The 569,196-nt window shown below is 32.2% G+C and overlaps 7 protein-coding genes and 1 non-coding gene across 15 annotated transcripts; 5 read left to right on the top strand and 3 right to left on the bottom strand.

Moving 5' to 3' along the window:
• Positions 1–230,161: 230,161 nt before the first annotated feature.
• LOC143199940 (troponin C) lies at positions 230,162–249,860 on the bottom strand. The gene is made up of 6 exons (XM_076410106.1): positions 249,729–249,860; positions 241,473–241,500; positions 240,544–240,687; positions 232,119–232,238; positions 230,401–230,532; positions 230,162–230,241 (listed from the first exon to the last, which is right to left on the bottom strand). Exons 1-6 carry the CDS (start codon positions 249,732–249,734, stop codon positions 230,207–230,209), a joined length of 465 nt encoding a protein of 154 aa, XP_076266221.1. The 5' UTR covers positions 249,735–249,860; the 3' UTR covers positions 230,162–230,206.
• A 2,966-nt stretch (positions 249,861–252,826) lies between these two features.
• Positions 252,827–257,818, bottom strand: LOC143199939 (troponin C, isoallergen Bla g 6.0201). The gene is made up of 5 exons (XM_076410105.1): positions 257,687–257,818; positions 257,569–257,596; positions 257,200–257,463; positions 253,017–253,148; positions 252,827–252,954 (listed from the first exon to the last, which is right to left on the bottom strand). The coding sequence occupies exons 1-5, from the start codon at positions 257,690–257,692 to the stop codon at positions 252,920–252,922; spliced, it is 465 nt and encodes a 154-aa protein (XP_076266220.1). The 5' UTR covers positions 257,693–257,818; the 3' UTR covers positions 252,827–252,919.
• Positions 255,571–280,128, top strand: LOC143199936 (uncharacterized). Of its 5 annotated transcripts, none has more exons than XM_076410098.1 (3): positions 255,571–255,703; positions 274,053–274,405; positions 278,317–280,128. In XM_076410098.1, the coding sequence occupies exons 2-3, from the start codon at positions 274,064–274,066 to the stop codon at positions 279,994–279,996; spliced, it is 2,022 nt and encodes a 673-aa protein (XP_076266213.1). In that variant the 5' UTR covers positions 255,571–255,703; positions 274,053–274,063; the 3' UTR covers positions 279,997–280,128. The 5 variants fall into 5 exon arrangements, with proteins under 5 accessions (XP_076266213.1, XP_076266215.1, XP_076266210.1 ...); XM_076410095.1 differs by lacking the exon at positions 255,571–255,703 and adding an exon at positions 263,813–263,946; XM_076410096.1 differs by lacking the exon at positions 255,571–255,703 and adding an exon at positions 264,369–264,500.
• Positions 280,129–283,718: 3,590 nt separating this feature from the next.
• On the top strand, positions 283,719–292,129 carry LOC143199937 (troponin C, isoallergen Bla g 6.0101). The gene is made up of 6 exons (XM_076410101.1): positions 283,719–283,872; positions 283,929–283,956; positions 284,006–284,121; positions 284,192–284,345; positions 291,829–291,960; positions 292,017–292,129. Exons 1-6 carry the CDS (start codon positions 283,792–283,794, stop codon positions 292,040–292,042), a joined length of 537 nt encoding a protein of 178 aa, XP_076266216.1. The 5' UTR covers positions 283,719–283,791; the 3' UTR covers positions 292,043–292,129.
• A 129-nt stretch (positions 292,130–292,258) lies between these two features.
• Positions 292,259–295,712, top strand: LOC143199938 (troponin C, isoallergen Bla g 6.0101). 3 transcript variants are annotated; one of them, XM_076410102.1, is made up of 8 exons: positions 292,259–292,382; positions 292,432–292,449; positions 293,235–293,246; positions 293,301–293,358; positions 293,412–293,527; positions 293,584–293,737; positions 295,371–295,502; positions 295,559–295,712. In XM_076410102.1, the coding sequence occupies exons 1-8, from the start codon at positions 292,371–292,373 to the stop codon at positions 295,582–295,584; spliced, it is 528 nt and encodes a 175-aa protein (XP_076266217.1). In that variant the 5' UTR covers positions 292,259–292,370; the 3' UTR covers positions 295,585–295,712. The 3 variants fall into 3 exon arrangements, with proteins under 3 accessions (XP_076266217.1, XP_076266218.1, XP_076266219.1); XM_076410103.1 differs by lacking the exons at positions 292,259–292,382; positions 292,432–292,449 and adding an exon at positions 292,594–292,686; XM_076410104.1 differs by lacking the exons at positions 292,259–292,382; positions 292,432–292,449; positions 293,235–293,246 and adding an exon at positions 292,594–292,696.
• A 4,119-nt stretch (positions 295,713–299,831) lies between these two features.
• LOC143199935 (uncharacterized) lies at positions 299,832–540,252 on the bottom strand. Of its 2 annotated transcripts, none has more exons than XM_076410093.1 (9): positions 540,114–540,252; positions 444,579–444,743; positions 376,890–377,169; positions 358,969–359,191; positions 337,959–338,095; positions 319,287–319,439; positions 309,127–309,307; positions 308,711–308,850; positions 299,832–300,269 (listed from the first exon to the last, which is right to left on the bottom strand). In XM_076410093.1, exons 2-9 carry the CDS (start codon positions 444,660–444,662, stop codon positions 299,980–299,982), a joined length of 1,488 nt encoding a protein of 495 aa, XP_076266208.1. In that variant the 5' UTR covers positions 444,663–444,743; positions 540,114–540,252; the 3' UTR covers positions 299,832–299,979. The 2 variants fall into 2 exon arrangements, with proteins under 2 accessions (XP_076266208.1, XP_076266209.1); XM_076410094.1 differs by lacking the exon at positions 540,114–540,252 and adding an exon at positions 452,113–452,251.
• On the top strand, positions 325,185–325,291 carry LOC143200385 (U6 spliceosomal RNA). Its single transcript, XR_013006714.1, has one exon. It is a non-coding gene; the product is annotated as a U6 spliceosomal RNA (small nuclear RNA).
• Positions 389,234–393,234, top strand: LOC143199565 (uncharacterized). The gene is made up of 2 exons (XM_076409453.1): positions 389,234–389,740; positions 389,843–393,234. Exons 1-2 carry the CDS (start codon positions 389,326–389,328, stop codon positions 393,172–393,174), a joined length of 3,747 nt encoding a protein of 1,248 aa, XP_076265568.1. The 5' UTR covers positions 389,234–389,325; the 3' UTR covers positions 393,175–393,234.
• Positions 540,253–569,196: the final 28,944 nt, after the last annotated feature.

Genomic DNA, 569,196 nt, shown 5'->3' with positions numbered 1-569,196 from the left:
ATAATTGGAAAATAACTTAATAATAATTAAAATAACAGTGGCAGTAATACCAACCTTGTTTTGAAATTGCCACTGCTTAAATTCCCTCGGATTTCATCTAATATAGCATTGATTGCAATTTTAGCAACTAGTATGGCTGTAATCAAATACACTATTATAAATTCCTGATCGATTACACACAAGTATAGAAGTGGTAATATTTTTACCAAAATAAGAACCCCCGATCTTAAAAATCTTCAAGCGAACCAAACTTCAATGATTCGTGTTCAATTTTAATGTTGTGGAATGATTCTGTATGATCGACAAGCTGTGATTTTGATGATGTATGCTCACATAAAGAACATTTGCAATGTCAACTATTACCTAAAATATAATGAATTTGGTATAGGATTGAGTCCAATTTGTAAAATTAAAATAAAGATCAAATATGTTCTCTTGAACTTTTGTTTTATCTATTGTATAATCTATTTTTTCTTTCATAGGGAGTGTACCATGTAACCATTTTTCCTCGTTATGTAATCATGTTCCTCATCATTTACATCTCTCGCCATTTCCACCCCCTAATTTCTTGCCCTATATATTTCTCAATTGTTATTTAAGTCCTTCGTACATTTTTATTGTTCTTTAGTTATTTTTATTTTTTATTTTTATTGTCAGTATTAAAAGGAGCGTTCTTTCATTTTTTTCATGGCGTTTTCCGCTTTTTTACTATATGCATGTGAGCAAATGTATGCGCTTTTTGCCAGACTAGTTCAAAAATACTTTCATATTCTATACCAATGTACTTAACAAGATCTGTGCATCGGCATATAATGGAAATATTATTCGGTAAATTAAAGCTACTTTTTATTAATTTTACAGCTGTTGTTACAGATTGCAGCAAGATTCAATACTTTTCACGTACTGTACGAGGTACTTTCGGTACTGACTTTTATTTATAAATAAGTCCCTGGCCTGCCACATAGATGGCGCTACTATAATTAAATTTGTAGGAATGTTCGTCGACTAAGTCGGTCGGAATGAATAGCTGTCGATGCGATTGTTTATCCGAACACACGAGAATTGACAGGATGTTAGGTTAGTTAAAGGAAGAACGGTAGTGCTGTGGAAGTGGTACTGTTACAAGGGATTGGAGAAAAGAAAAGAGCTAGACGTCGTAGTGATGGTCTTTTATAGTCTGGAACTGTATGGTACCAATCTACCGGCGTTGCCAACCTCTGAACTTGTTGTAGGTAAATGCGTGGTGGCCTAAAGGGTCGTGGCGGTCACCACATGGCTCCCCTCCTAGTGGAACTGCCATGGAATGTACCTCTATGTGGTGCAGGTTCCGGAGTGCACCCGCAATCACGCAAACAAATGCATAGGGACTGCTGATGAGATGAGTATCCTAACCTGAGCGTGGAGTTTTACGGGATCAGCTGCCATCGAAGTTGTAGCAGGACGTCGTTCGTCTTGGGGCGTTTCGATTTGTTTGAGGGTACTTATGAGTGTGGTGCCTTACGTGTCCCCTTTCGTGATGCAAGGGTGTTTATGTGCTGATGTTATACATGATGGACTTCTATGGTTTTCGTCCATTAGACTAGTCTCGTAGGAAGTCGTCGACCATGTGATGTTGATATGTTCCATTCCTCGTGCAATCCTTCCATGCACGTGTCAAGTACCTGTCCAGTGGCTTATATTGAGCTGGTTTACCTGTTAGGCACTTTGATCACGTCGGGGTCACCAATTGTAGGAATGCTCGTCGAGTCAGTCGGTCGGAATGAATGCCTATCGATGCGATTGTTTGTCCGAACACTCATTACTATTTTTGAAAGGAATTTGCAGGAGAGCGAAAAACACTGGTTGAATAAATACTGGTATATTTCGTTGAGTATAAAACGTTGAGCTAGAATTTCTTACTATGCTAATTTGACAATAATACGAGTATTTACACAGTAAGCATATTTTAAATGTTTTCCAAGTATTTCTCTTCAACAATATATACGCTAGTTATTCTAAAATCACATTTTCGTCATTATAACCATCGAATAATTAGACGGTTTAAAGGAGTTCTTAGGAATAAAAACTAATTAGAAATAAGCCGCATAGAAATAAACATCTTAATTAGCGATGAACGTTTAAGTTCTCCTTGCGTTTTGGTATTATTATCATATAAATGTTCGATAATTAACATAAAATAACTACATCCGATACCGTTCATTCAATTAAATCTTCAACGGAACATTATTGTGGAACCGTTTTAGTTTAGAGATTTCAGTAAAATTAGAACAAAATTAGTGAAAGTATGTTGTAGTAGAATAATAATTGATATATAAATGTAGTTTTAGGTTTGTTAGAGATGAATGAATTATATGGGATATCCGTTTTATGCGAATTTAATGTCATTCTTTAACTCATTCTCTCCTTTTTGGCATATTCCCTAAATAATGTTTTACGTTATTCAAACATTTCGAACTTGGTACTTCTTTTTTCAATTATTATTGCGGATATCCATCCTGTTTTTATATTTGCAATTTCTCTGTTAATGTTTCTCAAACATTTTTCAGCTACTTTATTATCTGTTTATTATCTCTTTCTGTTTTTCTATTTCACAATTTATTAGTACTCTATAGTCGTTTTGTTATTTTTATTGGCTACGGTAATATGTTTCATCCTACTATTCTTAATTTGCCTCAAATTGCATCATTATATATCATTATCGCTTGTGTTAATGTATTGTGGATTCTTGTTCTAGTCCATTTTGAGATATGTATAAATTTTAGTTATTTTTATTCGTATAAAAGTTTATTGTTGCTATAATAGCGACTTCATCTGCGTTCTTCCTACTTACCTAATCAAATGCTCAAATTTTTGTTCAAGGATTCCATTTTTTTGCGTGTTCTTCGTTCTGACTTTCTTTACGTTCTTTACCCTGGATTTTCTGCACTAATGTATTTCCATTATTTTCTTTGAAGGAGTGTCTTGTTTACCTCCTTTATTTATTGTAAACTTATCATTTCCTCTATGGTTTAAACCAAGGTTTTTTTACGGGCCATTTCATTTTGGATGGTTTGGTTTGAGGTATGTCGAATTTTATATCGTTGAATACCGGTCTACAAAAGGCCCAAAAATATAATCCCAGATGTTGAACACGGGCGGGGTGCTAGCAGCGCCAACTAGAACCCGATAACGAATAGCTGGCAACCCCGAGACGTTTATCTGGGATGTTATTGAAGGGTCTTTCGATTCATTCAGTGCTCAACCATCGTTTGGTTTAGACCTGCCACCATCGATTGCCCAAGCCTCGTCTCCAGGTAACACCGCTGCCATCCGTTTTATCTAATTTTATTTTTCACATTTTTTTATGTAGCCAATAAATAACGGTCACATAATGGAAACACCACTGTTTCATTTCGTTTTACCTCCATTCCCCGAGCCACATCATTTACCCTAAGGTGGTGACTTTTCATTTAGTTATTTCCAATTCATTTTTTTAAATTTTTTTTGTCAAAATTTTCTTTCACAATGTTTTGAATTCATAGATATTTTTACACCACTGCTTAATCATCAGCGTCTCGGCTAAACATTTCTTTTGGCGCTATGTTTAAATCATAATGTCTTCCTTCGCTCGCCGTCTCCGTCATAATGGCAGACATTTTGATTTGAAAGGCTTTGGGCAGCTTCGGTAGGATACCGTCGTTATTTGTTTTTTCTGAATTACCGTAACGTATGTGACTACGGATTAGTTACAGAGCAGCTCCAGAAGTTAGGTGCCGATTGCAGTCACCGCAGACTCGTCATGTCTTCGCCGGGGTACCAGAATTGTTAACGTCTCGCCGTCGAAGAAAATAAGCTACCACGTCGTCGAACAATCGATCCTCCCACAGCGTCGATTACTCAACGTCGTCGATGGACCACATTCAAGTGCCAAAGCGACGATGAAGCAATGGTATCGGTAGGACCAGAAGATATCAACAGCCTTACCAGATCGCAACCGTACCAACCACAACCGTTTCGATTTTCGAAAGCCCTTTTCATGCAGTCATTTTGTTTGGTATATATTTTTTTTTGTATTTGATATTTTTTCATACATTTTTGTTGTTTGGAGTAATTGTATGTAAAATTCTCCATCGACTCCCCAAGCCTCGTCTCCAGGTAACTCCGCTGCCATCCGTTTTATCTAATTGTATTTTTCACATTTTTTTATATAGCCAATAAATAACGGTCACATAATATAAACACCACTGTTTCATTTCGTTTTACCTCTGTTCACCGAGCCATATAAGTTACCCTAAAATATCATGCCAAAGAGCGAACTAGTTAAAAGAAAAAAAAGTTGTTCGATATATATAAATTAAATGTTTAATTGTGTTTTATGTGGTTTGTGTTTTTAGAAATAAACCTGAAGAAAGGCACAGTGTAGTTCAAATAATATTAAATGAAATTGGGATCTGGGCTTATGCTGTCAATTATTAAAGTAGGGTGATAAAGCGGAAAGTACTGCAGTTGCATAATATTTAATTTAATTATACTTTTATCACTACATAGTATAAAACAAAGTCGCCTTTTCTGTCCCTATATCCCTATGTGCGCTTAAATCTTTAAAACTACGCAACGGATTTTGATGCGGTTTTTTTCAATAGATAGAGTGATTCAAGAGGAAGGTTTATATGTATAATACATGCATAATATACTAAGGCAACATTGCTAATTTTAGAGGTTTCTAACGTGATGTCGTAAATTAACCTATTTTTTAGACTTATTTAGCAATTAGCAAAAACGCTGCCTAACCCTACGAGTTAGATCAAATTAAAGTACTACAGTATTGTACACCATAAAAAGGTCTACAAAAAAGTCCGCGATGGTATATATTTATCTTTTAGGGATAACCCACATTAACCATTTTTATTGTTTACTTTTTACGTGAGAAAATGGCTTATTTACGAAGCTATTTTAAGCAATGTGTTAAAATTTAAGCGCTATGTTTTTATATACAACGTTCATATTTTTTCTGTAGTGTATTTAATTTAGTACCAGCATTGCAACCGTGCGAAGCCGGGGCGGGTCGCTAGTAATTAATGTACAATAGTACCTCACAGATCGCCAATTTACAGTAAAACAAGGAGATGAACATACCGCATTACATGTAATGTAATGTACACAGCTGTGAGACATTGCTCAGCGATTGTTTTTCTTTTTTTTACTTTTCTTAGGGTACTTAGGTTACTTTTAATTTACTTAGGGTTTCTTCCTTTCTTTACACTGATTACTCGATTAATAGGACTACTGTAAATGATGAGGCGAAGTTTAAGATAAAATTCGCAATAACAAAACCACGTGTCAGATACCGAATCAGTGTTCGATGGTCATGATTCACCAGAAGGTCGGATTGTTCACCGTTCCCCCGCTGTTTCTGTCGAGTGCTAAAACCTATTTCTGCACAATGGTTTCAAAACATTGGACCACGCCGCCGTGAGACATTGCTCAGCGATTTTTTTTCGTGAAAAAATCGAATTGCACAAGATAATGAGTATTTTGCAACAAGGTCACAGTTTGATACGAATAACAACAGTTCCGCCCGATATAATTGGTTATGGTCAAACTACTCACGACAAAAATCGTAATGGTAGGTGTCTGACCGCCATTTTTAAATATCCAATAGGATATCATATACAGGAGTCCCTAATTACTTTCGTTATTCGGCTATCGACGCAGATCTAGCAGGCCGATATCGGACAAAAACCAGAAATAGATCTGCGTTAAAAGCACTACCAGGCAAGCTTGATTCATACCTATTAATCTAAATAAATATCTTTATATAATCATATCTTATTCGGTTTTTTTTTAAAGGTTGTCTTGTACAATGTCGGTCAGTGAAGTTATAATGATATACGGAGTTAATAATTACTCACACATTTACAATATATTTCATAATATTAAATTTAATTATATCTATATAAATAATTTATTTTTGTTTATTGGAAAAATTTATGGCATATGTATTACTAGTTATTCAGTATCTAGTAATTTTTCTTTTATATTGTTCTTACAGTCCAGATCTAAGATTTCAAACCCAAACTTAATTAGCATTTGATGGATGTCCCAGTATTCTTACTGGTGAACTTTACACATGGTTTAACTAAATATTTTTAATATTGTATCTTGAATATGTCTCTTAACCCTCCTGATGATCCATTGTTCGACTATTACATTGTTCTGTTATACCATATTATAACTCATTTGTTTTAGGAAAATTACTTTTTCTTTTATTCAAAATAATTTCCTTCAAGGGTGATACACGGATTATAGCGACCCTCCAACTTTTCGATATCATTTTTGTAGTACGATTTGCCCTTTGCTTCAAAATAGGCCTCAGTTTCGGCGATCACCTTTTCACTCGATGAAAATTTCGTCCCAGCATTCTTTTGAGATCTGAGAACAGAAAATAGTCGCTGGGAGCCAGATCTGGAGAATACGGTGGATGAGGAAGCAATTCGAAGCTCAATTCATGGATTTTTGCCATCGTTTTCACTGACTTGTGACACGGTGCATTGTCTTGGTGAAACAGCACTTTGTTTTTCTTCAAATGCGGCGGTTTTTCGGCGATTTCGTCCTCCAAACGGTAAAATAACGTTATGTAATAGCCGCTGTTAATGTTCTTTCCTTTTCCAAGGTAGTCAATGAAAATTATTCCATGCGTATCCCAAAATACAGACGCCATAATCTTACCAGCCGATTGTTGCGTTTTCTCACGCTTTGGAGCGGGTTCATCGTTTACAGTCCACTCGGCTGACTGTCGATTGGGTTTCGGAGTGACATGATGGAGCCATGTTTCATCAATTGTTACCTATCGACGCAAAAACTCTGGTTTATTGCGCTTGATCTTCTTCAAACACTGCTCTGAATCATCAACTTGTTGTTTTTGGTCAAAAGTGAGCTCGCGCGGCCCCCATTTTGCACAGCTATCAAATATTCGTGAATGATATGATGTACATGTTCAGTTGATAATTTTAGAGTGTCGGCTATTTTGATTCAATTTCAATTTACGGTCATTCAAAATCATTTTGTCGATTTTTAAAATATTTTCGTCGGTAACAATCTTTTTAGGACACCCAGTGGGTTCACCGTCTTCGGTGCTCATTTCACCACGTCTAGCCTACCAATCCTTGATGGTTGATTTTCCTGGGGCAGTGCCCGGAAACTCGGCATCAAGCCAAGTTTTTGCTTCAACTGTATTTTATTCCTTCAAAAAGCAACATTTGATCAACAAGCGAAATTCCTTTTTATCCATTTTTTCGGCAATAACAAAAGTTGCTTCACTAAAAATGCTATAATTTACAAACTAATGACCCGACAGCCGTCAAATTTATACACGTGTCTTTTAAGGGTTACTTCTAACTAAAAAAACATATCGATTTAATTCTAGTAGCGCCATCTATGTGTCAGGCCGGGGGCTTTTCAATTGACCTGTTATAAGTAGATACTCAAAACTATATGAGCCTACAAAATACAGCTATCGGGATGTTCTGCTAGAGGTAATGGAGAGGAAATTCTGAATAAATTTCAGAGAAGTATTATGAATGCATTCATATACTGTTGGAGTAATTATCTTCACTGAAAAACACTCCACTTCCATGTAAACACCAAAATGTTGCATCTCCTGAACTACACTGAACTAGAACGCACACTGAAAAGAACCAGATCTTGTGTAGTGCACTAAATGGTGAAACCATTGAAAAGTGCTGTTATTAAGAATATATTTAATTTACTTTATTTTATTAGAAACTAAGTATGGGTCAATGGGCCTTCCTAGAAATGTGTGTAGATTTAAGCTATTATAGAGATAAATTCTAAGTTAGTTCGCCACGACTATTATTAATAAATACGCCTCTCTATTCTGTTCTTTAATTTCACCAAAATCACTTCTTTTGAAACCTGGAAACTAATGCACCGATGATGTCATGTCTCCAAATAAGAACATATGCATCTGGAAAGCCATTCTCTAAACATCAATAAATGCTTCATTAATCTGAATACGTTCCCTGAAAATCCTTTCTCTGAAATCTGATTATATTATATTCACCCATAAATTAGACAAAACTTGTCTGCATTAGAATCTTCAAGGGAATTAAGAAAATGTAAATTTTAAACCTTTTAATTGTGAGCTACATAAAAATCTTGGATATAGAATATTAAAGACAATAAGTTGTGCCATATACTTTTGGAAAAAACAAGTAAACAGAAATTTTAACAGGGAAAGACTCAAAGTTTGTTTTTAGTATAAGAAAACAAAATTTTATCAAATTGATGGTATTAAACAAATATGAAAAAGGGAAAAGACAGTAGAAATAATCTTGATTTGTTCTTTATTTATGATTTTTTAGATATACTTTCATTTTTATATTATATTTTATGCATAATTTATATTTATATTATATATTAAATGTCTTCGCAACAATATGTTTTTCTTACAGGTACCTATAAAGTAATTTTAAACTGACCAATCAAATTACTCAAATGGCCGATGTAACCCCATCTGAATTTTGGGCAAAGCAAAACTTTTCTCCAGGGACCCCTTTTGAGTTTTCAGAGAACTCACAAAGTATAGCAACTTCAGATTATCATTTGTTCAAATCAATGGACGATGCCTTGGCTGGCACTCGATTTCGAAATGCTGAAAGAACACGGAAATTATTTGCTGCTCTTTGGACAGGGTATCGGTATGCTGCTAGAAAGATATGAAAAGTTTGTAAAATATGCTGAGACTATCCTAATTAGGTTTTACTTCTAAAACCTATCAAATCTTCTTGACGTTGTGGCCAGTATCCATCTAGTGGCCCGTCAAGGTTATATTTCACATATTGTTGAAATATTCCGAACTTTCTTCTCAAAATAGATACGGCGTGAAGGATATACATAAAAAGATCTCACCTACTATAAGAAAAGACCAAAAAGGTTCCTTAGAAGAAACTTGGAGGTTAAGTACCCTATAATAAGTACACGGAGAAAATAATAACACCGATGTGTGAAATATGGGTATAGTTCAAAGTATAAATTAATATTTTTCAACGCAACTTAATAAGTGTCCAGCTCTTTTAAGATTAAAATAAATGTTAATATTAGATTTACCATACCTGTCCTGTAATCTATTTTAAATCCTCATTATTGGTTCACTGCCTTAATTCGTCAAATAAAATGTGCCAAAGTATCAAATTATATATGGAAATTGAAAGTAAGATAATTTATATTCGGCATATTTTTATTTAGTTACATAAAATTTCGTCGGAATTAAACATGACCAACTGTTGTTTCGAAATAAGCTGTTGTCAATATGAACTGATGACACTTCATCCGTTTACCTTCCAAACGATCAGTCAAATTCCTGAAAACCTATCAGCGTGGCCTTATATAATACATAATTAAATTTTAACGAAATAAGCTGTCCTGTTATTATATTGTCTACGGTTTTGTTACTTTCTTGCGCTAACCTTGTTACCTTTAGTGGTCTGATATTAAATGATTGTCCTGCCAGCGAGAACCGTTAAAAATATACTTGAAATTTATTTATATCTGGTCCAAATTTGTAGGTTGTTTTTATATACTTTAAATATTAGAACAATTTGCTAAAATAATAACTTATTCAATGGGTTTTGGGTTCGATAAGAAGTAAGTACTTCATTTTCTTATTGAACGTAATATTGTAAATTTACTCAGAAACCTTCATCTTCTTCTATATATTAATCGGCTTACCGAAAATTTTGTCTCGTTTTTTGAGAAAAACGGGAGAACCTGGAGGCGTGAAATTTGGCACGGTTAAAGCTTATATAGAGAAAGAATTTCTAGGCCTGAAATTTTTGTGTAATATGCGCTATAAATAAAGACATTCCAATAAAACAAATATGTCAAAATACAAATGAAATGCCCAGCTCTCGCAGAAAACACCAAACCTAAAGACGTCGACAGTGTCATGAACGAACCTAACTCCATTAAAGACCAGTCACCGTAACATTTCTTCTCAACCATCTCGTGTTTCCAAAGTCTAGACTATGATCAGAAAACTTTAAACCAAAAAATCTCCAGGTTTCGACGGAATATCGATTACCCAATTACAAAAGCTCCCGCATAAGCAGCCCGCGTAACTTACAAATATCATTAACTCGAACATGAGGTTGCAACATTTACCGACATCTTGGAAACACGCACATATAGCGGTTATTCCCAAGAAAGTAGCAAACTCATCTCCATCTGACCACAGGCCCACCTCAGTGTCATTTCGAAGCTTGCCGAGAGGGAATACTCTACGCTCTCAACTCTTTTACCAAGGAAAACAACATTCTGATATATATTTCTGACGAACAATTCAGCTTTCGCGCTTACCATTCATCCATCCATCGAGCCAACCGTTTGGCCACTCACATCCATCACGTTCTTGACTAACGTAAAAAGCTTGGAGTAGTTCTCTTGGATCTAACCAAAGCTTTCTACAGAGACTGTCACGATGGTTTGATCGCAAAATGCGTACTATCAGGCCCACCAGAATAGCTAACCGCTCTTATGAAGCCCTACCTATCGGACAGATCTTTTCAAGTTAAGATCAGGAAAACAATTCCCTGTCAAAAACAAATAGATGTTTGTGTACCCCAGGGTTCCTCGCTTTATTTCAGAACTGCCGAGAAAAGAGCATATTGACTTCACGGCTTCAAGGTTCGAGATTACAATTCAAGAACTTCAGAAGTAGATCGATCATGCGGTCAAGTGGTTAAAATTCTGGAGGTTACAAATCAACCCCCTGAAAACCCCGGTCATCATTTTCCATAAGAAGCGTTACGCACTGCGCGTCTCGCCACTTAAGATCGATACCGCAATAATTCCATTGCAGCGTAACGTCACGTACCTAGGTCTCCACTTCGACCAACAGTTCGGTTATAGCAAACCTGCTATCTTCTCTGATCTGCCCTTCTCGCAGACTTCCCATCTCCATCAAATGTTTATTTTACAAGATGTTAATTCGGTTCGAAATCCTCTACGAATCTAATGTCTACTCATGCTTTTGTTACACCTAATCAGGTGAAACGGCTTCAAGTTTTCCAAAATAAGCTCTTCGGGAGAATCTTAAACGTTCCATCGTTTGTCAGAAATAATCAAATTCATAGGGAAACTGACGCTACAGAAATCAAGCACTTTATATCTCAATCCTTCCACAAACAACAACTCAGCTCAAGTTCTTCTGAAATGGCGCTTGTTCGTGAGCTGTTCGACATGTTGGGAGCTTAGCACCGAGTCATCGCTAACCTCCACCTTTCCGGGGTGAAACGACCTCACCCGTCGCTGCAGTCATAATTTTTGCCCTCATACGACAGTAACCAGTTGTGCGTTAATTCAAGTTTGCGAATTAGTTTTACTATCTGTTATTTCGCCGGGTTCTCGTGCCCAATAACGGCTGCCCGCTTAGTGGATGCCATATTCCCAAATTTAATGCAGTAGCAGTAGCAGTAGGCGGTTTCGGTTTAGTGTATTGGTAAGCCCAGAGGCAGTCCCACATAACCCGGTTCAACTTGTTACTCCAGGGCAAGTCTCCGCAATCAGGTATGCGTCAAGCATACCACCGCCTGGTTTTAGACCAGAACAAAAAAAAATGCCCAAATCAAGCAACCAGGAATAGTCCGCAGATCAGTAACACAAAATATATAAATAAATGTTTTAAGCTCTATTCACAACTATTATCTGTTAGTTCAGTCGTCGTTTCTGTAGTACGTATATCAACCGCGGATGCGTAATTTTTAAAATGAAAATGTGGCAGCGCTCTACCGTAAAATGCCAAGTGAGCAATTTTAAACGAAAGAAAATACCCTAAGTTGTATATATGAAAAAATAAGGAAACACTTATTACGGTACTACTTATTCTGTGATTTGAAACCATTTTAAAAACGAAAAGTGAGCATATTAGAATATGATTGAACGAGGTCATTTTATTATAAAGAGTTTTGTTTAAGATTTTGTGATACTTTCGTTTAATCCCGTATTGTTGGAAATATTAAAGAGTTATGGCAGGTTTGTATAAAAGATTATTAGGAATGGTATGATATATATGATATATTTTTTGTTCAGATAACAAATTAATGTGTCCTACATATATATATATATATATATATATATATATATATATATATATATATATATATATATAATTATCCACCCGTCCTGGATCATCTTATCCCTAACTACTCCACTCGTACCTCTCATATAATTGATGATCTTCTTTACAGGGCTGGAGTTGGCTTTTTGCATCACCACCTTTTACACTACTCCAATTTTCCCGGTTCCACCATCATTACCTCTTTCATAAACACGTCCTTATGTCAATTTTATATAAGAGAACAAGTTCTGTGAAGTTCTCCACTCTTACCCTCGACGCAAGCACATATATACCGAGGGCTCTAAATCTGACAGCTGGCTTGGCAGTTAATTTGTGAACAACCAGGCGTTCCATTTCAAGCTTTCTGAAAAGGGCTCAATATTGACCGCTCAATTCTTCGCGATATTCAAAGCATTACAACAGAATCCTTCAATGAATAGCTAATATTTACCGATAACCAAAATGCCCTCGAATGTTTCCTGGAACAGAAGTTCAACCATCCGATGGTCATCGAATTACTGTCAATCATGCATACCCTCTGTCTGAATAGCTTCAGGACAAGTTTACTGTGGATCCATTTTCACGTTGATATAACGAGAATCCTTCCCATCACAAATATTTCTATCTATACTGACCTTATCCCATTTGTTTCTTGTTTCACCAAGAACGAGTTCCGCCGTTGTTGGGCCCAGGAGGCCAACCACAACAGGATCTTTGAGGTTAAAGCTGATTTTTTCTCCTCCCTTCGTCACCATGCCGTAATTTTCGATTGGTTGAGATTGGCTCACTGTCGTTTCTCCCACTTGATGACTTCGAGCCCGTCTGCTCACTGTGAGTCTTGTTACCATGCCTTTTTTTCAGTCTACCACATACTGAACGACTGTCCATGGTTCATCCAGATTAAAGCTATGTATGGGCGGCAACATTTTAGAAATGCCTTAACAGGAGAAAATACAGACAGACTCCTAGATTTTCTCCATAGAATCTAGCCTATGCTAACTTAAGTGTCACTGACCAAATAACCATTACCACTTCGGTCTGGGTGCTAATGTGTGCTCTCTGGATAGAGCCTCTACTTCGTTATGGTTATGTTTATAGACTTGTATTTGTGCCTATTTTCAAATTGTACATACACTATTTATACTTTTAACCCCCCTGTTTCTGTTATTAATTTTATTTATTCATTAATTTATTATTTTATATATACACTTTATGGCGAAACGACGGTGTCCGTCCAAGTGACAAAAAATAAACTAAAAGCTTGTTAAAAACTTATTGAAAGAGAATCATTAGCAATATAAATAAGATATTTATAAAAATCTCCGAAACAGTAGCCAACCTCTGACTAAACCAAGCTCCCGGAAGTGGTTTCGGTACTGGAAATTCATTCATCCATTTTACTTGACATAACGGTGTGACAGATCTAATTAGCCGACGCATTTTTCCTATTAATAATCGAGCGAGAGAAAAACCGATTTTGTTTATACATTTCGCAATCTTGACCTTTTCGCGCTTATATCGGATTTTCAGGGTTTTTACGCTTTATTTGTAATTATTCCATTTGATAATATATGTGTTCTGAATTTCACGCTAATTGTGTGTGACTAATTAGTTTGTATTATTCATTATACATATATTATAATGTTGGTGGTGAGGTGGAAAACTCGAATTATAACCGACGGTATTCTGGTTTCTTGTTCTATGATATTACTATATTATTTCTTTTATTTTTAATTAGATTCTACCGTATAGCTTCAGTGAGCATAGGAAACATTTCAATGAGGACTAAATTAGTAAAATATTTAGTGCTAGAATACATGCAGTCTCATCATTTATTCACTTTAAAAGGGTATTTACTGGGAAGAATCTGATAATCTATAATTAATTGAAATATTTTGCATTATCTATACAATTCGGAACTTTTTCAGCATATTAAAATTACTGCCAAGTCATTCTTCATTGAGCTGCTCAAGTCTTAACCATAAGGTGCTATGTGTGGTGATTATTCAGGGTTCGACAGAATTTACCATCCGAGCTGCAACAATGTTCACAGCTCTTGAAATGTTTGGAAAAATCTTATTAGGGTTTCAGATAAAGAGAATCACTTTATGTTTAATACTCGCTATTGCTGGTATTTCTTGTAACAATGTGACGTTCAATTAGTTCAATATAACCAAATATCTTCCCTGTCCGTCACAATAGCCAGACCTCAGCATAATTTAATCTTTATGAGGAGATTTATAATAGTTCAGGTTTAAATTTTAAACTTCTTCTTGATGGAAAAAATACCGTTCAAGTGAAGCAATGGATTAAAAAGTGTCATGTTGCGATTCAGCTCTATCAGAAACAACAATAAAAGGTTGGTTTGGCAGACTCCAGAAAACATTAAAGAAATCCACAAAATCATTTTGAATGATGGAAAAGTGAGTTGAAACTTTGCGTGAGTTAGGTAACACTGTAAACATATCAAAAGAAGGTGTTTATTTTATATTGCATGAGTATTTGACTATGAGAAAACTCTGTTCAAAGTGGGTGATGTGTTTGCTCACTGTTGACCAAAAACAAGAAAGTGTTGATGATTCTGAGCAGCGTTTGGCCATGTTTAAACGTAACAAAACGGAATATTTGGGTCGATATGTGATAATGGACGAAACATGGATCAATCACTTCACTTCGGAATCTAAACGATCGTCATCTGAATGGATAGCAATTGGTGACAGGCCTACTTTAAGGTAAAAAATAAATCGTTCTACAGAAGTGGTATTGAAATGTTAGAGCGGCGCTGGAATGACAATTTTGAACAAAAAATATGCGTTTTCTTTGTTATGTCCGGTATTTTTCAGACAGTGTGTTTTGTATATAAATTAATTGCTGAATGAGTTGCTCTCGCTGAAACTCGAAAACGGCAGAACAGATTTGACTAATTTTGTCATTGAAAAATTTGTGGAAGTTCAGGGAAGGTTTCCATGTTGAGAAAACAATGTGAAAATTAAATGAAAAATAATGGCATATATATCAAATATAATATAACTATATATAGTCTATTCAAAACAGTAGTGACACGGGATACTTGTCAAAACGTCACAATGTTGCCGCAGCAACTTTGAGTTTTGAGGGTGACTGTAATACTCTACTATTCTGTAATATTTATGTCATTGATTGATGTCATGGCAAAATTAATGCAAAATTAACGTGGACAGATTTGGAGCTATTAGGTTCAATTTTCCAATCTTTCGTCCATGTGTAGATTTTGTTAACTACCACTTGTACTTTTTCTACTACCTTAGGCAGAGATATGTCGTTTGCCATAATAACTGTGTCGTTAGCAAAGGTTCCAAGTAGTATTTCTTTGTTATTTGGATGTCAGCAGTGTAGAGCAGATTCAGGAGAGGTCCTAAGACGCTACCTTGTGGAACTCCAGCCGAAATAGTTTTAAATGTCGAGAACGCCATTTTGTGCGAGACTCTAAATTTTCTTCCGAAAAGATATGACTCCAGCAATTGACAATATTTACGCTGTAGCAATTTATTTATCAATTATAGAAAAATGTGTTTCCGATATGAAAGCTATATCTATGTTATTTTTTTCAAGAATAATGCTATTTACCGGACTCTTTGATTTATTCCGTTTGCGTTCCGCGTTATAATTCTTAAAAACGAATTACTCATTTTTGTTTTTTTAGCTTGTTTTGGGTAGTTTGCTCCAATCCGGATTTCTCCAATTTTTCCATCCTGTCTGCTAACTGGCTGAATTTCTGTCTCATTTCAGTCTGGAATTCTTTGAGCAATTTCATCATGTCGGCGATAGTTAGCTCGTTAGCCGCAGGTTCCTGACGTGTCGTATGTATTTGTTTATCATTTAGTATTTTGGTTGCGTTTATATTTTTTACCGATGGTCTTGCGGATTCTTGGGCTTTTTATTTTCAGCGGTAGATGTTGTTTCAGAGTTTTGTCTTAAGCGATGTTCTGCTGTAATTTTCTTTGACTGGAATCCTTTTTTTTTAATATATTGCAAATCTTTATAATTGGCAGGGTGACTTTTTTCGTTGCATAACACGCATGTTGCTACGCTATTACGTTGTTTTCTGTACTGAGTTGTGTGATGTTTACCGGAACATTTCATACATCTTGGTTTCCTACTGCAAACTTTTTTGGTATGTCCAAGCTCTTGAGAGTTTGTGCATTGTGGTACTTTATTATTTTTCGTCGGAGGTTCCACTATAGTCCTACAATCTACTAAATAATTTATAGCATATATATTTTTAATATTTTCATTTTGTAAATGGTGAAAAACAAATTAAAGTTTTTCCGTTTTTCTATGTACACATGATATTAATCAAGTGTAGAGTTTTAAGTGATGGAAACATAAAGTTAAAAGGTTTACCGTGTTAATGTACTCTAGTTTGCAATTGTCAAAATTATACGGTATTGGAATAATATGATATTGTTTAAACACCAGTTACCAAATGGGTTTTGTTTATTTAGTATTTTTTAAATAGCGTTATATTTTATCATTTTAAATTGGCACCTAAACCTATAATTAATTATAAGATAATGGGTCTTATTTTCGTTAGAATTTCGAATATATGTTGATAAATTTAAAAGGTTAAATTAAAACCATAGGTGTTATATATCGATCGGTTTGTCACCAGATATTACCCATTCTCACATTAGCGTTATATTTAAAGCGCAATATATGAAATATATTGCGATTTTATATTTTTTATATTCAATTAAATAAGACCAAAATACAGGGTATACAAATAAGTTTTGACTGCTATTTCTTAAAAATATTTTAGGGTCTTCTTCTTACCAACTAGGGTTTTATCTGGGCTGAGTTTCCTGTTAAGCATAGGTTGCGAATCCCGGTCTTCGGTAATAATCCTATCGACTGGCGAGTTACCAACTTTAGAGATCATCCTAGTCTTATTCAGCCAGGTTACTGGATCAACTTTAGTTATTCCCTTGTCAAATTTTACACTTTTGCCTTATGGGTACACAAAATTCGAATCTTCAACTATCGCAACAGTAGGAGGACCCTTATGTAGTCTAATCAAGTCGACGAGATAATTAATTTTGTAACATTATCCTGAGAGAGTAGTATAATCTATTTTATTGAAAATATTATCAATTGTTAGTTACGATTGTTTTTCATCATTCAGATATCATATGCTTGAATAAGTATTGTAACAAGGAAAAATATTTCGTAAATATAGGTATGGTAGGCAAAGTGTTATGATATGCTTCCTTTCCTTCTTACCTTGAATTGTTTTCTTGACAACTGCTAATATTTCGCTGATCATTACCCTGCTGAAAGTTTACACTGATGAAATGGACGAGCTTGAGTTTCAATATTTGCTAGCTTTAATGATCATGATGAATCATTGTTCCTTGAGACCCTCAGATGCATTAGTTTCTCGCCGTGAATATTTAATTTGGTCGTTGAAATAATAAACAACTATATACAACAAAGTAATGGGTAATGGTTCCACAGTATTGTTTAAGATAGTTTAGTAGAGTTCGAGCAACAGTTTAATTGGTAGGCTGTAAGTTCACCAAAAGTAAAATTAATTCAATCCAATGCTTCGATTCAAAGAAATTTATGTTTTCAAAACACCTCCATTCCGTGGATTCTTGGCACAAGCATGGCGGGGTATATACACACCAAAAGCCGTGAAGTGGCTCCGTGTTCCGCCACCAAATGTCGATTACAGTTACTCAGTAGCTCAGACGTTGATTACTTGAATTTGGTGGCATCAAAACTTAAGAAATCATTTTATACATGCCAGACAATGATAGAGCACTGGTTGTTTAAAAAAAAACGGCCTATTTAGTGTGGCCGTGAGATGTAGTGAGTGCAGTGTTTAAAATTAAAGTATAGCCCGAATCGCCAATAAGTAGCTACTTTTCTCGGTTAAAACAAAATAGTTTTCAACATAAATCCCATACATTACATAACATACATCTATGGAAAGCATTAAATTATCTTGGTTATTACTTCTTTTTCCCCTTTTTGGCGAATGATCTTAACATGGGTATAATGAATATGGCGGCGATGTGTATCGAATTTGTGGGTACCACAATTTTTTCCTGAATTGATAATGCTACATCAGAAGCAACATATCGGGGGTATAATTTTCCAAAAAAAGCTGGAGATAATAATATTACATAACGAATATTGAGTAAATACTACAAAATTTTCTAAAGTTTCCTAGACAAACGTCAATAATAAAAATCTAATGGCTTCCCATTTCAAATGGACCAGCCCATGAAAAACTGTTACATTACTATCAGACTTTATTGTCTAAGAAGTCAAACTTTATCAGTCAATTATAATGTCGATTTGGACCTATGAGGTGCAAATATGGGGTTGCACTGATACATCAAACCAACTAGTAATTCAACGCTGCCAAAACAAAGTTCTACGATTGATCACCAAAGCGTATCGGTACGTAACCAACGAAGAACTGCACGATGACCTCGGAATCAAATTTATTTCCGAGGTTATCCAAGATTTCGCCTTAAAACATGACAAAACTGAACACTTGTATAGTGAATAAGTGTTACTTTTAATTTTAGCTTAATTAGTTTAATTTTATTTTAATTTGGTAAATACATATTGACGTGTTTGTCTCATATTTGTCTTGTTTGTATAACGATCAAGTAAAGTTGTAAAGGAGAGTAGTACTAAATTAATTTGTAAATTAGAATTATACTAAGCATATCTAATGTAAGATGTAATTAACAAAAAAGTTACATAAATAATAATTAAAGATATTATCTGTAAAAAATATCGTGGATATGATATATGATATGATATGACATCTAGAAAATGTTACAAAATTAATAAACTTTGTTTATGAAATATTATGAATAATTTACCTTCTTAACGTTTGAAAAGTGTCTGAAATTATTATGATTCTCGAACCCGGATAAAACCCAAAAGGGAAACTACATCAAGGATTAATACAATAATTGAAAATAGAAATAGAACGCGAAACTATAGCATCAAACCAAATAAATAATGATCTAAATGCTAAAAGATATTGCTTGACCGCATATTCCTGGATATATCTCAGACACTCAAGGCTGCAGGTTGAAACTAAAATGTTATCTTTACAGATAAATAGTTTATTATAAAACAAGACGACGAATATATCATAACATCAAGAAACCTTCAAACACACTTTAGTATTATATAACCGTGGTTGACGACTTGGCATTTAAACGCCAATGAAAGAAAATCTACCCATATTGTACACCTCAAATGGTCCTGTCACGGTCAATTGTCTCAATAAACGGTCAATGGTACATTCATATTCGGCGAAAGGCGGCGGCAGTGACTCCAGAATAAGATACGGAGACGAATATTCAGATTTGAGACCATAACGGGTTTACCACAAGAAATGTGACGATATCCCTAATTGTGAAGGAGTAACAATGGACACATTTGGTGCTGATACTACACTAGTTGCCACAAATAAGAAAATTGGGAACTGTAAATAAAGTACAAACAGCTGTCAATAACATTACCGAGTGGACTAACAAATGGCGAATAAAACTGAATGATATGAAGTCTACATAAATGGATTTCACGTACAAAAACCTAGGTTACCCCTCAATGATAATTGTTTGTAGATAAATTCCTTATGGGGACATAGCAAAATACTTGGGTATGATACTGGATACCCAAGTTTTGCATACCTAAGTTTTACCAATAACACCTTCGGTTTGGATTAACTCTAGGATACCAACCTCAAGAACTTTATATGAGGCTCAAAAAGTTGTGGTGCTCGCTTGGACGACAATGCGCATTATTACTCCATAACAAAGTTTTATTATATAAACCAATTTTGAGACCAGTGTGGACTTATGGTTGTGCAACTGTAATTGTAAAAAGGTTTACAAAGAAAAAGGATGAGCGCATGAACTGTTCGACAGTGGACTTATCCGTAGATTGAAGAGACAAAACCTCTTTAAACTAATATGGTTATTTGTGAAAACTATGCCGTGTTTTTTTTAAATTATGTTGAGTGTATCAGTGGGAAAGCATCCATATAAGGCTAATTAATTTTGGATCTGAAACATTAGACCTGGGCTATAAGAATAACGCAAATGACATACAACTAGATAATTTTAGTTAATAATAAAAGTCTATTCAAAACAACAGTGAACTCACGTCATCAAGATCTTGAATGTATTGCCCATCGCAATTTGTAAATTAGTTTTGAAATCGGATAATATATTCCTTCCCATTTTATTTTAATTAAAAAGAGATATAATGTTGTCTGATACGTTCGAACATCCGAACATTTGGTTGTAAAAAGTCTTTAAAATTCTTCAAAACATTAGTTGTTTCGGCGTTTTGTTTGTTTAGATAAATTTCAAATCGCTACTATTATTCTGATTGAAAACGCCCAAGCCATTAGATAGGTAGAAAGAGATCGCTCCTCTAGTCAGTTACTTAGAATATGAACGAGATAATAGAGGCTCCCATCTTGGCAGTAAAATGCGTTAAAAAGGTAAGTATCGATACTATTAAACACTAACTTGTTGCGACTTTTATTGGAAATAATATTAGCGAATTGCAGCTGCACTGAATATTAGTATGGACATTGTAACTCAAAATTTATCAAACAATTTAAAACTATATAATCTTGGTTTATTGAAAAAACCGTCCTCATACGAAGCGGGTGACAAATCAAGATCACCTTGATGTTATCTGCATTAGAGATCTAATTTATGAAATGTATTAAAACAGTGAGTAGTCTTTTTCAATATAAACATAATTTAATACAATTATTTCAGAGAAAATTGTTAGTCTCGAAAGTATTCGTAGAATACTACATTCTTCAAAGATATGTAGGTTTTTGAGTGATGTAGAACATCCCTTCATACACTGTTGGGAAACGTAGTATTTAAATGGCGCAAAAATAGCACACGAAGAGGTTTAATGAACTTTCAGATTAAATATGGATATTATAAAAACATGTTTTATTTTGTAAGACGATAATAAAAGTGACATAAATACAACAAAAGTTTATGGAAAGAGCTAAACGTTAGAATAACATTTGATTAGGTTTTGTTCATAATATTTAGTAATAATTTATTGCAGATATATAGTTCCTCATGCAGAGAACAAGAATGGTCTTATGCCTGGAATAGATTTAATATTTTCCTCTAAGTCCAAGGGTCACTGCCATGGAGAAATAAAGCGTAACATGTATTTGCTCTAGCCATCAGTTATTGGTATGGACAATGCATTACATCATAGCCACTGGTGGAAAGTATCCCAACAAGGATATTGACAAAGGCTGTAGTTAAGGTTTTTTTTTAGTAAATGCATTTTATATAATTAACTTTTTTAGAAATAAGTATGCAAAGTGATATATGGTAGATCAGATGGCTGGTCAATACGGCCACAGAGTATTAAGTCTTTCTCCTTATCATTGCGTATGCAATCCAATTGAATTGGTGTGGTGAGCGGCAAAGAATGATTACAGTAGACATGCAGGTCTCGAAGTATATACAAGCAAGAACGGTCTGTATATGTGGAAAGAATCCTTGTCTACGATAACACCTTAGGTTTGGATTAACTCCATCAGACACAGTGAAAAATAAATTGACAAATGGTGGAATCGTGAACAACTGTTAGATATATTGGAAATTAACAGCTTGGTTATTGACTTGAATAACGATTCAGAAAGTGACAGTGGGAGAATGAAACTTCCCGGATATGAGATAATAAGCTAATGCTGATAGTTACCGATACAGGGTGATGAGAGTGGCAAGAACTAAAGGTAAGTATATAATTAATATAAATAACTGTAGGATAACACATAGATATATGCGTAATTCTTCAGAATGTATATGAAAATTTCATTAAAAATTATTAGTAGAGAAGGAACACTAATTGCATTGCAATTATAACAAATGAATTAAGGAGAATACAGTGTTTGAAACTAGATTTATCAAGAAAGATGTAAACAAGTAGAAAATGAAGAAACTAAGGAGAAATAAAGTGACATCAAAATGACTTGATGAAATACCGCAACGAAGGAAAGAAAGTTAACCTAGAAGCTAAGTATGCTTTCTACTAAAAGTAAAATACATTACAATACATTACTTGGATACACAATTGTTAATTAGGTAGATTAGGTGTCCACTACAGGGATACCAGGAGATAGCACTACATAAAAACGTTCCTAGAACTTTACCATACGCAGCTGGAGTGGAAAAAAGTGCACTATAAACTATTGTGACTGTCTAATTAAGTGTAGTATAAATCGTTCGACAATATATGCAGTAGATGTAGTATAATGTTAACATAAATTATATTTGATTGATATTAGTATGGACATTGTAACTCAAAATATATCAAAACATTTATAACTATATAATCTTGGATTTATAGAAAAAAACCATCCTCCTACGGAGCGGGTGACGAATCAAGATCACCTTGATGTTATCTGCATTAGAGATCAAATTTATGAAATGTATAAAAACAGCGAGTAGTCTTTTTCAATATAAACATAATTTAGTACAATTATTTCAGAGAAAATTGTTAGTCTCGAAAGTATTCATAGAATACTACAGTCTTCAAAGATATGTAGGTTTTTGACCGATGTAGAACTTTTGTTATAACTTTGTCAAAACTCATAGTAGATGCGGCAACATTGCGACGTTTTGACGACATAAATTTAGACGACGTGAATTTATTGTTTTATTGAACATTTTTTTTTAAAGAAAAATTCGGAGGCAGTACTAAATGTTCCAATAAATAATGCTCTAATGGACAGATATAGACTTTAGAGTAACATATAGAATAAGATAGAATTTAGAATAGATTTTACACAGGAGATCACTTATCACTTAAAGCGATTTTCTATTTGTCATGTAATAGGTGGGATAAAAGCCATCTTGGTTTTGTAACATTTAGCTCAGTTTCAACAATTCGGAGACGTGGTTCCCAGTTATACATTTCTACACGTAGTTTAAGGCGAATTTTGAAAACTGATTTGAAAATGTTCCCGTACAAAATTCAATTAGTCCAAAAATTGCTACCGAGAGATCCTGTTCAACGAGTTGAGTACAGTAGTGCAATTCTAAGGCTGTCTGGCGAAATTGAAGATTTTTCGACTAAATAAATAATAAGTAATGAAGCCCATTTTCTTTTCAGTGACCACGCCAATAAACAGAACAGTCGGTTTTGAGGAACACAGAGTTTTCAATTAATTCATGAAACATCATTGCATCCACTAAAAAAACTGTATGGTGTGGTATTCATGCTGAAAATATCATTGGTCCTTATTTTTTTGAAAATGCTTAAGTTGTTGTAGTTACTGTTACTGCTGAACGGTACCAAGACATGATTCGAAATTTTGTTCTGCCTGACATGGAAGCGGAAGGACTATAGGACATGTAGTTTCAGTAAGATGGGACCATAGTACATACAGCTCGTTCAACAATTCAATTATTGAATAACATTTTTCCACGAAGACTAATTTTGCGAAGTGGCGATTTAGCACGACCAGTTAGATCTCCGGATTTAACAGTACCAGATGCTTTCTTATGGGGTTTAAATTCAAAAATTATGTGAATAAGTCCCAAACGATTCAACATCTTAAAGACAACGTTCGTCACGAAAGTGAAGAAACTTAGTCTCAGATTTTGCAGGTTGTCATGATAAATGCCTTAAAAAGAGCCGAAAGCTACATAGCGAATCGCGGTCATCATTTAGCCGATATATATTTCAATATTGTATCGGGACTTTTAAGGGTGTAACATATTTCAAAGCGGTGCCATATTTGATTAATGGACTACAGGTATATAACAAGTTTGACCCAAAAAAAGGCACTCTAACTAAAATAACCCATATTACGATATATCTGACATGAAAGGAAAACAAAAAAGAAAGATACTTCCAAAGTAAAACGAATATTGAATACATTCAGAAGACAAATAAGCGAGTTTTTAACAATTTTCGCTTACAGATCAATCATATAATAAGTTATAGCGGAAGGCAACAAAGTGACCTCAACAAGACAACAGAGAAAGAGATACGATAATAACCGGACAGATTATTTCGTTAATATTTAATTATTCATTACATAATGCCACGCCGCATTTTTTTTGGACAGTTATCAGCGGGGTGAATGTGAAAAGTGAAATGGCCAATGCCTGTGGAATTTCACTTTTATTTGTCACTTCTTGTCGTGCCTGTAGTTTGGTCCATGTCGACTACATGTTTCAAAACAACAGTTGGCCATGCCTAATTCTGATGTCAGTTTATATAACACAGTAAAAATATGCTAAATTTATATTATATTATTTTAAATTAAAAGTAAATATTGTGTACAGAGTGGTTCAATCAAAAATATATATTGGGTTGTTTTATTTGAAAAAATTACTTAAACATTTCATAGATTTCTACACACATCTACTACTTCTGTATGCCGTATGTACTTCTCTCTACTACTTCTGTTAGGTAGCTGAATGAATATGTTTCAATATAATCAAAATATTTGATTATGATAATTTAAAATAATATTATGGATTGTATTGATTATGCTCAACACAAAAAAACTAATATTTAGCTATTAAGCGTCTATTAATCTAGAACTCAATAAGATTATAGAGATTATTTCTGTTTCTCGATTCTGGTTGGACTCGATTAGTTGAAGCGATATTTTTGTTAGCCGTTATAAATAAGTGGGATCTTAAGAAAGCTAATGAATATTTACAACAAGCATTTTAGTATTAACCAGTTTAGAAAACTATCAAACCTATTTCTAATAGTGGTACTCTTAACTCTGAAATAGGTAGAATGTCTGTATGTTTCGCTTTTTAAAATCAATTAATTTTTTTAATTACTTTTTTATTTATTGCCATTGATTGATCGTGATTAATTTAAGCTAAGAAATTGTATCAAAAATAACGATTTCGATCCAAGGTTATTCAAAATATGGAATATTAGCACACTTTATTATACAAACTAATATGTTTACCCAATAATTATCATGCTAAATAATATAATAAATATAAACTAAATAATATATATATATATATATATAACATAGTGGATTGTTTACTTGGATTACATTACGTGGATACAAACAATACACAGCCTGTAATTTTGCGGTTTAAAAGTTACTTGAACTATTTCGTGTGTGGTCTTATTGCTACTATCTCTAAGTTGTACGTCCATGCACACAAAAATAGAAATTAATTCGTCACGAAGTAATCAGTAACTTCCAAGGTCAAGCTTTTTCTGATTCTAAACAGTTATAATGTTAAATGCTACTTAATTTAAAAGTGTAATTGATAATAAACATTAAGCCAACTATTTTCCAACATGGTCTACAACTTTTTCCCATCTTTCGAATCATCAAATCATCTTTCCAAACCATGTGCCAGCCAGTAAAGCAGTACCGACCTGAACAAGTGTTTTTAGTTTTCATGCAAGAGATTGATGTATGTAGATATCTGCAGCAACAGTTTCGTTCGGCTTTAGCAGCTGGTAATACAACATACTTTATTGATCGTACCAAATACACAATAAGACTCTGTGACCCTGAATAATTTGGTGTTGATGTTGATAGCTCTGCTGAACTAACTCTCTACCTAATGAAACCTTAATGTTTCGCTTGAAATGGCATTTTCGGTAACTTCGTGTGGTATCCATTTTTCCTTCTTTCGATTCTACTTATCGCATGTAAATGTCTAGAAATATTCATCAACCGCTAAGCTGCATGAAAGTTGTTTGCGTGTTTCTAATAAACCTTGGTAGCAGATTCTGTCAAACCAAATAAGAAAAGTAACAAATGTCAAAAATGCAATTTGGAGCGTTCCATGATTAGCATATATATAATATACATTGAATAACTTAATATTATATAATGGAAATCTGTTATTTGCTGCGAAGTGTTAAAGCTATCGAATTAAATATTAAGTTTTATTTATTCGTTTACTTTAGTTCAAGAAATAACATCGTGTTTTTCTCATCAAAAAGTAAAATTTGATATGAATTTATTGAAAGTATGGAAGATAATGGGAGTATGGTATTCATATTGATGAAGCCGCACCTATAAATTTGGAGCTTATAGTAATCACTGAGTCAGTATGCAACTATCCAAATATGAGGTAAATTATCAAAATATCTAATTTACACAGTGTCCAAGATAATCCCGGGCAGTACATTTTCCATCAAAAAACTAGGTATAGTCGAGATCGACCGCTCGAAGTAACCGGACGTGTTGGCAGCTCCGATCCAAGAATATACCTGGCTACTTGCGAATGATTATTCAATTAAGGACCAGTAATCAAGTCACTCAAGGTTAAAAGCTCTTTAAGTAGCTTTTCAAAGAAACCAAAAAGAGCTCGAAACGCAATCCAATGCGGAAGTCGGAAACAAAGCAGAAGATACCCAATGCAGAACGGCACAATCAACTCCACACAACACCTTAACATGGGAACAATTATTAAAGCCAGAGGTCGCCCTCTTCGAAATAGAAAATTAAACGACCAATCAATGAATTACAAAAATTGCAATTCAAACAACTCAATGATGATGTTATACGGAAGGACGGAAAGATAAATGCCCTCCAAGACATGAACAAGGTTACAGCAAATACAGGCCCGCAACGATGAGCTCACGCGAGAAAACGAATTATTAAAAAAGCAAATCCGGAAAATTGAAAAGAAAAAACAAATACAGGACAAAATGGACCAAGAAATAGAAAAATTTCTACAGCACCACAGAAGATAAAAAATGAGGAAAAGTCTACTGTTTTCTCATGTTGTGAAAAGGATATGAAAAAAAAGAAACTCGTCCGTATATTTAAAAACAGTACAATCGAATTCGGCAACACGAGGGCAAGACCGGAAAGACTGGTATTCTAAAAATGCTGACGACTGTAGCCTGGCAACTTAGGTCCTGAAGAAGAGGACGTATCCTTTCCACTCCTTCGCATCTTTACAGGAGATGCCACTCAAAAACGTTATCAGAGGCCTACTGGAATCGATAACAGACGACCAAGTTAGAGAAGCACTCCAGGAAAAGGAATTGCATCCATCTCTCGTAAGAGATGGCGGATAAAAGCGGGAGTCGCCATTTTCCTGATCCAGATCATAGTGCCTAAACACGAACACCACATATTCAAAATTGAAAACCTGCTGGACCAGGGAGGAAGAGTTTAATCCCAAGGCCGGGACAATTCTTCAGCTTCCAGCTCTATGAACACTCCTCCAGGAATTGCCGAGCCCCACGAATGTGCATGAAATACGCCAGTAACTATGAGTCCAGGTCCTGTAAAAATAATAGCTAAGTGTTCCAAAGAGTCACGGACTGAAACTTCAACAAATCCCTGCGCCAGCTTCCCAAACATCCGCCTGGACAAATCAAGGAGGAAAATCACTAGCCCATTAGTAGTTACATAGACGTCGCGATCGAGGAAATCCGAGAGAGATTTTGCTGCTCTCGCCAATACAATATCCTGCCTCAGCGGTTTGTTTCCCGAGAAAAATAATTAAACTCGACCAAATTTGTCATACTTCAAAATCCGACCCCTCGTGTAACAATTTCCCACAGGGAAACACACTATCGCAGGCTATATCCCAGGTAGACTGTCCCATCGGAAACTCCCAGGAATACTAGCCCAATATTATAGATATTCTTATTTAGAACTAGAAAAGATTTATGTCATCCCTCAAATCGATTTTTAGGATCACCTTCCAATTCGAGATAATTATGGTATACAAGTTTATCTCACGCTGCCTCTAATTCCTCCATTTCAAACATTTCATGGCTTTCATACCTGGAAATCCACGATGACTAACATTCTTCCAAAAATGCCAAACTTTCCAGTGCTTTGTACACGTTAGTAAAAACCCGCGTAGGACTCTCGCGTCCCAAAACGGTTTCTCGGTCTTCGCATATCATAAACTAATCTACTTTTATATTGTATAAGTATATTCTTAACTTTAGCTTAAGTAGTGTAGTTTTATTTTAATTTGGAAAATACATACTGATATATTAATCCCGTACTCACCTTTTTGTATATTCATGCAAGTACAACAGTACAGTAATAACAAATTAATTTGTAAATTAAGATTGTACTAAGCATATTTAATGTAAGATGTATTTAATAAAATAATATAAAATTAAGTTTACGCAAGACCTGAAAATAAATTATTATAGACAGCATTGCAACACATTTGCTATCAAGGTTCACAAATTAATCATTTCTTTCAATTTTGATACAAATATACCAGTTTTTGTTGCATTTTGCATTTAATCTTCATTCAGGGGAGCTTTCAATTCTGCATTTTCAAACTTTTAAACCCCTTCCAGAAGGAACTGATCGCTGCCATTGAAATAAATACATCTATAAAGTTTCATAAATTATACATTTCATGAGACAAGACGTTGACATCAAAAATTGATGGATTAATGCAGACGATTATCGACTAGAATTCATTAACAGGGGATGATTTTTCCATTATCATGCATTATTACGGGAAAAAGTGGAGATAGGAGTGTTGACGTGTACCATTGTATAGACCGGATCATGCCTCGTTCGACCACTAGTTTTTGTGGCCTCTGAAAAACTCTCTTAATGACCCATATCTGGTTTTGAAAGAAGCTTGTAAAAATGCCTTATTTCCGTATTTTGTCCAGAATTCCCAGTGATGGTTTTACCAGAAAAGCGACAAAAGGTCACTGTCCATATAGTGATTAGTGCCGAATTTGTGTGAATAAATGAGTTTTAGAAATTATGACAAAAAAAGGAAATTACTTTGTAGCGACCTTGAGGCATGTCGAATTTTACATCGTGGAATAACGGTCTACAAAATACCCAGAAATATATTCCCATATGTTGAACACGGGCGGGGTGCCAGCAGCGCCAACTAGAACCCGATAACGAATAGCTGGCGGCAACCCCGAGACGTTTATCTGGGATGTTATTGAAGGGTATTTCGATTGATTCAGTGCTCAACCATCTTTTGGTTCAGACGTGTCACCATCGACTGCCCAAGCCTCGTCTCCAGGTAACACCGCTGCCATCCGTTTTATCATTTGTATTTTTCACATTTTTTATATAGCCAATAAATAACGGTCACATAATGTAAACACCACTGTTTCATTTCGTTTTACCTCCATTCACCGAGCCACATCATTTACCCTAAAACTTTTTTCCTTAACGAATTTTTTGACATTGTGAACTATGAATGCTACGAAATTACTCTGCAAAATTAAAAATAAACAGGAATTTGACTCACTTATTAATTATAGGACAACGACAGATAATATCTTTGACTGATAATAGATTTTACGTTACCTTTAAAATCCTAATATAAAATTGGTAAAGGTTTAGAACACAAATACTATTACCTTACTTAAAAATATATTCTATTTTATAGAAACAATAGGCGACTTGCTGACGACACCCATTTTTACATCCTGAACTGTGATGATGCCGGACATTCATGGATTAGGGTTGTCTTTTAAAGCTTGAACGTTTTCTAATTGAAATGGTATAGTTTACGGCTAGGGGTCTTTGAGCACCTTCAATTCACCTTTTGCGACATTACAACTTGAGATGTAACACTTTTGACCGGACTCCACTTAAATACACTTAGAAATACTTCAAGTAACTGCGAAAGGACTGTCAATCTAATGTCAATCTGTCTTCTTTCCTTGTTAGTTAATTTTATTCCGATTAAATCAATGAATTCAAAATACAATAACTTTACAATCTCGCCGTAGTCCTACCGACTGCGCCATTTATAAAATGCGAATGAGATTAGAAAACAAATTCTGTTATAATATCTAAAAAAGTACTTTATTCTATAGAAAGAAGAGGCGACTTGTTGAACGGCAATACAAAACGACACTGGGGATTTAAATTTGTTCGAATATAAACCAAATTGCTTATGCTTAGATGTCTCACTCAATACTACAACTTGACGCACGATTTCTCGATAATTTAGACTCCGATCACAACCCGGTTACTCTGACGGTGGGAGAGTCCCGGATGAACGAAACCCCGTACGGAAAACAAACCCGAAAAACCGATTGGAAACTATTTCAAGAGATCCTACTGAAAACTGGTCCAATCACCTAAATAAACAACTGCGAACAAATCGAGGAAGCAATTACCGAGCTTACAAATGATATTCAAAATACTCACAAACAGGCAACGGTCACAATCCCCCTTCCGCAAGGAAATTACAGCACAGCATTGCCGCTAAATATCAGCGAATTTATTCGCGACAAGAACGGACTACACAGAAGAGCTCGTGCAATATTAGACCCCGGAGATAAAAGGGAGGCCAACGAGGCATTCAACCAAGTCCGTGAGACAGTCAAAGTCTGGAGAGAGGAGAAGTGGGGCTCACTTCTCTTCAATCAAAGACTTGACGCGCCCGCAGACATCTAGAAAATCTCAAAAATTCTAGCGAAAACTGAGCTCCTGGCCGAATCGTTCGAAAAACAAATGGAATGCCTATGTTTTAAATAGGGTAGTCAAAAGAGACAGTCATTGAGAGACCAACAATCTAGGGAAAATAGCACCTGCAAACTATCTCCAAAACCATCTAGTTTCACCAAAGGTACTACAAAAATTATCAGCAATCTTAAACCCAAAAAGGCATCTGTATACGATGAAATTTCAGTATTCCAACTCAAAAAGCTCCCACAGAAGCAGCTCTCGAAATTAACCGACATCATAAATTCCATCATGCGGCTGCAACACTTCCCAATTTGGAAACATGCACACATAATGGTGATTCCAAAAAAAGGAGCAGATTCTTCGCTTTCAGACTACAGGCCCATCAGCCAGCTTAGTTCAATGTCCAAGATTGCCGAAAGAGCGATCCTATTTGCATTCAACCTGTCCGGTTCACTGAGCATAACCATATCATACCAGACGAACAACACGGATTCAGAGCAAGCATGTCCACATTAGACCACTAGATTGGCCGCAGAAATTCACTTCGCCATGAAGACAAAGCACAAGCTCTGCGCGGTCTTTTTAGACCTAACAAAAGCGTTTAACAAAGTTTGGCACGACGGCCTAATACACAAAGCCATCGAAGCAGGTTTACCCGAAGACCTGATAATTTTACTGCGTTTCTTTTTGTCGGATAGATCCTTTCAAGTAAAGATCGGTAACACACTCTCCAGTCCTAAATTAGTCAAAGAAGGAGTCAATTTCTTCATTTCAGATATTCCAATGAAGACATATGTTGAAAACGGCCAATACGCGGATGACACAGTTTTTTTTACCAGTCCTCGTTCTATAGATGCCGCTCAGAGAATACCTCAAATTCAATTAAATGCTAGAGTCCAATGGGTTAATTTCTGCAGGTTACAAGTCAACCCCTAAAAAATCAATCAGACAGACATCCGCGCCTACCAGCTGAGAGTGGAAAAAGTCTCAATCCCGTGGCGATAAAAGGCCACATATATCGGCCTCATCTTTGATCCTAGATTCCTATGGTCATCACAGATACATAAAACAATCTCAAAAGGCTACGGTGTCGCCACAGTGCTTAACCCTCTCATCTGCAGAAAAAGTAAATTGTCCCCTATGATTAAAGTTTTGCTTTACAAGCTGCTTATCAGACCCGTCATGTTATATGGATCTAACATTTGGTATCGCTTTATCAGGCCGAAACTAGTGGAAAAGCTTCAGGTAATGCAAAATACACTTCTCAGGCAAACTCTGACCGCGCTATGGTTTGTCAGAAGTACACAAATTCATCGGGAAACTGACACACCAGAAATAAGACGGTTCGTTTTCTCCTTATACAAGAAATTCCATGCAACCTCAGCTCTCTCCAACAACTTCCACATCAGATCTCTATCAGAGGCGTTCCCAATTAGGTAACCCCGAAGACTATCCCACCAAAAAGCGGTTCTTCAAGCCGCCAAAGGTTCTCATACTCCTAATAAAGCGCCTTCACGGGCAATTCTCTCTTATAAATTGAGTTAACATCAGCAAGGAAACCTTTTCAGCTGGTAAATCATGCCCAAAAAAAATCATTACTAGCATTCAGTATTAACAAAGCACTCGTCTCGTCTTAGAATACACAGTTTTCGTAGTCAAACCCTTTATCAGTCAGATTATATTACATACGTATCCCAATATGTTTAGTTATCCAGCGATTATAACTGATTAGTTCTAACCTACATCTAAAAGATAGAGAAAAATTAAAAAAAGCGAGAATAATACAAGCGTCACTCTGTATAAATAAATAATTACGAACCGATATTTTTTTATTGAAAATGAAACAACTTTCTACCTGATATTATATATTTCCTAATAAGACGAAAATAAAACAACCATGAAAACTTAACCATTATTTAACCAATTTATAATGTTGTTAATACTTTTTCGTAATTAGTATTCAGAAACGGTCGTTATTTGAATTGAAACAAGAAAAAAAACTTCTTTCGCTTTAATTGTAAGCGATCATTCGTGGAATATTCCAAAAAGACAATCTCAAAAAGAAAATATATTTGGAAGTATCATTGTTATTACTAGTAATTGTAGTAATTAATAAGTAGCTGGCAATTTTCAGCGATTTTTATTAATGAGTGAAGGGTAACAATTAAATTAAATAAATGACGGTGGGTTTTTTTAACATTGAATGGAATGTTTTGTACTTTGATTGATTTAGATCCACTCTAATATTTGCATTGACTTTTACTGACTTCTCGGTGAATATTTTCAATTAAATGATATTTGTTCGAAATATTTAATGTCCAGACTTTATAATCGACATGAACTGCAAAGGATTATCTGCACTTATCCAAGGCCCAAGCCTCTGGTTAATACTTTGTTCTTACTTCGTTTATTATAATGCCAAATTATATGGTGAATAATTCACAAAGTGTCAACATCTGTATTAAATGTATTTTTTAAAAAACTGCTACTATAACTGGGTACCCACCACCTTGTATTAAAATGCAAAGACGGTACTTTGTCGCAAGTAAAAGAGATTAGCTATAATGTTTAGCATACTCAGCTGCCCAAAACTTCAGTGGCTGCAGTTGAACGCAGAATTAAAATAAAAACATCTAAAATATAATTTTTCCTTGCTGTTTTCCACTAAAATTACAGCAGAATGATTAAGAAAATTCGACAAAAATCAAAATTCTGCATAGCAATCTTCCATTGAAAATAAAACACCTGAAGAAATAGCAATGCCATCGATATGATATAATAGCTCAGTGAATTTTAGACTGAAATGCGACACAATCTCAGTCAGATAACAAGAAGGTAGATAATTTGGAACAGTCTCAAAACAAGATAAAGAAATACAAAAATAAGTGGCACAAAAATAGACTCGAAAGTATAGACGATCTTGAGCAACAAACCCAGGATATAATTGAAGAAATTCGGCCAACTGTAAAAAAACTTACCCCAACATCAAGAGAGAAATCCAAATATGAGATAAATTACCCCCTTGGAATTAGGAATTGAAAAACGAAAAACTAGAAGGGTATGGCACAGAATCAGATATGCTGTAAACAAAACAATATTTAATTGAATTAATAATCAGAAAAATTAAAACAGTAAAGAATATAAACAGAGTTGATTCGCTATGGAAAGCAACTCGGAAATTTAAAGGACCAATTATTAGAGTACCGCCTATTAAAAATGATCGAAATGAATGGGTTCGACGCATAGATGAAAATGCTGAATTAATCGCACAACATTTAGCTGATATATTTTAACCGAATAATATAGAATATACAATAGATATAAATCCTGTTTATCATCCCAGTGTAGCTGTGAATCTGATTTCTCCAATAGAAGTTGCCATAGAAATTGACAACAACCTTATTCCTAAAAAGACTGCTGGAATTGATGACATCATGCTAACATACATAGTCAATGCCTTTTTGAGACTGACTCCTTTTACGGAATATCTTAACAGCTCGAATAATTATGCTTAAAAAACCTGACGACCCGCCAGAACAAGTTGGATCTTACAAGATTATGTTATTTCACTGCTACTTGCTACCGCGGAATTACTGTCCGTTGCTGGAATCATATCTTGTTGAAAGCAAATTTACCAGTCTCGTACGAAGTGGTATTCTCAGCACTAATTTATTTCGACTGTAGTTCCACCGGATAGTGCCTTGGAACTACTCCTGTATCTGCTCCACACTCCTGATATCTCAACAATAAAAGAAATAGCATTTGGAACTTTTGCCGACGACAGTGTAATCCTGACAAAATATATATTTCTACCTAGGGCTGTAGAAAATGTACAAGTAGTAGGCAACAACATCTATAAATCGACTAGATACTGAAAAATACAGCCTAATAGGCCCTAACCTAACCATGTTGATTTTCCGTTATTGAGAAATGATAAAAACCTAATTATGTCACTTGATGGATGCCCGATTCTTCAAGTAGAATCAGCTAAATACCTCGGCATTCATCTTGATGATAAATTAAATTAGAAATATCATGTTAGACAAAAAGTAGAGGGGATTAGACTTAATGTCAAGCAACTGTACTAGTTAGTCTGAAAATACTCTCAACTTGACCTATGATCAAAGAGATTGGTTTATCAGTTAATTCTAAATTCTATTTGGATCTATGGGTGTAAATATGCTATGGCACTAAAACACCAAACCAACTAGGAGACTAACGTAGCCAAAACGATAAATTACTATTGATTCTCGCTACTTAATCAAGAAAGAGATGCACAATGACCCCGAAATGAAATGGATATACGAAGATTTCGCCTTAATATAAAATTACCAACAGTAAGGAGTATCATTTAGGGACATGGGATAAGCTGGTAGGATGGTGTTTAGTGGGTACCCCAGAGGCAGCCACATAACCAGTCCAACTCGCTTATTACTGCGGGTTTCCCCTTCCCGGTTTCCTTCCCCAAAAAAGGCATTCGGAAATATCTGAGCACGTGCAATGCCCAAAAGAGTACAGGATACGTCGATTAATATTTCCTTGCGAATTTTAATGTTTTAATGTTGTAATCGATGCAGTATTGCTTAGGTGGCACACTGTTTTGAAATGCCGAAAGAAGTACGAAAATAGATTGGGTATACATGGAAAAAAATTATTAGATCAAATCAAATATTTTGTTAACCTCCTTAGAACATATTTAGCGAGAAGGAAATACTTATTATTTCATTTCTAGTTTTTTCTTATAATCTTTATATGCAGCTGCTATACTGAACGGTTCTGAAATAATTGTATACATCATACATTGTTACTAAAATGTGCCAAACCTACCGTTAAAAAGTTGGTTATCAGCATTGGGAACTAAGAACTGAAAACAGTCGAAGTAGTCGATAGTCGCAAAACGGTCGAAACAGTCGATAGTCAAAAAACTAGCGACTGAAAATGGTAATCACTATTTTCACTCAAAGATGCGGTTCGACTGTTTTTTCAATTCCTAATGTCAGACGAAGATGTACGAACCCTTTCCTGTACAAATTGTTAGAGAGGAAAGGGCGGAGATAATTGCTTGGTGCAGTTAATTTTATTTGTGCTTATGTTTTCCAACGAAGAATAAGCGAGACAGAGATGTACATATTCCTTCACATACTAACTTTAAAAAAAAAGGAAAAAAATGAATTACTGAATACTGTTGAGATGCAATTAATACATTCATTTTAAAGGAAATAGAATTACTTGGAAGGGAATGGAATTTTTCTATGGAATGGAACATTACCCCACAAATTTTTTATCGTATTTTAATATGTTAATTGCTATTTTTAAATAATATACTATAATAAATATCACTACATAGTATAAAACAAAGTCGCCTTTTCTGTCCCTATATCCCTATGTGCGCTTAAATCTTTAAAACTACGCAACGGATTTTGATGCGGTTTTTTTCAATAGATAGAGTGATTCAAGAGGAAGGTTTATATGTATAATACATGCATAATATACTAAGGCAACATTGCTAATTTTAGAGGTTTCTAACGTGATGTCGTAAATTAACCTATTTTTTTAGGCTTATTTAGCAATTAGCAAAAACGCTGCCTAACCCTACGAGTTAGATCAAATTAATGTACTACAGTATTGTACACCATAAAAAGGTCTACAAAAAAGTCCGCGATGGTATATGTTTATCTTTTAGGGATAACCCACATTAACCATTTTTATTGTTTACTTTTTACGTGAGAAAATGGCTTATTTACGAAGCTATTTTAAGCAATACGGCATTAATCCTTATCGAATTAAGTACCTTAAATACAGTGTGCAATTAATATAGATCAATATGGTTCCTTACAGCATGTAAATTAAACAAATATTTTCGGAGATATTACAAATTTAAAATTTGCGTTTAAAAATGTGTAATGTAATAAAAATTGTATGAATTTAGATATTCCAAAGATAGCAGGAAATCTTCATAGTAAGTATAGGGGAAGAGGAATTGTTTTACTCCAAATTTAATGCGTGCAGGCCAAGGGCAGTAATGAATGAACCAAAAATACTGGATCGATTTTAATCATGTTTTCATTGAGTGACATAGGCATATATATTTTATGCCCGTGCAAAGTCGGAGCGGGCCGCTATGTTTTTATATACAACGTTCATATTTTTTCTGTAGCGTATTTAATTTAGTATCAGCATTGCACCCGTGCGAAGCCGGGGCGGGTCGCTAGTAGACAATACAATAGAACAAAAACTAAAGATGTACAATAAGCATAAATACTAAATAAAAATTAAACATATCATAGAAAAAAAAACTAATCCATGACATAATTAAAAATTGATCCCACAATAACTACTTGAGCTTTTTAAATAAACTAATTGCTTTATTTATTATTGAACGGAAATATTTTTTAAGAAAAATCGAGAGAATCGGAATATTACCTATTATTGCCATAAAAACAGCCAAAAGTATTTTACTATTTTTCATTCACAATTTCAATCTTTTTAACCTATTACCTTAACAATCTTGAAAAATATTGTTCCAAAATACTGCTTTATTAATATACAATATATTGTTATCAACAAACAAACTACCAGAAAATCATAAATCTACATATATTACATATAAATCTATGTTACCACAAATTGGGTACATTTGTCTCAAAGACGACAGAGCCAGAACGTTAGAAATCGGTCGAATGAAACTAGTAGAATCAAAAATAGTAACTAAAAGTACATGACTGAAACTGTCGATAGTAAATAGTAACAAAATTAGTAGGACCGAAAATAGCGACTGCGACTGAAGCAGTCATCGGAAAAAATAATAAAATCAGTCGAACCAAAATTAGCGACTGAAAAACTGTCGATAGTAAAAAGTAGCCAATTACTAAACAGTCGATAGTGTTCCCAACACTAGTTATAATTTCCATTGTATAGCGCCTTTGTAATAGAACTTTTAGGGCTTACTATTTTTTTTAGAAAGTAATTATATATTAAAAATATTTCCTTTCCAATTTGCATTACATAATATGCTGTAATTGCAAAATTAAGTAATCCGGTCTTTTTAGTGACAGAACAAACAAAGAACTGATAGAAGTATCTCTATTGTTTTCCCAAGATTGACCGACTATGTACACTTAACGCCTCATAAGTGTAATTAGTAACGATAAATTAACCGAAGAAAGTGTGTTGTATCTATCCTATCATCACTCGGTCGCCAGTTAACAATAAACATCATTAATTATAACGTTTGAGTTGTCAGTACGGTGGGTGTGTCCCCGTTTTTAGAGTAACAGTAGCAAAAAGTAAATTCTAACTTTGCACTATACTAATTAGTAACAATCTTGAATCAGTTACAGTGTGCTTTCTATTTATAATCAAACATTGCTAGTTCCTCGTGGTCGTATATTACAGTTACATTTTATCTGTCCTTACGTATTCACCATGTATTTGATTAATTAGCAGAGATAGTAACCAGATAAATGACATTTTCAACATAACTTCTTTCATGATAATTTTTTCTACGATAATATGATTATAATTACAAGCAATAAGCAATATTATGCAGTATTTCTAAAATAGCCATGTTAAAATCTAAATTGATGTATTATTCATTATGTAACCAGATAAATGGCATTTTCAACATAACTTCTTTCATGATGACTTTTTCTACGATAATATGATGATAATTAAAAGCAACAAGCAATATTATGCAGTTTTTCTAAAATAGCCATGTAAATTGGAAATATCAGGTTAGATAAAAATCTGAACTAGATTATATTTTAAATTATATAACTATAATAGTGAGACATAAGATATTTCTAACTTGACACAAGATCATGCACTCATGCATGGAGATGCACTAAGTCATCAAATAGACTAGTAATTTAACATCGCAAAAAAGTTCTTCCGTTAATTACCAATGTTAACACTAATAGGTCAATTGAAATGTCCCCGGCCTACTATAGCAAAACACATTTTTTGTCAAAATTAGTTTCTATTATTCAACATAACTCCCTTTAAGGGTTATACACTGATTATAGCGACCCTCCAACTTTTCGATACTATTTTTGTATTAAGATTTATCCCTTGCTGCAAAATAAGCCTCAGTTTCGGCAATCGCCTCTTCATTCGACGAAAATTTCATCCCAGCGAGCATTCTTTTGAGATCAGAGAACGGGAAATAGTCGCTGGGGGTCAAGTCTGGAATACGGTGGATGAGAAAGTAATTCGAAGCGCAATTCACGGATTTTTGCCATCGTTTTTACTGACTTGTGACACGGTGCATTGTCTTGATGGAGCAGCACTTTCTTTTTTTTCAAATGCGGCCGTTTTTCGGCGATTTCATCCTTCAAACGGTCCAATAACGCTATATAATAGTCGCTGTTGATGATGATGGTCTTTCTTTTTCCAAGGTAGTCAATAAAAATTATTCCATGCGCATCCCAAAATACAGACGCCATAACCTGGCAAGCCCACTGTTGCGTTTTCCTACGCTTTGGAGAGGGTTCATCGTGTGAAGTCCACTCGGATGACTGTCGATTGGACTTCAGGGTGAAATGGTGGAGCCATGTTTCATCCATTACCACATCCATGCTTTCTCATAGCCAAATTTTCGTAAATGATATGATGTACATGTTCAATTGATATCTTTGGAGTGTTTGCTATCTCATTCAATTTCAATTTACTGTTATTCAAAATTATTTTGTGTTTTTTATTGTTTTCGTCGGTAACAACCTCCTTTGGGCCTTCACGGTCTTCGGTGCTTATTTCAACACGTATAAACTTAGCATACCAATCCATGATGGTTGATTTTCCTGGGGCAGTATCCGGAAACTCGGTATCAAGCCAAGTTGTTGCTTCAACTGTATTTTTTTCCTTCAAAAAGCAATATTTTATCAACACGCGAAATTCCTTTTTATTCATTTATTTCACAATAACAAAAGTTGTTATACTCAAAATACTATAATACACAAACTAACAATCCGACAGCTGTCAAATTTATATACGCATCTTTAGAGGGTTAGTTCGGTTCCAACCTTCGTACGGAGAAGAGGTATTTTCAATACGCTCCAAGCTCTAGAAAGATACTATATAAGCTCTATAAGATAATTTTGAATTGGATTTAACTGACTTATTAAGTCGTCTGTCTGGTTTAGAATAATACTGATCCCGTTATCGGACCCTACTGATGATAAACATATACGCACGTATAAGAATTCTACTGTACCTGATACTTGACTTTCATTCTTGATACCTTTTCTTTCTTCTTAATTCTGATTAAAGCTTGACTCTCTTGACTGTTTATTAATTCAGTTTTTTCTTTTCGTTTTTCTTTTGTTTTTCTCATTTTGATTTGTTCTTTGACTTATTCGGTAATTATCAAACTGTTTCTGGTTTTCGTTCTGTAACTTCGTTTTAATTCTGTTGGAAATTCTGATGTTCTATTCTTATTTTATTAATTCTTTCTAATTATTTTGCCAATTCTGCTGTTTTTCTTTTTCTGTTGAGATGTCAAATTTTGATGTTATTCAATTCCGATTCTCGTTTTTTTCCCAATCCTGGTTTCCAGCTGGTTTACAAACCCTTGCTGACATCAAATGACATTCCTGAATGTCCGTAAGGGTAAAGTAAACTCGAGGGCTGCTTTTGGCCGCTTGGACTGAACAGGAGGCTGGGGGTTATCGAGGTGCAAGACCCTCTGAGAGGTATTTTTAAGAGGGAATTATCCTAGGCGGCTCAAGTTTGGAGGAATTTGTTGAATATGTGGTTCACAAAATCGATTACAGTTGGGGTGTCAATTTCTCTGTGCATTTGGGAGCGTCTGACAAACCATGGAGCGCACAAAGTTGGCGCAATGTATCTGGACCAAGTGTTTGATCCGAAGAGGATCACTGATTTAATTAAGTTCTTGTAGAGCAAAACTTTGATAATTGGTGGTAATTTACTCCTGCGACATAGTAGCGGTTATAACGTGGAGGAGATTCCGAAGCCTTTCGAAATTACCTTTCTGATGTGGTGGCACCAGGTGAATCGTTTATCGAAAATTAAACCAAAGTATGTGGCCTTGTCGCGCCAGGGATTGGAGAATTATCTACATGCAGCTTGTATATTCTTATGTCTCTTTTGCGATGGAATGCTATGGCTTGAGTTTTTCGGGGGTTAATTTCTAATCTCCATAATCTTAGTTATTGAACGGATCTGGATAGTTGTGATAGTTGTTTCTGGAGTCTATTCTGCGTGCAATCCGAGAAATGAGAAACGGCGAAGAAGGCAGCGTCATCCGCGTATTATGCGGCTTATATGTTCTTCCTGATTGGCATGTCGGTCATATACAGGTTAAAGTTCTCGTTGACGATGCATCGCGTTTTATCGTTGAAGCTCCTCCCTTGGGTTCTCGGTGGTGGTTGAAAAGGCTGGTCCAAGAAATTGTTTTTTTTATTTGTCCAGAATTTGGGGAAGGGAAAGGCTCTTCCAACTATGATCTTCACACGCCGATAAAACACATGCGTTACGGACTCTTAAGGAATGCTCGAAAATTACACGATCGCGGGTCTTCTTGATGTTTATGGTTATAGGCACCATAAGGGGTCCTTTATCGGGTCTAACTTTTGACACGCTTCATCTAGCCGCTGTACCTGAAGCCCATTATCCGGAACACTTGACAACGAGTCGATGGGACATCCTTTTTGCTAAAGACTTGTTTTCTGTTTGCTCGATGTTCCTTTCTTATATCCACTTAGCTCCACCAGACATTCCATAAAATGCGATATTTGTTATTGTGTTAAATCTATATTTCTTACACAATGCGTCATTTTATATTTTACTCATCACACTTACTGGTTTACATCGTAAAATATGGTATGGTAATGATAAATAATTGCGAGAAAAGATATCAGTACTTCCGACCAAACGATTGCCGCATATCCAGTGCAACGACATGCAAATGTAAGCGGAAGAATCCCGGTTCGAACTGATTCAGAAAATTAGGAATGTGTATTGCACGGCGGCAAAACACGCAACAAACAACAAATTTATTAATGTGTTCGCTTGACGTGTGACAAATTTATTGTGACCTTCGCGTGTAAGTAACAGTGACACGTACAAGAACGTACGTAACGAACGAAAACGAGCGCACAGTCCTTTAATTAATTCAACTTTGTTAGCCACATTTAAATACTGAAAACAATAGTTATAATTCACGAGAAATACTGGCGACCAGTCGATTTAGATCACTCAGCACCTAATTGATTTAATAACTTAGGTATTCAAGATAAATGTAAAAAGGTGCTGCTAAAATATGCAATCTATTGTTTTATTAATTGGATTTTTATCTCCTTTGAATATTGGTTTTTTATGGTAGGTTGTTTAGCAAATTGTCAGTTTTTTTATATATCGACGTCTTTATTTGTTGTTAAGTGGATAGTTCTTTGTAGTATGTAGGATATCGTATTTTTTATATTTTGTAGGTCTGAATTTATATCTAGAGCGTAAGACAAAAATTTTTTGTAATAAACCAATAAAAACAATTTAGCATCTTAAACAAATAAAATCACAGATCCAATAATTTTTATTCAATACCCAAGACCCAAGACCATTTCTATATCCTTGTGGAAGCTTTGAAGTGTTGAGAATGCCCCTTTATACGAGAATTTAAATTTTCTTTCGAAAAGATATGATTCGAACAGTAGACAGTAATTCCGCGGCAGCAATTTGCTTATTTTGTAGATTAATCCCAAATTCCATACCCAGTCAAAAGCTTGTGAGACATGGCAGGAATATTGTATTTCTTTTCTTGGAATGCCTTTTCCCTGTTACCCTGTTCACTTGGTCGATTGTCGGATGGTGGTCCCGAAATCCAAAATGGAAATCTGGTATTTCTATAAATAGTTTAATGCGTGTATAGGCAGTTTATAGGAATATGCGAATGAATAATAAAATAGCTGAAATAAAATTTTAAGATAATTTAAAAAGAAAGATAATTTAAAAATGGACAAATAAATAAAGAAATAGATAGATAATAATAAATGGAATAAATAGACCTTAATTAAATTAAAAAGAGAAAATAACGTCATATACCATTAGAACCTTTAAGAATATGCCAAATTACTTTTAGATTTTCCAACATATCATTGCTAAACAAGGATACGGATACGGTGAAACGAGTCATCAAAATTATACTTTATATTACAAATTAAATTCAAAATGTGTTGATTCGTTACTAATTAATAAAATATTAATTTCACCACCAAAATGAAAAATCTTAAGTAATCTATGATTCAGGGTCCGTCAGCCTTTGTTTCTTGCAAATTAAATTCAGCCCGTTCCATGCCTCCCGGGTTCTTTTGCATCACGAGTTCATCGATTTCACTGATGATATCATCCCACCTAACCGAAAACATCGGTCTACACTAATCCACTTCCTCTCATTCTTACGCTTTACGATACATGTTTTACTGGTTAATAAATTATCGAAAATTATCCGTTATTCATTGTCATAAATAATTTACCATAGTTCCGTCAATCATAATTCACAATAATAATATTTACTTGTTGTTCTTTTATTTATTTTGATTCAGCATAATTAATTTAAAGAACGTTTAAATGAGAAACATTTGAACCGTGACTATAAGACAGTCCCAATCGTAACTAAAAGTCTCTACAACCCGTAAAACAACCATTCCCCGGAACTGAAGCGATAAAATTTTATATTGTATGCAATAACCTTAAAATAGAACTTATATATGTTATTTAAAAATAATTAATCACTATAAAAATAATTATAACTTTAAAGATTGATTGAAATTGAACTATTTAAATTGTTACCGTATAATCATCTCCATAAACCACATGTGATTTCTACAAATTCTTTAACTTGCCTGTCAAGTGATATATCACAAGATTTCACTTTACATATCACTTACAAATATGTGTTAATTGATCCTAGTTCAATTTATTTAAATGGCTAATTAAATGTTTAATTGGTTCACATTACGCTTTCCTTATTTTTATTTAATTATATAAAAACAATTGAGATAAATATATGTTGATAATAAAAAACGATATGAAGACTAGATAAATTCAGCCAAGCTCAGCTTCACCCTAAGTCAATATCATATTAACTATTAGGATATTAAATTGTCCAAAATAAAACAAATGAATTGAATCTTCTGTATTAAATTATTGTTTGTTTGAGTTTTGATTATTTTTCTGCTTATTTTTGAAAATGTTGAAGTGTGGTTTAAACTATAAAAATAATAAATACGACAAATGTGATTTTGAAAGTTCCATTATTAACATCTGTATACACTAAGTAACTCAACAATAACTAACTTAAACAACACTTCAACATTTTCAAAAATAAGCAGAAAAATAATCAAAACACAAAACAAAATATTTAATTAATATTTTTAGAAATAGGCCTCAAAAAAAGCTACACTGCAGATTAGATAGCTGAGCAATATGGTTACAGAGTTTCACGCATTTCTAACAATTTAGTGATTGACTTAAACACTGACTCATATAGTGAAAGTGGCTTATGACTCAATGCTCAGAATTACCAAGACAGGGTGGTGAGAGTAGAAACAACTAAAGGTGAGTACATAAATAATACAGTATAACTGTCGAAAATCTTGTTAATCTTGTAAGATTTGTGTGCATATGTGTGTAATTATATTATTTATAACATACAGGAGAATTTGGTTATAATGTATGAATGTATGTAATTAATGAAAGATTTCGAAAAAACTACTCACTGTTTTTCTACATCTCCTAGATTTTATATCAAATAAATTTGCATTGTGCCGCTAATACAAGGGTCACTATTTATATTTCGGGAATTGGCAACATTATTGTCATGTCCATCTGACGGTTCCATCGTACAGTTTGACATTTTAGACAATATACGTATTCAGAACATTTTGTCGCGTGGACTATTTGTTTATTTTATATTTAGTTGAAAGTTTCGTCTTGGGAAAAAATGGAACTAAATCGTGAATATTTACGTGCGATGATTTTTTTACGATTTTCGACGTGGATTATCACAACATGAGTGCATCAATCAACTTAATTTAATTTTTGGCGATGAAGCTCCATCAAAATTCACCGTGTATCGCTGGTTTAGTGAATTCAATCGTGGTCGTAATTTTCTGTCCGACGAGTTTCGTAATGGTCGTCCAAAATCGGCTGTTGTGCCAGAAAACATCGATGCTGTGTGCGAAATGAATAAGCAAGATCGTCATCTCACCTATTGTGGGATTGATGCATCCCTAAGCATTAGTTCCACCAGCATGTATGTGATTTTACATGAATGCTTAGCTGCGCGAAAGTTATCTTCTCGCTGGATCCCACACAATTTGATAATCGCTCAAAAAAGGCTAGCTAGAGGATCGTAGAACAGTAAATTCTGATTGGTACACAACTGTTTGTTGCAAGAAGTCTTCGGTGAAATAAGAAAAACAAACAAGGGACGCCGGATTGTTCTTCATCATGACAATGCGAGCTCCCACACATAGGCTCAAACAAGAGACTATTTGAGGACTCAAAACATCGAATTGATGCCATTCGCCGTACAACCCTGATTTGGCACCCAATTACTTCTTCTTGTTCCAATCTGTGAAGAATAAACTGCGTGGTCAATGATTTTCATCGCCCGAAGTATTCAAAAATAATGTTTTGCAGATACCTCATTCGAAATGGAATAAATGCCTTGAAAATTGGTTTAAGCGTATGCAAAAGTGTATCCATCTTCGTGGCGAGTACTTTGAAAAACTATAAAAATATATTCGCAGATTAACTTTTTTTCTCCTATTCCCGAATTGTAAATAGTGACCCTCGTATTAAGTGCACCTGCAATACGCTGAGAGATACTTACCTATTTAACAAATTGTATTCTGTCTCTTTTTAACTGGAGTAATGATAATTAAGAAAAAAAATTATTAATCACATCTTACATTAGATATGCTTATTACAATCTTAATTTATAAATTAATTTATTACTACTGTTCTGTTGTACTTGCATTAATAGACAAGGAAGGCGAGTACGGGATTATAAATCAGTATATATTTCCCAGATTAGATAAAACTAATCTATTTAAACTAAAGTTAGGAATACAATTATATACTAAACAAGTTCGTGTGGTTTGTTTCGCTTCAATCTTCTGATTTTCTGCGTGTTATCTAATACCTGTATTACTTCCACGTTGCGGTGATTCAGCAACCTTATTTGATGTTTTGAGGCGAAATATTGGATCACTTCGTGTATCCATTTGATTTCGAGGTCATCTTGCAGCTCTTCATTGGTCACGCAGCGATAAGAATTGGTAATTAATCGTATAAATTTGTTTTGAATACGTTGGATTACTAGTTGGTTTGATATTTTGGCAGTACATCTATGACGTGCATTGGCTATTTTATTGGAGGGACTATATACTACTTATACAGATGAAATGACTAAATCTAAATCTACTAAATGATTATAATTATATATACCGGTAGTAATAGACGAAAATAAGGAAAAGTTCACTCATATCAAAATAACTAGATGCACAAACTTAAGATGGCAACACGGTAATGAAGGAAATAAGAACTACACGTGAAGAGGTATATCTCTAATGGAAGTAGTTTAAACCTCTAAGGGATAACACTACATAAAAAATGCGCCTAGAACTCTACCTCATAGGACGTGTGGAAAAGAGTTAAATGTAAATATAATAAAATAACCTACCCCAGCTCCATAAAAATTCTAAGGCCTTCTGCAATTTTTGCAAAAAAAAAACCTATTTTTTATAAATTAAGTTATTATTAAATGGCCGAAAGTCATGTAAAATTCCGATACAGATAACCAATATTTCATACGGGCCTTACGGCGCTGGACTAGATGCAGTGAAATTTCCACTCAAATATCGGCTTTGTTTTAGACCGTATTGACGAAAACGGGATTAACGGAGTGCCGCGTGGGTGTTTGAAGGAGCTCGCAGAGCACGATCATGTGGCCCAGATAAATAATAGCGATAGCGTGAGTCGGTAAACTGCCAACGATAGTGGGATTTGCTCTTTGGTAAGCAATAGGGCAATTTTAGTATTTTAGTGAGATTTCATAATTAATTTTCGAGATCTTCTGTAGTTTTTTTTTGGCAGCTCTGAAGCACTGCAGCTCTTATGCATTACCAGCCACTGCCTTACAGTATAAGGTCATGTGGTTGTATAAGTAAAGTTTCCCTTCGATGATATGTGCATTAGATTTACTATGGATCCAAGATCAGCCACAAGAAACCTCCAACTTCATCTTAACAAAGTCGAATTGTGATTGAAAACGTGACGTATCAACAGCTAGGGCTTAAACTAAACCAAGTATATTGTTTGATAGGGCGTAAATCTAAATTATCATTAGATAACAAGGTTTTACTGTATAAGTCAATACTTAGGCCTATTTGGACTTATGGTATTGAACAGTGGGGTACAACTAGCAAATCTAACATAGCTATCCTCCAGAGGTTCCAAAATAAAGTGTTGCGAGTCATCGTCGATCCAGTATTAAGTCTCCAACAAACTGATTCAGCGCGTTATCCTCTTAGAACCCATAACGAGTGTGATTCGAAGTGTTAGTGCAAAGTACTATAAAATACTATTAGTGCATCTCAACGCACTCGCCAAGCAGTTACATGAGCCCGCTGACAGTGTAGTGCATAGGCTCAAACGCAAACTACCATACGAACTGATTAATAGACACATAGAGTGAGATTTAATAATCTGTCGAATAAATTAAAATAGTATTTAGAATAAGTTAGGATAGACTTTAAAGTAAGTTACAGCACTATCTAGAATAAGATTTAGATTAGAAGTTCTACAGGAGATCACATACTGAAGCGATATTCTACATGTCAGGATAGTTATATTATATAACTGAAATCATATAATAATACTTTTTACCCACGGGCAGTTTGTTGAAGTTCCAAGAGGTTAATAAAAAGAAGATGTACTGTAATGTTAAAATAAATTATATTTTTGAAAACATTATTCTTGTTATATGTCAGAGTCAAAATAAATCGAAAGTCAAATTTGAAGCGGCAACATATCGACGTGTTGATGTTATAAATTCGTTTCCAGAATTTTCCGATTCGGTCCGACGGATTTATGGAACAACCCAATGTATGGTAAGATAAATATATCGTTACAATTCTATTTAAAGGGATCACTGTGTGCGGAATAAGCCGATTATATAATCGTTGGTGGTATTACCTATGCTACCGTATTCGAACGGTTTTTCGCTATGCCGTAAATATCTTTAACATTCTCCAAGTTACAAAAGCCTAAACGCAACTAGCATTGGTTATCTGGTACGGTTCTGTGGGCTTTCGGTTTCTCTCTCATACCGAAAACGATTGAACGCTTGAATAAGTAAACATACACTGGTCGTAGGAAATGAGCGTATTTGTATTGTTCTTGTGAACGGTATCAGTAAATAAAATTTAAAATGGGCTACTACAATACGCGACGGTGGTTCTGTTGGTTCCGAGCTCGATTTCTAACGTTAATGGTATCGCGTGGGTCTATGGGGATTTAACAGAATTTGAATCAATGACAATATATATTTCCTGAATATTTGCCTTTAATTCTCGTATTGCTTCAGCTCGAATATTAATATTTGCTAGTGATCACCTTGCGGTAGAAATTCAACCACAATTAATTAACTTAATCATGTGTCTTTCATAACAGAGTTAAGGGAATCATTTAGAAATGGTAGGTTGATAAAACATGGTTTCATCGTATTTTCAATATAAGATCAAATATAGTCAATTCAAAATAGCAGTGACGCAATGTTGCCGCAGCTAGTCTGACTTTTAGTACATTTAGGCTGACATAACAAAATTTTAATATAATTAAAATAATTGAACAAATATTCTATTAAATATAATTTACTTTAACATTTTAGTGCATCAAATGCATTTATTATCGAAGAGCTTAAAACTACAATTAGTTTTACAGCCACAATAATTTATAGGTTAGAGTTATTTTATTATATATACATTGAGTTTATTTCCACGCTAGTATCGGTAGAGTTTTAGACGCGTTTTTGTATGTAGTAGTATCCCCCGAAGGCCTAATCCACTTAATTAACAATTGAATATCTGAGTAAAGTATTTTACTTTCATTAGAGAGCATATTTATGTTTTAGCTTAGTTCTTGTTTCTTTCCATCCAATCCTTGTTAAGTCATTATGATATTACTATATTCCTCTTTAGTTTGTCCTGTTACTATCTGTATTACACCTTTCTTGATAACACTACATTTAATCACTGAATTCTCCTTAGTGCATTTGCCATATCTGCCAAACTGTTAGTGTTACTTCTTTACTCATATATGTTAACCAAACGTTCATGTATACTCTGGACAATAACACACAAGCTGATAAAACTTTCACACTCTATAATACAATTCCTTACAAATAAAGTATATTAATTGTTTACTGACCTTTAGTGGTTTCCTCTTTCATTACGCTGTCTTGGTAATCGTCAGCATTTAATCATAAACCAACATTTGTAATGTTTTATTCAATCACAGTCATTTTCACAAATACTAGTCAAGTTAATAACCAAGCTGTACCAAGCCTAACATAAGGATTATAATATGGGTTACGCGTTTTTTATGTACGTAAAACTTCATGTTTATTACTTGACATCAGCTAACAGCATAACTTTCTTCCTTAATTTGAATACATCTATAAATATATGCTAAGACTAACCAATGTGCAATGCTCTCGAAACTTAGGAACGGTGAATTCCTTGTCATTTCATTATATATTTTTTTAATTTTCCATTAAAATTTATACTATTACTGTTTTCTTAGCCCTTCGTTATTGTTTCTTGTAACTTTTAGTTCCTTTTTGCTCTATTTTTATATTATTTTGTTACTTCCTTCTCTTCCTCCCTTTGCTTCCCTCACCAGTTCTTGTATCTTTTGTTATTGTCTTTGCATTACTTGCAGTTTTATTTATATTTGATATCGCCTTTCCATAACATATCTTATTGTACGAAAATATTCGTCTGTTATATTCCTTTCTTCTTGTATATCCTGGTTTATTATATATGCACATTACGTGTTCTCGTCACCGCTTCTTTCCTTTTAGGAACCGTCCTAGAGTAGTATATTTGCATTTTAGAAACCAAAAAGTTAGAGTCGTGTTTCTGGCTGGTATAATCTGTGGTTTATTCTTGTCGTAAATTAAGACAAGTAAGATTTTAAAAACGATTTTTTGTATATTAAGCACACATTAACGAACTATTAAGACATAATAAATACTTTTACAATAATTGAAGGTCGTTTTGGGCTTCGACAAGGATGTTGATGTCGTAGGTTAAAACTACGGCAATAACACAAACAATTTACTTATTGTTGCCTAGCACTCATATGTGTACCTATCTGTGATTCTGTTAAAATGTTCGTGGTGAACCACACAAGAACATGACTAGTCAAATATTTTGACATTCTCCTCATTGACAGGTCAAAGTATTTCCGCTTCACAGTCCTCCGGTACAAAAAAGAGCGATATTAGTTTAATACAGTACTGCGTTATAAAAAAAATAAATCAAAGTCATACCCAGGCGATAAAATAGTGAAGGGCGTGGCCGCCTGAACAATACTCGGCGATTTACGATATACAAAAAGTGCGTAAGTTTCGATATTAATTATATCTCTCAAGGATATTCGATGTTTTGGAACACTCGGTTAACTTTAAATAAATCGACGGTCGTGATAGAATCGGTACTGATATTAGATCGGTACTGTTTTTTTCGTTAAAAAAGATTACTAAACTTACTGAAATAAACTTAAAAATTTAATTTATTTCTTCACTATATTATTGTATTGTTTGTATTGTTTTATTTGGATCATTTATCTTATATATTGGTGGTTATAAAATCGATTTTGTGGTACCAGTAGTACAGTACTAAAACCAAACAGGAATTGATTAAGGTAAATAACACAAACATTCCAAGAATCTATTCGTTGGTAGTGTAAACTTGTAAATTTGTGTTGCTTATATAGTGTACCCAATGAAACAGTGAAGTCACTTCATCTAAATCTAACATTTTTGATGTCACACGATCTCCATGTTTCCCCCAGGGAGGGAGGGGCTTGGGTTTGGTTGATAGATATGGAGAATACGGTGAATGAGAAATGCAATTCGAAGCTCAATTCATGGATTTTTGCCATCGTTTTCACTGACTTGTAACACGGTGCATTGTCTTGGTGAAGCAGCACTTTCTTTCTATTCAAATGCGGCCGTTTTTCGGCGATTTCGTCCTTCAAACGGCCCTCTAACGCTATGTAATAGTCGCTGTTGATTGTTCGTCCTTTCTCAAGGTAGTCAATGAAAATTATTCCATGCGCATCCCAAAATATATACGTCATAACCTTGCTAGCCGACTGTTTCGTTTTCCCACGCTTCGAAGCCGCAGTCCACTCGGATGATTGTCGATTGGACTTTGGAGTGAATTGATTTAGCCATGTTTCATCCATTCTCACATATCGACGCAAAAACTCGGATTTATTACGCTTGATCATCTTCAAACACTGCTCCAAATCGCCAACTTGTCGTGGTTTTTGATCAAAAGTGAGCTCGCGCGGCACCCACTTCGCACAGAGCTTTCTCATGCCCAAATATTCGTGAATGATATAATATACACGTCCAGTTGATATCTTTAGAGTATTTGCTATTTTATTAAATTTCAATTTGCGGTCATTCAAAATCATTTTATCGATTTTTTTAAAATGTTTTCGTCGGTAATAACCTCTTTTGGGCGTTCACTGCGTTCACCGTCTTCGGTGCTCATTTCACCACATCTAAACTTAGCATACCAATCCTTGATGGTTGATTTTCCTGGATAGTGTCCGGAAACTCGGTATCAAGCCAAGTTTTTGCTTAAACTGTATTATTGCCCTTCAAAAAGCAATATTTTATCAGCACGCGAAATTCCTTTTAATCCATTTTTTTTTCACAATAACAAAAGTTGCTTCTCTCAAAATGCTATGTCAATTATATTATTATGAAGCCATCTATGTGTCAGGCCGGGGACTTTTCAGTTGATCTATTATTTCTCCTTAGTTTTTTTCTGTGACTACTTGTGATTATTTTTCTAGATACAATTAGAATTAATCGCTGAATCCTCACTAGTGTATTGGCTAGTATTCAATCTATCCGCATATATTTTAGGCAAATATTTATGTATATTCTGAATAATTAAACATATATCTATGTACATAAATCTTACTCATTCTACAATACGATTTTCTACATTTATTCTATATTATGTATGTATTCACTTTTAGTTCTTTTTACTCTCATCACTCTGTTTTAATGATTATCAGCATTGAATCATAATCCCACATCCAGAAAGCTTCGTTCAGTTACTGTCAGTTCTTAAGTCACAATTCAAGTCAATAAATAAGCTGTTAATTTTCAATTTCTTCTTCCTTGTGTCTGATGGAGTTTATGCAAACCGAAGCGTTTTATTTTAGACAATCCTCCTTTCTACATCCTACTTGTCCTTGTGTGTCTTTGTCGACCTGCATATCTATTGTTGTAATTCTTTGCAACATTCAATAACCATTTGATATAATTGTGTATTCAGTAATAGGGAGGAATACGTTACACTTTGTGGCCCTATTGTCCAGTGATCTGATCTAATGTGTATGTGTATCTGTTTTAGGCCCCTTTCTAAAAAAGTAAACTATATACAACGTAATTTATAAACATGTAATTTATATTTATCAAGAAATAATTTGAAATACTTCACTCATTAATATATTTTCAAAACTTAATGTATGTTATGCAAGCCGGTCCTTAATTACAGCCTTTGTCAATCCACTTCTTGGGGGATATTCCACCAGTGTACCATGGTATGGTATATTGTCCTTAACAATAACTGATGACTCTTCTTAGTTCTTTAACCATTTAGTTTCAAACCAGAGCAAAAACATATTATGGTTCATTTCTCCATGATAGTCGTCCTTGGACTTGGAGGCAAAACACTAAATGTATTTCAGGAATAAAACTATTCCTGCTTCCAGCAGGAAGGACAATATCTACAATGAATTATTAAAATTATATTATGACTAACAAAACATAATTAAATTTTATTATTTTATCTTTCTCCATCAACTTTAGTTCTCTTTACAGGTTTCTTCAAGATACACATATTGAAATAACAAATCCTTGATTTGGTTGTATGCTTTTAGAAATTGATTTGTTTTAAAAGCAATGTTAGGAGTTTCTATTAGGCCTTTTCGAGGGTTATCTTTACACCATTTAAATCCTATGTCCCCTGACGTGGATGAAAGGATGACTATCATCCCTCAATGAGCCGCATATCCATAAGTTTTTTATGGATACTTCCCAGGCCAACAGTTTTCTCTGAAATAATTGTATTAAATTATATTTATATGGAAAAATCTACTCACTGCTTTTATACATTTCATAAATTTAACTTCGAATGCCATCTGCATTGTTTCGTGCCGCTCTTTGTGTTCACCCGCATTCATCATCTTAATATTTAATGTGTAAATACTTGCCTCTCTAATGCATTTACTGGCAAGCAGGGACTCCCATTATCTCCTTCGAATTCGAAGTAACTGATTAGAGTCGCAACCGGTTCCTTACACTGACTCCTGAAATGGCTTTGGCATTTTTAATCATAAATATCACAAATTTTAAACAACAGTTATCAGTTTTACACTACAATAATTTTAAACAATTATTCAATATATTAGTGATTTATTATCATTTATATTTTGAATAATTTGGAGACATGACAACGGTGTCGACCAGTATTAACACAAATCAAGTTTTGTAGACAGATTCCGCTATATGTTCGGACACATCAAACTTCATTCAGTCTCTTTTTATCTAGAGCAATGCTATTTAGTAAAATGATAAGGAAAAATCCGCTCCAAGTTTTACGATTTCACAAACTGAACACGAACTGAACACGGAACCTTCGACAGCATTAATGATGTGTAATGGCTGTTTTATTTTAAGAACTCTACGTAATTTTATAGAGCGTTTTTCCTCTGTTTTGCAGTTCTTCTTGATAACTTCATCCCATGTTCGCCCTACCAACCAAGTTTTCTATTTTCTATAGATCTAATGGTTCTTCGCTCTGTTACTCTTTTTTCTGTTTTAGGATATTTAGTTCCCACTAGTGAATTTTGTTTTGGTTTTTTTAGTCTCTATATCCAACAGTTGAACGATAAAACTGGCCTATGTATAATTTTTCATTTTAGTATAAATTCATGGTTTGTACAATTTTGGTGTTCATTTCCGTGTACTAGCTTCCGTTATTTTCAATTTATAATACCAGATGTTTAAATGCATTTTCTTGTTCTGTCGGTGCATTTTCAACTTGGATATATTTATTCTGGCTCTCGTATTACCATGTTTCATTTTTGTTTCCTTCAGTATCACACCACTACTCTTGGTACCGTATTGCATCTTTCATCATTTTTAGAGTTTTCTGCATTTAGTCTGGAGGATCAGTGTTATCATCAGCAAAACGTCTTTCTGATAATTTTTTTTTTACCATATTCTTATAGCCTATTTGCAGTGACTTCTCGATTTTACATTTCGGTATCATTTAATTCATAAAAATTCCGTGGCCTTTATCCTACTTGAATTATAGAATGTATGGTCTATCATTACAGCATTGATTTTTTTGTCATATATTTATTGAACTACACTCATCAATTTATGCTTTGACGTCTGTTAACGTATCTATTGTTGAAAAAGTTTAACATTTGTTGTAGTAGTACTACTATATATTCTGTAGATTTATAGTAGTTATAGTACATAGATTAAATTAATTTACACTAATTTTGTATGTTGTTTTCTTAAGGTTACTTCATTGTTCTTTTTTGTTTTTGTGTGAGTAAAATGATTTGTTACGCCGAAGAGGTTATTGATTCTTGTCCTTCAATTACGTGCTTTCAAATGAACATCAAATTGTCTACTTCTGGGATACTAGCCTCTTTTAAAATATTCTCGAGAAGCCAAGAAACGTGATGTATTCTCTGTGGAATGTAGAGACCTTAGTTAATACTGGAAAATGGAAGCCATCGCACAGTTCTATAATTTTAGAGACTAATTACTCTATATATTCGAAATTTATTTTTCCAATATATTTCATATTCTATAAGCATATTTTTGAGTCAGATGTCTTAAATAATAGTTTAGATTTAGTGGATTAAGAAAAGTAAGTCTTATAGTGAATATGTGCTTATTAATAATAAAAGTAACCAATTTGAGAATTTATTTCTTAAAAATAATATCGTTCATGTATACATTTTAATTATAAACTTCATCTTCAGAGAAGGTATTGGACTATAATCCTTTGAGCTTTAACAAAGAACTTGATTTACATTCGTTGTAGTTTACCATCGTTAGTCCTATTTACTACGTTGAAAAGTGCTTAATTATTTGATATACTACGCTTTGACTGGTATTGTCAGGCGGAAAATGGAAACCATCGCACAGTTCTATAATTTTAGAGACTAATTAATTATTCTATATATTCGAAATATATTTTTCTAATATATTTCATATTCCATCAGCATATTTTTGAGTCAGATGTCTTAAACAAAAGTTTAGATTTAGTGGATTAAAAAAAGCAAGTCCTATAGTGAAAATGTGCTTATTAATATTAAAAGTAACTAATTTCAGAATTTATTTCTTCAAAATAACATCGTTCAGGTATACATTTTAATTATGAACTTCATCTTCAGAGAAGTTATTGGACTATAATTCTTGGAGCTTTAAAAAATAATTTGATTTACATTCGTTGTAGTTACCATCGTTAGTCCTATTTACTACGTTGAAAAGTGCTTAATTATTTGATATACTACGCTTTAACTGTTATTGTCAGGCGGAAAATGGAAACCATCGCACAGATCTATAATTTTAGAGACTAATTAATTATTCTATATATTCGAAATATATTTTTCTGTTATATTTCATATTCTATAAGCATATTTTTGAGTCAGATGTCTTAAATAAATGTTTAGATTTAGTAGATTAAAAAAACCAAGCCTTATAGTGAAAATGTGTTTATTAATAATAAAAGTAACCAATTTGAGAATTTATTTCTTAAAAATAATGTCGTTCATGTATACATTTTAATTATCAACTTCATCTTCAGAGAAGGTATAGGACTATAATCCTTTGAGCTTTAACAAATAACTATTTATTTACTACGTTGAAAAGTGCTAAATGATTTGATATACTACGCTTTGACGTAATATTCTTGTACGAAATGAATTTTGTGAAGATGCAGAATGTGTAACCATGAAATGTCCAAATAAACCTTTTGGCAATAAGCCAAAAAAATAACTAAAAATATATCAAGAAGTAATCATATCTTGGTCTTTTCTTCATAGCCGATATAACCATTTATTTTGTATACTTATTTAAAAGATCTATAAAATGTAATGTTCAAATCATAATCATATTAATCGTAACAAATCAAGGATATCTTTTTATTTCTATAGATAAGATTAATTTTATTCGAAGGAAAAGCAATAGCGCATAAGTAAATGGAAATTCGTGATGAGAACAAAATAAAACTTCTGAAAAGCAGTATGATAAATAGAGTTGATTAACAAAAAACAGGGTAGTATTGAAAATAATTTATACAATAATAATAATTTCTAATTGGCTAAGATGAAAGTATTTTTCGTGTTTTTTGATATACATTTCGAGCACTATATATGTAGGTGTTATTTTGATTGATGACCTTTTTCCACTTTTATGATGAGTCATTAGACCAAGTAACTTCCACAAAGCTCTTTTTGAAGTCATCAGATTTACATAATTTAAGATAGTTTTACAGAAACTGGAACAAATGTAAATTCAATTCTAACGGGGTAAGACTATACGGATACATTCGTCTTAGGATCAGTAGTACAGGAGAGTAATACATCAAGATTTATTTTTTTGATTTACTACGCTTTGACTGGTATTGTCAATTCTTGCACGAAATCAATTTTGTGGAGATGCAGAATGTGTAACCATGAATTGAAAACCCTTGTTTCAAAAATATTTTTACATTAGCATTATTATAATTAAAAACAATATTTCCAGTATGTTCATGTAATACTAATGCTCATTAATAATTACATTACAATTTCGATATATAACCAAAAACATCAATATATGTATATAATCAAAAACTTTTTTTTTCACTAAAATGTTCTACATGTCCGTGTACAAGTTCTGATCACTCTTCTTAGTTCTACTGAATATTCTTGCTTCGGTCGAGTTCCAGTCGAACTTTCCAGATTCGTAGGTCGTCCTCTGGCTTTTCAATCCTAGTTTCCCATACTTTCTTAACTTGTCCTGATTCTTCCATATGCTGTAAGTAATTAATTTGTCTCCTTTCTAAATACCCTTCTAATAGTCTTTTAATATTGAGGTCTCTTCTTATTTCTGTTTTCTTTTTCACCATGCATGTCTTTGTTATTATTACTCCGTTTATATTAGTTATATATAGTTTCGTATAATTCTATATTCGCTTTGTTTTAGGTATCTCTTTATTAATGAAGAAGTATATATGTTGTTTAAGTTAATAGTGAATTGTGTGATGAGGGAGTGGTCTATAGTAAAGTTTGAATTATATTAGAATTGATTTAAACCTTCAGTATTGTTTGTACTACCGTTCAACAAGTCGATATTTCTTTCTGCAGAATAAAATAGTTTTAAAATAATATAAAAAGTTGTTGTTTGGTTTTGAAACCCTTGTCACGTATTTATATTTTTTCCCAATTTTAGCCTTGATTTTCTTTTCTTGGCTTCTGTTACTTCCAATTTATATTGTCAGATATTTAAAGAAATTTACTTGTTCTATCTTTACTTTTTTAATTGGACCAAATATTTATGCTCGCTGTTCCCTCACCATAACATTCGTGTTGCTTTTGTTCAATGACATTCTATATTTTCTTAGAATGTCGAATTATGTCCTAGGTTTTCTTAGCTTAGAGTTTTCGGCGGGTAGTCCGAACTATTAGTTGTTATCAGTACATCATCAGCAAGAACACTTTCCGAGATTTTTTATCGTTTTCTTAGTTCTTTTCATTCATAAGTGTTATGAATAAACTTGGAATTCGACCTATCCCTTCTCTGAGTTCTGAAGATTTTAATTTTTCCTATTGTTTGTGATTACCGTATTAGTTTTTGTCTCGCAAATTCCTTGAATTACTCTCATTTTATCATTTACTTCTCGTTGTTCTGACCAAATCTACGATTGGTCTAGGTATATCTATTTTTTGGTGTTGTAGTTTCCCCACTATTCGCTTTCGGTCGTCCTTTTCTTTTTCGAAATCCGCTCAGCGCTGTTAGCGTTATATCTATTGGTGCATCACGTTGGACAAAAAGCAAAACACTTTAGAACCAAAATAAAACAACTATACTGATTAGTCGGAAGACACTCTCAACTTGATCTAAAATCAAAGAGGTTGATCTATAATACAATTAGAAAGCCAATTTGGACCTATGGGGTGCAAATATGGGGTTGCACTAAAAATTCAAATCAGTTAGTCATACAGCGATGTCAAAACAAGGTTCTTCGATTGATTACCAATGTCTATCGCTATGTAACCAATGAAGAACTGCACGATGACCTGGAAATCAAATGGATTTGCGAAGTTGTGCAGCATTTCGACTTGAAACACGAAAGAAGATTACTAAATCATACTAACGTGGAAGCAATACAACTGATGGACAGCGCGCAGGACGTCAGGAGATTGAAACAAACAAAACCATACGAACTTGTGTGAACATTTAGTGTGTATTATTAGTGTAAACTATAGCTATAAGTTAATAATTAATAAATAATTATAATTTTATAATTGAGGAATACATACTGATGTATTTTCTCGCACTCGTCTTGCTTGTTAATTAATCCACATAGGAAAAAGTAGTAATAAATTAATTGTAATAATAATAATAATTTAGATTGTACTAAGCGTATCTAATAAAGATGTTATAAAAAAAATCTATTGGGACTTGTTATTTAGAGTAATTTCTCTCTAATTACTGCAGCTCCTTTTGTCTCCCATTGTATGCATTGGAACTTGTGATCTTCGGAAGTTTTTCGGGATTCGGTCTTCTTGTCTTTTGTAAATTTCCAATAATATCCCAGTTCCCTTCTGCATCATATTTTGAAACATATGTAATTATATTTTATCTTTGTCATGGTATTTGCCATTCGTCAGGGTTATCAGTACACTGTGTAATTCCATATCTCTTGTGTACCATCACTTTCCATTCTTATTGATCGGTATATATTTTCTCCTACATGCAAACAATTAATGGAAGTATTCCGTTTATCTCGTTATTTTCTCATTGTCGGTGTTGTTACGCATCTTTTTCTCTACGTTATATCTATACAATTGTATGATTTTTCTCTTCTGTTATATTTTGAAACATGGTGACCCTCGTATAACATATGTTAATAATAAATATGGTATTTCTCGGAAAGATTCTCATTAATATGAAAGTAGCGATACTTTTAATGAAAATAAAGACACCAAAATAGAAACGCCATTATAGTATTTAAAATCAACAAATGCTACGAGAAATTTTTGAATGACGGTTATAGTAATTTAATTGATATCAACGGCTGATAGATATATCACACTAACGAGCCTGTTTAAATCGTATGGCGACTAAAAGTCATAATATCTATAAATTAAGTCCGCTTAAACGATATTCGAGTGTACATTTCTTTATTGCTTCAAACTGGCCACATGTCCGTGACGTGCCAATTATCGCTTGACGTTTCGGTGCGATGGAGAAGAAAGCGCACGCATCAGCTGTCACATGCCACTGAATCTGGAAAGTGCGGCGCTCCGCGGCTCTCTCACCCTGTATGGAATAAATTTTATTTTTTTCCGCCGCGTTTCATTTAGGCAATATAAGAAATTTAAATTGAATTATTGAACTACTTTACATGAAACTATCTAGCTAGGATTGTCTATTTACTTTCTAACAAAGGAAAAGTGATATAATCGCGACACATGTCGTATATATGCTGTGTGTAAAATGTGCCTCGGGACATGTGTGAACTAGATCTCTGAATGAAATGCGTTATGTCGTGGAAACGATAGCTGGTGAATGACTTAATTTTTATTTTATATTGATGATAGCATTTTTGTTACCAACCTACGAAAATATATCTAATATTTCTCTTAATTCTCTTTAGTATATTATTTTAAGAATATACGTCGCGTGAAAAAAATAACGCGAGCTGAAAATTTGACTTCGTCCCGAGTGTTGGAAATATTTGAATATTCTCAGTATTGCTTGGGACGTTGTCGGTTCCTCTGTATCTTATTTATAACCAAACTTCTGATATCGGTCTAGTATGTCTTCAAAGGCTTAAAATAGACTCTGTATTTTTTTTAAATAAATGGTAATGTAAATAAATCACAAGTTTTATAATAACCTATATATACCATACATATGTATATATAGTAAAAATGAGCTTAAAAAAACAGTAAGAGGATGACATTACTTTACGAAACTCTTTAAAGGAGGTAAAAAGGAAAACACAGCATATTATTAAATGCTTAATTATAAATTAAAGGATATAAAATAATTAACTTTAACTATGCTATAAAACAATTAGTAAATTTCCACATATTAGAATATAAAATATTACAAATGTATTATATATAAATGAATTTTTATAACAACTTTTTTGTAGATACATTCCTTTATACTTCTCACACTAATTATAATTTTTTAAAATAAAGGCAAGGTTGATATATTTCATGGAAGAAGGGCTTACCCCCTAAAAAAAACACCATCATATTTAATGAAATCAAGGCCTCAAGTGCCTAAAAACTCAATGATGTTAATATTTTGTGTTTCATTTTAGTATATATATACGTTTCAAGTATTTTCATTTATTTCTTCTTAGGTCTGCTGTTTTATTCTTTAATATTTTGGTAGATTATTCTTCCTTATCAACAAATCATACAGATGTAGCAAGTACAATACATTCAAATAGCTACCTTTTCAGGATTAATGATGTGCAATATTTTCCTGCACTTCTGCAATTCCTATAAACTGGACGATTAATTGAAATTATTTAAATATATAATTCCCTACTACCTTATAAAAATTTAATTGCAGGATATTATTCTGGGATTACTATTAACTTGTACTTGCTTCAATAGTGAGTCTTAAAGTATTATTAACAAAAGAAAATATATTTATAAAGACCATTCAAATTATTTTTTTCCCGTAGCTCCTCTTGCCCTATCTTACCCTACCTAAAATTCATTCGTAAAAGATAATAATCCCATCAATAGTTTTATGGAAAATACTACTTTGACGCTTAGTCTTTATACAGCTACAAATAAGCTTCTTAACTCCTTAGTTTCTGAACAATTCTTTCAGCAATATGTTTTTTCTTTATGTGTGCCTTCCACATTTCAAAGCCTAACAAAGGCTTAATATAGATTATATTATTTAACATCTATATTATGAATCCAATAAAGATGCCGCCGAAATTCATTATGTATGGATACTAAAATCAATAAGTTGAGAACACAGAGAAGAGAGAAGATCCTTTTTGCTATCGGCTTTAGTTGTGCAGCAAGCTCATGGTGAATTTCATATGTGTGTTTCTTTCTCTTACTACTAAGTATGTCTTATTACAAACTTGATATATTAATTTACTTTCACTGCCAAATTTAAATCATTTAATTAATTTATTTTATTTATAACAAGGGAAACTTACCTTTGACTCTCCATTCTGTTGAAATGCTGAAATGTTAAATTAAAAGCCCTTCTTTACAGGTAAAAAGGAACGTCAAAACATGACTTTGTAAAAAGCTATATGAAATGCTTTAATAGTTACAAACAAATAAATGCCCAAAATTTAGTCAGAGCAATACGGTTTATTGTCATTTATTTTGAGGAATGCTTAGCTTGCAGTACCCAGCAGTGTTGTCAAATCTAAAGGCAAGAACTATATATTGAACCAAATTATATATAATAAACAGATATATTGTTTTTAGTCGTGTCAACCTCTTGAACAACGGTCCTCAGCATTAAGCCTACCGACTGGTGAGTGACCAACTTTATAAATCATCCTAGAAGATATCCTATCTTACCAAGCACAAATATTAAACAATAACAAACATAAATTTACGACCATACCCCAGCAGGATTCGACCCCGCGACTATCGCAACATTAGGAGGACCGTCCTGTCGCCCTTACCACTGCGCTACCAAGCCACAGGTTAATATATAGATTTAACAGATGGTACCAATATGAGTTTTAAATCCCGGTCATAAAAACATATAGTTAACTCAAAACAGTAGTGACAAGTGTGTCAATATGTGTCTGTCTAAAGTTGTAATTTCGTCATTTTATTCTATTTAAATAGACATAGAATGCTGTCTGATAAGTTCGAACGTGTAACCGATAAAGCCAAAAGTTTTCCGTGTGTCAAACGTCTGCAAAATTCCTCAAAATATTATAATTACCGGTTATAAACCGGCGAACCTTGTTTTAACGCTTTGTTTGAATAAATTGCAAATCGCCATTGCAGCTGCACTGAATATTAGTACGGGCGCGGTCACTAAAATATCTCAAAAAATTAAAAACAATATAACCTTAAATACTCAAATAGAGACCGTGTTTGTGCGAAACAGGTGACGAATCAGCTTGATGTTAGCTGTACCAGGGATCAAATATACGAAATGTAAAAAACAGTAAGTAGTTTATTCAATCGAAACTCTCTGGAAATTATCGATAAAATTATCGATAAAATGCCATAACATATACAGCTATTTGAGAGATGTAGAATATCCCTTCATACACTAACCCACGAAGGGGTTTAACGGATCTTCCAGAGAGTGCTTTTAAAAGAATACAATTTTTAAAAACATGCAACAAATTCAAGAAAGTATTATTATGTCAATTTATATATTTAAATGAGACATAAATATTTCAGAATGGTACATTGGGTCGCTTATGACAAGATAATAATAAATTTAGTGTAAGACAACAGAAGTTGATGGAAAAAGGTAAATGTTGGAATAACTATCGATTAGGTTTTGTTAGTCAAAATATTTATTAATAGTTCATTGCAGACATATAGTTCTTCATGTTAGAAACAGGAATGCTTTTATTCCTATTTCCAACAGAATTAATGTGCAGAATTAGTGTTTTCCTCTAAGTCCAAAGCTGACTACCATGGAGAAATAAGCCATAACTTATTTTAGCAGTAGTTTGAAAATCAGCTTTTAAAGAACTTGGGGGAACCATCAGTTATTGTTATGCATAATGCACTATATTTACCTTATAATCAGTACACTGGTGGGGAAAATTGTAATAAGTGCAAAAACAAAGGCTGCAATTAAAGAATGGCTTAAAATACATAAAATAAGTTTCAAGGAAATCATATTAAAAAATTAACTATTTCAAACTGTTTTTATTTACTCGGTAAATATATATGAAATATTTAATTGCATGTTATGTATTTTACTTTTTTAGAAATATGCCTGGAAAAAGATACGTATTAGATCAGATTACTGAACGTTATGGCCACATAGTATTATGTGATCCTCTCCATTACTGCATCTTTAAACCAATTTAGTTGATATGGCGAATTGCAAAGAATTATTACAATAGACATTCAGGTCGACAAAGGTATTCAAACCAGAACTGTCTGGATTTATGGAAAGAGGCATTGTCGAAAATAACACTTTCGGTTTTTGTGAGCTCGATCAGACACATTGAAGAAGAAATTGACAAGTAGTCAATCTGACAATCTTGAGCAAGTTTTTGATAGATTGGAAACAAACAGCTTAGTTATTCACTTGATTAGTGCTTCTGAAGGTGACTGTGATTGAATAAAACTTAATGAATGTTGGTTTATTATTCAATACTGACAATTACCAACACAGGGTGATGCACGAGGAAACAACTGAAGGTCAGTATACAATTAATATACTTTAATGGTAGGAAACTCTATTATATAGTTTGAAAGCTTTATGAGCATGTGGTTATTGTTCAGAATATACATGAACATTTGGCTAACATGTATGAGGGGAGAAATAATACTAACTCTTTTACAGATATGGCAAATGCATTAAGGAATGAAGTGATTAAATGTTGTTTATTAAGAAATATGTATACAGGTACAGGTAACAGGACAAACTAAAGAGAAATATAGTAATATCATAATGACTTTACAAGAATCCAAAACTATTTATAAGGATAATGAAAGAGTTCATTGTATATATAATAAAACAGCAGTAACCTATAAATTATTCTGACTGTATAATTAATTGTAGTTCTTCAATTATATATGCATTAGATATACTATAGTGTCAAAATAAATTATATTACATAAAAATTTAGTTTCATTATTTTATTTGTATCAAAATTTTGTTATATGTCGGAGCCAAAATGTACTATAACTCAGAGTCGCTGCGGCAACATTGCGGCGTTTTTACAGGTCTCCCGTGTCACTGCTATTTTCAATAGACTATACATCATGGATACTGAAGATGATTTCTTTGCGAAAAACTGTTATATTAAAAAGCACAAAGTACATTAGTACTAGGCACAAAACTAAACTTTCATATAGCGGAATTGGCGTAGAGCTGTCGTAAAGTATTAGGCGGGCTCCGAATGAGTTGTGATACGTAACAGCGCGTGGAGAGTGTGTCATAAACGATCGGTATAAATTCCTGGGCCGCGTAACCCTTGGTAGTACGGCTCGCGAGTATTTATCAGCCTACCAAGGCTTAAACAATCGTCTACGTGACTGCGTCGAAACTGCAAAAACTAGATCAAAGTAAAAGGTATCGGTATGGTGGATTGAGTTCGTTCGAATACCGTAATTGTGATTAGCGACGTTTTCTTTTAGCCATTTTCGATTCCTAAGATGCCGAAAGGAAAAACGCGTCAAACCGACAGTCGGACCGCATACTTTCTTCCTTCTATTTTCTTTTCCACGTTTCAGGTGTAAATTAATTCGAGATATTATTTACTCGTCTGCGGCAAGATTGTCTTACCTATCGTTTAAGATAATCGTTTATATTACTAGTTTTGGATTTTATAACGCGTTACTTAATATAAATAGGAAATATATCAAAGCAAATTTACTAAATCTTGATTGGCCTGAAATTATTGACAGTTAGGATGGCATTTAAATTTTATTTCATTGGGAAAAATGTTCAGTTGGGACAGTCATGTAAAATTTAAGTTATGTTAATTGTAAAATTCTTTGGGTTTTATACTTAGAGGGTCCAATTTATTAGAGCTTCTAACTGAAGTTCTTAATATTTATGACATGGGAAAATAATTATGACCTTATAAAAAACATAACGTTACATTATATTGAACGTCTGGTGAAATTAGACAGCCAAGAAGTTACTAAGTAAAGAGAACATATGTGTTCAAAAAAGATGATTCCCATCCACTCGTTGTCGAGTATTTCGGATAACGAGTGATGAAGTATATTAACCATTGTGGCACCCATTCACATAAATATCAAGAAGACCCGTAATGGTGGAATTTTTGGGGATTCCTTAAGAGTCCGAAACGCACATGTATTATCAGCGTGAGAAATTCCTAGTTGGAAGAGTGTTTCCCACCCCCATATTCTCAGCGTATGGGGGTAGAGAAAAGGGTTACTTGGACCAGCCTTTTCCACCACCACCAAGAACCCGAGGGAGAAGCTTCAGAGATAAAACACTGTGCATCAACAACGAGACGACAGAACGTGCATCAACAACGCACATCGACAATGAAGAATTTACATCGACAATGCTTGCAAAACTTGCATCGACAACGAGATGTATTGTATTGAAGAACTTGCATCGTCAACGAGAGCTATTAAAGCTATTAAACTGATTGAAGAAACAGTTAAATTTAGACGAAGAACATTTGCACTGAATGAAGAAAATATTGAATTAATTGAAGAAGTATTGTGTTAAAAGCATTGAAGAAAATATTGAAATAAGAATTGTTAAAGTGTAACGAGTAGAATTCCTGTCTATATTAGGCAAATTAGAGTTTCGTTATGAATAAGTACATTCGATCTGAATCATAATCCTTTTCCCATGACGTATTAATTAATATCTTTAAATGTATATATATATATATATATATATATATATATATATATATATATATATATATTTATTATTAATTGAATAACTCGTCTTTGGATATTAATTTACTCAAAGAAGAGAGACAATAAATTGTAATTAATTTACGACCTTGTTTTCTCTCCCACATCTCAACAAGAGAGACAACTCAATATGTGACTCTGGAGAAAAGTTTTGCTTTGCTTGACATCCAGACGGCATCGACCATTCAAGTAATTACTTGAATGACTAGTTAATTAGTTAATTTAAATCTTCATTATAGGCACGTCTATGAAAAGCATTTTGCTATGAAGACATTTGATTGGCTTTTTAATTTGATTAATTAACCAATAAAATTTAAATAAAAACAATTTAATTTCTGAAATAAATTTATTAAATTGAATTAAATGCGAATATATATGTAGCGACCGCTACAACCCTTTAGGCCACCACGCATTCACCTACATCAAAGTTAAAGGTACCATGCGGTTCCCGGCTATAAAAGACCACGACGACGACATCTCGCTCTCTTTTCTTTTCTCTACCCCCTTGTAACCGTACCACTTCCACAACGCTACTGTACTTCCTTTACTTTAACCTAATATCCTGTCAATTCTCCCGTCAACCACATGTATCAATTTAAATTGAAATAAACATGTATTTCTTCAACCAGTGTTTTCAGTTCTCGTGCTAATTCCTTCCACAAAATTGTAGTGAGTGTTCGGGCAAGCAGTAGCATCTAAAGCCCCACATTTCGACCGACCGACAACACGAATATTACTACGGATGTAATAAAAATAAAAATATGATTTATAAGGACTTTGATGAACTTTGGAACAAATCAAAACTATCTATTCTGTCTTTTGCCTTTTTCATATTTGTTTAGTGCCATCAATTTAATAGGATCTATTAGCGTCCTATTCATTTGTTTTCTTATACTGAAAGATTACTTTGAGTCTTTCCCTGTTATAATTATGTTTACCGGTTTTATATATAAATATATACGGTATCTTATTATTTTTAATATTTTATCTCGAAGATGTAGTGTAAAATTAAAATGTTTTAAATTTACGTTTTTTTTAATATATTTGACAAAAAATATGTTGTATTATCGACATGGCAATATCGCGGGATAAATTAAAACAGATAGATCAAGGACCTACTTTACAGACAGTATAATAAGACAATTTTCTGGGGCATGAGATATTACCTTACCATGTTTGTTCGTATAGAAACATCTGGAATTGAAGGTATGAAGTTAAGTTACAATTTCTCAACTCCTGGTAGTGCATCCCTCGTTAGTATGGAATTTAAATTATCTAAAGGGCCCTAATGTTCATCATTCTCACAGTTTTTGATATATATATATATATATATATATATATATATATATATATATATATATATATATATATATATATATATATATATATATATATATATATATATATATATATATATTATATTATATTGATGAAGTCCAGAGAAAACAATGGAGTTATTTGAGAAGTAACTAAGGAAAAATAACTAAATTAAGGAGAAATAACTAAATTAAAAATTGCGGCGGCTCAGAAGGATCAATATTTCTGAGCTTTGAAATTCTTGACCAAGACGAATTCTGCCAAAGAAGCAATTAAAATGAAATATCATAACCTTCTTTGACATAGTCTAATATTGTTTTTGACCACAAAAAAATTGTTTTGCAGCAGTAAGTTGTGACATTTCCTATTCGTAACACAAAACAATCGATACTATTGAGAGTTCACACCTTCAGAACATGGATATCGACATTCGTCAAACACGAAATAGGTACTACCATCGACATCAACTTGAAAAGGTCGGAAATTTACACGAATACATAATAATTATTTTTGATTGACCCTGAAAATTGCGGACTTATTTATCAATAGAGAGAAAAACTCAGGTAGGCTGATATAAAAAAATTAAGCGTTGAATATTTGATTAAGAACTTACAATTCAATAAATCTATAGTAATACTGTTATGAGATCAGAGATATGTGTTCTTTTGCTGTCGAGACGATTTCTTAGACATAATGATATGACCTTTACTAGTCTAGAGGTAGACGAGTAAAGGTCATATCCTTTATGCAGATATATTATAGAAGAGCATAAAACATAAACAACAAAAGAAGAATTATTTTGTTGTTATTGTCGTGTATTTTATTATTACATTGTTTATTTTGACAAGCATTTGTTAAATATTATCATTATTGTTACATTTTTAATAGCAGTTATTCATTTCATTAGTCTATTTTATGGAATATTGGTTCAACAGGTATTTGGATTTATATCAGACTTTTATAACTTGCACCTTAAGATGTTAACTTAAGACTCTTAATAATTTTATAAAAGTTTTTTTTTCAAATTATATATCCAGTTCAAGTAGTATACTAATAAGAGTGATTAGTAATCTTTTGAAGTACTCTTTCAAATGCAAACTAGTTATATCTTTTTTGCAATTTTATTTCGTATTAAACTATTTCGCCATATATTCGATATAATTCATTTAAGGAAATGTTTTTTCGAAGTTATATATTTTTTATGAAATAACATATTAGTGACCTGTCCATTTTCAAGTCTCTAGGGTGATTGTTATTTCTGAAGTACCACTAGGTGTTAACAGTACTCTACAATACTTTATTGTGAAATCGCTGAATTATCTCCACATTGCTCTTTTTGTCATAACCCCATATTTGAATGCAATATGCTATCGGCCCATAATTCACGTAATAATAAGCTTTTGCTTTTCACTTTCAAATTCAATTAGTTTTTTTTCTCAAGTTTCCATAAATCCAAAATTATACACAGAAATTCTTCCAATCCTTTATCTACAACATAAAAAATTTTCAGAAAAGAATCTAGAATTCCAGTTCAATAAAAAGCTATATTTCCCCGTTCCTGTCATCCATCTACCTGGAACATTTTGATAAATATGCTGTAGAAATTAGTTTAGGCGTCTAGTGTGTTTGTGTTTGGTGTTTATTTATTTGCAGTTTATGTATGAAGATGGATAGTAATTAACCACAGACCTCACAAATTGAGTTAGAGTTAGTTTACCTTATCATCCTTGAACTTTGCAACTCTGCAAATATAAAAAATGTGTTCATACAATATAGCATAAATAGAGGTAGCTCATTAGCCATTATCATTAGAGTAGCCTCATTATGACCTGTAGTAGGTTTCATTCCTCTGCCCCTCCCAATGGGCTATTTGCCTGATAGTGCATTGAAACATTAAGTGAAATTCTTCTTTTACTGATTAATAGGCTAACTGATCTGAATACATTCTATTCTATTTACATAACTCAGCATTTGACTGTATTTTTCAATTTGTAATTTAAATAAAAATAGTTAAAATACTGTGTTTGGTATTATTATATTTCAAGTACAAGAATTAGTTATATCGAAATACCAGACGACTTTGCAAATAATATAAATACTGGATTTGCCTGAATGACCAAAGAAAACATAATTTGCGTTTGGCAAAAATGTATAAAGGAAATATAGATAAAAAAACTCTTATTATTATTATTACCTCTCACTTACGAAGATTTTCCCTCCTTTTTTGAGGAAATCGGGAGTACTAAGATACTTGAAATTAGGCGTGGTTATTAGGCACTTTTACGAAGGAAGAACATTTAGGCCTAATATTTTTGTGTTATATGCTACAAATAAATACATTCCAATAAAACGTAAAACGCCCAGATCAAGCAACCGGAAATAGCCGTTAGATCGGTGACACGAAATATATAATTAAACCCAACGGGTAGTCGTGGGGGCTTTAGAGTTTAGCTCGCCTATAATAACGTCCTAGGATTCAATCTCGCTGGGTCTAAATGTTTTTTTAAGTAAAATAAAATAAAGCATAGTGTTAACATGACTACAAATAAATTAATTTAAAAACATTTATTTAAACAAGTATATTTCAAAATACACCTTAGGCTCTGGTTAACGCGCTTCCAGCTCTAACTCTTATTCAGTAGATTATTCGTCGTTTCTGGTGCAAAAATATGTCAGCGTTGTACGCCAAAATTCCGCCAGAGAATAATAAATTGGAAGACAATTTCTTAAAGTTTAGATTTGAAAGGATGTTTAAACGAAAAGTTCGTGGGTAAAACATTATTAAGATTTTGTGTTACTTTAGGTTATTCCCCTACTGTTATAACTTTGCTATGCTACTATATTAAGAATAGCATGGTCACATAAACTTATGTTTTACATTTCTTGCAGAGAAAACAAATTAATTTATCTGCTTTAACCGAAGTTATATACAGCTGTGAGAGAACAACTCGACATATGCAAATCTTTAATCCCAACATATATTAATAAAATTCGAAAATAATAAGAATCGTCAGTTTTCTTTGCTTACAAGATATTTAGATTTTCGAAAGTAGCTTTTCGTTTAGTTTGCTGAAGAAAAAGAAAAACCGAAAGGTTGTTCTTGCTAAAGGACTGTTATTTCAAGTACACTAACTGAAAATTACAGGTAATAAATACCTTAACTTGTTCATCAAGAGCTAAAATTAATATTGGATAGAATATTAACAGTTATAAAATAGTTTCATATTATTTTAATTTCTTATTTGCTTTTGTGTTGTTTTATTTTCCACGTGGGACATAAGACAAACTAGAAAGCGATAGATAAATGAAACCTTAGAAGAAAAATTAAAGATAAGCTTTCTGTAAGGGAGAGATTGAGGAATTAAATAAAAAACAAACAACAATGCAATTTTATTTAAAAATTAAGGTGAACAGATCATTTTTTTAATCAGCTTGGTGTATTTATTCTTTCTATAATATATATTTTAGATGAAAAATATGGATAAAAGATAAGGACTATATGAATACATAAATAAAAATATGCAGGAGTTAAAATAAAACTCACTGCATTAATGGAACACATGAGATAAATAGAAGAAATTATGGATTATTAACAGTATATTTCTAAACATTTTAGAGCACTGATACATATTGAGAAGTTAGTTATTAATGTTATAAAATATGTGAGTATATGCCGTTTTATTCTTTGAACCTTGTATCAGTTATTCTGATTATTTACTTCATAGACCTAAGTTTTGGAGAGAAATTGTAAAAAATAAATTACCTAATTGTTTTCGCTATTCGTTTAATATACATGCTAGAGCCAAATATCAATTTCAAAATTGGTTGATTCATTCTCTGTTTTAATACACAAACATATATTACTTCGTTTACCATTCTATAATTATTTTTATAGCATAAAAGTAAAGAAAGGTCATGTATAGTATTTGATACTCCGAAGTTGTTATGGTTCTGAAAATGATCCTATTTATAATACTTTGTTATAGTGTTTAGTAGCGTAGTAATTTACAGTTAACATTACTTTGTTGATTGTTAAGAGTTAATGGAAAGTAGATTTAATCAAATGCAATTTAAAAAAGATTCTAAAAATAGTGTTAGTTCTTGAGATAGATTGTATAAATTTTAATAGCTTTTAATATACAAACATTTAATATTTTAATTAATGTTATGTATCAAAGATATTTCAGATGTTATATTGAAAATACCATGAAAACAAATTTTCCTAACATATCATTTTTAAATTAGTCCATTTTACTCTATCGTAAGAAACATGATTATTTTACATTGTGGTCGAATTTCGGCCACAGGGCTATTACTAGTAAAATATAATTACGTTTATTAAAAGAATAAATACTCTACCCGAGAAAATTAACATTACTAATGCATCTTGGCGAAATAGCTATCGCGAGCAAATAATTGCAGGCGAATCAAGTAGTGACTGACTTCCAATTTCGCGTTCGTTGCGTGAGTTTTAATTGGTAAAAGTCGAAGACGTCCGAATAACAAATGCAAACAAATTCATAGAGTCCGGCCAATCGTGAGAGCGGATGTGGATCGTTCGAAAGCGCGCTTATCGAATATTAATGATCCGGTTGACCGGTCGGTCGACGCATGATACGTACCTCGGCGACGATTTCGGCTACTCGCACATCGACCACGCCCCCGCGCCTTTTCTAATGCACAATTTCGACACGAGTCCTGCAACTGACTCAGTATTTATCAGAGCATAAAACGCGCCTGCAGAATCGACAGATTATCACAACCAGACAACGGTTAGTTGATGACGAAACGCATTAAAATTGGTTTACTAATGTTACGAAGGGTACAAAACTGAGTATTCCGGGCGAATTTACATAGAACATTGAAAATGCGCATCAGCAGAATCGGCTGAATTCGGCGAACATTCGCGCCGAACAGGTTTCCAAATTGGTTCAAAGTCGTAGTGTGCATGCACTTAGCTTAGTTCTAGCGTTTATCGCATGACTTTCAGCGCTAGGCGGAGAACAGAATTATATATGAGCGAAAAGAACAAAGCTTCCAGAAAAAAATGACCCTGTAATTTAATTACTACTACAAAGATGTTTTTAAATGATAATTATGTGTTTAATATCTACTAATGATTACTTATAATACATATAAATATATAAAAACTTTATAAAAAATATGAAATATTAGAATATGTATATTTCCCCAGCAAGAATCTTGTTATGAAGTCTGAAATAATATTTAAGTTGAATCTATTTTGCAAATGGCATTAACCAAAAACGTGTTATAACAGTTCCATAACCTTGCCAGTCAACCGTTGGGTTTTTCCACGCTTTAGAGTTGGTTCATCGTGCGTAGTGCATTCGGATGATTATCGTTTGGACTTCGGAGTGAAATAATAGAGCCATGTTTCATCCATTGTCAGATATCGATGGAAAAACTCGGGTTTATTACGCTTGATCATCTTCAAACACTGCTCCGAATCATCAACTCGTCGTTGTTTTTGGTCAAAAGTGAGTTCGCCGGGTGCCGCCATTTTGCACAGAGCTTTCTCATACCCAAATATTCGTGAATGATATGATGTACACGTTCAGTTCATATCTTTAGACTCTCTGCTATTTCATTCAATATCAATTTGCGGCTATTCAAAATCATTTTGTGGATTTTTTTAATTTTTTCGGCGGTAACAGCCTCTTTTGGGTCTCCACTATGTTCACCGTGGTCGGTGCTCATTTCACCACATCTAAACTTAGCATACCAATCCTTGATGCTTGATTTTCCTATGGTAGTGTCCAGAAACTCGGCATCAAGCCAAGTTTTGTTTCAATTGTATTTTTCCCTTCAAAAAGCAATATTTTATCAACACGCAAAATTCCTTTTTATCAATTTATTTACAATAACAAAAGTTGCTTCACTCAAAATGCTATAATTCACAAGCTAATGATCCGACAGCGGTCAAATTTATACGCGAATTTTTTGAGGGTTAGGGCTTTCTAAGAAACATATGGATTTAATTCTAATAGCGCCATCTATGTGTCAGACCGAGGACTTTTCAATTGACCTTTTAAAAGTATAATAATATCTTAAAATTATGAGGTAAGTTTTTATATTTCGTTGAATTGAAAGGAATTACATTTATTAGCACAAACTTGTCAAATAAAATAAAATAAACTAGTTCATAATTGGTGAGGGAAAAGATGTTCATAATAATCTCACATAAAATAATTATTAACAACATAAAAGAATAAGTTTGCCAAGGGTTGTTGGTACATTATTTTTCAATATATTAGTGTTGAGAACATATATGAAATACGTTAATGTCATATTACTACTAATTTTATTTAATTCATAGAACAATGTAAACATTTTAAAATGTATCGATAAAAATATATACATACATATATATATATATATATATATATATATATATATATATATGTATGTATATATTTATATATATATATATATATATATATATATATATATAAATATATACATACATATATATATATATATATATATATATATATATATATATGTATATATATATATACTTAAAACTATTTATTAGTGCATTAATATTAATATATATATAATTAATATATATAATAATATTAATATTAATATATATAATGAAAAGGATTAACCAGCCCTGATTATTTTATTTTATTTCTTAATTGTTATTAAGTCATTTCATTTGCGAATTAATTAAGACTTATCTAGCTTAACGAAAACCACAAATATACCTTTTTCTCTTTCGTCCATGCTGATTTTTTCTCAATCTCTAGTGTGCGATTGTGTGCATCAGCTGAGAGAATGTTTGTACTTTAGCAAATAAATTAATTCAGTAAAATTTCATACAAATACTTTACTTTTTTGTTGTTTGTTTACTATTTGTGTATATCTTACAAATGTATATTATAGAGAGTGGAAGTAGTGTAGTTTTGCCTGTCCACTAATGCTGGCTCTGAGACCACTCTTTGATTTGTTTGGCATATAATATAATATAATATAATATTTAATTATTAGTATATAATATTATAGTATTTAATAATTAGCCAATCGATTACTTATAAAGGCATTTGATTGGCTAATTTCCATAACTCGAGTGTTTGTTTCCATGGTTTGTTTATGACGCCATTTTTGTGTGTATTGAGTACGATCAGTATTTGTGTCTTAATTATAATCACTGTTATTTGATTATAATGTACGTTCATTTTCAAAAGTGTTATGTAACCAGTGTATGATAAATATGTAAGATTAAGATTTTCAATAAACATAAACAGCAATTATACTTTTTTCCTCTTTTTTTTCAAAGCTTATAACTCTTTAATGAAGATAAAATACGCATTTTTGTGAAAATATGAATTACACATTGTGTCTTCTTTAATAAAATTAGATCATATCTGCTAACAGATGCTAATCCATTCGATGAGTCGATTCTTGGCAAATTTGAAATTTGTGTTGACAAATCCTTATAATATTTTTTCGTTTCTTTTTTGTTGTTACCGCAAAAGTAATGTTGTAGTTTTAAAATATAAAAGACAAATAACGCTATTAAAATATAAGTGCGTCAACAAGTTTGAACGTCTACAAATTGCCCGAAGTTATGGTTAGAAGACACCTACATCACTAGCTGCTGAATTGTGTTCAACTCGTGTTTTTTTACAGATTTTTTTTTCTAAAGGATTAGTAATTATAATTTATGAACAAACTATTTTTTAAAGATCTAATTATAAATATTAGTATTTTAAGTTGATTTTTTGTATTATTCTTTAGACACAATGGTGAACATATTGGTTTTTTTGTTTCATTTTAAATGAATTGTTAGAATTTTGTTATATTAAAGAAGTATATTTTAAAACAGTAAATATTTACTAATAATTTCTAAGGTTACATCAATTATCCTATCTGTTTTTTATTTCTTCTTCAACTATAATTAGTTACACAATATATATATATATATATATATATATATATATATATATATAATTTTTAAAATATAAAATTTAAATGGAATTCATTACTCTGTCAAGACCTCTGTTTCCGAAGTGAATCAGATACAATTACCTAGTCGTAAGTGTTTTTTTTTTGTCTTGTTTTAGCAGAGTTTCTGACTACTGAAACCGGATTTTTGTCGCTAGCAAAAACTACCGTAAATTATATTGAATAATTTCAATGTAATGCGACCTTGTACCTGTAGAAACTGATACAGTCATTGTAGCAGGACAAACGATAAAAATAAACTCGATATGGATAAGTTTTTATTCAGCATTTTACATAATATTTAGAACAATAACATATAACATCAATATCTTATATTGATTTTTCATATTGTATTATTACCAGAAAAAAATACATTACGCTTCTTCGAAAAGCCCTCGGACTTATTAATGTTATTTAATTTCTTTCAATTTATAATTAGGGTTTGTAATATGTTAAAAGGAATGTATATTCAATGTATGTATAAATGCGTTTGCATCGCTCAAGGAAAGAAGATGCTGGCTTATACTTTAAAATTCAAATTAGGTGGTTGCGCATATTTTGATCATTGATATCCATTGTGGAAATGGTAATGTATTAATAAATGTATACAACTATTAATCGAAATTAGCTGTTACAATCGACAGTTTGATATTTATTATAATATAATATTTTGTTGTTTGATCTTGAGACATCTGCTGGTTAAAACCATCAAAATTATGCTGATGCTGCTCCTTCATATCTCAGAGGTCAGTTTTGCCTCCAGTGTTCTGATGTCAATTATAAAGAACGAACTAAAAAAGTTTGAAGAGTTGTAACATTTATCGGACGAAAATCCAGTACAAAATCTTAAATAACTTTCAGACAGCTTAGCAGTTAATACCTTTTCAAATCTGTTCAATAAGGTGGTTTTACTAGTTGTCATGTAAAAAAGGAGATAATTCTGTGGCGTATTGTAACTGGCGATGAGGTGATTTACTGCAACAATTTTAAGCCCAAAAGTTATGTGTTTGTTCAGGAAGGCCATTTACATTGACACCAAAGCCGAAAAGCATGATCTTGGTGTGAATATAGTCGAATCAGGGAGGTGTAGTATTGTAAAAAATTCTCTTGCATGAGAACGAACGCTCGGCCACATATTGTAAAAGCTTAAATGGGAAAATTTGGGCTTTGCATCTATCTAGTTTGATAGGACTAAGGCGTATCGATTCCATAGAATAAGTTGTACATATAGACTATTCAAAACAGTAGTGACACACGTGATCAGTATGTGTCTGTCCAGTTGTAAATTCGATTTACATTCAGACATTGTTTTCCTTCTCATTTTGTTCTATTTAAAAAGAGATAGAATGTTGTTAGAGAAGTTCGAACATGTAACAGAAAAAGCCTGCAAAAGTTGTCCGTTTATCAAACGTCTGCAACATTCGAAATATTAAATAACGGGTTATAAACCGGCAAACGTTGTTTTAAAGCTTTGTCTTAATAAATTTCAAATTGCCGCGGTATTATATATTATTTTGCGCGTTGCAGCTGCGCTTAAATTCACCAAAAAGAAACTGTGTTTATGTGAAAAAGGTGACGAATCAAGATCAGCTTTTATAAAAATCGTATATATGAAATGTATAAAAACACTAAGTAGAGAGATACATTTTCTTCAATCAAAACATGATTTAATGCAATTATTTCGGAGAATATTGTTAGTCTAGAAAGTATCCATAAAAAGCCAAAACATATACAGCTATTTGAGGGATGTAGAATATCCCTTCACACACTGTTGGGTAGTATAGGATTTAAGTGGTGTAAAGATAACCCATCATTTGTTTACTGAGGTATTTTGGGCGTAATTTTTATGTGCTTAAATCTGATAACAGAATTAAACGCTTAATTAATATTACTACCAACTACTACTAACAAAGTTACTTAGTGTCATTGTTGAAAGTTTGCGACATTTAGTGAAACTCGAAATCGATTCGCCAGTTGAAACTACTATACTGACAAGAACTAAGCAGACACTTAAACAAAAGAAGTTAAGACCTTGAATAGAGTCAATTATAGATACTACAGCTCTTAATACTATTCTCATTCTACTGGTACAGTCATCTGCAATCCCCAGAAATAATTATCAAACATATTCGCAATTTTTCATTCATTCGTAATATTTAAATGGAACTACTGAGGCCACGTAGTAAGAGATAATTAAAATAATTTGAATAGCGCTCACTATAAATCTTGCTAATTAATAGAAGAAAAAAGTGTAGAACATCAAAGCAGTGAAAGGTTATTGATTATTCATATTTACGCGTAGTGTCCAGAAAGTAAATTTGTTTTTATGCAGAGTATCTGAAACTGTAAAAATATCTAGAAATATTTGGATTTGACTAATTTGAATTTTTAACAAAACTATTTGTTATGATTTATTTTAAGCTATAGATGTCACTACTTGGTTCCCGGCATGGCTGATGTTCACAAAATATAAAAAGATGAAAGAGAATGGGAAGTTAGAAAGAAATAGGCGACAGATTTTTTTTCGATGATAAATTTCGTAGAACTTCTTAGGTTATATTTGTTTTTGTCTATTTTTGTGAATTATTTAGCTAGTGCAAAACCTCACAGAAGTATCATAAAGCGAAAAGACTTATAACCGACACATCACTTTGGATTTATTAACAAACATTCGACAATTGACCAGATGCATAGAGTAATACATATATATATATATATATATATATATATATATAGCACAAGCTCTCAATAAGCTATGCCATGAAGGCCTCGTTCATAAGCTGCAGAAAATGTTACTGAAACAACGTACTGAACTATTAAAATCTTACATTACAGCCAGAAGTTTAGATTCAAACAAGAGGAAGCCCACTCCACACTAAAGAAGCTAAAACAGCTGTACCTCAAGGAAGTGTATTGGGGCCAATTCTTTACCTACTCTACACATGTTATATACCATATATATAATTGGACCCTTACCTGGAAAATAAAAGTTAACGAAAGCATATCTGTGCAAGTGCAAAGCCAATCTGCACAGTGCCAATACCAATAAATAATACTCTCGTTCCATATAGGGAGAAATTAATTTTGATAAAACTTTGCTGGAAATAGCATGGAGAACTGAAGTTAAAATATAGGAAAATGCATTGATTCATTGGAAGAAAATCACAATTATAAGTATATAATAAATTGCTCTTATACAAAGAAATATTGAAACCTAAATGGACATACGGAATTCAATTATGGGGATGTTAAAGTAATATAAATGCAATACAAGTCTTCAAGAATAAAGTCTTGGAAATATTATAGGTACACTCAGGTATTACAGGACTAATTACTTACATTGAGACCTTGAAATACCGACTGTCACTCAGAAAATCAAGATAATTGTAAAGAGACATGATGACAGACTCCATTCTCATGTCAATGTCGAAGTAATACTACTCTTGTAAAACATCAGAACAGAACACATGCTCAAAAGAATCAAACCATTTGATCTTATGTAGTGTAGTGTATGTGCAATTAATTGCAAACAGCAATGTTAATACATAAACATTATTATACCAGAGACTAACATGAAACCGATGAGTTCTCTTAGATACCTAGATTTAAGTTATTGTAAAGATAATTGAATCGACAAAAACTAGTAACAATGTATTAAATAAAGAAAAGTACAGATGTGTTGTGTTCTAGGATTTAAAGGTTCAAAAAGAAATAATTTGTTTCCAAAGGATTCTGTTCTAATGCTTGATTTTGAAAGTAAACAATGATAAATTTAGGAGAATCTCTTATGAGCTACTACATTAGGCTTTCGGATAGGAAGAATTGTTCTTTACATTTCAGGCCAGATGATCACGGACGCAAATGTGGAAGAACATTGCTTAACAAAGGCTCATTTCCTATTTGTAATTTAGATAGTAATTCTTACACTAAACTCTATATCGATAATTGAATTGAAATACATAATATGTGTATATTCACAGATCTTTGTGTGTTTCTCCGCTTCAACTTTATGTAGATTGTGACCAACCAATAACAAACATATCTTATTTAAGCAATTGCTAGAATATTTAAATTTAATTAATTTTTTGGAGCATCTTCAACAGGAAATTGCAATAAGAAAAATTAAGAAAGAAATAAGTGTTGTATGATTTGGTGGAAAAGTTAATATAATACATATTATTGGCAAATAATTTCAAATTCAATGTAAAAATGGAAAATTATTAAAAAGTTATATTTAATATCTTAATTAATAGATACAGTTCTGATTAGATAATGTTTTTTTTTTGTATTTTGAAAACATGTAAATATTCCTGGTTGGCTTGCTGTCTGGTGACTCAGATAGGTAAAAATTACTTACAATTTTATACATGGGACATTGCAGTCTATATATCTTTATTTTATACTTATCTCGAAAAAATGCATTTTGTAGGAAATATGGATGTAAAGGACTCAGCTTGTAATATAGAAATTGGCGACAACTTGCAGATAATCAGTGTATTAGATAATATAGAAATAATAATGGGATTTGGGAAATGGGAAAGGGGTATTTGAACTTAGTCAAATCTAATGATATAAAGTAGATAACTATTATATTATTAAACTATATTCATAGAGAAATAGAGATTTAACTTTATAGGAAATTTTGGGAAAATGCTTCGCCACGTCCAACATATAGAGTTCGCTTTTAACATATTACTTGTTTTATTCGCTATGCTAAGAGCTGCGACGGGACATGATTGGTTCATTTCGCTCTATGGTTTGTTTATTTTGTACGCCATTTTCAATGTGCTTTATATATAGAGAACAATGTGGTTAACTTTTTATAACGTTTATACATTAAATTATTATTTCATGTTTTTAGTCTATACAAATCGGTAGTTAAAATGCATTCTCGTTCTAGGAAGTGTTGTGTGACACTTCGGATACACGGACGGACGCACAGGTAGCGAGGAGATGCATCATCGTTTTCCGTTAAAAAAGTATCCGACGATCTTTAAGAAATGAGTAGAAAACATTAAAAATCCTAAATCAGTTGGGTTAAACATGAAACAGATTTATTATCGTTACCGTGTCATAGATATTTTTGAAATACCTTTAAACATCCTTCCTTTACGTACTGAACAATTTAGTGATGGTGACAATAAAACTGCGAGCCCAGAATATGTACAAATGAAAGTGAATCAAAATCAAAATTATATAGGTAAATTGAACATTTGAGTCAGTAACGCTTCTGTATATAATTATTACTATTAATTTCTAAACTGTCTTAGTATATTTGTACTACCTATTTCTATCGTTCTAGGCCCACAACCAGGGTGTTCGAAGCAAGTGTCGTCGACATTTGAATAAACTCCAGAAGGTAATGGTAAAGTTTGTATTAATTCAGCCAGTATCCCCCTTTCGGCTCATTCTTACCGTTAATTACTTGACTCTATAACTTCAGTTCCAGCTGTTCCTATAAGAACAAACAAAGTTTTACGTTGTACCGTAGTGTATATCTCAGATTATTTAGTAAAACTTTTGAAAAAATAAATGAAGTGTGATTCTTTACATATAATTATGAATAAATCACTACCTACAAATTGAGATTGATTTTATAGAGGCAAGACAATATCTCGTGCCCCAGGCTCCAACAACATTGTTTTATTATACTGTTAGTAGGTCTTTGAGCTATGTCTTTTAATTTTTCAGCGATTTTACTACGTCGATAATATAACAAAATTTTTGTCAATTGTTTAAAAAAACTAAATTTAAAATCCTTCAATTATACATTCCATTATGATCTATCGGATAAAATATTAAAAGTTCTAACAAGTGGTGCTATATACTTTCGAGTAAAACAGGTGAACAGAATATTAAGAAAGAAAGACTCAAAGTTTGCTTTCAGTATAAGAAAACAAAAAGACAGAACTCTGATAGATCCTATTAAATTGATGGTACTAAAAAAATATGAAAAAGGAAAAAGACGGAAAAGATTATTTTGATTTAAAATGCACCAGAGTTTTTTTGCTTATGGTTTTATATATATGTATATAATATTTATATTTTATAGATATATTTATTTTTATATTATATTTATATTTAATTGAATTTTATTTAATAAATTTATTTCAGAAAAAAAATGTTTTTATTTAAATTTCATTGGTCAATTAAACGTGACGTCAAAACTGTCACGTGCCATACATCACTAAGGAGCCAATCAAATGTTTTCACAGTAAAATATTTTTCTTACAGGTGCCTATAATGGAGATGGTTTCATCTTTATTACTCTATATTCAACTATATTCAACTATCGTACAATGAAAAAAAGATGGCCAGAGATGTCTTCATATAAGGTTCAGTTATATTTCAATGACTTCCTATAGGCTGGATATGGAGGTGTACATAATTTTTTTTAAACTTAATTCTTTAAACATAAAGTTATTCAGATATTCCGTTGAAATATTTCGTTTCTATTTGACACAAGAAAAACAATAAATACTAAAATTTCCATATAATGTACTATATATCTATTATTTTAATATAAATTACTTCAATACAAAAATATCTTCCAAGAAACCATTCCGTCAATAAGCTAGGATATCATGATTCAACAACTAAACTCCTAATTTAGTAGTTCTAGATCTACTACATGATTATATAGTTTTTTGTCTTGTATAATTTTAGATTAATTTATTATGGTGCACATGTTGTAACGTCTGGTGATCTATAAAGACTCACTAATGAGTCAGAGTGTAAGAAAGTATGTCACCAGAAAAGTGAAAGGAGTAAAATGGATGTGTATCACTGTAGAATAAATACATATGAATATATTGCGTGTAATTATTTATCAAATTTTTAATTCCTTAATTTAAAACATTTCATACTGTATACTTCCTATATATTTCTTGACATTATTTTAGCCCTCATTTATTTTGTGGGAGAAATATTTCTGCATCAAATAAATTAATTCAACAGGTGCGTGAAAGTGAAAAGGTGTCACCAGCTGTCAGAAATATGTATACACATAATCAATGAAATTTCAATTATATGTTTATAACTGTAACAAATATATCGATTTAATTTCCATTTATTTGTAATTATTAGGTGTACGACAATGAGGAATTTCTATATTTTTTTTTTATCAGAAACCTTCTTGCTTAATTTCGAAATATATTTCGTTTCTTTATTACGTACTTTTATTTGGAACATCTGTCTAAAGTTGTAAATTCGTTTTGCAGTCAGACAATATCATCCTTGTCATTTTATTCTATTTAAAAAATGATAGAATGCTGGTAGAGAAGTTCGAACATGTAAAGGAATGAGCCTGCAAAAGTTGTCCGTTTGCCAAACGTCTAAAAACTATTCAAAATATTATAATTACGGGTATTAAACCGGAAAATGTTGTTTTAATTTTTTGTTTTAAAGTTGCCACGATTTTTATTGAAAATATTTTTTGCGCCTTGCAGCTGCACTTTATATTAGTAAACTAGCGACTCGCCCCAGCTTCGCACGGGTGCAATGCTGATACTAAATTAAATACACTACAGAAAAAATATGAACGTTGTATATAAAAACATAGCGGCCCGCTCCGACTTTGCACGGGCATAAAATATATATGCCTATGTCACTCAATGAAAACATGATTAAAATCGATCCAGTATTTTTGGTTCATTCATTACTGCCCTTGGCCTGCACGCATTAAATTTGGAGTAAAACAATTCCTCTTCCCCTATACTTACTATGAAGATTTCCTGCTATCTTTGGAATATCTAAATTCATACAATTTTTATTACATTACACATTTTTAAACGCAAATTTTAAATTTGTAATATCTCCGAAAATATTTGTTTAATTTACATGCTGTAAGGAACCATATTGATCTATATTAATTGCACACTGTATTTAAGGTACTTAATTCGATAAAGATTAATGCCGTATTGCTTAAAATAGCTTCGTAAATAAGCCATTTTCTCACGTAAAAAGTAAACAATAAAAATGGTTAATGTGGGTTATCCCTAAAAGATAAACATATACCATCCCGGACTTTTTTGTAGACCTTTTTATGGTGTACAATACTGTAGTACATTAATTTAATCTAACTCGTAGGGTTAGGCAGCGTTTTTGCTAATTGCTAAATAAGCCTAAAAAAATAGGTTAATTTACGACATCACGTTAGAAACCTCTAAAATTAGCAATGTTGCCTTAGTATATTGTGCATGCATTATACATATAAACCTTTCTCTTGAATCACTCTATCTATTGAAAAAAACCGTATCAAAATCCGTTGCGTAGTTTTAAAGATTTAAGCGCACATAGGGATATAGGGACAGAAAAGGCGACTTTGTTTTATACTATGTAGTGATGCATTAAGGAAAATGTAGTGATTAAATGTAGTTTAATCATGAAAGATGTATATAGATAGTAACAGGACAAACTAAAGATAAATATAGTAATATCACTTTACAAGAATACATTACATCAAAAGAAACAAGAACTAAGCATAAAAGATAAATATGCTCTCTAATGAAAGTAAAATACATTACTCAGATATACAATCGTTGATTATGTGGATTAAGCCTTCGGGGGATACCACTACATAAAAAAACGCGCCTAGAACCCTACCTATACTAGTATGGAAAAAAGTTTAATGTATATATAATAAAACAACTCTAACCTGTTAATTATTTTGGCTTTATTGTAATTAATTGCAGTTTTAAGTTCTTCAATAATTTATGTAATATATCTATTATAATGTAATATTTGTAATAGAATATCTGTTCAATTACTTTAGTTAAAGCCCTCGTTAAGAAACACATTTACTAATGAAACCTGAAATTAAAACCACTAAAAATTACAGGAACATCTTAACAACCTTTAGAAGCACCTCTAGTACTATAATATTCTATATCCCCAGAACCACATTAATTAATAACAGTTCTTTAAGCAAGACCATTCTTTTCTTTTTATTCATCAAAATAAATCAAAAGCTGATTTCGAAAATCTAAATATCTTGTAACAAAGAAAACAGATTATTCTTTTTATTACCGGATTCAGTTAATCTATGTTGAGATGAAATGTTCACATATATCGAGTATTTCATTTTCCCAGCTTTATATACCTGCTGATAAAGCGGACAAATTAATTTGTTTTCTCTGCAAAAAAATTAAAAGGAAACTTTACGTGACCATACTATTCTTAATAGTCTTTATCCAAACTTGTCATAACTCTTTAAAAATTTCAACAATACGGGAATAAACAAACATAACACAAAATCTTAAATAACACTTCTTACAATTAAATATGTTACAATGGGTTAAATTACAATATAAGCTTTGAAGAAACAATGCTAAAGAATGAACTAATTCAAATTGCTACTCGGCAAATATAAATGAAATGTTTTATTGCGTTTTTTGTAATTTACTTCTTTAGAAATAATCCCGAAAAAAGATATACCTTAGATCATACTTATACACTTCCTCACTATCATTATATATTTACTCGAGTTGATATTGGGGGTAGCAAAAATTATTATAATAAACACTCTGATCGAGAAGAATATTCCGTCAAGAACTGTTTGGATAGGTGGAAGGAAACATTGACAACTATAACACCTTCGGTTTAGATAAAGTCCATAAGACATACAGAGGAAGAAGTTCATAAATGGTGGAATCATGAACATGTTTTAGACAGATCAGAAATTAATTGTTTAGTGAACGACTTGGACAGTGACTCGGAAAATGACAGTAACTAAATCCAACTCTCAGAATATGTGATAATGCTGGAAATTCATGAGACAGAATGATGAGAGTGGAAACAACAAAAGGTATGCACATAATTTATAGAGTATAACTGTAAAAATCATATTGTAGGGTAAGAAATATTTGTGTGCACAGATATGATTGTAATTGTTCAGAATTAAACATGAGCATTAGATTAGAATCTATGAGGATAGGATGATTACTAACTGTTTTGTAGATATGGTAAATGCGTTAGACAGAATTCAGTTTATCAAGAATGGTGTACACAAGTTGTAGCAAAAGAAATAAAAAGTACAGTGATATCAAGATGATTTGAAAAGTAAACACATCATCGAAGGAAACAAGAACTAAACGTATAAAGGAAAATATGCTCTCTAATGAAAGTAAAATAAATTAGTTTGATTTACAATTGCTAATTAAGTAATTAGGTAGATTAGGCCTCCAGGGGGATACTGCTACATAAAAAAATAACTCTAAGTCATGGGTGAATGAGAAAAGAGAAAACAACTCTAACCTACAAACTGTCATACTGTGACTTAATTGTCTAGTTCTTAAGTTCTTAATTGTAGTTTTAAGTCCCTCTATAATATATGCATTAGATGTACTATAATGTTAAAATAAAGTATATATGTTTGATAACAATTTTGTTTAATTATTTTATTTAAACTAGAATTTTGTTGTATGTCAAAGCCAAACTGAAATAAAACAAAATAATTCTGAATAGACTGTACTTCTCTGTCTGCAGTTTAGTAGGAAATGTAGGTAAATATTGATTAACTAAATAATAAAACATATAAATAACATATTTTACATTAATAATACTTTTTATAATTTTACTTTTTATATTAAATTTTTCACTTAGTTCTTATACTTCATATAATGTAACATATTATACAGATTAAAATATTCATTAGGCGATCGTGTCAATCTTAAATTATCATAAAAACGCAATATATAATGATATAGTAGTTTCCACGATTTGCAAGAAATTATTCTATTATGATAATATCATATGATAATATAAATATGTATACATCAATGGAACTATATAAATTAGAAAAATAGTTATGTTAATTTGATCATTTTTTTCTACTGTAATTTTAATAACGAATGTGTCTGGACTATTAATAATATTAATTTTGTGATCTATATTGTTCTGCATTTTTCTTCACACATGCATTTATACCAATGTGTTTGTTTTATGAATTTTATTTTAGCCCTATATATATATATATATATATATATATATATATATATATATATATATATATATATATATATATATATATATATTCAATTCAAAATAGCAATGACACGGGAGATTTGTCAAAACGTCGCAATGTTGCCGCATTAATCTGAGTTTTAGTACATTTAAGCCCTGATATATAACAAAATTTTAATATAAATAAAATAATTGAACAAATATTCTATTAAATATAATTTATTTTAACATTATAATACATCAAATGCATTTATTATCGAAGAACTTAAAACCACAATTAATTTTACAGTCGCAATATACATTGAGCTTTTTTCCACACTAGTATCGGTAGGGTTAGGGTTCTAGACGTTTTTTCGTATGTAGTGGTATCCCCCGAAAGCCTAATCCACTTAATTAACAATTGTATATCTGAGTAATGTAATTTACTTTCATTAGGAAGCCTATTTATGTTTTACGCTTCGTTATTGTTTCTTTTGATGCAATTTATCCTTGTAAAGTCATTATGATATTACTATATTTCTCTTTAGTTTGGCATGTTACTATCTGTATACATCTTTCTTGATAAAACTGCATTGTCCTTAATGTGTTTGCCACATCTGCCAAACAGTTAGTGTTATTTATTTACTCAAACATGTTAACCAAACGTTCATGTATATTCTGAACAATAACACACATGCTCATAAAGCTTTCACACTCTATAATTTACACTTTTCGCACTCTAATATTCCTTACAATTAAAGTATATTAATTGTATACTGACTTTAGAGGTTTCCTCCTTTGTCGCCCTGACTTGGTAATCGTTAGCATTGAATTATAAACTTTCATAAAGTTTTATTCAATCATAATCACTTTTAGAAATACTAGTCAAGTTAGTAACCAAGCTGTTTAATTCCAATATATTAAAAACATGCTCAAGATTCTACCATTTGTCAATTTCTTCTTCAATGTGTCTGATCGATCTCATACAAACCGAAGGTGTTATTTTCGACAATATATCTTTCCATAAATCCAGACAGTTCTGGTTTGTATATCCTCCTCGACCTGAATATCTATTGTAATAGCTGTTTGCAATAGCTCATATCACCAAAAATGCAGTGATAGGAAGGAAGACGTAAAACTTTGTGGCCATAACATTCAGTAATCTGATCTACTATGTATCTTTTCTCAGGCTTATTTCTAAAAAAGTAAATTATATAAAATTCTATTAAATATTTCATTTTTATTTACCGAGTAATAATTTGAAATTGTTTATTATTTAACATGATTTCATCGAAACTTATTTTATGTAGACCTAAGTTTCGGAAAATAAATAGTTCAGTTAATGATTGCAAAGACATTCCTTTAATTTATATTTTCAAACTGTTTTAATATAAAAATATGAATTACTTAAATTATTATTCCATACTTATGCTTATAACATAAAAGTAAAGAATGATCATGTATACTTATATTTGACGCTCTTAAGTTGTTATAGTTCTAAAAACTATCTTACTTATTGTACTTTGTTATAACGTTCAGTGGTGTAAGCAATCTTAAGATATTTTGCATATATTTTAATGTGTTGTAATATACAGACATTTATTATTTTAATTAAAATTACAGATCAAATAAATTTCTGATATTATTTTGAAAACGAGTTTTAGTAACGGATCATTTTTAAATTGATCCTTTTATTATATTCTGAGAGAAATAGGATTAATTTGATACATTGTGGCCGCATTTCGTCCCTAGAATACATAAGATTTAGACAAATTTAAATATACAAATTATTTTGTTGGACTACGTAATTAATAAACATTTTTTCGACTAATATAAACTAAGTCTTTTGAGACGCCTGATATTTGAGAAGGATCAGGATCGAAAAAAGTCAGTTCGACTATTTTATTCGGGTTTAGATGGCAGAGTTGACTGACGATGTCCTTGCCCAAGTGAATGCCAGTAAGCATAAGGTATTTGGAGAGTGGCTATGGTGGTGGCACTGACCAGTTCTCGGATAGGCCTTTCACCGTCATTGGCTGGCGGAATTTTCGTGTGGTTGATCTCGGACTGTCACATATACGTGTACACGCGCCGTCGGTATATCGACGCGGACTGTACACGCACACAACACGTTCAGTAAGTATCTGCGTACCTGTTCGAAGGAAATGCTCTAAATTATAGTTATAAGTACGAGGAAAATGACCATTTAATTGAACCGAGACGTTAATATAACGATGGAGAAAGCGTGAAAATTCCACTGTTATTGTACAGAATCGATTAATTTTTTTTTCATTCACTTTTACTACAGATTTCTTATTTTAGTCATATAGAGATCTTGATATTTTCAATAGCATTTTTCTTTTTACATATCAGTCAAGAAATCCGGAAATACAAGAATAATTTACTGGTCATGTGCCAAATTATCTATAATTCATTATAAATATTAAGACACATGGGCTGAAAATTCCCGGGCGTAACAAAAACGCGTTTTTTTATTCAAAATTTAATATTGGCTTCATCAACGTAATCTCCATCAAGAGCCCCACAATCATTCCAGCGCCGCTCTAATATTTCAATATCACTTTTGTAGAGCGATTTATTTCTTACATCAAAATTGTCCTGTCACCAGTTGCTGTCCATTTAGATGATGATTTTTCTGATTCCGAAGTGAAGTGACGGATCAATGTTTCATCCATTGTCACACATCGACGCAAAATTTCTTATCTTTTTGTTTAAACATGGCCAAACACTGTTGAGAATCATCAACACGTTCTTATTTTTGGTCAACAGTGAGCACACGCTGCAAAAACACACGCGCCGCTGCTCATTATATATTAAACTAATACGTTCTTTTGATATCTTCTTATCTAAAACGATTTTGTGGATTTATTAAATGATTTCTGGTGTTACCACCTTATTTGGACGTCAACTACGATCTGCATCATCGGTGTCTCTACGATGTTAGAAGTCAGTAAACCAACCTTTTATTATTGTTTACTAGCGACCCGCCCCGGCTTCGCACGGGTGCAATGCTGATACTAAATTAAATACACTACAGAAAAAATATGAACGTTGTATATAAAAACATAGCGGCCCTCTCCGACTTTGCACGGGCATAAAATATATATGCCTATGTCACTCAATGAAAACATGATTAAAATCGATACAGTATTTTTGGTTCATTCATTACTGCCCTTGGCCTGCACGCATTAAATTTGGAGTAAAACTATTCCTCTTCCCCTATACTTACTATGAAGATTTCCTGCTATCTTTGGAATATCTAAATTCATACAATTTTTATTACATTACACATTTTTAAACACAAATTTTAAATTTGTAATATCTCAGAAAATATTTGTTTAATTTACATGCTGTAAGGAACCATATTGATCTATATTAATTGCACACTGTATTTAAGGTACTTAATTCGATAAGGATTAATGCCGTATTGCTTAAAATAGCTTCGTAAATAAGCCATTTTCTCACGTAAAAAGTAAACAATAAAAATGGTTAATGTGGGTTATCCCTAAAAGATAAACATATACCATCGCGGACTTTTTTGTAGACCTTTTTATGGTGTACAATACTGTAGTACATTAATTTAATCTAACTCGTAGGGTTAGGCAGCGTTTTTGCTAATTGCTAAATAAGCCTAAAAAAATAGGTTAATTTACGACATCACGTTAGAAACCTCTAAAATTAGCAATGTTGCCTTAGTATATTATGCATGTATTATACATATAAACCTTCCTCTTGAATCACTCTATCTATTGAAAAAAACCGCATCAAAATCCGTTGCGTAGTTTTAAAGATTTAAGCGCACATAGGGATATAGGGACAGAAAAGGCGACTTTGTTTTATACTATGTAGTGATGATGGAGCGGAGTACTTATAACGCTTTTGAAGCTATTGCTTCGCTTGAACGGTATTTCTATATATATTTTATATATAGATATATTATTATATAGTAAATTTCGCATCAAGGAGTAGTGTAAAATTAAAACATGAAATTGTTTTTGATCCATTGCTTTTAAAATAACAAAAGTAGTGTCACTCTTACCACAATAACTCACAAACTTATGAGCAGAATATTATGAAATTTTAACAGCTTTTTTTGAAGATTTGTACTAACTGAAATAGCGGTGAATGTAATAAAACTAACACCATCTAAGTATTAGGCCCGTGACTTTTCAGATCATGGCTTATTCATTAACTTCATCCTTTCTTCGAAAACTATCAGATTTTTTACTTGTTCGTATTGACTGCCACTTGTTCCAGTCAATGACACTTCGTGCAAAGGAGGCAGCTCTTCACTACATTCTGCCATTGCCTCAAAATATTATGCATTCTCAAGGAAAAATCGTAGATAATGACGGATAATATTTTTAATAAAATAATTAGTAGCAATTTTTTGTATTTGACTCAATCAATATTACAAAAAAAACCTAGATTTACCGCTACTAGTTCCTTGTTTTTTACTTTTTTTCTGATACCAGAATTAAGCGATAAATTCGTGTGTAATCTATCGAGAGAAGTAATAGTCGGAAGGTTTTACATGTAGAGAAGATGAATTATATATAATAATACATATATTAATATATAATAATATATATATTAATAGGAATTTATATGCAGATTTTCACGGAATTAAATGTAATTTTTTTATGCTTCCATAAATATAAGTTTCTTCTCAATACTCGATTCATACGCGTTAGTTGTGATGAAGAAATCCACATTTTCGGCATAAAAATTTCCATTATTGAGGCGTTCTATTATTCTCTACGTATTTTTATATATGAATATAGCTGAATATACCTATGCACCTGGTCAATTCTTGCAATAAGCTGGTGTGTAGTTATTAGTTTTTGTATCTCTATAAGCAGTTTTATTCCCTTTTCAGATTTTCAAATGTCTTAGATATAACACCAGTAATATCACAGCGACTAAGCTGTGAGATAAATCTATAGGCTTTTATTTAGTTTGATGATTTTCCAGGTTTATGGATCATGATAACTTTAGCCAGCTTCGAAACGTCTCCGAAAAGTCCAAATGCTGCATTGATCAGGTTGGTGAGTTTTAAAATTCCCTTTCTTGGTAGCTTTTGCAGCAATGGTCCTATTATTAACTCATAGACTAGCGATTTATTTGGATTATTGTTAAGTTTGATAACTATAGATACTTCTTTCGGCGTGAGTAATCGAGTCGTCGAATTTTCACATTCTTTATTCAGCAAATTATGCTCTATGTTTCTTTTGTTTGATCTGAAAGGTTTTTCCTAAATTTTCAGCAAATGCGTCCGCTTTTTGTTGATTGTTCCACGCCCAATTTTTACCTAGGTCTCTTAAAGGTGGAGTGTGTAGACATGAATGTTTTAGGTATTTGGTAACTTTGAAGAGCGAATTATTTGTTTCCTTGTTATCTGTTAGATCTCGGAGATGGTTATGTATGGATTTGTTTTTATTTTACAGTATAAGGGACATGCCTTTGGGTTATATAGTTTAAAATATTTATATTTTCAAGCGTCATTTTGTTGCCATTTTTCCGTAGCTTTCATTTTCAGCTACCATTTCCTTGATTTCTTTCGGTTAAGTAATTTCTTTAATTGTACTCTTAATGTTTGGAGTATTATTCCAATCAGTTGGATGGATATATACAATGAATCCTTCTTTAGTATATTGTTCTCAGTCTATAATCAGCTGACTGATAATGAAAAATCAATGAGTTCAAATAACTCCTAATATATATTGTGTTATAACTTTGTCGAATTGAATGAACACTAATTACATTTTTTTTCAATTATTGGCTTACGAATTGGAATCCTGTCTAAATTGACTAAAACTAGAAAATATAAATATAATTACAGTTGCGTTAAAGCTACGTATAAGCATATGTAAGGTACTGCCAAATTACAAAGCTATAAGAGATTTTTAAAAGTGAGTATAAGAACCTTCCGTATGGAAAGTCAACACTGCTGGAATGTGTACATAGAAGAAACTGAGAAGATTAAGATTACATTGGTCAAACAACATCACTGATGTGTAAGATACTGTAATAATCCCAATAAAAAAGCTGTAAAACCTACTCTAACTAACACACCACCCCACAGAGGGACCCATCCTTTGATCGGCGGTCCAAATCGCAATATTAGTCAAAATTACTCACAATACATAGTTGTATTGAAATGTATAGAAATAATCTGTAATAATAAATTAATTCGTAAACATAAACCTGCCCGATTCAAACATATTTTACAGACTTTCTGTTCTTGCGATTGATAATGTGCGATATGGGAGATATTACTCCGAGTAACTACTTAATTTTGGCACATAAATATAAGCGAGTTGAGTATTTAAATATGTAGAAAGCATCCATTATAGTTAACGTTTTGGAAACACTTCGAAGAGAGTAAAATTTAAATTTGAACTTGAGGTAAAGTAACGTCTTCTGACTTTAATTGTTTTACGAAAATGTAGCAAAGGGTAAGTTCAAGGTGTGTATGACTAGGAGAAACTGAAAAGCTTAAGATTACGTTAGTCAAACAACGTCTCTAATGTGTGAGGTACTGGTCGAGGTTTTAGTCCCTCACAAGGCTATTTTAACAGAAAATAATCCCAATACAAGAGCTGTAAAACCTACTCCAACAAACGCACCACCCCACAGAGGGACCCATCCTTCGATCGGCGATCAAAATGGCAATATAGTCATGATAATTCCTTCAGAATTAGTCATAATACATAGTTGTATTGAAATGTATAGAAATAGTCTGGAATAATGAAATAATTGAAAATTTCAAACGAGTTTCTCGCACTTTCATGTATGTTCTTAATTCGTAAATATAATCCTGTCCGATTCGAACAGATTTTACAGACTTTCTGTTCTTGCGATTGCTAATATGCGATATGGGGGATACTACTCCGAGTGACTACTTAATTTTGGCACATAAATATAAGCGATTTGAGTATTTAAATGTGTAGAAAGCACCCATTATAGTTAACGTGTTGGAAACACTTCGAAGAATTTAAATTTGAACTTGAGGTAAAGTAACGTCTGTTGACATTAAGTTTTTTACGAAAATGTAGCAAAGGGTAAGTTAAAGGTGTGTATGACTAGGAGAAACTGAGAAGATTAAGATTACATTAGTCAAACTATATCACTAATGTGTGAGGTACTTTAGTCCCTCACAGGGAAAATAATCCCAAAACAAGGGCTGTAAAACCTACCCCAACAAACACACCACCCCACCTAGGGACCCATCCTTCGATCGGCGGTCAAAATGGCAATATAGTTATGATAATTCCTTCATAATTAGTCACAATACATAGTTGTATTGAAATGTATAGAAATAATCTGTAATAATAAATTAATTCGTAAACATAAGCATGTCCGATTCAAACAGATTTTACAGACTTTCTGTTCTTGTAATTGATAATGTGCGATATGGGCGATACTACTCCGAGTAACTACTTAATTTTGGCACATAAATATAAGCGAGTTGAGTATTTAAATGTGTAGAAAGCACCCATTATAGTTAACGTGTTGGAAACACTTCGAAGAGAGTAAAATTTAAATTTGAACTTGAGGTAAAGTAACGTCTTCTGACTTTAATTGTTTTACGAAAATGTAGCAAAGGGTAAGTTCAAGGTGTGTATGACTAGGAGAAACTGAAAAGCTTAAGATTACGTTAGTCAAACAACGTCTCTAATGTGTGAGGTACTGGTCGAGGTTTTAGTCCCTCACAGGGCTATTTTAACAGAAAATAATCCCAATACAAGGGCTGTAAAACCTACCCCAACAAACACACCACCCCACAGAGGGACCCATCCTTCGATCGGCGATCAAAATGGCAATATAGTCATGATAATTCCTTCAGAATTAGTCATAATACATAGTTGTATTGAAATGTATAGAAATAGTCTGGAATAATGAAATAATTGAAAATTTCAAACGAGTTTCTCGCACTTTCATGTATGTTCTTAATTCGTAAATATAATCCTGTCCGATTCGAACAGATTTTACAGACATTCTGTTCTTGTGATTGATAATGTGCGATATGGGGGATACTACTCCGAGTAACTACTTAATTTTGGCACATACATATAAGCAAGTTGAGTATTTAAATGTATAGAAAGCACCCATTATAGTTAACGTGTTGGAAATACTTCGAAGAAAGTAAAATTTAAATTTGAACTTGAGGTGAAGAAACGGCTTCTAACATTAATTGTTTTAAGGAAATGTAGCAAGGGGTTCAATATATTTATACGTCTTCGCCTCTTTTTGTTATTGAACTTTTGTAATAAAGCAGCGTCTGTATATTTATTTACGCCTATCTATAAAATTAAATCTTATTTTTAATCACTATAACCTACTTTTTGCTAAATATATATACTTTTTAATTATAGCTAAGTTATATTTTACCACATTTACAATGTTGGTAAACATAGTTGAAGGTTTTTCTTTGTATCGAGGCTATATTATCATTTGATTCTGAACAGAATTTAAAGAATTTTGGCCCGAAATTTGAAAATTGGGCGTACAGCAAATTAAATTGAAACAAACAGTAAGACTGCTCAGTCTTTAATAAAAGATGCTTCTCAAGAAAAGACTGAAGACGTTGGTGAATAATTGCACTATTTGTAACACATTTTTAATGTTCACCAATTTTAGCCTTCTATGCTTGATATAAACTTCTGTGGTGCTATTGTTGTTGACATGAAGATGAAACTGGAGTTATATAAATATGTACGCTATATCATAACCATTTGCCTTAATATGTTGCAAAATGGGGATTAGAGAAGAGACCGTTCTCAAGTAAGTTGAGGAAGACGCGCACTGAAATTATATTCTATAAGTAAGTATAAAGCGACAGTAATTTATATGTGTGGTTAATATTACGTTAACAAAAAGTTAAATATTTATGTGTATTTTAAAACTTTCATCTTTCGTAAATGTTAAAGTGAAAATAAATGCCACTATATAATTTTAATACTATACTTTTATTACCTTATTTTATTTCAAATCAAAAGAAAATCTAAAAGCGTAGAGTCTTCAATTTAAGAATTGTATAAGTAACATAGTAAAATCATATTTTACACATTCTAGATTTCATATTATTTATTACTGCCCAGTGGTGGAAATATATTCGTAATTGAAGCTAATTGTTTTTCTTTCAGGGACGAGTGACACTTTCTTACTCTTACATACAGTTAAAATACTAGAAGTATTCTAGTATGTTAAAGCTTCACCTGATGTCCAAATAGTTTTAAATTTCCGAAATATTTTCGATACAATTTTTCCAAAGTTATTTAATTTGTAACATTTTTGATATCATAAATAAATTATGAATGTGCTAATTAATATGAACGACTAAACATGAAAAGGCGCTTAACTAAAAATTAAACATTTGAAAAATTAAATGCAATTTTTTTAACTGTCATCATCATCACCTTCCTGGATATGGTTTGGTTTGATAATAATGACTTGAAGTCTTAAAGGGACGATATCAGGAAAAACGTATCATAAATCTACAGCCGGAATTCGGGTAGAGCGTCTATTTATCAACTAAGATGGAGCTGTTGATGCCACTCGACGAATATCTTCAAACAATCTCGCCACAGTTAGTGGCAACGGTCGGTCGCAACTCTTTTTATTTGGGATAATAATACTCTGCTATATTTGAGATCTCTATATGATCTTCATATATCTCTTTTTCGGAGTTGTTTGCTTCGTCCCAAAGGTTGGTTTCATCATAGAAATCTGTGAGTATTGATTGAACCCGTTCAGATTTATAATGTCTCACAATAATTTCACGGCAATAATTTTCTCATCCTGTGGATTAGCCCCAAATGTCAATCCCTATCAGACATCTATGAAAGCGAAGGAGTATTGCAGGGCAGTGTTTGTCTTTAAACGCTTTTTTAGTAACCACTGTTACTTTATGTACTTGGTCAATAGTTGAGTGGTGATTTCAAAATTCGAACTGAAACTTTAGTTTATTACAGTTTGGATATGACATGTATAAGCGAGGTGGGCCGGCAAATTCGCATCAATCTGTCAGTTTACGAGGTTTTTTAATCACAAATACTTCTCTTATTTTAAAATATCTCGTAACAAGCTCCAGTCTCAAGCATTTATTAAATATGTATATTAACGTGATTACTTTTCGTGGTAGTTCTATCAGTATTACATAGTCGTTTTAATTATAATGACAGCTTCTATAGGATAAATCAAGTTTATAGATATTTCGGGTCTACAAACAGGAATCTACTGTAGATTATATCAGCAGTAGTTAACACGAATAATTAAGATTTTCTCGTTCTGTCTATTTCATTCATTTAGGTCATTTATAGTAGGTGGTACTCGAATAATTGGTCGTTTAAATCTGCAAATTGTTTACCATGTTCTTTATCTTCTCATGTTTAATTTATTATTTTTTCGAAGCAATTCTGTTTATATGCGTTAATATTTTGATTCTTCTGACAATAATCAGAATTAATTAAATCGAGTCTAAACGTAAATCGAGGAGGTAAAGTCATAACCATGATCTGGTTTCTCTTTTGTCGCTAGGGCAGCTGACCGAATTTCTTCAATTATATTTTAAGTTGGCTGCTTAAGGTTGTGTATAATTTTACCTCAAGAAAGTCTATATATAGTCTATTCAAAGTATTTTTAATAATGCGTCATGGATATTTTTGATGACGAAACATTGCCAACGCTGCCGCATCAACTCTGAGTTTTAGTTCAGTTTGGCTTGACATACAATAAAATTCTAATCTAAATAAAATAATTGAGCAAAAATGTTATGAAATATAATTTATTTTAACATTATAGTACATCTAATACATATATTATCGAAGGATTTAAAACTACAATTAAGAACACTATAATAATTTGTAGGCTAGATTTGTTTTGTTTATATTGAACTCTTTTCCACTCATTATCTAGTACTATCCCCCTGGAGGCCTAATCCACCTAATTAATAATTGTGTATCTGAGAAACACATTTTATTTTCATTCGAGAGCATAATCACCTTTTTACGTTTTACGTTTAGTTCTTGTTTCCTTCGATGGTGTGTTTACTTGTCAACTCATCTTGGTGTCACTGTATATTTTATTTCTTCCGCTACTATCTGTGCATACAATACTTCATAATTCATTCTGTCCTCATACATTATAACCTCATACTCATGTTTAATTTTGAACAATTACAATAATATCTGTTCACACAAATCTTTCACGCACTACAATACCATTTTGTACAGTTATATTCAATTAATTATATAGATACCTTTAGTTTTTTCCACTCTCATCACGCTGTCTCAGGAATGTCACTTATCCTGAAAGTTTCCTTCAGTCACTTTCACTTTCCGACTCACTGTCCAATTCAGTTACTAAACTGTCAATTTATGATCTGTTTAAGACATATTCACGATTCCACCATTTATCAGATACTTCCTCTGTATATCTTATCAAGTTCATCCAAACTGAAGGTGTTATGGTCGACAATGCTTCCTTCCACATATCCAAACAGTTTTTGATGGAATATACTTCTCGATCAGCAATATAACTGCAATTAATTATTAACAAAAATAATGACCAACAAAACCTGATCGAGTACATTTGTAACTTTTGCCTTTTCCCATCAATTTTTGTTGTCTTTACACGTTTTTTGTTACTGTCTTACCAAGAGTGCTAGAATGAACAATTTTGAAATATTCAAGTTTCATCAAGATACACAAATTAAATATATAGAAATAGTTTATCTTCCTTGGTCTTATTTTATACATTTAAGAATTAAATTATTTCTAAGGCAATGTCTGGAAGTTCCATTAAACGTCTCAGAGAGTTATCTTTACACCGTTTAAACTCTATGCCCTGTAAGAGAGTATGAAAGGATCCCTCAAAAAGCTGCATTCAAGGCAATTTTCTCTAAAATAATTTTATTAAATTATGTTTATATCGATAAAATAGTTTGTGTACTTACTGTTCTTATATATTTCGTATATTTCATCTCGAATAGAGCCAATATCAAGATGGTTAAGATTCGTCACTCACTTTGTATGTAGACGGGTTCTCTTGGATTAATCTAACGTCATATTCTTCATTTTGTAAGCGATGTTTTTTTTTAATAAAATTTATTTTGATTTTAAATAAAATAAAATTGTAGAGACATATATTATTTAATATCATCAATAATTACCTATCTAACGGAATTTACCGGCAAAAGGGACTTTCCATTATTAACCTACTAGCGACCCGCCCCAGCTTCGCACGGGTGCAGTGCTGATACTAAATTAAATACACTACAGAAAAAATATGAACGTTGTATATAAAAACATAGCGGCCCGCTCCGACTTTGCACGGGCATAAAATATATATGCCTATGTCACTCAATGAAAACATGATTAAAATCGATCCAGTATTTTTGGTTCATTCATTATTGCCCTTGGCCTGCACGCATTAAATTTGGAGTAAAACAATTCCTCTTCCCCTATACTTACTATGAAGATTTCCTGCTATCTTTGGAATATCTAAATTCATACAATTTTTATTACATTACACATTTTTAAACGCAAATTTTAAATTTGTAATATCTCCGAAAATATTTGTTTAATTTACATGCTGTAAGGAACCATATTGATCTATATTAATTGCACACTGTATTTAAGGTACTTAATTCGATAAGGATTAATGCCGTATTGCTTAAAATAGCTTCGTAAATAAGCCATTTTCTCACGTAAAAAGTAAACAATAAAAATGGTTAATGTGGGTTATCCCTAAAAGATAAACATATACCATCGCGGACTTTTTTGTAGACCTTTTTATGGTGTACAATACTGTAGTACATTAATTTAATCTAACTCGTAGGGTTAGGCAGCGTTTTTGCTAATTGCTAAATAAGCCTAAAAAAATAGGTTAATTTACGACATCACGTTAGAAACCTCTAAAATTAGCAATGTTGCCTTAGTATATTAGGCATGTATTATACATATAAACCTTCCTCTTGAATCACTCTATCTATTGAAAAAAACCGCATCAAAATCCGTTGCGCAGTTTTAAAGATTTAAGCGCACATAGGGATATACGGACAGAAAAGGCGACTTTGTTTTATACTATGTAGTGATTAAAGCCGTAATCAATTTGTGACCCTGACTATCTATTGTTTTCGGCATTTTCAAAAGATATGTTATTTTACGAAGCGATTTGAATTTTATCAAAATAATCAGAGGGCTAAAATTATTTTTGCCGGTTTATAACCTCTGATAATTATAACTAGTATTTTGAATAATTTAGCGTACAATGACAACCGGACGGCGACCAGCCGTCAGACGTATACAAAATTCTTGAAAGCAATATTGATAAGAGGTAACTCTTAGCTATATATTATGGTGGCTGTATAATTAACTGTAGTTTTTCGATATATTATAATGTTTATTTAAATTATCTGATAACATTTTTGCTCAATTAGATTAAAATTTTGTTTATGTCAAGGCCAAACTGAACTAAAACTCTAGAATTGGTGCGTCAACACTGCAATGTTTGAACGTCTCAAATATCTATGACGCATTATTAAAAAAAACTTTGAATAGGCTATATATGTTTAATGTTTTACGTTTAAGCTGATTTCTTTCCATAATTTATTTGAATTTTTCCCCCATATATATTTGTTAGTAAGATTTAGTTTATTGTTTTCCAGTCCAGCACTGATATTACTAGAGGGAATTTGGGGAGAATGGGAGGTATTTTTTTAAATGTTCCATGATTGTTTTTAATAAATGTAATTGTTCAGTTGAAAAATTTGCCCAGTAAACTAAAATATTATTAACCAATTCCGTTAATATTAAATTTTGATAAAATAATACCTTATTTGTTATCTTTTCGACTATGAATCATTATACATAGCAGACTTGTCTAAAAATGGCAAAATATCGCAAATATCCTTTTATTCGAACACCCACCACGTACAGATACGGTTTCGTTTTACGTATTTGATTAATAATCAGGAACAAGACACAACAACGAGAAACATAACCGGCCAATATCGGGTCACATTCTTGAACCATTCAAGGACGATCGTGTGTAAATCGTTATACTACTAACATCAATTAAGTTATTAGGGTACACCTAAGTATTTAGGAGAAACTATGTGCCTGTTTTGATTAATTGACTGGGAGAGACCGTTGGAAACACCCAAATTTCAATCTTGGACCTTAATATCTCTGGCTGTGTTATAATTATATATAATATAATTCATATTATTTTAAAATATATGTTACTAGATTAGTCGATAAGCTCGCGAAAAGTAAACGAAAATAGGAAAACGAATACGTGTTAAAATGTTAATAATAAAAAAATTACTGTACAATATTTAGCAGTATACTTAATTTTTTCAATTTAAAAGCACATAGCAGATATATTACATATATTCAAATTCTAGTTATTATGGTTATCGAATACAAATATCCAGTAATTTTGACATCATATTGTTCTTAAAATCCAGAAATCTGTCTTCCACTGTGGTCAAGCGGTTGTAGTACCTTGGCCATTTCTTTGTTTACTCAATCTCCCTTGATGTTTTTTTTAAGCGTTTATTTTCTTTGCTGACTGTTGATACCTTTAGGTGTTTGTAAATGTCCAAGTATCACGTATTTTTTATTTTTGTACGTAGTTCGTATTATTAAATTTTATTTACCATTTCTTAGTCTACTCAGTAATTGTAGTATTTTTTTATATATATTTTAAAGTCTCCTTTTATCAACTATAGGTTTAACTGGACTAGGCCTAAAGTTTAACGTGGGCTCCGAACCACGGTCCTCTGCATTAAGCCTACCGATTGGTGAGTGACCAACTTTATAAATCATCCCAGAAGACATCCAGTCTTATCCAGCCTGGTTACTGGCGTGACTGGGATCATTTCCTTTGTCCGATTTTATACTGTTGCCTAGATCATTCACAAATTTTAAACAATCACAAACATACATTTACGACCATGCCCCAGCAGGATTATCACCCGCGGCTATCGCAACAGTAGGAGGACCGTCCCATCGCCTTTACCACTGCACCACTATCCGGCAATTATAGTATTGACACCTGTTTGAATTCTGTTTATGTTGTTACTTGTACGGACTGTAGTATCATCAGATATGTAGTCGTTACCACTGTTTCACATTTAGTGATATCACTAGTACAGAATAAATAGAATATTGGTCCAAGGACACTATCTTGTGGTGCATCCGCATATATAGATTTCAAATCTGAACATTCGTCACCGTATATTATTCTGAAATGAAAGTGGAAATATAGGATTTGAGGATCTGGCTCATCGGTCTAGGTAATTCGTAAAGTATGAATAAATTTCCTTTTTATTTCTAAAGAGTTTTCTCAATTACTCCTCTATATATACAATATGTACATCGTATGTACCCGATCAACTGCCGAATGTTTGTTTCCATGTCCAAACTGGTGAGCCAGAATGAGTTATTTTTCTTCAATAATTGACCATTTTAACTGACCTATACTTCAGACTCAACCAAGAAGACGTGCCACAGGAGGTGTATTGGGAACAGTAGTATATCTGCTGTACATTCGGGACTTGCCTACATTCAATGAAAGAGTTGTTGTTACGATTGCAGATGATACTGCAATCCTAGCCTTTATAAATAGCTATAGCCGAAATACAATACTGGACAGAAAAAGGCGAATCAAACATAATTAAAACAAATTAGTGCATATAAATCAACAAGTAGTCCCGTACAGAAATACAGCCAAACATCTTGGCATAACCTTTGTTGTTAAACTTCAGCACATCAATGTTGTGGTTTTCTAGCTCCTAGATAATGATGTCAGAAGTCAGAAGATTGAAAATAGTAAAAACCATTTGATTGACGTTTTAAGTAAAATTCAATGCATATTAAAAAGAGTGACATAGATGTTAAGCCCAAAGTATCTATCGTAAAATAAGTAATTCGTAATTCTAAAACCGTAAAACATTAGGATAAAAAGAAATAGCTTATTAGTGCTGCTTTATCAGATTGCCATAATAAATAATTTTAAAAAACTTTAAAGTAGAAGATAATCCATCATAACTATTTTTATAAACCAGAAACAAAAATTAATATCAGTAACTGATGTTATAACTATGGATTATTAATAATTTGAAGCATACGTAAAATGCACTAACGACACTTATGGTGATGAAATATTTGCTTTCGCCTTTTTCCTTGGTTGCATGTTTGTCGTCCCTTGATGCCGTTGCACGTCCACTATAATTGGTGGTACTGACAGAAGTGAGTAAGTGCTCTATCTTCCCTTCATAGCGTGTATACATGCCATGCTTCACCCTAGCATGTTTATCATTACTATTAATTAGAGCTGTTATCATTCATTGTTATTATCTATCTTTCTATCTATCAATACTATAATTTATCAATATTGTTACCTGTTAGTAAAATTACTTATCACTACTGTTGTTAATTAGCACTATTACCTGTCGGTATAATTATTTTTGAGTAGCACTGTCTCTCATTACTATTGTTTATCAGTAATGTTATCTGTCAGTAGTATTATATTTCATTATTATTATGATCTGTCATTGCAACTATCTGTTATTACCTATCCTTGCTTTGACTTGGTTTCAGAACTGTCGTCCGACCATCTCGATACCTAGATCTCACTTGATTAAAATTATTTATTTATTTTAATTATTTATTTGTTTTCCTTATTTGTTGTATTTCTAAGTAGCCGTCATATTATTAACTTTGAAATATGTTTTTCTTTGCTTAAGATATCAAATCGTTTTATGTTGTGCAAAGACATGTGCCATTCAAGGAAATCATACATCGTTCCGAATATCCATGGTATTTAGAATTGCATCTCCTAGTCCGATATTTTAAACTATGGGTAGTTTATGTTTTAAGATTTTAACGTTAATGTAAAGGAGCTAGGCGGGATTGCCGCTTCTTTTTAATTGTAATATTTGTCGCATTTACTTAGCAACAGAAATAATTACCATGATTGGCCACATTGTTGATATTCCTTTGGGGGTACTATTTTCCAGATGTGATCACGTCCAAGGGATGTTAGAACATAATAAAAGTTCATTTGTGAGGACGCTCTGAATCACTACCTTTTTCTGATTCAGTTTATTTTACTGTGCGGCGATACAAGTTGAGTTTCATCAAATCAGAGTTTGTTTACATAATATTCCAGTTTTCTCTTTTAAATTCCCATTTACTATTTATTATATCTTCATCTATTTTCTATACGTATTCATTGTTCGATACATTTTTATTTATTTATCTATTTATCGTTACCTGTTTTATTCTACTTTATTTTATTATTTCTTTGAATGGTGGTATACTTCCCATAATTCTTAAATTATGGTAAATCAAAGATAATAGTTTTATGGTTGTAATTGTAAATATATATTATAACTATGTTATAAGCTAGAAACTAACGCCAAAGTGGCCAAAGTTACTGATGTGTTGTTATGGTCTATGGATAACTGAAGCATACATAAACGCTACCGAAGGTGGTTTCTGCTGGTTGTTGGTGGCAGCGTATCTAGCGTGTGTCCTGTGGCTTTTTCCCTTATAGGTATAGCACGTTCATCATAGCTGTAGCTGGAGAAGTGAGTGCACAATAACGAAAAAGTAATACTTATTTATTTATTTGAGTTTTTAAGATAATCCTAGCGAAGCCTACTAAGATCAGTGGCAGGATCTCGCGCATTGCCTCCCTTGATCTCATTGCACGTCTATTATTGTTGCTCTTAGGACATAAGCTGATACGTCGTACCTTACCTTCCATTCGTACCGTGTGCACATGTCATACTTCATCCAAGCATACTTTATCATTGCTATCAATTATAGCTATTATCCTGGTCATATATATAGTTTGTCGGCTATATGTCGTAAATATGGTTTCTTGACAATCTGAGGCATATACAGAAACGCCACCAAATGTGGTTCCTGTCGGCTCTTGATGACAGCGTATCTAGCGTGTTTGTCTTTGGCTTTTTCCTTTCTACACATTGCACATTCATCATAGTCTGAATTAGGAGATGTGAGTGCACAATTCAAACAGAATTTCTTATTTATTTATTTACGGCTATATATTTACTTATTCATACATTAGTGAGTACTATTATCCTTATGGCAGGATCTCGTGCTTCTTTGCTACGATCCCTGCTTCCCTTGATTTCATTACACGTCCATTATTGTTAGTGTTAGAGTATAAGCTGGTGCGTCGTGCGTTAGTTTCCCTTCGTACCGTGTGCAAATCTCATACTAGTTATCCTAGCATAGTTTATCATTGTTATCAGTTAGTTGTTGTCTGTTTTATGATGATTATCCGTCAATATTATTGACTACTATGGACTAAGATTGTTGTTAACACCCTGGTTAGTCCATCATTGTTATTGCCTACCATTGTCATCGTCTTTTATTAATATTATCAATACCATTCATTATCAGTACATATTTTTAATCAATACTAGGATCGGCTAACATAATTAATTGCGCGTACATTTAGATGCCAGTATATTAACTGTCAGTAGCGTTATATTTCAATTACCTGCCATTAGAAGTATCTATCTTAATAATCAGCGGTCATAACCCTGTTATAGTTCAGGTATATTTTTAATTTCACACCTGCCATTGATAATTGTTTGCTCAGGTGCGTTTTTATTATATTTTCAGATCTGTCACCGGACCACCTCGACATCAAGATCTCGCCACCTATTTGGTTTATTTATTTTGCCATTTATTGAGTAAGTAGTCGTTATATAATTTATTTTGATCTCTGTTTCTATTTATTTAAGATATTAAATTGATATTTTTGTTTAATTAAATATAAACTTTATTTTACGTCCTGGGTTCAAAAATAACCCTATATAATAATTTCAGAAAACATCTGGGGTATATAATTTTATGAAAATGTTAATCGTTTAAATTAGAACTGTTTCACTAGACTCACTAGAGATAATTACTCTATATAATATCTTTTGTAGCTTTTATGTGCTAACATTATATCTATTTTACTAATATCATTTTATTACTAGTGAAAATTTCGATTAAATTAAAGTCAATCTCGGTGGACCGTGGCCGCTATCATATTTCGTGAATTTAGTTCAGAGAACCATTTTGTTGTAACAGCACTATTTGCAAATATTATTGTGAAACGTACGGACTGAAATATTTTAACCTTGGCCAATTATGTCGGTCTATAGCGATTCGTGAAAATCACATTATTGAAAACTATCTGTCCATTGTTGTACCGGGGCCTAGGTTTTGGATCATTTGAAATAGTAGTGTTTCATGCGTTTTTTTTATTGTTCGGATCTCTACATCACGTTACGTGGAGCTGAATCCAATATTATTTAATTTTTGTTATTGGCAATGATACCATTATGAAACGCGTAGGAATGTTATAAATGACCTTGCTAGAAACACAATAAAACACGGGATTATTAGATCTAGTTGAGATATTAATATGAATTATTTCTTTATAGTTAAACGAAAATGGAATTAATTTCTAGATTTTTTTAATAAGTTTTGAATTTTATTTGGTACATTATTTATTTTTCAAAGAACTGATCGTTACTGCAAACTTCTTTATATATTTCAATTATGTTTGTGTGTATATATTTTATTTTATTAATACCTGATATTTTAAAATTATAAGTCTTTTATTTACACTAGTTTCTCTTATCAGAGAGTAAAAGGATCAAAACCAGAAATGTATTTGATTAAATTAATTAAAATATTAAATGTCTGTGTATTAAAACATATTAAAATGCATGCAAGCTATCTCAAGAATTAACAGTCACTAACATTTTTGTATTTAATTACATCTAATTTCCATTAACTTTCAATAATCAACAAATTATTAATAAGTCTAAATAATTACGCCACTGAACACTATAATAAAATATTATAAGAAAGATTATTTTCACAACTGTAATAACTTTAGAACAGCAAATATATACATGGTCTTCCTTTACTTTTATGTTATAAATATATACATGAAATACATATGATAAATGAGGTTATACGTCATGTTTGTATATTGAAACAGAGAATATATGAATAAAGCAATTTTGAAATTGATATTTGAACTTAGTATGTATATTAAAACAATAACGAACACAATTAGGTAATTTATTTTTTACAATTTAGAAATGTATATTAAAGGCATGTGTTTACATTTATTAAATTAAGTATATATTTTCCAAAACTTAGAAGGTTCAAATAATAAAATGTCATATAGTCACATATCTTATTGCAGAGCATTAACAGCACTGATCAATACTTTCAGTTCAGGAATCGCTGAGTTATGTTTGTCCCTTTTAGCACAACTGATCTCGATATGTACGCTAAGTATATATTTACACTTTACCTTATTGTATGTTGACAGAACAGATATTTTCCAAATGGTCAATATAATTCTTCTAAATTTAATACACAGTTCTTTATTACGTCAGCTTTCTAAGATAATTTCGTGTCCAATAGCATTACTAAATATGATGTTGTATTAACATATGATAGAGCTATTATTTCTTCTGTCTTGGTTGATTAGTTGACTTATTTATAAAATTAACATGGCTAGTAGATCCGAATTAGATACCCTGCGACGTAAGGATACGAATCAACTCGGAGTACGCGTGTTTATCGCGAAAGATAATCGCGAAACTTGGCGTTTTTGGAGCTAGCTGGTGTTGGTACGGGGATTTCATTATTTTGAATTGAACTAACAGGTTAATTGAAAAGTCCCCAGCCTACCGTAGTATTTACACATTACAAGTAACACATTTTTTTTGGCAAAATTAGTTTTTATTTATTCAACATAATTGCCTTCAAGGGTGATACACTGATTATAGCGACCCTCCAACTTTTTGATACCATATTTGTATTACGATTTGCCCTTTCCTTCAAAATAAGCCTCAGTTTCGGTGATCACCTCTTCATTCGACGAAAATTTCTTCCCAGCGGCTATTCTTTTGAGATCTGAGAACAGGTAATAGTCGCTAGCGGCCAGATCGGGAGAATACGGTGGATGAGAAAGCAATTCGAAGTCCAATTCATGGATTTTTGGCACGGTGCATTTTCTTGGTGAAGCAACACTTCCGTTTTCTTCAAATGCGGCCGTTTTTTTGGCGATTTCGTCCTTCAAACGGTCCAATAGGGCTATGTAATAGTCGCTGTTGATGGTCCTTTCTTTTTCAAGGTAGTCAATGAAAACTATTCCATGCTCATCCCAAAATACAGACTCCATAACCTTGCCAGCCGACTGTTGCGTGTTTCCATGGTTTGGATTGGGTTCATCGTGTGCAGTCCACTCGGATGACTGTCGATTGGACTTCGGAGTTAAATGATGGAGCCATGTTTCAAAACTCGGGTAAATTACGCTTGATCCTCTTCAAACACTGATCCGAATCATCAGCTCGTCTTTGTTTTTGGTCAAAAGTGAGTTCGTGCGGCATCCACTTTGCGCAGAGCTTTCTAAAACCCAAATATTCGTGAATGATATGATGTACAGGTTAAGTTGATATATTTAGAGTGTCTGCTATTTCAGTCAGTTTCAAATTACACTTATTCAAAATCATTTGGTGGACTTTTTAAACATTTTTCGTAGGTAACAGTTAACCACGTCTAATATTAACATACCAATTCTTAATGGTTGATTTTCCTGGGGAAGTGTCGGCAAACTCGGCATCAAGCCAAGTTTTTGCTTCAACTGTATTTTTTCCCTTCAAAAGCAATTTTTTATCAACACACGAAATTGTTTTTTATCATTTTTTTTTCACAAAAACAAAAGTTGCTTCATTCAAAATGCCACAATTCACAAACTAGTGATCCGAGAGCTGACAAATTCATACACGCATCTTTGGAGGGTTAGGGCTTACTAAACAAGGATATACTTAATTCTAGTAGCGCCATCTATGTGTCAGGCCGGGGACTTTTCAAATGATCTGTTAGTATAGTCGTTCGTATTTGTGCGGTTAACAAATCACTAAAAGCAGACTCAACAGACTCACTTTGGTCAACATTTGACCTCTTGGCTTGTTGCTTGTTGGTATTCAGCATCGGGAGTTATTCGTCAGTCTTTGATTTTATTCTTCTGTGTCTTTTTCTTCTTTTCTAATATTTTTTTCGGAGGACATGTCGGAACTCGCTTTCGCTCTCGGAGCTTACTTCTCTTTCAGATTTTTCGAAAATATTAAATTCATTGTCTGTTACGCCGACCCTCTTGTGTTTCTTTTCAGTGCCTCTCTTTTCTATGAATGCGCCTTCATCGGATAAGTATTACTATATATGGGGCCTTAAAGTTATCTATTCAGAAAAAGAATGAAATGACTATTTCTCCAACCGGATAAATTAATATTTACCAATTGAATAACTGGAGAAACCGTACATATCTTATTCTCATTATTAATTTCAAACTCTTGAATAATTCATGGTTGATTATTTTTCTTAAAAATATTAACGATGTTACTTCGTTTCAAAGGTAGTTAAACAATTGCAATAAATATTCATAATATCACCTTTAGGTAAAGGCAAATAACCAAAGAAACAACAATGTTTTCATTTAATATTTCTGCTATCTTTAGGGCTTCCGGTGTCATTCTCGATGAATGGTGAAACTTTTACCCGTTTACAGGATGCTTGGTATTTACATTTAATTCGTCTCCGAATAAGAAAACACTGCAAACAACAAAATTGATAAAATCTGACTAGTATCGATGTTCGGACGTGATAAAATCGGCAAAATATACAACATTTAGTCGATCTTGGTAACGTGATGCCTGAAAAAACTCGTTTTTAATAAATTTAGACGTCGAAAGTTCGAGTATATATAAAGATACTCCAATAACAGACCAACGTATAGCTTGATAAATGATATGCCGTCGTTCGACTTTCTTTTTTTTTCATTTTAATTTCAGAACAGGATATTTGCATATTTATAGTAATTGGCCTGATGGTTATTAATCAGTGTACATTTAACGCATACGCGGGTCAATTTTGCAGATTTTAGTGACTTATGCCACCGAACTGAGACTTTTACCAATACAGATAGTGAATAATTGAATAATAAATTACTTTTATCGGCGTGTGTTTCTCGTAATGATGAATTAAAAGCTGAATCTTTTTAGAAAGCTGTTTAATTAGTTACATTGTTGTGGAATCAAATAATTTTTTTTGGGATTAATTATTTTCTTAATATCTGCGTTCGATTTGGAATACCTTTCACGTCAGTTTGAAGGCATAATTTTTTTTCGTTAATTTCTTTCGATTTATTGTTTTCACCACGCTACGGATATTCCAATAACAGCAGGTGTTGATATTTTACTAGGGTATTTAAGAAACCTGTTTATAGTTCCAAAAATGAATTCAGAAATGGGAGGAAGATAAACAGGATAGATTAATATTTTTGAAGAACTACTTTATGACAATTTTACGTATAGTTTATTCAAAGTTTGTAATGTTGTCGCATCAACTCCGAGTTTTAGTTCAGTTTGGCTTTGACATACAAGAAAATTGTAATGTAAATAAAATAATTGAATAAAAATGTTATCAAATATAATTTATTTTAACATTATAGTACATCTAAAAACTACAGTTACAGTAAGATTCAAAACCTCTTAATACTATTGCATTAAAGAATTTTAAGAAAACGGGCGGTGGCCGGTTGTCAGACGTACGCAAAATTATTCAAAATATTAGTTATTATTACTACAGATTAAAAACCGAGAAACGTTATTTTAGGGATTTGATTGTTTTGATAAATTTTAAATCGCTACGTAATATACGATTTCATTTCGTTTGAAAATACCGAAAACAATAGACAATCAGGGTCACAAATTGATTGCGGTTTTAATAAAATATTTCGAAAAGGAACGAGATAATGGAGACCTATAATTTCCGTTATAGTGGTAATTATTGATGATTTTAAATAATATAAGTCACTACAATTTTATTGAAAATGTTTTTTACTGGGTTGCTGCCGCGCTAAGTATTAAGAGTGGGTACTGTGAATTACATCGCTTACAAAATGAAGAATAATACGTTAGATTGGCCCAAGAAAACCCGTCTACATACAAAGTGGGTGACGAATCTTGACCATTTTGATATTGGCTCTATTCGCGACCAAATATACGAAATGTATAAATATATTAAGTACACAAACTATATTATCGATATAAACATAATTTAATAAAATTATTTTAGAGAAAATTATCTGGAAAGTATACATAAAAGAGTTAGGGACATGCAGCTTTTTGTGAGATATAAGACATCTTTTCGTACACTCTTACAGGGCATAGGGTTTAAATGGTGTAAAGATATTTCGTATATTTCGTTAAGAAGAATTCAATTTTTGAAAGCATAAAATAAGACTAAGAAATATAAAATATTTCAAAATCGTTCATTGTGGCACTCTTGGTAGGACTTACAAAAAGTGTAAAGACAACAAAAATTGATGGAAAATGGTTAAAGTTACAATAACACTCGATGAGGTTTTGTTGGCCATTATATTTATTAATAATTAATTGCAGACTTATTTCTGGTCGAGAAGGATATTCCATCAAAAACTGTTTGGATATGTGGAAGGAAGCATTGTCAACCATAACACCTTTGGCTTGGATAAACTGGACATACAAGACATACTAGGGAAGTAATTGATAAATGGTGGAATCGTGAACTTGTTTTAGACAGATTAGAAATTAACAGTTTAGTGATTGAATTGGACAGTGTGTCCGAAAGTGAAAGTGAATGTGATAATGCTGTGCAATGCTGGAAATTCCTGAGACAGAGTAATGAGAGTTTAAACAACTAAAGGTATGCACATAATTAATAGAATATAACTGTATAAAAAGGTATTGTAGGGCGTGAAAGATTTGTGTGCACAGGTATGTTTGTAATTGTTCAAAATTAAACATGAGCTTTAGGTTACAACGTATGAAGAGAGAATGAATAGTAACTGTTTTGTAGATATGGTAAATGCATTAGACATAATTCAGTGACTAATTTTATGAAGAATGGTGTACACAGATAGTAGCAGAAGAAATAAAATATACAGTGTTACCAAGATGATTTGAGTAGTAAACACACCATCGAAGGAAACAAGAACTAAACATAAAAAGGTAAATACGCTCTCGAATGAAAGTAAAATAACAGATCAATTGAAATGTCCCCGGCCTACCATAGTAAAACACATTTTTTTTTGCAAATTTTTTTTTATTCAACATAATTCCAATCTTCAAGGGTGATACACTGATTATAGCGACCCTCCAACTTTTTGATGCCATTTTTGTAGTACGATTTGTCCTTTGCTTCACTATAGGCCTCAGTTTCGGCGATCATCTCTTCATTCGATGAAAATATCTTCCAGGCGAGCATTATTTTGAGATCTGAGAACAGGAAATAGTCGCTGGAGGCCAGGTCTGGAGAATGCGGTGGATAAGTAAACAATTCCAAACCCAATTCATGGATTTTTGCCATCGTTTTCACTGACTAGTGACATGGTGCATTGTCTTTGTGAAGCAATACTTTCTTTTTCTTGAAATGCGGCTGTTTTCGGCAATTTCGTCCTTCTAACGGTCCAATAACGCTAAGTAATAGTCGCTGATGATGGTTGTCTCTTTCAAGGTAATCAATGAATACAAATACCAATGAATACAATTTCATCCTTCAAACGGTCGACTGACGCTATGTAATAGTCACTGTTGATGGTTCTTCCCTTTTTGATGGTTGATTTTCCTAGGGCAGTGTTCGGAAACTCGGCATCAAGCCAAGTTTTTGCTTCAACTGGATCTTTTCTATTCAAAAAGTAATATTTTATCAACACGCGAAATTCCTTTTTATTATTTTTTTAACAATAACAAAAGTTGCACCACCCAACCCCTTCTTTTGAGGGTTAGGCCTAACTAAAAAACATATGGATTTAATTCTAGTAGCGCCATCTCTGTGACAGGCCGGGGACTTTTCAATTCAGCTCTTAAGTCTTAGATTGCATGTAATATTACGCGAAAATTTAAAAACATTTTTCTCGAATTTTTTTTCCAGACTGATGTCATGATATCTCAAGTTCTACTGAACCGATATACTGAAATGTGGTATGACTTTTTCATTTATGCTATTTTTAAGAAACCGGAAATGTTAACAAAATTGGTACAAAAATTGAAGATTTTATTTAAACAGCCATAATTTGGCGAAAAAAAATTAACATTTTTTTATTTGCACAATAGTAACACTTTATCGTATTTTCTTTGTGGTATATAGTATATATTATATTATATTTTAGAATGTGCTTTTTACGAATTCTGGACTGGACCTATTGCTTAACATAGGGTCGGAACCACGGTCCTCGGTATTAAGCCTACCGACTGGCGATTATAACTGGCGACCTATTCTAATTACTGGCTTGACTAGGATCATTTTCCTTGTTATATTTAGTACTATTACCTTTTGGACAATCATAAATATGTTCGATTTTAACAAAATTTATGACCATGCCCCAGCAGGATTCGAACCCGCGACTATCGCAACGGTAAGATAATTCTCCTGTCGGCTTGACTATACACTTGGCTGAGACAAATACTCTAACACGTTTATTTACTATTGAAAAAATGTACAGTTTTTCTAGGTATTTGCCATCACTAGTTACGCATTTTGTCCATCTTTCCGGAAATTTTTGATGCCGGTAACGAAGAATTCCTTGGCCAAATCGGACAGCCATGTGCGCGCGAACGTCTCTACCTCGTCGTCGGTGTTGAATCTTTGACCTCCGAGGGTTTCTTTCAGTAGTCCAAAGATATGGTAGTCGCAGGGTGATAAATCGGAACTGTAGGGCGGGGGGGTTATTCCACCCTAATTTCGATATTGTATCGAACGTCAGACGCGCGGTGTTAGAGCACGCGTCATCCTGGAGAAGAATCGCACTTCCTGCTCGAATGCTCCACCGTTTAAGCCACAAGCAGGTTTGACGTGAGTTTTCAGAAGGTTAGAGTATTATTTAGCATTGATGGTACGTTGGATGCGCAGGAAATCGACGTACAGCACGTCCCGATGGTCCCGGAACACCGTACACAAAACCTGACCCGCGGACCTGATTGTCTTCGCTTTGACCGGCGCCCCTTCCTCCTTCTTCCTCCACTTGTCTTGCTTCAGGAGTATAATAGTGAACCCATGTCTCGTTTGTAGTGAAGATTCGCGTTAAAAAACCGTCTTCCTCCGCCTCCTATCGCGCCAGCAAACGGCGATAAACTTTCAACCGCGTAAATTTTAAAAGTTTAGTTTAACAACAGTTTAGATACCCATCGAGCCGTTATTTTGCGATATTTAAGGTGTTCATAGATGATAGACTCTACACTAGCAATACTGATGCCGAATTCGGCCGAAATGTCTCGCACATTCATCCTACGGTCCTCCAAAATGAGTTGTTCTACGCGGCAAATGAAACCCCTCTGGGGTGATGCTGGTTCGCGGTCGACGATCATGCGGCTCATTCTCGACGGTTTCGCAGCCATCCTTGAATGCTTTGACCCATTTAACCACTGCAGCCCTACTGAGGCACTCACTAGCGAACTGATTTCATAAACGCAGAAATATTTCCGTCTAACACCTTCCCACAAAAAAAATCGAATTACAATATGTTGCGCTACGGCGGTCGGCACTTGACGTTCACTCGTGGTCGTAGCACGCCCGTGAAACATACGCTCCTTACGAAAACTATGCCACACTGTTCGTAAGGGACCCAGCTATCACATACTCAAGCCACGACCTCAAAATATACATGCGCGCCATCTACAACGTTTGTCTCCATCATATTTGAACCACCCTCATAATTTCTATCGTGTCAACGAGGGGATGCCATTTTTTTAAATTCCCTTCATCAGCTTGTAACTTTTGGGATTTTTGATTTTTCAATCTAAATGGTTTTCAAATTCTTTAATTATTAATAAATTTTCAGAAAAAAATAAGTAGTAAAAATGTTGTTTGTTTTTTTATTTGAATTGAAAAAATAACTAAAATACATGCATCTAAACTCGAATATCCCCTTAAATCAGAAAATTTTGTATTACTTAAGTGACGGTTAACTGGTCTTGTTAAAGGTATCATATTTATCTGTACACATAATAGTTATGAATTTAAAGCATTTCTAAGCCATGGCAGTTATTTTAATCAACTGATTATGCATGAAACGCCAAAGATTATTATTTAATTCCGTTGTTAAATTGCACGGCAATTTATTAACCGAAGCATTATAACAAACCAGCTAAATCAAACGCAGGGACCATTAATTTTCATCGACTGGATATAACTGAGATGGAGAAATTTCCAATCTGCTTAATTGATTCTGATAAAGTCAAATACGTGGAACGTATAACGACATACCGAAGGAAATGTGTTTCGCCGCGAGTAATTAAAACGGACATTTGAAATAATGACGGCGAAAAATAAAGGAAATTTGCCATTTTCGATTCGTTCTAATCGGTATGCGAATGGAAATAAGATCAAAAGTTCCTCGAAATTGGTTCGTAATTGACTGTAGTTTCGACCGATCATAGCGTGAAATTTCAATTTCACACTCCACAATAGAATTTCAATTTTTTCCGTAAACAAAATTTTGTTATTTTTATTGGATAAAATAATAGTTTCGACAATATATTATAACAAAGCGAATTAGCTGTTGAGGGATGTATTTAATATATAAAATGTATGCATAAGCCACCGTATATTATATATATATATATATATATATATATATATATATATATATATATATATATATATATATATATATATATTCATTTCCGATTCGTAATGCAAAATGACCACTTGTTATTTAGTGATCAAATTCAAGTTTAAATCATGTTATGTATTTAAAATCAATTATATACAGTTGCTATAATGAAGAGCTTACTATTTAGATTGCAAGTGGTAACTGCGTTTTTGTTAAACAGTCGTTTTTCACATTTGTTTTTATACCCAGGCTATTTATAAACTATGTCTATATACTAAATGTAAACTATAAACCTATTTGATCTTATATATATTACAGAATAGTCTTAGGATATATTACAGAATCTGTCTTAAATTAGTTACGTCAAATTTGTCATTCTGCTGATTTTATACTTCTAGCCGCCTAGCTGACAAACAAAATAGTATATTTCTTTCACATACTCCCATTTAAGCTCTCATTTTATGTTCTATATATTCTTCGTAACGTTGCTTTTTTTACTTATTTCTGCTCAGCTTGATGCACCAACTGTACTTGATGTAAAATATTTTATACATACAAAAATAATCACAATTGGGTCCTTAGCTGACATACACAGAACCTCCAAAGCAGCATCCCAAAATTTCATCACGGTATGATCAATGGTTTAGCATCAAAGCATAAAGGACAAATACAAATATTTATTATTATTTATATGAACTACTTGAGTTGATCTGCATCTTTCTGAATGTAACGATTATTTAGCTATGTCTAACTTGGCTTCCTGTCTTACTTGCCTTCAATGTTTTTGGGACAAGGTCATAACTATAATAATAACTAGTTTTCTTAATGTATATTAAAATATGCGAGAAAAACAATTAATTAACTAATATACTGCACTCAAAGAGAGATAACTAAAAATATTGTTTGATAAAAAATAATGTTTTAAAATAATTCAGAACAATTTTGTGTGATTTTGCTGGTATTAATAGTATTGCGTCATTAGTTTACTATATTCAGATGCTTTAATATAAATGTGGGCATTATATAATAGGATTTATTACCATACACCTATAGAAATGCTTATTCAAAGATCTCATATGAAAAATAACAGCCCATAAAATATTTTAGATATAACAAAGTGTAACATTTTTTACTTAGTCAAAACATAACTACGCTCTGAAAATGAAGACTTTGGTGATCTTTGTCATAATTTTCTTTATTACTTTTAGGAAAAAATGCAACACAGGCCCACGAAAAAAATGTTCATTTTCATTTCGGAAATTTACATGTTAAAGGTAAACTTGGCCTTTTGGCGAACAATCATTGAATAAAAATATTGAGGCTTATAATTGGGCATAGTTCATCTCGTGACATCGTTACCGATTTGAAGATCGACCATAAGACAGTTTTGAACCATTGGCATGAGACAGTATACCAGATGAAGCTCGGTACTTGAGTTCCACATCGTAATATTTGCAAAATTCGAAAAATTCATCATGTTTGATAATAATATGGTGAAAGATCATGGTCAAAGTCCAGAGAAGCTTTACAAACACTTACAAATGACGCGTTGACGCCAGAGAGGGTGTAATGGAATTCAAAAGGAATTAATCATCATGAGATGATCCAACTTGTGTAACTATGAATTCGACTATCTACTATCAGTAACTAATGCGATTGAATCATGAATTTTGGAAAGGTTTTTTCACGATAAGGCTAAACAACACACGCCTATAAAGATTAGAAAATTCGATATAATCATTTATTGGTCTTTGAACCAGAGGCCTTCGGTTCACAAAATATTAAGATTTCCTTTAAATTGTTTATGGACTTTATAAACTACTTTTGATTCTATATATTATGGCAGATGACTTATTTTCTGTAATTTATTTCTTTTAAAAATTCCTTCATTCCCTCTTAACTTACCCTATTCCTATAACATGTCAATCCTTACAACTATTAAGGATAGCTAAACAACCTTGAAACTATGGAGGATCCAAATAATGTCCATCGGCATGTTTATTTCCAAAGACACAACATAACAGGTCAATTGAAACGTCTCCGTCCTGACATATAGATGACGCTACTAGAATTAAGTCCATTTGTTTTCAGTTAGCCCTAACACCCAAAACATGCGTGTATAAATTTAACTGCTGTCGGATCACTAGTTTGTGAATTATAGCATTTTGAGTGAAGCAACTTTTGTTACTGTGAAGAAAATGGATAAAAAGGAATTTCGCGTGTTGATAAAATATTGCTTTTTGAAGGGAAAAAATACAATCAAGCCAAAAACTTGGCTTGATACTGAGTTTCCGAATATTTTCACAGAAAAATCAACTGTTAAGCTATATATATATTCATTGCTATGTTAACTTTAGACGTGGCGAAATGACCACCGAAGACGGTGAACGTAGTGGACGCCCAAAAGTGGTTGTTACCGACGAAAACATTGGAAATTGAAATTGAGTGAAATAGTAGATACTCTAAAGATATCAACTAAACGTGTACATCATATCATTCACGAATATTTGGGTATGAGAAAGCTCGGTGCAATGTGGGTGCCGCATTGATGATTCGGAGCAGTGTTTGAAGATGATCAAGCGTAATAAACCCGAGTTTTTGCGTCGATATGTGACAATGGATGAAACATGGCTTCACCATTTTACTCCGAAGTCTAATCGACAGTCATCCGAGTGGACTGCACAAGATGAACCCGCTCCAAAGCGTGCGAAAACGCAAGAGTCGGCTGACAAGGTTATGGCGTCTGTATTTTGGGATACGCATGGAATAATTTTTATTGACTACTTTGAAATAGGAAGGACCATCAATAGCGACTATTATATAGCGTTATTGGACTATTTGAAGAAATTCACCAAGAAATGGGCTTCGAATTGCTTCCTCATCCTCCGTATTTTCCAGATCTGCTCCCTGCGACTATTTCTAGATTTTAGATCTCGAAGGAAGGAATGAATACTCGCTGGAAAGAAATTTTCATCGAATGAAGAGATTATCGCCGAAACTGAGGCCTATTTTGAAGTAACGTACAAATCGTACTACAATTGACCTGTTACCTTAGAAAGATGTCTTTCAAAATAAAATATTGTCCAAGTTAATATTTATGAATTACGAATAACTTCATTGTTTTTTTGGGTTTATTTTCACTATATGCATTTTAGTGTCCTTATTACATCCTATTCCAAATACTCTCTCCACACTCCATTGTAAGAAATGTATATTATATACTTTATTACAACTATGCCTTCCACTGTGACATTACTCCTTTCTGTGTACCGCTTGATTATAGTTCACTCAAATACCATTTTCAATTGTTGGTACGTTAAAAGTTGAGAAGATTAAAAATGATAGAATCGCCTGTAAATTCTGAGGCATTCACCGTATAGCCCGAACCTTATCCCGCATGATAACAATTTATTCTGATCTGACCAAAACTCTCTTAATGCTGTAAGGCTAGTTCCAAAAAACGTTTTGCCTAGATATCTTAGACGTCATATAATGATAATGAAACTGTCATCGAACAAATAGGCACATATATTAATGAATATATTATATGAACAAAGTTGTTTTAGAAAACCTGAACAAAACCGAAATATTAAGTAAAATAAATATAAATTAATAAATTAGCATAAAGTATTAAAATTTTGCATCAGCAGCACATATTTTTTATATTTTATTTATTTTTTGCTATGAGCTTTTATCCTAGTTTTATTTCTTTATATTAAATCCAAATTACATTTCATTAAATCTACAGATAAAATATATGGATTTTTTTATTTTTATAATGTTAATTTATGTCTAAGGATTTGTCATCAATATCAAAAAATATGATGGAAGGCCGAAAGTGTATGGGGACGACGAATAGAAAAAACAAACTAAATCGGCAAGGCTCGCTATGAATTTAGATTGCGTGTTATTCAACATGGTAGTGTAGAGAAAATCAACCAAAATAAAAAGTTTAAATGAAAAGCTTACCTGTTTTCCAATATGGAATTCATATTCTGACTGAAACTTGGGAAAAAGTCGTAGGTGGCGACGGATAATGCATTTACTTCCATATATTGTTTTTAGTGTCTGGGAAAAAGCTTCAAATTTGCAAAATACCTAAAAACTTAATTGTCCAACCTATATTTCAACTAATATTATGTTAAATATTATATGGTACAAGTTGTAAATATATAAGTTTCTGATTATTTGTTAAACATTTAATACTACTTCCTTTACGTAAATTATAGATATCTGACAGCAATTACATCACAATGACGGCCATTAATTCATGTATTTTAGCATTAAAGTTCTTATAGATAGAGGTTTAACTTAAATAGGCGAAACCGAGGAAATATTTTGCGTGGTCCCACCAATGCAGGCACTGAAACCACTTTTTTATTGGTTCGTTTGAATTGCCCCACAAATGCTGGGGTTGGTTTCTCGGGTTTGTTTCAGTTTGTTTATGATGACATTTTTTTGTGCCTGGCATAGAGTATAATAACTGCAGGTTATAAACCGGCAAACTTTGTTTTAGCGCTTTGCATTTTTGATAAACTTCAAATCGCTGCTTATATTTACTCCCGTTGTTAATGCTGATAGCCAGACTAAAAAATATATACTGACTTTAATCAGTTACTTCGACTAGGATAATGGAGGTCCGCCTTTCCAGTAAAATGAGTTAGAAAGGTAAGCATTGATACTCTTAATATCAAATTGGTACGGTTTTTATTGAAACTATTTATTAACATGTTGCAGCTGCACTGAATATTAGTATGGACACAGTCACTGAAATTCACTAAAAAATAGGTCACGAATATTTCTTGAAATCACCGAAACTGAACCATCCTCATACGAAATGTATAAAAACAGTGAATAGTTTTTTCAATATAAACATAATTTAATACAACTATTTCAGACTGTTAGATTGAGAAGTATCCATAGACAACTGAGAGATAAGCAGCTCTTTTAGGTATGTAGTTTTAAATTAAGTTTTAAACTAATTATAAATAAATTAACTAAAGTGTAAAATTTTAATTTTATATTTAAATGAGGAGGTCTAATGGGACTTCAAGACGTTAATTTTAAAATAATAAAAGGATATATATATATATATATATATATATATATATAAGCATATAATAAAATGGAGGAAGACTTCAAGAAGATTTCAATTTGCATATTTAAATAAGACATGGATATTTCAGAATTGGACATTCGGACAGTCATGGCAAGATGATAATAAAAATATATGATATAAAATATTTATTAATAATTTATTGCAGATATATTGTTCTTTATGATGGATGAAGGAATGGTTTTATTCTTAGCGTGGAGTGTTTTCCTCTAAGTTTAAAGATGATTACCATGAGGAGATGAAACATAACAGGTTCTTGCAGTGATTTAAAAATTAACTCTTTATGTCTTTATTTACGCATTATGTCTTCCTCCCTTTCACTGCATATTCAATCAAGTATTAGATAGATCGGAAATTAACAGGTTATTAACTGATTTGAATAGCAATTCCAAAGTTACAGTGATTGAATGAAACTTTCCGAGTGTGGGAAATGATATACGATTTTATTTTACGATTCATTTTTTATTCAATGCTGACAATTACCAAGAGGGGGTGATGAGAGTGGAAACAATTAAATGTCAGTATATAATCAATATAGGATAAATGTATAAAATCGTATTGTGGAGTACAAAAGATTTATGTGCATATATATATGTGTAATTCTTCAGAATATACATGAGCATTTGTTAAAATGTACGAGGAGAATAAAATACTAACTGTTTCGCAGATATGGCAAATGAATTAAAGTGAATGCAGTTATTCAATCTAAATTTATGAAGAAAGATGTATACAGACGATAACAGAACAAACTACAGTCAGATATGCAGTGATATTAAAATAACTTTACAAGGAGACACCGCGCCCCAGAAAACAAGAACTACACGTAAAAAATAAATATGCTCTCTCACGAAAGTAAAATGGATTACTTGGATCTACAGTTGTTAATTAAGTAAATTAGTCCAGGGGATTTCAATACCTAAAAAAACGAGTCTAGAACTTTATATCATAGTTGGTGTGTTCAATCTAAATATAATTAAACTAAACCCTAACCTACAAACTATTATGACTGCATAATTTAATATGGTCTAAGTTCTTTGATAATATATTAATTAGATATACTCTAATATAAAATAAATTATATTCTATAACATCATCTTTGTTTCGTTAGATTGTAATGTTGTTATATGTGAAAGCCAAAATGGACGTACTGACGTTATCAATTTAGATGACGTGTGTTCTCGGTTTTATTGGTGTGGCCCACCTTTATAACGTTTTCTAACTGCACTTGAAAAGTTGTATGAAGAGGCTTTCTCTGCAGCATCGGCGCTTAATTTCAAATCTTCTACAATTAAAAAAGGAAGAAAGAAACGAAGATTCGTCGTCTACGGTTTCAATGCCTGCTGCTGTGGTATTAATCGCATTGCTAGAAAGCTACGATATAATCGTTTGATTACATTTTTGATTTCTTTCCGTTCTATGTTTTTGTTAAGTAAATGGAATGCGTAAGCAAACGACGTCAATCTCTTTCAATCTACGAACTTATTGTATACACTTAAATATAATCCAATTATATCTTGTTATAATCATTGGACATATTTGATATATCTAAATATGTCCAATAATATCAAAGGCCGTATAATAGACAGTATAATAGACAGTATCTAACGGGGTTCAATATTTTAAATAAAATGCATTGTATCAAAAAACAAAATTCGAAATTTACCTGTTCACCCAATGAATTTATATTTCTTTTATTTATCATTATCTGTATCGAACGTTTTCTGCCTTTATTCGACTATCGAAATGGAAACTTAAACAATCAAAAACAATTTGTCATGATATTTACGCTCCCTTGACAGTTTGGTAACTGCCAACAAAAATTCGAAATTGCATAGCGCGGCTCATAATAGGTTTTGTTGAATAGGTTTTTGGTTCAATGATTTCGGCCTTTTTCATTGACTTAAAAATGCAACTCCGGTTGCGCAACACATCCTTATACTGAGAAATATTATTTTTCGCTTTTAATCGCTAGAAAAGGTTTCTCGGAAACCGTTAAATACCGCAGAGATTGACAACAAAATCATTGTAACTAATCGAACGAAATGAATTGGGTTATTTACGAAACGCCAACGACAAGTATCTGGTCCAACCGAAAATCGAGCCGTGTCACTCAAACGAGGTCTATGCACTTCGAAGGTCCTCAATGTGCATTTCCATGTCACAAATTACCACAGTCAGAATTAGCGTTCTCTTTACTTGTTACCTACGCACAAAACAAAATAAAATAAGAGATCAATTGGAAAGTCCCCGGCCTACTATAGTAAAACACTTATTTTTGGAAAAATTACTTTTTTTTGTATTCATCATAATTCATGATACACTGATTATAGCGACCCCCCAACATTTCGATACCATTTTTAGAGTACGATTTGTTCTTTGCTTCAAAATAGGTCTCAGTTTCGGCGATCACTTTTTAATTCGACGAAAATTTCTTCCCAGCGAGCATTCTTTTGAGATATGATACCATCTTTTTCACTGACTTGTTACACGGTGCATGGTCTTGGTGAAGCAGCACTTTCTTTTTTTTCAAATGCGGCCGTTTTCGGGATTTCGTTCTTCAAACTGTCCAATAACGCTATGTAATAGTCGCTATTGATAGCCCTTCCTTTTAAAGGTAGTCAAGGAAAATTATTCCATGTGTATCTCAAAATATAGACGCCATAACCTTTGCCGACCAAACCAAACACTGTCCAGAATCATCAACACGTTCTTGTTTTCTATCAATAGTTAGCAAACGCTGCCTTTGAACACGTGCAACTTTGCACTTTGAACGTGCACTTTGAACAGAGATATCTCAGAGTCAAATGCTCATAAAATATAAAACCAGCACCAGGCAATGTTTAAAAGTAGCAAAGCGCAATTTTTGCGTCGGTATGTGACAATGGGTGAAACGTGGATCCATCCCTTGACTCCGGAATCAAACCGATCGTCATCTCAGTGGACAGCAACTGGTTACAGTCCATTTTGAAGGCAAAAGATAAATCGTTCTACAAAAGTGATATTGAAATGATAGACCGGCATTGAAATGATTGTGTGGCTCTTGATGGAGATAACGTTAGTGAATAAAGCCAATTTTAAACAACAAAAACCACGTTCTTTTGATATATTTACGATGTTAGCTAACTTATGCAACTTCTCTTTTCGATTATTCAAAAGGATTTTGTGGATTTTTATGTGTCTTCTGGTGTTACCACCTCATTTGGGCATCCACTGGGTTCTGCATCATACGACCACGTTTGAAGTCTGCAAACCAACACCAACGTGTTATTGTTGTTTCTGAAGGAGCGAGGTCCTTGTAACACTTTTCAAGCCAGTGCTTCACTTGAACGGTGTTTTTTCCCATCAAAAAGCAGTGTAAGATTAATACGCGAAATTATTTTTGATACATTATTTTGAAAATAACAAAAGTAGTGCCACATTTACCACAATAACTCATAAACTTATGAGTACAATATCATGAAATTTTAATACTAACCTTAGTACTAACCCGAAAAAAGCGGTGAATGCAATAAGACTAGCGCCATGTATGTGTTAGGCCCGGGACTTTTCATCCCATGTACATTAAAATTGGCTTAACTTTTTTTGGTTATATTTCAGAGTCTGCGTTTTACTAACTTGGGTTTCGTCGCGTAATTCGCCATAATTGTTACCTCCAGATATAATCACGCGATGGCAGTGGATATATTTATATATAACCCACAAAACAAAACGAAACGTCATAGTTCTACAAGGTGTTGCAATTGCGACGAGCTGATGTTAACAACCTGCGACAGTCATTTTATTTTGATGATGAACCTGTAGTTCAGCTTAATCGCAGCAATATACTGATAACCTTGAAATTACTATAAATCGACAAATTTAGTCCGACGTACCAAAGTCGTTGAAAATTGGATCGCCACCATGAGAAAGGCCTAATAAACAGAAGAAATAATCAGAGATGGAGAGGTAGAGAAAGATAGAGAGAGAGTGAGAGAGAGAGAGAGAAAAATAGTTCAGTCTGTGCTCAGTGTCTAAACTCAGTGTTCAATTAAATATCAAGTAAATTGTGTTCGTCTGTGTGTAAAATGTGGTCGTCTCCATCAATTTCACAACCAGAGCAATAGGTAGGATTCCTGTGGAATTTATTCAACGCTTGTAATCAAATCAATTTACTGAAATCGAACAAATTCTCAAGAAAACCGAAAAATAAAAAGTAGCAGACGCAGGTATATTTTAAAGTTGTTCAGTTTGGGATAACAGTCAGTCGTTTCTTCAAGGAGCGACTGATACGTCTGGTATTTGGTCTAAGTAAAACATAATCATTTCAGAACAGATTAACGGAATAAGCAAAAATTGACATTATTTTATTGTATGGATACCCAGGAGGGATCTACAGAAAATTTGTTTCTGTAAACATAGCAACAATAAAATAATGTTAATATACAGCTCAACATCTAACGTCTAAGTCGGTGTACCGAATACGATTTAGTAATTATTGTATCGTCTAACTTCAACCACTGTGGATTTTCAAATTACTGACCAAGCATAGTTTAAAATGTGAAAATCCAATTCAAAAACCTAAGAGTAAAACTAGATAACCTAACATAAATGCTAAATTCGACGGTTTTGATATTTCTCTACCTAAAACAATTTATCCATTTAGTATTATCATTTATAATTATGGAATGTTTAAAATTACATGTCGACATTTCTTATTTTTGTTTTTGAAGTGAAGAATGTCGACGTTGCCAGTTCTTGTAAATTATACCTATATTTCAGAAATATGATATAAATAGAATAAATTATCTGGAATTCACAAATTAACCCAAAATATCCCTTGAAAGGCAAGCTAACAATTTTTCGTAAATTTTCATCTCGAATAATATGTAACATGAAGAACCTTTAATAAACATATTTAATTTTGAAATTTAAATTAGGTAAAGAGAATAAAAACAATATGTAATTATTTGTCCATATATAAGCATCATAATAACAAACCAACGTTATAGTTCTTGTGAATTATTCATTTATCTGAAGAGCGATATAGAATATATATTCCCGAATTTACAAATTAACCTTAAATTTCCCTTAAAATTGATGTTCTTAATATATTAAGAACTGAAAGCGTTGTCGGATCTCTCATCATCTTCGGTTACATTGTTCAGCAAACAAAATTCAAACCTGTAACTTGTAAAAATTCTCATTTCTGTTTCGTTTTTGACCTCATTTGCCCATGCCTCAACATTTATACAGTCACTTTTAAGTCTTGTACCTATGGAATTTAAACACTTTGCTTGCTGAATATGTTTACGAATCAATATTATCGAAATTGCTGCTTCCTAAGTTATCTCGGATTTCAACTAATATAGCGTTCATTGGAATTTTAGTTTCTAATTTGACTGCACTTATATTTCTATAAGATTTTAATAGAATTCCATACCCTACATATATTTTAATGTATTGTATTTTATATGGTCTTCCCTTTTGTATCAGTTCTATATCATCTAGATGGTAAGATTTTATTCTAATACCTCCTTGGAGTTTTAAATGCGTTCCTAAACAGATTACACTCGAATTTAAACAATAACGAATTTTAATTATAACAAAGGGAATATGTAAACTGGAGTTTTTTCAGCCTATACATTATCTAGAAGAAAGTTCTGGTTACCTTCGAACATGAAACAAAAAACTCGTATCAGAAGTGCTCTAGTTTCGATATCACATTTTTGTGGTGTCTGAAATTACCAAATTTCAGTGAAAAATAATTGAAAGTGAAAGCAGCAGCGAGTAAATAGGATTAAAAATATTATATTAGTTCTTTCTTCTCTTGCGGTCTAGTCGCGAAATACCATTAAAACGAGTGAAAAACCGTGGAATGAATTGATTTTATTATTTGTTTGAATATTTACGATGGCTTTTTCGACAAACATTAAAGCGAATCTAAAGGTTGTTATGTCATCGTCCACCCGTTCATTTTATTTTCTTAGCGGTAATTAATTGAATTAACTCTAATTAATTAATTTTAAAATCCACACTTTGTGGATAATTGATAATTGAGATTAATTTCTGTTTGTTTGTTTATTATGTAGTTATTACATTGTCACTAGTCGTTTCCGTCTAACCTACAATTTGTCTTTTTGATAACTTAAATCTAGGTATATGACTAGGAGGACCCATCGGCCCTATCTCAGTCTCTGGTGAAATAACGTTTATACATGTTGCTGCTGTATTTTTTATTATATGCACCTCACCACACAACACTACACAAGATAAGACGGTTTGATACTTTTGAGTCTGTGTCCTGTTCTGGTGGTGTCCAAAAGCTGCAATACTTCAATATTTTCATGAGAATGGAGTCTTTCCTTATGCCCCTTTGCAATTTTCTTGATTTCTTGACTAACTGTGGGTATCTGAAGGTCTCCTCCAAAGGTGACAAAAAATCTCAGGACTTTGTTCTGAAAAATTTGTATTTTATTTATGTTACTCTTTGCAGAACATCCCCATAAATGAACTCCCTATGTCCATATAGGTTTCAGTATTTGCTTATTTAATAGCAATTTGTTACGTACTGATAATTGTGATTTTCTTCCAATTAGACAGTCCATTTTCCTATATTTCAATTCCAGTTCTTTTCTTTTCTTCTTTGTATGTTCCTTCCAACAAAGTTTTGTATCAAGATTCATTCCGAGATATTTAGCGTTGTTGATATATGGAATGATTATTTAATGTCATTGGTGCTTGTACGATAGATATACTTTCATTAATTCTTATTTTCCAAGGTTTGATCCAATTATTTATATTTTCATTTCCCTGTTGTAATTTTCGTGAGGGTTCTGCATTATTGTCGCCGACAGCTACAATCGCAGTGTCATCAGCAAATATAGCCATCGTAATATTCTATATTTGTGGTATATCACAAGTGTAGAGTAGATAAAGCATTGGTCCCTGTACACTTTCTTGTTGTACACCTGCTTTAGCTTCTTTTATTGTAGAGTAAGCTTCTTGTTGTTTGATTCTAAACATTCTGGTCGTAGTGTACGATTGTAATTGTTCGGTGTGTTGTTTTGGTAGCGTTTTATGTAGTTTATGAACAAGGTCCTCATGCCAAACCTTATCGAAGGCTTGTGCTACATGTAAAAATATAACTGAACATACTTTTTTACTTTCGTAGGCTTTTTCAATAACATCTGTTATTCTGTGGACCTGGTCAATTGTTGAATGTTTGTTAATAAACTGAAACTGGTGTGTTGGTATTAGGTTTTGTTCTCTCTATGATGAGATTAAATAATGACGGATCTTCCTTGGCGGCTTAAATTATTTCTCAGAGTTATTTATTGGTTTATGAGGTTCTAATACATTTTAAGATTTGGGGCTAGCTATATTACGTGTCCTCTAACGGTCGGTCGGTATTGGATGAAGTTGATGCCCTCGTCAATGCTTTATTAAGTTTGAGAATGTGTTCTTTTTTACGAGAGCTGGGTGTCCAATGTGAGTTTGCTTCATTTTCGGCAAAGAAGAAAACCAAACTCTGGGAAGTAGTGACATAATAATTATCTTCAATTAACAGACTTCAATTAATCATCCTTTATTAAAATTTGTTCAGAACTAAATTCTACTCGTAGCGAAAGCATGGAGCCCTTTTAGGTATTTTAAAACACTTTGCTTCTTGGCCGCTCATAACTAACCACTCCAAGTTCGCACGATACGAATGAGGTTATGAATATGCTTAGACAAGGAGAGACTTATTTTACCGCATCATGCCACTATTGGAAAACAAGGATGGTGGTTAGAAGAAAATTATTAATTAAGAAAAAGGCTCCATATTGAAGCATGGTATGTGCGAAATGGGAACCTTGTTGGAAAGAATGAGATTCAAGAGGGGGATTGCATTAGGACACGAAAATGTAAGATTGCAGTCGCTGATCTCTCCGAGCTACGCATTGTTGAATCTGAAATAATGACCATTAACTTACCAGTGAAGTTCTTGATTTACCTTTTTCTTTTCCGGTTATAACCGACTATTAGCTGGTGTTGATTTCGTGGTCGACAAAACAACGCCTTTCACTGTCATTGTCCTTTAGCCAAAATAATATCCTATATCCATATAAGTACTTAATGAAACAAGCTCAGATATTGCTGAAGAAAACTTCTACAACCAATTTCAAAAACCCTTTATATTTCAGAAATCGATTTATCTATTTTGGCTCTGGCTATGCATGTCAATGATTTACGCTTATTGGTATTTGCCTCATTAAATAACTTTCAGGTGATTAATACCGTATTTTAATGACTCGGCTATATTCAGAAGGTATTGATTCAGCGGTGTAGACTTATGTTATATTTTACTATATCTTGATGTTACGGCGATATGGGGACTTGACTGTGGACCTAATCACTATCGTATCTAACTTTATACAACAATACTTAAAACGTTGACAGATAATTCTTTTTCTTTCTTTGTAAAATGGCACGATGAGCATCTCAGATGGTGGAGAGCTTCATGCAGCTCTACAATCATGATCCACTATAGGGTTTTACAACTCCGTTAGCAATTGGAATCTCAGAAACCTTGAAAACAAACAACAAACGGATTGCGAACAGCGATAGAATTGTTAATATATGTCAAGACTGCTGGAATCAATTAATTAACAGCAGAAATAATCAAGGGCCATTATTTCCCCTTGACACAATCACTTTCTGCTTATGTAAATGAATGATCTTGGAGAGTAGCACCATCATGGAAAAACACAATAATCTTTTTACTGCCAAAAAAGTCCTATAAATTATCGAAATAGCATTTATGAATATTATATAAAAAGGAAAGCCTAATTTGGAAAGAATGAAAATTTCATTTGTCACTTTGATAGATGTAAGACAGAAATAAAAAATTATGTTAGCTCATAAAAAGCTCCTAGTTTTGATCTTATTACCGGGAAAATGTTAAACAAGCTTCCAAGAAAAGCACTAATTGATATCATCAACCAAATAAATGTTTCATTCAGACTACAATATGTACGACAACTGTGGAAGGTAGCTGAAGTACTTATGAGTGCTAAACCGGGAAAGCCGCACTTAAATAACTCTAAAATAATCTACTGAAGAAGATGAAACCAATCGTTGACGCTTAATTAAAGAAGAATTACAAAGCTTTTTCAGATCAATATTCAACTATTTTCACATATAATTTTCCAATACTTCAGAGTCAAAGAAGACGCCTATTATGACTTGGAATCAAGCACAAGCCAGTATATATAAATCAAAAACTGGTACCGTATGGTAAGTTGATGTTAAACTCAGGTGGAAGTTACATGTTAAAAATATAAAGAACTCAAGCTAAAATATGAACAATATACTGATTATTGGGTGGCCTGACAGTATATAATACGATTTAACTTTACTAACAATCAGTGTGGACATGTCCTACAGCCATAACCATAGGGTGTTCGACTCTGGTGTATGGTACAACACCAAATCAATAGAAATATCATTCAAGATTACAAAATAATATACTGCTAAAGTATTTTTGATGCTCCATGGTACATTTATGATGACAATCTCCGTAAGCACCTAAAGGTAGCAACTGTTTATTAGCTATTAAAATAGTTTAATAATAAATTTGCTAGAAACATTATTGGAGATCATTCTGCAAATATTGATAAAATCGTATACCAGCTATATATCCGCAAAATCTAGCATCTTCTGATCAGAGGCAGCACGACCAGTCATATGAATGTTGACAGTTGCACAAAATGGACAAAAGTTATAACATAAAAGCATTATAAAATATACAAACCACTTATTTTCCTATCTATTAAACTTAAACATATACTCTGATACTTACACTTTCATTATATCACCTAATATGAAAATTTATAGACCATGAATCAATGAAAAGAAAGTTGAGATCATTTTTAATTCAGTTCAGGCAAAAACACATTACCATTAGATTGAAGCCGGATTATTAGATATATATCTAGTATAGCGTAACATAATATGCGTTTTCATAAAATACCACTACTATTTCTCTAAACAAACCTACCGCGGTTCTTTTTGTTTATGTCATACACTAGCATTTATTTTAGTGCGATTGGGATATTTATGTGTATATATGTTAATACAATGTTATTCCAAAATACGTTAACGTAACATGCCAACTTTTATTTCTTTTATTATTTTATACAAAGTGGCGCAATTAAGTCTAAAATGAAGATTAATTAGTTGAAGGTTTCCTTCGCAATTCTAGCAACATTTGGTTAAGCGTGTCAAAGTGCTAAACTGGCCCCAAGTAACTGATGTAAGGGTTCGCTTATTTATTTGAAATATTGGCTTCACCCTAGTGGCAGAAACTCGTACGTTTGCTTCCCTTGACTCATTACACGTGTGTTAGTGATAGTATAAAGACGACAGTAAAAAACCTACACATCCATGCCTGTACAAGTTCCGATTGTCTAGAACTGCAGAGTGCAGATTAAGACGATAAAGAAAAAGTGTCATTGGAGATGAAAAAAAGAAAGGAGAGGGAAAATGTGGAATCTAGTATCATGTAAATTGCACAGACGGTGTACAAGAAAGATCTTACAAGAATGTCTATTTTTCGTTTTGATCACAGAGGGAAAGGCATTTTTTGTTCCTTTTTAAATTTTTTTCGAGTTTTTCTTATTAAATATCCTATGTTCATGTTCGGAGTTTATTGATATAAATAATGTTATATGTAGTAATAATGTTATTTAATAACATCATTTTTGTTTACTTATTTTATTTAGATTATAGTCTAGTTATATTGATATATAAAGTGAACTGAAACTCAAAGTTGATGTTTGTTGACTCAGAGTTGAACATTGCGTTTTGACGTCATAAATTTAAATGACGTGAGTTCACTGTTTTACTGAACGGACTATAGGTATTGTTTCCTCTCCTTAACCCAGTCTGTAAAGCTAATACTAGATATTGTTTAAAAGCAGAACTTTCGTCAATTGAAAAGACCCCGGCATATAATAGTACAAATTAGTTTTTTTTATTCAACATAATTCCTTTCAAGGGTTATGCACTGATTTTAGCTACCCTCCAACTTCTAGATAAAATTTTTATAGTCCGATTTGTCCTTTGCTTTAAAATAGGCCTCATTCGACGAAAACTTCTTCACAGCGAGCATTCTTTTCAGATCTGAGAACAGAAAATAGTCGCTGGAGGCCAGATCTGGATAATACGGAGGATGAATTTTTGCCATAATTTTCACTTACTTGTGACACGGTGCATTGTCTTGGTGAAGCAGCACTTTCTTTTTCTTCAAATGCGACCGTTTTTCGGCGATTTTGTCCTTCAAACGGTTCAATGACGCTATATAATAGTCGTTGATTGTCCTTCTTTTTTTAAGGTAGTCAATGAAAACTATTCTATGCGTATCCCAAAATACAGACGCCATATCCTTGCCAGCCGACTGTTGCGTTTTCCCGTGCTTTGGTGCGGGTTCATCGTATGCAGTCCACTGGGATGACTGTTGATTGGACTTCGGAGTGAACTGATGGAGCCATATTTCATCCATTGTCACATATCGATGCAGAAACTCGGGTTCATTATGCTTGATCATCTTCAAACATTGCTCCAAACCATCAACTCGTCGTTGTTTTGGTTAAAAGTGAGCTCGCACGGCCCCTACTTTGCACAGAGTTTTCTCATACCCAAATAGTCGGGAATGATATGATGTACACATTCAGTTTATATCTCTAGAGTATCTGCTATTACATTCAATTTCAATTTACGGTCATTCAAAATCATTTTGTGGATTTTTTAAATTTTTCTTCGGTACCAACCTCTTTTGGGCGTCCACTGCGTTCACCGCCTTTGGTGCACATTTCATCACGTCTAAACTTAGCATACCAATCCTTGATGGTTGATTTTCCTGGGGCAGTATCCGGAAATTCGAAGTTTTTGGTTAAAGTGTATTTTTTCCCTTCAAAGAGAAATATTTTACCAACTCGCCTAATTCCTTTTTAGCAGTTTTTTCACATAACAAAAGTTACTTCACTCGAAATGCTATAATTCACAAACTAATGAGCCGACAGCTGTCAAATTTATACACGCATCTTTTGACGGTTATGGCTAACTAAAAAAACATATGGATTTAGTTCTAGTAGCGCTATCTATGTGTCAGGCCGGGGACTTTTCAATTGACCTGTTAAGTGTAAATAGATATGAATAGATCTGTTTACTTTTATTTAATACGGCTAACATATTATTTTGGGAATAAATAAAAGCTTTTTACGTATATATAATTGAACTGTATAAGAGAAATGAGATAAATTTAATCTGGTTACAAAATCCAATTAGCAGGAAAGTAGTACGTTATCTGTTATATGCATAAATTTACAATTATATACTGAGGATTTTTGTATATCTTTAAATAAATTAATTCGATTTGTGTTCGCAAAAGCATCGATACAGGTAACGATGAAGTTATTTATGTTATTAAAGGCAAAATTTGGATCTGCTTTGTATCTTGTGTGACAGAATATAATAGAATTGTCATTATTATACGTCATGAGAAGGAAAATAATTATGTGTTAACTCTTTTGTTTTCCGATAAAAACTATCTATTATTCGGAAAACATCCCAACTCTGTCGTGAAGTGACTTAAGCATCGCAGTTCAGTTTGTAACGTTACCAAAAGCGGGCATAACTTGCTGTAAACTAACATAACACAACAGCGACAAGCAACACGATTACTATTGCATTACGTATTATCTATACCAGTTTCTGCAGCCACAGCTGAGAGATAGTTCTCTAAATTAAAATGCATTAAAGATTAGTTACGATCTAGAATAAGGAGCTAGGAGCGATTAGAAAATCTTGCTAACATTTCTATACAGTTTGATTTCTTAAAGCAGCTAGATATTGAGAATCTCATTAAAGAGTTTGTCAAAAGTAAGGCTAGAAAAGTTTAATTTCTATAAGATCTTTGTGACTATTTCCATTTCCATCCAATATATCAAATGAAAAAGTGGGTAGCCTAAATATATTTTATTTCACCTTTTTATTTATTTTAAATTATATTTTTAATAATTTGGAATATATATTTTTATTGATTGATTATTAAAACTGATCTTCCAACAATAGAAACAATAAGCATTATAATCCACACATTATAGTCTATCCAGCGGCAATCTATAGTTCTTTTCTCACACTTTATACCCCTTCACACCCGCACTATTTTTCACGGAGGTGTATCCTGGCTTCGTGTGTCCCAGCGAATCTTTTGATTTCTTCGTTGACTGTAGGAATTTCTATATCTCGATGTAAATATTCGTTGCATACGTACCAAGGTATGCTCACTGCGTTACGCAATACCGTATTCTGGAATACTTGAATTTTGTTCACATTGCTTCGCATCCAGGGCACAGCCCCACAGCTCTATACCAAAGAGCTATATTGTTTTCAACACCTGATTGTAAATCACTATCTTGTTGAGAATTGGCATATTGGATATCCTTTTAAGGGGCCAATATTGCTGTTTATATTTTAATTTGAGTTCGGCTAATTTCTTTTTGACATGCTTCTTTCATTTTTGTTTGTTATCTAGTGTCATGCCTAGGTATTTAGCACAATTTCTATATGGTGCTATAGCACCATTCAATTTCAAGATTGGTAGGTTGTTTAGCTTCTTGTTGGTAAAATTAATAGGAACAGACTAAATTTTACTTTCAATTGTCTGATCCAGTGTATTCGTTTATCGCCAGCTCCCTGTAGTCTCTTTATGGATGCTTCTTGATTTTTGCACACTGCCAACAGTGTTGTATCATCCGCAAATGCAGCTACACAGGTATTTCACTGGTATAGAGCAGATGGAGAATAGGTCCCAGGACTCTGCCATGTAATGCTCCTGCTCGAATTTCTTTTAGTTCAGAATATTCTTCTTCTTGAGTTCAGAATAATCTCTTCTTCTCTTGAGAAATATTTTCTCGAAAAGTTTTGACGCAATTGTAAGTAGGCAAACAGGTCTATACGATTACGTCTATGTATATTTGTTTACGAATAGACAAATTATTTTACCACTAACTCCAAGAGAACTAACCAAAGAGATAAGAATATATAATGTAATAAATACAATGTCTACCTGTTAGTAGTCGGTTCGCAATTGGGACTATGAACTTCAGCAGATGTTCAGATGGTCAGCAAAGAGTTTTGCTTTTGTTTGGTACAGTTGTTACATGCCTCTTAGTGTTCTTAATTGCTCTCCAAAGTGAGTAATCGGCATGTTTATATGCTGATAGTTGAATATAGGTGTTTAATGAATCTTCCTTTGGTATTTAGATTTCTCGCTTGAGCTTTTGAGTTTTATTATTAAGTTTAATCTTATCTGCAGTATCCCTAGTTTCATGTCACCTTTTTCTGGCTATTTTTTCCTTTAACTAATTCTCAAATTTCCGCTGGGTCGGTAGACCTTGAGCTATGTCACAATCACTTTCGTATTTTGGTATATTCTTTGAATAACCCTCGTAAATATTTCAACTTCAACCTCTAGTTGCTCTATTATTTTAAGACAGGTTTTAATGTTGATATTGAAGCACTGGAGGTCCATTACAATTAGTGGTTTTGTTAGTAAGTAATTGTTGAGATGCGTGAGAGAAAACAAGGTTTTAAATTAAATACAATTTATTTTCTCTCTTCCTTGAGCAAATTAGTACCCAAAGACGAGTTATTTAATTAATAATAAAAATATATATACATTTTAAATGTAAAAGATAATAGTTAATACGCCATGGTAAAAGGATTATGATTCAGATCGCCTGTACTTACTAATAACGAAAATTCTAGTTGGCTAATATAGACAGGAATTCTATGCATAAAATGACACTTCAATGATACGTCAATTAATACAGTACTTTCTTCAATCAATTCAGTATCTTCTGCAAACAATTCAATATTTTCTTCTCCATTCTCTCCCTCGGTGTTCATATATAATACTGTCTCCTCGTTGTGGATTTACAGTGCTTTATCACTGAAGCTCCTGCCTCCGGTTCTTGGTGGTGGTGGATAAGGCTGGTCCAAGAAACCCTTTTCTGTACCCCGATTCGCCGGGAATATCGGGGTAGGAAACACTCTTCCAGCTAGAAACTTCTCACGCTGATAAAACATGTGCGTTTCGGATTCTTAAGGAATTCCCAAAAATTCCACGATTTCGGGTCTTCTCGATATTTATGGTTATAGGCGCCATAAGGAGTCTTCTACCAGGACTAACATCCGACACGTTTCGTCTGGCCTCGGTATCCGAAACACTCGATAACGGGCCGATGGGAATCATCTTTGTTGAACACGTCTGGTCTGTTTACTTGGTATCTTTTTGCCTGGCTATTTTTACCAGGCATTCAATATAATGCGAACGTTATGTTTTGTATCAGCTCATAATTCTTTTCCCATGTCATAAATATTAGAAACTTTTACCCTTCTACCCTCTAACAATAGAACCGAAAGAATTCTGCAATTGACGTAAATTTTACGTGACTGTCCCAACTATTAATAACAAATTTGCGTCGCAACATACTGCCCGCCATGAACCACTAGGTTCAAAATAATAATAATGCTATTCCTAATCTTAAAACTACACAATTTTCTTAAACTTATATAAATAATTACGTCGCAACATACTGCCCTCGCTTTGAAGCAGTAGGTTCAAGGAAAGAAGAAACTAATAAGAGTTCCAGGTTGAAAAATAATGTTACTAATAATAATTCCTAAACTTAAAAGTATACAATTTTCTAAAACTTATATAAAGAATAATTACGCTGCAGCATACTCTCCGCTAGGAACCATTAGGTTCGAAAAGAACATAATATCACTTGTAATTTTGCTAAACTTTAAAAAAAAGTACACAATTTTCTAATATTTATATAAACAATGATTATGTTGCAACATACTGTCCGCCATGGACCATTAGGTTCCAAAAGATAATAATATTAAGAAGTATTGATAACAAATTTGCGTGGCAACATACTGCCCGCCTTGAACCATTATGTTCAAAATAATAATAATATTATTCCTAATCTTAGAACTACACAATTTTCTTAAACTTATATAAGTAATTACGTTGCAACATACTGCCCTCGCTTTGAACCAGTAGGTTCAACGAAAAAAGAAACTAATAAGAGTTCCAGGTTGAAAAATAATGTTACTAATAATAATTCCTAAACTTAAAAGTATACAATTTTCTAAAACTTATATAAAGAATAATTACGCTGCAGCATATTCTCCGCTAGGAACTATTAGGTTCGAAAAGAACATAATATCACTTGTAATTTTGCTAAACTTTAAAAAAAAGTACACAATTTTCTGATATTTATATAAACAATGATTACGTTGCAACATACTGTCCGCCATGGACCATTAGGTTCCAAAAGATAATAATATTAAGAAGTATTGATAACAAATTTGCGTCGCAACATACTGCCCGCCTTGAACCATTAGGTTCAAAATAATAATAATATTATTCCTAATCTTAAAACTACACAATTTTCTTAAACTTATATAAATAATTACGTGGCAACATACTGCCCTCGCTTTGAACCAGTAGGTTCAACGAAAAAAGAAACTAATAAGAGTTCCAGGTTGAAAAATAATGTTACTAATAATAATTCCTAAACTTAAAAGTATACAATTTTCTAAAACTTATATAAAGAATAATTACGCTGCAGCATACTCTCCGCTAGGAACCATTAGGTTCGAAAAGAACATAATATCACTTGTAATTTTGCTAAACTTTAAAAAAAAGTACACAATTTTCTAATATTTATATAAACAATAATTACGTTGCAACATACTGTCCGCCATGAACCATTAGGTTCCAAAAGATAATAATATTAAGAAGACATCCTAATCTTAAAAATACACGATTTTCTTAAACAAAAAAAACTTCACAGTGTTCAAGTTTGTTCAAGTTCAAGTTGCTTCAGTGTTGAATTTTATGAAAAAAAGTCGTAAACTTTCCTGTTCTCAGAACCAATATAAATGTAGCATTGACTAAATATTGCCAAGAACCTAGAGATATGAAAATATTAAATATAATATAATATTATAAAAGGATACAATCAAGATATTAAATAATATATATAAAAAAACTGTACACTGATTGATTATTTGTATTTCGCCCAGGGGGGTGGCATTATATTTCGTACTTGCTAAAAATTAATCTATCAATATTAAACGATTATGGTGACTGGTTTAGGTTACGACATAACGGTAGATAGAGGGCGTGAGCGCGCTACTACACGCATTACACACGAGCCGCCTGACCCTGTACTTCGTTCTACTTTTCTCGCAATTTCGATAGTCAAGGGAGAAATAATAGTAAATATGAGCCGGAGGCGCTTTCGCTAAAACCTTAACTATCAACCGGACAGTCAAATTTCATTTCCTAATACGAATGCGAAATCGATTTTTTCTTGTAGTTTAATTAAATTCTGTTATTCTAGATTTTATGATAAAAATCATTCATGTTCCTTATGGAGTAATGTTTGATGTTAATGTTAACGTACAAACAGAATTATTGAAGTACCTTAATACAAATATTTCTTATATTTTATTTACTGTTGTTGCGGGTTTAGTTTAATCATAATAGAGGTTTTAACGAAATTCTCGTTGACACGTAACACTATTGTTGAATTGTTAAGGAGCCGAAACATATTTGTAAATGAAATACAATTTATTTTCTCTCTTGCTGACCTACCGAATTCAAGGAACACTAATATGCTGACGATACAGCGGTTTTATCATCACACGAGTATCCAATATCAACCAAAAGAAACCTCCATCTTTATCTAAGCCAAGTCGAATTGTGGTTGAAAACATGACGTATCAAAGCAAAGGAGACAAAATCTACCCACACGACATTCACCCTTTGCAGAAGAACATGCCCTCAGTAAAATTGAATAATCATGAACTTCCGCAAGCAGACAGCGTAAAATATCTGGGAATACAAAAAAACATTAGTTCGGTTTGGCTTAAGGAATTCATAATGAACAACACTAATATTTTTACGTATTAAATTGTTTTAATCACAGTAACATGTATCTCGATTCCAATCAATCCGTAACCGTACGAAACGTCCAAGGTAATAACTGATACCAGTCAATTTCAATATAATACAACCTTACACGCATAAAAATGATAGTAATACTTTTACTTACGCGCGCGCATTTTTCTCATAATTTATTGACAGGCCAACGCCCATTGGCACGGCTATCAAAATCTACGTAGGAAGTTTCGCATGCCTTTGACCAAAGAAAGGCCGCTGCTTTCTGCCGATACCCAATTATATAGCTTAATAAACTTTTTCACTTTCTTTTATATTAATATGAAGCCATTGCGAAACTCAATGTATATATTATACAACTTTATTAATAAGGAGTGCATATATATATATATATATATATATATATATATATATATATAGTCTATTTAAAGTTATTTTGTACAAACGTCATCTAAATTTGTGACGTTAAAACGTCGCAATGTTATCATATCAACTCTGAGTTTTAGCTCAGTTTTGCTTTGACATACAACATTTTAATTTATATAAAATAATTAAATCAAAATATTGTCATCAAATATAATTTATTTTAACATTATTATCTAATGCTTATTTTATCGAAGGACTTGAAACTATAATTAAGTACATAGTTAATATCTTGAAAGTTAGGGATGTGTTTGTTTATATTTACATTGAAGTCTTTTCCATACCATCTATGGGTTAGAATTCTAGGCACGTTTTTTATGTATTTGTATCCCCTGGAGGCCTAATCGACCTAATTAACAATCGTATATCCATGTAATGATTTTACTTTCTTCAAAGACATTTTGATAGCACTGTATTTCTCCTTCATTCGTTCTGTTAATACCTATATATCTTTCTTGATAAAACTAGATTTAATCACTGCATTCTCCTTAATAAATTTGTCATATTTACAAAACAGTTGTTATTATTTTTCTCCTGATAGATTTTTACCAAATGCTCATGTATATTCTGAACAATTACACACATATCTGTGCACATAAATCTATGACATATGACAATGACATTTCCTACATTTATCTTACGTTAATTATATACTCACCTTTAGTTGTTTCCACACTCAACACTGTGTCTTGCTATTGTCAGCATTGAATCATAATCCTATACTCAGAAAGTTTCCTTCAGGCAAATAACTAGGATGATCATTTCCATGTCCATACTTATATTCAGTGCAGCTGCAACACACTAACATATAAATATGTTCAATAAAAATCGCAGCAAATTAATGTATAATTGTGAAAATGGTTAACTCTTTAACGAATTTTACTGGCAAGAGGGGGACCCCATTATCGAACGAAATCTGCTCTGTCTGGCTTCAGAATATTCAGAGTAATAATAAGCAGAGATTTTAAATTTATCAAAACAAGCTAAACATTAAAATAACTTTTGCCGGTTTATAATCTATTATCACTGTTGTTTTTAAGAATTTTGCATACATTTGACAACCGGACGACTTTGGCAGGCTAGTTTGGTTACACGTTCGAACTTATCAGATAGCATTGTGGCTCTTTTCAATTAGAATAAAATGAGAAAGAAAACATTGTCTGATTCTAAAGCGAATTTACAAATTGTGTCAGGCGATATATTAAACATATTGATGACGTAGGTACAAAAAAACTTTAGATAGACTATAAGTTTTGAAACTTTAGAGATCTAAAACAATGAATTTTAATTGATTTTAAAACTATTTTATTTAAACGGTATTTACGTTCCTTGTTCTTTGTTGTACCTGGCACGGTCCTTCGTAAGCAGGTTTGAGTTGTTTTTTTTATACTGCCGATTTTTAAAAAACGAAATGTTTTCAGATTTTTTGATGTAGAGATAGGTTTCTTTCCATGAAGTTCGAGCTTTGGACATCTGAATTTTTCCATTTGTTTTATCAGTTCGGATACCAGTGTACCAGAGTCCTCTTTTCTCTTTGATTCTTGAAATAATTCTCCTGGTAGTTTCATTGTTTGACTCATTGTGGTTTTGATTCATTGCTCTGTACTTCAGACATAGTATGTCTACTTATTTAATTTTTTTGGCAGTTGATGCAAGATTGACTCAAGTTTGCAAGATGCAAGTTTTAGATTATTAATTGATATATGGCACCAAAGTTCTTTTCTTGGCTGCAATGTATATTTTTTGAATTTTCTGTTGGTTTTATTCATTATCAAATCGTGTAATTCATTATCCTCTTCTTGAGCAAGTGCTACCTTATCATAATAAAAGATTTTATTTCTGAATTCTTCAGCCTGCTTATCTAAATCTCCATCACAGATAAATGAGACGTTTTTTTACGCCTTCTCGTAGGTTTTCAATCCACACACATAAAGCGTTTTAATTTATTTCTCTCGCCATATATTTTTAATAATCTCACCTTTGTTATTGGTGTCCTTATATTTGCTTTTTACAATGTCGTACATATATTCGAGGTAATGACGTTCCAATGAAGCCACTAAATGGTGCTATTTAGTTTCTTTCTCAGTGATTTTACACAGGAAAAAATGTAATTACATCAATATAAACCACAATTCTGGATTATTAGTCCAGAAAGGGGGTAATTTATCACTCACACGCTGGACTTCGAACTTCCCAACTCCGGCCAGGTGTTTTGAGGGCACATGTATTTTACCTTTTTCTAATACATTTTATAACTTCAGGGTCACCTAATTCTGTGGGGTCTAGTTTATAATATTTAAGCTCAAAATCCAACACAAATAAGTTTATTTAAGAGCTCTAATATATAACACAATGTGGACAAGGTAAAGGACTTGAACTTTCTTTTATAGCTTCTCCAATTCGACTCTTTTTCTCGACTATTGTTCTTTTTAAAAGATGCTACGTTCTAGCGCAACGCTAGCCTCTTGAAGTTAGTCAATATGACCGTTTAAACGTTATTATTAAATACATTTCTGAACGCAATTCTTAAACAACGCTACCCGCTAACGAACGCTACACATATTTAGGGAATATACTGAATAGGTTTCGTGATGGATATAATGTTGCAGGGCTAGACCTAAGACAACAGTTATTTATATTTTGTCAAAATTAAATTATATATATTCAGCATGATGTTTAAGAAACTAAACGTTATTACAGTTTGCAAAAAGAGAGAATAACATAGAAAAAAGATGAATTATTTAAATGCTTACCTAGCGAGGTAATCACGATTGTTCTTGGTTGAAACGATTTGCGCTATTACCCAATCCTGCGACGATTTTTAAATTCCTTCGGCGCAACAATAAATTAATAAATAAACGGTTCTATTAGGTAATTTCACGCAAGAAACGGATCGAAAACAATGCCCACGCAAGGACCAAAATAAAATCGTTATATAAAAATGGGAATTTTGAAATGGGTGCTCGTTTGCCGACTGTGACGGAAAAACCGTCGAAGACATATATGCATTTTTATCGAGGATGCAGGACGGGTTTCACTTTTTAATTGTTCAGTATCTTGAACTCTTGTCTTATTTTTAAATTTATTTATCAAAACTAATATACGACTAACAATTAACTTTAGTCTGACTCAGTGGCGGCTCCTGATAAAAATTTAAAGTTGTTCTTACCTATTTGAATTTATAAATTCAGTATATTCTACCTTCTTTTCTGTTCGCAAATATGGTAATCAAGACAAAGTGATTACCATGTTTGCGAACAGAAAAGAAGGTAGAATATACTGAATTTATAAATTCATTCATAAAGACAGCATGGAAAGAGCTGTTAAACAATCTTCGGGCTTTGAATTTCTGAGAAAACTTTTAATGCGCTTTAGTGTTGAGAAATAACTTTTGGCTTCTGATGTTGTCATGGGTGTTGTTACCACGATTTATAATAATTGTCCAGTTTCCTTCAAAGTGTCTCCTAGATTGTTTACTATAAAAAATTTTAAAAGTAGTAAATCATGTAATGTTCTGCAATCATTTCTTGAGTAAATAAATCAGTTCGTAATAATTATTTACCAAGTGTGGTATAAAAGGATACTGGGACATACAGAAGTGAGATTTTAAATCCTAGTTCGTTCCTAGATCCTCAGGAAATTTACAGCAATACTCTCCAAAGTATTTAGAAAAGAAATGTGATGCAATTAATAGATGCCTTTTAAAATGAAATCGATCTATTGTATAGTTTATTATGATATCACACACCTCTAAGGCAGAAATTCGGTGATCAAATTTACTATTGCCTGGATGGTTGCGTTTATATTCTAATGGCTCACGACTTCGTCGAACAGTCGCTGAGGATCAGATCTGCAGATTACGGTGGACGAGGAAGCAAGTCGAAGCCCAATTCATGGATTTTTGTCATCGCTTTCACTGACTTGTGGCACGGTGTATTATCTTGGTGAAGCAGCACTTTGTTTTTCTTCAGATGCCGCCGTTTTTCAACGATTTCGTCCTTCAAACGGTCCAATAACGCTATCTAATAGTCGCTATTTATGGTCCTTCCTTTTTCGAGGTAGTCAATGAAAATTATTCCATGCGCATCCCAAAATACAGACGCCATAACTTTGTCAGCCGACTGTTGCGTTTTTCCACCCTTTGGAGCGGGTTCATCGTGTGCAGTCCACTTGGATGACTATTGATTGGACTTCGAAGTGAAATGGTGGAGCCATGTTTCATCCATTGTCACATATCGACGCAAAAATTCGGGTTTATTACGCTTGGTCATTTTCAAACACTGCTCTGAATAATTAATTTGTCGTTGTTTTTGGTCAAAAGTGAGCTCGCGCGGCACCCACTCTGCACAGAACTTTCTCAAATCCAAATATTCGTGAATGATATGATGTACACGTTCAGTTGATATCTTTAGACTGTCTGCTATTTCATTCAGTTTCAATTTACGGTCATTAAAAATCATTTTGTGGATTTTTAAATATTTTGTCTATAAAAATTTCTTTTGGGCCTCCACAGAGTCCACCATCTTCGGCGCTCAGTTCACCACGTCTAAACTCAGTATACCAATCCTTGATGGTTGATTTTCCTGGGGCAGTGTACGGACACTCGGCATCAAGGCAAGTTTTTGCTTCTACGGTATTTTTTTCATTCAAAAGGCAATGTTTTATCAACACGCGAAATTCCTTTTTATCCATTTTTCCACAATAACAAAAGTTGCTTCACTCAAAATGCTATAATTCACAAACTAATGATCCGACAGCTGCCAAATTTATACACGCATCTTTTGAAAGACAAGTGAAATGACGGTCATTTTATGCTTTTGTTTGTTATATTTTATATATTTATTATAGGGTTTGTATTTTTTATAGGTTTTCTCTAGATTGGGGTACCTACCGTGGACTTAGGTATCGATTTGCGAACACATAAAGCCGGAGGGTGATACCGGTATCACCCTTACTAGTAGGGTTACTAGTGTGACATCCTTTGTCAAATATTACACCCTTTCCTATGAACAATCAAAAAAACAAACAGTCGCAATCATACTAAATTTACTACTATGCCTCGGTGGTATTCGAACCCTATGCTATCACAGCTGTAGGAGAACCATTCTGTCGCCTTGATTGGAAAAAGTGTGCGAGGAATCTGATTAAAAGGGACCTCACGCACACATTGACTATCAGAATGTCTGATAATGATGTTTTTCGATGAATTTCTGAATAGTTAACGCAACAGAGTGTATTCAAAGAACACCTCTTAAAGAAAATATATGATAACGTGCACAATTATCTGCTTCTACAGATTATTAAGCAAAGCAGCCTTTGCTGGTGGTGCATTATCATTAAAATTACATATTGTATGGTGCCGAGAATTGTTATTACTAAAAGATAATACGCAACAAAAATAATTTTCTCGATGTACCTTCCTGACACCTAGATTTTGGTTTAACATAATTTAAATCACGCCCTTTCTTATCAATGGTTCTTATCAGTTATCACTGAAATAGCCAATATCACTTAGCGCAACTAGAACTTAACCAACATTTTAGGCCTCGGCATTAAACGGCTTAATTTCACCACGTAACATGAAAACTTTTGTTGCAATATTTATTATTATTTTGTAACTTATCGTTATCTGTTAAAACATAATTATTTTATAATGAACGAAAGATTTCAAAAATGTCATGTTCTCCGTTAATTTTGAGACAAATAAAATGAAAATTTTCATTAACAATGCAATTTTTATTTCTAATGTTATAATTTATTTCCTCGAAAACAAAATAATTCAACGAAATATTGCAAAACTATTTTGTCCAAACTTTATAATTGGACGATTCGATTTATATAAATTAATATTTTTAATAAAATAGTGACAAAAACAACTAAATTAATCAAATTGACAAAATTATTTTGTTTTGTGTGCTTTTAACGATATTAGTTTCAACAAAAGCGAGTGTAAATACAGAACAGTATTTAGAAAAACTGCAGTAATATAAACTTATGATATAATTCGCTTATGAACAAATAAAATCACTCTAACCAGTGTTGCAGAACAACAGGTCTGTACTTTATACTTTGACTAATCTATATTATATAACTTTTGGTTATTCCCGTTTTGTTGGTATTATTAAAGAGTTCGAATAAAAAAACGATTAAAAATAGTATGTTTTATTGAAAGTTTATTGAAGATGTTCACTTAGAGTGGCATTTAATTCAGCCGAAAAATTTATAAAAAAATATTTCCGGATTCTGAGGAGTATCGCTCTATGTCCCCGAAGAGCCAATTCAAACACTCCACATAACTTAATGCAATTTATAATTTTATAATTCTTTAACACATTTTCAATATGTCTGTATATTTATTTATCCAATGCGCAGATTCTAATTGAGCCATAATATTAGTTGACCTTATTAATGCAAATTTCGTACAAATATGGAGTTTTCATATCTTTTTATTTTCAAACTTCAAAAGTGCTCTGGATCGGTGACCCATATTTCCATCCAACCTTTATCTCCACCAAAAAGTTGCGGAAAAAACAATTCCAAACCCATCGATCTTGTTTTAGACAATTTGGTCGGACACCAGGGCAGCAGAGTGTAGAGCGGGTGTTTGAACGAGCTCACAGAGCACAATCGTGTCGCCCAGATAAATAATAGCGATAGCGTGTATCGGTAGCCTACTCTAGGTTATTCCACTGGTCCACGTTACTTCCGTGGCTCGCTCTTTCAGCATTGCAGTTTTGATCATCTATTAGTAACTAATAGAAAATATTTTAGTATTTTAGATATTTCCAGGGAGCTTCCTTGGTTTTTTTTTGGAGTTTCTTTTGGGAACACTGCAGCATTGTAGTGCTTATGTGCAAGCCGCCACTGAAATCAAATATGTTAAAAACTGTATTTAACTACAAAAAAACTCGTTTAAATTCATTATCACGCTATATTTTACCCAATATTTATGTATTAGTCCAGATTATTTATTGGACAGACCGTATATCATTATTATTTAGACACAAACATTATTACTCCAGTTATAACGCATATATACATATTAAATTAAGCGCATTCCGTAAGAACCGACCGATATGAAGGTGATGAAACGGCGGCAGGTCGACCGAGAATTTCACCACTTTCATCAATTTCGATCTAGTAAAATTAAATATTAATAATATTTCAGTCGTCCGAGTCGCTGTTTGTTATAGCCAATTTCAAACGAAGAATTTTTTCAAAAGAAAGTACATGCGCGTGTTGCTTTACAGGGTGCGTTCGATTTTAGATTTTAAACCGATTTGTTCTAAATATAGTAAAAGAAATTAAATGATGTAATAAGATATATATAATACTATACCAGATCCATCGCCTTTGAATTATAAATATTCTTCAATCAAATTTTTTGGCTTGATAATATTTTATATTTGGTTGGGAAGAAAGTAATTTCGGGTTTTATTTAAATATTTAATGAAGCTATATGTGTTAATATACCATAGACTTGTTTAGCTAAACTATAGAGTTTTAGGGTAAATGATGTGGCTCGGTGAATGGAGGTAAAACGAAATGAAACAGTGGTGTTTACATTATATGACCGTTACTTATTGGCTATATAAAAAAATTTGAAAAATACAAATGATAAAACGGATGGCAGCGGCGTTACCTGGAGACGAGGCTTGGGCAGTCGATGGTGGCACGTCTAAACCAAACGATAGTTGAGCACTCAAATGAATCGAAATACCCTTCAATAACATCCCAGATAAACGTCTCGGGGTTGCCGCCAGCTATTCGTTATCGGGTTCTAGTTGGTGCTGCTGGCACCCCGCCCGTGTTCAACATCTGGGATTATATTTCTGGGTATTTTGTAGACTGTTATTCCACGATGTAAAATTCGACATGCCTCAAGGTCGCTACAGAGTCTTTTAAAGGTAATAACTCATAGGACTTAGGAATATAAAGTTAACTCAGTTAAAAGTTATTGCGCTTTGAAAATAGCGATCTCTGAAAGTAATTTTGTAGTACTTTGCTTTTTATTTCCGAAATGGAAAAAATGCAGTACAGTGAACAACATATTAGAAGTATGATAAGCGTATACTTAAGGCCCAAGAGACAAAGCAGCAAACTTGATGCACCTCATTCATAATTATAGAAATATAACAGTAACTAGTGTTCGCACAGTGGTTGAAATTTGACAATATTCAATATATTTGTTGTATATTGTTGAATATATTTGTTTGTATATTGCAATATATAAATAAAAGAGTTTTAATATTGATATTTGAAATTAGCATGTATATTAAAACAATATAATAATAATAAAATAGAGCAATAGAGAAGGCTTTATCGTATAGTGGTAAATGCGACAGGACAGTCCACATGCTGTTGCGATGCTCGCGGGTTCGTATCCTGCTGAGGTATGGTCGTAATCCGACAATCAAAATGATCCCAGTTACGCCAGTAACCAGGCTGGGTAAGACGAGATGTCTTCTGGAATGATTTACAGTTTATCACTAGCCAGTCGGTAGGCCTAATGCTGAAGACCGTCGTTCGGAGCCCACGTTAAACGGTAGGTCCAGTCCAGATAAAACCATAGTTAAAAAAAGGAGACTTTAAAATATATTTTTTTAAAAATCGAGCAAAACTAAGTCACTTGTTTTCTAAAATTTAGAAAAATATATTACAGGAATAATAGGAATTACATTCATTATATAAACTGGATATTAACACTTAGGTCTATAAAGTAATTAATCAAAATAAAGTCATACATCGTTCGAACACAAAATGCCATATAATCACATATTTTTTTTACGTTAATCAAAAATTTACAGAAATCCCTAGTACAGTGATATGCCAAGTCTTGAATTTTGTTTTTTGACAAAAAACAAAAAACAAAATGTATTCACCAGACATCGAATTAAATCAAAAGCTGATTTCGGAATTCTAAGTATCTTGTAAACCAAGAGGACAGGCGATTCTAGTCATTCTCGGATTTTGTTCACCTATGTTGAGATGAAATTTTCGCATATTTATGGTTTTTCTTTCGCAGCATATACCTTTCGATAAAGTGGATACATTAATTAGTTTTCTCAAAAAATGTGAAATGTAATTTTATCTGATCATACTATTCTTAATCTTATTTTATCCAAGCTTGCTATAACCCTTTAATAGTTCCAACAATACCGGAATAATCGAAAATAAAACAAAAAATTTTAAAATTTAGGAATTTGTCTCGATTCAAAATTGCCTACTGGCATTTTGATTTAAAAGGTTGACAGATTTTTATTTTAAAAATTATGTAACCATGGTTAATTTACGTATAACAGAAACGACGAATAGTCTACCGTATAAAGGTTGAAGTTGGCAGCGCGTCGACCAAAGCCTAGTGGATGAGAAAGCAATTGTGACTTGTGACACGGTGCAATGTTTTAGTGAAGCAGATTTCGTCCTTCAAACGGTCCAATAACGCTATGTAATTATCGATGTTGATGGTCGTTTCCTTTTCAAGGTAGTCAGTGAAAATTATTCCTTGCGCATCCCAAAATACGGACGCCATAACTTTGCCAGCCGACTGTTGCATTTTCCCACGCTTTGGAGTGGGTTCATCATGTGCAGAACACTCGGATGACTATCGATTGGACTTCAGAGTGAAATGATGGAGACATGTTTCATCCATTGTCACATATTGACGCAAAAACTCCGGTTTATTAGGCTTGATCATCTTCAAACACTGCTCCGAATCATCAACTCGTCGTTGTTTTTGGTCAAACGTGAGCTCGTGCGGCACCCACTTTGAATAGAGGTTTTTCGTACCCAAATATTCGTGAATGGTATGATTTACACGTTCAGTTGATATCTTTAGAGTATCAGCTATTTCATTTAGTTTCAATTTACGGCCATTCAAAATAATTTTGTGGATTTTTTAATGTTTTCGTCGGTAACAACCTCTTTTGTGCACCCACTGTGTCCGCCGTCTTCGGTGCTCATTTCACCACGTCTAAACTTAGCATACCAATCCTTGATGGTTGATTTTCCTGGGGCAGTATCCGGAAACTCGGTATCAAGTCAACTTTTTGCTTCAACTGTATTATGTCCCTTTAAAGAGTAATATTTTATCAACATGCGAAATTCCGATTTATCCATTTTGTTCACAATAACTAAAATTGCTTCACTCAAAATGCTATAATTCACAAACTAATGATCCGACGCCTCTTTAGGCTAACCAAAAAATATATGGATTTAATTCTTTTAGCGCCATCTATGTGTCAAGCCGGGGACTTTTCAATTGACCTGTTCTTTTGTGTTACCTATATGATGGCTATTCCTGATTTCTTGATTTGGGCGTATTTCATTTTATTGGAATATATTTACTTGTAGCTCATATTACACAAAATGTTTAGACCTAAATATTCTTCCTTGATATAAGCTTTAACCGTGCCAAATTTCATGCCTTCAGGTATACCCGTTTTCCTCAAAAAGAGAGGCAAGGAAGGGGCAAAATTTTCGCTAAGGGCATTCATATATAAATAGTGATCGTGATATTTACAAGTACTTAAGGAAAGATCCGATGATTTTAAGATGGGGACAGTTCAGTGGAAAGAGTGTTATTTTGAGGTCAGAATTATAGTTCCTAATAAGACAACGCTGCTTTTCTTAATGCGAAACTCGTTAGAGACTATTCTTCGTTGCCCAAATATTAAATTTCAATCTAATTTTAAATAGGTAAAATAACATTAGTAAATGGTTGATAAACAAAGTTTATCGGCTAATCTAAAATTGTACTGTAATTGACTAGTAAAATTTAAACACTAGCAACAGTCTTAATTAAAAAAATCACGTTTACTTATTTTTTAATTATAAAGTATATAAAAGCATAACGTAGCCTATAATTTTGTTGACTGTGCCTACCAACATTTCATACCAACAGTTCCCTATTAACCTTAATTTTCTGCAACTTTTGTTTATGGTTTTTCATCTGTTTACCATCAATTACCCAATGTCAGCGCCCGAACAATCGAAACGCCCAGATAGGTTCTCATGATATTCTCGCTCTGACCTGTTGTTTTTTCTTTATTCTTCCCTCGAAAAGAACACCGGCCAAAATATTGCGTAGACGCTCCATTGTTTTTTTTCCGCGGTTTTAAATTATATGATAGTGTGGCTGTGTCTTAACTTGAACCATTTGTCATAACAATTAATAATTACCACTCGATCTTGTGTAAGATTTGGGCGTATTTATCTGTTACAAAACAAAGACGAGGTGGATATGAATGAAATCAAGATATGTTTTAACATTTTCGTATGCTCGGTTATGTACAATAATTGTAATTATAATTATAACTGTAACAACTTCAGTGCATCAAATATAAGTGTACGTGATCTTTCTTTACTTTTATGTTATAGATATGAATATGGATTAATAATGAAGTAACACAATTGATATTTGATTAATATATAAAAAAGAAGATATGTTACTTTTAGTTTTAGATTTTGGAAATGACGATTTCAATAGAGTTGACGAGGAATTCTCACGGAATTTCTCAAATTTTTCACGGAATTACTATCCACTAGTGTACCAGTAATTTTGAGAAACCCTGGAGGTTAAACAACCAATTTTGAGATGATGTTTAAGTTAGTTACATGCTAATCGATACATTTCACTGTTTACTAAAGACTCTTGGGACTGGTAATAAACTCGTACAATGGAGAGTCAGTGGCGGAGTTCATGATCGAGTCACCTAAAGCTCTAAGAAGCTGGCGTGACTAAAACTAAAATATATAACGCCATAGAGTGTAAGCAATAAACTTTAAAAAATCAAAAATCTTCAAATGAATTCATGAAACCACAACGCAAAAGTCCCGCTACCATTTTGATTGCCTACAACTGTGCTCAAAAAAAAGAAGTAAGTTTGGTTTTCATAAAAAAATTATCTTATTTATTATAAAAGGTTTTTTTCCGTTATGATTGAAAAATTATATCGGCTAAATGATGACCGCGATTCGTTATGTAACTTTCGCCTTTTTCAAGGCAGTTTTCATGACATCCTGCAAAATCTGAGGCTGAATTTCGTGACGAATTTTGTCTTTAAGATGTTGAATCTTTTCGGGCTTATTTACATATACTTTTTATTTTAAAAAATCCCATAAGAAAAAGTCTGGTGCTGTTAAATTCGAAGTTCTGGCTGGCTAAAACGCCACTTCGCGAAACTAGCCATCGTGGAAAAACGTCATTCAATAATTGAATTCTTGAACGAGCTGTGTGTCATGTGGCCCCATATTTCTGAAACGACATGTCCTCTAGTTCTTGCTCCTCCATTTTTGGAGGTTTGTTGCTCATATTTTTGACCCAATTTCCACTGAGATGCAATAATGGAACGATTATTTTCAAAAAAATATTGTCACTATTTCTGCTCGTGCTTGTACCGTATATTTATTCACAATGAAATTTGGACGTCTACACAATACAGTGATTGAAGCGAAACTGAGCTAGATGTCACATGAATAAGATCGCGCGCAATCAAAATGGTAGCGGGACTTTTGACCCATCTGTTATTTAAATCAGTGTCATTGCTATATAATAATTAAACGTTTTATAGTGTTAATTTTTTTACTGAGTCATGTATTACATAGAATAGATTTATATATGGTATAGCACATCAACCAAGCTGTTACATAGGTTTACTGGTAAATTACGTATGTTGAATTGATCATGAATGTTTTGTAAAAATGCAGTTAAATATCTTGGAGACATCGTTAAATATCCTGCTTTATTATGTATGTGATTATAGGCTTGTTTGGCATAGACCTTTGAAGTAATGTTAGATTATTGGATGATTTAGGAGGCAATGACTAGGAAACGTTTCATGCAGTAATTGAATTGTTTCATGGGCTGCATAATATATAATACCATTTTCCTGCACGTGCTCACAATATATTTAAATGAATGAAGTAAATACTAGTCTATCTAGTATGCATTGTAATCTAGAAACAAAAAACAAAACAAACAAAAATATGAACAACTATTTTTTATAATTTTAGGTGATTTTTTATCGAGGTGACAAAATCAACCAGTAGAAAACACTGAAACAATCACTTTGTTTGTCAACAAAATGAGAATAATTACTATCCGGTACATAAGCATGCAAAAAAGTTCGGCATAGTTAACAAGGTTAAGCAACCTTTTTTTGTTACTTATTTCCAGCTAGATACAATATGACATCCGTCAAAATAATCGTGCATTAGCCAATTGTACTAATAATGTCATTTGAATCAATTAATTAAAACATAGTAAATGCAGTTATTATTTAGATATAATTAAATATTACACCAACTTCGATGTTTTTACATATATAACTTTTAATTAAAGGGATACATCACTATTAATTTAATTTACATATCTCTAGTTTAATAAAATATATTTGTTGGATTTATTTCTCTTTTCTCTGACGTTAACAGGAAAAATAATGTACTCACCGAAATGTACTGTGGTAAAAATATGATCATAAAAGCGGGAGATTTTGTAATAATTGCAATTTTCTTTTAAATTATGGAGTCAATGAAAAACTTATCTCTTTATGGTTTTTTTTAATAATGTCAGATTTATTTTTAATATTAATAATCTCACCATTGCCTATGTAATTTTAATATGATGTTTTCAGTTATTGAGGCTTGGGACCCTTTAAGATAAATAACAAGAGAAACACAACCATGAACCCCACAAGTTAGCACGAAAACTGAATGGATCATTTACGCCATCCCTAACATGAAGTAATGTAGTAGATGATGATAAAAAATACGATATTTAGTGTATAACCATTTGTTCTAACTTAATGTTATAGGCTTTCAAGAAATTATATCTTGGAAGTTCTTTCTTTCTTTATTTTTTTGGGTATATTTTAAAGGCATCTTTTTTACCAACGGGTAAAGAAGGATCATGTATTCTTATATTTAATGTTCCGAAGTTGTTACAGTTCTGAAAATAATTTTACTTGCTGTAATATTCAGTGGTATAATTTAAATTTATTAAATCTTTTATGATTATTGAAAGTTAATTACTTAATTTGTTACTTGTTAAGTTTTACTAACATTTAATATTTAAATGATTCCCTTTACTGTACTATAAGAGAAACATGATTAACTTAATTTTTTTTTTGTTATGTTTTAGAATCTTCTTTTTACAAACGAGAGCTTATCTGGACTGGAACAGTAGATCCAGTGAAATTATAGAGACAATGAAAAATGTATCTCTTTATGGGTTTGTTTAATAATGTCAGGTTTATTTTTAATGTTGATAATCTCACTATGTCCTACCATTTGTATTGAGAATTAATGAAGAAGTAACTGAAGCATTGGCAACTAAAGAAAAATAATAGGAGAAACACAACCATGAACGCCCCAAGTTAGCACGCAAATTCAATAAGCACTGATAAAATTGAATGGATCATTTACGCCATCCATTACATAGAGTAATGTAGTAGATGATGATACGTTAATTAGTGTATAATTATTTTTTCACAAAATATTAACAAATTTACGGAAAGTGCTAACATAATGTTATAGGCTTTCAAGAAATAATATCTTAGAAGTTTCCTCTTTCTTTTTTTTTGGGTATATTTTAAAGTCATATTTTTTACCAACGAGGCAAAGAACGATCATATATACTTATATTTGATGTTCCGAAGTTGTTACAGTTCTGAAAATTATCTTACTTGTTATAATGCTCAGTGGTGTTTTTTAAATATATCAATACTACAATTATAATTTATTATTTGATGGTGAGTAGTTCTCACGTGGGACTTAGGATAAAGTAGAAAGCAATATATAAATGAAAGCCATGGAAGACAAACTAAAGATGAGCTATCTGCAAGTAATTTGAAAAGCAACTGTTTTGAAATTGATTTTTGGCATGTATATTAAAGTAATAACGAACAGAATTAGGTAAATTACTTATTATGATTTCTAAATGAACATTAAAGAAATGTCTTTACAATAACTAAATTAAGTATTGATTTTTCAAAATTTATGATAATAAAAATAATTACTTTAATATAAATGCAAAAAATCAATTTCAAAATAGTTTTATCCATATCTTATCTGTTTTAATATAGAACCATGTATTATATAAATATAAATGCCAAAAATCAAATTCATTTATTGTTCCATACTATGATTGTTTCATGTTATTGTTTTTAAAATAAAAGGGTGGAGTATACTTCTATTTGATACTCTGAAGTTGTGACAGTTATGAAAATAATCGTATTTATGATACTTTTTAAAATGTTCAGTGGTGTAGTAATTTATACTTATTTATACATTTTCATTATTGAGAGTTAATGGAAATTAGATTTAATTAAAGGCAATTTAAGTAATGTAGTGTGTGCTTATTCTTTAGATAGTTTGCATATATTTTAATATGTTTTAATATTCGAATAAATATTATTTTAATTAATGTTATGTAATTAATATATATCAAATACCCTTATGACTTTACATAGAAAATAACATGAAAACTAATTTTAGAACACTACTATGAGAGACATGATTAACGGGGCAAATGAAAAGTCCAGACCAGGCACATAGATGGCGCTACTAGAATGTCATGTACAGAATGCACATCCATATGTTTTTCATTAGTTTGTGAATTATAGCATTTTGAGTATAGCAACTTTTGTTATTGTGAAAAACTGGCTAAAAAGGAATTTCGCGTGTTCATAATATATTGCTTTTTGAAGGGAAAAAATACAGTTGAAGCAAAAACTTGACTGGATGCCGAGTTTCCGGACACTGCCTCAGGAAAATCAACCATCGAGGATTGGTATGCTAAGTTTAGACGTGGTGAAATAAGAACCGAAGGCCATGGACGCAGTGGACGCCCTAAGAGGTTGTTACCGACGAAAACATAAAAAAATCGACAAAATTATTTTGAATCACCGTAAATTGAAATTGAATGAAATATCATATACTCCTAAGATATCAACTGAGTGTATACATCATATCATTCACGAATATTTGGGTATAAAGAAGCTCTGTGCAAAGTGGGTGCTGCCCAAGCTCACTTTTGACCAAAAACAACGACGAGTTAATGATTCGGAGCAGTGTTTGAAAATGATCAAGCGTAATAAACCCGAGTTTTTGCGTCGATATGTGACAATAGATGAAACATGACTCCATCATTTCACTCATTTCAATCGACAGTCATCTGAGTGGGCTGCACACGATGAACCCGCTCTAAAGCGTGAGAAAACGCAACAGTAGGCTGGAAGTGTTATGGCGTGTGTATTTTGGGATGCGCATGGAATAATTTTTATTGACTACCTTGACAAAGGAAGGACTATCAACAGCGACTAATGCACAGCGTTATTGGAACGTTTGAAGAATGAAATCGCCGAAAAACGACCTCATATTAAGAAAAAGAAAGTGCTGCTTCACCAAGACAATACGCCGTGTCATAAGTCAGTGAAAACTCCATGGGTTGGGTTTCAAGTTGCTCCTTTATCCACCGTATTCTCCAGGTCTGACCCCCAGCGACTGTTTCCTCTTCTCAGATTTCAAGAATGCTCGCTGGGAAGAAATTTTAGTCGAATGAAAAATTGATCGCCGGGCCTGAGGCCTATTTTCAAGTAAAGGACAAATCGTACTACAAGAATGGTATGGAAAACTTGGAGTGTCGTTATAATTAGTATGTCACCCTTGAAGGGAATTATGTTGAATAAAAAATAATTTTGCCAAAAATATGTGTTTTACTATGGTAGGTCGGGGACTTAATTGACTAGTTAATTTAATATATTGTTGTCGAATTTCAGTCAGAGTTTCATTAAATGAAGAAATAATCGCAGTCACAAAATGACATTTTGCAGGCTTTTTGAAAAATTAAGATAGCAATGTTATATGTAAATTGGTGGGTCAGTTCAACGAAACTATATCAAAGAACAAGGTAATTTCTTCTACTACACGCCCACTTTTTACATCCGTTTTACGTTATTACATGTACAGCATAGAATCCCATTATTATAGCCAATTTAGAAATGTGAGTACAATGGTAAATATTTCAAAATGCCAAAACACTTAAAAGCTAGTCAACCATATTCGATCTAGATCCATGGCTCTGACAACTTTCGAATTTGTGGAACAAAAACCCAGTTTTTAAAAGTTTTTTACCCCGATAGTTTACTTGGTATTGTGTTATTAGTTAAACAATTGTGGTGGTGAGGCGTGACCAAAATTAAAACTTTCTACGTTTTTGTTGATTAACTTAGCAAATTTAATGTCGATAATAAGGTCTGTATCACATGGATCTTTCACCATCGGCATTTACGTGACCATTGTCAGGCAAAATTCGACAAGGTCATTTAAAAAGTGTCGAAAATATCTTTTTTCTGCTGTTTTTTTTCTATGCTTTGAGTGCATAAATATCCTAACATATTAATAAAATTATATAGGCTAAGAAAAAGAAACAAAACAGGTGATCATAAATCTATAAACATAATTCCATATAAATATAATTCCATAAATACATTCTGTCTGTATTATAAAGTTATTTCCATTTAAATCGTTGGTTTAAGAGACAAATTGTAGTAATATCCGGAAGATTTTAATTTTCTTTTGATATTAAATGTTTTTCTAGTAGTTTAAATATCCGTACATGCATGCAGACGTGTCACTTGCTGTAGAGCTTATGAAATATTTTTGCAGAAACATGAATGAAAATTCAGGAACCAAAGCTAATTAAAGTTTGATGAACTAATTCTACTAAATTAAACAAATTAGTTATTGCATTTTTAATTATTGCATGTCTATATGTCTACTATCTATCTGTTTTCTTGAAATGTCGACATATTCGGAAAAAGATATGCGCCGCATCTGTGAAAGTGTTGAAAATGCCTTGTATTGTTTTTTTTTTCTATCCTTTGACTGTATATATATTCTAATATTTTACTTAAATTATATACCCTCAGAAAATTAAATAACTGACCATAAATAACACAAACAATATATCGAGCAAAATATATTTTTTAAATCAAATTCGAATATATTTGTTTACATGAAGTATATACAAAGTATATATTAAATGGGTGACACTTAAATATCAATACTGTATCAAGTTTCTGTAATATTCTAATATTATCTTTATATCAAAATCCTACAACATTCGAAAATTACTTTTTCTACATTAGATACGTTTAGTAAATTCTGAATATACAAATTAATTTATTACTATTGTTTTAGCGGCATTGGGTTATTAATCGGTTTGATATTTTAATAACACCTTATATGTCCATATAGGCTTTGTTATTGACTGATACATTGATCTCTTTGATCTTAAGTCGTGTTGGGAGTATCTTCTGATCTGCTCAGCTTTTTGTCTAACTTGTGAAACTAATGATTCCAATTTAACCTACCATCGAAATAAATGTTATGGTATATCACTGACACCTGGGAGGAGCTGAGACTTTCCATTGTTAAAATTATGTACTCATCTAGGTGGACCGAATATATGGTGATCCTTATATACTCTCTATTGTAATTATATTAAATTAAAACGCGTATTAATTAAAACTTTGATATGCTGTTTATTTAATGAAATTCTACAAGTCTGTAAGATATTTACATTATTAAATAAGTTATTATATATTATATTACTATATCCAAGAAGAAGAAAAACTAATGAAGGAGGATTGATGCAGCATGATTCAGCTGGTTTCGAAATACTGAAAAACATTGCCCATTCAGTACCATTACTCATACATACAGACCATTACTAATAGTGAAAATTCATCAAAGTAGTCCAGACTTGTGAAAATAGCTTGGATTTTGCATTGCCACGAATTTCTTGGTAAAGCTGTCATTGTGAACGAATGTCTAACTAAAGACTAAAGAATACCACTGAACATCTATGACATTCACTTGACATGACTCCGACTGACTTCTTGCTGGTTTTCTCCTAAAATCAAACTACCACTTCGAGACACCCACGTTCAGTTTATTGAAGACATAAAAAATAATTTGTGGAGAGAACTGGAGCTGCTTGCTGAAGATACCCCTAAAAGCGTTTTAATAGTTGGATTAATCATTGGCATAAGTATATTATTTATTTAAATTTTATATAATAAGAACACAATTATTTTATTACTTTAATGATACGTTTCTTATCAAAATATCCTTATAATTAACTGCATCACTTTGCTCTATAACACATCTTAATTAATTTTGATTAAAAAACTTGTTTTGATCGAGTCATACCTAAACCACCTGTTCCATAGGCTATTCTAAGCTTTGTAATTATTCATAGCCAGGCAAGGAGTCTTTTAATATTATCCAATTATATCCTTGCATGAAACGACTTCAACATTCTTCACCAGTGCATAAAAATTCGATTCAGCATTCGTAGATAAATATATTAAATTGAGATTAAATAATTTATTATGGCTTATAATGGTAGGTGTTTATTTGCATGAGGTATCATTAAGAAAATCGATCTTATAGTACCATTCGGATCTATGATTGGACCGTAAATGATTGATGATGTAACAGCTATCCACGTGTATAATAAGCGGTGATTGAATGAATGACTCGGTCGAGATCACGAGTCGATTTGTTACGGTTTTTAAAAGACCGCATCGTTTCAATTTCTTTCTAAAATCGCGAGAGAGAAAGTTTCCAAGAAAACGGACTTAATTTCATCTAAACATTAAACAACGGCAATAACAATTATTAATTAATTATTCGGGTGTGTTGGCATCGGAGAATGTAATTAAATGAAATGTCTTTAAGCATCAGCTAAGATTGAGTTTGTTTTGTTTATGTAATTAACTATTTGACCGTTTAATTATCTACGATTTTTAATTTAAATAGTCATGTTGACGACGAATGGAGACGAATGTTAACTGTGTATTTCTGACGATGTTAGTAATGTTTTGATAAATATAGGAATATTTTTGGGTGATATTTATTTAATTACATACTGCCAAAAAGCATCTGAAGTTGGTTAATAAAGCACAATATAGTTAATATGTACTCAAATTTATTGTAAACAACATTCAACAAGTTGTATTTGATAATACTCCTAATTTTATACCACGGACTGTAGATAATAATTATTTTTGGAAAAATTAGAATTCTTTATATGGAAAAATGGAAACTTAACAGGAACAGCAGCCAAGATTAACAACAAAAAATATTTAAATGGGTCGGTGCTATAGCAACCAAGTGAACGTAAACGTGAAACCCCTAGTAATTGCGAGAATTTTATCATAAATGATGATGATATTAGAATTATTACTCCAAGAGATTCTCTACACGCAAATAGTACATACCAAGGAAAGATACAACCCAAGCAAGGCTTCTAGATTTGACTTCAGTACAGAATAGATTCTAAAGCTAAAGCTATTTCTTCCACTTTCACACACATCAAAACCCACACATTTACTTAATGCCTATTACATCAAAACTGATATAAATTTTTATGAATCCTGAGCTGTGAAAAATAGAGAAAGTGTGCGAAGAAAAATGTAATGACAATTTGGAAGAAATTCTACCGAATGCTGTCAATATAAAGTAAAGTACTGTTGTCAGCTATATTTGTTTCGAACAAATCCTTGAGTCTAAATGTATAATATAAAGTACCACTTGGCAGTTATTTCAGGAATAATTATCTTCATTAATACTTAAACCATTGACACCATTAACCAAATCATTACAGACTACTGCATCATCTTAATGTCAACCGTGAAGGCTCAATTAAACTTTTTGAATTTTTGAACTTTTGATTAACTTTTTGAGCTACTATAGTGTGGTGTTAGTGTAAACGCAGATTATAGTGCTACTAATATACATGTCGATATTGATGTTAAAAAGTTATTGGAAACTTAGAGAACCTTTTAGACACATAAGAGTATTTTTATTTTTTTATTTGATCTAATTTAAATTTGTATCCAACAATGGGGAACCGCTAGCAAGTCTAATATATCCATCATAAAACGGTTCCAAAATAAAGTGTAAAGTAATAACTGAGCACACTTACGACATTTTCCAGGCAAAAGCACCGATCGAAATTCGGTCGGTCAACGCAATAAATAATACAGAATGTATTATTACCTAATTAACAATTATATATCCAAGTAACATATTTTACTTTCATTAATTACCATATTTACCTTTTACTTTTAGTTCTTGTCTATCACTGTATTTCTCCTTTGTTTGTTCTTTTACTACTTGTAAACATCTTTCTTAATATAACTAGATTGAATCACTGAATTCTTTCTTACGAATTTGATATACCTGCAACACAGTTAGTATACTTTCTTTACACATTTTAGCCAAATGCTCATGTATATTCTGATTAATTACGCACATATCTGTACACATTAATCTTTCACACTCTGCAATAAGATTTCCTACAGTTATCGTATAGTAATTATATACTCACCTTTAATTGTTTCCACTCTCATCACGCTGACTTGAAAATAGTCAGCATTGAATCATAATCCTATATCCAGAAATATTCATTCTAGTTAATAACTAAGCGGTTAATTTTCAATCTATTTAACATTTGTTCACGTTTAACATTCAATAAAAACATTCATATATACACCTAAAAAAATCGATATTAGCTAAACATTTTAAAAAGTAGTTATATTTTTAATAAACATTTCAAATCAAGTAAGAATTATATATTACAATTATAGCTTTATTAAAAACAATTAAAAGATTTTTTAAATTGCTTAAAAAATATCTTTAATTGCTTTAGAAAAAATATCGAAAAACAAAATGTTCAATATATCAGTAAAAATGCTGATTTACTTTTTTCATAACTTTATTGAATGAAATATTGGTATTTACATTATACAATCAACAGCTATAATCGACATCAACAACCCATGAATCATATCTGGATCGCAAACAATTCGCGTCCGATTGACAGGCAACATTTCGTCAACTTATCGATTGATATGCTGAACAATAACCGAGCAAATTTACGACCTTTTTCAGGCAAAACCACCGATCGAAATTCGGTCCGTTAACGCAATAAATAATACCAAATGTATTATTACCGATTGGTTGCGAAAATAAAACGGTCGGTAAATATGTTTCCTTTTTTTATGTTCGTTCCTTTTGCGTCGTTTTCCCCCCTTCCGCCCCGCCGGCCGTTTCGCTGAATGCGATTTTGCCGCCGTTTTGTCTCCGGTCTAACCCAGTTTCGATGTGCGAACTGCCGATTTCGATCTAAAATAAACACCTGCAAAAATGGCCACCACTTTGACCATTTGAAAATGTGCCCGATTATCCGATAAAATTTAAATATTCCATACCACCGATCGAAGGAAATGATCAATAATCAATAGTCACAGCAGATAATGACACGACCAAAAGGATAAAAAGAACGGTTGTGAAACGAACGTTCTACAAAATTACTCGCACAACAGAAAACAAGAGTTCTTGTCGCTGTAACTGTTTGTATTTCCGAACGTGACTAGTAAGTTTCGCATTTTTATCTTACAAAATAAAATTGAACACGTAAACGGATTAAAAACACCGAACATTTTTTATCGGTGATATAATATATTAAACACATATAGTATAGTACATTATTTTCAGATACAAAGTGCCACTGTCACATATATGTTAAATAGAATCTCTTCAAAATAACAATGAACAGTCACGTCATCGAGATGTTTAATGTATTGTCTGCTTCAATTGATAAATAATAAGATCAAGGAAGACTTAGTATTTCAATTTGTTTGTTTCGGTAAGACCGGGTTACTCGCCGCAAGATGGTAATAAAAATACCATTAAGATGCCACATGTTGAAGGAAAAAGGACAATTGATTCAGTTTTAATAGTCATAGCATTTATTAATAATTCATTGCGGATATATTTTTTTCATGATGGAAACAGAAATGGTTAATAACCCCTTTGGCTTGGATGAACTTGTAGGTATGTTCATCTTGTTGGTCGGAATGTATGGCTGTCGACTCGATTGTTTATCGGAACACTCAGTACTAATTTTGTGGAAGGAATTCGCTCGGGAACAGAAAACACCAGCTGAATAAAAACTTGTTTATTTCGATCTTAAATGATACACGTCTTCGACGGGAGAATGGACAGAATATTAGGTTAGGTAAAGGAAGTACTGAAGCTCTATGGAAGTGATGCTGTTACAAGGGGGTAGAGAAAAGAGAAAGAGACATCGTCGTAGTTGACTTTTATAGCCGGGAACTGCATAGTACCAGTCCACCAGCGTTGCTAACCTTTGAACTTAATGTAGATGTAATAGTGGTGGCCTACATTATCTACTACCTTACTAATAGCAAAGAAGCCACATGAAAATTGCAACAGGCAAGTGACAATATAAATAATTAGACCCAAATCTGGGATATATAAATTAACTAAAGTAAATCGGTGCATATGTAGTTCAAGTGTAATCAAACTGCATAAGACCAGTAACACTATATAATATTATCATTCCATGTGGCAACAACGCTGAGAGTCTCGGAACGAATCTTGATGCAAAATTTTGTTGGAAAGAACTGGAATTCAAATATAAGAAAATATATGGGTTAATTGAAGAAAAAGCACAATTATTAGTATATAATAAATTGTTATTATACAAGTAAGTAACGAAACCTTCAGTTATCAGCGAAAAGTTATCTAAATACAATATAAGTGTTCCAAAACGAAGTCCTGAGTGGTATTGTACGTGCAGCCAAATACTACAGTATTGATTACATACACTGAGATATTCAGATAGAAAAACAACTAAGACTAAGATAGAACCGACCTGTCCTCCTCGTTATATACCTAGAATTAAATCAGATATTTGAGTATAATGTTATTGCTGAGTTGATGTGATGGAAGACACAACTCGTCAACTGTTAGGAGGTTAGTATACAATACAAATATAATAATATAATTTTGTGTCATTTACACAAAATTAAATTACAAACAAAACGAATCTAATTTGTCGGTCGTACCCACTTCAACGTTATCAGTTGGTAGTAGTTAAAATAATATTGAAAATAGATAAATAGGTTTAGGTAGGTATTAAGCTAAATTGTGTGTATATAGTCAAATATAAAATACGTGCAGTAGATAACCCAAATAATGTTTTTATTTACATTTATTTAGTTATTCCAACGAATATTATGTACATATTTTATTTTAACAAGTATTTTTTTTTGTTAAATAGCTCAGTTTATTTATTTTTTAGTGTTCAGTGAGTTCCTTATTATTTTGTCGAGTCGGAACTTTTTTTAAAAATATTTTATTATCGTAAATTTGCAGAAACCGAAATTGTAATACATGTGAATATCCTTTTCAATGCGTTTTCTATACAATCGTTATCGTTTCAATTTCAAATTGTATCTCTGGATTTTCAATTGGCTGACTTTCAGATTCGTAGGATTTTTTTTTACTTTTCGTTGTCTTAATTTGGATTTTTAAATTTTGTTTGTTTATGGAATACACATTAACTCAATTTTTAATGCTATTATACGTTATTTTTCAAATCAAACCACCGATTGTAAGAAATACTTTTATTTCTTGGTAAATAAAATACAAATATTCAGCAAAACATTATGTTGGTCACTATCTTGATAATATAGGTAATTATATCGCTGATTACAATAACATTCGTCTATCAACTCTGTCAATAAATAAACTTCGAGAGACTCTAAGAAACTATATGATCGCCAATCAAGGCGTCGGCATTTATGTCCAAAAGTGTACATCTCAGCATTCCCATCACCCGGTCCCAGTACCTGGTCCGTCTCTATTAGCTTATGAGTCATCACATGCCCTCTACGTAATTCGTCAACAATGCCGTTCTGTACTTTCTTACATTCGGCCATCCTGAAGCCGGTTCTGTCCTCAGAACTGTAAAAACATAACATATATCAGTTTTCGACATAACAACTTAATTACGTGTATTTCGTCAAAACAAATATCAAAACTGCATAAAACAAATCATCAAAAGTCAACCATTGGAACTGTTTGAAAATTCGAATCAAACTCTAGAGAACTACTAATACCACACTGTCGAAACTTTGATCATGACCTTGCCACCTTTATCCGTTCGCTCATCCTGAACTATCAAACTGTCGTCAGACTTCAGTATCAACAGTAACCTAATGAAAAAGCAGAACACTTAATTATCTCATTAAAAACATTTAACGATCATTAATTTACAACATTTCCTTTTATAACTACCAAATATTCCATCTCTAGTGACCACAAATGCCTCATTGACAGCTAAGCCTGCACCTGCAAGGCATTCATCGATTCTGAGTCTGAGGTCCTACCCAATCCGTCTTGACTTCTTGCTCATCAATGACTACTTCTGCATCAATCACAATGGCATGAAATCCATCTGGTCTTCCAGCTCTCGTATATTTATCAATCTTCATATACCATTCATAATTCTTGCTTCTTGAATGCCGCTAATATCGCTGAACAAACGCAAGCTTCACAAGTTATCATCCCAAAATTCACCTCTTCTTCACGAAGATCATTCATAATTGATCTATACCAGTCTTTATCATTTTCACATATTTTGAACTTTGTCAAGATGTAATATTTGTTTACTAAAATGTGACACACATGTAGACATTGTATTTCGTCGTAAACTTGGAACAGCATCATAATCACGACCACATAACTCTGTCTGTATGCATAAACTTCAATATATCATAAATTATTAAATATCTCGTATCAACAATTCAAAATACTGCTTATAAAACTAACATTGTCTTTTACATCTCAAAACCATCTTATTGTTCTCTTTCTCAAAGTCACCTCGAATAACTGTTCATAAATTTGGTTAACGTTTACAAACTATTCTAATAACTGTCCATTAATTTTCAAAAATATCTCGACCACATCAAAGTTCTACAACCTTCTACAACTAACCTTCTAATTCGTCAACAATGCCGTTCTGTATTTTCTTACACGATTGGTTGAGGAAGAAAAAAACATTTGATCTATTAAAAAATTATAGTATATAATAAATTGTTATTATACAAGTAAGTAACCTAAGTAAACCTTTAGGAATATACGGGATTCAATTATCGGAATTCCAAAACAAAGTCCTGAGTAGTATTGTACGTGCAGCCAAATACTACAGGACTGAATACATGCACCGATACATTCAGATACCGAGTGCCACTCAATAAATCAAGAGAATCATGGAGACATGAGGAGAGACTCCATTCTCATGTCAATATCGAAATATTACAACTGTTGGATAACACCAGAACAGGACACCGACTCATTAGTATTTGTGAGGTATTTCGTAGTGAGGCCCATTTAATAGAAAAACAGTAGAGACTAAGATAGAACCAACGTGTTCTCCTCGATATATTCCTAGAATTAAACTGTTGTGAAGACAAATTATAGGTTAGTCAGCAAAGATTAGCAATAATGTAATAAATAAATAAAAATAAAAATAATAAATCGTGTATAGTTGCTTCGCACATAATCGATTTATCTTTGACACGACGTCCTGTCCTAAACCCGTCTATGAATCAGCTAGCCGACAGACAACTATTAACCGACAATTAAAAGTATTAGAGTAACGCAAGAGAAATGTACAGGAACCGTTACATTCTAATACGAGTCGGTACAATCAATCGGTGAAGGACTACGTACTACAACTAAACGTATATTCGGCCGAAACCTGAAAAAATCCACATTGCTTGGCCAATAATATTTCGCGACAATATTTCCCTTCGAAACTGATTGCAAACATCAAACGAAAATGAAAGTAAATTATCATAAGGTGGTGTAGCGTTTCGGCCGTTCGAAAAACTAATTGTTTTTGAGATTGCGACATGGATAAAAAGCAACATTATTCGTTGTCAAAATTAATACTATCGGACAGGCTCTTGTGAAACCGTATGATACGAATTAATCCAGCGTTTCGTCGACACGTAACGACGCTATTTTGATTTCTGTGCGTTTTGCTAAATAATATCATCAAAAATACCGATTTCGGCATAACACGACTATTAAATTTAATATTATGGAATGTACTAGTGTTGGGAACTATCGACTGAAATCGACTATCGACCGTTTATTTATTGAGAACTTTTGTACTATCGACTGTTTCTATCGCCATTTTTGATTCGACTGATTTTACTACTTTTTACCAGCAACTGTTTCAGTCGACTGTTTTTAGTCCTTATTTTTGGTCCGACTGATTTTGTTACTATTTACAATCGACGTTTCAGTCGTGTACCTTTAGTTACTATCTTTATTCTACTGATTTCATTCGACTGATTTTTAACGTTCTGTCTCTGTCGTTCTAGCCGCAAACTTAACAAAAATGTATCCTACAAAAATGTAGCTTATATATATATATATATATATATATTTTATGATTTTTTTAGTAGTTTGTAAACAATATATTGTATATTAATATAGTAGAATTTTGGAAAGATATTTTACAAGATTGTGATGATTGTAAATACTTTTGACTAATTTTATGGCGATAATAGAAAATTACCCTCTCGATTTTTATTAAAAAATATTTTCATTCAATAATAAAAAGCATATAGAAAAAGTTTAAATATCTATAATTATACACGATGTAATCAATCATACCGAACACTACTACATCTTCGACTTATCAAATGTGTATGTGTATCAAAAATTTTACAAAATTGTGAATGATATAGTAAAATATGAATGAAAATAAATAAGAATGAAATAGAAAATTACCCTCTCGATTTTTATTAAAAAATATTTTCATTCAATAATAAATAAACCATTTACTTTATTTAAAAAAGCTCTAGTAGTTATTGAGCGATCATTTTTAATTATGTCATAAATTAGTTTTTTTTCTATGATTATTTATATCTTTAATTTTTATTTAGTATTTATGGTTATTGTACATCTTTAGTTTTTAGGTTTTGTTTAAGTTCTACTGTATTGTCTATATTTATTATAGTATATTATTTGACATTAGCAATTAACATTCCATTCCATAGAAAATTTCAATTCCTTTTTACAAGTCCACAGAACATTCAAATATAAAAGTAATTCTACTTCGTTTAAAATGAAATTATTGATTGCATGATAATAGTAATCAGTAATTATTTTTTTCCATTTCTTTTTTAAAGTTAGAGCGTGAAGGAATATGTACATCTCCGTCTCGCTTATACTACCGTTGGAAAATATAAACACATATAAAATTAACTGCTCCAAGCAATTATCTCCGTCCTTTCCTCTCTCACAATTTATACAGTAAATGATTCATACATCTTCGTCTGACATCACGAATTGAACAAAACAGTCGAACCGTGCATTTGACTGAAAATAGTAATTACTATTATTATGGAGAATTGTTGGGAGTAATACAAGAAACCATTTCCAATTGCTTGAAAAATATGGGAATTATCCAAAAGCTTGGATATTTCGAATCATATGAATTAAGGCCAAGAGACATTGAAAGGCATTTGGGCATGTGTAAAATGCTGCTTCAGCGGCAATATCTAAAATGTTTTTACGATAATCTAAAGTGAAAAAATTCATGGGGACCACCTGGTCATGTATGAACTTCAACAGCAAAGCCAAACATCCATGGCTCCAACCTAATGCTCTGTATTTGTTGAGATGAACCTGGTGCATTGCTCCTTCTGATTATTACTTGTTCCGACATATGAGTCGTGGCCGGTTTAGGCAGCGGTTCACTTCTCAAGAAAATACCAAAAATTTTATTAATTCACCACAAAACATTATTCATTAACATATACATTCTTCTTTCGAGATGGAAGCTATAAATTGTCTGTAAGTATCGTCTATCTAATAATTTTCTAAAGTTTTGAGAAACAAGTTAATTAAACTGCTTAACACTAAATTCGTAAACGCTTTCAAGAAACAACTTACAAGGACAAATTGGGGAGAGGAGATTTAGATGATGATGGCGACATAAAGACATTTGCGGATGAAAAAGTTAAAACACAAGAAAAAACTAACAGAAATAACCTCATGAAGATAGAGATGAAGATAGAAAAAGAGGAAAAGAACCACAAATTGAGATTGTTAAAATATTTGAATATTTTAGGTTAGGTATAATAGCAGTAACCGAAATAAAATATAATGGATCTGCCATTTACCAATTGAGTAACTGCCATACGTTTAAAAAGCAGACGCAGATCAACAATGACTGTTTGAATTCGTTTATTTTGAAACTTGTTCCAAAACTATTGTTGAATTTGATTTGTTATAATTATTTTCTTAAAATTGTGTTTCTTAATTGGTTAACCGATATCTTTGAAATTTTAATGGCAAATTCCGTACATGTATAATAACCGTTTCAACTAAAATAATGCAAAAATGCTGAATATTTTTTCATAGTAACAAAATAATCAATTTCAAAAAACATGAAATGCTAATTATTCTATTTTGAATATATTCAAATGACTCTAGTTCATCATTCCCTAGTCAGAGTTTCCTAGATTAAAATGTTGTAAAATCTCGTGTTTTTTACAGATAAATCAATAAGGTGAAATCATGACGAATGCCAACGAGAAATTTATGACAGGGAAATTTTTGGACTAGTGTAATATATATTGTGATGAAGTAGTAAAATATTTTTTGATTTTTATTTCTGGCCTAAAACCAGGCGGTGGAATGCATGACGCATACCTGATCGCGGAGGCTTGCCCTGGAGTGACAAGTTGGACCGGGTTATGTGGGATTGCCTCTGGACTTACCAATACACTAAACCGAAACCGAAAAAATTTTTTATGGAAAATGATGATCTGAGTTTTCAGAGGGTTGATTTGTAACCTCCAGAATTTGAACCACTTGACCGCATGATCAAGCTGTTTGTGTAAACATTCTTGAATTGTAACCTCGCACCTGGAGGCCGTGAAGGAAGCAGTGTTGTCAGCGTAAAACGCGACGGCAATGTGCTCTTTTCTCTGCAGATCTGAAAGAGGTCAAATAAAGCAGGGGCCAGCGGGGAACCCTGAGGTACGCCAGCATTTATTTGTTTTCGACTGGAAAGTGTTTTCCTGATCTTGACTGTATAAGAGCGGTTAGATCTTCTGGGAGGCTTAACCGCATGCACTTTGCGATCAAACCGTCGTGCGAGAACTTGTCGAAGGCTTTGGTTAAGTCCAGAAGGTCTGCTTCAAGCTTTTTACGTTGGTCAAGACCGGGATGAGTGATGAGACTGATGGACGGATGAGTGGTGAGAGCGAAAGCCGAATTGTTCATCAGCAATGATATTGTTTTCCTTTGTGAAAGAGTTGAAAGCGTAGAGTATTGCCCTCTCAGCAAGCTTCGAAATGGTACTGAGAAAGCCGATTGGCTGTAGTTAGATGGAGATGGAAAACATTTGGAATTACTGTTAAATGTTAACAAGCATATAGTAAAAGTTCAAATATCTATAATTATACACGATGTAATCAATCACACCGAATACTACTACATCTTCGACTGATCAAATGTGAGTACTTCATTCAATGATCTCCATTGAACAACCGTTGAAATATTTGCAGGCGTAGGATTCGTTTTCAGTCTCAATATCAAACCAACCTATTCGGAAAGCACAATATTTTAATAAACAGAATAATTAAATAGGCAACGTCAACCTATATTTCATAAGATTGCAGCATCATTCAGACACTTGCCTTTTAATATGATGTCTTCCACTCATATAACTTGTACGCTTCGTAGAAGAACATGTCCTCTAGTCTATATAAATAATTGTTAACTCCCGCAAGTAGAGGATGCTAAATATATTGGTATGCACCTAGATCGACGTCTAACTTGGAAGAAGCACATACTCAAAAAACGGAATTGTATCGGATTTTGGAGCGTAAATCCAAGATATTGCTGCAGAAATCTGTACTCACGCTTATTTGGTCATTAGAAATCCAACTATGGGGAACCGCTAGCAAGTTTAATATATCCATCATACAACGGCTTCAAAATAAAGTGTGCCATTGTCGATGCTCCGTACTATGTTTCAAATGAAATTATACAACGCGATATTCCTCTAAAACTAATAACGAGTGTAATTCAACGTGTTTGTGTGAAGTACTTCGAAGGAGTGTCAGTGCTCGCTAATCAGCTAAATATGCGAAGTGACGGTGAAGCGCATAGGCTAAAACGTCTAACACCATCTGATCTGATTATTGGCCATATATAGACTTTAGAATAAGACTAATTAATTAAAATAATATTTTCTACAGATCACTTAATGAAGTGAATTTCTACATGCCATGTATATGTATAATATAAACATAACAAATTCTTATTGCCCCCTGGGCAGATTGTGGAACTAATAAAAGTAATAAAAAAATATGTCCAAAGTCTATGGAAATGTATACCAAAATAGTAAATATTTAAGTATTATGTTTCTTCGATAATCTTTCTTTAACGTTGTTTAAATAAACGACATGTCTCTGCCTAGGGCAATAGAAAAAGTACAAGTGTCAGTCAACAAAATCTACAAATGGAGGAAAGATTGGAAAATTCAACTTAATAGATCCAAATCTGTCCACGTTAATTTTGCATTGCGGCGAAATAATAAAAACTTAATTATATCACTCAATGGATCCCCGATTCTTCAAGGAGATTCAGCTAAATACCTTGGAATCCATCTTGACGGTAGATTTAATTGCAAACATCATGTTAGACAAAAAGCAAAACACAGTAGAACCAAAATAAAACAACTATACTGGTTAGTCGGTTGATTATATCATTATTATATCAAAAAGGTTGATTTATAAGACAATTATACAGCTAATTTGGACCTATGGGTTGTAAATATGGGTTTGCACTAAAAATTCATTTCAACTAGTCATACAACGATCTTCGATTGATTACCAATGCCTATCGATACTAAACCAACGAAGAACTGCACGATGGCCTGGAAATAAAATGAAACACGAAAAGAAAGAAGATCATACTAACGTGGAAGCAATACAACTGCTGGACAGCGCGCAATATGCTGGGAGATTGAAGCGAACTAAACCATAGGACCTTATATGAAGTGTATACCTTTAGTGTAAACTATAGCTATAAGTTATTATAATTTTATAATTGAGGAATACATATTGATGTATTTTCTCGCACTCGTCTTGCTTGCGAATTAATCCAAGTACAAATCAAAAGCAGTAATAAATTAATTTGTAGTTAAGATTGTACTAAGCGTATCTAGTAAAGATGTTATTAAAAAAAATTGTTTAAATTGTCGGGAAAAACATGATAAAAATCAACAGATATTTCATAGAAGCTCTAAATCAGGAACCGGCAGGAATTTGAATTAATTTATAGTGAATTGAAAGTAATTCGTTTAATGTGCGACATTTGTATCAGTGCACAACTGGTTTGAGTAAATTCCTTTTGAAAAACACGAGAAAAAGAACAAAATTTCTTCTTCAAAAACCAATTATAAAACACCATAAGGACAATTTATAGCAGAAAAGTGAACTTCGTTTATTCATTTTTGTTTTCTGTCAAGTTAAAACTTATTGAACTCCCTTGTATATGTTATAAATGATAAGCTATAAATTAAAACCCATCCCTCAAAAATCAAGACAAATATAAATTTCGCGTAATTTCGGTAAACGATAATTTTGTGAACGGTTTTTGATGAAAGTTACCTTTCAACCCACGACAATCGGCCCGAAAAACGAGGAGGAAGCGCAAAAACGAAGAAGAAAGCGATCGCAAAGAAAGTCGCCGCCGAAATATCGTTCCTCGAATTGTTAGGTCTGGTCTCAGACCGAACGGTTTTGTTTTTTTCTCTCTCTTTCTTCGTCTGCTAATTAATTGATCTTAAACCGTTCGAAAGTGTTTCTTTCGCCGCAAAAATCGAACAATTAGAGCATTGACGTAGGGAGTGCGTTATATAAATAAATAAATTGATGGAGACCGTCCGATTTTGAACCGATATTACAAACCGTGGAGGAGATTGTATATGTATCATAAAATGATGATTGCTTTTTTCTCTCATTAAGCCAAAAGTGTATATCGACCAGATGAAAGTAACTATTCTTTTTTAAATTAAATTAGCAAATTAAAAATTAATTTTATAATGAAATCAGCTAAACATCATCATAAAAATATAGTCTACTCAAAGTTTTTTTAGTAAAGCGTCGTGGATATTTGTGACGTCGAAACATTACAATGTTGTCGCATCAATTCTGAGTTTTAATCCAGTTTGCCTTTGACATCTAAAAAATTCTAATCTAAATAAAATAATTGAACAAAAATGTTACCAAATATAATTTATTTTAACATTATACTATATCTAAAAACTACAAGTAGTTATACAGCCCAAATAATTTATAGGTAAGAGTTAAAAACCTCTTATCACTATTGCTTCCAAGAATTTTACATACGCCTGAGAGCTGGTTGCCGCCCTGTTGTCAGATGTACACTAAATTATTCAAAATATTAGTTATAATTATTACAGGTTATAAACGGGCAAAAATTATTCCAACCCTTAATTTTGATAATCATATTACTTTGTTTGGAAATCACGAAAACAATAGATATAGTAGAAGTCCCTACAATTTTATCGAAAATGTGTTTTAGCGGGTTGCCGTCGCGTTAAATATTACTGTGGGTACTGTGAACAATATCGCTTACAAAATGAAGAATAATATGTTAGATTCGCCCAAGAAATCCCATCTACATACAAAGAGGGTGACGAATCTTGACTATCTTGATATTGGCTCTATTCGGGACCAAATATACGAAATGCATAACAACAGTAAGTATGCAAACTATTTTATCGATATAAACATAATTTAATAAAATTATTTTAGAGAAAATTTAATCTCTGGAAAGTATACATAAAACAGTCAGGGACATGCAGCTTTTTGAACGATGTGAGACATCCTTTCATACACTCTTACAGGGCATAGGGTTTAAATGGTGTAAAGATAACCCTCGAGAGCTTTAATGGAACTTCCAGACATTACCTTAAAAAAGAATTCAATTAGGCAAGGCATAAAATAATATAAGAAACTTGAATATTTAAAAATGGTTCTTTGTGGCACTCTTGGCAAGGCAGTAACAGAAAAAGTGTGAAGACAAGTTTGTTGGTCATTATATTTATTAATAATTTCATCAACAACTATTTGAATATGTGGAAGGAAGCATTGTCAACCATAACACCTTCAGTTTGGATGAACTCGATAAGACATACAAAGAAAGTAATTGATAAATGGTGGAATCGTTAACATGTTTTAGACAGATTAGAAAATAACAGTTTTGTGATTGAATTGGACAGTGAGTCGTAAAGTGAATGTGACTTATGGAAACTTTCAGGATATGTGATAATGCTGTGCAATGCCGGAAATTCCTGAGACAGAGTGATGAGAGTGGAAACAACAGAAAGTATGCGCATAATTAATTGAATATAACTGTAGAAAATAGTATTGTAGGGCGTGAAAGATTTGTATGCACAGATATGATTGTAATTGTTCAAAATTAAACCTAATATGCTCTCGAATGAAAGTAAAATACGTTTCTTAGATATACAATTGTTAATTAGGTGGATTAATCCTCCAGGGGGACAACACTTCATAAAAATTGCGCCTATAAACTCCAAACTTACAAACTATTATACCTGTGTTCTTAATTATAGTTTTGAGTCCTTCGATAATATATGTATTAGATGTACTATAACGTTGAAATAAATTATATTTGATAACATTATTGTTTAATTATTATATTTAGATTAGAATTCTGTTGTATGTCAAAAAGAAACTGAACTAAAACTCAGAGTTAATGCGGCAACATTGCAATGTTTGGACGTCACAAATATCCACGACGCAATACTAAAAAAACTTTGAATATACTATGGTTATAGTTTTAAATAAGTTCTTATGGTTCAGTCAGATATTAATTGTCAAGTGAGCAAAACAAACTGCAATATTACGTTTTAAACCTTCAAATTGTTTTAAATACTAATCATATATGGGTGTTAGTTTTGTGGGATATTATTTTAAATCTTTGTGTTTGTTTTGTCCTTTTTTACTTTCATTCAATCCTTGCTAAAGGTTAGAATTTCTTACCCTAATTTCGAAACAAATTTTGAGATATTTTAGACACAAATAGGTGCTAGTTGAGATTAAATTCAAAAAATATTTTACTAAGCTTACTACAAGTCAATTTAAAATGTTTATATCCATTAGTTTTCTCTATAATTCAGATATAAGAAGCATATAGAAGTAATTTAAGCAATATAAAAAACTGGCGTAAGATTTGAAGTAATTTTATTAATTTTGTGGACACATGAAACCAAAACCGACAATTGGGATGTGACGAAGCAGTACCACTATAAGATTCTAAAATGTTTGATTTCCAGCTGATCTTCTTATATTAAACAATAAAAGTTCTAGCGGCCATATATACTGAATAACTCAATAATACAACGTGGGGCAAAAATCCCGATACAATTTTGATTGCCTGTAACTTTGCTGAAAGGAAGATAAGTAAGTTTGGTTTCCGTAAAAAGTTTATTTGGTCCTTACGTTTTTTGTTTCGTTATGATTGAAAAATTATATCAGAAATGGTGACCGCAATTTGCTATGTTAATTTCGGCTCTTTTTAAGGCATTTTTCACGACATCCTACAAATCTAAGACTGAATTTCTTCGATTTCGTGACAAATATTGTTTTTAAGATGTTGAATCGTTTGGGGCTTATTCACATAAAATTTTTATTTTAAAAACCCCATAAGAAAAATTCTGGTGCTGTTAAATCCGGAGATCTGTCAGGTCATGCTAAATCGCCACATAGCGAAATTAGTTTTTCGTGGAAAAACGTCATTCAATTGTTAAACGAGCTGTGTGTGCTGTTGCCTCATTCTGCTGAAACCATATCCTCTAGTCCTTGCTTCTTGTCCTTGAAAGGGAAGATTTCAGACACAAGAAAATTTAGAATCATGTCTTGGTACCGTTCAGCAGTAACAGTAACTGCAACACCTTGGCGATTTTCAGAAAAAAAATAGGGACCAATGATATTTCCAGCATGAATACCACACCATACAGTTAGTGGATGCAAGGATTTTTCATGAATTAATTTAGGATTATGTGTTCACCGAAACCGACTTTCCGTTTATTGGAGTGTCCACTGAGAAGAAAATGGGCTTCATCGCTCCTTATCAATTTAGACGACTAGGATGGCGTTACTGTACTCAACACGCTGATCAGGATCTCTCGGTAGCAATTTTTCGACTAATTGAATTTTGTATGGGAACATTTTCAAATCAGTTTTCAAAAGGAGACTCTGCAATACTATTACGCACCAGAATCACATTTTCAGCGTTACGAGATGTTCTTTATCTTCCAGAATGAGGCCGATCTGCTGTCGTACCGTACTGTCGAAAATTTCAATGTAAACGATAAACTGTAGTTTTGTGAGGCAGCGGACGATTAGGAATTTTTTAGGCAATTTCCGCTGAGTGTCAATAATGTAATTATTATTTCCAATAAATATTGTCACTATTTCTCCTCGTTCTTGTAATGTATATTTATCCTTAATAAAATTCGGACGTCTACACAACATAATGGTTAAAGCGAAACTGAACTAAATGTCACATAACCAAAATGGTGCGCAATCAAAATGGTAGCAGGACATTTGCCGCACCTGTTACTAAATGAAAAATCAAAAAAATCATCGAATTTGAAAAATAGGTTAGATTTCTTACACGCTATCTATTCATAATCTGTTTGCATTTTCACCAATAATTTTTGCTGATCAAATTATAACACCATACAAGCACTTAAAATATAAGTCACCTTTTAAGATAAGTGTAACAATAACAAATTATAGCAGATCAAAACTGACGGACTATTAAGAACATCAAACAATTCCTACATCACTTCATATAATTTAAACTTGATATGGAAGCACCTAACAATAAACGCCATAAACTCTTTCTCAGGCACACAGACAGTATAAAATCATTTAACATGCTTTGGGTGACTGACAATTGACAATTTTTACGTATCTACCTATTATCTCATTCAAAATGTGTTAAATAATATAATGATCTAAATTATATTTTCTACGGCTTTCTAAATTTCAAAACATCATTGAAAATTATCTCAACATAATAGTCATCTGTTCATATGACGACAAAAACCAAATTGTTCATAAATTATCTATTGTTTATGCGCCTGTTAGATTTTTTCTCTCGCTTTTTTTATATATAAATGCTAATTTTATTATAGAGCAATAACAATAAAATACTTTCTAGCCTAAGGGAAACTGAACCCATTGTATAACCAAAATAATATACGATAATTCCATTTTAATATCCACAGTTTAGCGTACCTTCACCGGCTTCGAGTACCTTATGGTACCACGAAGGACAGAAATCGTAATATCAATGACTGTTTACAATTTACTCTCGATTAGAATGGTCTTTAAATCGACCTTCCTACGAGACACAGCTGATGCATAATTGTAAATAATATACATTCTATGAATCGGTCTATATATTAATTAATATAGGTTATTTTATAACTATTTTATATCTAAACAATAAAATTAAATTAGGTTATGGGATATACACTGCAGTTCAAATGTTTGGAGACACACATACATGTCATTGAGTAGATATTCAGTCCTGTCAGTATATAATAAGCTTTTACCAACAGGTCTTGAAACCACTGATGACTTATGGTGTTGAACTCTGAATTTATAGCAGCGAAAGCAATAGAAATATATTATAAAATTCCAAATGAAGGTACAGCGAGGTATTGTTGATGCTCCATGGTACATTCGTAACGACAATCTGCATAAGGACTTGAAGGTATAAACTGTTGATAGCGTTATCAAGGGCAAAGGCTTGACCAGAGGCTCCATCAGCTTGTCAATGTTGAGGTTCTCCAGCTCTTAGATAATGATGTTTTGGTCAGAATATTTACATATTCAGTGAAGTTATAAGTAAAACTCTGTGCACATTAAAAACGACAACATATATTAGATGTTAAGTTGAGTGTCTATCATAGTACTTTATAATTTTAAACCGTAGCAAATTAGGATAAAAGCAAATAACGTTATTTAATAGTTTTTTAGTAATTCGATATATTGTTATAATAAATAATTTCTAAAAAATGCAGTATATGATATATTATATATAGTATATATATTATGATATAAATGTATATATGATAGACTAAATCCTAGTAAGAAATAGCATGAACTAGTGTATGAAGATGAAGTTTAAAATGTTTACCTTAGTAAAATATGGAGTATATATTGACTGATGCATGAAGCCTAATATAAAGTTTGTTTGCTCTTAATAGTACATAGTAGGAGTGATCATGACGAAAGACATCAAATTACTATGTTCTCTCGAATCTAGACAGTCCTTTAAATTGACTCCAATCTCGTATCTCAGTCTTAACTGTGACACTTCTGTTGCACTCGGTACAAACTGTGGTTCATTTTTCCAAAGAAACTCGTGAGTCAACCTGCAATATTCTATTTTCAGCCGAGTGAATATAGACAGATTTGTCCTTGGTATATCTCTTAATTGTGGCCGCTGGAAATAGGTTATTATATTTCCCACAATTTATTTTTGCCCTACAGATCCCACGTAGTATTCTATAGAGTTCTGTAGTGTGATCATTAAAATCTTTCAACATCATTCCTGATGAACCATTCGGCTTTCGCGCTCACCACTCATCCGCCAATCAGGTTACCCGTCTGGCCGCACACATCCATCACGCTCTTGATTACGTAAAAAGCTTGGATCAGTTCTTCTGGACCTAACCAAAACCTTCGATAAGGTCTGGCACGACGGTTTGATCGCAAAATGCGTGCGGTTAGGCCTCCCACAAGACCTAACCGCTCTCATCAAGTATTACCTATCGGACATATCATTCCAGGTTAAGATCAGGAAAACACTTTCCAGTCGAAAACAAATCGATGCTGGCGTACCTCAAGGTTCCCCGCTGGCCCCGTCATTTAACCTCTTTATTTCAGATCTGCAGAGAAAAGAGCACAATGACGTCGCGTTTTACGCTGACGACACTGCTTTCTTCGCGGTCTCCAGGTTCGAGGTTACAATTCAAGAACGTTTATAGAAGCAGCTCGATCATGTGGACAAGTGGTTCAAATTCTGGAGGTTGCAAGTCAACTCACTGAAAACCCAGGCCATTATTTTTCATTAGAAGCCTTACGCTCTGCGCGTCTCGCAACTTAAGATCGACACCGCAACATTACCATCGCTGGATAACGTCACGTACCTAGATCTCCACATCAACCGATGGTTCGGGTGACATTCCCAAATCCAGAAAGCAACCTAGAATGGTTCAAGGATAGCCAACCTGCTATCTTCTCCGATCTGACCTTCTAGCAGACCTTCCATCTCCATCAAATGCTTATTATACAAGATGTTAACTCGATCGGTACTCCTCTACGGATCTAATGTCTACTTTAGTTTTGCTACACACAGTTTTCCAAAATAAGCTCCTAGGAGAATCGTAAAGGCGTCATCGTATGGTTTGTCAGAAATAATTAAATTCATAGAGAAAATAACACCCTAGAAATCAAGCACTTGATATCTCAATCATTCTACAAACAACAATTCAGCTCAAGTTCTTCTGAATATGCGCTTGTTCACGAGCCGGCCGACATGCAGGGAGCTTAGCACCGCGTCACCGCTAAAATCCCCCTTTTCCAGTCTGAAACAACCTCATCTGCCGCTGCAGTCATAACTTTTGCACCCATACGACAGTATCCAGTCGTGTGTCAACTCAAGTTCGCGAATCAATAGAATCGCGGGGTCCTCGTGCCCAATAACAGCTGCCCGATCAGCGGGTGCCATATCCCCTAATTTAATACTGTAACAGTAGCGATCCACAACTATGAGGCGGTTTCGGATTAGTGTATAGGTAAGTTCAGAGGCAGTCCCACATAACTTAGTCAAACTTGTCACTCCAGGACAAGTCTCCGTGACCAGGTATGCGTCTTGCATTCCACCGCCTGGTTTTAGGCCAGAACAAAAAATAAATAAATCTTTGTGCCAGAATAGCTTGTTTTCTATTATTGAGTTTTGCAACCTACCTGCAAGAGAGTCTACACGCTCATTTTCTTCAATGACCGCATGAGTGAATATAGCATGTGAAACGCTTTACGATATCGCGTGTCATTGACATTCCAATTTTTATATATGTACCACCATATTAATGAGGCCGAAATTTTGCGAAAAATATATCCATTTTTTAAATTTATACAGAAGATACGAGTGTAATAGATCACAACATATTGTTTCCAAACCTTTGAAACTTCCTTATTGTGAAATAATACAAAACATGTTAAATAAAATTCGTTCAATCAAGAAAAAAGACTAAACCTTATAATTTGTCATACTATAGTAACAAATTACTTTAATATTATGCAAAAATTATATTACCGTTTTATTGAAATAATAAATAAAGTTAAGTAACTTTTTAAAAATATTTTTAAGATTATATATTTTTTAAGCTATAAAGTAAAACCAGTAATACAATTCTTTATATAACCCTTTTTTCGTTAATAAATTGGTTAAATTATATAAACGAAAAATTAATGGAACTATAAAGTTAATTGTTGTTATAGTCTGTTAATTTTATTAATTATAACATAAGCCATAGTAAATCGCGAAAAACGTAAAAATGGCGATTATAAAGCGCACATTCGGACGTATAAACCATCAGTTTACGTAACAATAATGCAACAAGTATTTCATTCAGAATATTACACAGTTTGTGTCGTCACTATTTTCTTTGCATTTATTGCAATTAAAATGATATTAATGGACATTAAGAACACTTGTAACAAGGTAACTAAAATTTTAATAGGAGCGAATTTCATAAAATAATATTCATTGGCAGTTTACTACATGGTATTCGAATCGTAATCATTGTATATTACAATAGACAGTATTAAGTAAATATGGATAAAATGAAAAATGTTTTAAGTTGCACAAAATAAATATAATTAGTGATGGCCCTGTGATATAAATTAAACTACAATTTATAGAGTTAATTATGTTTCTTTCATAACGGAGTAAAGGTAGTTACTACACCACCAAATATAACAAAGTATCATAAGTAAGATTATATTCAGAACTGTAGCTGCTTCAGAGCATAAATATAAATTATAAGTATACATGCTCTTTCTTTACTTTTAGGATATAAACATAAATATGGAATAATAAAAGTAATAATATATGTTTGTATCGTAAAACAGAGAATGTATGAATAAAATAATTTTAAACCTGATAATTTACAAATAAAAATAATATAAATATAAATATAAATAATTTACTACTTTAGTAAATTAATATTTACTTCGTTAATAATCCGTAATTTCTTCTATTTGTTCTATGTATTCTATTTATACAAATTATTTATAGTTTCTCCAAAGTTTTTTTGTACATACGTCAGCAAGATGTTTAATGTATTTCCTGCCGCAATTTGTAAATTCGTTTTAGAATCAGACAATATTTTCCATTTAATTGTATTCTAGTGGAAAAGGGACACAATGCTGTCTGATAAATTCGAACGTGTAACCGAACTAGCCTGTCAAAGTCGCCGTGTTGTCAAAATTCTTGAAAATAATAGTTATAAGAGGTTAAAAACCAGCAAAGGTTTTTATAATGCTTTGCTTATTTTGATAAAAATCAAATCGCTGCTGATTATTAGTCTGATTTCAAATTCCGAAGCCAGACAGAACAGATTGCGCTACTCAGTTAGTTTGAACAGTAACGATAAAATGATGACTCCTCTTGCCTGTAAAATTCGTTATAGAGGTAAACATTTTTACTGTTAAATTAATTTATATATATAGTTAATAATTTGCTGCGAATTTTATTGAAAATATGTTTTAGCGTCTTGCAGTTGCACTGAATATTAGTATGGACACGGTCATTGAAATATCTCAAACAATGAAAAATATGATCTTGAACTCATCGAAAAAAAACCGTCCTCATACGAAGTGGGTGACAAATCAAGATCAGCTTGATGTTAGCTCTATTTAGGTACTAATAATTGTGATTTTCTTCCAATTAGCCAGTACATTTTCCTACATTTCAATTCCAGTTCTTTTCTTTTCTTCTTTATATGTTTCTTCCAGCGAAGTTTTGCATCGAGATTTATTCCCAGATATTTAGCGTTGTTGCTATATGGAATGATAGTGTTATTTAATGTTATTGGTGCTTGTACGGTGAGTTAATAGGTGAACTGCACATGTACAGATTTACTTTCATTAATTCTTATTTTCCAAACTTGTATCCAATTATTTATATTGTCACTTGCCTGTTGTAATTTTCGGGTGGCTTTTTTACTATTGTCTCCGACAGCTATTATCGCAGAATCATCAGCAAATGTAGCCATCGTGATATTTTTCAATTGTGGTATATCACAAGTATAAAGTAGATAAAGCATTAGTCCCAGTACACTTCCTTGTGGTACACCTGCTTCAGGTTCTTTTATTATAGACTAAGCTTCTACTTGTTTGACTCTAAACATTCTGGTTGTAATGTATGATTTTAATAGTTCGGTTCGGTTTTAATTTTCTGTAGTTTATGAATAAGGCCTTCATTCCAAACCTTATCGAAGGCTTGTGCTACATCTAAGAATATAGCTGAGTATACTTTTTGACTTTCGTAGGTTTTTTCAATAACATCTGTTATTCTGTGGACCTGGTCAATTGTTGAGTGCTTGTTAATAAACCCAAACTGGTGTGTTGGTATTAGGTTTTTTCTCTCTATGATCGGTTTTATTCTTTTCAACAGGAGTTTTTCAAAAGCTTATATATTACTGGCAGCAGTGATATAGGTCTATAGGATTTTATATCGTTTGGTGAGTTCCCAGGTTTTGGGATCATTATAATTTCCGCCATCTTCCAAATGTCTGGGACATGTTTTAATCTAAATGCTGTATTGATCAAGTTGGTGAGTTTTATAATTCCCTTTCTTGGTAAATTTATATTTAATAACATAAATTCGATGCGGCAACGTGGCATTATCAATTTTGATGACGTGCATTGGTTGTTTTGTTGGAAGGACTATAGTTATTAACAATCTATTTCCACTCTATAGTATGAAAGTATTAACAATGAGCTCGAGTTCATTGTAGCGTTCACCATCGATTAGATGTAGAGTATGTCCGCTTCTGAAGCATAATTATTAAAATCGCGAATAACACGCGCAATTTGACAAGCGATTCACAGGTGGCGCACACGAAATGAACAAAAATAAAACACAATATTCCCCGCCGCGTTTCTAGAAAAATCGCGGTTCGGTTCTATATTTGTATACGGTCACAATTATGAAAATGCGCTCCAAAGGAATGCAATCAATACATTAAAAACTGGTCGAGCGCGTTTTGTTTATCGTTTTAATAGAGGAAATCGATCAATTAAAAGCCTGATATTTCAGACAATCGCAAGAAAAAATCCGTTACTAATAATTGTGATTTAAATAATTCTGCATTAAGTAACTGGCATTAGAACTTGTTGCTTTCTTTTTTCCTTGTTCGTTTTAAATGAAATATAACTTAATAATGGTGGATACGCACGCACGCTATCATGTATATGCTTGCTGGGTTTATATTGAGATATTGATCGTATATATTTAGTGTCTGCCATTATGATCTTATTTTGATTAGAATTTGCTACATAACTCGGTTTAAGCGTGGTTTTTATCTTTATTTCATTGACCTGCAATAAATTTTACTAGTAAACAATTATTTCTACATATAAAAGGAAATGAAATTACTATTAATTATTGGATAAATTATTTTTTGATCTCTATAAATAATGTTTAAACAGTGATAACTTTCAAGCGCGGTTCTGTTCTGTTCATAATAATGGTGATACCAACTGAATAATATTGAGATAGTATTCTGGTCTAGAAATTTGAGAAAGTACATTTTTTTCATATTTTTATAGCCTTTAAATTATACCCTTAATAAAATTATTCCAAATTTTAAAAAAATGTCTCGTTCTATAGAACAGCCGTAATTTGGCAAAAAAATTGTTTCATTTTTTTTACTTTGTACGATAGCAGCCTTTCTAGATCAAGAACTTTCTTGTTTTTCGTTTCAGATTACTAGGAAGGTTAGCAAGAAGTGATACTCGCCACTTCGTGCTTTTTTATTACTTTTTGTTTCTTTTATGTGTTTTTAAACATTAATAAGTATCTAGTGAAATAATGGTTAGTCAACTATTGTTTGTTTTAATTCCACTTGCAAAAATGCGTAAAATCCATGCCTGTAGATTAGAATATTTTCTTAATAATAATTCACTAATAGTGTTCAATGATTTTATAATAACTAATAGAAATTTTCCTGAAATTGATCCAGAATTTTATAGAAAATTAATATTATGGACACTTATACCAACACTGTAGTTGTCTTCTGACAGGCTACTCCTCTAAGAACATCTCTATTACGTCCTGGTTTGATGAAAATCATTTTCTGTGAAATGATTGGTATAAACAAGAGAAGTTTTAAGAAAGCTTGAGGTAGAAAAATCTTTTCAATATGCTATATATAGCAACAATTTCTATTTTAATTCATTTTTGAGCTGTGTGGGTGTTCCTTGGTGTAAAATTATTTCTCTTCTGTAAACCATTTTCTATCACAAATGTTCCATTCGAATAGGTTCAAAAGGTAACAATAATTATCAGTTTAGTTTATTATTTATTATTTTACGACCATTCCGGTTATGTAGTTGTAGTCAACAGCGAATTCTACCCTCGACGAATCAAGAATGTTCAAAAATATGTGATGATATTTTATATATTACAGGGGGCTTTTATTTCTAATAAATATAACTATATATTTAACCATACAATACAAATACCTATCATATCAAATTGTGTAACATCCTGAAGGTCGATTAATTTTATCTTTCCTTAGGTAACGCTCAGTAGCACACATATTAAAAAGATTTAAACCATTTAATCTTTAGTAATATAGTGATGTGTATATAGCAGAAAAAAACATTAGTGTTAATTAATACTTGAACATTATTACTGTAGAAACAAATTGAGAACCTATGATACTTCCTAGATATCATGTGCGTCGGTAATTACTTTTCGGGTTTCGTATCAGATTTCACTAGCCATAAATATAAAACTATGAAGTCAAATCCCACCAAAACCAAAGCATTATAGATTTGGATTTTTTTCGGGATGGGATTATGGACATACCTAAGACATCACATCATCATGGACACACCATAATACATGGCCCTCTTTCGAAGAAACAGGGCCATGTGTTTATGTTAACACTGTACATAGCTATGAATGAGATGTCTATATAGAGAGATTGGGTTTTTGTAGGAATAGATTTAAACTCTCAGTCGCCACTACTTTGAAAATTACTTTTTAAAGTGAAATAATATTTTTTGTCTTAATCTTTCAAATTTCATGACATATATACTTGGTTTTGAATTCTAAGTTAGTCAGCTATTATCTTCTTCGATTCAATTAAGTTTACTGTTTGTATACACTAAATAACTCAATAATACTAAATGGGACCCCGTTATTTTATCTAGAAAAATGTTAAAATAATGGCAGTTAACAATTACATTTTATTTCTGAACAGTTTTTCATATTCTAATTTTGTATTTTAACTAATCGCTGATCAAAATACCAACAAACACCTAATACTAACATATTTTTTTGTAATTTATTTGAGCTCTCTCATTCAGACAGCAAATTTTTATTTTGTCTTTCTTTTTTATTTGTATTTTTGTTATTTTGTTATTATTTCTATTTAAAAAATACAGTTAAATCTAATAAATACAGAGGACTCCTGAATTTCCACGAGGAAACGATTATATACGTAAAGTCTAGCCTATGCTGAGTTAAATGACGCTGACCAAATCATCATTACCACTTCGGTATGGGTGCTAGTGCTTTGTCAATGTATGAATTATATAATCATATATGAATATAATAGAACAGAGTTAACTGAGGTACATTATTGAACAAATAAGGTACTTACAGACAACCTGTTCCCTGTCGTCACTGGGTGGTTTATTTATTCTAGATTGTGCTGTGCCGATGAGAGGTTGATTCTTCTGCTGGTCTTCCTTTGATGTATCCAATACAGAATACAGAACTGACTGCTAGTTTTACCAATTTCGCGGTCTGTAATGGTTATGCCGTCTGTATTTTGGGATGCGCTTGGAATAATCTTCATTGATTGCCTTGAAAAAGGAAGGAGCATCAACAGCGACCATTACATCGCCGATAAACGGCCGCATTTGAAGAAAAAGAAAGTGCTGCTTCACCAAGACAATGCACCATGTCACAAGTCAACAAGTCAGTGAAAACGATGGCAAAATTCCATGAATCCAATTGCTTCCTCGTCCACCGTATTCTCCAGATCTGTCCCCCAGCGACTGTATCCTGTTCTCAAATCTCTAAAGAACACTCGCTGGAAATTAATTTTCGTCGAATGAATGATCACCGAAACTGAGGACTATTTTGAAGCAAAGGACAAATCGTACTACAAAAATGATATCGAAAAGTTGGAGGGTCGCTATAATCAGTGTATCACCCTTGAAGGGAATTATGTTGAATAAAAAAAACGAAATTTACCAAAAAATTGTGTTTTACTATGGTAGGCCGGGGACATTTCACTTGACGTGGTATAATAAGTATCGCTGACCAAATAAACATTACCTTTTCGGTATGGGTGCTAGTGTGTGCGGTCGGGATGGAATCTCTATTTTATCAATGTATGAATCACATAACAATATATGAATATAATATAATATTTAATATTATTCTACACTTTACTCTTATTGTCTTTATCGACCGATTCTAATTGTGATTATAAACTATTCTCAAATACACATAAACAAACTCGAAAATTTAATCAAATTCGGTCCAACCGTTTAGGAGGGGTTCATTTACTTACACATAGACAGAATAATTACGTAATTGTTGTAATTACGATTTTGTATACGTTGCAAATATATGAAATAAATGAAAATTCTGAAAAAGTTGTATTAATTGTCATATTCTAAATGAGCTTGACTATTCTAGCTTAACCCTCGTATAGTCATTTAGACTGAAACTGAATTATCATCAGCCTTAGCATTAGTTGTTGTGCCATTTTCTACTATTTGTGTGTGTACCAAAGATTTCGAAAGTGCCAGAAAGCATAAGTGAAAAAAAAATTGCCGACCGGCTAATGCTTTACCAATTAATTGGTGCCGGTAAATCGGCGGAATTCCCAACCAAGTACCAAGTTGAAATTATAAGAATAACCAGTACGAAAAATCGAACAAAGCACTCGGAAACTTTCGTACGGTTTTTGTCAGCATTTTCGAGAGAAAGCTCCTTTGCCATGGTCAATTATACGCAGGAACCATATCAGTATTGTTGATTCAAGCAAGTTCACAATAACTGTCGTTATATAACGGACAATGTGAGATTTCAAACCAGTTCCTTAACTTAACACGATCGCTTACATAAACATTCAGTTCTAGAATTTTAAATATTTTAATTTTATCAGAATAAAAAATATACGTTTAAAACCGAGCTTTATTTGTTCCGAATAAAATCGTTCCGAATGTCTATGGTACTTAGAATTTCGTCTCGTGGTTCGATATTTTAGACCTTTTAATTTTTGGGTCGTTCAAGTGTGTTTAAAAAGAAAAGTTTGAACGGTGATGTAAAGGAACGAGGCGGGATTGCCGCTTTTTATATAAATACTTATTAACAGAAATAATTACCATGAATGGCAACATTGTTAATGTTTTTTCGGGGGTTGTATTTGCCAGATCACATCTCGAGCGACGGTCAGATTCACTACATTCTCACAGTCCAGTTTATTTTATTGTGTTTTGTGCCTTCCAAGCTGAGTTTCATTCAATAGTGAGTTATTTCACAGAGTTTTCCAGTTTTCTCTTTTTATTTATCGTTTATTATTTACTAAATCTCGATTTATTATGTTCTAGTTATTATTTTATATTTATTAGTATCCATTTCCATATTTCTTCAAATTATTTTCCATTTGCTAATTGCTAATTTATAATTTTCTATTTATTATGCTCTACTTATTTAATTATTTATCCATCCACCGTTTTATATTGCTTATTCTACTCTATTTTATGATTTCTTCGACTTGTTGTACAATTATCTCCGAAAATATTTGTTTAATTTACATGCTGTAAGGAACCATATTGATCTATATTAATTGCACACTGTATTTAAGGTACTTAATTCGATAAGGATTAATGTCGTATTGCTTAGAATAGCTTCGTAAATAAGCCATTTTCTCACGTAAAAAGTAAACAATAAAAATGGTTAATGTGGGTTATCCCTAAAGGATAAACATATACCACCGCGGACTTCTTTGTAGACCTTTTTATGGTGTACAATACTGTAGTACATTAATTTGATCTAACTCGTAGGGTTAGGCAGCGTTTTTGCTAATTGCTAAATAAGCCTAAAAAAATAGGTTAATTTACGACATCACGTTAGAAACCTCTAAAATTAGCAATGTTGCCTTAGTATATTATGCATGTATTATACATATAAACCTTCCTCTTGAATCACTCTATCTATTGAAAAAAACCGCATCAAAATCCGTTGCGTAGTTTTAAAGATTTAAGCGCACATAGGGATATAGGGACAGAAAAGGCGACTTTGTTTTATACTATGTAGTGAAGATGTTTGGTTATTTTATATTGTTTTATTAAAGGTAATTTTATTTTACGTCCTGGGTTTGAAACGACCATACTGAAAATGATTTAAGCATTATTTTAAGTTTTATTTTAATTAATGTTATGTATCAAGTTCATTTCTGATCTTATATTAAAATAACGGAAAATACAAGTGTTAGTAACATATAATTTTTAAATTATATGTTTAATTATATGTTAATTTGTAAATTATATATATATATATATATATATATATATATATATATATATATGTATATAAAAGGTATAAAAAAATTATTAAAATGGATTTCTCTGTCTTACCTGCTGAAAAAATAAATCTTAACCAAAAAGCGTCGCGACCATCATTACTTTGTTGTATCTTTTAATAGCCAAGAAAATAAATTATTGAATATTAAAAAAGAGTTTTCCCATCAGAAAATTTATTTATTAGAAATAACTAGTATAATTATTGAATAGTTTACGGTTAATATTTTTTTTACGAAATTTAACTGCTGCTGTAAAAACTTATTCAAATCGATACAATTTCTGGAGCCTTTCGAATCTAAATCTAGTTTTCAAGATTTTAGGAAAGAAACTTTGACAACTAAAAAACTTGAATAAAAATCTCGAGAGTTAGAGCGAAAGGAAAAAGAAAAGGAAAAATAAAAAAAACGTACCTATTATAAAAACAGTTAAACGTATTTTCCTATTTCAATCACAATTTTAATCTTTTTGCCCTATTACATTAACAATCTTGAAAAATAGCGTTCCAAAATGCTGCTATATTAATATAAAATATATTGTTATTTACAAGCAAACTACCAAAAAAAACTCTATATATTACATATCAATCTATGTAGGCCTAAATTTGGTATCTTTTTATCAACATCGCGACTAGAACGACAGGGCCAGATTGTTAACTCTTTCATATTTTGTCACCACCATCAATCTTCCCTTGACCAATATAATTCAAAATCAAAATTAGCCAAATCAGACCTGTGTCATGCGATATATGCCTTGGTTGATGATGTGGTGGTGAAAAAAATATCTTTATGTTAGACTAGGGGATGTGATGAGTGACGTGTCTAGACAAAAGCGTTTTAAATGTTTTGTTTAAAGGTTTGTTACATGTTAAAAGTTATTGTAATATTATGATTTAAATCTGCTGTAGCTTTCTAAATACCGAAACATCATTCAACATAATCTATGCATAAAAGCCATCTAATTCATCTAGCGATAAAAAACCCGACCGCTCATAAATTATCTATTGTTCATGTGTAAGTAAACATTTTTTTCTCTCGATTTTTTTTATATATTAATGCTAATTTTATTATAGAGCAATAACAATAAACCACTTTCTAGCCTAAGGGAAACTGAACCCATTGTATAACCAAAATAATGTGCGATAATTCCTTTTTAATATACACACTTTAGCGTACCTTCACCGGCTTCGAGTACCTTATGGTACCCCGAAGGACAGAAATCGTAATATCAATGACTGTTTACGATTTACTCTCGATTAGAATGGTTTCTAAGTCGACCTTCATTCATGATACAGCAAACGAATAATTAGAAATAATAATTTAATCTACGAATGGATCTATATATTAAAATATATATAATTGTTTTTTAGTAATTATTTATTTAAATAATATTAAATTTAAATTAGGCCGAATAATACGGTATTATAATTGGTCTTGTGACTTGTAGTTTTATGGTAGACAGGTTTAGTGTAGTAATTAATTATTTTAACAAATGAATCACGCTAGTTAATATATTGCTTGTGTTATTAAATTAATCATAATTATCCCCTAATAGAGTAAAAGGACTAATTTAAAAATGGTGAGGTAGTAAAACTTGTTGCCACAGTATATTCATTATAACATCAGAAATGTATTTCATACATAACATTAATTAAAATAATAAATATATGTATCTTAAAACAATAAAATATATGCAAACTATCTCAAGAACCAACACTCACTAACAGATTTTGAATCAATTTAATTATATCTAATTTCAATTAACGTTCAATAATCAACAAAGTATTAATAAGTGTAAAGTACTACGCCACTGAACATTATAACAAAGTTTCATATGTAAGATTGTTTTTAGAACTATAACAGCTTCAGAGCATCAAATATACGCATATAGTCTATTCAAAGTTTTTTTAGTATTGCATCATTGATATTAGTGACGTCGAAATATTGCAATGTTGCCGAATTAACTCTGAGTTTTAGTTCAGATTGGCTTTGAAATGCAAAAAAATCTAATCTCTATAAAATAATTGAACAAAAATGTTATGAAATATAATTTGTTTTAACATTATAGTACATCTAAAAACTACAGTTAATTATACAGCCACAATAATTTATAGGTAAGAGTTAAAATCTCTTATCACTATTGCTTTCAAGAATTTTGTATACATCTGACAGCCGGTCGCCGTCTGGTTGTCAGATGTACGTTAAATTATTCAAAATATTAGTTATAATTATTATGGGTTATAAACCGGCAAACATTATTTTAGCCCTTTGATTATTTTAGTAATTTAAGTCGTTCATAATATATCATATTACTTTGTTTGAAAATACCGAAAAACATAGATATTCAGGGTCACAAATTGATTGCCGCTTTAATAGGATATTTCAAAAAGGAACGGGATAATGGAGGCCCCCTTTTGCTGGTAAATTGCGTTAGAGAAGTAATTATTGATGATATTAAATAATATAAGTCCCTACAATTGTATTGAAAATGTTTTTTAGCGGGTTGCTGCCGGGGTAAATATTACTGTGAGTACTGTGAATAACATCGCTTACAAAATTAAGAAAAATACGTTAGATTGGCCCAAGAAAACCCGTCTACATACAAAGTGGGTGACGAATCTTGACACTGGCTCTTTTCGATACCAAATATACGAAATGCATAAGAACAGTAAATACACAAACTATTTTATCGATATAAACATAATTTAATAAAATAATTTTAGAGAAAATTGTCTGTCTGAAAAGTATACATAAAAGAATTATGGACATAGGGTTTAAATGGTGTAAAGATAACCCTCGGAGAGGTTTAATATAACTTCCAGACATTACCTTAAAAGTAGTTAAATTTTTAAAGGCATAAAATAAGACCATGGGAGACTATAAGAACTATTTGAATTTGTGAATCTTGATGAAACTTGAATATTTCAACATTGTTCATTGTGGCACTCTTGGCAAGACGGTAACAAAAAAATGTAAAGACAACAAAAATTAATGAAAAAAGGTAAATGTTACAATAGCATTCTATTAGGTTTTGTTGTTCGTTATATTTATTAATAATTAATTGGGGATATATTGCTGGTCACGAAGGATATTCCATTAAAAACTGTTTGGATATGTGGAAGGAAACATTGTCAACCATAACACCTTGGGTTTGGATGGACTCGATTACACATACAGAGGAAGTAATTGATAAAAGGTGGAATTGGGAACATGTTTCAGACAGATTAGGAATTAACAGTTTAGTAATTGGACAATGCGTGGGAAAGTGAATGTGACTGAAGGAAACTTTCAGGATATGTGATAATGCTGTTCAATGCTAGAAATTTCTGAGACAGAGTGATGAGAGTGGAACCAACTAAAGGTATTCACATAATTAATTGAATATAACTATAGAAAATGGTATTTTAGGGCGTGAAAGATTTACGTGCACAAATGTGACTGTAATTGTTCAAAATTAAACATGAGCATTAGGTTACAACGTATGAGGAGAGAATGAATACTAACTGTTTTGTAGATATGATAAATGCATTAGACAGAATTCAGTGATTAATTTTATGATGAATGGTGTACACAGTTACTAGAAGAAGAAATAAAATATACAGTGATACCAAGATAACTTGACAAGTAAACACACTATTGAAGGAAACAAGAACTAAACGAAAAAAGTAAATGTGCTCTCGAATGAAAGTAGAATACTATGAAACATTAATTTTAACTCTTGACGTTTACATTAACATACTTATTACCTGCAATATTGGGTTAGTGCTTTGTTAAGAAATACATTTACTAATGAAACCTGAAATTAATCAGATGTCAATATCGTTAAAATATACTCTGTACTCTGTATTTTTTGCATTTTATTTTCCGACAATAATTAATCGTCACCGGGACATAAACCCAAAAAACTGTTCTAAATTAGCTGACGCATTCTTTTACACTTAAATCAAATTAGTACAGAAAGCTTTTGCGATCTAACATCTGATCACACTCCAGTATTGTTAACACTGGGCGCGACAATCCTAAGAAAAGCAAAAAAGCCTAATCTTACCAACAAATATACTGACTGGGACAAATTAAGAGTAATACTGCAGGAACAAATCAGTTTAAAAGTAAGGCTTAAAACTATAGATTATCTTGAGCAACAAACCAAACATATAACTGAACAAATTCGGTCAGCTGCAAAAGATGCTACCCTAGTTGCAAGAGAGAAATCAGAATATGAAGTACTTTACCCCCTCGAAATTAGAGAAATGATAAAAGAAAGGCGAAAAGCTAGAAGAGAAGCTAGCGAAAAGCTAGAAGCACAGGACCAGAAATGCTGCTGACAAAACCACGTTTAATAGAATTAGTAATCAGACAAATCAAAAGATCAAAGAATATAAACAGAATTGCTTTCAAAAGTATTTAAGTGAATTAAGCCCACAAGCAGACAAAGATTATTCGCTATGAAAAGCAACTCGAAGATTTAAAAGACCAATTATTCGAGTACCGCCTATTAAAAATGATCGAAATGAATGGGTTCGACGCGACAATGAAAAAGCTGAATTGTTCGCAGAATATTTAGCTAACATTTTTCGGCCTAATGATATAGAATCTACCGTGGATACATCTCCTATTTATCAACCCGATGTAGATCTAAATCTAATTTCTCCACTGGAAGTTGCCACTGAAATTGATAACCTCAATCCTAAAAAGGCACCTGGTATAGATGACATTTCACCTGGATTATTGAAATAACTGCCACGAAAAGCAATCATCATGTTGACATATATATTTAATGCCTGTTTAAGGCTGAAGCATGTCCCGGAATGCTTTAAAGTTGCACAAATAATTATGCTCAAAAAACCTGACAAACCTGCAGAACAAGTCGAATCTTACAGGCCTATTTCGCTACTACCTGCAATATCAAAGCTATTTGAGAAGCTGATATATAAACGTGTTAAACATTTGGTAACAATACCAGATTTCCAGTTTGGTTTTCGAAATCACCAAATGATCTATGCAAAACGAAATCTACAAATGGGCAAAATATTGGAAAATTCAACTTAATAGCTCCAAATCTGTCCACGTTAATTTTGCATTAAGGCGAAATAATAAAAACTTAATTATATCACTCAATGGATGCCCGATTCCTCAAGCAGAATCAGCAAAATACCTTGGAATCCATCTGACGGTAGATTAAATTGGAAGCATCACGTTAGACAAAAAGCAAAACACATTAGAACCAAAATAAAACAACTATAGTGGTTAGTCGGAAGATAGTCTCAACTTGATCTAAAATCAAAGAGGTTAATCTATAATACAATTATAAAGCCAATTTGGACCTATGGGGTGCAAATATGGGGTTGCACTAAAAATTCAAATCAGTTAGTCATACTGCGCTGCCAAAACAAGATTCTTCGATTGATTACCAATGCCTATCGCTATGTAACCAATGAAGAACTGCACGATGACCTGGAAATCAAATGGATTTGCGAAGTTGTGCAGGATTTCGCCTTGAAACACGAAAGAAGATTACTAAATCATTCTAACGTGGAAGCAATACAACTGCTGGACAGCGCACAGGATGTCAGGAGATTGAAACGAACAAAACCATACTATAACTTGTGTGAACATTTAGTGTGTATTATTAGTGTAAACTATAGCTATAAGTTAATAATTAATAAATAATTGTAATTTTATAATTGAGGAATACATCCTGATGTATTTTCTCGCACTCGTCTTGCTTGCTAATTAATCCAAGCACATAGGAAAAGTAGTAATAATTTAATTGTAATAATAATAATAATTAAGAATGTACTAAGCGTATCTAATAAAGATGTTATAAAAAAAATTCTTTTACACAACTAAGAGTCGATATATGAAGGTACTCCAGTGAACGATATTCCACGTCTAACTACACAAAATATTGAGAATTTAGAAGAGTATCTGAAATGGAGGCAGGCGATTACAGTGTTTTAGTTTGTTAATTTGACACTTTCTGCTTTTAGAAGACTATTCTAAAAAATAAGAAGGCGTAGTGTACGTGTGTTTATATTTGGTGGAAATAATCAAAAAATTACTGGATATTTTTTGGTAATTCTATGCTTCCTATAGAAACAATTTGATTTATATACAAAGAATTTCGGTTTGTTTTCGACAAAGCTTTTGTTGAGCGTCTCTTTCGAATGTCTCTTTCATGTCCTTGGATGGTACATGTCTTTGTCTGTGTTTTTACTCAAAATTATCATAGTATCATTTTGAGTGTTAAGCATTTGTAATAATAAATAGGAAAAATGTTGCTACAGAAGCTGCAGAAGCAGCAAACCTGAGCCATATAATCACATTAGTGAATATTTTTTATAGTAAAAGCTACAGCAAAAATATATTCTTTTGCAATAACAATTTCTAACAATAAATTCTATTCGAAAATGGGTAAGTCACCTAAAAAACCACAATAGAAGGATTTAAATCATTCTAGATAAGTTTTTGACACCTACTTGTTCATAAATGGCTCGTATCCTGCTTAAGATAAATCTAATCGACGACTTGATCGCCGAGAACCATTCATCTCACCGGTGGATTTTTATGAACCCGGTACCATGTCGGTTTATGTGACGTGGAAAATACTTTTTAATTAATGCAACAGGAAATCAGGTGGCATGTTTTACGACGTGAATTTCGGTAAAATTCAGTGGGAAACATCCTGATTTTTGCAGATATTTCACCGTTTTTTTTCAATTTCCTTTTATTTACATGAGCATTAATTGATTAATTATATATTTTTTATTAAATAGTTTGAAAGTATTTCTGTAGTGACTGAGACTCTTCTTGTCTTTAATAATAATAATAATAACGGTGATAGTGATGACACAGTAACTTTCACAAAAAAAGTCATTGATACCATAATAGCGCATTTTTATATGACTTATAAAATTGATATTTATGACATCATCGTCAATTAATGGAGAGATCCCTAACCATCTCACAATTAGAGTAATTTACTGAATTTATATATTGGTATTTTTTGATAAATTTACTGGTTACTGAAACGATTATGGGATTTTAAAACAACACAATCTTATGTGTTCAACGAAAAAGCTTCTGATACGAGAATAATTATTATTGTTTCTTGAATTGCTATTATAACCTTGAAAACTCTCACTTCAAGGATAGATAATTTTTATATTTCCTCTTAAATTGCAGTACATGCTTATAGCTTATAGTAATTTTCATTCATTTATGTTGTAGACTCTGCCTGTTACGCATAATTTCTAAATCTGGAAATAAAGACAAAATAATTTTAAAATTCGCCATGTAAGTCATCACATTGACATCACTAACGCATCAATCATTTTTAGTGTTGGGAACTACCGACTGTTTAGTAATTGACTACTTTTCACTATCGATTGTTTCAGTTTTGTACTTTTAGTTACTATTTTTGGTTTTACTAGTTTCATTCGACTGATTTTTAACGTCTGGGTCTGTCGTCCTAGCCGCGACTTTGACAAAAATGTACGCAATTTATGCTTACATAGATTTATATGTAATATATATAGTTTTATGATGTTTTTGGTAGTTTGTTTGTAAAGAACAGTATATTGTATATTAATATAGCAACATTTTGGAACGACATTTTTTAAGATTGCTAATGTAATAAGGTAAAAGAATTAAAATTGTAAATGATAAATAGTAAAATAATTATGACTGTTTTTATGGCGGTAATATTTCGATTACTCTCTGGATTTTTGTTAAAAAATATTTCCGTTCAATAATAAATAAAGAATTTGCTTTATTTAAAAAAGCTGTAGTAGTTATTGTGCGGTCATTCCTAATTATGTCATGGATTAGTTTTTATCTATGATTAGGTATTTATGTTTAATTTTTATTTAGTATTAAGGTTATTGTACATCTTTAGATTTTAGGTTTTAATTAAGAACTATTGTAATAAGTCAGTTGCAAAGTACCCGAACTAACACATAGATAGCGCTACTAGAATTAAATCCATATGTTTTTTAGTTAGCCGTGACCCTCAAAAGACATGTGTATAAATTTGACAGCTGTCGTATCACTAATTTGTTAATTATAGCATTGTGAATGAAGCAACTTCTGTTATTGTGAAAAAAAATTATAAAAAGGAATTTCGCGTGTTGATAAAATATTGCTTTTTGAAGAAAGACAATGCACAATTCAGTGGCAAAACGATGGCAAAAATCCATGAATTGGGCTTCCAATTGCTTCCTCATCCAGCGTATTCTCCAGATCTGACCTCCAGCGACTATTTACTGTTCTCTTAGGAAATGTTCGTCGAATGAAGAGATGATCGCCGAAATTGATGCCTATTTTGAAGCAAAGGACAAATCGTACTACAAAGATGGTATCGAAAAATTGAAGGGTCAATATAATCAGTGTATCACCTTTGAAGGGAATCATGTTGAATAAAAAAAAACTAATTTTGCCAAAAAAATATGTTTTACTATGGTAGACCGGGGACTTTTCAATTGACCTGTTACAAACATTCTATCAATATATGCAGTAACATATATTATTAGTTAGTTATTGTTATTGCTAAAGTCCAATTCAGATCAAAGATAAGGATCACTAATCTAATACGAATGCGTGAAACAGTTTTAATTATTCCAAATCTAAATGTGCAAAGTAAAATAAATAAATTACTAATTATAGCTTCCGGTAGAATGAAAAAGGAAACCAAAAGTCGGGCAAAACTATTTTCAAGTTTACTGTCAGAGAACCAGCGCTTAAGCTAATGATATACTGCCAGGCGAACCCGCTAAACTAATCAAAGTCGAATATTTAAATCACTTGATACTCTCACTTTCACATATTTGATCGCTATTAAGTTCGCGGTTGAAATTGCTATGTAGATCCTTTGATTTTGACAGATTGAAACGATGTCGAAATATCGAATTTATTGGATCATATTTATAATTCTGGTGGTGATATAGTAACAACGCGGGTTTAGTATTGCTATAGCAAATACACATCGTGTTAACAAATGACGTGAAAGGAGTTATAGCTCAGTTGGTTAGAACCTATAAATTTATTTAATAAATGTACGAGATACTAGATGACCGAAATTGTTGAATTTTAAGAAAGCGACAAGTGTTACAATACGGAAAAAATTAAATAGTCAATATTAACACATAATATAACAACACGGTTCTAGTAGGGCAGAGCGGGGTCAGGATTTTGGTTCAAATAAGCGTACGGTCCTTTCAAAGAAAACATTAAAAAAGAGTTATTCGTAAAACAGTTGTTTGACTCTTGACTGCTTCCAATAATTCCACTCTTTCCTGTACTAAATTTACTTTATAATGACAAAATGTATATAGCTTATTAGACCACAGAGGCGGGGATTATTAAACCACCCGAAGGGGTCATTTGGGCCAATGAGTTATAGAAAAAATTATTTAAAAAATTTCTCTTAAAAGGTATTAAACCATTTATAAAAATTCCGGATTTCCAGAAATCACCACTTTCGACAATCGACTAAGTGCACAGATTAACGGCGGTTGTTGAAAAAGTATTCGAAGAAAAGAAATAATGCTTTTGACCGGGTATGGCATTTGGGATTAATCTAGAAAATGTTCAAATTGCTACCGCGGAACACTTTCGGCTGGAGTTCCACAGGGTAGTGCTTTCGGAACATTCTTATATGTGCTCTATACTGCTGATATCTCAACAACAAATGAAACAGGACTTGGAACATTTGCCGACGACACATTTATAATGGCATAATATCTATCTCTATCTAAGGTTGTAGAAAAAGAGCAAGTAGCGGTCAACAAGATCAACAAATGGACTAGAGACATCGATAGTTCCGATGTCTTGAAATTAATATCACTGCGTAGTATAACTCCTTTTAGAATATTGTTTTATAGAATATTGTTTTATGCCTTTCTTCTTAGTTCCTTCACTAAACTTATATGAGTTTCAAGATATACCTAATATTAGTTTTCTCTACCACAACATTCTATACTATGTTACCCTTAAATCGCTCTAATGTAGCTTCATTGAATATACCTCAAATATATTAAAAACTCCATATAAATATACAAGATGTGTACTATTAAATTACCAAATAAATTAAAAGCATTATTTCTCTATTTAGTTTAGCTAAAAATAGAATATTGTTTTATGCCTTTCTTTTTAGTTAGTTCTTTGAACCTATATGAGTTTAAATATTTACATAATATTAGTTTTCTTTCTACAGACCCTATTAGCTATTGATAATTAAAGCTTACATAATGTTGTAATGGCAATTTGTGCTAAAAATAACCAACAACATAAAACGAAATGCTTAATACATTTTGTGTATTATTAGGTTTCTATTTTTCGACTAATTAATAGAAAATAATAGTTAATTAAACTCACAGAATAGTTAACCAACCGAGACAGATTTGTCTTGTATTTTATTAGTATTCAGTTCAATTATAATTCAATATGCATTAAAAAGCCTTTATATAGAAAAATAGTGACGTGAAGTTTATTTATACATTCATGTTTTACATTAACACCTTCAACACTAAAAGAAGTAAACTAAGTTTGAGGCTCCAAACTGAGATAAATAGTTTCTTTTAGAGTTCCGATGTCTTGAAATTAATATTACTGCATATTATAACTCCTTTTAACTGCTGTGACTAACGCTCAATCAGTTGCCAGCATAATTTTGCGTCCGGTTTTCAAAATTAGATAAAACGGTGAAAATGTCTCTACTTTAAATATAACTTGGAACTCGAAGAAACAATCTTAAAAACACACACAATCTCCAAATAATCTGACATGTTTTGTAGTCAACAACATTACCATACAAACAAATTCAATGATCAAACCAGAAATGACACGGTTTAGTACTCCAATCGTCTAGTCAATTTAAAATTCTAAACAGACTTTTGTATTGTAGGTCAAGCCGATTCAGATTATATCTATCGGTGCGGCAATGGGATCATCAGCCTTCCTTGATATTTACGATACGACTTGGTGAATCGATCGTGAATCCGCGACAGAGACATTGAGAAAACGCGCGGCTTTTTTGGAGATTTTCTTTCGATCGACGGATTGTTTACAAACAGACGATGGTATTGACTTTGACTTCATTCTTTAATCGCCCTCAGCAGTGGATGTTTTGTTTTGAATATTGCCGTTTGTACGTAAATAATACTTTTATTATTTATTTATTATAGGAAAGTTTATTATTAATTTATTATAATTTTCAATCAGCTTCTTACGGTACACTCGCCAACATTCAAAAACACATACATTTATAAGAAACTAAGATTAATAATTGCATTCTATAGAGAAGAAAGCAATATATTGTACGTTCAAGAAAACAGCGAACCACGTCATTTGATTTGATAACGTCAAAACGTCGCAATGTTGCCGCATCATCTGAGTTTCACTTCACTTTGGCTTTGACATACAACAAAATTCTAATCTAAATAAAATAATTAAACAAAAATACCGTTATCATTTATAATTTATTTTAACATTATAGTACATCTAATGCATATATTATTGAAGGACTTAAAACAATTGTTAATTATACAGTTATAATAGTTTGAAGGGTTGTGTTTTATTATATTTACATTGAACTCTTTTCCATATCATTCACGGCGCATTTTTTTATATAGTGGTACCCCTGGAGGCCTAATCCACCAAATTAACAACTATATACCCAAGTAATATATTTTACTTTCAGTAAAGAGGATATTTACCTTTAACGCTTAGTTCTTGTTTCCTTCGGTGCAATGCTTCTTTTCCAAGTTATTTTGATATCACTGTACTTCTCCTTACTTCGTTCTGTTATTACCTGTATACATATTTCTTGACAAAACTTAAATCTAGTTTCACTACATTCTCAATAATGCATTTTCCATATCTGCAAAACAGTTAGTATCTATTCTTTCTCTATTCACTCATTTTAACTAAATACTCATGTATTTTCTGAGAAATATACACACACATCTGTGCACATAAATCTTTCACACTCTGCAGTGATAGTTCCCAGAGTTACTAATTATATTGCCACCTTTAGTTGTTTCCACTCTCATCACTCTGTCTTGGAAATTGTCCCATATACAGAAAGTAACATACAAATGAATAACTAAGCTGTTAATTTCCAAAGTATCTAACGTTTGTTCATGACTTCAACAGTTGTCAATTTCTTCTTCAATGCGTGCCTATATATCTATGATTACTCAGCATTTAGTAATTTTTTTTACTCCAGTAAATGTTGTTAATTGAATTAGCTTCAGTGCTTGTTAGCCAGATAGTCGGGGCTCATTATCACTAATTCCCACGTGAGCAAGTATCCACAGGGAAACTACAAACTTTACTAGTTGCTTTATCAACTGCCAAGTGTCACTTATTATAAATTCACTCAAGGCCTTATAAATAGCCTAAAATTCAGCAGCGAGGATTCCAGTTGTCAGGAACAGACGAAAAGATTGTTCAAATAGCTGGCAGGTTAGTGCAGTACCAACATGGCCTGCTTTTTGAAACCATTAGTGTACATAAAACTATGTTCTCCTTTGATCTCTTTGAACATATTCTGAATGATTTGATTACTAAAGCTGCTTTTAAGAAACTTTTCATATATATTAACAGTGCTATGATAGATTAATATTCCATAGTATTGTCAGGAGATGATATATATCAGTCTACCTCGATAATTTTCAGAATGTTATTGACACTTCAACGATTTGCCTGACATGACAAGGTTTATTTTCAACATTGACGTTCGGAACTAAAATGAGAAAACCACCTCATGAGAATAAATAAAGCAACACTCGTATACCACACAATTTTCTATCTTCTGATATCTATATTTTAAAAGCCCATTAACTTGAATACGTAAACTGATGATGCTACTTTTATATTTAGAATATTCTATATTCTGTTACCTTTTCATAGCGCTAATGTGAGTTCATTGAATACACGTTTCAGTTGTTAAAAACTCGATACGAATATACATGATGTGCACTATCAGATTACCAGATAAATTAAAACTATTAATCTGTGTATAGTTTTGCTAAAAATAGAATAATGTTTTATGCCTTTCTTTCTAGTTCTTTCTCTAAACTTATATGATTTTAAATATTTACCTAATATTACTGTTAGCTATTAATAACGCTAATGTAGCTTCATAGAATATACTTTTCAGTTGTTAAAAACTCCATATGAATATACAAGATATGTACTATTAAATTACCAAATAAATTAAATTATTATTCTCTTTTTAGTTTCATTAAAAATAGAATATTGTTTTATACCTTTCTTCTTAGGTCCTTCACTAAACTTATATGAGTTTCAATATATACCTAATATTAGTTTTCTCTACCACAACATTCTATACTATGTTACCCTTTAATTGCTCTAATGTAGCTTCATTGAATATAAATATATTAAATATATTAAAAACTCCATATAAATAAACAAGATGTGTACTATTAAATTACCAAATAAATTAAAAGCATTATTTCTCTATTTAGTTTAGCTAAAAATAGAATATTGTTTTATGCCTTTCTTTTTAGTTAGTTCTTTGAACCTATATGAGTTTAAATATTTACATAATATTAGTTTTCTTTCTACTGACCACCCTATTAAGAAACCCGGATATGAGAAGAAACTTTATGATTCTATCAGTTTTCCTTCAAGAGCAACTGAAGTGTTATAACCTTAAGTTCTATAAACACCATGCATCTTGTTGCATATTGACAAAACTGGTTTCTGTGTATCCATAAGTAATAAGACGCGTATGCATTCCTCGTTTACATGCCACATCTTATACATTATATTTCACTGTATTATATGTTGAAATTTTTATTAAGACTAGCTTATCGTTATCACTATTTTCATTTACTATAGCTGCCATGTTCCAAGCTGATAATGCATTCATAGACACAGCCAGATAGGTTGAATTTTGGGTTGAGGGACACCAGAATATCATCACACATCGTTCCTGCCATGATGATCGTCAGAACTCAACATATTTGAACTATTATGAGGAGTTTTAGCGGATACAGTGAGGAGTAGATCTCAATCAACATCACTGAAGTAATTGGCGTATGTTTTCATACAAGAATGAGACCACATTACTTTGGAAACTATTCGGTGTAGTTCTTTCAAAAGCGAATGGTGGCCAATACCTTATTAATAAATAAATATTTTCTATATGTCAGATGTTTATTTTGTCCATGGTAATTATGAGTTCATTTTCGCTTGAAAAGTTAGTAAAAATAGTTTTTCCTCGATATGTTGGCGATATTGGGTTGAATATATTATTCAATATCCTACGACTCTAATAAGTAACAAAGCAACAATAAACATATATAAATATACAAAATGTGTACTATTGAATTACCAAATAAATTAAAATATTATTTCTGTATTCAGTTTAGCTAAAAATAGAATATTGTTTTATGCCTTTCTTTTTAGTTAGTTCTTTGAACCTATATGAGTTTAAATATTTACATAATAATAGTACACATTTACATAATAATAGTACATAATGCTGGAATGGCAATTTGTGTTAAAAATAACCAATAACAACATAAAACGAAATGCTTAATACATTTTGTGTATTATTAGGTTTGTATATTACGACTAATTAATAGAAAATAATAGTTAATTAAACTAACAGAATAGTTAACCAACCGAGACAGATATAGAAATAAAACAAGATTTTGGCTGAAGTATTGGTTTTCATAAGCCTACGAAAAAGCATGTGGTTTGCAGAAGGAAAAAGAATTTTGTATGAGCTATAGGCGAGTACTCAAACAGCTCAAAAATCGTCAAAAATCAATACATTAGAATATGAATTGTAACAGTCAGCTTATTGGCCATATTTCCAGCCCCTCTTGAAAAACAAATTGTAATTCCAAATTTCGTTTCGAAATTTACTTTAAATTATAAAATTCCATCGAATGACAAAATGCATTGAACAACCTAATATAACAATTTTATTTATAGGATCCCACTTTCTTATCAACGCAATTTTTATTAAGGCCTTGATCATAATCTGACTAATTCGAAACACGAAGAAAGTATTCAGTTTAAATCATAATTATTTTTTGTTAAGTGGTATTGTTTTTTTTTAAGTTAAATCCTGTCAGCTGCATGTCTGCTTAGTCTATTTGATATACATCAATGAGTCACATAATAACGGATATGTTACTAATATCCTTTGTTTTTGTTTAGTAAATGAAAGTTTATATGGTGTTCTAATGCTGTCTGATATCTCTTATTCCTTGAATCATCTGCATTTTATGCTAATATATTAGATACCTAAATATTTGTCTTGTATTTTATTGGAATTCAGTTCAATTATAATTCAGTATGCATTAAAAAGCCTTTATATAGAAAAACAGTGACGCTGAAGTTTATTTATACATTTCTTGGATGTTAATGTATGTCTTACATTAACACCTTCAACACTAAAAGAAGTAAACTAAGTTTGAGGCTCCAAACTGAGATAAATAATTTCTTTTAGACGCTTGCAATGTTGAAAATGTTGGAATTTAATTATATTCGAACTACTAGTGTAGGGTTATTTTTAAACCTAGGGCGTACGGATTATATTTAATAAAACATTAATAAACAATTTAACATCTTAAATGAATAAAAGCAGAGATCAAAATAAATTATATAACAACTACTTATATAATAATAGGTCAATTGAAAAGTCCCTGGCCTACCATAGTAAAACACATTCTTGTGGCATTTTTTTCAACATAATTCCCTTCAAATATATCTGAAAATCTGATACAATGATTATAGCGGCCCTCCAACTTTTTGATACCATTTTAATAGTACGATTTGCTCCATGCTTCAAAATAGGCCTCAGTTAATGCGATCACTTCTTCATTCGACGACTTTCTTACCAGCGAGCATTCTTTTGAGATCTGAGAACAGGAAATAGTCGCTAGGGACCAGATCTGGAGAATACGGTGGATGAGCAAGCAATTCTAAGCCCAACTCATGGATTTTTGTCATCGTTTTCACTGAATTGTGACACGGTACATTGTCTTGGTGAAGCAGCACTTTTTTTTTCTTCAAATGCGGCCATTTTTCGGCGATTTCTTCCTTCAAACGGTCCTATAACGCTATATAATAGTCGTTGTCGATCATGTAATGTCCTTCCTTTTTCAAGGTAGTCAATGAAAATTATTACATGCACATTCCAAAATACAGACGCTATAACCTTGCCAGTCGACTGTTGCGTTTTACCACGCTTTGGTCATTCAAAGTCATTTTGTGGTTTTTTAATGTTTTCGTCGCTAACAACCACTTTTGGGCATCCACTGCGTTCACCGTCTTCGGTGCTCATTTCACCACGTCTAAACTTAGCTTCCAATCCTTGATGGTTTATTTTCCTGGGGCAGTGTCCGGAAACTCCGCACCAAGCCTAGTTTTTGCTTCAACTGTATTTTTTCCCTTCAAAAAGCAATATTTTATCAACACGCGAAATTCCTTTTTATCCATTTTTTTCACAATAACAAAAATTGCTTCACTGAAAATACTATAATTCACAAACTAATGATCTGATGATCTGATACACGCATCTTTTGAGGCTTAGAGCTAACTTAAAAACATATGGAATATTAATTCTAGTAGTGCCATCTATGTGTCAGGCCGGGGACTTTTCAATTGACCTCTTAAAGAGCCTAATAAATAAAGCAAATAAGCATACGAGTTCTTGATGTCGACATGCTTGGGTGAGAGTTTTGAAAACATAATTAAAACGTACCTGCTCAACCAATGTTCAATGACAGGGATGAAATTAAGAATATACTTGAAATATAAGAGGTATCGGTGGTTATTTCGATAGATACTCTAAAGTCAGGTAATATTGAAATATAACGGTACCGCCATATGACATATGCACACGGTATGAAGGGAAGATAACGCACAACGTATCAGCCTATATCCTAACACTAACATTAATGGACGTGCAATGAGATCAAGGGAGGTAACGCGCGAGATCCTACGACTAGGTTAGTAGGCCTCGCTAGGATTAAGCTAAATTCTCAAATAAACAAATAAAATGTACTGTTGATATTGCGCACTCACTTCTCCACCTACGGTTATGATGAACGCACAAGATAAAAAGCCAAAGGTAAACACGCTAGATACGTTGCAACCAAGATCCAGCAGGAACATCTTTCAGTGGCGTTTATGTATGTTTCAAATTATCAGTTATTCAGAACTACACATTAGTTACTTTGGCCGGTTTGGTATCAGTTTCTGTCTTATAAAAGAGTTATAATTTATACTTTATATTTGCAACCATACACTATTATCTGATAACGTCCATTACACATGCAAAAATGTTACATCTGGAAAATACAACGCGAGGAAAAAAGACCAAATATGCTTTCATTTATTAAATTTGTATCTGTTGCTGGATAAGATGACAGATTCCACGATATAAAGAGAAACGGCTATCCCGCCTAGTTTATTTTATATTATCGTTTAAACTTCGCGTTGGGAACTATCGACTGAAAATAGTCGAAGTAAATATAGTAATTACCATTTTCAGTCAAATTCACGGTTCGACTGTTTTGTTCAATTCCTGATGTCAGACAAGGATTTACGAGTCCTTTCCTGTATAAATTGTGAGAGAGGAATGGACGGAGATAACTGCTTGGAGCAGTTAATTTCCAACGGTAGTATAAGCGAAACGGAGATGTATATATCCCTTCACGCACTAACTATAAAAAAGAAAAGGAAAAATTAGTTACTGTATACTATTAACATGCTATTGATAATTTCATTTTAAACGAAGTAGAAATACTTATATATTTGAATGTTCTGTGGATCTGTAAAAAGGAATGTAACTTTTCGATGGAATAGAATAATACCCGAAAGATGTTTTATCGTATTTTAATATGTTGGTTACCATTTTCAAATAATATACTATAATAAATGTAAACAATATAATAGAACTTAAACAAAACCTAAAAATTAAAGATGTACAATAACCATAAATACTAAATAAAAATTAAATATATACCTAATCATAGAAAAAAACTAATTAATGATATAATTAAAATGATCACACAATAACTACTAGAGCTTTTTTTAATATTGAACGGAAATATTTTTTAACAAAAATCGAGATAATAATCGAAATATTACCTTATTAATTATTTCCATAAAAACAGTCAAAGGTATTTTACTATTTATCATTCACTATTTTAATCCTTTTACCCTATTACATTGACAATCTTGAAAAATATCGTTCCAATATACTGTTATTTACAAGCAAACTACAAAAAAAAACATAAAACTATATATATTACTTATAAATCTATGTAAGCATAAATTGGGTACATTTTTATCAAAGTCGGAGCTCCGACGACAAAGCCAGAACGTTCAAAATCAGTCGAATGAAACTAGTAGAACCAAAAATAGTAACTAAAAGTACACTACTGAAAAACTCGGTAGTAAATAGTAACAGAATCAGTCGTACCGAAAATAGCGGCTGAAAACAGGGGAATGTAAAAGAACAAATTAATCTTTTAATTGTCGTGCCTAATATTGCAATCATTGCTTCAGGTGGATTGACCGTAAAAAATAGAAAAATTAATTTGAACTGGAGTATCGGCCGAGACACGCACATTCACCTATGCTATTTCGAAATTTCGTGTAGTTTTTTTCAGGTTGATTCGTTGTTGTTCTTAACGCCAACAGACAAACTGTTACACCGCCAGAGGCCTACCAAAGAACCTGTTCGCCTAACGTGGTGTTTCCTGCGATATAATCACGTGACGGAATCACATTACGCTCGATTTGCTGGGAAAAATTTCGAGTCGCTACAGTTTCAATTGATGGATTATTTTGTTGACGTACTGACGGGTTCTGTTAGCGAATTTACATGTTTTCGCCTTCCAGTTAACTTTATTAAATAATACCGTCGTTTATTATTTTCCTGGTCTAATAATTCCGCGGTTTGAAGGTTCTTATTTTTTTAAATCATTAAAGAATGTTACAATGATCATACATGTATATAAGATCGACTTTTTAACCTTGAAATGCGAAATGTGGGGTGTGAAATATACACTATTATTCGGTATAAGGTGCATTCCAGCTAGTTATCGGTAGATAAGTAAAATATCTAGAGCTTGTTTTAAACCCAGGGTCTAAAATAACAATTATATTAAAAAAACAATAAAAAATAATCAAACATCTTAAATATATAAAAACAGATATCAAAATAAATAATATAACAACTACTTACTCAATAAATGGCAAAATAAGTAATGCAAATCAGCATGCGAGATATGATATTCGAGGTGGTCAGGGGATAATTCTGCAAACATAATAAAACGTACCTGAGCAATCAATTTTCAATGACAAGGGTGAAATTTAAATCGAATTAAAATATTACGTAGATAGGTGCTTCTATTTTCAGGTAATTAAAATGTAACGCTATTGGCAGTCGAAAAACTGGCAGATATAATAGTATCGGTAATAATGGCATGGATAAATTAATATATCGACAAATACTGGTAATGGATGTTATAGATAATCTCAAATAAAAGCTGAGACAATGGTAGGCAATAAAATGATAGATTAACCAGGACGGTTAGCAATAATCTTAGTCCATAGTAGTCAATAATTGACCGACAATCATTATGAAAATAATCACTATAAAACAGACAATAACGGTAACTGATAAGTAACGACGAACAATGAGTAGACGAATAAGATCCTGCCATTATCGTTGGTAGTACTTGCCATGATAAAGCTAAAATGTTTAATATATTTATAAGTACATATGTAAATGTATTAATCAATAATTAAACAACTCCGTAGCTTTATGCACTCACTTCTCCCTAACTCCGACTATGATGTACGTGCAATGAATACAATGCAAAAAGCCAGAGGCAAACACGCTAGATACGCTGTCACAAAGAGCCGGCAAGAATCACGTTTTGTGGCGTTTATGTATGCTTTAGATAATACACAAATAAATAAATGAACAGTAGTGTTACTAGTGCACTCACTTTTCCAGCTCCAGCTATGATGGACGTGCAATGCGTACAAGGGAAAAAGCTAAAAGTCACATGCTGGATACGCTGCCACCAAGGGCCAGCAGAAACCACTTTCGGTATGCTTCAAGTTATCAATAATATATATAATATATATAATATATAAATATAATATATATTTATATATATAATATATGTAAGGTTTGTAAGGTTAAGTCAGTTTGTAAAAATATAATTTAATTATCAATTATCCTTCAGATACGCACAGTCAGTCAAGAAATCAAGAGAATTGCAAGGGGGCATGAGGAAAGACTCCATTCTCATGAGAATATTGAAATATTGCAACTATTGGATACCACCAGAATAGGACACAGACTCAAAAGAATCAAACCATCTGATCTTGTGTAGTGTTGTGTAGTGAGGTGCATATATTAAAAAAATCAGCAGTGACATCTATAAATATTATTTCACCAGAGACTGAGATAGGGCCGATGGGTCCTCCTAGTTATATACCTAGATTTAAGTTATCATAAAGACAAATTGTAGGTTAGACGACATAACAATAAAAATATCAATTACTATTTTATTTTTAATTTAAAATCAGTAAGAGATGCTATGTCTCCAAGCCAAGTTTCATCAGTTATATTTTCACAGTTTCCATCTTGTTCGTGAAGAATATCTATAACTCCAGGCAAGAAATCACGAACGAAATATTCATGATTGCGAATGATCGCAAATAAAAGCCCGATCAGTCAAGTAGCTATTAATAAATTCATTCGTTCATTCTTCTAATAATGAACATCTTGATGATAATATTTTAACCACTTAACCATATTGTTGTCGCGTTGCCAAAGTAATATGTTACGAAATAATACTTTCAAGTATAATTTAATAATTGTCTGTCATAAAAACTGCGATGCCTACAAAACCCAAATGTAAGCTAGAAACCATAGAAACCTATATCATTTTCAAATACTTCTCCGAATAATCAACTCGCCGTTGTTTTTGGTTAAAAGTGAGCTCGCGCTGTACCCACTCTGCGCAGAGCTTTCTCATACCCAAATATTCGTGAATGATATGATAGGCATTCACATGATATCTTTAGAGTGTCTGCAATTTCATTCATTTTCTATTTAAGGTCATTCAAAAACATTTTGTGGATTTTTTAAATGTTTTCGTCGGTAACAACCTCATTGGGGCTTCCACTGCGTTCACCGTCTTCGGTGCTCATTTCACCACGTCTAAACTTAACACGCCAATCCTTGATAGTAGATTTTCCTGAGGCAGTGTCCGAAAACTCGGCATCAAGCGAAGTTTTTGCTTCAAATGTACTTTTTCTCTTCAAAAAGCAATATATTATCAACACGCGAAATTCCCTTTTATCAATTTTTTCACAATAACAAAAGTTGCTTCATTCAAAATGCTATAGTTCACAAACTAATGACAGCTGTCAACTTTATACACGTATCTTTTGAGGCTTAGGGCTAACTAAAAATATATGTATTAAATTCTAGTAGCGACATCTATGTGTTAGGCCAGGGACTTTTCAGTTGACCTATAATTAATCCCATAGTCGCCTTCCTTGTCTATTAATGCAAGTATAAGAAAACCGTAGTAATAAATTTAATTTTTAAATTGTGATTGTACTAAGCATATCTAATATGAGATGTAGTTAGTGTAAAAAACTAAGTTAAATATGATTTGTTTAAATATAAAAACAGAACAAGGGCGTTGTTTTCGAAGATATGTAAGGGTTTACTCTAGCTATAGTTATCTGGTCGGAACCTACATTTTAACGTGGGCTCTAAACCACGGTCCTCGGCATTAAGCCTACCGACTGGCGAGTGACCTATCTATCTAAGTTATAGATATATCTATAACTCCAGGCAAGAAATCACGAACGAAATATTCATAATGATCGCAAATAAAACGACGACCAGTCAAGTAGCTATTAATAAATTCATTCATTCATTCTTCTATTAATGAAAATCTTGATGATAATATTTTGACCACTTAACCATAAAGTTGTCGTGTTGCCAAAGTAATATGTTACCAAATAATGCTTTCAAGTATAATTTAATAATTGTCTCTCATAAAAACTGCAATGCCAACAAAGAAAAAAGCCAAATGTAAGCTAGAAACGTTGCCATCATAGTTAGTAGGACCCAGTGAGTGGTATCAGTGGCCTTTAACATATGCATGCTTCAAAATATTATAATCCTTAAACATAACATTAATTAGTGATATCTACTTTGGCATCAGTATCTGTACAAATCATCTGGAACTTCAATGCCAAAATCCTCGATAATTAATTCGCAATAATAAAAACAATGGTTCCACTAAAATCACTTTAATTTATTCAATTTTTATTGAAATGTAATTTGTGACTAAACTTGTGAGGGCTTTTAAATTGGTGAAAGGATTTTAAAGGATCAAATTTCTACTTAAACACCATAAGTCGCAAATATCATTAAATATATTAGCTAAAATGTGTTTGCGAACGCACTGGCGCGTGGCGTTTGAATTATGACAAACAGTCGGCAAAAAGAAATGTCAATTTGCTGTGAAAGCCGCCATAAACAAACAATAGTTCATGCAAAGAAAGGCTCATTCTCGGTATATCTGTAAAAGTATCGTTCGGTTTCCTGTCGGTGTTTTAAATTATGTTCGGCATAATCGTCCAGCTTTATCAGTTTTGCCAGCTCCATCATTATTAGTGCTATAAAAGTGCTTTCCATGTCAATTACACGGCGAAAAAGTCCATTTATATTTGCATACAATCGATTCTCAGTTACAATAGAAAGATCCATTTAAAGAATAATATAATGGACGTTACATGGAATCATTGAAAGGTTAATACGCAGCTTTTAATGCCGGATAATTGTATTTTACAATCAAAAAATAATTTGAGAGATTAACTTTAATAATAGTGGATCATAGCTGATGACTAATTCACTAAAATCGTAATAAGAAATGGTGTGATAATATAAGTAACAATGCTATATTAATTAATTTTTTATTTATATTAATTATTTAAATTATATTACAAGGTACAACTTATAATTATATTAACGTCACTGTCAATTTTGATTATCTATTTCTGTTACAACATCTAGAAATATAGAATGGAAAGTAAAATTTGCCCACTTGTAACCATGTTCTTACTAAAAAAAGCATGAACAACTGACAGATTTTTTTTCGATCGATCTGACATTTTGTAGGACATTATTGGTTATATTTGTTATTTTCTATATTTTCTATATATTTTTTTCTGTATTTTTCTATATTATTATAATTTTAAGAAATTTATTGTTGTGATGTCACCGTCATAATATTTAAGTTAAATATTTGGGAAATATATAATGATGTAGCAGGTCAAATGAAGTCCACGGCCAACCACAGTAAAACAAATTTTTTTGGCAAAATTAGTTTTTTTTATTCAACATAATTCCCTTCAAGGGTGATACACTGATTATAGCTACAATTTAACTTTTCGATACAATTTTTATAGTACGATTTGTCCTTTGCTTCAAAATAGGCCTCAGTTTCGGCGATCACCTCTTCATTCGAGGAATATTTCTTTCCAGCGGGCATACTTTTGTGATCTGAGAACAGGAAATAATCGCTGGGGGCCAGATCTGGGGAATACGGTATTTTCACTGACTTGTTAGACGGTGTATTGTCTTGTTGCAAGCAAAGCAACACTTTCTTTTTCTTCAAATGCGGCCGTTTTTCGGCGATTTCGTCCTGTTTGAACTCCAATAAGTCCAATAAGTTCGAAGTCCTCCATTTGAAGTCCAATAACGCTATATAATAGTGGCTGTTGATGGTCCTTCCTTTTTCAAGGTAGTCAATGAAAATTATTCCATGAGCATCCAAAAATACAGACGCCATAACCTTGCCAGCCGACTGTTGCATTTTCCCACGCTTTGGAGCGGTTTCATTGTGTGCAGTCCACTGGGATGACTGTCGATTGGACTTCGGAGTGAAATAATGGAGCCATGTTTCATCCATTGTCACATATCGACGCAAAAACTTGGGCTGCTCAGAATCATTAACTCGTCGTTGTTTTTGGTCAAAAGTGAGCTAGCGCGGCGCCTACTTTGCACAGAGCTTTCTCATACCCAAATATTCGTGAATGATATGATGTGTACGTTCAATTGATATCTAGAGTGTCTGCTATTTCATTCAGTTTCAATTTACGGTCATTCAAAATAATTTTGTGGATTTTTTTTGTGGTTTTCGTCGGTAACAACCTTATTGGGGCGTCCATTGCGGTCACCTTCTTCGGTCCTCATTTCACCACGTCTAAACTTAGCATACCAAACCTTGATGGTTGTTTTTCCTGGGGTAGTGTCCGGAAACTCGGCATCAAGTCAAGCTTTTGCTTTAACTGTATTTTTTCCCTTCTGAAAGCAATATTTTATCAACACCCGAAATTCCTTTTTATCCATCTTTTTCACAATGACAAAAGTTGCTTCACTCAAAATGCTATAATTCACAAACTAATAATCCGACAGCTGTCAACTTTATACACGCATCTTTTGAGGGTTTGGGCTAACTAAAAAACATATGGATTTAATTCTAGTAGCACCATCTATGTGTTAGGCCGCGGACTTTTCATTTAACCTGTTATTAATCCCATACTCGCCTTGCTTGTCTATTATTGCAAATATAAGAGAACAGTAGTAATAAATGAACTGTTGAATTATGATTGTGTATGCAGTAGTTACCAAGCACATGATACATGGACCTTGCGGAGTTTTCAACTACAATTAACCCTGTATAGTTGACGATAAGTGTTTCAATCGATACCCAAGAGACCTGATTGCTGAAACCATAACGGGAAATGATGGATATCCATGGTATCGTCGGCGATCAGTTGCGGACAATGGGCGATCGGTAATTGTGAAGGTAAAAGGACAAAATGTTGATGTGAACAATCGTTGGATTGTGCCGTACTCGCCACTCTTATCCAAAGCTTTTGAGACTCACATCAATGTGGAATATTGTAATTCTGTGAAGTCGATAAAATAGATATATAAATATGCAATAGACAAATGTAGCAATATGGCCATCTTCGCTGTAACCAATGCAAATGACGAAATATCACAGTACCAGATGGGTTGCTATGTAAGTAGCAACGAAGCAATTTGGCGTATCTTTTTATTTGGGATCCATGAAGGACACCCTACAGTAGCCCATTTGGCAATCCATTTAGAAAATGGTCGGAAGAAAAAATGTCGAGTATCTCAATGTGAGCATTCAGAACTTTCTTCCGGGACAGACGGGTTCCTTCAAGTCAGGCGATACCGTTATGAACCAGGACGACGCAATCAACTATCCCACTGAGTCTTTAAATTTACTGGAATTGTCTGGACTACCTCCTCTCAATTTTAAGTTAAAAGTAGGATCAGTTGTCATCATGCTACGTAACTTTAATCAACCTCGGCTGTACAATGGAACAAGACTGGCTGTGAAAAAGATGATGAATAACGTCATTGAGGCATAAAGGAAAAAAAAAATCCTCTCCTTTGTAGGATTTCTTGTTCCTGCGTATACCGATGATTCCAACAGATTTACCATTCGATTTTAAACGTTTATAATTTCCAGTACGTCTGGCCTTTGCGATTATCACAAATAAATTTCAAGGCCAATCATTGGAAGTTTGCGGAATCACCTTGGACTTTCCCTTTCCTTCCCTTCCCAAAACAGAACATAAAGTATAGTTTATCAAAAAGCTTTAAATTGATTAACAAACTGTATCATAACTATGCGTGTCTGTAAATATCTAACTGAAACCTTATAAATAGCCAGTATTTCAGGAAAACTCTGTTTTTCAAGTATGAAACATCATGTGTAATTAATCGAAAATAATAATAAAAATTCATTCATACCGAGGATTTTTGTTATTAATTACGGTTTATTAGATCTTTTAAAGTATGAAACATCATGTGTAATTAATCGAAAATAATAATAAAAATTCATTCATACCGAGCATTTTTGTTATAAATTACGGTTTATTAGATCTTTTATTTTTCGATTGAGGTTGTACGAAGTCTGTCGGGTCAGCTAGTATGTAATAAATATCTTTTGGATATGTAATTATTTGAGAGTCAAGGTGATATTGAGGGAACATAGTAATTTTGGTTTTTCCTGATAGATGGCATAGTCCCATATCTCTAGTAAAGCTTATCCAATGTAGCCGTAGCGCGTACGTAAGGTAATAGCCAATAGAACATAATACATACAAACTTAGCACGCGTACACTGGGGCAAAAGTTATTGTGCTTTGGAAATTGCGTTTCAAATTCATCGAAAATGGCGCTTGTTTGTGTTGATCAGAATTGGGTTTGCTCGTTTCTATTCCAGAAATGTAAATGATAAATATATCAAGATGGACAGGCATGTCCCATCTCAGGACATCATTGAGGAACTAAACATAAATCATAAACTAGTTTTGAAACTTTTACACAAGATTTAGCATTAAAATAAGCTAAACAATTGAGTTTCCCTCTGTAAATCGCTGCTAACAACTAATAAAGTATGAGCAGTTTCACAAAAATGGTCATAACATAAGAGTTGACTTCATGACAATTGTTGAATTATAGGAGAGGATATACGATCTATAGGACAATAAAATTTGGACATTTACAGAACACAATGGATAAAGGGAAACTGAGCTAAATGTCACATAACCAAGATGGAGAGCAATCAAAGTGGTAGCGGGACTTTTGCCCCACCTTAGAGTCAAATTAAAGCGGCAGCGGGACTTTTGCCCCACCCCATATTAAGAAATATAAGTGAATTAGAGGAAAATGTTAATCTGGGAAATACTCCCAAAAAACTCGGGTATATGAAGAGCTCTTTGATGGTGAACTATTCCAAATGTCACTCGATAAATATAAACTAAATCTTATTTATAATTTATTTATATAAATATAAATCACCTGAAGAAATAGGCCTGAAAAAGATTCACTCTAATGACATGCTGGACGTGCTAGTCGAGTGGGATATGCAATAAAGAACTATTTGGTCTTATGGAAAGAAGCATGTCTACAATAACACCTTTGGTTTGGATGAACTCCATCAAACACGCAGAAGAAAACATTGGTAAACTGTTGAAATGTGGACCAAATTGCCAAGGGCGTCACAGCAAAAATAAGTTTAGGAACCCCGGGTATAGACAATATTATCAAATTTTTGTATTTTGTTTTTAATATTTGATGAAATTATAACAATATCAACAGAAGAATATATTTATAGCATTCTTTTTATTAGGCCCGACAAAATTCATATGAAGAATATTTCATATACGAAAGGAAATTGTTTTCTCATATTTATTCGTTTGATATGTCATCTCTGCATATTTTAGCTACTTTAAAACATAAATAATGGCTTTTCCTTTTATTTAAAAAGTCTTGCTATTTTTGTAAAAATACTGCTTTTTACGGTAATATATTTTGTAATTTTATGAGGTTAATATAATACTTAAAATAATATTCGAATACCAATTTCATTCGAGTGTAATTTGTGAACAATAAAAATTCCCATTAAAATTTCCATGTTAGGTAAGATAAAATAGCAATGTTTGAAATTATTTCGCTATATAGATAATAGAAATATTCACATAAATGTGAACTTGCGTCATATTCTGGAAAATTAAGCGTAGCAAAATATTTTAAATATTTATCATAATTAATTTGTTGTTTTTTTGTCACACATTCTTTCAACTATGATTTTACTATTATGTTATTATCTTGATCAATGTTTTACATTTTTAGAAAATTTTCAGGAAAATATTATTTTTGTAATGTTGTTCATATATTAGCTCAGTTAATTCCATACATTTTCAAATTTAAACTATTAGTACAGTGGAATTCTATTGGTAGCTAAAAAGATTAAAGTAATTGTAAATAATCTATTGTAAAAATGCTGCCTTTCAAAATAAAAATGGTAATAACATAAGATAAATAGAGAGCGCACTAAGTGTACTAAGTGGTAAAAACACTGAAATGTGCTACTAACCTTTGTTTTATTCTATTAGAGACTAAGTAAGGGCCAGTGGGTCTTCCTCATTAAGTACCTAGTTTTAAGTTACTGTAGAGAAAAATTGTAAGTTAATCGACAACGAATAATACCTTAATATATTTAAAAAAACCTGACGCATGTTGCACTACAAAAATTATTTTTAACATGTCCTGTTTTGGCGTCGATACACTATCCATGGATGATGAAATATCCATCTATGTTTTGTATATAACTCATAAATACTATAATTCTCTCTAATGACGATTTTCAAAAAAAAAACGATTTAAAAACGATTTTCCATAAAAGTTATATAGTCTATTCAAAACAGTACTGACTCACGTGGCCAATATGTGTCTGTCGAAAGTTGTAAATTCGTATTATAGTCAGACAATATTTTCCTTTTCATTTTATTCTATTTAAAAAGAGATAGAATGTTGTTATAGAAGTTTGAACATGTATATAAATATAAATATCTCAAAGAATAAAAAACAATATATCCTTAAATTCACCAAAAATAAATCGTGTTTATGCGAAAAAGGTGACGAATCACGATCAGCTTGATGATAAAAAGTCAAAACATATACAGCTATTTGAGGGATGTAGAACATCCTTTCATACACTGTTGGGTATTGTAGGATTTAAGTGGTGTAAAGATAACCCATGAAGGGATTTAATGGAACTTCCAGAGATTGCTTTTAAATGAATACAATTTTTAAAAACCTATAACAAAATCAAGGAAGAATTATTATACAGAATGGTACATTGGGTAGCTCGTGACAAGATGATAATAAATATAGTGTAAAGACAACAAAAGTTGATGGAAAAAGGTATAACGTTTTGTTAGTCATAACATTTATTAATAATTCATTGCAGACCTATAGTTCTTCATGGTGGAAACAGGAATTGTTTTATTCCTGTTGCCGATTTAGTGTTTTCCGCTAAGTCCAAGGGTGACTACCTTGGAGAAATGAGCAAAGAAATTAACTGTTTTTGCAGTAGTTTCAACATCAGCTTTTAAAGAACTTGGAGAAACTATCAGTTATTGTTAGGTACACTGCACCATATCTACCATATATATAGTACACTGGTGGAGAAAATCCCAACAAGTGCATCAACAAAGGCTGAAATTAAGGAATTGCTTAAAGTACTTAAAATACGTTTCGAGAGAACCATGTTAAAGAATGAACTATTTAAATTGTTACTTATATATATATATATATATATATATATATATATATATATGAAATATTTAATTGCATCACTACATAGTATAAAACAAAGTCGCCTTTTCTGTCCCTATATCCCTATGTGCGTTTAAATATTTAAAACTACACAACGGATTTTGATGCGGTTTTTTTCAATAGATAGAGTGATTCAAGAGGAAGGCTTATATGTATAATACATGCATAATATACTAAGGCAACATTGCTAATTTTAGAGGTTTCTAACGTGATGTCGTAAATTAACCTATTTTTTTAGGCTTATTTAGCAATTAGCAAAAACGCTGCCTAACCCTACGAGTTAGATCAAATTAATATACTACAGTATTGTACACCATAAAAAGGTCTACAAAAAAGTCCGCGATGGTATATGTTTATCTTTTAGGGATAACCCACATTAACCATTTTTATTGTTTACTTTTTACGTTAGAAAATGGCTTATTTACGAAGCTATTTTAAGCAATACGGCATTAATCCTTATCGAATTAAGTACCTTAAATACAGTGTGCAATTAATATAGATCAATATGGTTCCTTACAGCATGTAAATTAAACAAATATTTTCGGAGATATTACAAATTTAAAATTTGCGTTTAAAAATGTGTAATGTAATAAAAATTGTATGAATTTAGATATTCCAAAGATAGCAGGAAATCTTCATAGTAAGTATAGGGGAAGAGGAATTGTTTTACTCCAAATTTAATGCGTGCAGGCCAAGGGCAGTAATGAATGAACCGAAAATACTGGATCGATTTTAATCATGTTTTCATTGAGTGACATAGGCATATATATTTTATGCCCGTGCAAAGTCGGAGCGGGCCGCTATGTTTTTATATACAACGTTCATATTTTTTCTGTAGTGTATTTAATTTAGTATCAGCATTGCACCCGTGCGAAGCCGGGGCGGGTCGCTAGTTTTATATAATTTGCATTTTTACAAATAAGCCTGAGAAAAGATACAGGGTAGATCAGATTACTGAACGTTATGGCCACAGAGTATTACGTCTTCCTCCCTATCACTTTAAATAATTTTTTAAAGAATTAAAAATAAATTCGTTTTTCGCTTCATCCGTTCTTTGGAAGAAATAAAAAACCGTCACATATAAATCACATAACAATTTCGATGAAAACCTTCGTTCGTTTCTTTCAGAAACACAAAACCACAAAAATATATTTATGTTAAATATAATTTGAAGCTCTGAAAAATGAAGTCATACATTTAATATTTTTATTACATCCGGATAACAAGGCCAGAAGCGGTACCGCAATTGTAATAAAGGATACAATTTTTAAGAAACAGTATTTTAAGTTAACCGTTATTTGAATAAAATTAACGGAAAATAAGGTTTGGAGCGAATGATTGTCCACCAAAATATAAGTTCAAAAAGGAGGATATTTAACCTTAGACAAGAACCGGAGTCAGAAACACGAATTTGCTGTATTCGGAAGTGATTAAGATTCCAATGAACGTCAGCAACTAAATGATATTAAATGCTACAAACGTATTTCATTATTAACAATAGTGTAGAAGCTTCTTTAAAAAATACTACTATATATAATGAGGCAAAAATAAAACATGATCTCAATATATTTGCTTAAATGCAGACATAAATGCTAGACAAGGACCCGATAATAGATCAATTGACACAGAGATGGCGCTTTTAGTTAGTCCTAACCCTCAAAAGATGCGTCTACAAATTTAACAGCTGTTGGATCATTAATTTGTGAATTATAGCATCTTGAATGAAGCAAATTTTATTATTGTGAAAAAAAACGGACAAAAGGATTTCCATGTTCATAATATATTGCTTTTTGAAAGGAAAAAAATTCAGTTAAAGTAAAAGCATGGCTTGATGACTTGAGTTTCCGGACTCTGCCACAAGAAAATCAACTATCAAGTTTGCTAAATGAGCATCGATGACGGTGAACGCAGTGGACGCCCAAAAGAGGTTGTTACTGACAAAAACATTAAAAAAATTCACAAAATTATTTTAAATGACTGTTAAAGATATCAACTAAACATAATATCTATCATAACATTCAAGAATATTTGGGTATGAGAAAGCTCTGTGCAAAATTGGTGCCGCGCGAGCTCACTTTTGACCAAAAGCAATGACGAGTTGATTTGGAGCAGTGTTTGAAGATGATCAAGTGTAATAAAACCGCGTTTTTGCTCCAAAGCGTGGAAAAACAGCAACAGTCGGCTGGCATAGTTATGGCGTCTGTATTTTGGGATGCCCATGGAATAATTTTTATTGACTCCCTTGAGAAAAGAAGGACCATCAACAGTGACTATTACATAGAATTATTGAACCGTTTGAAGGACGAAATCGCCGAAAAATGGCAGAATTTGAAGAAAAAAAGTGCTGCTTCACCAAAACAATGCACTACGTTACAAATCAGAGAAAACGATGGCAAAAATCTATGAATTGGGCTTCGAATTGCTTCCTCATCCACCGTATACTCCAGATCTGGCTCCCAGCGACTATTTTCTGTTCTCAGATCTCAAAAGAATGCTCGCTGGTAAGAAATTTTCGTCGAATGAAGAAGTGATCGCCGAAACTTAGAGCTATTTTGAAGCAAAGGACAAATCGTATTACAAAAAATGGTATCGAAAAGTTGGAGCATCGCTATAATCAGTGTATCACCCTTGAAGAGAATTATGTTGAATAAAAAGAACTAATTTTGCCAAAAAATGTGTTTTAATATGGTAGGCCGGGGACCTTTCAATTGACTTGCTATAATAATGGACATCATTGAACGTTCTATGGAAGAAAATGCTTTGCAGTTTTCCTAGATTTAGTACGAGCCTATGACAAAGTTTGGCTTTGTTTCTCTAAACTATTCTAAATATTGTTAAGGCAATATATACAGATATTAACATCTAAAATCATCTAAATTCTTCAGAATCATCAGAATTAAACAATAGGACTTTTATCAAATAATATCTCAGGGATTATTCTCAATAATACTTGTACGTTGAGTATTATTTTTATTAGTATTATACTATCAAGGAAAACTATTTCTTTATTTCTTATAAAACAATTTCTTATAAACTTTCAGAGATCAATATTTCTGAAGTACAATGGATTAACAATACTCCTCAATATTACTTGACTAAAAAAACCAAACCCTGGGAAGTTGTAAAGTAAAGATTGTAAGGTGAGGGAAAATACGTACATCTTATGGTAGGATGAGGTATAGTGAATCAGAAAGCATTGTTGGTTATATTGATGCAGAGTGTGGACTTCTTTCCCAACTCCCTCACTGAAATTTGTCATGTAAATTTCAGCAAAGTTCTTGAAAAAAGCCAGTCTGACTAAAAACTCAATAACACCATCAAAAACGACTTCTTTCCCTTAACAAAATTCAAATCATCATTTTTTTTGTTCTGGCCTAAAACCAGGCGGTGGAATGCATGACGCATACCTGGTCGCGGAGACTTGCCCTGGAGTGACAAGTTGGACCGGATTATGTGGGACTGCCTCTGGGCTTACCAATACACTAAACCGAAACTGCCTCACAGTTGACCCCTGTGAATCGCTACTGCTACTGCATTAAATTTGGGGATATGGCACCCGCTGATCTATTGATTCGCGAACCTGAGTTAACACATAACTGGATACTGTTGTATGGGGGCAAAAGTTATGATTCTAGCGATGGATGACGTCGTTTCAGCCTGGAAGAGTTGGGGAGCTTAGAGGTGACGCGGTGCTAAGCTACCAGCATGTCGACCAGCTCGCGAACAAGCGCGTTTTCAGAAGAACTTGAGCTAAGTTGTTGTTTGTGGAATTATTGAGATATGAAGTGCTTGATTTCTGGAGTGTCAGTTTTCTATGAATTTGATTATTTCTAACAAACCATGGAGCGTTTAAGATTCTCTTGAGGAGCTTATTTTGGAAAACTTGAAAGCAACGACTTGAAGAACGTTTGACCTGGTTGGGTGTAACAAACTTGAAGTAGACATTAGGTCCGTAGAGGAGTACGGACCGAATTAACATCTTGTAAAATAAGTATTTGATAGAGATGAGAAGTCTGCTAAAAGGCAGATCAGAGAAGATAGCAGGTTTGCTATCCCCGAACCTCTCGGGGTTGCTTTCTGGATTTGGGAATGCCATCCGAAAAGCCGGTCGAAGTGGAGACCTAGGTACGTGACGTTATCCAGCCATGGAATTATTGCGATATCGATCTTAAGTTGCGAGACGCGCAGTGCGTAAAGCTTCTTATGGAAAATGATGGTCCGGGTTTTCAGGGGGTTGATTTGCAACCTCGAGAATTTGAACTACTTGACCGCATGATTGAGCTGCTTCTGTAAACGTTCATGAATTGTAACTTCGAACCTGACGGCCGTCAAGAAAGTAGTGTCGTCAGCGTAAAACGCGACGTCAATGTGCTCTTTTCTCGTCAGATCTGAAATAAAGAGGTTAAATAAGACACTCTTTTCATTGGATGTGTGCGGCCAGACAGGTAGTCTGAGGGACGGATGAGGGGTGAGCGTGAAAGTAAAATTGTTCATCAGGAATGATGTTGTTTTCCTTTGTGAAAGAGTTGACAGCATAGAGTATTGCCCTCTCGGCAAGCTTCGAAATGGCGTTGAGAAGGCTGATAGGCCTGTAGTCAGATGGAGGTGATTTTGCTCCTTTCTTGGAGATAAATGCGTGTTTCCAAGACGCCGAGAAATGTTGCAGCCTCATGATGCTGTTAATGATGTTTGTCAGTTCTGCGAGCTGCTTATGCGGGAGCTTTTTTGACTGGGTTATCGATATTCCGTCGAAACCTAGAGATTTTTTGGTTTGAAGTTTGCCAATCATAGTCTGTAGGGACTTTGTAATCGAAGGCTGTACCTGTGGCCTTGGCTTTCGATTGGGTAGATTGAATGGCCGGCTTGGCTACCGGATTGGGTTGTGATTTGGAAGCAGTTGCCTATTTTCCCTTATTGTCGGCCTTCAGCAGCTGGCTTTCCTGGCAGCTGGCTCCGAAAATAAATATTTTCCGTAGCGTATTCTGACTGGAGATGGAAAGTAAATCTGCTACAGCAATCCCATTATCAATGAGTATATTAGCCCACCAAAGAAAATTGAATAAATATAAACAGTTGTTGACAAAAACGCCAGCAATAGTGGGTAACAGTCATCATCTTACATGACAACTCAAAAGTTATTTCACAACCTGATTCTGATTACGATTTGTTTGGAACTACACACCATATCCTGGCTCGCGAAGAGTTTCGAAATGTTGAAGAAGTGGGAAAATAGATTGTTGTCTAAATCGTTGTCAAACCAACATCGTTCTTTCGACACGGTATCAGCATGTTGTTAGGAAGATAGCAAAATCTTTCGGAAAATTATGGGGAAGTCTGATTGATGTTAAAAATTATCAGAATACATGCAAGTATCTAGTATATATAATTTTTTTTATGAGAATTACAAACTATATGTTATATGATGTATCAATGGTCAATTTTTATTTTCTAAACATTTCTCCCAAGTATTTTTTAGTAATCCAAATCGAATAAATCGTATCGAACAACCGTATAAAATTTATTTTTTCTTTTCTCCAGCTATCTATTGCATAACTATACTTGATTGCAATTCTTAAGTTTTTTTTTGTCGCCAGTTTTACATAATATTTTATAATTTTAGAAGAAAAACTATTAGCAACCGTTTAAACGGCTTGATGTTGGGACATTGTAAATAGTTGCTTTTTAAATTTGCATTATACTGCATATTCGATAAATTAGACTTGGAAATATAATATTTTTATATTTATATAGTTCGTTTTATATAGTTATGCTCACAATTTGTAATATATTGAATGTTACCATCGAAATGAAGTCTAATCCCCTAATTTATAACATGTGTATAGTTTTAATGAAGTCGATAAAAATACGTTTTCGTTATGATTATGAATTTGGCGAGTGTTTTGCTAACGCACGTTTGAACGTTTGACAACCCAAATGAGCTGGGACCTAATGGAAGATAGCAATAGGTTATCGGCAATAAAACACGATTTTTTTCCGTCCATTATTCTTTTTAAATCTAGATTTTATTGTAATGTTATTGTAAATACTCGCCTTGATATGTGCTGAAGGGAGACCCTCCTCAATGCTCTCGTTGTGGCTCTTCATACTCAATATGCCATTTATTCCTGTTTGGGGATAGTATGGCTCGGTGAATGGAGGTAAGATGAAGTAAAACAGTGATGGTTACATGACGTGACCGTTATTTATTGACGTTTAATTAAAATAGTTAATACAGTAAACAAAACGGAGCGGCACAATGTTACCTGAAGAGGCAGGGAGGTCGATGGTGGTACGTCTGAACTGAATGATGTTCAGTGTCTAAATTTACTAAAATAGCCTTCAATGATATTCGAGATCAACATCTCGGGGCAGATCTTCGGTAGAGTAGAGTAACTAAATGTAACCTAGTGCTTTAAAATAGGCTCGAAATAATTCTCAATAACAAACAATGCAAGGATGCAACAAACGACGGTCTTCTGCAGCATTCTTTGGCCCTAATGTCATCCTAATCACTCTACCTAGTCAGTTCAGCGCGAGATAATCATAGGATAAGAGGTTAACGTTTCGCGGCTGTTAAAAATTTTGCAAGGTACGTAAAATAGTATTTTTGTCTTAATCTAAATTAGAGCTGCACATTGTAATAATATATTTTATTTATAGGATATAAGTTTAATTTTGTGTTTTTCAATTTATTAATTGTTAGTAATGTATGACTTGTAAAGTGTAAAGTTAAGGGTATTTTTATCAAGAGTTTGGAGTATCGGCTAGCATTATTGCCCTAAATATGGGCTAGCCCATATTTAACTAATACTTATGTGCATAGGCATTTGTTGTAAGCCACTAGCCTCAGCAACTTCTGCTGAAAGAGGTTCCTTGGTAAGAATTGTGTTGTGCTTTCCAAGAAAAAAATATGAGCCCCAAAACTGATGAAAAGATGTCCTACTGGAGCTGAAGGAGTTGCACGTCTATCTGGATGAATTCAAGTGAATAATTTTACAGTTTGGTTTAAACACTTCATAAACCAACAAATGAACAAACAACTATCTAAGATGAATGCACATATATTACTCCAACAAAATCATCGTCAGATCCCAATCGCAGATCACCTCTTTAGCTTTGACTTATGGTGACAATTTAATCTCTACCGAAACATCAGTTTCAAGGTCTGGATCTAAAACAAAGACATCTACATCTTGAACTAGACATGAATCTACACCCGATGGCGAACCATCGTCTTCCAGAAATGATCGTAGCAACTTAGGTCTAATATCTCCTTATGATATAAGTCCTATGCCAAAAAAAATCAGAAAAACTTCAAATAGGGATAAAAAAGCCACTGTAGCTTCCATCATAACATCATCTCCATATAAAAATGACCTCATTGAAATAAAAAACAAAAATAAATTTGAAAATGAAAAGATAACTAAAAGCAGGAAGGGGAAAGAACAGAAAAAAGTATAGAAACAAGAAAGAAAAAACTACGATGACGTGATAGACAGCAAAGGTGAAAAGGAATTTGATTCAAATGCTGAGCCAGATACCATATTAAAGAAAGAAGCCCCTGACTCTGTAGATGCAAAATGTATGTTCTGCCAGCAATTTCTTTCAGAAAACACAAGAGAATAAAAACGCTAAATGGTAAACACTTGATGTGTGGGCACATAACATAATAACTGTGCAGGGTGATAATTTGATAGTTGGATATGGGAATTTTGCAAGTAAATTAATTCATTTCTTACAATTACCAAAGTTATTTGATCTCTTATTATTTAAGCATTATATGAATGTCATTTTCTTAGAAGGTACTTAAGTCACATTTATAGTCCTTATTTGATTAACTGTGCTATATTTAGCATCCAATTTACAATTTTGTTTAATGCTCAGTTTTGATATAATATAAATATAATTTATCAAGAAAAATATTAAAATGTTACTGTATTATCCAAACAAAATATATTACTGATTAAATATTACGTTAATAAAATGTTGATTTTTAAATAGTTTTTTACTTTTGACCCAAAAGGAGAATGGTAGCCTATATTTAGTTTAGTAACCCACATAGCTGTCATTTAACAATTATTTAATGTATTAAGGCGAAATCTTGCTTGCTTTGCTTGCGAAGAAATATGTTTTGGCAGCACTGGATTACTAGTTAGCTTAAGGTCTTAGGTGTTTTGTAATTGACTGACAAACCAGTATTTGAATCACAACCAACCTTTGATTTTAGGTCAAGCTGGGAGTATCTTCCGACTAACTAGCACAGTGTTTTGATTTTGAGTCCGATCTGCTCTGCTTTGTTTAGAATGTTTTGTTTATAATTTAACATACTATTGAGATTTCGAGAGATAAGTATTTTGCTGATTCTCCTTGAGAAACTGTTAATCTCTCAAGTGCTATAATTAATTTAAATTTACACGGGCAGACTATTTTCCAGTCAATTTGTAGATCTTGTTAAATATCACTTGTACTTCTTCTACAGGCCTTGTCAGAGGTATGACTTGTACCATAATAATTGTGTGGTCGACATATGTTCTAAAAATTTTGTTTGAGATTGAGATAGCAATAGTGCAGAGTAGATATAGTCCAAGAAACTCTGACAGAAATAAGTATGAATATTGAAAATACCTTTGAAAATGAGAAACTCTAAATTTTCTCTCAAAAACTTACGACTACAGCAATTGACAACAGTTTGAGGGTAACAATTTGTTCGTTTTCTCGAAGTGTCGCAAATTGGGAACCCGATGAAAACCTTCTGAGACATCCAGGAATATCATTGGGCAGTATTCCTTTTCTAGAAAAGTTTTAGTAACCGCTGTTACTCTATAAATTCAAACAAGTTAATATTCAATCATATAATATTTCATAATCAATTTTTCTCAAGTAATTTGGATATCGCAGATACCAACGAGATACGTTTGTATCAATCGTTTGAACAATCTGAATAATTAATACTCAGTTGATTTTAATGTTTGTATGCAGAATATCAAAAATAATTTTAAGGTCATTATTTTTACGTGATTAATTTTAGAATAATCTTGTAACCACTACAAGCATTTACATTAATTTTCGCTCTTTCAATCTTAGCCATTAAGTATATTTCTTACTTGTTTTATTCTTATAGTCGAACGTTTCAAAATAATTGACTATGAACAAAAAATGGCAATTAAATGTTTGAACCGAATTTATACACGTTACGCCAAAAGATTCGTCATCACTAGTCAAAACCATCACGAAAGCCACTGACCTATACACTCTTTCGTTTCGCAAAACTGAACAAATTCCGGATACAGCCTATAAAATGGCATCACCTCCCAACACCCACCGACATATTTTGACCGAACTGTTTGATACATTTTATAGCGAAAATGTTGCAACATGAACACAGTTAGCCAACAACAAAAGCCATTGTAACAATATTAAAAGGTTCAATTATAATGAATGGGTATCTAATTTATTAATAAATACACGGTTAGTTTATAAATCAGTTCTGTTATCGATAAATGCATTGTTTTTAGTTCAGAGTGAATGCTCTTTGTATAATTCAGACAGTTTTAACGGCCTGTTAAAAGTACTGGTAATTTTTAACTATGACTTTATTTAAAGTCTCATAATCAATTTAAAAAACGTTTCTATATATGAAAAAATATCCTTTATTCTTTCCCATGTTGTGTAATCAGATATTTAGTTGTGATACATGAATTCTCAATAAATTATATAAAAGCAATATTCTTCGGTAATATGTTATTCGAAAAGACGGTGAAAATTTTTGAACTCTGAAATAAAAAAAAAAGATTTATTGTTTTAAAGTTTAGGTTCTAGCCTAATTTACAAAACCTGGCGAATGGGTTGAATGTTTTAATCAATTATTTTTATTATGAGGTTTAGGACCAGGTGCGTTATCATATACATCCGGGTCTTAGTTCACGAACATTTCAATCGAATAGATATAAATTGAGATATTGCCCATCCAGGAAAGCCTCAGAAATGTATTTTCAATGTCAATGTAAAGAGCTTTTCTGGCAAAACCATATATTATATACACTATAAAACTATATATTTTTCCAAACATATTTAATATTATAATTTCAATTCATAAATGCTTATGCAATATAAAATGGATATATATATATATATATATATATATATATATATATATATATATATATATATAATATAACCAATATTTAGTATTGCGAAGTCTCAAAATATACCAGACCACGCATAGTACAAGTAATAGCGAAGGACTAAACAACAAGAATATTTTCAAATGATAAATAGGCTCCATTGATAGTAAGTAGATGACAACTGGCAATCAAATAATGATAAACAGCTCCCTGATAGTGTGAAAGTAGTGGAAATTAATTTACTCAATCAAAAGTTAATATGCTTCGAAAAGTGTGGATTTGAGAAGTTTTTTTGTAAAGGGTTAAGGAAATGTAATTCCTATAGTTAACTTTGAGATAATGTTTCACCTGGTTCAATCAGTTGGCGCGCTTCATTTGGTTATATAGAAACCTGTAGAAAAAAATATTTGGCTTTGATCCGCTCTCCTTTTCATGTTACGTACCCTATGATGTCACATATACAGGCCAAAAGTATACAAATGAAAGCTAAAGATTAATTTTTAAAATTAATTTTATAAAATAAAATCCTATACAGATATGTAATTAAAAAATATACATAAATGTAAATAATATCAGTATATAATATTCATATGAATCATATAAAATGTATTTTTTATAATCATATAAAATATATAAACAAGTATAAGAAGAATATAACAAAAATAAAGAAATATAAGTATAAATGAAAAAAAGTTTAATAGTTCAATACTCGAGGCAATATAAACAATTTTTTTTTCATATTTCTTTAGTGTTATGCAACCACAAAACTTGCATAGATGGAACCCATTAAGATAATAAATATCATTTATTTATGAATTATCAACAGTAAATTTTTCTTAAATAAACATTCTAAAGTACTGATAAATATTAAGGTGTTTAACAATTAATGTTATAAGATATGTCGATATATGTCGATATGATAATTTATTGTTTGAACTTTGTGTCAATTATTTTGGTTATTTCCTTTATAGACCTAAGTTTTAATATATCAATAGTTTAATATAGTTCATTTAATGATTGTAAATACTGTGGTTCTAAATTGTAAAAAAAACCTAATTGTGTTCGTATTTGTTTTAATATATAACAAATCAATTGAAAAGTCCCCGGCCTGACACAGAAATAACGCTACTAGAATTAAATCCATATGTTTTTTAGTTAGCCCTAACCCTCAAAAGATGCGTGCATAAATTTGACAGCTGTCGGATCATAAGTTTGTGACTTATAGCATTTTAAGTGAAGCAACGTTTGTTACTGTGAAAAAAATGGATAAAAGAGAATTTCGAGTTTCAGGACACTGCCCCAGAAAAATCAACCATCAAGGATTGGTATTCTAAGTTTAGACGTGGTGAAATGAGCACCGAAGACGGTGAACACAGTGGATATCCAAAAGAGGTTGTTACCGACGAAAAGGTTTAAAAAATTCAAAATGTAATTTTGAATTACGGTAAATTGAAATTGACTGAAATATCAGACACTCTAAAAATATCAACTGAACGTGTATATCATATTATTCACGAATATTTGAGTATGAGAAAGCTCTGTGCAAAGTGGATGCCGCGCGATCCCACTTTTAATCAAAAACAACGACGAGTTGATGTTTCGTAGCATTGTTTGAAGATGATCAAGCATAATAAACCCGAGCTTTTGCGTCGATATGTGACGATGGATGAACCATGACTCCATCATTTCACTCCGAAGTCCAATCGACAGTCATCCGAGTGGATTGCACCTGATGAACCCGCTCCAAAGTGTGAGAAAACGTAACAGTCGGCTGGCAAGGTTATGGCGTCTGTATTTTGGGATGCGCATGTAATAATTTTCATTGATTACCTTGAAAAAGGGAGGATCATCAACAGCGAACATTACATAGCATTATTGGAGCGTGCGAAGGACGAAATCGCCGAAGAACGGCCGCATCTGAAGAAAAAGAAGTGCTGCTTCACCAAGACAATGCACCGTGTTACGGTTAGTAGTGAAAGTAAGTGAGTGAAAACGATGGCAAAAATCCATCCATCCATCATATTATCTGGATCTGGCCACCAGCGACTATTTCCTGTTCTCTGATCTCAAAAGAATGCTCGCCGGGAAGAAATTTTTGTCGAATGAAGATGCGATCGCCGAAACTGAGGCCTATTTTGAAGCAAATGACAAATCGTACTACAAAAATGGCATCGAAAAGTTGGAGGGTCGCTATAATCAGTGTATCACCCTTGAAAAAAATTATATTAAATAAAAAACTAATTTTGCGGAAGAAATATGATTTACTATGGTAGACCGGAGACATTTCAATGGACCTGTTATGCGATATGTTATGAGTCAAATATTAATATCAAAATAGTTGTATTCATATATTCTCTGTTTTCATATCCAAACATATATTACTTCATTTATTATACCATATGAATGTTTATAACATAAAAGTAAATAAAGACCATGTATTATGTTTAATCTGATCCTTGTATTTGATGCTCTGAAATTGTTACAGCTATGAAAATAATCTTCCTTATGATACAAATATATTTCTTAATTTATAGTAAAATAACTGAAAAAATGTCACCTTAGTCTGTTGTTAGAGAAACATGAAATAAATTGTGGTCGAATTTCCACCACAGGGCTGTCATTAGTATGAATAATTTTGCTTGGAAAAGCGTGAAAGAAGTCGAATTATATTAAATAATAATGATAAATTGGTGAACTCGTTTCATGTTATATAATGCGTTGAATCAAGATACACGGTTGAAGTAAAAGTTAAACGAGACCAATATCGATAAACTGTACTATTTACAATAAAGTATGTAATACTACCAGAAAAAAACAATTATCCCTTAAATGCATTTAAAAAAAAAACATGCACTGGCCATTTACTTTAAATCGCCTACTTTTTTTCCTTTTAATTATTTACATCGGTGGTCCTGGCGTAATAATATCAACAATTGGGGCTTACGCAGGGCCGCGCCCAGCATTTTACAATGATACATACGTATTCGTGAGTACTTTTATCCGTATTTCACCAAGCAGGAGATATTTGTTTAAATGATTATTGCGAAATCGGCATTGTTCCGTTTATTGGCGATGTTGATTGTTAAAATATAGGAAACTATGCGGGCAACAAGCTAATGTAACGAAATTGTCTTGTCATGGTATCAGAAAAAGAGAAATCTTACACTGTATTTTGGTACGAATTTGTAGAAATATCCTCAATTTTTTTAACCGTAACTTTTCGCATACTTTTGACACAGATATTTATCTAACCAAATTTCGTTATAGATTTTTAAAAAATGACTAATAAAATAGATTAGATATAACTAACATGATTTAGTACGGGAGAATACAATTCCATTCACCATTTTATCAATTAAAATTTGTAAAATTACTTAAGGTAAAAAACACATTTTGGAATAAATGTGTATATCATCTATTTAGTATTATTTCTCCGAAATAATTATTTGATGTCATTATGGTTAATAGAATATTTAATTTTAGCAAAAATGACTTTTCAGTTGACTTCGCCATTTTATCATCAAAATATTTTTAAATATATTATTAGCCGAGTCTTTTCTCCGCAAATTTTATCATTATTAAATGTTTAAAGAAACAGTGAAAGTAATGAAGAGTCAAACAATTTTTTAAGTAATTTATTATTTTATTGCACAAGTAGTTTAAATCTTAATCGTCACCTCCTGTCATCACCTCCATGAATTCTGAAATAAAATAAGCAATAATTAATTAAGATATACTATCGACTAATTGACACTAATTAATTCAATATGTTATTAAATTAATTTTTTGATTTGAAATATTTGCATTGTAATAAATCTTTTCTTAATGTGATAAATTAAGAAATGTCTTGAATAACCTACCGTCATAGTCCACTGTTCCGGAACCATCGCTATCTATTTCAGCAATCATCATATCCAACTCCTCTGATGTTAACTTGTCATCTAATTCTTTCAAGATTTCTTTCAGAGTACTGGTTGTAATATACCCATTTCCTAGAAGTCAATATTTATGTATAAATCGTATTCTCTCTCTAATAATGGATACGTTTGCTGCCTATGATATTTATTAGTTATATGGCTATATACTTTTGTTATTGATATAGTTCAAATAATGTGTAATGTATTAGGAGCTGCTAAATCTGACTGAAACTATTATTGGAAATATCTACCAACTACCAATAACTACCAATTGAATAGCTTGAATGTTGTTGTTGTAAAAAACATCAGAAAACCAGTGATACACGCAAAATCGTCCACTTGCATGTGCAGGATACACTGTTGCAGCTCAAATTGAAGCAGTTGTGAAATATAATGGCAAGTTTTGATTAGTATATATTCTACCGATTTCTTTCAACAAATACCTTTTGGAAATTGAAAAAAAAACGTTTCTGCAAGTCCATGTAAAATATTATCAAATAGTCAGGCTAATCAAAAATTAGCAAAATTGATTTAACCAATTTGTAATTTAAACAATATTTTTAAAATTGTGAAGGATTTAACGTCTTATGGGGATTTATGAAGTCAAGTCTCAGGTCTAAGCCAAGAAAGCCTTAATCACAAATATCTGTTCAAAAATAATTCATTACATAAAAAAAATCGATAATGTGTTATGTATATGCCTGTAAAGCTGTGGAGGGCCATTGATCTGGAAGTTTGAAAACCAAAAAGTCACAAGTAAATTCGCTTTGAGCTACGAATAATATATTCCTCTAATAAAACATCCAATGTACGTCATCAAGATGTATGACGTCTACATATTGCAATATACAAATATAGGAAATGTATGAAAACAGTGAGTAGTGTTTATAATATAAACATAACTTTTTTAGCTACTATAAGATTTAAATGGTGTATACATAACCTACTAAGAGATCGAATGGAAATTCTAGACATTGCTTTTAAAAAAAATACAATTTCTAAAAGCATATAATAAAATCAAGAAAGACTTATTACTTCAATATGTGTATTTAGATGAGATATGAATATTTCAGATGAGGTCCAATACACCTAATGGTCACTTATATCAAGATGATATTAAAAATTGTGTTAAGACACGAAAAGTTGATTGAAAAAGGTAAACTTGGAAAAAAGGCTGGAAGAAAAATTGATTAGATTTTATTAGTCATAATATTTTTTAGAAGACCATTGTAGATATATTGTTCTTTATGCTGAAAACAGAAATGATTAACGATTAACCATTCCTTCGATATGGATAAACTCGATTAGAATGCAGTGATTTAATATGGTTTTATCAAGAATGATGTATACAGGTAGTAATATCACAAACTAAGAAGAAATACAGTGATATCAAAATGACTTTAAAAGGAAACACTGTAGCGACGGAAATAAGAACTAAGAGTAAAAGGTAAATATGCTCTTTAATGAAAGTAAAACATATTACTATGTTACGGATATATAATTGTATTTATTTTAATTAGGCGCCATGTTTAGACGTCATCAATTCAGATGATGTGAGTTCATTTCTGTTTATAATAAGAGTATATGTAAGTACGAGTACTCAAAAACAGAAAGCCTTAAGTCATTCGAAGTAAAAATGTTAGATATATATTGATATTTACCTTCCTTGTCGTATAGACGAAAAGCTTCCTTCAACTCTTGTTGCATAGCTTCCGCGTCTTCTTCAACCATGAATCTAGAGGCCAGTGTGATGAATTCTTCAAACTCTAACTCACCCGAGCCTATAAATACACTATAATGTAGCTATTCATAAATATATTATAAAGATACAGAAATAAAGATAGAAAATAAATAATAAGGATAAAAAATAAAAATAAGAAATTGAAGTTTCTCCTAGTGAATGCTTTTAAAGTCTTTTTTTAATATCTAATAATACTTTCGTTATCATTCAAGTGGGTCATATTTTCCCCAACTTATTATTTATAATGTTGCTATTCATAAATGTAATATAAAGATACAGAAATAAAGATAGAAAATAAATAAGGATAAAAAATAAAGATAAGAAATTGAAGTTTCTCCTAGTGAATGCTTTTAAAGTCTTTTTTTAATATCTAATAATACTTTCGTTATCATTCAAGGGGGTCATATTATTGCGCGAGTGAATGGTTATAATTCAATTCATTGAGTAATGGTAATATTTGAAAAATATTTTAAAAATTCATTTTCCCCAACCTATTATTTTTTCTTTATATTTTAATATATACTTATAAAATATATACTACATTTAATAAATAATGTTATGTAGTAACATTGAGAAATTATTTTAGGGGATTAACAATATATGGCATAAATTATGTATGCATGTCAAAACTTTGTTAACATTTTTTTCTTAACACCAAAACTATCGAATTACAAGAAAAAATGAGTTATTTGGAACACAACGGTACCATCGACGTCGATTGTAATTAAAGTGTTTGGGTTGTTAACTGATAAAAGTTATAGGAAGAAAGTTGATTTTGTAACAAAAGGTTAGTTTAGTTGAGACCTAAATATTTGTTAAATTTGGTTCTCGAGTAATATATTAAAATCTAAAGGGTTGGCCAGGCACCATGAGTTCGAGCATTTTTACGATGGAAACTTAACGCCTTAATATCTGATTAGCCGGTTCTTTCAATTTTTTATCGATTCTTATTTTAATTCAATAGATTCAGGATACGAATTGCAAAGGAAGGTGATGCTATATGTTTGTGCTGCTATATATTGTGATATATAGCAGGCCAATTGAAAAGTTCACGGCCTGACACATAGATGACGCCACTGGAATTAAATCCATATGTTTTTTAGTGGGCCTTAACACTTGAAAGATGCGTGTATAAATTTGACAGCCGTCGAATCATTAGTTTGTGAATTATAGCAATTGGAGTGAAGCAACTTTTGTTATTGCGAAAGAAATGGATAAAAAAGAAATTTCACGTGTTGATAAAATATTGCTTTTTGAAGGGAAAAAATACAGTTGAAACAAAAACTAGGCGTGATGCCGAGTTTTCGGATTCTGCCCCAGGAAAATACACCATCAAGGATTGGTATACTAAGTTTAGACAGCGGACGCCCTAAAGAGGTTGTTACCGATGAAAACATTTAAAAAATCCACAAAATGATTTTGAACGACCGTAAATTGAATGAAGTAGTAGGCACTCTAAAGATATCAACTGAACGTGTACCTCATATCATTCACGAATATTTGCATATGAGAAAGTTCTGTGCAAAGTGGGCGCCGCGCGAGCCAACCTTTGACCAAAAACAACGACGAGTTGATGATTCGGAGCAGTGTTTGAAGATGATCAAGCTTAATAAGCCGAGTTTTTCCATCGATATGTGACAATGGATGAAACATGGCTCTATCATGTCAATCCGAACTCCAATGGACAGTCATCCTAGTGGACTGCACATGATGAACCCGCCCCAAAGCGTGTGAAAACGCAACAGTCGACTGGAATGTTTATGGCATTTGTATTTTGGGATGCGCATGGAATAATTTTCATTGACTACCTTGGAAAAAGAAGGACCATTAAAAGCGACTATTACATAGCATTATTGGACCGTTTGAAGGACGAAATCGCCGAAGAAAGGTCGCATTTGAAGGAAAAGGAAGTGCTGCATCACCAAGACAATGCACCGTGTCACAAGTCTGTGAAAAGATGGCAAAAATCCATGAATTGGGCTTCGAATTGCTTCCTCATCCACCGTATTCTCCAGATCTGGCCTCCAGCGACTATTTCCTGTTCGCAGATCTCAAAAGAATGCCCGCTGGTAAGAAATTTTCGTCGAATGAAGAGATGATCGCCGAAACTGAGGCCTATTTTGAAGCAAAGGATAAATCGTACCACAAATATGGTATCGAAAATTTGTATGGTCGCTATAATCAGTATGTGACCCTTGAAGGGAATTATGTTGAACAAATAAACTAATTTTGCCAAAAAATGTATTTTAAAGTGTCAATATATATATATATATATATATATATATATATATATATATATATATATATATATATATATATATATATATATCAATCGAAAAGTCCCCGGCCTACCATAGGGGACTTTTAGGGGAAAAGTTATTCCTGGCTTTATTAATAATTCACCCAAAACGAGTACAAATGTTAAACAAAATTGGGAACCCAAGGACGGTGATCTAATCCGTTGGAACTTTAATATGCGAACTGTTAATGTTGTGTACGTAAATAGAAACCACCTCACTGAGTGTATGGATGAAATATATGATCAATTATTCAACACAGCCTGTAGTGCAGCAGCCTCTATTCGACGTGTACTTACTGCTCAATCTAGATATCATAAAAAATGATATCAACATAGATATCATTTTTTATCAACTGCAGGAAAAAAAATCGGACTTACTGGAATAAGAGATGCTATCAATAATTTTGAACGCAGTGTTATTCAAGTTATTCGAAATAATATTGTTTTTCATTAATAATAAGTCATTAGCCACCAGAAAATAAACGCAACCGTCCAAGCAACAATAAATATGACGATCGAATTTCTGCGTTAAAGCTGCGTGATGTTATAATAAATTGTGCAAAAGATCTATTTCCTTTTAAAGAGCATCAAGTAGTTACATCACTTTCCTCTTCGGAAGTCTTTGAAGAGTATTGCGGTAAATCTCCTGAGGATAAGCTCACTTTCGTATGTCCCTTTTATCTCACACTTGATAAATGACGATTACAAACTGATCCATCAGTTTTTTATTCAAGAAATGATTGCAGAACATTAAATTGCACACTACCTCTTCTAAAGTTTTTAATAGCAAACAATCTAGGAGATACGTTGAAGGAGACTAGACAATTATCAGAAATCGTGGTAACAACTCCCATCACAGGCAAAAAGGTTGTTTTTCAACACCAAAGCGCATCAAAACATTTCTTAGAAATTCAATGGCCGGAGATCGTTTAACAACTCGTTCCATACTATCTATTGAGAAACAGTTTATCTCCGATATAGAAAATTTTAAGGACAAGGTGATTACCAAAATACGTGAATAAACAGGAAAGAAGGTAAAAAGAAATTTTTATCAGGAATCGCCACTGCAAAGTTTGCAAAATTTGCAAAATCAGAACATAATGGAAAATGAAATGTATATCATTATTTTATATTTTTTATTATATTATATAATCCCATTTTTAGGTGAGTAACTTTATCAATGAATTTTATTAATACTGATAATGATTAATAAAATATTCAACCGGCAAAATACGTATGCCGTATGGCTGTTTACTATTACATTTTTATATTAAGTTTTTTTGCGTTTTGCAACTTTTGATATTTATTCATAAATCAGCATGTGTATGTGTCGGTGTGGCAAGACATTACATGGAATTTTACACAAATGATTGTGTTAAGTAATCTGATATGGTCGTTAATTATATCTCCATAAGCATTTTGTCACTCAGGAATTTTAATTGATATCATTACTGGGTGACATAATTAATTATTTTTGTTATTTATGCACTGTTTGATTATATTTACTTGTTTACGTTGTTGTTTTATATCCAACAAATTATTTAATATGACCTTATTTTAAAATTGTCAAATTGTGTTATCTCACATTTTTGGTTTACCATAGATTCTCTTTTTTTCCAAGGAGAATTTAACTTATAGCGACCTTGAGGAATGTTGCATTTACATCTTAGAAAAGCAACCTACAAAATACCCAGAAACTATTATCCCAGATGATGAGCACATCGGGGTCCAGCAGCGCGCCAACTGGTAAACGATTACAGATCTGGCAACCCCTAGGCGTTGATTTCGGATATTTTGAGAGAATACGTTAAACTAGTGTAGCGACCTTGAGGCATGTCGAATTTTACATCGTGGAATAACGGTCTACAAAATACCCAGAAATATAATCCCAGATGTTGAACACGAGCGGGGTGCCAGCAGCAAACCGATAACGAATAGATAGCTGGTAACCCCGAGACGTTTATCTGGGATGTTATTGAAGGGTATTTCCATTCATTCAGTACTCGACCATTTGGTTTAGACGTGCCAACATCGACTACCCAAGCCTCGTCACCAGGTAACACCGCCGCCATCCGTTTTATCATTCGCATTTTTCACATTTTTTATATACCCAATAAATAACAGTCACATAATGTAAACACCACTGTTTCATTTCGTTTTACCTCCATTCACCGAGCCATATCATTTCACCCTAAAGTGGTGACCCCGACGTGATCTTTCGCAAAATTGGCTTTGGACTCGTGAATGGAGGGTACGTGCATCATGGTGTATTTTACGAGGCCGTTATAGTTTTTGTTTCAACATTTTCAATATTTTTAATTCGATTCGTTTTCGATTTTACCGTTATTCCAACCTTACATTCATTCAAACATTTGTTCCTCATTAAGTTTTATTTTAGTGCTGGAACAATGTACTTTAAATTTAATTTCATCATTTCCAATTCATTTTTTTTTAAATTTTTTATCCAAATTTTATTTCATTCACATTCTTTAGAACTCTTAGAGATTTTTTACATCACTGCTTAATCGTCAGCGTCTCGGCTAAACATCTCTTTCGGCGCTATGTTTAAATCATAATATCTTCCTTCACTCGCCGTATCCGTCATAATGGCAGACATATTGACTTGAAAGGCTTTGGGCAGCCTCGGTCAGATACCGTCGTTATATATTTTTTCTTAATTACCGTAACATATGTGACAAAGGATTAGTCACAAAGCAGCTCCAGAAGCTAGGTACCGATTGCAGTCAGCGTAGACTCGTCATGTCTTCGCCGAGGTACCAGAATTACCAACGTCTCGTCATCGAAGAAAATAAGCTACCACGTCGTCGAACAATCGATCCTCCCACAGCGTCGATTGCGGGAGCCCTGTCTCGAAAATAGCTTATTTTCAACGTCGTCGATGGACCACATTTAAGTGCCAAAGCGACGATGAAGCAACGATATCTGTAGGACCGGAAGATATCAACAACCGTACCAGATCGCAAACGTACCAAGTCCTTTTCATGCAGCACATTTTGTTTGGTATATCAGTGTTTTGTATTTTTTTTCATACATTTTTGTATTTTTATTTGCTTAAAATAATTGTATGTAAAATTCTGTCTACAAAATAACGGTCTATAAAATACCCAGAAATATAATCCCAGATGCTGAACACGGGCGGGGTGCCAGCAGCGCCAACTAGAACCCGATAACGAATAGCTGGCAACCCCGAGACGTTTATCTGAGATGTTATTGAAGGGTGTTTCCATTAATTCAGTGCTCGACCATCTTTTTTTTAGACGTGCCACCACCGTCTGCCCAAGCCTCGTCTCCAGGTAACACCGCCGCCATCCGTTTTATCATTCGCATTTTTCACATTTTTTATATACCCAATAAATAACAGTCACATAATGTAAACACCACTGTTTCATTTCGTTTTACCTCCATTCACCGAGCCACATCTAACTTACCCTAAACTGGAATACGCTAAACTGCAAGGAATGATGGAATTTGGCGCATGCGCACAATATTTAAGCTGTATCTTTCCCCACCTTCATCGGCCATTTTAAAATTAACCGTTGGTGGAATGAAAACAAATAACCTAGAGTATTTAGACATTTAAAAAAATTAAGAAGAGTTTGTAACAATAATAATTAAATTGTTGTGTTATTCTTAGTATTGTAATATACATTGGTTTTAAAATATTGAAAGACAAGTACAGAATGTAAAATTAAGTTTTATAATCTTAAAATATCCAAACAGCATCAATTTTGTTTAAAGTGAGAATATTAAGCGCCAAACTTGCAATAAAATATTTGCCAACATTTTACCCCAATATAGCTACATATTTCAATACGATAAAACGAAGCAAAGAAGATGATTAGTTTTTGTTGAAATAAAATCGTTGCAAAGGACATGAGAGAATACACATTGTGTTGTAATTAACCATCCATTCGTTTTAGTTTAGTAAATGTACAATACGTCAATTAAAAGATAATCAGTTCAGTAGTTGATGCACTACTGGGGTTTGTCCATAAAAAGTAGTAGCAAAAATTAAGATAACTTATAAAAATGTCTATACTTCAGTCATAATATATTTTAGTAACAACTTAATTTTTCTCTCATAGATGCTAGTAATTGTCGAGGCAAAGTGATGAAAGTTAAATTAGAAAAATACAAAAAAATAGATTAGACTTTGCAGGATGCAAGAATAATGGAGATAACGATACTATGAAAAGACCAAATTTACTAGTAGGAGTTAATCTGAATCCAATAAACAAAACATATAATATTAATCATCAATGATACCCTAACTATCTAATAACTACTACTCTGGAGGTGGAGGAGTGAAACATATAAGGAAAAAAGAATGTATTTTTTATAAAGGTAAATAAATTAATGTCTTTAAAAATAATGATGTATGTAACTTCGTTCAGGTGAATAGTACGATGATGTATAAGATGAAAATTTTGCTTTGAGATAGATGAATTACATATACAAATATGTTTTCTGGACTTGTTTTAAAAATATTAGTTTATTAATATTAAATAATATTAGATAATATCAAGTCTTTATGTTAATATGGCTCATGGACTTTGTCTAAAAATGTTTCAATATGATGTCTTTATGTTAGGTAAATATGGTGAATGTAAATATATTAACCATATATAATATCATATGAATATAATATATATCTAAATATAGTCTTTATCCCTGCGCTTTAAAGATTTGTAATAAAATTTTTTAATAGAACATGAGTTTTTATTTTCAAATGGTTACCAGTTTTTATTTACTTTGTAAACAAAATTACAACACTCAATGATCAAATTATTCATTTTGTTTAGCATTTGAATTAAAATGTTTGATATAACATGTTTGATTTTGAATTTTGAATTTCATAGGGGTAAATTTCTCCGTCACGGTACGATATACAATGAAAAATATATTAGAGTAAAATTTTAAACACCAGTTACAAAACAAGATATATGCGCTTGCTTGTTTTTTTTGCCATGGGAGCACTTGTTCACTCAGACTACTAATTAAAATAAATAAAAATGCGCATGTGCTAAACCAAAATTACTTTCAGTTTACAGTATCCTATTATTGAGGGGTCCTTTTAATCCTTCAGTGGCTGACCTTCGTTCAGTTCAGACGTGCCACCATCGACTGCTCAAGCCTCGTCTTTAGGTAAAACCAGTGCCGTTCCCTTTTATCAATCCTTTCAATTTGTATGTCATAATATTTTATGATATCAAAATATAACGATCACATAATGTAACCAATAGTTTTATCTTCCCTATCTTTATTTTTAATTTTCACCGAGCCATATAACATCCTAAAATTTGGATTGTTCCTACTACTTAACGTGGGCTCCGAAACACCGGGCATCCTTGGCATTAAGCCTGTCGATTAGTGAGTGACCAACTTATAGATCATCCCAAACTGGGACTGACTCGGATCATTGTTCTTGTTTATATTTTGCACTTTTGCCTTAAGAACAATCAAAAAACAAATTTACGACCATACCATATCACGATTCGAACCCACGACTATCGACACTGTAGGAGAACTGTCCTGTAGCGTTAACCAATATACCAACTTATTTCATTTTTATTTTATGACCAACTTCCACAGAAAATGAAAGAAGTTTTGCAATAGTGTTAAGGCAAGTGCCTCAGTCGAAGACTTAACCTTTTCAACGTAGTGATATTTATATATATATATATATATATATATATATATATATATATATATATATATATCTTGTTGGATCAGAAGGATGTGTTATGTTATAATTTTATAAAAACAGAAAGAATAACTAAAGAGAATCTCTATATTACCACTCTATGTGACTAATTAAAATTTACTTGAAATATAGAGGTTGGGAATATCTACTTTTTCCATTGCATAAACCATATCTGGCCTCTATTGGCTACCAGTTGTTTCAATGGATGGATGAATAAAACCATATTTTTAATTTAAAAAATATGAACTATTGTATATATATGAGTCAGATTGGAGATAATGAACTTTATTTAGTAAATAAATTATATATCGCGATACTTACCATCCTCATCCACTTCAGCAATGATTTCAGCCAGCATAGTTTCAGTAGTCTGAATACCTAACATGCTTAAGATTGTTCCAATCATAACTACCCCTATGCTCCCCTTTTTCTCAACATCGAAAGTGTCGAAAGCATTCTTCAGCACTGTAAGAATCGTAAAGCTAGATTTAAATGAAATATATTATATGTTCGTTAAGTTAAATGAGCCAAAATTGATTTATTTCACCTTTCGAAATTATCATGTTATCATATGACTTGATGGATATAAGTGCAGTCTGTCAGTCAGTGCAAACGTGGCCATTTGATTAGAAAGTTTGAGGAGAAGATGAATATTAACAGTTTTGTAGATATGGAAAACATTAGGTTGAATTCAGTGATTAATTTTATCAAGAATAGTGTACATAGGTAGTAGCAGAAAAAATAAAAATATAGTGATATCAAAATGACTATTAGGCATCGATGGAAATAAGAACTAAGCGTAAAAAGTAAATATGGTCTCTAATGACAGTAAAATACATTATTTGGATATACAATTGTTGATTGGGCGGATGAGTCTCTAGGGTCATAACACTACATAAAATAACACGACTAGACTTCTACCTCAGGGGTGGTGTGGAAAAGAGTTCAATGTAAATATAACAAAACAAATCTAGCTTATAAATTATCCCAGCTGTATAATTAACTGTAGATTAAATTATTTTTGAAATATATGCATTAGATGAACTATAATGTTAAAATAAATTATATTCATTATTTTATTTAAAGTGGAATTTTGTTATATGTCAAAGCCAAACTGAAGTAAAACTTTGATATGATACGGCAACATTGCGATGACGTATGTACATATCTACTTTCGATAGATATATTATTATTAGACTATATTATTATATGTCTCCTTAATCAATATTACGTGATCACTACATACTTACAAGCAATTTGTTCTTTGGACAGTTCTTCCTAAAACAAAAAAAAATAACACATAATGAGTATTAATGCATAAAATATATTATATATTAATACATCAGCTGGGGAAAAAGTTATTTCGGTCTTTTCTTATAAATAACCTTTCCTAAAAAAATCTTATATATCTAGAACTGCTTTTTCAATGAAGTCATACTGTATAGTAAGGCTTCATTGTTTGAAATGTCATCCTTTACTCAGTCAAACATTATTGCACTTTACAAATTAAGAACTAAAAGTTCATTTTGTTCTATTTTGTAGCACCCATTTATCAAGAACTCTATGATATCTATGATGATGAAGTGCTTAAATGAACGCGCGTTAGGATTGGTTTGTTAATTTTCGTTATCAAAAATGCATTTGATTGACATCTCAAGATGGAACATGAAATCCTTCATAAAAGAAGCTCCATACTCGTGGGTGATTTAACAGTGAAAAGTATAATGATCGAATCTCCACTCCACGGGCAATGATAGGTAAACGATATGTGAATATGATCATAGTTAAAGCCCGCAGAATATTCATAAAGGACTTCAGACCTTGCACTGCCGCCAAATAAGATGTTGGCAGTGTTTAATGGGATTGTTCATTATGAGTTGTTGGACTTGGTTGTACCATCAAATTGTCTCCCTTTATACCTAGTGGTATAACGCAGGGTTCAAAAATGACCCATTGACAATATTTGGTTCAATTTCGGCTACAAATCTTTATTGTTGTAAAATGACGGAATTTTTACTTCAATAGTGACATAATACGATTGTTTAATATGATATACACATAATTGATTAGGTTTTAAATTGTATATGACTAAATTTGTTTTTAAAAAAGTTGATGAATTTAATAAATATAAGCGGCTATTACAGTTTTAAACAATAAACGCAAGACCAATCTGGAAGTTAATGCCTCAGATATGAGCGATTGCATAAGTCTCAAATCTAGAATATACAGTAAATGCTTGAGTATTATTGGGATACCTATACATTAGTGTTAAAGGATTTTTTAATTTGAAGTTTTGTTGTGAAATTTCGGTACAATGTATTGTCCATCAATAGCGGCTACTTTTTCCTATCTCTCAGGTAATTTGCTCAATTACATGAGGTAACTCATCCCAAAAGGATGATGTATCTTTCAGGCTATTAACGAATCGATCTATTTTATAGTGTATGCATAAGAAGTTAAGCGCTGCTCAGACAGGTCACGACTCATTTGTCCGAACAAATAGTAATCAGAAGGAGTAAGGTCTGGAGAAAATGGCGGGTGGGATAGGAATCCCATTTTAATATATTCCAGTACTTTTTCACTAGTTTTGTAATATGTGGTCGAGCGTTGTAATGCTGAAGCATAACTTACAATTTCTATTTATGATAACTTAAATCTAGGTATATAACTAGGAGGACCCATCGGCCCTATCTCAGTCTCTGGTGAAATAATGTTTATACATGTTAGTGCTGTACCTTATATTATATGCACCTCACTACACAACATTTCACAAGATCAGTTTGTTTGATTATTCTGAGTCTGTATCCTATTCCGGTGGTATCCAAAAATTGCAATACTTCAATATTCTCATTTGAATGGAGTCTTTCCTCATTCCCCCTGAAGGTCTCGATGTAGATAGTCGGTCCTGGTGTATTATTTGGGTGCGCCCACAATAGTTCTCATGACTTTGTTCTGAAAAAGGTGTATTTTGTTTATGTTAATATTTGCAGAACGTCCCCATAACTGAACTCCGTATATCCATATAGGTTTCAGTATTTGTTTATATGATGGCAATTTATTATGTACTGATAATTGTGATATCCTTCCAATTAGTTAATACATTTTCTTATATTTCAATTCCAGTTCTTTCCTTTTCTTCTTTCTATGTTCCTTCCAGCGAAATTTTGCATCAAGATTCATTTCGAGATATTTAGCGTTGTTGCTATATGGAATGATAATCGCAGTATCATGAGCAAATGTAGCCATCGTAATATTCTACATTCGCGGAATATCACAAGTATAGAGTAGATAAAGCATTGACCCCAGGACACTTCCTTGTAGTACATCTATTTTGACTTCTTTTATTGTAGAGTAAGCTTCTTCTTGTTTAACTCTTAATATTCTGGCTGTAACGTACGATTTTATTAGTTTGGTGTGTTATTTTGGTAAAATTTTCTATAGTTTATAACCAAAACTTCATTCTAAACCTTATCGACGAGTTGTCCTACATTTAAGAATATGGCTGATCATACTTGTTTACTCTCGTAGGCTTTGTCAATAGCATCCGTTATTCTGTGGACGTTGTCAATTGTTGAATGCTTGTTAATGAACACAAACTGGTATGTTGGTATTATGTTTTTTCTCTTTATACATTTCACACATTACCAATCGCCTCTCAATTTCTCTTGGCTTCTTACGGCAAAAAATATCCAAGCTTTTGTATGATTCCCTTCAAGTAACTGGATATGATTTCTTGTGTTACTCTCGACAATTCTGCATATTCTCTTGGGTTTGGCAGAGATCACCATCGAATAATGTCTTAAAATCCCCGCTATCAAATTTTTATGGCTGTTCAGAACGCTGTTTGTCTTTTAAAATATCGAAACCAGTGTTCACATATTGAAATCGATGGAGCATGGATTCCGTAAGCTTCACACTGTATTTGATGGTCTTCGGTCCCCATTTTTCTTCAAATTAAAATAAAAAACAAAACTTCCTTGTTATGTGATTTACTAGGTACAAAATCCGATATTTTCAACGCTCTGAAATAAAATTTAAATTTGCTCATAATTGACGACATGACACACACTGAACAGTTAAGCCTGCGAGCGAGGCTACAACCTGTAGTTGGTTACAAATGTACCCGATGCGTTTAAAAACCTGATACTTAAAATAAAATTCCTATTTTTCGAAGTGTTTAGATATGTGATAAATAGCGGCTGCCAGATGAAATATGGAAAAAAATATTTCTTACCCTTAATTATAAGATGTTCTTTGATATTTCAATTTGAACTTTCTCGCAAACAATGTGGTCTCGTCCAATTACCTCGATTAATTCGAAATAATTGGTCGTATTTTGATTTTAAGCCGTGTTAATGATAAAATTAACGAGCGCACAAATACCTCTACATTAGCCGATATTAAATAAACGGGTTTAATTAGTGCCGTTACGCACTTTTCTCGAATTTATAAATTGGGTATTATGGATTTTATTACTAGCCGGTTTTTGCTAATCGCTATCCGCGGCCGTTTATCGTGCCGTAAAATGGTTAGATTACATTTATCATTGATTTATTCGCGGCCATTTCACTTTAGCACCTAATTGGTGGTCGAATTTATCACCAGCCGTTCGAGTTTTGTGCCGCTTATGGGAGGAAAAAGAAAGGTGGTCGAGTAAAATGTTGTTTTTTTTTACGGTTGTAAATGGTTATGGAGGTCGATAATTTCCTTCATAATATGCTTATGTGTCGGTGTATATCTTAAATTCAGAAAATAACTTGGTAAGGGGAGTTGGAATTAATTCACAGCGTTTTTAATAAAAATCTTTTAGTTGAATTAAATCGCAAACAACGCTTACTAAAATATTTAGTACATGCTTAGCGGTAGATAACATTATATGAGGGTGGTTCACATATGATAGAGACAAAGGCTGTAGCTGTCGCGCATGTATGTTTGAAGGTCGTGGCTTGAGTATCTAATAGCTAGGTCCCTTGCGAACAGTGTGTCATAGTTTTCGTAGAGAGAGCCTTTTTCAGACTTGTGCTACGACCATGAGTGAACGTCAAGTGCTGACCAACCTTAGCTCAATGTATTGTCATTCGTTTTTTAGTGTGGGAAGGCGTTAAGAACACGGAATTTCTATGCGTTTGCGAAATCAGTAAGTAAGGTGCGGTATTTAAATGGGCCAACGCATTCAAGGATGGCCGCGAAACCGTCGAGAATGAGCCGCATGATCGTCACCGAGAATCAGCATCACACCAGACAACAATCACCGTGTAGAACAACTCATTTTGGAAGACCGCAGGATGAACGTTCGAGACATTTCGGCATCAGTATTGGTAGTGTAGAGTCTATCATCCACGAATACCTTCCATATCGCAAAATAACGGCGCGATGGATTCCTAAACTGTTGCTAAACTAAACTTTGAGCAAAAATTTAAGCTGTTGAAATTTTGCCGCCGCCTGCTGACGCGAGACGAGGCGGAGGGGGACCGTTTTTTAAAACAAATCTTCACTAGAGACGCGACATGCGTACACTATTACACTCCCGAAAGCCAGATGTCATCTAAAAAGTGGAGGAATGGGCACCAGTCAAAGTGAAGATAATCAGGTCCGCGAGTAAGGTTCTGTATACGGTGTTCTGGAACCGGCGGGGCGTGCCCTACGTCAATTTCCTGCGCACCCAACGTATCACTAATGCTGCATACTACTCTAACTTTCTAAGAACATACGTTAAATTTGCTTATCGCTCGAAACGGAGCAGCATTTCAGCATGAATGACTATTCTTCGGCAGGATAACGCGAGCCCTCATACCACGCGTCTCATGCTCGATACAATATCGGAATTATCGTGGGGGGTACTGGAACACAACCCTAAAGTCCGGATTTATCACCGTGTGACTACCACCTGTTTGAACCATTGAAAGAAACTCTCGAAGGTAGAGGAGTTCGTGCGCACATAGTTGTCCGAGTTGTCCAAGGAATTATTAGATATTGGCATCAAAAAACTTCCGGAATGATGGAGAAAATGCATAACTAGTGAGGGCAAATACCTAGAAAAACTGTAAATTTTTGTAAATTTTTTCAATAGTAAATAAACGTGTCAGAGTATTTACCTCGATCATTTTGAACCACCTTCGTAGTTGATGGTTTCAACTTTATTTTGAAAAAATAATTTGTTGGCAACACTGTTTCAATGTAAATAATGCAAAGCGTCTGTATTACTTAATTTACATGCCAAGTGTATTGTGCATTTTGTTCTGCCCCGGTTAAAATAAGCTTGGTGAAATGTGTGATTTCTTGATGGTCTAACGTTCCATAAGCAGTAACGAGAACATAAACAAAACATGATAAAACATTATGATCGAAGAGAAATAGGTGGCAAAACCCAAAAAAGTTATGGTCAGACAACAGAAGACTATACCGACAACAGTGACATTCATGGAAGGGCGAAACCCTTTGTAATGTAAGTCAATGAATATCTGCGAAAGAAGCGTTATAGCAGCTATAAAACTCAGAAACTAGATCTTGTATTATCCGGTGAATCATTGTTTATATTTTGTTCTACAAACCGTTGGGTTTATGTATGGAGAACCCCAAGAGAAATCTACGATATTTACTAGTTGTACAGTCAAGCATAGAGGAGATTCCGTTATGATTTAGTTCATGAATAGGTACAATCCTGGTTTTAGGAACATTAGAATATCAATAACAATATATTTAACATTAATTTAAAAATTAATCCGCAAAAACGAACATAAACAAACACATGCGGTTCGAGGAAATTTGGAGCCCCCAAGTTCGACAGTAAGAATGTTTACGTTAGTTGTAAAATATCGAAAATATTTTAAAGATAATTTGATTTAATATGATTTATTTAACTCTTGATTTGTCTATATATGTTCCTATTTATTTATCCCTTAATTTAACTATTTATTTAACTATTTTATTATCTAATTATTTCCATCATTCCATTCTCCTCTATATTTATTTATATATTCGTATCACTTATGATCCTCCAAACACTGTAAACTAAAGATATTAGTTTTATGGTTGCAACTATAAATATAAGTTATAACTATTTTATAAACCAGAAACTAATGTCAAAGTGGCTAAAGTTTCTGGTCTTTTATTGCTGCTGTACCGCTTATTTAGGAATATTTGTCGGATCTGATATTAGATAAAGATAGTGGATGTCACACAGTATTCAAAATGTTTAACGCTTGAAAAGGAAATGGCGATAAATCGTATTTAATGTTGTCAATTCAATTTGTTTAATTATTTAAGCATTTGATACGACTTTTTATAAAGCTATTTTTTGACGTTCCTTTTTACTTAAAAGAACGCGATTTAATTAGTCAAAGATAAGTTTAGTTTCAGTTATTAGAAATAGGATAAATTATTCAAATGACTTAAATTTTGCAGTGAAAATAAATTAATATGTCAAGTCTGTAATAACACATACTTAGTAGCAAAACAAAGAAACCAATATATGCAAAAATATCACCCTGAGCTTGCTGAACAACTAAACCCGATGACGAAAAGGATCATCTGCCCTTTCTGTGTCATCAACTAAATGATTTTAGTATCCATACATACATCCATAGATGTTAAACAATCTAGTGTATATTTTGAGAATTTCGAAGACTTTGAATACTGGAAGTCACAGGACGATAAAGAAAAAAAGATATTTTTGCTTCAAGAAGTTTTCAAAAACAATGTTAGAAGTTTAGTATACAGCTGTTTAAGAAGTAATCGTCAAGGTAGTAATTTCCATATTACTATCTTAGGAATGAACTTTAGCTAATGTAAATAAGGGTACGATAAAGCAAGAAAAGTTATGGTAAAAAATTAATTTGGGTCGGTCTATATATAATGTCATATAAGTACATATAAGTTGCATATAAATTATATTATGTACATATATATATATATATATATATATATATATATATATATATATATATTTGTTAAGAATGGTACAGGACTCAATAATGAAGCAAGTACAAGTACCATGGATACGGAAATTGTTTCGTAACGCGTGCAGAACAAATCTGTTAGTGGGTGGTACAGGTCACTTGGTAAAAATGTATTCCTTTCAAGGTAATATAATCATGCAGATAATTGCTACTTTTTCTCGATCAATGTTATCGGTAGAGCTATCTTGAAGTATCATCATTGTCGAAGTCAGTTCCATGTATAGACCAATTTGTCCAGGTATAAGTGCAAAAAGTGCCTTAAATACTTGGTCTTCACCACCGTCAAGCAATGAAAGCGATTACGTTATGGAAGAGAGGTATTTAATTTGTTTATATTTGTCGAACCTGATATTTTAAAAATATAGTGGATGATGTATAGTTTCCAAAATATCGAACACTTGATAAGACAGCAGCACTGGGATCGTTTCTCGGTAATTACAAGTAACTGGATTTCCAGCACGTAATAGAAAATTTGTTGCAAAGTTACTAGAAGTTGGAACTCGAACATCTCTCAAAATACATTTTCTGTATTCACACTTTCACTTTACTTTTTTCCACAAAACTTGGGCGACAAGAGCGACGAGCAAGGAGACCGACTACACTGATCGAACATCGAAATTCGAAAGGTGATACCAAGGATTTTGGGAGGAAGGCATGATGAGCTAGTAGTGTTGGACCCTAATACGTGAAACATATCCCTAGCAGAATAAAATTAAACTCAATTTAATGTCTGTTTATTTCCTATTTATAATTTTAAATTCACTAAGTCGCTGTTAATGGTCAAATATAATATAATGAATTTAATGAAAATTTATAAAACTAGAACCAATTTTAAAAACGGGCTACTGATATAGTTTCAGCCCCCTAATGTACCTGATAAAGAGATTTTGGTTGCTCAGTTCCACAACCGTGTGTTATCGGCTGTAACTTCGATTTCTTGGGACGAATAGATTGATAAGTGAATTCAAAGAAATGTGGCTACGGGTATGACGTAAAAATAAGGATGTTAGTCTACTAGCAATTCAAGCTAGCAAAGACCACTATTTCACTGCTATGTGCAACTCCAAAGGGATAATTTCAAAGAATCAATAATATTGACAAAGAACGAAAAATAAATCCGCTACAAACCAAAACGCAGAAAATGTTATTCTACTCTCAACCATGCATTAACTTCAAGAAATAAATTCTCACCAACCTAACTATGCTAAACTCACCGAGAAACATTACTAACTAAACTTGATGCAATTGAGTAAAAATAATGACGGTAATATATGAACAAAATACATTATACAAATTTACCTGAAGTAATGTTCAAAGTTACAAACTCCTAAATCTTATTTGCCCATCTTATGCTATCAAATTAATTTAAAACGTAAGTACTGTAATATTTATTATAAAAAATCGTAACAAAACAATCAAATCTACTACGATAAATACATTAGAACAAACAGGACTAACAGGACAGATTATGGATTATGGTCAGCGTATAGAAACAGTACAAGTTTCCATCACATCTACAGGGCCTACAGGGTGAATTCAGGTTCTTACCGACATCTGAAATTTCCGCTTGTTCCTCTTCGATAGATTTTTAACGACTAAATTAATGGGCTCTAAAATCGTCTCTCGATTTTATAGATTCGGAACAGTGTTCGCTCTTAATGTTTTGTCGTTGATTTTTTTAATTGTTTAGAAATAACTGCTTTTAAATATGCGCACCTGCTCGAATTTTTCAAATAGGCGCAGAGACGGATTTTAATTTGCAGGATTTCTCTATCGATTATTCATTATTTAATTACTAAATTAGTTATTTATATAATTTTTAACCAAATATTTATTATCGAACAATATGTCACTAAATTAGTATAAATATTGTTAGGAACAAATTTTTTAATATATCTTATATATTAGGTGTATGATTTAATTTTTACAGGTTTTTTTGGGATTAATTTATTTTTGGATATAGAGTAGAAATATAAGATTGAAGACAAGGTAATACGGGATTTTTATAATGGATTATTTATTGTTTGGCTGACACAATCATAGAGATTAACACCTTAAGTCCACAGAGTGGAATATCTACCCAAGAACCAGTAATTTTTTTTTGTACTTAAGCTTGAGTTCTTGATTTAGCGCCGAAGGCGGTGGACGCCCGAAAGAGGTTGTTACCGATGAAAACATTTAAAAAATCCACAAAATGATTTTGAATTACCGTAAATTAAAATTGAATGAAATAGCAGACACTGTAAAGATATTAACTGAACGTGTACGTTATATCATTTACGGATATTTGGGTCAGATCAGAAAGCTCTGTCCAAAGTGGGTGCTGCGCGAGCTCACTTTTGACCAAAAACAACGACGAGTTGATGATTTGGAGCAGTATTTCAAGATGATCAAGCGTAATAAACCCGAGTTTTTGCGTCGATATGTGACAATGGATGAAACACGGCTCCATCATTTCATTCCGAAGTCCAATCGACAGTCATCCGAGTGGACTGCACACGATGAACCCACTCCAAAGCGTGGGAAAACGCAACAGTCGGCTGGCAAGGTTATGGCGTCTGTATTTTGGGATCCGCATGGAATAATTTTCATTGACTACCTTGAAAAAGGAGGCATCATCAACAGCCACTATTACATAGCGTTATTGGACCGTTTGAAGGAAGAAATTACCGAAAAACGGCCGCATTTGAAGAAAAAGAAAGTGCTGCTTCAACAAGACAACGCACCATGTCACAAGTCAGTGAAAACGATGGCAAATATCAAGGAATTGGGTTTCGAATTGTTTTCTGATCCACCGTATTCTCCAGGTTTGGCCCCCAGCGACTATTTCCTGTTCTCAGATCTCAAAAGAATGCTCACTGGGAAGAAATGTTCGTCAAATGAAGAGCTGATCGCCGAAACTGAGGCCTATTTTGAAGCAAAGCACAAATCATACTACAAAAATGGTATCGAAAAGTTGGAGGTCACTCTTGAAGGGAATTATTTTAATTTATAAAATATAAAATTTAATTTATTTTTGTATATAAAGTGGAAATATAAGGTTGAGGAGAAGGTAATGTGGGATTTTTATAATGGATGTTTTATCGCTTGGCTGGCACAACCATAGAGTTTAACTCTTAAATACCAAGATATTTAACTGTACCCCAATACAGGGCTACTTGTTGATCTATATATACTAGCTAATGTTTTAGGCATATACTAGATTCTATATACCAGGTTCTTTCGTGATTGAAATCAATATAGGCTGATGGATTTTGATTTATTTTGATTCGCGATATTTCTGTCTAGTGATTCCGTAATAGCTACTAGTTACTTTCCCATTGATTAACTGTTGATTCATCTCCAATTGCTAGGATTGCAGTGTCAATGGGCAAATATAGCAACAATATTTTCTTTGAATGCACGCAAGTCCTGAGTATAGAGAAGATAAAGAACTTGTCCCAATACACTTCCCTGTGGCCCACCTACTTGTAACTTCCTCAGGTTAGAACAGATATCTTTTTGTGTGTCTCTTGAGTATCGGTCAATTATATATGTCTCTAAAATATTTAAATATTGTTCAAGGAGAAGGCCTTTAATCTTGTACTATAAGCCATCATGCTAAACGTTATCGAATTAATGATAACAAATATGATATGTATGATGACAAATATGATTTTACCAGAATATCAAATAGGTACATATATTACCCCTAAATTATTTTTACCCTATCCCAAGTGTTTAATTTTCTTGTTTTTTTTTGGAAATATATTCCTTGAAAATGATATTTTGTGAATTCGTAATTCGATGTTATTGAAACCAAGAAAATATATATGAGGATGTAGCAAAAGTGAGTTAACAATAGGTAAAATCTTATTTCTTTGTTTCTGATTTCAATCATCTTTATACTTCCTGAAATCTGCTGTGTTAGACAAATAGACATTGTTTAGATTGTACCTTCTTTGTTTTTCCCTTTGTCTTAATATTTTATTTATAGCCAAATATCAACTGATGAGGAAATCTGAAAGTAACTGAATCCGACTTTAATCTTTTAGTAGTTATATTTCTATTTAAGACGTAAACGTATACAATTCTAGCTCATTTTGCATACTTTCGGTTTTTTTTTCAAAAACAACTCAGTGTTTTTAATCGGTTGTTAAAAGAGTCTAATTCCAAGTCCTCCAAGGACCAAGAATATCCCTTTAGTGGGATTCTTGATTCGCTTGTGCCTGGGCTTCCTACCGCTGACGATTTCAGTTAGACTTTGTGAACCAAAGCGTGCCTTTACTTGGGTCTTTCTAGCTCCATCTCTTGAACATGAATAGTTTACCTAACCATTACGCCAGCCAGCAGGGTATATAATATTACATGGGTAAATTGGCCTGTTAATGATTAATTTTAGGGCTGTAGGTAGAGAAATAAGGGTGGCAAACTTTTGCCGAATAATTTTTACCAGAAATTAAATAATATCTTTGGCTCATCTATTTGGCTTCCTACCACTGCATTAAAAGGCCGTATGACTAATAAGTTCGTAAACATAATGAACTTAACAGGATTTAAAATTGAAAAAGGTATATTTTTTAAATAAATATTATATATTTGGTTAAGAAACTGTTTTATTTACATCATATAACAAGTAAACAATGATAAAAATAGAACTTTTAACATACAAAAAACAGATTTAATACTTTGGTCAGGTTGGGTCTCTTAGACTTTATACAGAAAAAAAAACCAGATAGAATAATTTACGGAGACCCTATTTAATCATCACCACCAGTCATAACTTCCATAAATTCTGCAATTGAAAGGAGATTTATATCAGAACCAACTTCTAATTTTATTGGCGTCATGACTCACCATCGAAATCAACGGTTCCTGATCCATCAGTATCAATTTCAGCGATGATCATGTCCAATTCATCGTTGGTAAGTTTGTCGTCGAGCTCTTTCAAGATTTCCTTCAAGGTTTTGGTGGAGATGTAACCGTTTCCTGAAACAATTAATTTGGGTTTAGGTTACTGTTTAAATTTCAATTTGATCGTTCAACAATTCTTGAAAAGTAAGATAAGGTTTTTGATAGTTATTTAATTGGTTGTGTTAACTCTCGAAGCCTTTGATAGGCTTTAACAAGTATAAAGACCATCAAGGATTGGTATGGTAAGTTTATTCGTGGTAAAATGAGCACCGAAGGCGGTGAACGCAGTGGACGCCCGAAAGAGGTTGTGCCACCGAAAACATTAAAAAAATCCACAAAATGTTTTCAATGGCCATAAATTGAAAATGAATGAAATAGCAGACACTCTCAAGATATTAACTGACTGTGTACATCATATCATTCATGAATATTTGGGAAAATTGTGGACTGCACATGATGAACCCGCTCCAAAACGAGAGAAAACGCAACAGTTGGCTGGCAAGGTCATGGCGTCTGTTTTTTGGGATGCGCATGGAATAATTTTCATTGACTTCCTTGAAAAAGGACCGATCATCAACAGCCATTACTATATAGCGTTATTGGACCGTTTGAAGGACGTAATCGCCGAAATATGGCCGCATTTGAAGAAAAAGAAAGTGCTGCTTCACCAAGACAACGCACCGTGTCGGAAGTCAGTGAAAACGATGGCAAATATCAAGAAATTGGGCTTCCAATTGCTTCTTCATCCACTGTGTTCTCCAGATCTGGCCCCAGCGACTATTTCTTGTTCTCAAATCTCAAAAGATTGCTCGCTGGGAAGACATTTTCGTCAAATGAAGAGCTGATCGCCGAAACTGAGGCCTATTTTGAAGCAAAGGACAAATCGTGCTACAAAAATGGTATCGAAAAGTTGGAGATCACCCTCGAAAGGAATTTTGTTGAATAAAAAAACCTGATTTTGCCAAGAAATGTGTTTTACTATGGTATGCCGGGGCTTTTTAATTGACTTGTTATTTTAGGAAATTGATTTCAGACACAAAAATCTTCTTAATGTATTGTTTTGGAGAATTGGTGTTAATTATCGATTGTTAAATTTTGTAAGACATTTCAGGATATATTGGTTTATTTTTATTTTAAGGAAATTTATTGTCATGGCGTTGTTTTTGTAGAATTTGAGATAAATGTTATTTGTTTAAATACAAAATAATAATAATAGTGCTGTTCTCCGATGTGAAGACTCGAACAAAATTAATACTCTGTTCTGCGACAGAAAACGCTTCTAAAAATAAACAATGATAAATTTCAGATACTAGCTAATGATCCCTTACTTAAGTTTACGAACATGAAGGTTTATTCTTTGCATTTCGGACCGACCAGATGATTATGGACCTAAATGTGGAATATCCTTGCTTCAAAAAGATGCAATTCCTAATTGGCATTTTAACGGAAAGTATTTAATCAAAATATGTATCTATAATTGAATTGAAATACACAATATGTGTATATTCGCGGATCTTTTGCCTTAACCTATCAAAAATGAGAATATGGTGGCAAGTTAAATATTGGAAGCAGCTGCAGTTACCAAGTAAATTGAGGGTTTTAAAAACTGATCATCATATCACCTGTTTCTAATATGTGCGAATATGTGCCTTCATGTCCATGCTGATATGAACCAGACCGTATAACACAAAAAAGACTAAGAGCTAAGTGCATATATGGTAATATTTTAAGCAAGAATTGTTATATATATTTTTATGATTGTACTATTATGTCATATTTTCCAAATGATATCTAACGGGTCAAGGTTGTTTTAGTTTATTTTGTGCGAATCTGTCTCTAGACTTATCATCTAATTATTGGTAAATGTATGCACAACACCAAATTTAAATTCTCACTCAGATTTTATGTCAGCAATAGGATTTAAAGATCAATATGTAGGTCATCTTGAACAAAGACGATGCAATACGATAAATAAAATTAGGTATTGCTTGTTCTCCTGGATGAAAAATATAAATACGATTCCAAAGTGCAAAATGAAATATATTGAGTGCCCTATTAAATACCTATAAAAACATATAAAATATAAGAAATATTGTATTTCCAAGTATATTTTGTAGAAATGATTTTCTAATTTATAATGTTTTACTTTATAATATTTAAGGTTATAATAATCTACAATTAAAAAATGAGTTAACTGTTGTCAGATTAGATATTGTTTCTTGATGTATTTTGAAAATGATTTAGACAAATTATAACTAGTAATTAAATAAAACATTTTACTAAAATTCTATTTCTTAATTTCCCCACGTAGTATGAATATTTTTAAACCTATTCCCCTGCGCCGACTTGGTTGACGCAGCGGTAAAGGCCACAGGACGGTTCTCCTACTACTGCAATAGTCGCGGGTTCGAATCCTGCTGGGGAACGGTCGTAAATTCATGTTTGTGATTGTTTAAGATTTGTGATTGTTCTTAGGGAAGTGTGAAAGATACCAAGAGGAAAATGATCCCAGGCACGCCCGTAACCAGGCTGGGTAAGACCGGATGTCTTCTGAGATGACTTCTAAGTTGGTCACTCGTCAGTCGGTATTCTTAATACCGAGAGTCGTGGTTTGGAGCCCACGTTAAACAGTAAGTCCAGTCCATATAAACTCTGCTCGGTAAAAAGAAGACCTTAAAATAATTTTAAAAATGTACCCTGTAGTAAATAAACCCGCTTCAGATGGTTTAGACGAACAAAACTTAGCTATAACTTTATACAGGAAATGACACATTCTAAGTCTGTCTATTCCATGTTAAAAATTCATAAAACTATAGTGTTTCAGAAGGTATTAGTTCGATATGGTTAATAAAGACAGCCTTGATTAATTAAAAAAAATATTTGAGAAAAGAATATGTGAAGTATGACGCCAAAACATTGGCTAGCGATAATAAAAAATTATATTTTTAAAAAATATAACCGTATTTACATAAAATATATCTCAACATGTATTTTTAATTTTTTGTACTATTAAAATTCATAATATTTATATTGGATTTGCATGAAAATAAATATTGTTTCCCAATAATCATAGATATGATAATAGTACAAAATTAATTTTTCTTTCTGAACAGAACTGAAATAATGTGATAAATATGTGGCCAAAAAATTGGCTAGTGATAATAATAAATAACATTTAAATAAAATATAACAGTATTTACATAAAATATATCTCGATATATTTTTAAAAAAATTGTAACTCTCATTTTCTATCATATTGGGTTTGCATAAAAACAAATATTGTTTGTTAATAATGATGTATATAACAATAGTACAAAATTAATTAACATTACTTTATCACTTAAATACAGCAAATATAGCCTTGACTGATCTCCCTAGTGGTATGATAGTTTATGAAAATGTTTACGTATCTTTAGTATAAATAATCACTACTAATTTTGTCTACTGTTTAGATACACCAGCTTGTTAATTAGTTACGTAGGATTAATCATAACAACAATATCAATGAGATTTTTTACTGAGAATCCGATACTAGGGATCAATTAAAGGGTTTAATTAAAATTTTGGATATAATTATATATTTAATTAAGTAAATATTTTCGATGAATAAATTTCATACTTATGCAAACTTTGTAAAAACTTAAACCTGATTTATTTAAAAGAATTGTATTTTATATATAAGTGTTTATAAAAAGAAACAAAACAAATGAAACTATTTTAGTAAATTTGTAACGTTATAGCTATAATAAAATACAAATCAAGGATTATAAATATACAAAAAAATCTCGACATCAGAAATCTGGTTTGTGTCACACGCCTACGCACAACCCACTTTATTTATTTTTATGTTCCCCTTGTCAGATTCAGGTTATCATCGTATAATAGTCTTGGCACTACACCATTTCAGACACAAATGGATAATTTTGCACGTTATTTCGAAAATAAAGGGACGCCGTACTCATTAGAACGAAATATTTGTATGTTTTTTCGTCTTGATGAAAGCTGGCTCTTGGCACCAGAACACTGAAACCTTTCAACGCGAATGGTTTCTGACACAAATATAATTTGGAGAGGATCTTATCAACCAGCAGAATGCAACGTTACGGGTGAAAATCGTATTACATACCTTCTTTGTCATAAAGACGGAAGGCTTCCTTGAGCTCGTGTTGCATGGCTTCGGCGTCTTCTTCAACCATGAACTTAGCGGCGAGAGTTACGAATTCTTCGAACTCCAGCTCTCCAGATCCGTCGGCATCGACTTCGGCGATGATTTCGTTCAGAATTTGCTCGGTGGTGGTGATACCCAACATGGTGAAGATGGTCCTGACCATCTGGGTGCCGATGCTTCCTTTCTTCTCGACATCGAAGGTATCGAAAGCCTTCTTGAGAACTAAACATCAATGAAAAGAAAGTTAATTGAACAAAAAGTTAAAAAAACGGATTAATTAACGAATTAAAAAAAATTAAATAAGAAAATAAATAAAACAATACTCACGAGCAATTTGATCTTTATCCAATTCGTCCTGAAAAAATAATAATATATCAATATTAGAAACGTTCGAATTTCAACAACATATAGTGATAATTAATGAAGAAAGTTCACAAAGACTCACCGACATCCTGGTAGAAGCTGGTGGTCACAATATCCAAATCGTAACTGATATAAAGTTGGAAATTCTCAGCGAAAATTACTGAGAACTATATAAAACGTTAGATTCTTAAAATAGAAGGCGGACAGTTACTTCATATCGTTTTTCTTTTTCACTCAAAAATTCGACTAACAGCTGTTAATTGTAGGGAGATCCACAGGATAGGCATTCAGATTTTCCTGCCAAGAACTTTTTTTCTTGCGTGGTGTAATTGGAATTCTGTCGTTCGCATTCATTATCAAATTATTAAGATTTCCCTTAATTGAAAAAGGCAATTGGGAGAAATAAATCAATAAAAATATTATTAGTTGAATCTTATTGGTAGAAAAACATCAAACACTTAAATTAATTTAATTTATTATGAATGTACTTTAATTTAAAATGTTTCTTAAAATATTAACTTCTGCAAACATTGTTTCTTCTAAATATTGAGCTATTTAGATGTTCAAATTCTTGATATATTTTAGGATCACATACTAATTTTAGTATTTGGAAAAGCAACGTTTGACAACGCTGATCATTTTTGTCCAATGAAGTTGTTTAAAATATTTTTTTTGTTTTTCCGTATATTAATTAAGAACTGAACATTTCAATTAATTTGAAACATGGTGATATCTATTACATTATATATTTTGTGAATAAATATTACGAAATCATTGAAAGTTAATGTGAGATTATTTATTTTATTAAATTTTTAAATATTTCTATAGCAATTTTTACGTATAAAATACTATGATCGTATTGTTTACTATGTTACCTTCACTAGGTGTATCGAAAAGCCATTACCAGATTTTCTTCGAAAAAAAAAACTGCATAATTTTCATAATTTAATTTACTATAAAATTTATTTATTCAAAGTAGTGGCCATAAAACCATTCATCAAGCCGTTTCTAGCTTCTTGGAAATTGGCGAAGAACTTCCCTGCAAGCGCTTGATCCATTTATGCGAAAAGTTGATAGTAAGATGGAGCAAGAGTGGAGAGTACGGCGGTGCAATAATATGTCACATCCAGGTGCTTTCAAAGCTTTCTTGACCGGTTTTGGTTTATGAGGCAGCGCGTTATTGTGCTGTAACATTATATTTCCGTGTCTGCCGGCCTATTCTGGAAGTTTTTCGATCAATAAGTGGTTCAAATTGAACATCACACCACTTTGGTCCCACCGAACACAGAGCATTGTCTTGCGATCAAAGCCATTTGGCCTTGGAGTCGATCGGCTGGCTTCGCTAAGAGATAACCATGATTGTATGCGCTTGGGGTTTTCAAACTAAATCCACTCTTCCTCCGATCATACCTTTGAAGCAGCCTTTCACGGACGAATTTTCGATTTTGCCATTTGCCTGTAATTTTATTGATGTGTTCATCTTCCCATCTTTTGGATTTTCCCCATTGATCCTAATCGGTAACTAATCATTTCTAAGTTTGGGTTGGGTTTTCATCCAGTAACCCTTGCAGATTCGGATCTTCGAGCTTTTCGTTCTATCAGAACGTTCTCTGTCAGCACATCGAAATTATCATTTTGAATTATCATTGAACTATGTCTTACATGTTTTTAATGTTAGAGCACGCTGACCGTAGTTTCTACCAGCAAACGATGACGTTCATTATTTTTTTTCAAGTTTTCAAATGATGCGTGTCGCAAATGCACGTTTTCAGGTATGAAACTTGACATTTTCAAAAAGGTATAAATCTATGACAGTGTTACTTTCGCAAAATATAACATTTATAGCTTTGAAGCTTGATTTTTGTAGAATAACATGGCATATGTATCAAACCAGAGTATTACATACTTAGGCCTAGCAACATCTGTTAGAAAAACAGGTAATGACTTTCCTGACTCCTGGTAAATGCTTATTATATAGAGGTTATTATATAGGATTATTTATGAATTGAACTTCATTAAAGAATGCATACTCTTCAATCAGTAGAAGCCATAGGCGGTGATCGGGGAGAATTTCTACTTCTCAACCAATACGTTGCTGCTGATGTCCCAGGACTTGATGATTCCGAACATTCTTCACCAAATTATAGTCTCCACTCTTCCATAGGCACCATCCTGGAGAAGCAACAGTTTCTGAAGTTTGGCCGATTCGTCAATTATTTAGGCACATGCACTTAGGACCTCTTCAAATAGGAGGTGATGCATCAGTTGTTCACATTTTGGTCTTTTCTTCACTAATTCTCGAACTATATAGCTCTGCATTGTCAAAGGTATCATGGAGAGTGCTAGAACCATTAACTTGTGTATCAGCGAATATAGCGTTATAATCAGTTACCATCATATTGACGAAGAACTTTGTTGCATCGTATTAGTCTTTTCACATAATTGCGCCCACTAATATCTTGAAAAACATTGTAGGAAAAGCATTGTTGAAGAACATCAGCTCGGAGCTCAAAACTCACGCCCAACTCGCAAGTTGAATTATATTCAGTGGAAATATGTTCAATTTCTAAAGCTGCACAAATTGAGCGCTAATATATACAGTACGCTAGTACAAATCGGAACAAAATTAATTAAATTGACTGGCGAAGAATGGCATAGTGTTTCCGCCTTAAGATAATACATCGTCTTCAGCTTTTTAGTTCCAAGTGTTAGCAAATATTGGCAGTTAAAGGTCAGTTGTTGAAAGCAGCAATGTCTGGTCAATGATGTATCAATTAACAATATTTTAAATTCCAGTCTTTATACACTATCATTACATAAGCAATGATTGTGAATTAGACGTTTTTTAACTTTTGAAATACATACTAGACATATTCACGAGATACTGCTCGTTGTAACAAAAATTATAAATTTATTTTAATCTGAACACAATATCTATGTTTCTTATAAGCTTTGAATACCCAATTATAGGTCTCAAAATTTAGTCAAAGCTCTCATTACGGCAAGTTGGAGGAATTTGCTTCATTCTCCATCCTTTACATAAGTGATTTTGTTATCTGTGATATTAAAAATATTATTCTTTTTATCTAAAACCCTGACTATGTGTGTTTACTTTAGCTACATATACATTTTTATGCTATTGTGATATGAAACTCGAGGTATTTAATATTCTGATATAATAAATTGTTTATATATTGGAAATTCTGTGATAACTGAAATGTTTTGTGAAAGGTACTGTTAAAGATAATTGAAGCTTTAGTTTACATTTAAAATAGAAAAAAATATGTTCATCGGAATTACACAAATATTCTTCCTCCATCCTATTTTCATTATTTAGCTTCATGAATATTTAGCACTTAGAAAATGATTTTGGAACTCTAAAATATATCAAAGAAACTCAACAGCATTTCGAAGAAAGGGCTTGAAAATTGGGCGATGGGCGAAATACAATATAATTAAAATATAAGGGATTATTTTGAAGATAACGAAACAAATTTCGGATAATAATTCTTTTGTGTTTCATTAATTTTTCGATCATAGTCACTGTATATATATTAGCATAGTTGTACGAAAATTAACGCAGCAATATTACATGATTAATTTCAAAACAGTCGTCACATATGTAATGCCTAGTCAATGAGGCTGTACTGTAGGGTTTTTAGGAGGTCCACAAAATAATATAGAGGTTGCAACATAAGTTAACAAATCTAGAAGCTATTCGGCTTTTCCGTTCTGGCCGGCGAATCTTTGAAAAAATCTATTAAATTCTTTAAAATATCAACACATTTTATCTAGCGACATCACAATAATCAAGCACTAAAATATATTAAAATATTATAAAACATATGGCGCGTGATTTTGAAAATCCAAAAGTGGTGATATTGATATGCAAGGAAAAAAACGTCCTGGTAGACCGAAAAAGTTTAACGATGCGAAAGTGTAAGAGATATTGGATGAAGATCTAACCCAAACTCAAAAATAATTGGCCGACGCGTTAAATGTGTCCAAGAAAAGATTAGCGACCGATTACGAGAAACGAGGAAAATCTAAAAGATAGAAAGCTGAATCAATTTAAACCACGCATAGATCTAAAAACGTTTAGAATAGGCCCGACTACATGGTAAAGTAATTTTACAACGCGAAAACGCACGGTCTCATAAAGCAAAACCGGACAAGAAAGTGTTGAAAGCACTTGAATGGGACATATTATCACAACCGCGTTACTCTCCAGACCTTGCCCCGTCCGGGTCTTCGCGATTAACTTTTCGTATCAGTGGGACACGCAAGTGCGTGTCAATTTTGAAGAAGTTAAAAAATAACTGGATGAATATTTTGAATAAATTGAGAAATTCATTCATTTTCTTGAATATTATGTTTTTTTTTTGAAAAAACTGGAAATGACTCTCCACTACATCTGGTAAAAGATCGTGGTCGAAACTCTGACAAGCTTCACTAATGATTGCAAAGGCCGCCTTGACTCCAATTCATATGTTATTATATTCTTCAAATGAGCGTATACTATTCAACAACTGGCAGCGTTGCAAATTCAAATCCTTGTGCGCATGCCAGGATTCTCCAGAATTAGACTTTCTGTCAGTATTTCGGCTCAACTACACTATTACATAATCTCTTACGTGACCAAACCCTACGCCTAAAATTTTCACGGCTACATCTCACATATTGAATTGTTTTATTGAAAATTTCTCGTATATAAAATTAAAAATGTCAATTTAACTCTAATGATTATACTTGATTAGTTACTTGATTCTCAGTTCACATAAATCACAGATTATCATTAAATCCTATAGATTTATATATAATCCAATCCTTGATTATCAATTTTGATTCAGAGAAAAACACTCCAACAATCTACCGGGTTCATTACTCAACGACCTTTAAAATAAAACAAACACGTTCTATAGTCTTCCTTGACCTAGCACGTGGCCTTTTACAAAATATGGTGTAGGAATGTTCGTCGGGTCGGTCAGTCGGTCGAAATGTGTGACTGCCACTGCGATTATTTATCAGAACACTTCACTACTATTTTTTGAAGGAATTTGCACGAGAACTGGAAACACTGCTTGAAGAAATACTGTTTATTTCAATGTTAAATGATACATGTGGTCGACGGGAGAATTGAAAGGATTTTAGGTCAGGTAGAGGATGTACCGTAGCGCTGTGGAAGTGATACTATTACAAGGGGATGGAGAAAAGAAAAGAAAGCGAGACGTCGTCGTGATGGTCTTTTATAGCCTGGAATTGCATGGTACCAATCCACCGGCGTTGCCAACCTTTGTACTTGTTGGTGAATTCGTGGTGGCCTAAAGGGTCGTGGCGGTCGCCACAATGGCATGAAGGCTTGATATACAATTTACACAATATCCTTGCAAAGCAACATGTAGAGCTACTAATATACCATAACTCCAACGGATTTTTCAGTAAAATCTTTGTTTAGATATACCTTAGTGGTATATCTAAACAGCAGGAAGTTATTAAAGCCATATTTCCAAATAATTCAGCACTGTTAACTATAGACATAAACCAAGAAGCGTTTATGAAAAACTTCAGACAATTGGCGAAAAAATAATATACAAACTGCACAATAGGTCAATGGGCTCAACAATGGTGATTAAAATTAAATCAGCATAAATATGTTGCTATTAGCTTTACCAAAAAAGACTTTACTATTGTACCATTTGGGAATAGAACCAAATATTTACGTTTGACATTGTATAAATTGGCAACGCGTGGACGAAATTGGTGGTATGAAGTGCGAGAACATAAGGAACATAACCGTTGGATGAGATTTATTATATAAACTTATTTATATTAGGAATATATATTATATAAATATAAATATATATAATATGAAATAGTGATAAATTTTGCAGAATACAGATACATTTAAAAAAATCTTACGCTGGTATATTTATACAATAATATATTAAAATGTTCATAGTACGGCCCTGTTCTCGCTCATTAACAATACGAAAAATTTACCTGATATCGAGTAGAGTCCCGTATCACGTGACACCCTCTCTCTCAGTCCGATTTTATACTTGTTTTCGTTTTTGGCTCGCATCCAAAGTTAATCCGTGCCGACTTAATTTAAATTCTAACCCACTGTAAAATCGTGGACGATTCCAAGCCGTGCTGGTCGGGTTTGGTGCCCTCGGGCACTCTTTTCGGCCGGCGCATCTAAATCCGGCCGATACGATGGTCCGTATTACGGAGGCAGCCGGCGCTAGAGTCGATGGATCTTTCCTGCGAACTTATTTTCGTTTTATTAGTGCTGTTTTGAATACCTACGTTTTAGCTTCACCTGAATCCATCACATCGAACGTTTGTATTTCTCTTAAATAATCTGTAGTGGGACTAGGCAAAATTATTGCGTGTTTTTAACCTTAAATTTTACTTAATTATGTTGATATTTACATTGATTCTAACACATCAAATACGTTCCATTTTGATAACTAATTTCATTCTGTCATTATGTTGAATTTATGGCTTAACTGTCGCTGTTTAACAACAAATGTCTCTACGATAGATAAATTGTCCATATATTACCTTTCTTTTTATTTAATAGGTTAAATATAAACAATATTTTTTTTATTTGATGCAATTTGTCTTCAAAGTGGTCTGAAACGAGTCTCGCTTATTAGTCTCTAATATAATAAAATAAAAGTCAACATAAATTTTCAATCTTTTTACCATACAGTACACTACACTACACAACTACACAGTATCACCCAATTTGGTCATATTGAGTTTGCGTCCTCGTTCAGTGTTATCAAGAGTGCCAGTACTTCGGTGTTAACATGGAAGTGGAATCATTGCTCATGTCTTCTTTCGAATCTTATAATTTCCTCTATGATAGTTGAAATCCTAAGGTCTCAGTAAGTAATTATTTTTACAGTATTTGGACACATTCCCAATAGTTTTCAAAACTTTATTGGGAAATATTTGTGTTATGTTGATATTATTTCCCAAAGAACTCTGAACCACGATACCTGGCATTAAGCAAACCGACTCGCGAGTGAACATCTTAGAAATCAGACCAGAAGACATCCGGTCTTACCCAACTTGGTTACTGGCGTGACTGGGATCATTTTCCTTGTCAGATTTTACACCCTTAAACAGAACAATCACAAACATAAATTTACGACCATGCCCAGCAGGTGGACCGTCCTATCGCCTTGACCGCTGCGCCATCCAAGCCGGCTTTTTGCATTTTAATTCGAGTTCTTTTATTTTCTTTCTGATATGCTCCTTTCCACTTAGTGTTCAAGATTCATGCCGAAGTACTCTCTGAGATAGTATTATTATTTATATTTATTAGCTTGTGAATAGTTTGGTTATAGGTTAAATCAATATGCAGTTATTTTCGTTAACTTTAATAAAATATTTTGGATATTACTACTATCACTGAAATTGGTCGATAATATTTAACTTTGTTTGGTGGGATTTAAAGTTCCGAAACGTAATAACGTTCTTTTATTTCTGCCATTCTTTAAACATACATTACATACTTTAATTTTTGGTAGTGCTGCATTACCTACGTTGCTCAGATTTATAAATGCCTTTATGGCAACATAAACAATATAAGAAGGTTTTAGGTTCTCATAAAAACATATATTTCAATTGAATAAAAAATGTTTTGGTTATTTAATGTTTAATGTCCTAAAAATATGCTATTATTATTATTTTTGGAAGATAATTTGTGCAGAAGCTTACAGTTTCGTATGAGCGAGTGTAGTTTATCTGAAGTCATATGTGCAGAATGGTAACAAAGCTTCAATAATGGTGATTATTTAACTGAACAATGGAGGATTTTAAAACTGAACGCGAAACCACCAAATAAAGAATTTGAGGTGTTTCTGAACGAAGAACTTAAATTATGATGATTAATTTGGTTTAAAACATCTCAGTATCATTGAATTATTCATTCATGGAATGACTTATAGCTGATAGACGTTGAAAAGTAATTTTGCATGTTCGTTGTGGCGATGTAATTATACTAAAGATGAAATTAGGAAATATAACGAAAATCCAACTCGAAGATGTTGTCATATAGCCCAGATTTAGTTTCATCAAGCAACCACTTACTTCACTAGATTTCATTAGAAAGTTCGAATTGGATAGAAACTCGAAAAATATATTTTTAATAGGATGCTATTTATAAACCAGTCGAAATATGGGAAAGAGTTATAGGTACATTTGTACAGTAGTTTGAGTAATAACTTCATCTATTTTGTTATCGAAATAATGTCAAATTTTCGCCCAAAAGCAAAAAATAAAATAGCAAAATTTTTCAATACATCTGATATATCAGCTGTGATTTTCCTAAGTAAGAGTGCAAAATTCGACAAGGAATATGATACCAATCACGCCAGTAACCAGGCTGGGTAATACCGGATGCCTTCTGGAATGATCTGTAAGGTGGTCACTCGCCAGTCGATAGGCTTAATACCGAGGACTGTGGTTCAAATCAAACCTTTAAAATTAAGTACCTATTTTATAATCATTTATAATTAATATTTAGAAAACATATCTGGAAAAATTTTCGACCGACGATAACGATAATTTTTGAAAAAAATATCGATATATCGATATTCTTTCGGTATCCCCAGTATACATTTCAGTGTTCTGCAAATTAAATGAATGTTTCATTCTATAAAATGTTTATTGATTTGCTTTATATCACACACCGTTTACACTTAACACACACATCACAGACCTTTGATTGTCTCTTAATTTTTGTCAATCTCTATCTGAGGTAGTACAAAAAATAAATTAGCTAAAATTTTTAATATATCTGATATATCAGGTGTAATTGTCCTAGGTACGAGTGCAAAATTCGACAAAGAAAATAATACTAGTCACGCCAGTAAGCAAGCTGGGTAAACCGGACACCTTCCGGGATGATCTCTAAGTTGGCCACTCGCTAGTCGATAGGTTTAATACCAAAGACCGTGGTTCAAGTCATCGTTTACACATAACACACATATCTGGGACATATGATAAAAATGGGAACAATCTTTTTTAAGCACAGACCTTTGATTGTCCCTTAATGTTTGTCAATCTCTACAGCGACACGTACATAAATTAATTTTGCAAACCAATTTGTGTATATATTTCTGATGATATTAACTTTGTAATTATTTAAAGAAGCATTGTCACATATTTTGTTGAAAGCGATTTTCTTGAGTTGAGTTTCTAACAAGTTTTTTTTTCCGCCCAAGCATTATTTATGTGGAATATTTTATATGTGGTGACGAACATATTTAGGTCGCTTCTATTTTATATTTTATGACACTTCTACGACAGTAACTGTTTACAGTTAATTTCTACTAACAACAAACAAAACTATAAATCAGTCTGTTAAAATATTCGAACGGGTGCTGTTTATTCATTATACAGTATTTATGAATATATTTCTTTTTTGTTGTTGTGTCGTAATGTAATAATGTTAAATACTATTCAAATATTGTTAGACACTATATCTTTGGCCCTAGCGTAAATGTAAAAAAAATCTGAAGAAAAAACAAGGCCTTGATCGGTTTGATCATGTGGAATCGATGTAACCAAATGATTATTTGAATTAGCAATGACTGGTGCAGTATTAAGACTTTCATTCTCTTCTTTGACTGTAAATGTATCAATTATAGCTGACGTTTCCATCAACAATCTATTATTTTTGCACTCGTATATAATATGATAAATATATTTGTATTAATAAAAAGTATGTTGTTGGTAGTCAGTCTATTAATATATACTAGTGTTGGGAACTACCGACTGAAATTGACTATCGACTGTTTAGTAATTGACTACTTTTTACTATCGACTGTTTCAATCGCTATTTTTAGTTCGACTGATTTTACTACTTTTTACCACTGACTGTTTCAGTCGACTGTTTTCAGTCTGCGTTTTCACTGCGTTCACCGTCTTCGGTGCTCATTCCACCACGTCTAAACTTAGCATACCAATCCTTGATGGTTGATTTTCCTGGGGCAGTGTCCGGAAACTCGGCATCAAGCCAAGTTCTTGCTTTAGCTGTGTTTTTTTTACTTCAAAAAGCAATATTTTATCAACACGCGAAATTCCTTTTTATCCATTTTTTTCACAATAACAAAAGTTGCTTCACTCAAAATGCTATAATTCACAAACTAATGACCCGACAGCTGTCAAATTTATACACGCATCTTTAGAGGTTTAAGGCTAACTAAAAAACATATGGATTTAATATTAGTAGCGTCATCTATGTGTCAGGCGGGGGACTATTCAGTTGACCTGTTATATAAATATAAAATAAAAAATAATATAATTTTTAAGCAAATGCTACTACCCTGGGACTTATTGTCTTTATTACCGATACTAATTAATTTATATATGTCACGAGAATTCATCAAATAAGGTCGGATCTTATATAAAGCCTACGAGCTGGGACATCATTTATCTATCTAATTAATGTACACGATAATGGCAAAATATAATAAACTGATACTGCTCTTGAGAGCGTTAATTCGATTTCCGTGTAGGAACTCATTGTTATTTTGTCATATTTGTAAACTAAAGTAAATTAAACGTGTAACAACTGCAATTTATTGTCATTAAGCAAATAGTTCATATTAATTATTGTAAAAATTTTATGTGCTTCTTTGAATTTTATAATGTGCAAATAATTGGTAATAATTTTGGTAAGTCTAAAAATATATTTTAACATTCTCGTCGTTTTAATATTCGTATATGTTATGCATTTTATATTATAGTTGTATGTTAGTATTGTATTATTATAGAATATATTTATACAAAATAAACTTTAAAAGAAAAATTCTTAAAATTACTTTCCGTCTTTAACTGCTATTATTTCCATCTTTTGGGTCATATTCTTGTGTATGATTGAACCTATTTTTCTAGTCCTGATAAGAAGTTAACTCTTACCTCAATAAGTCATGTACTATTATTCTGAATAACCGATAAATCTGAAGAATTTTGAGTGGACTAGTAGTTTATTTATTTCGCATTTAACTATTTTCAAATAATTTTTGACTAGTTTTGAGACAATTGAACAAGCACGATTGAGCGTTAAATACTGTTATTAGGTATTTTCAAGTATTCTGATCATCCTTCCTTCAGTGAAGAGTTTAATATCATCATTTAAAACAAGTAGCAATCCCCATTGATAGCTTCATATCCGTTCATAATATTTCCTGATTTGCTGTCAGTTTGTCTGTTATTTGATGTTGGGGGTTCGGTGTACATAACCCATGATACTTTTCTACCTGCCGTAACAGATTTGCTTTTCACCGCGAATGATAATCAGATGCAAATATTCCGCCCTTTTTCGTAATTATATATTTAGGTTGCGAATGAAATATTTTTATTGAGTTTTAACATTTACTACCCTAGCTCATTTTGGGCATGTGAGCTTTCAGTGATGGAAATGTTCAAAAGTAATCTTTACTGATTTCGGCCTCATTTCTTGTCTTAAAATATAAAGTCATTATTTTATTAATTAACGCAACTGCTAGGATTATTTTTGGGAGATTGAAAAGAAGACTGGTTGTTGTGGATTGTTATATTGTTCTGAGATTATCCAAAGTTACTGAAAGTTGGTATACTGGAAGTTTAACAGATCATTCTATACCACATTTCTAGTTTGTGGATTTCTGATATTTGGATATTCTGAAATTGAAAAACATCCCTTATTCTAGCTTATTATTAGGGCAGAATCTTACATTTCAAGCTGCAAGATCCTGGGGAGTGACCTTTAAAATATTAATGCAGACTTTAGAATAGAACTATTCCTTTTATTTTTTTCTAAACTATTTTCATTCAGACCTTACAAAGTAAAGTTAGAACTTTATTGATCAGCAAATAAAAATACTATCTTAGAAGTGTCATCGAAACGACGTTACCTCCTCTGAGGAAGGGGAATAATAGATATTTGAAATTTTGTAAACATCACTGCTACACAAGGAAATGGTATGTGTATAAAATGAACTAGTGGCTTCCGGGTAGGAGATGCGTTTAACTACTAATATCAACTGTTGAGTTATAGTTGAGTGATTAGCCGATAAGACGCTTGCTTTTTCAAAATCTTTTGAATACTTAAAAAATCGGGAGAATAACTTTATCCAGTGCGGGTTGGTCTTATAGTCCTTAAGTTTGCTGATATTATTTTGGTGCCTATGTGTCTCAAGACGCGTTTCATATTTGCTTTCAAAATAGCCTTTAAAATTAATACATACTTTATAATGTAACACACGCCATATCGCTTGAAAGGGATGAGTCAACAAAGATGTCTGCCAGCGGTATGAATAAATTACTGCCATGGGAATTAAGTTCAGTTTTACTTTCAATAATACATGTAACATATCAATATAATATATGATTTAATTTAGTCTACATCATAGAAAAAAAGAGATTTGAGTTTATAGGAAAATTTTGGGGAAATGTTTCGCGACGTCCAACATGTAGATGTCGCCACTTTTAACTTATTACTTGTTTTAATCGCTATGCTATGAGCCGCGACGGAATCCGATTGGTTTATTTCGTCTCTATAGCGCCTATATTGTTTATTCGTTTTTTGCGCCATTTTCAGTTTGCCTAACCTAAGGAACAATGCATTTAAATTTTTATAACGTTTAGAGATTAAGTTATAAGTTCATTACTATTTATAAGACGGTAGTACAATAAAAATAAAGCGAATTCTCGATCTACAAAGCGTTATGTTCCCGGATGCGTAGATAGTAAAGAAATGTAGAAATGCTTTCCTTCGAAGAAGTCTTTAGCTGTCTTTAAATAATGGCTGATAATGTCAAAAATACCAAACTGACTGGATTAACCATCAAATAAATAATTTATAATCGTTACAGCGTGTTTTGTTGTAAGTTTATTAATAATCATATAAAATATCAAATATTTAATTTTTAATTTTAGAATTTAATTCCTTTCCGAAAGGGTTAATTATTTGATAGTTGAAACTCCAACAAAATAATAGCTCCTGATTGCAAACCTTTTAAGAGAGGATTAACCAGACTTTTATTCGCTATGAATTTTGGTGCAAAGCGATTCCGGAATCAAATAGTGCTTAAATTTTATTTCCCAAATAAAATGTAATAGTAATAGCAAATTTGTTAAAGTGAATTAAAAATTTAATTATTACCTTGAGAGGGTTCCTTTCATTAAAGACAATAAATATCCGAATAATTATATATATATATATATATATATATATATATATATATATATATATATATATATATATATTTTAAAGTCTCCTTTTACCAACTATGGGTTTATCTGGACCGGACCTACAGTTTAACGTGCCGACTGGCGAGTGACCAACTTTAGAAATTATCCCAGATGACATCCGGTCTTACCCAGCCTGGTTACTGGCGTGACTGGGATCATTTTCCTTGTCGGATTTTACACTATTGACTAGCACATTCACAAATTTTAAACAATCACAAACATAAATTTACGACCATGCCCAGCAGGATCCGAACCCACGGCTATCGCAACAATAGGAGGATTGTCCCATCGCCTTTACCGCTGCGCCACCAAGCCGGCCGAATAAATATATTGGTTCTAATCAAGATTGTTTCCATTTATTGTTGGGTCTATTAAAGTACATGGGTTGAAGCATATACATCCTTCAGCTAGTATATTTGAGAAATCTATAAGTTAATTTTTTTGTCTTATTTGCCTTTAGGAAATTGTGAAAAGGATTAATTCCATACTAATGGGGGTTGTATTACCAGGAGTTGAGAAATTGCAACTTCACATTATACCTTCATTTAAAGATGTTACTATATGAACAAACTAAGTATGACAATATCACATGCCCCAGAAAATTGTTTTATTATGCTGTCAGTAGTTATTTGAGCTATCTATTTTATTTTACCTCACGATATTGCCATGTCAATAATATATATTTTGTCAAACCTCTTTAAAAAAGTACTCTATTCTATGATCTTCCAGGTGGAATGTTAAAAGTAGTAGGCACCATATACTTTTGAATGAAACAGGTTAACATAATTTTAATAGAGAAAGGCTTAAAGTATGCTTTCAGTATAAGAAAAAAAAAACAAAAAGCTAGGACACTAGGTCCTCTAAAATTGATGGCCCTAAACAAATATGAAAAAGGCAAAAAAAAACAGAACAAATAATTTTTCATTTGTTCCAAACTTCTTTGTATTTGATAATAATTATATATTATAGATATATTTATTTTTACACTATATTCATATTTTATTCATAATTTGCGATTTTACATATTATATTTATTTCATTCATTGAATTTTATTTAATAAATTTATTTCAGAACTTAATTTTCTTTAATTTAAATTTTAGTGGTTAATTAAACGTGACGTCAGGACACTCAACTTTATCAAAGAGCCAATCTAATGTCTTATCTATAATGTACAGGTGCCTATAATGGAGATTTAAATTGACCAGTCAAATTACGTGAATGGCTCCATCTGGATGTTGGGCAAGACAAAACTTTTCCCAGAGTCTCTTATTTCTCTATTACTCTATGGTCTACATAGAGTAACCAGTCCAACCCTGAAGTTCAATTACAAACATATGGACAGAAGAATTATATATAAAAAGATATTTAACATCATAAGATGTGTAATATCAGATAAATTACATGTGCAATTGTTGGTGGTTTTATTAATAAGAAAATGTTTTACTAGAAAATAACCTCATCCTGTTATAGCTGGTTTACAATATAGTTCGGTGTTTTCTCGTCGCGAAATCCTTTTGATATTAAAAACATTGTAGTCAGTTTTGAATGCAAACAAAAAGCCTGCCAAGAACATTCCCCCTTACCAGGTTTCGAGTTGTGACATCGCACAGTAATTTTGATTGCGTGTGGGACTCTCGGTCAGTTGAGTTGGCATTCCATATCAATAAAACATCTCAGTAAAAAACGATTTTATTATTATTTACCGGTTAGATAATCAGATATGCGTGTTTTTTTAAGAACACGTTTAATTCACCAGAATCCTTTTTATTTTCAGCCATGTCCTGTTATTAATAGTCATGTGGGAGGATTTAAAAAAAAAGTGAAAGTTAAATAAATTGTGTCAATAAGTTGAATTTCAATATTAATAAATACAAGTAAAACATTTAAATATTAGGAATTTGTACATCATTTCTTTATTAATCCCCTAGAATGTCAAAACTCTGCACGTAGGAAATAAATATTATTATAAGATTTCAGTTATATAATATAACCATCCTGACATATACAAGATCACTTCAGTAAGTGATCTGCTGTACAACTTATAATCTAAATCTTATTCTAGATATTGTTTTAACTTATTTTAAAGTATCTTCTAACTTATTCTAAAGACCATTCTAGCTTATTCTACAAATTATTAAATCTCACACTATGTGTCTATTAATCCGTTCGTATGGTAGTTTGCGTTTGAGTCTAAGCACTTCACTGTCATCACGCACATTTAACTGTTTGGCGAGTGCATTGGGATGCACTAACAGTATGTCAGAGTACCTCGCACTAACACTCCGAATCACACTTGTTATAGGTTTTATGGGGTTATCGCGCTGAATCAGTTGTACGTGGTGTACACATAATATGGGGCATCGACGATGACTAGCAACACTTTATTCTGGAACCTCTGGAGGATATTTTTCTTAGATATACTAGTGGTACCCCACAGTTCAATACCATAGCTCCAAATGGGACTAAGTATTGATTTATATAGCAAAACCTTGTTATCTAATGATAATTTAGATTTACGCCCTATCAGCCAGTATATTTGGTTTAGTTTAACCACAAGCTGTGTTGATCGAAATGTTTCCCCAGATATTTAACCATGCGTCGCTCTATTAGGTGTTGTGTACCATGCGGCCTCTTGAATAGATTTTGTTATACTTTTTTGCTGCTATTTATGTATTGTATATGTATCTAAATTTAGTAAATTTAGAGATATTAAAGTGTCTAATAAGCAGTACATCATGAATAAATATGTAGTAAATCTTAAAATACCAGGCGTACCGCAAATTTATTACCGATTTTTCTCCAAAAATAAACCACAATTTTCAATAAATTAAAAAATGTATTTATTCAAAGTATTGATCATTTTTTTCTATAGATATTTCCTGTCTTTTGGGCAATTTAACTAATCCAACTCAAATTATTGGTCTACTTTAGAAAGATAATTAGGCTTTAAGCAATTTGTGTATTTTACTATTTAAATATTAAAAAGATTTTTAACACTGTATATACATTTTCCGTCCACATACTCATATGAGATAAATTATGACTTTGTCTCTATTAGTATTATTGTTAACAGTCAATATTTTTATGATCTTGTTTTACTGTCATTAACAAGTCAATACTTTATTGGAATTAAATAATGTTTTAATAATACTCTTCTAATTGTTTTATAATCTGATTATTTCGGTTTTAGGTTGGAACAAAATGAAACAATACCAGTACTTTAAGGCATTTGGTGGAGTAACCATATACACTCTCGCTTGTTTTACCATCGTATTGATTTTTATACCCATAGTGTTGTTGGACGTAAACAACAAAATAGCTCAAAGCATATTTAGTTGGAACAATTACACCATTGCAAATAAAAATGGTACTGCAACGATAGATACACAACCATCACATGCCAATGCTACTAACTTGAACGTTAAAATCCACTCAAAATTGGAGACGTCGTCTTTTTGTGTTTACACAGACACTTGCAAGATTGAGTGTACAGGAGGTAACCTGGATCAGGTCATAGAAGATATCAACAATGTTGCTTCAACAGTTAGTATCAAGGAATTTTATAATAATAATTTTATATATATTAATTATTTAAAAAAGAATTGGAATTTTTTTTAAATTTTTGTTTTCACTTTTGTTCAGTCTTCTATTTTTAATATAATCTATTATACCTTTGGAAGAAAATTAGTTTTGGCTTTTAATAGATGGTTTTAAATTCGGATATCGGTAGTAATACTTATTTAACGAAGCTGTACTATAGCGCGTTTGAAGGATAACCGTCGATGGAACATTCTGAAAAACATATACAAGTAGCATAATTTCTTAATTCAGTCAAAAGTTAAGGCGCTTTGAACAAGGAGATACCAGAAGGTAACTATGGTCACATGTTGCTTTTTTACTTTCGCAAATGGAAAAATGCGGCGACTGTTCATCGAAAATTGTGTGGTGTTTATGATGATGAGTATTTAAATGAACGTCAGTGTCCGAATCACTTTTTAACCGGCTATTTCGTTAAAAAATAAAGATTTTTTTTCAAATATCGAAACAGACTGACTTACTTCATATTGTGACGTACCGACTGAATTAAAAATTAGTTGTAAAGGATTTTTATTCACTTACTTACAACTGAACATGAAAAAATATCGTTAGTTTTCCAAATTCTCATTTATAAGCTGAAATGAGATGAAGTCGTAGAAGCTTCAGAAATGGTTACGCAGAACCCGCAGTAATCTAAGATGCTAATATCCAAGATGCTATATCCAAACATATAGCGTCATTGAAAAAAAGCCCATTATTATAAGCTGCTGGATTCCGATCATAGATAATTGGTCTTCCTGTTATCAACAACTATTGATGGATGAAGTTAATCAATTAATGAGTGAAGAATTGATCGATTTGAAAGACATTTTCATTACGACAACGCTAAGCAGAGTCTCTGCAAAACTTTCTAACTGGTGGATTTAAAAGTGTTTTATGAAAATCTCTTTAGTTACAGAATTATAATTTTTCTATAGAATTTTAATTTTATTTGTGTCTTATTTTTATGACAATCGTATGTAGAAAAGATATTGTATTGTCAACAAGATTTATTGACACGATTCACATTCATACACAATTTAAAATAATTACATGACTATACACACAGTAACAATATTAAATATGTCCGGGCTATCTATGTTAATGCTGATTACAGCAAGGTAAAGTCGATTTATTTCTGGAGTTGATCCACATATTTTTTAGTCCAGTGTCATTGAAAATTTCTCGGGATATTAAAAAACGTGTAGGCTACCCAAAGTCTGGCTTCAAATATTTTTTCTTTTTTTGGAAAACTATGTTAACTTCGAAAATAATTTCTGAGAATATATAATACAAATGTATATTTATATTAAATAAACTAATAACAATTAATACCTTTGTCGGGTAAAGCATAAATTGCATATATTTTTCAATAAGGGCCAATTAATGTGGTAATAGAATTAAATGATAAGATATAACAGGAAAATTGAAAAGTCCTCGACCTACTATAGTAAAATACATTTTTTTGGCACTGATTATAGCGACCCTCCAACTTTTCGATACCATTTTTGTAGTACGATTTGTCATTTGCTTCAAAATAGGCCTCAGTTTCGGCGATCACCTCTTCATTCGACGAAAATTTTTCCCCAGCGAGCATTATTTTGAGATCTGAGAACAGGAAATAGTATGTGGGGCCAGATCTGAAGAATACGGTAGGTGTGGAAACAATTCGAAGCCCCAATTCATTGATTTTTGACACGGTGCATTATCCTGGTGAAGCAGAAATTTCTTTTTCTTCAAATGCGTCCGTTTTCGGCGATTTTGTCCTTCAAACGGTCCAATAACACTATGTAATACTCGCCATTGATGGTCCTTCCTTTTTCAAGGTAAGCAATGAAAATTACTCTATGCGAATCCCGAAATAGAGACGCCATAACCTTGCCAGCCGACAGTTGCGTTTTCACATGCTTTGGAGCGGGTGCATAGTGTGCAGTCCACTCGGATGACTGTCGATTGGAGTGAAATGATGGAGCCATGTTTCATTGAGCATTTTCATTTCATTCAGCCATCCATTGTCACATATCGACGCAAAAACTCGGGTTTATTACGCTTGATCATCTTCAAGCACTGCTCTGAATCATCACATCGTCGTTGTTTTTGGTCAAAAGTGAGCTCGCGCGGCATCCACTTTGCACAGAGCTTTCTCATACCCAAATATTTGTGAATAATATGATGTACACGTTGAGTTGATATCTTTAAAGTGTCGGCTATTTTATTCAATTCCAATTTACGGTTATTCAAAATCATTTTGTGGATTATTTTAATGTTTTCGTCGTCTAACAACCTCTTTTGGGCGTCCACTGCTTTTACCGTCTTCGGTGCTCATTTCGCCACGTCTCAACTTAGCAAAATCCTTGATGGTTGATTTTCCTTGCGCAGTGTCCGGAAACTCGGATTCAAGCCAAATTTTTGTTTCAACTGTTTTTTTCTCTTCAAAAAACAATATTTTAACAACACGCGGAATTCCTTTTTATCAATTTTTTCACAATAACAAAAGTTATTTCACTAAAAATACTATAATTCACAAACTAATGATCCGAGAGCTGTCAAATTTATACATGCATCTTTTGAGTGTCAGGACTAACTAAAAAACATATAGATTAAATTCTAGTAGCGCCATATGTGTGTCAGGCCGGAGACTTTTCAACTCACCTAAGATATTAACGATATATAACACGTCAGTAGAATGCCACAAGGAAAATAAAATAATTGAAATGCTCGTCGCTGCTTTTCATTCAATAACTATATCGTACAAATCTGTTTATATGTTTAACCAATATTAATCTAAAAATGTATTTAAAGGGACTAAACTTAACGATTCCCGCCAATTCAGGTTACATCTACAAAAGAAATATGACCAATGCTTCCTGGCTCTGGGTTGGACCAGGTTTGGGTAAGCATTGTTTTATATAAGGTACATACATCCAAATATACCCCTTCATCCAAATTATGGTCTTGAATATGATTTTTTCTAACCATCTAATAAAGTTAATCTGTCTTTGGCTCGTATAAATATTAGGTTCTATTATGTATTTTGATCAGATTTATCCAATATTTGTGAAAATTCGAAATATTAATATAAACAACTCTCAAATAATTTAACCTAGCTGTTAAGCTAGAAGGTTATGACATTTTTTTGTGCAAAATTACAGTTTTTCCTTAAGTATCGTTAAGTTATTCTATATTAAACAATTTTACAAACTTGTGGTAAAGCCGGTTCATCATGACCTTTACATGCAACAGGAAAGATCCAAAAATATGGAAAATGGCTACTATATGAAATTTTAAGCCAAAACAATGTTTGCCTGTTTATAACCTCTAATAATTATCCCTAATATTTTGACTATTTTCCCAAGCATTTGACAACCAAGCAAATTTTATAGGCTGATTCGGTTACATGTTTTGACGCATTCCACAGTATCGTATTTCTTTTTAACTAGGATAAACTGAGAATGACAAATACTGTCGTATCATCTAAATTTTTTTTAAAATATCAATATTTTAAAAAATATCGATATATCGATATATCGGACAAAAAATATCGATAATTTTTTTCCAACGATTATAAAAAATATCGATATTTTACAAAAAAAACACATCGATATTTTAAAAAATATATATAAATAGTGAAATAGACTAAAAAAATATATATATTATTTCAAAATTTCTTAAAAAGTAGTAATATTTGTGATAAATATTTAAAATTATGTACCAGTTTTACAGGTTTATTAAAACTTATCGGCTAAAAAAATATCGATATGTCGATATATCGAACAAAAAAAATATCTTCCAAATATATCGATATTTTTTCTGCATCCCTATTACGTCATTACGCATCCTATCTATTTTAATAATAACAAGTCATATTTTATTTGCAGATTACCGATTGTTTCTCTTTGTACGCAATCGACCTGTCACAAACCATATTTGAATCAAACACCATTAACAAAGGCTGGTTACAAAAACTCACAATAATGCCAAACAGTCTCCGAGTAGCCGTTACCGATCTCAAGGAGCTTGGAGATGAGGCCTTTTCCGGACATCCCTTTAATAATAACCCTATCGATCTTGTTTTGATGGAGACGAAGATCGAGTATCTCAGGAGGAACTCCTTCGTTGGAAGTTCACTGGCTTCGTTTACTTTTGACATGTATACGTTGGTATCAGGATTGGAAATAGAGGATGATGTTTTTAACTCCACTGACTATAGTATCCAGTATATCTCGTTTACTTACTCGTTAAATAATGTAAAAGCTGTTAGAAGCCTCATGGGAAGATATTCGTACTTTACCAAATTGGAGGCTCTCTATTTACGCTATAACAGTTTGGTTGTTCTGGAGAACAATCTATTTTCGAACGCTCCGAACTTACTGGCTTTGTATCTGTCTTATTCAGGTGTTCGAGAGATCAATGAAGAAACGTTTAATGGATTGGACATCTTACAATTATTGGACATCAGTAGTAATAACCTGAAGACATTACCGAGGAAAGCCTTCGATACTTTTTCAATTTCAACTAGAGTTAACGGTAAAAGTAATCCGTGGGAATGCGACTGTGAATTAGTTTGGTTCAAACAGTTCCTGTTGAATAGAAACAGCGAATTTTGGCCAGAATGTCGGGTAGATTACAGTTGGGAGGACATGGAAACTTACGAGTTCTGTCCTGACTTCAGTAGCACACTACCTTCTTCCACGATACGTTCTTCGACCGTTCTGCCCTCGACATCTAAACCCTCAGATAGTAGAGATTATATTATACGAGCAATAGTGTGTCAGAATTCCGAGAATATCGATAATAATAGCGACGCTAGTCGACTTGATTCTTCTCGTAAACTAGTACAACAGGCGATCCTAAAACGAAGAAACATAAATTATGTTATAACGAGAATTGAGACGAATTCTTTTCAATATAGTATGAATTTATCTGGTGATTTAAAAACCACTGATAGCTTTGTTTGGATGAATGTTGACAATGCGAGTGACTACGGCTGCGTTTATGACATAACTGGAACTATTCAAATGACATTATCGCCGAAGAGTACCTACACGTTATGCGTGGCTGCAAACGAGCACGACGAAGACGTCTCCTTGGTAATAGAAGATTGTACTGCGTTGTCAACTCCATCAGAATGGCCTGAGCAAACTTGGCTTAACAACAAACAGAAAACTTTGTTTATTGGTATCACTGTTACCACTTTTCTCATCGGTATATTAATTTCAATTATAGTCACTTACTACATCAACAAAAACCTGTCAAAAATGTTCAGACGCAAGAAACAGACGAAGAAAATGCGGGACGATTTCATCAACACCCTACCCAGGCCAAAAGAAACCACCGAATCCAATAGATATAGTGACAGAAAATCCAGCGACCAATCCTTGACTACTAACGTGGATGGGTACTTAACACCGGTGTTGAAAGAAGGCTGGCTGTACAGCACGCGATACGAAGAAATGGATTACGTCAAGAGAATAATGGAGAAAAAATACAGTAAGGTCTATGAGGCCCCACCTCTACCACCAAATCATCCATCAGAAATGAAGAGGCAACCAAAATAGCATTTTATTTTTCATTTCTAGTAAAGAATTTCTGGGTGCAAAATCAGGATATTATATTGTACCCTTTTTGTTATTTTAATTACGGATTATGTTATTTTAAAATATATTAGAGTAAATCGCAGTAATCAATAATTATTATTTTAATATTTCTTCCTTTTTATTTAAAATATCTTCCTACAGCTTAAACATTGGCAAATAAAGAATAAGTATTTGATGGGATTTTTAATATATAAATACCATATAAATGATTGCTTCGCTAAGAGATCTTTGGTACAAATATATAAACTAGTACTAATTTTTTTTAAATATTTTATAGTCCCCTTTTTACCAACGATACTTTATATGGACTGGACCTATAGTTTCACGTGAGCTCCGAACCCCGGTCCTTAGCATTAAGCTTACCGAACGGCCAGTGACCAACTTAGAGACCATCCCAGGAGACATCCGGTCCTACCCAGCCTGGTTATTGGCGTGACTGGGATGGTTACTCCTTGTCGGATTTTCCACTGTTGCCTAAGACATTTACAGTTACAATCACAAACAGAAAGTATATGCATATCCCAGCAGGATTCGAACTCGCGGCTTTTGCAACAATAGGAGGACCGTCTTGCCGTCTTGACCACAACGCCAACGAAGTCGGCTTATATTAAATTTAATTACTATCTTATGTAATTCTAAAAACTATCGATGTGTATCGAGGGTGAGGTGAAGACACAGGTCACTAACAACGCGCACATTTACTTGTTTGGCTAGTGCATTTGGGTGCACTGACATTCATTTAGAGCACTTTACACTGCCAGTATCGATCCAGGTTCCAAAGGATATTTCACTGAATTAAATTGTAACTGGTGTAATTTTCGGCGTCAATGATGGCACGCAGCACTTTATTTTGGAATCTCTGGAGCATAGCTTTGTTGGATATGTTAATAATATCCCACAGTTTGATAACATACGTCTCTATAGGCCACTATTATTCCAATATTTGTTTAATATCTGTGCATATGATATGTGGATCTGTTATATTGGTGTAATGGGTAAACTAGTGGGTCTGGGCTATGTTGATGGCTGTGAATTTTATTTATCTCTTAAGGCCGGATATAACGTCTCGCTCAGTAATCTCAAAAAAACTTCTTGTAGAATTATAATGACAGAACTAAGGAGTTACTAAAGAAGTTGCACAAAGTTATCGATCAAAACGGCGTATATATATTAGTCTAGATATAGACTAACCTTTTAAATTCATATGAATAAATTTGAATTGTTAATATTATGTATTCTAATAAATTAATTACCTGAAATGATGTGATAGTGCTGCTGAAGGCCCAAAGGAAACAATTTAGCATCGTGGTTAAAAATAGGAATCTACAGCGTGCAATATAATAGAAATTAAAAGGTTATAATATATAAATTATAAGAGACATTCATGAAACCTACAGCAAAGATATTTTGGAATAACCTTTATGTATATTTCCTAAAATATTAACATGATCATCATCATCATTATTAATCAATAGCTACCGCTTATCGAGGGTGTCTACAGGTCAATTGAAAAGTCCACAGCCTACCATAGTAAAACACATTTTTTTGGCAAAATTAGTATTTTTTATTCAACATAGTTGCCTTCAAGGGTGATACACTGATTATAGCGACCCTCCAACTTTTCGATGCCATTTTTGTAGTACGACTTTGTCCTTTGCTTCAAAATAGGCCTCAGTTTCGGCGATCACCTCTTCAATCGACGAAAGTTTCTTCCCAGCAAGCATTCTTTTGCGATCTGAGAACAGGAAATGGTCTCTGGGGGCCAGATCTGGAGAATACGGTGGATGAGGAAGCAATTCGAAGGTTTTATGGATTTTTGACATGGTGCATTGTCTTGGCACTTTCAAAAGCAGCACTTTCTTTTTCTTCAAATGTGGCTGTTTATGGGCGATTTCGTCCGTAAAACGGCCCAATAACGCTATGTAATAGTAAATCGCTGTTGATGGTCCTGCTTTTTCAAGGTAGCCAGTGAAAATTATTCCATGCGAATCCCAAAATACAGACGAAATAACCTTGCCAGCCGACTATTGCGTTTTTTCAGGCTTTGGAGCGGGTTCATCGTGTGTAGTCCACTCGGATGACTGTCGATTGGATTTCGAAGTAAAATGATTGAGCCATGTTTCATCCATTGTCACATATCGATGCAAGAACTCGGGTTTATGACGCTTGATCATCTTCAAACAGTGCTCCGAATCATCAACTCGTCGTTGTTTTTGGTCGAAAGTGAGCTCGCGCATCACCCACTTAGCACAGAGCTTTTTCGTATCCAAATATTCGTGAATAATATGATGTACACATCCAGTTGATATCTTTAGAGTTAGCAGACCTATAAAGATATTCATTCAATTTCATTTCATGGTCATTCAAAACCTTTTGTGGATTTTTTAAATGTTTTCGTCGGTAACAACCTCTTTTGAGCGTCCACTGCGTTCACCGTGTTCACCACGTCTAAACTTAGCATACCAATCCTTGAAAGTTAATTTTCCTGGGGCAGTGTACGGAAACTCGGCATCAAGTCAAGTTTTTGCTTCAACTGTGTATTTTTTCCCTTCAAAAAGCACTATTTTATCAACACGCGAAATTCCCTTTTATCCATTTTTTTCACAATAACAGAAGTTTCTTCACTCAAAATGCTATAGTTCACAGACTAATGATCCCACCGCTGTCAAATTTACATAGGCACCTTTTGAGGGTTACCCCTAAACATCAAAAGGTGCCTGTGTAATTTTGACAGCGGTGGGATCATGTGGGATTATATATAATATATCTATATATATATATATATATATATATATATATATATATATATATATATATATATATATATTACCAAAATACTTATCAAAACAAATAAAATAAAAAATATAAACAAAAATTTATTTTAATACTATATTACTTCTAATGCATATGTTTTCGAAAGATTTAAACCTACAATAAATTATGTAGTTATAATAATTTGTAGGTTAGGGTTGGGTTTTATAACACTTATATTGAACTCTTCAACAATTTGGAACTACATCTTGATTAAGCAATACTCCTCCAACTTTGGGTCTCTAAAAATAGTTTAGGCGGATAATCTATTATTGAGTTTGGAATTCATATTGATGAGGAAAAAGTAACGCAACAATATCTATAATCAATTGATTTAAAATCCAAATAACAAACTTTATAATTTTATCGTTGTTCCCTTTCAAAAACGACATCTGGGCTAGAGTAAAATCTTTCGGGAAATAACTTACTTTAAGTGAGTCTTCACAGTCTAGAAAATTTGGAACAATTTTGTTTTGTTTTTCCATCTAAAAAAATAGTGTTTTGAATTTAGATTTTGTAAAAATTAAATTATAACCATGAATGTTCTTAAAATTCTATGCCAAAATGTTAACAAAAGCAATCATAATCTAAGATATCCCCCAAAACCGCGTACCAAAGCTGATAGGGATCTACCAGGATCAAAAAGCATCAGAGCAAAATAAATATTTTAGTTAAAGCAAAATAACGAGGAAATACTTAATAAAAAATGAAATTAAATAATTAGCGTTTGTTACTATACTAAATATACACCCCTAAAAGACACCATCAGAAGCTTTAGGTTTACAAATAAATTCTATCGAGTCCGATCCTGTCGTCGCTATCTGACAATCGAAAGATGCCTGAGGGAATTGTCTGGATGCCATCGTGCGAAATAAAACCAAGAAATCCGTCTACTTTTGCACTTCCTTTTATTGATCCCCACCAGGGATTGGCGTCTAAATAGTCATGAGTGCAGCGAGGAAGCTTTCTCTGCAGAAAGTCATGTCTTTTGTGGAAAGCTTCGACGAGAGCGGCGTGGTCAATATGGTGAGCGGAATAGTTCGATTTTAAACACCTTTTCATTCAAAATGCGGTACTTACAGGATGACCTGGACCGGGAACAACTCTCAAGTAAGTAGGCGTGTTTAATCCCAAGTAATATTATATAAGTTACATGTAGTGCTAAAATCTACCTTTGATGCCTTCGACGTTGACAAGAAGGGATTCATCAGCACTGATATGATCGGTACAATTCTGGACATGTTGGGAACTCAACTTATTGGTGACGAACTAGAGGTAAAATCGATTAATCATCGAACAAACCTCATTACACTTTCTTACCGTTCTAATAATAATTGATATTTAGAGTGTTATTTGTGAAATTGATGAAGATGGAAATGGCGAAGTTAATTTCGAGGAGTTCGCCAATTTAGCCGCTCGTTTCCTGATCGAAGACGATGAAGACACTGATGCTATTCAAATGGAACTGAAAGGAGCTTTCCGATTATATGACCGAGAGGGTAAGTTTAGACAAGTCAGTTCTATCGGCTACACATAGACTGAAAATTACCGGCCGTAACAGAGAAAGCGCGTTTTCTTTTTGTTCAAAATTGGCTTTATTTATCAACGTAATTTCCATCAAGAGCCACATAATCATTTCAGCGCCGCTCTAACATTTAAATACCAATTTATAGAACGATTTATCTTTTGCCTCAAAATAGGCATGGCATCAGTTGCTATCCACTCAGATAACGATCGTTTTGATTCGGGAGTGAAGTGATGGATGATGGATATTATCACATATAGACGCAAAAATTCAGGGTTGTTTAGTTTGAAAATTTCCAAACACTACACTTTTTTTTGGTCAACAATGAGCAAACGCGGCACCCACTTTGAACAGAGTTTTATCATAGTCAAATGCTCATGCAATGTAAAACCAGCGCATTTTTTTGATATCTTTGCGATGTTAGCTAAGTCACGCGATGTCAGTTTTCGATAATTTAAAACGGTTTTGTTGACTTTTCTGATGTTTTATGGTGTTACCACCTCATTTGGACGTCCACTGCGTTCTGCATCATCGGTGTCTCTATAACCACGTGTGAAGTCAGCAAACCAACATTTTGTTTTTGTTTCTGATGGAGCGGATTCCATATAGCGCTTTCCAAGCCATTGTTTCTCTTGAAAACAAAAAATTAAAACCCGAAGTTGTTTTGAAAACAACAAAAGTAGTGTCACTCTTAGCACAATAACTCACAAACTTATGAGTAGAGTATCATAACATTTTGACGGCTTTCTTTTGAATGTTAATACAAAATAAAAAAGGCGTGTATGAAATAAAATTAGCACCATCAATGGCCCGGGAATTATGAGCCCATATTAAAAAGTTTCTCTTCTTTTACGTACAAATATTTTAATCCACTATATGCTATAGTTGTTCAATTGCCAAAAAGAATAGGCATTTTAAATTATTCTTCTGTGGTCTTGTATGACGCTTTTCCCAATTTTACTACACCTATCTTAACAATCTTCTGGTTTGTGAAATTCATCACTATATTGTTTTTATAAAAGGAGCACAAAATATTTAAAAAATGACTTATAGATCAATATTTTGTTAGTTAATAATAACTTAAATTTACGCTCTATAAGCCAAAATATGTAGATAGGTTTAAGCCCAAGATGTTCACGCTTTAACATATATTCTTCCAAGTTAAGCATCGATCCAATTGTATTCCCAGGTGTTTAACATTCTCTGCTAGCAGAAGTTTTTAATTTTTAATATTTACTGGAGGTCAAATTCATTTACGCAGAATGAACGTTATGTGAGTAGATTTTGTCTCATTGCCCTTAATACGCTATGTTCTCAACTAAAATTGTATTTTGTTGAGATGAAGTAGGAGGCTAAAATAATAATATCACCACCATATGGTGCATATGTTTCGAAAGTAGTAGCTTTTGATGGCAGTAGGTCAGCTGAATATAAGAGGTATAATAATCAGCCAGTGGTACTATCCTGTCTTCGTCAGCCTGTTTCACAATAAACTATCGATCCGTGATGTAGGATTTTAGTAGTTGGAAGTGTGGGTGGGACAGAATTGCTAATAAATGAATAAACTTATGATATAACGTATTATATCAGAACAATACGACATAATTTATTGGTGATCTTTTTATTTTTACACCTAATACCAAACACTAAACCGAAAATCAAACTTTCATAATAACTCGATATCAAAGAAAAAATAAACTAAACCTGAAATATTACAACTGTTAACTACAACATTACTGATCGAGGAGTTTAAAATTTCGGCTAAGTTATTTCGGCTGTATTTTACTCAAATGAACGGTGTAAAAAAATAAATGATACCCCGACGGCAAAAAGAAAATATCGGGCGTATTTTTCGCGACTCGCTCTCTAAATAAATACGACACGGAAAATAAATACCGGCCGTGGTTTATTCGGTAATTGATTGACCGAAACGCGAAATAACGTCGGAAAACAACGGCGATTAGCAATCGTTTATGCGCGAAACGATCGGAATCTAAATATAAATGTTACCGCTCCGGCTATGTTCGAATCAGCTACACACACCGACTAAAAATAATTCGACCGATTAATTCGTATTATATCCTAACAAAACGCCCATATAGATATCTCTGGATATCTTTATAGTTTTATGCGAAATATAATATATGTTTGAACGGAACATTACTTAGGGTTGTTTCTAAATCCAGGGCGAAAAATGAAATTATATTTAATAAAACAATACTGTAGGCAATTCGGTATATTGGCTAGGGTCATATGGTTTATTTTCTGGGTATTATCTTATTAGTTTCTAGATAAAGGGATTTATCAGTCCCCGGCCTACTATAGTAAAACACATTTCTTGGCAAAATTAGTTATTTTCATTCAACATAATTCGCTTGAAGGGTGATACACTGATTATAGCGACATTCCAACTTTTCGATATCATTTTTGTAGTAGGATTTGTCCTTTGCTTCAAAATAGGCCTCAGTTTCGTCAGTGACCTCTTCATTCGAAGAAAATTTCTTCCCAACGAGCATTCTTTTGAGACCTGAGAAAAGAAAATAGTCGTTGGGGGCTCGATCTGGAGAATACGGTGAATGTGGAAGCAATTCGAAGTCGGCCTAATTTATGGATTTTTGATACGGTGCATTGTCTTGGTGAAGCAGCGCATTCTTTCTCTGCAAATGCGGCCGCTTTTCGGCGATTTCGTCCTTCAAACGGTCCAGTAACGCTATAATAGTCGCTTTTGAATGTTGCTTCCTTTTTCAAGGCAGTCAATGAACAATATTCCATGCGCATAACAAAATACAGACGCCATAAATTTGCCAGCCGGCATCGGGTGCAGTCCCCTCGGGTGGCTGTGGATTGTACTTCGGAGTGAAACGATGGAGCCATGTTTCATCTATTGTCACATATCGACGCAAAATCTCGGATTTATTAGGCTTGACCATCTACAAACACTGCTCCGAATCATTAACTCGTCGTTGTTTTTGGTCAAAAGTGAGCTCGCGCGGCACCCACCTTGTACAGAGCTTTCTCATACCCAAATATTTGTGAATGATATGATGGACACGTTCAGTTGATACCTTTAGAGAGTCTGATATTTCATTCAGTTTCAATTTACGATCATTCAAAATCATTTTGTGGATTTTTTAAATGTTTTTGTCGATAAGAACCTCTTTTGGGCGTCCACTTCGTTCATCGTCTTGGGTGCTCATTTCACCACGTCTAAACCTCGCATACCAATCCTTGATGGTTGATTTTTCTAAGGCAGTGTCCGGAAACTCGGCATCAAACCGAGTTTTTGCTTCAGCTGTATTTTTTCCCTTCAAAAAACCATATTTTATCAACACGCGAAATTCCTCAAAATGCTATAATTCACAAACTAATGATCCGACAGCTGTCAAATTTATACACGCATCTTTTGAGGGTTATGGCTAACTAAAAAACATATGGATTTAATTCTAGTAGCGCCTATCTACGTGTCAGGCCGGGGACTTTTCAATTGACCTTTTATACCGAGTCGTTTTTAGATCGGAACAAGACAGCTCTGTTAAATGATTTAACCATAACGTCTCTGTGGCCCGTTCTAGGTAGTTTTTTAGATAGTCGTTCATATTATTTCAATCTGTACAGAATATTTTGGTATAATCGCCGATCTGTATGTTAATGTAACTTATTGTAATTTTTAAATATATCAGTTGTTATTGTTACTTGTTGTTCAGTACTTTCCCCAATTTATAGCCTACAATATAAAAGAACCAAACATCTTAAATAAAAAAACAGAGATCAAAATAAATGATAAACAACTACTTACTCAAAAATCGGCAAAAATAACTAAAGCAAATTAGCTTGCCAGATCTGGATGTCGAGGTGGTCGGGTGACAGTTCTGCAAACATAGCGAAACGTACTTGGGTAATCAATTTTATTTAAATTAAAATGCTTGAAATATAGTAGTGATCGGTAAACACCGTTTATTAGGATAAATATTTCTATTGTCAGGTAATATTGAAATATCGAAATTCTGCCAGCTGTAATAGTTTTGATAATATCGATAAATAAATGTATCGACCAATACTAGTAATGGATAATCTCAATAAAAGACAATGGCAATGGAAGGCAATATAATGAAGCAATAACCAAAATGGTTAGCAATAAATTAGTTCATACTAGTCAATTAATGGCGGATAATCATTAAAAAATAGGCAATAGCGACGATTGATAACAATGATAAACTATGCTACGAGATGTTCACCCCTTACGAATGTAAAGTAACACACAACTCGTACAGCTTCCTAGCACTGACAATAATTGGGTGCAATGAGATCAAGGGAAGTAACGCGCATGATCTGCTGCCATCAAAGTTCGTCTATGCCTCGCTGGATTAAACCAAATTCCCAAATAAACCAAGTGACCAGGTTTTATTATTTTTGCACCACTTCTTGACATATACCTTAATATCTTAAGATCTTATCTAATGCTTAGCTTGCGGTACTTTGCAGTGCTGCCAAATATTTTTTTATTTACAATTTACATGTATACTTATTGATATTTCTTAAAATATTATTACGTTCCAAACTAATTTGGATTGTGATTTGGAACACTAATATTTTTTCTATTTTTTGCTAATCTTTATTAGATACGCTTAGTAAAATCTTAATTTACAATTAATTTATTACTACTTTTCCTATGTACTTGGAATAATTAACAAGCAAGACGAGTGAGAGAAAATCAGTATGTATTCCTCAATTATAAAATTATAATTATTTATTAATTATTAACTTATAGTTTACACCAAATGTATACACTTTATATAAGTATGGTTTTGTTCGCTTCAATCTCCTGACATCCAGCGCGCTGTCCAGCAGTTGTATTGCTTCCACGTTAGTATGATTTAATAATCTTCTTTCATGTTTCAAGGCAAAATCTTGGATAACTTCGCAAATGCATTTGATATCCTGGTCATCATGCAGTTCTTCATTGGTTACATAGCTATAGGCATTGGTAATCAATCGAGGAACCTTGTTTTGACAGCGTTGTATGACTAGTTGATTTGAATTTTTAGTTGCAACCCCATATTTGCAGCCCATAGGTCCAAATTGGCTTTATAATTGTATTATAGACCAACCTCTTTGATTTTAGATCAAGTTGAGAGTATCTTCCGACTAACCAGTATAGTTGTTTTATTTTGGTTCTAATGTGTTTTGCTTTTTGTCTAACGTGATTCAATTTAATCTACCGTCAAGATGGATTCCAAGGTATTTAGCTGATTCTGCTTGAGGAATCGGGCATCTATTGAGTGATATAATTAAGTTTTTATTATTTCGCCTCAATGCAAAATTAACGTGGACAGATTTGGAGCTATTAAGTTGAATTTTCCAATCTTTCGTCTATTTGTAGATTTTGTTGACCGCTACTTGCACTTTTTCTATTGCCCTAGGCGGAGATATTTTTTTTCCCATAATAATTATGTCGTCAGCAAAAGTTCCAAGAAGTGTTTCTTTTGTTGTTGGAATGTCAGCAGTATAGAGCAGATTCAGGATAGGTCCCTAAGACGCTACCTTGTGGAACTCTAGCCGAGATATTTTTAAATGTCGAGAACGCCATTTCGTGCGATACTCTAAATTTTCTTCCGAACTGCCAAATATAAACGCAAAAACTATATATTCTGTACTATATAGTAAAAAACGTATCTGCTTTATTATTCTTTTTTGTTTCAAAAATAAAATATATCTTATTTTCAGGGAATAAATTAGTCAAGTCAGTTACATAAATTATTTTTCCAAAATATATTACATAGCGGTATTTTTGGCAACATCGACTTTGACAACATCCTATATTGCGCCGACCGATTTACGAATAATGCCGAAAGAAGCCGAATCTCCGGACCACGATGACTTTTAATGCTTCCTGAAAGGTAGCCTCATTAATATTTTCCCTTTATTTAGTTATTCGTGATACAAACCAGACAAGTTGGAATTGTAGCAGTCTTGATCCCAGAAGTGTAGGGACATTTTTTCTCAATCTATATAATTTTGCTTTTTATTTTTGATCATAACGTATTAAAAATATTTTTCATTACCTGTCTCAATTTTCCACAAAACAAAATGTTGGCGAGTAATCGTATAAAGGTACATTGACCTTAACGGGACACAAGTTTCAGATATTAAAATGTTTCTCTTTTGATACACACGCTTTGAAATCACTCTTTGGATGATAACTGGATAAGTTTATTGATCTTGCTCCAGAAATATAGAATTAAATCGTTAAGTCGTCGGCTTGGTTGGCGCAGTGGTAAAGGCGATAGGACGGTCCACCTATTGTTGCGATAGTCGCGGGATCGAGTCCTGCTGGGGCATGGTCGTAAATTTATGTTTGGGATTGTTTAATAGGCAAGAGCGTAAAATCCGACAATGATAATGATCCTAGTCACACCAGTAATCAAGCTGGGTAAGACTCGATGTATGTCTTCTGGGATGATTTGTTTCTAAGTCACTCTGTTTCACTGTCTTTGTCACTCGCCAGTCCGTAGATTTAATGCCAAACATTGTGGTTTGACGCCCACGTAAACAGTAGGTCTAGTCCAGATAAACCATAGTAGGTAAAAAGTAGTTAAAATATAAATTAAAAAAGACCGTTACACCTTATAAAACAAATAGAATATAAAATAAAACTTACCGCTATTCAAGAGTTGATCTCTTCCACAGGGATGACAGACTTTACGAAAGAAATGAAACCGAATTTTTCTTGATTTTTGAGTCGCCACTGAATCATAAGCAAAGCTGAGCTTCTTTGACCATAGCTTTTTTAACTGATATTTAAGAACTGTTATTTCACCGTAAACATTAATATAATTTGCGATAGTCGTGGAATAATAGGTTGAAATATCAATAAATCTATTATAACTTGAACAGAAACAACAAAAGTAGAAGCCATTGAGCTATAATTTAAAAATAACTAAATAGAGGAAAAATATTGTATATTGTAATAGCTATTGTAAAATTCAACGAGATATTTTCTGTGTGTTTCGACCGATTTAAAACCTTAAGAACTATTCCATTTTATTAGAAAGGCTAAAAAAACCTGTACCAATATCTAACATAAATATAATAAGTTTAAAAAACCTTTTTGAAAGAAACAATTCCGGCTAATGAAATAGGCGTCACTTACGACAATAATATGCCAGAAATATATTGCCCAATGCCCGAAAAGCTTCAGAAGTGAAAAAAAATTGGTAATGCCCGCACTAACACTAAGGAAAATAAAGCTAAGAACATGGTTGGAGGAAATCATTCATTATAATCCACTGAAATATATTGAAATAAACAAATTTGATTCTGTTTTGTCAAAAACCAGGCAACAAATAAACAAAATCGTTAGAATTGATCATTCCTAAAATAGACTTTAATCATTGAGGGATAAGAGTCTCTGCAAAACTATTTTAATTAAGTAAAGATTGATTCAGTTTTTCTTTTAGGAAACGGTTTTATCACTATTGAGGTTCTCAGAGAGATTCTTCGAGAACTGGATGAAAATTTAAGCGAAGACGACTTGGATAATATGGTGGAAGAAATTGATACCGATGGTTCAGGAACTGTGGACTGGGAAGGTATCTGATTCTCTTCATTATATTAAATCATAGCAACAAGTGTTTTTTTTTTACAGAATTCAAAGCTGTAATGATTGGATAAAAAATATTTTGTTTCGACATCAAGAAATTTAATACATTTATTTATTAATAATAGTATTCAATAAATATATAGTATCAATTAAATAAATGCTTTATATTTTATAATATATACCTTTATTTAAAAATATAATAATGATGAAGAATATAAGAATTAAGGTTGCAATTGTCGCTCCAAACTATTTGATTTGGCAGTAGGTTCGATCAGGTACTTTTATTCAAATGTTTAAGTGTTGATTGATGAAAGAAAATGGGTATATAAGTACAGGATGCAATTTTGGTGGGCAGTTTTGCTTCCCAATTGATGGAAAGAATCACATCACAGGGACAATATGCCTGATGAGGTAATTTTATTAACGATTATTTTAATATTTATTCATATTTAATTTGTAGGATAAGAAAGCCAAAGGGGTAAGTCCATAAATATAGAGTTGAAAACTGTAATTTAAATAGACACTAATTCAATGTACAGCTATTTAAAACAATTTCTGCAGTTGTTTTCTATTCTGGCATATCCTAAAGGTAAGAGGTTCGTTTAAAAATATCCCTTAAGTCAATATAAATTTTAAGTCAAGTTTATAAAGACAATTAGTTATTGTACTCCTATTAGTGTTGTTAATTTATTGTTAATTTTGCAATCTAACCATGGTAAGCACATGTACTACATTTTTATTTTGTGTTTTTAGTTTGTGTTAGATCAGTAAAATTATATTACTCTGGTCAAAAAAGTTGTAGTATGAATATTAGTAAAAATAGATGCATATCTAATCTAAGATGTTTAGTTGAAACGTTTATGTAAAAAAATTAAACGCCACCAAATATTTTTACTATAAAAAGGGTTTCTTTAATTATTCTGAATGCTTTTGTTCATTTTGCTTTGTTACTATTATATGCCAACAATATCTTTTTAATCTTATATCGAACTTGAATGAAGTAAATTCCATTGATTGAAGATGTATTTTTTTTTATTTAAAACACAAGATTGTGAGTAAGGGTGGTCTGTGTTCAAAATTCGAAATCGTTGTCACTTCCGTGTTGCTTTGTATCTTTTTCTTTTATTGAATGTTGTGGTGGACAGTCTTTAATATCAGGAAGGAGTTTGTTGCCCATGCGGCACAAATATATTCAATTTTATTCGTTGTTTTATAAAATTAAAACTGTTATACTTTATATAATATATATTTATTCTGTTTCAGTCAAACAAAGCGGTAAGCATTAATTATAAACTATTATATTTTATGTAAACAATATTATGTAAATAGGTTTTTGTTGACTATGAAGCTTTGAAACACTTGGATATATCCAGAGAACAACTGAAAAGTAAATATTTCGATTACTAGCGTTTGTAATATTCAGGATTATTGTTATTACAGTGTTGAAGCAGATTTTTGATTCCTTCGATCTGGAGAAGAAGGGAGAAATCAGTGTAGACATGATTGGCCAGATTCTGGATATGTTGGGTCACCAACAAAGCCCTGATGAGTTAAATGTGAGTTTTAGAGTGGTTCCGTGTTCTTCCTGTGTTACGAATTATTGCTTTTCCAGAAAATCATAAAAGAAATTGATGAGGACGGTAATGGTGTCATGAGCTTTGAGGAGTTTGCCCATTTAGCCGCCAGATTTCTAGTGGAAGAAGAAGAGGACGTTGAGGCAATTTTGAGGGAGTTGAAAGATGCTTTCCGTCTATATGATAAAGAAGGTTTGGTTTTGTGTGGTTAATTGATAATTAGAGGATGTTATTGAAGTATGAAGACAAGTGCATCAATTAAAGCATTAAAAAACAAAAACGTTATATAACATAACTGTTAATTAATCAACTATATAAATAATTGAAAGAGTAATTTTAAATATAGGGTTAATTAAACACAGTTTATTAAAAATATATTATTTACACGATAAAACATTCTATGTAAAACATATTGATTGGTCTACGGTTGTATGACTAGGCGATCTTGTTTATCCAAAGTTATTTTATATATACGTCATCTAAATTGGTAACCTCAAAACGTCGCAATGTTGCCGTATCAATTCTGGGCTTCAGTACATTTTGGCTTTGACATACAAAAAAATTCTAATCTAAATAGACTAATTACTATTATAGTAAATCTAGTGCATATATTATCGAAGGACTTAAAACTCCAATTAAGTACACAGTTATGATAGTTTATAGGTTAGGGTTGTGTTTGATTTTATTTACATTGAACTCTTTTCCATACCAACTAAGAATTAAAACTCTAGGCGCGTTTGTAGTTGTATTCCCTGGAGGCCTAATCAACCTAATTAACAATTGTAACAAAATAATATATTTTACTTTCATTAGAGAGCATATTTACCTTTTACGCTTAGTTCTTGTATCCTTCGGTACAGTGTTTCCTTGCAAAGATTTTGATATCATTGTATGTCTGTTTAGTTTATTCTCTTAATACCTGTATATATTTTTCTTGATAAAACTAGATTTAATCACTGCATTCTCCTTAAGACATTTAGCATATCTGCAAAACAGTTACTATTATTTTTCCCCTGACATATTTTAACCAAATCTTTTACACATTATTTGTTGCCATTCTTATAACTCTGTCTTAGAAATTGCAGCATTGAATCATAATATTCAGAAAGTTTCATTCAAGAATAACTAAGCTGTGAATTTCCAATATATATAACATCTGGCCACAATTCGATCTCATTTGTCAATTTCTTTTTCAATATATCTGGTCGGGTTCATCCAACCAAACTCGGTTTCGGTGATATTAACCAATCCTCTTTCCAGTAATGAAGTACAATATATCTGCAATGAATTATTAATAAATGCTATGATTAATAAAACCTAATCAATTGTTATTCCAACGTTTACCATTTCCATCAAATTTTGTTCTTACTTACTTTTGTACTTTTCAGACGTACAGTTTCCTTTAAAATAATTGTATTAAATTATGTTTGTATTAAAAAACAACACAATGTTTTTATAGATTTTATATATTTTCTAGGGTATAGCTAACGTCAAGCTGATCTTGGTTATATTTTTAATTTTTTGAAATATTTCAGTGACCGTTAGAAGTTACGTCCAAGTACGTTCAATTTGTTAATTTCAACAATCGGTTAGCTCAGTTCAGTCAGTATAAGACAACGGATTGGATTAGCATCTTGTATAATAAACACTTATTTGGCATAGGAAGCCTGGGGGATATGCAGATTCTATTCTTCAGAGCTAATTCAGAAGGTTTTCTATCCTATTACCTATTTTTGAATGACGAGCTCAATATGTGGAGACCAACTTATTAACTATAATTTAAAAATTGATAATAATTGCTACAATTAAACGAAATTATTTTCAGGTCTTGGCTATATCTCTGTTGATCTTCTGCGAGACATATTGAAAGAATTAGACGATAAGCTTTCACCGTCTGATTTGAACGAAATGATCAAGGAAATCGATACAGACAACTCAGGAACAGTGGACTGGGATGGTAATATAAAGTTTTTTCACATTTTTCGGTTTTCTAACTAATCAGAAATCTTTCAGAATTCAAGGCAATGATGATTGGTTAAAGATGTTAATGTGGTTCAACCTATGAAGCTAAAGTTAATGGTGTTACTAAATATTTTGAGAGTGACTATATTTTAATGTTAGTTCTGAGATATAATTGATTCTCATAAATAAAGATATATGTTGTTAACGCCTTTTATTTCTAATAAGCTTTCAATATTGTCCAATATTTTATTATATCTACCAATACAGTTGTAAAGTCAGAGCTTGGATTATCTCTGGTATAGCGTAACGAACTCTTGTTTGATTAATAGTTATTTCCTCTCCCGCCAATTGTGATAGTCATAGACTGCCACTTGATGGCTATATCCTCTATATTTTTTATTGTAATGCCGTTTGGACAACCTCATCTCTATCAAAATAAATTTACACATATTTTCATCGTTTGATATATTTTTAAAGAACAAACTGTATTGTGTTTTGAGTTATATAATAATATGTCTAAATGCAGCACCTTTTGAAAACTCTCCTTGAAAGCAGTACTGATAGATATAAACAAAGAATGATAAATATAGAATGAAGCAATATATTCGATATTTTATTTGATATTATAATATTATATACCAGCAAATACTTGCACTTTTTAATAAAATTAGTTGTGTGTAGCATTGTCATCAAGATTTTTTTTTTGACATTTTATTGTATTTTTATTGTTAGTAGTATTACTATTCATTCTTAAATTTCTCCGTATGAATATTACGTGAAAAGTGTAGCGCCATTTGGTAGGAAAGAAACTCTAACCTTACTCGCGTTTATGTACGTCATATCATTTTATATTGTCCTCTCTCCAAATTTGTCGACAAGCGATACTGCACGCTCTAAGCGGTTTCACTGACGCAAATCATATAACTCTCGACAAAAAATTCAGTTTCCGTGACAAACACTTAAGTTTTCATCAAACCCTTCGTAAAGGTCGCAGAGCAGGAGCCATCTTTCTAGACGTCTCCGAAGCTTTCGACCAAGTTTGACTAGACGGTCTAATTTTCAAAGCCAAGAAACTAGGTTTTCAAGATTAATTAGTATTCTTAATTCATTCATACGCAATTTTCTCTTCGAAACAAAATTTCGAAATTGCTGCAGTTCCGCAAGGTCCTCCTCCATTAGCCTCGGCCCTCTTAAACTTATCAACTTGTTCAACTCAACAATACAACATTTTATGCAGACGACACAGCGTTTTCCACTACCGGATATCCCAATACGATTCTAAGCAGAATCCAACTCAATTACTTAGTCGCATGGTACTAATTCTGGCGACTACAGACTAACCCGAACAAAACACTATTTCTGTTCTGTTCCATCGCCGGAGCGAGTTTCGTGGGTACCACCCTATACACTGGCTGCAGAAACTCTCATAACTTGATTTCTAATTCGATCGAAAGTTTCAGTGGTAAGAATAAATTTAGCACGCCGTCTGCAAGGACGATGGCGTGTATATCCTTCTATATCTACTGCTCTACAGAAAATGCCAACTCACAATCCGCCAGAAAGCGTCCCTGTATAATATGCTGGTCCGAACATTCTGCCTTTTTGGAGCACAGATGTGGTACAAGTACGTCCCTGAGAGACAACTTGCACAACTCCAACTGTTGCAAACCAAAAAAATTCGCGCGTTACTCAATGTTCCATGGTTTGGCAATAATCCAAACAGCCATCTCGAATCCCGTTCTCTGAGGTTCTCCCTTGACACCTTACAAAATTCCAATCAGCTGATTAAAGCCCTATCCTGTCATCATTCGCCGTAGGTAATTAAAGTACTGCAATCCCAGTCGTATCCCAGGGTCTCGGTCGTAAAATTAAATTAATTTAAATTCAAATAAGTAAAAAATGTAATTTCCCAAACCCGAAGCTACATCAATAAAATACCAAAGGGTTTGGTGCTTCACCATTTAACGACTTCTCGAGAAATTTAACATGGAAGCCAGCAATACCGATTGAAATTATTGTTAACATCAGCAAAAGTCGAAAAATAATTTAAAACCTACTGTACAGAAGATTAAAGTCTTATGTAGTTTTCGTTAACTGCGAGATCCGATATTGCATGCAGTACTTCATATCGAAATAGACATTTTATAAGCGAATGGTACCAAAAGACCATGGACTAATGTAAGGCGATAGTGGAATTGACGGAGTAAGTGATGTCGACTGGAGTAGTGACCAACTAGAAAAAGTTTTGTGGATTCATAGCATTTCATAAAGTGGCTTGGAATAAATTAATTTAAAAGCAAATACACATATATAGTTTTGACAGCACAAGAACAAACAATAATTGTCATTAAGAGTAGATAGTCTTTTTTCGGCGGCTGTTTCTATGAATTGTTCAAAGTTTCTAATATAAATGTTCAAATAGAGAATTGGGTCTAAAGAAAAAAGTTAATTGTTCATTACGTTTGTTTATCAGATTATTGTGCAGATTTATTCAATTAAATCATTAAGTAAAATTAAATTCCCACCATGTAGAAATTCTAAGTTCAAATAAATATATATGCAGGATATAATTGTTTTGCTCTTGCAATATGTATTATATATTAGTATATATTTATAACGTTAATTATGTCATTTGTTGGGTACATATAAATTGAGATGGATCTCGATACAAAAACCGATTCCTAGTATGTAAAAAAGAAGAACAACATGTAGAGGCCTTGTAATTTTTATCAAGGCTGCTCAAAGTGGTATAAAGAACCAGCGATGTGAATAAATTTTCTCTCCTCTTGTTCCAAAGCCATAAATGGTGTCATCAATTAGGTCCCGTCTCGAATCATAAGTGTTTCGTAACAGATGTCTGGAATATCCCTAGTGTAAAGGATTAATGGGAAGCAATGAAACAACAACATGTATAGTGTCAGCACAAAGTGTTTTATCGTTTATTAGGTTTTGACATTCATAGAGATATAATAATACATATTTCATTTTCATTATTTTTTTTGGAAACATTAAATAGAATAATTTAAATAGATATATGACACATATTACACAACAGCCATTTCTTAAGAGTACTTTAACTAGTAATGGAAATGGTGATTAAATAGTTTTACTTGTTTTTTGGTTAGCGGGTAAACAACGAGGGCACGACCGAGGCAGTCACGACAACTTATCCAGACGACCTGACACTTAGAAAATTTAGAAAAATATGAGGATTTTCTTCATTTGATTTGCGACAGGTTGTCGTGACAGTGAGCCGCCGGTTCGGCCGGATATGTCTCGAAATGGTCTGGCTGCCGTCGTGAGTGACGACCGCCTATATCATCATTAAAATACCGATAGTTGTACCACATTTCCTTAAAATTTACTCAGATATGTTTAGTTTTACCACAGATACAGTGTAAAAAACGAGTGATATGTCAACGGGAATCGTTATCTTGCCTTTCGCGGACAGAAACATCGAAAAAATATTGCTCCTGATCTAACTCCGTCCGGTGGACTGGTTTGCTATTGTTTTTAAGGTACTTGTGAGTAGAGCAAGATGTCATTAGTGATAATAAGAGATGTCCTTGATCAGCTACATAAAACGTTCCTCTGTTAAAATGGTTAATTCTAATTAAACAGTACGACATTTATAATCGATAAATTTCCCTTATATCCTAATGATATGAATATCAAAGCTCACGTTTTTTTTTGTTCATAATAATATATTTTTTCACTAACCTAGATGGCAAACGGCCCGAATCCTACCGACGGTTTCCAAATGGATAGGTGGAGATCGTCGGAAGGACCGTTCTCATGGCGCTTTGCACTGATATGGATCAGGTTTATAAATGGATTGGCTCCAGTTTTGATATGTATAGGCCTTTTCCTAAATCTAACCTCTTTTGAAAAATAACGTTTAATTTGGATGCGATATACATACTATATAAAATCGAACGGAACCGTCGAAAAATAGTACTGAATAGAAGGAAATCAAACACGAACGATGCTTTACATCCTACTTGACATCGAGAATGGAGAACTAGAACTACGGGGACATTTTTATATATATTTATATAGTGATAATGGTGTACGCTAAAAGACTGATTCGAAAAAAATCCGCACGGGGCCTCAGTGACTCCGTCGAGCTTTCACCGCGAGAGACACAATCACTTGCCGGTTCTTTGTTCTTAATACGATATTCATCTTTGTGGTAAATGCCCGAAGGTGGTTCGAGAACCGCCGTGGTCAAAGCACAATATACTAGACAAGCAAATACATGCCCTACGTTTGTAATAGTCGTAAAATATCAAATTAAATAATATGTTTATGTTAAAATTACCTAACAGCTATAGTTCAATTATTTTTAACATTTCTTTCGAGCCAAATCGATGGATGTGTGCCCACCGTATCGACCGTTGAGGTTCATAAGTCGGACAAACGATTCATCCTTTGACTATCCACTAATAAATACATCTAGATTGCAATATACTTTAACTAGTTATCGTTAAATAGCTAATGAAAACGTATATACTAAATAGCAACGTGCAGAATAATGATGGAGAAAACGGACGCGGTGCGTCGCTGTATGCCGAGTTCTCGTACGACTTTATTTTGCATTTCATCTTGTCCAGAGGCAGGCTCTGCAGGCTGTACTCGCGATGCTCGTGTTGCATCGTGCACACCGTCCTCTTCTTCTGCATCATCTCGTCGTCCTTGTCCTTCAGATTGCGTAGCCAGTTCTTGTACCATTGCAGTTCGCAATCACACAGAAGAGGATTATCTAAAACATATAATGCAATAAATAATACCCAATTGGAACTGATTACTTAATATTCACATAGAAATTACTCAAATATATTCCTTATACAAAAATAGAATATCCAGAAAAGTTTTGTACGTAAGTTATCAAGATGTTTAATGTATTGCCGCAATTTGTAAATTCATTTATTATCAGACAATATTTTCTTTCTCCTTTTATTCTTGTTAAAAAGAGACACAACGCTGTCTGAACTACACTGCCAAAGTCGCCCGGTCGTCAAACGTATGCAAATTTCTTCAAAACAATAGCGATAAGAGGTTATAAACAGGCAAATGTTGTTTTAATGCTTTGCTTGTTTTGACAAATTTCAAATCGGTGCTTATTGTTACTCTGATTGAAAATTCTGAAGCCAGACAGAACAGATTGCGTCTCTAATCTGTTACTTTGATCAAGAATGAGATAATGGAGGCTCCCCTTGCCAGTAAAGCCCCTCTTGCCAGTAAAATTTGTTTTAGCGTGTTGCAGCTGCACTGAATATTAGTATAGACACGGTTAGTGGAGTATCTCCAAAAATGGAAGATATAATATTGAATTCACGAAGAAACGAAGCGGGTTACTATTCAAGATCAGCTTAATGTTAGTTCTATAAGAGATGAAATATATGAAATATATAAAACAGTGAGTAGTTTTTCAATACAAACATAATTTAATACAATTATTTCAAAGGAAACTGTTGGTATGAAAAGTATCGAAGAGGTCTAATGGAACTCCCGGATAAAGCTTTTAAAAGAATATAATTTTTAAAAGCATATAATAAAATGGAGAATGACTTATTATTTCAATTTATGTATTTAGATGAGACATGGATATTTCAAAATGGGATAAATCGATCCCAATCACTCCAGGCCAGATGATAATAAAAATAGTGTTATGGCAACAAAAGCTCATGGAAAAAAGTAAGCGTTGGAATGGCAATTGGTTAGGTTTTATTAGTCATAACATTTATTAATAATCCATTGCAGATATATTGTAGTTCATGCTGTAAAAAGGAACGGTTAATAACACATTCGCTTGGATGAATTCAGACCCATTGAAAAATAAATTAACAAATGATGAAATTGGAACAAATGTTAGATAGCTAGTAATTTAACTGCTTAGTTAATCACAAGAATGAAACTTTCTGAATATAATATGTGTCAATGTTACCAATTCCTAAGACAGAGTGATGAGAGTGAGAGTAACTAAAGGTGAGTATATAATTAATATAAGATAAGTGTAGGAAATGTTATTGTAGGTTGTAAAGGATTTATGTGCACAAATATGTATATAATTGTTCAAAATATACATGAGCATTTGGTTAAATTGTGTCAGGAAATATAAAATAGTAACTGTTTGCTGAATTAATGGTAAATGCTTTAAGGAGAATGCAGTGATACATTATAGTTTTCTCAAGAAATATTTATACAGGTATTAACAAAACAAACTAAGGAGATATAAGGCGATATCAATATGTCTTAACGAGGAAACACTGTTCAGATAAACGGTAAAGATGCTCTCTAATGAAAGTAAAATATATTACTCCAACTACATAAAAAGCGCGCCTAGAACTCATAGATGGTATGGAAGAGGGTTCAATGTAAACATAATCAAACACAACCCTAACCTACAAACTATTATAACTGTGTACTTTGTTGTTGTTATTAAATTGTTTTTTTAAGTCTTTCGATAATATATACAGTAGATCTACTATAATGTTAAAATAAGTTATATTTAACTACAGTATTTTTGCTAAATTATTTTATTTAGATTAGAATTTTGTTGTAGGTCAAAGCCAAATTGAACTAATACTCACAGTTGATACGGCAATATTGTAACCTTCGACGACATACATTTAAATGGCGAATGTACAAAAGTTCTTTGGATAGTCTATAGTAAATGATTATTTACGATTTCGTGTCGTTGCTGAGGTAATATACTAATGCTTCTACCTAATGAAGGAAGGTTGTTGGCTTTGTGACCAGCAAATTATTAAAAATATAATATTTTGTCAATTGTCAATGCGAAATATTTTGTCGTATGGCAAATTCATTAGGGAGAATGTAGTTACTAAATATAACTTTATCAAGAAAACTTTACACAGGTAGTAACAGAAGAAGCTAAGGAAAAATACAATAATATCAAAATTACTTGGCATGGAAACAGAACAACTAAGGAAACAAGAACTAGCGTAATAAGGTAATTGTTAATTAGGTGGAATAGGAATACATTAAAAAATGCACCTAGAATTGCCTCATAGGTAAAAGAATTCAATATAAATGTAATAACACAACTCTAACCTGCAAATTCTTGGTGCTGAATAGGGATTAGATGTACTATAATGTTACAATGAATAATAACACGTCAATTGAAAAGTCCTCAGCCTACCATAACAAACAAACTTTTTAGCAAATTTTTTTTTATTCAACATAATTCCCTTCAAGGCTGATACACTGATTATAGCGACCCTCCAACTTTATATATACTACTACCATTTTTGTAGTACGATTTGTCCTTTGCTTCAATATAAACCTCAGTTTCGGCGATTACCTGTTCATTCGACGAAAATTTCTTCCCAGCGAACATTCTTTTGAGATATGAGAACAGCAAATGGTCGCTGGGGCAAGTGCTGGAGAATACGGGTTTATTACGCTTGATCATCTTCAAAAACTGCTTCGAATCATCTACTCGTCGTTGTTTTTGGTTAAAAGTGAACTCACGCGGCACCCACTTTGCAGAGAGCTTTCTCACACCCAAATATTCGTGAATGATATGATGTACACGGATCAGTGGATACCTAGAGTGTCCGCTATTTCGTTCAATTTCAATTTACGATCATTCAAAACCATTTTGTGAATTTTTTAAAAGTTTTCGTCGGTAACAACCCCTTTTGGGCGTCCACTGCGTTCACCGTCTGCGATGCTCCACGTCTAAACTTAGAATACCAATACTTGATGGTTGATTTTCCTGGGGCAGTGTCCGAAAACTCGGCATTAAGCCAAGTTTTTGCTTCAACTGTATTTTTTCCCTTCAAAAAGCAATATATTATCAACACGCGAAATTCCTTTTTATCCATTATTTCACAATAACAAAAGTTGCTTCACTCAAAATGCTATAATTCACAAACTAATGATGCGACAGCTCTCTATTCTGCTATTTAATTCTAGTAGCGCAATCTATGTGTCGGGCCGGGGAATTTGCAATTGACCTGTTATTTTATAACAGTATTTTTGTTTAATTATTTTATTTAGATTATAATTTTGTAATAGGTTAAAGCTAAAATAGATATTGCGATGACTTGACATCATAAAGTTAGGTGACGTGAGTCCACTGCTTTATTCGATAGCCTATAAATACTCGTACACCTGCAAATCAGTTTTCACAAAGAAAAGAGGAAATACGCTTGTCAAAACAGTTCAACAACAATCTTCCACATGAACCTCAGCATATCTGGGGTAGTTTTTTTTTGTTGTGATTAAGAGACTTAATTGTAGACTTAATAGACTTGTATAGTTTAAAGGAGGAGTATTAATTAAAAACCCAAATAATCATTAATGGTTTTACTAGACCCTACGACCGATTTCAGATCTCAAAATACGCCAAAAGTTTTAAATTGTTTACGCCTTCTTCAAAGGGGTTGCTAAATATTTATAATTACCGTAAAACTGGTCGTGAGTTAAATGTTTTTACGAGTCCGCCAAGAAAAGTTGAACCGCCACAACTCCTGCCGGGGAACTTGTAGGCTTTATAGTTTCCTTTTACGTTTATTTCCGCGCTTATCGTCAGAAAGCTGAGAGGGGAGCGCAAAAAAACTTGTTCCCGAGCATACCCACGGGAACGATTTTCTTGTTTTTGTAAAGTTATAGCGTCATTATCGCAGGTCTGGAGCGACTTTTTTGAATTTCTGGACGTTATCCAAGGAATGAAGTTCTGCTTGGAGTGAACGTAGTGTTGCCTGGACAGTAAGCTAGCCACTACCAGACATATAAATACTACTGCGTTCCTTAATTTCCCGAAACAGAATTATAAAAAAAAAGATTTATGATTATAAAAAAATTTAAACAAACAAAATAACGGAATTCGATCTAATGCCTACAGTAATGTCAAATAAATTGTCTGTTAAAAGTTGGAGTGTTGGGAACTATCGACTGAAATTGACTATCGACTGTTTGGTATTTGTCTACATTTTACTACTGGCTGTTCCAGTCGCCAATTTTGGTTCGAAGGATTATACTATTTTTTACCAGTAACTGTTTCAGTCGACCGTTTTCAGCCACTATTTTCGGTCCAACTGAATTTGTTACTATTTACTATCGACTGTTTCGGTCGTACTTTTAGTTACTATGTTTGGTTCTACTTGTATCATTCGACTGATTTTTAACGTTCAGACTGTGTCGACCTAGCCGCGACCTTGACAAAAATGTACCCAATTTATGCTTACTTAGTAGTTTCATGAATTTTTTGGTAGTTTGCTTGTAAATAACAATATATTCTATATTAATATTATAGCATTTTGTTGCAATATTTTTCAAGATTACTAATGTAATAGGGTTAAAAGATTAAAATTGTGTATAATAAATAATAAAATACTTCTGATTGTTTTTAAGGCAATAATTGGTAATATTTGGATCACTTTCTCAATTTTCGTTACAAAATATTTCCGTTCAATAATAAATAAAGCATTTATATATGTCATTTCATTTAGATCATTTTTAATTATGTTATGGATTAACTTTTTTTCTATGATTAAATATATGTTTAATTATTACACAATATATTATTTATGGTTATTGTACATTTTCAGTTTTTAGGTTATGTTTAAGTTCTATTGCGTATATTTATTATAGTATATTATTTAGAAATAGTAATTAAAATACAATAAAACATTTGTAGGGTATTCCATTCCATAGAAAAATTCCATTCCTTTTTACAGATCCACAGAACATGAATAAAATAAAGCAAGCCAGGAAAATTGTTAAAAGATATATTTATTAGGTGCATAAAAATGCCTAGCTAAAAATAAATGCTATAAAAATATTGATAGTAAGAATATTCAACTGCCAAATCTGTCCAATGAAATAGAAAGCCTAAAAGAACACCAAAGTCTGTAATTAGAAAAAAATATTTGTAGGGAAAAGAAAGATAGATATGGAAAAAAGATAGGAACTATAATCACTACGATAAAATTATGGATATTAGCTTAATAATTGAGAGAAGTCATAGTAAAGGACATGGCAGATATGTCAAAATGAATGTGAATACCATGAGAGAAAAGACTGAATCGACTTTAGTATAGTTTTAGTATATAGAAACATAATAACTATTAAAGAACAAGAAAAACTGAAAATATAGAAATATCTAAATAAAGAAATTAGGGCATTACTAAAACTATATCTTGTGGAAGCAAGAGAAGTAATAGTATATATGAAATTGATTAGAAATAAAGTGGGATGAAAATTTGAAAAATTGCAGAATTTTATTATTATTATATTTTTAAGTTTTCTTTATACCAACTAAAGTTTATTTATACTAGACCTACTCTTTAACGTGGGCTCCGAACGACGGTTAAGCCTACCGACTGGCGAGTGACCAACTGAAACACCACCAACTTAGGGAGAGTAGTGAACGGCAAAGATAGAACGGGAAAGACAGATCCAAAGGAAATAACAACATAAACAAATGATACAAAAAGTGGTAACAGAGTGCACAAACACCAAAAATATTACAAAAGATATAGTAAATAGAGAACTGGAGCCGGATAATACTAATAATAAGAATTTTAACAGAAAAATAAAATATGGACAAGAATACAGTCCAAATCTAATGGAGTAAGAGGACAAGTATCCAACATGACGGCGAAAAACTGAAATAGTAAGAAAATGAAAATATGGAATATAAAAATGATGATGAAAGCTAGATAGGTGAAATAACTAATAGAAGATATATAAAAATGATCTAGCAAGCTTCCTAAGAAGCTACTATATCCACTCAAGATATTTTAAGGCAATAATTCATTCAAAAATTCTTCAAAATATTGGATCTATATGAAGTTTACAAAATAAATCAACACAATTTGGCTTGCAGCCTTCAGGGCTTTTCACTAATTTGAAATATGTATAATTATCAAATATTATGTTACAGTCTCCTAATGGAATCTAAAAAAACTTAGTATTTTAAAATAAAAATCAAACAATGTATGCCAACAATTGGCGAAAAAGTAATAAAAAATAATAAACTGACGCCACATTAAGGCATAACGAATTTGTAACAAATTATGGCATGAAATTTAAGTATTTTCTGATCAGAGCAATATTTCAAAATTAGTACCTGTATAGACTTTTGGGAAATTATCTCATGTTCGTATATATGATTTACATCTGGAGCTATAAGATTTATGAGAATCGTTATCAAATAAATCCTAATAAAAATAGGATTATTCATTGCATTTGTTCTCAGTATACAAATGATCAATAGTATCGTGTTTCGAACGTTTATGATTAATTATAGCTACGCTTCCACACATCAGTTAGACCTGACAACATAATTTGGTCTGCGTTTAAATTCGAATAAATTTGAATCAATAAAATTAATCACGCATACAATAATGAAACTGTTATCAGCAAAACATAAGCATAATTTTTAATAATTCAATTAATTAAAAATGTTTTATATATTATAACAGATGGGGCAAAGGTCCCGCTACCATTTTGATTGCGCGCCATCTTGGTTATGTGAAGTTTAGCTCAGTTTCGCTTTAAACACTGTGTTGTGCAGCAGTCTTAAGTTTATTATGGATAAATATACGTCACAAGAATGAGCAGAAATAGTGACAATATTTATTGAAAATAATAGTTCCATTATTGTCACTCAGCGATAATTGCGTCAAAAATATCCTACTCGTCCAGTGCCTCATAAAACCACTATTTATCGATTACATGCAAATTTTCGACAGTACAGTACGACAGCAGAGAGGCCTCTTTCTGGAAGACAACGGATGTCTCGTAACGCTGAAAATGTGGCTCTGGTGCGTGACAGTGTTGCAGAGTTTTCAGGAACATCAATTCGGAGACATGATTCCCAGTTACACATTTCGGCACGCAGTTTCAGGCGAATTTTGAAAACTGATTTGAAAATATTACCGTACAAAATTCAATTAGTCCAAAAATTGCGACCGAGGTATACTGATCAAAGATTTGAGTACGGTAAAGCAATCCTAACGCGGTCTGTCTGGTGAAATTTAAGATTTTTCATCTAAATTAATAATGAGTGCGGTGCTTCGAAAGATATTTATGAAATCGTGATAGGTGACGAATCATGAATATATTCGTATGAGCCCGAAAGTAAGCAGCAGTCGACTGTATGGGTGTTCCAAGATGAACCAAATCCAACAAAAGTTGTTTGCGCACGAAGCACTTCAAAGAAAATGGTGGTCTATTTCTTCGGGAAAACTGGTCACATTGCAACAGTGGCTCTAGAGAATCGTGAAACGGTAAATTATAATTGGTACACAACTATATATTTGCCAGAAGTCTTCGGTGAAATAAGCAAAACAAAGAAGATACGCCGGTTTGTTCAGCATCATGACAATGCGAGCTCTCACACATCGGCTCAAACAAGATACTATTTGAGCACTCAAAACGTTGAATTGATGGGTCATCCGCCGTACAGGCCTGATTTGGCAACCAATGACTTCTTTTTGTTCCCTTCCATTAAGAATAAACTGCGTGGTCAACGATTTTCATCGCCCGAAAAAGCTAGTGAAGCGTTCAAAAATCATGTTTTGAAGACGTCTCATTCGGAATGGAATAAATGCTTTGAAAATTAGTTTGAGCGTATGGAAAAGTAAGTCGATCATCGTGGCGAGTACTTTGAAAACCAATAAAATATATTCGCAGCTTAACTATTTGTTTTTTTTTCCTATTCCCGAAATATAAATAATGACCTTCGTATAGTAGAAATGATTATATTCACAACGACCTAAGAGTAACAATAGTCAGCGAGGAAATTAATAAATGTTGAAGTACTAAAACATCTCAACAACAGTGGATCTACCTCGGTGTTGAAGAGATAAAAATCCTTTGAACTGGTATAGTTAAATTGTGCAGTGTTTTAAGCTTATGTGGAATGTACCACCGGGGGTGCATCCATCAAAGGCTAATAAAATTTGTATCAGAAAACTAAAATTTGGACAATATTGAGGGACAATCACTAGTTAATCTATAACTAGCTGTAATATGTGTGCCATGTACTTTTTAAATAAAAAACCAAATCCGACTATGGCAGCCATATGCTTTAAATTAAGTTCAAGCAAAAAATACAAAAAATATTTTACAAAAAAATTATTTAATACAACTATGTTATTCATACATGTGTTATTGCGTACCTCCACAGAACATTAATTAGCCATAATATAATATAATTCTTACCCATTATATCCACAACTCTCAGCGTGTCTAGAATGGGCTCCATGACATCTTCTGGTACATGCATCAGCTTATTATTTTGCAAATTAAGCGTCTCCAATGAGTTCAGATTCTCAAATATCATTCCATTTAATGTTTTAATACTAAAACACATAAAATAATTATTTTCTTAGCTTGGACATTGTTGAAGTATGGGTAACATCAACAAGTATATTAAGCCGTTAAAATATATTATACTTTTTCGTTATTAATTTTTAGACGGTATAAATTTTTATTCAGTTTTTATAACCCGTCGTAAAACATCGTCTGACAGTTTCTTCGCTGTAAGGGCATGCGTATTATTTCGTACAATGTAATAATATCTATTACCTAATATAAGACACACAACGTCAAGTATTGTATTAGTATAATATACTTACTCGTTCTTTTGCAAGTTGAGGAAAGTTATAGAGTCTCCAAAGCCTGCAAAAGCATCCTCGGCTATAAAGGAAATATTGTTCGCCCTCAAATCCAGATGGCGCAGTCTGTGTAACCGTTTCAAAGCCTCCGTTGGTATGGTATGAATGTTGTTATCTCCCAGTCTGAGATATTGCAAATTTTCTGTAACAAAATGATATTATTAATACCCAAATACAGAACCAATTATATCCTTTCAACCACTAGATAATATTTTTCTCAAAACTGTAATATTTTATTATACTATTCTGCCATCAAAGTTGTTATAATGAATTAATATTATACTGTGTACATATAAGTTGCGAGAACTTTGAGCTTTATTAAAAGAATTTATATTAAAATAGGATTTTGGGAAATAAGTACTGATGTATTTATTTCGCACACATCTTGTGTGTTTATTCACCCAAGTACAACAGAACTGTTAAAGATTTCGGAGAGATAAATGAGTAAAACTCTTAATTATGTTCGTAAAATTCTAATAGTCATTTCCCAAAATTCCATTTTTATAAGTGGTTTTAAGGTGTCCTAAAAAATCTGCTTGAAATATTTTAAGAGATAATTTTACTAAATCAGATAAATTTAGTGAAGCAACAATCATTGACGATAACATGGAGCTTTAGTGATAATATACTCAGCCAGTTTCGAAGTGATATCCTCCCGCGGCGACACACAGGTCTAAACGTGACTTGAAACTTTCTCCACAGTTCTGTAGGAAAATATTTGTACGAAGGAGAATCAAATATAAACGGTAATTTTACTATTTAGCTTCGCAAATAATTCCGATCTAGAGGATTCGATGCTCGAGTATTCTTTGGTTTATGAGGAGGGGGGAAACCCTTGCGGGAAGCAGCTGTGCTCTGTTCTCGGTGATAATAAATATATTAATAAAAATATTAAGTGTCCAGTTTGTGTATACTATTGATTAATAATTTTTTTACAAAATTAACATAAATATTTGATTTCCCCTCGTATATTTACTGTCTCCCTTAGTGGACGCGACTGAATGTTAAACTTTTGGTGGTTGTTTTATAACCTCTAATACGAACAATATAATATACACAGTATTTTAATTTTGAATTTATCCACTGTAGTTTGATCTCTATTTTTATTTTATTGAACGCGGATTCGCGTAATTGCTGTAGAGATCCTCCTGTACAGAGATCTCTGATCTCATAACAGAATCAATATATATGCTTACTTTCGCCGGGACATACAGTTAGTAATAAAGATTTTTGCTTACATAACGTACGTAATTACCATTATGAAGTACGTAATAGACATGACTAATTTTGAAGGAGGATTTTATGGCAATGCTACGTATTTACTTCACAGAATAAAAGTTATTTCTGCAAAAAAATTCATTTTAAAGACAAATTGGCTTTTGAGATAGTGGAAATAGTTGTTTTGGTCGCAGTGGACAGTTTGTATGGATACAAGTCTTATTTATACATTATTTTAATAAGTTTGTGTTGTAGTTCTAACGGGTATGGACAGTGTGAGATTCCCTAATATATTATAAAGGTAAAAAAATCAAACAAGTTGTGTATCACAAACGTAATATCAAGGTAAATAACAGCGTTGATTAAATGTGAGATTGGGTCTCATTTTTTTATATTGTGTATGAGACCCTAATAATTTTAATCTTTTTTCAGTTAGAACATAATACGAAAAATTATATTTTCTACAAAATTTTAAAGTCAACCAGACAGAAGAAAATGAAGTTCTAACTGAACTCACTGAACATTTACTGCTGTTCACTACCGGACGACCATATATTCTTAAAATACAAAGAATTCAGCAAGTGTGAATCACATTCGATAAATTTTATATTACAAAAAACTAATATCAAATATCGGGTTAATAAACTGTTAGTTAAGTTAAGCTGTACTTCATCAGGTTAAGGGTATCTGATATGTATTTGTTTGAATAATGTGGTTTTATTAAGTTTTTAATAGAATGATATGTGTGTGTTATGACAGACAGAAGATTCTACCATTTCTACTAAGCAGAGGTTTAGTGATAATTAGAATTACTACTAGGATAAGAGGAGAGTTTAATGTGTTAATAAATTTAATAAGTTAGATCTATAATAATAATTCATAGAGAACTTAATACGTTGAAGCATATCTAAACACAGATTTTTTCTTGTATTTGATGTTGAACCGTTGCAGTTACATATGCTTAAAAGTTTGTACGGTTGTTATTAAAATAAACTTCAGAATTACAGTTTGTGCATTTTATTTGTTTAACCAAATATTGCAAAGTATGTTGGTACAATACCAGATAAAATTTTTATTGCTACAGAGCTGCTATAAGTGTTATACTGATAGTACTTTTACTTGTTTTTCTTCAATATTCGACCATTTTTCATAGCTTAATTTTAGAAATTAATATTTACATTTTATAGATAAATTTACATTATATGTCTAATGTTATCGATTGTATTTATATTTATTTTTTTAAAGATTGTTTTTACATATGTTTATACTCAATTGAATTTTATTTAATAAATTTATTTCAGAAAAAAATAGTTTTTTATATAAATTTTATTACAGTGCCTATAATGCCTATAATAGAGATTTAAATTGACCAATCAAATTCCTGGAGTGGCCAATTATACGCCCTCTGGATGTTGGGCAAAGCAAAACTTTGCACCAGAGTCCTTTATTGAGTTACATCTCTAATACTCTATGGTAGTCACACTAATAAAGTTTTTCTTAGAATATCACATACTATTTTTATAAATTAATATTTTTGTGATTATTTATAACATTCATCATGCATATTCAATTAAAAGTTTTTGGAAAGAGGGAAAGAATTATTCTTAGAGGGAAGACTTGTTTTGGCTAGTTTTTTATAAAATAAATTAAACTACTATATTCCCAACCCGTTATATGAACTTTTCCCCACAACTCTACAGGAAAATATTTCTAAATTTACTATTTCAGTTAGAATGCATACGAATAAAATAACATTAAGTAGCGTTGGGAACTATCGACTAAAAATAGTCGAAACAGTCGATAGTCGCAAAACAATCGAAACAGTCGATAGTCAAAAAACTAGTCAAATCCCTGGTTCGACTGTTTTTTTTTTAAATTCGTGATATCAGACGAAGATGTACGAATCCTTTCCTGTATAAATTGTGAGAGAGGAAAGGACGGAGATAATAGCTTGGAGCAGTTAATTTTATATGTGGTTATATTTTCCAAAGGTAGTATAAGCGAGACGTATAAACTCCTTCATGAACTAACCTTAAAAAATAAAGGGAAAAAATAATTACTGAATACTATTGTAATAATAATAATAATACATTACATGCAATTTATAATTTAATTTTAAACGAAGTAGAATTACTTTTATATTTGAATATTCTGTGGATCTGTAAAACGGAATGGAGTAATACCCCACAAATATTTAAATGTATTTTAATGTGTTAATTGCTATTTTTAAATAATATACTATAAATATAGACAATATAGACAATATAACTCAATAGCCATAAATACTATATAAAAATTAAACATATAATTTAAAAAATACAAATCCATGACATAATTAAAAATGATCTAAATGGAATGATATAATTGATTTATTTATAATATAACCGAAATATGTATTAACAAAAATCAAGCGAGTAATCGTAATATTACCTATTATTTCCATAAAAACAGTCAAAATATTTTACTGTTTATCATTCCCAATTTTAATCTTTTAACACTATTACATTAACAATCTTGAACAATATCGTACCAAAATGCTATAATATTAATACACAATATACTGTTATTTATAAGAAAACTACAAAAAAAATCATAAAACTATATATATTACATATGAAATTTTGTAAGCATAAATTGGGTAAATTTTTGTCAAAGTCGCGGCTAGGACGACAGAGCCAGAACGTTAAAAAGTAGTCGAATGAAACAAATAGAACTAAAAATACTAACTAAAAGTACAAGACTGAAACAGTCGATAGTAAATAGTAACAAAATCAGTCGGACCGAAAATAGCGACTGAAATAGTCACTGGTAAAAAGTAATAAAATCAGTCGAACCAAAAATAGCCACTAAAACAGTCGATAGTAAAAAATAGTCAATTACTAAACAGTTAATAGTGAATTTCAGTCGATAGTTGACAACATTAATATTAACCTTTCGAGATCTCACCGAATAAAAAAATATATATTCAAATTATACATTTCTTTCTTAAAATTCAACTTCTTTCCGAACTATTCTCGTCCTATCTCACCCAAATAGACATCCGTCGATATTTTCGCTGCTAAATTAGTCCAGATTACCGGCGGAATGGAATTACACCCGCTCAAATTGTTTTACCACCTCGTACAATTTCCTTTTATTCCGCCCGACCCATAATAATTCGTAAAATAATTTAAATCTGAACGCGAGTGCCTGGTAAAACCTCACCAGGTTCGTCTGTCAGGAATAGGAACGAGCGAACGGTAGGGGAACCGTGGGGAATGATTCAATTTCGGCGAAAATAAAAGGGAAAGGTCGCTGGCATAGTGACGGTCCAAATTACGGTCTTCGTCAACGGTTTTACGGCGAAAACGAGGGCTCGGTATTATATGACACAGGAAAAACAACAAACAACCGAACTGCGTGCGTGTGTAACTTTCAATTAATCTCGTATTTTTAATATAGTAGTGACATTTTGTTATCTTAGGTCTGTGACTTAAATATTACAGATATTTCGGCAAATTTGTTATGAAGCTATGAACTGAAATAACACGTCAATTGAGAAGTCCCGGGCCTACAATAGTAAAAGACATATTTTTGGCAAATTAGCTTTCTTTGTTCAACATAATTCCCTTCAAGGGTAATACACTGATTATAGCGACCCTCCAACTTTTCGATACAATTTTTGTAGTACGATTTGTCCTTTGCTTCAAAATAGGCCTTAGTCTCGGCGATCACCTCTTCATTGAACAAAAATTTCTTCCCAGCGAGCATTTTATTGAGATCTGAGAACAGGAAATAGTCAGTGGGGGCCAGATCTGGAGAATACGGTGGATGATAAAGTAATTCGAAGCCCAATTCATGGATTTTTGCCGTCGGCCCAACAACGTTATGTAATAGTCGGTGTTAATGGTTCCTCCTTTTTCAAGGTAGTCAATAAAAATTATTCCATGCGCATCCCAATATACAGACTCCATAAACTTACCAGCCGACTCTGGCGTTTTCCCACGCATAACTAAAGAATACATGTACTTGCTAGTATCATATAGGGTAAGACATTTTTAATTAATCAACGGTAGTATATTTGTTATAGTCATTTGTATGAGTTCAAAAATATTGGAATATGATTTAATATTACCTTGCTAATATTTTATTTCGTAAAATTTTGATCCTGTTTCTTATTAAAATTTTTTAAGCTTATTTTTTAAAGCTGAAGTCAATTGCTCAGCATATATTTATAATTATATCATATATAAAAGCTAATCAAATATTTTGAAATAAATATTATGATAATTCTATCATAATATGTCTTGTTTAATTTAAACTATTTACAAATAGGTACTCTAATAGGTAAAAAAGGGCACATTGAAAGGCTTAAAAAGTTTAGAAGAACAAGTAAAAAGAAGAAGCTGTGTGACATATAGTATTGGTGATAAGAATTGCTTTTAGTATCGACATATTATCGACATAGTACCTGATAACTATTGACATCCCACACCATGACCTAATCTGAGAAAATAAAAAGAGGTGTTATGGAAAACGAGCTACTAAAAATGAATGAGACCTTCATTATTAATAGGTCTACTCATATTAACTGAATAATATACGAGCAGGAATCAAATATTACTAATAAATAATTTAATAAAATACGGTAATTTTACTATTTAGCCTATCATGAAATTCCGAAGGATACATTACTCCATAAATATCTCCGGATTTGGCACATGCGCACTCTCCTGCAGGTAATAAACCATAGAAAAGAATAAACTATATTATCTTCTATCTTTTCTAATGGTAGTATATTCTTTTCAAGTTGATCGGTACGGTCCATAAAGTCAAAACAACTAGAAAAAATCTAGAATATTTAAATTTTGTGTTACATTAATAATTCCATAGTAATAATTATTAAAATGTTGTATTCTTGCTGGTCTAACATACATTGGTTTTAAAATATGGAAGAACAAGGGTAAGTGCAGAATGTAAGGTTAAATTTTTAAAAGTTACAAAATCCAAACAACATAATTTTATTTATAATGGAAATGCTAGCTGCCTTATTTATAACACATCATTTTCAATGACCTCGAATAGGTATCAAAATATACAAAAATTTAATAATGAAAATAACAGGGAAGAAAATGATTCTTCTTGTACTGGAAATAATCAAGTCATTAAAGAGGCTTGTCCATCAAGAATAGTAGCAAAAATTGTAGTAACTGCTAAAAATTAGACATTTGTTTTAAATATAACATTTTAGTATTGATTAAAATTTTGTTTTATAGGTAAGATGTAGCTAGGATTTGTTGAGACTGAAAGTCGAAGAATGTGAAATTCAGAGAATCAGAGAAAAAATTAGACAGCATTTTGCTAAGATGTAAGAACAGTGTAGAGTGATTCTATAAAATATTTAAATTTGTCAAGTACACCTGGATCAAATAAACAATATATAAAACTATCCTAATAACTCCCTAATGATCTAATGACAAAGAAAATACAATTCATTATTATATAAGAGTACATAAATTATCGTTTTGTAAAAATCATGATGTATTGACTGAGATTTCTTTCAGCTTAAGAGTACGATAATCCATTTATTTTAGGTTAGTAAATGTAACTACAATATGTTAGTCTAAAGCTCGAGGTAGTCAGTTCTTTAATGGGGTTTGTCGTTCAAGAATAGTAGCAATCATACTTGAACATATTGGCTATGTTTGATCTAAACTATATTGGCATTTTTATGGTAATGTTTATTTATATGGTTCTTGGAGTTCTTGATAATTTTTCAAATATGTAAATAATTTTGTTTTTATAAAAATAGAAAGGCATGTAGAAATTATTTTTAGTATTTTATTTTATTCATTAATTTTTTAAATAAAATGTGTTATTTGAGAAAGAATTTAATGTTTATTTTCCTCCATAAATATAGTTTGAACATTAAATTAATTTATCTAATTTGTGTACATTTATTTATAAAAAATAATGATGATGCGTAATAAGATGTTTTAATAAAAATAGAATAGCTGGACATATTAATTATATTTTTATTATTTCGTTTTATTTAATTCATTTTTAAACAAAATGTGTTGTTTCCAAAATTTTGCCATTTCTGTTTTATGAAGAAGGAATATTCAGGCTTCCAAATCAGGGGCAAAAGTGTGTGGAGCTCGAAGGTGCCTATATTGAAAAAATTAAATGTTTAGTTTGTGTTACCCGTGATCAATACATTTATTTTACAAAATTATCGTTTATATTTGATTCCCCCCTCGTAAATGAAATACTAAGTAAAAAAGGTTTAAAAAAGACACGTTAAAAATACGATAACACGGTACGTTTAAAGATATTTGAGGTTAAGCATTTCAAATAGTTCAATTTTGCAAAGTTTCTACCTATATGCTATAGAATATAGCTTATAAAACGACATTTAGCATAACAAAATGGAATTGACAGTGTCGAAAATACATATCCTTAATCATGAAGCCTAAAAAAACCCAATACCTTTTCCATATATTGATCGTTAGGTTTTATGAGAAAGTAAACTATATTTTCAACAGCAAAACCTTTTTTTAGAGCCTTTTATGACCACTTGGCGTAAGTGCCGGGGCCGATGGCATTTTTTGAGGGTTTCATCGATCAAAGGTTTGTGCTTTTTTTTAATCCAAACCCCAACGGTGTGGCCGGATCGGATCTTTAGGGGATTCGTTACCGAAACGTCCGTTCGGAGAATTATTGCCCGATTCAGGATGCGGGAGAGTCGAACGAAATATTTTCATTGAAAATGGATAAATCTTTGCGTTGTGTTGGCCTCACGAGTTTTTAAAATGCAACGCGTTTTTGTTATTTAATAGATTTAATGTCGGGTGGGGGAACAGCTTTGAATTTATATTCAATCATTAATTTATTTTTATCTATACATTAAAAGAGTTAGCGAAAGATTTGGCTCCCTTTTTGGAGAAAACGGGAGCACCAGCAAGCGTGAAATTGGGCACGGAGCAAGAATTTTTATTCTTAAAATATTTTTTTAATATGACCTACTAATAAGTAGTCAGGGGATACAAATCAAGCAACCAGGGATCAGTCAGATTAATCGCCGTTTCTATTGTACATCGTAAATCGACTACGGACGGGTAATTTCACGTTGTGACGTAAATCTGACAGCGCTGTACTGAAAAATGTCCTTAGGTTTTGTATTTGAAACTATACTAATATAAAAAGTGAGTGAGTGATAAATAAAAATAAATATAAATTATTACTTAATTACTTAATACTTAAAATAATATACAGTTATTAATATTGTCTCTATTTTTAATGTTATTTTTATTTCTTATCTTTATTATATTGTTATACCAATCGAAATAAAGGCCTATAGAAAAACTCCTGTTGAAAAGAATAAAACTGATCATAGAGAGAAAAAACCTAATACCAACACACCAGTTTGGGTTTATTAACAAGCATTCAACAATTGACCAAGTCCACAGAATAATAGATGTTATTAAAAAAGCCTACGAAAGTAAAAAAATATGCTCAGCTATATTCTTAAGTGTAACACAAACCTTCGATAGGGTTTGTCATGAAGGCCTTATTCATAAACCATATAAAATGTTACCAAGACAACACATCGAACTATTAAAATCGTACATTACAATCAGGATGTTTAGAGTCAAGTAAGAAGAAGCTTACTCTACAATAAAAGAAGCTAAAGCAGGTGACTACAAGGAAGTGTGCTGGGACCAATACTTTATCTACTATACACTTGTGATATACCACAAATAGAGAATATTACGATGGATACATTGGATGGTGCTGATGCAATTATAGCTGTTAGGGACAATAGTGAAAAAGCCTCACGAAAATTACAACAGAAAATAAAAATTAAGGATAGTAAATATGTTCATGCACAGTTCACCTATAAACAGACCATACAAGCACCCATAATATTAAATAATACTTTCTTTAAATACTTTTTTTAAGAATATTAATTAAATTATATCATTCCATATAGCAGCAACGCTAAATATCTCGGAATTAATCTTGATATAAAACCTGAAAAAACCGCTGGAAGGAACATATAGCGAAGAAAAGAAAAAACTGGAATTTAAATATAGGAAAATGCACTGGCTAATTGGAAGAGAATCACAATTATCAGTTCATAATAAATTGACATTATATAAGCAAATACTGAAGCCTATATGGACATACGGACATACGGAAACAAAATAAAAAATGTTCAGAACAAAGTCCTGAGTGGTATTCTGACGCACCTAAATACTTTAGGATTGATTACCTACATCGACAAAATCGGATACCCACGGTCAGTTAAAAAATCAAGATCAATTGCAGAGGGGCATGAGGAAAGACTCCTTTCTAATGAGAATATTGATGCATTGCAGCTTTTGGATACCACCAGAATAGGATATAGACTCAAAAGAATCAAACCATCTGATCTTGTATAGTGTTGCGTAGTGAGGTGCATATAATAAAAAATACAGCAGTGACATGTATAAACATTATTTCGCCAGAGACTGAGATATGGCTGATGGGTCCCCCTAGTTATATACCTAGATTTAAGTTATCATAAAGACAAATTGTAGGTTAGTCGGAAACGACTAGTAACAATGTAATAATTAAATATAAAAAAATATATTGTTATACTTTGTATCTCTGTACGGTTTATTGAGAAAAACTATCTATAAAGAACTATAAGAATTTTGTTCATCCTTTGATAACTATGGATGCAATTTGAGTCCTGATTAATAATACAATTTTTAGAAAACTCCCTATTTTATAATACTCACTAAAAGATTCTTGAAAGAAGCTTATGATAAAAATTAACATATTAAAAACCTGAATTTCTGCGCACACTCCAAATATATACTTCTTCATTTTTTTTGTAGAAAATATTAACTTTATACTAAAAGTTTTGACTATCTTACCTTCCAATCCAGCGAAGGCATCTTTATCGATGGTATCGATAGTGTTACCATCCAACTCCAAGGAGTTAAGCAGGTTGAGATGCCAGAAAACTCTCGATGGGACATTTCGAAGCTTATTGTGGGCCAAACCAAGAGAATCTAAATTCTTGAGACCTGTAAAAAAAGACTATTATTAATAATTAGTATTCAGAATTAATTACACTTGAATAAGGTAATTAATTAATTTGAGCCAGTCAAGAAAGTGTTTTCCACCCAGAAGAAAATTTTCTACAATTCGTTCTTGAAGCATTCTGGTGATGTCTTAAAAATCTTCTTTATCTTTGACAATTTCTAATTCACCTGATCTTAGCTTAATTCCTCCAATAGCATCAAAGTTTGAATGGTGTTATGAGAATGGATTTTAAAACTATATCACTTTATCAATGAAGAGTTTGTTCTTACTTTATGACATTAATCATACAAATCGATATACTTGAGACCCTATGATGGGACGTAATGTGAAGTAGTGATATTAGTAGTAATACTTTCAAATAAAAGCTACACTGATGGCTAGTAGATAGGTTTTACAAGTTACAGCAAAGTTGATTATGTAAAAGTGAAAGATGAACTAAAAATGAACATAGATAAGAAACGCCAACAAATATATTACTAAGGTAATTGTTAAAACAATAATTTGATATTATTTTTGTTATATTAGTCCAACCAAAGAAAGTGACGATATTATACTTTTCATTCCATTAAATGTAATTTCTGGGGAATTATGACTTTAATGTTTTCGATTTGTAGAAACCAGATGATATGGTACATCGGCTATTTTTTCGACTATTTCTATTTCTTTTCTCTTTCTATTTATTTTCTTTTTTATGTGCCCCTGCCATCGAAGTTTTGCGCCAAGATTCATTACAAGGTACTTAGCGTTGTTACTGTATGGGATAATAACGTGAGTCATATTTATTTGTATAACAGGTCAATAGAAAGGTCCCCGGCCTAGCAAAGTAAAACACATTTTTTTGCCAAAATGCGTTTTTTATTCAATGGAATGCCCTTCAAAGGTGATACACTGATTATAGCGACCCTCCAACTTTTCAATACCATTTTTGCAGTATGTTTTTATCCTGTGCTTCAAAATAGGCCTCAGTTTCGACGATCACCTCTTCATTCGACAAAACAGTATTCCCAGTGAGCATTCTTTTAAGATATGAGAACAGGAAATAGTCGCTGGGGGCCAGATCTGGAGAATCCATCCACCGTATGAGGAAGCAATTCGAAGCCCAATTCATGGCGTTTTGTCATCGTTTTCACTGACTTGTGACAGTGTGCACTGTCTTGGTGAAGTAGCACTTTCTTTCTTAAAATGCGGCCATTCTTCAGCGATTTCGTCCTTCAAACGATCCAATAACGCTATGTAACATTCGCTGTTGATGGTTCTTCCTTTTTCAAGGTAGTCAATGAAAATTATTCCATGCGTATCTCAAAATACAAACGCCATAACCTGGCCAGCCGACTGTTACGTTTTCCCACTCGGATGACTGTCGATCAGACTTCGGAGTGAAATGATGGAGCCATGTTTCATCCATTGTCACATATCGATGCAAAAACTCGGGTTTATTAGGCTTGATCATTTTCAAACACTGCTCCGAATCATCAATTCGTCGCTGTTTTTGGTCAGAAGTATTTGTGAATAATATGATGTTCAAGTTAAGTTGATATCTTTAGAGTGTCTTACGGTCACCCAAATAATTTTATGTTTTTTTAAATGTTTTTGTCGGTAACAACCTTTTGCGGACGTCCACTGCGTTCACCGTCTTCGGTACGCATTTCACCACGTCTAAAGTTAACATACTATTCGTTGATGGTTGATTTACCTGGGGCAGTGTCCGGAAACGCTGATGCCAAGCCAAGTTTTTGCTTCAACTGTATTTTTTTCTTCGAAAAAACAATATTTTATCAACACGCGAAATTCCTTTTTATCCATGTTTTTCACAACATTTTATTAACAATTTAGTTATAATTAAATTAAAATTCACTAATTTACTCTCGTTGAGTTTTATTCTCTATACCGGAGTCCACTTGAGTATATTATTACTTACATATTTCAGTTTATGTTTGCCTCTTGGCTAATGTCTCCAAGATCAAGTACCGCAGTGTTATCAGCAAATTTAGCTATAGTAATATTTTTTATTTGTGGAGTGTAACATGTAAAGAGTAGTAGGGTTAGAACAGGGCCCAAAACACTGCCTTGCGATACACTTGGTTTTATTTATTTACTTGTTGAGTATGCTTTTTTTGTTTAACTGTAACAGTATGTTACATACATACTAAGATGTGGGAGATTAAGAGTTCAATGAATTGCTTTGGTAATATTTTATGAAGTTTACACATGGGTCCCTTATGCCAGATCCAAAAATATAGCCAACAAATCTTTTTCCTTTGAATAAAATATAATTCACCAATTTCTCTACAGAGCTACAGAAACAATTAAAACATATTTTATAGAGTTGCTTGCTTGTTTTTGTTATAATATTAATAGTAAAATTCTAACACCATTAGAAGATTCCATTCCTAGATATTAGCTGTCGAGCAATTTGTTTTAATTATCACATTACAATAATTCAGATATTCCAAAAGATAAAGTGGTGTAGCAAAATTAAAAAAAATTCATTCCACATGAAATAACTGCTTTATGGATGTAATATATTTTAGAAAAATCATTTATTTGGGCAGACTTTCCGAAATTATCGTGTACAATTTGATTTGAAATAGAAAATAATAGAGTAGGTACGTTTTTTGTTATTTAGTAAAATATATAGTCCTTGTCTTTAGATTTGGCAATACTTCAGAATACAGTGAGCTAAGTATTCCTCAAAAGAAATGGCGATAAACGGTATTGCTCTGATCTAATGTTGGGCATTTATTTGTTTAACTATTAAAGCGTTTGATATGGATTTTTACAAAGTAATTTTTTGATGTTCCTTTTTACTTAAAAAGAACGCGTTTTAATTTAACACTTCAGCGTTTTAACAGGATTTACAAATATGGAGAGTCAAAGGTAAGTTTAGTTTCAGTTGCTGCAAATAGGATAAATTAATTAAATTTTGCAGTGAAAGTAAATTAATATGCAAGGCTGTAATGAGACATACTTAGCAGCAAGAAAAAAAAGCAGACATATGCGAAAATTTCACCATGAGCTTGGCGCACAACTAAAACCGATGACAAAAAGAATCATCTGCCCTCTCTGTGCGCTCAACTTAATGATTTTCTGAATTTCTGCAGTATCTTTGTCGGATCCATAATACAGATGTCAAACAATCTAATCTATATTTTAAGAATTGGAAGGCTTTGAGAGTTGGAAGTCACAGGGCATATTATTGTTTAAAAAGTTTTTCAGGCAACAAGAACTTTCAAGAAGTCAAGAATCTTAACATACAACTGTATAAGGAGTAATTGTCAAGGTAGTAATTTCCATAAAAGTATCGATGTCATTGTTATCTCACGAATGAATTTTAGGTAAACCACGATAAGTCAAGAAGGCATAACTCTTAAATGCTTATATATAATGCTTACTAAATGCTTATATAACACTTCTGCCTACAGGCAAAAAATTAATTTCAGTCTGTCTATATAAGTATTTTTTTAAAGAATGGTATAAGACTCAATATTGAAGCAAGTACAAGTAGCCAATATGAATCTCAGAATAATATACTACAACTGAATTTTGACAATGTAATAAGGAATTATATATTTAAGTAAATTCAATTAATCGTCCAATTTATAGGAATTGCAAAAGTGGAAGAAAATATTGCATACCACTAGGCCTGAAAAAGTAGCTATTTGGGAAAGTATTGTACTTGCTAGAGCTGTATGATTTGTTGATAAGGAAATCTGCCAAAATATTAAAGAAGAGAAAAGGACATCTAATAAGAAATAAAAGAAAATATTTGAAAGGCACTACTTGAAAATACTTAAAAAACACAAAATATTAACATCATGGAGTTTTTAGGTACTTGTGTCCTTGATTTCATTAAATATGGTGGTGGTTTTTTAGTGGCTAAGCCATTTTTCCATAAAATAACCTTGCCTTTATTTAGAACAATGCTCTATTGCAACTTTTATTGTAATGTAATTAATTACTAATTAGTGTGAGAAGTATAAAGGTATGTATCTACAAGGATGTTATAAAATTTTATTTATATATATTACATTTGTAGTATTATACACTCAAATATGTGGTAGTTTAATAAATTCTTTATGGCGTAGTTAATTCTCATTGTTTTATAGTGTTATTATTTTTATATCCGTATATTTCTTTTTACCTCCTTTAAAATGTTTCATAAATTAATGTCATCTTACTTAAACGTCATTTTTACTATATATTTATATCTGTATGGTATATATAGATTGATATAAAACTTATGCACATTACCTTTTATTTTAAAAAATTATACAGAGTATAATTTACGTCTTGACGACTGTACTTTGCCGATATCAGAAGTTTGGTTATAAACAAGACAGCACAAAGGGACCCATGACGTCTCAAGCAATACTGAGAATATTCAAATATTTCCACCACTCGGGACGCTCGTGCCAGCATGATTTTTTAAAAAATATATTTTAAAGTCTCCTTTTATCAACTGTGGGTTTATCTGGACTGGACCTACAGTTTAAAGTGGGCTCCGAACCACGGTCCTCATCATTAAGCCTACCGACTGGCGAGTGGCCAACTTTAGAAATCATCCCGGAAGACATCCGGTCTTACCCAGCCCGGTTACTGGCGTGACTGGGATCATTTCCTTGTCGGATTTTACACTCTTGCCTAGGACAATCACAAATTTTAAACAATCACAAACATAAGTTTACGACCATGCCCCAGCAGGATTCCAAGCTGCGGCTATCGCAACAGTAGGAGGACCGTCCTATCGCCTTTACCACTGCGCCACCAAGCCGGCTATGATTATTTTTAATGTATCCTACATAGGTTTTAAGCTACGTAGTAAGAATACAGTTTATATTTGATTTCGCCTCGTACTAATAATTTCCAAAACGCTAATAAATTAGTGTACTATCATCTAATTTTCAATTTTTATTGTAATGTCCATTATTTAAATTGCCGACAAAGAAGTGTAATTAGGGAGAAGTTACAACATACGATTCCAACTCATACGATTTCCACATCAGTATAACTATTTAATTTCATTGGAAAAAAACATTTTCTGTATACGTAGATATCACATGGTGTTAGACCAAGCAAGTACGGTCGCCGATTGATGTGAAAATATGTTATTACTTCAATTAAAAGTATTAGTCAGCCAATAAGCAATAATTTTGATACAGAACAAATAAAAAATAAGTGTTTTCAATAATTTTTAAAAACAAACATCAATTTAATCGTCCTTAGTCACAGAGTGCTGACAAAATATCACTCAATAATGTAGCATTTAACTCAAACAACCGTCGATAGGTTGCGCAACAAAAAGTCCGGTTTTCTTTGGGAGATTAATAAAAACCTAATTTTATTATTTCCCAGCATTTTCCTACGGTTCCGTGCACAAAGACAACAGAAAGACAATGGAGTCGGTATGTATCCCGCTGTCCCACTTTTATTTCTTTTTGGCCGTGTCGCAATTTTTCTCGTTTATTTCGTTGCTCGGCTGATCGTAAACGAAATTTTAGTACACCAACTGAAACATATTATGCGAAATGTGAAATTAAAAAAGCAAAAAAAAAGGACGACACACGCGGAATGTTCTTGTTGTTTTTCTCGTCGAAAATATGTCGCCATTTAGGATGAGCATTAAATTCCATCATCAGAAACTCGTCAAAAGTTTTTCATTCCAAACAGTTGAAAGACGGATGAAGTAAAGTATTAACGCAGCAAGTCATAAAACAGTTTCAAAATAAGTACTGGCTTCGACGGTACATATACCAAAATTGGAAAGATATAAAGAAGATTAGCATGGCTCCTGCGCAAGGATGACACGGAAAATTATGAAGCGTGGCATCACCCCTCTGGCATCTATAGCTGGTATCAATTGATCTCTCCATGAGGAACCTTCCCAAGAAAAAGCTAGTACACCAATTTAGAACTGAAAAAATTCTGAACACTTCTTTATGTTCACAGACGGATCCAAGAGCAACGAATATGTGGGCGCTTGTTTAGTTTCAGCGCTATCAGAAAAGCATTTCAAAATCCCCTCTTCAGCGTACATTAACAGTAGAAGTGCTAGCCATCTCTAAAGCAGTGAAGGGTGTACAAAACATACAAGAAAATAATGTAATATTTATCGCCTTTAATTCAATGAGCTCTTTGGAAAGTCTTAAATCAAGTCAACTCCATCACCCATTAGTAACACTTATCCAAAAACTAAATACTAACTGGAAAATAAACGGTAAGACCGTCACATAACAGGTAAAAGGAAAAGTTAAAGTTCCCGGCCTACCATAGTAAAACACATTTTTTTTTCAACATAATTCTCTTCAAGGGTGATACATACCAATTTCGATACCATTTTTGTAGAACGATTTGTCCTTTGCTTCAAAATAGGCCTCAGTTTTGGCGATCACCTCTTCATTCGACGAAAATTTCTTCCCAGCGAGCATTCTTTTGATATCTAAGAACAGGAAATAGTCGCTGGATCTAGAGAATACGGTGGATGAGGAAGCATTTCGAGGACCAATTTATGAATTTTTTCCATCGTTTTCAGTGACATGTGATACGGTGCATTGTCTTGGTGTAGCAGAACTTTCTTGTTCTTCAAATGCGGCCGTTTTTTCGGCGATTTTGTCCTTCAAAAGTTTCTACAACGCTATATAATAGTCGCTATTGATGGGCCTTCCTTTTTCAAGGTAGTCAATGAAAATTTTTCCATGCGCATCCGAAAATACAGACGCCATAACTTTGCCAGAGCGGGTTCATCGTATGCAGTCCAGTCGGATGACTGTCGATTGGACTTAGGAGTGAAATGATGGAGTTATGTTTCATCCACTGTTACATATTTAAACATTGCTGCGAATCACCAACTTGTCGATGTTTTGGTCAAAAGTAAGCTCGCGCGATGCCCACTTTGCACAGAGCTTTCTTATCATTTTGTGGATTTTTTAATTTTATTGGTCGGTAAGAACCTCTTTTGGGCATCCACTGCGTTCACCGTCTTCGGTGCTCATTTCACCACGTCTAAACTTAGCATACCAATCCTTGATGGTTGATTTTCCTGGGGCAGTGTCCGGAACTCAGCATAAAGTAAAGTTTTTGCTTCAACTGTATTTTTCCAAAAAGCAATATTTTATCAACACGCGAAATTCCTTTTTATCCATTTTTTTCACAATAACAAAAATTGCTTCACTCAAAATGCTATAATTCACAAACTAATGATGCGACATCTATCAAATTTATACAGATATTATTTACTAAAAAAACATGGATTTAATCGCCATCTATGTGTCAGCTATGCGCCATCTATGTGTCAGGCCGGGGACTTTTCAGTTGACCTGTTAATCTCCCCCAGGCTTGATAAATAAATATACATTGGTTTTCAATACATATACATTAGCATTTGTAGGAAACAATATAAAGCATGATTCATCGGACTGTACCACTTTCTTGCAATCATCAAGTGTTTAAGTTTTATAAGCTTTGCACTACCTCTTTCACAGTCGTTTGAGGGCTTTCATTATAAAGGGTTTTGGAATCCTTAGCTTTTCCATACATTCACGTGAATAGCCAGCTCTGCTGTCACTTTTGCCGCTGTATCAATTTTATGTCATCAGGTCACAATACTTTTTATATTCGTCGGTCTCTCTCAATTACACTATGTTATCTATGCTATCTGTGTTAATTAATCTGTTTTCACACATATGACCGAACAGTTGTTTTAACCGTCGCAGAACAAAGCGTATGAACCCTGAAATATAATCTGGAAGACTAACATGGAAGCAGTATTGCCAACATGCAACAACAAGGTGTATTATGTTGCTTGATCTTCATATTGTTTTATTTATCCTCTACATTCTAGTGGAAATGTTATTCATCGTACCTACAAGTAATGATCTGTAAAACCACCAAATATGGTAACGCAAATTTTCTCTTCGATATCATCGTAAATATGATACAAAACATCCTATAACTTTGTACAGAAAACAAACTTGCGTTCAAACTAAATAATTCAGAGAAACAAGATAAAAAGAATCGTGACTCTATAAACAGTCTGTGTCAATATCGACTTCTTAGAACGCTTCATAGTAAATAAAGCACGCTATATAATGTCTTACTAGGCTTGCATGTATATGTATATGCATAAATATGTGAACCTTTTTTTCGGTTACACTTTCCAATATAGTCGGACGAACGCTGAATACAAATAAGTATTCATTTTTTCCTTATATTTTGAAAGGTACTAATGATTTGAAACACGCATACGCGTACATTTCTGCACAATGATGTGTAAACGGAACAAACATCAACTGAATCGAGACATTATAAAAAGTAATTTTATAATTTTGAGGAAATGGCGAAGGGTCTCTAGTAAATAAAACCCAGCGTTGCCAACTTGTGGGTAATTTCCCAATCTTCGGGGAATCTTATGTTGATTACGGAAGAAAATTTCCAAATGCCTACATAATTATTTCAAAATATTTTTCAACAACCCCCCATATTCCAGTACTGTCCATTCTTCAATACCATATTTGAATTCTACAAAATATTTTTCTCAATTTATTCACAGTTTTAGTAGTAATAACAACATATTATATTAGCAATCGGTAATAAAATTGTACTCTAGCACATCACTTTTAACATCGTCATCTAACGGTTGTCTTAAATTACCTCGAAATGTCTTTTCGACTTTTCGAGTTCTATTGAAGCTCACTTCAGTCAGTTCACATAGGAGTCTGAATTTTAAAGTTTCAAAAAGTTTTTCAAGCGGATATTCACAACAGTCTCGTATCAGATCAAACTCGGTGGCTCTCGCTAGAAGCGTGTGTAGATCGTGGGTTGGAGCAGTACCTATTTGACAGAAGCAGCCTTTTCTGATCTGTCGCAGATTACCCAAGAAATGCCGATTACAATGAACAACCAGTTCACTGTGATATCTTTAAATCACATGTATTATATAGTTTCATTGTTAATTAATTTCAATATCTTGCTGATTTAATGAGAAACATCCCTTCTATACAAAATTAAATCTAGATGTAGAAACTCTGCTAAACTCATGTTCTGTGCTAATATTTCAAACACTGATTTCTATAATTCCACTTATTTTGTAGGGTTAAACAAAATATATATTAGATTAAAAGCTGGAGAAAGTATAGAAATTTAAAAAAAAGATGAGAATATATAACTCATACTCACATGGGCTTGAACTTTACGAAGATAACATTGATAGACAATGATGAAGAGGTAAAGCGAATATTCTTAAATATCCGCGGGTAGTTTCCAAAATTAAAAATTATGAAAATCATACGTGAAAAATTTTTCACAGCTGTAAATTGTTCTCTGCAATTTGACTTGTATCATTAGGGAATTTGATAAATTGGCACTGGTAACCCTGATAACTACACAGACAGGCACCTTAAGACTCATAATCTGAATTTAAAAGACTTCTCAAACAATTTTTTCTGTTGGTCGTGTGTTCTAGTTTACATTCGTTTAATTTTATTATATTATTTCATTATTTTATCGATATGAGACATTAAGAAATATTTATCATTTAGGCGATCGCATTTTCCACATAAAATTTAAAATAAAACTTTACATTCACAGTAGATGAAAAATACTTATTTGCCGATATTTTTATATAAAAATCTCTAAAAGAACTTCCAGATATTATCAAAAGTAGTGTTTCTAAATGATGCAGGATCTATGGTAGATGATTTTACACAGAAAGACACCTTAAAAGTACCTAATTTTAAATTAATTTAATTATCTATTATATTAATTTTGTATTCCATCCAGTTTATATTTCCTTAGTTTGTCTGCATTGTTTCATCAATATTAGGCTATTAGGTAATCTTTAACTTAAATCTTTATCATATTTTCCACCTAAGATGCACAAAAAACAACAGATTTATTACTATATGAATGACTTATTTACCGATATTCTTATAAAATTATTTTAATGTATTATTTTCTCCTTATGTGTTCTGATCTCTCATGTCTGATGGGGTTTGGTTTAAGGTGAAATAGCTGTCCTATTTTCAGGGTGTCCTTCTATATTATATTTTCTCTCAAATATTATTTCAAATCCCATTTGGTATTATTAATAGTCTTTGCAACGTCACTTTTACACTTTATAAACAATAGCACATAATTACATCTACTACTTGCAATATTTTGTGGGTGCTTTTCGCATTTACTTCCAGAGTTCGTGTAAAGAAGAAAAATCTGGATATTAAAAATTTAAAATAACTAATAATTTGAAGAATTGCTATTTGCAAGAAATTCTGATCTGCCATACCGTATAATATCGGACTGTTTCATAAACAAATCGCTAAGCTCATATGACCATATGCCAACCACATAGAGATTTGCGTCAAAAAAAGCAGCTTAGGCTTAACTCAGCTGTTTCAGAATCAACTATTCGGTGGTCATAATACTAATTATTTAGACTTGCAAACGGACACTGTTAACCAAGCCATTAGAAAACTTGTCCAAAACCATTAACAACTGTTTCTTCACCATGTTAGTATCAAGGCATTATGGCTCAACGACTGATGTAGTGTAATGTTCGTAGATAAGCGCAGAGAGCATAGTGCTAGAGTGTACTTTAATATTAACCGTTTAATTAGAGCTATTATTACAAAAATCTTTAGTTTCTTTATTTCTAGTACTTTAGAAAATGCATTAAACAAGTAAATGTTCAGATTATAATTTTTGTCATGTCATTGAGATATATATTCCTCTAACTTATTTAACAACATTATTGAACGGTATATCCAGATCGTTTCCTATATTACGCTATTTAACGAATTAAAAGTTATGTTAAAACATTTATATGATTTATTATATTCAGACATGCTTAATTTCAAACCATTACCCTGACTATCAACAAATGACAAATGAAATTCAATCAAGTTAAGTTAACCCGTCAATATTTTAAAGCTCCAATTTTATTTCTCTATTGCTAGAAAATATAGGGTCGTCGGAGTGTTGATTCTATTTATAGAATAAACCATTAACAAAATGATGCATCAGCACACCGGCCTAGGGCATGAAAACATAGGAAACATGATACATTTACTTTTACCTTTTACTCTAGGGTAATATAATAGTTCTGTTTTTAAAAAAATAATGAAACATTTTTGCTACTTTTCTGATAGTGCTTAAAAAATAAAGACTGATACAAGGTAACAGAATTCTTGATTCAAATGTGATAATACAGCGTGGGGAGAAAGTCCCGCTATCATTTTGATTGCCTATAAATTTGCCCAAAGAAAAGATAAGTAAGTTTGGTTTTCATAAAAAAATTATTTGGCCGTTACATTTTTTTTCGTTATGATTGAAAAATTATATGGGCTAAATGGCGAACATGCTTCGCAACTTTCGACAATTTTTAAGGCATTTTTCATGACATTCTGCAACATCTAAGAATAAATTTCTTCAATTTCGTGAAGAATATTGTCTTTAAGATGTTGAATAATTTGAAACTTATTCACATAAAATTTTGATTTTAAAGAACCCCATAAGAAAATGTCGGGTACAGTTAAATCGGTAGATCTGGCTGGCTATGCTAAATCGCCACTTCGCGAAATTAGTCTTCGTGGAAAAATGTCATTCAATAATTGAATCATTTAACGAGCTATGTGTGCTGTGGCCCCATCATGATGGATCCATTTTAGGCACAATAAAATTTCGAATCGTGTTTTGGTACCGTTCAGGAGTAACAGTAACTGCAATATTGGGCATTTTAACAAAATACGCACCACTGATGTTTTCAGCATGAATATTACAACATACGGCTGTTTTTAGTGGATGCAATGATGATCCATGAATTAATTGAGGATTCTGTGTTCCCCAAAACCGACTGTTCTGTTTATTGACGTGGCCACTGAGAAGATGGGCTTTTTTACTTAGTCTTAGGATTGCTTTACTGTGCTCCAGTCCTTGATCAAGATCTCTCAGTAACAATTTTTGGTCTAATTGATATTTGTACGGGAACATTTTCAAATCAGTTTTTAAAGTGCGCCTTAAACTGCATGCGGAAATGTATAACTGGGAAGCACGTCTCCGGGTTGATGTTTTTGGAGACTCTGCAACACTATCGCGCACCGGAACTACATTTTCAGCGTTACGAGACGTCCGTTATCTTCCAGAACGAGGCATGTCTGCTGTCGTACCGTACTGTCGAAAATTCGCATGTAAACTATAAAATGTGGTTTTGTGAGGCACTGGACGATTCGGCTTTTTCAATAAATGTTGGCACTATTTCTGCTCGTTCTTGTGGCCTATATTTATCCATATCAAAATTTGGACGTCTACACATCACAATGGTTAAAGCGAAACTGAGCTAAAGGTCATATAAATAAGATAGCGCGCTATCAAAATGGTAGCGGGATCTTTGTCCCACCTGTTATTACATTACATTTGAGAGTGTTGAGATTTTTATTTCGTAATTGGTGACTAATGTTTTGCATTTCTTCGTTAATGAGGCCCTTTTATTCAAGCTTCTTCATATGGCCAATTCAAGATTTGTAAGATGTGTTATCAACCGCTAATTCGCCGACAATATATTGACGTCAGATCTGATTTTCCATCCACGTTGCAGTAAACTTCTAGCTGCATCAAAACGCAGTTAGCGAATTTCAGGAGTAAACATAAGTCTTCACGAAATATTCGCCAAATTGAGTTCTCAAAAGGCCAGTATCCCGAGTGAATTAACTGCCTCAAGTTATGCTATGCATCTTGTTTGCTGCAACAATGTTCGTTCACCAAACGAAGGGTAATCAGGTCAGCGAGATGGTTTACATCGCATAATTATCTTCGTTTAAGGAGGTACTCTAGTCTAGAGATATGACAAAAAACCAATTTCCTTCCGTATTTCCAGAGCTTAACTCTTTAGGAATGTACCCTTGTTAATAGAATACTAGAATAATAGAATTATTTGAATTATAAATTATTTTCAGACATATTGTTGTTTTAGTGACGCGGCATCTAAACCGGCTCGGCCGGAACGCCAGCTATAATCTTCTTGTCCCTGATGTCAAAATTTTGCTTTGGTTTGGTATATATGCAACCTAAGTACCTATACTAATAAATAACATTTTTATTTCTTATTTCTTATCAGGAACTGCTTTAACAGTTTTAATTTTCTGAACTCTAATAATATTTTGATAATTCCTTCTTATCCGTTACTTTGCTCTAATATTGTTTGTGACATATGGGCTATTGCATTTAATTTATTTCCTCTCTTATGTTTACTATAAGTAAATTGTATTTTTTGTTACTTTTAATATTGCATTTTTAAAAGATTTCTTGTCGAATTATTAATAAAGAATAATATATTGAGTAAAAATGTAAACAAACCCTAGCGAGTAGACCCCTAGTAAGTTTAACAATTGTTTAAATACAAATTTGCCAGGTTGGTTGGCACAGTGGTAAAGGCGGCAGCCTAAATAATGACGCAATACGCAACTTTTTTTGCTATCTAATAGTTTATCTATGGTAATATATCGAGTTTTCGTCACTTATCACGACACAACCCCTTTTTGGATGGTTTTAAGCATTTAAACTGCGCCAAAAACCCTTGCTAGACATTTTCATGCCCCGATAAGTTATTTCAAAATTAATTAAAAAGTTCCAAAGGATAGTGTTGTGGGATCGGTTCTATATTACAATATAAAGTAATGGTACTATTGCAAAGTCCACGAAGAAGCAGTAGTACATTCTCACACATCAGATAACAAAATTAACTGTTTATGTCAATACTGTAAATATTGAATATATCAACGTTTATTTCATGAATAAAAGAAATCAACATATCACTGTTATTTTTATTTATTATGTTGCTGAGATTTAATTATATTGTTTCATTAAACCATTTTATTTCTGGGTCATAGTCATGTAGTTATTTGTAATTTTGTTTTAACATCGTTGGTTTATAAGTTGGTTTTAAACTTTAGTTCAATCCCATAGTTTGATATAGGTTTTATAGCAGACTGGTAAGCGAATGTCCCAGGATTTCAATTCCAATTTGGCACTAACCAGTAGAGTTATTCGATTTTGAGACTCATCTTCTCTGCTTTTTATCCAATGTTATGTTATTTGTATTTGAAGGCCATTATTTTGGCTTGGCAGGTAATCATATAATTCACATATTCAGGATTCCCACTGGATTTAAATATATAGTAGTAATAACTTAGGAATTTTAAACATTGTTTCTTCTTGATAGCATGTCGAGGTGGACAGTAGATTTGGTATAGACAATATTTACTTATCTTTTTCTATTGATAATAATTTTTATTCGGAATATAGTGAAATATGTGAGGTAATTACTTTTCAAGGTACGCAGGTAAAACATGTTCGACCTACCAGTAGAAAACTTGTTAAAAATTTAATAATCCACACTTCGGGGTTGTTCGGGCCATAGCTACAACGAAACAACAACACTTTTAAAGACATTTAAACCTATACTGACTACGTGGACGTAAATAATTTCGAGAGGTGATACGAAACCCTCGCACGAAAAGAAAAACGATACATAAAAGCGATTCTTTGAAAATTCCACCTCCGTCGTACCGTCGACCGTCGTAAATTTTTACAAAAATCAAGCGAAAAGGACTTATTTGTATGCAGCGCCGGTTCGACCGATTTTGGGATGTTTAAACGGGAGAAGGATCGAATTTTTTTATCTGCACGAACACGCGTGCATAGGCCTAGAGGAACTATCGGGGCATGAAAATGTCTAGCAGGGGCTTTCGACGCAGTTTAAATGCTAATAACCTTACAAAAAAAAGGTTGTGTCATGATAAGTGACGAAAATAGGATATATTACTAAAGATATACTACTGGGTAGCAAAAAACGTGCGTATTGCGTCATTATTTAGGCAAGTTATAGCGAATTATTGTGTATGGAATATAACATTTTCAGCTTCAACAGTTAAATTTTTCGTGACTTCTTCGAGTGGCGCAACTAGCTAAGAAGCAGTATTTACGTAAATCATATATATTAGGTAAGGTTTTGTTTAAATCAGATATAATAAATAATAAATCATCATAGAAATAAAAACAAACAAACACCATTCACGCCAGAAGTGCTTTGAATGTGAGCCCATTTTCTGCAACTAATGCATTGTACTCATTCTTTTCTTGGATGTCTGAATACAACTGGGAAATTTTTTAGTGAATTTTTCTGGCCTAAAAACCAGGCGGTGGAATGCATGACGTGTACCTGGTCGCGGAGACATGCCCTGGAATGACAAGTTGGACCGGGTTATGTCGGACTGCCTCTGGGCTTACCAATATACTAAACCAAAACCGCCTCACAGTTGACCCCTGTGGATCGCTACTGCTATTGCATTAAATTTGGGGATATGACACCCGCTGATCAGGCAGCCGTTATTGGGCACGATTCCATTGATTCGCGAACCTGTGTTACCACACAACTGGATACTATTGTATGGGGGCAAAAGTTATGAATGTAGCGACGGATGAGGTCATTTCAGCCTGGAAAATGGGGAAGCTTGGCGGTAATGCGGTGCTAAGCTCCCAACATGTCGATCAGCTCGCGAACAAGTGCGTTTTCAGAAGAACTTGAGCTGAGTTGTTGTTTGTGGAATTATTGAGATATGAAGTGCTTGATTTCTGGAGTGTCAGTTTCCCTATGAATTTGATTATTTCTGACAAACCATGGAGCGTGTAATGTTCTCCTGATGAGCTTATTTTGGAAACCTTGAAGCCGTTTGACCTGGTTGGGTGTAACAAACTTGAAGTAGACATTAGATCCGTAGAGGAGTACGGACCGAATTAACATCTTGTAAAATAAGTATTTGATGGAGATGGGAAGTCTGCTAGAAGGGCAGATCAGAGAAGATAGCAGGTTTGCTATCCCCGAACCTTTTTGGATTGCTTTCTGGATTTGGAAATGCCAACCGAACCGCCGGTCGAAGTAAAGACCTAGGTACGTGACGTTATCCAGCCATGGAATTATTGCGGTGTCGATCTTAAGTTGCGAGACGCGCAGAGCATAACGCTTCTTATGGAAAATGATGGCCTGGATTTTCAGGTTTTTCACTCATTTACTTTTTAAATTAAGTTCATTAATCTCACCACTAACATCATGTTTTACAAAACGCAAAACACATTAGCACCAAAATAAAACAACTATACTGGTTATCCGGAAGATACTCTCAAATTGTTCTAAAATCAAAGAGGTTGATTTATGAGACAATCATAAAGCCACTTTTAACCTATGGCCTGCAAATATGGGGTTACACTCAAAAAATAAAATATACTATACATCCAACGCTGTCAAAACAATTCTTCGATTGATTACCAAAATCTACCGCTATGTAACCAATTAAGAACTGCACGATGACCTGAAAATTAAATGGATTTGCGAAGTTATCTAAGATTTCGCCTTGAAACACGAAAAAAGTTTACTAATTACACTAAAGCTGTCCAGCAATGCAGCTCTTGGACAGAGGACTTTATAACTGAGGAATACATATTGATGTATTTTCTCGCACCCGTCTTGTTTGTAAATTAATCCAAGTACATATGAAATGTAGTAATAAATTAATTTATAATTAAGATTGTACTATGTGTATCTAATGAAGATGTTATCAAAAAAAAAAACTCGAAATTCGCGCTAATTCGTGAGGTCAGTGTCGAAAAAGCTCGATAGAAAGACGCATATGAAAGGTCGCCTTACTTCACTTAAATTGTAATTAGTGCAAATAAATTAAGTACTGTAAAGTAAAGAGTCTTATTAATTCGCAAGAAAGTCCAGTTGAAATTGTCAACTGTGAGCAACTAGGTGGCAAACTAAATTAGCAAAAATAAATAAATAAAAGGGTTCCAACGGCAGTTCGCTATGAGAGCTTTCGAAGAAGAGAGAACTAGCCTAATTAGTTAGTTTAGTTAGCTTGGTTTAGTGTTTTCATTAACGCTCTAAATAAAATAATAGTTTTGCGATTGGTATTGTTGAATTATTCATTGTACACAAAAGCCAAGTATGGATCATGCATTTACGAAAGTTTTGTTGTCGAGACCCATCAAACGTCTTTAGAATCTGAAGAAGTGAAGGTGCGCCGCCAAATTCTATATATATATATATATATATATATATATATATATATATGATATAACATTTCCAAAAAGGTGCATAAATGGCTACCACACGAATTTATTTAAAATGTTTTTCAAACCGTTTCAACGTGGCAGTTTCGTTGCTCGTCAAACGTATAAGAAATATTTAACTGTGGCATAATGTCGCTGCCTGCTAGAAGTGGACCTTCTACGACAGTCCCAACTGTAAAGAGTCACCGGTTAATCTATGGGTTGCTAAAACCTAACGAAATTCTTACTGCAGATGTCGTGCGGTTGCAATTGAACAAACTGTATGACGTTTTGTTACAGAAAAGGTCAGTTAGCAAGTAACAAACCCAAAATAATGCAAGTGTATGATAACACTACAAACACTGTTGAAGCGCGAACGGAGGGTTCTTCCACCCAAACAAACCACATGTACCACACATCTTCTGATTACTTTTTGGTGAGATCGATGCAGTACGGTTTGGCTGGAACCTGTTCTCGAAATGACATACTTGTTTAATTATTTTATTTAAATTAGAATTTTGTTGGACGTCAAAGTCAAAATGTACTAATACAAAAAAAAGGTACAAAAGTTGATGTGGCAATATCGCATAATCAATTCAGATCACGCGGGTTCACTGCTGTTTTGACTAGACTATATAAATATGTAACAATTTATACTTTGAACATTTTATCAATTATTTAAGTTATTTATTTTATGGGGCTAAGTTTATTGAAGTCAAAAGTTAGTTTCATGATTACAAATACATTGCTTTAATATAATTGATATATTGTAAAAATTAACATACGAACATGTATTTCAAAATTTTATATTCTATGTTTAGAATTTTAAAATAAAAGTAAATAAAAAACATACACAATTATATTTGATGGTTTCAGGTTCTTGCAGTACTGAAAATAATCTTGCTTATGATACTTTCATTATAAAATTCAGTGATGTAGTAATTTAAACTTATTAATACTTTGTTGATTATTAAAACTAGGAAATTAGATTTAATGAATTGCCATCTAAAAAATTTAGTAAGTGTTAATTCTTGAGTTTCCTATGAATAACCCGAAAAAAACCTGATATTATCTTTTCCCCGGGCCCTTATAATTGTTGAATAAAAAAGACACAAAAAGGAGTGAACAGCGCGAAAGAATTACTGCAATATAAATGTGTTTCCTCCACGCACATGCATTGCACTTCCTGTTGAATGCCAATTACCAACTCTAATCTTAATAAAAATGCTTTCTTCTGCGAACCCCCGACGGTAAATCTGCACGGCTCCCTCTTTATGGCTCGCCATAAAGTTTATTGCATCGAGTTGCACGCACACAAAAAAAGATTACCGCCGAAGGCAGAGCGGCAATGAACCGGAGCCTTCTCCGGGCAACAGTTAAACAGATGACGCGATCGTGAATCTTACCTTCGAAATCTCCCTCGTTTATCTCGGATATGCGGTTTTCTTGCATCTCCAGCTTCTTAAGCGTGTCGAGGATCCCCAACGATTTCTGAGGAACAGAAGTGAGTCCATTGCCACCCAGGTTAAGCCTTTTTAGTTTTCTGAAAAGAATAAAATCAATACTGTATTTTCGGAAATTATCAAGCAACCAGTAACGATAACAACTAATATATTTAGAATTATAAATTAGGCCTATAAATTAGTTTTAAAGGATTTCTTTTTAATTTAATGCCTTATTCTGACAAAACGATATTTTATATTTTATTCTATGTATTGTCCATTGACCGAAGCTACTTTTTGCCATCTTTCTGACAATTTACGGGTTTCATCTGTATATACCTCTATATATAATTATATATTAGGTCTATAAATTAGTTTTAAAGGATTTGTTTTTAATTTGATGCCTTATTCTGAGAAATCGATATATTATATTTTATTCTATGTATTGTCCATTGACCGAAGCTACTTTTTGCCATCTTTCTGACAATTTACGGGTTTCATCTGTATATATCTCTATATATAATTATATATTAGGTCTATAAATTAGTTTTAAAGGATTTGTTTTTAATTTGATGCCTTATTCTGAGAAATCGATATATTATATCTTATTCTATGTATTGTCCATTGACTGAAGCTAATTTTTGCCATCTTTCTGACAATTTACGGGTTTCATCTGTATATACCTCTATATATAATTATATATTAGGTCTATAAATTAGTTTTAAAGGATTTGTTTTTAATTTGATGCCTTATTGTTAGAAAATCGATATATTATATTTTATTCTATGTATTGTCCACTGACCGAAGCTACTTTTTGCCATCTTTCTGACAATTTACGGGTTTCATCTGTATATATCTCTATATATAATTACATATTAGGTCAATAAATTAGTTTTAAAGGATTTGTTTTTAATTTGATGCCTTATCGTTAGAAAATCGATATATTATATTTTATTCTATGTATTGTCCATTGACCGAAGGTACTTTTTGCCACCTTTATAGCAATTTACGGGTTCCATCTCTATATATCTCTATATGGAATTATATATTAGACCTATAAATTAGTTTTAAAGCATTTGTTTTTAATTTGAAGCCTTATTATGAGGAATCGATATATTATATTACATTCTCAGTATTTTCCATCGAATGAATCTACTTTTTGCCATCTTTCTGGCATTTTACGGACTCCATCTCGAAAGAACGATGCATCCCTTGAGTCTATCCACGAATCCATCCATTTTTTTGGTATCTTCATAAGGAGTGAAGCGCTGGTTAAACAAGTCACGCCTCATAAGTCATAGCAAATAGTAATCAGAAGGAACAGGGTCTGTGGAATACGGCGGGTGAGATAGTTCCTTGTACTTGTTTTATATCTTTGCTCTTATTTCGGGCGAGGGCGATGCTCGACTCAAACGGATCAATTGTAGTCGGCAGCGGTCGCCATTGATGGTTTCATCGAGCAATGCCTTCAAATAATCGTCTTAAAAATGCTTTCGCATCTTATAACGCTCTTTGTTGTCGATGTCAAAATAATCAGTTTTAAAACTTTCATATTAGTATTCACGTGCTGGAGTCCATAGAGTACGGTTGATATAGCTTCACACAACATTCTATAATATTTAACACCCATTTAGTTCAAATTGAAGAAAACTTCCTGCAAATGCGATTTGGTCGTTATAAATTCAGACATTTTCAATACATCGAAAAAGCTTTTTGTTCACGCTTCGACGAAATGACACATACTGAAAAGTGAAACCTGTCATTGAATACCTGTAGTGAACTGTATCGGATTCGATTTAATACACAGTAGTACCATCTGTTGTGAACCTTTTAAAATTTATTTATAGCCCTGACAATAAGTTACATTATACAACCACGCAGTGGTTGCAGCAAATATCAACCTTTACAGATTCAATTTTAACGAACGAATCCCTAAAAAATTACTTAGAACTTCCCAGAGAGACGGTATGGTTAAAACACTTAACAGATCACTCTTGTGCCGATATATAAACGACTCTGTATGCATACCTCTCTATGAAGAAATCCGTGATTCATACATAGTATCTAATGTACATAATCATAATAGGAACGGCACAATAGTAAACAAACTATAAATGGATATAAAAATCAAAAGCTACTAGAACTCTTATCAGTGCCAGAGTCAGAACAAAAAAGACCATCGTAATTTCATTGCATTTTACCTCTCGACCGTTTGTAAATGAAAATGTGGGAAAATCAGGCGAAAGTTTCCGAAAGTTTACCGAAAGCAAAGGGACCATCTAGAAATAATCACTACTGTGTGGGATAAAATTTTCACATATGTCGATTATTTCTTTCACATCTCTATATAGCTTAAAATACCGATAAAGGGGACACATTCATTATTTTTTTCTTCGAAAATTGTGAAATATAACTTTACGTGACCATACAATTCTTAATCGTTTTTTATTCTAAAATTGACATAACTCTTTAATAATTCTTACAATATCGGCATATCCAACAGTAAAAGTAATGTTATAACTACTCACTTTCCATTTTGATGTCATTTCAAATGTAGAAAACAAATACTCACATAATTTTAACGATATGGTAACGTTACAGCTGTTTTATCATCACACGAGTGTAGTGACAAAACGCAAACAGCTTGGGCTTAAACTAAACCAAATATATTGGCTGATAGGGCGTAAATCTAAATTATCATTAGATAACAAGGTTTTGCTGTATAAGTCAATACTTAGGCCCATGGTATTGAACTGTGGGGTACTACTAGCAAATCTAATATAAATATCCTCCAGAGGTTTCAGAATAAAGTGTTGGGAGTTATCGTCGAATGCACTCGCCGAACAGTTGAATGTGTGCGATAACTGTGAAGTGAGTAGGCTCAAACTACCATACGAACTGATTAATAGACACATATAGTGAGAATTAATAATCTCTGGAATAAGTCAGAATAATCTTTAGAATAAGTCAGGATATACTTTAAAATAAGTTAGAATAGTGTCTAGAATAAGATTTATATTATAAGTTGTACAGCAGATCACTTGGTGAAGTGATCTTCTACATGTTAGGATGGTTATATTATGTAACGAAAATCATACTTATTGCCCAAGGGCAGATTGTTGACGTTCTAAGAGATTAATAAAAAATATTTAACGAACACTGTCGTTTATTTTCTTTTAAAAACTTAAAAAAACCTTTACCCCTAGCAAGCTTCGATCCCAGAAGGTTATAGTCGGCGATCTAAACTCTTAACATGCACGGCTATCCGCAGGGTTTGCTTATATATTTTGTGTCACCGAACTCACAGACATTCCTGTTTGCTTATTTTGGGAGTTTTGTGTTTTTTTTTCAAATTTTTTCAAAAATATTAGGCCTAAATATTCTTCCTCGATATAAGCTTTAACCGTGCTAAATTACACGCCTCCAGGTGTCATTTTCCTCAAAAAGGCAGGCAAAATTTTCGCTAAACCAGTTAATATATAGATTATTTACTTTATAGACCTAAGTTTTGGAAACTCAATAATTAAGTTAATTATTATAACTACATTCCTTTAATATATATTTCTGAATTGTAAAAAATAAATTACCAATTGATTGTGTTCGTTATTGTTTTAATATACATGCCAAAGTGAAATATTAATTTTAAAATTATTTTATTCATATATTCTCTGTTTTAGTATACAAATATGTATTACTTCAATTATTGTTCCATACTTAAGTTAATAACATAAAAGTAAAGAAAAATCATGTCTACTTATATGATGCTTGATGATCTGAAGTTGTTACAGTTACAGAAAATAATCTTACTTATGACACTTTGTTAGTATAGTAGATTACACTCACTAATACTTTCTTGATTATTGAAAGATAATGGAAGTTAGATTTAAGTAAACGCAATTTATAAAATGATAGTGAGTGTTATTTCTAGAGATATTGCATATATTTTAATATGTTTTTATATAGAGACATTTATTATTTTAATTAACGTTATATATAAAACATATTTCTGATCTTATATTTTAATCATTGTGAAAACACGTTTTAGTAACATATCATTTTTAAATTAATCCTTTTACTCTGCTATGAGAAAAACATAACTAATTTAATACATTTCGACCACAGGGCGGTCTCTAGTATCAGTTAGGAATTAACTCCGAATTATCTTTGCAACGTTTTAAATTCCTTAATATTTACATCGAAATATATGTATAAAACCACAAAATTTCCATATTAAATGAATCACTTTAAACTCGAAGAACAACTTTCAATCCAAAAAATTTTTTTTTTCACCGGAAATTTTATCGACCTCCATCGAGGTAAACAAGTTTGAACAATCCGTAATTGCGACGATTGAAAAAATTACGAATCGCCTCCCCTCCGAGGATATTTCTTCAGATTTCGAGCAATTTAATATTAAAATGCAGATTATTTGCGCCGGCATTAGGATCGGTTCCTTGTTGTTTGAATAATTCAACGGAAATTCGACTTAGTGGGATAATTTAAATTGCAAATAAACATCTTGGGGAAACATTCGGTTTGGTCCAGATTAGTTCATTAGAAATTTCTATCGCGTGCCGAATTTGCTCTATTATTAATCTACACTATTCCAGATGGCGGGCGTTATTTATTAAATCTTCAGGTTTATACGAGGGGTAATAAAATATAAACGGTAATATTACTATTTAGCTAAGCACGTAATTCCGATCTAGAGGATTCGATGCTCGAGTGTTCTTTGGTTTATGAGGAGGGGGAAGCCGGTGTGGGTAGCAGCTTCCGTCCACAGTCATGACTGAGCGCGAGGAACCTTCATCTTCTGCATAACGCATCATCGTAATATTTTAACCAATGAAGGCGTTGAATCATCGGAAACTTTCACTCGTTTGAAAGAACAGTGTGGCGATGCTACACTGTCTCAAAATCGAGTGTATAACGAGAATCTGACAAAAATGAAAGTCGTTTACGAACAAGCCTCACAAATGACAACATCCGTGCTATTTGAGAGCTTATTGAAAGTGATCGCCGCTTAACTGTTGAAGAAATCTCTTCAGAATTGGGTATCAGCTATGGAAGTGTTCATCACAGATACATCATCACTAATCAACTTGGCTTCCTAGTTTGTTAACCGAAAATCAAAAACAGGTCAGGTCGGAGATCAGTGAAAGACATCTGAATTGAACATCTGAAGATCTGACTTGTCACCTTGTGATTATTTTTTATTTATACCCTTGAAGGAATCACTTGAATTAAAGGATTTGAAAGCAAAAAAGTAGTAGTAAAGTATGTGCGCAATTGGTTGATAACTCGTCCTCAAACTTTTTATGAAGAAGGAATATTCAAGCTTCCAAATTGGTGGAGAAGGTGTGTAGAGCACAGAGAAATTATTCCCCTAATAGTTTTAGGTATTGTAAAAGCGAATTTCATTTCTTTTTTCTAAAATGCAAAGACATGTGCTTAGAAAACATGTCCTTAGAATTCTTAGAAAATACTTAGAATTTGGCAGATATCGTTTTTCTTTAAGGCTTGAACGAGAATGTAAAGGCATTAGGCGGGATTGTTGCTTCTTCCTAATTGTATAATTTGTTGCCATTGCGAATAATTAGCAGCAGAAATAATTACCATGAATGGTAATATTGTTGATCTTACTCCGGGGCTTGTATTTTCCAGAAGTGATCACGTCCCAGAGACGATAGAAATTCATAAGAGCTCATTTCTGAAGACGCGAATTCAGTTTATTTTACTGTTTTTTATAGCGCCTAAGCTGACTTTCATCAAATAATGAGTTTGTTCACAGAGTATTACAGTTTTCTCTTTTTAGTTATTGTTTATTATTCATTGGATCTATATTTATTTTGTCCTATTTATTATTTTACATTAAATAGTGTTCATTTATGAGACCCTTTTCCTTTTATAATTTTTCTTTTATTATTCTGTGTATTATTTTATATTTATTATACTCTACTCATTCTCCTCTACTTAATTATATATTTATCCATTTATGGTTACCTCCTTTACCGTCCTCTATTTCATTATTTCTTCGAGTCGTCGTATATTTCCCATAATTCTTAAACTATGGCAAATAAATGATAACAGTTTTATGATTGCAAATGTAAATATAAATTATAACTATTTTATAAGACAGAAACTAACGCCAAAGTTGCCAGAGTTAGTGATATATAACTTGAAGCACACAAATCAGATCAGGATCTCTCGGTAACAATTTTTGGACTAAATGAATTTTGTACGGGAATATTTTCAAATCAGTTTTCAAAATTCACCTTAAACTGCGTGCAGAAATGTGTAAACGGGAACCACGTCTCCGAATGTATGTTTCTGGAGATTCTGCAACACTATCGTGCATCAGAGCTACATCTTCAGGGTTACGAGACATCCGTTGCCTTCCAGAATGAGGCCTATCTGCTGTCGTAACGTACTGTCGAAAATTCGCACGTAAACGATATGTTGTGGTTTTGTTATGCACTGGACGATTAGGATATTTTTGACCCAATTTCACTATATTTGCTCGTTCTTGTGACTCTTCTTGTTTGTGCTTGTGGGTCTTGGTGTGAAGAGAATCAGAATATCATAAAGCAACTTCGCAGGATAGCACGATCGCCAGACCTTAACAAAATTGAACAGTTAGAGCTGATAGTGATGAATATCATTGAAGCAATTGGCGGACATTTTGGTACAAGAATGGGACAACGTTCCATTGGGAACCATTCAATCAATCTAATCCAATACCTTATTAATAAATAAATATTTCGTGTATGCCATGTGTTCATTGTGTTTGTGTTATGCTCATTATAACTTTTAAATAGCACTGTGTCATATCTGGTTCTGAGTTACTATTTCTTTAGGTAAATTTCGTCTTAAATTAGCTCAAAGAATTATAACGCAAATCTGAGTTTAATGTTTTACCCGCCTGTAGGTAATTCATGATCAAATGTGCTTTTATAAAATAAGCGATACACAAGTTTCTGTGCATTTTTTTCTAATTTTAAAATCAATTCATCAACCTATTTTAATCATGTTTCGTTGGTGTTCTAGCGGAATATAAGAAAGTCGCTCCTCAACCTAACCATGCTTCATATAAAAAACATTCTGCTTCTAAATATAATTCAAACTTCTATCACTTTAGAACTTAACTCTTAATGCATCACCAGTATTAATAAAAGACTCTCTTGCTCCTGAAGTTTAGAAATCCACTTTAAGATCGGTACACTATAAAAGGATACGAACTTCGGTACCGACCTACTTCGGTAAACTTTCTTCGTTCATATTTAAGAGCTTTTTTAGTTCATGTCCAAAATAATAAATGATGTGATGTCGTGTTGTAGCGTATTCTTTTTTGATAAAACCGAAACTTTCCACTGTGAGTGTTAAAATAATATATGTTCTGTCGTTAAGCGCTTTGTTGTCAGAATTGTCATCATTAATAAGTTATTAGAAAAGTAATGAACATTCAATGAATGAATTATTTCTTGCTTTTCAAAGGCATACTATTTTAAATCTTATTAGTTATCTATCAATAAATATTGATTCTAACGAGCGAGTGTATGGTCGATAGCGTGTTCCTTACTTTTTTAAGATGTGTTTTACTTTCATTCAGTTGACTTTAGTCGTTTTAGATGATTCTCCCACTGCATTTAAATCGGTGAAGTAAAAACGTAGATATTCACGATACGATGAAGTATCATCATCAAAAACTTCCGCAAGTTTTTAGATAACAAATGATAAATCTAACAAATTTCACAACGTATATAATTATGTCAATAGAAGTTCAATACATTAATGTTCCCAAAATTTTTGTCAATGTTACAAGTCATACACCGATTATATTTAATGATAATAGTTGAGAGTACAAACTAAAATTCCGCATTAAGTTTCAAATTTTAAAGCTTCATTACACAATACCATATATTATTTTGGAAAATACGGAGGGTGGAATAGGATTTCCTATTTCAGTGCTTCATGATACATTTTATCATCTTGAATTACAAGTAACAAGATTACCACAACATGCTCTTCTTGATATAGCGATTGTTTTTCTTTTAATGCCTAGCTTAAATGAATAAATTGAGTTTTATAGCATGTTTTTGTGGTGGTTTGTCTTGGTTTTAGTAAAATTAATTTTAGTCGAACAAAAACGAGTTAATGGAAGTAAAATTCTATAAAGAGGTAAGCATTTTTACTGTTAAATATCAAGTTGCTGCGGATTTTATTGAAAATATTTGTGAGCGTGTTTAAGCTACACTGAATATTGGTATGGACAAGGTCACTGAATATCTCAAAAAACTAAAAATATAACCCCATATTCACCAAAAAGAAACGGTCATCATATGAAGCGGTTGACAACTCAAGATCAGCTTGTAGTTAGCTCAATCAGAGATCAAATATATGAAATCTATAGACAGTGAGTTTTTTTTTCTCAATACTAAAATAATTTAATACAATTATTTCAGAGGAAATTATCTGAAAACTATCCATAGATAGCTTAGAGCTCTGAGATATTGTCTTTGAGGCATGTACAAGATCTCAAGTGTTAGGCAATATAGGATTTAAATCGTGTAAAGATAATCTACGTAGAGGTCTAATGGATCTTCCAGAAATTGCGTTTAAAATAATATAGTTTTAAAAAATAGAAATTAAGACTTATTGTTTTAATGTGTGTCTTTAGATGAGACATATAGGATATTTCAGAATGGGACATTGGATCACTCATGCCAAGATGTTAATAAAAAGTCTTAAGATATTAAAATTTGATGGAAAAAGGTAAACGTTGAAATAACAATTGATTGAGTATTATTAGTCATAACATCTATTAACAATTCATTGCAGATATATCGTTTTTGTTTTTTTTTTTAGAATTGCTGAGTTGGGAAGGTTAATAACACCTTTTGTTTGGATAACCTCTATCAGACACATTGTACCACAAAAATATGTGATTATATAACATCTTATTCTTTATATCAATTTTTTTTGATTATTTAGTTTATAGATCTACCTTTTTGGTAGATCAATACTAGTTTAATTATTGCAAATACATTCTCCTTATATATATTTCAAAATTATAAACAATAAATTACCAAATTGAGTTCGTTATTGTTTTAATATACCTACTAAAATCAAATATCAATTGCAATATTGCTTCGTTCCTATATTTTCTGTTTCAATATACAAACATGGCTTTCATTTATTATTTCTTAATTATGTTTATAACATAAAAGTAATGAAAGATCATGTGTGATGCTCTCAAGTTGTTACAGTTCTGAAAATAATCTCACTTATAATACTTTGTTATTATGGTCAGTAGCTTAGTAATTTACAATTATTAATACTTTGTTTATTATTAACAATTAGTGGAATTTAGATTTAGTTAAATGCCATTTGAAAAAGGTTAGTGAAGATAAATAGTTTGCATATATTTTAATATATTTTATTATACAGACATATATTATGTTGATTAATATTACGTATTAAATACATTTCTGACCTTATATTGAAAATTCTGTGAAAACTAGTTTTAGTAACATATCATTTTTATATTAGTCCTTCTAAGCTATTATGGGAGAAAAATGATTAATTTAATACATTGTAGTCGAATTTCTACCACAGGACGATCACTTGAAATTAATAATCAAATAATTTACATATTACAACTAGTTGAGACTGACTACCGTGAGGCATTAAAAATACTGGGAAGTTTTTTAAAAATGTGTTTCATACTGGCATGTAATTTGTTTGCGATACTCCATAGACACGCCATTAATTCGCACCGGCTTCAAAACTTGTTTAGATAATAACTATTTGTTGTAATACACTTTATATTTTACATTTATAGTGTACAGTTTTTTGGGCATTATACACAGTTTTACTCATTTCTTTTCAACATACTCTTTTTATTTGAACTTGGCATACAGTGTCACGCCGAAGTATGTTATTTCACTATCTTTGTATTCGGAATTAGTCTAAAATCTAACATTGATAATCAGGTAATATATTTTTTCTACAGTGAATTCAAAATAGTAGCGACATGAGTGTCAATATATGTCTGTCTAAAGTTGTAAATTCGTTTTACAGTCAGATAATATTATGCTTGTCATTTTATTCCATTTAGAAAGAGATAGAATGCTGTTAGAGAAGTTCGAACATGTAACGGAATGAGCCCCCAAAAGTTGTCCGTTTGCCAAATGTCTGAAAATTCTTCAAAATATTATAATTACGGGTTATAAACCGGCAAACGTAGTTTTAACGCTTTGTTTTAATACATTCGATATCGCCGCGGTTTTTATTGAAAATACTTTTTCCGCCTTGCAGCTGCACTGTATATTAGTACGGACTCGGTCACTAAAATATCTCAAAAAATAAAAAGCAATACAACCTTAAATGCGCCAAAAAGAAACCGTGTTTTTGCGAAAAAGGTGACGAATCATGATCAATCTTGGTGTTTCAGAGATGAAATATACGAAATGTATAAAACAGTAAGTAGTTTTTTCAATCGAAACATAACTTAATGCAATTATTTCAGAGAAAATAACCATTTTTAGGAAGTTATTTTTAGTAGGTTAGTCTGGAAAGTATCCACAAAGATCGAAATCATATACAGCTATTTGAGAGATGTAGAACATCCGTCCATACATTGTTGGATAATATAGGATTTAAGTGGTGTAAAAATAACCCATAAAAGGTTTTAATGAGACTTTCAGAGATTGTTTTTTAAAAGAATACAATTTTTAAAAACATATAACAAAATCAAGGAAGAATTATATCAATTTATATATTTAAAAAAGACATGAATATTTTAGAATGGTACATTGGCTCGTGGCAAGATAATAATAAATATAGTGTAAAGACCACAAAGGTTCATGGGAAAAGGTAAACATTGGAATAATTATTGGTTAGGTTTTTTTAGTCATAACATTTATTCGTTGCAGACATATAGTTCTTCATGCTGTAAACAGGAATGGTTTTATTCTCATGGTATTCTAGAATTAAGCCTGAGAAAAGATACATAGTAGATCAGATTACTGAACATTATGGTCACAGAGTATTACAGCTCCCTCCCTATCACTGCATTTTTAATCTTATTGAGTTGATATGGGGTATTGCAAAAAATTATTACAATAGATATTCAGGTCGAGGAGGACAATAAAAACAGAACTGTCTGGATTTATGTAAAGAGGCATTGTCGATAATAATACATTCGGTTTGTATGAATTCGATAAGACACATTGAAGACGAAATAGACAAATGGTAGAATCTTGAGCAAGTTTTTAATAGATTGGAAATAAACAGCTTGGTTAAAGATTTATCAGCATGTGTGTTATTGTCCAGAATATACATGAACGTTTGGTTAACATGTATGAGTAGAGAAATAACACTAACTCTTTTGCAGATATGGCGAATGCACTACGGAGAATGCAGTGATTAAATGTAGTTTTATCAAGAAGTATATATACAGATAATAGCAGGACAAACTAAAGAAAAATATAGTAATATCATAATGACTTTACAAGGATACGTTGCATCGAAAGAAATTAGAACTAAGCGTGAAACACAAATATGCTCTCTAATGAAAGTAAAATACAGTAAAATACTCAGATATACAATTGTTAATTAGGTGCAGTAGGCCTTCGGAGGATATCACTATATATAAGAAAACACAATGTACATGTAACACAAAATACAATGTATATATAATAAAACAACTCTAACCTATAAATTATTGTTGCTGTATAATTAATTGTAATATTAAGTTCTTCCATAATATATACATTAGATGTACTTAATATTGTATTTAGATGTATAATGTTAAAATTAATTATAATACATAACACATTTCTTCCATTATTTTATTTAGATTAAAATTTTATTATGTCAGAGCCATAATGTACCAAAAAACCGAGTTGGTGAGGCAACAATGCGGCGTTTTGACAGGTCTCCCATGTCACTACTGTTTTGAATAGACTATATCTACATAATCTGCATACATAGCATATTGAACGCATAGGACAAATAGAAGAAATTAGGTATTATTAACAGTATATTTGTAAACATTTTAAAGAAAGGATAAATATTAAGTCGTTTAATGAGTAATAAAAGAAGATATTTAGTCTTATGATATTTTATTCTGAGAACCTTGCATCAACTGTTTAGAGTATATACTTTATAGCCCTAACTTTTGGACAATCAATTGTTAATTTAATGATTAGTCTAAAGTATATAAAAACAATACCGTACAAAATATTTCACAAGGCGATAAAATTACAAAAATTAATCTAACCTAAATGAAAATCCAACCAAATTAAAACTGCAACTTTTAATTCAGAAAACTCGACACTTTCCATTAGATTGTCATAAAAAACAATCGCCGGCCAAAGGAAATAAAATAAAATCCGAGACGTGTGCGGCAACGGAAAAATCGAACGCCGTCTCGAACCTCGCCCCGCATCGGAAAAATTCCCCCTACAAAAAGTCCCCGGGGTGCGCTAAGTCCTCCGACACGATAGCCCCATAAACCAACTGACTCCTGGACCAAAATAATCCCGAACTTTTCTGGACCCGGCCAGTTTATCTTCTCGGAAGTCGTTCCCGGGATAATTTCGGTCTGGCGGTGTCGGGGGCAAGAAACTTCCAACCACCTGTTTCTCGCCCTTAGCACATATAAATGCAAATTCTGGGACGCTTTATCTGATCGTCGCCAATAGTTTGGCGACATGGAAGTTCTTCGAAACAATTTATTACTTCCTAATAGTAAGGAAATGATGTTTATTAAAGGAAACGATATTGCATGATAAATGGAAATAAAAAAGAATGACAATATCTCTAAATATAAGTTTAACATATAATTTATCACGTACTTCAAATCAACTTACGATATTTAACTTTCTTCGTTCATATTTGTTCTTTCATTATTCAATATAACTATCCAATAAATCTTAGATAGATTTAGATTCTATATAAGAATACTGCGCACAAGAAGGTCTTTGAAATTTGGGATTATACTATGTATTATCTATATAATTCGAATAAAACTCGTAATTTGGTATGTACAAGGTTCAGGGCGCAGAGTACAATCAAATGGGGTTCTTTGATTTCACTGCCTGAAGTTGACGCAACAATTATGCAAATCTATTTTATGGGTAAGTAGCAACAAATTAACACACGATGACTACACAACCATATCCAGTCATGCGAGTGGACTGCACTCGATGAACCCACTACAAAGCGTGGGAAAACGCAACAGTCGGCCGACAAGGCTATGGCGTCGGTATTTTGGAATGCGCATGTAATAATTTTCATTGACTATCTTGAAAAAGGAAGGACTATCAACAGCGACTATTACATAGCGTTATTGGACCGTTTGAAGGACAAAATCGCCGGAAAACGGCCGCATTTGAAGAAAAATAAAGTTCTACTTCACCAAGACAATGCGCCGTGTCACAAGTCAGTGAAAACGATGGCAAGAATCCATTAATTGGGCTTCGAATTGCTTCCTCATCTACCGTATTCTCCAGATCTGGCCCGCAGCCACTATTTCCTGTTCTCAGATCTCAAAAGAATGCTCACTGGGAATCGTCGCGAGAAATTTTCGTCGAATGAAGAGGCGATCGCCAAAACTGAAGCCTAGTTTGAAGCAAAGGAAAAATCGTACTACAAAGATGGTATCGAAAAGTTGTAGGGTCGCTATAATCAGTGTATCAACCTTGAAGGGAATTATGTTGATTAAAAAAAAAATCCAAAATTAAGTGTTTTACTATAGTAGAACGGGGACTTTCCAATTGACTTGTTAGGCTTTTTTGGGTGTCTCGATATACAAACCCGGACATTTGTAAGATACAGTTTAATGATGATTTATCGAACCATACCACATTCTTTCAATATTGTGATCGTTGCACTACTTATTTCGCAGCTCAGCGTTGGCTGCCGTTAATCTGCTCAATTAATCACTTTTGTCACTGTAGTTTTATGTTGTCCCTTCTTTTTAAATTTCGTCGTTCTCTGTTAGATAGGGTTTCACTGACTGACGAATCGTCGTAGAACAACGCGTATCATAAACTAACATATAATCTTGGAATGTAAACTGAGTAAACACACGTGTTCCATTATTTATACGGAAGCAATGTTGTTTCGACAGGTGAATTATATTGCATGGCGTTCATGTTTTCTTGTCTCTCCTGTGTAATGGGCAAGGGTATTTAGCAAATCGTTAAACAATTTACAGTAGGAACTAAATATCACATATCATTGAATAATTACTGCATATAGAATATATGTAAATTAAAGCTATTGTTTAACTGTTTTGTTAATGCTTTTGCTTCGTACACATCTCAGGGATTTAAATTAAATAACAGAAGCAAGCAATCATGAACAGATACAGGCTCGCAGCTTACTAACTAATTAATGAACATTAATATCTAATAAACTAAATAACCCTCTAACGCTACCGTTATTTAGAGTAGACAACATTTTTGCAGTAAATAAAATAAAATAAATTCAAAAAACATATGTAATGCTTACACATTTCAGGGACTTAAATTAAACAACAGAAGCAAGCAGTAATGAACAGGTGCAGGCTCGCAGCTTACTAACTAGTTAATAAACATTAATCACTACATAGTATAAAACAAAGTCGCCTTTTCGATCCCAATATCCCTATGTGCACTTAAATCTTTAAAACTACGCAACGGATTTTGATGCGCTTTTTTTTCAATAGATAGATTGATTCAAGAGGAAGGTTTATATGTATAATACATGCATAATATACTAAGGCAACATTACTAATTTTAGAGGTTTCTAACGTGATGTCGTAAATTATCCTATTTTTTTAGGCTTATTTAGCAATTAGCAAAAACGCTGCCTAACCCTACGAGTTAGATCAAATTAATGTACTACAGTATTGTACACCATAAAAAGGTCTACAAAAAAGTCCGCGATGGTATATGTTTATCTTTCAGGGATAAGCCACAATAACCATTTTTATTGTTTACTTTTTACGTGAGAAAATAGCTTATTTACGAAGCTATTTTAAGCAATACGGCATTAATCCTTATCGAATTAAGTACCTTAAATACAGTGTGCAATTAATATAGATCAATATGGTTCCTTACAGCATGTAAATTAAACAAATATTTTCGGAGATATTACAAATTTAAAATTTGCGTTTAAAAATGTGTAATGTAATAAAAATTGTATGAATTTAGATATTCCAAAGATAGCAGGAAATCTTCATAGTAAGTATAGGGGAAGAGGAATTGTTTTACTCCAAATTTAATGCGTGCAGGCCAAGGGCAGTTATGAATGAACCAAAAATACTGGATCGATTTTAATCATGTTTTCATTGAGTGACATAGGCATATATATTTTATGCCCGTGCAAAGTCGGAGCGGGCCGCTATGTTTTTACATACAACGTTCATATTTTTTCTGTAGTGTATTTAATTTAGTATCAGCATTGCACCCGTGCGAAGCCGGGGCGGGTCGCTAGTATCTAATAAACTAAATAACTCTCTAACGCCACCGCTATTTAGAGTAGACAACATTTTTGCAGCTAACAAAAGAGAACAAATTCAAAAAATATATGTAATGCTTATTGCCCTCTTACAAAAGAAACACAAGTAATTACGTGGAATCACTAGGCGATGAGCACCAGCTTAAATAAATACTCTTGTTAAAGCCATTAAGAAGATATACGGTTGTGAATAAAAAATCGTAAGGATATTGAAATGACACGTAAAGGGATTATGTAATTTTCTATATATAGTCCGCCCACTTTGAAGTAACCCCTCTTGGATACAATGTATTTATACCAACGATATTTTCAGTCTTCGAAACAGCTTCTCAACTCGACTTCTATAATGTCCCCTCAATCGACTCAAGACCATCTCCCTCAAACAGTTTTTTCAATAAATTTTATATCAGGCAAATTGGTGAGTTGCATTTTTAATGAAAAAATCCTAAGGAATCAATAAGGTGTAAATAGCTCGAAAGTTGCGCGGAAATGATGGATGAGAATTTAAAATATTCCTCATTGAGATTGTTGGTCTTGGGAGTGTGTTTTATACGTTTTATAATGTCTTAATTACTGCTATATACCTTTCTGGGTTCGCTTTTATTTAGAAATTGCAGGACAAAATTTAATAAAAGTTGATTATTGAAAATTTATTTTTATTGTTGTGCGTATATTTCTTCCCGATTATAAAGAACTGGCAAAATTAAAATCATATTAAATGGATATTTAATTTTATTATATATTATTATAAAATATTGTTATCAAAGGACCAACTCTTCAAAATTTACTGCGGTGATATTTAATTATATACAGTATTTTAAATAAATTTTATTAATCGGGAAAAATGAATAAAACAGTTGTTACAGTCGCTAGCATAAGGTTTAAAATATATTAATCATATATTAATCATATATTATCATAATTTCATAGGATACGATCTACAACCCGCCATAATATTTTACGCCAATAGTTTTTATATAATTTTATGGTAAAAAATTTGAAATGAGGCATTGAACTAGCTGGAAACACATTTGTTTTAAATAATACAATAAACAACTTTGAAATCAATGCAAAATGAATAAAACAATTCTTATAATCGTCAACATTTTTTTTCAAATATATTCATAATTATCATAATTTCATAGGATACGATTTACCAGTCAGCTGTAATATTTTCCGACAATAGTTTTTTATATAATTTTATGGTAAATAATTTGAAATAAGACTTTGAACTAGCTTGAACTACATTTACTTTAAACAATACAATCAATCACTTTGCAATCAATGCAAAATGAATAAACCAATTGTTATAGTCGCCAATATTATTTTTCAAATATATTTATATTTATCATAATTTCATAGGATACGATTTACCAGTCAGCTGTAATATTCTTCGACAATAGTTTTTTATATAATTTTATGGTAAATAATTTGAAATGAGACATTGAACTAGCTTGAACTACATTTATTTCAAATAATACAATAAATAACTTTGAAATCAACGCAAAATGAATAAAACAATTGATATAATCGCCAACATTATTTTTCAAATATATTCATAATTATCATAATTTCATAGGATACGATTTACCAGTCAGCTGTAATATTTTTCGGCAATAGTTTTTTATATAATTTTATGGTAAATAATTTGAAATGAGACTTTAAACTGGCTTGAACTACATTTATTTTAAACAATACAATCAATCACTTTGCAATCAATGCAAAATGAATAAACCAATTGTTATAGTAGCCAACATTATTTTTTAAATATATTCATAATTATCATAATTGTATAGGATACGATTTACCAGTCAGCTGTAATATTCTTCGACAATAGTTTTTTATATAATTTTATGGTAAATAATTTGAAATGAGACATTGAACTAGCTTGAACTACATTTATTTCAAATAATACAATAAATAACTTTGAAATCAATGCAAAATGAATAAAACAATTGATATAATCGCCAACATTATTTTTCAAATATATTCATAATTATCATAATTTCATAGGATACGATTTAGCAGTCAGCTGTAATATTTTTCGACAATAGTTTTTTATATAATTTTATGGTAAATAATTTGAAATGAGACATTGAACTAGCTTGAACTACATTTGTTTCAAATAATACAATAAACAACTTTGAAATCAATGCAAAATGAATAAAACACTTGTTATAGTAGGCAAAATAATTTTTTAAATATATTCAGGATTATCATAATTGTATAGGATACGATTTACCAATCAGCTGTAATATTCTTCGACAATAGTTTTTTATAAAATTTTATGGTAAATAATTTGAAATAAGACTTTGAGTTAACTTGAAATACATTTATTTTAAACAATACAATCAATCAGTTTGCAATCAATGCAAAATGAATAAAACAATTGTTATAGTCGACAACATTACATTTCAAAAATATTAATACCTGTCATAATAACATAAAATGGATTTCAAAAATCTTCTATAATATTCTTGGTTTATAGCTTTTTGTATAATTTTGTAATAAGAAATTGCATCTGTATAAATAGTTATTTTTTATTCGATTATTTGTACTATATTCACCATCAACAACTATACCATGCAGTTCTGGAGTATATATCACCGTCCCCCTGTAACAGTACCACTTCCACAGCGCTACCGTACTTCCTTCACCTTAACCTAATATCCTGTCAATCCTCCCATCGACCACATGTATCAATCGTAAGTTAGAATAAACAACTTTGATTCAATATTCCTTCCAAAAATAGTAGTGAGTGTTCTGACAAATATACACTATATATATATATATATATATATATACGAATGTAATACCTAATGTCTAACTATTTAATTGTATTTTAACTATTCTTTTTATTAAATAAAATATTGTATAACAATTAAATCTAAAACTGAATTATGTTCTACTCTATTATTCAGTTATTGATCCAGTCTATAGGTAACTTACGACTGTATGTCTTAAAGGCCACGTATCAAGTAAAGAATGTAGATCATATGTAAATTTAATATTGAAAAAAAGCAACAGCGTCAGAAATATTACTTTTATTAAATTTCGTGTATTCGACTCGGGTGTGTTTTTAAGGCTGCTATTTATAGAACTGTTGGGATGCGTGTTCTTCCGCTATAAATGTATATTCCCCTTCAATCTAACTTTTATGGCGACCTTAACAATTGGATAAAAATCAACACGGCTTTTAACTTATCCACGTATACTGGAAAATGGTATTTTTTAGTATGTACATTGTCATTTCTATTTTACCGTCGCATAATAAAAATGAACATTTGTCTAAATACAATATGTTATTGCTAATGGTCGTTATAATGTTGAGAATAACAATTTATTCTTATGGGTGCCATCTGTTGGTTGTAAAATTAATCAAATGGGGCTTAACAATATCACGCCTTAATAAATCCGGCTGACAATTGAAAGCTACCGTGATTTTAATGAAAAAGAGAATTATTGTAGAATATAAATATTTCATAGTAGAAAAATAGAATAAAAAAAGGAAACATAGTAGAAATTAGTCTAAATATGCAAGAAGATTGTGACCTATTTGGAAATACATATCCCAACAGTAGGAAAATGCTTAAGGGTTTGAGATGGAAGGAGAAATATTGATTCTATACCCTTTGAGTAAGAATATTAAATATAAACGGTGACACTATCTCTCATATTTAACTTCCTTTACTTCAAATTTTCTGTGATATGTTGTATCCTAAGAAAACTGAAAACAAAAATAATTATGTAATTATCACTGTGGTTTGTATATAAGTTATCAATAATTCAATTGCTAGAACATATTTAGCTCTTCGACAAATTACTGTTATATATAATCCATGCCGTTTAAAACTCGAAACCTTTACGTACCAGCTGCAATATATATCATATATGAAAACACTTGTCTTATATAAACTGTATTATAGTTGAGGTTTAGTTTTATAGCGATGTTGCCAGTTTGTAGCTGTTGTTCGGTTAAGCACACATCACCATAAATATAACAACATTTTTGATGATTCTGCGCATTATATCTTCATTTTTGAGAATAAAACGACAACTATAACCAAGATAACGACTGGATCTCAATCTGAAAATGTAATAATTTTGACTGGCTGACCTTTAGATCAAATGGATATAGGTGCTCATTAAATACTTGAGATATACGACTTTGAAGCCTATTATAACAATAAGAAAAAACTGAAACTACTTATTCCTAACATTCTGTTCTATTAACGTTCTGTTGAATCAATATTCAACTATCAGGCAAAAATAATAATGCGATTATTATACTCGTCAAAATTATTCTTCTAAAATATTAATAATTCTCATAATTTCATAGGATAAGATTAACCAATTCTCTATAATATTCTAAAGTTTTTTATACTATTATGTAATAAATAAATTGAAATATAAACATCTAGTTTGTTTTAATTGATTAACAACTGGTGTATGACTTATTTTTACAGATTTCTGTCCTCTTTACTCTATCTATTAGGCCAAGTCCACGGCCTACCATAGTAAAACACATTTTTTGCCAAAATTAGTTTTTTTTATTCAACATAATTCCCTTCAAGGGTGATACACTGATTATAGCAACCCTACAACATTTAGATACCATATTTGTAGTACGATTAGTCCTTTGCTTCAAAGTAGGCCTCAGTTTCGACGATCACCTCTTCATTCGACGAAAATGTCTTCTCAGCGAGAATTCTTTTGAGATCTGAAAACAGGAAATAGTCTGTATATAAATAGCTGGGGCCAGATCTGCAGATGAGAGTGAATGAGGAAGCAATTTGAAGCCCAGTTCATAAATTTTTGCCATCGTTTCACTGACTTGTGACACGATGCATTGTCTTGGTGAAACAGCACTTTCTCTTTCTGCCAATGCGGCCGTTTTCGGTAATTTCGTCCTGCAAAGGGTCCAGTAACGCTATGTAATAATCGATAGTGCTTCCTATTTCAAGGTGGTTAATGAAAATGAGTTAGTGTTAGTGAGTAGGGATTGCTGCGATGAAGCTCTACCGACTGTCTATTTTTATTTATAAACCTATTTTGTAAATCTAAAATTTATAAACCTGGAAACAGGATCTCTGAATTCAAACAGGCTAAAAGTTGAGGTCAACACACGAAAAAGTTCACTTTACTCAGTTTGTTTCCGGGTAACTAACGAAAAAGGACTTTCTGTAGAAGTGTTTGAAAACACTTCCGATAATCCAATAGAACATATATTTCAAAATATTTTGTATGCATCAATATTGGCTCATTGGTCACACTACTACCACGAAATATCTTTAGCGGCATCACTTGTTTGTATGTTATCTCAGAGATGGCTCTAGGATATAGAAAGTAATGAACAATATATCGAGTCTCTTCAATCTTCTTCATTTTTATGCTTATATGAATTAAATTCTTTGAAATATGTGCAAATATTAAATCATATATCAAATTGTAATTTGGTACTCACTTTTCCAGTCCAATAAAGGCTTCTGGATCAATGCTGGTGATTTTGTTCTCGTAGAGAGTGAGAATCTCCAGCGTATCCAATCCCTGGAAGGCCTTGGCGTGCAGACTGTTGATCTTGTTGTGGTTCATGTTAAGGATTAGGAGGTGATGCAGATTTTTGTAAGCGGCCGATGGCACTTGCGTCAAACTATTCTGAGATACATCCAACTGCGTCAACATTTTCCCTGTAACAATGAAATAATTAAGAATAATTAAATAAACGATTAGTAATAACTTTACGAGCACTTGATGTAATTTCTATTACCAGACAGTTATGGTTAATTTGAAATATTAAGAGGTTTGAAATAAATCTCAAGTTATTTATTTTCAAACCTTTAAACTCTATTTTCCTTTTTTAGAACCTTTTATTCAGTTTTCAAATCGCTTGTATCGATATCTACTTACACAAAATTCCCTCAGTCAACTCACGAAGATGTCCCTGACATGTTTTTCTTTTAATTTAAGGAATAACGAGAAATCTAATGGAGCTAAATTAGGAAAATAGAACGATTACGGAACGCCGTAACTTGAGTTTTTCGTTTCTAATACATACTAACATGATGACTGTTCCATAGACTATGATGAACTTCATTTATTGTTTAAAACAATTCAATCAACAATTTGATCGGGCGAAAAAACGTTGTAATTGATAAAACGAATTTTTTTAGGTTCTACTATAATTTGACAAATGTTAGTATATTATTACTATAAAGTATTCTGAGTACAGAAATAACGTTTCGTTTTAACAAAGTTAAACACCATAAATTTGTTACACTCTTTCTATAAAATGATTTAATAGATAATATAGATATAAATTCATATCGATATGAGAAATGTCGACTTATACGAATATTTGATATTATTCAACTGATGAAGGAAACTGTGGCAGTCTGGACAAGCGAAACATACTCACAAAAATACAGTATATGACCAAGACGATGATCGAACGATGTTATTTTAATTATGTTCTTATGAAAGATAATGTGCCCAAATAATGAGATTTCAGAGATCAGTAATTGATAAAATTCTGTTAAACCAAGTTATGATCCAGCCATGAAGCAAGATGATAAAATATCTAAAAATAAATATACATACGGAACACAAATATAAGAAGAAACAAAAATTATTAAAAATTGAAAAAATGGGATCAAAAAATAAATAAGAGAGAACATAATTTAGAAGAAAATCTGAAAAGGAAACAATAATGGGTGGTAAGCGGAGCTTACTTCATTACATAGTATCTAGGAAGATATTTTAATCCAAAAATATATTGTAAACCACTGTCGATATATAAATGAATTTCCAGGATTGGATTGAACAAGCTGGAAAAATTTATTGTAATTGGTAAAATGAAAACGTGTTAGATATTACACTTTATTATGATTAAAAAATTAATAATAATATAAATATTATTAATTCTTCAGTTATGGGTCACACCCTAACTAAATACCATTGAAAATTCATCCTTATTCGTTCGGTTATCAACAGAACGATAACATGCAAACTCTTTGTAGGTAGATATAGTGAAAGATTGTTGATTGGTTGAGATTGTTGCATTTTACTAGATACAGTGAGCAATCTTTTAAGTGAAGTTTTGGCTTCCAAAAAAAGCTCTATCCACAATGGTTGACGCATTAGTTAACAATGAAACAAAAATAACTTTGAATTTTTGGACACCCCCACTCTCATCCATCGCTCGTGCGTTGGATTCAAGTTCAGTTTAATATGTGGGTCCATCGCCATTATCCTGAATCAAAAAAGGCCAAGAAACGATTATATTTTAATTATTTTCTTATGAAAGATAATATGTCTAAATAATGAAATTTCAGAGATCAGTAAATGATAAAACTCCGTTAAACCAACTCATGATCCAGCCATGAAGCAATATGATAAAATATCTAACGATAAATATAAACCCAGAACACAAACATAAGAAGAAACACAAGAGGAAGAAAGACGCAAATTAGTAGAAAAAAGTTGTTAAAAATTGTCAAGAATGGGCTCAAGAAATAAAGAAGAGACAACAAAATTTAAAAGAAAATCTGAAAAGGAAACATTAAATGGGAAGTAAGTGGAGATTACTTCATTACAAAGTATCTAGGAAGAGATTTTAATCCAAAAATCCATTGCAAACCACTATCGTTATATAAATGAATCTCCAGGAACGGATTGAACAAGGCGGAAAAATGTATTATAATTGCTAAAATAAAAATGTATAAGAGATTTTTTTATCCATTTTAAGGATAAAAAATGAAAAATCAGTCATCAATCGTATCATCAAATATTAGCATTAACAATTCTTCAGCTAGGGGTTACACCCTAACTAAATACCATTGAAAATTCATTCTGATTCGTTCGATAATCAACAGAACGATAACATTCAAACCCCTTATTGGCCCATCACTAATTAACGTTATAATTCCGGTCCTGCAAACGAAACGCCATCATCATTATTAACCGATTTAACTGATAATTTAGATCGAAGAACAAAGGCGGATCGGAATTATTCCTCGTTGCAATTGTTTTCAATCGAACGATCGATAATTGGCCGTTTGTCTGACAGGAACGAAAGGCAAGAGAAACGGCCCGAAGTTACAGCAAAATGTCAATTTTCTTTCACCCCTTTCGGATCACCGGGGCAATAGAGTCCGTAGACAATTCTCATTAAATTTGAGACAGAAGGTCAGGGGTCGGATGGATATAATATCCCTATATGAAGGCTGTTGTTTTCGAAATTATGTATTTCTACTTATTAAAAATGTATTAATTTTCATTAATTAGTGTTATAATTTGGCATTTAACTAAAATGTGGACCTAAATAACACATGGCTGCACCAAAATATCTGACTATTCTCAACATATACTGTTGTATGTGGTGAATGCTTATACATTGTACATTGTACACTTGGGCGTTGGATTCAAATTCAGCTGAAGATGTGAGTCCATTGCCAATATTTTGAATCACAAAGAGGCCAAGACGATGATCGAACGATGGCATTTTAATTATGTTCTTATGAAGGATAATGTATCTAAATAAAGAGATTTCATAGATCAGTAAATGATAAAACTCTGTTAAATCAAGTCATGATCCAGCCATTAAGCAAGAAGATAAAATATCTAAAAATAAATATACATACGGAACAAAAATATAAGAAGAAACACAAGAGGAAGAAAGACCCAAATTAATAGAAAAGAAATTGTTAAAAATTGAAAAGTATGGGATAAAAAAATAAGTAAGAGAAAACATAGTGACATAATCAAAGAACATGTAAAACAAAAAAATATAAAAATATAATCACAGGAATGAAAGGCAAGAGAAACGGCCCGAAGCTACAGCAAAATGTCAATTTTCTTTCACCCCTTTCGGATCACCGGGGCAATAGAGTCCGTAGACAATTCTCATTAAATTTGAGACAGAAGGTCAGGGGTCGGATGGATATAATATCCCTATATGAAGGCTGTTGTTTTCGAAATTATGTATTTCTACTTATTAAAAATGTATTAATTTTCATTAATTAGTGTTATAATTTGGCATTTAACTAAAATGTGGACCTAAATAACACATGGCTGCACCAAAATATCTGACTATTCTCAACATATACTGTTGTATGTGGTGAATGCTTATACATTGTACATTGTACACTTGGGCGTTGGATTCAAATTCAGTTGAAGATGTGGATCCATTACTAATATTCTGAATTAAAGAGAGGCCAAGACGATGATCGAACGATGGCATTTTAATTATGTTCTTATGAAGGATAATGTATCTAAATAAAGAGATTTCATAGATCAGTAAATGATAAAACTCTGTTAAATCAAGTCATGATCCAGCCATTAAGCAAGAAGATAAAATATCTAGAAATAAATATACATACGGAATACAAATATAAGAAAAAGCACAAGAGGAAAAAAGACCCAAATTAATAGAAAAGAAATTGTTAAAAATTGAAAAGTATGGGATAAAAAAATAAGTAAGAGAAAACATAGTGACATAATCAAAGAACATGTAAAACAAAAAAATATAAAAACATAATCACAGGAAGGCAAGAGAAACGGCCCGAAGCTACAGCAAAATGTCGATATTCTTCCACCCCTTTCGGATCACCGGATCACCGGGAGGAAAGGTTTTGAATTAGATAGAAACACAGGTGAATTTGAAAAATGTAATAATTTGATGCTTATAATGTTTGGTCAATATTATTTTTGAAAAATTCATAAAAAGACAAAAATTGTTGTCATAATTTCATGACATACGATTGACCAATATTCTTTAATGTTCGAAATAAGTTAGATTCCTTTGTAGTTTTTTATATTTTTTGTAGTAAATAATTTTTAATGATACAACTAGCCCCATCTACAATCTTTCATAAAATATTAGAGTATGACTTAATTTCTACAATTATTTTCCGCTTTATCTATCTCTGTTAAATGATGAAAACAAAATATATTGAAATATTCTCACCATAGCTTTTGGTTTTGATGATTAGAAAAACGATGAGTTTGATGACTATGAGAGTTTGAAGGTTACAACCCTATTGTTTCCAGGTATTTACGATATCATCATCATGGGAAAAGGCATTTTTCAGAAATCGTTTAAAGATATTGTTTCACTTTGGTTTGTAGATCTTGACTCTATTTGAGCTCGAGCCTAGAAGCAACAAAACTATTTTACTTCAGTTAACTCTTTTATCTATATAATAATCAGCTTAGCGAAAATGTTGCCTTCCTTTGCTAGGAAAACAGGTATACCCGGAGGCCTGAAATTTGGCACGGTTAAAGCTTATATCGAGAAAGAATTTTTGGACCTAATATTTTTGTGTAATATATATTTTCAGAAGTGTAACGAGTTTAGAGTATCAAATAAAAGTATACATGATATTTGTTTACTTTTATGCTATAACTGTAGAATAATAAATGAGGTAATACAGGTTTCTATATTAAAACTAAGAATATATGAATAAAACAATTCTGAAATTGATATTTGACTTTAACAAATATAATTAAACAAATTAAAAATAACTATTAGTTTTCAAAAACTTAGCTCTATAAAGTAAATAATCAAAATAATTGATATGATTCAAAGAATAAAGTCTCATATAATCATATATCTTAAACACCTTAATATTTATCGATGCTTTAAAATGTTCGGCGATACAAAATATAGCAAACCCATATTTATAAATAAACAAACCCAGCGGTTAGCCATGCTGGCTAAGAGTTTAGCTCCCTAAAAAATAAGGTAGGATCAAATCTCGCTAGCGCTAAAGGAGGTTTGAAAAAGTTTCGAATATTTGAAGTCACTAAACAATACAACAGTTTTTGAGCGAGTATACATATAAATTTAAGAAATACATAGATTTGAACAAATATTTTAGACTCCTGCCGACGGGTTGCCAGAGTATTCCCCGTTTCTGTTGTACGTAAATCAACCACGAGCTTAAAATCAAAGTCTGCCAACGTTGTACCGCAAAATATTGACAAGAAATTTTGAATCGGAACACAAATAATTAAATTTTATATTTAAAACAATATTAAAACGGAACGTGAGCAATTGAAACATTATTATACGAAGTTATTTAATTTCAGTAGTGTTATTTAAGAGTTTGTGTTACTTTTGGTTATTCCCGTATCGTTGGAATATCTAAAGATGTATGGCAAGTTTTGGGTCAGAAGCGATTAAGAATAGTATAAATATATGTTTTATATATTTATATAGTTATAAAATAGTTTCATAGAATGTCAGCTCTTTCTTCTGTTCTTTTCTTCTGTTGGTGAGTTTTTAAAAATCCAAAAATAAAATAAATAACTAAAGAACAATGTAATTTTATTTCAAAATGTAGATAAAGAAATTATGCTTTTAATCAGACTAATGTACTTATTGCTTTCGCAATATATATTTCAGGTTAGAGAATAATTTAGGGCAAAAGATAAAGGCTATATGAATACATAAATGAAGCAATAAAAATATGCAGGAGTTAAAATGAAACTGAGTACGTAGTTTGCATTGATAGAACACATTGAACAATAAGAAGATATTATGTATTATTATCACTACATTTGTAAACATTTTAAAGCATTAAAGCATTAAGGCTATATGAATACATAAATGAAGTAATAAAAATATGCAGGAGTTAAAATGAAACTGAGTACGTAGTTTGCATTGATAGAACACATTGAACAATTAGAAGAAATTATGAATTATCATCACTACATTTGTAAACATTTTAAAGCATTAAAGTATTAAGGCTATATGAATACATAAATGAAGTAATAAAAATATGCAGGAGTTAAAATGAAACTGAGTACGTAGTTTGCATTGATAGAACACATTGAACACATTGAAGAAATTATGAATTATTATCGCTACATTTGTAAATATTTTAAAGCGTTAAAGCATTAAGGCTATATGAATACATAAATGAAGTAATAAAAATATGCAGGAGTTAAAATGAAACTGAGTACGTAGTTTGCATTGATAGAACACATTGAACAATTAGAAGAAATTATGAATTATTATCACTACATTTGTAAACATTTTAAAGCATTAAAGCATTAAGGTTATATGAATACATAAATGAAGTAATAAAAATATGCAGGAGTTAAAATGAAACTGAGTACGTAGTTTGCATTGATAGAACACATTGAACAATTAGAAGAAATTATGAATTATTAACACTACATTTGTAAACATTTCAAAGCATCGATAAATATTAAGGTGTTTAAGATATATGATTATATGAGATTTTATTCTTTGAATCATATCAATTATTTTGATTATTTACTTTATAGAGCTAAGTTTTTGAAAACTAATAGTTAACTTAATGATTCCTAAATAAATTCCTTTAATACATATTTTCAAATTACAAAAAAATAATTACATCTTTGTGTTCATTATTTTATATATATATTTGTTAATGTCAAATATCAATTTCATAATTGTTTTATTCATATATTCTTAGTTTTAATATAGAAACCTGTATTACCTCATTTATTATTCCACAGTTTTAGCATAAAAGTAAACAAATATCATGTATACTTTTATTTAATACTCTGAAGTCGTTACACTTCTGAAAATAATCTTGCTTGTATTACTTTGTTATAATATTATGTAGCGATGTAATAAAATACCATTTAAAAAAGGTTAGTGAAGCTTGCAGATATTTTAATAACTTTTATTATAAGGATATTTATTATTTTAACTAATGTAATGCAATACATATATTATCTTATATTTAAAATACTGTGAATATAAGTTTTAGTAATTTATCATTTTTAAATTAGTACTTTTACTATATTATTACAGAAACATGACTAACTTAATTCATTGTGGACAAATTTCGACCACAGGTCGATCAGTGGTTTTATTATTTACCAAAACTAACAAATATGAAATATGAACAATGTTACAGTTTGATCTTCACACCCTGGTACTTAAAACCGGGAACAAACGCCGGCACATCCCGGGAACGTCGAGATATGTAGTAAAATCCCTCAAGTGCATCGTAAATACTCATCAGATGCGCAGTCTTAGCTCCGCTATCGAGCGACGCCGAAGCCACCTCCTGATATTCCCACTCGAAGCACGTCGTCAACGGCGGCGTTGCGCTTTTGATTGGCGACGTTTCGACCGCTAATTGAATCGCACTCGAACATCATCAGACCGTGATTTCACCACGATGGGGAAATCGACCAAAATTGATGGGACGATGCGGATATTGCGAAATTACTCGGCAATATCGCGAAGAAATTCATTTATTTCTCACTGAAATTGGATGGTGCATTTATAGCGGAGGAAGAGTTTTTGATAATTTTTCGTTCAAATTTTCATTTATGTCTCTAAGTTAGTGATTCTCGACTTCTTATTTGCTGCGGGACTACTTTAGTAATCTACTATGAATATAAAAATGTATTGTTGTTCGCTATTTTCGCTCAGAACTTCTTTTTCACAATATCTGTGAAAGTTCAGAGAAAGTTTATATATCAGTAAAATATGGAATAATTGCGAGGAAAATAGTAAAAACAGCAATTTTGTTTTTCGAAATAAAGTGTCACTGTCACCGTCGTCGATAAATTCACCGTCACAAAGAAGCGACATTGTGTCTCGTTGTCAAATTGATACGTTCGGAAATTTGTTTTAAAAGGCATTAAAATACAGTAACGATGGAATATTGATTTAGCAAAAATATTCAAAACTAGCATTCGATAGAATGATCAACTGCCATAATATCGTCATCAGAAGTGTTTATTGTTATTGTCGGAGAAAACACTTGTGCACTCGAGACTTGCCTACAATCAATAAACATTTTCTTGCGACATTTGCAGATTTTACTGCAATTTTAGTCATTGGAAACAGCAACACTGAGTCAACCGAAAAGTTACAAACATCTGTTGCCGAAATGCAATGCCAGACAAAAAAAATAGCATATCAAAATAAATCAGTGCATTTCATTAACAAAATAATCAAGCACACGCTAGTGCCAGATATATTTGTATATATTAATATATTGATCAGCAAGTAGTCCCGTATGGAAATACAGTCAAATATCTTGGAATTAATTACCCTTAGATAGAAGCCATATGTTAAAAAATTTGAAGAAATCAAACAAATACTGGTTAATAGGTAGTAATTTAGCACTGCCAGTATATAAAAAGCTTTTGCTTTACCAAGTCTTGTGGACTCATGATGTTCAATTATGGGGTTGTACCAGACAAATCAATAAAAATATCATACAAAGATCCTAAAACAACGAACTGCTTGGTTTTGTTGGTGCTCCATGATATATTCGTAACCCCAATCTGCATAAGGGTCTGAAGGTAGAAGCTGTCAACAACGTTATCTAGGGTTGGTTATCAAAATAACTTTCATATGAATAGTCACTAATGGAGCAGCATAAATAAACACTGAAAACTGAATGGACTGAGTTTCGTAAAATACATTAAAAACGGACATATGTTAATATTTTTTCGTGCTTTAAAATGTATCAGTCACCTTAGAAAAGAAATTGTAAGCTTTACAGAATGGAAATTAAAACCTACTTTCAAGGGATAGCTCTAAATTAGGAAATTTAAAAATTTTGAAAGTTAAAGCGAACAAACTTCGAGACACGTAAATAATACTCTATGAATTTAGACTTTTTTTAGGTTAATCTGTAAAAGGAGAGAAGGTTAAACATAATCATCGATATGTTTCGAATCGAATCATTCATCATGAGTTTATTTGATCCTTGTTACAACTATTATAATTGAAATTTAAGTGAACAAATTCTCATTGAAAAAATCAACCGAAGCGAAATTACATTTTCACCAACCCGTTATATGAATAGGTAATTAATTTTCAATAAAATCGATAATATATTGTAGGTATATCAAATCAAGATATAGTTTAAATTACAAGCTGTTCATCAAATAGATAGTTCGGCATAATTAATACAAGTGAAGCATCTGCTGGCAATTACGAATATTTGTTATCAATATGTATTCAGATACGCTCGGTCTGACGTGAATCATCGGTTATACTATCCATTATTGCTGATTTATTGGATAATGCTACGTAATATCAATTTGGGAATTAATTCTTATATATGTCTGGTAATGGCACCAATATTTTGATATTACTTGTTTCAAACGATGTGTATAAAATACATATTTTGTGTTTATCAAATAGTAAATAGACAGAATGAGCAACGCTAGTTTTTGCTGTCAGACTCATACATTTTTTTGTATTCTATTTATAAATGTAATCACTTAAACCCTATTGTGATATTTAGAGACTGATAACTATATGTTCGGGATATTACAGTAAATAATACATTGTTACCCAAAATAGATTGTTACCGACGAAATCCACAAAATGATTTTGAATGACCGTAAATTGAAACTGAATGAAACAGTAGACATTCGTGAAACAGAATATCATTCACGAATATTTGGGTATGGAAAAGGGCAAAGTGGGCGTTGCGCGAGCTCACTTTTGACCAAAAACAATGACGAGTTGATGATTGGGAGCAGTGTTTGAAGATGATCAAGCATAATAAACTCGAGTTTGTATCGATATGTGATATTAGATAAAATATGGCTCCATCATTTCACTCTGAAGTCCATTCGACGGTCATCCGAGTGGACTGCACAGGAAGAACCCGCTCCAAAACGTTGGAAAACGCAACAGTCGACTGGAAAGGTTATGGCTTCTGTATTTTGTGATAAGCATGGAGTAATTCTCATTGACCACCTTAAAAATGGAAGGACCATCAACAGCGACTACTACATGCGTTATTGGACCGTTTGAAGAACGAAATCGCCGAAAAACGGCTGCATTTGAAGAAAAAGAAAGTGCTGCTTCGCCAAAACATTGCACCGTGTCAAAAATCCATGAATTGGGCTACGATTTTCTTCCTCATCTACCGTATTCTCCAAATCTGGCCGCCAGCGAATATTTTCTGTTCACAGATCTCAAAAGAATGCTCGCTGGGAAGAGATTTTCGTCGAATGAAAATCTTCTGAAGCAAAGGACAAATCGTACTACAATAATCGTATCGAAAAGTTGGAGGGTCGCTATAATCAGTGTATTGAAGTGTATTCACCCTTGAAGGGAATTATGTTGAATAAAAGAAAATAAATATTTCCAAAAAAAAATATTTTTTACTATATTATGCCAGGGACTTTTCAATTGACCTGTTACAGAAAGAATATAATTTGAAATATTAGTCGTCCAAAACAGTAATGGTTTACCTTAGTCCTACTCTTGACGAAAGTTGATGACTGAATAATTTAGGACTTGTGAAAAATTTTACTGTAGTTTTAACTAGTAAAACCTTTAACACATATCCCACAGATCTAAGAATAGAAATATAACTGGAAGTTGAAACCGTCTGATATAAATAACAGCTAGAATTCGTATTTATTACCGCTATAATATTGAATTTGATTCCTGTTGCAATAAAGGCTCCGTCTATAGACCGAACATCTTTATTGGATTTAGAGGATGACGTCTATGATACGATTCGCATTCTAATTTGACAAGAAAAGAGGATTTTATTAGATATCCCGTCGTCCTCGAAACTTTAAAATTACGAACTGGCATCGCTGAAAAATGCTGGCATCCAAACGATGGAAGGTAGATTTATATTCACTTTCTTCCATGCCCTATTTCGTTGCTTTAATATGAATATTTTATGTAGATAGACATGCACATATGTATATATCTAACAGTAGAAAGGATAAATCAAATTTGCCTTGATTATCGCTGTCATTCGTAGGTTGAAAACTTCATAGTTTAGGACGAAATATTGTAAGTGTTAAATTCAAGCATATTGCTCAAGGAGGTTATCACATTTTCAATTCAGTTGAAATTTATTGGCAACAATAGTTTTTTATGGAGAAATCGGTGAACATACATAAAAAATATACACAGTCGAACGTAAAACCTACTCCTTATTTGAAGTCAGAAAAAATAAAGCAAATCTAACGGAATCAAGTACTCAAGTAAAAGAGCATGACTCGAAATTTATTGTCTAACATTATAGCACTTTATAGCAGAACTCTTTGTTTATTATACAGGTACGGAAACCAGATCACCATGGCAAGTTTCACAATTGAGCAATAAACTCCAATAATAAAACTTTGTTTTAAGTAAATAAAAAAATTATATATGGAATAACGCCAACCTACACAAAGTTCTTCAGATACCAAATAGTAATGTATCCACAAAAAGTAGTAAAAGTAATTGATCCGTCCCCTGTCAGTGATGTTAAAAATATGTTTTTGAGCAATCGAAGCTAAAATAGATGACCGGTGGATGATGAGGAATTACTATAAGGATCTATAAAACTAATAATTACTAGTAAATTATAGTTCTTGGCAAACACATTTTGAAAATATGGAATTTGACGATGTGTACCATTATTACAACCAACAAATGCATATAATAGCAATCGTTTCCTAGTTAACTAATGTGTTTGTGTCGTCCAACAAAGAACTGGTGAATCATGCCATAGCTAATTATTATAATTTAAAAACTTTACTTGAAACTTTAAAATTACGAACTGACATCGCTGAAAAATGCTGGCATCCAAACGATGGAAGTTAGATTTATATTCACTTTCTTCCCTGTCTTATTTCGTTGCGGATTTCAAGGAGGTTATGACATTTTCCATTCAGTTGACATTTATTGGCAAAAATAGTTTTTTATGGGGAAATCAGTGAACATACATAAAAAAAATATACACAGTCGAACGTAAAACCTACTCCTTATTTGAAGTCAGAAAAAATAAAGCAAATCTAACGGAATTAAGTACTTAAGTAAAAGATCATGATCCAAAATTTATTGTCTAATATTACCACTTTATAGCAGAACTCTTTGTTTACTATACAGGTACTGAAACCAAATCACCATGGCAAGTTTCACAATTGAGCAATAAACTCGAATAATAAAACTTAGTTATAAGTAATTTAAAAAAAATGATATATCCAATAACGCCAACCTACACAAAGTTCTTCAGATACCAAATAGTAATGTATCCACAAAAAGTAAAGTAAAATAGTTGACTGGTGGATGATGAGTAATTACTATAAGGATCTATAAAACTAATAATTACTAGTAAATTATAGTTTTTGGCAAACATATTTTGAAAATATGGAATTTGACAATGTGTACCATTATTACAACCAATAAATGCGTATAATAGCAATCGCTTCCCACTTAACTAATGTGTTTTTGTCGTCCGACAAAGAACTGGTGAATCATGCCATAGCTAAATATTATGATTTAAAAACTTTACTTGAAACTTTAAAATTACGAACTGACATCGCTGAAAAATGCTGGCATCCAAACGATGGAAGGTAGATTTATATTCACTTTCTTCCCTGTCCTATTTCGTTGCGGATTTTAAGGAGGTTATCACATTTTCCATTCAGTTGACATTTATTGGCAAAAATAGTTTTTTATGGAGAAATCAGTGAACATACATAAAAAAAATATACACAGTCGAACGTAAAACCTACTCCTTATTTGAAGTCAGAAAAAATAAAGCAAATCTAACGGAATTAAGTACTTAAGTAAAAGATCATGATCCAAAATTTATTGTCTAATATTACCACTTTATAGCAGAACTCCTTGTTTATTATACAGGTACTGAAACCAAATCACCATGGCAAGTTTCACAATTGAGCAATAAACTCGAATAATAAAACTTTGTTATAAGTAATTAAGAAAAAATGATATATGCAATAACGCCAACCTACACAAAGTTCTTCAGATACCAAATAGCAATGTATCCACAAAAAGTAGTAAAAGTAATTGTTCCGTCCCCTGTCAGTGATGTTAAAAATAGTTGACCGGTGGATGATGAGGAATTACTATAAGGATCTATAAAACTAATAATTACTAGTAAATTATAGTTCTTGGCAAACACATTTTGAAAATATGGAATTTGACGATGTGTACCATTATTACAACCAATAAATGCGTATAATAGCAATCGTTTCCTAGTTAACTAATGTGTTTTTGTCGTCCAACAAAGAACTGGTGAATCATGCCCTAGCTAATTATTATAACTTAAAAACTTTACTTGAAACTTTAAAATTACGAACTGACATCGCTGAAAAATGCTGGCATCCAAACGATGGAAGTTAGATTTATATTCACTTTCTTCCCTGCTCTATTTCGTTGCTTTAATATGAATATTTTATGTAGATAGACATGCACATATATATATATCTAACAGTAGAAAAGATAAATCAAATTTTCCTTGATTATCGCTGTCATTCGCTGTCATTAGGTTATAAACTTCATAGTTTAGAACGAAATATTGTAAGTAATAAATTCAAGGATTCTGAGGAGGTTATCACATTTTCCATTAAGTTGACATTTATTGGCAAAAATAGTTTTTAGGGGCTATTTTCGAGGTAGTATTTTTCGAAACGAATTTATTCATATAAATATCTAGCCGTAAATGATGACGATTGGCTACTTTTCTGTGGTAGAAACTGGACCGGTATATTCACAAGCCCTAATTTTAATAACGGTATGTTTAATTGGACATTATAATATGTATCGATGGTGTTACGGTCCCTAATGTAATTATACTTCAGTAAAAACTCCAAATAAGTTGTCCGTTTTAATTTCAAGGCAGAAAATGTGTATTAAATTACATCAAATTACTAGGTCGGGTAATTTGAACACCAGTAATTTATTCACCGTAATAATCATATTCCTCACTAGAATATTATTTATTATTCCTTTAAGTTCCTTTAATTATGTCGAAAGTCTAACTAATTTAATATTGAGGTAAATATTGTAAAAAATAAGCATATAAGGTTAGGTTTCATTTGTTTTCTTTATTGTATATATGAGTGCCTAGTAATGTTGTTCTTTATTCAGTTGCCAAATGATATAGACAAGTATATTCAATATAATGTGACTGGTTTAGTCGTACAAGTGAGCAAATGTGGACTCAATATATGTTTCTGCAAAATTTGAGTAACAACTAGACAGAAGAAAATAAGCTTCTAACTGAACTAACTGAATATTAACTAATGTTCATTACTGAACAACCATATCTTCTCAAAATATTAAGAAAAATGTTAACTAATTCCAAGCCTTCAACAAGCCTCAATCAAATCCTGTCATGGATAGATTACGAAAAGCCAATATGAAATATCTGGTTTCTTGTACATCAAATAGTTTAAGGCGCTATACTTCACTAGTTTACGATTGAGTTACACATATTTGATTCAACAATGTAATGTTATTAATTTTTTACAGCATGATATGTGTATTATTACAAATAGAAGATTGAAGCATTATTTACGTACAGACAATGTATGAACCAAAATATGGTCACTGAAGTCGTGTAAAGTAAAAGAAACTAAGCAGAGATACGGTTTAAGAATTCATAGGGGAACCTAATATGTTAAACTAAAAACAGAGATTATGTGAACTATTTGCGTTGTTGCAGTATTAGTACCGTAGCTACAAATGCTTATAAGATTGTAAGGCTATTATTGAAATAAACTTTAAAATTACAATTTGCGCATATTATTTATCCAAGTATTACAGGGTAATTTGACACAATCCTAGCTACACCTTTCCGCTGTACAAAGCTGCTTAAAGTTTCAGTTTAACATCCGTCATTAAAGGCATATATTTAATTATGTAAAATGACTATTTCACTTGATTGAATCCGTATCTTCAAAAAATCATCATAAAATTTTTCAGTAGGTCTGCTATCGATACAATTGTATCTTAACAAAAATAGGGCACTTGATTTCAATAATACTATTCTTAAAGTTCTTCATTAATCTACCAGATTTCATGGTTTTTTCAAAAATTATTATTCGAGTTACGGTCACACAGTATAGTTATTATTGACGAATTGACTCTGGAAAATTTTCGGTTATTTGCCTTGATAAATCCCAGTTCGATTTTTTCATTTAACTTCTCTCTCCGTTGGTTGCACATAACCAATTTTTTATCCTTATTTTTAACTAAAAAACTCAAATGTTTGAATGGGTATATGATAGTTATTGAACGGTAAGTGACGTCAATGTTTCGTAGAGCTTCTGATTGGTGTTTAACTTAACATGGGGAATTTTGAAATTTTGTGTTTCTATTTCTGGTAAAATTTTAATAACGCCTTTTCCTATTTTAAAAGTCTTTCAATATGTTTATCGTCCAAAGCAATTTCAATTTCTTTTTAGAAATCGCCATAAGTGTAACAAAAAGGAATAAATTAATTCTAACAGACTTAAACACTCGCCACTATAAACATATATTAATTTCTTGTGAGCCTAGTCTGCATTTTCTTTTTTGGCAACTAAATAAGCAGAAATGATCAAAAATATGACGAATGTGACCATCTAGAATTTCTATTGGTATAGCGCAATAATATTTTAATTAGAATGATGTTACATTTATATCTAGGATTTTCTATATATTGACATCTTTTAGACGCGTATTATAGCGTCATTAAATGAGTATTATTTGACATATGCGACTCTAAAACTGTTTATTATGGAATAGCTGAAATTACTTTTTCGTCACCTTCACCTCTTTTTTACTACTTTTTCTAATATCCACAAAACAGAGAAACGTGCAAGTAGAAGGATAAGAATTTTAATAAACTTTTTTGATTGCTTTCAAATTTTCTGAAATGCAACGTAAACAATCCTTTATTACGAGAACTGTACGAGCAATAATGAAAAGTTATCTAATCCGGTTGTTAATTCAGTAACATTAATTATTCTGGTTTCCATTTTGGTTTCATTAATTTACTACCACCATAACTATTGATTATTTTTTATTATCCGGGACATTCCCTATCAGTCACGTTAAAATTACATTTTTGAGCAATCGAAGGTAAAATAGATGACTGGTGGTAAAATAACGACGAGTAAATTATAGTTCTTGACAAACACATTTTGAAAATATGGAATTTGACGACCATTATTATGACCAATAAATGCGTATAATAACAATCATTTCCTGGTTAATTAATGTGTATCCTCAACAAAGAACTAATTGATCACGCCATAGCCAATTATGAAAACTTAAAATCCGGAAATATTAGTCCATTTTTCTTAAAAATACTGACCACTGTCATAAAATAAATATGCACCCAGAGAAACCACCAGATCTTGATCGAATAATAAGGTACATGTTAAATTAACTGTCTTGAAAAGCCATAATCACTTTGGATTCAGAAGATAATACACTATAATCGACCAGATCCATAAAATAACAAACGATTTCTGAAGAAAAGCAACTGCTTTGCGGTTTTTCTACGCGCAACACAAACTTTCGATAAACTTTGCCACAAAGGCTTCATATTTAGACTAAGCAAAATAATCCCAAAATAGTATATGAAGATATTAATTGAAAATTAAACAACCACCTGAATTTTCTGAATGAACAAAAATAATAACAAGAATGTTCTAAGGGAGCGCTTTTGGACTTATCCACTATATATACAATATTAACGATACGGCGATTTTCGACAAATGGATCAATATTTTAGTACTGCATAAGAACCAAGAGGCGTCAAGACAGTGGCAAAATAATAGACTGGACCAAGCAATTGCGAATAAAACTATATTAGCCCCTATTAACATAAAATTTACCAGCAAAAGACTAAGATATCCAGCAGTCTTCAACTTAAATGGTATTACTAAAACGTACGAGAAAAGTGAAATATTTTAGTATACAGTTGTAAAGTACGCAATTGGCAAACACTGCCATGAAAATAAAATATAGGGGGCTATATAGGATTCTTGGAAGAAATTCCACAATTTCAGTACAATAATGGACCTTAGTGCTTAGATGGGGCCTTCTTAATATCGGGTTTATTTTTTATAATAGTATTACAGTGCTTAATAATAGGCAACAAAAACACACCTACAAAGTTCTCCTTCCACCCAACGAAGATAAGTAATTTCTAGAATTATTTTTACTTTAATATCAGTATCGAAAGTACATCAAGTCAAATGAGTGATAACAATATTGAGGATTGAGATTTCATTCAGTAATTGTAATAGTCGTTAATTTAATTGAAACAGAATTTCATCGTATTTCGATCCACAGAACTTATTTACTCGTTGTAAAACTTCTACATTTCGATTTATTCGAACGTACGAATTCCTAACTCCTGTAGTCAAAGGAAGGACAAAAGCTTCGCTGGCAAACACAAATTTAGGCGGCACCCCCATATCAGTTACAGAACCTTTTTCAGCTACTAAATAGACAAAATCCATCGTCCTCGCAGTGTACTAAGAGGGAACTAACTTAAAAATTGGTTAGAATAAATTAATGTTTGGTCTGGAAGACCAGTTCGTGTATAAAATTAAATTAAAAAAATTATATTCAGGAAGATGACCTTCAGTGAAACTTACCTATCGAACTAAGTGAAGCTTCCTCTACCACCGACAAACTACTGTTGTGTATCGTGAGATGGTGAATGTCCAGGCCGAGGAACACGAAGCCGGGTAGTTTGCGCAGGTTATTGTGCCGCAATTTCAAGTAGAAGATGACTAGGGACTTGCCTTTGAGGGCACTCATAGCCTCGGTTATGTGTTGCTGATCGGTGAACTCGCAAAGGATGTCCAAACCGTTCTTCTTCACTTGACAGCTGCATGGTGATATTTCTGACCGTGGAGGACATTGTTGTTGAACCTAAAATAAATCAAGAACATGTCTTAATAAAATACGTCAATATGTTTAGTTCACTAACCGACATCAAAAAATAAAAAACTCACTAAAAAGTAAAAAATAATCAAATTACACTCGAATTCATATTGTATTAATATAATATTGTAAATAGATAAATAGGTTTAGGCTGGTATTAAGCTAAATTGTGTGTAAATAGTAGAATATAAAATATGTGTAGTAGATAGGCTAAATATGGCTATTGTTTATTTTTATTTAGTTATTACAACGGTATTTTATACTATTAACGGATTATTTAAAAACGTTTTTTTTATGTTAACAATCGAAGTTTGCTTATTTTTTAATTTTTAGTGAGTTTCTTATTTATTTCTTGAAGTTTTTTCCAATTTACTTGTTAAATTATGCAGTTATTTTACTAAGTATTATGGGTAGGCCAGGTAAAGGTGCAGCCTGTATGAAGAAAAATAGGAATAAAGAAACAACGATTGAATATAAAGAACGATTAGGGGCGGTTTGGCTAATGTTCTAACCAAACTATAACAACAAAAAGCCGTTGCCACCGCCGGGAATCGAACCCACGATCTCCGCGTGTGACCTCAACGCTCTAACCACTATACAAAACAAGCAGTTGCCTACAATATTTCTAAGGCTTCTCATATCATATGGTTAGAGCTTAAAAATCAAACTGAACGGCTTTTGCATTGAACGACTTTGGTAAGCAAGCCCTTATTAAGAACTCCCAAAACCTTAACCCCCTGAGGATTATAGAGGTCTGATCGGTTTGTACGTCCACATAGTATATAAAAATTATCCTTCTTAAAAATAAACCTCCTATCCGTTAAGAAGTTGCCTTCCGTCACATCAACTCAGCAATAACATTATATACAAATATCTGATAATTTTTGATAAAAAATAGGTGAAAATATTGTACGTGCCTTTGAAATTTGAGGGTTTCCCTCGATTTCCCCAGATTACACTATCAGATCATGACTTGGTTCCAATGGAACCACCTAGGAAGTGCATTCTTTCGATTAAAAAAATAATATTGAAAATCGATCCATAATTTATGGAGAAATCGGTGAACATATATAAAAAATATATGCAGTCGAACGTAAAACCTACTCCTTTTTTGAAGTCAGAAAAAATAGAGCAAATATAGCGGAATCAAGTACTCAAGTAAAAGGGCATGACTCAAAATTTATTGTATAATATTACCACTTTATAGCAGAATTCTTTGTTTATTATACAGGTACTGAAACCAAATCACTATGGCAAGTTTCACAATTGAGCAATAAACTTGAATAATAAAACTTTGTTATAAGTAATTAAAAAAAATGATATATGGAATAACGCCAACCTTCACAAAGTTCTTCAGATACCAAATAGTAATGTATCCACAAAAAGTAGTAAAAGTAATTGATCCGTACTTTTTTAATAGCAAGTACCACAGGACTATAATTATCTATGTCTCTTGATCTAAATCGAACAATAGAGACGCTAACTATTTGTGGTTCCAACAGTAAGTCGATTTTTAATAATAAAATCGAGTTTATGTATACTTTTATTGTATTCTATTGCTTTCAATTGCACAGTTTGAAGGAAAACTATTATGATGCCAGTGTATTCGCTTTGAATAGATTAGGAAAAAAAATTAAATTATTAAAAACCACATCCTGTATTCCAATGCTGTGAAAGCTAAGCATTTAAAATGATTTGAAAGGTTAAAAGGAATACCGTCAGATTAGAAATCAATTTATATTTTAAAAATCTGCAATATGTATGATATTTTCGCTGGGTTATTTTCGCACATTTGTTATCGAATATATGAAATATTAAGAAGTCATTTAAAAAACTATTTATAAAAAGTAATTATGAGTTAAATTTATACCGAATACTGTTTTAAATGAACTTCTTTTATGCTGGAAACAATTTAATTTTCATTATGGAATAATTTAAACAACGAACAGTTTATTGTAATCTATTTTCTGGGTAAGCCTATATTTGCTAGAATATTATTTACTTCTCCAATCTGAATTTCTAATGTTAAGTGCAAGTAAATCTGTTCTCGAAAGATATAATTATGCAGGTTTTATTTGAAATGAACTAATAACGTAAATTGCTTAAAATTATTCCCCAAGTTATCAAGAAGTACATTCAAATAGGAAGTTATTTCAAGGTGCGGAACTACGTCTTCAACAATCCGAGTTATTGTTATCCGTGAAACTATTTTCATTGTGTGGAATTCTTTCAAAAACTTGTTCTACTTTGTTTCCATTTAGTAGCGATTTCTGCAAACGGAAAGAAAATGGAAACCAAAGCTGTCACTGATGTTCACTTAATCATTCCTTACTAAAATACCATATACCTAAATTTTGCTGACCCTGACCATTGTCTCTTTATCGAAAAAGCAATATATGACGAAAATAATATTCTGGAGCCGAATGACACAACCTTATACGCTACTACATGTTACATAATATGTTATTGTTACGTTTAGAAACGCTATAGTATGGCTTAACTGAACAAGAATTATTAGACATTATAGTGGAAATACTCTAAAGGAATATTTTTTAAAAATTTTTACCCGACCTATTAAATTAAAATTAAGTGATATCTATCAGTCAAACCAAGATGTTACCAAGAAACAATAAATATTAAAACAGCTTGTCCTCTTAAAACAACACTCTTTAAGTATGAATTGTTGTCAACGTTTCCCCTTTTTCGAAACTATGGTTCTGTAGTTCTTTAGTTTAATTCCTATGGTATCCAATGTGTTCTTCACCGTTCCTATTTTCTGTAAATACTCTGAAATGACATGTAGTATCACTTTGTTCGTGAAAACATCCTTAGAATAACATTCTAATTACACTTTCAATTTCTTTAATATTTCTTCTTGATTTTTAAGGGCTGTGTTAAAATCAATCATTCTCTCATTATGCTAAAGCAAGAAGCCTCGATGCTTCTAGAGCTGGGAATAGTGCACGCTTGGATTTAATTAAAAAACAAATTAAAAAATACGGTGAGGTGTTAGGTTATGTAAATAGAATAGAACTAATCAACCCGAGCCTATTAATGAGGAAAAGAAGAACTGCCTTTCACCAACACTGAACTGTTAAATATACTGTCAAATTAACAAACTTAAAATAAATAAAATCTGCTAAGGAAAAAAATATTCCTGATGGCTACACACTTTTTGCTCAACACATTATTTTCATCTTATTGCTCATCTGTTGGCTTTATCAGTGATGGCTTCAGGCAACCAACTACTAAAGCAACCACTAAACTAGTGTGGAAGCATGACGCCAATATGGTTACCTTTATTAAGATTTAGAGTATTTAAAATATTAACTACAAAATACCTTAACATTAGCAATTATAAATTACATTTTTAAGAAGTAATGGATTACAAATACTATATTCGTATTTGTATTTTAACTACGTATTTTAAATACAACTAATCAAAACTGAAAGCCCAAGCCTGGATGTTGCAAAGACTGTAAAAAAATACCCTATTGGTAAGAACGTTATGTAGATCTGTTTCGTTAATAACAATAATTACAAACTTCAAAAAATATTGTTCAGGTAAATGTTTTTATCGAACCGAGAATATATTTGCAGTGGACTTCACTTCACCGTCCCTCAGAAAAATAATTATACTGATGGGATACCTACATTTTAGAATCGCTAGATAGTGTATTGAAGTTGGAAGAAATGTTATACAATAATTTTGCAACTATAATTATTTCTTTTCATTTTCTGTTCTGCAAACTTATTAAATATTTAAAGTAAATGTTATAAACTACAAGTCGAAGTTTGTTGTCACGCCCTTAAAATATACATGTTGGAAAATATAATATGTACAAGCAATGACATTTACTTTTCAACCGACTTCGAAAAAGGAAGAGGTTCTAACATATAGTCAATTCAAAATAGCAGTGACACGAGTGTCAATATATGTCTGTCTAAAGTTGTAACTTCGTTTTACAGTCAGGCAATATTATCCTTGTCATTTTATACTAACTAAAAAGAGATAGAATGCTGTTAGAGAAGTACGAACATGTAACGTAATGAGCCTGCAAAAGTTGTCCGTTTGCCAAACGTCTGAAAATTCTTCAAAACATTATGATTACGGATTATAAACAGGCAAACGTTTTAACATTTTGCTTTAATAAATTTGAAATCGCCGCGGTTTTTATTGAAAATATTTTTGCGCCTTGCAGCTGCACTCTATATTAGTACGGACGCGGTCACTAAAATATCTCAAAAAATAAAAAACAATATAACCTTAAGTTCACCAAAAAGAAACCGTCTTTATGCGAAACAGGTGACGATATATATATAGTACACTGGTGGAGTCCCAACAAGTTCATGAACAAAGGCTGCAACTAAGGAATTGCTTGAACTACATAAAATAAGTTTCGAGGAAATCATGTTAAAGAATGAATTATTTCAAATTATTACTCGGTAAGTATAAATGAAATATTTAACTGCGTTTTATGTAATTTATTTTTTTTAAATAAGCCTGAGAAAAGATACATAGTAGATCAAATTAGTAAATGTTGTGGCAACAGAATATTACATCTTCCTCCCTATCACTGCATTTTTAATCCAATTGAGTTGATATAGGGTATTGTACAGAATTATTACAATAGATATTCAGATCGAAGAGGATGTTCAAACAAAAATTGTCTGGATTTATAGAAAGAGGCATTGTCGAAAATAACACCTTTAATTTGTATGAGCTCGATCAGACATATTGAAGAAGAAATTGACATATTTTAGAATCTTGAGCAAGTTTTTAATCGATTGGAAATAAACAGGTCGGCTATTAAGTTGATTAGTGTTTTTGAAAGTGACAGTGATTGAATAAAACTTTATGATTGTTGGTTTATGATTCAATGCTGACGATTACCAAGTCAGGGTGATAATTTACTTTAATTGTGGGGAATTGTGTTATAGTATGAAAGCTTTATGAGAATGTATGTTATTGTTCAGAATATACATGAACATGTATGAGTAGCATATTGTAGATATGGCTAACGCATTAAGGAGAATGCATTGATTAAATGTAGTTTTATCAAGAAAGATGTATACACATAGTAACAGAACAAGCTAAAGAGAAATATAATAATATCATAATGACTTTACAAGGAAACAATGCATCGAAAGAAACAAGAACTAAACGTAAAACATAAAAATGCTCTCTAATGAAAGTAAAATATATTACTCAGATATACAATTGTTAATTATGTGGATTAGGCCTTCGGGCGATACCACTTACAAATACCACCATACAAAAACGCGTCAAGAACCCTGTCGATGCTAGTGTGGAGAAAAACTCAATGTATATATAATAAAACAACTCTAACCTATAAATTATTGTAGCTGTATAATTAGTTGTAGTTTTGAGTTCTTCGATAATAAATGCATTTGTTGTACTATGATGTTAAAATAAATTATATTTAATAGAATATTTGTTCAATTATATTAAAATTTTGTTATATGTCAGAGCCAAAATGTAGTAAAACACAGAGTAGCAGTGGTAACGTTGAGATATTTTGACAGGTCTCCCGTGTCACTGCTATTTTGAATTGACTATATGTTCAACTGTATATTTTTTGTGTATGTTCACCGATTTCTCCGTCAATTGTGAACCGATTTCCAAAGTTCACTTTCGAGTGCACTTCTTAGGTGGTCCCATTGGTCCCATCCTCCAAGTTTTCACATATTTTTTATCTAAAATAATGAGATATTTGAGTATAATGTTATTGCTGAGCTGATGTGATGGAAGACGCCACTCCTGAACGGTTAGGAGTTATATTTCTTAGGATATTTCTTTAAATATTATGGGGACGTACAGACAACTAATTATATACTTTGAAGTTATTTAGGTAAGCTGATGACGAAAACAGGAATGGGACCGCTATACCCTTGACGAGTTTGCTTACCAAAGTGGTTCAGTTTGCTTTTTTACTAACCATACCATATGATAAGCCGTAGAAATATTGAGAGACTTCGGCATGGAGGTCGTGGGTTCCACTCCCGGCGGGGGGCACGGCTTTTTTTTGTTATTTTTTATTTTCTTTCATTGTTTCTTTATTCCTATTTTTCCTCATATGGAATGCACTTTAATTGACCTACTCATTGTAATACTTAATAATTTAGCTTAATAACTGCCTCAACCTATGTATCTATTTATATTATTATTTTAACTACTATCAACTGATCAGTTATATGTCGGTGCCGAACCCAGAAAATGCAAAAATAAGAATACAATTTTGTGTCCATATTCACAAAATTAAATTACCAACAAACAAATTTAATTTGTTGCTCGTATCGACTTCAAAGTGATTAGTTGGTAGTAGTTAAAATAATATTGTAAATATATAAATAGGTTTAGGTAGGTATTAAGCTAAATTGTGTGTATATAATATAATATAAAGTACGTGTAGTAGATAGGTTAAATAAGGTTTTTGTTTTTTTTTATTTAGTTATTACAACGATTATTTGGTACATATTTTATTTTCAAACTTTGTATTCCATTAAAAATTATTATTATTTAAGTTTTATTATACAAATGTAGGATCATAGTAATGCGCGATATTAATTTATCTATAAAAATATTGTCACAGCTACTTAGCAATGTGGAATGTAATCAAATTCAAATCATAAACTGTATAATTTCAATAATATCTATCTACAATTTCCTCACAAATTGTAATTAATTATGGGCCCAACAAATTTAAACCTACGTTTAAAATTATAAAATTATTGGACGTAAATTTAAATTAATTGAAGTAAATATATAACCATTAATATTTCCTTAAAAACTAATTAACAGCAGAGACCCATTAATTTCATTAACAAGAAACTTTTTCTGTACACCACAATGATTAAAAGATTATTTGGTTCAAATTAAAGGCGTTTCTGTTGACAGTAAAGTCGATTGAAGGGGAAGTATTTCGGCTCCATTCGAAATATTAATTAAAAACTTTACGAAATTAATTATAAATTAATGACGTTTCTGCCTAGGGATATGACCAGAAGTTACGATCTAAGGAATGGCGGAGGAGTTGATGTTGACAGGAAATTTCTTATTAGAATGTCAACTGCAGCGTCTCCTCGGGGAATATGTCTATTCATACTTGTTTGAGGCGAAGTTGTTGAAAATTTATACTTACCTTATTACCTCCACAGGGGCGAGACCACTATTTCCTGTTGAATATAGTGTAGCGACCTTGATGCATAACGAATTTAACATCTTAGAATAGCGGTCTACAAAATACCCGGAAAATATTATCCCAGATGTTGGACACGTGCCGGGTGCCAGCAGCACCGACTAATAAACGATTACGAAGATCCGGCAATCCCGAGACTTTGATTTCGGATATTATTGAAAGGTAGTTTGAATCATTCAGTAACCATAATAGAGAGAAAAAACCAAATACCAACACACCAGTTTGGGTTTATTAACAAGCATTCAACAATTGACCAGATCCACAGAATAACAGATGTTAAAAGAAAGAGCCTACTAAAGTAAAAAAGTATGCTCAGCTATATTCTTAGATGTACCACAAGCCTCCGATAAGGTTTGGCATGAAGACCTTGTTCATATACTACAGAAAATTCTACCAAAACTTCACACCGAACTACTAAAATCGTACATTACCACCAGAGTGTTTAGAGTCAAACAAGAAGAAGCTTACTCTACAATAAAAGAATCTAAAGCAAGTGTACCACAAGGAATTGTTGGGGACTAATGCTTTATCTACTTTACACTTGTGATATACCACAAATGGAGAATATTACAATAGCTACATTTGCTGAGGAAGTTATAAAAGGCAAGTGACAATATAAGTAATTGGACACAAATTTGGAAAATGAGAATTGATGAAGTTCAATCTGTATATATGCAGTTTACCTATAAACGGACCGTACAGGTACTAATAACATTAAATAAAACTACCATTCCATATAACAACAACGCAAAACTTCGCTGGAAGTAGCATATATAGACGAAAAGAAACAACTGGAATTGAAATATAGGAAAATGTACTGGCTAATTGGATGATAATCACAATTACCAGTATATAATAAATTGCTATTATATAACCATATACCGAAACCTATATGGACATACAGAGATCAATTATGGGGATGATCTGCAAATATTAACATAAATAAAATACAATTTTTTCAGAACAAAGTCCTGAGAGGTATTGTGGGCGCACCCAAATATTATAGGACTGATTACCTAAATCGAGACCTTCAAGTACCCACAGTCATTCAAGAAATTAAGAGAATTGCAAGGGAGTATGAGGAAAGACTCCATTCTCATGAGAATATTGAAGTATTGCAGCTTTTCGATATCACCAGAAAAGGACACAGACTCAAAAGAATCAAAACATCTGATCTTGTATAATATTGTGTAGTGAGGTGCATATAATAAAAAATACAGCAGTGACATGTATTAGCATTATTTCACCAGAGACCGAGTTAGAGTCGATGGGTCCTCCTAGTTATATACCTAGATTTAAGTTATCATAATGACAAATTGTAGGTTAGACGGAAACGACTAGTAACAATGTAATAATTAAATAAAAATTAAAAAAAATTAAGTAACTGACCATCGTTCAGTTCAGACGTGCCACCATCGACTACCCAAGCCTCGTCTTCAGGTAACACCGCTGCCATCCCTATTGTCTACTCTAGTTTCCTTATTTTTATTTACCAATAAATAACTTTACGATGACGATTAGTCAAGTCTTCGCCGCGGTACCACAACTGTCAACGTCGCGTCGTCGAACAATATAAGCTACCACGTCATCGAAACAACGAATCCCACAGCGGCAATTATGGAGTCCTGATCGAGAAATAGTTTATTTTCCACGCCGTCCATATATTACATTCAAATGCCAAAGCAACGATGAAGCAACGGTATCTCTAGAATCGAAAGATATGGACAGCCGTACCAGGGTTCCAAAATGTTCACACGTCGAGATATTCAATTTTGCAAATCTTATAAATCAGTTTTGTTTTCTCCTATCTCGGTTTTGATATATCAGTACTTTGTAGTTAATATTTTATACTGCATACTTTTTTTATATTTTTATTAACATTTGTAAGTAAAATTCAGACAGGAAAGTACTGTAACGATCTTGACGCATGTCGAATTATTTCCTAGAACATCGATCTACAGAATACTCAGAAAATATTATCCCACATGTCGAACTTGTGCGGAGAGCCAGCTAGTAAAAGTCTACGAAGATCTGGTAATCCCGAGACATTGATTTCGAATATTATTGAAGGGTAGATTGAATGATTCAATCACTGATCATCGTTCAGTTCAGACGTGCCACCATCGACTGCCCAAGCCTCATCTTCAGGTAACACCGGTGCCATCCCTTTTATCTAGTGTATTTTCTATATTTTTATTTGTCAATATATGACGATTACAGAATGTAACCATATCTGCTTCATTTCGTTTTACCTCCATTCACCGAGCCATATAATTCCCTAAAACAGAATATCTCAAAATGTCGAACAATGTCTTGATACTGAAAAAAAATATTAAAAATCTGATGTTCTCTCAACGCACAGCACACCTAGTTCAAGCCTCGTCCTAATCTTTATATTTATATGTAAGCCCTATACTTGTATTGTATTACAATAGGTGACACTAATAAATTATATATCGCGCTCTAAAAAATAGAAACAGTGGATGGCATTAGAAGGGTCAGTTTTCCTACTAAAACAGTTATTTAGCAGTTTTGTCAGTGATTCAGTTTTGTTTGAACTCAAGTCAAAATTGGGAAAGACACTAATAAGTATGCGGTATATTTTCTAATTTTTCTTCGGTAAAGGTGAAAACGCAAGCTAGCATTATGGTTCTGATGCTGTATAACAATCCAATCAAGAGCAGCTTTAGTTTCCCTCGTTTTGAAGTCAATGATACTCTATCCTCTAGTAAATCAACTGTCGAAAAATCTGACAAAAACATAAATATTGCAAAGTTCTAACGTTATGTAGGTACTATTTCTACCATCTAGAAGTTAAATATGCACCATTTGGAACCATTTAGAAAGATCAATCAAAACAAATCACCAGAAAGGTTTTGTTTGGTTTTCAAGAAACCCTGTATAATGAGCTGTTCGCCAAACTCTTAATTTCATGCTATCTATTCCTGCCTACGGCGAAAATGGTGAAAAATTCCGCTTTTGAACAATAGCTACAGGGGATTTTGTTGAAGAGTTACACATTAGAGAAATACCTTCAAAGTAGTAACAAGTTATCTACAAAACGGAGCATGTTTGACTTACATCAGATCATTTTAAGTATGTTAAATAAAGCTTTCAATTGTATACAAAAGTAATAGTTTTCTTTTTACTACACCCATTATTCCGTTTCCTACGTTTCCTTTAAAACGTATATTTGGTTTATATAAGGATATTTTAACTATTTTAATTTTAAACTATTTTACATTGATTCTCAAACTCGAATTATTAAAAATCGGTAGATTTTGACTTGAAATTGAATATGTGTGAGGTATTAACAAAACAGTATATTGATTTAAGTTCCATAAAGTGGCTAAAGTCGAGAGATTGCATGAGCTGAGGATGGATTTAGTTGAGGTGCGTGATGAGATTTACATTGGATAAAAAATGCACATATCATTGCCTGGTGTTTGAAATATATATGGATAAGTTTGCTTTGAAAGACACGAAAAAACTTAAATTACTTTTTCTCCATCCCATTATTTATTTATGCATTTGTGTTTTATCTTATATATAAAAATGAATCGCAAAATGTGATGGTAAGCGCATAACTCAACAACGCCTGGACCAATTTGGCCAAATCTTTTTTTAAAATGTTCGTTGAAGTTCAAGGATGGTTTCTACGGCGAGAAAAATTAGAATTATTGCTGGAAAAACCCTAAAAAAAGCCCTTTTTGTTTGAATTTGTTTCGTGTATCAGTTGACAATTCATCTGTCATCTGTCAAAAGTCATCTGTAACAGACAACTTTTTTTTTAAATTTGATATGACTTGAACTCAAATCCTTTTAAGCCGTACGAATTGTTTTATTTATTTAAAATTTTTTATTTATTTAAAATTTAATTCAAATTTTAAATAAATAAAACAATTCGTACGGCTTAAAAGGATTTGAGTTCAAGTCATATCAAATTAAAAAAAAAAAGTTGTCTGTTACAGATGACTTTTGACAGATGACAGATGAATTGTCAAGTGATACACGAAACAAATTCGTATATCGTGTTTTGTGCAGAGTGTTTAGTTAGTTAGTGTTTGTTTAGTTCGTGATTAGTGAAAAAATAATTTATATTTGATATGCCTCCTATAAGACGAAGCAATTTAGGTAGAAGAACCAGAAATGCTATAAACCAAGCTAATTACCGATATAATCGTATTGCAAAAGAACGTGACGACGGAAATGAACGTGAAAGAATTCGGATATCATTGAATCGAGCTGCTTTCAGTTACGATGTGTCAATTGACTACAGTAACTACCAATGTGTTGTTATTGGTTCTATGAACTTGGCTTGCTCACACTGTAAGGCATTAAAATACAAAAACGAAGCCAATGGATTGTGTTGCGCAAATGGTAAAGTGAAATTGATACCATTGGATCCACCACCAGAACCATTGTACTCATTGGTTTCAGGAATAGGAACAGATTCTATACACTTTTTGACACATATCCAACAATATAACAATTGCTTTCAAATGACTTCATTTGGGGCAACAAATGCAGTTCGGGAAAATTTTATGCCAACTTTCAAGGTATGTATTATAGCAGTTAATCATAATTATTTTAGCGAACAAAATTTTCTGTCACCAAAGTTAAGATGTGTTACTAATCTTCAATTTCTTAATCATTACGAAATATATCAATTAGTCATCATATTATATGGTGATTCAGTTTCAGTGACACTTTTATTATATTTTATAATTGATAGATATTAGTTAAAACTAAATATATACTTTTTAAGATCAAATATTATTTAAGTTTGATCACTGACAATCCATTAATTTATACCACACCATAATATTTTTTTTATTTACAGATACAAGGGCAAATATATCACAGAGCAGGTTCACTGTTACCAGTGTCAGATAGCGACAACAAATTCCTGCAAATTTATTTTATGGGCAATTCACCACAAGAAATTGATCTGCGTTGTGCACATAACAATTTAGTAAAAAGGTCTATTGTAGAACAATTACAAAATTTATTTCATCAACGCAATCAATTGATTATATTGTTTAAAACTGCCCTGGATCTGATGCCATCCGATAATCACAAAATTGTAATCAGAGCTGATAAAACACCTGCAGGTCAACATACAAGACGTTTTAATGCACCAACTATTGATGAAGTTGCTATCGTTGTAGTTGGAGAAAACTTGGAATCCCGTGATATTGTTTTACATCGTCGGAATGATCAATTACAACGTATAAAGGAAACACACCGCTCATATGATGCACTGCAATATCCCATTATATTTTGGCAAGGTGAAGATGGCTACGATTTCTCAATAAAAATGATAAATCCCATTACAGGTAACTAAAATATTAGTTTAGCTATGGCGATAATATCTCAGTCACTATATTATGTATTTTAATTTTATATTTGAATGTTATTAAAACAAAATCTGTTTACAGGTTCTGAAACCAACAAAAAAGTCAGTTCAATGAACTATTATTCATACCGCCTAATGATTCGGGAAAATGAAGATAATCACATATTGAAATGTCGCCGATTATATCACAAATATGTTGTTGACATGTATGTTAAAATTGAAACGGAGAGATTAACATTCATCAGGTTGAATCAAACCAAACTCCGATCTGAAGAGTATATTCACCTTCGAGATGCGATTAATACTGATGGAAATGCACAGAATGTCGGTCGGATGACTATTCTTCCAGCAACATACATCGGAAGCCCTCGGCATATGCACGAATATGCTCAAGATGCCATGTCGTATGTTCGTCATTATGGTACAGCAGATTTGTTCATCACATTTACATGCAATCCGCAATGGATAGAAATTAAGCAGGAGTTATTCCCTGGGCAATCACCCATTGATCGTCATGATATTACAGCCAGAGTCTTTAGACAAAAGTTGAAATCTTTAATGAATTTCATCGTAAAACATAGTGTGTTTGGTGAGACACGCTGCTGGATGTATTCTGTGGAGTGGCAGAAACGAGGATTGCCACATGCACACATTTTGATTTGGTTGGTTGAAAAGATAAGGCCAAATGAAGTTGATGCAGTGATATCAGCTGAAATCCCTAATGTACAAGTAGATCCTGGATTGCATGAGGTAGTTATCAAAAACATGATACATGGTCCCTGTGGAACTCTTAATCAAAATTCACCGTGTATGATGGATGGTAAATGTTCAAATCGATATCCACGGACATTAATATCGGAAACAATTACTGGTAATGACGGTTATCCATTGTATCGTCGCAGATCGACAGCAGACAATGGAAAATCAACAATTGTCAAATTAAATCAACAAGATATTGAAATAGATAATCGTTGGATTGTTCCATATTCACCCATTTTATCAAAGACATTCAAAGCACACATCAACGTTGAATCTTGCCATTCAGTGAAATCGATTAAATACATTTGCAAATATGTAACCAAAGGGAGTGATATGGCTGTGATTGGAATTGGTGCAGAGAATTCTAATGATGAAGTTACCCAATACCAAATGGGCCGCTATGTTAGCAGTAATGAAGCAGTTTGGCGAATATTTTCTTTTCCTATTCATGAGAGACACCCTTCTGTTGTTCACTTAGCTGTACATTTAGAAAATGGACAAAGAGTGTATTTTACAGCACAGAACGCAGTACAAAGAGCTGCTCAGCCACCATCTACTACATTAACCAGTTTTTTTGAGACATGCCAAAACGATGATTTCGCACAAACATTGCTATATTCTGAAATGCCAAAATATTATACCTGGAATCAATCCTCAAGGAGATTTATACGACGGAAACAAGGAAAACCAGTTCCAGGATATACAGATGTATATTCCACCGATGCGATTGGCCGGATTTATTCAGTACATCCAAGCAATGATGAATGTTTTTATTTACGACTGCTATTAGTCAATGTACGTGGCCCAACATCATTCCAACAATTACGAACTGTTGATGGTGAATTGTGTGGATCCTACAGAGAAGCCTGTCAACGTTTGCAATTGCTTGAAAATGACGCTCATTGGGATCAAACTCTCAATGATGCTGTAATATCATCACACGCTCATCAAATACGAACATTGTTTTCTATAATCATATCTACATGCTTCCCATCAAACCCAATTGATTTGTGGATGAAGTACAAAGATTATATGTGTGATGATATTTTGTATCAAATACGGAATAGAATGGGAAATCCAAATATACAAATCAGTGAAGAAATTTACAATGAAGCATTGATTTCAATTGAGGACATGTGCTTGATAATGTCAAACAAACTATTAATTCAATTAGGCCTGACCGCGCCCAATCGTCCAATGCATGACGCTTTTAACCAAGAGTTGCATCGAGAAAGACTGTATGATCTCAACGCTTTGAAAGAATTAATTCAAACAAATCTTCCACTGTTAAATGAACAACAGAAGTATGTATTTGAAACTCTTATGAAAGTAACAAATGATGAAACTGGAGGGATTTACTTCTTAGATGCACCTGGTGGTACAGGAAAAACTTTTTTGATTTCATTAATATTAGCAACAATTCGCTCACAAAATAAAATTGCACTTGCACTCGCTTCGTCGGGAATCGCAGCAACTTTGCTTGAAGGTGGTCGAACAGCCCATTCAGCACTAAAATTGCCATTAAATATGCAAAGCAATGAAACTCCAACCTGCAACGTTTCGAAGAACTCTGCAATGGCAAAGGTTTTGCAGCAATGTAAATTGATTGTTTGGGATGAATGCACGATGGCACATAAAAAATCTTTGGAGGCTTTAGACAGAACCTTAAAAGATCTACGTAGCAATAATAACCGATTTGGTGGTGCAATGCTTTTATTAGCAGGAGATTTTCGTCAAACATTGCCAGTGATTCCACGATCAACGCCAGCTGATGAACTCAATGCATGTCTAAAGTCCTCCAATTTGTGGAAACATGTCAAAGTACTTCATTTAAGCAAGAACATGCGTGTCGAGTTGCAAAATGACCAATCTGGAAACATATTCTCTAAACAACTCATTGACATTGGTAATGGCAAATTTCCTATAGACATGTTGACTGGCTGCATTAACTTTCCTCAAAGTTTTTGTCAGTTAACTCGATCAAAAGATGAACTTATTCAGAAGGTGTTTCCAGATGTTTCTCAAAATTACAGAAACCATGATTGGTTGAGCGAACGAGCTATACTGGCTGCAAAAAACATAGATGTAAATGAATTAAATTTCAAAATTCAAGAACAAATTACAGGCGAATTGAGGATATATAAATCAGTTGATTCGGCTACTAATCAAGATGATGTAGTCAACTATCCACCGGAATTTTTAAACTCGCTGGATTTGCCAGGATTGCCACCTCACAATCTTCAATTAAAGGTTGGATCGGTGGTTATAATGTTGCGAAATATCAACCAACCGCGTCTTTGCAACGGTACACGGTTAGCAATAAAAAAATTACTAAACAATGTGATAGAAGCAACTATACTCAAAGGAAAGTATAAAGGAGAAGATGTTCTCATACCGCGCATCCCAATGATTCCGACTGATGTGCCATTTGAGTTTAAACGACTACAGTTTCCAGTGCGGCTTGCTTTTGCTATGACTATAAACAAGTCCCAGGGGCAAACATTAAGTGTTTGTGGTATTAATCTAGAAAACCCATGTTTCTCACATGGTCAATTGTATGTTGCCTGTTCCCGTGTTGGAAAACCATCAGATTTGTTTATCTATGCGCCAGGTAATCAAACAAAGAACATCGTATACCACAAAGCACTACAATGATAATAATAATAATAATTATGATTCACATGATTAACAATAAAGCGATTACTTACTTTTCAATCCTTATATATGTTTTATTTAATTATTTTTTATTCACAACGCCCTATCACCAGGGTGATGGTTCTGTTCAGGAGAATTTTTTAAAATACGTAGGCACAAAAACTGCCACATTACAAATCTTTTTGACAGGACGAAGTCTGTCGGGTCAGCTAGTTTATATATAAATATGTAATGTTATGCTTATTGCTTTATTGCTATGTTATCATATAACATAAACAATAAGAAGTTCATGACACATTTGCATGAGAATACAAACGTAAATGATGTTTGGTAATGAATAAACGAGTGTCGTATTTGTAATATCTATTCTTCGATTTATTTCTAGTGAACATTTTTTACTTTTGAGAATCTATGCGTGAAAAGAGTATAAGGATTTTTAAATCTATTGATTACATTGACCCAGTTTATATATAAATAGAGAAGGTATAAATATAGAGGATAGTAGGAAGCAATTAAACTAATAAAAATGAAATGGACAATACGTAATTTCTATTATATGGATATATAGTAATATTAACCAGAACAATTACAGATGAAATTATTTTTGAAGGATGGCTAAATAGTAGTAGCATAACTAGTACTGAGTGCCCAAAAATTTACGTCAAATTTCGTTTACAGGGCTTGGTTAGCTAAAAGCCCTCTTTATGGAAATTGTCAATTATTATGAAAATGAACATGGCAATAAATGTCAATTGCTAGGATGACGTTGCCCAAAATTTTAATCAATTTATTCTATTAATCTATTTAATGAAATAATTTTTGCTAAACATGGTCAAAAAACTATAGTTTTTATGTGAACTGAATTTTGTAGATCCGGATATCCTTAATCTTTATTAAGAATATACTATGAAGTGTTCCTTGAAATTTGTAATTCTTACCAAGAATTAATTGTCCTAAATTTTCACCCATAATCTCATGCACTGCTTCGATGTTAACATTGAAAGTGTTTGTTATTGGATGGGTAGTAGGTTCAACTTCACTAATTGATTCAGTCTTTCTGAATGTTTAAATTATCCTCTTCACTGCTGTCACTCTAAATTGGTAAAATTTACTACTAAATATAACACTAAAAACTGTAATTATAATATATTCTTGTGAAAGTTCTGTCATTAGTATTTATCTATTATTAGGTGTCATATTATTGAAGTGTAAAAAATTCAATGAAAATTTTCATATAAAAACTGCAATATCAAATTTTTCAATATACTTAAACTCAAAACTAAATCTATTACAGGTATAGAGTTGTTGGATGTAGAACTGAAAATATAATACAGAAAACAAAACAGACTTTCCAAGTACGTGAAACCAAGTTATTTCTTCCGAAAAGATATTTGTAAAACTTTCAGTCCAACATAACGTCAAGAAGTTTCCTTGTTTCCTTAAAATGCCTGGTCAAAACGATAGAAACTTCCTATATTGGGCGATAAATATTTCATTTCAGTTTTGTTTTCAGATTGGATTTTATTTTACGGGAAATTTCTTCAAAAAGTTGTTCGAGTCTCGTTTTTCATTCCAACTAAATGTTAGTATTTAGTAAATATTTAAAAAACTTTTCGAAAATTTCAGTCTTTTCTACGTTGCCTTGATTTATTTATCAATAGTTTAAATAGTACGATTATCGGTTCACTAGTCACCCGATGAAACGGGCATATTAAATGAAATGGATTAACTTATCAATAAGACAGCCTCCAATGTTCCTTAATCATACAGCAACTACTTACACAATTCTCAATAATCCCGCAAGCTCTTAGGATGCTCAACAATTTCATTCAAATCATCAAAACCAAACCAAATCTGCTGTTGGGCATTACCTTTATACTTTTCTGAAAGTATAAATTTTTTTTCATATTTAGACATATTTCAGCATAGAGCGTCTGTACGAAATTTAAAGCAATATATACGTTAAGGAAATAATGATCGGTTTTTCCTAATAGATCTTTTGAAATTGAACACCTCCAGTAAAAAATATTCAATGAAGGCATACTATCAATGTCCGGAAAATTTTTTTCAAAAGTGTTTCCGCGGTCTCTCTTAAGAGTATAAAGCTGGCTTCAAATCTTATAAATAGTCCAAAAGATTATTTATTATTATATATGTAATTTATTTATAAATACATATCTCTTGTTGTTCTTCTTGTTCCTATTTATTGCTTTATTATTACCTTATCATATAACACAAATTGTAAAAAGTCCATGAAGCTTCTAATAGATGAGTAGACAATACTAATAATGTAGTTGTAGACCAAATATATCATTATCATTTTAAATGAGCTGACAAATATATTTAATTTTATAATGAAATGTGTTTACTAATCAATATTAAAAAAATATAATACAATATTTATGGCATAATAAATTCGTAATCGCCACGATAACATTTAAAAGCATACATTTACAGGAGAATACAAACATGATTAAAATATCACTATCATTTTAAATGAGCTGACAAATATACTTTATTATATAGTGAAATTTGTTTATATCTCCATAATAAAACATAATATAGTACAGTAGATATGGCTTAATAAATTCTTACTGCTCATGAAAATATTTACAAGAATACATTTGCATGAGAATATAAACGTGAATAAAGTTTGGTAATGAATGAATCAGTTTCAGCTAGTGTCAAATTTTGACATTTTTGCATAGGATTCCTATTTGTACTATCGATTAGTCGTTGTGTTTCCGGTGAATATTTCTCACTGTTGAAAAACTCTGCCTGTGAATAATATAGGGATCTTTAAATATATTGATTACAATGACGCAGTTTATACATAAATAGAAAAAGTGTAAATATAGAAGATAGTAGGAAGCAATTAAACGCCTAAAAATGAACTTGACAATACGTAGTATGTATTATATCAGCCAGAATAATTATGGTATAAATATGAAAATATTTTTGAAAATCGGTAAAACAGCAGTAGCATAACTTATATAGAGTGCCTAAAAAGTTTGTTAACTAAAAGCCTTCTTCGTGGGAATTCTCAATTATTATGAAAATGAATATGGCAACTGCTAGGATGACTTTAAAAAAAATTTTAATAAATTTGTTCAATAATCTATTCTATTCTTTTCAATTCTATTCTATTTAATGTAATAATTTTGCTAAATATTGTCATAAAACTTTAGTTCTTGTGTCAACTGAACTTTGTAGGTCCGGCTATCCTTAATCTTTATTAAGGATACACTATTAAGTTTCTCTTGAAATTTGCAATTCTTAACCTAGAGACCGAACTGATATTCCTGAACTTTCACCTATAAGCTCATGCACTGCTTCCATGTTAACATTGAAAGTGTTTGAATTAGATGGCTAGTAGGTTTAACTTCACCAATTATCCTCTTCACTGCTGTCACTCTAAATTGGCATTATTTACTATTAAATTAAACACTAAATACTGTAATTATAATATATTCTTGCGAAAGTTCTGACATTAGTATTTACCTATTATTAGGTGTCATATTATTGTGTAAAAATATTCAATAAAAATGTTCATATAAAACCTGCAACATCAAATTTTTCGATATAGTTAAACTCAAAATTGAATTTACTATATATAGAGAGTCGCTGGATATAGAACTGAAAATATAATTCATAAAACAAAGCAGTCTTTCCAAGTTCGTGAAACCAAGTTATTTCTTCCGAAAGGATGTTTGTAAAACTTTCAGTGCAACGTAATGTCAAGAAGTTTCCTTGTTGCCTTAAAATGCCTGGTCAAAACGATAGAAACTTCCTATATTGGGCGATAAATATTTCATTTCAGTTTTGTTTTCAGATTGGATTTTATTTTACGGGAAATTTCTTCAAAAAGTTGTTCCAGTCTCGTTTTTCATTCCAACTAAATGTTAGTATTTAGTAAATATTTAAAAAACTTTTCGAAAATTTCAGTCTTTTCTACTTTGCCTTGATTTATTTATCAATAGTTTAAATAGTACGATTATCAGTTCACTAGTCACCCGATGAAATGGGCATATTAAATGAAATGGATTAACTTATCAATAAGACAGCCTCCAATGTTCCTTAATCATACAGCAACTACTTACACAATTCTCAATAATCCCGCAAGCTCTTAGGATGCTCAACAATTTCATTCAAATCATCAAAACCAAACCAAATCTGCTGTTGGGCATTACCTTTATACTTTTCTGAAAGTATAAATTTTTTTTCATATTTAGACATATTTCAGCATAGAGCGTCTGTACGAAATTTAAAGCAATATATACGTTAAGGAAATAATGATCAGTTTTTCCTAATAGATCTTTTGAAATTGAACACCTTCAGTAAAAAATATTCAATGAAGGCATACTATCAATGTTCGGAAAATTTTTTTGAAAGTGTTTCCGCGGTCTCTCTTAAGAGTATAAAGCTGGCTTCAAATCTTATAAATAGTCCAAAATATTATTTATTATTACATTTGTAATTTATTTATAAATACATATCTCTTGTTGTTCTTCTTCTTCCTATTTATTGCTTTATTATTACCTTATCATATAACACAAATTGTAAAAAGTCCATGAAGCTTCTAATAGATGAGTAGACAATACTAATAATGTAGTTGTAGACCAAATATATCATTATCATTTTAAATAAGCTGACAAATATATTTAATTTTATAATGAAATGTGTTTACTAATCCATATTAAAAAAATATAATACAATATTTATGGCATAATAAATTCGTAATCGCCACGATAACATTTAAAAGCATACATTTACAGGAGAATACAAACATGATTAAAATATCACTATCATTTTAAATGAGCTGACAAATATACTTTATTATATAGTGAAATTTGTTTATATCTCCATAATAAAACATAATATAGTACAGTAGATATGGCTTAATAAATTCTTACTGCTCATGAAAATATTTACAAGAATACATTTGCATGAAAATATAAACGTGAATAAAGTTTGGTAATGAATGAATCCGGTTCAGCTAGTGTCAAATTTTGACATTTTTGCATAGGATTCCTATTTGTACTATCGATTAGTCGTTGTGTTTCCGGTGAATATTTCTCACTGTTGGAAAACTCTGCCTGTGAATAATATAGGGATCTTTAAATATATTGATTACAATGACGCAGTTTATACATAAATAGAAAAAGTGTAAATATAGAAGATAGTAGGAAGCCATTAAACGCCTAAAAATGAACTTGACAATACGTAGTATGTATTATATCAGCCAGAATAATTATGGTATAAATATGAAAATATTTTTGAAAATCAGTAAAACAGCAGTAGCATAATTTATATAGAGTGCCTAAAAAGTTTGTTAACTAAAAGCCTTCTTCGTGGGAATTCTCAATTATTATGAAAATGAATATGGCAACTTCTAGGATGACTTTAACCAAAATTTTAATAAATTTGTTCAATAATCTATTCTATTCTTTTCAATTCTATTCTATTTAATGTAATAAATTTTGCTAAATATTGTCAGGAGACTTTAGTTCTTGTGTCAACTGAACTTTGTAGGTCCGGCTATCCTTAATATTTATTAAGGATACACTATTAAGTTTCTCTTGAAATTTGCAATTCTTAACCTAGAGACCGAACTGATATTCCTGAACTTTCACCTATAAGCTCATGCACTGCTTCCATGTTAACATTGAAAGTGTTTGAATTAGATGGCTAGTAGGTTTAACTTCACCAATTATCCTCTTCACTGCTGTCACTCTAAATTGGCATTATTTACTACTAAATTAAACACTAAATACTGTAATTATAATATATTCTTGTGAAAGTTCTGACATTAGTATTTACCTATTATTAGGTGTCATATTATTGTGTAAAAATATTCAATAAAAATTTTCATATAAAACCTGCAACATCAAATTTTTCGATATAGTTAAACTCAAAATTGAATTTATTATATATAGAGAGTCGCTGGATATATAACTGAAAATATAATTCATAAAACAAAGCAGTCTTTCCAAGTTCGTGAAACCAAGTTATTTCTTCCGAAAGGATGTTTGTAAAACTTTCAGTGCAACGTAATGTCAAGAAGTTTCCTTGTTGCCTTAAAATGCCTGGTCAAAACGATAGAAACTTCCTATATTGGGCGATAAATATTTCATTTCAGTTTTGTTTTCAGATTGGATCTTATTTTACGGGAAATTTCTTCAAAAAGTTGTTCGGGTCTCGTTTTTCATTCCAACTAAATGTTAGTATTTAGTAAATATTTAAAAAACTTTTCGAAAATTTCAGTCTTTTCTACGTTGCCTTGATTTATTTATCAATAGTTTAAATAGTACGATTATCAGTTCACTAGTCACTCGTTGAAACGGGCATATTAAATGAAATGGATTAACTTATCAATAAGACAGCCTCCAATGTTCCTTAATCATACAGCAACTACTTACACAATTCTCAATAATCCCGCAAGCTCTTAGGATGCTCAACAATTTCATTCAAATCATCAAAACCAAACCAAATCTGCTGTTGGGCATTACCTTTATGCTTTTCTGAAAGTATAATTTTTTTTTCATATTTAGACATATTTCAGCATAGAGCGTCTGTACGAAATTTAAAGCAATATATACGTTAAGGAAATAATGATCGGTTTTTCCTAATAGATCTTTTGAAATTGAACACCTCCAGTAAAAAATATTCAATGAAGGCATACTATCAATGTCCGGAAAAATTTTTTGAAAGTGTTTCCGCGGTCTCTCTTAAGAGTATAAAGCTGGCTTCAAATCTTATAAATAGTCCAAAAGATTATTTATTATTACTTTTGTAATTTATTTATAAATACATATCTCTTGTTGTTCTTCTTGTTCCTATTTATTGCTTTATTATTACCTTATCATATAACACAAATTGTAAAAAGTCCATGAAGCTTCTAATAGATGAGTAGACAATACTAATAATGTAGTTGTAGACCAAATATATCATTATCATTTTAAATGAGCTGACAAATATATTTAATTTTATAATGAAATGTGTTTACTAATCAATATTAAAAAAATATAATACAATATTTATGGCATAATAAATTCGTAATCGCCACGAAAACATTTAAAAGCATATATTTACAGGAGAATACAAACATGATTAAAATATTAGTATCATTTTAAATGAGCTGACAAATATACTTTATTATATAGTGAAATTTGTTTATATCTCCATAATAAAACATAATATAGTACAGTAGATATGGCTTAATACATTCTTATTCCTCATGAAAATATTTACATGAATACATTTGCATCAGAATACAAACGTAAATAAAGTTTGGTAATGAATGAATCAGTTTCAGCTAGTGTCAAATTTTGACATTTTTGCATAGGATTCCTATTTGTACTATCGATTATTCGTTGTGTTTCCGGTGAATATTTGTCACTGTTGAGAAACTCTGCTTGTGAATAATATGGGGATCTTTAAAGATATTGATTACAATGACGCAGTTTATACATAAATAGAAAAAGTGTAAATATAGAAGATAGTAGGAATCAATTAAACGCCTAGAAATAAACTTGACAATACGTAGTATGTATTATATCAGCCAGAATAATTATGGTATAAATATGAAAATATTTTTGAAAATCAGTAAAACAGCAGTAGCATAACTTATATAGAGTACCTAAAATGTTTGTTTACTAAAAGCCTTCTTTGTGGGAATTCTCAATTATTATGAAAATGAATATGGCAATAAATGGCAACTGCTAGGATGACTTTAACCAAAATTTTAATAAATTTGTTCAATAATCTATTCTATTCTTTTCAATTCTATTCTATTTAATGTAATAATTGTGCTAAACATTGTCATAAGACTTTAGTTCTTATGTCAACTGAACTTTGCAGGACCGGCTATTCTTAATCATTATTAAGGATACAATATTAAATTTTTCTTGAAATTTGCAATTCTTAACCAAGAGACTGAACTAATATTCCTGAACATTCACCTATTAGCTCATGCACTGCTTCCATGTTAACATTGAAAGTGTTTGAATTGGATGGCTAGTAGATTCAACTTCACCAGCTATCCTCTTCACTGCTGTCACTCTAAATTTACACTATTTACTACTAAATATAACACTAAATACTGTAATTATAATATATTCTTGTGAAAGTTCTGACATTAGTATTTACCTATTATTAGGTGTCATATTATTGTGTAAAAATATTCAATAAAAATGTTCATATAAAACCTGCAACATCAAATTTTTCGATATAGTTAAACTCAAAATTGAATTTACTATATATAGAGAGTCGCTGGATATATAACTGAAAATATAATTCATAAAACAAAGCAGTCTTTCCAAGTTCGTGAAACCAAGTTATTTCTTCCGAAAGGATGTTTGTAAAACTTTCAGTGCAACGTAATGTCAAGAAGTTTCCTTGTTGCCTTAAAATGCCTGGTCAAAACGATAGAAACTTCCTATATTGGGCGATAAATATTTCATTTCAGTTTTGTTTTCAGATTGGATTTTATTTTACGGGAATTCTCATCAAAAAGTTGTTCTAGTCTGGTTTTTCATTCCAACTAAATGTTAGTATTTAGTAAATATTTAAAGAACTTTTCGAAAACTTTACTTTTTTCTTAGTTGTATCAATTTCTTTATCAATAGCTTAAATAGTACTTAGGATTACCTTATCAACAAAACAGCCTCTAATGTTTCTTAATCTTACAGAAATTGCTTGTTGCACAACTGTCAATAATCCTGCAAGCTCTTAGGATGTTCGATTATTTGCCTCAAAACATCAAAACCAAACCAAACCTATTGTTGGAGCTTTACCTTTGTACTTTTCCGAAAGTATACATTTTTTCATGTTTAGATATATTTCAACTATGCACTATGCGTTGGTACGAAATTATTTACCTATTATTACCTATCATATTGTTAAAGTTTTAAAATATTTAATAAAAGTTTTCTATAAAAATTGCAACATCAAATTTTTCACTATACTTAAACTCAAAACTGAATTTAATACATGTATAGGGTCGTTGGATATAGAACTGCAAATATAATACAGAAAACAAAACGGACTTTCCAAGAATGTGAAACCAAGTTATTTCTTCCGAAATAATGTTTGTAAAACTTTCAGTCCAACGTAACGTCAAGAAGTTTCCTTGTTGCCTTAAAATACCTGGTCAAAACGATAGAAATTTCTTATATTGGGCCATAAATATTTCATTTGTTTCCGTTGTTGGAGTCTAATATTTTATTCCAACGAAATGTTAGTATTTGTTAAATATTTAAAGAGCTTTTCGAAAATTAGTCTTTTCTCAGTTTTCTTAATTCCTTTATCAATAATTTAAATTATACGATTATCAGTTTACTAGTCATTTGATGAAATAGGCATATTGAATGAAATGGATTAACTTATTAACAAGACAACTTCTTCACGTTAGGTAGCTAATCGTTTCGTAGCTGCTCAGAGAACCCCTTAACTTAATTTATCTGAATTTTGAGCTGAAGCACCATAGTTCAGGATTTATAGCCACTTGCAATTTGGGAACATCGGAGCTTTTAAAAGCTCCTTACTTCTTGCTCAATTTCTGCAAACTGGAAACTCAAGTTGTTCATTTAGTAAATGTTAATTTATGCAGTCTCATCAGAATTAGAAAATATGGGTTCTTGATCCAGTGAGTCTCGATAATCTTTTTCTATCTACTACAGCAGACGGTTTTTAAATTTCTTCACGTACAAAACAAGTTGATCTGACTTCGGAGTATTAATCAAGTAGAGAAAACTTGAGAAATGTATCAAAAATGATGCTCCTCAGAATTATGTTCGGCGGAATTTTGATAAAACAATTCAATTAGCTCTTGATTAGGATTCGAACTCATCGGTCTGGCTTTTAGAATATGGTAAGTTCATAGAATAAAGTAAAGTAGTGAACAGCTGAAATGATAATCGATTTCTTGACCCGTTGTAATTCAGGCTGTCGCATAGAACTAGTTAGAACCTAAATTTCTATTAGTGAAACTGGCCATAGAGATATTATACTTGGGTCTCATTATTCCTAAGCTAGATGGTCCGAAGACTCCACGATTAAACACTCTGGCTAATTTCATGAAACAAATATATCTGTTGGATGTTGAAGTTGAAACACTTGTACTAAATAACCAGATAATCTTCCACGCCCCTCAACTTCTGGTATTGTGTTTAATGCCACACCAGCAGACACACCTCCACTGAAAATTCAGCTCCTGTCAGTTTCGTTTAAAGTAAGAGTCCGATTTATTATTAAGATTAATAAATTAGTGTTTGGAATATAATATTTCGTTGACATGAGAATGGCTCTAGATTGGTAGTGTCATTTGTACCAGTGTCATTGTTGATATAACAGCTCAATTGAAAATTACTAGAATTACATCAATATGTTTTCAGTTAGCCCTAACCCTCGAAAGATGCATGTATAAATTTGACAACTGTCGGATCATTTGTTTGTGAATTATAGCATTTTGAGTGAAGCAACTATTGTTATTGTGAAAAAAATTGATAAAAAGGAATTTCGCGTGTTCATAAAATATTGCTTTTTGAAGGGAAAAAATACAGTTGAAGCAAGAACTTGGCTTGATACCGATGGACACTGCCCCAGGAAAATCAACCATCACGGATTGGTATGCTAAGTTTAGATGTGCTGAAATGAGCATCGAAAACGGTGAACGTAGTGGACGCACAAAAGAGACGGATGACGGAAACATTAAAAAATCCACAAAATGATTTTGAATAGCCGTAAATTGAAATTGAATGAAATAGTAGACACTCTAAAGATATCAATTGAACGTGTACATCATATCATTTACGAATATTTGGGTATGAGAAAGTTCTGTGCAAAGGGGGTGCCGTGCGAGCTCATTTTTGACCAAAAACAGCGACGAGTTGATGATTCGGAGCAGTGTTTGAAGATGATCAAGCGTAACAAACCCGAGTTTTTGCGTCGATATGTGACAACGGATTAAACATCGCTTCATCATTTCACTCCCAAGTCCAATCGAGAGCCATCCGAGTGGACCGCACAAAATGAACTCGCTCCAAAGCGTGGGAAAATGCAACATTCGGGTGGCAAGGTTATGGCGCCTGTATTTTGGGATGCGCATGGAATAAATTTCATTCACTACCTTGAAAAAATAGGACTATCAACAGCGACTATTAAGTTTGAAGGACGAAATCGCCGAGAAACGGTCGCATTTGAAGGAAAAGAAAGTGCTGCTTCACCAAGACAATGCACCGTGTCAAAAATCCATGAATTGGGATTCGAATTGCCTCCTCATTCACCATATTCTCCAGATCTGTCCTCAGATTTCAAAAGAATCCTCGATGGGGAGAAATTTTCGTTGAATGAACAAGTGATCGCCGGGCCTGAGGCCTATTTTGAAGCAAAGGACAAATCGTACTACAAAAATGGTATCGAAAAGTTCGAGGGTCGCTATAATCAGTGTATCATCCTTAAAGGGAATTATGTTGAATAATAAAAAAAACTAATTTTGCCATAAATATGTGTTTTATTATGGTAGGTCGGGGACTTTTCAATTGACCTATTATAACTAATAAATATACCAAACAAACAACATAAAATGTCAAAGAATATATACAATCATATAAATAAATGAATCATCGTAATATAACTTCAATGTCTTCAACGTACTTCAATGTCATGGAACTCTAGAACTAAATGTTGAATTATTTTTATTTCCAAGACTCGAAGTTCTTACAGCACAAAAGCTAAATTTGTCATGACCATGAGCAACGAGGTAATAAGAAATTCCAAGGGATTATTTAACATCAACAGTTTTTTACAGCAGAATGTACTTTGGTCACCAGACAAAATAATATATGTGCCGGCAAAACCCGATGTGCTATTCTCTACAAAAATAATACTCAATTTTCTACTTAATTCAAATATTATTAACCATTATGTCTTTATAAATATACTAAATAATATTAAAATATTAAATAGTATCAAAATCTCAAGCTACTGATAAAATCTCGTCTAATTCCTTGGTATATTTCTTCTCATCTTACTCTTAAAAACATCAATTATGAATATTTAATTAAATGTTTCTACAATAATATAAAATGTTTAAACGGAAAGCCTTAAGTAATTAAATTTCCTTCTTGTTTGTAAAACCCTAGAGGCTTTTAATTATATTACACATGATTTGGTGTTGATATTGTTTCTATTCATACTATATTATATTAATTAATTACGTTTATACTTAGTAAATAAAATTATTACTATATAATGCAAATTTTCTCCGCTGTAATAATTTACATCCATAAGAAACTTGTATTACTTTTAAACTGAAGTTACCTAATTTAAATATTAATTGGTTGGGTAAAAAATATGTTAATTACTTCGACATATATTTAATTAAAATACTCTGCTAAGACTTGTTTACAGTTTATTATGTACTAAATATATATTTTGTAGTAGTAATTGATAACTATATCATACGGTGATTTTATGCGGATTTAATTTTATTCATCTGAAAGGTAAATAAATTGTTTGGTATTTTTTAACTCGATAATGTTAGGATATTTCAATAAAATATACAATATAATAGTTATGTATCTAGAAACCAGCATCCAGTCTAGTATCTAGATTATCCCACTTCATTTTTGGGGTTAAGGGACCAAGAGAAATCATGGGCTCCACCTGTATATTTTAATTCACATCATATATGTAGCAACCATCAATGGTTATATACAAATGTTATTTTTCTTTGACAAAAAAAGAACGGAACAGTTAAATATTCCAATCTTAAGGCCTTAGAAGAAAAAAATGAGAGAAAGAAAATGTGAAACCCAACTTCAACTACGGGGTTTTCTGAACCTCGTTTTGAAGGAAAAGGTGGCATAGAATAAGCCAACCAGTTCAGTGATCTTTTGAGATCCTGATTTGACTGAATTCAAGTACAGGCAATCCAAAATGCCAATGAGATATACTAACTTTTTTGAAAAACAAAACAGTCATATTCATTTTAATTATCCCAAAATTAGTAAAAATTAACATATGAAACAAAAATATATTAATTATTACTGTTATAATAGCGTTTGAGGAAAAGAAATACTGCCCTGTAATATTCCTGGACGTCTCAGAAGCTTTTGAACGGGTTTAGCATTTGGGATTAGTCTGTAAATTGTTACCGCGTAACTATTGTCCTTTGCTGGAGTCTTCTGGAAATTTTAGAGTATCGCACAAAGTGGCGTTCTCGACATTTAAAACTATTTCGGCTGGTATTCCACAATGTATCGTCTTAGGACCTCTCCTATATCTGCTCCACACTGCCGACATTCCAACAACAAAAGAAACATTACTTGGAACCTGTGCTGACGACACAATTATTATGGAAAACGGCATATCTCTGCCTAGGGCAATAGAAAAAGTACAACTAGCAGTCAACAAAATCTACAAATGGACGAGAGATTGGAAAATTCAACTTAATAGCTCCGAATCTGTCCACGTTAATTTTGCATTGGGGTGGAATAATGAAAACTTAATTATATCACTCAATGGATGCCCGATTTCTCAAGCAGAATCAGCTTAATACCTTGATATCCATCTTCACGGTAGATTAAATTGAAAACAGACACACACAGTTAGACAAATATCAAAACACATTATAACCAAAATAAAACAACTGTACTGGTTAGTTGGAAGATACTCTCAATTTGATCTAAAATCAAAGAAGTTGACATATAAGATAATCATAAATCTAGTTTGGACCTATGGGTTGCAAATATGGGGCTGCACTAAAAATTAAAATCAGCTAATCATACAACGTTGTCAAAACAAGGTTCTTCGATTAATTACCAATGCCTATCGCTACGTAACCAAGGAAGAACCGCACGATGACTTGAAAATTAAATGGATTTGCAAAGTTATCCAAAATTTCGCCTTGAAACACGAAATAATATTACTAAATCATACTAACGTGGAAGCGATACAACTGCTGGACAGCGCGCAGGATTTCAGGAGATTGAAGCGAACCGAACCATACGAACTTAAGTGTAAACCATAGCTATAAGTTATTATAATTTTATCATTGAGGAATACATATTGATGTATTTTTTTCGACTCGTCCTGCTTGTAAATTAATCCAAGTACAAATGAAATGTAGTAATAAATTAATGTATAATTAAGATTGTACTAAGCGTATCTAATAAAGAAGTTACATAAAAAATATTTTGTTATACTGTATTACTATGCATATTAATTAACAGTAACATCAAAAATGATATGCCCTGTTTGATTTATTGATGTGAAAAGGATCTCGTAAAATTGGGTTAAAATTCAAGAACAAAGCGGAAACTGAGTTTACCTAAGCAATTTCCCTAGATGTCGATTTGATACTGCTGAGATAAGGTCATCCTGAGGATCAACAAAGAGGAGAAATTCATTTGAAACTACTGTCAGAATGTTGGGCGAAATGAATAATTTGTAATCATCTTGACCAAGGAATATGATAATAATAACCAGGTTCATTAGATTCAATTTACACTTGGAAGACGGTAAGTAACTTTATTTTAAATAGATGATTTGGATAGATTTAAAATACATATTGATGCTATTCTATAATTTTCTAAAATGTAAATCCGGTTTTGAAATTGTTAAAATTAAATTTGAATATGAACAATATTGGCAATATTAGATTTCCAGTAGATCGATGAAATAATAATAGAATATTTGTTTTATTCAAAATATTCTATTAATATTATATATGTATCTGCATATTATATATATATATATATATATATATATATATATATATATATATATGTATATATATATATATATATATATATATATATGTATATATATATATATATATATATATATATATATATATACATTGTTGTGACTTTTCGTAATTGAATAGCTAATGACTTCACGATTTACGATTATTTTCTTTTCAATTTTGTATTATCAAACAGCGAGCTATGAACTACTAACATTAATTTACAATCATAAAGTAAATCTTCAGAGCGGCTGAATAGTTTTTCCTGCATATTTTACCGAATGATATTTTATAGGATTGTAGATAACATAAAAAGTCACGAATTACTCATACATATTCAGTAAAACTATGGAAAACTTAAATACGTATTAAAATTAAAACTATTAAATGTAAAAGTAGAAAAAATAAATTAAAATTAGATTAAAATTAGAAAATTCAATAAAGCCCCACCAGGTATGGCTTTTTTAAGAGGTAATGGATTATAGATCAGTTAGACAGGTACTTAGTCAAAAGTTATTGAGCTTTGAAAATGCAGATCCCAGAAAGTAATTTCCGAAACTTTTTGGTTCTTAAAAGAGTAAAATATAACTTAAGCTCATTGAGAACTCTGTGGTATTTATGATAATGGAAGCTTCTCTTCCGATCCTATACTTATATTCACGGCACGAGTTGAGATGTTGGTTGTTTCACGAGTTGTTTTGGATAATAAACGAAGTGGGATAACGTTACTTGCACCTAGATTAACGAATTAAATTGAATCGTTACTGAAGAAAAAACAAAAGATAGTCATTTTTGAAACGAGTCATTACAGGCGATGAAAAGTTCATGACGTACGACCATAATGTGTGAAAAAAATATCATCAACGCCCAAAGGATTCGTTAAAAACTACCCCAAGGCCTATATTGACACTAAGGTAGATGACACAAAGGACTTGGTGAGATTAGAATGGTATTATTCATCATTAACTACTTACCTGGCTCAAACATTAATTGTATACTGTAATATCAATATCAAATACGATTGATCAATAAGATGGGCCTTGTCTTCCACTTCACGACTAGGCTACATGCATCTTTAGGGACCCGTCAAAAACTGAGGAAGTTTGTTTACATCCACCATATAGCCCAGAATTTGCTTCATCTGACTACCGTTTGTTCTAAATATATCTTTTAAACCGAAAATCACCTGGTACAGTTTTTCGCTCACAAATTTAGAAACTATACTAATGAAATAATGGATTCAATAGAAATTTAGTCAACCAAAACGACAGATATATCATTGATTCGTGTTCGAAATACATGAATACTTTTTAAAATATTATTGAATTGAAAAATATATGATTCCTGATGACTCCGTTGTAATTCATATAAAAATAAATTAGAAACATATCGCCATTTTATCAGTGGCAGTATAATATCGCTTAATTTAATTTGTATAACGGCTGGAAAAATGTGTTTCTTTTTCATTTTCACGTTAATGAGATAATTTTATCAAGCCAAAAAGCTGAATAACTTTCTCGTTAAAAATGTATTTTAATATATCGCGTTATCTCTTCGTGGTTATCTTTAAGTAACCCAGCGAGTTTTAGACCTTACGCAAGGATATTAATAACGACGAAACATTTTGTCCATTTCTCCATTATCTGCTCCCTTACCCAATATCTGGACTATATCCCCGCGAGACCTGTCTCTTTGGATTACTACATAATTATTACAGCGGCATGTTCCTTAACTGTATAATGAGATAACAAAACGGTAATATTAATGGCATTCATAAAGACCAATAACTTTGCCTGGGCTTGTAATTGGGAACGCAGAATCTGGTACGTGTTTCGATTTATGGTATCTATCACATCCTCAATCAACTTATTAGTGTTTGAATATTTTGAAGATTGTTTATAGTGAATAGTTTTATCAAAAATCTGTTAGCAGTCTTAATTTATAAAATTAATTTATTTCTACTAGTGATAGCCCTGTGACTGTGTTTCCTATAATAGAGTAAAAGGGCTAATTTAAAACCGATATGTTATTCAATATAAGATCAGAGCATCAAATATAAGTATACATAATATTTCTTTATTTTATAATATTATTAGTATAAAATGTATTACTGTATAATAAACAAAGTAATGCAAGTTTGTATATTAAAACAGAGTATATATGAATTAAACAGTTTTGAAATTGATACTTGACTTTTTACAATTTACAAATGTACTTACAATCCTATAATAGAGTAAAAGGACTAATTTAAAACCGATATGTTACTCACACTTGTCGCAGTATTTTCAATATAAGATCAGAGCATCAAATATAAGTATACATAATATTTATTTATTTTATAATATTATTACTATAAAATGTATTACTGTATAATAAACAAAGTAATGCAAGTTTGTATATTAAAACAGAGAATATATGAATTAAACAGTTTTGAAATTGATACTTGACTTTTTACAATTTACAAATGTACTTACAATCACTAAATTAACTATGATTGATATGACTTTAAATATTTACATATTGTTAATAATACATAATTTCTTCTAGTTGTCCTATGTGTTCCATTTATGCATGTTATATAGTAAGTTTCATTTCAAGCCACATTATTACTTATAAATATTACTATTTTTATTATAGTATCAAAGAGTATATACATATATCAAAAACTAATCAATTTAGAATAACAACAGTATTTACCGTAATTTTTTATATCATTAATAACTTTGTTATTAACAAACATAGGCATTGAAATATGGAAAAAACCGTGAATATGTTTGGATTCGAAACACCACCAACAAATTCCTTTATATTATAATAACTTGGTATTACAGCCTACAACAAAATTACTTCCAGTGTAAACATTTATTCCAAACATATATTCATAAAACCTGAGCCATAAAAAACAAATTAATATAAACAAATCCAGATCGATTGGTTAATAATTTGATATATAATACAAGATAAATTGGGAATTAAGAATGAAACAAAGATCATATACACCAAAGCAAGTTAGCATTAACGATTTTCATCTCCAATATGTATACGTAATGCTCATCCATGACAGATATGATTACACTCAAATTTATTATAATTGGAAGTGCTGTAAAGTTATACTAATATAAATGACGAACAAATAGCTTATACACAATATAATAACAAAAACATAATGGATATGTAGGAATGTTCGTCGGGTCGGTCGGTCAGTCGAAACGTGTGGCTGCCGCTGCGGTTATCTATCAGAACACTCACTACTATCTTTGGAAGGAATTTGCACGGGAACTAAAAACACTGGTTGAATCAAAGTTGTTTATTTTAACTTGCGATCGATACATGTGGTCGATGGGAGGATTGACAGGATCTTAGGTTAAGGTGAAGGAAGTACGGTAGCGCTGTGGAAGTGGTACTGTTACAGGGGGACGGTGATAAGAAAAGAGAGCGAGACGTCGTCCTGATGGTCTTTTATACCCTGGAACTGCATGGTACCAATCCACCGGCGTTGCCAACCTTTGTAGTTGTTGATGGTGAATTGGTGGTGGCCTAAAGGGTCGTGGCGGTCGCCACAGATAACTGCGAGTCTTTCAAACTAATCAAAAAGCCATAGAAACTTTTCCCCAAATATTGATACAAAAAATAGACATGAATAGGCGAGCTTTGTTTGATTTGTGTTATTTGTGATTTTATCTCTCAGTCATTAAGAGTTTATCAGAGTCGCTATTTATCTTCTTTTTCTGTTACAAGGGGAAGGGTTTTGGATTTTGGAACAATTTGTACAATGTAGTTTTCTTATTGAAATACTTATTGATACACTGATTATAGCGACCCTTCAACTTCTGTATAAAATTTTTGTAGTACGATTTGTCCTTTGCTTCAAAATAGGTCTAAGTTTCGGCGAGCAAATTTTCATTCGACGAAAATTTCTTCTCAGCGAGCATTCTTTTGAGATCTGAGAACAGCAAATAGTCGCTGGGGGCCAGATCTGAAGAATACGGTAGATGAGGAAGCAAGTCGTAGCCCAATTCATGGATGTTTGCCATCGTTTTCACTGACTTGTGACACGGTATATTATCTAGGTGAAGCAGCACTTTCATTTTCCTCAAATGCGGCCATTTTTCGGCGGCTTTGTCCTTGAACCGGCCCAACAATGCAATGTAATAGTCGATGGTCCTTCCTTTTTCGAGGTAGTCAATGAAAATTATTCCAAGCGCCTCCCAAAATACAGACGCCATAGCCTTGACAGCCGACACGTTTGCAGCAGTTGCGTTTTCCCACGCTTTGGAGCGGGTTCATCGTGTGCAGTCCACTCGGATGACTGTCGATATTGGACATTGGAGTCATGTTTCATCCATTGTCATATATCCATGCAAAAACTCGGATTACGCTTGATCATCTTCAAACACTGCTCCGAATCATCAACTCGTCGTTGTTTTTGGTCAAAAGTGAGCTCGCACGGCACAAACTTACAAGTTTTTTTTTCCTTCAAAAAGCAATATTTTATCATCACGCGAAGTTCCTTTTTATCCACTTGTTTCAAAATAACAAAAGTTGCTTCAGTCAAAATGCTATAATTCACAATCTAATGATCCGACAGCTGTCAAGTTAATTTTAGTTGCGCCATCTATGTGTCAGGCCGGAGACTTTTCAATTGACCTGTTATAATTATTTACATTTAAGAAATTTAATTTTTAATTTTAAGGTTAAGGAAAATATACTGGCTTGTGTTTGTTTAATTTAGAGGTCCAATTCATGAGACCGTTTAATTATTTTTCATAATATTTGTAAAATTTCGCAAAATAATTTTGACTTGCCACAATAGAATATCGTGTTATATTGAATGTTTGGTTAGGCCACCTAATTCTAGGTACTATTGAAGGGTACCGCGGAACACGTTAACTACATGGATAACTGAAGGCATGTCACGTCGGCTCGTTGTCCAGTGCTTCGGATTATGGGGTGCAGGTGCCAGCGGTAAACGATGGCTGTGAGACATTGGACCTAGTGAAACATCCTCAATTCTCACAATAATTGTAAAACTCTAAAAAGACCGAGATTGAAATACCCGAGCATTCTTAAGAATCTCTTTAGGAGTCTAAGAGTATTCTTAGCGCACATATTCCATCCGCGTGGAAAGTCTAGCTGATAGCCTTCCCCCCACCAATAAGTTGAACGAATGGGGGTACTGGAAGGGGCTTCTTGGCACAACACTCTCAGCCACCACCAAGAACCTGAGGGAGGAGTTTCCGCAATAAAAACGCGGTACATCCACAGTGAACGGCAATATTATCCGAAAGATTCAACCAGAAAAGAGAATTAAAGAACCAGAAAATTAAGAAGAAAAAAAAAACAAACCGGTCACAAAGTGTCGAGAGTAAAAACATTCCATTATCCAGAGTAGGAAGAAAATTATCAAGAAGTAGTAGTAGAAGTAGAATTCTTGTATAATGTGTATCAGCCTCAGTTGGGTCCGATGAATCCGGAATCTATGCCAAACCCATCAGACGATTAGTAAATAATTTCCATCCTATTCATCATTATTATCTGCATTAGGTATCGATTTAACGTCTTTTGTTTTATATAACTTGATTATTATTCATTTAAATAAACAAACTCGTTTTTGTGAGTTAATTTTCTGAAGGATGGGAGAAAATAAATAGTATTTTGTTTGCAACATTGTTTTCTCTCCGTAAGAGCTCAACAACTATATCGGACCTGCTTTGCCACGTGACCAGCTTGTTAACTTTAGTTTAGTAGGTTTGGATTTTTCATTACCACCTATTCTATTTCCTTTCATAATAATTGCCTCATTTTTTCCTTTCCCTTATCTTGCTTTTCGTTTATTGTTATCCCATTCACAGCACGTATTCTCACGAGCACCTTGTTTTTTTCTCAGAACCAAACTTCAAATAGGAGAAATAGAAATAATAATTCCACCCGATATTCGATATTTAATCAACGGTTAAATATTCCGGAAATTTATTATTTGAAGGGAATTCGATGCGAGACGTACCAGTCAAAAAATATTTCACGGTATACTTAAGGCGCCATCGTATTTTGAAAATGTTAAATCAATAAAATAATGTTTTCATTCCTGAAGGTCAGGTTTTCGAACTCGCTGAACTTTCGAACAAACGACCCTTCCTCCGGAGAATAAAAATAAAAACCAATAAATATATTCGTAATTTTATCCGAACGTCGTACTTATTTATACGAACCGAACATTTTCATACCCGAATTTCCCATTATCCGTCGCTTCCCCTACCAATATCCGAACCCCGTTCCCACAAGGCCTAAGTCTTCGGATTATAATTATTACGGCAGGAATGTTTCTTAACTATGTAATGAGATAACATAACGGTAATATTAAGAGCGGGCATAAAGACCGATAGCTTTACTTGTCTGTATAATTGGAAACGTATATTTTGGCACGTATTCTGTTGGAAATGAAAGTAACCTCAGGCGAATTCCTATATAATGGGTAGTTTGGAAGGCTTCCTCAAACCTCCTTCGAATAATATTATCTCAGGATTATACATATTCTCGCTTCTAAAATAAAATATTTGGCAGTTTTTACATTGTTAAATCCAATACGTATATTGCAGTGAATTATTCTTGCAGTAGGGTCAATTTTTAAAAAATATTTTCAGTACTTCATCTTTCATAAGACCATATCCAAAACGAAATTTAAATTTCTCAAATTATGTTTTGTTTGTTAACAGGTCAATTAACTCCGTCCCGGCCTACCATAGTAAAACACAATTTTTTGGCAATTTTTTTGTTCACAATAATTCCCTTCAAGGGTGATACAACTGATTATAGCGACCCTCCAACTTTTCGATACCATTTCTGTAGTACGATTTGTCCCTTGCTTCAAAATACGCCTCAGTGTCGGCGATCACCTCTTCATTCGACGGAAATTTCGTCCCAGCGAGCATTCTTTTGCGATCTAAGAATAGAAAATAGTCACTTGGAGCCAGATCTGGAGAATACAGTAGATGAAGAAGCAATTCGAAGCCCAATTCATGAATTTGTATCATCGCTTTCACTGACTTGTGACACGGTGCATTATATTGGTGAAGCAGCACTTTGTTTTTCTTCAAATGGGGGCGTTTTTCGGCGATTTTGTCCTCCGAAGGGTCCAATAACGTGACGTAATATTCGCTGTTGATGGTCCTTCCTTTTTCGAGGTAATCAGTGAAAATTATTCCACACGTATCCCAAAATACAGATGCCATAACCTTGCCAGCCGACTGTTGCGTTTTCCCACGCTTTGGAGCGGGTTCATGGTGTGCAGTCTACTCGGATGACAGTCGATTGGACTTCGGTGTGAAATGATGGAGTCATGTTTCATCTATTGTCACATATCGGTGCAAAAACTTAGGTTTATTACACTTGATCATCTTCAAACACTGCTCCGAATCATCAAATCATCGTTGTATTTGGTTAAAAGTGAGCTCGCCCCGCACCCACTTTGCTCAGAGGTTTCTTATACCCAAATATTCATGAACGATATGACGTACACGTTCAATTGATATCTCTAGAATGTCTGCTATTTTACTCAATTTAAATTTACGTTCATTCAAAATCATTTTGTGGATTTTTTAAATGTTTTCGTCGGTAACAACCTCTTTTGGGCGTCCACTGCGTTCATCGTCTTCGGTGCTCATTTCACCTCGTCTAAACTTAGCATACTAATCCTTGATGGTTGATTTTCCTGTGGCAAAGACCGGGAACTCGGCATCAAACCAAGTTTTTGCTTCAACTACGTTTTTCCCTTCAAAAAGCAATATTTTATCAACACGAGAAATTCCTCTTTATCCATTTTTTTTTCACAATAACAAAAGTTGCTTCACTCAAAATGCTATAATTCACAAACTAACGATTTGACAGCTATCAAATTTATACACGCATCTTTTGAGGGTTAGCGCTAATTAAAAATCACATGAAGGCCGAGGACATTTCAATTGACCTGTTACGTTGACGTACAAATAATTAATAATGGAAAAAATTTAAAATCGTGTAATGATGATTATTTTTTGAAAGCTGAACAAAACACCCACAATGTATTTTATTAAAAGAGAATACTCTCCGATTATCGGCGAGCTGGTCGATATTAAATGAAAGCAATTGTGTTTATAGCAAATTACATCGTACTATAGCGCAATCTGTTTGATGAACAGCATTTATTGATAGAGATTTGGAGGCCTTCTGCCGGAGAAACTAGCACATAACTATTCAAACAGGCTAATAATTTCCGCCACTGCAAGCATATTTTCCTGAATGTAAATGAGTTTTGGATGAGTTGGGGCAAACTCACGTACAATTATTCAACAGTTCGCAAGTAAGCTTAATGTAAACTTTAGCGTACATACTGTATAAAGTTCCGAGCATCAATTATTCCTAATGCTTTAGAGTTATCTAAAATAATCAAGAATACTTTTATTGTCATACTATAAAGTTGTTCACTAAAATTAGTAAAAACGGAAGTAAAAAATGAATTTGTGTTTGTAAAAAATATTTTTAACAAAAAAATTGAACCGACTTGAAAAACATTTTAAAATAAAATAGGTACATAATAATCGTTGTAATAACTAAATAAAAAGAAAGAAAAACATTATTTAACCTTCCTACTACACGTATTTTATATTCTACTATATATATACACATTTTAGCTTAATAGCTATCTAACCATATTTATCTATTTACATTAACTTTAAGCAATATTTTAGGTTTGTTTTGTTCATAATTTAATTTTTAGAACCCAACCGAACCTAAACAGTTATACTTTGTTGTTAAATTTAGATTTGTTTTGTTGTTAGTTTCATTTTTTGTATGTGTCACAATTTACTTTTGTATTGTTTGGGCTTGACATAGACCTGAAACTGCTCAGTAGGTAGTAAGTCTTTTTTGTGTTAAAAATCTAAGTTTGATTATTTTCTAATTTTTAACGAGTTTCTTATTAACTTTTTGAAGTCGGTTCAATTTTTTTAGTTAAAAATATTTTATTTTTCTCTATTTAGTGTTAGATATTTACTCAATAAATTACGCAATTATTTTATTAAGTATTAAGTTTTATTAAGTATATACAAATAGTATCTCACGGGGAGAAAATTGCTTTGAAATGGGATTAAAAAATATTATTCTTAGTTACATCGGAGACTCATTGAGTTATTTTCTTGTTTTGTCAAAAATTTAATTAACAAAATCATTGGTGTATTGAATCCTCGAATCTGATAAAAAATCGTTTGTTATTTTATTTATCTAGACAATTTATAAAACACGATAGTCTCAGCAGGTTTCCCATAAGAAAATATTTAGCTGTAGAAAAAACAAGAATAAAATATTGACGCGAAAGAAAATGAGACTTTGATTTGCCACTACAAATATGATTAAATTATCTCTAAGTCACTAAGTTTGATTTAGGTGTTTTATACATGGCGTCTGTTGTCTCATGAGCTTTCATTCTTCTATCCCATATTCCTTCTTTGGCTGGTGTTTTCCACTTTGTTGCAATATCTTCCTGATACTTTCATCTCACGATCGTTAAAATTGTACCGTGATATATTTCCTTTTCATTTTTGCTTTGCAGACTGTCTTAATTTGTCTAGTCTCTTCGATACACTGCAAGCGCTCCTACTAGCTTTCTCTGGTTGGTAGAAGCTAAAACAATGTATGTAATCCAATAAGCCTTTTGTGTTTCTCTTTCTTTCAATCTTTGTTTCCCTTCATACTCTTCTAAGGTATTCCGTTTCTGCTGGTTTGAATAATATATTTTGAACTTTAAAAAGATCTCTTAAATAGGAACGGTAGAAGTAAATTTCAATGTATTTCTATAGTTATAACCCCTTGTTGGGAAATTGAATGATAAAAAATTATTTGGTAGTGGCTACTGGCTTCTCATAAACCTCCAAACATTTTCTCTTAGAGAGAAAATTGACTTGAAAAGGACATAAAAATGTTTTTCTTAATTACATCGGAAAGTTATTGAGTTATTTTCCTGTTTTGTTCCAAATTTAATTAATTATATCAATGATGTATTGAATCTTCGGATCTGACAAAAAATCGATTTTTATTTCATTTATCTAAACAATATATAAAACACGATAGCAGCAGCAGGTTTCCCATAAGAAAATATTATCCCTGTAAAAGAAACATGAAGAAAAAAATTGACGCGAACAAAATTGCTTGTTATCGACAGAGTGAGAAAGTCCTCGAACTTGACGCTACAATAATGTCGTGTGGACACTCCTAGCCAATTTACTTTCGGAGTCGCGTAACGCTGTTCGACGATCGATACGGATTTGGTCTTGTGTTAGAGTTGAAAACGGCAGTCCCATTTGTCTGGTTTATAGAAGCTACACAAACAGCTTTTGTCATGTTGGGGAATGGGAGATGATACGAAAATTAATTAGCCGGGATATTTCTGCCCTGTCAGACCTTGTTTGGGCGAAACTGTTGTAGGGGGTGGGCGAAAGTTACGAACATCCCTCGGAAGGGAATCAAACACCCAAATATCTTAAGCAAATACCCTAGTCTCGGCACTATAGTAAATTGGACTCACAACAATTTTTAAACGCCAATTAGTTTGTTGAAGTCTATCTCAATATTAAGTATAAATTAATAGGACTTCTGTTTTTTTTATCTCTAAGTAAGGGGTAGCAAATGAATGTCGCCGTTATTTTTTTTACCACCGTTTACTATTATTTACAGTTTTGGACTATATTCCGTCTAATATGCAGATTTTACGTCCATAAAATTTCCATTCTTTCGAGGCGATTAAACAATCGACTAAAATTGTGAAACCTTCACAAGAACGAAACTGCTCTTTATATATACCATGTGTTATTGACCGGAATAGATGTGATGGGGAATACTAACTGGGGAATATCAATATTATTTTAGATTTAGTGTTTAGATAAAAATAAATTTGATAATTAAATTTCGATGCTGCACTTTTGTAATAGTTTCGCCCGTTTTTAGCAATATAAAGGTGGTGTACCCTCTCATATATATATCACGAACGATATGACGTACACGTTTAGTTGATATCTCTAGAGATTCAATTTAAATTTACGGTCATTCAAAATTATTTTGTGGATTTTTTAAATGTTTTCTTCGGTAATAACCAATTTTGGGCGTCCACTGCATTCACCGTCTTCGGTGCTCATTTCACCAAGTCTAAACTTAGCATAGCAGTCCTCGATGATTGATTTTCCTGGAGCAGTGTCCGGAAACTCGGCATCAAACCAAGGTTTTGCATTAACTATGTTTTCCCTTCAAAAGCAATATTTTATCAACACGCGAAATTCCTTTATATCCATTTTTTCACAATAACAAAAGTTGCTACACTCAAAATGCTACAATTCACAAATTAATGATAATAATCTGACAGCTATCAAATTTATACACGCATCTTTTGAGGGTTAGCGCTAACTAAAAAACACATGGATTTTCATTTTCAATTGACCTTTTACGTTGACATACCAATAATTAGCTTTAAGCCAATAAACAGCTTTTGTCATGTTGGGGAATGGGAGATGATACGAAAATTAATTAGCCGGGATATTTCTGCCCTGTCAGACCCTGTTTGGGCGGAACAGTTGTAGGGTGTGGGCGAAAGTTACGAACATCCCTCGGAAGGGAATCAAACACCCAAATATCTTAAACAAATACCCTAGTCTCGGCATTATAGTAAATTGGACTCACAACAATTTTTAAACGCCAATTAGTTTATTGAAATCTATCTCAATATTAAGTATAAATTAATAAGACTTCTGTTTTTTTTATCTCTATGTAAGGGGTAGCAAATGAATGTCGCCGTTATTTTTTTACCACTGTTTACTATTATTTACAGTTTTGGACTATCTTCCGGCTAATATGCAGATTTTAGGTCCAAAAAATTCCCATTCTTTCGAGGCGATTAAGTAATCGACTGAAATTGTGAAACCTTCACAAGAAAGAAACTGCTCTTTATATATACCATGTGTTATTGACCGGAATAGATGTGATAGGGAATACTAACTGGGGAATATCAATGTTATTTTAGATTTAGTATTTAGATAAAATTAAATTTGATAATTAAATTTAGATACTGCACTTTTGTAATGGTTTCGCCCGTTTTTAGCAATATAAAGGTGGTGTTCCCTCTCATATATATAACACGAATGATATGACGTACATGTTTAATTGATATCTCTAGAGATTCAATTTAAATTTGCGGTCATCCAAAATCATTTTGTAGATTTTCTAAATGTTTTTGTCGGTAACAACCTATTTTGGGCGTCCAGTGCATTCACCGTCTTCGGTGCTCATTTCACCAAATCTAAACTTAGCATACCAGTCCTTGATGATTGATTTTCCTGGAGTAGTACCCGGAAACTCGGCATCAAACCAAGGTTTTGCATTAACTATGTTTTCCCTTCAAAAGTAATATTTTATCGACACGCGAAATTCCTTTATATCCATTTTTTCACAATAACAAAAGTTGCTACACTCAAAATGCTACAATTCACAAATTAATGATAATAATCTGACAGCTATCAAATTTATACACGCATCTTTTGAGGGTTAACGCTAACTAAAAAATACATGGATTTACATTTTCAATTGACCTGTTACGTTGACGTTCCAATAATTAGCTTTAAGCCAATAAACAGCTTTTGTCGTGTTAGGGAATGGGAGATGATATGAAAATTAATTAGCCGGGATATTTCTGATCTGTTGGACCTTTTTTGGGCGGAACTGTTGTAGGGGGTGGGCGAAAGTTACAAACATCACTCGGAAAGGAATCAAACACCCAAATATCTTAAGCAAATACCCTAGTCTTGGCACTATAGTAAATTGGACTCCCAACATTTTTTAAACGCTAATTAGTTTATTGAAATGTATCTCAATATTAGCAATATAAAGGCGGTTTTTGGCAATATAAAAGTGATGTTCCCTCTCATATATATAACAATATCGATAATCGCGTGTTCGAATCCTGCTGGGGCATGGTTGTAAATTTATGTCTGCGATTAGTTAATATTTGTGATTGTCCTAGGCAAGAGTGCAAAATACGACAAGGAAAATTATCCTAGTCACGCCAGTAATCTGGCTGAGTAATACCGGATGACTTCTGAGATGATTTCTAAGTTGGTCACTCGCCAGTTGGTAGGCTCAATGCCGAGGACTGTTGTTCGGAGCCCACGTTAAATTGTAGGTCCACTACAGATAAAACCCCTAGTTGCTAAAAAGAGACTTTAAAATATATATAAAAAATAGCTTCACGTCAAAAGTGTTTTGGATGTGGAGAAGTGTTGAGTTTATTCCCAAGATTCCATCTGCATGGGGTCGTTATAGTGACTCTGTGATTCAATATCGGCTCCAATAATTAAGTAATGCAACTTGTCCTTTATTCTAATGGTTGTATACGATTATCTCTTCTTATTTTGCCACTTGTCATTGAATATATATTTAGCACTTGATATTTTATTGTTTATTATTTATAATAATTTATATTTATTTCATTATTTTATCTTTATCGTTTTCTAAATTTTTTTATTTCCGCATTCATTCATTCTTATTATATTTTTGATTTGGCCTATTGTTCTTATTATTGGAATAATATACTTTTGAAATATTATTTATATATAGAATGTGTAGAATAGAATATAGAAAGTGGAATAGAAAATATGCCTTTTTGTGTGACCCCTGATTCTGAGAAATTTATTAATTGTATTTCTATTTTATATATCGAGTATATACGAACTATTATAAATCTTTGCTTTGGTTATAAGCATACAAATTTCGAAATGAAATGTTTTCCCACATTTTGAGGAGAGTTAATAATTTTTGGTTTCTTAGTTGGAAATAAACATGATGACAAACCTACTCGCCAATAAAGCAACACCCTTATGTTTTATTACAACATATCGATAATTTGTATTCAAAGCACGAACAAAATATATTAATTTCAATTTATATCAATGTCCTGATATTATTGAAGTTTAATATGCTTGCATGGTTCAAAACTTGAATAGAAGTATAGTCAAAACACTTAAAAGTGATACTGTTGATGCCTATCTTATGATAGAATGTTTCAAGTTACACATTTATGACGTCGGATATCATACAAAGTAGAAAGCAGAAGATTAAAAAAACTCATAGTAGGTAAATTAAATATGAACTACAAGGGCGAGAATCAAGATTTACATAAAAGACATAAAACAATAACTTGAAATGAATACATCTATTGACAGGAAAAAAGTTATAGCTACTGTAGCAAAAATGGAAGAATGGAATAAATAAGTAAAGAACAATGCAATTTTATTTAAAAATGTAGGTAAAGAAATTACAATCAGCCTGGATAAAAGATAACGTAAGTGAAGTAACGAAAATATACAGCAGCGAAAATAAGAGACAGCAAACATCTGAATACTAAAACAAAACAAACTACGTAATTTGCAGTCAAGTAAGTCGCTATTTTCGGTCCGACTGATTTTGTCACTATTTGCTATCGACTGTTTCAGTCGTGTACTTTTAATTACTATTTGTGGTTCTACTAATATTATTCAACTTATTTTTAACGTTTTGACTCTGTCATCCTAGCCGCGACCTTGACAGAAATGTACCCAATTTATATTTACATAGATTTATATGCAATATATATAGTTTTATGATTGTTTTGGTGTTTACTCTGTTATGTGAGAAACATGAAAAACTTAATAAATCGCCGAATTTCCACCACTGGACGATGACTAGTAATATATTAACGTATAAAAATTTGCACCAAAATTGGTTGAACGATAATATTCGTTATATTTATATAATTAAACTCACCATGTACTTTTCAAAATAGTATTGAACACTTGTTAAAACTAAAACGTTCATAATTTACATAGATGAAATACATTAAACATAGGATAAATAGAAGAAATTATTAATTATTAACTATAATTTTATAAACATCTTAAAACATTGCTAAATATCAAGGTTTTTAAAGAATAATGCAATAAGTATCAATATTATAATAATCAAAATAGTATGTATATAATAGATCTAAATTTTGAAAAGTCCATAGTTTCTTTAATTATTATAAATACATTATTTTAATACACATTTATAAATTGTAAAAAATAAATTGCCTAAATTATGTGCAGTATTGTTTTAATATACATGTTAGAGTCAAACATGAATTTCAAAATTGTTTTTATTCATTTATACCCTGTTTTAATATACAAATATGTATTAATTCATTTATTTTCCATATTTATATTTATGACATAAAAGTAAAAAAAGAAATGTCATATGTACTTATTTTTGATTCTTTAAAGTTGTTACTACAGTTCTGAAAATAATCTTATTTATAATTCTTTTGCTATATTCAATAGTCTAGTAACTTAAACTTAGAAATAAATTGTTGATTAGTGAAACTTAATGGAAATTAGATTTATTAAAATGTAGCTGTAAAATGTGACGGTTAGTTCTTGAGATTCGCATATATTTTAATATAAAGACATATATTACTTTAATTAACATTATATATCAAATATATTTATGATTTTATGTTAAGAATATTGGTAAAAACAGTTTTGATAGCATAACATATCAATTTTAAATTATTCTCTTTACTCTGTTATGTGAGAAACATGAAAAACTTAATAAATCGCGGAATTTCCACCACTGGACGATGACTAGTAATAAAATAACGTATAAAAATTTGCACCAAAACTGGTTGAACGATAAAACTCGTTTCATTTATATAATAAACTCAACATGTACTTTTCAAAACAGTATTGAATACTTGTTAGAACTACAACGTTGCGTATTTTTTTTTGTACTATTCTTACATGGAACGAACCGGTGCTTAAAGGAATCCGGAAATATACAAACCATAAAAACCGTCGCGCTTTTGTATTAAGAACTGGAAATACGCTTTAGCAGCGGAGAAAATCCCGAAGGATCGGGCCGGGTGCCGGTCGGAGAGATTCGATCTTCTTTTGTCTGAAAATAAAGAAATCACGAAAGGACTTGACGATGTAAGTACGGCGCCCCGATTGGTTTGGAATTGGGATGTCGAGCGGACGCAAATGGGACTGGAGATGATTTCGAAACGGGATAAACACGATTTGTATGTTGCAGGAAGCACTATGCATAATTCATTCGGAATATTCCGAGAGGTGGAAATAAAGATGAAAGAATGGATGATGAACAACAGGAAGTAGGGAGATATTTGCATTTTGGATTAAATCTTAATGGCGTGCCCCTGATGTAAATGTAACTATAGTTTATAAAACCAGGAATTTTGTAGAAATTTTGTGAATTACAACTAGATTTTATTATCTACTATTTTTTTAGTATTGTATTATTCTTCATTCATATCTAATATCTGAAATCTAGATTTTAAAAAAGATATAAAAGAAATAGGTGTTGATGGAGGTATTCCCGGTATTGCCCACAACATAAGCACTTGCAACTCAGCGCCTTTGCCACGCTGGCAGCTTGGATATACAAGTTGTTGATTTTTTATATCTTCAACCTCCATATAAATCCACTGTTATCAAATAGTTATCACATTTCAACGTTTTTATTTTCATGCAATCTCACTGTTCTTTAGTTGCAAACCTTTTGATTTCTTCGTTTTTGTGGATGGAAAAAGGTAACAGTTTATTAGGTTTAGTTACTCATAACAAACTGTCATACTCAAGTCCCCGGCTTGACATATAGATGGCGTAATTAGAATTAAATCCATATGTTTTAGTTGGCCGTAGCCCTCAAAAGGTGCGTGAGTAAATTTGACAGCTGTCGTATCATTAGTTTGTGAATAATAGCATTTTGAGTGAAGCAACTTTGATATTGTGAAAAAATTTTTAAAACGAAATTTCGCATATTGACGAAATATTGTTTTTGAAAGGTAATCACCCACCAAGGATTAGTATGCTAAGTTTAGACGTGGTGAAAGACCGAAGAAGGTGAACGCAGTGGACGCCCAAAAGGAGTTGTTTCCGAAAAAAACATTAAAAAAATCAAGAAAATGGTTTTGAATTATCGTAAATTGAAATTGAATAAAATAGCAGATACTCCAAAGCTATCAACTGAACATGTGCAGCATATCATTCACGAATTTTTGGGTATGAGAAAGCTCTGTGTAAAGTGGGTACCGCGTGAGCTCACTTTTAACCAAAACCAACGACGACTTCGAACAAGACTCCATCATTTCACTTTGAAGTCCAGTCGACAGTCATTCGAGTAGACTGCACACGATGAACCCACTCCAAAGCGTGGTAAAATGCAACAGTCCACTATTATATAGCGTTATTGGACCGTTTGAACGACGAGATGCTGAAAAACGGCCGCATTTGAAGAAAAAGAAAGTGCTGCTTCACCAAGACAAAGTACCATGTCACAAGTCAGTAAAAACAATGATAAAAATCCATGCCTTGGGTTTCGGATTGCTTCCTCATCTACCGTATTCTCCAGATCTGACCCCCAGCGACTATTTCCTGTTATCAGATCTCAAGAGAATGCTCGCTGGGAAGAAATTTTCGTCGAATGAAGAGGTGATCGCCGAAACTGGGAACTATTTTGAATCAAAGCACAAATCGTACTACAAAATAGTATCGAAAACTTGGAATTATGTTAAATTAAAGAAACTAATTTTGCCAAAAAGTTTGTTTTACTATGGTAGGCCGGCAAGTTTTCAATTGACCTGTTATAATTGTTAATTTTAGGCCTTCGAGGGATACCACTACATAAAAAACGCGCCTAGAACTCTACCTATACTAGTGTCGAAAAAAGTTCAATATATATATAAAACTAGAACATCTTTCATAGATATAGCTATAACGATAAAAGAATTAGTGATTGATTGATGTTTTTATATAGGAGCGTAATATATCGAACTTCCACGTCGAAAAACTCCTTTATTCCATGGTTAGTGGATTAAAATAGATGCGAAAGTTTCGAAACAACGATAACATTTAACACAGTTAATCAAGTCAAGCTTTGATGTTCGGAAAGAGCTCGACTGAAACCCAACAAAGGCGAATCGCCAAAAAGTGCCTTCATAATGGACGATTTTGTTAGCGGGAACTTTAGCAGCGTTGTAGTTAATTGAGATTTATTAGCGTCAGAACTATGAACGGACCGGGAGAGCTGACAGCATAGATGACGACCAAACGCGCGTATTTACATGTCCAGCGTTGGGGTTCCCTAATTCGATTATGTAGGCTCAAAGGGGAGACACGTATATGATGGACATGATTCAATCGCTGGTACGAAACTTTTTATTGCTTCCGTTATCCCGCCTTCAGCAAATTTTCAGCTGTTGTATTCTTGATATATTGACGTGATATATTAGATAAAAGTCCAAAATGAAAGTAATCAAGATCTAATTTTGCTGGGGAATAGAGTAGGTCCATGACATATATTTTGATGAGATATCTATTGACGAAAATTCCAGGTGTCGCTGTAAACAACCGTTACACTACCTCATTTAACCGTTAAATTCAACGGTTTTAATACTTCTCTGCGCTAAACAACATTATTCCATTTAGTATTATTGAGTTATTCAGTGTGTACAGACGCTAGACATAGAATACTCAAACTTCCACTTTCGATAATCATTATTTATAATGGTGCTCCATCAATCCTAAGTGATATTTTTTATACCAAATGTGTTATGACAAAGAACGATATGGAGAATTATAAGAGTTCAAAAATGATGAATTAGAAGGCTTATTAGACAAAAAGCCACTTCAAATTCTTAGAGACCTTTCAGACAGCTTGATGGCCAATCAACTGTTACATAAAGTCTTACTATTCATATGGTGGGATCAGCAAGATGTAGTTATATTAGACTTGCTAAAACCGAATGAAATGTTTACTACAAATTTCTACCTCCAAATTTAATCCAGTGGCAGTAGTGATCCACAGTGACCATCTGGGAGGCGGTTTCGGTTTAATGTATTTGATAATCCCAGAAGCAGTCCCAAATATCTCGGACTAACTTGTCACTCCAAGACGAATCTCCATGACCGCGTATGCGTCCAGAACAAAAAAAAAAAAAGATGTCTGTCACGGTCATCTCAACAAACTGATCTACGTATTGTTACTAATTACCACTTGGTCAGATCGATGTAGCATGGCTTGGCTAGCGCACGGTATTTTTGTGTCCATTTTTATCAATATATGTCCTTTCAAAAATGAGTTTAGAACATTCACAACGATGAACGTTGTTGCCAACTGGATCTTTAACAGTAGAAACACTAAATAATTTTTATCATCGCTGCAACATGCAGCATCCCAAAAATAATATTTAGGTGTGGACAATTCGATATAGTAGTGTCGTATGGTTTCTTTGTCATAGATTCACGTCACTTATCTAAATAATTACATTATTTTAGAAATCAAATCATCTATATAGCTGGATAAGTTAAGTATGTTATGTTTTAACTATCCTTCTTTTGAGATATTTTCAGATAGTTTCAAGTCATTTGTGGTTTGAGGTTGATACAGAATGATGATACGTTATGTTTCACTTAACTACTTTAATTAATTATATCCAATTAATTATATTCAGTTTACGAAGTTTAAATTTTAACCTAGGTAATAATATCTAATATCCAATAATCAAATTGATATATAGTATGTATAAATAGGTTTTGCGTTTTGTTTCTTGTAAGTTTGAGTTTAAGTTTGAGGATTCAAATGACTGTCCATTATACATTCCGAAATGTTATACTGATAACATAAACACTGTTCACAGACATTTTTTAATTATTTAAACTAACTGAATACCTGAAGATTATAGAAGAAAAATAAATATTTTCAACATATTGCTAAAATAGGCACTGGAAAGAAGGTGGGCGGAGGTCAGCTTTTCTTTATCATAATCATGAAAATGGAGAGATTTAATTAAATAAATTATATTACATTTACGCGAAATTCTGGTATTTGACCTTTCATATCTTTTTACTTAGTGGTATAGAGACCACTACGGCCCTTTAGGCCACCACGCATTCACCTACAGCAAGTCGGAAGGTGGGAGCAAGTTGGACAACGCTGGTGGATTGCTACCATGTGGTTCCCGGCTATAAAATACCACTCGACAACGTCTCGCTCTTTTGTATAAAATGCTAGTCCATCCAGCCTGCCTCAACGGAGCACAGGTGTGGTACAGGTATGTATCTGAGAAACAACTTGAATTACTCCAAGTGTTCGTATCCAAATGGTTTATGAGGAACGTCAACACTCACCTTAAATCAGGCATCCCGTCTGTGAAGAATTTCACGAACATAATCAGTGTAAGGTTCTCCATAGACGCTTTAAAACACCTTGATTAAATCCCTACCCATCCCCAAACCTCGGTAGTAAACCAACTACAACAATCCCAGTCGAAACCCAAGTTCTCTGAGACCCGCAAAACATTCATACCCCGAATCCGAAGCGAAATCAGCAGAAGACCATTTGGTTCTAGCTGGTCATCTGCCCCCTTGTAACAGTTCCACTTCCACAGCGCTACCGTACTTCCTTTACGCAACCTAATATCTTGTCCATTCTCCCGTCGACCACATGTACCAATTAAAATCGAAATAAACAAGTCTTTATTCATCCAGTGTTTTCAGTTCACGTGCGATTTCCTTCCACAAAATAGTAGTGAGTGTTCGGACAAACAATCGCATTCCCCTCCGCCACACATTCCGGTCGGCCAGACGAACATTCATACAATGGGTAAGGAAAAAGTTATAATTACAATAAAAAACAGTGCTAAAAATAGTGACATAAACGTTATATAGTTATGGGATTTATAGAATAGTTTCAGAAAAGCTTGTTTATGAATCAAATTTACATAGAAAGTCTAACTATCTCTTTATATTCTGACCACTCATACTCTATACTAGTCGAATTTTTTATTGAACCATAATATATGAGTGATTAAAAGTGATTATAGTGCATTTCTTAACTAACTTATTGAAAATATCCAACTACCTACAGTTGAAAAAACGAGTGAACGTAAAGTCGTTAAAAACGACAATTTATATTTTCAACATTTTATTAATTTCTTTATACACTGATGGAATACGAAAATTTAATCCACACAGCTGCCTTTCATTCGAAATCTAGCTTGTTTCTCTAAACTTGTATTTCACTGATATAATTGTTTAACCCATTTCCGACTATTCATAGTAATTATTTTACAATATTTCATGCAATCACTAATACAATCAACATAAAAACATAATATCTATCACATCATATCGCTGTCAGTGTTCAGGTTGATTGAAAAGTCTCCGGCCAACCAAAGTAAAACAATTTTTTGCCAAAATTATTTTTTTTTATTCCACATAAACCCCTTCAAGGGTGATACAATGATTATAGCGACCCTCTAACTTTTCGATACCATTTTTGTAGTACGATTTGTCCTATGCTTCAAAATAGACCTCAGTTTCGGCGATCACCTCCTGATTCGACGAAAATTTCTTCCCAGCGAGAATACTTTTGAGATCTGAGAACAGGAAATAGTCGCTGGGGGGCAGATCTGGAGAATACGGTGGATGAGGAAGCAATTCGAATGAAGAGGTGATCGACGAAACTGAGGTCTATTTTGAAGCAAACGAAAAATCGTACTACAAAAATGACATCGAAAAGTTGGAGGTTCGCTATAATCAGTGTATCACCCTTGAAGGGAATTATGTTGAATAAAATATATTTCCAAAAAAATGCGTTTTACTATAGTAGGCCGGGGACTTTTCAATTGAACTGTTAGTTCTAGTTCCCCGACTTCGTGATTTAGCCCATTTGCCTACCATGTTATTATTCTTAAGAACGAATTACTCATTTTTGTTCTTCTTTAAGTCTTTTGGGGTTTTTCTTATTTAACAATAGAATTATAAGAGCATTAATGGTCCTAACCATAACACCGGATAATACGACTTTGGAACTATTTTTATGCATAATTTTCAAAAAGCGATTTCCATCATTCACATCCATATCATCCCCATTAACTTGCTCTAAAACGGATTTTCATTTATTTTATTTGAAAGCATTTTTCTCTCCAGCACACACACTTTTGGTTCTCGCAAAAAGCCTTTTCTGACTCCGGCTAACGCTAGAAGGACTTTTTTGTCGAGCATTCGCTTCGGCCGCTTTTCTCACTCACCCGCAAGAAAAAAAACTCATTAATGGACTTCTAATGTTAGCGGATGGAAAAGTTTTTAATTAATAATTATTTTTGCTCGCTCTACAAAGCTGCAACCATATTGAGCGGTCGATAATTTAATTTTCAACGTACCCGACAAGCTCTGCACGGCAGTGCAAGAGACGTTTCTGATATAATTTAGTTAAGGATATCGCCAGTGTACATATCTAATTCATGATTTGATTGCATATTGAACTTTCTGAAGTGTAATTTTAATAATCAATTCCTTGAAAATAATTTGTATATTTAGAGAGAAAAAACCTAATACCAACACACCAGTATGGATTTATTAACAAGCATTCGACAATTGACCAGGTCAACAGAGTAACAGATGTTATTGAAAAGCCTATGAAAGTAAAAAATATGCTCAGCTATATTCTTAGATGTAGCACAAACCTTCGATAAGGTTTGACATCAAGGCCTTATTCATAAACTAGAGAAAATGTTACCAAAACAACACACCGAACTATTAAAATCGTAAATTACAACCAGAATGTTTAGAGTCAAACAAAAAGAAGCTTACTATACAATAAAAGAAGCTAAAGTAGGTATACCCCAAGGAAGTGTACTGGGGCCAATGCTTTATCTACTCTACACTTGTAATATACCACAAATGTAAAATATTACGATCGCTACCTTTGCTGATGATACTGGGATTATAGCTATCGGAGATACTGCATGTGCAGTTCACCTACAATCAGACCGTACAAGCACCAATAACATTAAATAATACCATAATTCCAAATAGCAAAAACGCTAAATATCTCGAATGAATCTTGATGCAAAACTTCGCTGGAAGGAACATATAAGAAAGAAGATAAAAGAACTGGAATTGAAATATAAGGAAATGTACTAGTTAATTGGAAGCAAATCACAATTATCAGTACATAATAAATGGCTAGTATATAAGCAAATACTGAGACCTATATGGACATACGGAGTTCAATTATGGGGTTCTGCAAAGAGAACATAAACCAAATTCGAATTTTTCGGAACAAACTCCTGAGAGGTATTGTGGGTGCACCCAAATACTATATGACTTATTACCTACATCGAAACCTTCATATACCCAGAATCAGTCAAGAAATCAGGAGAGTTGCAAGGGAGCATGAGGAAAGATTACATTCTCATGACAATATTGAAGTATTGCAGCTTTTAGATACCACCAGAACAGGACACAGGCTCAGAAGAATCAAACCATCTGATCTTGTATAGTGTTGTGTAGTGAGGTGCATATATTAAAAATAGACCAATGACATGTATAAACATTATTTCACCAGAGACTGAGATAGGGCCCATGGATCCCCCTAGTTATATATTTAGATTTAAGTTACCATAAAGACAAATTGTAGGTTAATCGGAAACGACTAGTAACAATGTAATAAATAAATAATAAAAAAATATGTATTGTTTAGCCGAAGAGATATATTCTTCTACAACATTATCCATGAGTCGTACAAATACGTTTTGAATACTTTTTAGTAATCGATGATAGTTTAGTTGATTAAAACTTGCTGCTGCTAAATTTTTTTCACTGCTGAGTACTTGCTGTTTTTGAATCTTACTCTGCTGATGAATGTGAACATACCTAATACAAAGAGAAATAAAGATAGAGTTATAAAACAAATAACTGCAAACGAAATCCAGAAAAATTTGAATATGAGAAGGCTTCAGTGAATGATCTAACAAGTCGCCTCAACTAGTAGCTTGGAGATCTATTTAATGCCACCCTGCGGTTGCAATACGTGTGTGTGCAGTAGAAGTCTGCGGAAATTACTATGATCTCTAAACCAAGTAAATCGCACAACGATAAAGCAAGTTACCGACCAATATCATTGCAACCAATAGTATCGGAATTATTAGATAACTTTTTCTTAAAACGCCTCAAATGAATTATTGAAAAAAAAACTCATACACGCTGTCCAATTTGGACTTAAAAACACTCGATAATTGATCAGATATATTGTATTAAAAATGTAATTGAGAAAACGTTTCATTTAGGAAACAATATTCCACGATTGGTCATATTCACAGAATTACCAATGTTATAGAAAAACCACTAGAAGAAAATAACGTTTCTTTAGCAAGATTTTAAATGTTGCTCAAGCTTTCGATAAAGTTTCGCATTAGGGTATAAACTATAAGATTAAAATGTTAATAACAATATTACTAGATAATAATTTTTATATTGTTTAGCTGAAGAAACATATTCTTACTCAATATTATTCATAAGACGTACAAATAAGTGTTGAGTACTTTTTAGTAATCGATGATAGTTTAGTTGATTGAAATTTCTTGCTGCCAAATTTTATTAAACTGATGAGTACTTGCTACTTTTGAACCGTGCACTGCTCACGAATGTGAACTTACTTAATACAAAGAGAAATAAAGATAAATTCATAAAACTAATAACTGCAAACGAAATTCATAAAAATTTCAATATAAAAGGGTTTCAGGGTATGATCTATGAAGTAGCCCGGTACTTAAACCACAACTAGGAAAAGGCATAATAAAACTTGGACCTCTATTTAATGCCACATTGCTATTGCAATATGTGCCAACGTAGTGGAAGAATGTGGAAATTATTATGATCTCTAAACCAGATAAATCGACCAATGGTAAAAATTTTACCGACCATTATCATTGCTACGAATAATATCGAAATCATTTGTAATATTTTTCTGAAAGCGTCTCAATTTGAACTTAATAAACACTCGACAATTGATCAGGTACATTATATTAAAAATGTAACTGAGAAAACTTTTGATTTAGGAAACAATATTCTACGATTGGTCATATTCACAGAATTACCAATGTCATAGAAAAACCACTGGAAGAAAATAACGTTTCTTCAGCAAGATTTTTAAATGTTGCTCAATCGTTCGATAAAGTTTCGCATTAGGGTTTAAACTATAAGATTAAAATGTTAATAACAATATTACTAGACAATAATTTGTATATTGTTTAGCTGAAGAAACATATTCTTACTCAACATTATTCATAAGACGTACAAATAAGTGTTGAGTACTTTTTAGTAATCGATGATAGTTTAGTTGATTGAAATTTCTTGCTGCCAAATTTTATTAAACTGATGAGTACTTGCTACTTTTGAACCGTGCACTGCTCACGAATGTGAACTTACTTAATACAAAGAGAAATAAAGATAAATTCATAAAACTAATAACTGCAAACGAAATTCATAAAAATTTCAATATAAAAGGGTTTCAGGGTATGATCTATCAAGTAGCCTGGTACTTAAACCACAACTAGGAAAAGGCATAATAAAACTTGGATCTCTATTTAATGCCACATTGCTATTGCAATATGTGCCCATGTAGTGGAAGAATGTGGAAATTACTATGATCTCTAAACCAAATAAATCGACCAATCATAAAAATTTTACCGACCAATATCATTGCTACGAATAATATCGAAATTATTTGTAATATTTTTCTGAAAGCGTCCCAATTTGAACTTAATAAAGACTCGACAATTGATCAGGTACATTGTATTAAAGATGTAATTGAGAAAACTTCGCATTCAGGAAATAATATTCCACGATTGGTCATATTCACAGAATTACTAATGTTATAGAAAGACCACTGGAAGAAAATAAGGTTTCTTCAGCAAGATTTTAAATGTTGCTCAAGCTTTCGATAAAGTTTCGCATTAGGGTTTAAACTATAAGATTAAAATGTTAATAACAATATTACTAGACAATAATTTTTAAATTGTTTAGCTGAAGAAACAAATTGTTATGTAATATTATTCATAAAACGTACAAATAAGTATTGAGTACTTTTTAGTAATCGATGATAGTTTAGTTGATTAAAATTTCTTGGTGCCAAATTTTATTAAACTGCTGAATACTTACTACTTTTGAACCTTACACTGCTCACGAATGTGAACTTATTTAATCCAAAGAGAAACAAAGATAAATAAAAGCAATAACTGCAAAGAAAATTCAGAAAAAATAGAATATAAAGAGGTGTCAGGGTATGTTCTATCAAGTAGTCCAATACTTCAACCACAACTAGGAAAAGAGATAATAAAACTTGGACCTCTATTTAATGCCACATTGCTATTACAATATATGCCAATATAGTGGAAGAATGTGGAAATTATTATGATCTCTAAACCAGATAAATCGACCAATGATAAAAATTTTACCGACCAATATCATTGCTACGAATAATATCGAAATTATTTGTAATATTTTTCTGAAAGCGTCTCAATTTGGACTTAGTAAACACTCAATTGATCAGGTATATTGTATAAAAGAATTAATTGAGAAAACTTTTGACAAGGAAAATTTGTGATGAAGATGAGGGCGTTGAATACAAGTTGACAATAAAGTCACTTTACCAGATGAGCTAGATTCTCAAATCCTACATTTTTAATCGTCACTTCAGAATGAAATACGGCGATTGATCACCAGATTTCAAAACGTGAGTATACACCACAAGGTAGTGTACTTGGACCAATATATTAACTCTATACTAGTGAACTAATCACTAAAAGTAAAAATATTGAGAGAGCTCTAAATAGGAAACAAATAGCTGAATAAAATTAAATGAAAAAAACAAGTACATAGCACATAACAAATGTAGTACATAACAAATGTGGAAGGTGACTGAAGTAATTATGGTTTCTAAACCAGGAAAGACACTTCATGACACAGCGTCCTACCGGGCAATATCACTGTTGCCGACAATGTCCCAATTATCTGAAAAACTTTTATAAAAAGCATAAAATCTTGGACGAGGAAAAGCATGTTATTCTAGATCATCAATTTGGTTTCAAGAAATAACACTCCAAGATTAATCAGATTTACAGAGTCACCAATGTTATAGAAAAATCACTGGAAAAATATAAGATTTATTCTGCAGTATTTTTAAATGTTACTCAAGTTGTCGATAAAGGACGGCATTAGGGTTTAAAGCATAAGATTAAAATGTTTATCCCTGGCCAATATTAAAAAAATTAATAGTCATATATAATTTATAATTATATATGACCATTAATTCATATGCCGATAATTCCGAGTCAAACAAGAATATGCCAACTCTGTATTTCTCTACTGAAAAATACAATCAGGTGTGCCACAGGGGAGTGTACTGGGCCTAGTCCTATATTTTCTGTACACTCGAGTACACTTGCGAACGACCAATGAAAATGTTGTTGCTACTTAATGAAAATGCTATCCTAGTCATTGGGGTCTACAGCACTAAATCAACCGAAAAGTTACAAAAAAACTATTGCCGAAATACAATGCTGGACAGAATAACAGCGAATAAATAACTTCACAAAACTTGCCTTTCCACTCTTTTAAGTTTGAAACTAGTCTGAGAAGTACCTCGAACATAGAAACATAAATATTTAAAAAAAAAACTTAATTTCAGTTCATATTCTCCCATTATATTCCGTAATTCTACATAAATACTGCCTCTCCAACTTCTTCTCAGCTCATTTCATTCGAACCTTTACTGAACCCCAACAGTCTACCTCAGCATCAACCAGAATGTATTTTTAAATATAACAAAGTGACAAGATATAGTAGCGACGTACATAAAATATATTTTCATCCAGTTATTGCATTTAATCAATAAACCCAATTAATTTGTGTTTGTAATAAAATTACGGTACCTGAAACTAAATAATTATGTGAACATTTCCCCCAACATCTATTTTAATTAATGTATTATTTATCATCTATTTCGGGAATATTTCAAAATTATATCAACAAAATATATACATACTTTATTACGTTATTAATATTATTGATCCCTGTTGCTTGACTCTGTACGTTATTAACGTTTTATTTTATTACAAAATATAACGGCCAGATATAAACTTGACGAAAACAACATTACATCGGACATAAAAACCGTTTAATTTTACTGGCAGGATCATAAAATCTTAATTGAAACGTTACATGGTTACAAATACAAATTAGAAGTAAAAAAGTCTTTTTAATGTAATAAGGTTATAAAAAGTTGTTAAATAAATATGATTATATATATATATATATATATATATATATATATATATATATATATATATATATATATATATATATATATAACTAATCTTACTAAACTTACTGAACATTCACTGTTGTTCACTGCTGGTCACATATTCTCAAAATACAAAGAAAGCTATTAATTAAATTCAAGCTTTCAACAAGTGTCATTCAAATCTCATGATGGTTAGATTATGAAAAGCCAATACCAAATATATGGTTTCTTGTAAATCAAATAGTTTGTTATGTAAATAGTTGGGCTATACTTCACCAGGTTAAAGATAAGTTACAAATATGTGATTGAACAATGTGATTTTATTAAGTTTTTACAGCATGGTATTTGTGTTATGACTAACAGAAATTTCAAATATTTCGAACAACACTTACGTACCGATAATGTGTGGTCAGTGAATTAAAATAAAGTAAAAGAAACTAAGCAGATATCTATTAGAAGAATTCATAGGAAAAATCGATGTAATAAAGCATGTCTAAACACAGATGTTGTAAAGTATTTGAGAAACTATTGTAGTTACACATCCTTATAAAATTATTAAGCTATTATTACAATGAACTTTAAAATTACAATTTGTGCATGTTATTTATCCAAATACCAAATATAACATAATTTGATACAATACAGAGATGTATCATCAAATATATAAAATAGCCGGCTTGCTGGCGCAGTGGTAAAGGCGATGGAACATTTCCCCTACTGTTGCGATAGCCGCGCGTTCGAATCCTGCTGGGGTATGGTCGCAAATTTATGTTTGTGATTGTCTAAAATTTGTAAATGTTCTAGGCAATAGTGTAAAATCCGACAAGGAAAATGATCCCGGTCAGGCCAGTTACCAGGCTGGGTAAGACCGGATGTCTTCTGGGATGGTTTCTAAAGTTGGTCACTTGCCAGTCGGTAGGCTTTAATGCTGAGGACCGTGGTTCCGAGCCCACGTTAAACTGTAGGTCCAGTCCAGATAAACCCATAGTTGGTAAAAGAAGACTTTAAAATATATAATTTTTTTTAAATATATAAAATTTAAACTTTTTTTCATGTTGGATTAAATAACCCTGTTGACAACATTTGAGATTGGATCCGATTTGTTTTGTTTATTGTGTATATGACTCCCAAATAATATTATTCAACTATGTAAAATTAATATGTTGGTGGCCCTTGACTAAAAATAATTCAATACATAATTTTGGTAAACAATTTTGATTTCTGACAGTCATCACACAAGTGGCGATTGAGCTACTGTTGCCTACTCCTTAGAGTTACTGCCTGCATTTACTAATTTTCTTACCAAATTTTATACTGATAGTATTTCTAGTTAATTTTCTTCCACAATATTCTACCACATTTCATTGTTATTGTGCCCGAAATACTCACTCACTTCAATTATAAAAAAGCTTAATTAATAGTAGTTACGGTTCACTTACAGCCATACAGTACCCTCATTACACACGAATCGATTGTGAGAAAATTTAGATTACTTATCTTAATAAATCCCCATCGTGGAAGCTTAATTTTTTCATTTATCTTTTCTTTCCGTTGATTACCCAAAACCATTTTTAACTGTAAAATATAAGATAAATAATCGAAATAAAATCGAAGCGCTCTAAGAAGTTCAAATGTTGCTCAAAAAAGATTGAGGAAATGCTGATTAGGAAACGGTACGTGACGTCAATGTTTCGTACCGCTTCTGATTGGTGTTTGACTTAATATGGTTCATAATAATATAATTATATAAATATCACGGTAATAATAAATTTTAAAATGTTTTGTTTTCATTTCTGGTAAAATTTTGATAACCCTATCTTAAATTTTAAGCTTTTTACTTTTTTACATTAATTTTAAAATAAAAGCATGTTTAATAATCCCTATAGTATGTTATTATTAATATTATAGCGACCTTGAGGCATGTCGAATTTTACATCTTAGAATAGCGATCTATAAAATACCCAGAATATATTATCACAGATGTTGTAGAGGGGCGGGGTGCTAGCAACGCGAACTATGACACGATAACGATTATCTGGCAACCACAAGGCGTTTATCTGGGATGTTATTGAAGGATACCTTCATTGTTCAGTATCTGAGCAGCGTTGAGTTCAGACATGCCACCATTGACTGGCCAAGCCTCGTCCTCAGGTAAACCCAGCGCCGCTTCCTTCTACCACCACTGTTTCATTTAGTTTTAACTCCATTCACTGAAATCCTAAATTATAAATAAATATTTTTGAACTTCTTTATCACAGTAATCGAAGCCTATTAAAACTCAACAATTACACAATATGCATTAAGACCGTATTCAACCATACCATAACAGCAAATCCGATTGAAATTCTTACAATACCCTTCCCACAAATTATATAACCATATAGAGAATAACCCCTTCGTCAACCACCCAATAATATCTCCCCGACCCTTATCTACGATGTTTTGTCTAATCCAAACGGTATCTCAGAATCGTTCCAGACATTTCGAAAAGTCGGATCGGCATATCCCGGGAGACGCTAACGCCATAAGATATTTGTTATTTACGTTTCAGTTAGGTTAAGGAAGGGAAACAGCTTATAGAAAAATATTATCTTTCCATGCACGCTTTTACTACCCAGTCTATTTGATGACTTGTTACTTTGTATTTGTAGAAAATACGTCGAGAACTAAACTTGTGCTTCCTTTGTCTTATTTGAGAACGTACAATAACAATGTATAACAAATTGAACTCTATAATGCGATATAATTCAGTAGTTTTATGTTAAAAATACTACAGATAACAATTTTATTTATCATTATACTTAACATATTTAAACAAGTTAAGAGACTATGGTTTATAGCAGAAATTTGGTAAGAAGTATTATAAAATATTAGGCAAAATAATAGGACTCGTTTCAACAAATCAGTGACCTATCATGTGATGTAGAATATAAAAGCAACAAAAATAATATTACTGCAAATAATGCTGGGAAAATGCAGATGTAAAACAATGTTACATATGTAGATGTAAATTCCCTTTAAACGTAAAAAAAAAACTAACAAACTTGCTGTCAGTAATACATATGGGATATATGTTAGATGGCGGAAAAAGAATTTTGTATCATGCCATTCGGATTCTGCAGTTTCGAACCATATGAAAAATAACACCGAATTTTTAGTGCAGAATAAAGAATTTCTAAACGGAACTTCCATCAGATTGAGTTTTATAAAATTATTTAAATAAACAAAATACATAATGAACACACTAACACACAGGTGTCTCAAAATCAATGCACATTAAATACAGTGACATAGATGTTCAGTCCAAAGTGTCTATTGCAAAATAAGTACTTTATACTTTGTAGTGCTAAAATCATTTGTCAATTAGATATTGAAATTTCACTAAAATGGTAAGTTATTAGCAGAATTTAGCATTGAGAATTATTATTTTCCTGTGATGTGGATCGGGCCAATAAAATACTATAAATATACAAGTATGAATTACTATGAAGCATTATAAAATATTTGGCAAAATAATAAGAATCGTTCCAAACTAATAACGACTTTTAATTTTAGAAAGTATATTACGAAATATATTTCCATCAAGCATTTTGTTGAATAATGTCAAAGACTTATATGCTAAATTCACGTATAAAATTCTGTTAAAAAAAGTAATTTAATTAATGAGAACAAAAGGAATTAAATGCTGCACGTATTTTGATATAAAACAATTTTATACATGTAGAAGTAAATTCCCTTTTAAACGTAAAAAAACATAACAAACTTGCTGACAGTGATACATATGGGACATAGATGTCGAAAAATGATTGTTGTATCATGCCACTCGGACTCTGGAGTTTCGAATCATTTAAAAAACAACACCGAATTTTTTATGCAGAAGAGAATCGCCCCTAATATTTCTAATCGGAACTTATCCGAATTTATTGAAAATATTGATTAAATCTTACAAACGTACTATCGTACGTTGTACGTAACGTATCTTACGTACAAATGGAATCTAATTATATGCAGAAGAAATATTTATTTTTAGACGAAGAGATATTAAAAATATTTAACACTAAACAAGATCACACTATAAGAATTTAAAAAAGAAAGAAATGTGTGGCTGCCGCTGCGATTATTTGTCAGAACACTCACTACTATTTTTGGAAGGAATTTGCACGAGAACTGAAAACACTGGTTGAAGAAATACTGTTTATTTCAGTGTTAAAGATACATGTGGTCGACGGGAGAATTGAAAGGATATTAGGTTAGGTAGAGGAAGTACAGTAGCGCTGTGGAAGTGGTACTATTACAAGGGGATGGAGAAAAGAAAAGAGAGCGAGACGTCGTCGTGATGGTCTTTTATAGCCTGGAACTGCACGGTACCAATCCACCGGCGTTGCCAACCTTTGTACTTGTTGATGAATTCGTGGTAGCCTAAAGGGTCGTGGCGGTCGCCACAATACATTTAAGTCTATTTTTTGCATTTTAATTTTTGGGATGATGTTAGCAGCGAGTAACCTGATGTAGTTAAAAAGTATATATGAGATTAAGAAAACTTTGTTTCTTTCTCTCACAACGTACCGAGATTAGATGCTAACCCAAGCATGATACTTCATAAGTCTCGAACATAAAACCAAATTTTTAAAGTAGTCATGGTAAACCATCAATATCTTGGGTTATTTAGGGCCCAGTCTATCTATTTGGAATAAAATGATTTTACATGTTGAAAACATACAGCAATAATATACATAACGAACACAACAACTAACATATAGGTGTCTATGAAATGTAAGTATTAAATAAATACTTTAATAAAAAATATTATACAGTTTGAAATGTATTAATTATAAAATACACTTATATAGTAAAAGTTCATACCATAGATACGCAGACATATATGTACAGGAGATTAAAACATTACATATATATTATTAAATCCTACTACAAAACATGAAATTTAAAATATAATGGTATCTAAAAAAAATAATATTTTAGTTAAATTAGAGTAAGCCATATTCCCTATCAACAGGGAAATTATTTACACCAAAAATAAGTTTCACCAAATTCCAATTCAATTGATCCAGTCGTCTATATAGGGCAGCTGTGTTTGCATTTGGATCTCGTTTCCCAAATACATAATTTTCATGCTAAAAGCCGTTCTGAATACCAACCAGCTGGATTGCAACAGCTGTTGGTGTCGTTAATAAGGACTCAAATAGATGTCAAGAAAGTTTTAGACACCTGAACGCTAATTAAATGCTGAACTGGTTAATTGATTGAAAAATAATTAATATAAACTTGATAATTGTATATCTATTAACAGTTCTTCCGTACTATATCAGTAGTACTATTTACAGTGGGTGGGCCAAATAATACGAACACCTGACTTATACACAATATTTATGTATTAATAAGGTGTCGATCCACCATTTGGTTTTAAAACCGCTACAATTCTCAGCGGAATAGAACTGAAGACATGTTAGAGATGGCACTCCGACTCCCACTTTCTATTCTAACACTCACCATAATGGTTCAATTTGGTTGAGGTCCGACGACTATACTGACTAACACTGAATCACACTTTTCCAATCATCAAGTGTCCAGGGTTTATGATTGCTGAACTCCTTTTTTCGAAGCTTAGTGAGGGCTTTCGTTATGCAGGGCCTTGAAATATCAGCCCGTTCAGAAGAACGAGGTTCTATGTTCGACTGTATATATATTTTTATGTATCTTCACCGATGTCTTCGTCAATTGTGGACCGATTGCCAAAATTACCTTTTTATTCGAAAGAGCGCACTTATGAGGTGGTCCCATTGGAATCAAGTCTAGATCTGATGGTGGAATCCGAGAAAATCGAGGGAAAACCTCAAATGTCAAAGGTCCCTACACAGTTTTCACATACTTTTTCAGATATTTGTGTATAATGTTACTATTGAGCTGTTGTCACGGAAGATGCAACTCCTCAACCGTTAGGAGTTAGAGAATATTTCTTTAAACATTATGGGGACGTACAGACAACCAATTAAATACTTTGAAGTTAATTAGGTAAGCTGATGATGAAAGCAGGGACTGTACCGCTAAAGTCGTCCAGTGCCAAAACCGTTCAGTTTGCTTTTAAGCACTAACCATATAATATGGGAAGCCGTAGAAATATTGCAGGTAACTTCCTCTATGGTGTAGTGGTTAGAGCGTTCAGCTCACGCATGGAGGTCGCGGGTTCGATTCCCGGTGGGGGCAGTGACATTTTGTTGGTGTTCTAGTTTGGTTACAACATTTAAGTATTAAGTTGTGTAAATTGGGTGTATATAGTAGAATATAAAATATGTGTAGTAGATAGGTTAGTAAAGTTTTTGTTTATTTTTATTTAGTTATTACAACGATTATGTGCCTATTTTATTTTAAAATTATTTGATTATTTTTTACTTTTTAGTGAGTCCTTATTTACTTTTTTAAATTGGCTCACTTTTTTACAAATATATTATTGGTGTTAGTTTTGTGGAGTTCCTGCTAAACTGTTTTCATTAAAATTGTATTACTCAAGTGAGTACGGAGTTTTGCTATCAATTTCTCCGCGATAGTTATACGTTGTCTAGTTCTGTCTCTGTCAGTTAACTTTGGGTTTTGCCAACCATCGCTCATCGTCGATTATGTTTTATCATGTTTTGTGTATACATATTACTATAGATACTGTCTTAAGGAGTCTGAGAGATTACACAGTTCACCGATAGCTTATTTTAACCATCGCAGAACAAAGCGTATAAAAACCCGTCGATGTCATGAGCTGCCGAATTGTTTTCATTTTATTCAAATTCAACGAAATGATCATGGACGATATAGGATTCCAGCTGGGCCTCGCCATATGCCCCACAGCAGAAGACATATCTCATCTTTGTTAACCCTCGCAATGGTGATGTGAATTGGTCTCCAAAATCGTGCTATTTAATGTATTGTGCGGTTTCTAATGTCGTAGTGCTTTGTTAGTTAGTTGCTATCGACTGATATCCTTAATGTCAACACAACCCAGGCCATTATTTTAATTGAGTCGGATTTATTTGACAGAAAATGTTGCTTTCTACACATGATGACAAAGAAAGGCATTATAAATAAAGAATAAATTCGTTAATAAAACTCACACACACTTTATTTAATTTAATTTCAACATCGAACCCCTCTGATTGGATTGAAATAGACAGCTTAATGGGGCTACCTATTCAGATATTGTTCAAATAATTTTACTATAATGAAAACTGACAGTGTATTCGGAACATATATACATTATTATCAGTTTAAATTTAAACTAACAGATAATCTATACGAGTTAAATTCCGGTATTGTATTGACACAAAATAATATGCACAAATTTTATATCTAAAATTTTGTTTATAAACTATAAACGAATTGTATTTACTCAGAATTATATATATTTATTCAAACTAGCAATTAATTCTTATTATATTGTGATATATTATGACTGAAGACATATTATGCAAATTTGGTTCAGTCTAAATATTTCTTACAGATTATTATCTAGCAGTTCCTCATTAACATATCAGAAGATGATTTGATATTGTTGATATTTTCGTACTTGAAGTGACTGTCACATTGATGGTTTCATCCACTTTTAAAAGGTCATAGAATACCACTCACCGTTTATCTTGTGAGGTGCAGAACTTATGATTTGAATTATTCCCTAACTAAAAATATTGAGTTTTTAATTGAAATTATACTGCCAAACGCAAATATACTGCCGAACTTCAAGACATTAGTGATAATAATTATAGATTATAAACCGGCAAACGTTCTAAACCAAAAGTTCAATTTGATGACGTTACAAATTTGGATGATGGACAATTTGGATGTTTTATTGGATATACTATTGTAGATGTTTATCTTTGAGATATTTTGGCTGCCTAGGCAATATTTTCTCGTTCACAATATAGTTAGTTTTAACAACTTTTAAAATAGCGCTTAAAACGCCTTCCGTAATATTTCAAAAAAATAGGTTAAAAAATACTAATATATTACAAAAAATAGATAGAGGGTATATTTCTTTCCCTTGCAGTCCTATAATATTAACATATTCTGTATAAAAGTCGGACCATTTTATATGAGACATATTGTTTTTGATACCTTCTTATAATCTGTGGTTTTTCGTCTAGTGAAACAATCGCTAAGAGATTAAAAGTGTATTCATTTTAAACGGATCTTCTTATATAAAAGACTAAATTTTGGTTACATGCACTTGATTATTGTGTATTAACATAAATTGATATATTTGCTTTTAAAAATTAAATAACCAAAAAAATATTTTTAAATCAACGTTAATATATGTTAAGTTCTTTAATATAATGAAAAATTTTGTAAGAATATTAATTGAAAATATACTAATCTAAGTTATTGACACTGAAAGTTTTCGGCAGCTGTTTTCCTTGTTAATAAATACATTAATTGTTAATTAGGATAGTTTATTGATACTTACGTCTGCCGCGGCCAGAGCGCATAATCCTAATACGCAAATGACCCAGGTCCAGCCCCTGAACGACCATACCCGCACCCTGGCCATTACGTCTTCGGCTCAGGATCCTAAGCCATCATCGCCTTCCTTCCTGCTTCCACAATACATGCAACGTCTTCTTGAAGAAATCTGTAAAAAAAAAACAAGATACTTAACATTTTTGCTGATAATTTTGATATGTGTATAACCAAAGAAAACCGCCAGTCAAAAATACGATTATTAACTATTGAAATATACGATTTAGGACTCTATTTTTTTTGGAGGACAGTATATTTTTTAAACTCTATTCGTGGTAAATATTTACCCTACCGCAATTAAAATATCATTTGGATTATTTTGGATTACCATTAACACACATTTATACCATATTTGACAAATATGTCACAATTTTTCACTTGATCTTCACGTATTCTAGCACCGAAGGAATTATCATCAATATTTAATATATGATATATTCCAATCGCGGGTTGATTATATTTTCGTGTGATATTCTTGACGGTGTTAAAGTACAACATATTTAGTACAATCTCTATAGTCTTTTAATATATATACACACACATATCTGATGTTGTTTTTTTTTTATAATATTCCAACGTATCAGTGAAAAAAAGTTCAAATACAGCAAACGGGACAAAAAGTAAGCCAATCTTACTACTGGGATCTATTAGTGTCGACCCTTGGAACTCCTAAGAAGATTTTATTCCCAGATTATCTTGAAAAGGGTCAAGTGGGTTAGCCGTAGTAAATTTACGATATTAATCTGATATTTCTCGACCTCTCGGACACAGTAATATATAGCTAAATTCATATTAACTCCTTGCAGCATTGATACAACAAAAGGATAAGGATATATCCAACGAGAGAAACCGACCGTAAAAACATTTCCTCGTTCCCGAAACTGGATACGAGAGTCGCCTAAAAAGCATTTCGGAAGTCCAAGAAATTTCCCTTTCGGCATTCAAAATGGTCTGTTTTTAGGAAATATTATGATGAAGAGATGGAAAGGGTATTCCGTAAAATTTTAGAGCTATAATTGCAACGGAGATAAGTCGTTTGGGATGTCTCAAAATGATGTATAAATTTAAGTTGAAGCAAAAATTGAGGCCACAACAATGCGGACACGGGTGTCGCATTTGTTCTTCCTCACCACTAACCTTAAGGAAATCTTAAAAAAATATACGTGCCGATTAATATATTCTATTATATTACATCTCCATATTGATTAACGAAATGAATAAAAAGTTATCTCATTTCAACATTTTGGTAGAAGAGGGAGCCTTTACTGTTAGAGGAGACTTTGCATTAGAATGTTATATGCTTGCATGTATTTTAATCAGAGATTCCTGTTGTTCAAAATCCGGATAACCATTGTACACAAAAATTAGACATCCTGATATTACTGTTAAATTCAGTGTTTTTGTCATTTCTCTATATAAAATAACAGTTCTATTTAGTTTTATTGAGTTGTGCCGATTATTGAATATATAATGCATATGCTAATATTGTAATGCTTAGAATTGCCTTTTCGACTTTTGATTTTTTATTTTTATGTCCATGACAAAGAAGAGCCACCTACCAATCTAAAATCGGTACGGCATCGGTGCATTCCTAGTAATATGAAAAAGGCTGCAGCAAAGGATGGAATATATTTTCTTTAGTATATATTACAGCAATATTTCTCAATAAATACCTTTTCAATGTGAATAAATGATCATAGTACATACAAGCATTTTTATATGGACAACGGCGAGTAAAGGGAAATAATTTAGACAATCAAAGAAAGGAGCTGTATTGACCACTCCATCGGTTCAACAAGTCAACCTATCTCTAACTTAAACTTAAGAAAATTTTTTTAGGCTTTAGATAACTCAGCAATTTCAAAAACATTTAGCGTTAACTGAAAATATAACAAAAAGGACAAATAGCCTACCTTTACTAACATACAAAAATATATCCAGTACATCAACATACAAAAACATGAAAAGGATTGAAATTATGATCAAATGTCTAACTATACTGCAAGGACGCATAAACTAGGATACTACCAAGCGATACTAAGACCTTATTAATAATAAAGGAAAAAAATTATACATTAAACTGAAAAGTTTCAAGAATAACTAATGAGCTTTTACCTATTAGAGCTATCAATATGTATGAGTCCAATTACTCTTTCTAGACAGCAATCAATAGCATCACGAAGCGTATAACATCTATTCCACCTATAAGAAGCATCAATGGTCCACAGGCAATAAATAAAAAGAAAAGCTCTTTGATAACATACAATGCGTGGCAAAAGTCCCGCTAGAATTGACGCAATATCCGCTGAGAGGCAATAATGGAACGCGTTTATTGTCAATAAATATTGTCACTATTTCTGCTCATTCTTGTGGCGTATATTTATCCATAATAAAATTTGGATCCCTACACTACACAATGGTTAAAGCGAAACTTAGCACAACCAAAATGGCGCGCAATCAAAATGGTAGAAGGACTTTTGCTCCACCTTAGTGTCAAATCTATATATATATATATATATATATATATATATATATATATATATATATATATATATATATATAAAATATATATATAAAAATTTTCTTAAGTTTAAGTTAGAGATAGGTTGACTTGTTGAACCGATGGAGTGGTCAATACAGCTCCTTTCTTTGATTGTCTAAATTATTTCCCTTTACTCGCCGTTGTCCATATAAAAATGCTTGTATGTACTATGATCATTTATTCACATTGAAAAGGTATTTATTGAGAAATATTGCTGTAATATATACTAAAGAAAATATATATATATATATATATATATATATATACTCGATCACGACAGACAGATGAATAACATCATTAATGCCGATAACTTAAAACCCTAAATGTTCCTACTAATTACAACAAAAAGTTTAACCTAAGAAATAATAAACATCTGTGCCCAAAAGAAGCAATTGCATTCGATCAATGGAGAATATTTATGCTATTATATAGAAAAGCCACAATAAAACTTACTTTAGCAATTAACGCAACCCTTAGTTTTAAATATTAACTTTTTTATAGGAAATTGACGAAAATAATCATAATATCAAAGCCTCACGGGCAACTAAATAATATTGTTTCATTTATAGCAATTCCTCTTTTAGAAATATTCTCGATACTTTTTGAAAAAATATAGTTCAGTTTCTATTTTCTCTATTCTCTAATCTATTTTATCTACTAGTGGTGCAAGTTCTTGGATTATACAGGCTGGCTAACTCTCGACAAAATAGCATCGCATTCGTCTGGATCCCCAACAACAACCTACCCAAATATGCCCTTAGGTATGAAAAAATTATAAATACATTATATTATAAAGATCGTTCCCCATTCGCAGATGGTAAGAGAAATAGCATGAAGTAAACGAAAGAAGCAGTAATAGGAAGAAGTAAATAAGCTTTGGGGCATAAAAAAGGAATTATTCTTAGTAAATCTCTTTAGAAATGAGAAATTTACAAATCAAGTTAAACCGAACTGATTTGTCATTATCAATTTACCCACTCTTTCCAATAAATTGAAATACTTCTTTGCCATATTTATGAGGAACTACTATCAATCTCCCACATTTTGGAAAGTATGCTAAGTTTAGACGTGATGAAATGGGCACCAAAGACGGTGAACGCAGAAACTTGAAACATTTAAAAAATCCACAAAACGATTTTGAATGACCGTAAATTGAAACTGAATCAAATAGTAACACTCTAAAGATATCAACTGAATGTGTATATCATATCATTCACGAATATTTGGGAATGAGAAAGTTGTATGTAAAGTGGGTGCCGCGCGAGCTCACTTTTGACCAAAAACAACGACGAGTTGATGATTCTGAGCAGGGTTTGAAGATTATCAAGGGTAATAAACCCGAGGTTTTGTGTCGATATATGACAATGGATGAAACATGGCTCCATCATTTCACTCTGAAATCCAATGACGATCATCCGAGTGGATTGCACGCGATGAACCCGCTCCAAGGCTTGGGAAAACGCAACAGTCGACTGGCAAGTTTATGGCGTGTGTATTTTGGAATGCGCATGGAATATTTCTCATTGACTACCTTGAAAAGGGAAGGACCATTAATAGCGACTATTGCATAAAGTTATTGCATAAAGTTATTGCATAACGAAAAACGGCCGCAGTTGAAGAAAAAGAAAGTGCTGCTTCACTAGGATAATGCACCGTGTCACAAGTCAATGAAAACGATGAAAAGAGAGGAAATATATTTTATTATCATTTACAAAATTGTTTTCTCTCAATAACAACTCAACACATTATATTACTTATTGTTATTATTAAAATCCATTCGAAAACGTAGCTCTAATTAAAATATGAATAAAAACTTAACATTCTTATCACTTTGTTAATCAGATCCTCGATCTGACTAACAAAATTACCAAGATCACAATCCGAATCACACATAATGGCAGACAATGTAAAACGTATAGTCATCTATCGCTGTTTAGTAGGTTATGTTAAATTCGTATATATCAATATCGGCGTCATTGTTCCTAGTGGTTATTAATAAATTTTATGTATAAGCATGTACGTTGGATAAGAATATGTAAGAAATTGGTACTGTAGATTAAATACTAGTACTAGTAATATAGATACAACTAGATGAAACATATAAAGTTACAAGTTCAGAATGCAGACATACAAAATACGTTTAGAGCACATTGGTGATGTGAAAAAGACAGATGAAAAGGAGATACATCAATAAGGCAGATAATTACATAATTACAATTTACCATCAATGCTGCTACTTCGACAGTAATACTTCAATATTACTACTTTGTTTTGTTCCTTTCGCTTTCAATACTTTAATAATAACATTAAAAACCTTTATTTCTACTAGAGATCGCCCACTGGTCGAAATCAGCCACGATTTTTAAAAAATGATATGTTATTCTATTACATTTTAGGCCTAAAAATTCTTCCTTCATATAAGCTTTTATCGTGTCAAATTTCACGCCTCAAGCTGTCCCCGTTTTCCTCAAAAAGGGAGGCAAGATTTTCGCTAAGTCAATTAATATACAGATTATTTCCAGTTGTTTAGTAAAAATGAAAGATATATCAATAAATACTAGTAAACTATATACTACTCAACGAAATGCATGCATGTAAACACGTCAAAGAAAATCAAACTAAATTGAAATGTTATATAAATTATTTAAGTTCGCCTATGCTCAACTAGCCAATCCAATATTACATATTTCCTGTAGTCCAATAATTACGAGCAGATATAACACTCGGAAAATGAAAAAACACTTGGAAAAATATGTGAAGCAATAAAACAATCACGATTACCCAAATAATCATTAAACTCAGTTGTAATTTAACGGTTCATTAATTAGAAACATTCTCATACTAATATTGTATCAGCAGACAACTCCCCAGTCTGTATCAATGTTCAATAATCGTGTTTTCCCATTAATTCTTGTTGACAGAGACAACATCATCTTTGTAGCAAATATTTAGTCCGTCAAACATTATTTCAGATGTATTATATTTAGCCGACTCACTGAGATGTAACGGATGGAACCAAATAAACAAACATGTTATTTATATCAACTTTAGTTTAATTTAAACTGTATATATTCGACGTTATTGTTTGGTGACTTTAAGATATTATAAGGAATTTTAACATATGTCTTATACTTCGTGTCGGATTACCAAAATATATTTTTTGTCTCCGGTCTTAGTTCCATGTAATTTAAGGTTTTATTTATTTATGTTTAAAGCACTTATTCAATATTGTTCGTGATTTATTTTGGTTAGATCGTATGGTATTTTTTTTTATTTTTTCTGTATTACGTACACATATATTTCGATGAATAGTATGTCAAGGATATTACAAGTTTTTTAACATCTGGCTTGAACTTCATCGAATTTCTTGTCACGTTTAATTATATTAAACTGGTAACAAAACAGCTAAATCTTTTCCCTTAGTTCATATGCAGGAATAAAGTTAAATTACGAAAATAACCCTAATCCTAAACATTCGTTTCTACTGGCAGTTCTTGGTAATTCCAGTTCTCTCAATAATATACTGTTTATGCACCTAGTGAAATTTTACCTATGGCTCGCATTACTTGCCATAATATAGCTTTTAAAACTTCTTTGCTAATTTGTCCAATTGCAAATGTTACATTTTGGCCACCATTGCTTACTATTAAAACCAAAAGTCTAAAATATATTAAATATATGTAAAATGCAAATAATATTATTAGAGAAAATATTAAAACGATTTCGGAATTATTTGTTTCATTAATTGGTGGTGATATATGTATAAACTAAACAAAGCATATTAAAACTAGCCAAGCATGCTAAAAGGTTTTGTACAGTACTTTTAAGGATTTATTGATTACTATTATTATAATTTGTATTTATTTTTAGAGCTTTATTTATCAATGCCAGTTGTTCTGTATATTCAACTGACATGTAAATAAAGTATGAATTTGGGGAGTTCGAACGGAAATTTCTGATATCAGAACCGAGATGGTGCATTTATATTTGTGAAAAAATACTGCCACTACCCCGTCATTTGATGGAAATACTTTCCATTTTTTGGGAGGTGCGAAGAGCCAGAAATCACGGACAGTTAAATGTGATCAATAAGCTGGGTGTTTAAACAACTGGTAGTTTAATTAATTGACTTTAGCGGATATTTAAATTTAAATTCGAATGTGATCCACAAATCTATATCTAGTTTTGATTGAGGGTCATGGTAGCCCACATAAATTTGGTCAACAGTTATAAAAGGATGGCCAAAATCTCTTTAATTATTTTTGTAAAGTCTCATTATGTCTTTTTATTACACGCATTATAAAAAGCTGTGAATAAAATATTTTAAATATGTTTTTATGAAAAATTAAAAATTCTGAACTTCCTCGCTAAAAATGATATCCACGATAAATGACCTAGCTAGAATACACAAATTGGAGTTTCAACCAATTTAACCAAATTGAGGGAAACTTTAAATTGTGTGTAATATAAAATAATATATAAATAATGGTAACACATAAACCGCCGAAGTAAACACAAATACTTTGATGACACAATCTATTGATGTTCACACAATTCATCAATCAATACACACAATTGAAATATAAGCATATTGATTGGAAATATAAGCATCACTTCAGCAGCGATATCTTATCATGAGACGTCCGCAAAACAAAAGCGAATTAAAGAAAAGTGCATAGAAAAGGAGAACTTCTTCAAGAAAAATCCAAATACTTATAGTAAGATATAAGAAATTTAGAGCAAAAATGATCATAAAAATCATTGAAATGTTAATGTAATATAATCACCAAACCTAGTAATGACCATATGTTAAATGTAAATAGCAATATAACTATGTAATTACCATTTAATACAATTTCTACGAGTACTCAGATATTTCACTTTCAGTGTCATGAAAGAATTATAAAACAATATTCGAACCAAAGCCAACTAAACTTACTAATCGTCCTCGTTATAACTCCCTGAATTCAATCACGATTGAAAATAAAAGCAACACCACTTCAATAGCAATATCTAGTCACGAGATGTCCGGAAAACAAAAGGGGATCAAAGGAAAGCCCTTAAAAAAAACGAGCGATAAAACGTTACGCCGTTGACCGACCGGTACCCGCCGACACTAGCGAAAAACTTTGAACAATCCCATTTACCGAGAATGGTTATTTAAATGAACGGTTTCCTGCTAGCGTTGTGGAGAATAAAAGAGACTGCGTTCGTTCATCGTTGAGAATTGGTTAATTGGTCTCTTCGTAAGAGATGATCCGCCAGCATCGACCTATAAATCGCAGTCTTGAGGCTCAGGTTAGTTTGGACGCTTTATTGTTATATTTAAAAACACAATAATTAATTTTCTTTTATGACGACTTTGTCACTTATGTGTCTCAAGTTATTTAATCCATTTAATCCTCTTATATTTATAGAGATATAATTTACTCGATAGATGTTTAGGCTTTAATACTTAAAATGTATATGAATGCTCAAAAACATTTTCTTAACAAAAACATTCTAGTTTAGAAATCGTTGAGGTCTCGGCATACTTGGATGCCTGCTTATTCAACGAAGGAACTTGCAGTATTTTAACCATTCTGAAAGAGCTTAGTATTACCGTTGGTAACAGGAGCTTTAATTATGCCGTAAGAAGTTGACGCATAGACCAACAAAATCGTCGCAGCTCTCTGGACAGTTCGAAAAGAACAACATTAAGCCGGAAATGCCACATATGAAGCTAATGAAGGATTGCAAGATGATGCTGGGATAGCTGATTAATTAGTAAGCTGCCACTATATATAATTTCTCTGTGACCTAGAAACAAAACAAAATTTTCAATTATTACAACTTTTAATTTTCATATTCCGACAAAAATATTTTTTTCCTTTTATTTGTCTTTAATTTTAGTTCAAGTTATTCTTAATTGGCTAAGAAATAAGAAAAATGACCCAAAATACTCCGTCATACACCAATTCTCCCCATAAATTAAATGGTACTATTTCGTTTATATATAAAGGACATGTTCATCCATAAAATACAATCGGGTGGTCTCTTTCTTCGGGGAAAAACTTCAATTTATATACACAAAATATCAACGAGCATTTATAGAGACTTAAAGAAAATTGTCCATGTATAAAATGTCAGGAATTATTGTATTACTATTTATATTTAGTGGATAATTTGTTCTAAGTAATTCACTAGAAAACAATGATGTTAAAAATATTGTTCAAGACAACGCTGTAGTTTCATATAAATTGTTCTTAATATTCATACAAAAACAAAGAGATCTCATAGCTCAGGCGCTTAAAAAATGTATTTTAAAACAACAAATAGTTCTTTAAATTGTAGCACTATTGTTATTTTGTCACAAGATAAGAAAAAATCTTAAATAAAAATCAGGGAATAACTTAATGGAGATATATTAAACAGTTGATATATATTGAGTAATAGTTTTGTTACGGTTAGTTCAAGTAACTTTTATTTGTCAATATTTAATTAGACATATTCACAGTCGATTTTAAATTTTGGAAATTAATTACTTGAAAGCTACGAATACGATTTTTTTTGTTGGTAGTTAAATTGGTAAAACTATACTGATTTAGCATACTTCCAATTATTATTATTATATGTTCTTGTGAAAGAACTTTGCTGAACAAAATATATGTTATATTTAAGTAACATATTTACAGTCGGTAAGAATATTCTAAATAAAATCCATGGAATAAGTTGATATAAATATCTCGTAATTCTACTTCTTAATACAAATTCTAGATTGGACGATAATTTTGTTATTATTGCTGCAAAAAACCTTTATGTTTTCATAATTAATATAATTTATTCACATTCCATGTAAAATATGAGGAAGTTCTTATTTGAATCCAATTTCTAATAAAATGGAAATCTTGAAATAAATTAATGGTGATATTCACGAGGTCATACTCAAAATACAAACGAAAGCTACAATTCAATAGTTTAGCGATTGTCTCCGAAACATTTGCGTTCTGGTTTAAAAATTGTTCAGGTCTCGACATATGTGGCTGCGTGCTTATTCAACGAAGGAAATTCCAGTATTTTAACCATTCTGAAAGAGCTTAATATTAGCGTCGGTAGCGGTGCTTCAATTATGCTCAAGAAGTTGACAATCGACGCATAATCCGACAAAATCGAGTCAGCTTTGGACCATAAAGAAGCCCGAAAAGCTTGAAACGAACAGCGGTAGGCCAAAAATCACACTAGTGAAACTAATGAAAGACTATTGCTCCTCTAACTTTCAAACGCATTTTTCTCGAAAAATTTAATTTTTCGAATTTTTGTACATTCTAGCTCTTAGAGTTTTTAACCAATCGTTATAAAATTTTAAACATATCTTCTTTATATATATATATATATATATATATATATATATATATATATATATATATATATATATATATATAGATTCTCTGTGTTTTCACAATGTCAATTCTCACATCCAGAATATACACAAATCACCTGCATGAAGACATACAGCATTGTGCGATTATAGAAACTTCTGAAATTTTTTTTATAAATTATCAAATACATGTACAAAATATTCTACAAATATAAATAAAATTGGCAAGTAATTCTTTATATTGTAGCATTATTGTTATTTTGGCACAATATAAGAAAAAATCTTAAATAAAGGTTTCGTTTTGTTTCCTTGATTTTAGTTTAAATACACTGTTCAAAAAAATATATTTCTTAAATTAGTTTCTCATGAAAACCTACAGTGTACACAAATTAGCTGGATGAAGACACACTACGCGCGGCAGCCTATACCCTCATTGGGTGATAATAGAAATTTTTGAAAATTTATTTTTAAACTCCTAAATACATGTATAATATAATCTCAAAGTTTAAATAAAATAAATCTATTCTTAATTGGCCAAAAAAATCATAAAAATGACCCGAAATATGCCGTTCTACACCTAGTTCGCCCGTTAAATTAAATGACATTATATCGCTTATATATAAAGGACATGATAAATATATCCGGAAATAATTTATTTTTTCTGTCGAACATATATCCTTTTTTTTTATTAATAATATTCACATTATCAGCGACAAATCGCGGCCATTAAATTCATCCCCTTACGAAAGTATATCGCGCCATCGATAAAATACCATCGGGTATTCTCTTTGTTCGGGGAAAAGCTTCAATTTATTGCCGTTTTTTTTTGGCCCCTACGCGCCAGGCTTCTCCGGCTTTTTATCATTTTTTTCAACAAATGGACCCGGCAGCAACAGCGACCCTGTCCATAACCCTCAGCGAGGGCGTTAGCGCCATCCCATTCGGAATGAATTATCCTGGTTTGCACCACAGGTTTTTATTCTTCCAGACGGCGTCATCCTAATTAAGAATTATGAAGGAGCCGGCGTGCTAATGCGGTTTATGGATACCGGCCTTTTTACGGGATGAAATGTGATGAAATTACCTGGAGTTATGGTGGTGGTGTTCTTATTCGCGCTGCCAAATTTGTTGAAAACATAACTAGTTCGATTGTTTCATTTTTAGAAACAATTTTTTGTTTTATGACGACTGACGTCACGAATGTGTCTCAAGTTATTTAATCCATAAAATCCTCTTATATTTATAGAGATATGATTTACTCGATAGAAGTTTAGGCGGTAATACTTAAAATGTATATGAATGCTCAAAAACATTTTCTTAACAAAAACATTCTAATTTAGAAATCGTTGAGGTCTCGGCATACTTGGATGCTTGCTTATTCAACGAAGGAACTTGCAGTATTTTAACCATTCTGAAAGAGCTTAGTATTACCGTTGGTAGCAGGAGCTTTAATTATGCCGTAAGAAGTTGACGCATAGACCAACAAAATCGTCGCAGCTGTCTGGACAGTTCGAAAAGAATAGCAGTAAGCCGGAAATGACACATATGAAGCTAATGAAGCATTGCAAGATGATGCTGGGATAGCTGATTAATTATTAGGTTGCCACTATATGTAATTTCACTGTGACCTAGAAACTAAACAAAATTTTCCATTATTGCAAATTTTAATTTTCATATTCCGAAAAAAATATTTTTTCGTTATATTTGTCTTATAAAATTAAAGTTATTATTAATTAATTATTCTTAATTGGCTAAGAAAATAAGAAAAATCACCCAAAATACTCCGTCATACACCTATTTCCCCCCATAAATTAAATAGTACTATAGACCCTGTCCATAACCCTCAGCAAGGGCGTTAGCGTCATCGCATTCGGAATGAATTATCCTGGTTTGCACCACAGGTTTTTATTCTTCCAGACGGCGTCATCCTAATTAAGAATTATGAAGGAGCCGGCGTGCTAATGCGGTTTATGGATACCGGCCTTTTTACGGGATGAAACGTGATGAATTTACCTGGAGTTGGTGGTGGTGTTCTTATTCGCGCTGCCAAATTTGTTGAAAACATAACTAGTTCGATTGTTTCATTTTTAGAAAAAAATGCGTACAACAACAAAAAATTGTAACAAAAAGAGAACAAATTTAAAAATGGAAAACCAAGGTGTAAGTTATTTTAAAAAAATTATGTACATGCATTTTTATACATCTTTAATACAAGGAGAGACCCAACGTGTATAAATTATTTTTTGTGACACTCGATCAACAAGTAGAAATCCGGTATTTTGCCGTGTTTAGGAATGAATCTCCAAAAGCTTCAAAGGGCAATGACTTCACTACAGGTGTCTTAGAGTAATACCTAAAGTTTCGCAAGATATCGTTCCAAATATTAGAATTTTAGTCTTGATCGAAGAAAAACAAAAGCTTGTATGAATGTTCGTCGGGTCGGTCAGTCGGTCGAAATGTGTGGCTGCCGCTGCGATTATTTGTCAGAACACTCACTACTGTTTTGGGAAGGAATTCGCACGAGAACTGAAAACACTGGTTTAATAATTACTTGTTTATTTCTATATTGAGTGATACATGTGGTCGACGGGAGAATTGAAAAGATATTAGGTTAGGTGGAGGAAGTACGGTAGCGCTGTGGAAGTGGTACAATTACAAGGGGACGGAGAAAAGAGAAGAGAGCGAGACGTCGTCGTGATGGTCTTTTATACCCTGAAACTGCATGATACCAATCCACCGCCGTTGCCAACCTTTGTACTTGTTGATGAATTCGTGGTGGCCTAAAGGGTCGTGTCGATCGCCACAAGCTCATTACTTCAGCATTAGATGCCACTTTTTGCTCCTTTATAACCTCTTATACTTGCTCTAAATAGAGCTCGTTGAGATGTGCGATAGCAAACAATCAATCAGTCAATTCATCAGTCACCAACACCATCTCCTTGGCAAGCACCGATTCGGATCTCAAATAAATAAGAACTATAACTCTCACTGGTATGAAATATATATGGTATATCCAAAGTAGCAGCGATAATACGTTACTAAGATATTTAATGTACTGCCTGCCGTAATTTGGAAATTCGTTGTATAATCATTATACATTTTACTACTCATTTTATTCCAGTTAAAAAGAGATACAATGCTGTCTGATACGTTGCAGCACGTAGACGAATGAATTTGCAAGGTCGTTCAGTTGTCAAATGTCTGCAAAATTCATCAAAATATTAGTTATAAGATCTACATTGGCAAACGTTGTTTTAACGCTTTGCTTGTTTTGAATCGCCTCATATTATTACTCTAATTGAAAATGCGTCTCTGATCAGTTACTTGGGACAGAAACGAGATAAAGGAGACCCCTTTTTGTCAGTAAAATTCGAGTTAGGGAGATAAACATTTTTACCGTTAAATATTAAGTAGCAACGGTTTTTATTGTTTTTCTTTAGCGTGTTACACCTGCACCGAATATTAGTATAGGCACGGTCATTAAAATGTCTCAAAAAATAAAAAATATAACCTCGGATTCATCAAAAAAAAACGATCCTTTGATGTTACGTTAGCTCTATCAGAGATCAAATATATGAAATCTATAAAAACAGTTAATAATTTTTCAATATTAAATATCAATATTAACATAATTTAATACAATTATTTCAGAGGAAACTGTATGGAAAGTATCCATAGATAGCTTAGAGCTAAGAGATATGGTCCATATGGAAATATAATATCATTTTTAAAAGCATATAATAAAATCAAGGGAGACTTATTATTTAAATTTGTGTATTAAATGAGTTATGAATATTTCATAATAAGACAATGAGTTACACATGGCAAGTTGATAATAGAAAGTGTTAAGACAATAAAATTTCATGCGGCAATATTGCGACATTTTTACGTCGTATATTGAATTTTTTTATTATTTAATTAGTACATTGTTACTAGTCATTTCCGTCTAACCTACAATTTGTGTTTATGCTAACTTAAATCTAGGTATATAACTAGGAGGATCCATCGGCCCTAACTCAGTCTCTGGTGAAATAATATTTATACATGTCACTGCTCATTTTTTTAATATATGTACCTCACTACACAACACTACACAAAATCAAATGGTTTGATTATTTTGAGTCTGTGTCCTATTCTGGTGGTATCCAAAAGTTGCAATATTTCGATATTTGTATGAGAATGGAGTCTTTTCTCATGCCCCCTTGCAATTCTCTTGATTTCTTGACTGACTGTGGGTATGTGAAGGTCTCAATGTAGGTAATCAGTCCTATAGTATTTGGGTGCACCCACAATACCTCTCACGACTTTGTTCTGAAAACTTTGTATTTTGTTTATGTTACTCTTTGCAGAATCTCACCATAATTGAACTCCGTATGTCCATATAGGTTTCAATATTTGCTTATATAATAGCGATTTATTATGTACTGATAATTGTGATTTTCTTTCAATTAGCCAGTACATTTCCCCTTATTTCAATTCCAGTTATTTTCTTTTCTTCTTTATATGTTCCTTCCAACGAAATTTTGCATCGAGATTCATTCCGAGATATCAAGCGTTGTTGCTATGTGGAATGATAGTGTTATTTAATGTTATTGGTGCTTGTACGGTCTGTTTATAGGTGACATGTACAGATTTACTTTCATTAATTCTTATTTTCCAAGCTTGTGTCCAATTATTTATATTGTCACTTGCCTGTTATAATTTTCGTGAGGCGTCTTCACTATTGTCCCACGCATTGTCCCATTTGTGGTATATTACAAGTGTAGAGTAGATAAATAGAACATTGGCCCCAGTACACTTCCTTGGGGTATACCTACTTTAGCTTCTTTTATTGTAGACTAAGCTTCTTCTTGCTTGACTCTAAACATTCTGGTTGTAATGTATGATTTTAATAGTTCGATGTGTTGTTTTGGTAGCATTTTCTCTAGTTGAAGAACAAGGCCTTCATCCAAACCTTATTGAAGGCTTGTGCTACATGTTAGAATATAGCTGAGCATACCTTTTGACTTTCGTAGGCTTTTTCAATAACATCTGTTATTCTGTGGACCTGGTCAATTGTTGAGTTCTAGTTAATAAACCCAAACTGGTGTGTTGGTATTAGGTTTTTTCCCTCTATGATCGGTTTTATTATTTTCAACAGGAGTTTTTCAAAAACCTTAGATATTACTGGCAGCTGTGATATAGGTCTATAGGATTTTATTTCGTTTGGTGACTTCCCAGATTTTGGGATCATTATAATTTCCACCATCTTCCAAATGTGTGGGACATGTTTTAATCTAAATGCTGTATTGATCAAGTTGGTGAGTTTTATAATTCCCTTTCTTGGTAGTATATTGAACTGACTGCTACTTTGGATAGACTATATACTCGATATTTTTACAATATCAATTATTTCCTTTAATGCAATATAGGAATATTATAACTCTAAAGTATAATAAAGACACATTAAAATGCATGTTTACATATCGATAGTGATGAAATATTAAAAAATATTTTCGTCTTTATACTGAATATTAATACATTTCCGTCAGCACAATTTGCCCTGCATTGTAACCTTTCCATCGTCTAACTCGCTGGCCTTTGGAAATTTGATATATTAAAGAATTACTACCAAAACGCGAGCTTACAAACAGAAAGAGCGCTGAAAAATTAATAACGTTCGGTCCGACATCGATTTTGTCCCTATTGAAATTCCAAAAAGGCCTCACTCACTCCCGGAGATTTAAAATTAAATAAATCGATGCCCCTTTATTTCATTCGGAACCATTCAGCTGTCTTCAATTTATCAATTTAATTTCCAATATTTACGTTAATTCTGCTCAATATTTCGTTAATTGTTAAGGGCGAGATAATAAGTTACATTAAAATTAATGGAAACAATTAGTAATAATCTAGATAAGAAAGTATAATTTTATAACGCTGTTCTATCATAATACTTTCTCTTTATTTTATACAATTTTGCTGCTAAAACATATGCAACATAACAGGTCAATTGAAAAGTCCCCGGCTTACCATAGTAGAACATATTTTTTTGGCAAAACTAGTTTTTTTTATTCAAGATAATTCCCTTCAAGGGTGATACACTGATCATAGCGACCCTCCAACTTTTTGATACCATTTTTGTAGTACGATTTGTCCTTTGCTTCAAAATAGGCCGCAGTATCGGCTATCACGCGACGAAAATTTCTTCCCAGCGAGCATTCTTTTGAGATCTGATAACAGGATATAGTCGCTGGCGGCCAGATTAGGAGAATACGATGGATGAGAAAGCAATTCTAAGCCCAATTCATGGATTTTTGACACGGTGCATTGTCCTGGTGAAGCAGCACAGTCTTTCTTTTCAAAGTCGGCTGTTTTTTCCCGATTTTGTCCTCCAAACGGTCCAATAAAGCTATGTAATAGTCGCTGTTGATGGCGCTTCATTTTTCGAGACAGTTAATGACTATTATTCCATGAGCATCCCAAAGTACAGACGCCATAACCTTGCCAGCCGACTGTTGCGTTTTCCCACGCTTTAGAGCTGGTTCATCGTGCGCAGTCCACTCGGATGACTGTCGATTGGACTTGGAAGTGAAATGATGGAGCCATGTTTCATCCATTGTCACATATTATCGCAAAAACATCGTCGTCTTCGGTGCTCATTTCACTACGTCTAAACTTAGCATACCAATCCTTAATGGTTGATTTTCCTGGGGCAGTGTCCGAAAAGTCAAGCCAAGTTTTTGCTTCAACTGTATTTTTTCCCTTCAAAAAGCAATATTTTATCAACATGCGAAATTTTTTTTATCTATATTTTTTTTTCACAGTAACAAAAGTTGCTTCACTCAAAGTGCTATAATTCACAAACTAATGATCCGGCAGATGTCAAATATATACACGCATCTTTTGAGGGTTATGGCTAACTAAAAAACATAAGGAAACTGTTGCAAAGTTTTTCGTTTAACATACTGTATCGCTGGCAGCTTGTGCATTTAATTTTTTTTTAACTTGGTAGAATACATATTAATTCAAAATATTTTCCATCATTGCTGATAATACGCAAACAAAATACTCGGTATTAGAAATTCCTATTTAATTTGTTTACTTTTATGTAATTTTTTCTATGTAATTGACCTAGTTATAGGTTATCTCCTGTAAAATCTAGCAATTAGCAACAATTTTATCTGATGGGTCTACACAACACAATGGTTAAAGCGAAATTGAGCTAAATGTCTTATAACCAAGATGACGCGAAATCAAAATGGTAGCAGGACTTTTGTCCCATCTTAATGTCAAATCATAATAGTAGTCAAATCATAAAAGATAAAAACAATATTCTTTATTGATTTGCTTTCTTTACACATCTTGTCTATTGACATAGTATATTACGGTATGTTGTAAGAACTTGAGAAGAATAATAGTCCACACAAAAGAGATGATATAATTAGGGTTTACTTTTGTTCATATTTTCATACCTGAACAGGACCTAATGTACCTGATGTTTCGAGAGCGTAATATCTGGCGGTTTGTACGTGATAACAATCCATCATTGGAGCCCTGTCCTTTGATCGGTACCGCCTAGTCTTTCCACCCTTGGATACAATTAATCAAAGACGCCTTAGAGACATTGTGAACACATTCCTCAGCACCACCTCGTACAGTTCATATCTCCCTTCTAGTAGACATATCTCTCTTAATATTTACGTGTTTATTGCATCGCCTTTATTGCCTCAATATATTGTTCACATTGACTTTGTTGTAATTATTTAAAGAAGAGTTTTAATATCTGTGTTAATCCTGATCGAATATTTTCTTTCCATTCTAAATTTCTAACAATATATGTTGTACTGAAGCAGATAACACATTTTTCAAACGAATAAATAATCGAGGATATTCCGTTAGATCGGAAGCTTTCAGGAGCTTTACGAGCAGGTTGACTGCTGCCCATTCATCCTGCATTATTCAGGAGCAGGATGTAAAATGTCCGTACAAATATTTGCGGATGCAGGCTTTTGTTCCGATTATATCCAACAATGGAGCGCTATTCGATCCGCAGTGGAAATGCATTTTAAATTTATCAAGATTATCTCTATATATGGGTATCGAACTGATTTATATATGTATAATAAACATTACGTAGTATGACACACCAGGTTGTTCAATTACTCTGCGGATTACCTTCTGTTCGTCAAGAATAAAACAAAATATTTGACTCCATTTTAATTCTTATACATTTGATACTTTTGTTTCCCTTAGTGGTTCAACAATTTGCCCAGAGTCCTATAAATATTTCTTACGGTAATTACTATTTACATGACATGTTAAAGATCACTTCACTACGTTTTCTATCCAAAAATATTTTATTCGAAATATAGCTCTGAAGTCTATATCTGTAGTAAACTTGTTAGTCTACACAGATCACTTTCTCTTGTATTTAGATGATTGCCAAGTACATTAGGTGCACTAACATTCTTTCAACGTACTTATCACTAACACTTTGAATTATACTCGTTATGGGTTTTAGAGGGCTATCAGGTTGTGTCAGTTCATTAGAGACGTAATAGAGAGCATTTACTGTATCGCACAATACATTGGTTTGAAACTATTGAATGACGGTTATATCAAATTTGGTAGAAGTTCCATATATCACATTTCATAAGAACTAAACCATCTGCCCCATTCGCTAACAGTAGAACAAAATCACCTTAAAAATGTAACATATTGATAGCAATTATTGATGATTATAACTAATTTGTTCGTTGTTTCATCACTACTATTACAAGTTTATGTCATTAGAACGTTGAGATGTGCGAATCATACTTTTCAGGTCCATAAATCGGACAATAAAGAGTTAACATTCGTTTTTTTGGGATGAAACAAGATTATTTTTGTAGACTGTTTCCTTATTGATAAAAAATAAACTTATATTATTTTCGTAACCTTTGGAAGGGAGAAATAATCTGTTTTCATAAGAAAAACGATAATTTTCTCCAAGATAACGCAAGTGTTAACATATATCAAGAAAATACGAATAATTTCAACAGATTTAGCTCTCCCTGTGTATTGTCACGCCTGAAAAAACATTATATATTCTATTATTTTTGTACATTAAAATAGATCTAAAATATATTATTGTAGTTTTATAAGTTACGTTTTACATAAATTGTTAACAATAAAAAACATATGATACCATGAGGGTTCTTGAGATAGATTAATTAAAAATATAATACTACCAGAATACAATATATATATACACATACAATCAATCAATATACAACATATATACATTGTATATATATATATATATATATAAATATATATATATATATATATATATATTAATATATATATATATATATATATATATATATATATATTAATCATTTAATATATTAATAATATAATATATATAAATAATTTAAGAATATAGGTAAAAGGGTAACTTATTACTTTTATCAAAAAGACTGGAAAACCAATAGCTTCTCTCCTTATATATTATTAGTAGAAATGTGAATGAAATATTTTGTTAATTCCTACTTATTATATACTTGATAAACATTATTGTTTTCAAAATATTTTATGTGATTTTTCGAGTTTTAATTCACCTTCGGAGCTCAAAGTCATAGGAGCTACGAGTCTAATTTTTAATACCTATAGATTGACAGGAAATGTTATATTCCAAAGTACTTTTAAAGAAAAATATGCAAGAGTCACATTATTTCAGTCAGTCACATTCCAACTGATCGTTCGTTCATTCCACTATGCGGTATATGTATTGTGTATATATAATATAACAATGAAATATTACCTTATTATTATTATAGTGTTACTTTATAGTGATGTTTACATTAACATTTTTAATACACAATTTTATTGTGGAAAAGAAATAGTTTTTTTTTTAAATTTAAGTCACTGGAACAAATTTAAAGCAATTCCTTTTCGTTAGGTTGTTAGAACAGTAGTTGTCTTCTGTATCTAATTATTAGACCAAAGGCATCAGTGCATTCGCTTAGCTATTTAGTTCAACTGTTAGGTGAAGAATGAGTGAAAAAAAGTAGTTCCTTCAAGTTTTATATTGGTATATAATGCGTAGAGAACCAGAAAGGCTTGCTAGTTAAATATTCAGACCACAAATATAAAATATCAGATAACACCAAATTACTGTTTAAAACATAATTTAACTACAATCTCCAAGGGATCTAAAGTTTTTATTTTTCGAAATTAAAACGATTAATGTGAATGTTATATCTGTGTAATGTATACCGTATCTAGCTCCATCGAATTATTCCATATATATCAAAAAACTATTCTAATTTAAAAGCCATTATAAAAATTGAATTAACTAGCGAATTTCTAAGACTTTTGTCAAAGACTTGGTGGCACCGTATAGAGGATCCGGTAGAAACATTACAATAGATAATTTCTTCACTACTCTTCCACTAGCAAAAGTTTTACTATCTTGGAACTTGACAGTTATTGGCACCTTGAAGAAAAATAAAGCATACATTCCACCAGCAATGGCTGTATCAAAAACGCGAGAAGAATTATCTACTGTGTTTGGCTTTCATGAGAAACTTACCCTATGTAGTTATGTGCCAAAAAAAAAACAAGGTAGCAATTATAGGTCAATGCATCATGAAGCTAAAATTAGTGATAGTGCAAGGAAAAAACCTTATTGGATTTTATAACTGGTCTAAAGCTGTAGTGTATGTAGTAGACGCGATGGATAAAATGCTTGGTAGATATACTACAAAAAGATCAACTCACAGGTGGCCTCTAGTATTTTTTACAATATTCTCGATAGTGCCTGCCTTGCATCATACATTCTGTATTATGACAATAATAAAATGATTGTTAAAAAATCGTATGAACGACGATTATTTTATTGGCAATGTACTCCATTCGTTGAAAGTCGTTCGAATAATCAATCCGTATGCGCATCAGCGAACAACATCTGTATCATTGACGCCTCAGACGCAGCTCGATTCAACTGGGAGGAAAAAGATTACTGGTGTATGCTATGAATGTCTCCAAAGTGAATTTAAAAACGTCGCAAAACTAGAAAAATATATTCGGTATGTGAGAATCCTATTTGTAACGAACACTGTATTACAACCACGATATGTGAAGGATGTACGAAATAATTTAATGTACTTTAATTTTTATGTGGCACTGTAATGGATTTGAAATGGATACCCAGGTGTCCGATCATTATATTTTAAATGATTTCTCTATGAATACAATAACGAAACAAATCAACTTATTGACGATATTGTGTTGGTGATATTTGGTACATAAAAAAACTTAATGTAAATGAAAAAACCAGCCAAGCAAAAAAAGAGGTTAAACAATATCGATTGGCGCTTGTTTCCAATTGGGTTGGGTGTATTTTTAGTGAAGGCTCTATTTTTCCATCAACGAGATTGGTGTAATTCTTACTAAAAGCATCGACGTTGCCGTTTGTTATACTTTATACTTAAAAATATGACTTTATTTTACGCTGTACTGCCTTGTTGTACCGTCTTAATGTTGTAACATTCTGACGACCTTTAAATAAAAATATATCATATATATCAACATATTTTCGATCTTAGTTAAGACCTATATATTAATAGGCTTAGTGAGAATTTTGCCTCCCTTTTGGGGAAAACGGGGACACCTGTACGCGTGAAATTTGGCACGGTTAAAACTTGACCTTGGTGACCACGGTGGCATAAAATATATAAGCCAATATTTTGGGCTCTGTCCGATACGCTTCAACTTTTATACGTAAGTAAATTAACCACACAGGCGTAATTTTTATGAATGAAAATATGGCAGCGTTGTAACGCATAATATATCCGCATTGTCGTAACTATCAAAAAGTTATGGCAAGTTTGGATAAAAAGCGGTTAAGAATAGTATAGTCTCTTAAAGCTACATCCTACATTTTTTTGTATAAATAACAAATTAATGTGTCCGCTTTATTGAAAGATATATATAGTTGTGAAAGAAGAATCCTACATATGTGAAATATTCATCCCAAAATAGATTAATAAAATTTGGAAACAACAAGAATCGTCCGTACTCCTTTATTAAAAGATATTTACATTTTCGAAATTAGTTTAGGATACATTATTCCCCAACATTTCTGAATTTGGCGCATTGGCTCCATTTAATTTTAAAATAGAGAATAATCCGAGTTTGGCGTATGCGTATATAAAGCTCCATTTAGTTTTTTCTATCGTGATTATTACATTTAATGTCGAAAATACTAAACAGGTAAATAGATTCAGGAGGTAAATAAATGGTAAAATTTTGGAAACAACACATTTCATTTAAACAAGTATTGAATAAAACGAAATAATAAAAGTATAATTAATATATGTCCAACTATTCTATTTTTATAAAAACATCATATTACACATTATCCTTATTTTTAAAAAATTAAAATACACAGATATGATAAATAATTGATTTAATGTTGAAACTATATATACAGATAAACATTGAAAATGTTTTGAAATAACATAATTTATTTAAAAAATTATTAAATAAAATATAAAGTAATAAAAATAATGTTTATATGCCTTCCTATTTTTATAAAAACACCATATTTAAATAAATTTACATATTTGAACAATTAACAAGAACTCCAAGAACCATATAAATAAACATTTTCATAAAAAAGACCAAAATCGTTTAGATCAAACACAGTCAATATAGTTAAAATGAAAGGAAAAAGCCATCACTATATATGAAAGCAGTAAAATTTTCCTAAATATCTCCTAATATTATCGCTGCTATTCTTGATCCTTTCGATTAACATATTGTACATTTACTAGCCAAAACGAATGGTTTATCGTACTTCTAAGCTGAAAAACATCTCAGTCAATACATCATTATATTCACAAAACAATAATTTATTTACCTATACTCTTATATAATAATGCATTGTATTTTCCTTGCCATTAGATCACTAGGGTATCGTTAATAGTTTTAAATTTTGGTTATTTGATCCAGGTCTACTTTTGTTAGTAAATTTAATTATTATTATACTTATTTCAAAGTATCATGGTAAACTATTCTATATCTTGCAAAATGCTGCCTAATTTATTTCACTCTGAATTTCACGTTCTTCAACTTTTACTCTCAACAATATCTAGCTACATCTTAGCTATAAAAGAGTTGACCTGATATTTGACACAATTTTATTACAATAATTTGTTATTCTGTCCAGTGGTGTAGTATAGTAGAAAAAGGATTAGTGTGCATATATTTTAATATGTGTTGATATAAAGACATTTACTGTTTTAATTAATGTAACATATTAAATGCATTTCTGATCTTATACCGAAAATATTGTGGAAAAGTTTAAGTAATATATAATTTTAGTATTAGTCCCTTTACACTATTATGACGGAAACTTGATTAACTTTATAGACCACAGGGCGATCACCGGTTTTGTAAATTTTTTTATATTTTTTATAATTAAAAATTGTTAAAACACTGTCTAACGTCAAAACTACAATAAGTAGCTTACAAGTACAATTTTAAGTACAATAAAGCTGATAAAAATCATGTGACATCGACCAAATATTAAATATTGTTAGTAGCGTGGTACTGCATATTTATTATAATTCTTTCATTGTAAGTTTTCATAGAGTTTGACAACATGTCGAAGAACAATGTTAACAAGTCACGGACTAATCTAAAGCAGGAATATTTTCATGGCAATCTGATGTTACTTACAACTTTTGTTATTTTCACCACACTGTATCACAAATTAATGAAGACGACGATCAAACTTCACTTCACTTCAACACTATAATGCAGATCTGGCCGCGAAGTGACAACTAACTGCTTTCTTAGGCTTAAAAAAATTATTTAGGGAAGAATCTTGACTCAAAACGAAGAGAAGTGATTGCGAAAGTAATTTTGATTATTCCGAAAACGGATTTTAATTATTTTGCTAGAAATATTATCATCTTCTTTAAGTGATCTCCTGTACAAATTACTATTTTAATAAATTAGTCTTATTTTAAAGCTTATTCTAAAGTCTATATATGTCCAATAATCAGATCTGATGGTGTTAGACGTTTTAGACTGCACACTTTACTGTCACTTCGCATATTTAACTGGTAAGCGAGCATATTGGAATGCACTCCTTCGAAGTAATTCACAAAAACACGTTGAATTACACTCGTTATTGGTTCTAGAGGAATATCGCGTTGTATCGCTTCATTTGAAACATAGTAAGGAGCATTAACAATGGCCCACAAAACTTTATTTTGGAACAGTTGTATATTAAATAATATATTAAAACTTGGTATATTAAACCTGCTAGCGGTACCCTATAGTTGGATTCCATATGACCAAATAAGCCTGTAGTATTTTCAAAGTTAATTTTAGTCTGCTTAACTTAAAATTAAAAGTATTCTATATGCACTATACAAGTGTATTGCATAATTTCGTATGGTTTGGTTAACTTCAATGTTTTAAGAACTCAAGGATTTATTGCGTGTTATACAGTGGTTGTATTTCTTCCAAATCCCTATAATTTAGTTATCTTATTCCATGTTTTATGGCGAAATCTTGAATAACTTCGTCAATCCGTTTAATTTCGAGGTTACAGTGTTAGTTGGTTACATAGCGATAAGAATTAGTAATTTAATTATCTACTCTGCTTTTTGCTCAACGGTTCCAGTTTAACCTACTATCTAGATCTACCATATGATTAGGTCTTTGTAATTCCGCCACAACTTGACCAAAATCGACATAGACAGATTTGGAACTATTAAGCTCAATTTTCTAGTCTATAGTCCATTTGGGGTTGTCACTTCTATTTGTTATCCAGTCCTAATACAAGATATGTCTATTGTCATAAAATTTTGTTTTTTTTTTCCATAAAGTTTCAGTTTAACTTTTTCGAATTTGCTCTGAATTTAGAGGTACTAAATTAATGAATAAATAGCATTACTGATAGCATATTGATTTATCTACAGAGTCGATATCTTCTTCACACTACCATTAGTTTCCATTACATTCACCATCTGTCTAATATAAGCTAGCTACTCCAATTAATTAGCTCCATAAATCTAAAATGTGTTGTGTCATATCTCGGATGAGAGCCTAATTGATCTTGTCATTTAATGCACTTTATCTATGGACGCGGCTTTGACAAGGTAAATTAGTCCATTTTAAAATCTTTAACTTATCTATCGTAGAGTATTGAAAATAAACGTAAAGAAAGAATGTGTATATATTTGATGCTCTGAAGTTCTTACAGTTCTGAAAATAATCTTATTTATTATATTTATGATACCTTGTTATATTGCTTAATGGTACAGTAATTTACTTTATTAATACTTTGTTTATTATTGAAACTTAATAAAAATAAAATTTAATTATATGAAATTTTAAAAATTTAGTATTAGCTTTTGAGATAGTTTGCATATATTTTATGTTCCAATATACAGACATTTATTAGTTAGTGTTATATGACAAATTAATTTCGACATCACTACATAGTATAAAACAAAGTCGCCTTTTCTGTCCCTATATCCCTATGTGCGCTTAAATCTTTAAAACTACACAACGGATTTTGATGAGGTTTTTTTCAATAGATAGAGTGATTCAAGAGGAAGGTTTATATGTATAATACATGCATAATATACTAAGGCAACATTGCTAATTTTAGAGGTTTCTAACGTGATGTCGTAAATTAACCTATTTTTTAGGCTTATTTAGCAATTAGCAAAAACGCTGCCTAACCCTACGAGTTAGATCAAATTAATGTACTACAGTATTGTACACCATAAAAAGGTCTACAAAAAAGTCCGCGATGGTATATGTTTATATTTTAGGGATAACCCACATTAACCATTTTTATTGTTTACTTTTTACGTGAGAAAATGGCTTATTTACGAAGCTATTTTAAGCAATACGGCATTAATCCTTATCCAATTAAGTACCTTAAATACAGTGTGCAATTAATATAGATCAATATGGTTCCTTACAGCATGTAAATTAAACAAATATTTTCGGAGATATTACAAATTTAAAATTTGCGTTTAAAAATGTGTAATGTAATAAAAATTGTATGAATTTAGATATTCCAAAGATAGCAGGAAATCTTCATAGTAAGTGTAGGGGAAGAGGAATTGTTTTACTCCAAATTTAATGCGTGCAGGCCAAGGGCAGTAATGAATGAACCAAAAATACTGGATCGATTTTAATCATGTTTTCATTGAGTGACATAGGCATATATATTTTATGCCCGTGCAAAGTCGGAGCGGGCCGCTATGTTTTTATATACAACGTTCATATTTTTTCTGTAGTGTATTTAATTTAGTATCAGCATTGCACCCGTGCGAAGCCGGGGCGGGTCGCTAGTAATTAATATAATTAATTTATAGAAACTTAATTGACTTAATTAATTGTAGTCGAATTTCGACTCACAGGACGATCACTAGTTTTTATTGCTGTTATTGGTCAGACTTATTGTCTTATTATTTACTGTATAGTAGAGAAACAAAAATATAAAGTGCGTTTAAATAGTAGGTAGAGTAAAAAGTAGTCAAAGGCTGCACAATTCGCTGCGCACCCATATATAACATTTTTCTGTGATTTCCTGAATACTTTTCGGAAAAAATAGCTTTCAGGGACTCCCGGCTACAATTGGTTTTTTGTTTTGTGTCTTTGATGTGTATTTACAGGCATTTCATTAACAGCCCATGAGACTTCAATGAAAGCAAATTCGCTTGGAAATTCCAATTCCCTAAAAAATTTTGTACTGTTTGAGTTCCTGAGCCTTAACTTTATGTTTTTCCAGCATATCTGTACGTTATTTTTCTTTCTATTATTTAATACTCTTAACTCTTTAATAGTCTAACTAGCCATTTCTAATGTTTATTCGATTTAAGTCGAAACCGTACAAGTGTACTACACATAAAATATTAAACTAACCCGAAATCGCCATATTTCGTTACAAAGATATTTTATTACAAAAAATTACATTATCTTAGGGACAGAGTGTCCTAAAATTATGGGGTTATACAAAATATTACTATAATTATTATAATACTATAAGTTTAATTACATTCTTCATTGCATCCTAAAATATAAAGGATAGGTTATATTAGTTAACTGGGTAAAAACATGCTACAGAGGGGATCTTGAAATTTATAATTTCTTATCCTTGACGTCGATGTGACATTCGTAGACTTGCAACAAAACTCTAACGCCCTCTCCCAATATTAACATTAGAACTATTAATCATTGAATAATCAGTAAGTTTGGAACATCCAATTGATCCAAACTTTTTTTTCTCTTCACAGCTGACGAAGCAGGATCCCAACCATATTTTGTATGAAATTCGGTTGTCTCACTAGTTTTTACTAGGTACTTGCATGTGTTCTAATATTTTTTTTAGAAACGCCTTCATCGCCTTTTCCACTATTATCTTCAACTCTTTACAATCTTCCTGATAACTTAGCGATACCGTGTCGAAAATACGAGGTGGCATCTTTACAATCACCGTTCTCGCACTTCTGCAGAATATCGAAAACTTGTTTCACCTACATCAAGTCATGCTGCATCGGTTTGAACAAGTAGCTATCAGGAAGTGCTGGTATATATCTATGTCTATTTGTTCAATTGGCATAAGTAGACATTTGCAGTAACATATTAATATGGTTTTAGAAGATCGTAATACACTTTTTCATGCTGATCCCACCAGCAAGGCTTTATGTCCATGAATATTCCGCATTGATGTCTATGTGATTAATTCTCCTGGACATGTCACAAAATACCACAAAATTCTTTTATTTTGATTGGCAAGCAATCAAACAGCGATGATGAAAACGTGTTGTGTGTGGTACTCATTTCCCTCTCTTGTTACATGTTTACCACGTCCTATCCCATGTAAAAAGCTGGAAACAATTGATTCGTCAACTGCCAATCCCTCTGAAAGCTTTTATCTCTAAGAATTTCGGATAGGTTTTCATCCAACAGACCTTGCAGTTTATTATTTTCGAGCTTTTCTGATCATTCAGGCTGTTCTTTATGATTGATATAAAAATCATCATTTTAAAACCACTGGACACAAAACCAACAATTGTGATATGTCGGAGCAGTATCGACATAATTTTTCAAAAATGTTTGATGGGGTTTGTATCAGTTTTCTTCGATTGATTCTTCTTTATTCAAGTTCAATGAAATAATGAAAGAAAAAACAAATTAATCAAAAATATATTCAATGCCATTTTGAACGTTTTATGAATAGCGTCCGAATAAACCAGTAATACTAAATGTAAAGCTGTTGTTTTGTGTAGAGAAATATCAATATTATCGAATTTAGCATTTAGGATAGGTTGCTCAATAATTGTTTATGTTGATAGTACACATTTTGATAAAGAGATATCGCTTATCTGAATACAGGTACCTAGTAAATATTATTTAACAGTGAAAATCCGTTGTTCTCTCGTAGTGTTCCAGTTTCACACACCTCCAAACTGTAAATTTTTTTTTGCTTTGGCGTCGTTTTACCACAGAAATAGCAGCAATTTCAAATCTTACGACTACTAGAAATTTAGTATATGCATACGTTTCGAACTAAATTTACTTATATCTCATGTAGATTATCCCGAGCTTAAACTGTTTCGACTGAGAAAGCCCGGAACGGTAAATAGCCGGCAGAGGAAATGCATTTTCCTTCCTGGCTAGAAAATATAATATGCCGTTATACTGCAAAGTGGAGAACACTTCTAATGTTTCCAGTTACCCCATGATATTAAAAACTCCGACGTTATTACAATTTAACGGAGATTTTTCCAGTTTCGTTACTCCATAAAGCCGAGCTAAATTTGAGTTTTTCACCTGCCGAGCCACGAGATATACACATTAATTAGTCTGTTACGGTGCTTTGGAGGGTGCCTGTAACATATAATTAAATAATTATCTTTTTAATGTTTATTTTCTGAGAAGTAGATGCTTTTTATAGTTATATGGTGGATGTCTGTATTTGAATCAGTCGTTCATTAATTTAGTTGTTCGATTTGAAGAAATCTGTTACCGAAGCCCATCAAACGCTTTTAGAAACTTTAAATGATGATGTTCTATTATATCCCGAACGTTGGTTTTGGTTTCTACAATTTTAAATGCCGATTTTGATATCAATGATAGGACCAAGACAGTTTGAAGACGATGAACTGCAAGACTTATTGGACATAAACCCAGTTGAATCTCTTAATAAACTCTCAAGAAGATTTACATCCAAAGAGTCAGCTGTTTTGAGATGAGATGCAGTCGGGCTGTTCTGGCATCGGGAATTGTTAATTTCCTAATGTTCAGATATCTTTCTATGAACATAGATATTTAATATAACAGGTCAATTGAAAGCTCCCTGACTTGACACATAGATGACGCTACTAGAATTAAATTCATATATTTTTTAGTTAGCTTTAACCCTCAGAAGATGCGTGTATAAATTTGACGGCTGTCGGATCATTAGTTTGTGAATTAGAGCATTTTGAGTGAAGCAACTTTTGTTACTGTGGAAAAAAGGAAAAAAAGGAATTTCGCTCATTATTAAAATGTTGCTATTTAAAGGGAAACAATACAATTGAAGCAAGAACTTGGCTTGATGCCGAGTTTCTGAAGAGTACCCCAGGAAAATCAACCATCGAGGATTGAAATTGAATTGAAATGAGCACTGAAAACGGTGAACCCAGTGGACGCCTAAAAGAGGTTGTTACCGACAAAAATATTTTAAAAATCCACAAAATGATTTTGAATGACCGTAAATTAAATTGAATGATATAGCGGATACTCTAAAGATATCAACTGAACGTTACATCATATCATACACGAATATTTGGGTATGAGAAATTTCTGTGCAAAGTGGGTGCCGCACGAGCTCACTTTTGATCAAAAACAACGACGAGTTTCGTCCATCGATGATTTAGAGCAGTGTTTGAAGATGATCAAGCGTTATAAACCCGAATTTTTTCATTGATAAGTAACAATGGATGAAACATGGCTCTATCGTCTGAAGTCCAATCGACAGTCATCCGAGTGGACTGCACACGATGAACCCGCTCCAAAGCATGGGAAAACGCAACAGTTGGCTGGCAAGGTTATGGCGTCTGTATTTTGGGATGCGCATGGAATAATTTTCATTCACTACCTTGAAAAAGGAAGGACCATTAAAAGCGACTACTACATAGCGTTATTGGACTGTTTGAAGGAGAAAATCGCCGAAAAACTGTGTCGAATTGCTGCTTCAACAAGACAATGCACCGTGGTACAAGTCAGTGAAAGTAATGGCAAAAATTTTATACTATTTTGAAGCAAAGGACAAATCGTACTACAAAAGTGGTATCGAAAAGTTGAAGGGTCGCTATAATTAGTCTATCACCCTTGAACGGAATTATGTTGAATATAAAAAACCAATTTTACCAAAAAAATATGTTTTACTATGGTAGGCCGCCGACTTTTCAATTGACCTGTTATCTTCCATCCAAATGGTCGATGTCGCCAGAGTAATCTCTGAGGAATTCGCTTACTTTCTATTTGACAAGCAATATTCAATCAATTGTCCACTGATTGTTGAATGTTAAGCGAACGAACGTATCATATATATATATATATATATATATATATATATATATATATATATATCGATTTTTATACACTTTCTGTTTGATTCTCCCTTTATATACTTATTACTATATTATTCGTTTAATTAAATCAACTCGTATTTGCGCGTTAGATTACGCAATGACGAAATAAATTGTATATTATTTACAAAATTGTTTTCTGTTCTTAACAATCAACACACCTGATACATATTCAGAAATAAATTTTTGAAATAGTTAAAAAGCATATTTGAAGCTCCAAATACATCATACAATTGTAAGTAGACAGACCTCCAGTTAAAAATAATTCCCAATTTGTTCCAAACTAACTAGAGCTTCTCAAATAGTTCTGGAAAGCATTAAGGAATCAGGATTTCCTAATAATATGTCTAATTTGTAACAATCGATATTTCTATATAAAAAATAATTTTGTATACCTGTAGGTAAGCAGCAGTAAAGCAGAAGTCTGATTTCAATTAGGTTCCGACAAAAAAGCTATTTTTTCCAGCCAAGGCAATATAACACCTTAATAGAGCATTAAAAAATATAACTGAAATATCCTGTGGAAACGACAGGAAATGTCGTTTTACCCACGCGATAGGCGACAGCAATTAAACGAAAATTGGTTTTCGATTCATATATTAGATCTTTTCCGATAGCGGACCGATTACTATATTTGTTAATTTCACTCATGCCATAAAAACGTAATTAGAAAAATCGTATCAGATAATGGAAAACGGTTTTTATAACGACACTGTTCCATAACCTGAAAACGTACATAAAGCGTTTAGTATGTTTTATATTATAATTGAGGCTATTTATGACTCCAAAACGATTTGTGGTGTGGCAAAACAGTATTTTTCGTGCGTGGGAATCAGACCCGCCTGGAATTTTAATTGTTTAGTTAGTTGATGATAAATTTTAGTGGATATATTCGTAATTCTGTCAATGAAAGGTGATTAATAAGATACATAAATAACACGTTATGTTTTATTTAGACATTTGCTTTCGATTCGTTATTTTAACAATGTTCTAATTCTATTGCTTAGGCTTCAATTGCTTAGTTTTGATCAAAAGTGAGCTCGCGCGGCACCCACTTTGCATAAATCTTCCTCATACCCAAATATTCGTGAACGATATAATGTACACGTTCAATTTATATCTTTAGAGTGTCTGCTATTTCATTAAATTTCAATTTACGATCATTCAAAACTCATTTTGTGGATGTTTTAAATATTTTCGTCGGTAACAACCTCTTTTGGGCGTCCACTGCGTTTGCTGTCTTCGGTGCTCATTTCACCACGTCTAAACTTAACATACCAATACTTGATATCCTGAGAAATCTGGAAACTCAGTATCAAGCCAATGTTTTGCTTCAACTGTATATTTTTCCCTCAAAAAACAATATTTTTACAACGCGCGAAATTCCTTTTTATTCATTTTTTTCCCAATAACAAAAGTTGCTTCACTTAAAATGTTATAATTCACAAACTAATGATCCGACAGTTGTCAAATTTATACACGCATCTTTTGAGGATTAGGGCTAACTAAAAAACATATGGATTTAATTCCAGTAGCGCCATCTATGTGTAAGGCCGTGGACATTTCAATTGATCCGTTATTCACAAGTCGCTACTTCTTTCCGTAAAATAAAATATTTTCTAGAGTAAAGTAAAAGCTTTAGTAATTCTCATATTCATAAAGTAAATATATAACATCCTCCATTGAAAGGCTTATACAGGAAATTCGAACACGTCTTGTTCGCCGGGAAATGTTCATGTGATTTAGTGCAGTTGAGAAGTACCAGCAAGACAGTATCATAAAATAATAGATATCCGTATTTTTACATAATTTGTTCAGAATTAACTTCGAAGACGCATATTAACATAATTAAATATAGAAACGGAACTATTGCATCCTCTCAGTTATCCGTGTCCCGTTTACCGAAAGTTTTCTCTGTAAACCAACAACAACACAGTTACAACAGTTGAGACGAAACACCGCGGAATTCCTTCAGCATCTCAGTTACCACCTCACCTAGATCCCACAAAGATAAACAATGTTCCGTAGCAGCTAAACGGTATTCGTTACCGTAGAGGGAATCGATCAAAGGAGAACGAATCTTTATCAAATTTCACATCTCGCTTAAAATACCGCAGTGGCACGCCACCCTAAACAACGCCCGATTCAACGACAAAAAAAAAGTAAAACTTGCCTAGATCAGGCGACATATTTTTTTATCCTGCTTTAAACCAAGCGCCATATCGACGAGATTTTTCGATGTCGTGTCTCCGGGAAAAAGAACATTGACTAATGTTTGTATTGCGTTATGGTGTTTTTAATTACATGATTATAAATTCTTGCCAGTGATACAAAGTTAACGAGGGAGACAACCAACAACAGAGAGAATTTGGATCACCTATTATATAAAAATATTTTTTTTCTAAAGGATATAAAGGTTTTAAATGAAGTGCTCTTCTTTATTTCAAAATTTAAATTCCCGTCAACTCTCGCCGGTGTCACGTATGTACAAAATAATGCGAATTGAGGGACTTGCATGACGAGGTAGAACTTTTATATAACTACTTATATATTTTAGATAATTGCATTTATTTTAGGTGAAGTATCCCTTGAATATACTAAAACACATGCAAAAACACACAAAAACCGAAGAGAGTAAACACAAAGATCAATTGACTGCAAGTCTAACTGTTGATAGGATTTTGCAGAATGCTAGAGTGGTAGAGAATAACATTCTAAGGATAAATGTGCTAACAATAGTTGAGAAATCGTTTCATAAAAACACATAATATTAATTGTTAACGACACCCTAATGATCTAACAGGTACTACTCTAAAGGTAGAAAAGTGGAACAAAGAGCCTTTCTACCTTTCTATTTAAAACAAAATAGGTAATGTGTTCATGTTTTGAACAGTGATGTCTTGACTAATAATTGAATTACTTTTATACATGTAACTAAAAAAGCATACAAATGCTGTACGATCTTTCAATGTAAATAAAAACTTCTAAAAAATTATGTTCTTACTTCTTACGTGTAAAAAATAATGCGAATTAAGAGACTTGCATGACGAGGTAGAACTTGTTTGAATCTTACGCGACAAGATCGAACACCTAATGTTTAAATTCCAATGTGTTTTTGTGAAGATCATTGTTAACGCCCACTTGCTATGAATGAAAACGCTCGACCATATATTGCAAAACTATATGAAAATGAAAAGTGCTAAGTGTTCGTTAAGCTGTAGGCCCTGTGCGTTCGGGCAAAATCGGAGTTTTTAATCGGAAATAATCGTCGGACGATCGCCATTTTTGACGCTGCTTGCGAGTGAAGTAGATCGCTGAGCATATTTTTAATAATAAAAGCCATAACAATTAGTTTTAAAAATGGAAGTCTAAAAGTAAGTACCCTTTGATTTTTTGATTGATTTTATTTAAATTATTTTGAGTAAATTTATTAAAATAAATATAACATTTATAGAGAAAATTTAGTGTGTCAATTTTGCAAGAAAACATTCTTTGGTAGAATCCATTGTTTCAACTAACATTATGAAAACACATCTACAGTATATTAGCCACCAGCTATAGGTAGTTAATTTATTAATGGAGTTTGTGCGTCAATAATAATAACAAAAATTGCATTGACTGGTAACAGTTAGAAGTATATTTTAGTCGTTATAATAATTACATTTATTTTAGGTGAAGTATCCCTTGAATATACTGAAACACATGCAAAAACAGACAAAAACTCAAGAGAGTAAACACAAAGATCAATTGACTGCAGGTCTAACTGTTGATAGGATTTTGCAGAATGCTAGAGTGGTAGAGAATAACACTCTAAGGATAAATGTGCTAACAATAGTTGAGAAATCGTTTCATAAAAACACATAATATTAATTGTTAACGACACCCTAATGATCTAACAGGTACTACTCTAAAGGTAGAAAAGTGGAACAAAGAGCCTTTCTATTTAGAATAAAATAGGTAATGTTTTCATGTTTTGAACAGTGATGTCTTGACTAATAATTGAATTACTGCAAAGCAAGCAACAAGCAAAGTGAAAACAAGTTTTCCATTTCCATAATTTTTTGCGGATTACTATAAAACTTTCCATGAATATTTGTTAAATCCCAATAAAATTTTACAATCCAGTATGTGTTTTTATTCTTGTTATTCATTTACTTTTATAATTCTACCCTTGGGAACTAAAAAGTGTATATATCGTTCTTTAGTTAAAATGACAATCAAAACATACATATTACTTTAGACAAGGTTAACAACAAATATTCTAACAAAATTATTCATCAATATTCTTCAATAAAATTGTCATACTTTTTAATTAAAAATCAATTAATCAAGTGATTAATTTAAAAATGTCCTTCTTCAAACATAATATTCAATCACTAATGTAATACCCACCAGTAAACACTCAATCCAATAATAAACATAGAAAATTTTATGAAACAGCAAACTTTTATTATCAAAAATCTAACCTCAACGATCTACTTCTCTTGGATGCTGCATCGTTAATGCCGGCCATACTGCAAAAAAACTGATCGGCCATGAGTTCACCATTATACCCGAAGGGCAATTACGATTATACCCGAACGCACAAAGTCTGCAGACTAACGATTGCTGAAGTGCTAACCTACCCGCCGTATTCTCCGAATCTTGCTCCTTCCGATTATTATTTATTCCGACATATAAATCGTGACCACTCTGAGCATCGCTTCACTACTCATGAAAATACCAAAAAAATGGGTTGATTCTTGGAGAGCCTTCAAAATCTTGGAACTTCAATTCCAACCTTTTTAGAAGAGGTTTCATTTCTTGAATGCATTCACTATTATATCTTTTAGTAGATTTATTTTTAAATCAAATTAAATGAACAACAACAACACAGCACAATCATATATTTTTAAGGTACCAAGAAAGATATTAGCTAAACTAACATGAAAAATATCCAGAATTACGAATTGTTTTTTATTATTTATCATTAAAAATTATCGAATACTTAGGTTATTAAGATATGAAATTATAAGCTAATTATGTTATCCCCTTTCGAAAACAAATAGAAGAATATTAACTTTTACATCCGCTTTCTTCTCAAGTACCATCATCATCATCATGATTACTAGCCATGTATAGCCTACGCTAAGATAGAGTGTCTGCCTATTAGTCAACATGCTACAATTGGTATGACCTAAAAAGTATCAGTCTCTTATTTTTCATGGCGCCTTCTATGATTTTCATTCTTGATTCATGTATTTTCGGAGCTGCCTGTCTTCCACCCAAACAGTCGATTTCGCTGCAGAAATCTGTGAAGAATTCGTTTATTCCTCAGTCCATTTCAAATGTGTTACTCAGCTGTACACTGATTGTCGCATTTTAAACGAATGACCTCATTTCTAATACGGTATCTGATAACATATAGAATTTTCCTTAAGCATCGTATTTCAAACTTTAGTAAGCGGACTTTAGCCTTGATCCATTGTAATATTAACACTCTTCACACACGCTATCTTAGAGAACCATCTATCTTCTTCTTCTCCTTTATATCTTCTTCTTACCTTTGCATGTATCTGCCTTATTCTGTTTTCTTCTCCTGTATTACTGATCCCACGAATACGAACTCCAGCACTTGATCTAAGTGGATCCTGTTGTGATTAACATTAGTAGGCGATCTGTCAGTTGTAAATTGTCAGCAGACGTCAATACTTTAATATTTTCTTCATTAATGCTCTAGCCAAATGGCTCTGCAGAGCGAATTTTATGATGAAAAATAGTAGAGGCCTCAACATCTGAATCAGCGAATATAACACGAATAAAGAATTAGACAAATAATTTCGCGCATAGCTATTTTAACCATCGTAAGATGCCTGAAGAAGTTTAATAAATTTTAGGGAAACGTGTTCAGTCTCCAAAACTGTAATCCAAAATAAAGATCACTGCATACAGTCGAAATCAGAAATAAAATCTATAAAAACGACAGTCGCACGCTTTTCACATCTATTACCTTCCTATATAAACTCTTCTCGGTTTATCTCTTCAGTTTATTCACTCGATAGTATTTAAGTTTTAATTACGATAACGAAATCAGTCTAAGTATTCGTGAAAGAAAGTTCTTACGCTCTTGGAACATTTATTGACCGTATTCGGGAAATTATTTCAGTTCGTGAGGTGCGTTCAATATGGGACAGAGGGATAATTTAAAGTTTCTACGACCGTGGCGAAGTTTCAATGGAAATATGATTGTTATGCGGCGAATGGTTGCGCACTAAATATGCATCGGATCTAATTTAACATAGATTGCTGTTGCTTTCGAGGCAAAGCATATCCCGTAGATTTAGTTTGATTTCGCTGATGGATACTAATATTATGGACTAAGTTTATCGCATCGTATCTCGTTTCAAGTGTTTAATCCATATGCTGTGAGACAAATTAAAAATAGTGTTCAATAAGTCCGCAATAAAGACCTCAATTTTCAAATAAATTAAAACGTTTTCACTAAATTATCACTATATTATTGTAGGCGATAAGTTTGGAAAAGTACCAAACAACCAGTAACAAAATCAACTGATATATTTAGAAATATAATAAGTTAAGCATTAACAAAACGGCACGGCGGTTATACCTAAACATTCTCTACAGATTCAAGTACTACAAACGCTGTGTGGAAAAGTTTGTAGAGCGTGAAATCAGCCATATAAAGGTCAAATAGGGCTGGCGCTGGTGGAGCACCTTGCGGGACTCCTGCGGAAATCTGTTTATGAGAGAAGACTGCGTCACCGATCCTCACTTGAAAGGACCTACCCTCCAAGTATGAATCTATCAGAGATATTAGGTTATTCGGTGGACTAAGCTGTTTTGCTTTGAATATTAGACCATGGTGCCATACTTGATCGAAAGCTTTTTTACCAGTTTTTCAATCTTTTATCAGTGCCTGGTGGATTGTTGCTGAGACGGGGGCAGCTTGATGAAGGCATGAGGAATCCGAATCGTTCGTTCGGGATTATGTAATGTGCGTCTGTGAAATCGTTTAAAGCGTTTAATATCGATTTTTCGGCAAGTTTGGAGGAACGGAATGGCTCAGAGAGACATACGTTATTCTAAATCACTTAACATCCCTCTCTTGTTCCGATCTATATATATATATATGTTGTTACATGTTGTGGGCAATTCGAGTACCATCAACAAATATATACCATAGTATAGTTAACATATGTAAAGTAGATACAGAAGTGGCTTCAATACATCTCATTATGGTATACATTTTTTGGATATTAGATTTTTTCTTGTTTGACTAAATATCCTGGCTGACATTTAAGAGTTTAAGAGTTCAGAGATTTGCTTTGATAACATTTCTGAAGTTACTAGATCTTAACTAGGAAACTTAAATTAATTTATTTAGATCACTTATAATATATTAGTTCATTGTACTTTATAACTATATATCTAACATCTATATTTACCGTGAAACGAGTTGAATAATTAATTGAATATATTGGTAAATAAATTTTAAAAAAAGAAGAAGTCGCCGGTTGAGTATTTACCAAAACACTATATTTCTGATTATTGTTACTTCAGATATAATGTCGAATATTTCCAACTAAAATCCATCTCTGCGAATGTACCATAAGTCCTCAGGCCAATATTGTTCTCTAACAGCCATATCCCTATATATATATATATATATATATATATATATATATATATATATATATATATATATATATATATATATATATATACATTTAAGCATTCGCTGACCATTTTGAACAAACCTTCCAACTAGCCAACTTGATTAATGTAGCATTTTGGCTAAAAATCTACTAGGTACTACAGGAACCCCATCAAAAGAAATAATATGCTCTAAAAGTAAAGTAAAATACTTCACTACTAAAGATAATAGTTAAAGTTCTTATTATAACTTCTGTTGAAAAGACTAAAATCAATTATAAAAGGAATTCTTGCTTACCTGGAATCACAGATGTCACTGAAAAAGTCTGCTAATATAAAAAAATTTGCTTAGCTATATTTGTGGATATAGTATAAACACAAGCCTTCGACGAGGTTTGGTTTGGTTTGGTACCTCATACAAAAACCTCAGAAATGTTACCAGAGTCAAACAAGAAGTAGCTTACTCTACAAAAAAAAAGGTACACCATAAGGAAGTGTATTAAAGTCAATTATTTAGTTACCTCACATACGTTATATTACAACAGGTAAATTGACAGTTAATAACATACATAAAATTAACTGGGTCCAGACATGGAGAATTAAAGTTAACAAAGCATTTAACTAAAACAATGTTGACATATAGTTGAACTGTATCAACCTTAACATATATGAAACCTATCATACCATAGAGAAACAGCTCTAAGTAACTTGGGAGTAATCTCGATAGATAAGCTTATCAGTTATTTGTCTATTTTCTATAAAAATTATCTGTTGTAGAAGATAATTCTAAAACATATATGAATTTACAAAATGAAGTTATCAAAATTCAGCTACTATACATGATTATTTACACCGAGCCATCTAGTTACTGACTGACGATAAGGGAGACATGTGTATTTAATTTTATGTCGAAAGGGTTGAAAAGACAAAACTAGTCAAAAAGTATTTTAACTCTAGAATGAAAATGCTGAACATTAACAAAGTTTAAAGCTTATATGCAAAGCTTGTTAGATCCTCAGTGACGCTATTACCTTAAAACTTATATTACCTATAAATTGAATATATTTTATACGTCGTTTTTTTAAATTTTGTTATTCAATATGCTATCGAGATGTTTTAATATTCATATCAAGTCAGCTGAACGCTGGACAAAAACGATTTTAGTTCGACGTCAGCAACAAAGGCTGTCTCCAACCGACCTTCATTTGCATCCGAATGGAAAGAGATCGCGTAAATATGCGATAATATCCGAGTTGATATCAAAAAAGTTGACTCGAAGCTACTATAGAAACCCATCTATGCGCGTATTGGATCACGTTAACGTTTAAAATAAGAATTTAATAATGGAAAGTTTCTGGACATGTGGGGGTTGAATTTTAAAATCACCATCATCGCGTGTTAGACGACGTTGGTTTTCTGAACTTCTATAGATATAAGGTACATGTCATTGATGGTAATTTTAAGCTTTATTCTTAAGTAATATGTATTTTACAACGTTTCCACGCAATGCATCATAGTGCAAAATGACTTGGCCACAATTTGATCCCAATAATGAAAGCTTACATCCAATGCTGAACGAAAACATACGAATTTAAATGTATAGCGATCGCCCATGATGGTTTAATTCGGTTTGGACTTTAAATTCCAAGTCTTCATACGCTTTTGGGCTTTCACTACATTTTTTGTTCTGAACCCACTCTAGATTTACTACCCTTAAACTTTTAAGGCCAGTACCAAAAATTTGTTGCCTTTAGTCAGCATTATTATATACTTCAAAAACCTATAATTTATAGATATAATATAATTACATACATTAAAAGTTCTCCATGAAAAACGTATGTTATATCAAATATCGAATAAAAAATGTTCAAACATTTTAAGCACAAGAAAGCAGCAAGAAATGTTTGTAAAACTTTTTAATCCAATTTACCTAAATATTGTATGTTTTTGAGCGTCAAAACAACAATTGATGTCCTTTTTCTCTATGAATATATGAATATATCTCTATGAAGTGACTAATACCCATCATATTGATATTCTGTCATCCCTGGTATTATCATCCCTTTCCTATCGTAATGAAACAATTCGTCTTGTTCTTCAATTATCTATATTCATTCATTCTAATATCATCTAATTTTTCACGAAAATAGACAAGATTTCAGAGTCTTTTGTCGACTACCAATAATTTATTGTCATTATTTAGTTTTAGTATGCACTTCCAGAAACAAGCACTTATAAGTATAATAACCAATTTACTCATATCTTGTAAGTTTTCTATCGATTCGAAAATACATTTTTTTGTTTCCCTCATAGTGACCAATAGAAATCACCCATCATTCTTCTCGCCACCCATTATTCTATCATCTCTGAAATCATATCTACATCTCATTTATATTATGCTGAAACCATTCTTCTTGCTCTTCAATTATACAAATTCATATATTTATTCATTCTAATATCATCTAAATTTTCAAGAAGGCAGACAAGATTTCAGATATGTAAGAAATAGAGTCGAGGGTTATCAAAGAACTAAGAATTTTAAATTTTATCATGTTAGTCACGAAAGTTTATAGTTGGGGTTTTTCAGATTCTCCAAATACCTTTTATATTGCTCGTTCCTTCGAAATTGGACTCGAACATCATCTAATTCAATCGAATATTCATCTAACAATAGAAGACTTTTTACCAAATACTTAAAACAACCTCAGTTCTTGAATAACGCTTTTAGTGGTTGTACAAGGAGAAAAGCTTTTAATTCCTTGGAAATGTTCTTCTTGCCGGAAGTTGTTAACCACTACCAACGCTAATGAGCGAGATCGTTGATGTTTTATTTGGAGAAAATGAGCAACTGATAATGAAGCATACGTATTTCCATTATTTAGTAATACATATTTTAAATGTGTTATTGATATTAAAATCGAAGAAACTGACGGATTATATTTATATAAATATATTTTAATTAAATGTTTAAGTATAACAAAATTATTGGGATATAAAACAGGTACTGCTGTTTATTATAATTAGGGATTAATGCGACCTAAGAGACTAGAAACTAAATAAGCATAATCAAAATAAATGGAATCTGAAGAAAATTCTAGTGCATATATTTCGAACTAAATATAGATATGGATATAAATATATATATATATATATATATATATATATATATATATATATATATATATATATATATATATATATACACATATCTTACACACATATATTATATATACACACATATCTTACACCAATCTATCAAATTTTACACACTGTTCAAATCACTGCTTGTATTATGAGATAGTTCTTAAGGAGTAACATTTCTCTCAGAGTGTATGTATATGTTAGTTGTAGCTCATTATTCACTTCCCCTTTTTATACACTTAAATAAATTATTGAATAAATAGAAAGAATCATACATTATGTAAAAAATATGCCATTGTTTGAAAACTAGGACAGTGATATACTGTACCGATTTCGCCGTTAATCGGACTACGTTAAAGCTTATGTCTTCAGAACTGGTCTCTGGATCAACTGATATAGTTGGACGCTGACCAGTTGGTTGGCTTAATGCTGAGAAGCGTCGTTCGAAAGAATAGGAAGCAACTAGTCCAGCTCAAATAAACCCCTCCTACTTTCTCTTCTTGGAATGTATTTATAGTCTTTCTCAGCTTAATTTTAAAGTAAATGAATAATATTACAGTAAATTTGGACAGGAATAGATAGAGCCAAATAAGTGGAATAGGCTTATAGTGCAGTGAAATTAATTGAAATTTTTATGAAATAATTCGACAGAATGCATTTATTCTAAAATTTAATTAATCGACTCATCGAAATTATTTTTCGAGTTTAGTTAAAAAAATGACTAGGCCAGGCCATGTATGAGGTAATTTTAATTTATTAAATATACTTTAGATTATAGTTATATAATCAGTATAATCTTAATTGACAAGTTAATTTATTACTATATTTTAAACCGTTGATATATTTTATAGTTAAAAACGGTTAACGTAGTAAAATATGTAACTATATGGCATTTTATAATTCACCTTTTTATCATTAGAAAATACATTAGAACCTTTTATCAATTATTTTAATTATTTGCTTTATAAAAATAAGCTTTGATATCGATATAATGATTGTAAATACATTTTGCAATATACAATTCCAAATTGTAAAAAATTAAAGCCTAATTGGGTTCATTATTGTTCTAATCTTATAATATTCAATGGTGTCGTATTTTAAACATATCAATACTTAGAGATGGATGTGGAATGGATTTAATATACAGATATATATTAAATTAATTAATATCATATATCATATGTATTTTTGATATTATATTAAACATATTTTCAATACAAGTTTTAGTAATATAATATATCATTTTTATATTATTTTCTTTATTCTGAAGGAATCGTATTCCCCAACTAATTATGTCATCAATACCATGGGCCTGATATTATTTTACACACTAACACATATAACACATACATTTTCTTGACCGATATAAAACCGAGAGAAGCAATGAAGAAAAGTACGAGAAGAGATATAAATGAATGATAAAGTAAAAGGAGACACCTTCTCCTATACACATCCTGTCCTTTGATGGATGTTTGCTAAGCGAAAAACGAAAAACGACGGGATATGAGAAGAGTCTGATGCTGGATCTGTAACTGTAATAGCTTGTTACGAAAGATTACTTTTCCCGAATAAAAAACTAGGTCCCATAACCACAGTAAATCCCGACTGTATGTTTGCCTACAACTTTTTAGTATAACTTTATCAGACCTGTCTATTAACAGAACAAATTTCCATACATGAAAAGTTTAAATTAGTTTTAAGCTGATAGGATAATTTACCTATGACAGTGTATACTTTCAAATTTATACGGAATAGAATATACCAGAAAAGTTTGCTTTGTCATTATAACTAAACCAATAACAATGTAGACAACGTTTGATTCAGCCAGCTTAAAGTCAGTTTTTATTCTCGCCATATTTTATAATATCAGAACACCAAACGACAATTTTGCGACCCATTTTTATTGTAAAAAGGTGTTTCTGTAACAGTAAAAACCTCAGCAAGGACCCAATAAATTATTAATCATTTTCTGTTAATCATATATCATCTAAAGTAATGTTTTCATTTTTGTAGTATTTTCTTGCCGAACTATTTGGCTCGTAAAATAGACGACAAAAGACAAGATCAGAAGATGGCAGGTAAGATACTGCTGAATCCTCGACGAAAAACTATAGGTTCTTCTAAACCAAACGTAGATGGAAGCCCGGTGTTTGTAAGAAATTTCACTAAGTTACGTTTCGCTAAAATAACAGCCTTATAGAAAGAAGAGCCGCTGAAAGTTATCGTTTGGTGATAGAGACTTAAATTGAATATATTCCAAATTATGGTCAACATGTGAAACACGGTTTTGACAATTCAAATTCGGACAAAGCATGGAACGTCCTGGTAGAGCGAAAATTTATGAAGATACAGCATTGCATGAGTTATTGGATAAAGACCATATACAAACTCACAAACTAATGGTCCAAAAGTTGAATGTAAGCTGTTTCATAATTTCTGATCGATGAGAAAGATCCAAAAGAGGGAAAGATGAGTACCACATGAATTGAATGGCAGATAATTAGAAAATTGAAAATGAGAAGTCGTTTCTGCATCAAATAGTAACGTGTGATGAAATATGGATCTATTTCGAAAATACCAAGCGACAAAAATAATGGTAATCACTTTGCGAGGTCAGCCGATCGATTCCAAAGCTTCGCAAAAATCGCTTTGGTTGCTCTAAATCTGGTGGGATCAAGTTGGTGTGATGTTCATAAGCTGTTAAAACCTAAAGAAACCATTAATACTCATAGTTACTGATAGCCAATGATGAATTTGAGCGGTTAATTGATCGAAAAATCTCCAGAATACGCTCAAAGACATGATAAGGTGATTTTACAACCTGACAATACACCATCTCATGTAACAAAGCAAATGAAATAAGTATTGAAACTACTTGAACGAGAAGTTTTATCACTCCTGTCATGCTTTTCAGACTTGGTTGCATACGATTATCACCTTTAGCATAGATGTCCAATAAATAGTTCAATGAAAGGTTCTAAAGGGGCTAAAGGAGTTAAATAAATAAAAAAATAAATAAAATTTAACTAATAAATAATAATACAAAAATGCCGACTTGGTGGCGCAGTGGTAAAGGCCACGGGACGGTCCTCCTACTGTTGCGAGAGCCGCGAGTTCGAATCCTGCTGGGGCATAGTCGTGAATTTATGTTTGTGATCCCAATCACGCCAGTAACCTGGCTGGGTAAGACCGGATGTCTTCTGGGATGATTTCTAAAGTTGGTCACTCGCCAGTCGGTAGGCTTAATGCGGAGGACCGTGGTTCGAAATCAGTGTTAAACTTTAGGCTCAGTTCAGATAAACCCATAGTTGATAAAAGGAGACTTTAAAATATATCAAAAAAAATATATATATAAACAGTAGTAAATAAAAAGAAATATATGAGTTACATGGTGCAACTTTTGGATACGAACTACACCGAGTATTCAACTGTTCTTGTTAAGATCGAATGGTACAACATTGTTGGGATTGATACTTTCTCCAGTTTTTAGCCTCAGTGTGGTTTTATACCGCCGTTCTACAAGTTGCCTCTTCATTACATAAAGTTAAATACATTTCATTAAGTAAAATAATAGTTTTTGTGTTCGAAACCCAGTTATTGGCCATTTTGGTATACTTTTCTGATTTGTTGTGTTGAGTGAAAATCGTTAAGTTAGTAGTTATCTGCCGTCATCTGTTGGCAAATGTTATATTAAGTTTCTGAAAAACTAATTTCGTTTTTCACCACCTTTAATATCGCACATCTCTAGTAATACTCATCCAGTAATGATACTCATTAAGTGATATCTTTTTTGTCATGTTCTTGAAAGTGAATTAATTAATGTTCATTTCAAATGCTTATTAATGATATATACACTGTTTTGATCAACTATTTTTGCTAGCTTTTTGGTAAAACCATACTTACGTTTCTATAGAACATTTTTGAGTGATTTTTACAAGCTTGCTTGCTGCTACACTACTTTTTCAGCAAGTTTTGAAGATATCAATAAGGAATAGTAGTCTCTTTGTATATCCAAACTAAATATGTGTATCCTAGTAATGTTGAAGGCAACGCTTTTCTTATTAATTTCTAAATTACTTGCTTCAGACGTCAGTAGAAATTCGAATTAATACTTTGGCTAGGTTCGAACAGCTCATGATGAATAACGTCTTTCCAATCTGCAACCAAAAGTTTATTCCTTGGCATCAAGCAGTCCTTAGAAGCCTTTTAAATTATCTCTAAGCTCAAATTACAATCAAATTTCAGCTTCTATAATAATTTCTGTCAAAAACTACTCAACTGCATTTTGTTTCATCAGTGATTCACAAATAGATACTCAGTTCATTTATTTTTCCACTGATAATTCTATGGATGACTCTACCTTTCAGACGATACGACGTTTAAAAATTGTTAATAAAATTAAATAAAAGTTTAACGTTATATATTAGTTAAACGTACAGTTCACGTAAATACACAATTCAAAAGATCTTTTAGTTGTTTTATTTTCTATGACTTAATTATAACTGTATTACAGCACTATTAGTTCTAGAACTAAAGTGGCATAAAAATTAATTGAACTTTACATCTAGCAAAACCACCAGAAGGCGACAATTAATTACAATGTAATATTTGGAATTATCCAACAACCCTTCGCAGCTCTAATGAATTACAGTAATTTCAACTCTAATTGCCAGGAGGTCTGCATCCATCTCGGTAATTTATCTTACTTAAACTTTTAAGATGGATGATCTTTGAGGTTAAAGACGGTGGGATATCTATTAAGGCGCCAAAAGTAATCCATTAAAAGCCCTATTGAAAAGTATGAAGCTTGTATTCGTCGGATCACCTAGATTTTTCATTCAATCTCTTATTTTAATAGCTATTTGTTATTTATAATAGTAGGTATACGAACATTGGGTGTGTTGCTGGAGACTACAACTTTACAAACTACTATGGTTTGGTGCTAAATTAAGAATAATCAAGAATTATTTATCGTTACTGCAGCCGCGTCATTTCTTGTTATACTTAAGTCACCTCATAATCTCAGGGCCTAAGGTGTCACGGACGTAAGGCAATATATACCAAGTGTGTCGGTAATTACTTTCCGCTTTTTGTTACTAGTAGTATAAGTATACAGTGTTATGACATGATACCTACGTCATTTAATTCTACTGAAATCAACCTGCACCGATTACATTCTGCCGAAGTAACAAAGTTATATATTCATAATTTTTTGAAAATTTAGAGTTTCTACATGATAACATGAGTGAAAGCGTGCTTTTATTGAATTATACACTACAATCATTTTCCAGAGGGTACATTAAAAATATGCGCCATATACATTTCGATACAGCGGGTAAACAGGTAATATATATAATATTTATATTTTATATTATAGTTATATTTTATATATAATTTACAATACATATTTATTTATTTTTACAGATTAAATTTATTTCAGAAAATAAATTGTTTTTTATTTAAATTTTGTTGGCCAATTAAACGTGGCGTCAGGGCTGTCATGTACCAAATTTCATCAAATATCCAATCAAATATAACAGAGGCCTATAATAGAGATTAAATTGACCAGTCATATTACTTGAATGGCCGATTATAACCTCATGTGATTGATGGGAATATCAAAATTTTCTCCAGGGACCCCTATTGTTTTTCTTCTCTTTTACTCTATGTGTATATTGTATATTGTACCATACAAGTTAATATATAAATATTTAGATTTTATTTCGTCTTTCCTTGTATCCTCCCATTAGTACCCGTTATTTAGTATATATATATATATATATATATATATATATATATATATATATATATATATATATATATATATATATATATATGTATATATATATATATATATATATATATATTTATTATATCATATATCCCTCTCGTGGTTAGAGATATCGGAGAGAGCCTAAAAACAGGTAGCGTCCATTCAGAAAAAATGTAATTATAATCATAATTCAAAAAAATACCCTTAACAGGTCAATTGGGAAGTCTCCGGCCTGACACCGAGATGGCGCTACTACAATTAAATCCATATTTTTTTAGTTATCCCTAACTCTCAGTAGATGCTTGTATAAATTTGACAGCTCTTCAATTTGTAAATTATAGTATTTTGGGTGAAGCAACTTTTGTTATTGTGAAAAAAATGGATAAGAAGGAATTTCGCTTGTTAATAAAATATTGTTTTTTGAAGGGAAAAAATACAGTTGAAGAAAAAACTTGGCTTGATGCCGAGTTTCCGGACACTTCCCCAGAGAAATTAACAATCAATGATTGGTATGCTAAGTTTAGACGTGGTGAAATGAGCACCGAAGACGATGAACGCGGTGGACGCCCAAAAGCGATTGTTACCGTCGAAAACATTTAAAAAATCCACAAAATGATTTTGAATGATCGTAAATTGAAATTGAATGAAATAGCAGACACTCTAAAGATATCAACTGAACGTGTAGATCATACCATTCACGAATATTTGGGGATGAGAAAGCTCTGTGCAAAGAGGGTGTCGCGCGAGCTCACTTTTGACCAAAAACAACGACGAGTTGGTGATTCGGAGCAGTGTTTGATCAAGCGTAATAAACACGAGTTGTTGCGTTGATATGTTACAAAAGATGAAATATGGCTCCATCATTTCACTTCGAAGTCCAATCGACAATCATTCGAGTGGACTGCATACGATGAACCCGCTCCAAAGCGTGGGACAACGCAACAGTCGGCTGGCAGGGTTATGGCGTCTGTACTTTGGGATGCGCATGGAACAATTTTCATTGACTACCTTGAAAAAGGAAGAACCATCAACAGCGACTATTACATAGCGTTATTGGACCGTTTGAAGGACAAAATCGCCGATAAAATGGCCGCATTTGAAGAAAAAGTAAGTGCTGTTTCACCAATGCACCATGTCACAAGTCAGTGAAAACGATTGCAGAAATCCATGAATTGGACTTCAAAATGAGGCCTATTTTGAAGCAAAGGTCAAGTCGTACTACAAAAATGATATCGAAAATTTGGAGGGTCGCTATAATCGGTGTATAGTCCTTGAAAGGAATTATGTTGAATAAAAAACAATTGACAAAAAATGTGTTGGTACTATGGTAGGCAGGGGACTTTTTAATTGACCTGAGTATGAGTTAGATTGACAAAGAAGAGTGTAGTCCCCGTACCCTACTTAGGCTGTATAGAAATTTGAAATAAGTTTTCAGGATTCTCTCACAACACATCAAATCCTTCCGTAAAAAAACTTACATTAAAAATAATCAAAACTTGTTTAATGCCAATATCAATCTTCGATTTCGATCTCGGCTTATCAAATGAATTGCTCATGCAACAGCATAAAATATCCATCCAATTTTCTTGGAAATTGGCGGCGCATACTCGAGACATACTTTCTTAATATAAATTCGACGCTCACCGCGAAACTGCGGCAAGTCGGAGGTAAATGCGATTGCTGGAAATACAAGTGAAAACTTACGGCTGGAAAATTTCCTGGAGGCAGGAAACTTTATTTCAACTAGCTCGAAGTTAAATTGGAGGTTAAATTAAATATACGATAAATTAAATATCAAATAATGTTGGTACTATTTTAAATTACTCGATAAAACTTCGAGCCAAGCTTCGTCCAGGCTATTCGAAGGTTTGTAATTCTTTACATGTAATAACAATTAAATTAGTATTCGCCTGTTGTTAATTTTAATTTACCTGTTTTACCATTAATTAAGATATATAAAATAGCATTTCATCAACATGCAATCTTTATAAACTCAGTTCAAAGACCGGACTCTAATCTACATTTATAAAAATGAATTACTTTTCGTTAGTCTCGCTAAAATTCGAGAACGGCTTTGCCGACTTAGCTGATTTTGGCTTTAAAATATTTGCGGAAGTACAGGCAAGGTTCGTAAGGTGAGAAAATATGGAATATCTGCGACGAAAATAGTTAAAATAAGAATTTTGTTTTTCTATATAAAATGTCAACTTGCCATCAATGTGATCACTGTCACTGTTGATTGTCAAATATTTATGGGTGCGTTCAAAAGTTTATTTTTTGTTTAATATTGTTGAATACTGGTTAAAACTACCGAACACAAATATCAAATGGCCATTCGATACAACGACTTATATTTCATACAAATATGTCTTGATAGGTACATCGATTCGATAAAAAATAATGACATCTATATAATGCCGAAAAAAATTAATTTATCGGTAAATCTATTTTTTTTTTGAAAATATATCGATATTTACAGCCTTTAATTTGAAAGGTTTAATAACTTTTGGAATTTAATTATAAGGGTTGATCAAAATTATCAGTATATATTGTAAAAAACATCCAATTTTTTTTCTCCGATATATCGATATTTTTTTTAAATATCGAAAACGATATATCGAAATTTTTAAAATATTTCTTGGTAACACCCCTACTATATGACAAATATATTATAATCATGTACTAACGATAACTTTCTTCTAATATTATATTACACTTCATAATTTTGTTATTGACAATGTCAAGGAAAAGACAAACAGCTTAGGTTGTCGAAGTCAATCAAATGTGCGACGAGCTACCTTACGTGCTAACCGCATTGTTGACCAGTGAAAAACAGAAAATGATAATAGTCGTATTGGTATAATAATTATGTTGAAAAGTGACAGTAAATTAAGGGGATAGGCTTAGAATCCCACAACAGTGCCAACAAATCAGTTACGATTGGGGAAATGACAATGATTAATCAACAGTTTTACCACAAGGTTTATTACACTCATTGGTTTCAATAATATATTAGGTGTTTTCCAAATAACACCATTTGACGTAAAGTATATTGTACATAAAAGTGTTTTGATAATATTCAAATTTGTATCAGACATATGTTAACAAAATGTTAAACAGCAGCGAATACAAGGATAAAAGTATGACTTACTAGGGCTCTGTTGCCTGATGCAGATTACCAATTCTTTCAAATTTATTTCACGGACAATCCGGAACAGGAAGCTAATAGGAGTTAAGTTTAGTTAATATTTACCTAAAACTGGACAGTAAAAGGAGCTAAATAGTTACAATAGGAAAATGTTTGAATCAATTTAACATTTAAGACACTTTATTATGGTAAAATGTTATACTTCTAAACTTATTAAGATTCCTTAACACATGATAACGTGATAATAATAAACATTTGTTATGATTCTGAATCGTTAAGCAAACCATCTTGCGTTTATACAAGCTTTATTCGTATTGTTGGTATACACAAAAGTTAAAATAAAGTTTATGGCCAACTGTGATCATTAATTAGTGTTTGATATTTACATGAATAATTTCGCTTTAGAATCACGAAAACGTTCAATAAATACAACCCATTATATAGTACTATCTACAGCAATAATAACTTTAATTAAAAGAAATTTTCATGTATTTGTGAAGTGTTGATCGTGCATAATTATGAAATTTGAGGAAAAATTGTGATATTCAAGCAAAATTACTTTCTAATAGTTTCGAATATAAATTTAAATATAAAAATCGATACACAAAAATAATACATATGATATTTATATTTATTATCAATGGTTTTAGTGATATACGTAATTATATCTTGTTAGTTTATCTCTACAATTTATGGTATCTATTCCAAAATTCAGAGTTGTTCAAACCATATAATTTCACAAATAAAAGAATCGGGATGTTCGTGTATATCGTAACTCGTGTTGTTTGGTTTATTTTCTTTTTGATTTTTTCCCCAACAACAAAATTCAAGTAAAAAACCTAAAGTACCAGAAAAACATCGTATTGTTATTTTACTCTCTCAAAATATTCTCCATTCAAGTATCTCAAAAGAAAGTTTTTACACAGACCCTCGAGTTTGTTTCGATATCGTGTTCTGGATATAATCATAATGTAATACAATTGTTTCAGAGAAATCTGAAAGAGAATTATTTCAAATTGCCACTCGGTAAATATATATTAAATATTAGTGTTTTATGTAATTTCCTTTCAAATAGCACAAGAATATGGTAGCAGAGAATTACGTCTTCCTTACTATCATTCCATGTTTAACCTTATCCAATTGATACTGGGAGTGACAAAGAATTATTATAATAGATCTGCTGGTAGAGAGGAATATGCAATTAAGAACTCTTTGGATTTGTGGAAAGAAGCATTGTCTACACTAAAACCTTCAACTTGGATGAACTCCACCAAAGGAAGAAATTGACAAATGGTGGAACCGTGAACAAATCTTTAATAGATCAAAATTAATAATTTAGTAATGGCCTTGAACCAGGATTCTGATACTTAAAGTGGCAGTGTCTGTAAGATTTATGTAACAATGGCTCTTATATTTCTGTGCGGAGATATGTATGTAATTGTTCAGAATATAGATGAGTATTTGGTTGGAATGTGTGGGGATATAATGGATACTAATTTTTATAAATGATTTGGTAAATGCATTAAGGGGAATACAGTAATTCAATCAAAAGATATAAAGGAAATCGGTAAAATTTTGCAGGAATTTAAACAGGTAGAGACAGAATAAAATAAGGAAAATATTCATATTAAAATAATTTGACAAGGAAACCTGAGATGGCAGCCGAGCCAATGAAAACAAAAACAAAACGTAAGAAGGCAGTTATGCTCTCCAATAAAAATACAATTCTTTGTTTGGATATGAAATTGTTAATTAGTTGGATCAAGCCTACAGGAGATACCATCACGTGAAAAATGCGACTAGAATTCCACTTCATTAGTGTTGCTGTGGAAACGAGTTACATATAAATATAACAAAAAACCTAACCTACAAATTATTGTGACTATATAATATATATGCACATGTACTATTATGTTAAAATAAATTATATTTGATAACGTTATTTTTATTTCATTATTTAATTTATGTTAGAAAGTTGTTATACGTCAAAGCCAAAATAAACCAAAAATTATAGTTGATGCTGCCACATTGCCACGTTGTGACGTCAAATATTGTTATGACATGAGTTTACTGGTATTTTGTAAGGACTCTGTAGTGAACTGATTAAAATATAACAAAACCGTTAATTGTAATATACAATTTCAGAATGTGTTCCTTAAAAATAATCTAAAAACAAACCTCATTCGTAAATTCCATCTCAAAAAAAGTAAGGGCTGATATTTCCTCGCGCAGCGCATAAGGCCAATTTAGTCGAATGTGCGAGTTTCTGATGTTTACATATAGGATTCGTTACACTCCAATAGCGGCAGTTCTGTTTATTTGCGTATTCATTAAGATGAAAATGAGCTCCATCCGAAAACAACTTGTTGGCGTATGTTGAGAAACGCCCGGTTGTCTGGATTACGAAGTCTAGCATCTGCCTGGCACATCGGGGGCTTCATATTATGATGATCGATGCACATTTAAAGCATCTGCGTACAACCTTATTGAAAGATTCGGAACGTCTCGATATCTTCAGGTTTTTTATAGTTTTTTATTATCTGTAGAGTATTCGAATAAGATGAATACTATAAACAAAAGAAAAATGCCTTTTCCGCACCAAAAAAAAAACATGCCGTAGAGACTGAATTATCAAGAGCCTGGCTACCGATTGACGTAATGTAGCATTCGTTTTTTTATCGTGCCGCGGCGGATAGGTTGGTTGGATAGGACCATCGTTGATCGTGCCCCGTATGACATATACAGATATAAGAATCTAAGAAATGATATCGAAAAATTCGTAACATCGGATTCGCAGAAGTACGGTGCCCGCACTTGACGTATGCCGCTAGTGACGTCCTCCAGGAGAGTAATGATAATTGAAGGGAAGTTCCTTATGGTTAGAAAACCGTCAGTGGAGGTAAACCCTTTTTCTTTTCTTATACACGGACTGATAAAACTGTTTATACACAGAGTTATTATGGTAAAACATTTTACTGGCTATTTATAATTTGATCAGCTTAGTGATGAGGGACCGAAAGATAAGTAATAGATATATATGGTCAGTGTTATAGTCTATCTATACGCCTAGAATTCTAACCCATAGGTGGCATGGAAGAGCTCAATGTAAATATAAGAAAACATAACCGTAACATACGAAAATATTATAATTGTTTAATTAATTGTAAAATTAAATCCTTCGATAATATATGCATTAGATGCAGTATAATGTTAAAATAAATAATATTTAATAACATTATTTTTGTTTATATATATATATATATATATATATATATATATATATATATATATATATATATATATATATATATATATATATATATATTGATGTAAATGGGAATTAAATATTAAAAACCTGCAGCAGAGTTTTGGATTTACTGCTCTTTCGTTTAATATATTTTTAGTTGGGGAGATGGAGGAGTGCCTCTTTGGGGAGGTGAAGTGTCGTAAATTTTAAAATAAAGCAGAAATTACTCAGGAGAGTGTGGTTTATGTCGGAGCCCGAAGATCGTTAACGCGGGACGTGAAAAATGTTTTTCGTTTTATCTTTAGTTCATATTTAATATCATTTTAAGTTTATTTTATAATTTAGAGATAGAGCTAATATTCAGAAACCGGAGAACCAACTCATCATCTTTTATTCAGTGTGTTATTTTGACAGTTAAAGGGGCCAATTGCCATTATGTTCTTGCAATGCGCCTGAGTCACTAGGGCCGGCAATATAAAAGCAAGAACAAGTGAAAGATTTACTTTATTTTGGCATAATAAGCGTCAGTATTTTGGCATTTGTGGTAAAACTGATTTGTTTAAATGCAAAAGTAGAACAAACGTGTTGTTTTCAACACAAACGTGATGCTAAGGTTTAAACAGCAGTAGCGGCCACTGATAAATATTTTAAGGCGTTCTGTAATTTTTGCAAAAATAACCTTAACTATTTTTTATAAATTAAATCCATCCTACGTTCTTGGCTGTTTCCGCATTATTGTTAAATAAAATGTTAAATAAATTTTATTTAATGTCTTCTTTAAAATAATATTGGCTTAATATTTTTTATATTTGTTAAATATAGTAGTTTTCGGATTCGATAATATTTTCTGTTTTTAAATTGTTTCATCCAGGTATTAACACGCTTGGTACTTAGCTCTAAACATATCTCTTTAAATAGCTCTAGATATATAGGATATCACATTCTATGTGCATTTGTTTTATTGTATTATTTTGCTGAAGTGTCAACAACGTACTTTCTTCTGCGGTCCTACCATGCCAAGCTGTATTCTAAGAAAATACAATGGTTGTATAGAGCTGATTGTTACATTTGAATAATTCTTCAAGTGATGGATAATGGAAGAAGAGAGAATATGTCAGAGATATAGTGATATTGCTCCGCGAAGAATAAAATCTGAGCGCTGGTTCTTGTAAAATTGAAAGACGTTGAATTGGAGACATTATTAGATTAAGAGCTTATTAAGAGATAAATCTTGAGCGATTCAAGCCTCTAGTTTGTTACAAGAACAAGGAAACTATATTCCATACGAAATTAAACCAAGAAAAGTAGTTTTTTGTAGGAAATCCTGACGGTGGATTAAAAGTGAATATTGCGAAACTACAAGGGAAGAATATCGTAATTTCAACGACTGAACTAAATATATTCATGAACAATCAATCAGAAGTAATCATCTATGAGCTATTAGTGAATGTTACTGATAACAGTTGATTCAACTGACCGAAGACTAAAGGTTACAGGCTTTGAATATTCTTCCAAGGAAACTTTAAAGTAGCTCAAACAGGCTACCCTATTCAGTGTATTCACAAGACCGATTGACAAGATTATAATTAATGACTGAGCAGTACTTCTTACGATGGCCTGCCAAAAGTTCCTAACGGGCCTACTTCTTACTTGATATAAGTTTCAAAGTTATTCAACAAAAAGATATTAGATAAAATCATTATATTTGAAAATTAGCGATATTAATACTACAAAGGTGAAAAGGGTCAAGATAAGATCAATTATTTTATAGACAGCGATTTACTAGAATAGTTTACAGCTTATTTAAGAGACACTTGATAATTTCATGTTATTCTCAAACAAAATGTCAGTTTTTAAGACAAATTTTCATCACTGCTTATAATCGTATTAATATTATTAATAATATTAATATTATATATAATATTTTGCTTCAAGAGTTTATTGAATTGCAGCCATATATTATTAAATTACACAGAAAATCACTTTTGAGTGATATCTTATAGATGTCCTGTATAAACCACTAAGAATAATTTTAAAATATACTCTTAATAAATATAAATCAAATACCTATGCTAAGACCTTTTAGTACACCAAACACACAAACGTGCGCACACTAAGTAATATGTCAATTAATTATAAAAAATTCTTTCAGATGCCAGAGAACTCCAAGTTATAATGAATTACTGCAATTTAAACCCTAATTGTCTTGGAGGTTTGCGTCTTTCTCACCAATGTATCTTACTTAAAGTTTTAAGATAATCTTTGAGCTTAAGAAGGTTAGGATATGAATTAAGAAAGCAGAGACAATGTAATTAGAGAGAGCAGAGACAACCTCCTTAGTTTTTAATAAATTCAGATACTATACAGGACGCAGGATGACAGCATATGAGGATAAATCTCCACCTCCTTATCTGCTATCTGTTAATTGACATCCTTAGCTCATAATGAATTTACTATTAGGGAAAATATGTTTAAAAATATGAATTAAACATGAATAAAAATTATACAATTCTTGTTGATCGAGTAAACGAATAATTCTACCTTTGTATCTAGAATATTTTATATACTCTTATCTGTCAAACGCGCTTTTGTATAAAGTCATTCAATACATGTGACTAGAAGTAGACATTAATTAGGAAAAACCGAAATTAATTTTCGCCAAACAAATATATAATAAATGTATTAAAATATATAAGAGTATAATTCCCATATAAAATATAAACAAAGAATAATGGGTACAATGATGAATGTCTATCCAATTCCCTTATTTGTAAGTATGCCAATGATCAACTAAATGAGTAATCACTCAATATATAGTATTTCTAAAGATTATTCTTTTATTTGATATGCATATTCATCCAGTAAAGCTCTTTATCTTTGCATTTATATAATTGAGCATTACTGCCTTTCACCTGAATATCGCCACCCTTGGAACTTTTAACCCAATATCTCCAAGTGGTTTAGCTCTGTTGAGTAAACTAATAGCAATTGTTATCAGTAAATAATTAAACAATCGACTTAGCAATAAACTATTTAGCTATAATATATATTAGCTATATTATAATTTAATTGCTTAAACCATAAACACTTATCACTATCAAGGTGTTGTTATATAGATATATTAGATGCATATAGCTAAGAGAAAGTTTGTGGATATCATAGAGATGACGAAATTATTTAGATATGTACACGAAACTTTCTGTATACAGACTAAAATTAAATTTGAAGTTGCAGAGCGAACTTTATAAGAGGGGGGTTTTGCGGCGCCAGTAACCCTATTTTGGCGAATTTCCTGTCGAAAGTACTTCGAATTTTGAGGAGTTTTGCATTAAGCTTATTTAATTTCGTTTTCAAGAATATGCACTCGTTTCTCCTTTAATTTGTTTACGTACATTTAAAAATAAATTTTAATTAAAAACAAAATTTGATCAACTTCTCTATTTACTATGGTTTGAAATATAATTTATTTGGAACTGGTTTTCAGCATTCTGAAACTTTTAATATTAATAGTGGATGAGGTCGAACTGAATGGAAAGTCAAAATCATTAAATTTAACCCTCACATTGTTGCTGTGAGAATTGTTACGTTGGCATATGCTATTAAATGTATTTTGTAAATAAAATGTTAATAATAACAACGAATGGTTTAACAAGAATGAACAGAACATATATCTCACAAATTATAAAGGCATAAAAATATCTCCACTGTTACGCATTAGTGGCATCTTCATAACGGGTCCTTTTATCGAGATATAAAGATATATGTGCCACCTGCAAAAATACATCTAACCGAGAGAAATGACAATGGTCCTTATCACCTAAATAGGTCCAAAGAACTGTTTAATATCCTAAACCTAAACCTAAAAACTTCTTCTTCAACCTGAAGGGAGATCATTTATTTATCTTTTAAATTTAATATGTCAACATTCAAAGGACTTCTAACATGCAATGGTCTTGGAGAATTAAAAGAAGATGCAAATGATCGAGAAAGGAGACTCATGCTGCACTTCTACATAGAATAAGCATGAGCAAATAGGATTGTAAAATTCTATAGATTCAGTAGATAATTCAATGGACTTGGAAATATAGAACAATGAGTAATGAGTGAGGTGTAGATATCCATCTTCATCACCAGCCGAAGATATTATTTCGCTAAGATTTGAAGTTTATTTAAAAGTAAATGATGGCTAAACACGTTATAAATAAAAAAATATTGTATATATATCAGGATGGACATCGTGTGTATATTTGTAATACGTAACGAATATAAGTTACGACTGTCTAATAATTAGCTTATAAGTACCAGACATCTTGGTTCACACTCACATGCATTGTCGTCAATATTTCTATATGTCTTCCTTTCACGCTACATGATATAATATGCATTATTGCAATACTTTTGCAATATTTAAGTTTTCTTTGAGATATTTGAGATTTATGTTGGATATCTTAAAATTTTATGGAAATAAGTTCTATACAATGCAGTGAAAAGATCCCTATTTTCAGAATGGAAAATACTAAAATCATTGGATTTCATCATAGAGTCAATGGATGATTGGGATTGAAGTAACAGCTGTCTTCTGTCTGTTGATGTTATGCAAAATCATTAAATAATCACCTTAAAAGCGAGCGTTAAACCTAACAACTGCTCCGTTCTTTTCCCCGATCCGATAACAACAACCAGAAACAGAATAGAATAAGGAACGGCTGCTATTGGAAAAGAAGTGGAAAGAACGAAATGGGACAATTTAAAAATCGAATTCCTCAGCAATGGCACAGACAGACGTAGATAAAAATGAAAATAAAAGTAGAGGGCGCGTAATGCGATAAATTATTCGTATTTTATATCAAACGAGAAATATTTTGCGCGCCTTTATCTCCGCTTTCTTTTCTTTCTCCAATTTATGTTGTCAGAACGGCAGCACCACCTGTGCTCTAAAACACATCTCCGTTATATACACATAAAAAAGAACAGCCTAACGATTTTTATACCTATCCTGTTGTCTCTTTGTCCTCTTTGTCTCTGAGGATGAATTGAACTTAATATAAAATTTTCTGTTTCTTTTACGATATATTTATATATATACAGAGGATTGACAAAAAATATGAACAACTGACATTCGCTTTTAACCACATTAACCATTTGTTTTTAAAACAATTGCAATTTTTCGTAGAGTACTTTCTAATGGAATATTCTTGTACCAAAGTATCTTTCAATTTCTTTAACGATGTTCGAGATGATAACAGTTGAGTTGTATTGAGGTCTGGAGATTATCCTGGCCAGGAAGGAGTTTGACGATATTCTGATGCTTCTTAACCCAAGAATGTACTTTTCTGGGTGTATCTATGGGGCGTTATAAACAGGATACATCACAAATATCTTCCTATAAGGCGCATGCGCTTATTGATCTCCATTTAATTTTGAAACAGATAATAATCCGAGTTTGGCGCAGGTGTACATACAGCTTTATTTATTAAATATTTTATCATGATTATTAGATTTAATGTCGAATATATTATGCAGGTAAATAGGTTCAGGAGGCATATAAAAATGGTAGAATTTTGAAAAAAATACATTTTATTTAAAAAGTATTGAATAGAACGAAATATTTAATATATAACTAATATGTGCCCAGATATTTTATTTTTATAAAAACATCATATTACACATTATCATTATTTTTTATAAATAAATGTAAACAAACTTAATAAATAATAGATTTAACGTTGAAACTGTATATGAGGAGGGAAATAATTTGTTTGAAGTAATACATTTTATTTAAAAAATTATTGAATAAAATAAAAATATATTTGCCTTCCTATTGCTATATAAGCACCATATTTGACAAGATCCACAAAGAATGAACAAAATCTCCAAAAAATAAACATTACCATAAATAAGAGCAAAATAGTTTAGATCAGACCCAGCCGATATAGTTAAAACCAAACGAAAACGCCCCTACTATATATAAAAGCAGTGAAATTCTCCAAAATATCTTCAAATATGATCCGCTATGATCGCTACTATTCTTGATTCACAAACTCCATTAATGAATTGACTACCTCGAGCTATCAATTAACATATTGTACATGTACTAGCCTAAAATGAATGGACTATCGTATTTTTAAGCTGAAACAAATATCAGTCAATACATCATTATTTTTACAAAACAATTTATTTACCTATACTCTTATATAATAATGAATTGTATTTTGATTAATAGGGTGCCGTTGATAGTTTTATATTTTGCCGTTTATTTCAGGCAGGTCTACTTTAGTTAGCAAATTTAATTATTTGATAGTATACTGTACACTGTTCTAATATCTTAGCAAATTGCTGTCCTAATTATTCTTCTCTGATTCTCTAAATATGACGTTCTTCGACTTTCACTCTCAATAAATTCTAACTTCATCTTAACAATAAAATAAAATTTAAATCATTTTCAAAATCTGAGTATAATATACTTCCTCAATCGCTTATTTTAACCACCGGAAAAAAAGCGTATAATGCACTTAGTTATAATCTACAAGATTTTGCAGGTAAACTGAGCACTGCAAAACTTACACGAACAACGCTGCCAATATACAATGTTGCATGCTGTTAACATTATTTTATCCATCCCCATTACGTATAAGACGATTATCTATTAAACCAACTCATATAGTGATTAGCAATCTAAGTTTCTTTATGGTTTTAAATATTCTCATATATTTCTTAAAAAAGTCTATAAAATATTAAATAATAATAAATATATTTGACACGAAATTATAGAAAAGTATCTTCAGCAAGTTACCCACCGCCGCGTTGCCACCCTATCCTAAAAATCCACTTCAATTTGATTGATCAAAACCGACTCCCTAAATGTGACCTTATTTTTAACGTTGTCAACGAAAGAAAAGAAAACTAAGAATATATTCTCATCACGTCACCATGAACTCTCGAATTCTTTGTTCGTAACAAAACTGTTTAAAAGAGAAAGTTAAATGAAGTTAGATTAGTGTCTAACTAGGAAAAGACGTGCGAAAGAAAAAACAACTGCTTCTCGGTTAATACAAACGGGAATTGGCCGTTATGGGCTTAGGTTGAATAATTAATTAAATTGTGGAAAATTGAGGAAGGATCTGTTTTAATAAGGTTACTTTTTAGCTGTGAAATAAAACGTCATTGTTTCTATTATTTGGAATAGAAACTTATACTCAATATATGTTAAGTTGATGTAACTTGTAACAAACTCAGTTTACTTTGATATTGTGAGTTTTATTATTATGATACACCACACTGTAATAGTGGAAGAAAAGCTCATTATAAATGTAGTAAAATAGTTAAAAAAATAATAATACACCTAGCTAGTGAAATATCATAATAAATATTATAACACTTGTAATAGTAATGGCCATAAAAATAACAAGTATACCTCAAATTTATGAAAGCCATCAAAGCTTTTAATTATTCAGCTCTATTAATATAAGTTCAACATGTAACAAACTACTGCTTTGTAGCAAATTGTGGAACCCCTGTGAACTTATGGCATTCAACTCTGAAGTTGTGCCAGCATTATCCAAGTGTTCCAACTTTTCCATAATAAATCACTAAGGACCACCGTTGATGCACCCTGATGCTGCCGAAATAGAGACATCCATCGAGATCCTCAAATGGATACTGTTGATCAATTCAAGAGTAAATTTTCTAGTAACCACGAACAAAGGTTACTCAAGCATGTGGATGCTCACTTGCACGTGGGCCTTGACCCTTAGACAATACAAACCCAATTAGAAGGCCCAAAAGTCATCTCCTGAGTTAGTGAAACAACATTAGTGCACGAATATTATATACTAGTACTCAGGTCGAACTAGTCAGTACAAACTTTGGTTTAAATATTACATATCACTTTAAGTTGTAGCAAAATTGCTCATTAATAAATAATGTCCAGGTTGCAGTTTAACTAAAAGATCTTCAATAGTTGTTTTAGTTCAATTTACAAAAATTGAAACTCAAAAAAGTTATTAACTAAAAGTTATAAAATATAATAGGTAAGTCTCACCCATAAATAGTTTTATATAACATCATCAACACTTCTTCCGAGTCTTTCAACACGAGCATCAATCAATAAAAAAATGACCATTAATGATCATAAAATGATCGAGCTATTCAAAAAAATAAAACTTAATTCCTAAATCAATATGAAAACTAGACCAAATCAATCAAAACAAATTAAAATATACGGTTATGGCTCATAATCATGCAAGCTAAAAGAAACTGTTAACTTCACATGATTCCAAGAGGGTTTTAGAATATAATGATATGCAAATCTTACCTAGAATGAATTTTTCCTCTGATATATATTGGCTATTTTACCCAGCTTAACATAAACATCAGAAGTCTAACATAATTACAGGAAATTGCCCTAGGACCCTGTACAATCCTTCAACACCCCGGCCAGACCGTTCCCTAGGCAATTCTAACGCGAGATCTGAACTATACTATAACTATTACTTTATTTTTAATAAAACTGAATATAATGGGTTGTAGGTTGTATATAGATATAATAATATATCATTCAAATATTAAATAAGAAAACCTACAAAAAGTAAACATATCGAAACATGTCTGTTTAATTAAAAAAAAAACACGTACTATTGTCGTTCTAACAACCTTTTCATAGACAGATAAAAACACCATTTCACGCATGTTTTTTTATATTGTCCAATTTCGTGTTATTATCTTCGTTTCAAAGAGACCCTCCTTCGCACTGATGGGAAATTGATGAAGTCTTATTTCTTTCGGCCGACAAAAAGGAACTATTTATATCGGTAATGATTTAAGCCAAATTACATTTAGTCTGCTACAAGTGCCGCTATACGTTATTATATAAAGTGGAAAAAGGAAAACGTTCAACTATATAAGATGAGAACTATAGAACGAGATAATGAAAGCAACAAGGTTATTTTCCGTGAAAACACCTGCTTCTCGTTATCCGTAGTGCGAGAGAACATGGCGATTCATCAAATTTCGTATCCACTTTACACGCATCTGCACCTGTAGCTTGGCTGAATATGTCTTGGGGTACTATGTGTAGTAGTAATAAACTTTTTATCACCATAATTTCATTAGATATGATTGACATTTTCTGATATATTTTTATTGATATAATTTCTGCTCAAAATAAGTGTTAAAAATTTACATAATGAAGTATTTGGTAAAACCATTGATTATCAATATCCAATACAATGATTGAAAATTAATTTTTGATATTAGAATTAATTTTGAGGCTTGAGGCTGAGGCTTTTGATACTATTATACCAATTTATATAAACTGATCTAAAATCCGACATTAGGAATAACTTTGTATTACGACATATCGATGAAAAGTAATTATATGAATGATTTAGAACTGAAATTTATATATATATATATATATATATATATATATATATATATATATATATATATATACATATATTAATTTAAAAAGTTAAGTTAATTTTAAAAAGTTGTGATGATAAGGAATCAAAACATAAATTGATCAAAAACGTTCGCGATAGATCGGTATCAATTATAGTTAACATTTTTCGGACCACCATTCATATTAAAGTAGGCACCCTACCAGCATAAATTCCACTAAATTATTTTGTATTGCATCCATTAGCGAATCGTTTTAGACGACATTATCTCAATGCTACATGCCTTGAGTTAACGGTAATTTTATTTTTTATAAAGGGAACCTAGGGTTAGGCTTAGATAAATAATAAAACACTTTTTTAAAGCATTATTCAAATAATACGTACATTATAATACAATATATATTCAAGTTATGGTGTTTCATATGTATGGAGACAAAAAATGAGGAAAGAAATATATAAGCTATTATATGCATAATGACTCTAAATAGGGTTAAATGAGGTTTATACATACTTTTATAACTATCGATAAAATTATCATTCTCAGTCGAAAAGAAGCTAAGGAGTGGTATGAACCCTTTTCGGCTACAAACCTAGCTCAAATATGCTAACAAATTGACCAAGGAAGTGGTTAGATTGATATTTGTGATTTAAAAGAAATTTCGAGTGTTTAATCCCAATTCCCAAATTGTTATTGTAGTACGTTAAAACAATTATATATAAAAATTCGTGAATAAAGGCCCCATTTACAAATATGTTATCTTCCAGTAAGATGCATATATTCATATCGCTCAAAAACCATCTTTACGTGTAGTGAGTTAAAAATCCAATTGTTGAGCGATCGTTGTTTGCTTTGTATTTCAGTCACGCTTGATTTCAATAAACTTATGAGACAACCCAGCATATGTTATCAATTACAGTAATACTTTAAGTAACAAAATGATTAAAAATATATAATTTATTAATTAGTACAAGACAAATGTACTGCTTATTATAACAAATTATTGATACATATATTCCTCATCTATCACTCACATTATTTTATATATCATATTGTTCGAAAGTATATATTTCTTAACACTCACTCATTATTAGTTTACTAGAGGTTGAATAGTAGGATAATAGGTCAAAGTTCCGAATCTCGAAACCAATATACTCAGTATAATATATTAAGTACGACTAGTCGTGGACTAGTAGAATTTGGAAACACCACCAAATTTAGAAAACCAATTCATAGGCAACTCAACAGGCAATCAAAGGAAAAGTCCTTAAAAAATATATAATAGATAATTATATAAAATATTTTGCAAGTTACCACCACAATCTGTAATTTATTCTCAAGTTGTCCATTGTTCCAAGTCCATTGTTCACGATATAATTGCAAATATTTACATTATTATGCAGAACTTTTATTCGTACGTCTGATTTAGCAAACCATTTATTCCTCTCTTAATAAAAAAAATCAACTGAAAAAGAGGGTTTTTTCCATCATACATAAATCGTTCATTTATAAATAAATATTTGTACCTTTTCTAAAAGTAGCTATTATAATCACTCATTTTATTTAGAACAATATGAAGTGAAAATCGATAAAACGTTTTTTTTTTGTTACCGGCCTCGAATATATAAATTGATGAATATGGATGAACTCCTATAATGAACTATTTTTTACCGGCTATTTTAATTTTGTATTACGAAAAACATTGGAGATTTATGGGGTGATTTCTATTAAAAACAAAGCTTTTAATTTTTATTTCAGTGATATTTTATGTCTATAAATTAGCATATATAACATATAACATTTATATTCATTTATACATTATCGCCCAAAAGCTACATGGGATTAATAGAAAACAATATTTTAAATAAAATTATGAAACTAGAAAAAAACATGCACCATGGTGGCTGTATTCTCTAATAGAGTATATTCTAGTTAAATATTGTTTTAGAGACATTTGGAGCGTTTTAGGAAGGATAGAGCGGATGCTGTGCGAAATGTCATCGCTATTGTCGAATTTTTTCTAGCATCATAATCCTGAGTAGAGCAAGAGGCTTGCAGAGGCGTGTAGAACTGATTCTTTAGCTTCAAAATATTTTCATGTTAATAAAATCGATCAAGAAAATGTCAACCCAGCTATTTGGTATGCAAAATATGTTGTTATGTTATTTATTACCTCCAAACTAGAAAAAAAGTTCAAATTATTATTGTAACCTCTTGGACCGGTTAGATGCAAACATTCGTGAAGATATATCCACATTATAGAAATGTCTAGGACATTTTGGCTATGGGGATATGAATGGAATTGGTTTACGTTTATTATCATTTGTCCCATTAAACTCCATTGTCACTCCATTCCAAAACCCTTCGAAGCACCAACAAACACGGCAAAATCCAAGAGCATTGATGCAGCGGTTTTAGATTATGTTTTGATAAACTCCTGGTTTCATTTGACGCTTAATGATGTAAGGGCGATACGAACACTTGATTAAGAATCTAACCACCTTCTCCTTCATCCAATATTGCAACTGCGAGAAAATGTAAAAAGTAAAATATAATTAGTTGCAACTAGAGCTACTTACAGGACCCAATATATAAAACGTATTCAAGTCAATGACAAATATGCCCGAAGAACTAGAACACCTAAAGAATACAGATATTGATGTAACAGAAAGGCAAATATCTTAAACAATTCTTAAGTGTCCCACTGAAGTATGTCCGCCAGAAATGGTAGACCATGGAAATCAGGCAACAAAACTACAAAGCGAAACCTACTGGAATATTTGTGGTCACCGATTTGGAAGTTACCGCATCGACTAGGTGACTATCAGGAAATTCATACCGAAATATCAAATATATTCCTTCAAAAATAATGGTTTGTGGGTGATTTTTTTCATTTATACATTATCGCCCAAAAGTTACATGAAATGAATAGAAAACAATATTTTAAATAAAGTTATGAGACTAGAAAAAAACATGCAAAATGTGGTTGTATTCTCTAATAGAGTATATTCTAGTTCAATATTGTTTTAGAGACATTTGGAGCGTTTTAGGAAGGATAGAGCGGATGCTGTGCGAAATGTCATCGCTATTGCCGAATTTTTTCTAGCATCATAATCCTGAGTAGAGCAAGAGGGTTGCAGAGGCGTGTAGAACTGATTCTTTAGCTTCAAAATATTTTCGTGTTAATAAAATCGATCAAGAAAGTGTGAACGCCAGCTATTTGGTATGCAAAATACGTTGTTATGTTATTTATTACCTCCAAACTGGAAAAAAAATTCAAATTATTATTGTAACCTTTTTAACCGGTTAGATGCAAACATTCGTGAAGATATATCCAGATTATAGAAATGTCTAGGACATTTTGGCTGTGGGGATATGAATGGCAATGGTTTACGTTTATTATCATTAGTCCCATTAAACTCCATTGTCACTCCATTCCAAAACCCTTCGAAGCACCAACAAACATGGCAAAATCCAAGAGCATTGATGCAGCGGTTTTGGATTATGTTTTGATAAACTCCTGGTTTCATTTGACGCTTAATGATGTAAGTGCGATACGAACACTTGATTAAGAATCTAACCACCTTCTCCTTCATCCAATATTGCAACTGCGAGAAAATGTAAAAAGTTAAATATAATTAGTTGCAACTAGAGCTACTTACAGGACCCAATATATAAAACGTATTCAAGTCAATGACAAATATGCCCGAAGAACTAGAAAACCTAAAGAATACAGATATTGATGTAACAGAAAGGCAAATATCTGAAACAATTGTTAAGTGTCCCACTAAAGTATGTCCGCCAGAAATGGTAGAAGATGGAAATCAGGCAACAAAACTACAAAGCGAAACCTACTGGAATAAGTGTGATCGCCGATTTGGAAGTTACTGCACCTAAGAGTGACTATCAGGCCTTCTAACAAACACGTGGGCTACTAAAGAGATTGTGTGATAGGACTAAATCTACCAACAACTACATTCAAAAAATAAATGGAACCTTCGAAAAACCATAGAGTGAACGTCTTGGCCGATGTAGAGAGTTCTTCACACAGTTCTGCAAACACGACCCATCACAGGCATAGATATTCCGCCAGCAATTGACATTCCAGAAACTTTGTTTCATGATGACGAGCTCATAATGGATAAATGGCAGCAAGCATCAATAACATAACTAAAGTGCGGTAAGACTAAACCGCTGAAGTCGACAGAAATGATCAAGGACTGTGGGGAGATGTTGTTTCAACGGCTTCATGTACTACATATACATATTTGCCGGACATAATACCATCAGCGTGGATGAAATAGCTAAATGTCCCTGTACTTAAAACTGTCGAAGTATAAATATCGTCAATCTTCTTCATATCAACGATCGGTAGGTATTTATAAAGATCCATTGAATCTTTAGACCCAACTGAGGTTGTATAGATAAAATTTTCTCATTACGTCAGCTAATGAAGGAACGTATTAGACATACAAAGCGTGCAATTATCGTTTTTATGGATTTACGAATGTATATAAGTTAAAAGTTATAGGAGTGAATGCAATTATGCGAAAGGTTTTTAAAAACAGACATGGTGTCCAACATGACGCTACAAACTCGATGGTGATAGTTGATACAGACGTTGAGACTTATTGTATTCTTCATGATATATTTCGCACTGCAGAATTATACGGCTTGAGAATTAATTTAAAAAAAAGATCAAAGTATTGACATCTGACCGCAGACATTCAAGTATCTAAGATCAGTAAAACAGGAAAAGAAAGTGGTGTCTACAATCGAAGTAATAAGCCGAATCAATAATTCGTTTAACCAGTGCATACTTGAGGATATATTCAAGGACATTTCCGTCGAATAAAAAAGTAAATGAAATCCTCAAATACTTTTTGAGCGAAATTAGTAACAACCTAGCCAGATTAAATTAATTAATTAACTAGTTCTCTGTTCGTTTGCCTCTTCTACAATAGCTCTCAGCTAACTGTCATTGAAGCCCTTTTATTTGTTCATTGTTGCTAATAAACTCTGCCTTGGTTGCTCGCAGCTGACGATTTCAGCTAGAATTTCTTGTGAATTAATGAAACATTTTACTTTACACTACTTAATGTATCTGCAGTAATTACTATTTAAGTGAAACCAGATCCACATCCGACAGAACCCAACACCCGAAGTGTCATATGGGTCTTTCTATATAAAATTCTCGAGGTCAATTGAAAGTCCCCGGTCTGACACATAAATGGTGTTACTAGAATTAAATACATACGAGTTTTAGTTAGCCTTAACCCTCAAAAGATGCGTGTATATATTTGACAACTCTCGGATCATTAGTTTGTGAGTTATAGCATTTTGAGTGAAGCAACTTTTGTTATTGTGAAAAAAATGGATAAAAAGGAATTTCGCGTATTGATAAAATATTGCTTTTTGAAGGGAAAAAAATACTGTTGAAGCAAAAGCCTAGCTTGATGCCGAGTTTCCGGACAGTGTCCCAGGAAAATCAATCATCAAGGATTTGTATGCTAAGTTTAGACGAGGTGAAATGAGCATCGAAGACGGTAAACTCAGTGAACGCCCAAAAGAGGTTTTTACCGACGAAAACATTAAAAATACCCACAAAATGATTTTGAATTAACGTAGATTGAAATTTAATGGAATAGTAGACACTCTAAAGATATCAACTGAACGTGTGCATCATATCATTCACGAATATTTGGATATGAGAAAGCTCTGTACGAAGTGAGTGTCGCGCGAGCTCACTTTTGCCTCAATATGTAACAATGGATCAAGCATGGCTCCATCGTTTCACTCCGAAGTCCAATCGACAGTCATCCGATAAACCTGCGACAAAGCGTGGGAAATCGCAACAGTCCGCTGGCAAGGTTATGGCGTCTCTATTTTGGAATGCACATCGAATAATTCTCACTGACTACCTTGAAAAAAGAAGGACCTTCAACTGCGAATATTAGAGAGAGCTATTGGACCGTTTGAAGGACGAAATCGCCGAAAAACGTTCTGGTTCACCAAAACAGTGCACCGTGTCACAAGTCAGTGAAAACGATGGCAAAATTCCATGAATTCAGCTTCAAATTGCTTCCTTATCCACCGTATTCTCTAAATTTGGCCCCCAGTGACTATTTCCTGTTCTCAGATCTCAAAAGAATGCTCGCTGAGAAGAAATTCCTCGACTGAATAGGTCGTCGCCGAAACTGAGGCCTATTTTGAAGCAAAGAACAAATCGAACTACAAAAATAGTATCGAAAGGTTGGGACGTCGCTATAATTAGTGTATCACCCTTGAAGGGAATTATGTTGAGTAAGACAACTAGTTTTGCCGAAAAAATTGTGTTTTTTACAGCGAACAACTCCGAAAAGGCCATAGTCTAAGATCATGAACACGAAGATAATTTCAAAAAATGGAGACTAACATTGTCCGAAACCAGAAAAGCTGCCGCCAATCACTTGCTATGGCGAGATTTAGTCATGTGCTGAAGCAGTAAAGGCAGAGTGTTGGTTGAGGAGTAGTAGGCACGCTGCCCAAGTGCCGACACTGGCTCCTCGTTTTACGTTTACCTAGCTCCGGGAATTCATTGAACCGTTTACAGTCTTATTATATTCAAGGATAATATATTATCGATAATTAATGATACTTTCAATGATAATATACTCAACATAAGTTGAGACGATGTTAAGAATGATTTTTCATGTTTATTGTGAAAAGAAGACATGCACGTCGTTATAGGTTCGATTAATCACAATTCAACATTGCCAACAACAGGCAACAAGCAAAAGGAGCGCGTTTCTTTTGCCCTGAAAGCGAGAACGATGAAATTTATGGACTAATGCTGACAACGTATTTTATAAATAATGAACCCGATGGTAAATACTAAAAGCAACTGGTAAATATTAGAGGAGAACGTGCCTGAACTCTAACGCCATCTCCCTCGAACGTTAGTCAAGCGGATGACAGTTTGGTGCTATAAATAAATGTGTGCTTTATCTCCGTATTTTTTCTTGATATACTTTCAAAATTTTTATGGACTGGATATAGAATTTACTGTTTTTATTTCAATAAAAATGTGGGCATGTAAAAGTAAAATTGAGTAATGAAGAGTTATTGTTGTATTACAATTAATTTGCATTATTTCTAAGATTAATTATCATACCAAGAACTTCCAAAGGAATAATAATGTTACACTAGTGACCACCTGTGGCCGAAACTCGACAAAAATTTATTAAATAAATCGTGTTTCTCTCATAACAGTAACAATAAGCAAATAAATTAAATATATATGTTACTAATACAGTTTTCACAGTATTTTCAATATTGAATCAGAAATATGTTTGATGCATAATATTAATTTAAATAATAAACGTTTGTATATTAACATATAGTCTATTCAAAGTTTTTTAGTAATGCATCATGGATATTTGTGACGTCGAAATATTGCAGTGTTGCCGAATTAACTCTGAGTTTTAGTTCAGTTTGGCTTTGACATACAAAAAATTCTAATCTAAATAAATTAATTTTACAAAATCTTTAGGAAATATAATTTAATAGCGACCCGCCCCGGCTTCGCACGGGTGCAATGCTGATACTAAATTAAATACACTACAGACAAAATATGAACGTTGTATATAAAAACATAGCGGCCCGCTTCCACTTTGCACGGGCATAAAATATATATGCCTATGTCACTAAATGAAAACATGATTAAAATCGATCCAGTATTTTTGGTTCATTCATTACTGCCCTTGGCCTGCACGCATTAAATTTGGAGTAAAACAATTCCTCTTCCCCTATACTTACTATGAAGATTTCCTGCTATCTTTGGTATATCTAAATTCATACAATTTTTATTACATTACACATTTTTAAACGCAAATTTTAAATTTGTAATATCTCCGAAAATATTTGTTTAGTTTACATGCTGTAAGGAACCATATTGATCTATATTAATTGCACACTGTATTTAAGGTACTTAATTCGATAAGGATTAATGCCGTATTGCTTAAAATAGCTTCGTAAATAAGCCATTTTCTCACGTAAAAAGTAAACAATAAAAATGGTTAATGTGGGTTATCCCTAAAAGATAAACATATACCATCGCGGACTTTTTTGTAGACCTTTTTATGGTGTACAATACTGTAGTACATTAATTTGATCTAACTCGTAGGGTTAGGCAGCGTTTTTGCTAATTGCTAAATAAGCCTAAAAAATAGGTTAATTTACATCACGTTAGAAACCTCTAAAATTAGCAATGTTGCCTTAGTATATTATGCATGTATTATACATATAAACCTTCCTCTTGAATCACTCTATCTATTGAAAAAACCGCATCAAAATCCGTTGCGTAGTTTTAAAGATTTAAGCGCACATAGCGATATAGGGACAGAAAAGGCGACTTTGTTTTATACTATATATAGATTATTATTTATAGAACATTATAACAAACTATCATAAATAAAATTATTTTCAGAACTGTAACAATTTCAGAGCATTAAATATAAGTATACATGATCTTTCTTTTACTTTTTTCTCTACTTTTATATTATAAACATAAGTATAGAATAATAAATGAACTAATACATGTTTGTATATTAAAGCCGTGTATATATGACTAAAACTATTTTGACTTTAATATTTAACTTTAGCATATATATTAAATCAATGACGAACACAAATTGTTCACTAACAAATCATTTTTCATAATTTAGGACCATAGTACTTACAAACATTAAATTAACTATTGATTTTTCAAAACTTCGGCCTATAAAGTAAATTAACAAAATAATTGCTACAAAGTTCCACCAATAAAACGTCATATAGTCACATATCTTATTGCATTAATCATTAAACACCTTAATAATTATAAATTATTCGGAATGTTGTTAATAATTCATAATTTCCTGTATTTGTATTATTTGTTAGATCTACGCAAATTATGTAGTTAGTTTCATTACTTCATATGGGTATTCATACAGTCTTGATCTTGTATTCATATTTATTACCTAAAATATATATTGCAAAAACAATTAATACGTAAAGCTGTTCAACAGAATAATTTTTTTCCTAAATTTTTAAATAAATTTGCATCGTTCTTTGCTTATTTATTCCACACTTCGACCTAACCTTGCAGATAGCTCGTGGCTTTCATTTATCTACTGCTATCTACTTTGTATTATGTCCTATGAAAGAGCTAACCAAAGATATTAAAACTGACATTAACCCCAGGAAATCACCAGGCTACGATTTAATAACAGGAGGATTACTGCAAAAACTACCAAGAAAGGGAATTATAAAACTTACCAAATTGATCAATACAGCATTTAAATTAAAACCTGTCCCAGGCTAATGATCCCAAAACCTGGGAAGTCACCAAACGAAATTAAAGCATATAGACCCATATCACTGCTGCCAGTAATGTCTAAGGTTTTTGAAAAACTCCTATTCAAAATAATAAAACCGATCACGGAGAGAAAAAACCTAATACCAACACACTAGCTTGGGTTTATTAACAAGCATTCAACAACTGACAAGGTACACAGAATAACCGATGTTATTGAAAAAGACTACGAAAGTAAAAAAGTATGCTCAGATATAATCTTAGATGTAGTACAAGCCTTCGATCAGTTTTGGCGTGAAGGCCTTGTTCATAAACTACAGAGAATATTACCGAAACAACACAACGAAATATTAAAATCGTACGTTACAACCAGAACGTTTAGAGTCAACAAGAAGAAGCTTACTATACAATAAAAGAAACCAAAGAAGGTGCAACACAAAGAAGTGTACTGGAACCAATGCTATATCTACTCTACACTTGTGATATACCACAATTAAAGAAAATTACGATGGCTACATTTGTTGATGATACTCCGATTATAGCTGTCGGAGACATTAATGAAGAAGCCTCACGAAATTTACAACAGGCAAGTGACAATATAAATAATTAGGCACAAGCTTGGAAAATAAAAATTAATGAAAGTAAATCTGTACATGTGCAGTTCACCTACAAACAGACCGTGCAAGCGTCAATAATATTAAATAATACTATCATTCCATATAGCAACAGCGATAAATATATGGGAATGAATATTGATGCAAAACTTCGTTGGAAGGAACATATAAAGAACAAAAGAAAAGAACTGGAATTGAAATTTTCGAAAATGTACTGGCTAATTGGAAGAAAATCACAATTGTCACTATATAATAAATTGCTATTATATAAGCAAATACTATATGGTCATACTGAGTTCAATTATGGGGATGTTCTGTAAAGAGTAACATAAATAAAATACACCTTGAGAAGTATTGTGGACGCACCCAAATACTAGAGGCCTGATTACCTACATCGATATCTTCAGATACCCACAGTCAGTTAAGAAATCAAGAAAACTGCGAGGGTACATTAGGAGGGCCTCCATTCTCATGAGAATATTGAAGTATTGGAGCTTTTGAATACTACCAGAACAGGACACAAACTCGAAGGAAACAAACCATCTGATATTGTGTAGTATTGTATAGTGAGGTGCATATAATAAAACATACAGCAGTGACATGTATAGATATTATTTCGCCAGACACTAAGTTATGGTGGATGGGTCCTCCTAGTTATATACCTAGATATAAGTTATCATAAAGAGAAATTGTAGGTTAGTCGGAAACGACTATTAACAATTTAATAATGAAATAATAAAGAATATTAACTCTCGATGCAAAAATTAATCTATTTATTATATGCAATATTCAGTTAGTACTTTGTTAAGAAAGGCATTTACGAAAATATACTGAAATAAATTAGAACTTAATTCGACTAAAATTTGCAGAAAAATCTTAATGAAACTTGGAAGTGCCTCTAGTACAATGATATACTATGTCTCTAGAACTATCACAATTACTATCAGTTTCTCAAGCAATAAGAGTTTTTCTATGAAAAACTGATTTCGAAATTCTAAATATCTGGTGAACAAAAGGGACATAGGATTCTTGTTGTGCTGAAATTTTCGCATATATCGAGTTTATCGCATATATGGAAAGTATAACAGCTTTATATATATTCTCTCTACAAAAAAAAATATAAAATATAATTTTACTTCATCATTTTTTTCAATCGATTTTTATCCAAACTTGCCAGGATTCTTTAAGAGATCCACTAACAATAATATAAATGGGGAATAACCGCAAAGACTTCTTAAAGACAAAAGTTATCGTGTTTGGAGGCAATCTTTTTCCATTTCACATTTACGGTCCTGAAGCGTTTCATAATTCTAATTAGCTATTTTCCAAAACGAGTTTTCCCTTCCCCGAACTGTTGAGAATCAGATGTCCCAAAGACAAATCGAGAAAAAGGAAAAACGGCTTTTAGGTATATTTTATTGTCTTCGGCCTTTATAGTTGTTTTTTCTCTCTCGTCCTTTAGCGATTAAATTTGTCGTGTCGTTTCTCTTTTTTAATTTATTGCCCTTTGATCGGCCGGGTGAGCAATTCGGCAAACAATCACGACGAAATATTAATATTCCTCCCTTTTGTGTGCATTATCCTTTAAACATTTATTTATAAAGAGATTCCCTCGAGCAGAGTTTCCATGGTTAATTAGTAAGTAATCAATTTTATTTGCCTTATTAACTAACTCCCTCTGATATTCAGTTGGTCTAAAATGAATATTTCTTTTATAAATTAATATAATATAATTCCCTTTTGTCTCTACTTTTTAACATATTTTATTTCCAATAGAACTTGATCCGATAACAATAATTTGATTTAAATTAGCTTTTTAGCAACAAATAGAGAGCAACTTTTAAGGGGAAAATCAAGGGGTAAATTATTTTCAAAAATTTATATACATGCATTTTTATTAGTGCTGGGAACAATCGATTGAAATCGACGATCGGCTGTTCAGTAATTGACTACTTTTTACTATCGCCTGTTTCAGTCGTTTACTTTTAGTTTGTACTAGTTCATTCGAGTGATTTTTAACGTTCTGGCCTTCCGTCCTAGCCTCGACCTTCAAAGTAATGCGCCGAATTTATGCTTATAGAGATTTATATATAATATATGTGGTATTATATATTTTTGTAGTTTGCTTGTGAATAACTATATATTGTAAATTAATTTAGCAGCATTATGAAACGCTAGTTTTCGAAGGCAAAAAAATAAAATTGTAAATAATAAATAGTAAGATACTTTTGACTAGCATAATAGGTAATATCTTGGGCTGGTAAAATAGGTACTTTTTTGATAAACTTTCACGATTTTTATCAAATCCTTTTGTTTGTCAAAACTTTTTCCTAAAATCTTGAAAACTAAAATTAGTTTCCAAAGGTTTCAGAAATTGCATCGATTCCAAAAGATTTGAAGAATTTTTTGCAGTAGCAGTTGCTAAATTTCTTTTAAAAATATTAACGGTAAAGAGGTGAATAAAGTATATTAAAAATTTGTAATAAATACATTTTCTGATAGGAAAATTTTTCTATTCAACAATTTATTTTGACGGCTATTAAGAAGAGCACCACAGTTTTAAAAATAATGACCACCGAATTATCTGGTGAAAGATATCCCACGATGTCTTTAATTATACCGTTAATAAGATGCCTGCAACATTCTATCAAATCCAGGATTTTAACATGTGAATGGAGGAAAAAATTACAAAATTGTCTATTAGATGTCATCAATAAGACTGGCAATTTTAGAAATGAACACGATATGCGGGATATCCACATTTTTAGATCCTAGATTTTTGATCCTATCAAGTACTGCAGCAACTTTACAGTTTAAGCAGTATTTGGAAATGCCATTTATTGGGCGTTTAACACATTGGATTTTTGGCAAGCCCATAAAATGACAATATCTGAATTATATCAGTTACACGTAAAATATTCCTCTATACCTGCAACATCTGTCCCCTCGCAACGATTTTTTTTCAAAATCTGGGCAAATAATTAACGATCGAAGAAATCGCCTCACGGGGAAAAAAGTTGAACATGATAATATTCCTGAACAGTAATTTAAAAATATTTGCGCTCAAAAATAAATAAAAACTTTATTTAAAAATTGTCTGGTAGTTATTGTAAGATCATTTTTAGGTTCGTCATGGATTAGATTTTTAAATGATTAGATATACGTTTACATTTTATTTAGTAGTTATGGACTTTGGTCTTGGAAATTTTAATTGGTATTTCAATTTCAGTATTAGAAATGTTAGAAATGTTCTTAAAAATATGAGAAAATATTGTTTTCATGTCCTTGACAAAAATACCCTATGTATTCAAAAGTCCACATATGAGGAAGTGGAAATAAACTAATCTACTATATTTACGAATTACGTAAGGCCATAGCGTTTCAATTTTTTATTTCAATAAATGAAGAGTAACCACTCCGAAAGAATGTTCTGGGAGAAAACATCAATAAGAATCTAAATGTCGCTCTTGTCTTTGTTAAGAAATTTCTCGATGTTTTCATCAACTCTCGCTGGCATGCTGCCCTCCTGGTTTTTTAAAAGTATTTGATGAACTATGAAAGAGCGGAATCGATATCGACTGATCTCTGAACAGTGACAAGCGCTTGCTTAACTAAAATAACCTGATCAATATCTGTAATCGAAATTGTTTGTTGAATGTATGCTTATATAGATGTAACTGATCAATTCCAAAGTAGTAAAACCTTAGTAAAACACATTTTTTCTTCAAGGGTGATAAACTGATTATAGCGACCCTCCAACTTTTCGATACCATTTTTGTAGTACGATTTGTCCTTTGCTTCAAAATAAGCCTCAGTTTCGGCGATCACCCATTCATTCGACGAAAATTTCTTCCTAGCGAGTATTCTTTTGAAATATGAGGACAGGAAATAGTCGCTGGGGACCAGATCTAGAGAATACGGTAGATGAGGAAGCAACTCGAAGCCCAATTCATGGATTTTTGCCATCGTTTTCACTGACTTGTGACACGGTGCATTGCCTCGGTGAAGCAGCACTTTCTTTTTCTTCAAATGCGGCCGTCTCTCGGGGTTTTCGTCCTTCAAACGGTCCAATAACGTCGCTGTTGATGGTTCTTTCTTTTTCAAGGTAGTCAATGAAGCGGGTTCATCGTGTGCAGTTCACTCCGATGACTTTCGATTGGACTTCGGAGTGATATGATGGAGCGATGTTTCATCCTTTGTCACATATCGACTGAAAAACTCGGATTGATTATGCTTGATCATCTTCAAACACTGCTCCGAATCATCATCATCAATGGTTAAAAGTGAGCTCGCGCGGCACCTACTTTGCACAGAACTTTGTCATACCCAAATATTCGTGAATGATGTGATGTACACGTTCAGTTGATATCTTTGGAATATCTGCTATTTCATTGAATTTCAATTTACGGCCATTCAAATTTATTTTGGGGATTTTTTAATGGTTTCGTGGGTAACAACCTCTTGGGCGTCCACTGATGTCTTCAATGCTCATTTAACCACGTCCAAACTTAACATACCAATCTTTGATGGTTGATCTTTTTGGGGCAGTGTCCGGAAATTCGGCATCTAGCCAAGATTTTGTTTCAAGATCAACACACGGAATTCCTTTTTATCCAATAACAAAAGTTACTTCACTCAAAATGCTATAATTCACAAACTAATGATCCGACAGCTGTCAAATTTATACACGCATCTTTTGAGGCTTAGGGCTAACTAAAAAATATATGGACTTAATTCTAGTATCGCCATCTATGTGTCAAGCCGGGGACTTTTCAATTGACCTGTTATATATAAAATATACGATGTTATGTTTTGTCTGTAGTATGATTAAAAATAACAGTAAATTTTACATTAATCTAACAACATTTTGAAATTCTATTTTTCAAAATTATTAATTAATGTAATAGGATAAAAAGAACAACATTTTAATTAATACGTAGTAAAATAATTTTGATTGCATTTATGGCCTTGATCTTGGCAAATGTTTTTTGAATTAACTTTTCCGATTTTCTAAATCTCTCGGTATTTGTTCAAGCCTTTTGAATGTTAAAACTTCTTTCATAGAATTTTCAACCTATCATAATCTCTAAATATTCTCCAAAAAAGGATCCGATAAATATTCATAATGGTTGATTTAAAAAATACGATACAAATATGTAGTGCTCGTTAATTCATTCCCCTTTACGGTCAAGTCAAATATATAAAATACAAAGATAATTTTGCACCACTTAAAATGAAACTGTTCTTTTAAGAAAGTTTAAGAGGTAATATGTATATGTGCCTCACTTATAACAGGGTAAAAAAAAGATTCATAATAATACGTTGGAATGAAATAGAAACAATCCAATTACTTTTATTATATTATGCCATTATTATTAAAATATGATAAAATATATTTGGGAAAATTATTCCATTCCTATTTTCACACTGCCACTTATCAATTATACAAATTAAATTGATCTATACAGCACAGAGAGATTACAGCACAGATTTCCTCTCTCACTATTAATACAGGAAGAAATTCGTACATCTTCTTCATCTGTTATAATGTATAGAAAAAAAATCGAAGCGAATTTTTGTCTTAAATAATAATTACTATTTTTAGTCGCTAATTTTTTGACTATCGACTGTTTCGACTGTTTTCAGTCGATAGTTCCCAATGCCAGTAAAAAGTAGTCATTTACTAAACATTCGACATTCCATTTCTTCCCATTTTTCCAAACACAAATCCAACAAAAATGTAAAAAATTTTATAAAGAAATCAAATGTTTGTTTCTAAATTCAGCTGACAAAATTAAAGATCTAATAAGAAATTTGTAATTAATAGATTACAAATAGAAAGTTAGATACTATTTTGATACAATGTAGCATTTTTGCTAAATCGTTAGTCGTAAAATGGCCAAGTATGATATATTTCTACATGTACTGCACACCAAATTACTTAAACTGCCCTAGCAAACTGTTAATTTAAAAAATATATCCCAAACATACAATTATTTTTAAAACCAAAGCGGGAATAAAATATATCATACACATTCCTGCTTTTATGTTAGTTTCAGGATCGAAATATATTAAAATAACAATCGCAATCTTTACCGGGTTTACTTTTATTGCCCTCTCGGGTACTATTATTCCAACAACTCCCTCAAATCTCCGGACAATCCAATAGATATGGCTTACCACGTATTTCACGATTTTTTCCCAATAAAAAAAATTGAAAATAAACTTAAAGAAATTTATGTTTTTAGCCAATTAAATGTTATCTTATTAAATAGTTTCAATACTGTTATTTATTTTGTTAGGACATTAATCAAGCTTGCCCAAAATTGCACTAAACTTACTTGTTGAATATCTGTTGCATGCGTTAAAGGTGAACACATTTAATTTCATTCAAATATGAGATTAAAATCATTGATCTACTAGAACTATTATAATAAGTATTTTAATTTATTAAGCGTACATCGCGTACTCACCGGCAAGTGTTTTGTCAATCCTGATAACGATGTTATGGCTGTCAGATAGCATCCGATCCAATGCCATTTTGAACATTTTGAATAAATCGTTGTTCTTATCAAGGAACGATTGTAGTTCTTGGATAATTTACTTCACGTTGGATTATGACCATAAAGCTTGTTTAATTTACACATCGGGATTGCTCATAAAACTGCCCATCATCCGGTAGTGTTAACAGCGTTTCTTGTAAATAATAAATTTGCCCTTGCATCCAAAATTGTTTAAGATTTTGTTAAGAACTTAAATATGATAGAAATTCAAATATTACCAAAAAGAATAATGATATAATACCTTGAAGGTGGACATGAAATGACTTTCTGCAATATACGTTGCGACAAATAACGTCATTTGGAAACAACTATTATATTTTGGAAAGTTGGCCAAGAAGTGGTTAGTGGCTATTATACATTTCTACCAGCATTATTACTGATAAACATTACACTATTGATTGTCAAACCATTGTCATTTCCCCAATTGTAACTTATTTGTTGGTATTGTAATCCATTTTCAGGTCATAGTAAAATATTGCTAGTTCCTGGGTCACACGGGCAATGCGGAATCGCTTAATTTTATTGTTTTGTGCTCCTTATTGTTGTGTTCGATGTGCATGAACTCTAAGCCTATTCATTTAATTTGCAGTAATTCTGGAACGTAATTGTGATATGCATATACCATTATTATAATTTTTCATCTCTTACTGGTCATCAGTGCCGTTAACACATCAGATAACTCGTCGCACATTTTATTATCTTCTCCTTGACAAGTTTACCAATAAAGATACAGAAACTTTACCACAACCTATTACTACAATATTTCAATACTATTCTCGGTAAAAACGAAGTAAATATTTGGTAAGTACTCAACCGCAACTGAATACGATTCGAAATTACCGCTAGCACATAGTTATATTGTATTTGATATAAATGCTTTAACATATAATTTTCGTTTTCAATATCCTTAAACAAATTGCAGCGTTTAACGTTCCAATTACAAAGCACCAGTGTAGCAACAAAAATTTCATTACTGAAAATGTCATAGAGACTTGCCATTATTTGGGTTAAATACTTTGAGAGTACGCCCAAAATAGGTTGTATGAAAACATTTAAAAATCCAGAAAATTATTTTGACCGTATATTGAAATTGAATGAAATAGCAGACACTCTAAAGATATCAACTGGACGTGTACATCATCACGAATATTTGGATATAAGAAATCTGTGTGCAAAATAGGTGCCGCGTGACCTCACTTTTGACCAAAAACAATGACGAGTTGATGATTCGGTGAAGTGCTTGAAGATGATCAAACATAATAAACCCGAGTTTTTGCGTCGAGATGTGACATTGGATGAAACATGGATTTATAATTTCACTCCGAAGTCCAATAGATAGTTATCCAAGTGGACTGCATACGATGAACCCGCTCCAAAACGTGTAAAAGGCAACAGTCGGCTGGCAAGTTTATAACGTCTGTATTTTTAGATGCGCATGGAATAGTTTTGATTGACTACCTTGAAAAAGAAAGGACCATCAACAGCGACTATTACATAGCGTTATTGCACCGTTTGAAGGACGAAATGGTCCAAAAATGGTGGCATTTGAGGAAAAAGAAAGAGCTGCTTCACCAAAATACTGCATTTTGTCATAAACCAGTGAAAACGAATCCATGAATTTGGGTTCAAATTGCTTCCTCATCCACCGTATTCTCCATATCAGGTCCCTAGCGACTATTTCCTGTACACAGATCCCAAAAGAAAGCTCGCTGGGAAGAAATTTTCGTCGAATGAATAGGTGATCGCCGAAACTGAGGCCAATTTTGAAGCAAAGGATAAATCGTAGTACAAAAATGGTATCGAAAAGTTGGAAGGTCACTATAAGCTGTGTATCACCCTTAAGGGAATTATGATGAATAAAAAAACTAATTTTGGCAAAAAATTGTGTTTTATTATAGTAGGCCGAAGATTTTTCAATTCCCCTGTAATATCGATATTTCTCTATTTTTCATAAAATATCAATATATACGTATATTATGTGTGTGTATCAATATAAATATGTATATATACCATTATAATTAAGTACCAATTTGAAAGATTTATTAAAAATAATTAAATAGTTTCTTATAGTGTTTGAGAAATAAATTGAATTTTTTTTGAAAACATACCGGCTTAGGAAAATATCGATATATCGAAATTTTTTTGGCATCCCTAGACTAAGCTATTTATGTCTTTATTTAATAAAGAAGCTCCATAAACATCAAAAGTTAACTGGAGCATATTAATCAATCAAAATGAGAAACGAATAGAATAGAAACAACACAAAATAGACCTAGATTGAAAATCGAAAGTTGAAATCAAACACAATAACCTCGCGCACACACGTATGTATGTTCGAAATTAAATATATAGGGGGTAGAGCATTAATCCCTTTTTTATGTTCACTAAATTAATAATTAAGCTTATCAAACTCCTCCCTCCGGGCCTCGAGCCCCCCATCACCCCGGGAAAGGGGGGTGAATGGGGGAGGCGAGTACTCACCCCGCTTCCGTCGAATACCCCCCTCGTTTTCATCGATCCATCGTAAGAGAGAAATGTGAGGTTCGTTTCATTACGGTAATGCATGAATGCGGAAAATGTTTAACAAACAGTTTTTACACGGTGACGGTGTACGGGCACCGGGGGTTGGGAGGAGAGGTCGTAACAACAATGTCCTCCGCGAACTACATAACCATTACATGGCGGAAAAACAACATGGTCTCGACTTTATTTAAATACGTTGGACAATGTATTATTTATTTAAATTTGTTATTCTTATTCTACCAATTTTCCTCGATTATATTTATTTTGAAAAACAGTATTTATATATTTGTATATTAAAATTGTCACCAGGCGCTAAATCCAGTATAGGTGGTGGTATTTTTTATTGATTTCAAATTCTTTGAAACTATTTCTTATATTATTCTTATGTACCATCACTAAATTGTTAATGTTGATACAAAGTCGCTGAAACTTGAAGGTTAAGTTGTTTCTACTGAGTATATTGAGATACGATGTTATTTAATTGATGGCATATTCTTGGTGTTTTAAGGAACAGATATATAAGGTTTGGAAAAAAATAATTCTGGTTTTTGGTAATTAATGGCTTTTAATTTACAATAATAATATATTCTGAATAAGAACAAAGAAGACGATAGTAAGTGTCCAGTGGAATTGCAAAGAAACTGTTCATCATAAGCCGCTCCAAGTTTGCAATATCATTAATTGATCTGTGTGACTGTCACTAATTCGGTTCAAGACGACAATTAAAAACACTAAAGCTCTAAAATACACACATATTATTTACTGCAAAAACGGTGAAAAAGATGATCCGAATACCAGCTACCAGAAGGTGTCAATAAGTATTCGATCAAAACGGTACAAATAGACAGACGAAATTGCTTTTATCCCAACCTGTTAGTTGTACAACTAAAGCGGCCCATAGACGCACAATATTCTTGCGCTATATTTGTGTAATATAATTGATCAGGTGTGGACGAGATTGAAAGGTTGCGCAATATATTGTGTGATTTACAGAATCTTGAAAATATATTGCACAATCGAGGAAATATTGCGTAGTATCTTGTCAAGATTGCATGCCTATGCTCGCAATTGAGCAATATATTGCACAACCTTCAATATCGCCTCCATGCAGTACAATTTTTTGTACAACCGTCTTGCTTGACCGTCTAAGGGCCACCGTCAAAATATTGTGCAACCCACATGGCAAAATAATATTGTGCGTTAATGGGCCGCTTAATACAAAATATTTTGCTTCTATGGCACACGCTGATATTGTAACCATGAATATTGAATTAAGAACACCACCAGCTCATTTCCTTCATCTAGGCATCGGATGAAGTATCAGAACATAGCTTGTTCTCTTGTTCAATTCATAGACCTAGATATAATTACTTATTATGATGAACCTTGATAGAACAGTTTCATTAGCTAGGAAATATTTAAATAATGCCCAAATTCCTTCATCTTTTCTGCATTTTCGTCTAATTAAAATACGTTTCGGTCGTTTGTAAATAATTACATCCAGTTGATATTGGCTTGTTATTTTACCAATTTCAAAAAATCTAATCAATATAAGGCAAAATAATATGCCGAATGACCATGACACAATATTTACTTACTACTGATATTTTAAGGCACCATTTACTTTTAAAATGGCTGCAATTAAATGTGGAATAGATTCCTATAACAGTTACATAACGGTTATGATCTGGAAATGTGCTAACCTAGGAAAATGTTCGATGATATTCTGATATATGATTCTGATGATGATATTCTGCAATATGTGAGTTGCAGTCAGAACTTTATCACTGAGAATATCGAGATATCCATTCGCAGTAACCCGGCCAGTGACGAAAATGAGAATTCAAACTGAACACCACGATATTTATACCCAAATAATAACGGAACATTCCCCATGCATTACTGAAGCAAGCAGACAGTCTGAAACAAGTGTCAGTCATTCACAGGTTCAGGTTTTATAATCGTTGCGCCACTTCATTTGCAGCTTGGTCATAAAACTTCCGTTATAAAGAGTTTTGGAATGATAACCCTTTCATGAATGTTAGTTTTGTGGAGCTGTCAGAAACTTACAAGACTTGGCATGTAAACTGAGCAACATATAAGCGTCGTATTATTTACACGGAAGCTAACATGCAATCTGTGGATGGTGTCCAACTAATTTATTTAGCAATCTAATGTATCCTACCTAGTACTATACTTATTTTAACAAAACATATTCTCCATTAAAACTTTTAATGCAGCACAACATTTAAGTTTTTTATGTTGAAACCGTTACTTTAATCTATTTAAAGAAACGGGTTATCATAAACAATTAAATTATAACAGTTTAAAAATCAAAGCTCACTAGCAACTTTATGCATTTATTTTTCGTAAAATGTTAATCGAAATAATTAAAAATAATATCATTCGATAATGTAACTGAAGTTTATGACATAACGGAGTTTTACCCATAAAATCGTTAGTTTAACTGCGCACAATTTTTTTTATGAGTTTTTATGAGCATCAAACTGTTTGTTTTGTACGGAGCTCATGAATATTTCATCAGGTCTGACGTTTGTGCACGCGCCGCTTGATATTCTAGACGCAGAAAGTATTTCCGTGTTATTCTTGTGATGTATTTTAAGTAGGAAAATAAATAATTTAAGCAACTGCGAAAATAGTTTGGAAAATATCCGTTAAAAATTCATCCAATAACACTCCAATCAGGATGGAGAATTTTCATCATGTTTTGTAATCACAATTTAAAGAACTTGTGTCAGATATTAGATTGTACACCATTGTGTATTTACAACATTGTTTTCTCTTCGAAACAATCAACAACTCTGTTATCTCTTATTATATTATGGCTAAACCTAAATGTAGCAAAAACTAGTGAAGTCAACTATCGTCTATTCAAAATAACTGTGAACTCACGTCATCAAGATATTTGATGTATTACCTGCCGTAATTTGTAAATTCGTTTCAGAATAAGATAATATTTTCCTTTTCATATTGTTTTAGTTAAATGATACGTTCGAACATGTAACCGAATCAGCTTATGAAAATTGTTAAACGGCTACAAAATTCTTTAAAATATTAGTTATAACTACAGATTATAAGCCGACAAACTAATCCGTTAGTTCGAACAGAAACGATATATTGGAGGCCCCGTTTTGCCAGGAAAATATGTCATATTAGTAAGCAGTGCTACTGTTAAATATTAAATTACTGGGGTTTACACTAAACACATTTTTTATCGCGTTATAGCTGCACTGAATATTAGTATGGATACAGCCACTAAAATATCTCAAAAAATAAAAAATATAATTTTGGATTCACCGAAAAGAAACCATACGAAAAGGTTGCCATATAAGCATAATTTAATACAATTATTTCAGAGTTAATCGAGAAAGTATCCATAGAATGCAGAGATATACAGCTCTTTGACGGATGTAGAACATCCCTTCATACAGTGTCGGGTAATATAGGATATAAATGGTGTATAGATAACTCCCAAAGAGTTCTAATGGAACTTCGAAACATTGAATTTAAAAGGATACAGTATTTAAAAGCCTATAATAAAGTCAAAAAGGGTTTATAATTTCAATTTGTGTATCTAGATGAGACAGGCATATTTTAGAATGTGATAATCGGTCATTCATGCCAAGATTACGATAAAAATAGAGTTAAGATAACAGAGGTTAACGGAAGAAAGGTAAACGTTGGTATAACAATTGATTAGATCTTATTAGTCATAACATTTATTAATAATTCGTTGCAGATACAGTGTTTATCATGATGGAAACAGGAATGGTTAATAACATTCAGTTTAGATGAACTCAATCAGATCCATTGAAGAAATTCAGAAATAATGAAATCGTGGACAAGTGTTAGAAAAATTAAAAATTAACTCTAATGTAACCTTATAATTCAAATCTAAAAATGTCCAAGATCGGGTGATAAGAGTGGAAACAACTAAAGTCGAGAATATAAATAATACATGATAACTGTAGAAAATCGGATTGGAGAGTGTGAAAGATTAATGTGCATAGATATGTGCGTAATTTCTCAGAATATACATGAGCAATTGGTCAATAGATATCAATAGAGAAAGAATATTAAATGTTTTGCAAATATAGCAACTGTGTTAAGCAGAATTCAGTAATTTCATCTAGTTTCATCAATAAGGATGTATAGAGGTGGTAACAAACTAAGAAACTTTACTAAATGTAAAAGTTAAATATGCTCTTTAATGAATGTAAAGTACATTAGTTGGATACACAATTTTTAATTTTGTGGATTGTACATAAAAAAACCCACCTAGAACTCAAACTCATAGGTGGTATGGAAAAGAGTTCAATGTAAATGTAATAATGTAGTATAATTAATTGTAGTTTAGCTCCTTCGATAATATATGTATTAGACATAATATAATGTTAAAATAAATTATATTTGATAACATTTTTGTTTAATAATTTAATTTATATTAGATTTTTGTTATGTCAGAGACAAAACGAACTAAAGCTCATGGTTAATGCTGCTACCTTGCGATCAATTTATATGGCGTGAGTTTACTGTTTCATTGAATGGACTGTAGTCATCAAAATACGAGAATTCGATTGAAAAAAGTTGGTAGGAAAATATGCGTATGAGCACATGCCTGATGCCTTTCACTGATTATCGGCCAACAAATTTGAATATTTGTGGAAAGTTGTGATAAATATAACCCAGTGTCAACATTGGATATCCATTTCGGTTTAAAGAAGGTTCTTCTACACATTCGTATCGTTGACACGATAAAAATGTCAAAAGAATTTGGCGTTTAATTTAGACTTTTAAAGTGGTTCAAGTAAAACAACTTTTGTCGATGAAAACAAAACACCGTACAGTCTAGATTTAACCGACCCGTAACCGCAATATTGAAGATAATGCTTCTGGAAAAAACGTTTAGCTAAAGTGTAGTAAAGTGTATTGTAGAGCTGTATATACATATTAATATTTATTAATAATAAATATTGAAGCGAATAACTTATTGGTTGATGTGTTAGTAAAGTAAATAATTTAATTTTAGCGAAAAAAATATAGAAGTTCATCTGGAAAAAAATTGCCGCCTGCTTTATTGCGTAATGTACGAGTCACACAGCGGCATCGGCATACCTCTATATTCAATTTCGAACAGCGGGCTGCGAGGAACAACCCCCTACTGCGCGTTTCTGTTGTTTTTTTATTTTATTCCGTGTATTTCGTCTGACGTGCGCCGACGTAACATGTATCAAAATATGCTAACGCGATAGAGGGGAAAAGCAGGCCATATAAAAGGTAAAAGGGGGGTGCGCCGAATATGGCCGCCAAAATTCGACCCCAGGCACGTAACCAAGGGGTGTGTTTAACCGCAAGGCATGTCTAAATATCGCCAGATATCACATACTACTTACAATTAGACAAAAATGTCACATGCATTGACCCAATCATCATTACAGACTTTATGTTAAAATCAATCAACATAAAGCAAAAAAATATGGAATAATATATATATAGGGTGTTTAAGTATAAAGAGCGAGTTTATAAATGCATGTCAATATTTTTTAATTATATTTTAGTGTTTCCTTTTTACCAACTAGGGTTTTTTCTAGACTGGAACTACTACTTAACGTGGGCTTCGAATTACGGTTTTCGGTATTAAGCCTACCGACTGGCGATTTGTCCTTATGCGATTTTGTACTCTCGACTTTTGGTCAGTCACAATTATAAAAAATCACAAACATAAATTTACGGCCATGCCCCAAAAGGATTCGAATCCGCGACTATCGTAGCAGTATGAGCACCCTCCTGTCGCTTTGACCATTACCCCAACCAGCTCGGTAATTTATGTTTATTGTTTATATAAACAAAACAGAACATTGAAAGTAAAAATTAAAAGGCTTCATGTATTTTACGTAGCACTACCTCATCATGCACCACAGCTTGACTAACCTCATTTTTTGAGGAATTAAGATCCACTGATACCTCCATCCCAAAATTCGTACCAAGCAGTGACACATTGTGGATGAGTTCGCGAATGGATAAGTAAGGCACTCTCTTCATAGAGAACTTGTTGAAATTTGTACCACCTACTGCTTAGATATTATTATATTTTATTCATATTTCCAGGAAAGTCATTGCCAGTTTTTTTATTTCGAGTAAAAAACAGCATAATTTTCAAGGAAGTGGAAATATTTATTTATTCAAAGTATTAGAAATTTTATTCTATACATCTTCCATGCATCCATACATTCTATAAATCTAATTTTTGGATGCCATAAAAAACTGTTTATCCTTAGAGCGGAATTATTTATCGAACCATTTTCTAACTTTTTCAAAATTGTCGAAGTGCTTCTCCGTGAACGCGTAACCTATTAAAGCTTGTTGTTAATAGTCGTATAGGGCAAGGTCTGGAGAGTACAGCGGGTGCGATAATACGTCCCATCCAGGTATTTTCAACACTTCCTTGACCGGTTTTTCTTAATGAGACGGTGATGTGCTGCTTGCAGTTATTGTGCTGTAAAATCAGTTTACCGTGTCTTCGGGCCCATTCTGGACGTTTTTCAATCAATGTATAGTTCAAATTGATCATTTATTGTCGGAAGCAATTACTATTAAATGTTTCACCAGGTTTCAACAGTTCCTAAAACACCATACCACTCCGGTGCCACCAAAAACAGCGCATTTTCTTGCGACCAAAACGATTTGGCCTTGAAATCGATCGGCCGGATTCGCCAGGTGATAACCATATTTTTTGCGATTAGGGTTTTCAAAATAAATCACTATTCGATGCAGAAATGACTTCCGATCATACCTTTGAAGTAGTATTTCACAGACCATTTTTCGATTTTTCATTTGCCAGTCATTCGCCAATTGATGCGACTCCAATCTTTCAATCTTCTGTATTTTCTCCATTGCTCGTAATCAGTAACTAATCCTTTCTTGGTTCACACTTAATGCTTCTGTCTATTACTTTTAAGTTTGCTTTGGGTCTTTATCCAATAACTCTTGGAGTTTCGCATCTTCAAATATTTTCGACCTATCAGAACTTTCTTTATCTTGCACTGCTAATAAAAATCGCCACTTTTGTATTTTTGAAACCACGACTCGTATGTTTTTAAGATTAGAATATGCTTACTGTAAGTTTCTGCCAGCAAAAGATGACTTTCAGTAATGCACGTTTTTAGGCAGAAAACTTGACATTTTCAAAGAGGTATAAATCTATGACGGTATTACTTTCGCAAAATATCAGATGTATAGCTTTGATGTCAGAAAAATTCATCCTCAAACTCATATGTTAGTCATAAAAGCAAAACTTAAACTCATATTCATAAAATTGCATACTTAAGAGGCATCTGTTAGAAAAATCGATAAGGACTTTTCGGTACAGCTGGTATAACAGCGTATTATTGGACAATCAACAGATTTTTTTAATTGCCGACTTTGCTGTTAGCGAAGTTAAATCAATATTTCAAACATAATTTGTACGTAATTTAAAAATATTATTCATCAGTGAAAAAGTTTTTTATTTTTACCTTTTATTAATAGTTGGTACTTAGTTAAAATGATAAAAAATTATACAATACAAAACAAATAGACAAAGACCATCATTTGTTCGCCAAAAATGCGACACCACTTTATTGACACACCAAAAAATATTATAAAAAAAATATTTGAATTAGGCAAAACGAAAGCAAAGAATTCGGAAAAGCTTAAACGGGAGCCTCATTCCTCTGCAAAGACGGAAGAAACATCCTCGGTGGAACGGAAACTGAACGGCCTGTCATATATCGGTACGAGCCCTTCAAAATATAGAACAGTTACAAGTGACATACGGCATATGACATATTCTCGACAGATCGAAGAAGACTTCCAGAAAAACAACACCAGGAATTTCTATAAAACATTTAAAACAAAGTTAAATGGGTACCAGCCAGGGAATCTCCTTTCCGATGGGAATGGGCATTTGGCACTTAACAATCAAGAAAATTGCAGAGAATTTGCTGTATGTTTCAAGATAATTTTCATATATCCAAAGCTCACAGAAATATGTCTACCCTAGAATGACTCACTAACTGAAAGACGAAAAAGCAACAAGGTACCGGGTGAAAACGGAATTGTTGACGAACTCTTGAAGTCATTCGGTCCAGTGACTGACTGTAAGGGAATTTTGATTATATAAACCATTTGGCAAACTGATAAGGTTTCTGATGACTGGAAAATTGCCATGATCCATATAAGAAGGGAAACAGAACTATTGTAAATAATTACAGAGCAATCTCCCTTTTGCCAGTCACCTACAAAATTATCTCGCAACGTCTCCTGGACTGAACACAACAAAAACTTGAAAGCGAAATTGGTGAATGTCAAGCAGTTTTTAGACCAGGCAGATTTTTCCAAAACAAGTATTAATTTTACAATAAATAAATCAGACAATATAAGGTTTATAATAAAAAAGTGGTCTACATATTTGTATTAATCCAAGATGTGTGGTGCAAAACTAACTCGGATTTTAAAATTGACCAACCAATCATATTCGGAAGAATCAAATTTGCAATGGTTTGTTTGACTTTTACAGATGACCTAACGATTCAAATTTAGAACACTCATACAACTCAAAAACGAATAAAGGTTCTAAAAGAATCCGAAGAAAAAGTAGGTTTATGACTGACAACAAATTTACACCAAAATATTTAGATATTAAATACGGAAAAATTCAAAGAATTTCTCATTTCAAACATATGGGCGAAATTATTCAAGAAACTGGACTGGAAATAATTGATTAATTGACTAATATGATTCGGTGTCAAAAATATTGATAATGCCTTGACTTTCAAAAGACATCTACAACAATAAGTGAATCTCTGAGTATACAAAACTGAGGCATTACAATACTACAGAAACTTAAAAGAAAGAAACAAAGAAAAATGATTAGAAAAATTTGAGGCCCACTGGGAACATACAGACTAAGAGCAAATAAGAATGTGGACAATTTAGCAATATACATTCGGATATAATTAGAATATATTTAATAAGAAATAGAATATTAGAAGAATGGAATCAAGCAGAATGACCAGAGAGGTAATGGAATTCTATGAATCTCACAGTATAGCTAATAATAATGTTTTTCTTTTAATTAAGGAGAATTTAAAAGGACCCAAAATATCACAATAAGATATACAGGATATAAGAGTGTTCAGACTGAAATTGGTTTACGACTGCGAGGTGGACCAGACAGAGAAACCCAGGAAAAGTGGAACCAAGTGGTCAGATGAATAAAAAAAGCCCATTCCGAGAATAAAAACTAAAATGCCCCTTTGTTGTAGCTCGTGTACCCAGTAGGGCCCAAACGTACATAATAATAATAAAATTTCATACTTAGACCATATTTGAAATTACCAATTAACCAATACTACTAATTAAAAAAAAAACACGTTCGAGTCCGAATCTAAAAAGTATTAAATGGATTTTGCGTATCTGGATGAGACCACTATATCTTAAATCAAATTTCGTTTGATTTGAGCATCGTTTGAATAAGATTATAGAAGTTGAGAGGTGGTATAGTGAAGAATAAAGTGATTTACAACTTTTTCATTTTCGTTTTTAAAAATCTCCGCTCTTTTCCTCGCACTATTAAAAATTTATTAATTACAATCATAGAAAGTTTTTCCTCAGTCTTTATTAATTAATTCTAAATAATAAGGATAAAAACCACAATTTGGCATATAATTTTAAAGGTTAAGAAATTTCTGAGTACCTTTAAACTTCAATATAATTACAGTGTATTAGCTAATTCATAGCTTTTCCTTGAAAATTAAAATTAAATAAAAACTGGGAAATGTCCTAAATATTTCAATTAATATATAGTTTTTTTAAACTTTTGTTGCATTATATCACTAAACCTTTTTATCTTACTTATATAGAAAAGAGTCTTTGTGACATCTATAGATGTAACTAATAATCAGTAGAGAGAATATACAGTACGCAAAGGTTTCTGAAATTCTGAAAAAAAAAATATTTTAAGATATGAGAAGACCCAGAATTCAGACGGAGTTTAATCTGGTAGATAGGCTGGATGTTGAAACAATTCGTACTTTAATTAACCAGTATTAACGAGGTTTTATTTAGTGACATCCCCATTGTGTGACATTTAAATATGATTGCAATCATGACAATTTGTTACGTTCGTACGAAAAACAATTACCATACATAGCATTTTTATTTCAATTGTTTTCCAATAGATGATACTCCACTTATTTATTGAACAAAGTATAATGAAACAAATTAGGCCAATATTAATATACAAATATTCTAGAATTTATGGTGCGATTAAAGAAATAATTACTCACATTTGTCTTAAGAGTAAATAAGCTGTAATATATTACAAAAAAAAACGATTTTTATAAAAAAAAGAGCTTTATATAATAAACAGGTTTAATTCTAATAATCATGTCTCAGTACGTATCGATTTATGAGTTATACTGCTACTGAAATATCAACGATAAGATCGATTTTCAACCCCATTGTTCTATAATAATTCCCCTTCTCCCATAAGGTAATTATTACTGAATAGTATTTTCATCAGAACAATGTTTATATTGTCGTTATACCGATATATTAACTTTATTCGCCTTATGAAACTTTTGGAGATATTCTCGTTTGTTCCAGAATGTTATTGATCCGTAATCAACGTAGTCACCCCATATTACAGCGTTCCAAGAATTAAAACAAAAACAACAGAAACAAAAAGGGAAATTGCTCCATTTGCCAAAGTACAAATTTCAAATATATTGAGTTTCTTTTTAGTCACACTACATAAAACAAACCGTATCCTGTTTCATTTGAAATGAAAAAAATGGAATTCGATAGCGAACAACATACATTCCCCACCTTCAGTGTAAGAGGAGACTATATTGAAAAATGGGGATATAAAATGGAATTTATTGAAAGTTGTTGGTTATGTTTATTTTTCGAGACAACTTCCAAAAGGCAATTTATTTCCTGTTTAGAGGATGTTGTTTTACGTAAAAACAACTGTAAACTTAATATCGGGAAATGTTATAATATGTACGACATGAATTTCGAACAGAAATGGAAATATTTTATTGAAATAATAATTCGAATACGCTTAAATAAAATTGTTTCGAATTTTATTAAAAATAAATGAAAGCAATTTATATTTTGACGAATAACTAATTACAGAGTCATTAATTTTTTGTTATTGTTTTAAGTTAAATTTGTACAGAATCCAATCATAAATTAGTATATAATATTTTTAGAATATTTTTATAATCATTTAAAAAATGCTTACCCGATTTACTCATAAGTTAGAAAAAATTAACTGAAATAAGGAATCTGGAAAATATTTAAAAGTTGAGGTAGCTGAACCCAAAGAATGTGTTCGAACAAACTAGAAATATTTCTTAAAGACTGAGAGTACACTTATCTGAGTTATCAGAAATATACATTAGAAAGAGGTAATTGCAAGGAAAGTATAATTTAATTTTTTATATAAATATATAAGGTTATATGTGAGAGTCTAGTTTTTGTTGGTTTAAATTTAAGAAGTATTTTTCCATAAGAAATTTGCAACGAACTAAAGATATATTTTCCAAGAAAAGGGTCGCTAATAACTAAATGAATGTTGATTGATTTGATTTTTTATTAATATAATACTTGTATTTTACTATAGTTAACTCTGGACAACACACTATAACACTTATTAAAGGTTCTGTTTAACCTATATTCATATAAGGTCTCAATGATTATAATATCTCTATTTTTCTAATAAATGATAGTATTCGATTGAAATACAAAAAAAAGTAATTAAGATACAAAACCCCGAGCAATGAAAAGACTTATAATATTAAAATATGGTTATATTTAAAATAAATTTCACTTTATGAATATTTCTTATTAACTAAACTAATTAATTTAACCGCAACAGGTAATATATCTAAAAACAGGAAACATTCCCAGTTTATAAACTAAAATAAATATAATTCTGATGAGGGCCTGATCAAAATGAGACTTAAGGATTTTAACCGAATATAATCTCATCAGTTCATTGTTTATTTCGGTCTACGCAAAATTGATCTAATAGGATTAAAAGCAACGGCAAAAAGGGATCAAACTAATCACTTATCTGGATGTTCTGACCATAAATCGTTTTAGCACATATTGGTGACTTCCGAATAAAAAAGAAAAAAAGCCGTCGATTAATGTCAAAGGTATTTAATTAAAAATATTAATTAATATTTATTTATAAATAATATAATATATGACGTTACTAAGGAGTTTATGGAGTTAGATCTATTAAAATATACCTTTGATTGAAATCCCTTTTAAAATCCAACTTATAACATTCAGCAAATCTTCAAATTTCCAACATAAGGCCAAACTAAAAAATGTATTTGCCCAAGGTCGAAAATTAAAGGAGCAACACGTATGATTCCTGAAACGTTAGTATCGATCGCTAGGTACAATTTATATAAAAAGCAAAATTGCGATTTATACTTAGGGGAGGCTTACCTAGCTTTTACCTATGATAATATTATTTATTTGTTCATATCTGGAACAAGTACTACATAACTAAATTAATTCTTCATATAAAAATAAAAATATTTAGAAGAACTGATAAACAAAATATTTTCAACTCACGAAAAAATCCAGATTAGATATGTTAACTTGTTTAAAGCTTACTCAGATAAAGTTCCGTGTGATCAAAGTATGTTATATTTGAATATTATATCTTAACAATGTTGTATCACCCCTAACCTATATATAATTTAAATAATATAATCAATAGAACAAGAGAAAATATATAGTTCTTTTGGCTCTATCTCTTTTTTATATTTTCTACCTTTAGTTAAATATTACGTTAAATTTTAACGTTATTTTTAACTGTAATCGTTAAAGTGATAAAAGATAATTTATTAAAAACATTTTCTGTTTATTGCAGTATAAATATATTATATCAATAAAAACAAACCGAAAATATTTACTCTACAATTTAATCTTAGATTTATGCACTGCCTATAAAGGTAAAAGTCGACAAGAAAATTATTTAATGTAGTAATAAAATCGGTATATTATATTTAGTGATTATGTGATTTCAACTTTATCAATTATTTAGAAGTTATATAGGTTGCAGCCAAAGTAATAGAAAAAGTAAATTAAACAAAATTAGCTAAACTTGTTAATTAATATTTTAAGCTAAAGCGCAACACGTATGATCTATAATGTAAAAAAAAGGAATTCAATTTCTGATATACGATAATGTCGGAAATATAGAATTTTTGTTACACAATTTGTAGAAATATGATTCGCACCTATTTTTTTTAAAATTGATGTAACTTTAACTAAGTTTGTTGGCGTTTAAACTGAGTTTTTGGTTTGATAAAGTCACATTTACGCGGGAAAATTTTATAATTTAAGTTTTTCACGTCAAATCGACAAGAGGAAATAAAAAAAATTTAAATAAATCTACGAAATCCAGAAAATTTTGAATCCTGTCGGTATCAATGAAGAGCAACAAATAGCTACTTACCAGTAAGATGTTCGGTCTCGGACACCACTTGCAAACAAAAGCATATCCTCCGCACACGGTGGACGCTGACTGAGGCACGGCGTCGCGACGCCGTGCGACGCCAGCGCCCGATCCCGCTGCGGGGATGCGAACAAATGCCAGTCGGTCGATACCAGTTCTCCAGTGCACATGGACGGTGGAGTCACAGGGCCCAACGCCTACGCCACGGTCCTCCGATTCGTGGGCCTCCTACGGGAATATCTTTGTCCGTTTCGGCTTTGTCTCGTGCATTCCGTACCGCATTTTCATAGGGCCTTACCTTTTACCGTATAAACCATAAAAATAGGTCGTCATAAACCAGGACGCCAGATCATAAAAGTTCTTATATAGAGCGAAATTACTTCGCCCCACTATCTTGCGCTTAACCTCACGATTCTATTTGCAAAGCGAACTTATTTTTAGGAAAGGATAAAAGCTAATAGATGCCTAAATCTTTAAATTTAATAACAAATAATCCTACTCAAATTTTTAAACCCAAACAAACTCAAAATTTTATTACTTTATACAAGTTATCAAACTAAAACAGTTAAATAATTGATAGCTGAAGAAACTAACTGGTTTGTTAGATTGCGATGTTTTCCTTTTAATGGCAGAAAGGAATGCTAATTACTGTAATAATTACTCTACTAATAGTTTCCGTGAAAATCATAGTTTACTTGTCACTTTCTCTCAAGATTAATTTACGCGCAATCAAACATTCCCCAAATATACAAAACTTATTGCAGAGTATATATTTAGATCAATTAGACATCCCCATAGGTATGACTATCCAAGACAGGATTTTCATGGCTTCGCTATGAAATAAATTAAACATACGAATATCGAAACACGATTAATTAAGCTACAGATTTTCTATCCACAAAATAGCTACTCCAGAAAAAGCTTTCTCGCTTAACTTAACTCCAAATCAATCATATATCAAACTCACAGACCGTTGAAAGAAAACATATCACGTTTGAACCATTCGGTACTCAAAAATCAGTTTTAGAAAATATTGAGATTCAAAATGATCGGTCGGCATGTTCTCTTATACACATTGATAAACAAAAAGTGATGTTTGATTGTGTAACTTAAATCATGAGCTCTCCGACTGGTAAATTAAACATATATTTACATGAGTTAATATTCTATATTAGTAAATATTCTACTGTGCAGACACTAAAAACAATAGTGGTTGCTGAATTTTATAATGCTTCTAGTATTATAAGTGTTTGTTCCCTTAATATATCAATATGTTTCTAACTGAGAACAGTAGTTACATTTTCTTCGTTTTTAATGTTTTAAATTCTCCTTTCTACCAAGCAGGTTTTATACGAAATTTCTTCTCAACGTGGACTCCGAAACACGATCCATAATAGTAGTAATATAACGATAATAGTAGTAATAGTAGTAATAGTAGTAATATTAGTAACAGTAGTAACAGTAGTAATAGTAGTAACAGTAGTAATAGTAGTAACAGTAGTAATGGTAGTAATGGTAGTAATAGTAGTAATAGTAATAATAGTAGTAATAGTAGTAATAGTAGTAATAGTAGTAATAGTAGTAATAATAGTAATAGTAGTAATAGTAGTAATAGTAGTAATAGTAGTAATAGTAGTAATAGTAGTAATAGTAGTAATAGTAGTAATAGTAGTAATAGTAGTAATAGTAGTAATAGTAGTAATAGTAGTAATAGTAGTAATAGTAGTAATAGCAGTAATAGTAGTAATAGTAGTAATAGTAGTAATAGTAGTAATAGCAGTAATAGTAGTAATAGTAGTAAGCGATTACAATTCAATTAATTCAATTATTATACAATTCACAAATTTTATTAATTATGGATATGCTTTCTGTCATTAAGCATCAAAGAATCAAAACAATATTCTCAAAGTAACAAATAATAGTAGTCTAAAACATTCTGGTGTAGTTTTATTGAATTTGGATAGGCAGTTAAGGAAATTCAAGAAGATATTTCCCAAAATGATAGACCAGCGAACCAAACTGAACAAAAGTCTCTCTCGCTCTAATATTTTGTAAGAAAAAAATATACTTACGTGAGATACGCAAATATTATCAAGCCTAACTAATATATCCCAATAGTGAAAAAATTAACTATAATATATTTTTATTTTATGCATATGTACAGTAGTCACTATAAATTCTGAGTGATTTTCAAAGGGCTTTGTATGGCCATAACTTTTGCGCAACTATATAAATGTATTAAAAACTTTGAACCACAGCAGTCGGTCTAGATATTTTGTCAGCGGAGAGATACAATTTCGTTCCGGCTATGGAACTATTAGAGGCTAATTTCATTCCACTGCATTTTCGCAATCTGTATGGCCCGAACTAGTTTTGCCAGACTAAATAGTCTTGCATCTCTATGGAGCATTAAGTTTTAATATGCGGAAAGCATATACACGGTTTTCGATCAATATAGTTCCAGGTATTAGCTGATTATTTGTGAATTAGCAATATTAAATTTTAATGGGGTATAAAGGTTGCCTTTCATATTTCGAGATTATATTTAACTAATGTTGTAGAAATTCTCTATCGTAAGATTTTATTTTTTCTATTGTCAAGCATGATCAACGCTTCACAACGCAAAACTAATTTAGTAAAAGCCGCTTTAAATATACAATCGACTTCATACTGTGAGTTATGTGAGCTTTTTGTGCTATTGGGAAATCCGTAGGCATTAGTCAGACAATATACATTTAACTAATAATTATTTTTTTATAATTATCATTTAATTTACAATATATTTGAACCATTAATGGATAAGTTGCATTAATGTAAATTTTTGAGTGAAAAGTATTTTTTTTAAGTCAAGTTTACACTAATAAAAGAGTCTTGTACAGATTAGACCGAATGGTGGTCAGGAGAGACAATGTCCGGGCTATCCGGTAAATATATCAAGACTTGCTAGCCAATATCTTTCAAGTGTCTAGCCTACCTTCCTTGACGTCCGTGTGAATTTTGAAAACGTCTCTGTGGGATTATTCGCAGATTATTTCGTCGTCGTTTCAAAAATGTATCACTTTCGTGTTATTTCAGCAAATATCCGCAATGGATCCATTAATTCAGGTAAAACCCAAGTATCAAGCTTCGTTTGGTGTCCAGTCTTATGTAAATAGTTCAACACAATTGCATATTCAACATTTAGTATTATAGCAATATAGTTATATGAAATACATCGATCTCTTTGGATATTTTTAAAATTTTCATTAATCTTTTTAACAATTGGCAGTTTCGTTAGCACCAAAAACACAAGTTGCGGAAAATTCAGGTAAACTATCTTTCTATCTATATTTCTATCGACTGTCTTGTCCAATACAGATTTTTATTAGCAACACTGTCGGACATTTAGCCACAGAAACCTCCCTCTCCTTGTATATTAACACAGAAATCAAACTCGAAATATTTATTAAACCTGAATTATTATACAACTTACTTTTATACTATTCTGGTCTAGGTTCTTGTATATAATAACCTACAGGATAAGCATCAAGTAATCAAAGCCAACTTCTCAAGGTAACAACAAGCAGTATCATATATATGCTAAAATACAAAGAAAGCTAACAAATTCGTTATTCCCAAATTTATGTATAGAGGTAATAAAACAATGTTGTTGTTGAAAAATTAAGCATAAGGATTTCTATTGAAATGTTATTCATTTTTTGATCTATTGCGCATGCTATAAGATATATGTTGTACGGTTTCCTATAATTTAAAAACATTCTGCGTAAAACAGACGCGGATTAAGAACCAAAAAAAAATTATATTTAGAAGTGGATCTTAAATAGACGACCTTGGAATCGTGTTTTTATATGCTTGAGAAACACCAGAGGGCCGGGGGTATAGAAGGAGACGTAATTGACAGGTTTGTCTTTGTACTATGCCTTGACCTTAATATTTTACACTTTTTATTAATTTCAGTTGTCTTCTATTAATTTTATAGCTTTTACTAAGAAATTATTGCTTGTTTAAAAGTTATATTAGAATATACCAAGTGTTTTTGTAGGATGTATAGTTTTTAGCATCCAGCAGCTTCTTTAAGATAACATGTTTAAGTGTAAAAACGAAACAAAGATATTTCGTACTAGAACGTGAAGGTATGTGAATAGGATGCATAGTTCTTAAGAGTAAATTTATACAAGCACAAGTGATTACATTGAGTCGAACAAAAGAATATTTTTCATGTTGCGAAAATAGCTGATCATATTTTTACCTCTATATGTTGATTTAGTTCGACTTTATTGAAAGTTAGCCATCATATTTTTAAGTATTCCACAACAACTTTTAACAAACTGGCGCTCAAAACTCCAATAACATAATCGAAAAAAAAATGCCAGTGCAAGATCGCTAAAATTTAATGATTATGGGAAATCCTACAATATGACATTTTAAGGGGGAAAATAGGTATAGGGCGATGTATTTAGAGTCATATTTATGATATTGTTTACCCAATTAAAAATTAATTTATCTCATATATATTTTGAGAAGATATTATACATATATTTGAGAGTTCATAAACAAATTTTCAAAAGTTTTAAATAACACAATTAAGATATAGGCTGCCACGCGTTGTGAGTTTTCAACCAGATACGTGATTTATGTACATTATCAATGTCATAATTTTCATCTGAAACAAATTTTTCAAAAAACATTAGTTTTTTTTTTTTGGAAAGTGTCTCTTGTATGTGAACTAATATTAAAAAGAATAAACGAATTTTTTTTCGATATATGAATATCAAGTACGATTTTTTGTACTTGAATTCAATGAATGTACACAAATTCAAAAAAAAATATTTACGAGAAATATGCGTTTGGAAGTTAGAGTAGCAGTAGAGATAAGTTTAAGCCAGCAATTAAATAATTTAAACAACTTACTAATTAATCAACTATTCCAGCATTATATTGCAGTCCTTCATTAGCTTTATATGTGTTATTTTCGGCTTTCTGTAATTTTGCCGGATTATGCGTTCATTGTCAACTTCTTGGACATAATCGAAGCTTCTGCTACCAACGGGAATATTAAGCTCGGATAAACCGGTTAGATTGGTTAAAATGCTGAACGCTATAGCTATATCTCGCTGCCAAATATGCCTAGACATGAACGATTTTTAAACCAAAATGTAAATGCTTTGGAGCCAATCTCAAAACATTTCAATTGAAGCTTTCATTTGCATTATCATTTTCATCTTCTTCATTTTCACTTTTCCTTGTTCTTCTCCTTCTTTATTTTCTTCTTCTTTTACGATGAATGATCTTTTACGAGATACAGTACTACAGCTTCAAACACCATGCTCGTTTTTCGAATACGAAGGCATTTTTTGTATAAATGAAGCTCACGCTATGAATGTTAAGTTAGAATTGATTTAAAAATGTAAATATGCTTGCTCGATCACTAATACTTTTGTATATTTATACTCAAAACCTCTATTCTTAAAAGAAACAAAGAATTATTCCAAAACTATCCCGTCTTTCGTCACGCGCTCCACCCTTTAGACCGGAGAACGCTCACTAAAACGCTTATATCTATTAAATGGTCTCGAATGTTACTTTGAAATTTTGAGAGTATGTTCTTGAATAGTTGTACTACAGATCCATGAAACAAAAAAAAATATTTTCGAAGCCTATAGACATTCTCAGACAATATTATATTATCTAACTGACAGTGTTTCTTTATTCAATTCATATTATAATTATTATCTTTGTAAACTCAAGTACATGTTTATTCTGAAGAAAAAAAAACCTCAAATATCTAAAGATAACAAACTACAAGAACCAGTAATTTATATTCGTAACATACTGCCTATCAACTGGATATTGTAAAAACATTTCTACACTAAAACAGGTAATAAACGTTGTGATAATAATATATTATATTATTATAAGCTAAATGCAGGTTCGAGATTAACAATATTATCATTTTATGGACAACAAGAAAGTGTTATGTAATTACTTCTTTAAACTCACAATGCTTGAGTTCATGTAGTACAAAGAAACAGTTTGCTTACAGAAAATGCTAAAGGCATAAATGTGTAACTGGTAAAAGCTTTAAACTTATTGCCTCAAAAAGCTATTGCAGATTCCAACCCTGCATTGGCTGGATGTTCCCCTGAGGACTCTTCACTAATATGATAGAGGGAGGGGGGGCGATTGAAAAGGGTTAATAAAAATACTTAGAGGGTATACTCTCTGTATATAGTTCTTTAGGACTTTTTCAATTTACTTCCATGAAAATGAAACATGTAAGCTAATATATAATTAACCGGATATACTATTTGACAAAATGGTAATAACAAAAGTATAATCAAATTCAAATTTGTACATCTAACTATCCAATGTATACGAAATAATTTTAATACCTTCGTCTCTATTCCATAGTTGTTTCAAGTAAGCTCTAGTACAAGACGTATTGGTTACATTGTCTTATTATCTCCGCATTGTCCATAAAATCGAACTTCACCCAATATTTATCTTTATGGCACTGCCTTAAGAATTAACGTGTAATATTGACACTTTCCTCGACAGTTTACTGATTAATACTAATGATAGTGGCCGAAATTCTATTGCAATCTATTAAATTAATAATGTTTATTTTGTAGAAGAGTAATAATATCTGTACATATTTATTTTAATTTAATCCACTCTATTAGCTGCAAATGTAGATATATCATTTATCTACTGACATAATTGTCTGAGTTTGCCGTTAGTTTGTCACCTGTCTTAATTAGCTTTCTTAATACCTCAGAATTATTAATTTAAATGAAAAACTGCAAGTAACAGTTCTTATTTGAATGTTTCTTTTATCACCTTTTTTTAACATTATTGTTGGATCAAAATATATTGGATATATTTACTAATGGCAACCTTTGGTTGGTGCTTAAAGGCTTTACTTAAGAAAGCTAATATGTATTAGTTTAAATTTATTATTATCTTACAATGTTATACTGTGTAACCAGAACTGTGTAATTTTGATTACTATTATTTATTCAGCAAGTATATCTTTTTCCTTCCCACCCTATGTTCACCAGATATCATCATCAAGTATCATCAAATTTCTTAAGATTCAAATTGGATTTCTTAACATTTGTATCATTAATTTAAAAAGGATGTTGAATGAAATTGAAACGACTCAGAATATTTAGCGGAAAGAGTAGGCATATATTTTAAATACTTTATTACGATATTATCTTTATCAATTTTAGTCGCAATTTTGTCATCCGCCTTTCTTACTTCATGGTTCCAGCAATGCTGATATATTCAAAAGTAGCATAAGAGTTTAAACAGTATTTCCTTAAATTAAACAAATCCGTTTGATAACAGTTTTTTTATCTAATATTGTAATTTTACATTAGATAGCTGACGGAGTTAAAAAATTACACCAGACTCTGACTTCGATATTGTTATATACCATATTTGACAATTTTATTTTGTGTTTTTTGTTCACTTTAATGAATATTTTCAATACCAATACGTTAGAAGCTTTTATTTATATTATTTTAATTTATTTAATGAAAAAAGGGGAGAACGGTATACTTGGGCAAGATAATACGTATCAATAAAGATGGAGTTGACGCTTTACCACTAAAGGCGACAGGACAGTCTTCCTGCTGTTGCTATAGTCGCGAGTTCGAATCCTGCTAGGGCATAGTCGTAAATTCATGTTTGTGATTGTCCTAAGGCAAGAGTGTAAAATCCGACAAGGAAAATTATCCTAGCCACGCCAGTAACCAGGCTGGGTAAGACCGGATGTCTTCTGGGATGTTGTCTAAATTGGTCACTCCCCTGTCGGTAGGCTTAACACCGAGGACCGTGGTTCGGAGCCCACGTTAAACAGTAGGCCCAGTCCAGATAAACCATAGTTGGTAAAAGGAGACTTTAAAATATACAAAAAAATATAAAAATATAAATTAAGTTTTATACAAAGAATAACACTATAGTTAGATAAATGTACTTATCAATGAAATACGAGGCTGCAAACAGTGACAGTAACTAAATTTTAATATATCTATATATCTTGTTCGTTTCCTTATAATTTATAAATGTACTACATAAAACAGATAGATACATAAAAATATTATACTAATACCATAGAAAAATTATACTCAGAAATGGATTTAAATAGATGACTGGAACCGTGTTTGTATATGCTTCAGAGACAGCAGAGGGCCAGAGGTATAGAATATAACTGTACAGACTCTGTGAACGATAAGATAAAACAAATCAATTTCTTTTGATACCTAATGCTGTTAAAATAAAACGATTCCCATGTTAAAAAATTAAAATATTCAAGCGTACAGATAACGACGGCGTAGGCGACAAAGAAACGTAATGAAACGGAAATGGAGAATGGCAAAAAGTCGAATCCAGTATTCCATAGGAGCGTAAATGGAAACTTTGTTGTTTAGTTTCAAGCTGTAAGTGAAAGAACGGGCTAAATTTGTAAGGGTTTCCATTTATTTCACGGTTTATCTGAGATAAGTGATTTTTGAGGCCAAAGTGGACACAAATTCATTATAATTAATTTCTATTTTATTTATTAATGATTCTTGTCAATTATTGGATGTGATAATAGGCTGGGAAAACGTATATTCGGTTATTTGAATGTTTTTCAAATTAAATTTATTCATATACTTTTAATCAATTAATTCAATTAATTCAAAAAATTCAATTTTATTCAATAATATAACAGGTCAATTCAAAAGTCCCTGGCCTGACACATAGATGGCCCTATTAGAATTAAATCCATATGTTAGTTAGCCCTAATTCTCAAAAGATGTGTATATAAATTTGACAGCTGTTGGATTATTAGTTTGTGAATTATAGCATTTTGAATGAAGCAACTTTTGTTATTGTGAAAAAAATGGATAAAAAGTAATTTTGCGTATTGTTAAAATATTGCTTCTTGAAGGGAAAAATACAGTTGATGCTAAAACTTGGCTTGATACTGAGTTTCTGGACACTTCCCCAGGAATATCAACCATCAAGGATTGGTGTGCGAAGTTTAAACGTGGTGAAATGAGCACCGAAGACGGTGAACGTAGTGGACGCCCAAAAGAGGTTGTAACCGATGAAAATATTTAAAATATCCACAAAATGATTTTGAATGGCCATAAATTGAATTTGAATGAAGTAGCAGACACTCTAAAGATATCAACTGAACGTGTACATCAAATCATTCACGATTATTTGGGTATGCGAAAGCGACGACAACGATGAGTTGATCATTCGGAGCAGTGTTTGAAGATGATCAAGCTTAACAAACCCGAGTTTTTGCATAGATATGTGACAATAGATGAAACATGGCTCCATCATTTTACTCCCAAGTCCAATCGACAGTCATCCGAGTGGACTGCACACGATGTACCTACTCCAAAACATGGGAAAATGCTACTGTCGGCTTGCAAGATTATGACGTCTGTATTTTGGGATGCGCATTTAATAATTTTCACTGACTACCTTGAAATAGGAAGGACCATCAACAGCAACTATTACATACCGTTATTGGACCGTTTCAAGAACGAAATCGCCAAAAAACAGCCGCATTTGAAGAAATGAAAAGTGCCCAATTGACCTGTTATCACCCATATTTATTCGTTTCAAAAATGGATCGATGGAAATCTTAAATCTTAACGCGATGTTTTTTCACGGTTATTTAATGTGAGATCTCAAGCTCGCTCGCTTATATTGTCATTTAGCCTTATTTTAATAATGCAAAACTGTTTTATAATCGATATATAGTGTCGTATCGACGTCGTGAGAAAAAATTCCAATGAATACCCGAATGAATAATCTTATTAGGAAGTAATATGCAAATAATGACGAAGTTCTCATAGATTTTTCATTTTCAAAGAAAAATAACTCCTGACTGACTAATCGAACTACATATATGGAACTACATTTAATGGGCATTTCTGTCACATTTCAAATGCGCTATACCATGGCTTTATTTTATAAGTATTACTAGTGATATATGCCATTAAACAAATTTTACCCCAACCTATTATTTTAATGCAGTTGCCCATGACCATTAGGTATATTCCAAATTGTATAAGTAAAAAGTCCAGAAAGATATGAAACAAAAAATATACAAGAATTTGATAACATCAGGGCTTCAAGTAAGGTTTAGGGGTTGATATAGATAAATAACGATTATTTAGTAAATATGAAGCAAATAGAAAGGAAAACCGTATTATGCCGTACCTTCAAGAACCAATTGGCAGGCCTACAAATTCATTTCTTCCAATAGATGGTGTTTCAGTATATTAAATGGCATGGGGTATATTTGTTACCAACTTCGTGTTGAAGCCGCACTAATAGGCTATATTTTTCAGTATGTGTCATTTAATCGAAGCATGAAAAAAAAATGTTTTTCAGTGCGTGGAAAATATCTGAATTCGTACCGATTAAAGAAATACAATTGTATTTCAAATTGTTACTTGGTAATTTTTTTTATTACTCTTCGTGATTCCACAATCTGCCCTATTGGCAATAACTATTTCTTATGTCTATATTATGTGTATATGGCATGTAAAAAATCACTTCATTAAGCAATCTTCTGTATAAAATATTATCTTAATTAATTAGTCTTATTCTAAAGCTTATTCTAAAGTCTACATATGTCCAGTAATCAGATCAGGTGGTGTTAAGCGTTTTAGTCTACGCACTTCACTATCACGTCGCATATTTAGCTGATTAGCGAGTACATTGGGATGCACTGACACTTTTTCAAAGTACTCCTCACAAACACGTTGAATTACACTCGTTAGGAATTATTCTAGAGGAATATCGCGTTGTATCACTTTATTTGAAATATATTACGGAGCATCAAGAATTACACGCAACACCTTATTTTGGAACCGGTGAACGATGGATATATTAAATTTGCTAGCGGTACCCCAACATGGTAAATAAAAATGAAATATTTAATTTGGTTTTATGTAATTTACTCCTTCAGTTGGCCAGAAAAAAAAATAACTAAAATAGACATGCAGATCGACAAATATATTCAAGCTAGGAAAGGTTTGGATATGTGAAAAAGATTGTCTATAACAACACGCTTCGATTTGGATGAACTCCATCGGATACACAGAAAAACAAATAAAATGGTGGAATTGTGCTCTAGAAATTAACAGCTTAGTTATTGACTTGATGTGGCTCAAAATATGATAGTAAATGAGTTAAAGTTTCTGGATGTTGGATTATGATTCCAGTGCTAGCAATACCAAAACAGGATGATGAGAGTGGAAAAAACTAAAGTTACGCTTGTTGTTAGTATAGAATAACTGTAGAAAATTGTATTGTAGAGTGTGAAAAATGTAGATGCAGATATATGTATATAATTGTTTAGAGTATACATGAGCATTTGGGTAAAAATACGAGGAGAGAATATATATTAACTGACATATATGGCAAATGCATTAGGGAGAATGTAGTGATTAAAAATCTAATTTAACCAAAAAAATGTACACAGGTAGTAACAGAATAAATTAAGGAGAAATAAAGTGCTCACAATGGTTTGACAAGATAACACAACAACGAAGGAAACAAGAACTAATCACAAAAAGTTAAATATGTTCATTAATTAAAATTAAATGCATTACTTAGGTGCGCATTCATTAATTAGTTGGATACCATAGGTAATTTAGAAAAGAGTTCATGTAAATATAATTCTTGATTAATTAACTTTAGTATAAATTAAAGTCCTTCGATAATATATGCGTTATATGTAATATATTGTTGAAACAAATTATATTTTATAACATTTCTGTTTCATTATTTTAATTAAATTATAATGCTTTTATGTCAAAACTAAAATTAACTAAATGTCAAAGTTATCATAGATAGGTTTTGACGTCATAAATCGAAATGACGTGAGTTCGCCGCTACTTTGAATTAATTAATCGTAATACCATCAAGTCTACAAGTCTACAGGCCAGCGTATAACCAAAATATTTCGTGTCTGATTTTACACATTTGCCTATTGTCAAGATAAGTCCAAACTCTTAAGCATGTCATGTGTACATTGGTATTAACAATTAGTGAGTTGTACAGATAATTTACGAACTAATTTATGAAATTACCCTTATTACGTCATTTATATAGTTCGCACGCTTAGATGCCTCTGTTTTTATATATTAATGGAATTTCTGTAAATAGAGTTGCTGGAAAAATATAAAATAAATTCTCTAGAGTGTGTTAAAAAACATGTAAAGCAAAATATATATTTAACACAAAACTTGTTATATTAATTAAAATGTATTTTTATATCTAATTAAATCAATAAGTCAAGTATGAGATTATGAATAGTTCAACATACTCTAGGTTTTGTGAGACAAAATATGGTTTTCAATGAGAATCTACTTCTGTAATATTATAATGATTGATATTATGAACTGACCACTAGAAATATACCGCTTCGAGAAGCTTTAAGCAGAAACCTTGCTTGAATACTTGCCCCCTTCTCTGGTTCCTGATAGTTGCTAAGAGGGATGGATCAAAAATGTTATGTCTGCAGCCCGGTAAGATATGGAAGGAAATCCCGATCTAGTTTTGAGCTCCTCCTATTAGTAGGATACGTATGCTTGTAATTCTTCTATTCAGAAGCAGTATCTAAGGTTACAACAAGACTCCTTCCGTCAGATGCTAATTAGTAGATCCGGCAAACACGCGAGTAAAACGTCAATAAATAGGGTTTTGTTTCGTGTGGTGATAGATTATGGAAGCTATTTTAAACTAAGCTACAACGAACAGGACCTATCCCAAGTATTAATTCTCCAGAAGATCTAGAAGCAGCAGTCTCAAAGTTCACTCGGGGCATCCAAACAGCCGCAGAAAAAGCTACAAAAACGCGCAGCTCTTAACCTATTCAAATCAATCTTTAGATAGATTGATAGATTATGTATAAATAGTTTGAAGGGTTGATTAGGCGGAAATATTGTGTTTTATCACTGATGCTCCCTTCTCTGGTTCTTGCTAAGAGGGATGCTAAGAGGATGATCTTGATCTTTGCTTTGAAATCTTCCTATTAGTAGGATATGTATGCTTGTAGCTCTTCTATTCAGATGCAGTGCCTAAGTTTACAACAAGACTCCTTCCGTCAGATGCTAATCAGTAGATCCGGGAACCACGCGAGTGAAATGTCAATAAATAGGGTTTGTTTCGTGTGGTGGTAGATTATGGAAGTTGTTTCAAACTAAGCTTCAACGAACAGGACCTATCCCAAGTATTAATTATTCAGACGATCTAGAAGCAGCAGTCTCAAAGCTCACTCTAGGCATCCAAACAGCAGCAGACAATGCTACAAAAACACTCAGCTCTGAACCTATTCAAATTTACCTTCCAAAATAATTTAAAGAACTAATCAGGTACAAGAACCGACTAGCGTGAAGAGCTCGTGCCACACTGGATCCTGAGGACAAACGCAGTGCGCAATCGGATAAGTCATGGACAGGGTTAAAGTCTGGAACAAGAGGAAATGGGAATTATTTCTTTCAAATCTATGCAACCCTACTGTTCCTTATGACTTCTGTCTTGCCGCCAAAGGCGGGAAAACTTCGAAAGCAATCCCCCCCTCTAAAGGCCGATTCTTGCACGGATTTCGAACTTACAAATGCGAAAAAAGCCGAGCTCCTCGCTGAATCGTTTGAGAACCAAATTAAATGCAATCCATCTCTTGGCCCACCATAACAGACGCTAACTATCATCAATGACATTATCACCTCCTTGAAGAGAACAAACTTTCCGTCAAAACATCTTTTAAAGAGCATAGTCACTCACAGAGATCTTTGAGATCTTGAAAAAAATTGTTTCGAGCAGAAATGTCAGTTGTTTTTATCAAACATACGCGGCTACAATTCGGAACACAATATAATTCAGACTAGTGATCGCTCTGTGTTCGAAATTCCACCACAATTTATGAAGTTGATCATGTTTCTCTTATAACAGAGCAAAGAGAATAATTTAAAACTAATATACTACTTAAACTTGTCTTCACAGTATTATCAATATAAGGTCAGAAATATATATTGATAATAAATAAATGTCTGTAAATTGACTATCTCAAGAACCAACACTGACTAACCTTCTTTAAATGTTATTTAATTTAATCTTGTTTCAATAATCAAGGTAATAATAACTTTAAATTACTACACCATTAAACATTATAACAAAGTATTATAAGTAGGATTATTTTTAGAACTGTAACAACTTCAGAGCATCAAATGTAAGTATATACACATGATCTTTCTTTACTTTTATGTTATAAACATAAGTATGGAAGAATAAATGAAGTAATACATGTTTGTATATTAAATTAAAATTTGACTTTAGCAGATATATTAAAACAATTACGAGCACAATTTACAAAAAATTTACAAAAAAACGAGCACAAATTACCAAAATAATTGTAATGTTCAAAGAATAACATATCATATAGTCACTTATCTTATTATATTAATCGTTAAACACCTTATGTACCCATGCTTTAAAAGGTTTACAAAATTTACTTTTAATAACTCATAATTTCTTCTATTTGTCCTATGTGTTCCGTCTATGCAATAATTTATGTAGTTAGTTTCATTTTAACTGCTGCATATTTTCATTACTTCATTTACTTCAAATAAGCTTTATATTTTATCCACACTTCTCACTTAAAATATATATAGAAGAAACAATAAATTCACCAGACTGATTAAAAGAATAATTTTTTTAATTAATTATCTGAATAAAAATCTTATTTATTCCACTCTTCTTGCAGATAGCTTTCGTTTATCTACTGTTTTCTACTTTGTCTTATGCCCGTGTACTTTGTATACGTTAACACTCAACATATCTCATTAATTTGATTTCTCTAATAGCAATTTGGAGTATTTTTATACCTGTCCCAATCAACAGGTCATGTTCAACAGGACCATTTAACTTCGGCCGTTTCTTTTAAACATTACCAACGATTCCGATGCGCATTTCAACCAATATCCGCCTACGTTATACGAGGACGTTTTTAAGGATAAAACACCGATTAAAATCGGAAGGCCCGCATTGATACCTCCGAGGATTAGGAGGTGGGGTGATGGAGAGGGCGTTGTCATGGAAGAGGGTGGTAGATAAAGAGGGGCGAACGAAAACGCCGGGTGATATCGTCAGGGGAAATTAACAAAACACCTAATGTAAATTTATGACGGCCGTGAGTTTTATACCGAAAACTTGGTCAGCATAATTAAGTGGGCGAAAGGATTGAATGTATTTTTTGCATTTTTATTCGGTGGAGTGACGTTTCATCTTCCCTGAGCTCGGGCGATTAAAATTAATAACTTCTCTAAAAATTAGTTAATAAATTATTATTAGGAAAAAGATATTTAATATTATTGGTTTGAAAAATAGTAACTTCGTTTCTTCTAATGCCTTTCCAGGCGAATTTATTTATGTAGTAACTTTTATAACTCACGCCATCAACAGGTTTAATGCATTACCTGCCCCAATTTGTAAATTTGTTTTAGAATCAGACAACATTTTCCTTCTCAGTTTATTCTAATTAAAAGCAGATACAATGATTTCTCATACGTTCGGACATTGAAAGTGCCGAAGCCAGAGAGAACAGACTGGGTCTCTAATCAGTTACTTTGAACAGGAACGAGATAATGGAGGCCCCCCCTTCCCAGTAAAATGTTTTAGAGCGGTAAGAATTTTCACTGTTATTGCGGTTTTTATTAAAAACATTTTTGGCGTGTTGCAGCACTGGATATTACTATAGAGAGAGTCACTGAAATATCTCAAAAAATGAAAAATATAATATTGGATTCACGGAAAAGAAACCGTCCTCATACGAAGCAGGTGACGAATCCAGATTAGCTTGATGTTAGCTGTATCAGAGATCAAATATATGAAATATACAACAACAAACAAAATGAGTAGTTTTTCCTGTATAAACCTAGTTTAAAACGATTATTTCAGACGAAACTGTTCCATCTGTCTATTTTCTTTTTAGAAGAATACAATTTTTAAAAGCATATAATAAAATCAAGGAAGACTATTTATTATACTACTATTTCAATTTGCATATTTAGGTGGGACTTGTATATATCAAAATAGGACCAATATACCCAATGGTCACTCACAGTAAGTTGATAATAGAAATAGTGATAAGACAACAAAAATTGATGGAAAAATGTAAACATTAGAATAACAATAGATTAGGTTTTATTAGTCATTACATTTATTAGTAATTCATTCCAGATATATTATTCTTCAAGCAGAAAACAGGAATGGTTAATAACACCTTCGGTTTGGATGAACTTGATCATTGAAGAAGAAATTCACAAATGTTGGAATCGTGAAAAAATGTTAAATAGATTGGAAATAACCAGATTAGTTATTCAATTGAATGAAACTTTCTGAATATGGGATTATGATTTAATGCTGATACTTTTCAAGACAGGATGATAAGAGTGGAATCAATATACCATAATTGAATTCCGTATGTCCATGTAGAGGTTTCAATACTTGCTTGGATAACAAGAATTTATTATCTATTGTTAATTGTAATTTTGTTCCAACCAAACAATTCATTTTACTATATTTGAACTCTAGTTCTCTATCCCTCTCTATTTCATGTTCTCTCTAGCGAAGTTTTACATTAAAATTCATTCGGAAATACTTAGAATTGTTGCTATATGGAATGATAGTTTAATTTACTGTTGTCGGTGATTATACGCGAACTAAACATGCACAGATTTATATTCGTAAAATTTCCAAGCTGGGGTCCAATTATTTGTATTGCTACTTGCCTGTTGTAATTTTCGTGTAGCTTTTCACTATTATCTCCGAAAATAAGAATCGTAGTATTATTAACAAATGTAGCCACCCTGATATTATCCATTTGTGGTATATCACATGTGTAGAGTAAGTAAAGAATTGGTCCCAATACACTTCCTTGTGGTACAGCTCGTTTAGATTATTTTATTGTAAAGTAGGCTACCTCTTATTTCACTCTAAATATTCTGGCCGTGATGTTAGATCTTAATAATTCGGTGTGTTGTTACAGTATTATTTTCTGTAGTTTATGAACAAGGCTGTCATGCCATACCTTATCGAACGTTTATACTACATTTAAAAACATAACTGGACACACCTTTCTCTCTTTATAGTCTTCTTCAATTACACCTCTTATTCTATGCACTTGGTCAATAATTGAATTTGGATAATAAACTAAATCTTCGTAGGTGTTAGGTCAAGAGATAAAAGAAGTTTAACAGGAGTTTTCAAATACCCTATATATTACTGCTACCGACAAGATAAATAATTTAATTAATAAGGCTTTTAATTAATTAGGTAATTAAATTCACAAACATATACAAAGATGGTAAATACTAAAATAGCGAAAATACCGAGTAAGTAACAAAATAAATAATATTAAATATATACCTTACAAACATAGAGATTGTCTACTATTACTTGATTTATATATCAGATACAATTCTGGATGTCGGTCCAAACCGGAGTTAGAGCTGATGTTCGTTACACACACATAAATCTATTTCAATTCATTCCAATTTAGTTAATGAACACCAGATAGCCTGGCAGATTATTTGATGGTTTCATCGCATCTCTCGAAACTGGCAAAGTAATTTTAAACTCAAATACTGGTCTGAAGTGCAATCGATACATAGTTCACCACCTGATAAAATATTTATACAAGCTTCTGTAATGAAATAAGCGCCAGAGGTTAGTTGTATTAGACAGTTGTAATTAAGCATAGGATCTGGATATATTTATTAAATATCTATATATTAATCAGATTGGCGAAAAATTTTCCTCCTGTTTCTGATGACAACGGGAACACGGAGGATTCGCAAAATTTCGAATGATTAATTTTCATATCGAGAAATAATTCTTAGACCTAAAATGTTTGGATATTATGCGCTACAAATCAATAAATTCCAATAAAACGAAATACGCCCTAAACAAGTGACCAGGAATAGCCGTCAGATCGGTGGACATATTCATGATAACGTAAAATAATATTTTACATTTTTTGTAGAGAGAACAAATTTATTGGAAGTTATATACAGCTGTGAAAGAAAAAGCCGACATATGAGAACATTTTATTCAGACATAGATTAACAAAATTTGACAATAATTAGAATCATCTGTCCTCTTTGATTACAAGATATTTAGAATTTCGGTATCAGTAAAGTATTTTAGTATCAGCTAACTGAATAAGTTGATATACATTTATCCGTTCTTAATGAATAGCTACTAGTATGATATATGGACATATACTGGAGATATACTGGATATATATATATATATATATATATATATATATATATATATATATATATATATATATATATTGTTATACACATAATGTTCCATCCAGTATATTTTATAAATAAATATACTGGATAGATGGGGTAGCAGTTCGTACACCAATTTATGAATTCTCTCCATGAATTATGAATAATTAGAATCATCTGTGCTCTTTGATTACAAGATATTTATAATTTCGATATCAGCTTATCATTTAATTTAATGTCTGTTGAAAAGAGGACAGCTAAGAAAAATTGTTCTTGTTTAACAGAACACTAATCGAATATTGCAAGTAATAAATATGTTAGTTTGTCGATCAAGAGTTAAAATGAATGCTGCAAAAAAATTTAACAATTATAAAATAGCTTCATAGAATTTTAATTCCTTATTTGTTTGTCAGTTGTTAGTTCCTATGGGGGACATAGGACAAACTAGGTGAGCTATCTCTGCAAGGATGAAATCGAAGAGTGGAATAAATAATCATAGATACAATACAATACACAACAATTCGAATAAGACGTCGGTCGGATCTGCAGGATACATTACTTAACAAATATGTCCGAATTGGCACATACACACTATCCTGCACAGAAAACCATAGAACAGAATAAACTATATTGTCTTTCTTTTCAAATGACGGTAAATTCTTTTCGAGTCGATCCATACAGTCGATCAAGTGAAGACAACAACAAAAAATCTAGAATATTTAGATTTTGTGTTACATTAATCATTTTACAAGACTAATAATTAAATTGCTATGTTACTCTTGAAGGTTTAACATCCATTGGTTTTAAAAGAAGATAGAAGAAGTTAGATGGCAGTTGAGGGCAGCAGTAATGCACTTGAATTTACTACACAGGAATTTCAAATAGTCACTCTCTTATAAAATTGCCATAGAATCACTATAGACTGAAGAGAATAGCTTAAAAATGATATCTTAATATTAATAAAACTTGTCTTGAAATTCTTAAAATTAAAGATAGATTTATTGTACATATGTTTATATTGTGAATCTGAAAAAGCTGCTTGTAAAACCTAAATACCTTGTAAACAGAGCCCAAACGATTCTTGTTGGTCTGGAATTTTGTTCTATATTACCTATATTATGACGAAATTTTAGCATATGTCATATTTTTCTTTCACAGCTGGATATACCTTCCGATAAAACGGATACTTTTATTTGTTGTCCCTAATAAATAATGTAAAATATAACTTTATATGATCAAACTTTTCTTAATCGTTTTTAAATCATCCATAAATCTTTAACTATTACAACAATACGAAAATAACCACAAGTAATCAAAAATCTTAAACAACGCTGCTTAAAATTAAATAATTTCATTTACTAACTACTACTTAACTACTACTACTACTACTACTACTACTACTACTACTACTACTACTACTACTTAACTACTACTTAACTACTACTACTACTACTACTACAGCTATTCACCCACTTGTCGTGCTAATATCGTCGTGTTTGCCCATTCTCGATTTAACAGAAACGGCGATTAATGTACTGTATTAGAATTAGTGCTCGCAGTGGGCCGCTGCTATCTAGACTTTTCTGAAAACAGCCCGACATTACTCTGATATGTAGGTAAGAGATTTTGATAAACCATAAGGTTCACATATATGTTACAACCCTACAAATGTAACTGGCTTGTACTAAATACTATACGAAGGTAAGGAATTTTCATAAACTATAAGGTTCACATATATGTTACAACCCTACAAATGTAACTGGCTTGTACTAAATACTATATGAAGGTAAGGGATTTTCATAAACCATAAGGTTCACATATATGTTACAACCCTACAAATGTAACTGGCTTGTACTAAATACTATATGAAGGTAACGGATTTTCATAAACCATAAGGTTCAGTAGTAACTGACTTGTACTAAATACTACATGAAGGTAAGGGATTTTAATAAACCATAAGGTTCACATATATGTTACAACCCTACAAATGTAACCAGGTTACACTAAATACTGTTTTTATATTGGTATACTATTTTATATGAATTCACATTATAATGTATTTTATTTATAAGTATTTTTTCCGCCACTACATATAATGTTAGATTATCAGCTCCAAGCAACCAAGAAAAAAATGTTCTACATTAAGTGATGTGAAACTCACGGAAGAAATCTTTCTTAGACCACAAATGAGACATGGATCTCACATGGACTTTTCCAGAACAAGAAAGATAGAAGCGACGAAATACAAGGAAAGATAATAAAACTACACCTATACTCAGTTGATAACAGTATCGGAACCAACATGTATCTGAAAATCAATTAGCTGCATACCCAACTCGATTTTTTCCAGCCACTTGACTTGGAACTGTCAGTGACGAGCATTAATTGTATTTCTGGTATGGAACAGAGATGTACAAGCACCTAGTATAACCGACTATTAAATGTTAGGTTATGTGTAGGGATGTTTCAGAGGTAAGAGCAGAGATTTTTGAGCAATTTCAAATATATTTGTATAAAAAGGGCAATTGATCTTTAAATATTATTAGCATATGTACCATAATTGTATATTATTTATAATTTTCCTACTTAGATTCCTCTAACGTAGATTTTTTCCCTTGTTATTACGAATATATAATAACTTAATATATTTTTCTTTAAATATAAATATAGAATAATATATATATATATATATATATATATATATATATATATATATATATATAATTACAATTTTAAATATAATTATCACGAAAGGTATTAATTAAAATTATGAACCTTATTTTTCACGGAAAAATGTGTCCCTGTAATTTTGTTAATCACGCCACCATGGGACAGTCGAAATAACTGTCGTTCATTTTGTGTTATCGCTAAAGTATTTATAATTAATCACTTCCCATGTCAGTTTATCACCAATCTAATATACGATGTTTCCTATGTATACAAGAAAAGCGTCCAATGACGCGCATTCTTTCATGACAGACAAATTTCGATAGATTATCTTATTTTATTTATATGGTGGCTAGTTTTGGCTCTAATTATAGCCAAACATAATGAATATCCTGACACATCAAAATAGTAATTATTTTAACATTGTTCGAGATATGTATAGTATGGATAATTATTATAAAAAAAGAAAAATTAGTTCTAACGATCGTGAACTAAATTTAACTATTAAATGTACTCATTGTTTGTTACTTTGTGAGACTTTTATTAGATTTCATTGTGCAATCAACGTACAGAATTACGTCGAAACAAAGGAAATAGCTGAACTGACTGTTTTCAAAATATTTCATGGGAATGTGAGCTGGAATATGAGGTAATGGGGAAGGAACCGGATCTTTATAGAACTTTTCTTGGAACTAGAAATATGTAAAAAAATTATGAAAGGCAATAGGTATATTGCTATTTTTTTCTTATTTTCCAATTTTTTTAAAGTCCCATTAATGAAAATATTAATGAATATGGCGACTGCCTCAAAATAAACAAGACCTTCTACCTTAGTTATATATCGTTTTCCTTATTTCATTTTTCCAGGATTAACAGTGTAATTTTTTTGAGAATTGTTAGTTATTATTTTCTTACTTAATAACTATTTTCTCGTAATTAAATTAATATTAATTCATCATCTCCACATTCGCACAAATCTTTTTCTGCAATATAACAATTTATAACCCTCCATATATTGTTTTAATTCATAGTATAATAATAAAGTTACTGATTAATGAATTTCCTTTTAACCTGTGAAGTCATTAAGACTACATCTAAAGAAACCAGATGTGAATATTTTGACATAATTAATGAAAATTATAATTAAAAAACCTAAACTTATTAGAGATGTTACCTGAAAATTAACTACAAGTCGACACAAAATCAAATTTGTATTAATGAATACTTATGATGTTTTTTTATTATATTTTAGAGTATCTTTTTTCGCAATGAGAATTTATCTGGACTGGAGACGGTGGCTTCGCACAACGGTCCTCGGCATTCAAACTACCGACCAGCCAGTGACCAACTTGGTTACTTTGGTTACTGGCATGACTGATATGGATGGATTTTGAAGCAAAGGACACATCGTACTACAAAAATGGTATCGAGAGGTTGGAAGGTCGCTATAAACAGTGTATCATCCTTGAAGGGAATGATGTTGAATAAAAAAAAATAATTTTGTCAAAAAAATGTGTTTGACTATAGTAGGCCGGGGACTTTTTAATTGACCTATTAGTTGGCATTTTAGAGAACCAAATAATAATCAGTGTAGCCCAATGAAAATAAGCAATTACATTACGGACAATGAAGTTGTATATCATTTTAGCAGTTAATTTAAAGGGTAGTCACCGCACGCTCTTGCCCACGCTCAGGTTATTATCGTATTTGGTCAAATTCAGTTGTATAAATTATCGACGTCTATTAAAATGCACAATTGCGTTGCCTGAACCCCAGACTAATCGTTAGCTTTGCAATGCTCGTGTTCGGAATACGTTACCGGCCGAAACGGTCAAGAATTATGTGTATCGCCGTTTCGTTTTAAATCGTTTTTTGGTCAAGGGCGGTTACGCTGACACTATGTGTCATTAATCTTAGTCCAGAATGGAGAATTTCGACACCAACGCCAATTTAACACAACGTAATTGTGTAAAACATAGTTATAATTACGATATAATATCAGTAACACCAGCTTATTAAAATATTTAGTCGGTTATATATTAATATTGATTCTATTTAGAATTTCGTGCGTTTTTTGTTAGCTTTTTAACTGAATTTCAGGAAAGTTCAACAAGTAAGCAATTAAAGAAAAGGTGATAAAGCACGAATGCAAATGGCAAAATAAGATATTTGATATTAATTGTTTAATGTTGGTAATTATGGACTTTTTATCTGGTGTTTATTTATGTGTGATATAGGTATTTTATTATTTATCTTGAACTTCAAAAATTAACGATTTAATGTAGTATGATATATTACACGACTCTACGAAAAAATGTTCGTTCTTTATCCTATAGTTTATTTTATAATTTTCCGTTTAATTATGAACAAAAACTAAAAGAAAATACCTTTTTCGGTATAAAGTTTGCTTATAGTGATCGTTAAATGGAGTTTGAGAATCATCATCAAGCAACATCAAACCGGTTTATGAATTTGTGAGATTAATTACAAATAAATTTGTTTTAATTATGTCTAAATCAAAGATATAATTCAGGAAAACACCCATAGGGATAGGACGCAATTTTTCACGGGCTCAGCGCGTTCGAGTAAATGAAAAGGCCAAAAGTAACAAGTGTTCTAAAAACTCCCTCCACCGAATATACGTTTCGTTCATTCGTCGGAGACGACAAAAGAAAAGTTTTCGGATGAAATCCCCCTCTCGCGCCCGGGAGCCCACGACTGCACCTAATTTATACACGCTGGAGACCGGTCTCTCCCTTCATCTCATCTCGGTCCTGTATTAAGGTTCATTTTTCTTGTCTCCGTGTGGGCTTCATAATTCTTCTATCAGCAAATCCTACGGCGACGTGTTCTGGTTCTGGGAAGGATCCGGTGACAAACCGTCAAACAGGGATACAAACAAAAAACATCAATTTTTCTGTATCGAATTTATTCGGCTCCAAAGAGTCACGGTGATATATGTACATATTTTATCTTGATATTCTCTCCATTTTATACGGGCTGTTGGGTAACTAAGGATCTATGTCAGTATTTTTATTGTTGTTATATTATGTCTAGGCTCTATAACATATTTACTCCCATACCTAAATGTTAAAAGGCGTCAAATTTGTACAGAAAATCATTACAATATGCGTCCAATTTTAACTCTATTAAAAATGAATATACAAGGATGATATTACAAGGCTTCATTATAAACAACTTTTTATTAATTACATGTATAGTCTATTCAAAGGTTTTTTTATATGCGTCATCGAAATTTAAAAATTAATAAAATAATTCTGAACAATTACAGTCATATCTGGGCTCTTCTTCTAGGCATTTTCTACAATTATATTCTATTAATTACGTGCATACCTTTAGTTGTTCAAACTCTCATCACTGTGTATCAGGAATTTCCAGCATTATCATATATCTTGAAAGTTTCCTTTAGCCACTTTCACTTTCCAAGGCAATCACTAAACTGTTAATCTACAATTTGTTTAAAAACATAAAAACATGTTTACGATCCACCCTTTTAATTAATCAATTCCTCTGTATCGAATTCAAAATAATCATAGATGGTCCCTCCCTTTTAACAATTCATTTTCAAACCATAACAAAAACATGTTATGATTCATTTCTCCATGGTAGTTGCCCTTAGATTTGGAAGAAAATACTAATTCTGTACCAAGAATAAAACCATTCAAATACCCTACAAAATATATCTACAATTAATTATTAATAAATATTTGATCAACTAAAGACTTTTACTTTCCAAGGCACTCACTAAACTGTTAAGTTACAATTTGTCTAAAGCATGTTGACGATCCACCCTTTATCAATCAATTCCTCTGTATCGAATTCAAAATAATAATTGATGATCCCTCCCTTTTAACAATTCATTTTCAAACCATAACAAAAACATGTTACGATTCATTTCTCCATGGTAGTTGCCCTTAGATTTGGAGGAAAATACTAATTCTGTACCAAGAATAAAACCATTCAAATACCCTACAAAATATATCTACAATTAATTATTAATAAATATTTGATCAACTAAACCTTATCAAATGCTATTGTAACTTTTACCTTTTTCCATCAATATTTGTTGTCTTTACACTTTTTTTGGTACTGTCTTGCCAAAAGTGGCCCAATGAACCATTTTGAAATATCCAAGTTTCATCAAGATACACAAATTTATTTATCTTCCTTGATCTTATGGTTAGCCTTCAAAAATTGAATTGTTTAAGACAATGTCTGGAAGTTCCATTAGACCTCTTCGAGGGTTATCTCTACACCATTTATATCCTATACCCTGTAAAAGTCTATGAAGGGATGTCTTATGTCCCTGAAAAAGCTCCATGTCACTAACTCTTTTATGTATACTTTCCAGACTAACCATTTTCTCCAAAATAATTTTATTAAATTTTGTTTATATCGAAATAGTTTGCGTACTCACTGTTCTTACACATTTCGTATATTTGATCTCGAATAGATTCAATATCAAGATGGTAAAGTTTTTTTGGAAGAATCTAACGTATTGTTCATCATTTTAAGCGATGTTATTCACAGTACATACACTAATATTCAGCGCAGCAGCATTAATATCATCAATAATTACCTCTCCATCGGAGATTACGGGCAAAAGGGGATTCCATTATCTCGTTCTTTTTCGAAATATCCTATTGAAGCCGCAATCAATTTCTGTCCCTGAATATCTATTGTCTTCGGCATTTTCAAACAAAGTGATATGATATATTACGGAACGACTTAAAATGTATAAAAATAATCAAAGGGCTAAAATAACGTTTGCCGGTTTATAACCTGTTGTAATTATAACTAATATTTTAAATAATTTAGTGTACATCTGACAACCGGACGGATTCCAGCTGTCAGTTCCACGCAAAATTCTTGAAAGTAAAACTTATAAGTGGTTTCAACTCTTACCTATAAATTATTCTGGCATATATAGAACAAAAAAAATCAAGTTTGAGTGTTCAATAGAAAAAATTAACCATATATTCTAAAAAAATGCCGAAATATTAACTTTTCCTCTTATAAAAAGTAGAATCCTCTTTCATTACAAACCAGCAGTAATCTTCTAACATTTTATCATTCCATATTCCTTGATAACGCTCTTCAATCTGTTTTATATCCTTGTGAAAGCATTCACTTTGTTCGTAACCCACCATTCCAAGATTAGTGGGGGGGAAATCGAAATCGAAATGCAAGAAGTGTATTTTTAAAGACATTCTGCACCCCATCGTTTTAAATTTTTCTGACAAGTCCTTCACTAAAAATTCGGCATTTAGGTTGCCTAAAAAATCAATAAATTATTTTCTTTAGAGATAACAAACCGTTTGAATTCATTATTTTTTATAACTTTTCTTGTTTGTGGTCCAACAAATATGCCTTCTATTAATTTGACATCACTTAATTAAAAAAAAAACAGTTATCCAATAAAAAAACTTTACCATTTTTATCCACGGCCTTGAAAAGTTCATTTTCATTAAACCAAGTTTTATATAAGGCTGTAAGGAGATTCATATTTAACGTTTGATTTACCACAAACAGAGTCAGTTTTTTTGGTCAATCTTTAACTTCATAGTGATTCATCTTCACTGCCCCACAAACAGTGAACAACAAATTTGAAATCAGCACAAACTTTTCAGTTGTATTCTTTGTATTTGATTAAGTTAGTTTCATGTTTTCATACGTTTCTTTTAAAATCACTGAATATGCAATAGGTATGGAGAGATATCGGCTGCCAATATGGAGTAATACAGCTTTTAAGCGTAAATAGTATTCACACTATTACTGAGGAACGTGACGTGTTAGACAACCGTATCAATAGATAATGTTTGTAACAATGGAATAGGGAATTCAAAAGACCCAATCTTATCTGTATTAGAAAAAATGCGTCACACAATCTATTAATGGGGAACCTTGTTTTGACAGTAGTTGGTTTGATACTTTAGTGAAACCTCAAGCTCCTTGATTTTATGTGAAGTTCAGAGTATCTTCGGACTAATCAGTATAGTTGTCATAACAATATCGAGATGGATACCGAGGTATTATTATATTTATGTATTATTATTTGGAGCTATTAAGCTGTAGTATCAATTTGTAGATTTGGTTGACTGCCATTTGTAATTTTTCTACAACTTTAAGTAGAGATATATCTTTGTCATTATAACTGTGCCGTCAGTAAAAGTTCGAAGTATTGTTTCCTTTGTTTTTGGATATCAGTAGAGCAGATACAGGCATGGTCCCAAGACATTACCCTGGGGATTACCCAGCCGGAATAGATCTAGTTTTCATGGTACAAAATTTCTTAAAATTGGTACATGAACGGTACTACCATGAATTATGCTATTTTGAGGGAAGTAGATTGTAAATCATTTATAGCCCTCTGTGCATACACAATTTAGAATTATATATTAATAACAAATATTTTTAATACGCCATAAAATGACAGAGGTGGTTTTTAAAAAAAGCTTTTGAAGGACAATTGTCATTTCAACGTTGAACTTCTAAAGCGAAATAGATGAACAAACTGATATTTTTGACCTGGACTAGGCCAATTGTAATACCAATTGAACTTGATCAAGCTTTCGGATCGCAAGTTCGAAAAATCTAGTATACATTAAAAATCATCGTGGTCCGGACGTTCGTCTACTTTCGGAATTATTCGTGTATTCGTCGGCTCAATCTACTCGCCGCAAGCCGAAAGGCTAAAAGTCGATGTTGCCAAATTTACAGCTAGGCTATTTGCTTTACGGATGTATTTTATTTTAGAAAAATAATATACTTAACAAGACTTTCTGACATTAACTTTATATTTTGTTTTCCAAAAAATAAAAATTAATAATAGATTAGTTAAGTTCTCTTAGTATTTAGTACAGTATATAGTCTTGCCCTTAGCTTTGGCAACACTGCATGGTATTGCAAGTCAACCGTTTCTCCAAAGAAATAGCCGTGTACCGTATAGCTTTGGTTAAACGTTGGGCATATATTTGTTTAACTATTAAAGCGTTTGATATGGCATTTTTAAAGTTATATTGTGATGTTCGTTTTTACTTAAAAAGAAGGCCTTTTAGTTTAATATTTCAGCGTTTTAACAGGATTACAAACATGGAGAGTCAAAGGTAGGTTTAGTTTCAGTTGTTACAAATAGGATAAATTAATTAAATGACTTAAATTTTGTAGTCGAAGTAAATTAATATGTCAAGTTTGTAACATGACATACTTAGTAGCAAGAGAAGGAAACATTTCGCCATGAGATTGCTGCACAACTAAAGCAGATAACAATAAGTATCATCTGCCTTTTCTATGTCTCCAATTTAATGATTTTAATATCCATACATAGTGAATTTCGACAGCATCTTTGTCGGATCCATAATATATATGTTAAACATTCTAGTCTATATTTTAAGAATTTGTAAGGCTTTGAAGATTGGAAACCACAGGACGATAAAAAAAATATTGCTTAAAGAATTTCTTAGAAAACAAGAAGTCAAGAAGCTTATATACCACTGTATAAGGAGTTATTATCAAGGTAGTATTTTCCATAAAACTATCGATATGATTATTATCTTATGAATGAATTTGAAGTAGGTATACTTATCGTACAAGTCAAGAAGGGTTACAGGCAAAAAATTAATTTGAGCCTGTCTATATATTTTTTTTATACTAAGAATGTTACAGTGCTCAATATTGAAGCAAATACAAGTAGCCAATATGAATTCCAGAATAATATTCGACAATTGAATTTTGACAAGGTAATAGGGAATTATATATTTAAGTAATTTCAAGTAATCGTCCAGTTTATAGGCTTTGCAGAAGTGCAGGAAAATATTGCATACCATTAATCTTGAAAAGGCAGCTATTTAGAAAAGGTACTTGCTACAGCTGTACGATTTGTTGATAAGGAAAAGTAATCTGCCAAAATATTATAGAGAAAGAAAAGCAGACCTAAGCAGAAATAAAAGAAAATAGTTGAAAGGTATATATAGTCTAAAATAAAACACAAAATATTAACATCAATGAGTTTTTAGGTACTTTAGTCCTTGATTTCATTAATTATGGTGGTGCTTTTTTAGACGGTAAGC

This window comes from Rhynchophorus ferrugineus, unplaced genomic scaffold (genome assembly GCF_030347505.1).
Source record: "Rhynchophorus ferrugineus isolate W39M unplaced genomic scaffold, kcgeb_rfMv2 rfM7, whole genome shotgun sequence".
Lineage (NCBI taxonomy): Eukaryota > Metazoa > Arthropoda > Insecta > Coleoptera > Curculionidae > Rhynchophorus > Rhynchophorus ferrugineus.
Note: the sequence above shows the minus strand (reverse complement) of the source record. Positions and strands in the feature narration are given on the sequence as shown.

Coding starts and splice junctions, on each gene's coding strand:
- LOC143199940 (XM_076410106.1), bottom strand. Junction 240,688..241,472: donor GTCCAAAGAACAAATTGCTT/GTAAGTATGTAG, acceptor CGATTCTTACAG/TGCTGAAGAATGCTTTCGAC. Junction 232,239..240,543: donor TGCTGAAGTGGATGAGGATG/GTAAGTATCGCG, acceptor GTGTATTTATAG/GCTCGGGTGAGTTAGAGTTT.
- LOC143199939 (XM_076410105.1), bottom strand. Junction 257,464..257,568: donor GGATAAAGATCAAATTGCTC/GTGAGTATTGTT, acceptor ATTGATGTTTAG/TTCTCAAGAAGGCTTTCGAT. Junction 253,149..257,199: donor CCGTCTTTATGACAAAGAAG/GTATGTAATACG, acceptor TAATTGTTTCAG/GAAACGGTTACATCTCCACC.
- LOC143199936 (XM_076410098.1), top strand. CDS start 274,064: ATGAAACAATACCAGTACTTTAAGGCATTTGGTGGAGTAACCATATAC. Junction 274,406..278,316: donor TCAACAATGTTGCTTCAACA/GTTAGTATCAAG, acceptor TTTTATTTGCAG/ATTACCGATTGTTTCTCTTT.
- LOC143199937 (XM_076410101.1), top strand. CDS start 283,792: ATGAGTGCAGCGAGGAAGCTTTCTCTGCAGAAAGTCATGTCTTTTGTG. Junction 283,957..284,005: donor GGACCGGGAACAACTCTCAA/GTAAGTAGGCGT, acceptor AGTTACATGTAG/TGCTAAAATCTACCTTTGAT. Junction 291,961..292,016: donor AGGAACTGTGGACTGGGAAG/GTATCTGATTCT, acceptor TTTTTTTTACAG/AATTCAAAGCTGTAATGATT.
- LOC143199938 (XM_076410102.1), top strand. Junction 293,359..293,411: donor ATCCAGAGAACAACTGAAAA/GTAAATATTTCG, acceptor TTGTTATTACAG/TGTTGAAGCAGATTTTTGAT. Junction 295,503..295,558: donor AGGAACAGTGGACTGGGATG/GTAATATAAAGT, acceptor GAAATCTTTCAG/AATTCAAGGCAATGATGATT.
- LOC143199565 (XM_076409453.1), top strand. CDS start 389,326: ATGGGCAATTCACCACAAGAAATTGATCTGCGTTGTGCACATAACAAT. Junction 389,741..389,842: donor AATGATAAATCCCATTACAG/GTAACTAAAATA, acceptor ATCTGTTTACAG/GTTCTGAAACCAACAAAAAA.
- LOC143199935 (XM_076410093.1), bottom strand. CDS start 444,662: ATGGCCAGGGTGCGGGTATGGTCGTTCAGGGGCTGGACCTGGGTCATT. Junction 359,192..376,889: donor AGCTTCACTTAGTTCGATAG/GTAAGTTTCACT, acceptor TCATTGTTACAG/GGAAAATGTTGACGCAGTTG. Junction 308,851..309,126: donor CTCAACTTGCAAAAGAACGA/GTAAGTATATTA, acceptor TATGTGTTTTAG/TATTAAAACATTAAATGGAA.